We start from the raw sequence: 576716 nt of genomic DNA on the forward strand, positions 1-576716 counted from the left end.
AGACCCATTGCATTGCAAATGCTTGTTTTCCCTTGTTAAAATCTTTCTTAGCAAGAGTTTCACTTAATTAGTAACACTTTAACACTCGAATAAAGTAACAAACTACTGAAAAGTGACTAGTCAACTTTTGCAAAGGGCTTTCCACTGAACAGCAATACAGCACAGCCCTGTCAAGTTTCCGAGGTCCATGTGTAATGTGCTGCTTCGGTCCAGGGTTTTTCTTTGAATCCTGGAACTTGTCGTCTTGTTTATTACATTATAAAAGAAGACTACAAGTTCCAGAATTCAAAGGGAAAAAGCTGGCCAGAGAAGCACATCACGCATGAATCTGTGAAACTTGGCAGCTATGCGGACACGTTACAGTTTTCAGTAACTTTTGATCCGTTTGATCTAGAAACTATTTTTTGTGAAAAATCTGCAAATTATGCAGCAGATGACAGACAATTCGTTATTTTGCCAAAAGCGCAGCGAACACCGAATCGCATAATTCCAGCGGCCCTGCTGATGGCGCTGTTTAAGAATTTAAAATATAAATAGTGTCTCTCACGGGAAAACGGCAATCCACACAAATAAAATTCATTAAAGAAAACTCGACCACCGGTATTTGCGTTGTGAGGCAGTATGCCATTAAAACTTTGCCAGACCAAATCCCACACTGTCTCGTTGACTTTTTTCTTTCATCTCGCCTCTGGGTGAGCAAATCCTGGCTGATGCAGCTTTTTGAGGGGCGTTCCTGCTCCAGCACAGGTTTCCCCTGTGCTGCTGGGACTTGTGATCCTGGACAGGTTCCAGTTCACAGATGTGGCAGGTAGGTGGCGACTTCAACACATTTCGCGCATTTAATTTAAATCATTATTTGTGGTGTGCGCCCCCGCCCCCTCCCCTCCGGCGGGAGGGGAGAGCAGCCCCTGGAATCCGCAGGTGGTTGGGCCTACGGCATGTGTTTGTCTTTCTGTTCCCAAGTTTTCCCCAGTCTGGCTGTCAGCTCTCCCCCTCCCCCCTCAGAGGCAGTGTGAGTGGAGAGGCTTGCTGTTCTTTCGAGTTTTTTTTGACGAGAGGGCTGTCTGGGCTGTGCTCCTATGGCCAGGGGGTGGGGAGGAGAGAGGAGGCAGGCTTTCGCTTTCCTGTTTGAATTTGAACACACAAGGTAGCTGCAGACATCGGCACTGGGATTCTGTCAGCAACTTCCAACTTAACCCAGACAAAACTTCTGTGCGCAGTGCTCGGGAACTGTGGTCTTTCCTACGTGGGTTTGCCCACTGTGGCTTGTGAACACAGATTTATTAAACTAAAGCTCTTTTTTTTTTTTTTACAAAGATAAACTGTACTGCATACAAAGCATCGGTTTCCAGCCGCAGCACAAAACACATGCGAAGTGACAACAAACCCTGGGCTCCGCTTCCTGGATGTGAGGGAAACAAACCCGCAGGAAACCACCGGGCCTCAGAAGAGCTGCGGGACAGCACAAAGGACCCCTGGAAGTAGTGGGATTTTATTTCGGATTTTTCTGGTTTTCGCACATGGGGATGCGCTGTGGCCCCTGAAGGGTTCCTCGGGAGCCTGCCGCCCGGATGCCTTTCCACAAGCGGGCTGTGGGGCCCCGTGGCCCCAGCCCGGCGGTGCCCGGGGTGCCGGTGGGGTCGCTGCAGGAGGTGAGCGCCCGATCCCTGCTGCTGGTTCTGCGGCAGCTGTCCGAGCTCTCCCGCCAGGCTGGCAGCATCTTCGAGGAGCTAGAGGCGGAGGCGGGCGCGCTGTGCCTGCGGGGGGCCCGCCTGGAGCGCCGCCTCGGAGCCCTGCTGCACAGCACCCGCCGCCTGGACCACAGGAAGGTGCCTGTCCGTAAGTGATGCCTCTATCTGCATGTTTCCAAGTCTACACGTTGTCTTTGTGTGTGAAAACCTCCAAACGTAGAAACACGTGTTGAAACTCAGAAGAATTACTTGTAGTTTTATAGCTGTCAGACAGTGCTTCAAATGACACTTAATACATCTTTCAGGTTTTTCGCAGCGCCGACCACATCAGTGAGACGGCAGAGCTCTTTGTATGCATAAAGTTAAATATGTTGTAGCAGCTGTAGTGTAATAGGTACTTGAATGTACATCATACCCCTACGTGGAGCACGTTTTCGGGCTGGCAGTTTAAACTTGTATTTGTTTTGATGCTGTGTGCGTAATGTTTTGGGTTTGTGCGGGAGCGACCAGAAAGGTGAGCTTGTCTTGTGGTGCATCGCCTAGTAACAACAGTCATGGCCAGGGCCAATGGATTTACGCGAAACTGCTGGCGTTTTCCACATAATTAAATATTTACCACATAATCCACCACCTGCTGCATATTTTACAGATGTTAATAACAAATAGTTTAGTTGGAGGGGATCAAAAGTTATTAAAACCACACGTGTAGCCATGCAGAGGCAGGTCCTTTGCAAACGTTAACTGACCATCTTTCAATTGCTAAATGCTGTAGTTGGGTGTTAAACTTTTAATAATTAAGTTAACCGTAAGCCCCAATAGTGTTCAACAAATGACATAACGGTGAAGCAATATTGGCACAATTGTGCTAAATAACATCGCATAATATGGCTTTTCATGCTGTATAATTCATCCACACTGAAGGCGATGTATCACGGGGCTGTTCTTGGTCACAGAGGGCAATTTGCCCTTATGCATAAACACAATTCCCTCTAGATAGAGAATGGGTGAAGCTCTCTGATATATCAGGCCCTTAGATCCTTATTGTGGTCGCTGACCCAGAGAAGGCTTTATTGAGTTGTAATATTCTTTCTTTGACTGTGGGGGTACTTCTTAACAGGGCTGATGTATATTTGATGACACAGTGCTGGCAGTCCCTGCAGGACTGTCATGTTTTAACTAGACAGTAATGAAACTTCACCTCTGCACTTATATTGGACAGTACTGGCTTGTCTCAACAATGCTGCTGCACAGTTCATGGGCAATGCTGGGGCTTACCCGGTTGTCTGTTCTTCTAATTGACCTCTCTGGAAAAACCTGTATACGTTCAGAGGCCCGTGCTGACTTCTAGACTGTCAGGTATTGTGAAGAATTGTAGTAGGGCCGACAGATGGCCAACTGATGATGATCCCCCCCTGATTCTTCTTCCAGCTTGAGGTAGATCACTTTCTGAAATACCCATTGTTGTGACCTTTTACCATGTCAAGAGTCTTGAGTAGTTGTCTTACTCAGTGAGTGAGTCACCCACCACTTGTCCAGCTCACAATAGGATTCCCCAGAGTTCTTTCATGGCAGTTTCAGATAACTTTCTATGTATGCTATTTATAGTGTGTGGTAAGAGCCTGTTAAGTAGTGGGATCTCAGGGTTTTTGACAAGTTTGTCAGTTTTGGGCTGATATGCTAAAATCTTGCATTTTTATCTCAGAACAGAGTTCTCTGAGGTTAAAGATTGTTAATGTGCATTGTACCATCAAGGTTTACAAATAGGGGCTTACTTTTAAAGTTGAAGGCTAAACGTATGGAAGTGACCTAGAACAACCAACAAGGTCAGGCTGCCAAGGGAGGCTGCTAACACTGGGTGACTGACTGAGTGAGTGACCTGGTGAAGATTTCTAAATTCAGACATGGTCTCCAGAGCACTGGACGGATCAAGAAATATTAAATCTGAGGTCCTTGGGGCTAGACTGGTACACTGAGCTGGCCACACATCTAGACTGCTTGTGCTGAAAACCTGAGGTTTTCTCCACTTTGTCTCTGATTGAGAAGCATTAACTGCACCTATCTAAGTGCATTGGCTTTTGGTCTGTGTTACTTTTCACCGCCTAGAAGGCTTGTGACCTTTTCTTTTCCGGACTTGGCTACCTTAAACAAATCAGAAGCCCTTGTGAACGTTGTCGTTTTTTTTTTTTAACGAAGGCTGTTTTAAGATTGGTTGCTTCAAGAACCCAGGTTGCCCAGAACAAAAGTGACAGGGGAAGCTTTCTTAAGCCACAAGGATCTAGGATTAAAGCCTTGAATGTACACCAGGAGCCATATCTTTTAACCCCTCTGCATAACAGTCAAAGAGCAGTCCTCCTTCGTGGAACACTCACCTCAGTTTTTCCAGGTCACGGAGAAAAACCTGCTAAAGTTGTTTCAGCTGTTACTCTGACAGGGGAAACACATGCAGGTTGGATTCAGTTCAGTGTCTACAAAGTGATGCATTAATGGTCTCACCTAGTGAACAGTGTGTCCTCTGGTTCGCTGCAGGTGAAGTACTAAGTTTAAAGGTTTTATCTATGTCCAGTCCTGGGAGATCACCTATTGAGCAGGCTAGAGGCCACTTATCTACCTTCAACCTCAGTGATAGGTAAAGAATTAGGAGGCGATAAAAGGGCAGTTTTTATTTGCTCTGTGAATCCTTACATGAGAACCTTTTTGCACCAGGTTCAAACTCTTTTTCCTACCGTACCTGGAGTTCACCCACCTCGGGGACAAAAAATGCTGCCCTGACAGCTGCGAGGGTGTTGAAAGTGTAATTTTTGATGTTCCTGCCTGAGTCGCTTATTTATAGTTAGTTATTCTGTCTAATAATCGGAAGTGATTTAATGGATGTAGGTGCCCGGATTACCAAATTACCAAGCCAGCCACGCCTCTTCCGGCACTAGCCGCAAAGGGCTGTGCCAAACTGACATTCTTGACTCCTTGAAGTTAATGTTGGGTTCTGAGTTGCTGCAGTTGTTGACTTTATTTGTTAAACTGCTTTGGTTGGCAACTGAACGTTTTTGCAGAAGAGAACTGGGGAGGGCTTAGACAGGTACCGGGTGTCACTCTGACACTGAGTATTTGCTTGCCCTCCAAGTGGTGTTTGACAGAATGCACACGAGTTGGAATCCTTACACACTTTTTTGTTGAAAACAGAGAATTTGTTTGAGGAAAAATAAATAAAATATAAAGGCAGACAAAGATGCCAGCACATCCTGCCAGCCAGTTCCTGCCCACTTTTCTCATGTAAGCCTTAGAAAGTTTCCACCTTCCTTACTCATATCTTTAATAATGCTTTGTACCTGTCACAGGCCTGTTTGAATTAATTTGCTGACTACCCCTGTCATAGTTAAATTGAGAGGTTGTCCCAAAGAGTCATTCTGCTTTTTGGGAAAGAATACTTTTCCTACCCCCTTTGACCCTTCGCCCAACTTTTAATCTTGTACCATAACATTTGTTTTCAGCAGAAAAAGATAGAATGTTGCATTGTGTTTAATTTATTTCGAAACTGAATATCCTTAAAAACTGGATTTCCTTCTTAGGATAGATCTGGCTTGGATCTTCTAGAACTGGATTCTAATTTCTGCTTCCACACATGTCTAAAATATCTTGTCATATTTGGTGAATCGCTTCCTGTCCAAATTGGCTGCACCCCTTGTCCATCCTCATCACTCGCTGGTTTCTCTGGTTTAGTGTCGGCTGTGCCCTACAAACCGAATACTGAACTACCACTGCATCTCAGTTTACGTGCTTCTTCTGCAAAGGCTTCTCTTGAAAGGGCGTCCTTTCTCCCTGGAGTAATTGTTGTGTTATATAAAATGCCTAAAATAAAATCACATTTTCCCAATGATCTCTGTTTGGACTATTGGGACCATTTTCTGAATTATCATTTAAAATACATTTTTTTCCTGCTGCCCCCCTGGCATGTCAATCTTGTTTAGCCACTTTCAGGTCACCCACTATACTTCTGTGTCCCTACATCCTCTATACCATCCTCCTAAAATACCTTTGCTGAGCTTATCCCACATCCCCTTTGCCCTTCTAGGCTTTATGCTTTTCTTTGACATAAATAGGTTTCAACTTCTTTTGAAGACCCCACCACATGTACACTTTATTGCAGAAGGATCACAGTTGACAACCATATTACCCAGTGGCTATAGAAGCACGAAGTGCAGTAGGATGTGCCAACTTGATGACAGGATGAATGAGGGTTTTTTTGGTAACCACTAAGAAGCGAAGGACCATCAGGTGTTTATTTTGTGTTACATGAAGCATTTTTTGAATAGCACAACCTTTGCCAGTTCATTGGCCCCTTAGACCTTTCAGTTCTTGGGAGCAAAATGGTCCCTTTGAGGGTGAGTTTACCAGACAGAAGGATTTGCTGCTGAGGAGTAGACATTCAGCCTTCTGCTGACCAGAGAATGGGTGGACCCAGTGGGCTGTATGCTGAGAGTTGAGTTTGTCGTCGTGATTGGATGCAGAAAGGGCCTGCAGATGCATCAGACAAAAGTGGCAGAACTCTAACGCCACTGAGACAAATATTTTTTTTTTTCTCTTGGGTTACCCCTCTTTGGTTCTCTGTGGAGGGGTTAGTCTCCTATAGCTCTCCACCTTACTCATGTCTGTTGTGGCAGTGTTGTCTTGTGCTAGTGATGCTTCTTGTGCGGCTCCAAATGGCCTATTCCGCTGCATATCCAACACTTTGTAGTCTAGTGTTAGAGAATCACCTTTTTCAAATCTGGGGTGCATTAGACTTGTCTAGGTTCTAATGGACCTAGACGATAGAGATTTCTCGATTCCCTATAGTTGGTGCATGTCTGCCGTCTTTTCTTATCTTGTTTCTGTGGTTCTCGAGGATATTGTCCTTTTTAATCCTTGTGACTAATATTTCCTTGGCTAATGTCAATCAGTATGTGAACCTTGCTAGCCACCTCATTCCCCAGTGCCTCCAAAGTGTCCTCCCAGAGTCAGGGTCTGTGGGGTTTCCTTTCCACAAGTCTCAATATTCCCTGGGCCTTGAGACAGCCTTTTCTGGAGGCTATTGGTGTGCCCTGCACCCATGTTCGCTTGTTCTTTTTTCAAGCACTTTTCATCAGAGTCATTGTCTCTGGCCTTCGGCTTCTTCAAGTCTCTCAATTCTCTGAGAGACAGGACTGCCTGTGCTTGAAGCTCTCTGTCCCATTAAATGAACAGAAACGTTTGCTTTCATAAACATCTGGGCTCTAATATTTATTTTTTCATTTACTGTATTTGTAGAGTGCACTAATACCTTGTTGATGGGTGTCATGCCCCTAAAGAACAGGTACTGACGCTGAGCTACAGCGAAAGAGGAGAAAAAATACAGACCTAATGAATAGGAGAAGAAAGTTTTTTTAATTGATCCCTGAAGCTAACCAGACGGAAATTAGATCTTAGGCCAGGAGTAAGGGAGTTCTCAGTGTTGGCCATGAGTCCTGGAAGAGGTCTGTGATGATGTGGAACTGAATGTAATGATCTGGAGTGATTAAGCGAAACATACGGATCTGAGGCATACCGCAGAAAGAGCTTGCGTAAATAAAGCTGAGACAATGCATAGAGTGCTTTATGACAATGGCATAGAGGTTTGAATAGCCACATTCTACGAGTGGCTAGCCAATGAAGAAAGGCCATGTGAGATCTCTTGTTCAGCCTTTTTGAGAATGAGCTGTGCCGGATATGCTGGAGTCTGCATTTAAAGTAAGTAGGCAAGCGGAGTTAAAGAGAAATACGGTAGTCCAGCCTTGATAATGTCAACAACTGCACTACAACTTTCCCGTGGCTGGAGGGCAAGAGAAGAATACATTGCTTTATGGTGCTTAGCATGAAGAAACAAGTGAAGGAGAGCTTCTCACCTTTAGCTTTTGAGAGTCAAACAGGATACCTCATTTTGCCTCTGTGAGATCCGAAAAGCACTGCTGAGGATTGGCACCTGTCTGTTGAGTTCAGTGCAAGTTTGCAGTGAAAAGGCAAAGCAGGCCACCTGAGATGTTTGTTTTGTGTGCATCAGCTGGCATTAGGCATATGCATATCATTTGCCCGTTTTATTTAGTGCTTTCTTGTCTTAAGCCGATGCACGCTGTCAGCTCGCGCTTTGAAACAGGGATTTTTTTTCCTGAAATGTCTGTGTACGCTTGCCTCATAAGCCCAGACTTATAGCTGAGTCTCCAATTTCCACATTCCAGTGTATATTTCAAGTAAAGTCTTAAAGTGCCTCTGATGCTAGAAAACTACAGCTTTCGCTGTTGCTAGGTCTGTAGAGCTGATCACTCGGTGGTAAAGTTACTGTGAACATGTGCACGTTCTGGTGCAGCCGCTGCATGTGACTTTGCACAATGTTACATTTTACAAAATAGCTCCTTTGGCAGTGACCTTGAGCAGTGCCGCTACTCTGTAATTTGAGCGTGTCGCAGCAATGTATTATAGATCTTATTCACAAAGACTTACAAACATACTAAATATTGCTAAGAATACAGCACTTAGGTGGTTATTCCAACTTTGGAGGAGGTGGTAATCCGTCCCAAATGTGACGGATTTACCACCAGCCGTATTACGAGTTCCATAGGATATAATGGACTCGTAATACGGCTGGTGGTATATCCGTCACTTTACCGTCACTTTTGGGACGGATTACCACTTCCTCCAAAGTTGGAATAACCCCCTTAGTCTCGAGTACCACTGCAGGTGACATTTTCCACTTCCGGTATGCTGTCATTCATTTGGGGTATAAAACTAAGGGCCTTGAGAAAATCTCAATTAAAAACTTTCTTCGGCAAAGCCAGTAGGTCTCACCTTTGGGACTTATTGGCTTTGACCATGTCTTTTTAGCCATGCAGTACAGCATGTCTAGTAGGACTTGAGTGGGGGAGGAGTAACATTGAGGGCAGGGGAGGAAAACGTGAGCGAGAGACAACAACATGGAGCTGGGGTTGTGGGGAGAAGCACATCAGCAAGAGAGCAAAGGTTAAGAGAGAAGCACATAGTTGAAACAGCGGAACACGAGTACAGGTCGGGGAGAGAAGCACAGGAGGGAGTTAGCTGGAAAACACATGCTGTCTTGTGGAGTACTGAAGTGAAAAGAAAAAAGTTGTTTCCTAAAAGTGAGCAGTGGAAGAACATAAGTGAAGAGGATATGCTACAGGGGAGGGGCAGGCACAAGATGGAAAAGGTAAGCCATCGTGTAAGAAGCGAGCACATGAAGTGTCAATAATGCCAACCAATGGTTAATAACGGGCAGGCTTTAAGCCTACAATAGTTCTTCCCCTATCAGTTTAGAAAGCTATATAAACTATGATACTCTAATTTACACTCGGGTGACTGTGGCTAGGGCCAACAGTATGCAAAGTCCCCAGACTTGGTTTGACAATCACTAACAAAATTAATGTTGCTAAATTCATTGAAGGAGCCAAATCAGCTACAGTGGGCTGACATTCTATCGCCATAAAAGGGCTCTGAAAATGTCAATGATAGTAAGGTACAGGAAGCTTTCAGCCCAGAAGAGGCAAATACACAGTCATTAGCCTTGTTTGTGACTTTGACCATACATGCTTAGCTCGCTATAATGCCAGATTCTTTTTTTTTTTTCATTGCCATTAACGTCTTCCTTGCAATTACATTGTGGTGTCATAGGTATCTCAGAATCTTCCCGCAATCGATCGAACCAAAGGTAACTCAGTGACGATTGTAGCACTGTGGACTCCTCCTGTGTGCACCCATTTGCCATGGGGTCCCTAATTAAAGAGAATATACAGCACAGGAAAGGATCTGGGGTGGCATATATTTGAGGTACCTGATGATTCCTTAAGGGCTCAAACTAGTGGTTACAATTAAAAATATACATATCACATTGACTACCCATTTTCAATAAAAGTTGTGATAAAATGGAAATAAAGTGTGTGCCAAAATGAGTTTTAAATATTCTAAGTCCACACAATCTTTGAATTTGGTGGTTATTTGTATATGTTGAGTAGCCATTTTTTATCATGTCCTTTTGATTTTCGCTTTTTTTTTTATGCCCATTTGATTCCTTATGAGAAAATGTATTAGCCCAGGGTTGCCAGTATAGGTCCAGGAGCGCCAGTCTATTTCATATTTACAGAGTAATCATGGACTGTGTAAATTATTTGTGTATTGATTTATTGACTATACATTTTAGCCTTTGTTGATATCCTGAAATAAATTTTGACGAGCCCCCAACCCTCTTCGACCTACATTAGAAAGTCCTGCATTTATCTCTGAGGGGCATCTTTATGCATAACCCAGAACATTTAGGACGGATCTGGGTAGTGGAAACACTTCTTCCAGTTGGAAGGACACTTTAATCTTGTGATTAACTATGGCGAATACACAGTCTCACATTGTGCACCTGTGTATACCTATGCCTTCATTGGTTGACTTTTGCCAAATAACAGAAACATATATATATTTTTTAAACTGAAACAACTAATTTGGCTGAACTAGTTTCCGACCAATTTTAGACCTGGCCTTTGAGACAACTTAAGTTTTCCTTCCAGACTATTAAAATATGTACTTATAAAGTGTTTAAGTGACATAGAAATATTATAGCCGGGTGAAACTTGTGTTCTTTTTCTTAAGTGGTTATTTATTCATGTCTCCTACACACATGATAATAATCAAATGCACGCAACCGAAAATGCTGTTACTTAAAAATAAATTATTAACAAAATAACCACATCAGCGACTGCTGTTTAAATTTAAAAATGAAATGCAAGCATATGGCTGCCAGATTTGGATTGTGACATGTTTTCTCTCTGTTCCTTTTCGAGCTGCATGCTTGCATTGAAAAAATAATAACTATTATGTAAGCCAGCCAAGGACATGGCTATTGACTATGCCAGTGCTTCTTTTAACTTGTTGTGAAGTTGCACGTTTCTCCCATTTGTCGGCTCCAAGTGCTTCATCCGTCCGTTTGTCTACCGTATTTGACAAAAACCGAGTGCAGGGGTGTCTGTTCTTCTTACCGATGCTGTTAATTAAACTGTCAATTTGTTTTCTGAGCCTATGCCCGGCTTTAAAGGAGCCGCTATTTGAAAAGCACTGACCGAGTTGTCACTTCTTAAGTTGCCCCGGAAGCACTGAGGCTACTTCTGCAGTGAGGTGAAAGGGGCGGGATGTTCTGGGGTCCCCAGTGAAGAGCTCTGAACAAAGGGTGGCAGTTTGTTAAACAAACCTGACCTGTTGCCAACACCCGCTATTTCACGCCTTCTCATTGTAAAATGGCAGATTTACGGGGCACCGAATCGGCCACTCTTGCTTCTTCTTCTAGCCGCTATGTAGGGTGACCAGATTTTGTGGAGCAAAAACCGGGACCGGACAGACGTAAAAGAAGGACTAAAGACTTTACTCTCACTTTAAAATCTGGCCTGTCCCGTTTTTTTGCGTGACTTTGTGAATGTGTGCCTATACGTGTGTGTGTGTGTGTGTGTGTGTGTGTGTGTATATGTGTAAATATATACACACACACACACACACACACTTACAAGACTACATATAGGAATAACTATGGCTTGACCTCCCACCCTGCACCCACAACCCGCCCCCACCCATCGCTCTCTGCTCTCCAATTGTCTCTCTGCTAGGAACAGACAGGGGCCTGTGTTGCCTGACAGTAACAGATAAATTACTTTAATTATTTTATACTTTGTCGGCGTCTTTAACTTGTGCTTCCCTAGATGTTCTGACCTCTGTCCAAAAACCGGGACATTTATTTAATAATCTGACCTTTGTCCAAAAAACCGGGACATTTATTTAAGATAAAGAGAAGTGTCAGGACACCGGGAAAGTCCTCTAAAAGCTGGGACTGTCCGGGGAAATCCGGGACGTCTGGTCACCCTAAATTGTAGTACCACTGAGTCAGTGCAGAGCCTCTTTGACATAGTAGAGGCGTGCAGGAGGCTGCCCATTCGGTTTTATCTGCAAAACCAGACGTTCCATAGCCACATCTATGAAACGAGGGCGGGGACATCACGACACCAACTTTAAGTAGGCAGCACCATTTTAAAGGCACACACTGCTTCTGAGTCTCATTGATTAAGTTGGCAGGTGTTAGCCATAAGCGCCAAGAAACCTCTGGTGGACAAGCGCTTTATAAAACCCTGTAACCTAAATAGTCTCTCTTTACAAAGGCCTGTGGCAGGAACGTTCTGTGACTGTATTATATAGCTTTCGGCTGCTGTTGCTAAACTTCAAGTCACAGGGTCGCTTCGGTTTAGTTTGCAGGCCCTCGCGTAGGTGGTACACGGCTCTTTGCTTATGTTTTTGCGGGGATAATTTAGATTGGTTCCCGCTTTGGGGAAGGGTTGGCATCAAGCATTACCGTACGTTATCTCGTCATTACAGGGATCACAAGAAATGAGTGTAGGTACCACGCAGTTAGTGAGGTGGTTGTTGGTGTCCTGCCAACGCTTGCCGTTCTTTGTGCAGTTTTGCCTGTGCGAATGTCTTTGCTTTGCCAGCCAGGGCGGACAACCAAAACACAGGGAAACATTTTCTTGGGACCCACAGCATATGCAAATGTTAGATAAGCCTACATGCAAAACATTTTTCCTCTGCGTTTTAGTTTATTTTTAGGTGTTGTGGTAATGGCACAGTTTGTGTTTTCACTGGCAAGTGGCACAACACTTTTTTTTTCTTACGCTCTTTTTCTAACGTCTCTTGTTAATCTCTGTCCAGGAGCCTGGTCAACCCACCATTGTGGGTCACGCTGCACCATGTGGGATTTGGTTGTTGATGTTTTGAATGTATGACCATGAAGGGTATTCTTGATTTGGGCTTTCTAGACAGGTTCTCTTTTACAGGCCTGTCTTTCCTCCTGTTCTTGTGTGCTTGAGCTCAGGCTGGCTTTAAACAGAGAACCGCGGGGTGAAATTGAGCATATGATATGAGCAATCACAAAAAGTTGTAACTGCTAGAAAAAGGACAGTTTTACTCTGAATTCAGGTATAACACACGTTTCCTTAATTGTTTTAACTTTAGTGTTTGTTGCAAACAAGTTTTGATCTCACCGAGCAGCTTCATACTTCCTGGCTCTTTTTTTCCTCTTATACAAATTCATCACTATTTCTCCATCACAGTGCTGTTTGAAATTTGCTTAAATAGTCATATTTAATGTTGTTGGGTCAGTAGGGATGGTGAGTTGGGGATAAGCAACAACAAATCGAAGGTGTTTCTCACCTTTTGAGATATAGTGTGTTGTGTTCCGGGATCTGGCGGTGCTTTGTTCATTTATGTCTTTGAGCATCTCTTCCCTTCCCTGCTGCATTATTTATCTCTGTTAACCTGCTTTGGTGGGTAGTTTCTGGTCTTGCGGTTGACCTCACTTCTTGTGTCCATGAATGTAGATGACCCTCATATATCCAGCCCTTTGTAATCCCTTTGCCACTTTGACTGGGAAATTTTGCTGTGAAGTTTTCCCTTGACTCATCTGTCCTTCTATTCAAATGTATGTGGTCAAACACCAGTGTCCCCTTCAACCGCACTTGACCTATACTCCTATAGGTAGCTCCTGCATGTTTCCTTTAAGCCTATTGAGTGCACCAAGGTAGCCACTAGTTCTTAACTTTACTCAAAGTTCTCGGTGTTGGAATTCTTGGGCTTAGTCATGGAACTTGTGGTTGAAACTATCTGCTGTGTTGGCAGGGTGCCTATGGGCTCTTTCAAGAACGTCTTGTTTCTAGAACCGCCAACTCTGTTCACTGATGGGCTGTACTGCCGTGTTCATGAGATGTCGTACACTTCTTTTTGTGCCTGAGGTGGCGTTGGGAATGCCATAGGCGCCAAGAGATAAATTTACCTTTCCATTAATACTAAACATGTCATCTTAAGGTGGTGAAAAGTTTAAAATTCAATAATTTTTTTGCCTATTTTCTAAACCTGTGCTTGTATTGTATTTAATTTCTAAATATTCTATAGAGAAATATGGACATGTTTGGTATTGAGTGGACCTTTTTGACATTTCATTGTTTGTTCTCGACTTTTAACTTTTTCGTATTTTATCTTTAAGCATTGTTAATTCAAATTGTATTTCAAATGAGATGGAATAATGCAAACTGTGAGCCCCAATTTTATGCTTCTTTGGGTTTGCATTCCCGGGTTCATGCCTGTACGTAGCTTTCCCCAGGCCCAGAAGTTGATAGAACCAACTGGCTGTGTCGTAGGCGAGATTCCATGCATTCCTTAATAATCAGAATGCAGGGTACTAGGTCTGACACAGAAAACCGTTCCTTCAAAGCTTCCTGAACTCTACTGGGTAGTTTAAGGGAGGAGGCGAGAAGTTGCTGATGGGAAGTAGTAGGAAGGCTGAGGCTGGTACAGGTGATCTTTGCAGATTTCTTCCACCCTTGGAGTGTTAAGCGTGTATGGCAGAGTCAGAGGCCATGCATCTTGAGTAGGGGAATTCTGTTGCTGAGTACAAATGGTCTGTGCACTCCTCCAGTCTTGTCACAAGGCCTTCTCTGTCGATTGCAAGGCTCCTTCTCGGGCAGCAGCTTTGACTGAAAATATGTAGATTCCTCCCAGGCAGGACAGATGTGAGGAGCGGGGCTGGTCCTGTTGCTGTTCTTGCGTGCTTCCATTGTGTCACGAACATCTGAAAACCACATTTATGAAAATACTCACACACAATGCGGCGGCGGAGGGAGGTATTGGACTTTCAATCTGTGAGTTGTGTTGTAGACTTCGATCTGGGTGCAGCAGTGCTGTATACATTGTTAGTTCATTCGAAGCATGCAGAAACCCCCCAGATAAGGAGTCCAGGGAATGGGGCTCCTTTGGATAAGGGGGGCCTCTACAGGTCCCAAGACTTAGGAGGAACAGTCGGGTGAGAACTGCAGGGCTGGGCAGCTGCTGCAAACAGCTTTGGGATTCCATCCCTGCTCCTCGGATAAATTCTCAATCGCGGGGCACCTCCTTTTTTTAACCTAATCTGAGTTACCGTAGACAACTTCCGGTGCCCACTAAAGGCCAGGTAAAATGGGAATGGGAATGAGGGCTACAGCCGGCCCTCAGCAGTGACAAAACCAAACTGCACAGCCGGAGGAAATCACCATCGGAAGTCGTTTTTCCTCACCCTGGAAGCGCACATTTCTATTTTGAGCTCTGTCCTCCCCCGAGGAAGGAAGATGTTCAAGGGGGCCCGGGTCCTGCCACAATGTGCTCCAAATGTAACCGAGATTAGTTTATTTTTCAGACCTCCGCCCATACTGGAGTTTATTTGACATCCTGCCTTCGGGACACTCACGGCTTTTCAACTAGGTAGGCCTCAGCTGTTTCCCTACATTATAGGGTGGATTTTTCTGGGAATCTGTGGGCATACCCTGTATAAACGTGAGTTGTTGTTTGCCATCACAAATGCAAACCTGGCAGCGTTTCCATTGTTGGGCAGCGCCACACCGCTATTTCCCACGTCAGCGGCCTTTTGTGCCCGGGACAGCTGCTCATTACGGTTTTGTGAAAGCCCCTCTCTTTGTTTCCCTTACATTTTACTCAGCTGTTTTATAGGTCGCCGAGCAGCTGCTCCGGGCGTCTTGTACACCTTGTCAGTCCCTGCTAACCTGATGCAAAAAGTGCTTGTCGTGTCACGTGGCTGGGTGTGTCGGCGTTTGGTGTCTGTGTTTTTGCAAGCGTGGGGCGTCAGTTGCAGCTCCAGAATGCGTGACTGTATTTAAGACAGTGGATCCAGTTAGTTCAGGAAGTGCCTCGTGGGAGGTTTTTAGGCGCTTCCTAAAGGAGCGAATGGTCGACTGAGTTCTGAGATGTACCGGGAGGAAGGCCCAACATGAGGGAGCGACCCCTGAGCATGTTTGGTTAGAATTCAGGAGTTTTTGAGATCTTTCCTCGGAGCCCTCTTTGACCTTTTGAAGTGCTGAGGCAGAGTCTGCCCTTCATATGAAGCCAGTTTTAAATTTAGTTCTAGCTTGGACGGACGTCCAGTGTCTGTCTTTCAATACAGGAAAGATCTGGTACCATTTCTCAACAGCAGCCGAGTCCGCTGTGGGGTTGAGCAGAGCTAAGCGGCACAGGTGATGGTTTTGTGACACCTTTTAATATGGCACTTCCACCGTCCGGTCAAGAAATGACAAGGGCGTGTGCTGTAGTTCTTCGGTGGGTGGGGGCTGGTTAGTATTTGACAATTTTAAGCGAATGCAGTTAGCAGTTTTGGCTAAATTGCTGGAAAGTGGACCTAGAGAGTGCGTGCAGGATAGGGGCAAATTTAGTGATTTTACTGAGTAGGAAAGACAGGAGGAGAAACCTTCAGCCTTTAAGTTGTCAACGAATGGGAATGACATTGCTTTCAGGCCTGGTGCTAGCCAAGACCTTTTTGATTTTGCTAAAGTTGCTCACAGAGGCTTTCATCCAAGCTTCTACATCCATTGATGTGTTGTGTAATTCCCGTTTTAATTCTGTCCACAGCAGTTTACAGCATCGCTAACATCACTGTGTGTGACAGCAGTCTTCCATTTCACAAAAAACACACCCACTCACAAACAAGTTCCCATAAGTGCCAGAGACTGCTGTGTGTAATGTTTTTGTTTTTAGCCAATGTTTTTTTTTTTCTCCCAGAGTGAGGAGGGCCTGGCAGCTTCAACAACATTAACGCTTTGTGAAAGCCATGAGCAGACAAAAAAAGTATTGGCAAAGCCATAAGGATCACAGTCCATACCACAGCTATTGGCTTTGCCACTGCTTGTTTGTGTTTGGGATGATGAATAGGAACGGTTTCAATGTAATATCCCAAATGTGTTGTTAATCCATATTTGTAACTCAACAGAAACAAGAGAAGAGCATACTTTTATCAAGGATGCTTTTAAATGGAGTTGTGTTCAAATCCACATATTGATATATGGAAACACAAAACCTTCATGAAGAGAACTCGGAACCTCAGTTCGGTGTCCTCATTGGCGGCTCTCCTAACCAGCGTTATTGACAATTGTTATGTGTGGAAGATTGTGCATAGAGTGGTGTACACAGTTTCCATAGCCATTTAGTTCTACTTTCTATGAGTGTTTGATGCAGTTTTGTCCCAGTTGACTGCTCTTTGGTGGGAGCTGTGTTCCAGTCTTTTGTCAACCACAGTATTCAAATCCTTTGCCCTGGTTTCTGTTGTTTGTTTTGCTCTTCCGCATAACCCATGTGTTGTACTAACACCTTTGTTCATTTAACTAGCATGCTTGCACAAAGGTCCCACATTTGTGTATGTATTTTTCCAGATATCAAACTAGTTACAAAGATCTTCATTTCTCTGCTGTCCTTTGGGCAAAGTGCTTTGCGGGTTCAGGTACACTTATTCATACACACCTGGGTATAAATGGTAATGGATTAGAGAAACACCATGACACAAGGCCAATACCTGGAAAGAATGGGCACTGTTTTGATACAGCAGAATCTCACAGGAGCAGTATTTCGTTTTCAGAAGCTTTAAATCTGTTGCATAACTGTAGCACATTTACAGTGGAATCGGTTGGCAGGGTGACACTGGTGCATGCTGCCAGTTTTCCGCACTGACGCATAATGCAGCTTGACTGATGGAACTGATGAGAAATAATCTATAATATATGGGATAAAACAGATCCTGCTGTACATGGTAAGGATATTGCAAATCACCAAGGTCTTATGTAACCATATGGAGGAACAAGGCAGAAGGCCCAGTTCCTTTATAAGGTCATGTAATGCAGAGGTGACTTGCAATATCCTTATAATGTACGGCACTTGGTACTTTATACCTTCACAAAATCACCTTTCCCGAAAACCATTTGTCTTTGAAGTGGTGCTCTGTCACATGAAAAAGATAGTCTGTTGGTAAATAGGAACGAAAAATAGAGTCTCCGGTAAAAAATTAAATACACCGAAAAGCAGTTCGAATTTGGTTGCAAGAATATTAGAATCTATTTAATACAAGTCAGATGTACCCCAGAATGTAGAAACATGCAGAGATTCTGTCTTTCCAATAATTACCTAAAGTGGGGAAAAAAGAAGCATGTTGCCATAAATATATCCTTTCTGCTTATCACTGTTCTAGAAAAACATAGGAGAAAAAGGCAAAGGCAGATTTTGGACCTTATTACGAGTATGGCGGTCTGACCACCACATTACGACGGTGGGTGGCCCGGCAGGAAACCTCCGTTCCCGCTAGGAACATGGTTCCCAACAGGCTGACGGAGGTCTGACTCATGCTCAGCCATGGCGGTGCTGACCTCAGCACCGCCGTACTGAGTATGTGTCCCTCTTCACCAGCCTTTCCGTGGCGGTTCAACCTTTGCAGACAGTGCGCATTCCGAGGGTGCTGATGTGCTACAGTATTGGTCTCGGCTCCCAACACCGTAGCACTGTGAACACTGTAATACAATGTTCCTGCCGGTCAGCCAGGTGAGAGCATCGTAATACGGAAGAGGGGGTGAGGCAGCCGTGTTGACGGCCGGCTCATCTCCACGAGTTTGATGGTCGGCTCATCCGACCGCTAAGCTCGTAATGAGCCCCTTTGATTTTGTTTTACAAAGTGCTTTGTGTCTTGTTATTCCCTTCTGCTCCTGGCATTGTGATGTCAGAACCCAACTGCAAAAAGTTATTACAATTGAGTGGCTACATCATTTCTTTATTACAGGTGACTAGAGATGTCATAAGTTGACTGTAATAAGGAAATTATACATATGTGTTTATACAAGGATTACATATTCTCATGTATTATAAATACAATAAAGTGCCTTCCTCTAGAAAGTGGCAGTCACTACCAGCATCTTCCTTTCTGTGTAAGTGGAAGGCAGGAATCCACTGCAGTGTGGTGGTGTTGGCGTTGCAGGCATGTCTTGCCCTTCGCTGAGGCGGCCCACTGACAGTCTGATAGCACCCTCATGCTATTCTCTCTTCTCTTTTGTGGGCCAAGAACTCTTCATAATTCAGTATTAGTGAAATTTAGCATCTGCTCGCTGTGTTTGCGAAATTGTCAAAGGCTGTCCAGAAATAAAACGGCCACGGAATGTTATGCCAAATCAAAAGACTGTCTCAAAGGGTGAGCTAATCCATGGTTGTGCGTACCAGATGGTGGTCGAGTTCAGCCCTCTAAAAATTAGCACATTTTTGGCAATATTACTGTAAAAACATTAGTTTGATGTGGTCATAGAAACAATGCTCCCTCTCTCAGTGGCTGACATCTTTCCAAGAATACTCCTCTTTATTTTTTAATGTAACTTTTGTTTGCATTGTTTTTCATCCATGTTGGTTTGAGCTTTTCCTATTTATTTTTTTCCAAAATGTTTTTAGAAAAAAAATGTGAATGTGTTGTCTAACAAACATCCTTGTTATTTATTTAATTAGTGACCGCCAAAATATGTTGAACAGCTGTAATTGAGAAATATTTTGCAACATAAGGTTCAGTGCTTACAACAAGCCCACCCTTTGGCGGGCTTGAGCTTTAAATCCTGGACGCCATTTTGTTTTAGAAAAATTAATTCCCTCAATTGTTTACAATGTGCTTAAACATTTAATAAAACATATATTGAGTCTTGGCGATGTTTGTTTGGAAGGTCCGCTTCTTCAATAGCCTTTTGCTGTTATTTGCTCATTCTCTCTGGTTCGAGGGAGATTTTAATTAGTTATAGACGACCTGTCTGGTCTGGACTAAATTTGATGATATTGGATCTGCCCCATCCACATTTCTTCAGCTCTTGAGTTATGATGTATATTTTTTTGGGTGAGCTTTAATTGTTTTATTCTAAAAATAAATAAAATACATTTCTACCTCCGGCAGCACTTATAAGTATCGGTTTACACCTGTGCAACTTTTGGCTGAAAGTAGTTGCTATGGTTACTGTACTTGTTACACCCACCTTTGAAGTTACAACAGTCCTTACCCCCAGCTACCTTCCAATGGGGCATGTACGGAAAGGAGGTGCAAAAATACACGTGTTGCCCAGCCTGAGGTATTTTGCATCTCGTGCAGAACAGTCGGCCAGCACAACACCACCCGTGACCCCCACCCAACTTCAGCCTGTACTTGTTAGGCCCATCAGTTGTGGTAACTGTTGTAGACACATTCCTATGTCTATGTATCTCTACATCTGTGCCGATTTTGTGAAAAACCCGAACAGTGTGTTGACAATAACAGCACGCTGATATGGCTGGATAAAAAAGAAATATCCATCTGCCAAACAGAGCACGGTATTTACGACGTTCCCTACAGTGCAGGTGATTTCTCTATGACTTTCAGTGTTCAATGCAGGAGTCTGACTTCATGGAGGCTTTTAAAGTTGTATGTTCCTCAGTTACATCGGCAAGCTTGAAATGTAAGACATTATGCATGCTGTATTCTACTCCGGGAAGAATATGTAAATACAGAAAGTGATTCCCAGGGACTGCACGTTGCCCTGGGTGTGGGCTACTGTCTGCAGATATCCTTCACATGTTTGCTTGCTGCCCACATTTAGCATCGTTTTGGGGTGGCCTTGCAGATTATTAAATTGCGGTTTGCAGCTTGACGCTGGGGATGTCATGTTAGGCCTCAAGCAGGGGTTGACGGGGGCACCTGAGCCACCGTGTCACCGCGCGGCTACTTGTAGCCAGAGATTGGGCCTGGCCAGCGCCCCCTACGGTTCATGACTGGTTGGCGTTACTGGGCCGGGTAACGATAGAGACGGCCATCCCCCGGGTGAGGGGAAAACCAGTCATTAAACAGCTCTGGGCCCCGCTTTTTGCCTTTTTCCTCCTAGTGCACAAGCCATCCTTAGTTTAGACTAGGTCTTCCTACAACTCAGACAGGTATAAATATACATAGCTGCGAGGAACTATCAGCGTTTCATATCCTCCTCACTTCTCTTCTTCCAGCGCTCTCTTCCCGGCTTTTCTTTCTCTCTTTCTAAGTCTCCTTGCTGCTGCTGTGCATGCCATTTTATTCCGTGTTAAATCTGTAGCGGTTTGACTGCTTAAATTCTTTCCAAATAAAATGTATAAATAAATACAAGACTTTCAATGTTCAACACTTCCTAAATCACAGGACAACTTGAAGTGTCTTAAAGCATCTCGTGATCTGAAACGCTAACACTTGAGGTGCACGGTTTGCATCTCAGAATGGTGTCATAACAAGGAAGTGTTGGTTGGTACAACATTAGTAACAGATGCAGGGATCCTATCCCCTGGCCTGTCTCTCTTCTTCTACAGGAAAAAGCAAACCGATTGGTAGTTTGATGTAACAAACAGAATAATGTGCAGGCAACCCTTTATCACAGGACAAATGAAAATTTTAATAGATCTGTGAGATCACCAGGTTAGATTCTTCTGTGATGTCCCAGAGCTCTGAATGACTTTCAGTGCCCACAGTTGTATCTTGTTATGTATATGTTGCCTAGTGTGATATTGGGGCCAGATACCATGGCCTGCCCCCCTTGGAACAAGCACACTCCCCTTCTTTCTGCTCTCCAACCCCATGTGGAATTTCCATATCCCCGGGAACAACCTCCATCCACAATATCGCCTTCTCTCTGACTAGGAAATGAGTGCTCACAAATTCACTTTTTCTGCTTTTTAGGTTGTTAAATCCTTATCTCCGAGCGAGTGGCCTCCCTCTCCCAGGCACCCCTTACTCGTGTCTCTTCTATCTTTCTTCTACTTTCACTGTCTCCAGGTCTTTCTCTAGATCACTCTACTACATCTTCCCTTTCCTTCCGTGTCACCTCCATCGAGTCGACGGGCTGATAATCCTTCTCTCTTCTGCGGCTCTCTGAAGGCCTGGTCTGGGTGGCGACAGGCAGCAGAACACCTTGGAGTCTAGCCGTTTCCTCCTCCTTCCTGCATTTCTGCCTGCATTTTCACTACTCTCCTAGATTGGGGTTATTCGGCCAGGCAGTGACTTACTTCTCCTCTACAATCTACCACTCTTCTAGGGTGGGTTTTTGGCAGCCTTATGGGTGTAGCCATATCTGTCCTGAAGCAGGGAAATGTGTTCTTTTTACTGAAACCTCGTGGCCATATTGGGATGGTATTGAGGATGTAGTATGCTTTGCCCACAAGTCCTTCAGCTTGGCATGCCTGTGCCACATATACAGGAGTTTTATAAGTTGTGCCAGTTTGTCAATGCAAGGGCAATGTGCTAAACTCTGTCAAAATCTGCTTGTATGTGAGACCCACTGAGCTGTGCTCCTCTTGCCCGTTCCATTCCTAGTCATTATATATTGCTTTGATGCTGATGGTGGGGGCAGTTTTAGGGTTTTCTCACTTTATCCATTTTTAAGGAGGCCATTACAATTTAGTCCTGACCACAAGCCTCAAGTTGGACCAAAGTATTCAATGGTGGTCTTCAGGCATAAAACGCGCCCCAAGAAACGAGTCCACATGGAAGAAAGCAGCATTCCTATCATTTCTATTTATGGTTTATTGAGTTAAAAGGCTAGTATGACATCCCCTACTTTGCAGCAGGTAACTCTCATCATACCCTAATTACACCCACCCAGAAGAAGCGCCTCAAAGCATACAGGATTACTTCAAGTTTTCTTCGTTTTCAGAAGTCACATTACAGCCGGTATACCAGTACTCACGAGCACTGACCACATGGTAAATGGAAGATGCTGCAATTCTTACTCTGGGGCAGCTGAGTCCAATTAATTAACTACACGAAAAACTCAACAAAGCTCTTGCAGGAGAAATGAGTTGACCAAAGTTCCAAGCCTGTGAGGGAAGAGCAATGAACTTAGATCCAGAAGTATTTATTCCCAGAGTGAGGTCTTCATCTGTGAGTAATAAAGTTGTTCATAAGTGAATATTTCACCAGGAAGGAATAGACTTTTTGGAAATGGGCATCTAAGCTAGCCTGAAGGGCAATCAGCCTTTATGTAGTCCACGTGCCCGAGGAATTCAAGAATATGCTATTTATTTTTCCAAAATAATAAGTTGTAGTCTGGTATTGTGATCTGGAAGAACGATCAATGTAAGGCTGCCACTGCTTTAACATTCAAGTGGCATTCACGTCTGTTGGAGTGTTTCTCAACAAGGAGACCTTTTTCAGTACTTAGCTGGTACCAAACCTCCAAAATACTTACCCAGAAATATCCATCTAGAAAATTCCCTCATACCAAAATGCCCCCGGGCATGCCCTGAGAGAGTAGTAATGCATCAATCAGCATACTGTTTTGGGGCACACATGGTGATCTGCTTTAGCTAACGAAACAGGGGTTAGACCGTTTATGGGTTCATCCAACTACTCACATGCTCTAGTCTTGTTCCTTCCTGGAAAGTGCAGAGAAGCAGTATGTTTGCAGAGCACCTGCGATCTGTGCGATCCGAGCATAAGAAATGTATGCAGCTCTTCGTTATGCTTTATCAGAATTAAAGCCAACACGTAAAATCAGTTCACACTTATGACATCTTTTTCCCCTAAGATACTGGGTTTGGATTTCTCACTTAACACCTGCACAAATTGGTTCTGATTCCTTTATAAGCTGGAGGGGGGTTTGATGTGCGGAGGGTTGGGGTTGAGGAGGCAGGGATCCTTGTATCGCTTCTCTTCTTGAAATGTAATTCTAATAAAGAGAGTAGGTAATGATTTTGATCAATTAAGTGCCTTGAAACCATTAGAGGAACTTGGATTTCATTGCTGAGGTCATCCTGAAACATGTTCTCATTCCTTGCAAGAGCAGGTACGCAAAAACAAACAATTTTAACAAATTTCCATTAGCTACCCCAGTGGCTTGCATTTTTCTCGTATAGATTTATGTTTCAAATATACCTTCTTTGACTGGATGAAGCAAAGCCAATACACAAGGCCTGGTCAAAACAAGAAAGAAGCTGCTACAGCTGTGTTGGGTTCAGCCCCCGTTAATTTTTTTCCAGAGTTACCTGGTTAGCTCTTTTGTGTGTCCATAGATGTCCCTCCGTGGTTTGTTTCATGAAGTATAGAATAGATTTTCCTTTGTTTTACTTATATGGAAAGAAAGGCTGATGCATATTTTGATTGAAATGCCTTGTACTTTATCAAGGTTCCAGTTTCAGATCCTGTGGGTGTAAATGCTCGAAAGGAGTTCAGCCCTCAAGGTAGAACATGCCCACGTCGGCTTGTAGCATTCGAAGAAGAGATAAGAGATCAGCGAGGAGGTAGTATGCACATGATGTGGAAAGCTTATTTGGAAAACCGTTTAATATCAAAGAGTGTTGAAAGATCCTGGGCTCACTGTCTCTCAAAGAAGTGCACATCATCTCACAGCCATGGCCAGGAAAGGAGTAATATTTGGTGTAGATGTGTGTCCAGTCTGGGATTACCCCTCTATTAAGGTCTGTTGGTACAGTGATGTCACGGAGGGAAGCTTGTTGGTTGTTTCAGCATCTCTTCCCCTGCTAGAAGCATCCATGGGAGAAACAGCAGGTTTCCTGATAAGGCTGCCAAAGCTATACAGGCTGCTCTGATTCAGGTAGAATGCCCTTACAATGCAGTGGGGATGAAACTGATGCAGGCGACCAATTGAGTAAACCCATCAGGCACGGATCAGATAGCATTGATCAGAACAGGAACATTGTTGTGCTAATTTCCTGAAATCGAGAAAGAGATCATGGGCTTTGATAGGTTTGGACATGGAGAGATGACTTACTTGAAACACAAAATGTTGGCACCAGCACACAACTGACAGATTCTTACGGTCACCAAAAGACCATCTTTGCGCAGTGCCCTTTTGATATTGATAGATTTCTGAATTGTCAAACACAGCCTTGTCCATCAAGGTAAGGGCTGCTGACTTTATTCTAGCATAAACTGAGACCTCGTGTGGTTTCATATACTGACCTATTCACCCCCACGAATAATAGCAGTCAGGTAATGTATCACCTCACATATTTGTCTCTGTTTTTTTTACCCCTCCTCGGAATCCCTCTCGTTAAGAAAATATCTCCAATTTTGATCCATTGCTAGTTTGGTTTCGTTTTCAACAATGTTGTGTTTGTAGCCCCTTACATTAAGAACTCATTCTTATAGCGTTTTATCAATAGACTGAAAAGTCTATTTTCGGAAGCTGCAGAAAATAGAAAATGACTTCTGTAGCTGATTTAGTTCTGAAATGTCTAATAGACTTGTTGCAGGGACCACAAAGGTGCTGAAATGTGCCGGTGAAAGGCGTGAGCCGCGAGGGACTCCACACGCCTCTGAGACCATGTTGCAGTTGATTTATCTTCGCGTACTTTGCACGACCTGTCACTTAAAAAGAAGAAAACTCATCTGTGGCCAGAGCAAACACTGCTGCTGCCTCCTCAATTCTCAGAGGTGATTCACAATAGTCAGGGGTGTAATATGCTGGTGAAAAGTCCAGCAGCACCATCACTGCAACGAGCCTTCATCAAATATGTCCAAAGTAGTAGTTTTGGCATCGGAGAGCTGTTTCACTGCCCATGTTCATTCTGAAACTCATCATGCAATGTATAGTTGGCCCCAACACTAAAACTGTCTTAAAGGCAGTCGCGCATGACATGGGTGCACTGGCAACTACGCTTGCTGACATTTAAAAATTGGCCTTTCCTTTGTTAAATTTGCTGCTATGTTTTTGATGGCTTCCTAGTTGACTTTTCTCTTTTTCAGTATTATAACTTTTTGGTGAGGAAATTATTGACTTCACTTGCATGTAAAGCTTGCGTGTTATGATGACTTAAACTGTCTTCTCTTCAAATTATGTTTGTTTGTCATAGTCAACATTCCATGAATGCAATACAAAATATATTTTTTTAATCCCCACGTGAAGTATGTGTTACTTTTGTCAGCGTTCATCCAGCCACCTATCATTATTATTAACGTTGCAGTCGTTGGCTGTTCCCTTTTAGCATATTTCTGCCTGCTGGGACTCTTTCAGTTATGATTTCAGAGTAGTGACCCCCTGCTTTATCCCAACTTCAGCAGTCTGAGTGCCTTTTGTTCTTGCAGATTAAAGGTTTTTGGAATTCAAAGCATCTTAATGCTCACCGCATCCTACATACTTTTTTTTTTTTAGTAAAAGGTACAGATTGGTGTTTATTTTAGTACACTGCACTTTCTAATACATTTTTCTCCATTTGTACCTCCTTCAGTTGTACACTTGCTAATGAATAAATACTTTAGTTAGTAGTGTTAACTTAGTTCCCACCACTGTGTATTTCAGTTACAAGTCTAACCGTGTTAGGGTCGCTGTTGCTTAATTCCTATATTATTTCTGATGCATGAGTTCTGTCTTGTTTGCTATCACCAGATCTGAAGTCACCCCTTGCTTCTTTTATCTCTCCCTCTTTCTCGCCCCCCTCCCCACTTTCAAAATGGCATTCTTACCCCTCACATCATTCTGATGCCCTAAACCCCCTTATGGTTGGTTTTGCATTGAAAATGCATTGTCTGCTAGTTGGAGTTTTGTATCCGATTTCAATGATTTCAGGTTTGATGCTTTCCTGACCGGCACCCATGATAGTTCAACTGCCTACTGCAGAGTTGGCAACTTCCCTAGTTCTGCACCTGTGGCGCTAATGCATTTAATGGATTCCAGGACTTTCAGTCCTGAATTTATAATGGGGTGAAAAGGACTACAGGAACCAGAACGCAAACAAACTCCAGAGTGGATGAGCTACACAGACCTGAACCTAGAAAACTTGAGGGCTTTGAACCAGTTTCTGCTCCCTGTTGCTTCCCCACCCATATCATATATTGTGAGTCCAGGATGGAGATCAGGGTTGGGTACCTAGACAGACCTACTGCCATATCTGGTGGTGCTTCCTTGCAATGGTAGATAAACCTGTTCTTGTAAACCTCTGTCGTTTCTCCCCCTGCCACTTCTCCTCTGTGGTTCCTTCTGAGACTATTTATTTGAGATGACTCATGATATTCAGCTTTTTCTCACATTGTCATACATACTCTTTTAACACTTAATACTTTTACAGACTGTTCACGCCTCAGGAGTGCTCTGACTCTCAACAGTAGAGTGGTTGAAAGGCTGAGTCTGCCGCAGTTTGCAAATTTAGACACTCATGGTTGGATGATGTCTCCAGTAGAAAAAGACTGAAAGGGCAGGACACAAAGTGACCGTAGAACTTGAAAGGCCCATCTAGAGCAAGATGCTGTAATGAGTCTCAAACTCAAGCAGATTTTATCGATTAAATGGAATATTCTGGAACTCATTTAGTTGGGGATTGTTGGTGATGCAGGTTTGAGTAAGAGAACTGGATTATAAGGTTTTACCAGATAGCCCCCCTAAAAACACACAGTCTTCTGCCCTGCCAGGCAGAATGATAATCTGAAAGCACTTATTCTCAAATCATCTGTAACCTACTATTGTCCTATTGTCTTGGTATTATGGCCCAGCCATTACGTCATCAGGTCATTGTTTTTATGCCAGATAACCAGGAACCGCGATTGACCACCCACCTTGAGGCACTTTATGCCTCCTCTTACACGAACACCAACCTACACACAGCTCTTCTGCTCCTCTTCTAACATTGCCAAGTAGATTGGATTGTAATTGCTTTTATATCGCGCCTACTACACCAGAAGAGGCTTTGAAGCGCTTAATGTAACGCATATTTTCTTTGGATCATTAAAGCTTGAAAGCGGGAGTTTCTCGCAGGTATTTTGCCAGCGCATTGCTCGTGCCTTGATCCTGGGGTGAGACCCTGCAGCAAGCAGCAGGTTATGTGGCTGGGGGAGTCCTTTAGCGAGAGATGAAGGCTGTGTTTTTTTGTTTTCTTCAGTGACCTCACGACCGTTTGGCAGACGTTTGCCGCCGGTTGCTTGGGCCAGATGGGGTGTGTGCAGGGGGAAGCCCAGCAGGCTTTGCAGAAAAGGCCGTGGAATTTTCATCAAGCGCCACCATTTGTGTCTCCTCAGTCCAGTACAAAAGGTTCAAAGTGAAACTCCCCCCTTACTACCGCCCTTTAATTTCTCCCTGATCTGATGCAGGCAGGCCCTTGAGAGTTCAAAACCTGGGTGACAAATGAGTGCGGAGTTTCATGGAGAAGTTAGGGGAGGGCGGCGGGCCCCGAGGTAACAGATTGTTTTAGCAAATGGTGCCGCCCACCGGCCTTGTTCACGAATCTTTCTCATCTGGCAAGGGCAGCGAGCACTTGTTATCTTTTTATTTTGCATCTAATTTGTCTGTCTTTTCCTGGATCTTCTGTGGAAGTGGAGGGCTTGAGGCGTGCTATTGCCCTTTCTAGTAATCTCACCAACCTCAAAAAGGCAGCACCATTTTAATAAAACAAAACCATTCTATGCATAGTGCACAATAGTTTTTGGATTTTCTTTGGAAAAATAATTCTACCATATAATATTTTGACATTTTTCAGCGAGCTAAACATATTATGAGTGTTAGTCAACGAATCTGCGGATTTTAACACACTTCATGCAGGATATTAGTTCAGATTTTGAGAACTTCTCTGTGCTGCAGACACCTGCTCAGTCCTTAGAACTGTTCTAAAAAAAAATGTGAGCGTGGTTGCAGTCCGAAGATGCGACTGTGTAGCGGACTGTACAGACAGAAGTCTGCCTCTAGCCACTGAGCTGCTTAATATATATAGTGAAATTAATCACAGGAAAAAAAAAGTTTTTTTTTTTTTTTAACTGGGGTTCTAACCCAAATGTGTGACGTTGGCTGGGACAGTACACAACTTGGGCTCTCTTGAGATACTATACCTACTTTCAACAAGCAAAAAGTTCCATGATTTTTTTTTTTTAAACATATGGGGAGAAGTATTCTGAATATACCAATGTAAAAGATACAGACCAACGCAGTGAGTTGCTTAGCCAGCCCTCTTATGCGGTCTCTGCGTGTCAGCCCAAAACATAGGTTCACTTAAGCGTTCTGTCCTCTAGGGAGTTTCCCTATTAATGCCAGGGACCTCCGTGTAACAGTTGTTGGCATAATCCAGCCATGATCTGACCACTGTGCCAAACATGGTTTGGCAGAGTTCATTCCCTGGCACTAGGATTTTCATTTTGTCCAAATGAAAAAATATATATTTCTTCTTACTTAATCTACATGATGTTCCCTGAACAGAGGTTTGGCCAGGAAGCCCCAGTCTGCGTCAGTCACCGAGCCAACGTAGCTTCCTGGTTGAAAGAGCATGGGAGTTGTTGACCAACCAGTGAATAGAATATTGTTGTCAATTTGGCGCTGAGGGAGGGTGTCCTCTCTTTTGGGGCAGCATTTCTTTGCTGCTAACCCAGAAGAAAGCTGGAATATTGTGCCTTTGAGGTAAGCTAGTTGCTCCATTGTGAGGTACTTAAGCTAGAAAAATAAATTGTATCTGCCCACGTCACAGTTGTATCAGGACTGGTGTTTAGATAATTTGTCAGCACACACTTTGTTTTATTCAAAACTGTAAATATCTTGGTTTGGCCCACCCAGGCGTAGAGATGGGCGAGTCAACAAATTAACACAGAAAGCTGGGCCTAGGGGATGGTTTGAATGTAGGAGGCCATGCATGATCTATGAAAATGTTTGCCATTTAATTTGTACAACAATCATGTCAAATTTTATAAAGTCTCTTTTAAATTAAAAAAAAATGCATTTCTTTAACAAGCAGAAGCGTTTCATTCTAGTACATCCGATTATAACTCCTCTTTGAGGGGCATTAATTACATTGTGTTTTTTTTTTTTTTTTTTTTTTTTACATAAATGTGAAAACATTTGTGCTTCCTACCCTAACAACAATTCCATCAGGGGACTAAAACTCAAGTCAGTTTTCATGTGTACCCTATACGTGGCCTAAATTCTTACTGTACATGAAGCAAGTTTATAGTCTATTAAATGAAGCTCAAGAAGAGGGATATGCCTTGATTCACACTATTTTGTCAAGCAGAGAAGCCAACATGAATCCCAGGTTTTCTGGTTCCAAATTGTTCATTTTACCCACTAGATATGTATATATTTCTCTCTCCTGATTTAACCCAAAAGTTAATACTTTGTTTTAAATTCTTGGTGGATATTTAGAGCAAGCCACATGAAAGTCTAGCTGTTTTTTGGGCTTGAGGGTTCAAGAGAACCTTTATTTGAACTTCTGGCTGAGTCTTCAGTGTCTTTTTCACCTCATGTGAAAACAAACAGTCTTCTGACCCCTGGTCAGAAACCAAGAGTAGATGCTGAGAAATCTACTCCTGGCATCATCAGTAGAAAGTCGTGCACCCCTCAACCCAGACGTCATTGCTCCTGTAGAACACAAAAACCCACTTACTGTAACAATTGACAAAAGTATACATCATTCCCGCTATATCTGATGATGTACCCGAGTGTGCCACTAAATAGACTGCTTTATAAAGCACATCAGTGAGCTCAGCAACATCACTCATTTGGTCTATAGCAATTTACAGTAGGAAGTACAAGACTTTCAGCTTACAACACATCAGTTAAGAACTATGTAACTTTGGCTGTGCTTGCCAACATTGAATGAAATCTGGACAAGGAATTTAAAGCATAACCTTTTTGACATGGAGATCCATGGCTGTTTAAGGATTAATTTATTTGTCCCAGATCATGAACGTACAACCAATACGTTTTCATGTTTCTTTCATGTACTGTTTGGCCCTATTTTGGGGATTTTAAAATATTTTGGTTGGATGTTTGAACTGTAAGGAACTCATCCATGAACTGTCACTTGGTTCCTAAAACTATTGTAACAAAACCAGAGCTCTGGCTGAGGATTTTTGAACTTCTTTCCCAAATAGCAGACTTGTTCTTCATGATACCTCATTGAACTCTAGCTTAATTAGCTCCAGTGAACAGCTCTTAGCAAGTTCTCCTGCATGGAGAATCACATCTGCCATGCCCTTCTTGTTCTGAGGGTGCCGTCTCCTAATTTGTTCGGTTAATTGTTGTTTTTTTCTCTGGTTTCTCTTGAATCAGTATTTGGTTCTCATCTGGGTATTTTAATTGCACATTATTAACTGCTCCAAGTAGATCTAGTTCACAAATGTGTTTCTGGATTTGAGAAACTTTAACCTAGAGACGTATGGTCCAGAGCATGGTACCACATACTTGCTGGCTTGCACAGTGTCTTGCGGGTCAACTCTGCTGAGTCTGACATTTATCTAACAATATTTCGGATACTGGGCTTAGTGTTTTTAATTCCCCCCTTCTAAATATGGCTGACATATTTCAGCATCCATAGAGATGCCAACTAAAATGAGCACTGGCAAATCCAGTAGGTCTTGCCTATGCCAGATCAATTGGCGATGTCCGTGTTTTTTAAAACATGTACAGCAGCAAGAGCGTTATGATGCGTCCAGCATTTACGATGTCATAGCGCGGTTTTTGCTTACTTTAGGCCGTGTTGCACAGCAGCCAGTGTCGCTGTGCAACATCTTTAAAAATGGATGTGGCCTTACAACCAGAACTGACACCTGTGGAACTGGGGAACCAGGTTGGAGTCTCAATGTTGATTCACCATTGTGTGATTCTGGGCCGAAAAATCACAAATGAATGAAATGGTGCTCACTTAAAGCGCTCCAATAGATTTGGGTCGAGATTGTTTGAAAAAAAAAAAAAGCAATAAGAAGGAGGATGATGGGAACAGTCGGCAGGGTGAGTGAGTTAAAGAGAATGACCAGGGTGCCGTCAAGTAAATTTAAAAAAAAAATAGTAAGTCAAGGAGCCTGTGGCCAGTGGAAGGACACTGACCACAGGAAGCAGTACTTGGTCTATGCTCTACAGACAAAGGGACGAAGTCTGAAGCCCGTGGTGAAGAGGAGGCGCTGACGAATAGCAAGCAATAAAACAAGAGTGACACAGTAAGCCAACTAATCGTAAATAAAGGGCGGGCTTTTTTAACAAAAACTAAAAAAAGCATTAGCTTTTGCTGACGATGAATTCACGCTGTTGGCGTAATCTAAAAGCAGGAGTGCCTGAATTTCACCCTCCAGACATGGGCCACGTGGTAAATTTGGGGTCCAATTGCAGAAAGATGGCTCTTCAGTTAGTATAACAATTTAAACAGCCCATCGAATTATTGACGGGGCCTGTCATCGTTTGGATTTTTTTTGTTGAAATTAGGACTATCAAATTGAGTAATAATACCACCTGTGATTTTTCAGCTGTGAGAAGGCGCGAGAGCGTGGCCGCGAGCACTGTATGAAAAAAATATGTACAGTTATTGCATTTAAGATGAAGGGTGCTTTTGTTTGGGATTGGCGTGTGTTTTCAGAAGGGGCGTGAAGGATCCGGGTTGAAGGTGGGGCGCGTAGAATAGGGGGACGAGGGAGCTGACTGGAAATTCGAGCAGTGGCACACTTCACACCAGCATTGTCCCTTCCTTCAGATTTGTAGTTAGGAGGGGGACCCTTCTGTCCCACACACGCTCTGCAGATAAAGGGGGAGGGCATGAAGACAGACGCCATCTGCAAAATTTATTATGCCTTTTCTACCACACCGCCTTGCACATTGTCATTGGGTAATCCAAGCCTCGGCGCACTGAATGGCGGGGCGTGTGATGTGGTGTGCGCTTTCTTTCTGGTAATGATGTGTTTCATATAATCTGTCTCCACACACGGCCCTCCCCTGCTTCCTCTTTTTTGGCTGCAGATGGCCTAGGGCCTGTTCCATGTGCGCGGGAAGGTGCCGGAGGCCACCGGTGTGTCTGGCTGCATCTGGAAACTTCCTTATCAAGCGCCGCATCCTCATTTTTGCAGTTTGGTGTAGCTCGAACGGGCCCAGTGGCAGTGGAGCGCTTTACATTAACAGCTGATCACATTACTCGAAGTCATATTTTTTTTAGGGACAGTGAGATTAAGTGATTTGTCCAGAATCACAGGATGTCTAGCGACACTGGGACTCGAACCTGGTCCTCAAGTTGCAAAGTCGGTGTCTGGCAATAAAAAAAAACATCTTCTCCCCCTGTGAAGCTAGCCCATGGGGTTTAAGCTCTGTTGCACAGTTCTGCTTGCAGGTTCGATTCCCAGTAGTGCAGGCTTCTGGGGTGAATAGCATGTGTGGCATGGAGTTAGCTAAAAATTACACGCTAGTGCGATGCACCAATAATTATTTATTAGCAGCTTATGTAGTATGGACAAGACCAAGTGGGTGGCAAAGAGCTTTACGCAGGCACAGTTTGATGTCAACTGTACAAATGTAATACTGTAAAATATATGGAGTAGTAATATATTACAATTGCATTTGGTGACCTTTATAAGTAGAACGGTGAATAAGAAACATTGGGATAAAAGCTTTGTCACATATAGTATCTGTTCTGAAAATTACAGCAATATGCCATAACTGTTCACAGTTGGAAACTGTGTTGGAATAGCATGATTCTCAATTATTTTGAAAAGCTATTTAATTTATGATGTGTGCTGCCTAAATGGTAACAACAGTATTATATTATTTCTGGGGCCTAAATTGCTAGCTCAAAGTAAGCCCAAGGCAAAATGTCTGCCTAGGTCAAGCCTTCCAGACAGCATATCTGTCTGTTTACAAAATACCTATTATCTATAGTCAGCGCACAAGGTCTTGCAGTGGGCTTAAAGACCACTGTTTGCTTACCATTTCTGGGTATTTTTGTCACTCTCATTTGCTTGCTTCTTATTCAATGACTTGCCTTGTCCATCTCATCTCTCTCCCTTTCTTGGAGCATTCCTTCTTACTTCTGACCTTCCACACTGTTCACTTTTAGGGAGCCACTTATTTTTTTTTGCGTAAACAATCCACAAGAGCATGTGTTTTCCAGCTATCTCTCTTCTTCCTCTTCTTCTACTTCAGGTGTGCTGAGTGGGCCTCACTGTGACTCCTGTGCCTGCTGCCTGTGGATTGCCTGTTGGGGCTGCCTCCTCTTCTTGTGACTCTCCCAGCTGCTGAGGGTCACCCGGACTCCCCTCCTTGAATAACGTCCCCTGGACCTTGCTGGTCTTCTTCAGCCTTGCAAACCTTCTTTTCTGTCTCTTGCATTTTCCTACGCTTGTTGGTGGTTTTCCAGCACTACTAAGCAACTGCATCTCGACCGCAGATGTGGAACATCACTTGCATCACTTCTCTTCATCTCCTGTGCTGCACTGCTGACCACATTTGTCCACTGTCAACCTGGTCCTGCATCCACAGAAGGGTGGGTAGTGGCTCCTGCCACAACCGGACACTTCAGCACAAACTGGACTTGGTCCCCTTTTTGCGCAGCTCCTCTTCTGTCAGGATCTACCTTTGGGTTCTTACAGTCTTGATTGGGTCTTGCATAAACCTTTTCCAAAGTCCTCCCGTTAGTATGGGGGAAAACCAGATACTTACCTCTGCTCTCCTGGTCGCTGGGTGTCACTTTAGTACTCACCTTTTGGGGTTCCTAGTTCCTCCAGCTCCCTTCCACCAATTCCACTTCCTTGGGTGGGGGACTGCCTTTGATTTCCACTTTTTTAGTATATGGTTTGGCCCTCCCCTAGGGACCTCACTGTTTACCTATGCTTTCTATGCTCTTTACTGATTGCCAATGTGTATATAATAGTGAGTTTACTTACCTCCAGTTGAGGGATTGCCTATTCGGTATTCTAGTATTTGTGTTACTATAATAAAGTACCTTTATTTTTTTGTAACACTGTGTGTTTTTTTTCATGTGTCAGAGTGCTGTGTGACTATAGCTGTATTGCATAAGCTTTGCATGTCTCCTAGATAAGTCTTGGCTGTTCATCCACAGCTACCTTGAGAGTGCCCTGGCTTCCCAAACACTGCCTACACTTCAGTAATAAGGGATACATGGACCTAGTATAGGATGATAACATCATAATGCTCACCACACACCAGGCCAGCTTTCTACAGATTCCTCCCACCCATGCTGACCATGTTGCTCCACCCAGCTGCATCTCCAGAGCTGCTTGCCCGAATCTGCACACTCCATGCTGCTTCCCTACCCGATTTGTTTGGGAAAAAAACACTTTTGCCCTACATTTTTCTGCTTACAGATCGATCTGGGATTGGTAAATAAGAAAAGAAAAAGATACATACATTGAAATGGCCATGTAATGACACCCTTAAGTTTTTTTTTTTTTGTTTTGTTTTTTTTTCTCTTTAGCCATGCTGGAGGGCCTAAGGGATGCTGAACATCAGCACTAAATAATGGGCAAGGTCAAAAGGTTACTAGGGGAGATCTATTGGTTTTGCCAGTGGCAGCCCACCTTGGAACAGGACATGGGTTTCAGAAGGGACTGAAACTGTGTAACTTAGTGTGGTGAAACAGTAGTCTGAATGCATTCAGCATCCCAAAAAAAAGTACAACATGGGAAGAAATGTATGCTGAACAAAACAAAAAAGTTTAGTATGACTGCCTTGCCAGTGCAGCAACAAAAGTACCACAAACAAATAAAGAAAAACAAAATGCAATAGAAGAATACTAATAACACGCAACTGGGCCATTTCTTCCTTTAGGCTCTGAGTATAGAACAGTCTTCCTGCCTGCTCCAACGTTATCACTTGGGGAGACCTGAAACCCCACCTTTTAACAACTCTCTTGAACTGCTTATTATCTTACTCTTTGCCGTGGTTCTGCTAGTAGTTTTTTGCATTCTTTCCAGGACCATGGTTTCCGTTTGAAGAGGCTTTGATAAACTTTGGGAGGAGAATGTATGCATCTTGTTAGAAAAGGGGTTTCTGGTTGGCTAGGGTATGTACCAAAGCCAGGCAGAACCCACCACGCTAGTCAGGGCGCGGGAGTTACATACCCAAGATAACCCCTGCTCACACCCTTGGTAGCTTGAGACAAGCAGTCAGGCTTATACCAGAGGTCATGTGTAAAGTGTTTGCACAACACATGTGACAGAGTAAATACACCACAAAGGAATCACAACAAGTTATATAAAAACAAACTATATTGCTTAAACCATAAAATAGGTAGTGGTCAGGGATTCATATAGGTTACTGGTATTCTGCAACATAAGCAGTGCTCTGATCATCGGTATCACCAAAAACGCACGTCTTAAAAAACATGTTATCCTGAATGCCACAATGTTGTTCTGAAAGCACATAGAATGAAATATTCCCCAAATGGCAGGTCATTATTATCACCCAAAACAAATGCACGTGACCTGAAAACAGTTCCATAGGGCATATGTCATTATATACACTCCACTGCCCCCCTGCATAGAAAGTAGATCCTGACGACCTAGGCGTCACCCCAACATAGCAAGGACCAACTACAACAGGCGTCAGGTCACAGAAGTATGCATCCTTCAAGGGGGGGGCAGAAATACACTGGTGGAAGGTAGGTCCTGCGAGCATCACCAGCCCCACCTTCCACACAAAGATTACAGCGCCTCGGCACTTCTGATAGGAATTATACAGTAGATTAAAATCCTCAACATAAGATACAGAGACTCCTGCGTATCTATTGTTTCAGGGCAGTAACTAACACAGCCCACGGTCCACCCAGGAGCTCCAGTCCTCCTTCTAGATCAGGCACAGTAATCTCCACAAAAGGAAAAAAAATTATTACCTAAATCGCTTCGGGGACCTCAGTCAAGGGTCACCACCCCGTCCTACTTACTGTATCGTTGCTTGATGGGGGTGTCAACCCTCCGCCTCCTCGGGAGGCCTGCAGATGCCCTGCAAGAAGGTTCTCCCCTCTGTCTCCTTGCAGGAGGCCGCAGTTGGTCCCCGCATTTGAACAGGTGTTGTAGCTGTGGGGCGGGGTGGCTCCGGTTCCCCCCCCCCATACCCAAGAAAGAAAATAAATCACATGGCAGCCGCCCACGTGTGCATGGCGCCTCTCTGCCCCCAAGTGCTGCCTGCCTGGATCAGCACACCAAGAACCTTCCAGACCTTCCTGGGCTGTCACCGCTCTCTCCTCGAGGTGAAACGGCCCAGGACAGGCTCCAGTGTTGGCTGCTGCAAGCCGGCGGCTCTTTGTCTTCAGCCCGGGTCACGGCGGTGGATCCACACAAGGCAGTGCCTGCATGTACCCTGGGGGCCTCAGGGGAGTGGGGGATGAGGGGGGGAAGACGGGGGTAAGCCTTGTAAGACTCACAAGGCAGTTGTTGGCAGCTCTGCTCTACTCCCCCAGAATCAGAAGGAGAGGGGAGGTACAATTATGATGCCACGGGTGCTTCCCTGCTCCACCAGAACCCACAGCAGTTAGAGCTCTCCTCATGTTCTGTTGATCACAAGCGCAAGGTGCCTGGCCCTGCATTATGCTGAAGGAATGGAGTGCTCTCCGTGCTCCAGAGCGATTGAGCACAGTGCTCCCCTCGCCCCGGGAGAACAAATGATAATGCACCCTCCCTTCACCAGGTAACACTCAGTAAAGGGAAATGTAGCTCTCTCAGGTGCTAGACTTTTAGGGAGATCAGGAACCAGAACCGGTGCCCTCTGCGCTCCGAGCTTCATGGGAGGCCAGCACCCTAAAGGCAAGCAGGGGTGGTTCCTCCTGGCAGTCCAGCAGTGCCAGGGAAGTCTAGGTCAGGGAATACTGGCTGCAGGGCAACAAGCAGAAAAACAATCCTGACGAGTCCTTTGTTCCACCCAGCAGACAGCAGGGCAACAAATAGAAGAGCAGTCCAGGTGAGTCCTTTGCACCATCCAGTAGCTCTTCTGACAGAGGTTCTGTCCCATTTCCAAAGGTGTTACACAAATATGGGGGACAACCCCATGTACTTATATTTATTTTGCGGAGGGGGAGATGGGGTTCCAGCCAGCACTAACTGGTTCCAGTAATGTCCCCTCTCTCCTCCAGCTCTGGCTCCAGACATCATCAAGGGCCCTTTGTGTGAGGCCAGAGCACAGCCTTTAGAAATGCAGGTGTGCCCCGCCTCTACCTCTCCCAGCCCAAGAAGACCATTCAGTATGTAGATGCACTCTTGTGACATCTCCACCCTTCCTGTGTACAGGCTGCCTGAAAAGTATGCACAAAGTCCAGCTCTCTCACTCTGCCCCCAGAGGTGATTGGAGGCAAGCTTCAAAACACTAGAGTCATAAGCACAGAGAAATTCTCACTTTCTAAAAGTGGCATTTCTATAATGGTAATAAAAAGCCGCCTATACCAGTCAGCAGCATTTATCACTACCATTACAATCGTACCAAACATGTCTACGCCACCCCTCATAGATTGGACAATACCACTTAGACATATGTTGGGGCATTTCCAGTGCAGTCCTAGGAGAGAGGCAGCACTCACAGTAGTGAGAAACCAAATAGGCCATTTGTCACTACTGCTAGGACATGTAGTACACACACACATGTCCTACCTTTTACATACACAGCACCCTGCCCATAGAGCTAGCTAGGGCCTACCTTAGGGGTGACTTATATGTAGTAAAAGGGGAGTTCTAGGCCTGGCGAGTAAATTTAGATGCCAGGTCCCTGTGGCAGTAAACTGTGCATGCAGGCCCTGCGGTAGCAGGCCTGAGGCAGGTTTGATAGGCTACGTTTGTGGGTGGCGCAAGCTGCGCTGCAGGCCCACTGTAAAGAAATGGCTCCCTGTTGCAGTTACCCCCCACTTTTTGCCTGATACTGATGCTGACTTGACTGAGAAGAGTGCTGGGACCCTGCTAACCAGGCCCCAGCACCAGTGTTCCTTCACCTAAAATGTACCATTGTATCCACAATTGGCAGACCCTGGCATCCAGATAAGTCCCTTGTAACTGGTACTTCTAGTACCAAGGGCCCTGATGCCAAGGAAGGTCTCTAAGGGCTGCAGCATGTCTTATGCCACCCTGGAGACCTCTCACTCAGCACAGACACACTGCTTGCCAGCTTGTGTGTGCTAGTGAGAACAAAACGAGTAAGTCGACATGGCACTCCCCTCAGGGTGCCATGCCAGCCTCTCACTGCCTATGCAGTATAGGTAAGACACCCCTCTAGCAGGCCTTACAGCCCTAAGGCAGGGTGCACTATACCATAGGTGAGGGTACCAGTGCATGAGCATGGTACCCCTACAGTGTCTAAACAAAACCTTAGACATTGTAAGTGCAGGGTAGCCATAAGAGTATATGGTCTGGGAGTCTGTCAAACACGAACTCCACAGCACCATAATGGCTACACTGAAAACTGGGAAGTTTGGTATCAAACTTCTCAGCACAATAAATGCACACTGATGCCAGTGTACATTTTATTGTAAAATACACCACAGAGGGCACCTTAGAGGTGCCCCCTGAAACTTAACCGACTATCTGTGTAGGCTGACTAGTTTTAGCAGCCTGCCACAAACCGAGACATGTTGCTGGCCCCATGGGGAGAGTGCCTTTGTCACTCTGAGGCCAGTAACAAAGCCTGCACTGGGTGGAGATGCTAACACCTCTCCCAGGCAGGAATTGTCACACCTGGCGGTGAGCCTCAAAGGCTCACCTCCTTTGTGCCAACCCAGCAGGACACTCCAGCTAGTGGAGTTGCCCGCCCCCTCCGGCCAGGCCCCACTTTTGGCGGCAAGGCCGGAGAAAATAATGAGAAAACAAGGAGGAGTCACTGGCCAGTCAGGACAGCCCCTAAGGTGTCCTGAGCTGAGGTGACTCTAACTTTTAGAAATCCTCCATCTTGCAGATGGAGGATTCCCCCAATAGGGTTAGGATTGTGACCCCCTCCCCTTGGGAGGAGGCACAAAGAGGGTGTACCCACCCTCAGGGCTAGTAGCCATTGGCTACTAACCCCCCAGACCTAAACACGCCCTTAAATTTAGTATTTAAGGGCTACCCTGAACCCTAGAAAATTAGATTCCTGCAACTACAAGAAGAAGGACTGCCTAGCTGAAAAACCCCTGCAGAGGAAGACCAGAAGACGACAACTGCCTTGGCTCCAGAAACTCACCGGCCTGTCTCCTGCCTTCCAAAGATCCTGCTCCAGCGACGCCTTCCGAAGGGACCAGCGACCTCGACATCCTCTGAGGACTGCCCCTGCTTCGAAAAGACAAGAAACTCCCGAGGACAGCGGACCTGCTCCAAGAAAAGCTGCAACTTTGTTTCCAGCAGCTTTAAAGACCCCTGCAAGCTCCCCGCAAGAAGCGTGAGACTTGCAACACTGCACCCGGCGACCCCGACTCGGCTGGTGGCGATCCAACACCTCAAGAGGGACCCCAGGACTACTCTGATACTGTGAGTACCAAAACCTGTCCCCCCTGAGCCCCCACAGCGCCGCCTGCAGAGGGAATCCCGAGGCTTCCCCTGACCGCGACTCTTTGAACCTAAAGTCCCGACACCTGGGAGAGACCCTGCACCCGCAGCCCCCAGGACCTGAAGGACCGGACTTTCACTGGAGAAGTGACCCCCAGGAGTCCCTCTCCCCTGCCCAAGTGGAGGTTTCCCCGAGGAACCCCCCCCTTGCCTGCCTGCAGCGCTGAAGAGATCCCTAGATCTCCCATTGACTTCCATTACAAACCCGACGCTTGTTTCTACACTGCACCCGGCCGCCCCCGCGCCGCTGAGGGTGAAATTTCTGTGTGGACTTGTGTCCCCCCCGGTGCCCTACAAAACCCCCCTGGTCTGCCCTCCGAAGACGCGGGTACTTACCTGCAAGCAGACCGGAACCGGGGCACCCCCTTCTCTCCATTCTAGCCTATGTGTTTTGGGCACCACTTTGAACTCTGCACCTGACCGGCCCTGAGCTGCTGGTGTGGTGACTTTGGGGTTGCTCTGAACCCCCAACGGTGGGCTACCTTGGACCAAGAACTGAACCCTGTAAGTGCCTTACTTACCTGGTAAAACTAACAAAAACTTACCTCCCCCAGGAACTGCGAAAATTGCACTGTGTCCACTTTTAAAACAGCTATTTGTCAATAACTTGAAAAGTATACATGCAATTTTTATGATTTGAAGTTCCTAAAGTACTTACCTGCAATACCTTTCGAAAGAGATATTACATGTAGAATTTGAACCTGTGGTTCTTAAAATAAACTAAGAAAATATATTTTTCTATACAAAACCTATTGGCTGGACTTGTCTCTGAGTGTGTGTACCTCATTTATTGTCTATGTGTATGTACAACAAATGCTTAACACTACTCCTTGGATAAGCCTACTGCTCGACCACACTACCACAAAATAGAGCATTAGTATTATCTATTTTTACCACTATTTTACCTCTAAGGGGAACCCTTGGACTCTGTGCATGCTATTCCTTACTTTGAAATAGCACATACAGAGCCAACTTCCTACATTGGTGGATCAGCGGTGGGGTACAAGACTTTGCATTTGCTGGACTACTCAGCCAATACCTGATCACACGACAAATTCCAAAATTGTCATTAGAAATTGATTTTTGCAATTTGAAAGTTTTCTAAATTCTTAAAAGACCTGCTAGGGCCTTGTGTTAGATCCTGTTTAGCATTTCTTTTAGAGTTTAAAAGTTTGTAAAAGTTTGAATTAGATTCTAGAACCAGTTGTAGATTCTTAAAAAGTATTCCAACTTTTAGAAGCAAAATGTCTAGCACAGATGTGACTGTGGTGGAACTCGACACCACACCTTACCTCCATCTTAAGATGAGGGAGCTAAGGTCACTCTGTAAAATAAAGAAAATAACAATGGGCCCCAAACCTACCAAAATACAGCTCCAGGAGCTTTTGGCAGAGTTTGAAAAGGCCAACCCCTCTGAGGGTGGCAACTCAGAGGAAGAGGATAGTGACTTGGAGGAAAATTCCCCCCTACCAGTCCTATCTAGGGAGAAGAGGGTCTCTCAAACCCTGACTCCAAAAATAATAGTCAGAGATGCTGGTTCCCTCACAGGAGAGACCAACACCTCTGAAATCACTGAGGATAACTCCAGTGAAGAGGACATCCAGTTAGCCAGGATGGCCAAAAGATTGGCTTTGGAAAAGCATCTCCTAGCCATAGAAAGGGAAAGAAAAGAGATGGGCCTAGGTCCCATCGATGGTGGCAGCAACTTAAATAGGGTCAGAGATTCTCCTGACATCCTACAAATCCCCAAAGGGATTGTAACAAAATATGAAGATGGTGATGACATCACCAAATGGTTCACAGCTTTTGAGAGGGCTTGTGTAACCAGAAAAGTAAACAGATCTCACTGGGGTGCTCTCCTTTGGGAAATGTTCACTGGAAAGTGTAGGGATAGACTCCTCACACTCTCTGGAAAAGATGCAGAATCTTATGACCTCATGAAGGGTACCCTGATTGAGGGCTTTGGATTCTCCACTGAGGAGTATAGAATTAGATTCAGGGGGGCTCAAAAATCCTCGAGCCAGACCTGGGTTGATTTTGTAGACTACTCAGTAAAAACACTAGATGGTTGGTTAACTGGAAATGAAGTGTGTGACTATGTTGGGCTTTATAATTTGTTTATGAAAGAACACATTTTAAGTAACTGCTTCAATGAAAAGTTGCATCAGTATCTGGTAGACCTAGGTCCAATTTCTCCCCAAGAATTGGGAAAGAAGGCAGACCACTGGGTCAAGACTAGGGTAACCAAAACTTCCACTGGGGGTGACCAAAAGAAAGGGGTTACAAAAACTCCCCAGGAGAAAGTGGGTGACACTAGAAACAAAGAAAAAGAGTCCTCTGTAGGCCCCCAAAAACCAGAACAGGTGGGTGGGCCCCAAGACACAACCCAAAACAAAGGTGGGTACCAGGGTAAGAACTGGGATGCCACTAAGGCATGGTGCCACAACTGTAAACAGTCTGGGCACCACACCAAGGACACTTCTTGTCCCAAAAACAAACCCCAGAACAAAATTCCAGGGGTAACCAGTGTAGCCATGGGAGATGACTCCTCAGATGAGGAGGTCTTCATAGCCTTCAACTGGAAACTGGGCCCAACAGGTGAGTTGGAGATTCCAGAGGGAAGTAGACACTTCCACCACCTACTGGTGAATGGAATCCCAACCACTGCCCTGAGAGACACTTGTGCCAGTCACACTATTGTGCATGACAGGCTGGTGCTCTCAAACCAGTACATCCCAGGTGAGACTGCCAGGGTAAGAGTTAGCCTAGACAGGGTCACTAAGAGGCCTGTGGCTTTAGTGCCCATAGAAGTGGGTGGCACTCTTAACTGGAGAAGGGTAGTAGTCAGTACAGACCTCCCCCTTGATTGTCTCCTTGGAAATGACTACCCAGAGGTTAGTCAGAGCCCAAGAGAGGAACTGGTCCAGTGCCAGTCCTCTCCCAAGGATTCTGGAAGTCCTGCCTCTGCAGTAAATGCAAGCAGGCCCCAGAAGAAGAAGAAAAGAAAACAGAGTAGGAAGGGTGGACAACCTTTAGCCAAGGTTACAGCAAGCCAAGGAGATTCTGCTCCAGTAGGGGAGAACTCCAAAAATGGCCCTGATAAAGTCCAACCTGACCCACAAGAAGTCCTGGCTAGTCAGGCAACTGTTAAACCTGAGTGGGTGGCTCCTCAGCTAACAGAAGAAAGAGTGGAAGAAGGGTGTTTACTACAAGATGTGGTAACCCCCCACTCCAATACAGCAGACAGGCAACCTGAACCCAAAGAAGCCTGTAACTTAGCCCCTTCCCTTTTAGGTGAAGAGCTAAAGGTGTGGTTCTGGGCACTGACAGCTGTCAGTGGCCTCTGCTGGGTGTTAGCCTTTGTGGCTGCACTATCCTTGGCATGGTGGTCAGACCCCATGCCAAATAGCAAGTTAGGCCCCCTGACCCTGTTGGTCATGGTGGGGTTACTCCAGCTCTGGGTAACCTCTTTGGGTAAGCTAGGGATGACCCTGGCTAAGATAAGATTAGCAGAGGTGGATACCTCTAAACCCAAAATAAAAAGAATGGGTGGAGACATTGAAGAAGCAGACAAGAGGCAATTCAGACTAGGTCCTATCACTGTGGAAGTGGGTCAGTTCCCCAAAGGGAATGACCTGAACAGAAGGATGTAAGGCAGAGTAGGCCCTGCAACTAACCAGCCTATTTCTCCTACTCTTCCTCGCCTGACAGACTAGGAAGACTCTCCCAGCTTGGGCTGAGTCTCCTGGCCTGTGGGCTGGGGGGGGCTTGTGTAAAGAAATGGCTCCCTGTTGCAGTTACCCCCCACTTTTTGCCTGATACTGATGCTGACTTGACTGAGAAGAGTGCTGGGACCCTGCTAACCAGGCCCCAGCACCAGTGTTCCTTCACCTAAAATGTACCATTGTATCCACAATTGGCAGACCCTGGCATCCAGATAAGTCCCTTGTAACTGGTACTTCTAGTACCAAGGGCCCTGATGCCAAGGAAGGTCTCTAAGGGCTGCAGCATGTCTTATGCCACCCTGGAGACCTCTCACTCAGCACAGACACACTGCTTGCCAGCTTGTGTGTGCTAGTGAGAACAAAACGAGTAAGTCGACATGGCACTCCCCTCAGGGTGCCATGCCAGCCTCTCACTGCCTATGCAGTATAGGTAAGACACCCCTCTAGCAGGCCTTACAGCCCTAAGGCAGGGTGCACTATACCATAGGTGAGGGTACCAGTGCATGAGCATGGTACCCCTACAGTGTCTAAACAAAACCTTAGACATTGTAAGTGCAGGGTAGCCATAAGAGTATATGGTCTGGGAGTCTGTCAAACACGAACTCCACAGCACCATAATGGCTACACTGAAAACTGGGAAGTTTGGTATCAAACTTCTCAGCACAATAAATGCACACTGATACCAGTGTACATTTTATTGTAAAATACACCACAGAGGGCACCTTAGAGGTGCCCCCTGAAACTTAACCGACTATCTGTGTAGGCTGACTAGTTTTAGCAGCCTGCCACAAACCGAGACATGTTGCTGGCCCCATGGGGAGAGTGCCTTTGTCACTCTGAGGCCAGTAACAAAGCCTGCACTGGGTGGAGATGCTAACACCTCTCCCAGGCAGGAATTGTCACACCTGGCGGTGAGCCTCAAAGGCTCACCTCCTTTGTGCCAACCCAGCAGGACACTCCAGCTAGTGGAGTTGCCCGCCCCCTCCGGCCAGGCCCCACTTTTGGCGGCAAGGCCGGAGAAAATAATGAGAAAAACAAGGAGGAGTCACTGGCCAGTCAGGACAGCCCCTAAGGTGTCCTGAGCTGAGGTGACTCTAACTTTTAGAAATCCTCCATCTTGCAGATGGAGGATTCCCCCAATAGGGTTAGGATTGTGACCCCCTCCCCTTGGGAGGAGGCACAAAGAGGGTGTACCCACCCTCAGGGCTAGTAGCCATTGGCTACTAACCCCCCAGACCTAAACACGCCCTTAAATTTAGTATTTAAGGGCTACCCTGAACCCTAGAAAATTAGATTCCTGCAACTACAAGAAGAAGGACTGCCTAGCTGAAAAACCCCTGCAGAGGAAGACCAGAAGACGACAACTGCCTTGGCTCCAGAAACTCACCGGCCTGTCTCCTGCCTTCCAAAGATCCTGCTCCAGCGACGCCTTCCGAAGGGACCAGCGACCTCGACATCCTCTGAGGACTGCCCCTGCTTCGAAAAGACAAGAAACTCCCGAGGACAGCGGACCTGCTCCAAGAAAAGCTGCAACTTTGTTTCCAGCAGCTTTAAAGACCCCTGCAAGCTCCCCGCAAGAAGCGTGAGACTTGCAACACTGCACCCGGCGACCCCGACTCGGCTGGTGGCGATCCAACACCTCAAGAGGGACCCCAGGACTACTCTGATACTGTGAGTACCAAAACCTGTCCCCCCTGAGCCCCCACAGCGCCGCCTGCAGAGGGAATCCCGAGGCTTCCCCTGACCGCGACTCTTTGAACCTAAAGTCCCGACACCTGGGAGAGACCCTGCACCCGCAGCCCCCAGGACCTGAAGGACCGGACTTTCACTGGAGAAGTGACCCCCAGGAGTCCCTCTCCCCTGCCCAAGTGGAGGTTTCCCCGAGGAACCCCCCCCTTGCCTGCCTGCAGCGCTGAAGAGATCCCTAGATCTCCCATTGACTTCCATTACAAACCCGACGCTTGTTTCTACACTGACCCGGCCGCCCCCGCGCCGCTGAGGGTGAAATTTCTGTGTGGACTTGTGTCCCCCCCGGTGCCCTACAAAACCCCCCTGGTCTGCCCTCCGAAGACGCGGGTACTTACCTGCAAGCAGACCGGAACCGGGGCACCCCCTTCTCTCCATTCTAGCCTATGTGTTTTGGGCACCACTTTGAACTCTGCACCTGACCGGCCCTGAGCTGCTGGTGTGGTGACTTTGGGGTTGCTCTGAACCCCCAACGGTGGGCTACCTTGGACCAAGAACTGAACCCTGTAAGTGCCTTACTTACCTGGTAAAACTAACAAAAACTTACCTCCCCCAGGAACTGCGAAAATTGCACTAAGTGTCCACTTTTAAAACAGCTATTTGTCAATAACTTGAAAAGTATACATGCAATTTTTATGATTTGAAGTTCCTAAAGTACTTACCTGCAATACCTTTCGAAAGAGATATTACATGTAGAATTTGAACCTGTGGTTCTTAAAATAAACTAAGAAAAGATATTTTTCTATACAAAACCTATTGGCTGGACTTGTCTCTGAGTGTGTGTACCTCATTTATTGTCTATGTGTATGTACAACAAATGCTTAACACTACTCCTTGGATAAGCCTACTGCTCGACCACACTACCACAAAATAGAGCATTAGTATTATCTATTTTTACCACTATTTTACCTCTAAGGGGAACCCTTGGACTCTGTGCATGCTATTCCTTACTTTGAAATAGCACATACAGAGCCAACTTCCTACACCCACTAATAGTATTTCATTTACAGGCCCTGGGTATAGGGATACCACTGTACAAATGCCTTTATAGGTAAATTAAATGTGCCAATCAGGTGTAAGCCAGTCATACCAAGTTTAGAAGGGAGAGCACCTGCATTTTACCAGCAGTGGTAAAGTGCCCAGAGTCATAACGTCAACAAAAAAGGGTCAGAATTAAAATAGGAGGAGGAAGGCAAAACGTTTGGGGATGACCCTGTAAAAAGATCCAGGTCAAACATATGTTTTTTTCTGTAGCACAAACCTAGACAAAATGAAGCCAAGTTGCAGATGGTTAGTGCATTGTGATGTAGTGCTCTTTAAAGAGGTGAGTCTTCAACTCTTTCCTAAGTTGGAGCAATATATTGGGACAGTCTTGATGAATACAGAAATGTTATTCCAGATCCTGGGTACATAGATGTAAAAGGTCTGTTGTATTGTTTTTTCCACTTCTGAGACTGCAGTCTTGTGTCCTGGCTGTACGTGTGCCTAGAAACACCAGCGATAGTGAGCTTGTGTGCAGGAATAGTGGGAGTGCTGGTTGTGATGGCTTTGTAAATGATGCAGCTAGTTTTGAAGATGGTGCCGGCTGGCCCTGGATGAGATATGCTGCGGCTTGTAGGATGCCTAAGGGATGCCAGAGTGGAGCCTAGAAGGCCATAGAGTAGGGCATAATCACAATTCAGCTGCAAGAGTACAACAGCTTGAACAGCAGTTCTGAAGTTGCATTGTGGAAGTAAACAGGTTTGAGAGCTGGTTCCAAGTCATTTGTTTTTTTGGCAATATGTTCCTTGAAGGTGATGTTGGTGCCCAGGGTGAATCCAAGCGATTTGGCATTTGGTGAAAGTTGGTGTACAAAGCCACCACGATTCATGTAATTGAGGTATGTACTATATCTTGTTCTTTGTTCTAGGCAAATAATAGGAATTCTATCTTGATTGGGTTTAGCCTCAGGTAGGTGTGGAACATCTGGTGTAGATGATGTGCAAGCAGAGTCTGAGGCGTTGGATGCCTGAAGTAAAATTAACTTTTAAGTATCATGATGTGTATCCTCTGCATATTGGTGAATCTTAATGCTGTTATCTGTGAGTAGAGCACCATCAGGCTTCATGTAAAGATAGAAAATGACAGGAGATAAGATGTAACCTGGGTGACTCCACATGTGAAAGGGAACTTTTGTGGTCTGGAGTGACCATGTGAACAAACTGGTGTCGGTTGGAAAGTTAGAACTTTGAAAGTTGGAACTTACGTTCCTCCTCTCTTAGGTATGCACACATTTCTCGATCTAAGAGAGCCTGGGGCAACAATTCTTTTTCCAGTAAGGCCTCCCACCTTTGGAATACCCTTCCTTTGGAGCTCCGTAATTAATCCTCCGAGCACCTCTTTAGGAAAAAGCTCTAAACTTTTTTATTCTGTAATTAGCATTGATCCCCCCTCCTATTTGTGCGTTGCTGCTTTTAGCGCTGGGATGCCTTCGGGTCGCCATGCGCTTTACAAATCTTATAAACTAAACTAAACTAGTGGAGGCTGCATTCTTTCCCCTGTCTCACGTCTACCCTTCAGGCAGCTTTTGGCTATTCATTCTCAAAGCCCTTTTGTTGACATGCTAAAACCTTATAGTGGACTTTGAGTCCGCCATTGCTTATCATTGGTTGGCTTTGTTGTCAGTTTCATTAATCGGCTTCCTAATCAATGGCTTTCTTTCCTCGTTTTGTGTCTGTCAGTCCAGGAGCATAGATCTTTTTCCATCCTTTTGATTGGCTGACTTATATCCTTCAATTGCTTACAACTTGGGAAAATGTTTATTTTTCGTTCAGCACCTTATGTTTTCTTGCTCCTCCCTTGTTTGCTCTCTGTAGTGCTCTTCCACCACCTCATCCTCAGTTTGCCTGTTGTTGACTACAGGTGTCCCATAATTATTATATGTTTCACCCCCAAAACTGGTCAGATGTTGACTTTTGGCCTCTATTGGTCCTCTACTCATCCCGTCAAGATTTTTAAATATATATATTCACTGAAGAAAATCAAAGGTTACAAGGACCTTATAGTTAGGTTCTGAATTTACTCGTAAAAAACCATATAAATTCACCAGTTATAGTTAGTTACCTCAAGTAACTATAACTTGTGCCCTTGTCATGCACTGCTAATTTACCCCACATCTTTGTCAGGCACTCCTGACATCTTTGATAACCTCATTGATAATATCAATGTAATATTTGCTGCAAAATATTTGACAAAAAAAATGTGCGTGGCGAGGGCAAGAGTTACAGTTACCTTAGAGCATGAGTTATATAGTTACGGACACCCATCATTGTTTTATAAAAGCCCCAGGAGTGGTGGTCCCCAGAGCTGCTGGGAGGGCCAGGCGGCTCCCGTGTTTAATTTATTTGAAGCCGCTGGTTAGTGGCGGTCCCTGGGCGCTCATTTTATTCAATTTTACCCCTGGGGGCTAATTAAAAGAAAAGGGCAGGAAATTGCCCTTTTTCCCTTTTTTATTTTTTATTTTTTATTTAAATGTCAGAATCCGCGGATTTTCTGACGTTTACAAAAAATATATATATATATATATGCTTTCTAGCCAAGCTAAGGGGTCAGGGTGTCCCTACCCTGGCATCTTTTCTTTTCTTTTTTTTCTCATTTTTTTTCTGGGACTCTGCTGACCGTGTTTACAGCCAATCAGATATCTGCAGGGGACAGTCAGATCCCCAGAGAATTTGCGTCCCTGTATATTTTTTGAAACTCTAATTTCTCCAAAACTATGTAACTGTTTTACACCAAATGACAAAAAGTGTGCTTTTGGAATCAAGATCTAGCTTTCTGCCAAGTTTGGTATAATTCCGATCAGCGGTTTGGGCTGTAGTAGTGTTCACAATTTTGAAAAATCCCATTGACATGGAATGGGGAAAAAGTGTTTTAGCCCCCTCTGCCCACCTTTTTTTTTCTCGGCCCCTGCTTGAGGGATCACCCTGAAAATTTCAAGACCACAGCGGAACTGACTAAAGCATACGGTTTGAAAATTTTGTGAAGATTCGTCAAGTGATGCCAAAAGTTATTGGCAAAGCAAGAAATGCTCTGTCTTTGGTTAAAAAAAAAAAAAAAAGTCATTACTATAGCTAACTAGTGGCGACCACCACTAGGTGTTTTATGTTATGTTATGTTATGTTATAAAGGTTTATATAGCGCCTATCTGCCCAAAGGCCTCGTAGCGCTTATACTGCCATAACGGTGACATACTGTTTAAATTTATACGAGGGTTTTAAGTTTTAAATAGCCAAGTCTTCAGTTCCTTTCTGAACGACATCTCTTGAGGGTTTACTCTCATCTTGAGAGGGAGATTTATATTTGTATGGCATTGCAGCTGCAATCTGCTACTAAGTTGCTACTTTCTCTTTAATTGCGATTTTCATTTACCACTCCAAGGCTGGCTTCTGCCCCCTTGTAATGATGCAGTAAAAGAAAAAAAATGGCAGTGCTATGCATACGTATACTTTATCAATCTTATCATTCTGCAGCATATTTTTTTTTTTGCTGATATCGTTCCACATTGTCAAACAAGCACTTTTTGTTTTCTTTAGCCAATGCAAAAACAAAATTACAAAAATCTGCAAAAATCATTGGCAAAGCCAAAAAGGTGGGACAATGACATTCAAAGGGACACTTTTATTGGCTTTAACCGATGCTTGTTTCATGATTGATTCTTTATGATACTTTCATATGATTACGTGTTTTTTGTTACTTTTGTCTGTTTAGTTTTCCTTATTCCCTTTTATTAGAATGCTTTCTTTTTAGTAAACTTAATTTAATTGTTAAGGTTTCCATTGACCAACTTGGCCTAGGTTTGAACATCCATAGCTTTACAAATAAACCACAATTCGAAACATTTGTTCATCTTTGCACATTGTGAGTGTAGCTATAATGTACTTCGGGCTTATAACTACCACAGGATTTAGTTTATTCACAACAGATGGAAATGCCTGGTTACAGTTTGGGTCCATAGGAGAGGACATGTGGTCGCCTGACATTATGCTGTTGGCAGACCCCCTCGCTGATGGTCATTTATCGGGCCTTAAATTGCTCTGTTCTAGAATGCTTGTCTTCCTGCTTCATGAGCTGGGCATGTGCCACTATGATGCCCTTTTAGACCTGGGTTTCTTTAATGATGCAGGACATTTTTTACTGTCTTTAACAGGTTGAATAAAGCTGAATGGCAGTAAAACAGAGATTTGTGGCGCTTTGCGAGCCACCCTATTTTGAAATCTTCCATTTTGGCCTTCCTCACTACTTTACTTGAAATCTATTCAGGTTCCCTGTGTAAAGTGCAAAACTATGCAACTAGGATGGTGCTGACGCTAGACCATATAGCCAAAGATCAAATTCCACCTGCTATGGTCTCCACTGCCTATCTCTGACAGGGCGTATAGCTGTGCCACTTAGATTTGGGGAGGGGGGGCTTCAGAATTTCCAACAATCTAATGTTGAAATACATTATACCATAAGCAGGGCACAAAAGAGGGGCTTAAGGGGCGGAATGTGGATTGGTAGGGGTACTAATTGAGAAAAATCAAAATATTTTGTAAAATAACCAACGTTTTTGAAGAATTTCAAAACCGAGAGAGGGAGAGAGTGTGTATTTTTGTTTGTGTGTTTGTAAAAAGGTGTGGTGAATTCCGACATATTCCTCCTCATACCCAAATGAAAGCTCCAAACTTCCCCACCCCTGAAGCTACGCCCTGATCTCTGACAGAACGCATTATATATAAATTGTTATGGTTGGTTCACAAGGCACTTTAACCTGCAAGTGGTTCTATTCTGTTATTCTGTCACAACCCTTTAAGCCATAATACCCTCCTCGATCGCTGAGATCTAACGATCTAGTCTTAAGGGCTCCTCTGGTCTTTCAGTCATCTCTTGGCGGCCAAGCCTTTTCCATTGCTGCCGCTAGAAAATGGAATAATTTATTGGTATGTCTGTCAAAAGTTTCTGATCTCCTCTGGGTAAGAAAAGCCCTGAAAACCTGGTTATTTCTGCAAATAATGTTCTGAAGCCATGGTGCTGAGTATTGGGCCCCTTAGGATTTATGCAACTGTTTTTGCCTTTGCTGGTTAACAGCAGGATATCCAGATTAGGGGTGCCAGTGTGCTCTTTATGAATGCCACAAACATAGATGCATGTGCTAAGCAGTGCTTAATTTGAGCCGGTGGTTGCAGGTGGGTCCCACTAACACTCATATTTGGGTGCCAGGGCTTATTTTTCATCATCAGACTTTGACCCAGCGCAGGAGAGGGAAAGGCAGAAAAAGGAGAAATGAGAAGGGACAGAAAGACGGGGACCAAAGACAAATTGAGAAAGCAGGGATGAAAAAGTTCCTGCAAGACAAAGACAAGGGGCAGGGAGTGTCTGAAAGAAAGAGGGATGAGGTGGAGTAAAAAAAAAAAAAGTAACGCTTGGCCACGGCCAGCTTCCACATTCGGCTGTGCTGGTGGCGGCTTCTGAAAACAAACTGTGGGCCTGGTGCTTATGCTTTTAAAAATGAAGTGGAATGCGAGGTGGAAGTGTGTCCCAGAGCCGCTCGGTGGGACCAGTCTGACTTTTAATAATAAACATAGCAGCCTTCTTGGTGCAGGGCCTCCTGTCGGATACAGCGTTGAGGAAGTAGATCGGTTTGTAAAACTCGTTGTCAGATCGGTGCATTAAAGCATCCTTCATAACATAGCAGATGGTATAAACAAGGTCCATTACTAGATGATTGTTCTGTTGTACTTACTGTTATACCCAGTGATTCTTTAACTTTCCAGTGCTGTATGCCAAATTTTGGGTGGTGCACTCACTAAGTATCTGGGAGTTGCCGAGAGGTGAGTATTTCAATAGGGTAGGATAGGGGATATGTCTCGTCTAATTTGCAGATAGTTTTGCCCATAGATTTTTAGTACCCCTAGTTTTCACATTTTTGGGGGATTTGTCACTCCTATGTCTTTATTACTGTTATTGGTGAGTGTGTCAGTAGTTGTTGAATATCTGTAAAAGGTGGTATTTCATGGACTGACGAAGTAACACATAGAGTGCCCCTTTTTGTAGGTTATGACTTTATTCTGTGTTTTTTTTTCTCATGAGAAGGCTAAATTCTCTTGGAAGAGAGGGCCTTCTTCACTAGCATGAACGAGGATTGCAGACAGATACCCCTGGACCACTTAGGGTTGGAATTCAGTGTAGCGCAGGCGGAATGTTCCAGCCTGCCCAGTTGTAACAGCGGCATTATGGAAGGCTGATCTGAAGCTGATGTACATTAGACATGCTTGCGACAGCCTTCTTCTCTGGTGCATTAACAGAGCATGGCAGGGGGTGACCGGTATCTAGTAGCACACATCTGACTGAGAACATGTGGCAGGGATGAGGCAAGGAGTAGACGTGGCACGTGTGTGAGAAGTAGGAGATGGTTGATCCATGTGCTGTGACATCATTTGGTGATAAATTGACTGAATATTTCTGAGAAGCAAAGAGAGGCTGATTAGGTTACGCTGTGAGGATTACATGGGGCCCAGGAAATTATATGGCTTTTTAATAATACATTCAATACTGAGGTTTGCCTGCGTGCCAGGCTCGTCTATTTTTAGCTATGGCAGCTGTGACCAAGCCTACCCTTTACTTCTTTTAGTCCTTATGCATCTGGCACTCTTGGCTTTGGAGTTTAAGTGGACCTATATTCGAGTACCAGGCTCCTGTTGTCTGGCTCGTTCATCATGAGGAAGGTACTTTGATGTCTGCATGTGTCAGAATTCTGGGCCATCGGTACTAATGCAGTTAGTCATCCTTTTTCCTGTTTAAACAGCCGCGTCTAGCATTATGGAAAATAAGGGAAACTCTATAGACCTTGTGTCTTCTTTAAATGTTTCTGGCACAAGTGGGAGTTACCCACTGTGCCTGGTAACAGGCACCACTGGCTCAGAATGAGCTGCTCTGGTACAGAGGAACACCTCAGCTTCACTAGCGACCTGTTGCTGTCCACACAAGGCTTAAGTTTGTCACTATTCGCCTAAAAACCCACTAGAGGGCCGAACTATGCATCCGCCATCTTGAAAGTGGCTACAGAGGACAAGTGGACAGGGCAGACTTCCCCAAAGGAGGTAGAGATGCCCTTGCTAAGGGTGCTTCGCTCAGTGATGGAAGGGCACACCTTATTGATCTTGCTTCCCTGTCCACCTGAGGCATTCTGCTAATGTTTAGGGAAATATATATCCATTACTGTAACGATTATCGGGTAAATATTCACTGTTTTTCTTCCCTAATTGCAAGTCACAAATGATAACTAAAAAGAACTATGTATAAAAATGTCCGAATTTAAAAACTGCTGGGCCCAATTTTGCCGCTGAATTCTGTAAGCCTGCCATAGGTAGTTAAACATGTTTCCACGGTCCTTCTGTGAGTGAATCCATGTAATTGAGGGAAAGTAACACCAAGACGTGAGCCACAGTTCTAAAGCTGTTCGCAGGTGGCACAGGTTTAGATCTCGACACAACATCGTAAGGTACGAGACTTAACCATAGCATTTATGTGCACAGGTAAAAAAAACAAGTGAGATACTGGGTAATAACTCTATATCTTTACAGACACGGTTATTCCGAGCCAGCTCTTTCTCCCACAACGCTGCATCAGCTTGGGCTTTCAAGTAAGTTAGGGCCATATGTACGAACGCTTTTTCCCATAGACACAGAATGGGTAAAAACCTTTGCTACATCTGGCCCCTAGAAAAAAACAAGAAAAAAAACCCAGTTTAGGGCTTGAGATTTAAGACCTGCCTGGACAGTCAGCTTTGAAGCCACGCAGATATCTCTGTGGCTCTGGGGTGTTTCTGCTAAGGTGTTGTGGAATGCTGGTTGGACCTCCAGCTCCCACAAGGATTGGGCCTAGCCTAAACTGCATACAGGACAACTCCATTTCTCAGTGCTCTTCTGCCGCAAGGTCTGGACAGTGACCTGGCCGTGGATAGGTAGACAGACTGCCTTCAACTTTGTAACTTAGGACCTCATTACAAGTTAGGCGGAGGGGATTACTGTCACAAACGTGACTGATATCCTGCCTGCCATATTACAAGTTCCATTATATCTTATTAGATATAATGGAACTTGTAATACGGCGGGTGGGATAATTTAATTTTGAAATAGCACCTCTTGAATCATAAAAACATGTTTATCGCAGTGTTCGCTTTGTTTAGTGCTTCTGCACCTCCTCACTCAGTTTGGTTGTACACTATGTGGATGCCTCTGTGGTGTCAACAGTTAACGCCAAAAGCTTATCTTTTAATATAAGGGGCTTCAGAAAGAATTAACAGATTTCTATTTGCATTGCCCCTTTGGCTGGGGGTGGGGGGAGCATGCTTTAAAAATAGAGGATTCTTCTCCATGAAGGAAAAGTTTTGCTACATTGGAGGCTGGTCAGGCCTAGGAGTGTGTCCTTGTGCTGTTATTTTAGCGCACACCACTGTCCCATGCCCCAGCCACACATCTAGAAGCTCTTTCAGCACCGCATTGGGTGCCCTTGTGAAACTCTCCTCCACATAGGTCCTCTTTAGATTCGAAAAGCAAATATTTGAAAAGTCTCACATCCCTTCCTATCCCTTGTGTTGAGTCTTACCGATTGGCCAATCCTAGCGCATTTCAGAAATGCCAAAAGATTTATCTGTTCTGGTGGCAGCCGTTTTATTGGAAATGAAGATTTTGGTCCATGTTACATAAATTTCCCACTGATTCAAAACGCAGCATATAACATTTTGCAACCTGGGTATCTAGACTAGAGCAGTATGGCAGAACATATGAACACTAAATTTGTTCTTTTTGCTCTGCTAATATAATTGGGAAAACGGTACATACATTTTCTAGTAAGCTTCGTTTTTGTTTAAAAAAAAAATGTTATTTATTATGGATCTGACTTTTTTTTTATTGTTAAACCGCACCACACTTAAAATTGCTCCATTTGTTTTTTTGGAACATGGACTGGAGCAAACCGTTTACTACATTCCTGATTACATAAGCAGTAATCAAACACCCCAGACAGCATGCCACCAGTGTTCGCCGCAGCGCACGGTGTATGTAATCTGGCCCTGTGCTGGGAGTGATTTGCAAAGTAAACTCTCCGGCTGGCTCCCAGCTTGGACATGACTGCAAGGTCTGGCCTCTTGCAAAGTTGCGGGCACGTTTATTGGGCTGCAATCTGAAATAAAATAGGTTTCTGACTTTATTGAGCTTATAAACTGTTTTACAATGACGTTACGTGAATCAGTGTGCAATGTGCCATGTCTTGCCGGCCTGTCGTTCCCTGTCCCCGTGAGAGACAAGGGAAGTTAGCATGGCGTTTCACCCCGTTTAACAAACTCTTCTTGGTATATCCGACACACGTTGGCAGCAGAAACTGATAGCCGTGTACTTTGTCCCTTTCCTTGTCAGTTGCAACACCACACATACCTGTGCATTTGTTCTCGCGCTAGCAACTCTGGCCTTGTCCCTGGCACTTTAAAAAAAGAAAATCTATTTGAATACTACTTGGGACTTTACACCTACCCCATTTGATGTTACTTTCTGATCCGTTCAAGGCCTGTGTTTTATTTCATGACCCCTTATTCTACAGTCACTCCTAAGATGGACTACTCACTTCCTTCGTTGTATTTCACATATTCAGCTGCTATGGCCTTCTTTAAAACCACTGCCAGGCCTCACCCTTTCTTGTACAGATTTAAGTCCTCCCATCGGTCTTCACAAGGTTTCTGATGTAGACCATCATTGTACCCACGGATGGACTGTCTCATGGACACAGCACCTTTATCGGGTTTCACGCTTTTTCCATGCTATTGAATGTAAAAATTCAATCAGGGATTACTAATATAAAGAAATCATGAATATATAATTATTATGGTAATCATCCCTCTCATTTATTTATTTACAGTCCCCGGTTAATTATCCTAAAAATATATACGGAGTTTACCCATAGCCTGTCTGGTCAGACCACAAACAGATTGACGCATATGGTTCTAACCAGGAAAGATATTAGAGGTAGTTTTGCAGCACAAAGAGAAACACTAGACTGACCAAACCATGAAGTCCTGAGAAAGTTCCGATGCATTTGTCAAGGGCAAAAGACATACTGACTACATGTAGACTCCAACAATAATTTAGGACGATTAACTAAAGGATTGTGGAGAAATATAAGTTATAATTGCCATATAAACAAGGATTTATACTTTCTTTACAATATTATTTTTATAACCAAATGTTATTAGTTTTAACATTTAGCAGTAGCATCAACCAACAGTCAGAAAACATTGTCAAAGTTTTCTTTACAGTAATTACTGACTGTACTTAAGAATTCAATCAGAAAGGGAGTGCAATCTGGTTGAAAAAAATGGTGTCGAATCCCAGCTTCCCCACCTGACCTAGTTGTGTAATCTTGCACAAAATCACTTTAATTTACTGTACCTCTTTTTCAATGAACATTAAATCTGAGACCAACTGACAGGAATGAGGTAAAAACCTCCTTTATCTATGGTTTATAGAAAATATTGTTGTTCTACGTACAACAACAATATTGGTCACCGATACAGTGCACAAGCTGTTATGTTGGCACACCCCTGCGTGCCATGCCCCAACCACAGAGCTAGAGAAGCTCTTTCAGCGCAGCACTGGGTGAAACCCTGGCTTCAGTAACGACTGTCTCTTTAGGGCTTTCGGTGTGGGGCAAAGTTCAGGTTTAACAACTATTACTGTAAAAAGCTATCAATGCGGTTATATAATCTAATGTACTGAAGTGAAGCAGAGGAGTTTAAGAAATGAAACGTTTTCTGTAGCATCTCCAAGCCAAATCTTTTGATGTCTTTGCCTGTGGCTCTTGGAGCCACGCTAGACCCCTGCTCCTAATGAATTTCCTTGCTTGCCCACCTCTGCTTTCCGTGGGCAGCCTGTCATGTCAGTCTACTCCGGCAAAGGACTCAAGATCCAAACAGACTAGCCCCAGCATAATCGGCTCCGTGCCTGTGACCACTGTAACTAACAAAGCAGGGCAGGATATTGCTTTTTCTGCTGCTATTTAGGGTGAATCTGCGCATTTTCAGCATTTTCTCGCAGACTTCCGCTGTCTGCCAGGTGTCACTGCCTCGGTATGTCGCGAATGCCTGTCCTCTGAGCACCCCGAGCCCGTCGAACCTGTGGGGCTAGTTTGACCTGGAAGGGATAATCCGTTTTTCCAGCTTTCCCAGCTTTTCCCCTATTCAAACAGAACACCATCCCTTCCTCCCCGGGGTGGAAGGCAGTTCCCACACTCCAAGGACAGAAGGCCCTCTGTGCTGTAACCCAACAACACACTGGGGTAGCATAACTAGTTTTTATTTTTTATTTTTTTTATCTATAGTTTACAAAATGGGTAGCTTTATAAAGCTAGTCAGTCAACCAACTAAAACAGCAAGCAGTGACAAGGAGACTGCTTTTAGTCTTTATGGAAAGCAATTGACTGCTTTTCATTCTTTGTGAGAATGTGCATTTAGAAAGTTGGTGCCAGAAGAAGGTCAATTTAATGCAAACATTACACAGTGCATCTATCTCCAAGCCAGACCGAGCTTGGGGCACAAGTGAACATTTTGGCATTGAGGGCAAGGCACATGGGGGGCCAGGGCATAAATCAGCCAGGGCAGGGCGAGCATCAGCGAGGGCATGGATCTGCCAGGGCATGGATCTGCCAGGGCTGGATGCGCATCAGCGAGGGCAGGGGGACCAGGGTATGGATCAGCGAGGACAGGGCATGCATCAGTGAGGGAAGGGTGACCATGGCATGCATCAGTGAGGGCTGGGCATGCATCAGCGAGGGAAGGGTGACCATGGCATGCATCAGTGCGGGCTGGGCATGCATCAGCGAGGGCAGGGGGACCAGGGCATGGATCTGCCAGGGATGGATGCGCATCAGCGAGGGCAGGGGGACCCAGGCGTGGATCAGCGAGGACAGGGCATGCATCAGTGAGGGAAGGGTGCCCATGGCATGCATCAGTAAGTGCTGGGCATGCATCAGCGAGGGAAGGGTGACCATGGCATGCATCAGTGCGGGCTGGGCATGCATCAGCGAGGGCAGGGGGACCAGGGCATGGATCTGCCAGGGATGGATGCGCATCAGCGAGGGCAGGGGGACCCAGGCGTGGATCAGCGAGGACAGGGCATGCATCAGTGAGGGAAGGGTGACCATGGCATGCATCAGTGAGGGCTGGGCATGCATCAGCGAGGGAAGGGTGCCCATGGCATGCATCAGTAAGTGCTGGGCATGCATCAGCGAGGGAAGGGTGCCCATGGCATGCATCAGTGCGGGCTGGGCATGCATCAGCGAGGGCTGGCCGAGCATCAGCGAATGTGAGGGACATCTCAGCGTGGGCAGGGCGGCCAAGGTATGCATTGGAGAGGACAGGGCGTGTATCAGTGGTCGCGGTCTGGTGATATGAGTTTTTTTTTGTAATTTTTTTTTTATTTGTCTGTTCACCACTTGATGTAACAGGCAGTCAAGGAAAATCACAGCCTCCAACTCTTAATTGCAGCTCTCGTAGCCCTTAACAGGCGAGAAAGGCCGGCACTGGATAGCATATGCACAAGGGTTTTTCGGTCTGTCAAGTGGTAAAAGCGTAGCGCTACCTGTATTTTTTAATAGTTTACTTTTTATAATACTTTTGCCACAGTAGAATTTGTAGCACAGTACATGAAGACTGCTATAGAGCCGGATGTAGTGGTGGGACTCCTGCTTTTTGAAAATAGAGAAAGTAACACCAACTACTGAGTTACAGTTGAAAAACTGTTCGGAGGTAGCACACAGCTTTCATTCAGCTTTGATGCAATCCACCATCCCGGATCAAGGCAACTTCCTTCACTTGATTGGATCCCTCGTAACAGATCCCTTGGTCTCTCTCTCTCTCTCTCTCTCTCTCACTCCCTTCAGTTTGGACTCTTTCCCAGAGAACGCAGGTGGCCCTAAAGGATCCACCGCCCTGTCTCCACTTTAACATTAATTTCAGACCTCATCTGTTCCTTCAAAGTCAGCTGCCATAACTGATTGGCCAGTGGCCTAAAACAGATTTTGTCTTTGTGGATAACCACGACCATTATTCAGTCATAAAAAGCATCAGATGCTAGCCGTCATCAAGCAAAAGGAAGAGGTATCTGCTCACTGCTCTCTGTAGTGCTCTGTTACTAATAGTTACCATTAGTCAGCTTTAATTTGTATCAAATAACCAAATAAAGTGCAGGTGCTTGGAGTTTTTCTGAGGAGCTCGCAGCTGGCACTGTCTGGGTTGTCAAATACCAAGTCTGTTTAGTCTCGATTCTGGCACATGCTTCTGTCTTCCACACCACCACACTTCCTGCCTCTTTAGCTCAGCCTTGAAGGTTGCTTTTCCCGCTTTCTGCCTTTGCCACTGGCTTCCTATCTTTCTCTTCCTCCTTCTGCCCTTCCTCTTTTGTTCTGGGTCATATTCTAATGATGGAAATGTAAGTCTCAAATAAGCGCTGGAGCTCAGCACCCGCGCAAATTAACCACTTCTAGCGTTGTCCTTCGATAGAGAGACGTTGCACATCACTTCCTACAATGTGTCTTGTTTAACCGCGTTCACAGGTGCTTTATTGTTTAACAATTTCCATGTTCCATCAAGTAATATATATTGCTTCTCTTAAAGTACATACTTTCTCAAACTTCATTCACACTTTGTGAACGTAACTGTTTTCATCCTCTGTGTGGAAGCAACTCAGTTGATCTTTGCTCCATATAGAAGGTTGTGGGCAGACCAAATTCACTTCATTGAACGGAAGTGGTTGGTTGGGGAAGGTGGATCCTACTCCTAATTTGAAGAACTGGGAACACAGAGGCAAGGGTTCAAATCCCGGCCTTGGCCCTTGACCAAAAACACTCGCTTCTGGGCACATAATTTAATCTCTGTGCTTTAAATTGTAAATATGTGTAATTGTAATTCTGAAAAGCAATCTGGTACCTACTATCTCGTAGTTTCACAGCGGCATGTTCCTAGCTCCTTCCCTTATGCACCTTTGGCCCTGTGACCTTTGCCTGATTTACAGACGTCACTATTTTCTGAACATCATCTCGTGTTTGAGCTAATCCTGCGGCAACAAAAATGTTTTATTTAAAACGCAGTGCTTATTCTTAAAGTGAGGGCCTGGATTTGTCAAAGAAACTGAAGCAGTTTATCACAGAAGTTTTACAAAATAACAAGGTTTGGGAGAATCCATTATCTACCTTTGTGGGTTGAGGGGAATATGAGAGCATGAAGTGAAAAAAACAAAGATGCATTGTTGATTGAGGCACACTTGCAGGGTACGCATGCCAATATATGTATTTTATATAATGCATTCTCGGCTGCTGCCAGCCTGCTAGTTGTATGCACCTTCAGTATGCCTGTCTGATTGCTGGTTTCAGTTCTGCCAAAGTTCAAAGAGAAGGCCAGGCTCTAGTTTATAGTTTTTTGGCCATTTGGGCCAGGATGAGGTGTTGTCTCCTGTCCTGACCTTCAAACGTCAGTGCCTGCTTTTTGCTAACCTGTTCTTATGGTTCCAGTATGGACCCCTGAAATGTTCTGCATGTCACTCTGTCATGCAAATGGCACCGGAGACCCCTCTGTATGTCCACATTGTGCCCTCATAGTGTCCCAGCGAAGCTGTGGCAGGAATACGGAGCCACCATGACCTTCCCCTGGAGCTCTCAGCAACCAACTTGGTGGCCCAAGCGGCGACACCACTTTACCTCCAGAAGGCAAGGCTCAATCTGTGAATGCCCCAATGAAAAGATGGGACAATACCAACTTAAGATGATCAGATGCCTTCCGAGTTTCGCCTGAAGATAAGTTAGCTAGAAGATCTCACTCAACTAGACTCTTGTCTCCATCATTAAAGAGTGTGTGCCAAGGAGACACAAGCTTTGCAGACCAGCATCAAATGCCTTCACTATATTATGTTGCACAAAAGCTGGAAACACCCAATTTAAATAGATGTCTTATGGAAAGCCCTCCAGGTGCCAAAGATACTCACCCGTGCTTACACGTTTGGAGATCTTTGTCACAATTCTGTTGCAATCTTGTTTTGGGTTTGCATGTGATACAGGAGATCAGAAGATAGAAGTGTTGGTTTAATGCAAATGTAACAGTATTCAAGTGCAAAGTACAAATGAGGATGGCATGAAAGTGATGCGCCAACATGGGGTGTTACCAGAGTAAATCTTCTCATCTTGACTGAACATTGCATATCTGCTGGGGATACAGTTTGATGTGCGGAAAAAGTGAATGTGTGACCCTTAATGCTGACGAAAAAATGCTAAAATCTTTTTATGTGCTGGTACTTTGGAAGCTGTTTAATAGTGCAGTTAGTCCATTCCTTCTTTTTTTGCCAATTTTAAACTATCATGCTTGATTTTTCTGTCAACCAATTTTAATTGCAAGTTTTTAATAATATTTGATGCAGTATCTGAATGGAAATATTGTACAACATAGATGGTAAGGAGTAGGTGGCAAAGTTCATGACACTTAGATATTGGCAATGCCAATGAAGCTGGCAGTGGCAAACCTATGTAATAAACATTAAAATAGCAATAAAAAAGCGTTTAAAAAGGTAAACATTTCTAAATGTGTCATGTATATGTTGGCAAAATAAATAATGACTCGGCACAAAAATGACCCGTCGTGAAATGAATAAAAAGATGAAACGAAAGAAGAGATTTGTCTGCCAACCGTGGGACCGACATGGACTACTTTCTGAGGTGATGTTGACTTGTACAAGAGCTAAATGCCCTCACCCACATTGAAGAGAGCCAAAGGTTGAAGTGGGTTGACCCTTTCTCCATGCTGTAGGCTGTGCAAAATGTGAATGACACTTGAACAGACCAATGGATGAAGAAGGGTCACTGACAGCCACATCTGTATGTCAAGGGCTTAAAAAACACAGGCCTGGTCTTGAGAAGTATGAACAGGCAGAACACATACTATTAAAGCGTGTTGTTTAGGGATTATACAGAGGGGTGAAAGAGAGGTCACAGGTGTGGGACGACCGGTATCCATAAAAGATAGATGAATGGAAAGGAGTTGAAGCATTCTAAAGATACATTTAATCTCAAATATATATGTGTGTGTAAATGCATATACTTATACACACATAAATGTTTATCAGACGTACAGCGGGGCTGCATATGTGACCATGGAATGGCAGTTCTGCAGCATTTTTGCCCCTAGTTTTAGACACTTTTCTTTAAGTGTACCGCTCTTCAGCAGAAAGTCTCAGCAGGCATGCAGAGTAGGTATCTTGTCACTGGGGACAGAGGGGAGCCTAGAGAAATCTGCTTAAAAGCTGCACTGGTGAAGGCAAGGCCCTTCTGTAAATAAGCCTTTTTTCATGAGCTCTCAGCCCTCATCCCCAGGGTAGATGACGTGCACTAGAGACGTGGGGAGAACAGCTGTAAAGCCAGAAATTAGTAGAAACCTGATTGTGGACTGAACTGTGTGCACTGACTCCACGTTCTGTGCTCTTTTACGGTTTCTGTTTCTGCGCCACGTTTTCTCCTACAAACCTCTGGACCAGAAAGGGAAAAACTGAAATCGCCATAATTACATATTATACTATCACACATTATATTATTACATAGTATGTAAGCTTAAAGTTACCACCGAGGCTGTAACTTATCAACATGGGCGACATTTTAAGTCTAGTCTGGTAAAAATACATTTGGAAACTCAGCAAGAGCCAGTATGCTTAACCCTGTGAAAAATACATTTGAAAAAAGGATTAACACACTTCAAATTTACTTTGGAACGACCTAAAATGCTCCTAAGTTAATATTGAAGCGACCAGGTGCATAGTGGCAAGGCCAAAAACTAGTACAAAAGATTTTACACAAATTCTTATTTAAGTATCCGCTCCTGTCCCGTCCAAAATCAAGAAAAATGAGCAAAAGGTGGGTATTTTTTTCTGTGAAAAAGTGGCACCCCCAGCTACACTCTATGTATTTAATAACGCAGCAGAGCCTGCCTGTTGCAGCGTGCGTGTTGCGTGTACCTGCCAGTGCGGCGATGCTGGAACTTTTGCCTGGAGCGCCTTCCGTACTCCCATAGGTAAGACTTTATTTCGGAATGGTTTATTCATGCACTGCAGCTCTCAGCCTTTTGTGACTATAAATAAGCAAAACCCTCATTGTTTTTCGAGGCTGGGCGAGACAGGGAATGAAGTCTAATGGAAATGTCTGTTAGTGTAGCTGAATTGGTTACATAGTGTTGCACACGAAGCAGTCATATGTACAAAATACCAAAATCTATGTAATTGGGGGACTAGGACCCGCAAACAGTTGTAGCACTGTCCTGTACTCGGAGGTATTTTTAATTTAAGCCACCTTCACATCACAAGCTGTCTGGTTGCAAAATACCTGTTGTCTGCTTACCAAGAATTTACAGGGGCTTATAGCCGGACCATAGCATACTATTGGTGGCCTTGTCACTCTCATTTGCTTGGTTCGAAGACGTGCCTTGTCCATCTTGTATTTGTCCCTGCCCTAGAGCACAGATTTTCGACCTTCTCTCTGATTGGCCGGCTTCTGTTCTTCCATTACTCACATTAGGGGAACAGTTTTTTTAATTTTGCTTAAACACTCCATGAGAGTCCATGTGTTTTCCAGCTTTTTCCTCTCGTGTGCTTCTCCACCGATCCCGGTGCTCTGTGTTGCTTTCTCACTATCGTGCTTCTCCCCTGTCCCTGTGCTGCTCTCCCTCATGTATTTTCTCCTCGCCCACTCTCTGTTGCTTCCCCCCACCTGCTTTCTCCATTTCACTCCACAGTCTTTCATTTTATTTTTTAAATATTTGTTTTTTTTGTTTTGGGTTGTGGGGGGAGAGACCAGGCAGCAAATTACTGCATCCCCCTCTGTCTTTAAAAAATGCAAGCAGTGTTTCGTTTTCATTATTTTTATTTGCCTATCCATCTTAGATCAGTAAATAAAAAGAATGGCACCCTGCACTCATGCGTACAGATGTCATCATGCATTTGCACAACTTCAGTATGTCACAACCGCGTTGTCATGCCTTTTTTCTGCTTTTGTTTTCTTTTGACTGGTCCATACATGTTATTGATGCTGTACAGCATCACCAAAAGACATTTTCATAGCCGGTACACCCAAAAGGCATTCGACTTTGCCAATGCTTGTGGTACAGCACAAACCTACTTAGGCTCATCCTCTTGTCTTTAGGTAAAACCATTGCAGTTTCATCGTAAAAAAATCTTTTGGAGCCATTTTGACATTTCAGATTGGACCATAATCGATGGAGATTAAGTCCAGTTTCAGGTGTTTTCTCTGCGCTCATCTTTAGCGTCTTCTCTGAAATCGCCTTCTCTTGCATGGCCTGCATTCATTCTGTCTGGTGGGTGCTGAATATGACGTAATTTCGTCTAACCCCTTTTATCATTGGGAATTTGAGATGATAAAGTGTAGTCTGAGACCCACCGATATCTAGAAATCGCTGTAGTTGGTTCCTTTACAATCCTAGTGTATCGAATTAAAAATGTACCATCGTTCTATCAAGGTATAACATCTGGCAAAAATGATCATACGCATGCTTGGGACCTCCGGCATTGTGTGTGCCCTGTTCCAGAAGAATGAGTGACATTCATAATTACGCCGTAAACTGCTTTATTCCCACGTTTGGCGTGTAGCATCTAGGACAGTAGGTGTCTTAAGGTAGCTGTGTCACACTGGTCTGTGGTGTGCATTTATTTGCCTGGATTTACTTGTGTTTTCTTTTGAAGATGGTTCCTTTACAGCCAAAGCTTGCAATTACAGAATCTGACACTATGACCAGTTGAAAACTGCTGCTTCATGAAGCCAGTTTTCATTTGTTTTTGTTTTTGTTTTCTTTAGTCTAGGTAACCCCTTTAAGCCTATCACTTGCATTACTTGTCTTGTTAGCAGTATTATACGTGTTTGCTATGGCAGTAGGCATGTACCTTTTGTGCTGTAAACTGTGTGGTCAGTTGACAGAGAGCGGAGGTTGCCAATAGGAAGTGAACTGTTGCTGCTGGTTAGGTTGTAAAGGGTTTTAAAGATGGGAAATAACTAAAGCTAAAGGCAAGGTGAGACTCTCATGAAAGTAAATTTAGGGGTACATGGGTGAGTGTGTAGGATCACGCCCAATTAATGCAAGAAGCAGAGGACTGGGGACTATGTTGAGTGTGGCCCGAATGAAATGAGTATGATCACAATGTCCTGGGTGAATGGTTACACTTGTAGAGATCATCCCAGAACAGAGTGAGGGGGTCAGGCTATTAAAAAATCCCATGCAATAGACTTGTGATAGTAGCAGAGATTTTAGGTTTCCGAGGAAGTGGAGGAACATTGGAGAAATGATGGCGTTTGAGGGGTGAAATTGGGCAGCATTTAGAAAGCAAGTAGTTGACACCTGAGGGTTAGATAATCGGTAAGGCACACAATATTTTGGAAGATAGCTGGTGCTTGAAGTGGTGCCAGAGGACTGCAAGTTCAGGGAAAGAGGAAGAAGTGCAAATGCCCTTCAACCCATTGAGATGGTGCTGCTTGGCGACTTCGTGAGACCAAACCATGAGAAAAAGATCCCTCTCCGGTCTTGTTTCTTCTGCACTATTTCCTCACCCAGTTTTCACTGTGGTGCAGCCATTCACTTTGTTACAGTTGCTGATTGGGCAATAATTCAATAAGAAAGAGATAAAATAAATATTGCATGCTTTTGTACCAAGTGTATATGTGTTAACAATGTATTTTCATTTTAATGCCATCTGTTTAGGATAGCTCCGTTTCTGATCAGAAGTCTGGCTGTGCGAAGGAATGCAAAAACTGCCTAGAACAAGAGCACATAACCCAAGTCGGCTTAAGGGTCCTTTGATCAGAGCTGGCCAAACTAAGATGTCAAAATCAACAGTCACACAATGTCATAAGGAGGGTCTGTGCAATGGTGAAACCGCTGGTCTGTGTGACAGTGCTTCTGCTGGCCGGTATGCTGAATGCCCCTTGGAATTGCTGATCTGTATGCAAGATACTCCTGTTTATCGAGGTGCAGGATACAGCTGCTGGCCTCTGTTCAGGGTGCTACCACCGGTCTCTGTGCAGGATGCTACTGCTTGTCTGTTTGGGATGCAACCACGGGTTTCTGTGCAGGATGCTACAACCTATTGTCTATATTTGGGATGCAACTACTTGTCTATGTGCCGGATGCTACTGCTAAACTGTGTACAGGATTGAGAACATCCATGGTATGGATAGATCGATGACTGGTTCATGGCCACCATTGTTTTGCCTGGTTTGAAATATGGTAGTGTGCGAGTTACATTGATGAATGGGTATCGCTCAGTTATCCTGTCATGCGTCTAGCCATGGCTGATAAAATCACCATCTGGGTTAATCAAGGAGTTGTACACCCCATAGCATGCTGCCGATAAGACTCCTCAACAAATACACCGAGAGATCTGATCAGGTTCTATGCTGCTGAGTTTTGCATTATATATTTTTACACATTGCAGAAGAAATTGGATCGCCATTCCTGGGTCAGGCTGAGGGAAGTTCCAAACATTCTTTTCTCTTCTTTGGGCATTCTCCTAGCAATGCCGGTCTGTGATAGGTTGTCATGGGAAGGCTGATGCAAACTATGGACTCCTTACGGTGGATCTCTCACTCTGATGTGCAAGTTATTTAAAGTTCTCGCTTGCACCAATTGATCTCATAACTTGTTAGGCTTCACTGGGCAATTCAACAGGTTATTTATGCCAGCAGCAAGCGAGTGTGATGCTCAGCGGTCTGGCACAGAGGAAGAAGAAATGCCTAAAATATTGGGCGTATTTGCTCCCAGCTTGGGAATTGGAGCCAGAGAGGCATTTCCTGGCTGGCTTCAATATGCAAGCCTGGCGCCTCTTTCACTGTTTCAGCATTCAGTGATATTTTGGTTTACATGTTTGAGGCATGATTATTGGTCTGGCCCATCCATGAGTAGGAATGAAAATAAACATTTGATCACCTTAAAAGTGTTTTAATTGTTATATTTGTTGCCTTTTCCTATTGGAAGGCCAATACACTAATCCCACAGAGGGGTGCAATCCGGATGCTTTCAGTTAATCTGCACTCTGCAATTTGTGATCTATATTTATTACACATCATGATTCAAGCTGGGTGTAATTTAGTTACCTAGGTCTGCTGAAAAGTGCTAAAATTCTCACTGGTTCTCTCGATGGTCCTCTGACTCCACATCTGAGCCAACAGGTTTCTTCAGTCATGTGTTGATACCATACAGAGAGAGTCTGCGTGCCTCAGCTGGGCTAATGGGGTGGAATGTATGGCCTCATTCAGCATGATGGGCCTGGAACTGTTGGCTTGCACCAGAAAAAGGGACCTGTGTGCTCTGGAAATCTTTTGTACAAATTATTTTCATCTCATTAAAAGGTTTCACTGCTCACAACAACCCAGATGAAGACCAGACTGTCTCTTTTAAAAGAAGCACTTGTTGTTCCCCACATGGACGAAGCAGACAGGGATGGGGCCAGAGAAGCGGATGAGGCAAGTTGCCTTATCGCAGTCTGATTAATGCATCTGTGGCCCTCTTGGTGTACGATGGCCCTTGCAGGTGGGCTGCATTGACTAGGGCAGACTAGTGTGTATTTTGGTTTGTGTCTGCATATCACATTTGCAGGTGTTTGCTTACTTCATGGTGGCATGTTCCATACACGCCAGCTCATTATTCACACGCTCTGATGAGGATATGTCTCCGCCAGGGTGTTTTTTTGGTAACCTTTGATGGTGTGCCCTGAGTCCCGTGTTTCTCCTGAGGATAAATCTGACCTGATATTTGAGAGTTTAAAAAAGCTGCGAGGAGTGATAAAGTTTGAAGGCCTTGTGAACTACTGCTTTTCCCCTTTTTTTTTTTCTCCACATAACAATTTTTAACTTTTCTTTCAGCAACTGCCGCTCTTGTTGCTTCAGCTCCAATGAACGATGCGCTCTGAGTGTCCTGGTACAGTAGTCACAAGCCCTTGTAGAAACGTACATTACAGCTGAATTCGAAGCATCTGGGGGTTGTTATGAAACGGAGCCCTAATGGGAATCTTTAACAAGGGGCTGCTTGTCTTTGGCCTTTGGGGGGCATCCAAGAGTTGTCCCCCAGTCCACTCCAACCGCCCTCGATTGCCCTTGCAAGAAGGTGATATAATAAACACGACTACTGTAAAAGGAACAGAGTGTCCTATAACGAGTTTTCATTCTGCAGAAGAGGGGGGAACTATTGGAACAAAATAGTTACATGACTGTTACATTTGAGGCTGTTCTCCCCTCTATTGTCGCTCTCTTTTGGGTTGTCAGTGGCATGGCCTTGGCATTCCACCAGTGGCATTGCATAGTTAGGCGTGTAGTTGCTTGTATAAAATTTGTAAAGCGCATTCCACCATTGCTTGTCTCTAAAAAATAAGCGTATCAGCAACGCAATAAAGAAAATCAAGGCAATTTCAAAAACCGGTTTGCAGGCCAATCCCAAATGCTAAATTATTTTCAACACAGCATAGAGAAGGGCTGGTTGTTTATTCTGTAAGAAGGCTGTCGAACCTTGAGAACGCTCTATGGCCTTTTCCAGTTGCCAGAAAGTGAGCACCATGGAGCAGGCGTGGATGGGCAGATCACAGGGAGCAGGCGGGAATCCTCCCAGAAATGGCGGGCTGTGAGCATGAGGCGTGAGTGTGCACTGCGCACGAACAACCAATGTAATGATGTGATCGCCTGCTAAGTACTGTCATTAGTTATATCGAAACATTTTCATTCCGTTAGAGGAGACGAATTAGGTATATTTGCGCCTCTAAATGCAACAGTTAACATATTCCACACTAGATTAAATAATGGCTGCCATCACAAAATGGGTGTGGTTTCCGGAAGTGCATATGTAATGGTTTCATGTATTTGTTTGTTTTTGTTCAATTTATTGTTTTTCTTAATCTATCTCACACAGCTTCTCGATGGTTCTGGATCACTCACACACATGGCGGAGGGGTACAGCCTGATCTTTCGGTATACAACACGTGTGGCAAGATGCGTAGTTAAATTGTCCAATGTGAAAGTAGACGACATATTGTGTGATCGTAGGCAAACCTTGTTAGGCAACAGTTCCGTTATCTTCCAGAATTGGAGGGATGTGGGCCTATGAAAGACTTAAATGCCATTATTAATGTTTAAAAAAAATACATTCGCATTTACAGCAACAAACGGTGCTGTAGACGACGCTTTACTTTGACAAGCCGCTTTCCTCTGGTGTATTCCTCGGTGAGATGCGGCCGCATCGGCCGAGGCCTCGTGACTGATGCTGAAGGGGTGTCTCAGCCGAGGGGGGCGCCTGCTGAATAAAGCCTTGGGGGTGGGGGCACCGTTGTCAGGCGGCGGCATTGTGCTGAGCAGACAGAGGTCATGGAAGTTGTTGACCTTCAGCATGGAAGGTTTAGGAAGAAGGGTCTGGAAAGAGGGTTGGGCGCTGGTGGTGTTTGGAGGGGGAGGGGTGGGGCACGGTCCTGGAAGTGTGTGCTTTCAGAGCCAGGGACCGAAAGGATGGCACAAACCAGTGCTTAATTTGTAAATAAAAAGGTGCCGGTGCTCTAAGCCCTCCTTTTAAACTCGAGGCTGCTGCAATTAAATGTGCGAACACGGAATACTGAGAGCGTAATCCCGAAGCCATCTCGGGCCTCTTCAATTCATTTAAAACTCCTCCCTGCCCCTTCAGCCCACTCTTGCAGCTTTCTGCTTTTTCCCATTACAACGCTTTTTCGTGTTTCTCTTCCCCCTTCTTTCCCAAATGTGTCTTTAGTTCGCTGTAAGAGCTTGAGGCAGAACAATAAGCGCCGGCCCTCAAAAGTAAGTGCCGGTGCTTAGCACCGGTTACAACAAGCACAAATTAAGCACTGGCACAAACACATTTATGGACACACTACTGCTGATTTAAATCTGGAGCATTTTTGGGTAATTCTCCGTTTTCTTATGTTTTCAAAATGTGTGTGTTTTTTCCTCAGCACTGTCTCGCTTAGCGTTTTTTAAAATTATTTCTAACTTGTGCTGGTAAAACAACCGAGGGGTACTGAGTATTCATTTTGTTTATTTAGCTTTGCTGCTGTTCGTTTACAGCAAGCATTAGATTAAAAGTATAGTGTAATGTGCCACGCTGGGTTGAGCCGGTTCTCGTAAGGGTGAAACTGGGGAGATTGCCCAGTCCGGTCATCTAGAGGGTGAAAGCCTGTCTAAGTTCTACCCCCAGACGCTGGGGTGCTTAGCAGTGGCACCTCCCACCTGGTCTCCCACCCGGATCCCACAAACTCAGACCACACCAATTTTTGCTTTTGTGGAAGAATTGAGGCCGCAGTTTATTAGGCAATTTTCAACTTACAAGCGATCCTTCAACCACCATTTTCACTTCTTCAAAGAGCTATTGCCCTTCTTTTCATGGGCCTCCAAAGCACTGTGCCCTACATTCAGTGCCGGCCAGTCTGCCCCAGGTGCCTTATCACCATGGGGTGTGTAACCATTCGTTTGCATTCAGGGCAAGCGTCTGCTTCCAGCCCCAACCGGAAACCATTTGTTTGCATTCAGGGCAAGCGTATGCTTCCAGCCCCAACCGGAACGAGCCTGTGCCCTCCTTGTCACGGCCCCAAGCACTGTGCCCTACATTCAGCGCTGGCCAGTCTGACCCAGGTGCCCTATCACCGGGTGACCTTTCACTTCCGGTGCATCCACTCAGTTCCTTCCGGGTAAGCGTCTGCTTCCAACCCAGCCGGGTGACCTTTCACTTCAGGCACCACCACACCTTCCTTTCGGGCAAGCGTCTGCTTCCAGCCCACCGGGTGACCATTCACTTCCGGTATCACTATTCATTTCAATCAGGGCAAGCTTCAGCTTCCAGCCCAAGAATGAATTGGTATCCTGGGTGAACGTTTCCACCCTTCTTTGCCAGTTGACCTAGTCACCTCTACACCAACTTCTTCCTGGCCACAGGCTCTGCCCTTGATTGTTTCCTTCCGGTTTAACACATAAGGCCATTGTGGTAGCCTGTCAGTACCACCCTGGGTCCTGACTGTCACCTGTTTGTGGCCTGTTCCCCTCCAGCAACTTGCCATTATTCTTTAGGATCGCATTGTAAGTACCGCCATGCCTTGCTGGGAGCTTTCGCTGCCTGCAAGGCCCCCCCACTACGTAGGTGCGCCTCCATTCTTCCACTCTATGAATTGCCTCTTTCATTCAATGATGCCCATCTGATATGTGTACACCATGGGGACAATGCTAGTCTGGCTGCTGCAAATTAAGCTATGCTTAATCCTACCTCTGGCTACCCCCAACAGGAATTTGGTCATGAGGCCGTTTAGCCTTCATCTTGACAACTATATGCTATCTTGGGATTAATCCTACCTCTGGCTACCCCCAACAGGAATTTGGTCATGAGGCCGTTTAGCCTTCATCTTGACAACTATATGCTATCTTGGGATTGAGCCCCTATCTAGGACCTCCTGGGGATGGTCTCTGATGATATCACCTCTTTCACATCCATGGCCCTAGCCAACTCAGTGAGGGATTCCCTCAATCTGAAACAAGTTGCCCCTCGATAGCGGATGATCAAAATATCTGAGTATCTTGCAACCCAGGCTTTGCGAGCCCTTCGACCTTTGTGTGTCGAAGCAGGAAAATTGCATCCTCCCCCTGCTGCCGGCTCTTTATGCCCTTCCACACTCCTGACAGTGTGCTCTCACTGGCTCATCCCATTCCTCGAACAGGCATCAACTCCGAGAACTCATCCAATTCACAATTTTCAGGCATTAGTGGAACCTCCTTGTTGGCCGATCCCTTTCCTTCAATACTGCCACTGAGCCATTCACCTCCTGGATCACCCCTACCAGGACCTGCCACGTCCTCCGAGGCAAGACCTAAATCGCCGCTGTAGGGCACTCCCTCCTCAGGACTCGTATGATCCACATCCGTTTTGCAGCTGACCTAAAATGAAATAGGCGTTAGCATAATGAAAGGTGTCAGTGTTATTGGAGTGCAAGTGCGGGCACCTTTGTTATATTCTAACTAGTGAACCCTGAAAATCATTGGGGTAATGGAACGGACTTAAGGGTGTGTCCACCTGTAAATGCAGATGGACCTGACTCAATGGAGAGACATAAGATCTGTCCTACTTCTTTTCCCCTAATCAGACCCACTAGTCCAACGCTTTACTTAACCCCATCCACCTTACTATTGTGCATCCATTATGAGACTGGAACAAGGGGGTCTGTGGGGCTTTTATTTTATAGCAAAAAGGTGCCTTCTAAAATATAGTGAAGTGGGAGGGAGGGTTGGGGGGTATAAGTACTTGGAAATATACTTGGAAATACAGGTGGACTCCGTCCATCCATACTAGCACCATAGATAGTTTACGAGCCGAGAGAAAATAGCTCAGCCCCACTATCTTCATTTTACTGTGCCTCCCGTTCCTGCTTGCTCCACCCAGTTGCTTAAACTTATCTGGTGTTCTTGCCCCCGGCCCTTTACATTTTTCCTGTTTCCCTTTTCTTCATTAGTTACCCCCTTTGCCATTTCACTGCAGTCTCTCCTTCCTTGTTAACAATCTTGCTCAATTTCACCTGACTACATGCATTTGCTTCCCTGCTGTCCCTCCCTGTCGCACTGGACACGTGCATTGCAACACCTGATATGTCCAAGAGTTACCCCATGCTTTTTTTTTTTTTTTTTCCTTTTCATTAAAAGCCTGCTAGGCATCTCCTACTGTTCCTTGAAATTACGGTATTAAGCGGAGTTACCTTTGGCACGTTGTATGCCCTCAAGCCGCTTTGACTACCCACTCATCTTTCCTTCACATGTGTGCTCGTCATTGAGTAGTGCTTACTTGTGTCCAGGTTAACTTCCACTCATCTTTCCTTCACATGTGTGCTCGTCACTGAGTAGTGCTTACTTGTGTCCAGGTTAACTTTCCTCCGCCTGAGTACCTGCCAATGTTCCCCTTTATTTTGTGTGATAGTCTTTATTTTCCATCTGTGAAAATTCTTCTTCTAACATCTTTTGTTAAACGTTACTGTGCTCACCTACTTAGAACAATGATGACAACCTGAGGATGCCTGAGAGGCAACTCAATCCCTTCCCATTTCACCACAGACCTAAAAGCTTTTGAATCCCCCAATATAAAATTACTCCTTATAGCATTTGTTTTGCCGCACTTTGACTTATACCCATACTTGGAATTGAAAACCGTTTTACGTGCACCAACCTCCAACAATTTCTGCCTTTCACATTCCCCTGATCAGATGTGTGTGTTTTTTTTTTTTTTTTTTTTTTTATAAACCTACTACTCTTTCTGCCTTTCACCAGGCCTATATTATGCCATACCGCACTCCCCTTGACCCACCTTGCACCGATGTGGCGCACTGGGGAAGGGGGAAGAAGGAGCGGAGAGCGCTCAGTATCTCCCAACTCCCTCCACCCCAAACCCTCAGCAAGGTGCCTTGCACAGCCACCCAAGTCAGAAGAGGGCCCAGGTATACCTCCCACTACAGCCAGCCGGATGGGTTTTCTAATGCAAACTCCCCTGCCAACGAGGACTATGCACCTGCTGTAGAGATTGCCGTCCGTCCAGCAAAGTGAGAACCTAACAGTAAAAGACAATGCTGTTGTTGAGGCAAGTTTTTTTTTTTTTTGACTTATTGTAGTTTCACCCCCTTGGGTCACCCTAAAAGCCTAAAGGGTAAATAATGCTAAGGATAGGGGTCTCAACCGTAACGCACGTGCATCACCGCTTGTGTAACTGGTTGATGTGCTCCTCCATTTAAGGGGAGTACCTAAAAAGACCCACCAGAAACACTGCATTTGGTAATTGTTGTTGGGTGATTGTTTGCACATGTTCCCCTTTTGCATATCAGTCTTTTCAATCCCTCTTGGTTGTGCTTTTCCACATCTCCTTCATCCCTTTAAATACATTATGCACCCATTCCCCTGTAACCAGTGCATTTTCATATTGTTTTGTGTGAGCCTTATTCTTTATTTTGTTTTTTTGTATACCTCATTCCCATACCTCTGCTCAAAATTACCATTGCCAGCAGAATACATCACCACTGTACTCTATGCCACACTACTTCACCCCATAGTAAATTACCATTAGTGAGTACATACAAACCAGGAATTTAGGCAAACCCTGTAGGATGCAGCATCTGGCTTGCTGCCATTGTTAGTGGATCTGACTACTTGGGGGTAAAATACTGTTAACCATATCCTTGTGCCCCACCACTCCTCCTATTGTCCTTCTTGCCTTGTTGTCAAGTGACCCGGTATTGTGACGCGATCACCCTGGGCAAGGTTATCCGGAAATGCCACTGTTCTCTATAAAAGTTTCCAGACTTACCTTGCATACTTTGTCCCTGACCCTTAATTCCTTCTCCTGTACCCTTTATACGCCACTGCTGACCCGGGTTGCCCCACTACTGTCACTGCCTTTGCTCAGGTGAACATTGCCTTTTCCACCTCGTGGATGAACTCCTTCCTTCATTGTATCCTATAACGGAAAACACACATTAGCATTTGCATCGCCTAGCCTTCACCAATCTTTTCGCCCCTTCGTGTGTTTGACCTCCCCCCGGACCTGCGCAAATCTGTCACCAACTCAACGACTCTCACTCCGATCCTCCGTATTTTTCAGATAATTTGTATAGAATCCCCATGAGAAAGAGGGCCCGTGCCAGGCGCCCACAGTTAAATACCTTCCCAGCCACATTCCTTTTGTTAAATTTATGACCGGGCTGGACCCAGTGTCCCATTTCCTAACCAGTAACCTTCCTTGCCTGCCTTATCTCCCTCCCTTACGCCTGCCAAGTCCGGGTTCTGCTCCTTGGGGGATGGACTCCACTAAGGCCCATGGTCCAGCTATAACCCCCCCCCCCCAAAGGGGGGGGGGCTGTACCAAGGGGCATACAAGAAGGCCAGGCTAGTGTTGTTAACTTCTGTCATAAACGGGGCGCTTTCTTGCTTTCAACAAGCAAACATAGTCAATACCAGGCCTTTCTTCCCAAGTTCTCAGATGCGCCTGCTCTAGCATATGGAAAAGAAGGTGGCTGGGTCTGGCCATGCGCAGGCAGAATAGTGTTCACCATGCCCGTCTCTTCGTAGCCCTCCAGTACTTACTACACATCTCGCCATTTTTTGAGATGGGGAAATGGGGATTTGAATCTGATCTCCTTCCACAAGCACTGACCTTCCACCGACAGCAGTCCTCATCCTGGCCACCTTGGGTACACCTATGAAAAAATCCACCCTAGCCATTTTTACAGAGTTACTGGTAGGCACTAAAACTACTGTGCTATGAATTAGATGATGTGCTGTGGATGGTGATGAGGAAATAGACATACGAGTACATTCGGACTTGTCAGCAGGACTTGACACTGATGGTGAAGCATGCTTCTCTGATGGCCGTAGTCTGCCACTTGTATCTAGTACGTTTGTGTGCATACTCGATCAGTAGAATTGAATGAGTCCATTGGCCATCTGTTCTGCTGCGATGTCAACAGCAACCTATAAATTTGATAACCAAAGGTTTGGAAGCTTTATAACACTCACCAAGCAACTTCCTTGATGCAGACCTTCGCAGGTTGCTCTTATGTCACAGGGACCCGCCATTGTCCCGTTCTGGCCTTAAGTCCTCCTGGTTTTTGATGCCTTTTCCGCTCTTGCTGATGCTGCTTCAAGCTAGAACAGACAATACATTTGTCATTGGATGGAGTGACAGCCAACTGCCTTTTTATGCATAGATTGACAAACCGCTGCCTACTTACCTCTTGTAACCAATTCTTTAAGATATACATAATATGGGTTTTGGCTGCACCAGGAGGGGTATTTTTCCTTCATCTTTTGCTATTGGCGTTTTGATGTATCATCACCGACCTGCTGCTTGAGGAACTATTTTACAACCCCGACATGCACAAACTCCTAATACGTTGAATTATTTACCTCATAGGTGCCTTCTGCATAGAAGGCATGCATTTTTTTATTTTCTTTCAGTGCAGTAGGATTTTTTTTTTTGTGAAGACTCAAAATGCAGCCTAGACGTATTAGCTTTGCCAGTGCTGGTTAACTACGTAGTTCATCAATGGCAACTCATGTCACGATAAGAGAGAGTATAAAAGGTGAGCCCCTGTCTCTTCTAAGCAGCTGCTTGCAGCTGTTATTTGTGTATGCAGTTACTTGTAGGACATCCTTGGTGATGTCTGGCTGGGAAGCCCAGGTGTGTACAGCTGTCGTGGGATGCCCTCTGCCTGGTGCGCCTTTGACAGGTTGAGTGCTTCTTTTAGCACATGGTGCAGACCGCATACTAGTCTCTTGTTTGGGGTTTGGTTTCAAGAGCCTTCTCCTGGGAGCACTGAAATGACATGAGCCGGCCTGGTCTTGTCAACACTTGGCAGGCACAGCTCTGCCCTGAAGACTGCTGTCCACTTTTCATAGCTCTGCGGAGTCTAGGTGCACCCAGGAAATGCTCACAATGACTAACATTTTATTGGGGGAGCAGAAGAGGAGACTCTGTGTTAATAAAAGGTACCTATCCCTCTGCAATGCTCTGTATGTTAATTTCTGTTTGCATAACTGTGCAAAGGGTTGTTGATTAATAGTATTTACTGAAGTTTATTTTTTTATGATTTTACAAGGTGCCTTTCCTTCTAGTACCTTTGAAAGATTTTAAGAGATGGGTGGCAGACTGAAGGCATCAAAAGTGTAAATCTATAGCGTCTTCAGAATACCCACTGACAAAGTAAATTACATTCTGTAGTGCTGAACTGCATGAGGATCATCTTGTGAATATCATGTAGTGTCTTGAAGACCTAACTGGTGCACACTTTGGGGGTTGGGATAATGCATCCCTGACATAAAGTATTTGTTTCCCACCATTCATCTGTAAGTGCCCACATCCTGGTAACAGCTGTTGGGGTCTCATCTAACTAGACAGCATTGGTAATCGACTCGCAGTTAACGGTCTGTAGGAAATTTCCCTTGTTAGACACTTAACTGGCCAGTGTTGTATCACATGACAAGCCGGACCTGTACGTTAAATATTGCTATTGTGAAGTATATGAAATGGCCGAAAAAGGTTGGACAGGGTGACACTTTCTGCTAGCGCCACAAGTCTGCCTGCGCCCTCAGAGATGAGGGTGTTGATGTTTGCTTGTGTGCAGGATTACATTTCGTGCCCAAAAATCAGAATTCAGGAGTTTTTGGTTTAAGGACAGTGCCTGGCTACCTTGAAGCAACTTTCATTTGCACCGAGGAAGTGGTTCCTCAGACTATCAGTTGTTTATTTAATTAAGTTTGTATTTTGGTTTGACCAGTGCAATTTGGAATGTGTGTTCCCCGCAGACCACATACGTAGTTCAGTGTCCAAAGACCCCAAAAGTCTACAACTGGGTCTTTTGAACCCACTTGATATGAGCCGTGGACTGGTGTTTGTACCAAAGCAGCTTTGGTCTGCCTTTATGGTGCGGATAAGTTTGAATAGTTGGACGAGTTTTCTGCTCCATGCTTTCTGCAGCAGTCTCTGATGGATCACTGTAAAGTTATTTATTTCTGCTACTGAAATAATGGTTACATTTGGATCTGTTTGACCCTCGGCAGCTGCACCGTAGATGGTATCTGGGCAGGGAAGGACTCTATCACTGGGGGCTGGAGAAAGGTGAACCCCTCAGAAGGACTCCTTGCCAGTGTTCTGTTCAGTGTCTTTTTGCAGTCTGTTTGCTGACGCCGAGGCTGTTCATTGAAGGGGGAGTTTATTAAGATGCCAGCTAAATGTCAGGGACGTTGTGATAGACTGAGGTCCTGCGACAAAGGTCTGCGTCTGCAGGGCCGGTGTTTAGCATGGGCGGCTGCTCACACCTTCTTATTTGTGATTGCGGAGGTGGCAGAGAAGTTATCATGTTGGCACAAGGGTGCCAATATTCTGAGGGCGCATGGAGCTATGTGCGTTAAGGTTATGCTAAAAGCAGTGCCATGCCTATCTTGCTCTATCCTTGTCCCTGCCTGTTTCTGTCTGGTTTGATTTAAAGGAAGGAGCGCATGATGACAATGTGAGGGATGTAGGAAGAATAAAGGTAGGGGATTGGGTGACAGTAAAACCAGGAAGGAAGTCTAGTGAGTAGGTCGAAGTGAAGGCGGCCGTTGAGGTATGCTGGTCTAGTGTTGTTTAGTGCCTTGTATGCATGTCTGAGGAGGTTAAATTGGTAGAGTTTATGAATCAGTAAACAGTGGAGTTGTCCCAGGTGTGGTGTGATGGTGGAGGTCCAGGATGTGTCTAGCTGTGGCATTCTGGATGGTCTGAAGTCAGTGGAGGAGGTGGTTGGAGATTCCAGCAGAGAGTGTGTTGCTGTAGTCTAGTCGGCTATTAACTAAGGCTTGAATAACGGTTACACCTGTTAGTCTTGGGAATCCATTTGAATATTTTTCTGAGGATTTGTGGTATGTAGAAACAGGGGGAGCAGACTGTGTTCACCTGTGAAGCCATATTGAGTTTGTTGTGTAAGATGATTCCTTGGTTTCTTGCGTGGCCAGAGGATATAGCTGTTGGACCGAACTCTGACTACCACCAGGAGGAGTGCCAGGGGGAGTTTTTGTTCCTGAAGATCAACACTTCTGTCTTGTCCAAATTGAGTTTCGGGCAGTTGTTTTTTATCCATTACGCTACGCAGATCATTCATTTGTTGACGTTGGACCTTGTCATGGAGGACTTGTCGGACATTGAGAAGCCTAGCTGGGTGTCATCAGCGAGGGAAATTATGGAAAAGATGTGTGCTCTGATGACGTTGGCGAGTGGTGTCATGTAAATGTTGAACATCGTAGGACTTTCGAGATGATCCTTTAGGGAGTCTGCAGATCAACTCATTGGGTTCTGATGTGGAAGATGGGAGTCTGACTCTGTGTTCTCTCTGTGAGGAAGGAGCATATCCATTTGAGAGCTGAACTTGGATGCCTTAAGCATGTAGTCTTTTCATGACGCTGGAGAGTGACATGGTGTTGAATGCAACGGAAAGGTCTGGTAGTATGAGAGTAGTGGTTTCTCTTCGGTCCGGAAGAGTGCGGATCTTGCCTGTAGCAGAGATTAATACTGTCTCTGTGCTATAGTTGCTGCGAAAGCCAGATTGGGTGTAGTTGAGAGGACCATGAAGTTCTAGGTGGTTGCTAAGTTGACTTTTGATTGCCTTCTCTTTTACTTTTGCTGGGTCCATTAGAAAGGAGGTAGGGGTGCAAGTAGCTCAGCTCGGTGGGGCCTTCTGAGGGTTTCTTGACAAGAGACATGACTGCACCATGTTTCCAGTCTTTGGGGAAAGTTTCAGAAACAGTGGAGGAGATGATGAAATGCATGATAAATTTGCTGATCATAGGACCTCCTAAGATATAGATATGGTACGGGCATGGGTCAGTAGGGCTCCATCAACAACAATAGGCATTCTAGGTTATTGCTTTGTTGTTTGTCATCTAGGGTTTTGAGATGTATCGTGACATTCACTGGATAACTTGTCTAATCATTTGATCGTGCTCCAAATTGATCATTCTTCTACCTGCTGCTCCCTGTAGGATTAGCCGGGAGCCATGAATTTGGGAAAATTCAGGAAGAAGTTGCCATGGCCAGTGCATCATAATTTAGTTTAGAGTAACAACTGTGCACATCTAGTAATGAGTACAAAGTAAGCTCTTATAGTTTGACTAAGAAAAATGAGGTCCATGTATGGACCATTCTGCACCCCAGTGCGCCTCTGTCATATATCCATGCACTGTGGCTCTTCCAAAACGACTTATTGTTTACTACCATCCCAAATTAGCTCACAAATGTGTTCCACAATTTTCAAACTTGTTAATTGTTGTTTACCAGCTGTTTTAGTTCACATTTATTTCAAGAACATCACCTAATTTGGACTTGAAAGGGGATTGATAGCTGCTCACACCTTCTTATTTGTGATTGCTGAGGTGGCAGAGAAGTTGTCCGGTTAGCACAAGGGTGAAATTGACCATGTGCTGCTGCCACTGGGTGCACATGTGATTTAACAGTCTCAGCAATTGGTTCCAGATAAACCTCATCACCTCTCCGTGCACATTGACCACTGGACTGCATCATTTAGTTACTGATCGAGCATCCTGTTTGATGTTTGACACATCTCAGCCCCTAGAATGCGTTTCTGGTCTAGACTGCCTGTGAAAATGGGTTCTGCAGACTGAGGGTGGGCTCTGAGAGGGTGATTGACAGAATTAAACCTTTACATTTTCTGAAATCAGAAGATACAGTGTGTTTGGCTTCCTGTTTCGTGTCTCATCCTCAGGTTAAACATCCTCCCCATAGACTCATGAATTGAGATATTGTCCTGGGACATTTCGGCTGTGCAGATATCCTGGAAACTTCGCTGAAAGCCCAAACAGTAGACGGGAAGCATGCCTCATCTGTGAACCCTGAGTTCCCAGGGAGTGCTGTGATCCCTGAAAGTGGAAAGAGAAAAGGAGAGAAAGAGGAACAGGACTTGGTGGACAGGTTGCCTGACACTCAACTGAGACTTTCTTCCACACAAGTATTTTTATTGAACTTGACTCCCTTAGAAATTTAGAGTCATCTGTGCAACTATATGTTGATTACCATATTATAGTCCATGGACATGGTGTCTGCTCTTTTCCCATCCTATTGCAAGCTCCAACAGAGGACTGGTTTGTGGACATTGGATCCACCTGAGCCACACAGCTAATGTCTTCACGTGCGTCACTCACCTGATAAGTACTCAGCTGCACCTGTAGGCATGGAGTTTACTTGTTCTTATTCTCATACTGCTTTCTCACGTGAATTTGAGCAAATATTGACACAAGGCAGTGATTGTGTGCGAACAACACATTTCCAGACTGAATGCTGAGGCTACAGTATTGAGATGTGTTCGCCCACAAGCAGCTTTTGTTCTTTGTTTCCTTTATCTTTATGTTTGATGTGCAAAGTCGGTGCTCTCAGAAGTTTTGGCGAGTAGGGTGCCTGGCTGGTTTACTCAGAATAGTGGTTGTGGTTTTGTGAAAGCTCTGTGCGTCAAGACTGTTGAGGTTGACTGGAGTGAATGTGTACTATCAGTGTAATTGGAGCCTGTGTCAGCTTTCTCCCTCATTGCTTTCTTGGAAATTGTGGATGGTGGCATATCTCTTTGAACTCTGGTTAAAGATATGATGTTGGCTTATGGTGTGTTTGCCCTCCTGGGTGCAGGTTCCGTTTCTTAATCTTTGTGGTGGAACACCACAGCCAAATCGGAAGTCTCTTTTCTTTTGTTTAGGTGAATGATAAAATTGTGACCCGTGAATTGAAGTGTCCCCCCCTCTCTTTTACATGGGACCTTCTATCCCAGCACCCAACAGTAAAACAAGCATTTGCAATGCAACGGGTCTCGCGTTTGCTCGTGTTAGAGCTAATAGCTTTGTAAACTCCCAACCGGACTTTTCACTCGTAAAGAAACCTATCAGCAAAAGTGCAATTATGTACGTAACCGGAAAAAGTGCAATTAACTGTGTAACAGGGTCGATATTATGCAAAGCGCTCGACTTCTGCCAAGCGAGATTGTGCTGCAAAAATAGAGAAAAAGTAGTCCACGAACCGGTCAGAAAACCGCGAGCCTCTAATGTTTTCTGTACTTGGTCGATGCGCTCGAGGAGGGCTAACCACCGGAAAAGGCATGACGTATGCGTGCCTTCCACTAATGAAATCAAGCAGATTCTAACAGGCAGCCCCACGAACCAATGAAAGACACTGACATGACGTGGACGGGGCTCCAAGCCCTTTTTAATTCCTAAAGCGTCTCGCTAGCAAAACGCATGTGCAAGCGCATGTGACGCAGGCTCGACCCTAAAAAGGGATTTCTCAAAGGTGCAGTGTTCAATGTACGTTTTGTATTTATTTTGAAAGTTTTGCTTAGATCAAATTAGATATCTGTTATGGTGTCAGAATATTGTCTAACGTAAGTATTGTGTCCTAAATATTTTGTGCAAAAATATGGCCCCATGAGATGTACATTTTCTGTGATTAAATACAATGCGACTATATGTTTGTGAGCGATATTTACGTCAAAATACTTATGTTGAATGATATCTTGAACAACAGTATCACAACATAGAAGCGTCTGTCAGCAGGGCGGGGACTGATCCCAAAAGATCTCATTTAGTGTCCAAACAGGTCTACAATGTTTCTTGACATTGTTTCATGCACCAGCCTTGTCTGACACACATTAATAATCCCCATTGCCTGCTAATGACACATTACACCCAGTTCTCCTCAAAATGTCTATTTCGAAAGGAAAGACTCTACATCAATAAAGGCTCTTGCTGTCTCTGCTGTTCCAGCCATTCCAAGCACCTTTGCCACAGCCTCTACATTACTATCCCCTAAGGTGAGAGGGATTGGCTTAATTCGATTGTTAAAACCTTTGTGTGTATTTTTAGCTAATGAAATCGGTATTTTGTTCGGGATTTACGTGTTTTCAGAAGAAAAACACCCTTTCTTTTTTCTCCTAACTTGAGTTCAGATCTTATGGGTTTCATCATGCCAGTGCTATTTTATACCAACATTTCCAAATGATGTCCAATGTTTGCATTTTCCTGTTGTATTAAAAAACATAACAACGTGGTCTCTTTTGTTAGGGTGTATGGAGCTAAGATACCAGCAATGGCTCTTCACGCCCTTGAATGTCAAACGGGCAACATATTGGAGCTCCTTACTGAAGTGGAAGGTTGCTTATGGAAAGCGTACATATCCCTACTACAAGGTTCCTCAATTTAGGGCACGCTTGTTTTTGGGATTGATGGGTATAATTTTCAAATGTTATGCCTAGATTGTGCACAAGATGTTTGTATTGTATTTGGCCGATCTCCATATGCACAACTCTGGGTGCACAACTCTGGGTACACACACAGAGATCAAATGTCCTGTGTGCTGAATGCACCTCCCAACTGCAAGTCTATTAATGGGCAGTTAGCTTCTTTTGCTAATCTTTGTATGCGAGATAAGAAAATAATTCTGTGAATCAGGGCCCAAGGTCTGTCGCTAGCGTTTAGGATGTCCTGGTAGTCTTGCTGCAAAGTTGTGCAGAACTAATAGTCAACTTGTTTGGTGAAATGGAATAGGTAAAGCTGCTGTCATTCAGTCAAATAAAACCGCTGGCTCAAAATCTTTTGCCAACCCTTTATTTTTGTAACTTTTATGGAGGCATTTGTTTGGAGATGTCCTGTTTCCAGCACTTCATCTTCCAACATGTCCTGCAGATATGATCGAGACATTTCTCAAATGTAATATTCCCAGTCTGTGCCTAGTAGATCATCTTTAAAGAGCTGTATTTGCTGTTTACACACTTGCTAACCAGGATTGATGGCCAGCTACAACCCAGAGTGACCTTAGGCAGTTTACAGAATGGTTCCTACTAGCCCATTTATCTCTATGCTCACCGTGCTTTTTAGTTCCCTAGGGAAATACTTCTAATTTCTGTTCTGGCTCTAACCTGTGCAGAATGCAGCTGGCTTCTACGGTCAGTAGCCTTACTATGGAGCCCATGGCCCACAGTAGTTGAAGCATTAGGTTGTCGTCCAGAGATGTACATGTAGAGGTAAGCACCACCACCAAACAGCACTGACTGGATACACCAGTTTGCTTATCCTGACTCTGACTTAATTGTCTCTTTGCTGATAAATCTGAGGCCCCTTCCCTGGAGCGAGGTTTTTGTAATCGCTTCCAGCTCAGGTGGGGTCGCAGTTCCCAGCAGGCTTCACTGATGTGTTCCCAGCGTGACTCCACCAATCTCTTAAACATGAGTTTCCAGTCTCAAACAAGGAAGGTTGGTCCCAGCAGCTTGGGAATTCCCTTATTCCGTGCTACCCCCACCCCCCACAGTGTGGCTAATGAGGACCACCTGCTCCCACATTTCAGCTTCTCTTTATCTTCGAAGTATTCTTAGGTCCACTTACAGGCCATTGCTATTGGCTGCCTCTTGTGACGTGGGTGTAAAAGAGTCCTGTAGCACTCCACTATCTATTTACAGTTCGAGTCACCAGCACGTGAACAGATATTACCAATATTTTATTTTAAAAAAATCTTAAAGCGATGTAGCTATACCTATGAGGAAAATGGTTAATTAGCTAAGTGCTATAAAAATGAACTTTCGAAATTCAAAAGCAAACATACTTCCTACACGGTATTAGTTTTCTGCAGCGTAAACAGTGGGTTTGTCCGCACAACATTTTTTAAAAGATTGTAGATTTTGATACCCATGCTTGAGTAATGTTCATACATATAATTTAATATCGCTGCATGTTACCATTTGTTTATAGAATGACTAACTGTCCACATGACTTTTTGGGTGACTTGACACTTGATTCAAGGTTTTTTTTTCTAACCCACGCGAATTTATGCCCTCAAATTAGCAGTGATGACGAATTTGCTTAACTTGGTATTGACTCATTTTGTGTAATTTCCTTCCGTAGTTAATACTTTCTTTCCATCACAAAATAGATTCGTCCATCTTTCTGTCTAACAGAGGACCTCGGACCTTTGTCCATTAATATCTCCTCAAATAAAGGTGAATAGATTTCTTGAATTACCTATACGATTACAGAGGATTATGTAATTATAGGACATGTAATGTTCTGTTTTAACACATTGATGTAATGGCCGTGCTTAATTTGAGCCGGTGGTTTCCTGTGTTGGGTATGGCACATCATTTTGAGGGCTAGCACTGATTTTTTTTGCCTCATGCATTTACTGCGACCAAAAGACATATGGGAAAACGGAGAAAGAGAAAAACGAAAAAGCGTCACAAAGGGAGAAAGCAGATATCCGCAAGAGTGAGTTTAAGAGGGCAGGGACTGTCTGTAAATCGATTTAAGAGGCCCGAGATGGTTTCAGGATTACCCTAACCCCGTACTCGTACTTTTAATTGCAGCAGCTGCGTTTTACATGGGAGATCTTTGGGCACCGGCACGTTTTTATTTACAAATTAAGCGCTGGGTAACTGTTTTGACAATGGGCACTTCATCATCATATGCTCGTGTTGCCATTAAACTACATCTTGAGCCAGTTGTCCTGCCAAGCAAGAGACATGAAACTAACTCGTTAGAATTCTCATTTCGGGCCTACCTTGTTGTATATTTTCAGTAGAATGACTTTACGTGACGCAACGGAAGTTCAGCACCTAAGAGCTTTTACCTTCACAAACGAGCCAGTAAAGAGACTTCATTTAAGGGGTGTTTAGTCAAGCGTCCCTCGAAGCATCCCTGCGGGTCAACATTCCTATTCTCAACTGAGCAGATACCTAGCCCCAGCTTTGCACCTGCCGCCCAATGGGACACCTGCGCCCCAACATTCCGTGCCCAGGAGGAGCACAAGGACGCTGGGCGTCCATCTGAACGTGACACTCGTAGGTGAACACCTTCACTTTATTACTTCAGACACCCACGAATTAGTTCCTAAATCCGAGTCGACACCTAGCTTCTCTTCTCACAGCAAGGATGTCAGAGCAAGTTAAAACAGGTAACTTTTTAATAGGTGTTTCTTCATTTCTGTTCTGTTTCGTCCTAAGGTGGCGTCTGTACAACTAGATGTTTTTAAATCTAAAAATAACAGATTTGTAAATAAACGTGGCCGCGTGTTGCAGTAGCTTGTGCCTTCGGATGGGGAACAAGGATTTTTGGTGAATCGCCGAACCTACTTTCTGAATTGGTGGCTTAACAAGGGAGAAGGGCGAAAGATTATATCCATCAGGACCCCCTCGCCCCCCAACACCTTTACAGTTTACCTAAGAGTTGACGGTGCACTTACGTATTAAACGCATCATCACAGCGCAATAACCATCCGCACCCAGAGCTACCTCTTCTGTCACTGGTTGACCTTATGCTTGCCCTTGGCCCTGTTCTAAGCTCCACTGCCATTGGTGTGGGTTCGCGCTATAGAAATACCACATACATAGTCTGTTTCCATGTGGGAGGATACACTGTTCCCGGATCAGCCCTCATGGGCGTAGTGCTGTACAGTACAGGAGTCAGGTGAAGTCCACAGGTGTAAAATGTCAGTGGATTGGACTTCAGTGGAATCTGCGTGGCAGTGGGCTGCTAGGAATTTGTTGAATCTGTCTGCTGGTGAGATGCCAAAAGAGCAAAGGGAAACACCTGGCAAGCGAACAAATCACCCACGAATAAACCGCAGTGACTCAGAGGTACAACCATAACTTTAAAACAATACACAATAAACAACATAAATATAAGGCCTGGTTTCAGGGTCTGATGTGTCTGGAAGCTTGCCACAGTGTCATAGTGGTGAATCCATTGTGGCCCTTACACAAACATACTGCTGCTGCACACCATTTAGATTCACTGTGACAACCACACAAGGTGAAGCCATACATGTGCACCCCCCTGTGCTTCTACGAGACACTGGCCACATTATTGTACTTCAAAACCCTTATTTACACCATCCCCACTGCTGTGGTATTCTCACAGAATCCACTGTGGTCTCGCTAAACACCACATACAGCTGTCCTCACATAACCCATACTGGGTGACCCCCAACATGCAATACCTCTAACTGCACAGTTTATGCAGTAACCTTGTGTCGCTATTTCCAAACAGCGCATTCTCTTTTACTCACATACACTATACTGGAATCCCATTAACACAACACACACTTCTATCCTGACACATGTATACTGCTATCGCCATAATGGTACATTGCCACCCCAACACGTCATACCGGTATTCTCATACATCCCCCAAATTATCTCTTATTGCACATTCTGATCCCCAAGAACACAGCCTGCTATTGTCACAGCCACCCCCCACAGGTATACACATACTTTCCATACTGAAGTGCTCTAAAACCCATCATCTTGGTATTCGGCCACAGTCTGTACAAACAAAAGTCTGTACCTGTTTGTCCCAGCTGTATCATACTGAAGTTCTTCATTTTTTTTTAGCCAGCCGAATACCATCTGAAGTGCTCCTCGATGACTACCTTACACAGCCCCCCCCCAACTGGATTCCTTTACTGTTTTCTCTAGAGCGTGGTACTTGTTTTGACACCTTTACTTTTGGGTACTGGCCGCATTACTGCTGTTGGGGTGCTCTGGAGATGTACTTGAGGGGCAGAGCCTAAAGACTCCTACATGTAAAGTCCATTGAACTCTAGCATGCTTCCTGCATCACTGTCCTCCTAGCAACTTGGGTATTGTACAGCCTTTGGTGTGGTTTTAAAAGGTTGCCATCACCATCACCAGTCTGACTTGACTGGTCCCTGAGCAGGCCTGTCGGTCAAGTGAGCCTGCCAAGTTGTGTAGTGGTAAAGAATGCGGTTAGCCACAATACCTCCAGATCCTGCTCTCGTAGATAGGCTGCATTGTCCGTTTGTGAGCCATTTCTTCCCCTAACCACTGACCAGCTTTTTGACTTTGGGGTAGGAGCTGTTTCTTTCACCATCATTCATGAAAGTGCGCCCCAGATTCTATGATCTATTAACCTGAATCACCAATCTTCAGATGACCCAACTGGTGCAGACAGCCCATCCACATTACTTTCTAAACCTGCTGTACTGAATTTAGTGGCTAAGATTAGGACCTTCTATGGAGCATGCATGGCAAGGTGTGGCAGCAGAATCCTCAGACTGGAAATGATGAAATGCAGAATGGGGTTGTTGAGGTATTAGGTGTTCTTCTGCTATGTTTCCACCATCCTAGTCCGGATAGTCCGGATCTGCCAGACTCCATCATTTTTTTCACTATAAAACCCACCCCTTCAATCACTACTTGTCACAGGTAACTACAGATATACATATCTATGCCTCAGTAGTTCTGACTCCTATCTATTCACACTCTGCTGCTCCCATCTCTGCCCGACCCTCCTTTTCAGCTTCACCAGCACTCTATTTTTCCACTGTAAATGCTTGCCCTTGAGTTTGTACTGCACTAACCCCCCACCTGTCTCAGCGCTTATGCATCAACTGTGTAAAACCCCATTGTGTGCAGCAATCCATTGCTTTGTAGATAGGTTTTCCCTTTACACAAGCTTACGAGATCACTCAGTGTCAACAGAGACACAATTTTTCCACTTTGGGGATTTTCTTTTTACAATTTTAAGTGTTCTGAGAAGGATAGTCTTGGTTCGGTTTAACTGGAAGAATTAGGCCAGTGCACATAAAACATTTTGTAAGAGGAAAGTCCAAGATCGAAACCTGGCGTTACCATTTACAAGGAGTGATCTGGTAACCTTGCTTAAGCCACACATATGCATGTGTAGGCACTGAATGCAGATGGTTGTATATTTCTACATCCCCTGCACTCCAACGCCTGCAGAGTATCCCCACCACTACATAGTCTGACATTAGATCATCTCAAGGCAGATCCTGCTTTCCACCTCTCCTCTTTTTTTTTCTCCTTTTATCTCCTTCTGCAGCACACTAAAAATGTACAGTGGACTTGGAGCCTGCCTGTTGCTTACCATTCGCTGGCTTTGTCACTCTCATATGTTTGCTTGTCTGTTGTTTGTCCCTTGCCAGGAGCATAGCTTCTTTATCACCCCTTTTGATTGGCTGACTTAATTAGGGAGTTACTTTTTTCCTTTTAAGTACTCCATGAGAGTGCATGTGTGTTCTTTCTCTCTTGTGCTGCTCCCCTGTGTTACTTCCACTTCCCCACTTGTTCTTTCCCAAATGTGCTGCTTCTTGCAGCCCGTTAGATGCGCTGGGTGCTGCTCTCTCCTTCTTCCACCCTGTCCATTGTTTTTCCTGCCCCAACTTTTAATTATTTTATCTATTATTTCCCATCTCCGCTTCATCGTCGTCCATTGCTCCCTCTGCTCATTCGAGGTTGTTTCCCTGTCACCCACTCTCCCCACTCATTCCACTCTTGCTCCCACAATCCTTGCAGTCCTAGAATTTTTTTTTCCTGAAAGGACCAGCAGTTGCTATTTGGTGCTGGGTCACTCCACCTTCAGAAAAGCACTTTTATGCAAATACATTTTTTTATTTTTTTATTTTAACTTATCACCCTAAGTGGCATTCGCCATCTTGAAACGATTAAAGAAAAAATGAATAAAATTGGGTGTGTGCATGCGTGGTGGGTGATACATGAGCACTCATTGGTCACCAATGACGCGGCTGACAGTGGCGTCACAAGGCATACACGCTCATGCAAGAGTTTCTTCATCACATTTCTTTTCTCTTTTGGCCTCTATTGCACTGCATCAGCAAGAAGCATTGGCAAGGCCGGTAGGTCAAAAAAGCAAGACCTGTTGGCGTTGCCAATGGTTGTTTAATTTGTTATCCTTTATCTACTTTTAACTAAATAGCCCTTACTTGTCACCAATTTATCTTCACTCCACAGAACAGGCACAATCGAATACTGGCATTCCTAGACTCGCATGAAAGTGTTATCCCATTGCTAAAGTACTGTGGTGCATGGGTTTGTAAACAGGACCTAACCAATGTGATATTTTCACAGAATTAAAATTAACACCAGTCTAGTTGCTCTGGTCTTAGCTCTTGTACCTTAAAGAGCACTTCGGCTACAAAAGAGAAATACATGGGTTTGAAATGTATGGAGGTGAATTAAATTCCTTCCCTTTCGAGTGACCTTTGGGTGTGCAATGGTTCTTTGATGTCAGTCCTCGGGAGGCCGCATGCCTTATTGGTGTGAGCGTCCGGCCAGGCACGGTGAGCAGCGCAGTGTGTAAAGAGACACTGACTGGGCAGGTATGCGAGGTCAGGGGTCACTCCATGTCTCAGCAGGAAACAGACAAAGCGTGAACATTGGATAGCCGTAGAGTAATGAAGCATGAAGAGCTACCAATGTGCTCCAAAAGACAGACATTTTTCGACGTGTTAAATGCAGCTTGCACCAAACTGGATAATAATCGCCGTTTCGCTTCGAGGGGCATCTGTCGAGTGGCCATTATGTACACATTATTGAGTTATCCTGCCTTGCTTTTACATTTTACTGCGGTGCAGAGAATCCCGGCGCACTATTTTTAGACTCGAATGTTTGCTGTTTGATTACTCACCTGCCTCTCAGGCGTTTCCAATCCAATCAGCGCGCGCCACCGCAGCCCGGTGTCTCGAGAGCGCGCGGCCCTGCCCGCAGCAGCCTCTTCTATCACAGCCAATGATGTTTTCCTTCAGATCAGGAACCTTCTAGAAAGTGATTCCGGGGCAGTTAAAAAGGGCATACTCCACCGAGAAGTAACAGGCTGTGGTGGGCTCTGACAGCACTTGCATATGCTTTACTTGTGCAACAAGAAAAGTGTTCTGCTCTCGTGACCGAGTAAAACTGTCCTTGGTTGGCGTTTAATGTTTACAACTGTTTTTACACGCATTCTGGGCATTATACGCAGGGCCACTGGAATTGTTTGGAAGGGGAGGACCAACTTATGTGGCAGAGTAGACTAAATTAGGCAGCAAGAAGAGGCAAACGATGCGGCACATTGTGTGATTGTATTACTTCATTATTTTGTAATTTTACACTTCTTAATACTGTCAGGGCATTGGTTGCACCTCATTAGTTCCAGTTTAACACCCAAATATGGTAGTTAATAAGCAACAGAAAGGCGACCAGTCAGCCCTTTGCAAAGGGACTCCCACTGCGTGGCAACATGTGCTGTGGTGTTTTTAATAACTTTTGAACTGTTTAAGCTAGAATCAAAACTTTTTGGTTAAAATCTGCAGATTATGCAGCATATGATGGAATATGTGGCAAATGATGCAAATCTATAAATACGCGAAAAATATGCAGTCTCACAATCGCATAATTCAAGTGATCCTGATTCTATGTGGGCATCCTCATATGGTCTTCCTGTAATTACAAATGCGGTAGAAAACAATGTTTACTGTTTACATATGCCCTGGATGGCAGTGTGAACTCTTGGACGGTTGTGTAAGAAAGATACTTTGCCCTGTGTCCTACTAAATGCTTGTAAACCTGTACAACACTTACCTTAGGGTATTGGTACCTGTACTGTACAAAGATTTGTTCCAGCTCTCCAGTGCTAACTTAGCTTTCCCAAAATATTTCTCATTTTTAGGTCGACCGTGCAAGCGCTCGGACATGTTGTAATCTATTTATAAGCTTTTAACCACACCCATCACTATCACTCGTTTATGGGCTTGCTTTAAAAAAATCTTTTATCATTTGTAAATGCTTTACGTTTGTCCCTCCTTGGGGCAGTTTTGTTACCACCTTGGCCATCGACCCTGTTACATGGATAATTGCACGTTTGCCAGTATGTTTTAATGCGAGAGAACTTCTTTTTCCCTTTGTGTTTCTCCTGCACGCTCACCGCGGCCGTGGCACTTTGAATCGGCTCGCTTATGTCAACAGTTTTACTTTTTGTTTTCAATTTATGTGGCAAGAATAGTCCAGTTAGAAATTTACAACACTAATAGCTCTAACTCAAGCAAACGTGAGACCCATTGCATTGCAAATGCTTGTTAGGTCTTTCCTACCTGGCAGCTTTTAGCTACCAGTAGGCAAAATCCTCATAGTGATCATAACGAAAACACACACAGTGGACTTAGGACCCATACCATTGTATGGAATTATTGCCACTCTTATTTTGTTGCTTCTTATTCAATGGTTTGCCTTTATATCCTTGTGTTTGTCCTTCCACTGGAACATAGAAGTATCACCATCATTTTGATTGGCTGACTTATATCCTTGAACTGCTCACATTTAGGGAAATATTTTTTTTCCTTTTAGCACTGCATGGTTGCATCACTTTCAGAAATATGCTTTTGTGTGAGTGATTTAAAAAAAAAAAAGAAAATGATTATCGTCTCTTATCTTGGCATTTTTTAGGATGCCTTGGGCAGCAGTAGGGTTGTGACACATGTGCTTACATATGCATCAGGTCATCATAAATATTTATATATATATATATGTGTGTGTGAGTGTGTGTGTGTATATATATATATATATATATATATGTGTGTGTGTGTGTGTGTGTATATATATATATATATATATATATATATATATATATATATATATATATATATTGTTTTTTGTCTGGTGCTATACAACATCGGCAAAACGTATTGGCAAAGCCAGTAGCCACAAAGGTGAGACCTATTGGCTTTGCTACTACTTTTTTGCATTTAGGTAACCTGATGTTGAGAATCAGTATTTGGCTTGTACCACTGCTGTACGCTGGCGCCCAAAAGTTCTGTCCACTCTGCAAAACTATGTAAATAAATGTACAGCTATACCAAGTGAGACACGAGTAGCTTTCCCAGTTATGCTTCTCCCTTTGAGTTATGGGACTGGTAGTCCTGTATTTATACTAGAACAAATAAAACATAATGTGCCACAATTCAAAAATAACCGATGAGTTTTTGTTCTAAGTATTTCTCGTGGCCTTTATTGTTGTGTCAGAGCGTTTTTCATGTCCTGCCCGCTTGGAATGATGAGCCGCCCTCCTGTGGCCCTTCTTTTGCCATTTTATGCCATCAGAGGGCTTTCATAATTTCTGAGAGTCCGTGCAGCTTTCACTGAAAAAACTACCACAGAACGCGTCTTCCCTAAATCTAATTAAATTACCTTATGTTTTGTCTCCTGATTTTCCAAATTAGGGTCTTAGACAAATAATTTACTGTCTTTCTAGAGAACATAGCAATTAATGCATGTTTATAACAGACACAAGTCATTAATTAATGAAAAGCCAGAGTGAGCCACAGCCCTCACAGGAAACTAGGATGTGTAAAAAAAAGAACATATATTGCTCAAATTAATTATAACCTGTTTAGAAATGTACAATTTTCACAACTTGCACTAATAACGTATGATCAGTGCACGTGGGCAGAGGCGTAGCTTCCGGTGGTGCAACAGGTACAGTGGCCCACAGGGACCTGAGGGGACCAGTGAACCCGATTTCTGTATCTCACTGTTAAAACAACGGCCAAGGACCCCATTTCCTTCCTTGCACAAGGGCCCATGACACATCAATCAATACCTTGCACAAAAAACCCTGGAGGAGTTGTTTAGGGCAAGACATGGATGTATAGTGCAGTTGCTATTCTAACCTGAACGCTACTCTTCGACACTGAGTTAAGTTGTGCGGTGGAATAATACATTATTTTTGTATTGAAACATTGGAAAACCTCACACTTTCAAAAACACCAGACAATATTAGGCGGGCTGATCCCGTGGTCACTTGTTCTTCACAAAGATATTTAGTTCAGTTGGACTTTAACAATAGTATAATGAGTGTAAGTTGTGAAGTGTGTTTTTATATATTTTACATAATAAAAAAGGGAGCCACTCACCCTGTTTCCACATCTGTGGCAGGTGATCAGAGCCACTGACCCCATTTTTTTACCCTCATGGAGAGCTAGCCTGTAGGTGCATGGCGTCTGATTGATCTCAGGACCGTTCTTCATGCAAAGCATTGAGGAAAGTTTTCTGATAAAAGGCCCATTGCAACCCAAGTTTTTTTTTCTTACCCTGTCGACCCTCTCTCTCCCGCCCTGTAGGTAGGTAAATGTGTGAACGTCCAGTTTGTTACAAGCCTGAGCAAAGCCAATCGATCTCACCTTTGGGACCTGTTTGCTAATCCAGATCCTTTGGTGGTGCTGAAGAGCCTGGCCAAAAAATAAAAAGCCCATATACCATTTTTTTAAACTTGCCAATCCAGGATAGTCTGTAAACTTAAAAAAAAAAAAAAAAAAAAAAAAAAAAGGATGGGGACGGTCACAGTTTGCTCCCCAGTCCTCTAAAAGAATAAAACAGATGGTGGACTTGAGGTACAACAGCGGAACGGCTGGAGAATGCAACCTGGAGTGAGTGGGGTAGAAACAAGCAGCACATGGGCGAGAGCAAAACAGGAGCAGGAGGGAAAAGCACACAAGAGTGAAAGCGACAATCAGTGCATGGGAGGGAGGGAGGGAGTTTGGCGGGGGAAAGCACATTAGACAGACCGCAGCAAAGTCCTTAGGGCGCATATTTTTGCAGTGGGAAGAAGCGAAGTAGAACAAAAAAAAAAAATGCACTGTTATGGCATGCGTAAGCAAAAACAACAACAAAAAGTAGTTTCCTAACAGTGAGCAGCTGAAGGATAGTATCCAGCCATTCACAAAGATGGTAAAGAGGCTATTCTCCAGAGGAGGGACTATATAGATAATCTGGGGCAAGGAAAGCCATTGGATAATAAGCAGGCATACCCAACCAGTGGTAAGCAATGGGTTAACTTTTAGCCCCTGTAAGTTCTTGGTGAACCCACTATAGGACGTTTGCAACCAGATAGCTTGCACTGCCTGGTTGGCTTGACTGAAAATGCAGGCGAGGGTTGTAAAATCAAGATCTGCCTTTATTCCTTACCCACCACTTGTCAGCCTTTGGTTAGGCAGGAAACACACGAACAGTGCCAAGTACCTGCACTGCAAATATTGCCCCCTATCGGTTGGTAGTTGCCGTTCAATGCATACTCACTAGCATTCCCTCATTTTCAGTCAGATTGACCTCAGTGGCAGAAATGCATGCAGGTTAGTTTTAAACATATTTTTTGTCAGACTAAAGGTGTATTACAAAAAATGATCTTTGGCATTACAACTTCCATCTAAGTCACATTTTTTTAGCCATATCTGTTTTTCTTTAAACTGACCAGTAGTAGCTGCAAATATTACCTGTGTGAGGAATCGCAATCTTCCTTTGATGGCGGAGTTCGGTGTGGGAGTTACAGTCTGACACCAGTAAGACAGATGGAGTGGGCCAGACAGGGCACTGGTTGTGCATTAGCATGCTCCCATTTCTCCCAGTTTTTCTTGTTTAATACACCTCTGACAATATTTTGTGGAGTTGCCAGATTGGAAGTCAGTTCCATTGCAGGAAAATGTTCAGTTTAGTAGGAAACAGTCGGAGTATAATCGGCTCTTTCGACTGGAAGAAAAATCAACCGGTCCACCAAACTCTAAAAGCATTCCTGAATGGTGCATGTTTTCACTTTCACCTTTCTACCTCCCCGCCCCTCTGTTTCCGTTTGAAGTGAATTTGAGGATTTTCTGGCAGGCCTCAATGACCGCAGCTGCCTCCCCCTGCCGTCTGCTTGAGCCATTGTTCCACCGCCAGCAGGTGTAACTGGGTCCTGAAGGCTTTCTATAATATATATATATATATATATGTGTGTGTGTGTGTGTATATGTATGTATATGTGTATATGTGTGTATATATATATATATATATATATGTCAAATAGATTGAATCTTACGTAGGTGAGCTTTACAAAATCCGCTAGTTTTGGCTTTTCGTGTAGTGAAATCCGTGTTCTCAAGTTTGGTTAAAGAATGTAGTGCAGGTGCGGCAGACCGAGGCAGCGTGCCTCACACACACTAAACAGCAGGGCTGGGCTGCAAACCTTAAGTACCCCTGGCAAACCACCCCCTCAATGCAGGAAACTACCACGAGAGGGGAAGGGGGCCATAGCAGCCCCTCCAGCTTTCAGAGCAACACCCTGCCTTGCAGCCCACTGGCAAATGCCAGAGTGGTCACCCCGGGGGTGTATGTACCTCACACTGAATTACCCCTGGATGCACTTTTGAATGTGGAGATAGGATGTAACTTGCACAGTATCATGTCCTCCCAATGCAACATCAATGTACTGTCTTGTCTTTGCCACTAATGAAAACCTCAAAATAGGTACAGCCTCCCACTGCAACATGCAATTGAAATGAAACATTACAAGTGACGAGTTACACACCACAGACCACCAATAGGCATTATTTAAGGGTTCCCGCCTGAAATCTGTAACACACAGAAGGTTATTTCACTAACCTTCCAAAGTAATCTCAACATGTCATCTGTAATATAACAGAGCCATGTTATGTGTTTTTATGTACTGCTCGTACTCCATGTGTCTGTTTCTTGACAATAATAACAGCTGTTTAGTGATACACAAATAATTAGTAGGTATTTCATTGACCTTGGAAAGATGAAAGACAGAATAGTCTTGCTGAGATCCAAGTCTTCAATTGCAGGGTTCACCAACATCTTTGCAGCGGCTGCTTAAATTACTAAACTGTTTTACCTAATGACCATTTCAAATTGACTAGTCAGTGAAAGACAGACCTTTCTCAAACATGTTCCTTAGTCATTGACACATTTTGCCGCACCGTCTTGAAGTGTTTAGACTTCTTGATAGACTGTGGTTTCACTGAAAGATGACCTACATTCAGTTTAAACGGTTGTTGAAAGATTCCAGGAATTGATGTTGTCCGAGCCACTCAACTGGACTTGGGCTTTTGCTCATCTGAAGCAGACTAGTTTAGAGGAGTTTGCATCATATCTGTTGAGCCACATATGTAGATTTGTAATTATCCTCTCCAGTTTCTGCTTGAGCTGGTCTTTTTCGCTTTAGGGAGGATGTAAAGAGCTTTGTCATTCATCTGGGAAGTTTGAGTGTATGGATGGCCCCTCCCATGTTGCACCATCAGTACTCAGCAGAACACAACCCATTTTAAAGGGACCATTCCTTGTATACTACAAAAAGTCATTTTTTGTCCACTCCTTCATCTCTAACAATCACCAACAATAGGCATTCCAGAATGTATGTTTGTTTGATGACCTCTACTTGGGTGTTGAGAACTATTGTGAGTCCATTCATTGGATCTGTCCTCCTCCCCCGCCAACTTCTCCTTTTGTTATCTATGCTGAAGAGTCCACTGTTGAGGCACATTGCTTCTGTTAGGTGGGTGGTGCAATTCTTTGTGTTTTACTTTTTTTTAAAATTGCCAGTCATTATGTTTTTTGTAGTGTGATGGCGGTATCCTCCTCTTTTCTCGTCCTGATCGCCTATGCGGCATACCTCTGGCCAAGACTGCCTGTATCATTTGCACAATTAGCAAAATTTAGTGTGTACACTGGGAACTTGGCAATAGAATGATTTATTGGGGAGTAAACAAATATCCTTGTTCCTGAAGGCAATATGTTATGAGAGTATAAGTATATTTCTAAACCAGGGGTATTCTTTTTGTTGTAACCCATGAATTCTTTGTACTTGTTCAGCAACATTTCGAACAGTTTTTTGTGGCATGTAATTTCTGATAGCACTCTCATCTGGCGTATTTTTCTTAAGGGCAAGAGCAATGATGGGTTGTGGACTGTTTTTGATCACACTCTTTTCAAACTGCAAACTGCATCGCATTTATTCAGGGAGACACTCCGGCATCACGTGAGCCATGGTTATAGCAGGCACTCCCAGATCGATGTGTCTTGACCGGCACTCCTAAAACCATGGGGCTAGGCAGACGGGCACTCACAGATTTATGAGGCTAGCTGAACACTCCCAGATTGATGTGCCTGGTCAGCCATACCCAAGCCCATGGCCCTAGACGGGCACGCCAAAGCTTTAAGGCAGACACTCCTAAATATACAAGTTGACACAGAAGCCTGCAGATCTTCAGGTGGTCACTTCTCAATTTATTAGCCTTGTTAGGTGCTCTGATCACGAGTTGAATCTTTTCCAAGACCCAGCGGCCAATACTGATTCTCCCAAATCAATGCACCTTGACCGGCAGTCCTTAATAAATGAAGTAAGATTTGTTTTTTGTTTTTTTGGGGTGGTATAAGTGGCTTGATTGATCCAAATGGCAGCCAATCATGGTTCCTCGTTTTTGTCAACTAAAAGGACACTAATCAGACAATTTTCAGTAAGCATAGATTAAAATATATTTATTATTCACGTCTTTTCATCACAGTGTACCCTCCACTCCCATCTTTATAGCGATGTTTATTGTGCTTTTTAATGTGTGATTTTTAAGGCTGTTCACATCTTTGCCATTTTTGTATAATGTATGCAGTCTTATTTCTTTTGGAATGAGGGTATACATTAAGCTCACATTTCAAAGAAAAAATACTAATGGAGGTTTTGCAGTCCTTTGTCATGAGCACATCTCACTGTTTAACAGGACTTTCTTCTTCTCTCCCGCAGGGTAGGGGATGGGGCTTTGGCACTGAAAGTGGACTTTAATAATTCTGAAAGAGAGGTAAAACCCATGGGACAGACAGCAAAGCACTTGATGTAATGCTTTGTTCTACAGTCACAGATATACATTTCTACAGCTATAAATCTCAAGCAAACGCATTGTGTGTGTGTATGTATACACACACACACACACACACACAGGCACGTTTATACAGAACTACATTTTTACTAGCTGAGTAACCATTTACAATTATGTATTTTCATATAAATAATTCATATTGATACACGCACACTTTTGAAAAATGTTAATACAGATTTATGGAAATGGATAGCATGATTGTTGATATTAAAACATAAGCATGATTCCTCATCCTTAACATTAAGGCAGTGTCTGGGTTGTGGTAAACAATAGAGGGTCCTATAGGAAGCTGTTCTATATTTGTACCTCAGAAGGAGCAGACTCTTTGGGACAGAGTAAAGTTCGGTTGTTCTCCAAGTTCTTCAGTATAAAGGAGTGTCCATATTGAAAGATGCTTGAAGATTACCTATGGTCAGGTTCAGCTAGTACATCAAACCAGATTATGGGGCTTGTTTCCAGCGTAACTAGAGCATTACCATAGGTTGAACCTTTTACTAGCTAGTGTTTCTGTATCAGCAGCTTGGGACATTAGTCAGGGTAGGTGCCTTACATTTCTTTTAAATTTCGAGCTGAAGTCCTCAGCCCATGAAACAAATCTCCTATGTTAAAACATTCTATTCACACTGAGCAAAAAGTAATATACTCTCCAAAGTGATGCATTCATTTCTTCAAAATAAACTAGAAAGTGTGTTAGGTGGAGTTCTGGTCCAAAGAAGATACAAACATAACACAAGTTATATAAACTAAATCAAACTAGACAGCATTTCGAATACCGTTCAGATCAGCTCCGATATATATTACCTGTCTCATACCTGATAAACACCTCCATCTAACTCCTGGCCTATACAGAGGGCTTCAGGTGATACCACAGGAAGCACCTTTTCCCCAGATCCTCGGGCAAGTGGCCTAAGTAAAGGGCTTCCATACTTGGTCAGTGGAGAGAATGTGTAGAGAGTTGAGTTTAGTGTTTATTTTTGGGAATGCAGGTGTGTGACCTCCTAATATTAGGTTAAGGTGACACGTAATAGGGCAGTGACATCACTACCTTCAGAAGTTGACTCAAATCTTTTGACTCAGACAGAAGTAATGAGATCATCCAATTAAACAATGGGAACCAATAGCCACCAAACAATCAAAATGTGTAATGAGTAGACAATAATTTATATGCACCATGACCTATGTAGTCATGAATCACCACACCAATTTAGTAAAGTGTAAACTTTTATTGCCCTTAAATTGACAGTGCTAAGGTCACGTAAATGATGCACAAAACCAAACGATAGTAATATACAAACAACACAGACTGTCCAAAGTGTCTGAAGAATCTCAATTTTATTAGTACAGTCGCCATTAAGCACGCCAAAAGAATTATGCAGAATGGCAACAGAATTATTTGGAAAATAGCAACAGAATTCATTAGTTGTGCAGTTGAATCAGTCACAATCAATGAATAAACATTGAAATTAATTGTTGGGTCGGCCATCCTAACTACCAAATTCTAATTTGAAAAGTATGTGTGGGCTGGGCTTTGTCACATGCAAAAATTAAAAATATGACAAAAGTTAATTTGGAAAGCATTTAACTATGGCGCTAACAAAAATATGCATATGGATTTCTAAAGGGAAAAAATCTTACAAAGGAACAACAAATGCACATTGGTTATACCTCTCCTAAAAGAAACAGCAGCCAGCAGTATCTTCAAAGGTGGAGCACAGGTTCAGCAAGTGTTCAGTCAGCATCAGGAACATGAACAGGGCAACAGTTCAGTAATGTTGGGCCTAAGGTATCTGAACTGATTAGAATCATAGACAAGAGCTGAATAACAGAAGCGAAACACAATCTAAACTGACAACTGACTTTAACCTGACTTACATCACCTAGAACGTTGCTATATTAAAGTCCCAAAAGTTACGAGCTAGGCTTCTGTTGGACAAGACTATGAGGTGAGATAGTTGACAACCAATTAGACTTTGTCTGTGCTTTAGATGTATCTTTTCTTAGTTCCTTCTTCAGGCTAGGCCCATGTCCACACGGGTCTCCAGATGGCAATTTGTTAAAAATATAACCTTGTAAAAACAGCAGCAGAGAACATGACATTTAGCTAACCTTGCTTGCTACCAGAAACTAAAGCTCATTATTAAAACTTGCAATTTTTATCACAAGGACGTACGGTACAGGACAATAATTTTCCACTGTGAACATTTAACAGGATGTCTAATAATCCATGTTTGCAAAAGCGTTTCAGTAAAGTCAGCATAACATTTCAACACTTCCGGAAAAATACTAAAACTGAGGCTTTTTCACTAATGCTAATGTATGAAGATATAAAACATTTCTAATAATTTCAACACATTAGTTTTGTAGTACATTAATATTAATCTTTTGTTAGTACATTTAGTTATAATTCATCAAAATATATTTTCACAGTCATTTATTAGTTTTCACTGAACTCGAGGTGGCTGACACCATGTCAGCCACAATTTAAACGTACACGTTTTATTTTCTAACACCCGTTTCTCTATTTAGGCCTTTAAATACACGTTAATCATTTCATTTTGGTTACACATATTTTATTAATAATGTTTGCTTTCTACAAGAACCATGATTATACGCTATAAGTCAAGATACAAAAATACCCAATATTCATTCATCATTGTCAATTTAGATTCCTCTGCGTAGGAGCCTCCCTAATACCTCCTCCTCTGACAGCTCATTGCTTCTGTTTTTTTTCAAATGGATGATTATTGTGTATTTCAACAACATATCTAGCATACTATGTGAACCTACATGTGTATGGTCACAAATTATGAGAGCATCTGCGTTACAGATAGCAGAGACGCAGTTACAGCCTAAACTAGGAGATCTTAATGGCACTCTGGAAAATTCACCTTTCTAATCACTCAGTCCGCAGAATATAATGTGGGTACGCAAAAACACTGAACCCCCCAGTGAGGGCGGTTCTCCTCTATCTATTTGAATTGCTGCCATTATAGACAGATTTTCAGTGTAGTAAACTCCTTTTACGTGGTACCAAGAAATCAACAAAGGCACAATATACTTGAAACCAAGTCACTTCTAATCATTAATATGCTGGCCACTGCATTCTGCCATAAAGCCATTCTCTTTCCGAATCCTATTTCAGTTAAAGGGATACGTGCCTGATCTTTATCCATATCATATTTTGCTCAAAAGTAATCCTCTCAAAAATCTTGGCACGGGACGCATCATGGCGAAACACCAATAGTTTGATGGGTCTGTTCTGATAGTACTTAGTATTGCTCAAGTTCTCTGGAGGTTATCTATCTCAACAGCAACCTTAAGCACTGAAGACGCTGAGGTTTTTAGTGCATTATCCACCATCCACTGGGCCCTAACATGGATAAAGATTTGTAGAATTCAAAAGGAGCAACTAAGAAAAATAAAGACAATTAAGTCTGATAATATATTGAATACAGTTGTGGAGGTCATTGACTGGTCATGGCTATCAATAGCTCAGAATTCACATATTCTGCCCATATATCCCTTGTACAAACTAGCATCTTCTTCAGTGTGATTGTTATTTTCGTAATCTAGCCAAATACTGTAATTTTCTCTCTCCGTTCTTTAACAAGGCATCATTGTGATGTTTTCACTGCTGCATTGACTCGGCACATGTCAGACCCATTTCGTGATGTTGGAACTAGCTTCAGAATAATGCTTAGTGGTCTTTTGTCAAGTAACTACTAAAATAATTCTATTTCTAGTTTCCGAAGCAATCTGCTCCTCTTCTGTAAAATTAATTTTCTTAAATTTTACTAAGACCTTAGGCTCCACCATTCACTTCCACATATTCTTACCTACGAGGGTCAGTATGTAGTCCATGAGTCCCAGTAAATCTGAGCATGGGTGCCAAAGTCCACCTCATGGTCAGCCATATCTGCCTTGTGTTTTCTCTTACGGAAGGTCGTTCTCAAGTTATCGCTGTGACCAATAGTCACAAAAAAAAAGTCTAATCGTCTTTCTACTCTGTTCATAAAATGAATCTATATTAAACTGCTATGCAAGATTGTTTTTTTCATCCTGTAATGCAGTCACTTGTTTCTGAACTTTATTTGCTGCCCCACCCCTTTATCCGTATAATATTTCTGCTGAAGTTTCATGTTAAACTTCTTTTATGACAGTAGCTCATTCATCAATTGTTTGATTGTCCCTGTGTCTGCTAGGGACAGCAGGAGCACAATATATAATAACGACATTGAAATAACACGTCTAGCTCAACCTAAGTCTTTTTAAAAATCTCATTGGAGTCTTAGTGTTTTTAGGGCCATCTAAATTAGATGGCAAATCAGGTTATGATATGGGGGCATCTATCTTTCTGGTGATACCACGAGTTGGTACATTGCTGTGGCTCTGGATGGGGATAATTGATGTTTGAGATGTCGATTCTAACCCCTTGTCTCAGATTTCTATGAACCTAACAATTTTGACTCCCAGTTGGATACACGGCTCTCGTATTTATTTGTCACATACATTTCTGATTTTCGCCACAGGCCCATTGGAAGGCATAGGCTTCGATTAGAGTGCAAAGAGAAAGTGTGGAGCTTACGTCTGATAGATGCAACTGATTTCTGACTGCTGTGAACCTTATTGTCTTCGTTGCAATATTGATGTTAAATGGGTAGATTAATTCCTTTTCACAGCTTCAAAATATCCAATATAGTTAGTCATTTCCTCAATTGTTTCCAATATGTAGTGTAGCTCTTCTGGAAGGACACAGCAAGTGTGACTGAAGGGATGGAGTGCCTTGCTTTTCCATCACTTCCCCTCTATTTTACAAAAATAAGATGACCGGTCGATAAACAAGGTTGAGATGGTGTGGCAAGCATCTCCACGGTGGGAGTGCGTTAATGAGTTATGAGAAGAAAGCAACTCATTAATAATTAATGATTTTGATGAACCTGTTAATCCTGAGCTAGAGTTTAGAATCTTATTTATTTTTGACCGGCTGTTTCAAGATGCACTTGCACACATTGCGAAATGGAAGTGCGTGACTTCAGTAGTATGAGTTCTTATTGGGTGTAGAAATGCAATGAACTCTTTATTAGTGGCATTGACTGAGAGGATACCGAACAAAGTTAGCATAGAGGTAGAAGGCCCTGATACTTCAGATGAGCAGCTTGCAAAGTAACGTTTTTAAGGGTTTTCTAAACGAGGATGCTAGGTTTGGGTACTAACTTTGAAGAATGGAAATTATTCCAGGTGGCTGGTGATTTGATGACGGCCCCTTCCACCGTCCTCAAACCAGACTGAAAAAGGCAATACTGTAGGAAAATGTTGAATGTGGTTTGCGTCCACGCGCCATTGACTTGCTGCTTCGGTGAGGAAACTGCAATGGACCACAGGGGTCCTCAGGCTGTCAGCCTGAGAGGTGGCCATGGGGCAGGAAAGGACTACCTGTGGCATTGTACATGTATGGACTTTCTGTTCATGAGTGAGAAGGTGAACAACATGCAGCGGGGACCAGGTGCTGCATGTCCCTCTAAAAGACAGTAACATGTACATCAATGTTGTGTTTTGACGGGCCAGCAACTTCCTCTGAGTACTAACACCCCACTACACCAAAGTATAAACATGTGAATGTCTATCCAGCTTTTTATTGGTGAAGTTACATTACTGGGTGAAGGTTGCACTCCTGCCGAAGACACAGAGGGATTTTTTTTTTTTGGGGGGGGGGGGGGTCTGAGGTCCATTTAGATGGGCACATCTGGCCTAGTGTGTCATCAGAGACTAACCCTACCAGCTCCTACACATGTAAGCTATACAGTAGCAGGATGTTAGTTGACTTCCAGGGTTATTACTGATGCTGGGCAAACCAGCGAACCAGGTTGCCCTATCTTGATCAGTTTCGACACCCAGTGGCTGGAGCCTGATGAATTAATGTGACTATCCAAACATTGAATGGATAAGTATTAGATCCTCGTAGGGTAGTGGGGAGTATATTGGAATCATTGAAGGGTGTTAATACGTAAAGGTCATAATGTCATATTTATGTGCGTGTACTCTGTCGTTCGGACTCTGGAGAATGCATATGTTATTCCCGAGCAATGCCTACACACATCTTAGTGATTGTGAAAATGTAGTCTTTTGTTTATATCTGATCTTGTGATACATTGTGTGTGGTTCATATTGTTATCTACAAGCTTGGTATTTGTTGGTTAAGATTTGTCTATGGAATTTGTTTGAATGGTGCACGGATGCCATGTTCAGTCAGGAGTGTTCACGGACTTCACATTGAGAATTGTACGGATGTTTGTTTGGTCTCTGTGGAACTGTGGACTGTGTGTTGGATTGTGCGTGGTAGAGTCGATGTGTGTGTTGTCGTTTTTTGGATTTAGTTTAGAGTGCACTTGCATAGGTGCACCAGTGCTGCACGCATGTTCATTCAGTCTGTTTCATTGTCAAACACATCTTGTATACAGGGTTCAGGTGACATTCAGATATTCTGTTCGACTTTGTGCAACAATAGAGCGTGTATTGGGTTGGTTCCTCTGGATATGGTACAGATAAATGTTGTATTTGGAGATTGGATGTCGTAGGCATCTTAATTTGAACTGTGTGGACCTTGAGTTGGATTCTTTTTTATGTTTGGATATGGTAATGTATCTGGCTGCAGTCTCAATATGTTTAATTTGCACTTGATTTAGAAAGATAATCATAGGAAGTCTAGTTGTGCATTAAATTGTGCAATGTGTTTGGAAGATGGCCGATTGTGTATTCTTTCTTTAGTGACTTTTGCCCTTTGTCTCCATTAAATCTAGTATATGTACATTTTGTAAATTTGGACAATATTGCAAATGTCTCGATTATTCGTACTTTTTCCAAAAAAAGGCAGAATCATTTTCATATTCATTCAGAATCATTCACTTTTGAAGTGTACTTACAGTCTGACTGGGAACTGTGTGCATGTCAAATTTGTCAAAAATTATTTTAGACGTTTTCCATGTTTAATATTTTGTAGAGGAGTGCATGTTAGTGATTAATAATTCCAAATATATGAGCCGTTTATATTTTTTAGAAATATACATCCGAATGTCCAGAGTATATCGAGCTGTACAGGTGCTAATATATTTGCTAGAAACCGACAGTCTGTTCGCCTGAGAAGAATATCTACATTTCATCTTGCAGAGGGACCGGCCAAAAACACCATTCATGGTCCCACCAAATCAGCAGCCTAGGAGAAGCAGTTTGTGTGTTCCTTGGTGTAGCAATATTTTTAAATTTTTCCAAAGTAAGGGTCTGCTACTCGAGTCAGAAGCTACCTCTCATGGTCTGCACCAGACCCTTATGTCTAAGAATGGTCCTGCCCCTCAGGTGTCAATGTTCCACAGCAGGTCAGCCACAGGCATCCCAGACTGGGTGTCCAGATTTGCCTCTTTAGTGTCCTATTGTCTGTAGACTGCACCAGTTCTTTCTGCAGGTAGTTTTGTTCTCAACCTACCCGCACTGACCTTTTTCAGATGTTGGCCATTTCGAGATAGAAACGGCCATAGAAACAATTGTTGAGTAGTGCTGAGGACGTGACCTCCACGTCCTAATCAATAGAAGACTTCACGATCTTTAATCCTCAGCACTTTCCCTCTTTCTCTTCTGCAATGTGGCTACAAGCTTTGACGACTGATCTGTTTGGAGACTAAAGTCTTAGCAAGGGACATTCTTTTAAAACTCTTGGCTGTTGTGTGTATCCGATTTCTTTGATTTCAAAACATTGAAATGTAAACAGGAATTATCCGTTTTCAAAGACGCCCTCCTTTGAGTGTGTATAATTTGCAGGTACAGTAATTGTGCTGGGAGCCAGCCTGGCGTGGTTCAGATGTTTATGCTTGATGGAAATAGGGCAACAGAAAATACAAACGATTATTTGGGTGTAACAGCATGTGCACCACAATCACTCATAAAGTGAGTCAGCCCTGGTATGTGACTTAACATTGGCCTTTCTTGATAGAGCGGCCCGTGGGCCTCTCCAAACCCTGATTTTGTGCTTTTCATTTTAATGTTGACTTTCCGTGTGAATACAACGCCTTTCTTTAGAATACTGTGCTTTGAGGAGCAAAAGAGTGCCTGCGATCACAATTTCCAAATAACACAATATCATGTGCGATACATTTAGACATTCCTGGTTTTACAGCCATCAGCACTTTGCATACTAGGATTTATTAGTCCCTGCTAACAGACTTAAACACAAAACTACCAGCCCCAGAATGCCACATTCTGTTGGCTATAAATCCCAAACTGAGGGAAGTTATCAAATACGACATGGTACACCTTTTAGTAAATATCTATATGATGTAAAATAGGCAAGACCACTGTAATTAAATGATTTGCGGCCACATCATGTCATGCATAAATATGGTTTTAATGTACATGCACCATCTGCTGCCTAAATTGCAGATTTCATTAAAAAACAGTCTGCAGGTTAAACGGATCAAAAGTCACTAAAAATGCTAGCCCTTCATAGTGCCGCTCAGTGGCAGCCCCTTTGATAAGGTTAACCAGAACACCACCAATGATTCAGTACTATTACTTTCTTCACAGACTGTCTCAGGTTTAATAAACCACCTTTTCACAGACCATCCAATCATCTAAACGTATTCCTTTATTTACCATTAAGAAGGCTTGTACTTGACAAATTAGCTCTTTAGGGTACCCTCTGGAATGATGATCTTTTTTGTATTTGGTTTCCCTCTTCAATGGATTATTTAGGTTGTTTGCTTCCTTCACTATTAATCAACATTACCAATTTAAAATAAAAGTAGAGCTGTTTGGTCTAAATAGCAAGGTTCTCTTCTAAAGACGAGTGATGTAAAACTGGCTTATGGGTAAAACCGTAGAACGTTACTGATTTTTGCATACCAGGGCAGAATTTCAATTAAAGAGGTGAGACTTTTGCTCAGACAGTATCCGCGTTTGTTTAAAACCATAACATAATACTGCCACGAATGCACTTCATAATGGTGCATACTTTCATTTTTTGGACATATAATTTAGACATCCCTGCTGCATAACTTGGGTCTCCATTGCCCCATAATCCCAATGGCTCTGAACATAGGGCCAGATGTACCAACATTAGGAATACCGATTTCTTAATTGCAATTATCTCCTAATGGCAATTAGGAAATTATTACTCCTAATATATGAACCTTTTTGTTTCCAAATACCGATTCCAAGTATACCACAATCATTCTACCTCGTGAATATTAATGAGGTAGGTCGTAATTAGTGACCGATTAGTAATCGCAGCCATCAGAAGGATGGAATCCTGCTGGGTTCAACAGACCACCATATCTGTGTTTTATTTTAAATGCAGCATTTTTTTCATTTGAAATGCAGTCCGTCTTTTTAAAGAAATAAGGGATGTATTTACAAAAAGAAAATGAAACACTAAAGTTGCTCTTTTTCAAGAGCATGCAGTGGTACGTTGGATCACTGTCTGCTCTTAAAATAAATATCTTTTACATTTCCATAAGGGTAGGGGTCCCATGGCCACCCCTTCCCCTGGGAACACTTCCCATCTGCAAATGGGTTACCACTAATTTGGCAATTTGGAAATTATGGTAAAGGACCATATGTACAAAACCTTTTTTAAATGTGCAAAATACAAATTGTTATTCAGTTACATTCTTCCAAATCTCAATTTGTGTTCAGCGCTTCCGTTTTTAGAAGGGGCATGTTCAGGGCTTCATTTTTTACCAACTCTCCTAGGGGGTGGTAGCCATTTGCAAATGGGAAGGGAACCGTTCCCCTTTGTGAATGTTGATACGAATTTAAAAAAAAAAAAAAAAAAATGAAACTTACATGTTTTGTTTATTTTTTTAAACACATTCAGTTTTCCTTTAAGGGCTGCATTTAAAAAAAAGATGCTTTATTAAAAAGCAGTCACAGACATGGTTGTCTGGTGAGCCCAGCAGGCCACCATCTCTGTGATGACAACACAAACTAATGGGTCGCAAATTGGAACCTACCTGATCAATATTCATGAGGCAGGTAGATTATGACCCCATTAGGAATCGGAAAATGAATCTCAATGGAAACTAGGAAATAGCAATCGCTTAAATTTGAACATATGACCTACAGTTTTGCAACTGGAATTTGGTCGCAAAACAATAAAACATACCATTCCAGTTCAGAATTTGGAAGATACACCCTAAACATTGTTCATCCAAATGCCGAATCGGTGTGCATTCTCAATCCCAAAGAGCGATCCAGTAACATGTTACCGAATCGCAGTTTTCAATTAATACATACCAAAACAGCCCGTTCAGTGAAACAGACTGTTTGTGAATGCAAATAGGCTTGATACACCTGGCCCACAGTGCACTAAGATCGCCCTAAACACAAAGCGAATGGGTGATTCATTGCAGATTCTCATCAGAGGGTGGTGTTCTGTCACCAAGCCCTTGTCTTCAAAGCATCTCTCTGAGGGTTAGGAATGCAGGCTCTAAAGATGTCTCATCTTAAGCCTTCACATTGGCCAACACCCTTCACTTTTCCAAGAGCCCGAACAAGCCATTGTTCTGAGGCTTTTAAAGATGTCAGCAGCTTGTTGACTGCACCACCTGGCCATTTAACACGCTTCCGAGTGACGGGTAAATGACATCAATAATATAATTGAAAGCCAAAAAATATGGAAGAGATTATCGGACGAGGCGCTGACAAGATAGGTCAAATACAAGTGAGGTTTGCTTTTTATGTAACAGGAAGCTCGGGAACTTACTTAACTGGCCTCATTGTGTCTGTTGTGTAATGAGTAATTGCATGGTGTTGTTGGTCTCTTACCTTGGTCCCTCCCTTAGTCCTGTAAAGTGATTAAATTGTTTGGTATTAACTTTAAAAACCTATTTAATACACTGACGAAATAGGAACATTACCATTTGAGTCCTATAAGCGTTACCCTTTGCTATTTTCAGCTTTTGTGCAGACTTTTTCCATGACACACATTTTACATCATATAAATCAAAGATCCCAATTCAATGAATCTGCGCATTTTTTAAGGAAAATGTGCACCACAGTGTAACTTTTTAGGTTGAGCATAGCAGCGCGCAAGCGCTGCTTTTCCGATGTGTTGTTATGTATCTAGACTTTTAACCACACCCATCACTATCACTCGTTCATGGGCCTGCCCTTCAAAAATCCTTTATTTTCGTTGGTTTGCTTACCGTCTTGGACATCACCCCTGTTGCATGACTAATTGCACTTTTGCCGATACGTTTGATTGCAAGCGAACTTCTTTTTCCTTTAGTGTGCTGCTTCATGCTGATGCGCTCTGAATCTGCTTGCTTATGTGAAACTGTATTACTTTTCATTTCCAACTTATGTGGCATGAAAAGTCTGGTTAGGAGTTTGCAACGCTTAGAGCTGTAACTCGAGCAAATGCGAGACCCATTGCATTAGAAATGCTTGTTTTTGTATGAAATCACAGTATCTCTTGACTGCAGAATTCATAAGCCCAGAGGTATGACGCCATGCACGCACTTTTGTTTACAGCTGCACTACAGTAGAGGGAACAACTACAGCGCCTGTGGTATAAAGGAATTACACTCTAGCAATACAATGGCCAGCCTGGAAGAGGATCATGTGACTAACAATTGTTGCGGGTACTTTTGGGAAAGGTGAAAGTGAGAGGCAGACATGAAAAGGGGAATGGTACCAAACCTCAGCCTGCACTCATGATTAAGTTGAGCTTACAAGTGCTCGCTCTTTGGTTGTAGAAGGCGTATTGTCGGTTTACCCAGATCGTACAGTGGGCTTAAAGACCTCCAGTTGCTTTCCATTGGTTGGCTTTATTGTCACTTTATTTTGCACGCTTCTTATTCATTCACTTGCCTTATCCATCTTTTGTTTGTCCCTCTCCAGGAGCATTGTCTCTTTAGTTGGGCTCTTCCATTGCTCACTTTTAGTTAAGTACTTTTTTTCTTTTTGCTAGCACTTTACAAGAGTGCATGTGTTATAGAGCTGTCTCTCCTGTTTTGCATTTTAATATTCCTTGAAGTCAAGAAAACAAGAATACAATATTTCACTCCTTTTAATTGTAATTAAGGTAGTACACGTCTAGCTCCAGGAAGCCACGGAATGTTATATGGCCAACTTTTGATTGTAGCAGCAGCATCCTGAACATGATGTCAAATATTGTTTTGTCTGTGGGTTTTGGTTGACTCCATATTATTACTGAAACCAGGATATGATGGGAACGGATAGTGTCCGGTACAGAAAGATAAATCCATGTGTCCAGAATGACAAGTTTTTTTGGTGGAATGTCAAGGCTAAAATTAGAACCCATGTTGCAATGTCCGTGCCTTATTCGACCATCTTTAAGGTTTCCCGGTGGGCTCCCTTGCCACTGAGGACGCAGCGCTCCATTTCTGGGTGTTGTTTAACAATTAAATGTGTTCTGAGAGTTGCAGCCCTGGCTTAATTTAGTCAATTCATTAACCCTTTCGTTTCGGGGAAGAGGCCTTCTGAACATGTCCTGCCGGCTGGCTCTCAGGTTGAATTTTCACGGGGAAGGCGTCGTTCCAAAAGATTCCAAAGGCTCGCCTTAATTACTGGCTTGGAAAAAAGTGCCCCGCCTGCTTGTATTAAAGTAGAGGTTACAGAGTGAGTGTACAGCCTTATTAACAACCTCCCTCAAATCCCCAGGCACATAGATGTCAAACACGTGTTGCCCCCTCGACTCCCAATGCACAAGAGGTGTACTCTGGAGACGAAGAATGCCAGCGTGGGCTGGGCTGTGATTGTACAGCAGACCAAAAAACAATGGACCCCATATCTCTGCCCTTCTCTAGGTTTCTTCAGTTTTTTTTTTCCTTACCACATGTGGGCTAATGCCTGCAGACTGCAAGGTCTTTGTCCAGCTCTTATCTCCAGATCCCATGTATCCCACCTTAAAACCCCTCACAGACCCCCGCTACACGACCAACCCATCACTTTCCTGTCCGGGTAAAAGGCCAGGTAATAATTCAGTACCTCCAGTCTAACTGCTGCATGTGTCCCTCCCCACAGCCTTCTGATAACCCATGCTGCCTCTTTCTGGCTGCCCTTGTTTTTCACCATTCTGCATTCATGATACTGTTTGTAGTAAACAGTAGCATAAATAAGGAACGCTGAAGCCCAGTTCCCCACGGAAACTGTCACCATAGGCCAGCCACTTTTAGTTCTTCTTTTGAAATCTCCTTTGGCCTTACTTCTCTGTGGACTCAGTGCTTTAAATGGAAATATGGAAGTGCAGGTCCTCACTATTCAGAGTACATGTTTGCTTCTGAGAAGTGCTGGCACTCTCCCATTAAATGTATTGCAGCAGTGCTGAGAAGTGCAGGTACTCTCCTTGTCAAATTTAAGATTTGCAGGTACTCACTACTGGAGAGTACCTGCCCATTTAAAGCACTGTGTGTAATGTTTGACAACATCTATAAACTCCCCTTTCCATAGCTTCTCTTTCGTTGCCACCATCAGATGCTGCCCCAGTGGCTTATTAATGGCCCAGTACGGCAACTTTGTCATTTTCCTTAATCCCCTCCAAAGCCTTCTGTCCTTCTTCATCCTTGCAGCTCCTTTGTCCTATCATCCCTTTTCCTTCACTTTGTCCCCATCTATGCTTCATGCACTTCTTCCCTCCATCGTGGAATGCCCTTGTTCTTATGATCTTCCTTTGCAGTCTTCTCATCAGACCATCCCCCAGTATCTCTGAACATCTTGTTTTCAAGTCATGCACTTACTGCTGTCCTTTCTACCATCCCTGTTGCCAAGATTCCCACTCCATGCTTTGTCGGGATCACCTTTTACTCCGATCATTCCCACCATTGTCCTCCTTTTAATCTAGTCCCCTTTAAAACTTTCTCCTCCAACTTATGCCCCTTACATAGGCAAATGTTATCTCCACCCTCACTTGTCTCAGGTACCTTGCGCTCACCAACATCCCCGTTGGAGAGATCCAGTCTTCCTCTTCTTGTTGCTTCCATCAAACGGGCTTCATAGAACTAATCCATCACTTTGCTCCTGTGCCTATGAGTCACACGTAACTCTACCAGCTTCTGGAACCTCTTGCTGATCTCTGCCACTAGCACTGTACAACTTTTAACCGCCTGGCAACCAAAACCAGACAGGTCTGCACAGCTGACCTTCCCAGCGACCACCAGGCTCTCTTTCTTTCCACCACTCACACATGTCTGCCTAACATCCTGTCTTCTACTGCGGTCCCTGCTGAATCCTTCTCCAGAGCCATTTCACTATCCCCTCCTGCCTTCCTCTTAACTCCACCAGTCATTCGTGTAATTTCTGCCCCCCCTCCACAGAGAACCTTTTATCCACTTTCTTGCCTTTTCCTAATGCAATCCTCCCAAATAACCATTTTATTCTGCATTCATCACCAAAATAAATCTGTGGTATGTCCCTGTATCCTCCCACCTCTTGCTTTCGTCACCAACTGACCTGTCCCTACCCACAACCTCCTTTGTCGTGTTCAGGCTGCTCCGAGACAGCACCACCTGCTTTGCTATGCTCACCAAAACAATGCACCTACACACATGGTACACTCCTTCCAGTGCCCCCTGCTTTGCCAAGCAGTGATCCTTACACTGCATTTGCAGCCTGGTGTATCCTGCGTTTTGGATACCCCTTGTCTCGCCAACTTCCTTCCCACTGCATTTCTGTGTACTTTGAACCCCCAGTTCTCTACTGCCTCAGGGCCTGTAACCTGTTCCTCTTGGGCCCACCATCCCCACACCCCTCTTTTCCATCCTGCTAACCCGCCTGCAGCTCTAATGTTGCTGTCTTGTCCACTTACAAGCTATGAGGGTCCTCTGCACAATGAGGCAGCTCTGCCCTGGCTCTGTGCCCATAACCCCATGATCTGCCCTCCTCCAGCCATTACTTCGGGACTCTGTGCCCCTGTACCTCATTGCAGCTACCAGCCGCACTCTTTTTTTTCCTTCCTCCCTCCAACTGTGAATATGCCGTTGTTGCCGCTGCAACGCCAGCTGATCTCTGCACTGGCACAGTTACAATTGGTACTCAGTCCTCGTCTAACACTCAGGGCATGAGAACGTGCTTCTGTCCTGCATCCCGAATAACCCTGGGGGACTCGGTCCCCTCCAGCAACTTATTACCCTAAATCTGCTGACAATTAACTCCCAAACCATCACAATCCTATTGATTTTCCCTACTTTAGCTTGACTTCCTTACAGCAAATCATTATGGCCGCCCAGATGAAGAGGGAAAAAGGCAAAGAATAACCCTTCCCCTGTGAACTAACCTATAACTATAGAATCTCACTCATGCTGGTATACCTATTCAGTCCCAGGTTATGTCAGGCTGAACATCCACCCAGAAGGCTTGAGGCCTTGGCCGCCGTCTCTTTGCCATGCCTCCTCTTCTTTGCAGCCAGGGCAGCATTGACAGTGAGATGAAGGACCCCCACGGGGTTACAGTGTACATGGTTTAGGTGCAGCTTCTGACACGCTGGGTTTGGACTCATGATTCTGAAATCTGTTTCTGTGAGTTACTTTTGATTGCAGGCTACTTATTTTGCCTTTAAATAGGCTAAAGTCTGTTTGATATTTCTTCCCTACCGTAAACCCATGTTCCTCTGGAAAAAGCCTCTTACTCTGCCTCAGCCTCCCTCTCAAGAAAAGAAGCAAAAGAATTGTTCTGACCACCTGTGGCCATACAATCGCAGTGATACATCGAATTGGAGAGCTGTTGAAGTATCGGGAAGCTGGTGAGAGGTCAGTTTCTGCTTGTTCCTGCAAACTCTCTTCCACTAAATTCTGTTTTTTATCAGAGATGGATTTCCCTCTTTTTAGGTCTTGCCCAAGAAAGTAAATGGCACTGTCTGTTGTGAGACACATTAGCTTACAGTGAACATTGAGCACGCCCATTGATTCCTATTGGTTGGTTTCACTGCCACTCTTATCTGTTTGCTTCTTATTCGCCATCTTCTGTAGGCTTTCCTTCCTCTTCTTGTATTTGTCCCTCACCTAGAGCATGGATGGATTACTTGAGTCCTTTCACTGCTCATTTTTCATGAACTATTTTTTTCTTTACGTTTAAGAACTCTATGACAATGTGTATGTTTTTGAGGTCCCTCAGTTGCCATTCTTGCTTCCACTCTGCCCGCCTTCCCTTACCATTCTTGCATTCGTACCAACCCCATGTCCGTTTGCTCCTCCAGCCCTGCCCACCCATCCTCTGTTGTCTGCTTCCCCAGGCCCTATTGTGCACCCTTATCTGTGTGCTTCCTCTGTTCTGCCCATCCACCCATCATTGTCAGCTTGCTGCCACAGCAACCGTTGTCAGCTTCCCCAGCCCTGCCTAGGAACACTTGTTTGTCAGTTTCTCCATCTTCTCCGACCTACCCTCAATTGTCAACTTGCTGCACCATTGTCTCACGGCCACCCTTCATTGCCTGTGTTTCCCTGCCCCCCTTCTGCCCACCCTCTATTGTCCGCTTACCCCAGCACCTCCCACCATCCTCGGTTGTCTGTGCTTATCCCCTTACCTGCGAACATTTGTCCCGCCCTACCTACGTGTTACTTCATCCCCCAATCCACTCCCCATTTGTTTTTGTTTTTATTAATTTTGTAAAGCGAATTAGCACTGGCCACATCATAGAATTTTAAAATTATTTTTAGTCTTGCTCCACGGCATCCATGCTGCACAGCATGGCTAAAAATCATAGCCAAAACCAATAGCTTTCATATGCAAGACCTATTGGCTTTGTTTGTTCAGCCCCAGAATTCCCAGTAACTGGAAATAATTTACAATGGAGTATGACACTCACAGAATGTATGTCCAACGTTATCCATCACAAAGCAGTGCTTCAGCCTTGACACCTTTTATCCTGTATGACTCATCTCTAAGTAAACAGAAACTCGAGGTAATGTAATATCAACAGGCCTGTTTGACTCTGGTCATTGAGAATCCCAGAACATAAAAGACGTGGGTCCAGGCTCCGGCAGCGCAACGCGATGAGCCAAATGGTCAAACACTTCCTTACAACACGATTACAGATACATGAAGTCACTACGGAAACACTCTGTAATAAAAGGGCATGGTTGACAGAAAATGTCGCAAGGTTCCTCAGAGGCTTTTAATGTGCATCTGAACACTGAGGGGTCCCAGGGTCGGTGCAGTGTCTGTCTGTCTGTCCTATACATGCTTCCCCCATGCCAAGGAGGGCCATGGAGCTCCATGTCATCACAGACACTGATTCCAGCAAAGAGCTTTTATTCTACCTACAAATCATTGCTGTGAGAAACCGAGATTACAACACCACGATGCAATGGATTGCCAAGTATTGGGAATGAGGCGGCCACTTCACCGGTATCCCCTGGCTGTAGCAGCATGAGAAGATGGGCTCCTGCACGGTCTTCCTTGCAGGTGGCACCCTGGTGAAAGGCGCACACGGGCCAGGTCCAGCACTCCTCCCCTCCCTCATGGGCCTAACGAGCAAAGCTGAAATATATACCTCATCTAGCGCCCACTGCACGCCATCACCGCCGCTCCTGCTGTGCTCATTAAAACAGTGGTAGAGATTAACAAGTAGGCCTCCCCCGTAAGTTTATGTTTCATGTAACAACCCTTCCACCCACAACACCCCGGCTAATTCAGGAGCTGGTGCTGCGCAACAAAGCGGCTCTTTGTGCTGAGGGCATCGGGGACGGGCCCCGGAGGGCGCAGGCACAGAGCGCCCTTGTCTGCGTGCAACCGAAGCTCGGGCGATTGTGCTGTCTTTTGCCCCCTCCGTGACCGGGTCCTCGGCGGGACAAAGGCCCGGAATGTTGGCACCGGTGCCCTCCGCGGGCAGAGCCGGCGCTCCGAGGCCTCCAGGGCGCGCGCACTGCAAGCGCGCGGGAAAACCCTGCACGGGAGCCCGGGGTCGGGCGGCGGGCACGCAGTGACCTGGCTTTCTGGACTCCTTAGGGGGGATTTTCGCTTATAATGCAAAAATAACGCCCCCGCCGTCCTGGAAAAGAGAATTTTTTTTTAGAAAAATTATTAAATACGTACTTCAAAATTCTTGGGGATTGTTCATGCTCGACTCCAGCTGCACGTCTGCCCTTTCGGTGGTTTCGTGTTACATTTTTCTTCACATAGAACAAAAACATACACCTTTCCCGCAGGGGCGATGCCTTTTAGACCACACTTGCCTTTAATGAAAGTACCACAGTGAAAGAACAAAGCCCTCCAGTGTCCCCGTGCATGCATCAGTCGCTCACCCAGCCCAGGTTTTTGCTTTTCATTCTGGGACGTGTAAATCATTATATCGCCTTAAAAACGCAGAATTACATGCTGCATAGTAAAAAAAAAAGAAAAAAAAATCATTGGAGTGGATCAGCTCCTCACACATGGATTCGGAAACTTTAGAGCTTTACAATAAGCTTCTATTAATTACCCTTTCAAGATTACTAGTTTTGGCACTTGAAAATACTATGTTTTTTTAATTTACCCAAAAATCAAAATTGCATTTTTTTTTTTTTTTTTTTTTTTACTCCACATTTGTACAGTATTCATAGAAGGTTGTATTACCATTTCTGGATTACTTTGTATTTTTTGACGCTTTTCAGAAAGTACTTTAGTTAAGGTTCCGTTGTGTTTTATTGTATTATAAACGATATTGTAATAGAAACATATGGAAGGAATTGTTTTAAACAGAATGTTGTTTAATAGTCAAATAGCTACATTTGAACTAAAGAATTGTAGTACTCAATTCTGTTATTTTGAGGGCTACCCACGATGTGGTACGGACTGAGATTGCTTCTCTTTTTGAGGTATTACACCGCCCCTTTGAGGGGAAAACCCATGAAATCAGTCCTTCTGATTGTATCGTAGCGTATGTAGAGTGCTTCGTGCCTTCACAGGGCCCAAACGCTTTCTTGGTGGTGGAAGGGGGTGTCAAGAGCTACAGTGAGCAGGGAAGTAGTGTTGAGTCCTACATGGAGCTAGTGATTCTTGCAAGTAGCGTTTTACGACACTGTTTTGTTGCTGCCAAAAAATTGGATCCCTGCATCCCCATGACAGCCTCTTTCTGCCCAAGCTGAGTTTTTGTTTACCATGCTACTTATATTAGGCTATTGGGTCGACACAGGAATCATGAATTTGGACAGCTTTCATCTGGTTATGACTTAATTAGTTCCTATGGTGCAAAAGTGAATTCTCAGCTCAGGTAGTAATTTTTATTTATTGGAGTATTGATTTGTTGTTTTGGGGTCAAAATATAGTATATGATTTGCTAAATTGAAGCCATTAAAATGGTTTGAGGCCACCCTGTTGACTCACATTCTGGCTTAGTGGTGCTTTGGTGCCACTAGGGGAATGCTGTCGGGCCGGCAGTGCAAGAAATGGGCTGTGTGACCAGAAGTAGCTGTGTGCATCACGTATCCTTGCTTTTCCAGACTAGATATTTCTTTGCAGCACAGGGGCAGTGGCACATCCCTTTCTTCTAAGGGCCCTTTCCTTCTATTGAGCTCCTGTATGCCTAATTGCTTCTGTTTCTGTGACCGACAGCCGCTGCACCCCTAAGCACAAGGGTTCAAGCAGTAGTTTCTACAGCTGTCCTTTCATTTTCCTCACGAGGACCACCCATGCTATTTCCAGTGCCACCATTAACCCTGGACGCACAGCTAAGAGTGTGCTGTGCCCCTGGCAGCACTGCCTTTGGCGTGTTGAAACAAAAACATGCAGTGCAGCGTACATCCTGCGCCTTCTACAGAGATGGATGATGGGCAGGACCTCACTCTTGTGAGAGTGCGGGGGGTTTGAGGAAGAAGCATTATGTACCTTGAGAGATCAAGGGAGAAGCAGGCTTTGGATATGTGACGGGGGACCTTGGCGGCTGTTCTCCAGTGCCAAGGCATTTCCTGGCCCTGAAACATTGTGTGCCACAGAGTCATCACAGGTGGATGTACACCAATGGCCATGGCCAAGCAGAGAGATTTTTAGGTCTCACCTGCCAGACAGCACAAGCTGTCTGGTGGCAAAAGACCTATTTTGGGCTTTTAAGAATTTAGAGTGAGCTTACAGCTTGACCTTTTCTTACCATTGTTTTTTTTTTTTTTTAGTCATTCTCATTTGGTTGCTTCTTGTTGGTTGGCTTACTTTCCTCTTCTTGTGTTTGTCCCTCCCCTGGAGCATACGCTCTTTACCATCCTTTTGCCTGGCTGTCTTGTATTCTTCCATGGCTCACTTTTAGGGAACTACTTTTTTTAGTTAGGCTCTCCATGAGAGTGCACATATTTTCCAGTCCTCTTCCTTGTGTGTTTCTCCCCACTTTGTGTTGAATTCTCCTTTGTATGCTGCTCTTTCTTGTCCCACCAAGCTCTCCTGCAGTGCATGCAGATCTCCCTTGTGCCTCCCCCCTCACTCCCCTGTTGCTCTTCCCCTCATGTTCTGCTCTGTCTGCTCCTCCTGTGCTGCTCTTACCGTCCTTTTTCAGCTTTATTTCCCCTCCAACATGCTCCTCTGTTGTGCCATCGACCTCCGTGGTCCTTTCAGGTTTTTTTAATTTATATTTATTTTTGGGCGGGTCAGGCAGTAAACTGCTGCCGCCTCCCCTCGCCTAAAAAAAATACAAAACGCTTTCACCCTACTCCAGTTTGATTTTCTATATACCAATCCATCTTGAATTGTCTCGGATTGGTAAATAAAATGAATTCCTCGTCATATTGTAGGCACACACGCATACACCATCACGCATTCACACACATACAAAGTAATGACAAAGCTGCATCATTGCACCTTATTTTTTTTCTTCTTTTGACCGATGCTGCGCTGCACTGGCAAAGTCAATAGGTGCCAAAGGCGAGACCTATTCCCTTTGCCAATGCTTGTTTTTACTGTCCCTCAGTACTGGTTCCTGCTGCAGGCTTCTTCCTTTTTCTGCATTTTAGTGGGTTACAGGCTCCTGATTTGCAAGCCAACTTACAGCAGTCCAAACGTTTGTGCTTGGGAGGGATCAGGTGCTTATCAGAGGTGAGAATCACAATAACAGAGCTGGAGGACAGTGAAACCACCCTTCTGTATCCCAGTGTGGACACCAGTCTTGCCTGCAGGCTACAACGGAGGGGACGTACAGACCCCCTTACTAAGTGAGGACGCACACCCTCTCCTTAAGAGTGGACGCTTGAATGGCCCACCAAAGGGCTGTGCGTGTCCTGTTTGTGAGACTGTTGCTACTGTTCTAGGGTGACCAGACATTTACGGCCAAAAACTGGGGCATTTCACAAAAAATAGAGGAAGGACTACACGTTTACTTCAGCTGAGCGCACAGAATAGCAGCGCTCATCAGCATAGAATTACAGAAGAGGCAGTAAGAACATAAATAAACTGCGATTTTTGAAGCCAGAGTAATGTCTTTTAATTAAATTGCTTTCTGATATCACCTAACCAACCATCTCTGCTTTGGAAAACCAAAAAATCACCTCGCACCATTTTCAGTCGACCACCTCTAAAAACCGGGACATGAGTCAAATTTCCCGAAATTTGCCAGGACAGCTGGTGAAAAACCGGGACTGTGCCGGAAAATCCGGGAGGCCTGGTCACCCTATACTGTTTTGCTGTTCTGTGCCCGTTTTGTGTAAGGAAATGTTGCAAACTTGTAATGTGTTTCCGCTAAACACGCGGTACTATGAGAGGCTTGCAATGCTGCCTGTTGTGTATGGAAAGCATCCTTTCCCGCTACCTGCACAGTCCCTGCATGTAGGAAGCTTGTACTCTTGCTGACTGCCCTGAGCCTCCCCTCTGTGGCAGGGAAGCCAGCGCTACTGCGGACGCAGGTACTTGGTTGGTGAGAAAACCTGGCACTGCTGCTGCCCAGGAAGTACCTGTGTACGGCATGTGAATGAAGCCTGAACTGATGCTGCTGCCTGGAAGTACCTGTTTACGGCATGTGAATGAAGCCTGAACTGATGCTGCCGCCCAGGAAGTACCTGTTTACGGCATGTGAAAGAAGCTTGAACTGATGCTGCTGCCTGGAAGTACCTGTTTACGGCATGTGAAAGAAGCTTGAACTGATGCTGCCGCCAGGAAGTACCTGTTTACGGTATGTGAAAGAAGCTTGAACTGATGCTGCCGCCCAGGAAGTACCTGTTTACGGCATGTGAAAGAAGCTTGAACTGATGCTGCTGCCTGGAAGTACCTGTTTACGGCATGTGAAAGAAGCTTGAACTGATGCTGCTGCCTGGAAGTACCTGTTTACGGTATGTGAAAGAAGCTTGAACTATTGCTGCCGCCAGGAAGTACCTGTTTACGGTATGTGAAAGAAGCTTGAACTATTGCTGGCGCCAGAAAGTAGCTGTGTACGGCATGTGAAAGAAGCTTGAACTGATGCTGCCTGCTGTTTGTGTGTCTTTGAGAAGCTCTCGCTGCTATGTTAATAGAGCCGGGGAAAACTTTTTCACTGTGAAATATCTAAAATGCGAGGCTTTATATATCATTTTTGGAGAGGGAAATTGGTACGTTTTCATTGGAAAGGTATATTGTTGTCACTGCTTTACGGCAAAGCATGGATGGGAGTCTTCCAGGACAGCGATGGACCGGTGAGAAAGCAACAGTGCTCCACACCTCACGTGATGAGCAGGGAAGGGGTGAGAAGACCGGTCATTCCTACCCTTCATTGTTTGAATGATTTCACCAAAGCTGCAGTGGTGTGAGAGTAGCAGGTTTATGTGTTTAAAGTAACAGTCTGACACAACTATAATTAATTTTGAAAACTATGTGTTTTAAAACTACAAGTGAAGTTGTTGCCAGTCTTTCATAGCTGCGCAATCTAGCTGTGACCCCCAAGCTGTTAGATTTTTACGCATTGAAAAAAATTAAGGGGCTGGTCATTCCAGGGTCCCTAGAAATGGACAGTGAGTAGGCATGGCCAGTGACATGTTTTGGGATCTGTTTCATCAAAGAGTGTCTTTTCAGTTGTAACCACCCCAAAAACATCAATCTTATTTCGGGTGTTTAAGGTGTCTACGACTAGACCGAAGCATACAATAGTCTGTCATACTCCTACCACGATGCTCTGTGCCCTAGCTCGTAGATCGGCTAGGGCAACAGAGACTGGAATGTGATATGCTTTTTAAAGTTATTTAAAAATGCAAGTGATTCTCCCATAAAAGTGAAAAATGCATGTAGAACCCGCACGAGGACTGTAGAAGTTGCCCAAAGGCACTCTGCATCCTGTCTCCAGGTTAGGCAAGGAACATGACATCCTCTGAAAGCACATTCTCTGCATTGTGTTGTCCGTCTCGATGAACAGAGGCTGCAGAGTCTCTGTGATTGAACTGTGGTTTCCCGCCCCGCTCTAGGATACTCAGATACTCTGTTTATCTCACCTCGTAGAATGAAAGCTTCAGTGAGCCCTGCAGGACATCAAACTCGTGCCCTACCAACTAGCTGCAGATCTTAACAGTGGTTGTATATCCAAGTGATATATCATGTTGCCAGTGATGCCATCAATGATGTCATTTGTGGTATAACGTTTGAGGTATGGAGCAGTAGATCTTGGGGGGACTTATGCTTTACTCAGATAACCACAAATGACCAGTTTCAGTGGTTTTCAGAGTTTGTTTCATAACCGTAAGATCACTTTGTGTTTTTTTTTCCAGAGACAATTATTCAAATATGTTAATTCTTAATGAGCAACATATGTACTCCAGTTAAGAAGATTAGATTTAATTACTAATTTTGCAAAGAAGCATGACATACCTTCTCCTCTGTTAGGCCACTACTCTTAAGGTTCCTTAGACCGCACGCTTTGCTGTGTATGTCCTGCCACAGACAATCTTGTCCTAGGATGCTCTAGACCGCATGTCCCTTTTCATCCCAGGTAAACCACTGTAGGGTGAAGGCAACTATTTGGAATTCATCAGCTTACATTGGTTCTAGTCCGTATTTGTGAGGCAAGAGGGCATCTCTCATGGCCTACCTTGGTGCAGTAAGGTATCTGAAGAGCACGCCGAGCGGAAGAAGTGCAGTAAAAATGGTATTGCTGCCTCTTGGGTTCCCAAACCCCCATTATTCCAGGCTGATATTTACTATTCTAACACCAGTGGAATTTGGAATATCCTATTAATGGAGAGGAGGGATTGGGCGTATAGAAAATTTGACTTAATGTGTACGACTCGTCACTTTGAACCTACAGTTGTAATTATATAATTTGTGTTGCTCAACTGGGTTAAAATTGGACAAATTAGGTCACTGCATTTGCTGACCCGGATTGTGTTGTCCAACATCTAAAATGTTATTTTTTTTACTGCACTGCTTCTTTTTTCAGGCATGGAAATAACTTTCCTGTAAATGCATCCATAGTCTCTCAGACGCTCACCAGTGTCTAGATGAGGAATTTGTCTGTTATGCAAAACGTTTTAGTGTAGCATCATTTGTTTCTTCAGCCAAGATATGGTTGGGATCTGAGTGATATTTTATCACCTGGGTGTGAATTTTGCACCTAGAGGTCAGTAAACACATATAGAAAATCAACAAACTTTCGTACTTTTTGGATTGAAACAAAAATTAAAACCAGACATAAACGTATAAAATACTATGGAATAGTAAGGAGCTTGTTCAACACTACTTCCGAGCTTAACGCTAAAGCAAATAGACAATGTCTATGTCAAATATGACTTCACTAAAATTTGTACCAATTCTTATTCAAAGGTTAGCACATGGCCCTTCAGAATCTCAAAAAGCAATAAATGGCAGATATTTTGTTCTTAAATATGGACAGTCCTACATCTCGGCCTAGAAATAAGGATTCGTACCATTGAGCTACAGGGTACGAAGCCCACCCAGGTTTTCTGATTGTCCGACAAATATTCATCATTCATGGTGTGGGCACCATTGAAAAGCTGACTGCATTTTACTGGTCCCATAAAAACCAGGACAAAGAACTCGTTGGTAGCTTGAGGTACAACTATTAATAATAAGCACATCCAGATTGTTAAACTCCTAGTAGCATATTACTACTTTAGAGTGTGATCTGGGGATTGTGGCACCGAAATGCGCAGTAATGTCAGAGAATATAAAGCGCTGGCTTGTTCTTGACTTTGTTGTGACTTGCTGTCAGCGGTGGTCTTTACCCACACTGCTGAGCATAATGGGACTTTATAGGCCCACTCCTACAGCGGATAAGTGGTGATAGCTGAAGATACAGCAGTGGCTGACGGTCACCCTCATGGCATGGAACAAGTTGACAGCTCTGTGAATAGCATTAACTATGTTGATGATCTGGATACAGATACTGCTGAGTCCTAGCAGCTGCTAGGCTGTGGATGTGCAGCGGTGATGCCCGAGGGCTTACACCGCAGCTCTGTTGAATGATGTCTGTCAGGCAGCATTTCTCTCTGATCTCTATCCGCAGGCTGAATAAGCATTTAGTCAGCCCCCTTGACTGAGCACAGTGATGACAACACAAGGAGGAGAACCTTGTCTGCCCTGATTAAAGACCGCCTCGGAGGCGCTGAGGGGCAGTGAAGTGAAGACACCGTCTTATTGCTGGACTCACACAGGCGGTACCGGAAAAGAAGTCCGGTCTATGATGCTACACCGAGGAATCCAGGCGACCAAGGATTAGGGCTCGACAAATGAACATTTGCTTCTGCAGCGTACGCGCAATGCGCAGACTCCAATTTCAAACAAGCCAACATTTTTGTTAATAATTAAGTTACATTTAAAACACTGTTATCAAACCAGTAAGGACTGAGGAATATTTGGGGGTGGTACCTCCATGGTGAAATCTAGTGGTAGGAAAGACCTCACATTTACTAGTGCATAGTACACTTGCATCTTGGAACTAGTTATTGGGATCCGATGGTCTATATTGCTTTCAGTTAGTTTTTTTTAATTCAACCATACAATTTCTACCCCTCGTCTTTCTCTTCTTTATACTGGACCTTCGGCCATCATTAAATAAATAGTCCAGGTAACAAATAATGGTGATGGGGAGAGGGCATAGAGGGATCAAAGAAACCATCACCTCTCTGTCAGCATGTATGTGGAGGGGGTAAAATGTAACTTTTGGTCTGCGTTTCCTCCCTGTGGAGTGAGTCCTGCTGAAGCAGGCTTGCATTGATCAGTGGAATAGAGGTGTCATGGTTTCATGGGAGAGGACATCCGTTCACCTTTCCTACTGATGGCAGGGCTCCACAGTGCACCTCACACACAGGTGGATCTCATGATGACCAGCCCGGCGTCTCCCACCAATCATTCCCAGGATGAGAACAGCAGAAGATTGATCTTATCTTTGGCAGATTTGTCACAGATTTTGTTCCCCCGTAGGGTTACAGTGCTTGCAGACTAAGGGCCAGGGCAACCTCATCTGTACGAGCACATGTCCAGACAAATATCCATACAAACGAAGTCCACTGATAGGGCCAAGACATGGACATTGTGTTCCACCGGCTTTCTTAATACCTCTGGCAGACCACGCAATTCCATCCCTGTCCACCTACGGACAGTGAACAAAAGTTACTGCTAGCATAGACCTGCCCTTACCAATAGGTGGCACAGGGGCCTCCTTCCCCATGTCACCAGGGTTTCACGAAGTACACTGCTAGTTCCAGATGCTTGGACAGGCCAGCATCGGTGTCAGAGCGGGAAAGTGTGGAGTGTGCTGTCCGAGACTGCAGTATCTACATGTTTATGTAGGGTCACAATTGTGGCAGCCCAAGTATTGGACTCTTGTTTATGCAAAAGATGATTCTATGTGATGTTTTCATATGGAAACAACGCAAATAACCGCTTGTTTTGTAACTTGAGTCACAGATTCCAGGGTCCAAAAAACTGTATTTTTCTTGTGAATCAAGTGAAGACCATTTGTAACAGGTCAACTGAGACGGTGGTTCCACGGGGCCAGGAGAGGCAATACCAAATTACTGCTACACACCGAAAATGGTGTTTGATAAATGTCCTGGGAGCAGTTTAGCAGCCTATTTTCTCTTTTGCTAAAGTTCTGAAAATGTTCTCACCGTATGTGCTAGCAAAATGGAATTTACTCTAGTCATGGGAAAATATTTCGAGTTTTTGACACAATGCTGATATTGTTGCAACTATCTTTCCCCGGGCACACACAGTGAATGTAGCAATGTGGCATTTTAGAGGAACAGAAGGGAGAACAGCATAAAGACAATGCTTGTAAAATCTGAAGGTTTCCGCATTTGCAGCCAGCCCTGGTCTCATGAACTTTATTCTGGGAAGTCTGTGTGGGCGAAGCATTTGTGACCCCCGAATAGGTGCATTCAACCAATGATGCACTGAGGCTTTGTGCGAGCCCCACTCTTGATATGTCAGGGTTCCTGCTAAACGGCAAAAAAAAATATTTGTACATATACACTTTTCATACTTAGCAATTCAATCTAACATTTAAAATCTTTCTAAACGATTGGAATGTGGGTATAGTTGGACATCATATAGGGGCAGCCGTGGGGTCCAACCACACTCCGGGTCATACTGGGGCAAAAAAAATCGGCCCGGGCACCAAAATAAAAGTGGTCCATGTCAACGAACCAGATAGCTAAATAAAAATGTGGCCCTAATTTGCAAATCAGGCCAGTTTTGGACTTGTAAAAACAGCTGTATGGGAGACTGCATGCATTTGTGTTTGGTATTAAAACAACATCTGCAGCAGAGAAATTAACTTTAAAAACCGTCTCACTTGGCTATAGAACATCCCCACAAAAAAAAACTCCTGCACACTGACATTTCAGACCGGCCCATAGAGCATAGGGCCTGTAAGATCTGACTTGTTTGTCTGTGTCAATTGCACCCTGAAGATTAAAACGAAAATATATATACTATAATACTTATTTGATGCTGGGGGATTATTTGAGCTGGTGAATTTAACTATTCGTTGGACAGTATGTTGTTTTGCTGCTTTTATTTTATTTATATATTCTCTTTCCCTTCTCCTATTCTTCTCCCTCCGAATTCTCATTTGGTATTTTGAGGAGTGTCGTAGGATATATTTTTTTGGCTCCATCATCTAGCAGCCTGGCCCTTTCCTTGTCTCATCCAGGTCATTCTCACTGTGGCCCACCGTCGAGGCAATGAAGTCCGTGCCTGGTGAGAGTATATCAATAATTTGGAAGCGTGTTATATTGAGAGGGACATAACATGTTTTATGTTATTCTCATGTTTTAAATGCTGAGCATTAGCCGCCCTCTGTAAAGCCAGCATCAACTGTTTTGGGCACGCTTGCTTCTCTAATCCAAGCAAGTTTTATGTTGCCAATGAGTGTATGCTTTCATGAAATACTGCTCATTTTTTTTTTATATATTCTACATTCCTAAATGAATGATTGTGGTTTATTGTGTCATTCACGTTATCTTGTTCTAAATCGCTTGGCATAATCTAAACCTAAGCAAACCATTGTATCAAAATCTTTAATTTTTTCATGTCATGGTTTTGTGCCCAGAGCAACATGCGCAGGTCCAGCAGTCTCAATTTTCATTATACATGCCTGTTGGCGTTGGGTGGAGAAATCAAAAATTGTCCGCCACCGCCCTCTCCCATCATCCCCTCCTCCTTCCCACTCTCCATGGGGGCTCCCGCTGCTTTGTCCTGCTCCGCTGCCTATGAGGAGACACCATCTCCGCATCCTGAGTCGCCTTCCGTGGCTCAGTATCCCGATAGCTGTGTACCAGTCCACATCGCTGACGCCGAGTCTGAGGAGAATGCCTCTCCGGCTTCACTTCTGGAGTTCCCGGAGAAGGAAAGGCCCTTACTCAGGTACACAACACACCTGTGGTGGCAGGAGTTGCAGGTTGCCAAGTTTTATTTGACTTTGGAATATGTTGTGATGACATGAGCTCTTGGAGGATTTTAAGTGCCAATGGTACATCAATAGTTCTTATATATATATATATTGTATTCTAGAAACAGGAGGCATTGTTCATATGAGGACGGCATCACATACCAGCTTTGGTTAGCGTTGGAGTTTTTTTGAGAGGTGCTGCCAGTGATTTTTTTTGTTTTGTACTGTTTAAGCGCTAGCGTGCGGCTGCAATATTTTTGGATGACATTTGTCTTTATTTTTTCATCTATTTTGAAAAAGTGGTATGGAAAAGACCATGCTAATCAGGGACTCTTTGATTTCTGATATCCGCCTTCTTTCACTTCCAGGTTTTTTTCTCCAGTATTGCAGCAGCTGGCTCAGCAATGCCTTCTTGCTGTGATAATCCTGCAGAGGGGGTGGGGGGATTGAGATTGTACAATTGTGTGTGGGTTTCTTTTACCAACCTTGCACTTTGCTCTTTCAGTGGGATCAGACTTAGTTTGTGGGGGGGGGGCTCTTTGTGTTGGATCATTGCATCAACAAAGCAATTTAGTTTGTCCACTGTGCCACACTAACGTGGCCTCATATATCACTTGAGCTGGTAAAATCAAGACCCATAAATGGCAACTGGCACCCTACTCCATGTATAGTATTAAAACATTCATTGGTTTCAGGATTCGTAGTATATATTCTTAAAAGACTGGTTTGTAAAAGTAGAGCCTCCCGGACCACGTGGTCTATTTGTTTGCATTATTTCGTTTGTACATTGTAATCCTGGACAAAAATGGTGTTTGACGAACAGCCTGGTCTTATTATGACCCTAAAAAGTGTTCTTGAAGGTAGACCTGCACAGTCCCTTGCTAAGGGCAGCTTCAGGCCCACTTTATACCTCATTACAAACGCTTCAACCTCCTTTGTGTTGGGAATTATGATATTAAAAGAACTTCCCAAATCCACTTGTACACTTAAAATAAGAAGTATTATTACATTGTTAGCATCAAAATGTTGTTAAAATGCTGTGGCAAAAACACAGTGGGACAAATGCAGTCAGAGCTCGGTGCAGAGGTACACCAGGTAAAGGATCTTGTAACGTTCAATGACGCAGAAAAATGAGGCATATGTCTGCAACACAAGTCCGGATTTGTGCATTTCTTGCTACGTTATCCTCCACAGGTCTAAGTTGGTGGTTGATTTTTTTTTTTTTTTTTAGAGGTAAAGAGTTAACCCATGCCAAAGACCTACGTGAAACGGTGGATTGCATTTAAAGAATTAAAATACTGCACCGTTCCACAGCAGCCACTGCCCTGCTGGTCCCGCACTGACATCACTTACCTGTGGTGAGCTGGATCCTAGTTGGGGGCTGCCGGCACAGGCTTTGCCAAGGATAGCATCCTCATCCACGGGTCCCCTTTCAGCATGCATTGCCGGAGAAGCCCATGCCTTGCCAGCGTACATTCTCATGGCTGTTGTTGCCAAATCTCTGAAGTCTTCAGTATAAGTTTCCTTTCTTGGGATTTAATTTAATAAACAATGCATTCTGGGAATACTTGTCTCCGCTTGCTTCAATTGGACCAATGCATCTGGAAACACTGATTTTGTTTACAAAAAAAAAATGAAAAAAAAGTCCATGAGTGCAGAGATGATGCCTTCGGAAAACTGAGCGATTTGGCTACTCTAAATTTGATTTGGAGTGGAAAGCGGTAGGAGTAAATGTATAACTGGAGACATGGCCTACACTGGCATTGGTTGGCAGAATCTCAGTCTGGCAACATCGATGCCCTGAAAGAGCACTCGCCTCTGAACTCTTTGTAAGACGGCCCTTTTTTGGCCAATGCTTAGGTGCGGCCGAGAGGACACATTGGGGTTGGCAGCACAAGGGCTGCTTCGTTAGTATCATTGTAACCTCTCCAAACTTGAACCTGCTCAAGCTCATATAGACACACACTGCCTAGGACCCTAGGGACTGTTGTAAGCTTCTTTGAAAAGGCACATGTTTCCATTTTTAACGTACGAAGATTTTTTCAGCAAACTCGCCGAGAGGCAAATAGTGTCTCTAAGGTTTTGTTTCATTTGAAAATTACTTGACTTCGATTAGTTTGGTCTTCAATTTATATCAAATTATCATTTTAATTGGAAACGCTGCAGCTCAAAATGCATCACACCCAGAGGCAGCTTTCAAAGCACAGGACAGAGGGGAGGAGGGTTTCTGTGGCGTTCTGGGTTTATTGGTTTGTGTGACAGTGGTTTGTCTTTTTATTGTCATCCAGCCCGAAGTCCCAAAAATGTATTAATAAAATAAACATTTTTCCTCTTGGCAAAATATTTTAAAAGCAAATAAGTTGTCACCGACTCCTATCATTCTAATTATTAAACTGTATGAAAAAGGATGTCAATTTGAACAAAACATTTACAAATGTTTGAAACGGTTTTAATTTGAGTAAAAATGGCCTGCCACCCTCTGCTCATGCGTTAGCCTGTGAATTCTTCGTTCGAAATACTGAAGTAGTGTAATATTCAGAGTTAACAACAAACACTTTTTACTGTTGAAGGTTAGTACAATAATTATTTACGTTGTTGACCTGTTCAAAAAGGAAACGAGCATTGGCTAAGCCAATTGGTCTGTCATTGGCAGCCAGCGTTTTGCCTTTAACAGTGCTTGTTAATTTTTGGCATAACTTGTTAAAAATGTAATTGTAATGGAGGCTGCATAGCCATAGCAAATAAAAAAAATAGCTAAAAGCAAAAACATGCTTTTGGTCTCATAAAGCACACTTTTCATAGTAGTCGCTGACACTACTTTGTGTGTCAATGTGTTCTTCATGAACAAGCAGAATTTTGCCACTCAAGCCAACAGTTGAAGTAGGCTAACCACCTGTTCCATGCCGTGTTCTGTAATGGCAGAGGAAAAAATGTGAATGGTACTACAGAATAATGGATGAAGCGGGCTGGCCAAAAGTCCCTATTATTAAAAATAATCTAGATATCATTTTAGTAAATTCGAAAGGTCTTGACTAAGGCCAAACCTAAAAATGACTTGAAGTTCTTACCATGTAGTCCTAAATTCAATATCTCCCCTTCTATGTGGCCAGGTCGTGAAACCAAAAGATAATACATGTAAAGGTGGTACTGTGCATACCTGATGGTATTAGGGAGCAAGTAGGCCTCATCCCTGTTGCTTTATATTAATTGACAGCGAATGACTGCATGACATCACTAGCTCCTGGTTGAGGACATGGCGTGCTGGCTTCTGTAGGCAAGGGAGTTATTTTTTTGTTATCAAATTGGTGAGTGGATTTCTTCCAGTCTTTAGAAGTGGGGTTCGAGCTAAATTCTTGAATCTCATGGCCACAGGGCTTCAGAATGTGCAAAACGTCATGGTTTATCTTGGTCTCGCATTAAGCGTGCTCTTGGTCAGGGCAAACATTCTATTATTGCTAGGCCATTTACATTTGTTTTTTACTGGTGAGAAAAAGCAAGTTAGAACAGTAAGGTCACCTAGTCAAATTCTTACATTTCAAATACTTTACATGAACACAAAAAATGAGAAATCCGATTCTCAAAGGTATTTGGAAGCATAATGTACAGTCATGGGTATGTAATTGATGAGTCTAGGTACTGCCGATGTGTTCTTGCTTGTTTACCTTCCCAGTTTTGCTATAATAGTCTCAAGATTAGGACTATCTTGTCTCAAGATTAGGAAAATGGCGTGTTAAAAAGGTGTTATATTGTCAGTTAAAAGTTTGCATTTAAGTGAAAGAGCAATGATTTGATGTACCAGAGTTAATGTTCCTTTTTAGGGACGAACTGGGCGTGAGCCCGCCTGTTGCTTACCATTTGTTTGCTTGCATGGCACTCTTCTTTACAGCATCGTAATTGGTCACTGCAGGCCAGGCCTCATTTCCGTTCCTTTATGTGGAGAAGGGACCTAGCACTGATTGAATCAACTTAATCATGCTTGTCTGCTGCTCCCGACATTATTGAAATACTATTTGTTCTTTTTAACTTCTAGGGCCCGGCAAACTGAAGGCATGTGGCTTGCAAAAAGGTGCCCAGCAGGACAAATAAAACTGCAAAGTTTTATTTTCTGTAGTTAACATTTTTGACTTTGGCAAGACTTCTTTTCTTGCTTTGCACTGTTTTGTTTTGTTTTCCGTAAAAAGATAAAGATTAGCTTCTTATAAATATTGCAACGCAACACTGTGTCTTGCTTATATGTAGCATCCAAAATTATGCTTTAATAATTGGGCAGTACACCCCAAACCACCCCACTCCAATTCACCCCAATCCAGTCCACTCCAGTGCCCTCTGCCTCACCCCTCACCAATCCAACTCCCACCCAGTCCACCTCACTCCAATCCAGTCCACCCCACTCAATCCAATCCACCCCAAACCAATCCAATCCACACACTCCAATCTACCCCACAGCCGAACATACTCAACCTCACTCCAATCCAATCAAACCACTCTCCCTAATCCAAACCACCCCAGCCTAGAAACAGTGTGTACAGTTGTTGGTTTTACATTACTGAACTATGACGACTGAATTATTTGAATACAAAATATATCCACCCCACTACAATCCAATCCAATCCTCCCCACTGCACTCCTAACCAAACCACTCTACCCACATCAGTCAAATCCACCTTAATCCACCCCTTATTCCACCACAGCCTGGAAACAGCATTTATAGTTGTTGGTTTTACGTTATTAAACTATGACGACTGAATTAATTTGAATAAAAAATATATACATCCCACTCCAATTCACACCAATCTAACCCACCCCACTCCAACCCCCCTTAAACCAGACCAATCCAATCCACCCCACACCCATCCAAAATTTCCCCACTACAATCAAATCCACCCCACTCCAGTGCAATCCACTCCATTCCAATCCACAACAATCTACTCCATTCCAATCCAGCCCACCCAACCCACTCCAGTCTACCCCTATTCAATCCACCCCACTCCAATCTACCCACTCCAAAAATGCACTCCACCCCATCCAATCCACCCTTCTGCAATCCAGGCCAGTCCACCCACTCCAGTTCATCCTACCCCAATCCAATCCAGCTCACCCTACTCCAATCCACCTCACCCCAATCCATGCCACCCCACTCAATCCACTTCACTCCAGTTCATCCTACCCCAATCCAATCCAGCTCACCCCAATCCAGTCCACCTCACCCTATTCCATGCCACCCCACTCAATCCACTTCACTCCAAACCACCCCACCCCACTCCAATCCACTCCAAACCACCCCAATTCAGTCCACCCCCACTCAATCCACCCAATCCCAGTCCAATCATCCCACTCCAACCCAATCTAACGTACCCACTTCAATCCAACTCACACCAATCCACCTCACTCAACCCGGTCCACTACACTCCTGTCCACTCCAATCCACTCCATTCTAGTCCACCTCACTCCACCCACTGAGGCCACTCTGATCCACACCTCTCCAATCCATTCCACCCCACTCAGTCAAATCCACCCCACCACACCCCACTCTAGTCCAATCCACCTCACTCAAAGGTGATCCACCTTACTCCAGTTCACCCTAATCCACCCCACTCCAACACAATCCATCTAACTCCAATCCACCCCACCCCTCCAGTCCATCTCACTCAAATCCTATCCACCCCACTCCACTCAAATCCAATCCACCCCATTCAAATCCAATCCACCCCATCCCACCCCAGTTAAATCCACCCCACTCTAATTCAGTTCCCCCACACCACCCAATCCAATCCACCCCACTCCAATCCCCCACACTCCAAGCACAGCACCACTCTCTACTCAACCCCACTTCAGTCCAACCCACTCCAAACCACCTTACACCAATCCAGTCCACCGCACCCCAGTGCAATCCACTCCAATTCATTCTGGCCCACCCAACTATACTCCAATCCACCCCATTCTACGCCCATTCACCACACTTCGCTTAATCCACCCCGTCTACCCCACTCCAATCCATCCCACTCTACCCAGCCCAGTCCACACACTAGCTCAGTCCACTCCAACCAACTCCACCCTAGTCCACCACTCTTCTCTCCACGCAACTTCACTCTACGACACTGCACTATGCTACACTCTCTGCCACTGAACAAGTGAACTCTACTCACCTCTTCTCCACTCTACGACTCTCTAACCAAACAGCTCCTCTCTGACACTCCACTCCCTCTAACCTAAGACACTCAACGCCACTAACTTTTAGCCATGCCGAACAGCAGCCACACTGGTTTAAAACATGGCCAAAACACATTGCTAAAGCCAATAGCTCTTTCATTCACAAGTTGAGCATAAGGAAGTTGGTGTGTGGCAGATCGTATTTATTTTATGCAGAACTAAGTGTCTCTTCAAACTGTGATCACCAATTGCACACATGCCTTGTTCAACCCCTCAGTAGATACATGCTGAGCAGCAAAGTCACCAAGAGAGTTTTTTCCCCTCCGAGCGGAGTGTATTCAGAGATCCAGGATCCAGCAACCGCATACACATATTCCACCACAGCCTGGAAACAGCGTGTAGAGTTGTTGGTTTTACATTATTGAACTATGACGACTGGATTAATTTCAATAAAAAATATATTTCTAACTTGGAACCAATGGAAAATCAGATTAGTGAAAATAGATTTGCGAATTTTGAATTCCTAGCTGTCAAAGTTCCTTCTCCTAAGAGCAGCTTAATAAAAATATGTAAAAGTTGGGGAATGTGCTATCCACTTGCTGTGATGGTTTCTGATCTCTTGGCCAGGATCCATCCAGGATAACCTGGACTACTATATTTGTCACCCACTGGAAAATCATAGCTAGAATATAACACAAATTATTACTAAATAGTTCTAAAAAGATATATACATTTGAGGAGCTGAGAATCTTGAGAATGCTAGTCTGCCTAATCAGAGTTAATGGTAAATTTCCCAATTAGAAAAAAAATTGTGGGAGAAAGTACCCTAGTTCGTAAAGATGAAGCTATTGCGAGCCACATGAGAGTTTCTTTATAAGGTCATAGAACTCCGGGGTTGATTTGGCCACACAGTTACTCTGCCCATAAAATACTTAAATCCTTGGTGCCTTCTTCTTTGACGTGAAAGAGAGAGTAGATATGCGGGCATGAAAAAAATAAAAACAGAAACTGTAGTGCAGAATAAAACACACCAAAAATCATTTAGTAATGTGTTGCCAAAAAAAGTATTCGTTTGTCCAATGCAAGTCGGATTTAAGCAGTGCTGTAGCGAGGAAAGTGTAGAAACAGGCACTGAGATTCTATCTTTCCTGTAATTACCTAAAGCAAGCACAGAATAAACATGTTGCAACATGTCAGAAGAATAAAAATCCAGTTCTCATTAATTCTGCGTTTAGAGTAGATTCCCAGTTTCTGTGGGATGTAAAAAGAACTAATTTCTGAACTATTCAATGGTTGTAGATTCTCAGGACATCCCTAAATTACGAAATGTCACCTGATTAATTGTTGTGGAAAATTCACATAAACGAATCGTAGAATTGTGGATTTCCCCAGTAATCTTTTTTATTTTATAGAAAAAGAAAACTTAATGGAAAATATTTTTCCCTGTGGAGAAGCCCCTTTCCTCCCACCCTATCAAATAATAGGATTGATCCCTTCCACCTCTCTCTTTCGAAAGGCACATACACCTGCCCTTTACAGGAGTATATGTGTCTACTGAAAGAAGTTCCTGAAAGTTGAACGTTAATTCCTACAAGTTTATAAGCTTGTAAGTGTATGCCTATTTCTGAATGGGTGATTTCTCAGAAACACACTGTTCCACCTCTGATATTCAATGTGTTTGAGGGAAAGTCTGCCACTCTGTCAAATTTCCCTCCGTCGTAAGTGAACTTTGCAATCATAAAAATCTACAAATCTGAATTCTAGGATGGTTAATTTAAGGTCTCAAAATTTATTTTTGGGGCCCCAGCTGCCATTTAGATGTGTAAAAAAAAAAAAAAAATAGTGAATTGGCCCTAGATTGTGTAAATTGAGAGATGTGTTGTCAAAAACGTAGTATTGAAGTTTTTCAGTGAAGCATGTGTCCGAGTTGCCACTGTTAGTGGAGTGCTGCCTAGTCTGGAGCTCCTTTCAAAGCACGAGCTCACGGTCAATATCAACGAGGGGGACGCCTGTGAGCTTCAACCACTACTTGCATAGATATCCAGGCTCCGGCGCCCCGTTCTTGTATTCCTTATAAATTGTTGGACGCTAGTTGGCCACATCCTACACGGTGGGCTGGAAAGGAGTGGTGCCCTTGTCCAACAAAGCAGTGTCATAAGAGTACCTCTAGACTAAGAGCGTTCCAGTCTACGGGTGGTACAGGGAGGAGACCGAGTGGAGACTTTGAACATCATGTCTACCATCTCTTTAAATTACTGATAGATTTGAAGTGCTTCCTCATTGTACACAGTTCAGATATGGTTGTCAACAGCAGCCGGGCGTGATGGCCCCTGAGCTGAAGCATTAAAACCGGTAGTGCACTATGCACAGTCCCATTCACAAAAGACGGTGGGGCTGTTTGATCATGAATATGCTAATAGATTAGGACATTCCCTTTGATTCAGTAGCTTATTACGCATTGCCTTGTATACTCCCTGGGTGTGTCGTGACATTGCGGTTTGCAATGTGAGATTATTGTGTGCCTGATACTGACTGTATTGAAATAGAGTTTTTAATACTTGTCAGCAGTGGTGCTCCCTGCATGAGGTGCTCAGGGAGGGATTCTTATTTGGAAAGTGTTTGTTGGACTTTATTGCATCTCAGTCTCTGCATTGTGACCTGCTGGCGTCTGGTGTGTAAAATCAGAATGTTAAAGCAACCAGATCCACTCTGCCCCTAGATCAAAAGATTTATTTCTCCAAGTTGACGCTCAAGTTAATGAATGTTAACATATGCAATGAAAACTGACACCCATACAAGTTTGATCCACAGGGGAACCAAAAATATGAATGAAAAAGTTAGAAACAATTTGAAGGCTAGATTCCCCGTTGTGATTTTCCAACGTTTTGGCTCTTCGTGTGGCTCAGGTGCTTACACCCTGGGTCTCCTACTGCTTATCTGTATGTCAGGAAGCTTCCTGGTCCTCCTTCACTAAGATGGCGCATCTACCACAGTCCCGGTGTGATGTATCTTCTAGTTGAATTTATGTCCCAGTCCACCGCTTGTGTTTCCGTGTCGACATTGGCAGCTCTGGTTTGTTCCACTGGTGCACTTGTTCACAATTCAACACTAACCTGCCGATTTAAGAGCGCATGATGGTCTGTGTTCTTATGTTTACCTTGTAACCACTGTACCCTGGTTTCCTGTGCAGAACATTGGAGTCCCAACTCTTTGACAAAACATAAGACCTCCCCACCTCCTCAAAAACCAGATCCGTAAACATACTTAAAAGCCGAGAAGGTAGCCACAGCGGATTTCGTTTATTGCATGCTTCATACAAATGTAGTAAGCAAAATCTGTTAGGACAGGTAGTCAGATCTGTGCGAGAAAAGTGAGGTCATGGGGTCATTTGGACTTCTGTAAGGTTCAAAACGTCAAAATCCAATTGTTTGGGGAAAAACACCTTTTTGATCATAACTTACAGCATTTTTCCTAGAAGCAGTTGCCATCTTTGCTTGTCTACATGCACTTAATTCTGATTTGAGGGCTGCCTTTCACTTCATTGCTTGCTGATCCCATGTCTGTCTGATCCTCTCTGCTGAGTCACCCTCCGTGCATGCGGGCAGGTAGAGCATGCTAACAGCTTGCAAAGAGCCTCTTACCTGCCGGCTACAGTGTGGGTTTCAAGATGTTATGACAACCTACAAATTGTGAATCTGTTCCCAGGTAGAGCAAGTCAATATAGATTTTAATGTAAGGCTTGTAAAATATCCGCTTACTGCATTGTAGCTCTGCGGGGACGTGGAGGCCTGGTTGGAAAACGTGTGTAGTAAATAAAGAGGACATTGCCCTATGTCTTGGTTTGGAAGCAACAGTTCTTCAACCTCACGAAGTAACAAGTGCACTTTGTATTTAATGCATGTGGTTACTGTGAGTCTGATGGTTAAGTACATATAGAGTTTAGGCGAGTAGCATGATCGCTGGAGAGTTTGGTCTCCCACTCTGGCATCTCTCTCTCCTCCTGTGGCTCTCCAGCTTGGGCTGCACCATCTCGGGTACTTGGCCAAAGATTCTGGTACCTCGCCTCCCAAGAACCTGCGTCCACAGTAATCTTCTGCTGTGGTTAGTGGAGTGTTCAAGGGGATTGTTTGCTTGATCTATAGGTATGATGGCCTCCACTCATCTGGTTGGGAACACCACAAGGACCAGACTTAAGTTGTGCATTTTTGGGACATATTCGCAAGCATCATATTTCTTTTCACTTTGTGAATCACTGATAAATCCAGCATGCTCAGCCATGGATAGTGAAGAGCACAATAATCAATCTTTACCTGGGCAGCTCACTCATATTGCGGGTCCCATAGCCACAGACCTCTCTCAAGGCCTTTTGCCGAACCAGCAATGCCACTGTGCCTTAGAGCACCTCTCAACAGGAGGGGCTTCTGAGGATTCCTGTTCCCTGGATAATGGCAAAGATTCCCTTTTCTTCCACTGCCCATGTGGCCACGGTACTGTGCGCCTTAAAATGGCTTTTCTGCATGGTAGTTCTGGGGGGATGAAGAGGCCTGTTTGGAAAAAGTGTGTAGTGGATAAAGAGGATATTGCCCTATGTCTCGCTTTGGAAGCAACAGTTCTTCATGTGGCCACGGTACTGTGTGCCTTAAAATGGGGGCCTGGATAGGGGTGACTCCCCACACCACCCAGAGCAAGTGTTCAACTAACCATTAACATATTAATAAGAAATCTTTGGGACCCGGGCCGCCTGGTTTGTTCTCAAAACTGAGTGGTATGTGTTGCTTCTCTTCCATGCTGGCTTCAAATTTCTGAAAAATAAAAATACTTTTTGAAGCACTTTTCTTGGCAGAGCTTTGTAAAGGAATGTAGATTTCACATTTTTCCACTATGAAATAGCTCTTTTTAATAGACATACAGTATCTGTTATAAATGTTTTTTACACTTTATAAAGTTGCCGGTGTTTAAAAAACATTAGAGCGTTGCGAGAAATACCTTTGCAAATTTCGACCACATAAACCTGCAAATAAATATAACAAAATAAAGAGACCAGACAAAAAGGGGTGGCCATAATTAATGGTCTTCTCTGTTTATTCTCATGTGTTTTCTGATCAAGAGCAGTACAATTGGTTGACACAAACGATAGAGAAGTGAGCAAGGTCCAGAGAGACTGCTCGCAGCCAAATAACAAGGGTTTACATTTTTGAAATTATTGTGATCGCTTCTTGGCAAAACATGACTCGCCAAAGGTCAGAGGGTCGTCAGTGGGTGAGCCAGAGATAATGACCCCAGGCCCTGTTCTCTGACCTCTGCTCACACTTAAACAGGGAGATTTCTCTTTTTGTTGAAGATTAGTGCTGGGGCTTAACAGACCGGTGACTAAGTTGTGAATTGAGTTTGGGAATCGCAGACAAACAGAACATTTCTCATTTGTGAAAGAGTGACGTCGAAGTTGTGTTTTGCTTTGAAGTAGTGTAATCTGCTTGTGTTTTAGATGTAGTTATCTCTATTGTTATAGCTAAAGGGGGAACTGAATTTTTCTGATTAGTGTTAAAAAAAAAAAAATCCACCCTTTAGGGCCGAATTGGTAGCTCTGTCCCTGTGGTACAGCAAACCGGGTGTAAACCAGTAGCATAGCATTTTGCATTCTTTCTAAGAATTCACCTCCTTAACTCTGATGTGTCGAAAACCTTTAATTGAACAGATCTTTCTTCCAAGAAGGGCCTAGCAGTCATGCAGTACTGCCTGGCGAATGCTTCTGGAAAGATGAGCCCAGAAAGAGCCCTCAGCGAGGGAACCAGAGGCAGTGCTTTAAAGTGTAGTAGGGTTGATGTCCTAGTCCTCAGAGCAACCTAAAAAAAAAAGCACTCCAGTGGTTCTTCAGGGGTAGTAAGCGCTATATAAATGGATTTACAGGACAGAGGCAGCGGGGAGGCACTGCTCAATTGTACTTGTTTGTCCCACTATTAAAATATAGGATTTGATCAGAAACGTTTTTGATACATGCCCCTTAACAAGGCCTTCATTATCTCTAAAAAGAGAGTATTGTTCTGGCCTGTGGGCCCATTCACGACCCCCAAAACTCGTTTTTTTTTTCCAGCCGTTTAACTCCCTTTCATTTTCCACATTGAAGGTTGAACGTAGACAACTTCTTCTAAAAGAAGCTCAAAAATTTGCTTCAATAATATTAACTCTTCGCATTGTCACAATTGAATGTAGTGCTGCTTAAGAACAGACCTTTTAAATAAAACAAGACAACATCTCATGATTTACCACACACAAAGGTAGACATCAACACAAACCTATGACCCTGCGGCTGGAAGCACCATGAAGACCCGCTGTAGAGGGCTACTCTTCATTACTTCTACACAGGGCCACTCATCCCAGGCAAACCGGAGTAAAAGGGACCAGCTTCTTGGTATGTGGCGTGAGTTTGAAGGGGTCAGAGGGGCTGAAAATGATTAGTGTTGTCAGGGGCAGTGAGGTGGGCAGAAGGGGTGGGCGTCCAAAGGGCAGGAGAGGTGTGCTTTAGGCATTTAAAAAAGGACAGGTCTGGACAAAGGAGGGCCACGCTTTTCATCAATCACCTACCCATCCGTCATGTGATTGTGATGTTGTGTGAGTATAATCAGAGGGGGTGAACTTCTCCTGAGAAGCATCTCGCACGTCTACTGCAGTGTTATCAGGTGTTTTCCCACCAGTATGGACACACAGTCATTAAGTGTGAATGCCCTGCCATTGATGGATGCCCAACATACTTCAAGCACAGGCTCTGTGTGATGCTAACACAGCTGAGCTGAAGAATGACTTACATTCAAGACCTCCTCGTGTTGAATGCCACTGGTTGAGCCGTGTCTGTCCCAACCCTCAGTCAGACCTGCAGACTGATCTTTCCCTCGGGTGAAGATCATTCACAAAAGATCTCTCTTCTCACCACCCCTACTGCCATGAGGGACTGTGGACATCAACTGATTCTTCCAACCACCACATTTTTGGCGGCATTGAATGACATGCATTACAAATTCATTCTTTTTATTTTATCCAATGTAACTTTTCTTGCTTTTTTTCCAACTTTTACATTTGGTAGCTGTCAATTTTCTCCAGGTGTCCAGTGCTCTGACATCTTTCAGACAGATCAGAAGACCGAGTTACTTCGTTACTTTATGTGCAGCTCTCTTGGCATTTGCTTTCACATACAAAAACGCAAAGTACCCCTTGCCTCTCTTCCAGTGTCATTGGAATAGATAGTCACAACGCACTGTGCACGGTGAGTATTCATTTGTGTGGTTTGGAGCGAAAAATGAATACTTTGCCTAAAGCATCAACATTACAATGCACCTCCCTCATGGCCGAAAAGCTGGTTTCATAGTTTTTTCACTCAGTGAAACTTAATACTAGCAACTAAGGTTAAAAAATAGTTTTTGTAAGCGACCCTAACTTGGCAACACTTCAAGGCTTTACTGGTGCTAATTCGGTGCTAGCATTGCTCCTTCAAGATGCTCCCATAGGCCACTCCCAACATCTAACATTATACATTAGATACAATATTCAATGTGCATCCAACACAGCCCAGTTATGCGAAACATCTGGCTACCGTGTTGCTTATTAGCACTCCCTACTAAGGAATTAAGCACGCAAACAGAAAACTTTAGACCGTGCCCCTTTCCTATGCCCAACACAGCACATGCATACTTACCACCGGCTAGCTCGTGATTCACGATAGCACATGCCACTGTGGAATAAGAGACACAATTTTCCACCAGAATAAATTAGGTGGAGCTACTTGCATAGATCCAGTGGAGAACATGTTTGTTATGTAGCCGACAGACACATGGCACACAACAGCACTTCCCACCAAAATAAACCACACACTGAACATGCGTTGGTACACATAAAATCAGTAACACGCTATCAACAGCCCAGACGCACAGAATATTTGGCTGTCAAGCTACCTAGAAGCTCTTGCCACCATGAAGCACCATACACATTTTTATCTGCTTTGCAAAGGACTTGTATGTCTATTCACAGAAAAGATGCATAAGCAACTGAGAAAACCTTCTGCCCTAACCATAGAATACCTCACCCATAGCTCAAAGAGCAAGACAATACCTCTGAACTGAGAATAAACCATAACAAGTCATCAAAAGCTAAATCTAACTCCATGCTGTGATAGTGACATAGGAGCCATGTGGAAATCACTAGACTTAGACATATTACCAGGCCATACTGGTCGATGAACTTGCACAATGCAAATAACAATAACATAACACTATGTATGGTGCTGATTGATTATCGAAACATCTGAAACGCAACAAAAGACCACTTGATCAAAAAGCATAGTAACTTGTCTCCGTACGGCAGATGAGTGTGAATGCTGTGTCACTGGATCACTGAAGAGAGTCGGGAAACAGGTCGTAGAAAGCTCCAGAGGATAAATAAGTTATAGTGTGGCCCATATCCACCATACTTTCTGATCAAGACCACATTGATTCAAGGAGGCTTCACATTATTTTTCCCATCCATCTAATCAGGACATTGATTCTAAATGTGTTCCGAATCCCAGTAGGTCCCGAATCCCTCTCTGCTCTCGGCTTACTGATATCTGGTATCCACCACTATCTTATCAGAAAGCCAGCCACTTTCCACCTTATGGAGACCTGGCCAGCCATTTTGCACTTGGTATGCATCACCCTTTGCTTTTGAGCAGTTTAGTTTCCATGGGGCCTGTATTGCCACTGATCCGTTTCCCACCCTCCTTAGACAATAATCGATTGAGTATGGAGTGCCTCTGCTTGTCTCTCGGTATACCTTATGATAAATAAACATGGTAAGCCAAATACCCAAGTAGAGTGTTTATATTTCTGAAGGACTGTGATTTATCATTCTTTTTTTACTTACTTTGACACAATTTGATTGTTGCTATCTACACTTTATTTGCTCTTCTTGTGCTGTCATGAAATCACTTATGTTCTGCCGTTTGCTGTTAATGATTGCAGGTCTGCAGTGATTAATTATCCCCTGTGCCTGGCAGTGGTGTGTGCGGAATTGATCTTTGCATATGTAAGTCTCTTCTCTTGTTTACTAGGGGATTTGCCAAATTGTCTTCTCATGCTTAAGCATTAAAAGGGATAAGAGAGTGTGGTGTGACCCAACCCACAGGAGTTTAGGTTGTCTGAGGAGGGAGAAGACAAACTTCCCCCTCATTCATGACATATTCATATAACTGAGTGACCCTCAGTGATCCGGATTAGGACTAATGGACCTAATGAAAGCCTTTGGGAGTCACTCAGTCCTTACCATTGACTGGTAGGAATCCACGTTATTACTGGCGCAGAGATCCAGGTACTATGCTGACTTATGATTGAGTGAATAAGCTTTTAGTCCTAGTAATGACTGTCACTAGAGTTCAGCATTGCCTCTGTGAGCTCAAATTGCACACAGTTTTAGCTATATATAGGGAAATGTGGGACATTTCCTATATACTCGTCTCTGTATGTTAAAATTTGCTCTCCTTGAGAACAAACGTGATTTAAGAGTAGAAAGTGACATGTAGGGGCCGGTATGGAATGACTTCATTGGGAGGCCGTATTGAATCTGTCCATTTTCTTGTAGAATGGGGTCTAAGCCTCCAATACTGCTTTTGGGTTACTAAATTCTCTGTTGCTTATAGCAAATACCAAAATCTCCCATTACATTGAAAAGAAAATGGATGGGCAGAGTACTTACAAAACATAAGCTCTGTGCAAGGCAGAGCTCCGGAAGCTTGCCTTCAGCCGTGTTGCTAATATTCACAAGCTGTAAGGTAATACGCCCTTGGGATGCAATGATGGACTTCATAAAGAATCACCTCTTTTGGTGTAGGCAGTACCCTGGCTTGCTAAAATGGATCCTAACTGGCATAGTTGAGTTTGATGAGGTAACCTGTGAGGCACTTGTAAGTCCTTTACTGATCTCCAGCGAGAATTTCATCCTGACAGATAATTCCTATTGCGCCCACCTTAGACAGTGAAGACGAACCTGAGAAGTAGAGCCCACTCAAAGAATGCAGCTTACTATTGGAAGTTACATTTAAACCAATATCCCAACCACACAAATCCTTGCAGCCAGGTGGGACATCAAGAAGTGGTCGAAGATTTGAGAGAGTTGGAAGAGGTGCAGTGTAGAGAGGTCCTCATCAGCTCGACGGTAGTGGCTCTCAGTACAAGGTTACAGCTTTTTCAGTTCAGATATCTCCATCGCATACACACAGTACCTGCATTTGCTCTGCATTTGGACGGTTGCTGGAGTTAGTGTGGGAGAGGAGAGGCGTCAAACTGTCCACAAAGCTGAAGATGCATAAGGCAGTCGTACTGCCCACACTACTGAATGCCTGTGGACATGGACTATGTATGATCACCATGCTAAAAAGCTGAATTACTTCCACATGAACTGCTTAAGAAGGCTGCTGAAAATTACCTGGCAGGACAAAGATACAGACACAGATGTCCTCTCTCAAGCTTGTCTGCCAAGTATCTACACCCTGCTGAGGAGAGCCCAAGTCAGGTGGGCAGGCCACCTTGTACGTATGCCAGACATATGTCTCCCCAAGAGACTGTTTTATGGTGAACTAGTGGAAGGCAAATGCGCACTAGGTGGGCAGAAAAAGTGCTTCAAGGACACGTTGAAAGTCTCTCTGAAGAGCTTTGGCATTGACGCGGACTCGTGGGAAATCATAGCGCAAGACCGCCCTGCCTGCCGGTATCAACAAAGGGCGCTACCTCCCACGAGCAGAGTAGGATTGCAGAGGTGCAAATCTTTGCCAACCAACCCAGCAGACCACTTGTGCCCGACGTGCGGCAGAGCTTTCTGAGCCCACATCGGACTGATCAGCCACAGCAGGACACACTGTACCCAGTCAACCTCCTCAACGTGATGTCCTTGGTCATTCTCAACAACGATTCCAGGCCAATAGGTTTTTATATAGAAAAATATATTTTCTTAGTTTATTTTAAGAACCACAGGTTCAAGATTTACAATCAATACTTTAAATGAAAGGTACTTCACTCAGGTATCATAGGAACTTTGAATCAGCAAAATAGCATGTACAGTTTTGGCAAAAATGGCAATAAGCTATTTTAAAACTAGACAATGCAATTTTCAACAGTTCCTGGGGGAGGTAAGTATTTGTTAGTTTTGCAGGTAAGTAAACCACCTGCAGGGTTCAAAGTTGGGTCCAAGGTAGCCCACCGTTGGGGGTTCAGGGCAACCACAAAGTTACCACACCAGCAGCTCAGGTCCGGTCAGGTGCAGAGGTCAAAGTGGTGCCCAAAACGCATAGGCTTCAATAGAGAAGGGGTGCCCCGGTTCCAGTCTGCCAGCAGGTAAGTACCCGCGACTTCAGAGGGCAGACCAGGGGGGTTTTGTATGGCACTGGGGAGGGGGGGGGGGGACACAAGTCAGCACAAAAAGTACACCCTCAGCGGCACGGGGGCGGCCAGGTGCAGAGTGCCAACAGGCGTCGGGTTTGCAATAGGTTTCAACGGGAGACCCAGGGGTCTCTTCAGCGAAGCAGGCAGGCAAGGGGGGGGGTTCCTCGGGGTAGCCACCACCTGGGCAAGGGAGAGGACCACCTGGGGGTCGCTTCTGCACTGGAGGTCGGATCCTTCAGGTCCTGGGGGCTGCGGGTGCAGTGTCTTTACCAGGCGTCGGGTTCTTAGAAGCAGGCAGTCGCGGTCAGGGGGAGCCTCTGGATTCCCTCTGCAGGCGTCGCTGGGGGGGGGGGGGCAGGGGGGTCAACTCTGGCTACTCACAGGGTCGCAGTCGCCGGGGAGTCCTCCCTGTAGTGTTGGTTCTCTGCAGGTCGAGCCGGGGGCGTCGGGTGCAGAGTGGAAAGTCTCACGCTTCCGGCGGGAAACGTGTGGTCTTTAAAAATTGATTCTTTGTTGCAAAGTTGCAGTCTTTATGGAACAGGGCCGCTGTCCTCTGGAGTTTTTGGTCCTTTTAGATGCAGGGTAGTCCTCGGAGGCTTCAGAGGTCGCTGGACCCTGGGGGACGCGTCGCTGTTGCAGTTTTTCTTGAAGTGGGGAGACAGGCTGGTAGGGCTGGGGTCAAAGCAGTTGGTGTCTCCGTCTTCTCTGCAGGGCTTTCAGGTCAGCAGTCCTTCTTCGTCTTCAGGTTGCAGGAAATCTGTCTTCCTAGGTTCTGGGGGCCCCTAAATACTCAATTTAGGGGTGTGTTTAGGTCTGGGGGGGTTAGTTGCCAATGGCTACTAGCCCTGAGGCTGGCTACACCCTCTTTGTGCCTCCTCCCTGAGGGGAGGGGGGCACATCCCTAATCCTATTGGGGGAATCCTCCATCTGCAAGATGGAGGATTTATAAAAGTCAGAGTCACCTCAGCTCAGGGCACCGTAGGGGTTGTCCTGACTGGCCAGTGACTCCTTCTTGTTTTTCTCATTATCTCCTCCGGCCTTGCCGCCAAAGGTGGGGCCGTGGCCGGAGGGGGTGGGCATCTCCACTAGCTGGAATGCCCTGTGGCGCTGTAACAAAGGGGGTGAGCCTTTGAGGCTCACCGCCAGGTGTTACAGCTCCTGCAGGGGGAGGTGAGAAGCATCTCCACCCAGTACAGGCTTTGTTACTAGCCACAGAGTGACAAAGGCACTCTCCCCATGTGGCCAGCAACATGTCTGGTGTGTGGCAGGCTGGCAAAACTAGTCAGCCCACACTGGAAGTCGAGCATGTTTTCAGGTGGCATCTCTAAGATGCCCTCTGGGGTGTATTTTACAATAAAATGCACACTGGCATCAGTGTGCATTTATTGTGCTGAGAAGTTTGATACCAAACTTCCCAGTTTTCAGTGTAGCCATTATGGTGCTGTGGAGTTCGTGTATGACAGACTCCCAGACCACATACTCTTATGGCCACCCTGCACTTACAATGTCCAAGGTTTTGCTTAGACACTGTAGGGGCATGGTGCTCATGCACATATGCCCTCACCTATGGTATAGTGCACCCTGCCTTAGGGCTGTAAGGCCTGCTAGAGGGGTGACTTATCTATGTCATAGGCATTGTGAGGTTGGCATGGCACCCTGAGGGGTGTACCATGTCGACTTAGTCATTTTCTCCCCACCAGCACACACAAGCTGGCAAGCAGTGTGTCTGTGCTGAGTGAGGGGTCCCTAGGGTGGCATAAGACATGCTACAGCCCTTAGAGACCTTCCCTGGCATCAGGGCCCTTGGTACCAGGGGTACCAGTTACAAGGGACTTACCTGGATGCCAGGGTGTGCCAATTGTGGAGACATAGGTACAGGTTAGGGAAAGAACACTGGTGCTGGGGCCTGGTTAGCAGGCCTCAGCACACTTTCAAATCATAACTTGGCATCAGCAAAGGCAAAAAGTCAGGGGGTAACCATGCCAAGGAGGCATTTCCTTACACACAAAAACTATATATAGAAGTAGTCCTTTTGATCGCTAGGAGTGATTTAGGTGTAGAGTGGGACGAGACGGTGTCGCCTTGTCAGTTTGAATGAGAGACATGGATAAATGGGGATGTCTGAAAACAATCATATATGAACCAAAGACTGCACTTGGAAATATGAGAAATTCTGCACGGGTTGGATAGATTGTTTACTCATACACAAAGGATTATAAGCAGGAATTTCAGAATACCACATTGGACAAGGCCTGAGATCATACAAGCTGGGCCTAGGTGTGACAGATATTATGTCTACTACCCACATCTAATCAGAAGATCTAAGTAAACAATCCTTTTCCAATCGATTTCAGATATAGCTGTATTTTGGTTTGCTTTATTTTGTGTTTAAAGGATACTTTTATTGTGTAATGGGAAGATTGCAATAAAGCAAGTTTACACAAAAACGCATTTGGGCAAGGAAATAGCACACAACTTCAAGAACCCCTCTTAACTCCCCCTTCTCCCCCATTAGCACCTGAGTGTTCCTCTTGAAAATTAATACCTGTGCTGGAGCCCGCCCCTGCTTCTTAGCCATGGGGGTCCTTCTTTTTTATGTCTGGGTACTGTCAAAGCAGCTTTTTAACAGACATTTTGCTTTCAATGTGGAAAGAGTGGTCTTTGGTCCGTCCCCTCAAATAACTAACTGTTGTCCACCACCCTTTTTCAGCTATTGGTGTGAGACTTTGTCAATCTCATCGTAGCTCAGCCCAGCCTAGTATTCATCTCTCACCAAATGCTATTGGCTGTTTGGGTAAATCTTTCCCATCTGCTCTCAGGTGCTTGTATTGAGCTGCAGGAAGGACTACTTTAAATTTGTTAACACTCTGTCTGCCCCTCCCGGCTCCCTCCCACCTGTCTCGCCCTAATGTGCTAACCCTGCATATGCCTGCGCATTTAACTCAGACCTAGCGGCTTTGCCACTGTTTGTTAGACCTTCCTAAAGATTCTCTTAAGAGTTTGGTTCTCTAAGTTTTTCTCTGCGAACTCCAACTCTCACATCTTTGTGCACCTTCTATCCTTTTTCTGATTCTTTTTCAACGCTGCTGAGCCCTGGTCCTGCTTCCCCGCTTTCTCCATCCTCTACAGTCATGTCACAGTAGCCTAGACGATAGGGAGATGTTCTGAGTACAAATGTGTTTGTTTCACACGTAGGCAGGACATGGATGGCTTCTGACACTGACTTTTGGAAGGAATAGTTTCACTGACATTGGTAGTTCTCCTTGATGAGACCCATTTGCCAACATGTTGTAGTCTATAGCAGTGCTGCACACTTGGATCCAGTTTTTAGGTCTCGCCTAGACAGTGCATGCACCTTTTATTTTCTGTCAGAGGACCACTTACCATTAGTTGCCTTCATTGTTGCTTTCCTTTGCTGGCTTCTTGTTGGTCTGCTGGTGTAGCCTTCGTTCCTCTTCATGTGCTTGTCCCTTGGCTGGAGGGCAGATGCAGTCCTTCCACTGCTCATTTTTAGATGCAACTTTTTTTCCTTTGGTCTTCAGCACTCTACGAGGGTGTGTCTTTCTCAGCTATCTTCCTCCTGTGCTTCTTCCCTCTGTGATTCTCCACTGTCCGTCTGCCTTCACCTGCCCTCCCGCCTTCCGTTGTCCGTGTTAGCTTGCCCCCACCGGCCCTCCTTCCCTCTGTTGTCTGTGTTGGGTTGCCCCACCCTTTCTCCCTAACATTGACTTAAAGCAGGACAGCTGCTGTACAACATGCCTAAAGAAATGGACAAAGCCAACATCTTACGTCTGAGGGAACTTTTGGCTTGGCAATTTGTGCTTTTAAATAGTACTCTGATGTGTGAATTTGCTGCCCTGATTTCCAAATTTTCACAAGAAAGATAGACATACCAAAAACTGTTTGGTGTTTTTGGAAAGGCCACTCCCAAGTAGAAATGAGTGCCCCCTTGACATAGAGAAAGCATCTGTGTCTGCCCTGGCACATAGATCTATGGAGTGGGTAAAGACCATTCCAATAAGTAAAAGAACCTTCTTGGTCTGGACTAACAACCTTTGAGTTGGTTGAATTGCCTGGTGGTAATACTGTGTTTTGAGTTATGGAGCCATCCTTCAACAAAGCCAGAGTGATAACACCAGAAGCATTAGCCATCTAGATCAGTGTTAAATGTAGAAACCCTGCTATATATAAATTGCCTGACTGATATTGTATTCGTTAACCAAAATCAATTAAAATAAAATATTTACATATCAATTGAGAAACGATGTGACGCAACGTGTAGTGCATTGTGTGGTAATGGTAGATATTTTGTTGATGACAACGCGTTCGTTGTAAAGTGTACGCGTTATTGTGCTTGCGTTGTGTTGGTTTGCGTGAAGCGACCTATATTCGGAAATGTGTTCTGGGTGTGTTGATAATGGATACTGTTATTTCTAGTCTTGCTTTTCTTTGTAATACCGCGCTTAATTAATTTATTGTAACACAAGACGAAATTTTAAGAGATAAATTCGAACGGATGTTACTTCTCAGTAAAAATGTTGACACACCAAGTGGCCCTCGGTGCTGGCCGGTGTGTGTCCAGACTTCTGGAATGCGCTCCATCGTGTTTGTGATTTTATATCTGCTCGGCTGGTTGTGCAACGTGTGCTGGATTTATAATTGTGTTTTGGCAGTGAGCGTGCACTTAAACGTCTCCTTAATCTTTTTTTGAGAGGGCCGCGCCCTCCTCGTTGTGTGAACAAAGCGCCGCCCTCCACCTGAGCGGATGTTTCCTGTGCCAGTCAGTGTTTGCAAGGCATTGTCTGCTGTGTGCTTGCCTGGCACATGTTGGCACGTAGTAGTCCCTGATGCGAGGCCAGAGGTGCCCACCGTGACGTATGTAAATCAGGGCAGTGTGTCTCGGCAGCTGACTGTATCCTGTCGGGTGAAGATGTATGTGGTTCGAAAAACGTGATCCTCACAATTGTTTTTATTGACTGGGGATCATTTTTTTCATGCAGACACCTCACATCCCCTCCTACCCCCCCCCCCCCCCCCGTGCATTCCACCTTGGAAGCTTCGCTCCTCCTGCCCGCAGCGTGACACACTGCAGATTCGCGTGCAGAAGCCCTCATTAGTATTGGACTCTGGCATTACTTCTTAACCCCGTGACGTCTGTTTACGTCATGAAAAAGGGTGCCCAGCCATGTCATTTGCGCGAGGCAGAAATGTCAGCTCTTTGCTCACGTTCTCTGCAAACTTTAGGCAAGCATTAGCAAAGCCATTAGATCGGGCATTGATTGTCAGCTTTTTGAGTTTGTCAGTGCTTGTTTTGCTTTTTGCTGATCTGTATTGTTGGGCAAGCTTCCATGTCCCCATCAATCAATACAAAAACCATTATCTAAAAATATTTTTGGGGCTCAAAAAGTGCACATTGCCATAGCGGTCCCTCTCACTTAAGGGAACTACTTTGTGTGTAGTGGTACTCCTTGTGAAGGGCGGCGGGATGCTGATGATCATTGAGGTTAGCCAATGGCTGGACTGACTCACTGTAAGCATCTGTACCCAACTATATACTACAAAATACAATTATGAGGGGGGTGCAACACCCGCCCCCAGGACACGCCCCTACCTGCAGGTACAGCGCCACCTGCTGCTGTCTGCCCACTCATTCCAGAATCTCTGATTTCCTGACCCCCCCCACACACACACTCTTTCTCAACCCCCCCCCCATCTATATCCATATACACGTTCTTGAATTATTTGTATGGGAGCACCGCCCAGCCTGCACCACAGAAACTGCTTAGCAAACAATGCCCTCCTTATGGTAGGAACAAAACAAGAATGCTGTTGTTGAATAGTGAAGCCTGGTTATACCGTAATGTGACACACGAGCGGTGCGTCAGCAGGTGAGTGTTGAAAGGATCTCTTGACACGGATCTGTCCTGCACTCATCGCGGCCATTGTTCCCGCAGTACCTGGAAATGCCGGTCCGGGGTGGAATCGGATCACTTTCCCCCGATCTCTCGCTGTCTTCTTCCCTTTACTGGGATCGGGACAAACATACAGTGACACTCCTTTTTAGTGTAAAAGGTCATTTATTTAGGACAGGATTTAAACACAAACATCAATTAACATTTTAACTGCACATCAAACTTTTAACCAGACCTTAACTTGTACTCCTTTCCCTTCATTCTTTCCTCAAATAGTTCCCTTCAATTCTCCTACCGTATACGCTCCCTTATTCCTCCCAATCCTTCCTAGCTTGTAAACCTACCCCCCCCGTTCTGATCCTTCAACTCCTTGTTTTTCCCCCTGGAAGGGTGGACAAGCCCGCATCTGGCTCTCCACCCTCCCCCATCTCCTGCCACCACACAACCTACCTCACCTGCCCTAAATGACAACTAAAAACCCAAAACTACCCCCCTATTCTACCTTGAAGCTAATATATGCCATCCCAAAACCCCTTTTCTTCTCAGCTGGGTGGGTGGGTGGTCAAGAAACGCCTACGCCTAACTCCCACCGTTGGCGCGGACAGAGACCGACCCCACCCCTCCACCCCCCTTTTAAACCCTGTCCTAAGCCCTCCCCCACTTACCTGGCTACCAATAGGGCGCCTCCTGCGCCACTTCCTGCGTCCCGAACGGCCCGCGGAGAGACTAGACCGGGTCTCTCTCTCCGCGGGCCCCTCCATCGGGACAAACATACAGTGACACTCCTTTTTAGTGTAAAAGGTCATTTATTTAGGACAGGATTTAAACACAAACATCAATTAACATTTTAACTGCACATCAAACTTTTAACCAGACCTTAACTTGTACTCCTTTCCCTTCATTCTTTCCTCAAATAGTTCCCTTCAATTCTCCTACCGTATACGCTCCCTTATTCCTCCCAATCCTTCCTAGCTTGTAAACCTACCCCCCCCGTTCTGATCCTTCAACTCCTTGTTTTTCCCCCTGGAAGGGTGGACAAGCCCGCATCTGGCTCTCCACCCTCCCCCATCTCCTGCCACCCAGCAAAACCCATGAGGCGTTTTGCTGCCCCCACCCCCCCAAAGAAAAACTTATATCCCTACCCTATGCACTTCTACATCCCCCTTTAAACTCCTTCTTCCATCATTTCTTAATTTTGTTGTCTAATGCTCAAATTCACCCCCCACACACTTTCTAAGATCATCCTCAGCTCTGTTATGTAGAAAGCATTCCCTATCTGGGATAAATGAACCCCATCGTCACGAAACAAGGCCTTCTCTTGCTCTTTTATGTCCTCATGCCTTAAAACCTTTATCCCCTGTGCCCAACAGAAAACTCTCATGGCTCTATTTAACTTCTTCCGAGCCCGCTCAATGGCTCCGTGGTTAATAGCCCCTCTCCAAGCCCTTCTTGGCACAAATTCCGTCCATACCAAGCATGTTCCACATAGTTTCTGTTTCAAGAGTTCCAAATCTCTCTGCATCATCTGAATCAGAGTGAGCCCCGATAGCTTCACTAAGTCATTCTCGCCCAGATGGATCAACAAAAGGTCCGGGCATCCCCACTGCGGCAAGTTACCTGTGATAAATGGTAGCAGACTGCCCCATCTCATACCACTCTTGCCCCACCAAAGCACTTCATGCTGTCTGCTGGGCAGTCCCAATGATCTGCCGTAAACTTGCTTCTCCGCAAATTTTGCCGCCCAATGAATGAACGAATGGCCGACCAACCACGTCGTCATCTTGTCCGCTTGCGGCCCAGCCACACACCCTGCAAGGAAAAAACACTGTAAAAGCTGTATTGTTGCGCTAGCACACCCCTCCCACCCTCTGCCCTGTTATCTTCAGGGCCTGACATACCTCTCACAGCACCTAGATTTCCATCTCCCTATTGCCTTAATCTTGGCCCAATCCCAACCTAAATGAGCTGCCGCCGTCGCCGCGCCAATCCTAAATGAATGCGTACCATATTCCCCTGAACACCGCCCTATCCGTCCAAGTGCCGTTCTCATCACTTGCAGCAGCTGATAGCTGGTCATCTTCCGCCCTGATGCATGACTGAAAACCCCTGACTCACCTGCCCCGGGGCATCTTGACTTGAAACTGATCCATTCCACTACCGGGCATGCCACTTCCACGCCCCCTTTTTCCAGCCATACCCACTTGCCCTTGCCAAGCTGATCCGTTTTTGACCTTCTGAGCCATATCCCCAGCCTGTCCTTATGCAAGCACACCTCCTTCCTTCTCACTCCAATCTCTTTTCCCACCCCCAACAGTTCCGAAACTCGAAAAGCGCCGAAAAACATCCACACCATGCACAAACGAAACAAACCCCCTTCATACTCGTCCGTGCAACACACCGGTAGCACCTGTAGCAGTTCCAGCAATATTTCGAATGTGATGGGTGCTCTCGCTGGTCTATTCCCGCCGGACCTAAACCTGCCCCAACCTTTCAACATTTTCCCCAACAAATCATTCCTTGCAGGATCAAAACCAAAAAAACAGTTTCCCATAAAAAGAAACACCTGCTAGTTTTCCCCCTATAGTAGCCGGAGATAAACCCTCCTTGATCAAAAAAAGCACAAAACGTAACGCCCTTGCTTCTAAAACCTGCGAACCCTGCGCCCAGAAATTCACTCCACACGGCTCAAAAGATTGAAACTCCAACCATGCCAGCCTGTAACTTCTCCGTGTGGACACCGCTAATGACATCTCCACCAGCCCTGTGATCATCATGCCCCCCACTCCCAAATGTCTGCCGGGACCATGGTCTTGCTCCGTTCCGCTCCAGGTGCCAGTTCGCGAAAACGCTGCCACTGTGAACGAGATAGGGAGTCTGCAATCTCGTTGTGAACCCCAGGAATATGCACCGCTTTAAATATAACATTCAAGGATAAACATTTCAACATAAACTGGCGCAACAAGCGCAAAACTCTAAGATCCCTCGCTCTCTGTCTGTTGACTAGCTCCACCACAGCCATGTTGTCGATTTGAAATATCACCGTCCTGTTGACTAGTTCCTGTCCCCACACCGCCAGTGCCACTAGCAGAGGAAAGAATTCCAGAAATGCGATACTTCTCCCCTGTTGCAGCCAACTTACCGGCCATGTCTCCGCACACCACCTCCCATCCCAGTATAGCCCGAAACCTGTTGCTCCCGCTGCATCTGAAAAAATTTGCACCTGCCACACCGTGTCTTGCTCGCCGAAAGACATTGGCACCCCATTGAAATCCTTCAAAAATGTCTCCCAAATTCTGATGTCCTCCCGCAAGGCTAGCGATACCCGAATTCTATGGTGTGGAAGCACTGCACCAGACATGGCCAGCCCCAAACGCCTACAAAAAGTCCTACCTCCCCTCACTACTCTACACGCAAAATTGAGATATCCTAGGAGCCTTTGCGCCGTCCGTAAATCTATCTTACGTAGTGTCCGCACCTCAGCTAGGAAAGCCAATATTTCCTTCACCTTTGATACAGGTAATCTGGCCACCAACTCCCTTGTATCCAATTCTATGCCCAAAAATGTCAAGGTCTGCAGCGGACCTTCAGTCTTCTCTGGGGCCAAAGGTACTCCTGCCTGCTGGGTCAATTTCTGAAAACTGCCTAAAGCCTGCTCGCACTGCCCTGAGGAGGCTGTTCCCACAAATAGAAAATCGTCCAAATAGTGAGTCACCAAACGATGCCCACTTGATCGTACGAAAACCCATTGTAAAAACGTACTGAAAGTCTCAAAAAGCGCGCAGGATATCGCACAACCCATGGGTAAAACCCTATCCACATATATGGCACCATCGAGCTGCATGCCCAGCAGGTCGAAATCCGCTGGGTGGATAGGAAGCAGTCTGAAAGCTGATTGGATGTCGCATTTTCCCAATTCTGCATTTCGTCCGCACTTCAGTACTAACTTCACTGCATCGTCTACTGACGCATATTCTACCCGTGAATCCTCTTGTGCAATGAAATCGTTAACTGACGTGCCTTCGGGCCATGACAGGTGGTGAATCAGACGAAACTCTCCCTGCGCTTTCTTGGGCACCACTCCTAAAGGAGATATCATCAGCGAGTCGCTTGGCCATTCGAAAAATGGGCCGGCTATTCTACCCAGGCCTACCTCTTTCGCCAATTTGTCGCGCACTATCTGAGGCTGTTCTCTGGCAGACCGCAAGTTGTCTGCCCACCTTCTTTCTCTAGGACCCTGATAACCTACTCTAAAACCTTCCCTAAAACCCCACTCTAATATTCGCGCTTTGTCCGTGTCTGGATATATGCGCAACCAGGGCAGCAAGAAATCCAGTTTAACTGGTGTAGGACCCTTTTGGCGCAGGAGCGCCATGCAATCCCCTGCCTCTTGACGCTCTCCACTGTTCTGCGGGGCTAGAGAGGGTGAAGCATTGTATAACCGGGTGACGGCCCCCACACTTGGAGCAGTCATGCTTAAACCTACACTGCGCTCTGGAGCAAAAACCTTTGTTGAAATTCCAGCATGCCCCAGAAGTTGAACCTGTATGTTTTGTGTTTGCACCCGCCCCCCCCGGGACGGGGCGCGCCTGAAAGGGTTTATATAGAACTGGTAAACCGCTCGCCGTATGCGTGGAAGCCGCCGTCTGAGCCGATGCCATCCATTGCATCCACAGCTCTGAGTCTACATCCCCCCAGGGCTTTTCGGGATTTACACTCACCCGGGCTCTAAACTCCTCATCGTAACTGAGCCATGCAAAACCTCCAAAATGCATTTGAGCCTTTCTGATAATGTCCATGTACTTAAAAAGTGCGATTGCCCTATCCGGGTATTTTTCGCAGTAAATACTGGCGAATATCAAAAAGGCGGACGTCCAATTGTCCATCGTGATGGGGACCCTGGGCCTGCGCGCCAATTCCCATTCCTCCTCCTTGGAGCCCTCCTTGGCCTGTATATCCCTATGCAGCAGTTTGAAAACGTCTACGTATTCGTGTTTCCATATCTTAGTTTTTGTTTTTTCGGATATGTGTGACCCAAGTGGCATAGCTAACCCCATATATGGAAGGCGTTTCTTGAGCCCTCCCCCTTCCTTTTCTGCTGCTGCTTCCGCCCCCGCCGTCTTGCTGCTATCTGTTGTGTCAACTGGCGCAGCGCTTCCTTTTCCTGTGCTATCCCCCGTTCCTTGACCTGGTATAGGAGGTGGTGTGTCTAAAACTGAACCTTCCCCTACGCCAATAGATCTACTCGTACTTGTCTCCTTTGGCGTCCCCCCAGCCTCCCCCCATACTGACCACCATTTCTTACCTCCTGCATTCTCTCCAATGCTCCTCGGAACTCTCCTTGGGTTCCTACCCCGCGGTGCGGCTTGCCGACCTCCCGTAGGCCCATCAGTTATGATCGTCTCCTGTAAAGCATAAAACGAAGAAGAGGTTGCGCCGCCTCTGCGCCCTCGCCCTCCCCCTCTCGGGATGGCGCTCACCGTATCCCGAATCTCACCATCCTCCCATTCATCCCCTTCATCCTCGTAATCCAGTTCCAAGCAATCATCACCTCCCCAGTAGCCCGAATGTTGGGCGTAGCCTCTAGTTTTGGTCGGAGCCGTTTCTGACTCCTCCGTGCCCGCATGGCGCACACCAATTCCGCGTCTCCCGCGCTCCCCCGGGGTGGAAAAGGCCGCTGCTGACCCTTCCAGTGCTTCGTTCCAACGTGATTGGGCCGTGCTGCGCCCAGTTGGCGTGGCCCTTTTTCTGCCAACCTCCGTCGCTGGCATTGTGTTTCTGCTGTCCCCATGACCGTGTGCGTCACCAGGGTTCCCCGCGCCAACTATCCCCTCGGCCGCACCAGCCTCTTGTCTCTGATTCGTTTCTACCTGCGGAACCCAAACCCAGGTGCCCCCAGCTGCCCCTGGCGGTTGTGCCCGTTTTTCTTCCCTAAATGTATTGGCCCTTATGCCCGCTTCACTGCGCGCGCTCTCCTCTTCTCTTTCCCTGCACAGCTGTGCCCACCTGGCCTCTGTCTCCAAAACAGCCCTGCGCTGTTCTCGGATCCTGGCCTCCAGGTCCCAGGCCTCCGCCTGGTCCCATTGTCCTTGTGAGGGTGGGTCGGGGGCCCCTGTGGGCCCCGCCCCGTCTGTTACCGTGTTTTGTGCACTTCTGGCCTGACGGGTGGCTGTCTTGGCTCTGGCCACCCCCCCTTTTACCTTTCCCGCGTATTTACCTTTTTTCCTTGCTGGGGCCCCTGAGGCCCCCAAGCTGTGGCCCTCATCCTTGTGGAATGACAAATCTAATGGCGCGGCCTCTCCGCTAGGGCCGGGCCGGGGCTGCTCAGAATCTACTCCCCCGCGTCCCTGTTCCCCCTTGTCGGGGGTCAGCCCTGCCTCTCCCTGAAGTGCCGCCCCTAATGGTGCGCCGCCTGCTTCTGCGTCCCCTGGCCGTGGATCTTGTGTGCCTTGCGCCTCCCCACTAAACATCAATGGGCTATGCATGCTGCGGAGCTTTTGGTGGGTACCTACCACGTCGCCGGGGTCCGCTGGATCCCCGTCCGAGTCCTGCGACTCGCATGCCGCAATTGCCGCCGCAACCCGGCTGGACGCGGCCCTCGTCGGACGTGACATTCCCACCCATGCCTGATCTAAAACCCCTGGCCTAAGCAGGTCCGCCCGGCCAGCCTCCCCAAGAACGCGTAGCGCCGCCCTGACCGCCTCTGCATCATGACTGGTTGCCATGGCAGCCTTATCGCAAGAATTCTCCTGTTCTATATTTTATTCTTATTATTATTTTTTTTTTTTTTTTTTTTTAAAAGGCCCCTTGTCTCTGTTAAGTATAACAGCAAAAGGAAAAATTGTTTTTTTTTTTTTTTTTGAAGTGCCCTTTTCCTCAACCTGAGATTGGTGCTGTGTCCAGTAGTCAATGCCTCACGCTAGATCCCAACCTGAATTGTTCAGGTTACCCTATTATCAATATGTAATTTGTCCTTTATATATCTATATATATATATATTTTTTGTGCCTCCCTGGCCTGTTGCCGGCTGCACGTGTCCTGGGCCCCCCCGGCCCCTTCGCCGGCCTACCGAGCGGGAGCCCGGTCCCCTGCTGCCGTGAAAACCGCGCTTCCGCGGTTTGCGAGCGTGCCCCACGTGGCCGCTCGCAACTGTTGGCTTCCCGCTACCTGAGCTGCGTACAGCTCCCCGCGGGGGCTCAAACCGCCGGCGCCGCCTTCCGACAATGGCCGCGGGGTTGCTATTGCCCTGCCTGGCCTACCTTCCCTCCGAATTGCCTCGCGCACCTCCTGCCGTAACTGGACTCTCCAAGAAACGCCTACGCCTAACTCCCACCGTTGGCGCGGACAGAGACCGACCCCACCCCTCCACCCCCCTTTTAAACCCTGTCCTAAGCCCTCCCCCACTTACCTGGCTACCAATAGGGCGCCTCCTGCGCCACTTCCTGCGTCCCGAACGGCCCGCGGAGAGACTAGACCGGGTCTCTCTCTCCGCGGGCCCCTCCATTGGGCAGGTGGTGCCCGCCGCTTCCTTGAATGGCACAGCATGGGGTGCAAGAAGCCCTTTTTCGGCATCTTCTGTTGAAGCGAACCTTCACCTTTGCACCTCGTGCGCTTCACTTTTGCTTAATCGCCATTTTGAGTTAGTTGAAGTTAATTTGTTTGTTTTGGTCAATTTGTGTTTATAACAAGGTAGAGTTGTGTGAGTCTGCTCTGCGCACAGAGGCTTGCCCTTCCTTGATGGTCTGTGGTACCTGGGGCCAAAGACACAAAACCGCCGAGCCCAAGGTCCTCCTTGTGCCTAATGGTTTCTGATTCCATTGTTTTGGGATCTTGTACCGCCCGCAGCGTCAGTGTCCACGGCTCTTCCGGAATCCAACCACTTGAGATGACGGAAACAGGAAGCACAAAACCAGGGCACCCGTTCCTAATGCCACTGAAATATTGAGCGTCTATTGTTATTGTTTCGAAGCACTGCCGGTTGCGACCTATTAAGGAAATAAGGTGTTGCCCAATCATTGGATCACATCTCTTCCGTTGCTCAAAACGGCGCCCTGAACTCCGGACGGAACCTTTTCTATGGTCCGGAGAAAATGCACGGAAAAATTATCTTCAGCTAGCGAATCCCGACTTGCGGCCTACCTTCCTTTTTGAAATCACCCAGATAGGTTTCGTATTCTAGGTATCTAGCTTTGGGAGCAGAGAAATACGAATTGTAACTATAGGCCACGAATTTTTAAGAAACCACGACGCCGTGTGCACTCAGTGCCTCCGAGTCGAGAGTTTGGCCAATGAAACAGGCTACGAAGTAATTTTGGGGGAGGGAACGCAAAGGTGGGCTCGATTTAACATCGGAGCACACAGTGCTAAGCATTGCCGGCTGAAGTAAGTGTCAGCAATTTGTCTGTCGGGTCCAGCGCCACGCAGTGGTACTGTTTTCTGTCTTGAGTGTCAGCAGCCACTGCTGTTTGTAAAGCTGCGTTTACTGCTGGTGAACTGTAGAGGGCGCTGAGTAATCCGAGTTCAGAACATTAAAATGAGCCCTTCATCACCAAAGAGACTATGATGTAACTAGATGGTGAACATGTCCAGGCCAAGGTTAGGGGCAAGTGGCTTATCAGCATTGTTTGCAACACAGAGCATAAAAACGAGATGAGTGTCATACAGCACAGGATGGAGCCTGCAATGCATATCTAGCAAAACCACAACTAGTCTGTGAAGGTCCGAAAAAAGTATGAGATACACCTCAGTGATCAACATGCAAGATCTTAACAAACAAGGATACAGTTCCAGTCCTGATGAAGAGACTGGAGAGAGTCTTGTCCCCTGCTCTGTGTGCCCAGTTGCTAGTATCTGCTAATCTAACGTGTATGTAAAGGATTAGGTCAGTCTTCGACGTGAAACTTGTAATAGATGTACAGGCACACCAAGAGAGCTGTCTCGTGTTCATGGATGTACCAACATACAATGTTTTGCAGTTCTTCTTTGGTGATTAGGCTTTTTTTTTTTACCTAGTTCGCGATCGTGGAAGCTGACAGGCCCACTGAGATAAATTTCCACTGCTAACGATGAACCTGGAATCTTAGCCACAAGATCTCCACTGTATGTATGAGTGCTTGTGATGTGTGAGAAGCCAGTCGCACACTGCACGAGTGGCTGATTGAACCGTATTGACACAGGCTGGTGAGTTCCATTTTGGCGTGCACTTGGAGGTGAGGGTGCTTTCCCAGATAGTGGAAGTGTATTGCTGACATTCCTGAGACTGGAGAGAGGGAATCCTGTCACTGAAGTGGGGAAAGAGAGGACAGGCTCCCATAGAAATGAATTTATATTGTTTCTGATGCAGATGGTTGCCGATTAGTCTTCCTGTGACTGCATTTTGTGGATTGTAGGGGTGAAGGGTGGGAATACAGTTAGAGTGTGACGGGTCTTTTTAGAACAGTGGCAGCCTGGGAGACGATGTTTCTCATCCTGATCAATGTAAGGTGTGACTGTTGGTAGTCTGGTATAAGCTGCTCACACCTCTTTGTGCCTCTGTTGTGCATGTTCAGCCTGGAGACAACCCTGTTGTGCGGAGGATTAGTCAAGGCAAAGGCTGAGTCTAAAAGACAGCCTGATCAGGACACATGGAAAGAGAATCGACCCAAACCAGTCCTGAAAGGGAAGATAGAAACCACAGCCTCTGTCTGAAATCCTTGTATACGAATGGGGCCTTTTGATCCACTTGTTTTTCCAGCTCCAAGTTCTTTCTGATGAAGCAGTGGGTGCTCCACAATGTACCAAGAGGACTATTCTGCAACTAAAGATGGGGTCTTCCTGCTGGGCAGCCTCCCTCCCAAAGGTGAAGGGGAAACACAATCAAAGACATGCAATCCGTGTGACTGGTGTGATGTAACCTGAAAGCCAGTTGCAGAACTCTGGTGAAACTGCATCACTTTCAAAGTATACCTAGGTGGTTTCCACTGTTGTCGCTTTTGTTGCAACCATGGCCAATAGGTCGGTCTGACAGAATAAGGGATAGATGTTGCTCTGCAGCACCTGCTGTGTGCCTGTGATTGTGGCCAGCAAGAATGTGGCACTCACAGACCCATACCTGAGCTGTACCTGACACCGAAGAAGAATCCTGCTTGAGTGGCTAGCCCAGCACTAACCCTGAGTGTGCAAACAAACTATGCTGCTCCGATGAACAAAGCTCCTGCCTCCAGGCACTCTGTGCCAAATACCCAATTGACTGTTTTGGTATAGTGGTCTGTGTTTCTGAGCAGACGTGGCCACCCATGCTCCAAAGCTCCTCCAAGCTGGTACATCGCTGCCAGAGTCCCACACCTAGAAAGAGGACTGCAACACTGACACATCTCAAGGAGACCGGGCTGAACTACTATTGAGACTCACCAGAGCAAAGGAAGTGGGCCTGTTGTGACCTCAAGGCCCGTTTACTGCTGACACTGCCAGAGCCCAGGAGAGGGCCACAGTCCAAAGTCAGACGCCCATGCCGCTGTCTTCAAGATCCCACTGGGCGGCCCCTGCCTGTCTGACCTAAGCGACACTGTGGCGTGGCTCAACCATGGCCCAGCACATCCCGGTGAGTCAGACTGTGAGTGGAAGGCCCAGCTGGGCCAGTTGACACCTAGAAGTTTGGGTGAAAAACTATTTGGCTGTCGCAGCCATGTTAACAGTGGAGAAGCACTGCACCCGCACCAGCAACTACACCGCTAAACCTTAGACTAGAACAGGGGAAGGGTAGAGCGAGCAAGGGAGGCCAACTTCAAGACTTATTGGACTCATACTTGTACACTGGGTATCTTATAGATTCTTGTGATTTGTGTAGTGTTGTGCCTTATTGTAAAATAAGACACTTTTCGTTTCTAAAGAGAGGCTCTGGGCTGGACAACCACATCATTGTGCTGCTGAGTGCTTAGTTGAACTCCGAGCCTTCTGTACCCTGACACTAACCTCCCTGAGAAACCTATGACTGCTCACCATCGCTACCACTGAGAGTCAAGTGCTGAAAGGGTTTACGTGGCCCAGTTTGGCAGAGCTGTGGTAGAAGGGGTTTTGTGACAGTAGAAGCAGACAACCTCCGCTCTCCCAGCTGTGGCCCAGTAGCCTCTGCTTGCCCTGGCTCGGCCTGAGCAGGGTCCGACAAAGAACCATTAAAGTGACACATAGGGTCAAAACGTAGTCCTCACCAAAGAGAGACCCACAACTTGGAATCCAGTTATCCAACATTATCATGTGTGCAAGGAAATACTAAAGACAGTCCCCACTTTGGCTGTGACATAACATACAACAGAAGACTGTCATGATCTTGAAAAATAACCTCTGACCAGGTAACCAAATGTAACTATTCAAGTCTCAAGTTTGAGCATAGACTTGAAGCTGTTTTTAATGAAAAACACAACACTAATTTGTTCTGGTGCTGTCTTTTATTTTCTGTGTACACAATGGCAGGAGTGGTACACAGTGTTACTTGTTTCACCAATTGTAAATAAAGGATAATTAGGCGTCATTCTCTGTGGTGCGAATAAAACACCACATACATATAGATCGCAGTAAAATCTGAAAATGTTTTACAAAAAAACGAGCTGAATATTCCTCGTGTTATCTTCATTACAAGTATAAGACTGTGTAGAATAAATCTCATAGTAGGAAGGAAGGCCAAACATGTATCCTTTTCAATTATTAATATAAAATAATTTGAGAATCTGTAACTCGGTGAAGATTTTAACTCTTGATTCTCATAGTAGCAAAGCCCATCTTCTCTGCTCAATTCAGAGCTTTTGGGGTATATTCTCTCCTACCCCCGAACCCAGGATCACATCCTTATACTTTTCAAGGCTTTAAGTTTTGGACTCAAAATATGTATTTTCTGCCAGTGGATACCTAGGGAGTCTGCCCAGCTCTTCTGTGGGGATGGGAAAGAGTGGGATTAGAGCATCATAATAGTGAAGGGTCCTTTTAGGAGTGCACTCGACCCCATCACCAAGAGAGTCTGTGCCTAAGAGGTGTCTTGCTCTTCCTGTTTGATGGGAGCTCCTCTGGCTGTCAGACTGGTTTATGCAGGTATGTATGCTTTTATTGGTGCTATGGAAAATGATACCATTTTGAAGCCCAAAAGCACAAGTGGATTAAACATAGACACCTTTGTTGCATCGAGTTCATCTTGTCACCCGTTGTACGCTTTGGGTACACACTCAATAACATTGACTCCAATATTGTGTCAGTGTCACTGATATATGAACCCCGTTGAAAGATCCGTGTCGGATGGTTTTAATTTCCACACAGTGGAGGATTCCTTTTTTCTGTTTTATCTCCTATGAGGAATTTATGAAATGGGCCGTTTGCCAGTGTGCAGAACAGATGAGGCCACACTCAGCCTCAGAGGCCACCCAAATCTGATTGTTTTTAAAAGGAAACATCTGTGTTGGAAAATTCTTTTCACCTCCATGTGTGAAAGCTAAATGATATTCTGCAGCGGGATCACTTTCCATATAGGCCTCGGTTATTATACCCGAGTGTCTAGTTCAGTCTATGCAAGTATATATATGTGGAACCTGGGGTCCATATGTAAAAACCGGTCTCTATATGTAAAAACCGGTCTCTAATTTAGATTTTTTTACTGTAGTTGTAACATCACTGTGATAAGAAACGCCATCACCACTCTGAACAATGCTTTACATTTGTGTCATTATCCCTAATGTGGGACTCTTTTGAAATAGTGTGAAAAATTGGCTTTGGAAGTGACTCCCTTCAAAATGCCTAAAATCTGTACATTTCTTTGTTTAGTTTTACAATACAAATTAAGCTTTTATTCTGTTTACCTGCAAGCAAATGAACTTTTTCTAAGAAGAAGCAAAGACCCAATTTTTTTCAGGGAGTTGGGGAATATTGATGGTGCAACCATGTATTGTTAAAAAATAAAACGCCTGCCACCGTAGCTTGAAAAGGTGTTGCAAACTCTACTCCTTCTGCAATAGAAATGTTCTCACTAAAGCCGTCCATTGGTACAGGAGCTAGGCCTTTCCTACATTAAATAAACGAAAATTGTTTTTTTATAAGTTGTGCAAAGTGCTATGAATAGCCAACGAGTAACTTCGGAGCACTGGCACAAGTCGTAAGTTACACAGAAAAAGAGGAAGTAGTATAAGATGAAGTCTTATTGGATGAGTGGGAGGCAAATGCAGCATTCCTCCTTCGCGACCCCTGTGTCTTTGCATAATCCTGTAGAAGACAAGTCTAAATAGTTCAGTCTTCAAGATTTCATGAACCGCACATGATTAGATTCAGATCTGGGGTTGTGGTTTAGGGCACCCCACATTTTCTCCCCTTTTAATCAAGGCGATCACCTTCCTCATTTCATCATCTTGTAGGTTTGTCGATTGATTAAGTCAGCAGATGTAGAAGTGAGGTTTCTTCAAGGAGGTATAGTGGTGCGAAGTTTTGAAGGTCTCTCTGGTCTTTACCTCAGTAGCCATCGTAGATTGTGTAAAGGCTCTTGCGGTTCCTGGCTTCAGTTGGAAGCCACTGGAGGAATGTCATTGTGGGTCTGATGTAGTTGTGCTTATAGAGAGTAAAGCACAACCAAAGAGCCTAGTCCTGTAGCCCTTGAATCCTGGTGATGAGGGTATTCGGAGGACCAGTACAAAAGGTGTTACAGTGAATCGCACATGCTCTTGTATTCTCTGCCTAGTGGTCGGTTTTGAGGGGTGGTAGGATTTTGCTTAGTAGGAACAGCTGGAGATTTGTACCTTGAACTACTGCATTAACTCGAGGTGTGAAGGAAAGTTCTGTGTCAAAGACTATCTAGAGAATACATTACTTCAAGGATAAAGATAGAGGAGCTCTAAGGCCTGGGGACCAGTTGAAGGGCAAAGAATCGAACTCTGTTACTCCCATGATCAGGATCTCAGCTTTGGCTCCAGTCATGTGGAGGAAGCTTTCCTTCCTCCTGAAAAGAACATTTTTGATCATGTGGCCATGTTGAAAGCATTGTCAGACGTGTTGTCTACCTGGAAGTAAATTGTCTGCGAACATTTGGAAGTTCACATAATATTGTTTAGTGGTTTGTGCCAAGGGACATGCATTCATTTTGAGGCATAGACAGGCAAGGGATGATCCTTGGTGTATGCGACACGTTTAGAGTATAGATGATGATTAAACACAAAATTGCAGCTGTCGAGTAATAAATAGTTCTATGCAGGAGAGAACGAGTCCAGCAATGACTGCCCATGTTGCCACCCTTTGTGTTAGAATGGTGTGATTGATAATGACATAAACTGTGGATAAGTCAAGAACTGTACGGTCTGTTTGTTCTACCGTGGAGAGAAGGGCCTCCTGTCGTTCATTACAGTTTAGTCCAACCTTTTTGCAGGTCTGAATGCTGACCAGTTGTCACAGAGAAGAAGGCGGTTGAGTTCCAGAACAGTAGACCTGAAAGAGGTTTTAACCAGGTTTGATGTATCCCCTATGGTGAAGGGAAGAAATTGATTGAAGCATAAATCTGAGCAAAAGTCTGTAGTTGCATTGGACGCTTTTATTTTGAGGGGCAAGCTCAGCAGCAAATCAGTATAGCAGTGGACATGGGATCAGAGGCTAGGGAGAATGTTCCCATGAGTTTGAGGTGTCCTTTGAGATCTTGGTGATTCTTGTTTCATAGAAATCTAGGTCTCCTGTTTGTCTTCAAGTCACGCAGCTGGACAACTAGCCTCCTCCTGGTAAATGTAAAAGATTTTCTCAGATCCGCTATGGCAGCGGACCGTCGCCCTGCCCTACGAAAGCAAAAAAAAATAAAGGGATAGTAAAATTATTGGCGGAGGAGCGTCGCCCTGCCCTACGAAAGCAGAAAAATAAAGGGATAATAAATACTATTTTATTATCCCTTTATTTTTCTGCTTTCGCAGGACGGGACCAGCCTTCTCCACATCAACAAGTGGAGGAGGAGTGTTGGTGCGCTTCTAAGTGCGCATTAAGTTTGGCCAGCTGGCCGAGGCCTGCCAAACTGACACGTGCACTTAAAACTCTTCACCCGGCTGTGTTGCATTTCTGCCCGCACAGGCCAATCCTGGCACTTCTTTCATGTTATGTAACATCATGAGAGAAGCATCGGGATTGGATGTGAAGGGAAAAAGAAGACGTGAGGCTGCAGAAACGGCAGAACTAGGAGGCGACAGGTAAGTTTATTTATGTTTTTTATTGCCTCTTTGCGCACCTGCTCCACGCACTGCCTCCTGTTCCCCCTGCTCTGCAATCTACCCACCCCTCCCCATCCCTTCCTGCCACCAGCCGCTACTGTTGGGTACCTCAGTGGTGCGTTTAAAGCCTTGTTGATTCTGTTGATGGCTTTGTGGAAACCTTACCTGTGTGTCTTGTCTTGTAGTTCATCCTCTATTTTCGTTCTAGGTTTTGGTTAGCACGATTCAGCTCTGTTAAGTGTCTGCTGAACTACTCGATGGTTTTGATAGCTGTTTTGGGTTTCCTTGTGTTAACAGGAGTTAGATTGTCACGGGCAGATGATAAACGTTGCTATATGTTTGCCAGCATGATTTCAGGTTCTGTTGAGCAATTGAGTGATTTAAACCATGCAGTATGTAGGGTGACTCAAACTCCTCTTTGCGGAAGTTTCTGACGTTCTGGACAGAATTTGAGACGGAGTAGGGGTCGGGGGGGGGGGGGGGTGTTAATATTATTGTTAATAAGTTCAAAAGTGCTTTCACTGTACTCCATTTCATCCACTGCCCAGAAATGTGAGCAGTTGTGAGTCAGAAGACGGGCAGTTCATATGAAGAGATTGAAACCGAGCCAGCTTCTCTGTTATCCGACCTTTCACCATGGCGGAGGTGCTTCTCTGAAGACCTGCATCCATCTTGTGAAAATGTACTCCCTCCTGTCACCGCCCCTCCAAGAGATAAAAGTTAAGCAAAAGACCCCCACCCTACACCCAGTCGTGGAGCGCTTGGCAGCCTCGAGCCGCATGTCATCTGTTATTGCCTTTGTCAGGCAGTGCTTAGGAGATGCGTGTTTGCCGTGACCTGTGGTGATAACCCGGTAAGGCCCTCGGGCTCCTAATGTGGGCCTCTGACAGTGATGGGTCGTGGCCAGAGCAGCGCAGGCCTCGCGTGGCAGGTAGGCCTCAAGCTCGCGCTCCTCCCGGCCTACGAAGTCCGGCTCTCTGTCTCCAATTTAATATTTATACTTTAATGCAGTGGTTCCCCACCTTTTGTCTTCTGCGGACCCCCTCTTTATCATTAATGGAACCCGGGGACCCGCACTGAATCATTATTGGAATGCAGCCCCCCCACTGAGTCGTTACTTAAAGCTGGGGACCTAATCTGTTAATATTATTTAATTTTCTAAGCAGTTGAGGACCCGCCGAGGAGGCTTTGCGGACCCCCTGGTGTCCCCGGACAACAGGTTGGGAACCACTGCTTTAATGCTTATGGCATGAATTGGTACCCGCCCTTATAGCCAGGGCCGATGCAATTGTGCGTCTGTTGTGGGTTTGTTTTCCACAAAATAAGATTTGTCACATCATTCACCATCTGTGGCATAGTATGCAGATTTTAGCCAAAAAAAATGTTTCTAGCTCAGACAGACCAAAGGCTGCTAAAACAGTGGCAAGTGCTGCTATGCAGTGGAAGGCCCTTCACGAAGATTAACTAGTCAGCTCTTTAGTAGCTTATTGCTATATTTAAGTGGTAAAGTGGTACTAATAAGGTGAAACCTGTGCTAAGACAGTGTTAACATGGGTAAAAATGACACATTAATTAAGTAATACTGTCACAAAATGTGGCACAGTGAGGCGCATAATTTACCTTTTGTTGCTGTAAAATTTTGTCAACTCTGCCACATAATTTGGTCCTCTCTTGCCGCACACTTCCAGTGGCCCTGCTTATGGATGAACAACATAAAGGAGACAAATCTGAATGTTTTGTTAACTTTGTTTAGTGGGCTGTGGTTGCTTTGTTTAGTACATGCTTGTCAAAGAGCCCATCGATGAGAGATTTCTTTATAACTCTGATATTAAAATTTGGGTGAATAACTTTACACAGCTGTTCAATGAATGTATTTCTTTATGGCTAGTTGTAGAGCTCCAAACATGCTGCCACGAATACAACTCCTGGGAGCAGTGATGAAATTACAGGTTCATATTGAAAAATTGTTACAGTGCCCAGAGTTTGGGCTACTTGTCTTGTTCACATTGCTAAGGGTACGCGAAGGTTTCAGATACCATTTTGGTCACTACGACTTGCGTCCTGAACTAAGGCTTGCTTGTGGTGGGCTTGGTGGGCACAATCTTGTTTCCTTAACTTTTTGGTTTGGTTGGTAGAAACATATCACTGCTTAATGCTTTTTAAATTCTGTTTTATGGATATATCTGTAAAACATGGTTCTGTTACTTAGGTTGCTTATGGTTAAGGTTCTCACAGTTTTTTCTGAGTGGTCCTTTGTGAAAAGCTAAAATATTTTATTCAGGCTTGAGACCTAGAGCAGACTCTTTCTGTGAGCTCATCTGTTTGAGGTTGGAAGACTAACATTGAATTGAAATCACTTTAAGGTGGTGAGCTGAGGTTGCTTTGCACAGGTTTCTCACTTAGCATGGGACGGCACAGGATGGGTTTGGTTTTCGCCTTCTGAGCGAGTGTCACTGGGCTAAATTGTGGATTTTTGTGTGTATTAGCAGTTTGTCTGCAGGTGGCACCCATAAATCTTAAAGTATCCCTGAGGTTGCAGATTATTGAGGCGCTCTAGACAAGATGCTTTTCTTTCACACAGTGGAACGTAGTGATGGGGCCTACTTGAGTTCCATCAGATCCACATTGATGGTGATGCCTATTGAGGTGTTTAATCTTCAGATGAGGTCAGTTGGTTGACCATGTTGTAAGCAGGCGGTGTCTGAGGAGAGTGCCCCCGCTTTGCAGGTGTTCAAGAGAGCACCAGCGATGTCCAGAGGCATCAACGTCTGCTGTGCAGTCTGAATCGAAGTGTGCAATCAAAGAGCATCAAAGTTTCGCCTATTTTTTTGCAACTGGGTGTGTCCTCCCCTTTTTACCAGTCACTCACGCAGAACAAGTTGGACTTTGCATTGTACTTGCCCTTGGCTTGAAGTCTGCCTTCTGTTTTTTTCCAAGGGAAGGGGTGACTCACGGCTGCTGTTAAAAATATCAACACAAATTGTCTGGATGACACAGTTGTTTGCAGTGCCACAGGAGGGCTGCCTGTATTATAAAGGGAAAACAATTCGGTTTAGAACAATAACGTTCTTGCAGAATAGATCCTCGGGCCAGATCTTCACGCAGTGGTTGATGGCGAGGTTATGTCTGGCTTTTGTTATTTATTTATTTTCGTCGCGGGTTCACGCAGGGGTGACGTTCAGAGATTGGGAGTAAGGTTTTCTGCTTTGTGATTCACCTGCTGCGGGGAGGGCTGACTAAGGCGTCTAGTCTGTTGTGTTTCAAGTGGGCCGAGCTCCACTTTTTTTTTTAAGTGAAGGTCGGAAGTTAGCGCCGAGACAGCGTTATTGTACATTTTTGTATTTTTACGAATAGAAATATACAAGTACTTTTTTTCAGGAACCACTAGAGTCATGTCTTGTAGAGAAAAAGGTCCAGGCGTCAAACTTCAGGGAAACTTACATGAGGTAACTGGAAGTCTGCCTGTGTGCTGGATGCGTCGCGCTGCTTCATAAAAGGCCAGGGCTTGTCTAGAACCTGGATATATAAATGCCAAGAGCCTAAAATCAAGAGATTACAAACAAATGTAGAAATTATAACACATTTCATACATCGTTTTGAGGGGGGATATCTTTTGTCAAGAATGTACGCAATGGAACATTAAAAAAAAAAAAAAAAAAAAAAAGGCTTCATAACTGCGACTTGCTTGGTTGTGTACGGCGCTTCCTACTATGTGCTTTTGTTTCTACCTTTAAATTAAATGCTTGTGTGAAGCAGACAGAATCGTGGACGGTGAGTTGCCGCCACCTCGTGGTGACTTTGCTGTAGAGCATTTCATTCCCATGGATCACTTGACTAACACAAGACGAATCAAGTAAGTTTGTATTGTCTTTGTTTCGGGTGGAAAATTATGCGGGAAACTTAGTCTAGCCGAATTTGGCATATACTTTCTGCGGGTCTTTTGTTTCAATTGACCGCACATGTGTATTCGCTATAGTGCTTAATATGATGGATGTGTTTTTTTCTTTGAGGTTTCAAATTTTTCTAAAAAAGGACAGGATATAATGGGATCTGCTGAGCACCTGTATCACATCCGGTGGCGAGGAGAAACTTGTGTACCTAAAAACAAAATGTAGTTCCATTATTTTGTAGCATGGACAGATCGTAGGCCAAGTTGTCACTTTCTGCAACTCGTTGCTGGCTCCTGCACCTTGACAGAGACAGCCATTTACTGTTTTCAGCCCAGAATCTATTACCAATAAAAACACCCATAACAATATTATGGCTTGATGTTGAGAGTATACATGCTTAGCTTGGACATTAAATGCTCACGATGTGTCCTTCAGTTATCAATAGCAGGTTAATTTGCAGTAGTTTGCGGCTGAACCCACTAGAATTATGCACCATTGGAGGCCCAGAGAAACCAACGTGGTTGCCTAACTTCTGTCACTAAAAGGCAAATAACGCAGCATAATGTGCCACTTTCTGTGGCAGTATTTTTACGCTTTACAGTACTTTTAACAAACATTAATTTGGTCTCACTGGTCCCACCTTAACACCTGAATACAGCAATTAAAAGATGAGCAGGCTTTCATGTCGAATAATGGAAAAGGCCCACAGGATCAGTATTCGGCCGCTGCTCTGGCTGCCATCCGGGACTTGAATGGTGCTCCTGAATTCCAACCAGGTCAGCAGAATGTAGAAGACAGAACATTTTGATGGTGATCTGTATGGTATATTGTTAGGTAGAACAAACAGCCTATAATTTAACACCATGATAAAAGCCAACACAAGACATATCAGACTCACACTTTAATTTGGTTATTGCCTTAAATCATATACCACCGTTCCTCGCCGTAGGGAGTACAGTTGTTTGCCTTAGTGCTTGTGTCCTATATCGGCATTACTGAACGCAAGGCCCGATGTGTGTAGGAGCCACACGCAATCTTTTTTCGAGTTATGGGCAGTATGTAAAACAAAGGACAACATTGCGCTGCGCCGTACTGCGACACTGCACATCGCGTTGCACGATGAGGCATGTTTGCTACACTGGAGAGTCTAGGAGCCTAGCACAGACTGGTCAAAGTGAAGGACAGGTGTCAAGATTTTGATGGAAACGTGTCAGGCACTCACTCCACAGTGGGGAATTTAGTCAGGAGAGTTGAGAACAACTCCCCCCAACCTTGTTTTTAATGCTCAGAAATACAGTGGGCCTGCCAATGGGGAATGCACCCTTAACTTATTGCTCTTTCCTAAGTCGCAAGTCAATCCAGGCCCTGACTACTGAAGTTTATTTATGTGGGTCTTACTCACACACTGATGCAACGCTTGCAAGTGGCGCAGAATGCTGCGGTGGGTGGAACTGTAGTCTGCAGAGGCATGATCATGTCTGAGCTGCCCAGAGGGATCTTCCTTGGAATTGAAGGATGGAATGTGTTGTGAAGATGAATGTTCAGCTATGAATCCAGCCGTGCCAAACCTCATAATTTTTACAGTCCTGAAGATTTAAAATATAAAATTAAAAGATTAAAACGGTGACTAAACAATGTGTGCATGACTTACCCTCTAAATGGTACAAGTAAGTTTGTAAACTGATAAGTAGACCTTTGGAATTAAATATAATCTAAGTAAAACATGTAGATCGTTATTAGTCAAAAGTCCTACGTCTTATAGCAATTACCTCATTAAATCAAATATATCTATTGCTAAACCCAGGAATTTTACAAACTGACAATTTAGTGGAGTGTTTTCACTTTTTTAGGCACTGGATTAATGTTTGACTACATGTATGGGCCTTCAGAGCTGAAAAGAACAGCCATTGCATCAATTTTCGAATGCCCAGCAACTTCAGACAGGTGCACAGAATATGCAATAAAGATTCATTTTTTTACCCTCAGAGTGTGGATTTTAGTTGCCCCTGTCTGCCCACATCTTCGGATTAGTTCTTTATTCGGGGAAAAACACCCATTCTGTAGGACAGAAATTTCAATTTGATACATAAGGAAAAATAAGCACCCAAATATTCTTGCTGCTTGTTCTCATGGCATGTGTCACCATTCATGCATGCTGATTTTTGGCAAATTCCTCTTTACCTTGTAGATGTGAAATACGTTTCACTGACTTTTTCACTAGTTTGAATGCAGTGGTGTAGTTGTAGAAGCCCATAAATTATGTAACAGGAGACTCTCCAAAGTAAGACTTTCTAACATAAACACAGAGTAATACAAATGAGAGGCTAGCAGTGTAAAAGAGCTTTTACAGTAGCTAGTTTTTTTCATCTATGCTTTTGCAAAATGCCAACATAAGAAATTAATGTTAATTTTAAAGGAGGACTGTATGTAAAATTCTGAATTTCTTTAACCTTTTTAGGTCGAGCATAGCAGTGCGCAGACACTGCTTTTCCGACGTGTTGGTATGTATCTGGACTTTTAACCACGCCCATCACAATCACTCGGTCATGGGCTTGCCTTTTAAAAATCCTTTGTTTTCGTTGGTAAATGCTTTACGTGTGTCCCTCCTTAGGGCAGTTTTGTTACCGCCTTGCCCATCGACCCCGTTACATGGCTATGCACTTTTGCTAATAACTTAGACTGCAAACAAACTTCTTTTTTCCTTTTGGCTCTCTCTTTGCGCTGACTGCCGCGCTTTGAATCGACTCGCTTCTGTCAACTGTTTTACTTTTTATTTTCAGTTTGTGTGGCAAGAAAAATCCAGTTAGGAATTTACAATGCCAACAGCTCTACCTCAAGCAAACGCGAGACCCATTGCATTGCAAATGCTTGTTTTTGTTGAGGTCACACTTGATAAATGCAATGCAAGCAGACTGCTGTGTGAATATGGTTGTCAGATCGCTCCATGTACAGCTCATATCTTGTTTTTAGTCACTGGTTTTCGTGTAACACAAGAGTACATGATTGATAAGGTATTCTTTAGCATCAGTCAAACAAATTGGGTCTAAACATCGGACAACGATTTGCATAAGGAAGCCTAGGGCTGGCTAATTGGTGTTTGGCATACATGAAGTGATCACATAAAATATTATTAAAGTAGAGTTCTAGATTCTAAATTGCTGTGTTACATATTTATGATCGTAACAAAATGGCCAATGGTGGAATGGTCATCGTGTGTTCTCTGTATTATTTACCTGCAAGTAATTATTCCCAAAAGATGAAGATTGGATGATCTTAAAGTTTGAAGAATTCTTTCACCTGCAGAAGTGATTTCTGCAAGGAAAGGCCAAGGACACAGTGACCATTCACACATAACATCACTCCTGTCTCCACACTGAACCACCTCACTCCAGGTCATTGTGGACACTGTCTACAGTCCTGAACTTTCCATTACAAATCACTATCAGGCATGCAAGTACAATCAGTCTAATGGGGGCAAAACACACTACAACATTCAGACTGCTTTAGGCTCTTACACTAAAGTCCAAGGCTTGAAACAGCATTCATCCTTCCACAGGCATACACTTGCCCTTCCTTCAGTCCATATATGTATCTCCATGTTTGTAAGCCTCCCATGATCCCTGTGTCCCTATTGTGCTACCTGTGACTAGAAGCGTTTTGCATATGTGTGTGTCTGTGCACACACATACATCTCTGTACTTTGGTGGTTTTGTTGGTGGGGTCCTTGTGTACAGAAGTACACCTGTGTTGGTCTGTGTACATTTATACTGCCTTGACTACATGTGTCTCAGAACGTCCTGTATGCGGATGGATTTAGATGTGATGTTTGTGTAGAAATAACCATGTGTTGATGTGTGCTCTGGTAAAATGTGAATTAAAGTGTGTGTTGCTGCAGCTACATATATGAATACATGTGAATTCTCTGTATCCATGTGCATGCACTGAGCACAAGCCAACCTAGTTGTCTTAGTAAGTGCTCGTAGGTTGTTGTCGCTCATGCATTGAATCTCCTATTTCTGTCTTGCGGCAAGATGACTGACCGTATTTTAGGGATGCAGAGTTGGACTGAAACAGGACCCTGGACTAGACCGATGCCTCTTGGGTCATATAATGGAGACTGGAATGTAATATTGTGTGACAAGTATTTGTTGGTTGTCTAAATTGTCCATTTATCCGAAGAGGACAAATGGGTTTACAAGTTTCAATTTTTTCTTTTTTTTTAGCAAAATCCCTGCCTTCATATGTTTGTTCTGTGGTGTTTACTCAAGTACAAAGTGACATTTAAACTAAGTTTATAATTCATGACCCCAGTAGCTAAAGAAAGCAAGCCACAACTAGAAGAACTTCATCTGTGCACTTTCGGGAATTATGGTTATGCTCAGGGCTTCAAATGGGATGAAAAAACTAGGGGGGTCTCTTGGAGGGGGCGTGACCGTTTTAATTAAGGGCGTGGCTTTAAAACATGTAGGCTAAAAACCTGCGCTTAGCATAGTGTGCCGCCAAACTGGTATTTTTCTGTTTCTTTCTGAAGTTGCATCCAGATATTTATTACAAAAAGTAACATTACACCTACACCAAACTAGGACTATTGGCTTTGTCAATGGTTGTTAGTTGCAGAAGATAAAGAGGCAACAACAACGATTTCATTGTATAAAATATTGAAAATGCTTCAGTTCTCAAGTGATGAGACTGTGGAATAACTGGAATGAGTCTCTTTAAAGTTGCATCAAAGCCAGTGAAGGGTGGTACTGGTACCGAGTTAAGATTTTTTTTTTTAGTTCCTGAAAGAGGGCAAAAACGGAGAGCACAATAGAGACCTGTCTCACCACCTGCTTTAGAGAAATGCCGGTGTTCAGCGCCTTTTGAATATTCCTCAAGCGTCAGACTGGATCCAGAAGCTTTTGAAGCACTACCCCTGTGCTCTGGTAGGTGGCGTTGTACGGTTCTGCATTGACATCGTTTTGCTCCTGAAGTGATGAGCAAAACTGCATATAGGTGCTACTCCTGTGCACCAATGTCAGTTCTTTTTTTTCTGTGCCACCAGAAGCGGGTCTGAAGCTACAACTTGACTCTTCGCAAGACTTTTTAAATAAAAATTGGGTTTAAAAATCCAGTGTTTAACGTAAAATGTCACATTCCAAGACTACAGAGCTTAAACCTTCAAGCTAATGTCTGGCACACCCCTATCAGGTTTGCCTGTAGTGTCTGGGTCTGGGTCGAAGACTGCTCTTTTATGAATACCAAGGCTATCCAGGACAGTGATGCAAAGCTCTTCATCGCCAAGCACAAGAAGGCTTAGCTCTGTGCTTAGCGCTGTGACCAGTCAAAGGGAAGGTTCCGTTCCCATCCATGAAATTGTTTCCGTGGCCGATCATTGTCACAGTCAAAGAATTTGGGTAAGTTGAAGAAAAAGCATTAACAGTCCAAGCGGTACTTGCCCCTTTCAAGCCACTCTCAAACTCCAGAGACAGTGGGAGGACATCAGACGTATAAAAAAAAATCCAAACATATCTTAACCACTTGTTATCCAATTGAGAGGATGTGAAACATTTCACGCTGTTTTAGTATACATGTTTGTTTTTTAAATTCCTTGTTAGTCCACAGAAAAGAACACTTCCTCGCACCGGTGACTCAACATTTTGAATAGGTGCAGCACTGAGGTTAAAATCGCTCGGAGCCTGATGCGTGCAGATTGAAAACCAATTTGAAGAGTTTGGCAACTGTATGCCTCTCTAGAGCATAATTACTTGGGCTGGTGGTGAGGTGGCTCCAAATAACAGAGCCTTCAGTGACCGGTGAAATTACAAGTCAGTATCCTGAAAGTTCTGCTTCTAAGTGAGAATGGTGTTTGAACTAATTTCCACTAACTCATCCACCTATACATTCATCTCAGTGACGTAGGCACCCACTCTAAAGTCCACTCTGTAACTTACTTATGACTCATGTTTTTACTGTCTTGTTCTGTGAGCAATGATAGCTTGCACTAGTCTGCCCTGATCGATCCGTTCTGCAGGGAATTAAAGATTGCATGTATTGCCTTCAGTGAGTGAGGGAAGCTTGCTTGGCTACTGTTGTACTGACCCTGTTCTTTGACAGAGTAAATCTAGCACTGCAGCTGCCTGATTTAGAGGGGCGGCTCCTCCATAGGGGCGGAGGAGCGTCCATCCCCGCCAGCAGCAGCAGCTGCAAACCTCTTCCCCAAAAACGATAATAAACTTTGTTTATTATCGTTTTTGGGGAATGGGGCGAGGCCACAGGGGTGACGAGCAATGAGCTACCCCTCAGAGTGCATGTGTGTTTGGCCGGCCATCACAGTTGCTGGGCTGGAGAGAGTCTGCACAGGCTCCCAGTCTGCCTGGGGCACTCCCAGCCAATCCTGATGCTGCTCTGAGCAGGCTTGGGAGCATGTGCCTGCACAGGAGCGGATGGAGCAGCGTGCGGTGGAGGAGGTAAGTGTTATTTTTAATTATTTAGTTATTTTTAATTAAGTCCCCCTCTCCCCCCCGCCATGGTAATTCCCCCTCCCTCCGCACACCGTCCCTCTTGCATTGCGCGAGCTGCAACTGCTACTGTTGTGTGATCTTGCATCCTACCCGGACCTTATCCTTTGAAGGAGGAAACTGTTTCTTCCCAGTTTGTAACTAATCTATGAAAGGGCTGTTTCCACTGCTGTTGAACCAGCTTATAAAAAACAAAGGATATTTTGAATGCATTTGCATAATTTGAAGTGCCTGCCAGGGATGTGGAATTCCTATCGCCCGACGCCCGGGACATCTTGTTTGGGGTCATGGGCAACAAGTTTTTATGTTTACTTTTTCCTTGGGACAAGTAGGCCCAGCTCTCTGCAGCACAAACCCTTTGGCTGCCTGTTTACAGAGAGTAGAACTCTCTGCAGTTGAGGTCATGTGTTTCCGAAAGATAATGCTGTTCGAACTTGTATTTATGGTTCATTATTTGAAAGCCTTCATTATTAGGGTGAGTGCTGTAAATAAATGTTTTAAGGTCACACTTCACTACTGACGCTGATTCCAGTACAACAACAAAAAAAAACGTGTATACACATGTTTGAAAAGTTTAGGCTATGAGGCTAAGTATAATGCTCCCAGAATGCTCTCTGATTAGATGCAAATGAAGTGTCATTTAGTAATATGTGTTGATGCATGCTAGTATTTCCCAAAAATATTTCTAATGAAAAATCAGTGTAACAATTTTCAACACGAATATGGGAAGCATGAAAATAAACAAACACTGACAAAGCCAACTGGTCTGACATATTTTTGTAAGTCTTTTAGTTTCATCAATGCATGTCTTGTTTTGACATGGCTTTTGTAACACTTTATTGTTGTGGGAGCTACCAGGCCCTTAACATTGTAACAAACACTGGCAAAAAAACCCCCAAAAGTTTTTGAACTCTAAAAGCACACGTTGCCACCAGTGGCATAACAAAGGCCCCGCAGCTACCCTCCAGGGGTCCCCTTCAGCACAGCACCTGCCCTGAGTGAGTCTGGAGAGGGGGCTCCTCCATGTTCTTTGCAAAGGGGCACCCTCCAGTATCGTTACGTCACTGATTGCCACTGTAGTTCCTGACACTGAACAAAACTACTTTGTGTGCCAATATGCTCCTTGTGGAAGAGCAGAATGCGATCACTCACAGTAAAGCCAGCCGAAAGAGAGAGAAAGAGAAGTTTAATAAAAACAAAATGTCTTTGTTAACACCAGACCTTATTAGGGACCAAGACCCACATGTAGGTAGCTTTTTGCATGTCGCAAACAGCGACTTTCGCTGTTTGCGACATGCAAAAAGCACATTGCCATGCACAAACCCAGTTTTGCGATTCAGTAACCTGATTACCGAATCGCAAAACGGGTTTGCGACTCGCAATTAGGAAGTGTTCCCTTCCTAATTGCGACTCGCAGTGCAATGTAGGATTGTTTTGTGACCGCGAATGCCAATCGCAGCTTGCACCCATTTCAAATGGGTGCTAACACTTTCGCAAAAGGGAAGGGTCCCCCATGGGACCCCTTCCCCATTGTGAATGTCAATGTAAACATTTTTTCAGAGCAGGCAGTGGTCCTGCGGACCACTGCCTGCTCTGAAAAAATGAAACAAAAACATTTAATTTTTAGTTTTTGTAATGCATCTCGTTTTCCTTTAAGGAAGCAGTCATAGACATTGTGGTCTGCTGTCTCCAGCAGGCCACCATCCCTGTGAGGGCCGCTATTCGCAAGGGAGTTGCAAATTGCGACCCACCTCATGATTATTCACTAGATGGGCATTTGCAAAGCCCTTGTGAATCACAGATGGTGTCAGGGACACCGTCCTACATTCGGATTTGCGACTCGCAAATTGCGAGTCGCTCTGACTCGCAATTTGCGGGTCGCAAATCTGAACCTACCTACATGTGGCCCCAAATTCTTAAAGAAAGTCACAAAAGTGCACCCATGGTATATGTCATACCCCTATAAAATACTTGTGAACTGTATTTTAGCATGGGTAAATACGCATGTGTAGATTTGCTCATGTGAAAATCTATTGAGCATTTGCAAGTTCATTGTCCCTCCGGCCACTTTCTTCCCAACCCTGGAAGAAGTTCTAATTCTGCCATTGTCAGGAGTAAATGTCCAACCTTTCTTATTATGGGAAAATATTAGAGAGAAGCTGGTGAAAATCTTTAAAACATGCAGGTTAGTAGGTTTGCAGACTCAAAGGCATTCCAGCCCTGGAACTATTGCTTACTGCTTCCTCCAGCCCCAGTATGCAGATCTGCAGAAAGGTGGCAAAATAAGGAAATTGCTACAGTAGGGATTGAAACTGCAAGTATTCAAGCTCTACTATGGTAGTAGCCCTGGCATAATCAGAGAGGTTATTATCAGAGCTCTTACATAATGAGATTGCTGCCATAATTTTTCGCCACACTACATTGCACCAAAGGGACAAGTAGATCTTTTTACAGGACAAGTAGATTTGAGAAGCAACCTGTCCCCTGGACAAGTAGATATTTTAATAAATTCCACACCCCTGGCCTGCTTTAGCTCTGGTGGTGCTGTCTCTTTGTCGGTGCCCCCTGACTTCCTTCTCCAGAGATTCCCTCTATGCCACCCTCCAATGGTGCCCTTCATGTCTCCATAGCCTTTCTCTTACATGTATTTCATTCCTTTTCTAGTACTACTCAGCCCAGTGTAACGTGCCAGAGCTCTTTACATCACAACATAATATACAAACACAACGAGTCATATGTGTAGATCAGTGCATAGGAAATGTTACATAGGACAATGAGGACTACAAGGTGTAGGAGTCACATGTCATCCTTACTGCTAGGTATTATAGTTTAAGAATGTTTGGCCTGGAGAAGCACAAATTCAGGATTTAAATTGTAACGCAGTGGTTGGGGTTGGCTTTACAAATAGGAATGTATTCCTACCCAAACAAACCCTTCTTAGAAAATGTAGGATAATAAAAGATAGAGGAAAAACATTACGATCTAACCTATTTCGTGCAGTTTGCATTCAGTTCTTTGAAGCCAGTTCATACCTCACTGTCCAATATTAGCATTACATTTTGTAAACTGCAATTAACAAAATGGTCTCTGTGACAAAAGCGGTAACCCTAAGGTATTTACATAAAATACAATTGTGCGATCTGCATACTACACGTGCTTTGCAGCAGACACATAAATCATCTGTGCTACTTTTTAGTGAGTCAAAACTGAAACCAGACAAAACTCAGATCACTCTGAAACACTTACATTAATAACTAAAGTTGTTATTATTGCCTGACAGAACTACCTGCTGCAGAGCTCCTTGTGCGCACAGAAATTAAAACCATAGGACATTTGAAAATACAGAGCGCCTTCCACTGCAGTGGCACAGGTCGCACTGCCCTAAAGCCCACCCCAATAACATTTCTAGCACAGCCAGAAGCTTTTGATGGACATATGGCAAAAAATAGTTGTGGGGCCTTGGCCCTGATTTCAGTCACAGTTTCCCAGTTTGATCAAACTATGTGACCCTGAACAATTACTTTCCTTCCCTCTGTTTCCTTTTCTGTAATCATCACAGTTGAGCACACCTTGAAATAACTCAGATCAAGATGCACACTGTACAAAAACCTCTCTGTGTACGGTTTAATATACCATATTATTTGCCCACCTATAAAAAGTAAGACTTAGATAGGTGAAACATGGCAACTGGTAGCCTTTGGAGTCATTCATTAATTTGTCACAACAGAAAGGGTGTGGTTCACTAACCTACCAAAGGCCTCAGTGTAATGATATAACCTAAGATGCTAATGTGAAAAAACAAAATGTACGTTTTCATATAGAAGTGTGTGGCTCACTCACAAATAAAATGAGTGGCACTTCCAGCAGGGTAGATGACCCAGGGTGAGCTAAGGGCTGCTCTCCTCAGCCTCACGGTGCTGCTTTTCCAGACAGACAGCATCACAGACAGGGCAGTGGAAAATGAGGGGACCTGGCCTTCACCGAGTCACCACTGCAGCCATTTTTGCGCTGGTAGTGACACAGGAGATGCTTTGGTGTTGGGCACGTATTTCATGGTTTCAAGGCCTACGCACGCACACTGCCAGTCAGCTGCCACTGTGGCTTGGCAAAGTGGGCATGTGTTGTTTCATAGCGCAGGCTGGGATTACAGGACTCGCCATGTGAAACATGCCAGTGGCACATCGCAAGTCCTCTTCAAGGAGTGGGGCCAGAGTTAAATGTTCCCCATCGTCTAACCCCCCCTCCCACTGAGGCTGGTGAACATGCCCTATGAAGCAGGGAATGTTTCATACCCATGGTCCTGTGGCTGACCAGGGATTCCGCAGGCGCAGTAGTCGAGCACTCAGGACAACTTGTCTATAGAAAACAGAAGTAGGGTTCATTGCTCGTCCCTGCGGTTTGTAATCGTCTGGTAAGGAGAAAACAGTAAAAAAAATAAAAAACATTTTAGCTCACTCGCACACAGTTTTAATCTAGGTCTGATTTACACAATTATCAAAATAATTGGAGGCAATTTGCGGAGAGACTTAACGACATAGCTCGGCACATGGAAAAAAAATGACGGAAGGAAAGATCACGAAAAAAACAGGTTTATTTTTATTCGTTTGATTTCACCCTCCTGACTCATACCTGCCGTTCTGTTCTTCCATGGGTCCACTGAGAGGAGGTCTCCCGACACTTCCACGCGGGGATCTGGAAAAGCGAGAGAAACATCCGAGCACTGAGGCACAATAAGGACTCAGCAGGGAGGCCCGAGTGCGCACTTCAGGTGATTGTACGGACTGCCCTCCTAATATAGACAGACGTGAGAACGTTTGGAGAAAGCCATGAAATAAAACCTTTGAGGAATTTGCGGAGAGTGTCCTGCTTTTTCAATCCAGAGGGAAACCCCTGCCCACGCCCTCACCCCTGCTGAAACTTACCGTGTGATTTGTTTTTATACATTTATTGGAAGAGCATAAAAGCGCCTCCGTTTTTGGAAGGCAGAGCCTCTCCACCACAAGTATAGGGTGCAAGCCCTTGACTCCGCTCGCGCAGGCGCAGACGGATCACCCTGCTGCGCGAGACCGCTCCGCTGCCAGCACGGGCCTCGTGCCTGCTGGCAGGTGGCGAACATGTGTCTACAGCGCTGCAATTTTGTTCCACAAGAATAGAAATTATAGGGAGTTCAGGGTTTGGTTGTACACAGCCGCATCCCCGGGTCCGAGGCACACGTAGGAAGCTGCAGCGCTGGACAGAGATCTGTGCCCTTCGCGGGACCTGTTTTCCTTCATCCTCCTTGTGGGGGGTTTGGAAAAGTTAAATGATTCCAGACATGTGTTGTGTATTTATTCGGTAGCAACTGGAAGTTTGCCCCTATATTTATAGAGACTACAGTGTTATAAAAGCAGCCCAAGATAGCCTTTGAGGTCTAATTGCAACAGATTGCATAAAATGGCTCGTTCCCACCCTGCCTGCAACTGTGCTAATCCCAGAGACCTGAGCTGTGCCCTCTCTGTGAAAGTTCGAGGGCACAATGGGGCCACACCAGCGTCCATGAAATAACACTCACTTTGAAAACGTATGTGCCAAGCTTGTCCCCAGACCGTTGAAATGTCAGTGACCGCGTAGCAGTACCATGGGTGAGACTCCTCAATTCCCTGCAGACCCGGATGCTGGATACAGGGCATGTGATGGGAAGTTGTGGCTCCAACACCTGCTACTCTGCAGGATAGGTTTGCCAAGCAGTCAAGGCCTAGTTTACGGAAGGTGATGTGCAGGATGGGTTGGTGCAACACAAGCATTGTAGTCACAGAAAAGATGACCAGGAAGGGTCATCACATGGAAAGAAAGAACTTGTTAATAAACGTTAAAAAAAATTGAAGGGCATTAAAAACAGGGTGGTGGCTATCTGATGTTTGTAGACCTCACGTTCAAAGTTACAATCCATTTAAGCTTTTAGGTGGAGTCCTTCCTCTACAGAGCCATTCTGGCAATGTCCCCGTAAGGTGCGAGCGCACCTTTCCTTCCCCCACCGCGCAGGCCCCTTTGTCGAGCACACACGTTTTTGCATCGTCACGTCGCTGCCTGCATCATGCGGGGGAGAGAGTATGTCAGTGCTGCGTTTAAAAAATAGAAACAGCGCAAAAACATGGTCACTCGTCGCGGCTGAGCAGGACGAAAAACAACAGTGCAGCTACCAGAGAACAGATCACTACACAAAGGGAGCACCTGTTTAAAGCAGGTACATGTATTTAGAGGGCCTGGGGGTCACAGCAGGCATCTGCTCAATCTGTGACAGAAAAACGTGCTGACGCGAGGCACAGCAGCGTTTCATTTGCTTCACACAGTACGAATGGTTAATTGGGGGTTGAGGAGTGGCAGTGTTCATTGTATGTGAATCCAATTTTTTTTTACCTGGCATTTGGTGTTAGAAGATTTAAGTTTTCAATTTAGATTTGATAAGCATGCTGGTGGGGTATTTTTAGGGCTCTCCAGACTGGGGATCACTTACGGAAAAGTGTTGGCTAGCCCTTCTTTTGCATCTGACTTTCGGAATGGGCTAAAAGTCATCTCCACAGAAAAGAGTGGATGTGAGTGGTGGGAAGATTTAATTTTGTCTTTGCGGTATTTAGGAGCAGATCCCTTTAGGCATCTATTTGTATATTATTGTCTTGAAAGTGATTCTTCACAGGGAACCAGCGGAAGCTTTTCAGTTGGGTTTCATCTGGGTGTCCTTTTTGTTGTTTTCATATTAGATGTCCTGTGGCAAATTGTGGTTTCTGAAGATAGTTTGTGATTTGCATGCCCATGTTACTCCTTGCATCCTTGGCGTGGTCCCCTCTGTCTTTACTGCCTCTGCTTTCCCATATTTTGACTGTGTGCTGGACTCTGGTTTTGCTGTTTTTGGTACTCTGGACACATTACCACTGCTGCCAGTGCTAAAGTGCAAGTGTTCCCTGTGTAAATTGTATGTGTAATTGGCTTTTCCATGATTGGTGTATTTGATGTACTAGTAAGCAATGTTCTGTGAAAGCAATTTATAGCAGAAAAACTCTCCCAGACATCCTAACAAAAGACTAGCACATAGCGGGGGATTTCTAGATGAGAGATGGCTGTAGGACTTTGCACACTTTACCACTGGTAACCAGTGCTTAAACGTTTGTGCTCTCTCCTTAAAACATGGTGAATTGGCTTATACCCAACTGGCACACTTAATTTACTTACAAGTAAGGCTCCCAGTTATATAGTATTTATTTTTTTAACGTTTACATCTGTATTTATCCATATATGTTTTTGGCCATCTTATTGGTATTTATCCATATTTATTTTGTGTTGTGTGAATAAATTGAGTCATAAAATAGTATATTTCCAAATATATTTAAGTGATAAACATGCCCTCGTACTTTGACGCCTGTCACATTTTAGCAAACTAAGCTTTAAGATATAGCAAAAACTACACCCACAGGTCAAGGGCAAAATAAATACTCTGTAGAAATGTCTTTGTATCATCATGTCTCTCCACCCAGTAGCCACGCCCCCTTGCTCAATTTAATTAGTACCACCGCTTCATGTAATTGTGGAGGATGGACTGCAGAAATAGAGTAATATGAATTTAACCTTTTTTACACTGGTTTCATGAACAATTTGTTCAGAATGAAACCAGATTTATATTTTTAACCTTCTACTGCCCATGCACATTGAATCTGGAAGCAATGTATAGCGAAATAGCATTAACTACTACAGTGTTTTATATCACATTGTTGTGTGTCTCATCAATGCAAAAAATAGAAGGTGGTGTGTTATTGCGGGTATGTAACTGAAAGCAGTGTCACTCACGTCAGAGCTTTATCGATGTAGAAGAGGAACTGAGCACACATCCGTTGATGCAGAACTAACTCGGCATCAAATTGTTATTAGCATTTGCTGTACATAATTGGCAGAACCTAAATGGGTAAACATTGGAAAAAAAGCAAAAGGTCTTACCTATGAAATGTATTTGTAATTGTTTTTCAATCTAGGTGGATGTGCATGTGCTTACATGGCGCGGAGGCCTTCTTGTTAGAATTTTTCTTAAAATGAAACACAAACCATTCAAAGATGACCCACGCTCATGCATGACGGACAGTTTAGAATGTTTTTTCTATAACTTTAACACACTGCAAAGCCATAAGAGTGGTGAAGTTGACTACACAAGTGAATGCTCATGGTTCCACCAGATTCTTTTGCCTTAGTGATGAGAGCTCCCAGGGGGCTGGGTAGCTCTCCCCACTTTCAGCTGGGTGGGGAGACACATGTTATACCTGAGATCCTTAGGGTGGTCATCCCACAACTTTTTGCCTGCCTCCCTCCACTTTTTTGACACTGTTTTTGCTGATTTTAGGACTCTGCGCACAGTACCTCTGCTAACCAGTGCTAAAGTTCATATGCTCTCTCCCTTAATCATTGTATCTTTGGTTCATTCCCAATTGCCATATTTGATTTACCTGTAAGTCCCTATTTGAAGTGCACTACATGTGCCCAGGGCCTGTAAATTAAAAAAGTAAAAGGCAGGACTCTGTTTGCGCTGCATTAGCGTGATTCTTTTTACGCTAATTCATCGCAAACTTAACTCCACAGCACACTTTATTAAATCCTCTAACTTTGCAGTCAGAGCAGAAAACTAACCATTAATCTCCAGGAGAAAATAAGCAGCAAATTGTAAGAAGACATAAGCTGGCACTGGACTTTTGTCTTTGAACCCACAGCAAATGTGACAAGACAACAACAAGACTTAAAGGCACCTTCATTGCTCATTCACTGTCTGAATGAACAGAACACTTTTTTTTTTTTGTCAGCTTGCCAGAACGGGTCAGTAGGCCTAAAAATGGCTCACCCTTTCAAATCCTATTAGTCATAGAGAGTGGGCGAGCAGATAACTTGAGGCCTGTAAAGGCTGCATCATCGAAGGTCTAGCGCATTATGTAGGTTTCCAAACGGATGATATTATGGAACCAGAGTTCATCTAAACTGAAACCCCAGGTAACTACTCAATTGCTCTGGAACTGTCATGCATAATGTTTTTGTAACTCCTATAACATATGCTAAATATCTTCTTTCCAATTACAGCCGGTCAACATTTGACCGGCCAGGCGTAAGTACCAAGGAAAACCAGGTGATTCTGTAGACGTTCCAGTTGGGATTAAGGGTCTCTACATAAATCACGTTCATGATCCCCACCTTTGCTTCTATTACAGATTTATCGGACCGAGCAAGTTATATATTTGAATGGACCGACATGGGTAGAATCATAAGGACCAGGTAATTATTTAGAAGGTACCCCATCTGGTTCACCTGGCACATTATAATATGACATGCTGTAACCAACTGTTAAGCATCTTTTCTTTTGCTGCAGGCATCTCAGACAGTACTGGTCTTAGATGAGGTTGGGCAGACCCGAGTAGCAGCAGAAAGAGCAGGTTATTTGCTAGTTTTTCCTTATGGTGCAACTGAGACATTGAAACGTTCAGGTGCTTTAATAATTTTTTCCTCCTGTACAGGCATCTTAGACCCTGCTACTCAAATTTGAACAGGCACATGTGAGTAGAAGCAGAAAGACAAGGTAATAATGTAGCAGATTTTCATTGTGGTGCACCTAGTCCAGTGGAATATGACAACATACTTTAACCACCTTACCCATCTTTTCTTCTGTTACAGGCATCTCCGACAGCACTACTCATATATTACAAAAAGGTGCATTTGAGTAGAAGCGGAAAAACAAGGTAATTATTTGGTAGATTTCACTTGTGATGCACCTAGTACATCATAAAATGACAACATTCTTCAACTCTTTTTTTGTTCTTTTGCAGGCTTCTTGCACAGTGCTAACATTGGTTAGAAAAGGCAGATGTGAATACAAGCAGACAGACCAGGAAATTATTTAGTAGTTTTTCCTTGTAGTACATCTGAAACACTGGAACACAAGCATGTGCTGTAACCATTTTATTCTTCTATTGCAGATATCCTAGACAGTGTTACATCTACAAGTAGGTGTGAGATCAGAAAGAAAGGCACAGGTAATTACTTGCTACATCTTCCAAGAGATAGCTCAGACTTGTCTGGTAGATAACATTCAATAGCATAAAAAACAACTTTAAATAATGATCCTCACTTTAAATAATGTCCCTTTTTTTTTTTTGCAGGCTTTGCGGCACAGTCGGCTCAGACTGATTGCCACCAAAATGTTCATGCAGAAAGCTGTGAGTTCTGCAGAGAGCAGTGCTTCACCACAAAGGAAAAAATGCTGTTTGTGTTCAAAGAAGAATGGCTGAAAGAAATTGTGGAGACTGGTAAACAGAAGTCCCGGAGCAAGGTTTGCGTACAACTGGGAGAGCTATTTCCATACAATCCAGAAGTAGGCCTGATTTGCAAATTATGTGCAGAAGCAAAGATCGCAGGGGACTTTTCTACTAGGAAGAAATGGAGTGATGGCTGGAAGCTAGACTACTTGAAACGCCATCTATGTAGCAAAGTGAATCTGCTTTGGTGACACTGAGAAATAAAAGAGCAGCTGCCAGGCTGGGTTTTGGAGTGCGCACCATGCTAACGGAAACCGCAAGTGACAGAGCAAACAGACTAGGAGTGGTTAAACGGCAAAGGTCTCTGCCTGAGGAGATAAAGATTCTCATCAACAATGTGTTACTAGCAGTCAAAATTAACACGTCAGTGTTATCTGTTCAAGACATCCATGACCACGTTGCATTGCATGTGAAGATATCAGACAGCTGGAGGTGCAAGAACTATGCCTTGAGATTTTGGAGGCCATCAACAGCGTGCTACACTCTGACTATGGCAGAACTATGCAGGGCTCGGTATCACACATTGATAATTGATAAGAGCACAGATATTTCAGTTACAAAAATGCTCATCCTCTACTTCAAGGTCCGATCTGTAACATCAGCAGAGCACAAAACAGTGTTTGTGGGAATTGTAACTGAGTGCATGCAATGCGGAGGCTATCACTATAGCTGTAAAATAATTCTACACTGCCAATAAACTGGATCTTATGAAAATGGTCATGTTCACATCAGATGGTGCATCAGTGATGCTGGGAAAGAACAATAGTGTTGCTACCGACTTCAATCAATCTATTCCACATCTAGTTGAGCAGCACTGTTTTGCGCACAGAGAAGATTTGGGAGTTGATGATGCTTGGAAAAAAGTGCTGATGAACAGGGAAATGGAAACATTACTGAGGACTGTCTACACTGTGTTCTCTCGCTCACCTTTAAGGAAGTCCAAGATGGATGAAATTGCTTTGGTCACTGAATGTGAAGCGGTCTCCTTTCGGCCACTCAATGAGGTGCGGTGGCTTTCAAGGCATTTTGCTGTTACGTTATGTGTATTTATATAGCGCATGGCTACCCGGAGGCCTCCCAGTGCTCGGAGCTAGAATACTAGAGTCGAGAATGAAAGAGGAGGGAATTATGTTTTAAATAGCCAAGTCTTTAAGGCCTTGCGAAAGGTTAGTTCATGGCTGATCATTTGTAGGCTAAGAGGTAGAGAATTCTATAACTTTGCCCCTTGAAAAGCTAGAGTTCTTCTACCCCATCTGGCCTTCTTCACTTTAGGGGTCACTACTAGGAAGGCTGTGGGGGATCTAAGTGGCCTATTAGGTGAGTAGAAGGAAGCTAAGGTCCTCAACATTTCCAGACTTCTATGGTGCCATACTCTATGTATATGGCACAGTGTCTTATGCATGATGATGTTGTTCAGCAGTACAGGGATTATAAATATGTGGTGGCAGCGCATATAAAAAACAGATTGTTTAGGACCTTTCAAGACATGGTGAATTTTACTCTGCGGAATGCTGCACAGTATAGTGTTATATCTCAGCTTGTTGATGTCTGCACAACTCTCCAGGCTTCAGGTGCAGACTGCGAATGAGGATTCAGCCTCATTAACTCAATCAAGCCCAAATTAAGAAACAGACTAGAGGAGAGCCACCTAGATATGCTGATGAGGACAAAGGCTTACCTCTCAAATGGGAAAGTTGACTTAGACCGAGTTTATCAGCACTGGAAGAATGACGAGGACCGGCGAGAAAAATAAACATGTCACACATCTAATATTGGCACCTGACTTGTCTAAACTCTGATGCAGCTCCTCCTACAGTCCATGTGTGGGTGGGGTAGGAACATTTCTCAGCCTGTATCTTGGCAAGGGCATCATGGCATTTATCAGCAGTGTGTTAATCAAATTGTAAATGTTAACTAATTGTACAACTGGCTGTATTTGATGTGCAGGGCCCTCTGCAGCACTCTGAGAGAATTCATTAAAGTTTCATAATGGATCAACCTCCTGATTTCTGTTTTCTCTAACTGGGGTGTAGGTGGCACTTAACAGGTCATGTCCTTGGGGTGTGCAACCAGGTCACAAAACTGCCTTAATGCCCTATTGCATGGAGCAATGTTTATACAAATATCTGTTTTTTGCTTTAGTGGAATGTAGAGGCTAATGCCAAAGATCTTGCTAGTTATGCGCTGCGCTCGCGTGAATTGTTAATTTCTTGGCGTATGTATCCTTGGCCGCAGCGGACAGAGACCTCACACTGCCGCACACAATGAAAAAAAATTAGAGGGAACACTGCATTCTGGTATAGTTGTTCGGAAAGGTTTTACGGTACTCTAAAATACTGTGTCTCAGGTACAACTAAAGGTGCTGACTCTAGTCAGTGATTCATGGTCCTTGCGATACTTCTTTAATGGATGGAGGGGGGTTAGTTCTATTCCAAAATCAAGTTGCACATCAGTGCCCATAGGACCAAACGGCTCACAAGGAACATCCGTGCGCGTAGGATCCAGGGGATGCTGGACCACTGCACAGCCTAGCAGTCAATCTTGCACAAAACTGTGACCCTAGGGCCAGTCACCTGGCACCAAGTCCAAAGAATAATCAGGTGAGAGCTTGGTCTGCACAATAACAAAGAAACAAGCAATCTTGGTACAGGTCAGCATGTTTAACAGTAAGAAATACCGTTCATGGGGCAGCACATGTGCACTAGAAGACTGTCTTTGCTGTCCACCATCCCTGGTGAAGGGTGTGTAGAGCTTGTGAGGACACTCTGAGTCAGGTCTTCAGTCTTTCTACGCTTGGTTAAACAGACTCCACCATGCAGGTAATTTTTCTGCCAGCTGTTGGCTAGAACTGCAGGGCGTTGGGTATGTCTTTAGATATAGTGGTGGCCTACGTGGAACGGGCAGAGCTCAACTAGGATTTTAGCCTCCTTGTTCAGTTTCTAAACTGGTTCTCCCACCATGGTTGGACGCTTATGTCTAAGACTCTATGTAGCCTGCTGCCGCTAAAGCTACAAGCACCTTCTAGGCATAACTTGCAATATAGCGACATGGTGGAAATACAACCTAAGTTTTACGACTGCTGTACTGTTTACAGTAGTAATGGGCAGAACACAGCTCCAAAAGTCCAGGAAGGCGTTGGGCCGATCCAAGCATGTCTTGTCGTTTGAGGGTTTTTCTGTTTGCTGAATTTAACCAAGGGTTCTGTGCTCCTTCCAGTTGGGTTGCGGCTGACTTTCTTCTAGTCTTGGAACGCAGATGTGTGCTTCAGTCAGCGCTGGCCTTTGCTGTGCTAGTGCCCTGGGCAAAAAACACAATTTGGTTCCCCCTCCGAATGCACCCCCACACCCTTCTCTCGTCTAACTCCCTAGTGAGGGCCTCAGGCAGTCCGGGTGAGGGGAAAAGGGTCCCAAGTACTGAAGACCACATCACCTTAAAATGGCGCAGAAGTCCTCACCCCATACAATCCCATCAGACAGCTCCTATATTGAAAAGTTTCTGGGGCATATCCCTTGAGACCAAATGGTGGGGAAATCCTTTTGGATCACCCCTGCGCAGGAGACCTCGAGTGCCGCTTCAGAGCACAGGAGTTGGTATTTAGATGGCTCTTGAGGTGAGGGACCACTTATACCACCCAAAGATCTAAACTTTGGTTGACCGTTATCATCACAGGACAGAAACATAAAATTGTGGGTTTGTACAGTTGCAACAGAGTGCTATGGTCTTTCTGACTTTAAATATGATATCCAATAGTTCTCTGTGCCTTCAAGCATAGAGCATAATATTTGTTTCTTTGGCACTTAGAAGGTAACCTTTCTTGAGCTCATGAAAGACTGAGTCTGCCTTGCATGATTTCAGCTCCGGACCTCCAGACCAGCACATTTGGCAGGGGTGAATGTTCAGCTCACGGAGCCATCCCGTTAGTTAATGATAATTTCAGGTGTGGTTGTGATGTGCAAAGTAGCTCGAAAGTTGTCTTAAGGGAGTCACAGCATCCCTTTTACCATAACATTTATGCATCTGGGGGAGATGAGTGCTGACTGGCTACAGACCTGGGTGGCTACCCTTTCCATCTGACCTAAGCAAGCCCAGTGACCTTGTGCCCGACTCTGCCCATGTCGTCACCCCCTCCCAAGCACCATCAGTGGAACAGGAACAATTCTCAGGGAGGGGTGCTGAAATGATTTTAAGAAGCATGATGTAAACAAACAGTAACTGGCCTCTGATTATTGGTTTTCGGGGGGGCGGGGGGATGCAGTGAGGAAACTGAGGTGTACACGGAAGCACCATGCGTTAGGGGCCTACGGGGCATCCGTTTCTTGCCAATGCTGCGCATTCACCCAGGGACACACGTGCATCTCACACATATTACCTAAGTACATATATACACGCCTCCCATGGAACATACTCTTACAAGTGGATATATCAGACTAACAAGTCATGTCGCATTAACGCTGCACAGGCAAAACGACGCACATACACAACACGCGCAAAACAGAAACAAGCAATATATATAGGCGCACGAGTACACCCTAAACACGCTTCACACATGCACCATCTTGCTCAAGCCACAACTTAACGCGATCACTCTGCAGTCTGTGGCACCATGTGCTTGTTATGCAGGCCTATGTGAGCGCCCCCTAAGGGTGGAGACAAGCCGGAGGGTTCATTTGCAACAGCTTGAGCGGCTCAGATAACCTGATGGGGTTGTACTAAGCAGACAGACAGATCCATCATTCAATAACCAGCCAAATCCTCTTAATAGTCAACCCCTCCCCTTTCGTCCCCTCACACGGCTAGACCCTCAGCCTCCGCCCCGAGCAGCCTCTGTCCGCTAGGACTCTTGCACAGCGGGGTGCACACCACCTGCCACATGTACTGCGCACGGAATCATTTTAGTAATGGTAATTGTGACAAGCAACTTGCAAGCACGTGCCTTTCAGCTCATGCATTAACTCACTGAGACAGTTTTGAGGCAGACTGCATGCCACGGAATTGTAAAATGCACTTGCCAGTTGGGCACTGGGAGCAGTAAAATGCCCACATGGCAAAATACTCGATGTGCCCCAGACTGGAGGTGGCACAAATAACGGGTTGCTTTTAACACCTTCACTAAACAGCTGCCAGATGGCCAGGAGTGAGGCCTTTAACGGTCTGTTTACTACGTGCTTAGAAACTTGTGTTTCAGACATCACTGTATTTTTTTTTAACAAGTTTGGTCCGCTTGTGGAACCTGTGCTATCCGAAGGTGAGTGAGTACACACGCAGTTTCACAGAAGACTCGGGGACATAATGTCCTTGTCACGAGATGTCCATTTATACATAGATGTTTTGAAGTGGATTAGTCTAAATTATTCAATTGGAAGGGATCCGAAACTACAACTCCCAGAATGCATTATGTTGCTAAAGGTAACCTTAGCTCTCCCCTGATTGTCATTGCTGTTTGTGTTGTGCGTACACAGGAGTCCCTCGGTGCTGGCTGCCCTCGTGGCGCGGTTGTCAGGCCGCGCTCTGTTTACCTCTGCGGGCTCCAGCCCAAGGCCTCGGGTGGAGCACATTACCTCACTCACTGGGAGAGGGCCGTGTACTCCCGGCCTATTGCATTATTTACACGGGACGACAGTTGGTGCGCCCTTTGTGGCGCGCTCCAAGGGGTCCGGGGTCGCCTGGATGCTCCACAGGGTAATCTGACCACAGTCTGAGCTCACGGCTTCCAGGTCCGGCCTTTAAACCCCGTCGCCCTGGTTGGCTTCCGCCTGACAACCGCAGCTCGGCGGTAGAGACCTCACTTTTGCCCTCGCCGGGCGTGTCGGGGGAGGTTGTGTACTCCACAGACCTGCTGTGTGCACTCCACAGACCTGCTGTGTGCATGTACACAAAGACGCATAAACAGGCCTGTGTTTGTTTGGCGGTGTCAGTTTCAAAGTGTGTGCCTGTCTGTGGCTGGCTGGCAGCTTGGGTGGAGGAGGCGCTGCACGCCCAGCACCAGGCCTGGGGGGAGGCGCTGCTTTATTTCGCATGAATGTTACATGGCAGCTTCAGTCGTAACTTTAATGCTGGGGGGCTGTGGCTGGCCAAGGTCTGGTGCAGCCCACCCATAACAGACACGCTTCCTGTGGTTCCTGTTTTTTGCTTCTTCCCTGTTGGAAGTAGTCTAGCGGAGGTGAAGGGCGAGGGGGCGGAGTTCCTCGCTCACCTTATAGCGAATCCTATTTATAGCTCCTGTTTCCTCCTCGCTGATATAACTGAGCGGGTGAAAGGAGGAGCCGGTGCGGTTGCTGGCACCATCTCTTGGGACTCCTTTCTATAGTTTCGTGCGAATTCTTGTCTTAAGCAATTGTAACAGAGGTGAAGGGCTGAGCAGGTGGGGGTTCTTGGACACCTGTCGATTTCTGTTTAAAGTCCCTCTTCCTTTTTCCCCTCGTTAGCCTCGCCAGGGGTAGAAAGCGCTACATGAAAACAGCGTAGCGGTGCTGAAAGCGGCCAACAATGCAACAGGTGTAATGCGACCTAGCGCCCCGTGTCTTTTTTTTTTTTTCCTCTACCAATCCAGGGGATGGGGTTTGAAAGGCTTTGCTTGCATCAGGACCTATTGCACCGTCGATGCACCACTGATCCCGTCGCTCTTCGAAGCACTGCGGGTGAAGGGCAGAGAGGAGGGTAGCGAGTGGAGTCACTTGCACACCTGGGATCCCAGTGTGTAGTCGCGCCCCTGTTGAAAGCAGTGCCGTGGATGTGAAAGGGGGAGCAGTTGAATTCCATAACATAGCATTTCATTCCAGTCCTCAGCTCGTTATCTCGTTGGCCGCAGTGCTCACAGTTCCTTCTGCCCCTTGCCTGGGCAGGAAGCAGTTCGAGGAGCATGTGGTTGTTTTCTTTGGCTGCCCGATTCCTTCTGACAGGGATGCGTTTTGGCTTCCCAGGCGGTAGCCTCATTCCTCGATATTAATTTTGAATTTTTTTAAATCACTGTTTTGTTTACTTATTGATGTGTGACACTTTGTCACAGGTGAGTCACACGGCCCGCGCTGTGGGGAGCAGGTGGCGGGCAGGCACTCCCCGGTGCCCTCCTGCGGAGGCCACGCGTGCCTGTCGCCTGGCCCTGGGCCGGGATTGGCTGGAGGCGGCTGTGTACCTTGTGGTGAAGGAGGCTGGTGATGGACAGCTGGGAGTGCGCACAGTCCCCACATGGCAGGGGGAGGAACAGGAGGCATCTCTGGAGCACGGGAGACCGCTGGCAGCGCGGGAGCGGGTCAGGGGAGGCGGTGCACGTGTGTGGAGCATCCTTAGCGCCGCACTGGAGCATGTTTGGCGGTTTTGAATATTGTGTGCACGCGTTGGCACGGATTGCGCTGGGAGGCAGCCTGTCTGCGGTCGGTGGCTCCAGGGCTGCCCCAGGGCAGGGCTCGCTCCGCTCGGAGTGGCCCGGAGAGCATGAGACTCCTGCGCCGGGCACGGCCGGCTCCGGGATGGGCATGGTGCCGGTGCGCGCTGGTGCAAGGGCGCTCTGAGGCGGCGGTCGGGCGAAGATGAAGAAGGACAGCTCCTCGAGCTCCCTCCGGCACAAGGGCCCCTCGGGCTCCCTGTCGCGTGCCGTCAGCTGGCTGAACTTCTCGTCCCTCAGCAGGCAGACCAAGAGGCTGTTCCGCAGCGACGGGGAGCTCTCCGCCAAGTGTGGGCCGCAGGAGGAGGACGACGAGAGGTGGACCTACAAGGCTGAGAGCCACAGAGGTGACCCCTTTCATTTCTAGCGGGCAGGGTGGGCATTCCCAGGAACACACTTGTAGCTTCAACGCCGGCCCTTGTGTGAGAGTGGCACCGATGTCTGTGCCAAAGCCCACGGGCACTTCAGGCTCGGCTGTGCCATTTCTGTGGGCACGGGAGCGGAGTTTGACCAAGTTCATCCAGCATCGCTTCACTTCGAGATGATAAACTATTTATTAAAATAATTGAAGACAATGTTTCACGTTCGTGTGGCATCTCAGTGAGTTGAGCACTCGTTGCAGTTGTCTTTGCAAGTTGCAGTTGCAGGGTGTGTCGTCCCCTATCCCCCACCATTTAAAAGTTGATAAAAGGAATAGCTTTGGCATGTGTGGTGGTGTTTACAGCGGTGTGATGCCGCATACGTGTTTTGGCAATAACGTATTAACGTTTTTTGTTGCCCCACAGTTGATAACGATGGCTCTTGTGATGTGCATCTGAAGTGACGATGTTTCTAGTGCAGGGAATGACCTTAGACCTGCCCCCGTTTTTTGTAAAAGGAGCTCCAGTGTGGGAGGGGTGAGGGGCTTCCGCGAGCTGCTTGCACAAAAGGAGGTGCGGCCCCTTTGTGCAGCGCGCAGACCCCGCCGTGCAGTGAACGGGCGCTTGGAAGCTTGTATGTCCCGGCGCTGCTCGGTTAGCGGTCCTCGGGGGCTTGTCATGGGTGTGCTGTACTCTCTGAGATATCCGTACCTTAAAATAAATACCGCGCGTGCTGCCTCGCAGGCTCTGTGGTAAACAAAGTATTTTACTTGTGTCTAAGCAGCTGAAGGCGGGCCTAACGAATTCAAAGTGTTTGCCACGGAAACCGGCTGCAGGCGTTACACAGGTGCGCTGTGGCCCGGTCAGAGACACAGCAGGCTTGAGGGGGAGCTGGTCTTCAGGCCGAGGGGTGTGCGTGGTTTTGTTGCCACCTGTATGCACGTGCGATGTCGGCGTCATGGTGTAGGGGCGTGCAGCCATTTCCAGTGAGCGTTGTGGAATCTGATGTGGGGGTGTTAAGCGAACACACGTGTAGTGGTACAGAAGCAGTATAGGATGGGCGCTAGTGGGCATATTGAAGCTGTGGAATGCGCGCCTAGTATCTGGTCGGGGAGGCGCTATGTGTGGGAGTTGAAGCAAGTGCTCCCCTGGCTGGCATGGGTGAGTGGGAGTAATGAAGGCCAGCTGGACACAGGTGGGGAACTCAGGCCTGTGGGGGGTGGTCTGTGTGCAGGAGGGGGGCGGATGCTATTGAGAGGGCCCGAGAGCAATGATACCCCTTGATTGCTTATCACTATAGACATCATTACCAGTCCTGGGCCTTCATTCCACAGCCCAATTCATTCTGGGGGTTGTTGTCCTGGCTCGCCTCGATTTAGCTGTTTGGACTACATTTCCCCATTTTCGTTGTGGGTTTTACAACAAAAGATTCGATCGGATAACAGCGTTGCTGATAGGAAGCCATCCTGTAACCTTTGATTGTGCGCGCTGGTGGTGAGGGCCTGGTTGGCACTGCCAGGGCGGCTGTGCTGTCTGGAATGTTGATAGTTGTGGCTAAAAATATGGCAGGAAGTGAAATATACAGGAAAACAGGTATTTCGTTGTTTCTTAATGATGTTTTGTGAGGGGTCTTGAAGAGGGGAATCGTAGCTTTTGGTCTCTAGAAGTGTGGTTGTCCAAAGTCACTGGTAGCAAAGTCTGAGATCACCATGAAGGGCTACACGTTTGGCATACTTGGATTTCACGCTAACTTACTGATTATGTTGTGATACAGGCCAAATTGAAACCTGATGTGAAAGTTGGCCAAAAGACGATTTATCCAAGTTCCTGTTGCGATGCTCGTGCACAGTGTGTTTGGAATTGTGTGACATCTCTGTGCTCGAGCATCGCAAGGGTCTCTAAATTTCACACAATGGAGTTTGAGAGGTCTCTCTGGGCCACCATTACAGCTATCTCATGATCTGCTAGATTGTTGTGAGCTTGGGTAGTGGGCTAGCATTGTCTTCGGGAAAGATGACCCTAAAACTGAAAATAGTTATCTTTGGAACTCAAGATGATGGCTGAAAAATTCCATTGACTGAGGGAGTGGGCCCTTGCTTTCCTTCTTTCATTAACCTCCTGAACCTAAGAATTTCTAAATCATCAGTGGCATAACCTGTAATCACATGGGTCCAATACTCTCCTTTTAGGGAATCCTTTTTGAAAATGAAGGGGGTGAGGAAGTTGGCAGACCCCAAAACACTGAATTTTTTACTCCCTGCTGTGATGTGCCCTAAAGTCACACAAGTTCAGTCAACAAGTTCAACATCTGTTGTGAGCAGGGGGACAGAAAACAGATGGAGCTGGGAACAGCCTGGAAAGGAGACCCCAAGTATGGCTTGGGTGCATCGTGTGATGCTAGGGTCCAAGGGTGGTTAGTGACTGGTGCTCAGCGCCTTGTAGGCCAGAGGCTGAGGGAAAATGCTAGAGGGTACTGTGGGCCCAAGGGGGATAGGTCTCCTAAAGATATAGTAGTTTGTAAAGAGTGTGATTATGAGTGTGAGTAACTGCTCCCGGATCTGCTGTCCTCCACTTGTCTTTGCTAAACACCTCTCCTCCAAAAGTGGTGAGACTCGGCTGGGTCTCGCCAACATCCAAGTTATTAGAGATGCCAGCCATGATGCTTAACCACCCAGTTCAAAGCCTCACATAGGACTGTTCGCAAGCTCCGTTTCATGGGGCGCGCGCGCGCGCGCACACACACACACACACACACACACACACACACACACACACACACACACACACACTTTCTCTCACACACTCTCTTTCTCTTTCTCTCACACACTCTCTTTCTCTCACACACTCTCTTTCTCTCACACACTCTCTTTCTCTTTCTCTCACACACTCTCTTTCTCTTTCTCTCACACACTCTCTTTCTCTTTCTCTCACACACTCTCTTTCTCTTTCCCTCTCACACTCTCTTTCTCTTTCTCTCACACACTCTCTTTCTCTTTCTCTCACACACTCTCTTTCTCTTTCTCTCACACACTCTCTTTCTCTTTCTCTCACACACTCTCTTTCTCTTTCTCTTTCTCTCTCACACACTCTCTTTCTCTTTCTCTTTCTCTCTCACACACTCTCTTTCTCTTTCTCTTTCTCTCTCACACACTCTCTTTCTCTTTCTCTTTCTCTCTCACACACTCTCTTTCTCTCTCTCCTCACAGGAGGTTTGGGCCACCAATCTGACCATTCCTCGATTTGCTGAGCAGCTTCAGCAAGGCAGTTTCATTGACAGAGGGTAGGTAGCCCAGTGCACTAGCCTAGTTCTACAAAGTGGATTTTATTGAGGACACTGGAGATACCGTTTTCCAGGAGATGGGTTCAGACAAAGCACCCGCTAGCTGTTAAGAAGTACTCTCCCTCTCTTGAGGACAGTTCTTTCTAGAAGAGCCAATATAGTTTCCCCCTACACACTGCAGGCCGCCATAGGTGGCCCACTGTGAGGAAGATTTAAGGGCATTTGTAGGGGCCACTGGGCCCAGGTGCTGCTTCTTCCTTCCACGCGGCCAGGTGGCAGCAGCGCGTGACCTGCATGTGGCGGGTGCCAAGGGAACAGAGTATTCACTGTGCAGAGGGGGATAAAAAAACAACTCGCTATTTGCATGCATTTTGCATGCGTCCCACCTCCCTCAGTCTCTCCCCTCAGGGCTTCGTGGTGTCAAGATATAATTGCAGTAAAAAAAAAAACCTGACAAGTGGAACAATGGCTTGTGATTATTTTAACCAGCGATTTTCTTTGGTTAAAGAAAAGTCCATGGGCATTTGGGGAGAGGTCTGGCAGGGGGATTCATTCTCCTTCTGACACATCAGCTGTGCAAGAGGAAAGAGGGCAAGGGCTTAGTAGAGAAGCCCCACCCCTCCCCCTCAGTGGGGGTTGGAGGAGGGAATTTCATCATCTCCAGACGAATCTCTTAGCCCCTTCGCCACCTGAATTATCAGACTGTAATCCCAGATTTAGCCATAAGGATAACTGAGAGGGCTAATTCAAAAAGAAAGCTGGAGCATGCTGTGTAAACTTTAGGTCACTAGTTTGAACCCGCATAGCGGTAGCTCAGCATTTCATCCTTCCAGTGTCTGTGAAATAAGTACCAATGACTTGCTTAGTAGCCACTGTGATTTGGGCCCCTTTAAGGCTCGTATAAAACACTACTGAAAACATGCCTTCTTATTACTGTTTGTCTCCTGATAGTGCTTAATCTAGCCGTTCTCCCACTCTATTTTTTTCAACAATTTATTTGCCCTAGGTGCTGTCCCATATGATCCAGTTGCATTTCATTCAAGGCTTCTGTTTTTGCTGTAGCAGGGCTTGTGGCTTTGTAGGTTTGGTTTTATCATTATTCTGGATATCGCAGCACTTCAGCTTAACGGCCTCCAGGCGCCTGGTGGGGTTACATGGAATCAGGGCTGGACTGGAAACCAAATTCAGCCCTGGGGAAAAAATATTCAAACCAGCCCTAGACCGCAGGAGGCCACTCTTTGAAAGGGGCCACGGGTGCTCTCATGGTTGCACCATGGTAGCCCGTGCAGCGGTGAAAGCAGCTTAGCCTGCAGCCTACCAGCGAAATGCTGGAGCAGCAGAATGGCCAGTTAGGCCCTGCATGGAGTACAGGCGTGAAGGCTCTTTCTTTCTGGGCCCTTGTGACTGTGATTGCCCAATGGCCACCGTTGAACCCCAAGTGCTTCATCTCTGCAGGAAGCGGTGCTTTCACCAGCCCAATATCCTGGACTTGTGAGACAGCATATCCCGTGGGAGAGGAGGGTCAAGGGACATCTAAAAGCATGAACGCTCTCCAGAGTGGAAGCCGCCAGCCTGTGTCCCCAAACACTGCTTGAATGCACAAATGTAAACCATAATTGACAGTATTAGGAAGGAAATCCAATTCAAGGCCACACTGGGGATCGTTCAATCAAGGAGTTGTGTAGAAGCCTCTTTTCAGTGACACTGCTGCTTTCGTGGTAGAGCAGCCTCCTGGCCACTCTCTACTCCCATTAGTAGCTGTTTTTTCTAGAAATGTTATTTGCAATTTGAGGTTAAATGAAGACTACCCACAGCAATCCTCTTAATACATTATTCAAACTTAGTACCGTGTTCTTTCTGTTCGAGTTCTCAATTACCCAACCACAGAGCTTATAGCCCGGCAGTCGACGATGTCCCTGCAAACCCCCAAGCCCCACCCGCCCCATCTTGCCCTCGTCAATGACAAAAAGCCTAAGTCCAGTTCCTTGGGCTGGGGCCCCGGACGTATTTATTTACACATACATACAAAACACATTTTTAAAATCATTTTATGCACAATAACCCAGAATTTTACATCTTGTTTACGGAATAAATTGAGACCTAGCCTTAACTGAGAAGCTAGCACATGGGATTTAACTAACCATAACTAGGTTGTTCCTGTACATCCACCAAAAAACATAACTGTTCCAAGTGAGATGGTTGGTTTTGGGACCCTTCCTCTTAAAAACCCCTGGTCTATAAAAGGACATGGATGGATCCCTCCTTATGGGAGGACCCCACCAATCACCCTCCCGTACTGGGAGTTCCTGTACAGGTGCCCAGCTGCCCTTAGGCTTCCTACCTCAGGCATCCACATTCCTCATCCCCCAACAGCCTGCGCTATCTTGCGCCAACTGCCCGTGCGTGGTTGGTTGCCAAGTATGGACCACGTGTCAGCAAGCACCCCAACCCCTGCAACATTGCAACCTTCTTTCGACTTTGGGCCAGCACCTTTAGAAGGTCAAGTGACACCTCTGTTATTTTGGTATATAAGGATGCCATACATGGACCTGAAATATCCCTACGGATCATGAAATCACCCGCCACAGGCCAGCATAGTTCACCTACTATCTGACCCACCTCTCCCCCCACTTCCCCCCCACCCCCCAACCATCCTGTGGACGGTGAACTAACCTCACCAACAAGTTGTCAAGAAACATTTTTTTTTTTAACCTTTCCTAGACAAGTGGACTCCGTCCTGCAAGAAAAAACGTTAGCCCTTGATGCAGACCTGAGGTATAGATGACAACCAAGCCATCCTAAACAACTTACCTACCTTCCTGTTAATCACTTAACATAGTTGTTGATAGCTCTGATCGACTTACCACCTCTCCAATTTAACCTGGAAACAATGTTTGACCATACAATCATGGTCTCAGGAAACCTTTTTGCAAGCCAACCAATCTCGGAGATAACCAGCTCAAGTAAGTTCTTCCTTCCAAGCTCTGTCAAATCATTGTCTCCAAGATGCACAATTATAATCCCTGGGAGCGTACCCCCTGGTGCTCCCTTATCCCCCCCCACCTCCCCCCAGGAAAATATTCTGCCCAATGCAGTACTCAAATGGGCCAAGAGCAGCCCTCCGTGACCACTGAAAGTCGGTTAATATCCTATTTTCTTTGTCCCTGCTGCATAATCACCTGTGGAATTGAAAGCCTTTGCACATCTCACGTAAGAGTGGCCCCACACTTGCACCTCTGTAACACTCCTTTATTCCCGTATTGACAGGAGTTGAGGAAGTATCCAGCGGCCGCATCAACTCCTCACATCTTAGTGAACTTAGTGGCGTAACCCTACAACAGGTTCAATCTCATGTAGCTCTTGTAGCAGTCAGGTTTCCACCTGTCAATCTTTTGCACTGCCAGCCCCACCATTCACATCCCCGTAGCAGCAGTGACAGCCCCAATCCTAAGTGAATGTGAGCCGTATTCAGTAGAGTCCAACCCCGCTGCCACCAGGGTGTCGCTAAGCACTCTACAAAACTGAAACCTTATGAGTGGTGTCCGGTCCTGAATCAAAAGGGGGCCAACAGTCCCTTGCGGCTGGTGGTCCAAAAAGGCTTCCAAATTCCTTAGAAGACATCATTCATTCCCGGGGCCCTATGTAGCAGAATGTGGTTGCCCCTATCCAGTCTGGTTGGTCTGAGAGCAGATAATAGTGATCGCCAAGGAGCCTTTTAGCCACTGAGTATCACTGCAGGCCACCACTCCTGCTGCCTTTATTTTTGACTACCAGCTCCCTTACCTTCAATGCCCGTAAAATGCAAGGGGAAAGGCTGGCTTGAAAAATCGGACTTCGTCCTGTGATTTGCAAATACCCTCTAAGCTGGCCATGAGGTCTCTTTATTACTGTTGGGCTCTTTATTACTATTTGTCTCTGAAATGGCGCTTAATGGCGTAACTTTGTTACACTATTTTTTCAGTTATGTCCCATTAGTAGCAGCCCATATTATTCATATGCATTTTCATTCAAGCTTTCTTTTTTGCTGAAATAAGGCCTGTGGTTTTGTAGATGGGGTTTTATCTTGATTCTGGATAGTGCGGCACTTCAACAGAACGGTCCTCCGGTGGAGTTAAATGGAACCAGGGCTGAACAGGAAACCAAAATCCACCTTGGTAAAAATATTCAAACCAGCCCTACACTGCAGGAGGCCACTACTAGAAAAGGGCCACTGGTGCTCTCATGGTTGAACCATGGTAGCAAATTCAGTTTTGAAAGCAGCTTAGCCTGCAGCCTACCAGAGAAATGATGAAGCAGTAGAATGGCCAGTTTGGCCCTGCATGGAGTACAGGCTTGAAGGCTCTTTCTTCATGGGCCCTTGTTACTGTGATTGCCCAATGGCCACCGTTGAACCCCAAGTGCTTCATCTCTGCAGGAAGCAGTGCTTTCATCTGTACGATATCCCAGACTTGTGAGACAGCATATCCGCTGGGAGAGGAGGGTCAAGGGACATCTGAAAGCATCAAAGCTCTCTCCAGAGTGGAAGCTGCCAGCCATGTCCCCAAACACTGCTTGAGTGCACAAAATTAAACCATAATTGACAGTATTAGGAGGGAAATCCAATTCAAGCCCACACTAGGGATCGTTCAATCAAGGAGTAGGGTAAAAGCCTTTTGTCAGTGACACTGCTGCTTTCGAGGCTAGAGCTGCCTCCTGGCCTATCTCTGCTCCTGCAAGTAGCTGTTTTTTTCTAGACATTTTTACCCACAATTTGAGGTTAAATTAAGACTACCCACAGCAATCCTCTCAATACAAATTTAGCCCAGTGCTCTTTCTAGTGGAGTTCCTAATTACCCAACCACAGAGCTTTCCCACTCTCACCAGGTAACATCAACTTGTTGACTAAATAAAACTGTTAGAAAAAAATTCCACTAAGATCACCTTATTGTCCGCACTCCCCTTTTATAACCTATCCTCAAAACGCATCTTCAAGACCAGTAGTCTGAGGTTGGGGTCTGGAGTAATGAGAACATGCTTATTAATTAAATAAAAATGATGATCAACAGACAGCAGCCCAAGCTAATAGCCCCCAGTGATACATTTATCATCCTCCATATTGAATTTACATATGAAAAATGCTCACGTTTTTTCATGGTATCAGCCAGTTGAACCATTTGAACAGTCACATGGAATTTGACGTTTCTGATGAGCAACAATTTATGCCAAGTTTCCATTGCGCTCCTCATACTTCACTCCCAAAAGTTTTGCTGATGCTCATGACTTTTTCTGGTTTACTTTGATGTGTCTCTTTGGTGTTCTGCACATGCAGTTAACAATATTATGTGGAATCCTACTTGACCTTGAATATCCCCTACAATCCCGCTTATAGGATTTCAACCAATTCTGCCTCCTAAATAACCACCCCGGCTCCTTTCAAACGCTGTATAGTGTGGGATTACGGTCGCATTGGTTCTTACACACTCTGAAGATGTCAGGGCTACTGGTCCGATTCCTCTCCCTAGCGTCCTGAGTTCTCTTTCAAGGGCTATGTCTCCTGTTGGTGCTCTCAGTTTCCCACCTAGTCTCTTATTCTTTCACCAAATTACCCCTTCCTATTTTTAATGTAGGCTTGCTCCATTTGCCTAAGAATTTGCGCATCTTTTCCCAACATGCTTTTGAGGTCAGCAATATAAAGTCATCTGTCATTTGTATGATTCTAGCTTGACCAAAGCCCAGCTGCTTCTAGAAGGTTCTCAGCATCTCCTACCACATATCCACTCAGACTAGTCTTAAAGAATCTGTGTCAAATTTCAAAACTGTCAGTGCAACCCAAACTTTTACTGTGCCTACACCTTCCACTACGACTTAATTTTATTGAAAGACTTCTCCACCTCAAACAAAATAGAGCATATCTTAATGGCTTATTTCTAGTGATTCATGTCACACACATGAGCCCTCATGTTACCTGAGTGGCTTATGGGTGACGAAATCCACTTGATCTCTGTGAATTAAAGATTTAAATACAGGCTGTATTTTGTCTGCTGTAATCTTTGTTAGAATTTTTATGGTCTGCATTCACTAGTGGTAGTGGTCTTTGGCTAAGAAGTCCTGTGGTACCTTCGTTTGATTTTAGGGTCTCTTTCGTGGCCCATAAATAGAGAGCCAGCAAAACTTTGTTTTGTACTAGGTGTATTCCCCTTTTTAATTTCCAGTTGGTCTTTAAAATGCTAGGATCGGGAACCTTTTTGTCTTCTTGGCATAGTGGAGTCTTTAGCTCAACGGCAGCGACGATTAAACATATAAATGTGGGACGCAACAGCAGCTAAGGTCTACCAAGGGTTTTAAGCCTGCTCAATTTTGGGCAGTTTTTCATGCTGCAACCATGGAAAAAGTGTCAATTACATCATCAAACAGATGCATTAGGGGAAAAATGTTGTCCCAGAAGAATTACACATTTCAAATAATTTGCACAAAACAATGAAAGCAGGTGATTTCTCATGTCGGATTTGATTTTCGCAGGGATTATCTCTTGTCTCATTCTGTTTTCCACCTTCGCCTCTAAAGGGTAATTCTGCAGTGTATCCTAGTGGCCTTGGGACTTAATCTACAGCAGAAAGTTGAGCCTTCAAGGCCTCCTTGATGATGTGGGGTAGTGTGGCTAAGGTGTCAAAATATGGCGTAGCGGCCATGGTGGGAGGATGGAGCCTAGATACACTTTAACACAGTTATCACAATGAATATCCAAAGTCCAGCCAGGCTTATTACTTGGGTAAAAGAAAAACACTTTAATTAAACCTTCAAAATTAAAACACAGTTTTCACTCTGTAACTGGAGGAAAGAAAGTTCATAAATTAACAACTTTGAATAATCCCAACACAATATATTCTTTGTCGCAATACCCGGTCCTTCAGGGTGAAATTATGCCGTCAGTTAACATCATCCTTGTTACCCATCCATTACTCTTATACCTTAATGGAGTACACTCTCATCCCCTTTCCTGTTCACTCGCCCCAGCCAATTTAACCTGTCAATCACCCTCATTTGTCACAGAACAACACAGGAATGGTCTGAAGATCTAGCCTGTGACCCACTTAAGACTTTAATATCGTAATTGACATCCCATAAACCTCTTCGGTGCCCTCCAGAAGGTTAATTACTCATGCTTTTACTGCTTGAAATGTTTCTTATTAACTAAATGTGGTGTATTTCTAAAATGTCACCCTTTGTTTTTTTAGAAAACCCCATGCAGATATACATAATTTAAATATATAGATTTATGTTAGGCCAGAGAAAATAAATGTGGCGCGATAACGCATTATTTGGAATAAGTGTAGTAATAAACACAGACCCACACATATATTACAACAGCACAGAAGTGTTCTTTGCACAGAACTGACTTGAGAAGGTGGTGATTTAATGTCTCTCAGCTTCCATTATATAACAATGTTACTGAAAACAAACAACTGGGGGCCATGCTCCCAGGCCCAGTTATTGTGAGTTTATTTCACTGCACAGATTTAACGCTGGTGTTCTGGGTGATGGTTAAATACCTTTGTTTATAAGCACTGCACATGCAAAAAACATGATCTAAATCATACATGTAGGTTGGCTATGTCCTATATGGTATTTATCACTAGTGTTGAGGGGTGGGAGGGGTAGCATGGCCCAGTGGACGCTTCATGCCTCATGAATCATGGCTCCTCCCCACGGTGATATTAAATTGCATGTCACATTCATAGCTTGAAGCTTACAAAAAAGTGATGGGGGAAACCAGTCTTGGGTGTTTTTTGTTCAGGGAAGGCCAGGCCTGGTAGTTTGGGCTACACTGTTCCTGTTGGTAGGGTTAGTGCTCATGAAAAGTTTCTGGATGCAGTCTGACACCTGGGAAAAATTAAGAGGAAAGAAATCTGCTGCTAGTAAGTCTCTACCAGATAAGGCATTACCTTAAGGTAAGTAACTTGTTTGTCAAGACTAATTTGCATATGTCTGGATTCAAAAGGAGATGCCTTGATGGGCAAAAGAATAGTGGTTTGCAGTGCTGCCCCGACTAATTTCCAGGGGTTAGACGTTTGCAGGCATTCCTCCAATCACCTTTTGTGTGTTTGATGTAATACTCGTACCTTGTACATGTATAATAATTATATGCTACTCAACCAAGCATTTGGACTACTCAAAATACAGTAACCACAAACAGTACCAACACTGAACAGAAAGTAGCAACCTGGTTTATACCTTGATATAAATCCAGTAATTGCAATCATTGTGCTGCTGTGCTGTGTGTAATCAAGTGTTCACAATTACAAGGATCTCTATTCTCTGCCTAGGAAAGAGAGACTGTGTTTTTTTCTGGGGTGAGATCGATAACCAATCCTCCCGCAAAGTTTAAGGATGTCCCCTTTACATTTCGTATCACTAAATAGAATTATGACGGAAAACACACTCTATATCGGGTGGTATCCGAGACAGTTTGTGGGAAGACGGACGAGAATAACCCCACGAATGGAAACCACGGCAGAGTGAGTATGGGTCAGATGCCCTGCAGGTAATTAGGTGGTTTCCCTCACAACTTAAAGGAAGCGTTATTGCTTTTCACAGAGTGGCTGTTTTTAGGATTTGTGCTGGGGTTCTCTCTCTTTTTTTTTTAGACGATAAAGACGTGAAACATATTCGAGTGAAATGTATTCAAACAATATCTCGACCTGGAACCTTGCATGCAGACACCGCCTGGTGCTCGTGGCCTGGGGTCAGACGCCCCTCGGCGTGTGCTGGTGAGGCTGCGCCGTCCGCCCGGGGCAGTGAGGTGCGCCCTGGATGCCTTGGTCGCCTGGCACCCGAGGTCAGAGCGGGTGCGGATGGGTACACTGGAGCGAGTATCCCTGCCTGAATATAGCCGCGCCGGGAGCGCTTCCTTCCTCCGCGTGTTTACCTTTCCATTATTTAGCGTTTAATTGCCTGGCAGCGGACTGAACAAATATTGGCCTCTTTGAATAATACCAGGCTCTGGTTCCGGAGGACGCGAGGAGCCTGTCTCTCGCACACTCGGGCACGGTTGATCCTGGGCCCCGTTGCCGTTAATTGCTATTTTATGGGCAGTTAGTGGTGGTAGCGCGCAGCGCATGGTCTCCGTGACCCCCGCCGGGGCGACCTAGCGCCTCTCTTCACAGCACCGGCAGTGACGTAGGAAGGGTACCCCGGGCCCCAATGGAAGCAAGGAAACCGGACCCCGCAACCCAGTTCAGTAGTAAAAGGCCATCACAGTTGGGGTGCAGTGAGCCCCTGAACCCAGTTAACCCCTTCCACCCCTCCCAAAGTGCCACTGCACCTGGTGCACGTAGAGTTACGGCTCTTGGTTCTGGGCTGTCCAAGCCGGCCTTCAGCCTGGGTCGAAGGGTAGAGGGGTTTAGACATTGCAGTGGGCAGACACATGCCATTTCAGTTACTCCAAGTTGGTTTAGGGAATTGGCAGCATGGCTTATGTTTATTTTATTTTATTTTATTTCAATTCTGCTACACGGATGTTAGCGTCCTTGTCAGAGAAGTGAGAAAGGAGGGAACTCTTACAACTGTTACAGAATGATTATATATTGTCCCTTTCCAGGTATTCCTAGTTTTCAGCACCAGTTTCGCCTTCAGGACTGCAGACTCTGAGATTACAGGGAAACTTAAATAAAGTGGTAATATTTTTGGGCATAATACTTCGGTTACCCCCCCCCCCCCCCACCACCACCCCTCTAATTAGGAAACCAGGATGCAGTATGCAAGAGCCGCATTCGGGGCCAGAAAATCTTGCTATTTTTAGATATTGCCATTAAAATTCGAATCCTTTCAAGGAGACAGAGCATGGGCGTGGAAAAGGAAAGTTAGGCGAAAGAGCACAGATGATTGAAAAATAATGATATGTGCATGACGTCATTCAGAAACGTGTTTAGAATTTTCGAGAGTTGAAGAGTAGACTTTGGGTTCAGTTAAGTTCTACAAGTGACTCCAACTTCACAACCCTTCTTGACACCCTCTGTGGCACGCGGTGGAGTTAGCAGTGAAACAAATGTATGGCCCTCTGTCTCCATGGTAGGTTATTATGTATGTATCACTTTCCAGTTCCAAAAGGGCAAGGTTGGCTAGAGAGCTCATCGGAAGTCAAAGGTGCTAATGCCCCACCCTGGGTAGTACTGATTTGAAGCAGCTGCCTCAAGCCTTTGCGGCCTCTTGCACTCTCTGTTTGCGACCCATGGACACCCATGGAGCCTTTCATATGGACGACCACCACCACTCAGTCATTGGCTGTGGACCTGGCAGGAATACAGACAAACTCCATTGAACAAAGTAACAGCGCTAAAGGTACCAGTGAATTGTCACCGTGAATGCAGCCAATTTAGCCCAGCACAAGCAGTGACATTGGAAGTGTGACGTTGCCCCTAATGCAAGCAATTAAATTAATAAAGCATTGCTTTTGAGGTCAGCCTTGACATTTTTTTACATAGCATGTTGCAAAGTGATCCATGTGCATGACACAACGTTCCAGTAGTCTCGAAGAATAACTGTACTAAAATGTGTGCATATGTATCTAGCTCGCTGGCAAGCACTTTTGTTCCAGGGCACCTGTAAATGCTAGATTCCTGGGATCAGGCTGCCCTCCCACTATGTGCATGGTGAGGATCATTGAAAGAGTCAGGGGCATGAGCCCAGTATCCCCTGAAAAGACACTCCCCAACCCCAACAGAAATTTGGCAAAAGTTATTAATCCTCACTAACCTAAAATGGTAATGTTTACAACAAAAAAGGGTGAGCATAGTGCTACCCAGTTTATCAGATCTACCCCATTTAAAAAGGGTGAATTGTAAACAACAAAACACCCTGCTGATTTCTACTACATGTAGAACATACCCTTCACCACCACCCACCTATCTAAAAGGCTGGCTGGACGAGGAAAGAACTAAAGCGGTAAGCAGCGCTTACATACAGCGAGTCTCTGGGGACACGTGGAAGACCACAAGTGAAAATCAGTTCACGGCTTGTGGTTTTATACCCGATCCCTGCAGCCCCAGGGGAGGCACCACAGAGTCGCCTTCCTTTACAGACACCAGGATTCTGGCCCAGAAGCAGGCTGACTTGTTTATGGTGGCTGAAAGTGACCTCCCTCATTCTTGAGAAGATCCCTGATATTTTTGGGTACGGAAGGGTGGTCCAGACACCAGGCCTGGTCTAATTGTGCTCCTTCCTAACTCTAGCTTGCTTTCAATGTCTCAGTCTCTAATGACAGCCACAACTTCATGAATTGAATGGACACTTAGCCTTCAACTCCATTTTGGCTGCAATTATGTATTCAACTAGAACGAAACAAGAGGTCATAGTTTAGTTGTGAGACTGAGTAGCTCATTTGTGATGTTTGGTCCTGGGGATCCCCTTCCATTCAACACAGACTGATTTCCACCGCCATGTACCAGTAGACAGCAGAGCGAACCTGGGGCACTTTGAGGTCCAAGGCAAAAGATTGTCCCTGTCCTGTGAAGGAGCTTGTTCCAAGGCCACGGCCTACCCTTTGGGTGGTATTTTAGCATTTCCTGTTTCTCAGCATCTGCCGCCGCCTTTGCCAGCGGTTACAGAATTGCAGGCCTGGTAAAGAAAAAGAACAACATTCCAAAAATAGTTCTTGCATGTTTCACATTTTCTCTTGGTCTGGCAGCCGCTGTCACCTTCTTTTAATTTTTTTTTATTAAAGTCTCGCAGGCAGGGTAAATCTAAGCAAGAACGGCAAGTCCATCTCCTGGTTTTAGGTCTGCCTTGTCAGGGCAGTTGTCTGCTAGATCCGTTGTTGACAATTCTTTGACACATCCATAGAAAGGACATTGGCAACACCCAGAGAAGTTTCACTCTCTCACCCACGCTGTTGGCTTTTTGGTGTATTGTTCACCTCCTGGAATTCACTTCTTTATCACTTATAAGGGTTTTATGGAGAAAGCAATCGTTTTTTTATTACCTTTTATCCCCCAGCCTTGTCAAAGCCAACAGGGCTGACTTTAATGGAATGGACATCATTTGTGCACTTACATTAAAGCCAGGCCTGTTGGCTTTGCTGATGCCTGTTTCTGCTTGCTCTCTATTTTGCAGCTCTCTTAAAGCTCCTTGATTACAGTAGATATCATTAGCATTTACTAGTTGAAGATGTGACTCGTGAAAAGTCAAAAATGTCCACACTCAAAGTTGCTCTGATTGCAGGATGTATGCGCAGTATGCTCTCATTAAGCTTGCGTTTGGGATGCCGGCTGAGTTTGTAGAGGTTCTTGTCCAATGGGCGGTGGTTCAACCAAAGTAGAAGGATCTAGTGTGAGCTTCCTGATATCACAAAGTGTGTTCCTGGGCAGAAGGTGCTGTAACCTGTGAGCATGAAGCCCATCCTTCTTAGTGTATAGGCACCATGCCATGTAGCTGTTAATCAGAGTTGTGCACACAAGTTGTACCAGGCCACAATCTCGCAGGTCTGCAGTGGGCAAACCACACAGCAATACTTCGGATATCAGTAGAAACAACACGGGCAGGGCGGTGGCTGGTTACGCCTGTTATGAAAGCACAGGGAATAGTTATTGTTGGGGTTGTGTCTGATAATATTTTGTAAGGAATGTTTTTAGGTATAATATAAACAAAGCCCAGATGTAGTACAGTTCGTTTAGCCTCTTTCCTGTATCCCACACGGGGGACTTTAGATGCCCCTGGTCCCTTTACGGAGACCTCAGAGTGGGTCACAGCTAGGCTGTTCATGAATAATCTCAGGTTGTGTGAGTTTTCAGAGTCGAACACAGGCACCCTCTATCACTGAAAACAAAGGCGACACTTTCTGTCAGTGAAAAGCTTCTGTAAAATGTGTACATTCGGCTGGCCGTCAGCATGGATGGTAGTATTGTGTTGTAAAGATCGTGTAGTCACTGGGAAGACATACTTGGCTCCCAGAGAAATAATGCCAGAGAAAGAGCTCAGTTTGCAGACACCAGGCACGTACCAAGTGAAGATTGCAAGGATACTTAAATAACAGAATGAAGTTTGCAGTCCTAACACTGTCCTTTGCTGTGTAAAGTCTGTCTATGAAATGAATGTGCTTTCTGGTCCGTCTTCCCAGGACAATACCCAAGCGCAGCATGGCTATACTTTGTGTGTTAATTTATAATCGGCTGCTCCATTGGAATTATCTTTACCTCAAGTCTTCAAAAAGCAGAGCTTGTAACTGATGGAAGCAGTGAGAAGGAAGTGATGATCAATCATGGGCGAAAGAGCAGGAGCTACCATCAACCCCTCTCTAGCTGGCAGGATTAGCCTCACAATGAAACCACTGAATAGCCATGTCCAGTTAGATTTTCAGAAGGAAAAATCTGCACCCAGTCTGTAATCAAGTGTACAGAATGCACACCTTTTCCATTGTGAATGCCTCGTAAACCCAACTGCATTTTATTTTCTGTGGCTCAGCAGATCGAGCCACATGCCAGCCATAGAAATTGAGCAATTAGAAGTCTGAAGCTACAGTCTCAGATTTTCCAGTTCCCTCCCTATTTGTGTTCCACATTGTGAAAGTGCAACTCATGACAAAGTTCTGGCTGCGAGTCTGTCGTCCTTCTGACAAGATGGCCGCCGTTCCTGTTTTCCGGAGTGGAGGTTTTAGTTGTAGACTTCTAATCCCAAGTATCATGGAATGTCATGGCGCCGAATTCGACTATAGCCACCTATTGACAGAGAACACCCTAGCACATTAGAAATGCCGCATCAGCAGTTGACTTGGTTGGAGCATCTTAGGCTAAACGTAATAGTGGTGAGTGCATATTCGTCATAAAAACACAGCTTTTTTGCACAAAGAGTAGCATGTATGAGAATGTATCATAGTTCAGTTCTAATAATTAACAGGAATCCTGACAATCTTAATCACAAATCCTTCCAGCTCTGATCCGCTCTTATGTCCTTGTACATCTGTTCTAATTGGCCTTTAGACTACTCGCGTGGCCTGCCCAGAGGCAGAGTTGCTTTGAATAATAAGTGGTCCGAATGCCTAAATTATGCCTTAGCATCCGGACCTGTGCAGGGCACTCATAGTATTAAAGTGACCCATTTCTGCCTGAAAGAACTCAAATATTGAATTTCTTTCCAACGTGATCCTTTTGGCCTCCTTCCAGCATCCGGTGTCTCAGATTACAGGTTTTGCTTACAGGAAACGTGAGAAAAATGCTTACAAGTGAGGTGGCAATGAAGATAACTTCATGCCTAGAAGTACAGACGACTTCCTCGGAAAATGGCAGAAAAAAGTCACCATCATTACATGAAACCAGTTGACAGTTATGATAGTGTGAGGGTGTCGTCCAGACACATGCTACCCAACAATGAAATCTAGAGACTGTTCAGGGCGCTTCAAATGCACTTTACACTCACTGGTCCCCTACAGTCCCAAGAAATCCAAACACAGTTTATGTTGTAAAGAACTTAGTAGAGCACAGGGGACGTCTCCAGGCGCTGTAATTGACTTAGAGAAAAGGGGCAGTGTGACTTAATGCAGATGGATGTGAGAGAAGTCAAATCAAACATGCTTTCCTAAACTGAAGATGGTTATGGATGCGAAAAATGAAAGTTAAAAAGTATACATTTTCAATGCTCTTTAAGCACTTAGCTTTAAAATCAGGACAGCTCCCTCCACTTATTCCAAGGTTTTTGTGATTTGACATTTTGTTACTAAGCATTAATTTTTCTGAAGTTATTTTTTTAAAGTATGCATATAGTGTTTCTGTGATTTATGGGTAACCTGCTCAGCACAGATTCTAATCTCATTGAAAAAAACAATAAAAAAACAATAAGGGCATTAAATGCATCCTGTGATGATATGGACAGTGTTTCCCTCATAGAACCTAATATGTCGACCCAACAAGCTCTGCTTCCTCACAGTTTTAGTGTCTATCTACCTTGTCATGGTAAATAGGAGCAGACAGACTGGACCCGCTTCCCGTCCACTGCAGGTGGGTGAATCGAAGGAGATGAAGGCGATACTGCGGTGCAACAGGATTCTGTTCCTTGAGGTCAGGCTCAGATTGGCTCCGATAGCAGATGCGGTGGCGTTGTATGGTTGGGTAGGGAGCCTGACACGTTCTGGGACTTGATCTTCTCGACACATAGAGGGATGCCATTGCCACTGTGACAAAAGAAGAGGGGCAGACGGGCTATTAGGTAAGTGGAGTTGACAGTCTGCTGACTCCAGACTTCACAGATGACATTGTGAGGACGGAAGGCTTATGGGAACCCCCTTAACCAACTCCAAACGAAACCCAAGTTGAGAAAGGTGACCCCAGCAGTACAAGAAGTACTATTGGCTAGAGGGAAAAGACAGAGGAGAGCCGCTGGAATGAAACGACCTGTTCTGTAGACATCGCCTCTCCTCTGTCCCCCTGTAGGTGGGGACCCTGGGGAAGGCTGGGGAATGGTAAATGACGCTTACGTATAATAGAAAGGGAGGGCTGTATGTGTATGTTATTTCGATAGCATAACCTAGCTAAAAGTACTGTACATGGTCAAAGGGGAGGGCTGGGAGATTCCAGGAGTGAGCCAATGCTACCAGTTTGGGGAACGCTGCTGGATTGAAAGGCCTTTGTCCTGATTGAATCCCCATCTCCTCTGTCTGCAGGGTTGGACCAGTACCCAGTACCCCCACCACCCTTTCCCCAAGCGGATACAGGCAGTCTGGATTATCCTAATTTAGCAGCAGGTTAAGAAAGAAGGTGATGTGCCTAAAAAGACTCCACTGGAGAAATGTGATTATAATTCATCATCTCAGAATTGCAAGGCATGAAGGTGATATCTGACAAAGTATATCTCATTAACAAACAAGCTACATATCCCTTCCTGACCCTACGCCGCCGATCATGTCACGAGCTCCAGGATTACCTGCCGTCGAAACCGAAAGTGCTGACCCTGGTTTTTCTCTGTATTTGATGTGGCCAAGATGCGGACCGTTGAGCTGAGTAATGATAAGACTGGTTATTGAAACGGTCATGGTTCAAGGGAGTCCTGTGCTAAAAACGTGGCCGATTTTCTTGCCTGATTAAATATTGCAACTGAATTTCATCGCAGGCTCCATTAAGCTTGTGAAAGAGGCCACAGCTGACCTGCAACCTTAAAGATTCACCCTTGCCACCAGGATGCCTCAGTCCCATCTCAGTTAATGAACTGAGGTCCCCCGCCTTAATTCATCGCCCGTCCAGCTTCACGGGCCGCTGGAGGGGCCTTGGTGCTGAGCTCGGGATAAAAAGCCCGCGCACGTGGGAGGGAGGGGCTCCCAGGCTGGGACAGGGTCACTGCCCTCCTGATTGGCTCTGGTGTGGGGCGCAGCTCTCTCTGTTGTGATAGGTGGACACTGTGACTCCCAGGAGGCACCTCTCTGAGCAGCTATCTGACTGGCTTTAATGTTCAGAGTGCACCTGTGCTCTGGCCTGTCAAGGTCCGAGGTATCGAGTGGTGGAATATTCTAGAAGCTGCACAGGGCTCAAATAAAATCGTGAAACGAGTATTAACTGAAATACTTTATTTTGTTTACCCTAAACAATTTATGCTGTTTGCCGTAAAGAAAATATATATTTTTCTTTCAGCACATATATGGGCAGATTCCACTTACACATATAGGAACATTCATACTAGTTGGCCAACAGCTATAGACCTGCGGGTGAAGTCGTCTGAAAACCACATCCAAGCCCAGAAGAAATATGTTGTCTCACTGTCGACCCTAACTCTTTTATAGATTTGGAAATAAATCATTTTAATTCGAGTCCTGGAGTTTCACTGGAGGTCCGGGGTGTTGCTGTAGAGAGAAACCTTTTTTTTCGACTTTTACTTTACTTATTGCAATTTAGTCCATAGCCAAATACATTGAAAGAGGAGAGGAATACCCGGGACATCAGTGCACTGAAAACTGTTAATAAAATGGCATAGTTACACCTGTGCAGTTTGTAAAGATGTATATCTGGGAGTTTTCTTTGTAATGCTGGTCGGCTAAATATATGAACAATCTTCCTTTTGTTCCCTAGTGCCTGCTGTGTTTCCATAATTTATCCAATTAAACTTTCCTTGATGTAGTACACATCTGTCCCCCTTCCATCATGTTACTACAGATCATCACTTGTAACATTTACCAGCCAGTCGCTTCCAGTCCTCCCATTCGTCTGCTGTAGAACTTAAAAATGCTCCTAGTTGTTGTGGCTTCCAGAGTAAGTACATTGCTTCCATAGCTTGTACAGACTTCCTCAAGAAGCCCTTCTTGATATTTTCTTTTCAGGATTGTATCAGGAGCTGCATCTCGGGCAGACTGATGTGGTGCTCCCAGAGGAGAAATCCTGTTTTAAAGTCATCTCATGTGTGTCCCTCGGCCCCGTCTTGGATTTTTGTGGTTTTGTCACTCTTTCTTTAGTATGTTAATGTTCTTTGGTCGCGGTCACCTGCCCCTGTTCTTCATCATTGGTGCGCTGTAGGTTAACGTGCAAGTATTAAGGGAATTGTCATTAAAGGGACCAATCATGGATTTGGTTCACGATAGGTTTAAAAACCCAATCAGATATCATCGGGCGCATTAACACTCTGGAATCCGTATTGTTGACTGTTGTAGATGCAGGAGTGGGCGTAGCGAACTGGATGATTCTTTTCAGTTCACTTGGTCGCTGTTTAATAGTTCATCTCTTCATACGCCTCTTGGCTCTCAAAACTTTTGTTCCTTTCTGTCTCTCATGGCCTGGGGTGCCAGAGAAGCGGTGAAGCAGCTACCTACCTCTGCTAATGACGCACTCTGCTGGCTGATGCTGCTAAGTGCTTCAGTAGTGTTTACTCTTTGCACCGTACTTTTAGGAATATGACACCAGCAAAGGCATATTTAAACAAGTTACTTAACTAACAAGCCACGTATTGATTAATGTAGGTTGTGCTTTGCTCAGAACTCACCATGTCCTGTGGATTTGCCACCATTACAGGCAGGGTACCACCAGAACCAAGACGAAGTATGTTAAATTTAACAAAAAACGGACCTTCTCAATTTATGCACCCAAGAGCTGGAACAACATCTCCATCATATCCCTGCCAACCATCCTCCAACTTAGGGAAGAGCTGAAGGCGCACATCTATGACGCACTCAACGTCATGTCGTAACTAAAGTCATTTCCGCACGCAGAACAACAGTCAGTGACTGTCTTTCACTCGAGCGTGTACTGTGCTCAGCTGGCTAGGCTCGTGCATCCATACGCATTTATGCCATAAAGAAACATAATTGCGTTTAAATAGCCTGGCTCTGCCTGGCGAGTGCGCCATTGCACGTCAGACCCCATCGTTGCCCCTGCGCAGACTTCATTCTGCGAAGGAATTCCACTCGCTTATTACCAGTCCAGTACGCAGGTTCAGCTGTGTTCAGCATGTGTTTTTTCACAGAAGAAGCTGATTTTATTTAAAGCTGGTTTGCTTTGCTCGCTGTCTCTCACTCTCGCGTGGTGTTCTCCGAGGGGATGTGGTTGTGGTGGCCTATTTTTGTATGTGGTCTGTGGTGGCGCTGGTCGGGCGGGTCGATGCTGGGTGCCAGCTTAATGCAAACCAGATGGTTTGAAAATGGCCGAATACTTGATTTAAAGGCGGCACAGTGACACCTCTTCCGCAGCCTGGGGGCGTTGCAAATGTATACATCCCTTGACAAATGTACGGTACCTCCTCCTAACATAGCATAGGCGGGGAACGGACAGCTGCTGCCGCGAAGCATGGGCGATTGGAGGCACTGAAATCTTCTTCAAAAATGCAAAGGCCCAAAAATCAAATCGGAGGAGGCATTGCGGGCTGGCAGGACAGTCGCGCTTTTTGAGGGGGCAGTGTTTCGCATCAGGGATGCATTCTTGGTCTCACCTCGGCGTGCCTGGTGTGGTGTGACGCTAAATACACGTGTCTCATGTTCCCTCACATCATTGTAGCCATCTGACACCTAAGGCCTCAGTGCGTTTCTTCTCAGGGCTTGCGTCCTTTGCAGCTGTTGGCCCAGGGATGACCCCCGACCCCACTCCAAATATTATTTACAGTCTGTCAAGTGCTGGCCAGTGACCTCCTTCCCCAAACTGCTCATGAGATGCATCTGGAATCATTGTGCGTTTCTATTTGCCCATTCTATAATTCACAGTGTATATAAATGAATATACAGTACTTGTAAAACTCTAGGTCGTCTGGCACAGGCTCCGGTTGACAAGTTACCACTGATTTATGCTTGATCCATTTTCAGGGACGTCCGCTCTTGAACGTGTGATGAGCTTCTCTGGGCAAAATTCCAGTTGCTATTATTGATGAATAATGTCTGTGTCAGTTTTTTTATTTATTTTTTATTCAAACTTTCTTTATTGAGTTTTTAGGGCAAAACACCAGGTGGTGTTATCAATCCACATAGACGGACATCAGTATAAGCCGGGGTTCTGCAACGTCGGTCCTGGAGAGCCTGGTCCATGCCAGATTTTTAGCATATCCACATTTAGAAAAATATATATTTCTGAAACATCTTTTTTCTAAATGTGGATATGCAAAAAACCTGGCATGGTCCCGGCTCTCCAGGACCGACTTTGCAGAACCCTGCAAGCGAATAGTTAAACAAATACACTGTCATCACATAATGTAACTCTAACAGTAATTTTGTTGCTCAAACCCTTACTCCTGTTTCCCCCCCCCCACCCCCAAAAAAAACCCTTTTAACAAAATAGACAAAAACCATGAGTGAAAATTATAGAGCTATGTATCATGTGGAGTGTGAGCGTAACCTAGTCCAGGTGGCTCGTCCTCCCCAAACCTTGGCCATCACCGTTCCATCATCAATTCACATAGGGAGTTATCTCTGGAAGAGGTGGATTGCTTGGGTGTGAGTCTGAGGCCATTGTACAAAAAGAATACCAGAAGACCCCAAGTATATTCAAAGTTCTTAAGGTTATCCAGGAGTGTATCTGCTAATCTGTCCATTGCCAAGGCCTGTCATAGCCTGGAGTGCGCAATTGAGTGATCGAGGGAGGGTTAGGTTTTTTCCATGAGGCCGCTAGTGCCGTTTTAGCGGTCCCCACACATAAGCAAATGATTGAGCGATAGCATGAGGTTTGGCGTTTAAGAAACTTAACCTGCAATCTCAGAAGGGTAAACCCTGGTGTAAGAGGAATGGGGTACTTTAGAACCTCTTTAGTTTGCTCCAGATTCTCGGATCAGTAAGGGCGGATCATGGGGCAGTCCAACCAGATATGGCTGATGTCTCCAAGTAATCCAGAACCCTTCCAACACGTATCAGTCGTGTTGAGGAAGATTTGTTTAAGTTTGGTGGAATATAGGTACCAATCATATAATGCTTTGTAGTGGGTTTCCCTCATTCTCATAGAATAGTTGAACCTTGGTATATTGTGCCACAGTCATCGCCGTTGTTCATCAGAAATTACCTCCCCCAATAAAGTGGACCAAAAGTCTTTGTCTAGATTGACTACTAGGGGTAGTGTCCATTAAAAGCGCATATAGAAAAGAGATAGCCCCCTTTGCTGCCCTCGGGTGCCTAACATATTTCGATTAGGGAGAGATCACTTGTGTCTGCCTCTCTCAGATCTGGGTGGAGTACCCAATGTTTTAATTGTGTGTGGTGGTATCGCTCAGAATGTGGTAACCCAAAAGTTTGTTGGCAGTTTTCAAAAGTAAGGATTTTCCACCCATGCAATAAGTCTGAAATCATAAGACACCTTCCTTCCCTCCACTGATCAAAGGGTCCCTGTGAGAGTGATAGGGGGAGTGCTGGGTTGAAATGAATAAGTGTAAATGGTGAGGAAAATGTAACCCAGGCTGCGGAGTGATTTAAGTCATCCCATATTTTGAGAGTTGTTTTTATGGGTGTGCTTAAGTAGGCATTGATGGGTCGGTCTGCTTTGGGTTTCTATAATTAGTCCCAGATATATTGACATACCACAGTCTCTGAGGAGACTCACGCAGAGATCACTCTCAATTGGGCTGCTTTATAATAAGAGAGACCGTCCAGAAGAGCTTGGCCTTTGGCAGCTTTAGGCAAACTGAGTAATCTATAAAGGAGCTGGGTTCTGCCAAATAAATTTAGTCCGGATAATGTGAAGCTTTGAAAAAATAAATCTGCTCTGTTTCAGTAGGAAGTCCTTGGAATAAATATAAGAATTGTGGTAATAATGTCATCTTAATGGCGTAGATACCCCCAAGCCATGACAGATAGATAGGAGCTGATTGTTTAAGATCTACTGTAAGTTGTTGAAGTTGTGGGGGGTGGTGGTCCTTATACAAGCCCGAGAGTCTAGAGCTAATTTGATCCCCAAATAGGCAAGGTCTTTTTCAACCCCTGGACAAGGGTAGTGAGGGCCAATGCCTCCATCTCGGCTGGGTGTGGAAGAGCCAAATTTAGAAGGTATTATTTAGGGAGGTTAACGACCCAAAACTCCATTAAACCTAGTTAATTGTCGTTACAAGTGAGGCTGCTGAGGATTTCAAGGACAATAATACTTCATTTGCAAACAAAGACATTTTATGGGTAATGGACCCAAAGGCAATACCCTGAATACCCCCTCCTGCCTCATCTATGCCACCAGGGGCTCTATACTGAGAGGAGACAGGAATTGAGAAAGCAGGCACCCTGGTATGTGCCCCTCTCTAATTTGAAAGTATCTGAGCTTACCCCATTTACTAGTACTCACAAGAGGTGGTTTGTGTAATTAGCTTGGATCATGGCAATACATTTTTTGCATCTACCAAATCTTTTGAGAGTCTTGACGAGGAAAGCCCAGTGTACTTGGTCAAATGCCTTTTTGGCATTTGACTCCACCTAGACCGCTGGTATGTGTTATTTAGTAGGCTTTTCAACTAGATGGACTACTTGACGCAAGCTATCATGTGTTTGCTTCCCCTTAATGAACCCAGACTCGTCTGGATGTATCGGGTCAGGCAAAACTTCTTCCAATCTGTTCGCAAGAATCTTGGTGTACAGTTTGACTTCTAGTTTTCGAAGGGCAATGGGCATGTATGAAGTGCAGTAATGTGGGTCCTTCCCTGGCTTTGGGAGGATAGATATTAAGGCTTTGCTCATCAAATGGGTAACTCCTCATACTGTGGCTATGTGATTAAACAGTTCAGTCAGGTGTGGTACCATATCTGAGTTGAAGGCTTTATAGAATAGGGCTGTGGAGCCATCTGGCCCAGGTGATTTGTGTAGTTTAAAAGCAGCAATGACAGCCCGGACCTCATCTTCCTCAATTTGGCAGCTTAGAGCCTCATTTTGGTCATTGGAGACCTGTGGGAGGATACCTTCATAGAGGTATTGTAGTGGGTCAGTCACCTCCTATAATTCAGCTGTATATAGCTGTTTGTAGAAAACCCTGAAGGTGTTCGCCTTATCTACTTCTGTTGTTTGTACACCACTATCCTCTAGATTAATAAGACTCATGTATTCTTTTTCTTGTTTAACCGTCAGTTGGTACAAAAGACCTGTTCCTATCTTATTTCCCTGTTTGTATGCCCCATATTGCTTTTAGCTTCCTCCTGAGCGCCGTAACTTTATTTTGGGCCTGTAATGAAGAGGATCATATATGAGCCCATCTGGCTTACTGCAATTCTGCCTCTAATGCCTACCTATCTTGTTTTTTTTGCTTCTTAAGGGTGGACATAACTGAGATACATTTCCCTCTGATGACAGCCTTGTAGACATCCCAGTTGTTGGACGGAACAGTATCCTGGGGGTCGTTCACATCGAAGAAGTCTCTAATGGTTTTACGCAGGTCACCCCTAAGGAGGCGGTCTCTTACTAAGGGGCTAGAAAAGTACCATCTACGGTATTTAGGTGTTAGAATTGTCCACTCCAATGTAAGAGCCATAGGGGCATGGTCTGAAAGAACTATAGGGTGGAATTCTGAATTCAGGGTGGAGCGTGTGAGAGATTGGCTTGTAAGGGTATAATCGAGTCGAGAGTATGTGCGAGGGGAATGTGAAGAAAAAGTAGTAGTCATGGGTTTCTGGGTTGGTAGTTCTCCATGCAACTATATGTCTGGACTCTTTTATTGTTCTTTCCAGGGCTTTAGAGAATCTCCCGGTGATTGCTTGCGTTGGATGCTTGCTGTATAGTTGGGGGTTCCAGGTAAGATTGCGGTATCCCTCAGCGATTTCTCCAACTGTGTAAGACAGGATCGTATGAAGGCTTTTTGGGCTACATTGAGGGCATAAATAGTAGTAATTGTGCATGAACGGCCTGCTATACACCCTCTTAAACAGATATGTAGCTGGAGGACTGGAATTTAAAGGAGGAGTGAAAGAGGGTGGCTACCCCATTTTCTTGGTAGAGTCAGAAGATTTGTAAATTAGGGGGTAGGCTTTATGGCGTAATCTATGGCCTTTGTTTAAAATGTGTCTTTTGTAACGCCATTATATTGTGTCCTTTATCTAAAATGTATTTCCATAGTTTGACTCTTGGTGGGGGAATTTATGCCCCTTACATTCCATGATAAGTTAATACCAAAATAGTGTGTTACATATGGTCATTGCAATAAACCCCAATCCGGTCTCCCGTCCCTTCATTGGCCCGCCTGCCACCCACCACCCCCACTGTAATGAAAGAGAGCCCTGACATCGGCCCCCCAACACCGTTCGTTGAAAAATTATTGAAGTTTCACACTAAAACCAATATAAACAACAAACTTGAACTACTGGGAGTCTAGTTCCCTTACAGCGATATAACTTGAAATGGCATTGTGCATGTTCAGGTCTCTTCTCACTTAAGCATTTCCAGCTGAAGCATATGAATTTGAGGCATATTTCCAAAAGCATAACATCACCCTATGTAAATTCAATGCCCTGTCAAGGGAGGCAGTTCACACTCTGGATACATAATTTGGAAGCATTTGGGCATAGATGAACCCGGCGTATCAAGTCATGGTAAAAGAGGCCTAAGGGAAGCAGACAGATCAAAGTATACTACCAAATCAGTCAAGTGACAAATTTTAGTTGAAGTTCATGAGGAAGGGATGTAGACTACTCGGCTACATCGCTTCCCTTATCGTCTCAAGCGACTTTGAGAGAGCCAGGGACCTTTTTCAGTCCCATTGAGGAAATAGCAGTAGGGTTCTCTCGGAGTCCTTCTGCGGCTCTACATTCTGAAGTTGGTAGTCCCAGTAGAGTCGCTGCTTCTGTTACATCTGTGAAATGATTGGACTTATTTTGTAAGTCGAAGGCAAGGCCAAACCGGTAGGTCAACCTGTATCTGATGCTTTCCCGGTGCAGTTTATCTGTGACTGGTCTGAATTGGAGCCTTAGTGCCAGTGTGGCTGGTAGAATGTCCTGAAATATGGAGAAAGTCGTACCCTGGAAGGAGGCCGTTTCTACTTTCCTTGTCAGTTGTAAGATTACTTCTTTCTCCTAGAAGGAGTGTAATTTTCCCACGACGTCTTGGGGTCACTTACGCTCGTTCGCCATCAGTGGGCAGACTTGATGAACTCACTCTAGTTTAATTTTAACCTGTTTGTCTCCTAGAAGCTCAGCAAACAAACTAACTACAAATGCTTTGAGGTCTGGACCTTGCGCACATTCCCGAATATTGTCCCTTTAAGAGCGGTTTTTGAGGTCCTTGCATTTCAGAAGCGTAGTTTGCAGGTGGTCTTGCAGTTGTGTGTAAGAGCCTTCCAGTTTTTCCAGGCGTTATTCTAAAGATTGGCATTTGGTTTCTGAGTCTAATGTGCGCATCCTCACTCAGTCCACATCTTGCTGTAGGGTCGAGAGTCTGTTTGTGAGGTCTGAGCAGAGGGCGTTCAGGGAGTTGGACAAGTCATCTTTAGTTCCTCCTGCAGCTCCTTTTTGAAGTTTTTTGAAGTCCTGCAACAAGGCCAGGAGGTCTTCTTTCGTCAGCGCATGGCACTATCCCCTTAGAGTGAGAGTTTGTGAGTTTCTAGATTTTGCCGGTTGAAAGTAGCTGGACACACTTTTTTGTTCTGGTTTTTTTTCCGCAGCATGTAGGCGTAAACCAGAGTTCCTGGCAATCGAGTATAGGAATGTCGTAGCTCGAGGTGTGTTTTTTTAACCAATACAATTTCTAAAACCCTTTATGCTGAAATTGGGTGGTTACAGTTGTGCGACTGGAATCTCCACAGACTAACATATGTGATGGTTAAAAGTAAATAAAAAGTGATGGCATAAGGCTAAATCACAGCACTGCCTTAAGTCTGCCTTGTTAACTGTTGGGGCTTTTAGTATCTGAAAACCACTGGGACCTTCAGTATCTGGAAACCCTTCCACTGCCTGTGACTCAAGGCTCTGCAGCCATCTGACACCACTGGTGTCTGAAACCCTTCGGAACCTCTGGTATCTCAAATCCTTCGGGATACCTCTGGCATCTCAAACCCTTCGGAACCTCTGGTATCTCAAATCCTTCGGGATACCTCTGGTATCTCAAATCCTTCGGGATACCTCTGGTATCTAAAACCCTCTGGTATACCCCTGGTATCTGAAACCCTGTGGGATACCTCCGGTGTCTGAAGTCCTCCGGGATACCTCTGGTATCTGAAACCCTCCGGGGACACCTCCGATATCTGAAACCCTCAGGGATCCCTCAGGTATCTGAAACCCTCAGGGATCCCTTCGGTATCTGAAACCCTCCGGGATACCTTTGGTATCTGAAACGCTCCGGAACCTCACATGCCTCAGTCCCACCAAAATCTCAGCTGATTGAAGTCATTTGGAATTGATTGGTTATGAAATCCTCTGGAACTTCAGACAACAGAAGCAATGTGGGAGCTCAGCGATCTGAAACAACTAGATACCTCAAATTTCTGAAACCCTCTATGATCTCAGAGCTCTAAATCCATTAGGACCTGAGAGTTCTGATACAGCTTGAAACCCTCTGCTGCTTGAAAAGTCCTAATTATTTTGGTACCTCAAATGTCAGAAGCTCTGGGACCATGAAAACGTGAAATTTTCCAGGACTGCCGACATGGAAATCCTTCTTGGATATTGCTGTAGCCATTTTCCTAATGCAAATATATATTGTTTCCCCATTATCATAGTGTTTTCCACTCAAACATCTTTGAAAGTCGGAATTTATATTCATCGAATTTGGGATGCAACAGTGCTCTAGGACAGAATACCTGGTATAAAAACATCATATTCATTGGGTCGACTTGTCCACTGGCTGAAAGTACAATTGAGTACTATTCATTTCGAAAACAGTAAAATCTCCTCTCTAAAGCACGTTAAAGATGCAACATGGTGGCAGTGTGCTACATACAACAAAAGTATGGTTATTGAATATTAATGCAGTTTATTGGACATAGAATTATTCACATTTTTTGCGGTTGGTATTGTAATCTTTTGTGGATTTGTTGGCTCATGTTATTGCCTCAATCCAGTCTCTTTGCCTGCAGTATGGAAATTCCTCAAAATATCCACTCAAACCACAGAGCATGGCAGGCAACGGATATGCTAATCATATTCCTGTATTTTTGTTGTGAATCTGGTCTGCGTTGAATATGCTGTGCTTGGATCTCAAACATTCACTTTGCCGCTTGCTGCTTGCATTTGTACAGCAAAACTCACTTAGTGTCAGCTATAGTATTAAAACCGCAAGGCAGACAACTACGTTTTGGAAAATGTATCTATTCTGGATTTGCATGTTGTGCATTATTCTGCCATCTAGTGGTTGGGTCTGGAATTTTCCTCACCATTTTTTTTAATGTTTCTAGTAGCCTCTGATGTCTCAATTCGCATTGAAACGCATGAAGATTCTGTATCAAACATCGAAACAAACAAGTGACCAAAAATAATAGATGCACTGGGTCCAGAAAAATATCAATTATATAGCCTAAAAGTGCCTATGCTTGCAACACATTATGTTCTCTTAAAAACATCACCCTTAGCGCTCTAAGGCTTCCCAATTCCATGCATGAGTGGTTCAGCTAGCCAGTTTTTAGGTTGAGTGCGCAGGCTCTTTGACCTGTTGTAAGTATTGTGGGCTTTTAACCACGCACATCACTTTCATTTGTCCCTGGGCTTGCCTTTCAAAAATCATTTGATGTCATTGGTCAATGCTTTACGTTTGTCATGCCTTAAGGCTTTTTTTGCCACAGCTTGGAGACTGCCACTGTTACATGTATTATTGCACGATTGGCATTATACTTCAGCATGGGCAAACTCATTTTTTCTTTTGTCTCTCCCCTTCGTGCTGCATGGCAGCCATGGCGCTCGCAGCGTGAACAGGCACAACAGCGTGAACTCGATGAGCGGTATTTGATCTGTGGTATTGGAGCACTGGTCACATTGTTCACAGTTACTGAATCAGAATAATTTCTTGTGGCTCTCCCCTTAAAACACCTGAAATTGGTAAATGCCCTACATAAAACAGAAATCCTTAAAGCGAAAGCAGCTCTCCTGGCACAGCGGGAGAGCAGATACTATAATATTCACTACACTTGAGGAAACTCGCCCCATAATGCTTTGTAGGGCATTACTTTTACAAAACATGTTTGCTCATAAATCAGCCTTTGGTAGTCCTAGGGCAATGGGACCACCACCAAAACGTTCAGCACGATACACTATTTTTGTCTAGTTCATCTCTGGCTCCCCACACTATGTTAGTGGGGACCCCAAAATAATAACCCCTCCCACTGTTCAGTGTCTTTTTAAGCACTCTCGTTTTACACCTGGGAATAGCTTGTGTTTTAAAGGCCTTATTTGTAATGTCATTGCTATAGGCCTGCTACCTCTGAAGATGAGTAATGCCCTATAAAGGCTAAATATATTATACTGCATGATTTATTTCCATTTTCTTTTTGTGTGTTTTACCCTCTAGGGGCTAACTATATAGTTGCATGATCATGTTTCTTACAAATACTATTTTCATTGTGGTGTCCTCAAGGGATTGTTCTAAGCATTACAGTGGCAGAGAATCTTATGCTTTGCAGGGCATTACTATTACAAAACATCTTTGCTCATAACTCAGCCTATGGTGGTCCTAGGACAATTGCACCGCCCTCAAAACATTCACCATGACGTGTTCTTTCGGTCTGTATCTTCTCTGGGTCCCCACACTATGTTAGTGGGGGCTCCAAAATAAAAACCCCTACTACTATTCATTATTTTTTAAGCTTTTGCATGGCTGGAATTTTTATTTTACAGCTGAGAGAAGTTATGTTTTATGGGCCTTGTTTGTAAAATCATTGCAATGGCCTGATAGCCTTGAAAATGTGTAATGCACTATGCCCTCTAGTGGCTACATATGCAGTTACACTGTATTACTTTCTCCCATTTTTAGGGTCGAGCCTGCGTTGCATACGCTCGCGCATGCGTATCGCAGCGAGACGCTTTAGTATTTAGTAAAAGGGCTCGGAGCCCTGTCAACTTCACGTCAGTGTTTTTTATTGGTTTGTGGGCTTGCCTAATAAAATCTGCTTGCTTTCATTAGTCGAAGGCACGCATACGTCATGCCTTTTCCGGTGGCTAGCCCTCCTCGAGCGCAGAGACCAAGTACAGAAAACATGCGAGGCTCGCTGTTTTCCATCAGGCTTGTGGACTTCTTTTTCTCTAATTTACGAGTGCGATCTCGCTTGGCAGAAGTCGAGCACTTTACATAGTTGATTTCACTTTTTCGGGTTAAGTACATAAATGCACTTTTGCCCGATAGGTGAAAAGTCGTGTTAGGAGTTTACGCGATCAGCTCTAACATGAGCAAACGCGAGACCTGTTGCATTGTAAATGCTTGTTATTCATGTGGTTATGCTCTTGAAGAGCTGACTGTACGGTTTGCTATTTTTATTGTGGTGTCCTTTAGGGGCTGTTCTGAGCATTGCAGTCAACATACGATAATATTCGCTGCACGAAAACTCGCCACATAAGGCTTTGCAGGACATTACTTTTACAAAACATTTTTGCTCATAACTCAGCCTGTGGTGGTCTTAGGACAGTGGGACCACCTTCAAAATGCTATTTCTGTCTACATCACCTCTGGGTTAGTGGGGACCACAAAATAATAACCCCTCCCACCATTCAGTGTCTTTTAAGCTTTCTCATGGCTAGAACTTTTGTTTTACAGCTTGAAGACGTTTTGTTTTAAAGGCCTTGTTTGTAATATCATTGCAGTAGGCCGGCTAGCCCTAAAAACACCCTGTAGGGGATAAGTATGTGGTTACACTGCATTACTTTCTCCTGTTTTTTTCATGGGGTTATGCCCTCTAGGGGCTAACAATATGGTTACATGACCATGTTTCCTACAAACTTTATTTTTGCTATGGTGCCCTCTAGGGGCTGTTTTGAGCACCACAGTCTAATGCCAAAAGTTTATTTCTGATCAAGGTGTGTTTGATAATTGTATATGTTTTAATAATTTTTTTAATAATCTCTCCTTATTACAGTTATGACTATGATTCAGGCCATCTTAACATCCTTATTACGCAATGACTGTTAAAACACTCTTGATATGTCTGGGTGACCCTTCTAGTTTATTTCTTCTCTGTGGCTGTCTTGTCTCTTTTTGGGAAATGGTGCTAGCCAGCCAGCAACTCTGATGGTGGAATGGTGAAAGTGGTATTCTATTGGAGTTAGCATTGCAGATTTAAATTAGGATGCTAAATGGCAACATTTATATTTTTGCTTCAGATAGAAGAGGAAGGTAAATGGAAGTGCTTTAGGTATATGTAGGGCCCCTGGAATTATGTGGCAGGAAAAGACGAAATTATGAGGCTGGGTTGACTAATTTATGTGGCAAGAAAAGTCCAGTTATGAATTTACAATGCCAAAAGCTCTAACTGAAGCAAATGTGAGACCTATTGCATTGCAAATGCTTGTTTTTCTTTGGATTCTGATAGTTGTATAGCTTTTATGGAACAACAAAGTGACAGGGAGCACACTGGCAGCGAGTTTATGGTTTAGTCTTGGTGCTCTGTAACAATTCATGTGACCATCTGCTGATTTCTTGAAGGTTGTCTAAGGGCACATTCTATCAGAAAGCCTGAGAAAGTTTTGCAAAATGTAGGCAGCAAGAGGGTTAAACCACTGGACCAGAAAAAAACATTTAGCTTTCTGTTGCATTTTGCAGGGCTGCCAAATTTCCAGATAAACAACAAGAAATACAAAGGAAATACGATATCATGGGCTTTCATGCCAGCCTTCTCCATGAATTGCAATTCCACACTTAACAGGTTCTCAGGGTTCGACTTGACTCTCTCCCAACAGCTATCAAGAAAGGGCTGGGCATGGCTGAAGGCCACTCACACACTCTGTCCTTTACCAACTTGTATTGTGTTGGCTGTGCGTGCTTCCTGCCTCCATAAAAGGCTCTGATTACCTCTTCATAGACTAGCCTAGTTAGGTCTTGTCTGAGGCCGCACATGCACGTCACTTTTGAGTCTCTTGTAAATAAAAACTTTAAAAGAGCTTGGAGCCCGCCCATTACTTACTATTGGTTGGTTTTGGTATCACTCAGTTCCTTGCTTCTCATTTGTCAGCCCCTGTTTCCCATTCTCTTCCTTTCTAACTGGATTTATGGAGTATGAACCAAGCACAGCTTCTTGCCTATGGCTGGTGTTCTTCCACTGGTGTCCTGCTTGCAGCTGTACTTCTTTTAATTTATAGTGTAGTACTCCATAAGAAGGCATCTTTATGAAAGCCGTCTCTATCTGCCCCCCCCCCCCCCCACACCGCCTGCATTCTGTTGCTGCTTATTCCCATACCTCAGACCACATTTGTCCTGATGCTGCTTTCCCCATCATTGTTTGCATTTCCCCTACCCCGTTGCTTTATTTTAAAGCATAACACTTCATAAGAGTGCATCATTTTGCAGGCCGTCTCTACCTCTCCCTCCCACCATGCCCACATTCTGCTGTGGCTTGCCCCGTCCCATCAATCACCTCTCTCCCATCACTACCTACCCCCGTTCACGGACACCCCCTTCCTCTTCAAACCCTGTCTCTGCCAGATCATTGCTGGCCTCCCCTCCCAGCTGTAGCTTGAACAGTAGCCTCGTTTCCCCCTACCCTTTCTTGTCCGTTCCCCTGATTTTTGCCCCGTCCCCACTGCCGCCTGCCGTGAGATTAAAAAGTGCTATGGCCACTTCATAGTGCTTTTTTCCCCCTTTTCTATCAGCCATGTTGCACAGTGGCCGTGCTGCTGTGCAGTTTGGCTGAAAGTAATGAAAGTAAGCCATATGACTTGGTCAGTGCTGGCCACATCTTAGAGCTTTTTACTTTTACTTTCAGCCGTGTTGCACAGTGGCTGCACAGCTGTGCAGCGTAGCTAAAAAAAAAAAAAAAAATTGACTGGGCCAATAGATCTCATTTAAACGAGATTTATTGGCTTTGCCAATGCTTGTTGAAAGCTGCTTGCTTGATGCATTGTGAGTAGAACAACTTGGCAGCTCACTAGTGACATGCTTCAGGTCCTGAAGTTTACTTTTACAACTTGTTGCAGTCTAGTCGAGAGACTTGGAGGCCCCCAAGACTGTGCATGCAGAATGCATTCCATTGTTAAAATAATGATGGGGACAGGAGACACGGTGTCCTAACACGACAGGACCAGATTCTCCAAAGGGCCTTACCTACCTCGTCCTGTCCTCTTCGAAGAGTTCGCATACATCCACAAGTCTGAGGTCACAAATACCCTGTCTTCCTCCGGCAGGTCCATCTCTAAGGGATATGATAAACACTGAAGTTCTCAACCAGGCAGGGCCAGCCCTAAATCCGATTGACCACAACAGCACCCTGGGCGCAAAGAAAAATTGGTGTTTTTGTTGTGGGGCTGGGGAGTCATTGCGGTGTGAGGGCAGGAGATGTGAGAAAGATGGGAGGTGGACAGGGTGTTGATGGAGCACGAACAATTTTGCAGAGGTACATTAAGGGCTGATGACAAAATCTTTAATGGGCCCAATTAAGACCAAGTGACATTAAGCCAGGCAGCTCCCTGCTGTGCCCCTTGGAATATTGGTGGAAGTAAAATCGTAGTCCTCCTTCTTTTTTTAGTGAAATGGCCCGGTGTTTGGCTTTAATATTCTGGTCACCCTAGCCCCTTCCCACGGCCAGCCCTGCAACCAAGATACTGCCACCCTCCTCTTGTACCCCTGGTCACCTCACTCGTTAGTACCTCACAGCAGTAGAAATCGAACTGAACCATCACCTTGTTTTGCTAAAAGGAGGGGCTGACCCTCTCATATTTTATACCATACATGGTATGAGCATTTGTGTCGCGTATAAAGGGCTGTGTCCTTGGGTCCATGCTCCCTTCCCATATCTTTTTGGGGATTCTCATCAACTGGATTCGGGATTTCTGGTGTCGCTTGATTGGTGACGCCCAGAGTGTCGAGTGTATTGTTCGTATTGAGCAGAGGGGAGAAGGAGGGCTTCACACAATGCATGATGGTGCCCACGAACCCACTTTCAGGCCTTGTACACAAACTGGAGGAGGAGAGACCGCGCCACGAGCAGGTTCTTCTCTCCGGAATCCCCTGCTCCTTACATTCCCATTTGAAGACGCATCTTGATTCCCGCTCTGGCTTTCCTACCCCTCCGCCTCCTAGCAGCTCATCAGGAAGTACCACCTGACCAGGTGCGCCAGCTGCCCTGAAGCACAGACCCTTTTCACCTCTGTCCTAGTGCTTAGAAGCGACTGCAAAGCAGCGCGAGTGCTATGCAGAAATAAATAGGTAAGTAGTGCGGGGAGCCTGCGATTTGTCCCCGCGAGGCACCCGAGGCAGCTGAGCACAACTGATGCTAAAATGTTGCCTTTTAAAGAACCATCGTGTTTGTAACGCGATCGGCCTCAGTGTGAGGGAGCTAGCGCCGCGGAGGTGATTTAAATGTGCCGGCGTCAGAGAGCAGAATTTAATTATCACCCCGTGCTCCGCTCCTTTATGACATCTCACCTCCTCCTTGATTCTGGAGACCACCCTCCCCCCCGCTATCGTGCGGATTGTTAATCCTGTCCTTTATACTCCCTTTTGTCTGTAGGGAGGGGTGGGTAATACTTCACGCATTATTGCGCGGGATGAATTCGCGGTTGTGGAAGTAATGCCCAGCCCGGTCCCCTCATGCTTTGCATCCCCGCCCCGTGGGTTCCCTTGGAAGTGCCCTGCTCCTTTGATGCACTGTGCGCACCCCGGGTCCGGCCCTGCCCGCTGCCCTGTGTTGGGTGATGTCGCGCCACTGGCCTAGTGACTTGATCTCGGTCTCCTAGAGGGCGCTTGCCAACTGCTCCACTTGCAGTGGAAACATTTTGTCACGACTTGTCCAGCCACGATCATCATTTGCAGAAAAACAGGTGTTTTTGTTATCGTCTGTGCAGAAGGCTGATGTAGCTGTAGGCCGCGAGACTGCCTGAATAAATAAAATCTAGAACAAGCCACCTATGTTTTAAACGCATTACTTTATTCTCCTGCAGCATTACTTGACTCGGTTGCTTCAACGCTTGCATTATTCGTAGCATTTATAATGACTTAAAGGAAAACATTCTTAGGTTGCTTGTAACACCTGCGAAAACATCTAGAGCGACTGCAAAGCTAGCTCCTGCACTTGGGGCGATGATCAGTCCCAACAGGTTACCCTTCAGACTGCCACCCGTGTTGAACAATGTAAAGTGTGTGTGCGCGCCTCATAGTGGGCTGGGTGCGTAGAGGGATGAGAGCCTTGACTCCCTCCAGTATTGATTATAGGGATGAGAGCCTTGACTCCCTCCAGTATTGAGTATAGGGATGAGAGCCTTGACTCCCTCCAGTATTGAGTATAGGGATGGGAGCCTTGAGCTCCCTCCAGTATTGAGTATAGGGATGGGAGCCTTGACTCCCGCCAGTATTGAGTATAGGGATGGGAGCCTTGAGCTCCCGCCAGTATTGAGTATAGGGATGGGAGCCTTGACTCCCGCCAGTATTGAGTATAGGGATGGGAGCCTTGACTCCCGCCAGTATTGAGTATAGGGATGGGAGCCTTGAGCTCCCTCCAGTATTGAGTATAGGGATGGGAGCCTTGACTCCCTCAAGTATTGGTGTCTTCCCATCAAGCACCGGGCGCGGATACAAACCTGATGCGTACAGAGCCGCAGGATTCGTCTTGCGTCCCTGTCTGAGAAGACTTGGGGCCTGATTATAACTTTGGAGGAAGATGTTAATCCGTCCCAAAAGTGACGGATATACCACCAGCCATATTACGAGTCCATTATATCCTATGGAACTCGTAATACGACTGATGGTATATCCGTCACATTTGGGATGGATTAACACCTCCTCCAAAGTTGTAATCAGGCCCTTAGTGGCTATAGCAGGAGTGTGCGCACAATATAAAATATGATGTTCACTTGCAAAGGAAGAGGCAAATGCAGCATGTTATTAGGTCTGGTTTTGACAGTGCATTTGTCAAAGTGACCTACTGCTAACGAAAGTGGCCTGTGGACTCCCCCTTTTCATCCATTGACTTTCATCTCTCAGGCTCTTCCAGCCATTGTTGTAATTGTATTTATATAGCACTTACTACCCCTGACGAGGCATCAACGTGCTTTTTGGTGAGCAGCACATGTAGGAGTAGACTGGCAGCCGAGTTCTGGATGTGTTGTAGTTTTTTCATAGCAGAGATGATCCGTGGTAGAGACCATTGGCATAATCCAGTTTAGATAGTACAAGAACGATAGTAGCCTGCACATTGTGTAGAAATCCCCGGCGGGATAGATGTGTCATAGAGTTTTCATGGTGATGAAGCTTGATCTTCCTAATTTGTCCCTTTGTCCACCTGAGCATTCATTGTTCAGTTTGAGCCCATGGTAGTTCCAAGGTTTCTTACTTCTTTAGATATTTAGGGAGGTGGACCCAGATCGTCAGGCCAGGCGCAGAGTGGGTCACAATTTTTCCAATCGCCACGTGTGAGTGTTTCTGTTTTGAAAGCATTTGGTTTGAGATGGCTCGAAGTCATAAACTGATCAGTGGCTCTGAGACAATTGAAGATTTGTGTGTTTCCAGTGTCTTTGGGGTATTCCACTTTAAGGAGTATTGGTGTGTCATCTTCATAGTTGTAGCATGTGAGCGGAGATACATTGACCATTGCCAGTAATTAAATCATGTAGATGTTGAAATCCATGGGTGAGATGATTGAGCCTTGAGGGACCCCTGCTTTTGTGAAGTAGGGTTTGGACGCGAAAGGATGACTTTTGTTCTGTTTTGAAGGTAGGATGTGATCCAGTGGAGAGCAGTCCCCTCTATGCCTGCTTTGTAGAGTCTTTCTATTAGGGTGTCATAGTCAACTGTGTCAAAGGCAGCTGAGAGGTGCAGCAGAAGTAGTACAGCAACTCCATTGCATTCTGTTTGTTTTTAAGATGATCCCAGATGGCAATGAGGGCAGATTCAGTGCCACTTCCTGGGCAGAATCCAGTTTGGTAGTCTGAAAGTATGGCATTATCTTCAATGACTTGTGGCATCTGTGTGAATGCTGCTCTTTCTATCAGCTTGCCCAGGAAAGGTCCACTTGTCATTGGTCTGTAGTTATTGGGGCCATGCTGGTCCATGTTTGTTTTCTTAAATAATGGGTGTATTTATGCCTTTTTAAGGTCTTGAGGAAAGATTCTGGTAGTTAAAGAATCATTGATGATTCTTCTTACTGATGTGGCAGCAGAGGTAGATAAAACAATGTTCCTGGAGATGTGTGGTGGACAGGGGTCAGAAGGGCAGGTGGACAGCTTCTTTGACCTGATCCATCAATTCACTTAGTGATATTTGTTTGATGGAGTGCAGAGCTGGTTTGGCCCTACCCTCGGAGGGGATTCTGGAAACGGGTTGGTGCTGGTGGTTTTCCTTTATTTTAACTAGCAGTCCAATGTGTCTGCTTTAGTTGTGTAATGATTTGTCAGTATGTCTGTGAATTCTTGAGTAATTGGATGAGTTCCTTCAATGCATTTAGGTTTATGAAATTAGTTGAGAATTGTATACAAATCTTTATTTGCAGATATAACATTTTGAATTCTGTCTGAGTAATACCTTTTTTATCTTTTTTGATTGATTTGTACATTTTAAGTTTGCACAAGTGAAGTTTGTCTTGAATGTTGTTTGTGTTGTTTATTGCATCTTCTGATTTGTTGTTTTATCCTTTTTAGTTCTATGTTCTTGTTTCGTTTTGTCCTGTTTTGATTTTCTGAGTGGTATTAAGATAGTCAAAGCTTCCTGTAGCCACTTGTAAAGTTATTTTTTTAACAGAATTTATTGTGTCTAAATCTGTGTTGGCTGTTAGTTTTATTTCTAAGTATTCAAAACTGAGTTTATTCCATGGTCGATAGGTGGATGCATGTAAGGTGGTCTTGGGCGTTTTGATTTGTTGTATCTTATGTTGGAAAGTTACCAAATGGTGGTCTGACCATGTTACTGGTGTGATGCTTTAAACGATAACTAGTTCTCGGTTTGAAAAAATGGTGTCTAGGATGTGTCCAGCAATGTGTGTGGAATTGTGTACAATCTGATGTAGGTTCAATGTGACTAAGCCAGTTATGATAGATTTTGGATGGGCATATTGGGTTTGTCAAACCAAATGTTTAGGTCCCCAAGAATGCAAAGTTGGAGTACAGTTTTATAAGGTTTGAAACACTTCAAGAAATGTGGCTGGGAATGTTGAATTGCTAGGTGGTGGTCTGTAAAGGAGGAGGAAGTTACAGGAGAAAATTGGTGTAGAGTTGCATCTGTTCCGAGGGTCAACCCCATTACGGCAAGCACCGGCTGGAGGCGGGGCTGACACCTGGACCAGTTGACAGGCCCATCTCAAGAGTGCCATGGAAATTCCTCTTTGCCTTGGATGTTTCATGACTCAGCTAACTTGTTGGCCTGCGCTCCTCTCTTTGTGAGGGAGCAAGGGCAGTTTGCCTTGTAAGGACCATATTTTAGGGCTCAGTGACTTGCACTCAGGCTTCCATGTCAATCAGCCAGTGCTCTAGGTTCCAACGAGGTGGCTAAAGATAGCTCCAACAATATTGGTTAGGTGATTCCAGTGTATAGTAGTTCAACTCTTGTTCCATCTTAAATGTAAGTACAATCTGTTGTGGTAATCAAAATTATGTTTTTAACGCAAGTCTGTAGAAAATTCAGACTGAGTGTTTTTTTTGGGGATGTAAAATGTGGGTGTTGTTCTTTGTCTGTTGGGAGGGAAGGGATTGTAGCTCAGGCCTGGGGTTTCCTACAACTACAACAGGCATTGGTGCGGTCCCCTACCTGTGACTTGATACTTTGTCAATCACATCCTGGCTCAGCTAAGTGGATCATTCCTCTCTCATGTACTGCTTTCTGCCTCCATTCGAGTGACTGCATTGAACCACGTGCGGGAACAACTTCCCCCCCCATAGGCCTCTGCGGGATCTCTCTTGTGTATTTGAGTCTAATATAGTAAGTCCTCATGCATTAGGTCCAGACCTGTTGGCTTTTCCAATGCTTGTTTTTAGAATCCTATTGATACAGTAACCTACAATTAGTGGTATGCCAGTAATGCCCGTTAGTTCATTATATTTATGTTGGCTAATGAAGCTCCTTGTACTTAGGGTTTAAAAATGATGAAAATGTTTATTTTTACACGTCCGCTGATCACTTCAGTAGTTTTAAAACGATGTCCTGGAGGGCCTGAAATTGGACATATCATGTCTTCTTGATAGATCTAGTTGACTAGTCACATAGATAGAAATAATGTTACGTGTGTTACCTGCTGCAGGTCCCAGGCTCTGAACTCAGCATCGTTAGGTCGGCCTTTCATCCTTTGAAGGTCAATGAAATGCGTTCATGGCTGCTTTAAGTAATTATAAAAAAATATCCGTGTAAAGCGCTTAGAATAAAAGCACCGTATGATGAATACATTTATTATTAAAATGAGTTAGCAGTTTTCTCTACTATGAAGTGTGATGCTGTTCTTTCCTGCTTGTATTTTTTTCAGCCATTCGAAGCGCACATTCCTCAAACCGCTATGGAGATATTCGCATTTTTCAGCTGTACCGGTGGTGGGGCACAAGGTTTTGCAACTGATAACTTACCGTCTTTCCCTGCTAGAGGAGACGCACCCCACCACTTGCTAAAAAAAATAGTAGTGGGACACAACCTCCAGGAGCATAACTATCAAAAGTGCAGCAGGTGCAGTGGTCCCGGGACGATAAGTCTGGTGAGGGTAGGACACGGAATCTGTAGTGTACTGCGCAGCCAGTGGATGGTTCGAGGAGGCATTTTCTTTGCTTATGCCTGGCCCCGTGACACTGACGCTCTAATTTGCCCACATCCTCCACGTGCACCCTCAGGAAGCCCGAGTGGCGCGGTGCATGGATTAACTCCATGAGTAGAGGTTCTGCTTGCAGTGAACACCCTCAACCGCATTTTAACGCTTAACCGGGATTTCTCTTCGGTCAGGCCCGGGCGTGCGGTGAACACATCACAGTTGTGTGCCCCGGTGGTGCTGGTATTATTGGCGTTAGCTGTTCCTTTCAAGGACGCATTCTTGGAAATTCCCGAGCCCTTCTCGCGCCATTCCCATTATCTGTCTGGGCCCCACTGGGGGGGGGTCACTCCCCTGGTCTCGGACTGCCCCTCTTTTGATTAGCTGCACCTGCTGACCGTCCCCTGGGAGGATTAGGGGCCGGGCCCACATGGGGCTGTGCAGCGCTCCCGCTGCTCCGGCGCAGACAGCCATCTTGCCTTTCATTTCCACTGATGAAAGGACGAAAAGATGCCTGTTTTGAATCAAACCTCCGCACCGTGAGTGGGAAAGGAGACTATAAAAATATAGTTGTTTTTTTTAACCAAAATTTTCTGGATTACCTTTTGTTCTAGAAAAAGGGACTCCCGTTACACTCTGGAAGGACCCGAGGGGTGAAGGGGAGTGGAGTGCTATGGCTGCTGCATTCTAATAAAATGTAGGCCATGGCCGAATGACTGGAAGGAGCTCCCGGGGCTTGCTGGGAGCTCTCCACGTGCAACCCAGTAAATAAGCTCTTACCAAATGCAAATCCATAGACGCCAATGGCGCACATCGGTTTGTTTTAGTAATTGTGTGCCTTTAAGGGCCTTTCTGCAGAAGATGCACTTGAAGTTTTGTAACATGTTGGTGGAAAGCAGAATTAGCGGCGAGACCCCTCCCCCCCCCCCTCCCCCCCCCAAAAAAAAAATCTGCGCCCATATGACCGCCCGTCCCCCCAGCCTCATCTAAAACAATGTACGCCTTGCACTTACATCTAAATGGAACGTAGACTCTGCCGGCCATACCATTGCCCCTCCGGGTGGGCTGCTATTTCCCTTCATGTGGTTTTACAAACCCTTTTTACACAGAACTGGAACCGTTTTCAGAGCATGGCTGCTGAGATCTTGATTTTGACTGTATTTACTTAATTAGCTTTTTTTTTTAACCTGTTACCTTCCGGCTACTACGGTTTCTAAATGTAAATGTGGAATTTTCTTGGAAAATTCATTTGGCATGATTCACAAAACTGTAAAAGCAATTTATTTGGTGTTGGGGGAGGGGGCGTGAGGTACGTAGGGGGATGTTTGGGGTGGTAGTGGAGGACTTTTAAGAGTGGGTGTGGCATGGTCACTTGTCTCGAGGCTGAAGCATAAATTTGCTCAGCATCCTATGGTATTCAAAGCACTGGGTATTGGGGACACCACTACAGACAGCAGGGCTCGAAAAATCATATAAATGTTACTAGACCTGCAGGTCGAGTAACTTAAATAATCTACTCAACCTAAAAGTAATGTACTTGACCCGTAGTTTAGAGAGTCGCCTTTTTCTTAAGTCTCACATATGATTGCACCCTAGATTATGTGAGCTCAGCATTTCTGCAGAACAAAAAAACTATTTTGTTTAAGTAGACTAGAGTTTGCTGCATACATCACAAGAATCTAGCCCACATAACCTAGGACTTCTTTTAGTTTACTAACAATATTGCCATCAGGGCAGGAGTTTCTCAGTTTGTTTAAACACTCAATTTTAATAAATATATTACTAAACCATGATGTGGTAATATATTGTCACCTACACACAGTAACTTTCCAAGAAATGTCCAAAAACCTCTCCACTAACTTGCAGCTTTACTGATAAAACTATATAGTGTACTAAAAATCTGTGAAAATTGAGTTTCAGAATACATATCATTTGCACATCAATATGTAAAGTATTCTGATTTGTTTTCATTGTATTAAAATATTTTTTCATCACACAAATATAAAAAAGGGCTTTCACAACTACTGAAATATATTTTTAAATGTTTGCACAGTTGACTTAGTCATTTAAATGTTGTGTGTTAGGAGAAACCCGACACCCTATATCCATTTATTTTACATTCTAAGTAGAAGGTCACACTGTTCACCTTACAAAGTCCTGGAACTCTGCAGTCAGAAGGAAAATTAATTGTAAGAAAAACTGACTATTGACTTCTGTCTGAACACAGAGCAAATGTGACATAAGAACAAGATTTAAAGGCATCTTTTATTGCCCCTCCACTTTTCAACAGAACACCTGTTCAGTGTCAACTTGCCAGAAGGGAGGAGTAAGTATTAAAAATAGCTCGCCCTGATCAAATCAGACTCACTAATGCAGTGGTCGACTGGATTTTTTGAGCCCTGGACAGTGTTACTAACGGGAGTCCAGTGGTGGAAAAATCTGGGCCTTAACAAGAGCGAGATGATGAAGTGCAGAGGAGGGCAGTCTTCAGTATGTTAATATGGGGTTTTCATCACATATCTTGAGGGAGGAAGCCTGGGGTCAGAAAGCACACCCACGTTCCTTATTATTTGAGATATTATTGGGGGGTAGTTGGGCAACGGGTCCACGTAACGGGTGGTGGTGGAGTATAGTCCACAGATTGCTTCTGACCTGCTGTGGTCCTCGGACTTCCAGCGCCAAGGCAAACTCGAATATTTCCATGTTCTTGCTGCCCGTTCCTCAGCAGCAGTATTGTTTTACTCCACTTGTTGCATTCAGTCCACTTGGTTCCCTGAGCTTTATAAATTTGATCAAAAGAGTTCCCATACTCTATATTTAAAAAACAAAACAAAAAAAAATACCCTCCTGAACGGTTGAGTTGCCACAGATTGGATGGTCAGAAGAAGGGAATCCTTTCTGTGAACAGAAAGGCTGCTAAAGAAGAAACAAGCCTTCTCTCTAGGGTGCCTGCTACCTGAAAGAAAGGCAAATGTGTGCTATTGGCTAATTTGTAAATATGAAGACTGTTTGGGAGCCAGTATAGGCTTTAATTAATGGAATCAGGAATTTGTCTTTTTAAAGGAAACCTATAATAAGGCTTTGCACTAGGGACAATCGGCGCATCACTAAAAACATATCTTTTGAAAGCACTGTAAATATTTAAACACAATCTTATTGCAGTTTTGCGCCAGCCTGTACGCAACCGGTTTTAAACTAATCACTTACCGCCGACCAGGATTCAAATCAGTGTCCCCGGGTACTCCCAACGTTACCTGAAGTGACTGCATTAACCAACCAAACTGTCCTACCGTCAAAATCCATTTCCCATACATAAATTTAAGTTGCATTAATCTGTCATTTAAGGTGTAGGAGAAAGGATAACAAAATATTTGCAGACCACGTCTCTTATCCCGCCCCCACGCTTGCTGGTCCCGCCCTCATCCAACTCAGGATCACAGTTCCCATACCTTTTTTAATGCACTGTCGCCACTCTGTGCAACGTCCCTGAAGACTGCGTAATGTAGCTGCAGCCTTCCCTCCGATCAAGGTGACCTCTGCCTTTGAGCCTCCAGACATAAGGAACTTTAATTGAAACCTGTTAACTAGCGACCCCAGCTGTCAGAAGTGGGTAGTACACCACAGCTGGCTGAACACACATGCCCAGAAGTTCACATGGTTATTAAATCTGGCAGGATCTACTCGCCTTTATATTCTTCCAGTTCATACGGCTGAGATGAGTACTATTAAAACCATCAATTTATAGATCGAAGGAGCATCGCCAGAATTCGTTAGACCTGACAGGAGCTGAACATTTGGGCTAGAGGATAGCACTATAAGATTAAACACCCTTTTTTTTTTTTTGCACTTTTTCTGAGGCATGAACCCGACCCGAAGGGACTGTAGCCATTATGTCAGCACCAGTTACATCACACAAGGACACATTCATTTTTTTGTAGGTGGGGGAGATTTAGCGATTTGCCTGGAATCATAGGAGGTTTTGCCGATGCTGAGACTCGAACCTTGTTCCCCAGCTTCAAAGTAGGCAGCTCTCTCCCCTACCTCTTGTGTTACGGAAAATGAAAACACTCGTCAGAACCAGAAAATCTAGTTCCATTTCCCTAGTGACACTGTGCGACCTTAGCAATGCGAGATTCAGAAAGATAAAAGGAGAGAGGAGGCGTTGTTAGTGGTGGTGGTGGTAATAGTGTTAACGGTAGTCTATTGGTATGTACTGATTGCATGTCTAAAGAATTAAATGTGTAATGAGAGTGCATACGTTTTAGATGCAAAATAGTCCCGATTGTATTGCAGTGCAAGCATTTCAGGCGTAGGGGAATAATAGGACGTCCTGTGACAGAAAATCTCTCCTGGTGTATATTTATATTTTTGAAGAATCTGTAATAAAAGGTGTGTCATACCGTTAGAGCTGTGGGTAAGCACAACTAAAAAAGATACAGAGCAATTTAAGAAGCCCATGCAGCACATCAGTACGTAGATGCTGGACCAATCCACGCCTTCCCCATTTTAAGAATGCACCGGTTTGCTTGAAAGGTGTTCTCCGGGGGGTTTAATGAGGCTGTGTGTGTGTGTGTGTTTGAGAGGTATGGGGGGTGGGGGAGGGTAATCAGATTGAATAAACTCTGGTTTGGCAGAGTGGCATGTTCTGATTTCGTGTGTCCCTTGAAGTGGGTCCGTTTGTTATCCCTTCCGTGAGAGCAGCGAGGTACAAGAGGGCATCTTCTTTATCCCTGCCCCAGTCTGGGGTGGCATTGGCTGCATCTCCGAAGCAGACGTCGCTCCAGGCTGGTGCTTGCTGTGTGTGTCTGTGGCTCTGATTCAGCCGGTGTGAGCCAGCGGGCGGCCAGGGGTTAGTCACGTTCTGTGTGCGTTGTTCTGAGGCAGACGGAGGAAGCGGTCTGGACTGTGAGGAGCTCTGACGTAACGCGCGCGAATGAAGGCTACTTGTGAGTAAGCGTTGTGCAAGAGTGCCCCTTTTCGTTCACACAATAACCAGGTGGCGGTCCCAGCAGTGCCTGAAGTGGCCGGGTAGAGGGCAGGTCATCTCCCATTGTTTTTTTCTTAGAAAAACAAAATATATAATTTGCAGCTTAAACACAAACATAGATGTTGGCATTTTCCAAATCTCGTAGTCCCTTTTCACTTTTTTTGTGCGTGTGATTCTGACTAGTGACTCAATGTCTGGGTCAATGATAATATTTTACGGACACTAATGGTTCCCAGCCTTATTCTGTCCGGACAGTGTTTAAGAAAGCTGTGAAGAGCCGATTGTATAACACCGTTTTGTAGTGCATGCATGTATATATATTTTGGGGCGCATTCTACTTTACTTAGTTCATTATGGAATTCGTTTCATTGTGTCAGTTTGCTTATAGCCGCGGCAGAATCATAGAACCCCGATGCCTCCAGTAGGCTCCCGCCCCAACACCCGCCAAACGTAAACCGACAAAGTCTGATTGTTTTTGGCATTGGAATAATTGTATTTGTCCACCAGTCGCACCATCCACGCCGCATCCACGGAAAAGGACGAGGCCTGATCTGGGGGGCAGTTCAATACCTCCCAATGGATGCGGCGGTCGGAAGTGACGCATGTGGCCTCCCTCATAATTATTGCTCTCCCACCCTCTCGCCTTGTGAGAGGGCGGAAGTGCCAGGCCAGCAAATGTAGATGCAGCATACAGGGCTCGGGCCATTGCGGCCCCGGGTCCTAAATGCCGCAAACCCCTCCCCCCCCCCCCCCTCCCAATTGGGGAGGCGCTCTGTCATAAGGTTTGCTTTTCTCTGGATGCAGGCGTGTTATTTTAGGATTTCTTGCTTCCACGTACCTTAAAAATAGCTTTTCTGCAGATAGGCACATGGCAATCGTCAAATTAATAGAGAATCCTCACACTGCCAACGCACGTGTTGAAAATAAATGAAGAAGCAACCATGAGCAGGAAATTGCCCAATGCCCAAAGGAGCTGGAGACTTTGTTTTCAGATGATAAGGACTTTGTTGATGTACATGAACTCAGGAGCATTGACAGACTGGGATAACCTAAGCCCTGGGATTGGCCCAAGGTTTGATAGAAACTTCCTGTGACTATGCACACCTTGGCTTAAAGGGACTAACCGGTGACGGATGCCACAATAGGTCTCAACACCCAAGCGGAAGTCATCAAGCAAAGGAACATTCTGGAATGCTTATTGTTGGCTAGTAAAGAGAATTGTTTTTTCCCCCCTGTATACCAGATGGCACTTTTAAGTCAGTTTGCCATTGCTTATCAATACGTAATAATCGGCCTGCATTTTTTTTAAGTTTAGTAGCATAGAGAGTTTCTGTTGCTGAAAATGACATAGCCCCTGACACTATAAAATATTACTCTGCCTGCACACTGGGGCAAACAAGTGTCTGTGGCCTTTCACAAACTGTGTTGGTCAGCATTGTGCATAGACGCTAGAGCCCTACTTCTGGCCACCATGCTGAATCCTCCGGCTGAGCATCCTACTCACATGATCTCCTCTGCACAGCTGCTTCCAGGATGTCCTCTGATGTGTTTTCAGTGCAAAGGATTCCTGCTGGAGTGAGGGTGGAGTCAGCTTGTTGCAGGCTGAGTTTGCCTTCTCCATGGGTTCGAAGACATAGTAACGGATTGAAACAGATGTCAGGGAGAACGTGACGGAGTAAAATTAATTGTTAATCATTCTGTTAGGAACCCACCTGGGAGACTGGGTGTGGTAAAGGTTTTTTTTTGGTCTATGGCTTCCTGTCTAGGGGGACCCCCCCGAGGTAAACTAAAGATTCTTAAAAGTATCCCTGCCTCACCCTCAAGTAGTGTGAACTAAGCTTTAAGACTTACTTTGGGTGTGCACATGCCACAATAGTAAGAACAGTGAGTTAGTTAAAGCAGATAAGGTCCATAAAAGAAAACAAAAACATTAGCTATATGAAGAAGAGAAAATGCAGAAAATGGGTTGGACCATTTTCAGTGGATCTCAGTGGAACAATCATTATTAGAAGCTAATATTGAACTCCTAACATGGCACGGCTCGCTAACATCACCCGATCCGACAACCTGAACATCATCTCATACGCCCACGACACCCAGCTGATCCCCTCCCTCACCAAGGACTCCTCCAATACCTACCTTCATGAAGGTGTGAAGGCCATCGCCGAATGGATGAAGAGCAGCTGCCTCAAACTCAGTTCCAACAAGATGGAAGTCCTTATCTTTGGCTCCACCCCTCCGCATGGGATGACTCCTGGTGGCCTGCCACTATTGGAGCCGCTCCGACTCCCACCGACCACGCACCCAACTTAGGATTCATCTTGGACTCCTCATTATCCATGACCCAGCAAGTCAACGCCACCTCCTCCTCCTGCTTCAACACCCTCTACATACTCCGAAAGATCTACAAATGGATACCCACCGAAACCAGAAGAACAGTCACCCAAGCCCTCGTAAGTAGCATACTGGACTACGGCTGTGCCCTCTACGCAGAAACCACAACCAAACTCTAGAAGAGGCTGCAAGGCATTCAGAACGCCTCTGCACGCCTCATCCTGGACATCCCCCGTCAGTGCCACATCACAGACCATCTGAGAAGCCTGCACTGGCTCCCAGTCAACAAGAGAATCACCTTCAAACTCCTCACCCACGCTCACAAAGCGCTGCACAGCACCGTACCAGAACAGACGGCTCTCCTTCTATATCCCGACCTGGCATCTCTGCTCCGCCGACCTCGCATCCATCCCATGCGTCTGCAGAACTACACCGGCGGTAGATCATTCTTGCAGCTCGCCGCCAAAACGTGGAACACTCTTCCCACCCACCTGCGCCGGACCAATGACCTCCTTACCTTCAGGAAACTTCTCAAGACCTGGCTGCTCGAGCAGTAGCAGCGGCTGAATAGGATGTTTACAACCCTGGCAGGGATCTATGCCAGTGGTTCCCAACCTGTGCTCTGGGGACCCCTGGGGGTCCACTAAGTCTACTCAAGGGGTCCGCGACTGTTTAGAAAATTAAATAATATTAACTGATAAGGTCTCCAGCTTTCAGTGACTCGGTGGGGGGGCCAAGAGAAGGCACTGTGCTTTTTCTATATTCATGTCCGTATAGATGGGTAAAAGAGAGCTCTCCTTTTCTCCCTGGTCCGAGCATAGCGCTTCCTCTCAGCAGCCAAAGCAGCACTGGAAAATCACTGCATGCAAATGTTATGCACCAGAAAGAGTGAATAAATACCCTATGTGCTTGTCAATGATTTCCTTTAAAAAAAAAAAAAAAAAAAAAGGATGGACCTAGACAGGCCGCAAGCAGATTTTTGGTGGGATGCAAAAGTCTAAGCAATGAATAAAGATGCATTTAAGTTCTGTGTTTATCTTGTCACATTTGCTATGCTTCAAAGACAGAGGTCAAATGTCAGGCTATGTCCTCTAAGAACATTCCTGCTTATTTTTGTAGCCTTGTGAATGATGTTTACAAACTGCCCTCGCTTTGCAGTCAGAGAAAGAAAATTAAAGTGAATTATGTGACAAAATTGCTAGGGTACAGGGAGTGTGAAACGAAAGGGTGAATGATGTCATTTATGTAACTCCCAATAAAATGTAAATATCTGTAAATGAACTGTATGCAGTTAGCAGGTAAGAAATCAGAAAGGAAGCTCATTTTTTGTAAATCTAAAGTGTGATGGAAACAGAAATCTTAATAGGAGCAAACCAAATCAAGACACTTTACTTGGTGATGCATAAATGATAAATATTTACTGAAACCTGATTTCTACACATTATTATCTGTGAGTTATATATTTTAAATCAGTACAGCCGTATGTCTGTGCGAATTTAGTGCCCATTTAAATGGAACTTTGCTGTCTGTGAATGACAGTGATACCACACAGTGCGTTAACTAGGGCTGGTGCTAGGCATGGGTAATGTGGGCAGCTCCAGAGCCCCACACTCAACCCACCAACATGGGTCCCCACCCAAGTATGCCACCGCCAGGCCATGACATACTGGTCCAGTTGTGCCCCCTGCTCATATAATTGAGAGCAAGCATTCTCGTTGCAATTGTAACCATCGAATGGGGTGGCCTTCTACCCTGGGCCTGGCTGCTGTGGTTTAGGGAGGAGGGGATTTTCTTATGCCCCAGTTCCAAGGGGACACATTTTGCAGGTTTATCCTGCAACCAGGCCTCCTGTCCTGCTGCCCATTCAGAGGCACCATGGGACCCCTGTTGTCCCCCAGTTTAGTGTCAGGGCAGTTTTAAATCTTTCTGACAGGCAGCTCTCCCACCTTCACGAGCTGTAAATGAGTTGCTTGCAGGTGGGTGGGGGAGAGAGGAGCTGTGGCCCAGGAGATGTCTGCACAAAGCAGCTTCAGGAGCAGGCTCCTCTATAAAGATGCCAACAGCCCTGAATGTCACCTATTATCCACATTAGAGGGGCCTCGCGCTGTCTCTTTCTGCCCGGGGCCCCATAAATCCTAGAACCAGCCCTGGCTTTAGTTACATAAAACAAATCCTGCCTCATATCTAGTAAACCCAGGTGGGTCACGAAAGTTTGTTGTGATAACAATTGGGTCGTGGTTTTAAGACGTTTGGGTAGCACTGGCCAAGGCTGTATTTTGGCTCGAACTCCTTGGTTTCTAAACCTGCCCCACGATGCCAGCGCTCTCTTTACTCCCCCGCACTCCGCCCATCGCGCCTTCCCGCTGGTAAATTCTCGTGAACGGTGATGTGATGAAGAGCCGCGCAGAATCCCTTTTCTTTGCTTAATTATGAAGCAAGTGCTGTGGGCGCGTTGCAACCGCTTGTCCTTCAGCACCAACATCACAAACAGCACTTTAGCTGTCAGGGTGAGGCGTTGGTGTGCACCGCGGCCGCAGGCCAGAGGCAGTCCCGTTCAACCTTCACGGCCGCGCCACAATTCAAAGGAGCAGGTGCATTATGTATACATTTGCTATTATCTAGCGCCGACATGCCTTTTATTGTTAGTGCTGAGATGCGTTTCAGTCACGGCACATACATTGTACGCTACAGCCGGCACTTCTCAGAATCTGAAACAGAGTACCTGCACTTCTATTTTTCTATTTCAATCACTGATTTATAGAAAATTATGTTTTTCAGCCCACAAAACCTAAGCTTTTTCATCCACATTTTTAAATCCGTGAAATTCTCTGTTAGCAAAAGTTTGGACGAATGCAAGGAAGTAGCAGTGCGTGGCCATACCACTGTAGAGGCCTCGGACTCTACTTTGTAACTTGATGGCACCCCTTTGGTATGTTTTTGCTTCACTCCTGTTTGTTAGTAGTAAGTCACGGTTTTAGCATGGGCGTCGTTTACGGGTCGCCAGGGGTCTTGGCTGCGACCCCTGACTTGCCCTTTGCTGCCCCTGGCCCTGCCATTGCGACCCCTGCCTCAGAGGTGGCAGATTTAGTGACAGGAACACAGGACGTCCCTATCAGCGTCAGTTGGGGCTCCACTCCTTTTGTTTTCTGTCAATTTTAATAATGTAATATTATATTATTCACTATTAGTGTAATGAAAATGGAATATGCCCTTCAGTGGCAGCTGAGTGCGTTTGTATGAGAGATAATGTAATGTAAATATGTGTAAGTATGTGTGTGTGAGTGAAAGTAGAGGTCAAAGGGCGCGTGATATCAATTTCGCTGCCCCTGTATTTCGGTGTATTTATGTCCATGGGTTTTAGGTGCCTTGTCCCTACCGCAGAATGCGTTTTGCTACAAAAGGCTCATCTTTCCTGAGAGCCGGCGCGCCGTAAGTCTTGTCAGTTTATGGTTCACGTACACTGGGGAGGAGTGTGCCCCTGGGGTCTGTAAGCTCACCTTTTGTTGGTGGAGTGTCAGTGTTACGCATATTTCACCCAAGGCATCACACACATGGGCGCCCCTCGAATAGGAGGATGTTTCTTTGTTGCCTGGTTGTAGCCAAGTCAAGATGGCGGAGGTTTGTACAACTTGTCCAAAAACATCAGATTTGAGGTACAGCAGTCCTGCTCAGTTGTCAGGCTGTCATTGCATTCTGATTGTGTACCTAATGGTCTCACGCGACTGCAGTGCTGTGCTCCGTAGAAATATTGGAGTTACCCTTAACATGGGCAGCGGCCTTCCTTTGGGAGCCGAGTTTGTACTTCGTAAAGTCACTCACAGTCGCGTGGTTTACTTAGTCTGGGGCCTTTTGACCTCCTGCAGGAAGCCTGGACCTTCACGTTAATGGAGGATGTCTAGCGCAGGTGCCCTCCCTCCTTCTAGGCACCCCCCTCCAACAGCATTGATAAAAGTAACTTGTATGTAGTGCATTATACCGCAGTTTTTTCGCTTTGAAGCGCTGTTAATACCAGGCGTCACTGTTAACCCGTCAATAGTATTCGTGCTAACAATCTTGGAAGTTGATTAAATAAGATTTGTAAGTAAAGCGTCACCGGTTGGCTTCTAGGCGCTTTGTAGCTGAAGATGAGGTTAGAGGTGGTAGGTCGCCAGTTGAGGGCGCTGCTACATTTGGGGTGCCTGTACTGAACCAAACCCCACCCCTCTCCCCCAAACCTTTGGACTGGCAGCCAATTCCGTGGATGAAGAGAGGGGTTAGTGTTTCACAACAAACAGTTGAGTTGGATTAGGGGCGAGTTGTGTGTTTTCTCTGTGGCGGCGCTGGATGGGTTTGGGCCGCGTCCACAGCGGTGGAAAGCTGCTGACACATCAGGGGAGACAACGGGGCCGGCGTGCGCGGGGCTTTGTTTGGTGTGAGGGGCGGGGGGAGGGAGAGCCCTGGTGCCGGAGGGAAGCAGCGAGAAGGGAGGGCGAGCGGTGACAGCGCTGCTGGAGCGGGGGGCTAGCGGCTTCCTGCGGGCCCTGGCCCGGTGCCACCATCCCCCCCGCCGGGGAACAGCTGCGCCTAGCACGGGGCAGGGGCGGCCCCTCCACCGCTCTCCGACCCCTCCACCGCTCGCAGCTCCTCCACCGCTCTCCGCGCGGGATGTTCTGCCTGAGAGGTGAGTGCTTCCCAACACTTTCTGTGAGGTGCCCCCTCCTGCAGGGCGGGCAGTGCCAGGGGGCCGCGGTGTAAAGTTGGCGAGACTGCGCCTTCGGCTTTTGGGAGACTGCAGACCCGAGTGTATAGCGCCGTTCGCTGAACTGAATGGCCACAAGGCGCTTTAAGGAGGTATTGTATGGAGGATTCCTAAAAGGCGGTTTTGGATTGTTTTTTTCTGACTTAGTCACGGTTAGTCTGGGTTCCGTTGCCTTTATGTCGCCAGGGTTTTTGTGGTGTGTTTGCTTGCGTTTGTTTATCCTTTTGTGTTTGTTGTTAAGGTGCTGACTCGCCACCGTCCTCTGCTACCACGGCGCTGCCCCTGCACACGTGTTCCGAGGGCGAGGGCGAGGGACTTTAGGACTAGGTGGGCGAGCCAACACATGAACAAGGAGAACTGAGCCAAGGGTCTGTCTCGGATCCTAGAGTCCGTGCACGAGCCGAACCCTGATCATATTTGTTATGTAAATCATACAAAACAGGATATACATAGGATAAAGCCTCCTCAAAATTAAAAAAAAAAAAAAGTGAATTTCTTTAACATGTGTAAGATTTGACTTTAATAGGGTACGTTATAGCACTGCACTGAGAAGTACTTTTGTACAACCGGTATTCTGAGCTTACATATTTGAAATAACTTTTATGCCCGATATTTAAGAAAATATTCTTGGCGAAATAAAATATTAGCCTAAGATCACACGTTCTAATCAAAGAAATGCGCTTTATCCAGGTTTTCTGCTTTCACTTTGGACAAATCCGCCAGTTAAAGGATATCTACCTAACTTTCCATAAGGCTTTGTTTTTGTGTATTAGTGCTGTTTTCAAAATATACCACAAACTATAACCGGAGGTATCGGAGCACTTTCCACGAGCCCCAGTTACATCACACAAGGTCATATGTGTAGTTTTGTCAGCACAGGAGATACCGTGATTTGTCCAGAATCGCAGGATGTTGAGCTGTCGCTGGGACTTGAGACCGATTCCCCAGTTCCAGAGTCAGCACCTCCACAGTAATGCCCCATCCTGAGTAGAGGGAAGGAGGCAGGCAGAAGCCACATGCAAGCCCGGCCCGTTATGAGCACTTTAGGCTCAAGCTTTCTGTGACTCATCCATCAAAGTGTGGTGGGGATGGGGAGAAGTGAGAGAACCATTCTCCCCCCAGAAAGAGAACTGCTCACGGAGGCTGCCGCGGGTGCAGAGCACACCCTATTTGATTTTAGTCAATTCAGAAGCCACTGTAGCTGTTGGCAAAACACATCCAGGGCAGTGTTGGGGAAAACAGATGGCAGATTCCACCTTGTGACCTGCTAGAGTTTCAGGAGGGTAGGATATTATTTCTATTTTTCTGTTTAATTTCTAATTATAACAGGGCATAACAGTTGGCAATACCTTACTTAAAAAGGGGAACGTTCTCTGTTACAAACAAGTAGGCACCAACCAAATGGATGGTAAGCGCTATATACATTTAATACAATTGGAAAAGCCAACGGGTGTGGCTTGAGTGTGCTAAAGCATGTTAACATAGGGAATCGCAAAAGCAGTTCACATGTGTTGCATGCATGAATTTCGTTTACAGTTTTAAAGCTAGTCCCTTGGGCTCTCCAGGTGCTGGGAAGAAAGCTGGGAAACAAAAGAAAATATTTTCTGTATAGAATGTACATAGGGGATAAATAACTGAATGTAACAGTGTGATGATTCAGTGTACTTTTCAGATGTAAAACAGTCCCTCATGCACTCTAATGGAAGTACTTCCGGGAAGATGGAATGATATGCAAGCTAGTGATTAGCATGAGGTGAGAGATTGACACCATGGGTGAGCCAAACCCACTTTTGTGTTTATTTTAAATAATTGGCAACAATGGTTCTAGCAGATAGCTACACTGTCGAGCCAGGCCTAAAAAGGACGTGATTCTGCCAAAATACAACATGGCTCAGCTTCCAAAAACGATAGGCTGTTTAAAAAAAACAAAAAAAACACACACACTCTCTCTCTCTCTCTCTCTCTCTCTCTCTCTCTCTCTCTCTCTCTCTCAAAAAACAAAGGTTAAAGGGACATTATAGTTAGGTTATGAATTTACTCTTACAAAACCATAGAAATTCAGCAGATTTCTTTTAAGTATCCATAACTCGCGCCGTAAGGTAACTATAACTTGCGCCCTTGTCATGCACAGTTTTCTTATCAATAATTTTATTGCAAATGTTGCAGTGATAATATCAAAGATGCCGTACAAGATCTCATTAATGATATATGTGGAGTAATTAGCTGTGCAAAGGCGAATGCACAAGTTATAGTAACCTTAGGGCATGAGAGGGTAGAAGTTGAACTGGCCAGCGCAACAGCAGAATGGTGCCAAGGCCAGGGCCACAGAGACCCCGGATCCTAGATGCAGGACCACTTCGATGGGGGACCAGGCTGACATTTGGTAAGAAATTGGTAGCTGCTTTCCCTGACACTCTACCTTGGTTCATGAGGAAAGGCCTCCTTACTGGTCAGAGCAGCTGCATGTACCTGATGACCAGGCATTTCTGTCCTTGCCTCAGGATCCCAGTTAACTTGTGCTGAACAGTTTTGCCGGGTTTGGACAGGGGCTGATACCAGTGAAGCAGGGAACCCGGGGGTGGCCCTCGTTGGGTGCGCGTTTATCATATGAAATACCCGTCAGTCATATATATCAATCCAGGCTGTACAGTTGTTTTAAGCCGGTTCTAGGTAGCACACTGAGTCTGCCTTTTTTTTAAAATTATAATTCGTGTACTTGTAGTTCATAGTTTATAATCAGAAAAAGCAAAACTACAATGAACTAAACTACTGAAGTACAAACAGCAAAACTACTTGCCCCCACCAAGGCAAATTGAGACAGGTGATCAAATGGTGTTCCCCAAAGAGGAACAGTGTGTGTTACCCCATTAGACAACATGCGGCATATACTTTTTTTCATTAGATTCATTTTTCCTTCATTTGTTTGTTGGGCTATTTGAGTCCACTCCATTTCAGTATAGGCGGGCAGGATGTCCCATCTTTGGAAGGGCACAGGGTAGGAAAGAGTGTGGTTAGGCTGCTGCAGCCTCCCTGAGCCCAATCTTACTCAGACCAATCTCAAAAGGTTCTGCCCTCATCATAAACGAGGCAGGAAGCTGTATATGTTTGCTTAACGTTGAAGGTCCTAACCATCGCACACAAAGTGCTCCACAACATTGGACCCAACCTCATCAACCACAGACTCTTCTTCCACCAACCCGCAAGGAAGCTCTGATCAACATCTCTCGCCCAAGTCACAAGAATACGACGCACCGCAGCAGAAGATGCACCTTAACCCATTTCGCCGGCAAAGATATGGAACGATCCCCCCACCCCTCACTTGCAGACCACACACACCCTCATCGACTTCAGGAGAAAGCTCAAAACCTGGCTGTTTGAGGAATAGCTACCAACTGCAGCAACAGTTTCCTAGTGCCTGGATACTCCCTGGGGTGATAAGCCGTGCTTTATAAAACTAAAGATTGATTGATTGAAGTGGCCTCTTTCAGACTGTGCTTGCAGGCTATGCAGACAGGAAGTCCCTCCTTGAGAATTATTTCCGGAAGTGGCTAAGAGTACATACTGAGGTGATACTGTCCAACCTTTCCTGCTCAGGAGGTGTAGGTATGATGTCTTTCCCTGAGGTTTGTGGCAGCAAGTATCTAAGGAGGTGTGTGTGGTCTTTGTTTAGCCGATTTCAGACTGTTAAGGTGCAGAACGTGCAGACAGGCAGCCAAGGCCTACTAACAAAACCCTTTTAGGTATTGCCTACACATCGCATATCCTGAGCTGCATGATGTATTGTTTACAAGTAAGTGGACTAACATCCCACCCACAGCATACAATTAGTCTTATTGCTGTCACTCTTGTTTGCAGTCTTTCGATTGCTTAGCTACTGTAGACTTCCCACCATTCTTGTGTTAGCTCCTCCCTGGAGCACGGACCAAGTACTTGTGTTCTTTTTCATCTTTGTTCTTCCTCGTCTTTTTGCAACACGCTGTTTTTTTATTTATTTTGGAAGCATTTCAGTATTATTCCTGGACATGCAGTGCGCTTTCCTGCTTTTAACACCAGTATACTGCTTATTTATATTGCTTTCACCCTATCTGCTCTCGATATTGATGCTTTAATCACACACACAACTGTACTATTCTACGCAACTCAACTCTGCTACTCCACTGTATGCCACTCTACACAACACCACTCACTGTATGCCACCCCAGTCATCACTCTACGCCACTCAGTGTCACTCTATGCCATGCTCCTCCACTCTGCTCTGTCACTTGACTGTACACCACTCTACTCCACTGCACCCTACGCCACTCCACCCCAGGCCACTCTGCTGAATGCCACTCTAGTCCACTAAGTGCCACTCTACAGCACTCAATGCCAATCCACTCTGTAACTCTTCGCCACTCTAGGGTAATCTACTCTACACCACTCTGCTCCATGCTATGTCACTCTATGCCACTACACTGCTCTACTCTACTTTATTCCCCTATATTCAACGCCAATCTACACCACTCCACTCTGTGCCACACTACTCTATGCCACTCTCTTCCACACCACTCTGTGCCACTCTGTGGCACTCAACCACTCCGCTCTATGCCACTCCACTTTACTCTGCTCTACTCTAAGTCACTCCACACCACTCCTTTCCATGCTACTCCCCTCTACGCCATTCTACTCCATGCCATTCCACTCTATGCCTCTCCACTCTGTTGTACCCCACTCTATAGCAGTCTCTTCTACGCCACTCTACTCTACTCTGTGCCACTGTACGTCATTCTACTCTGCGTCACTGTATGTCATTTTACTCTGCGTTACTTTGTCATTTTACTCCACGTCACTGTACGCCATGCCACTCCACTCTATGCCCTTCCACACTACTCTACTCTGCCATTCAACCCCAACGCCTCTCCACACTGCACCACTCTGCTCTACACCATTTCACACTACAATACTCTACTCCACTCTCCTCTATGCCACCCTTCTGTCCACCATGCCACTAACTTCTAGCCATACAGAAAAGCAGCCACGCTGCTGTACAACATGGCTAAATGACACTGGCAAAGCCAATAGCTCTCACCTATTGCCTTTGCCAGTGCTTGTTTAGGGCTAGAGTTTCTCCCTAATATCTGGGTGCGATAGCTGCTTTCTGGCCTGCCAGCAGTTGGGCCGCATGTTCCTTTGCCTGTCTGAGGAACAGCTATTGGATCAAGAAATGTTTGAAGCCTAGCACCGGAGGAATTTTCTGGCCTCAGAGAGACATCTGTGGTATGTGCATGTTAGGAGGTGCTTTTTTTGTTTTTTGAATGAGAGCTTAGTTTTCTTAATTCCAGGCATGCACACCAGTTGTCTCACGTTTGCTGGTCAAGGAGCCCCATGCTTTGAATTCCTCCTTTGGCACAGGATCAGTGTGCAGAATTAAAAGCAGATTTTTATAAAATCAGTTTTTTTTAACTACTGCTTTCTCAGAGGCAAATCGGTCTAAACCCAGTGTTTGCCTGCCCCCTCGCCCGTAGAACAGTGAGCAGAGGACTAGTGTGGGGCATTGTGCTCACATCTCAGAGGGTCTGAGATTCCTCACATGTTCTACGCAGCAGGGCCTAGAGCCAGGAATAGACCGAGAAACGCAGCCTGTTGGGAGACACGTCAAACTGCATCTTAAAGTTAGAATTCATATGAGGATGAAATTACCTTCAGACGCACTGTGAAAAATATTGGACATCAAGACTACTGGGACCCTCAGATGATTCCTTTTAATTGAATCAGATGCTTGAAGAACTTGTTAGGTTGACAATATGAGTTTGTTTCATTGTTTGTGATTCTTAGTGAAATAACTAAGGGTCTGGTAGGAACTCTTTGTTCATGCTGTTTGGTTTGGAAAAAGTTAACTTGATAGACATATCACTAGGCCCGGTCCTGTACGAGTGCCCAAATCATATAACAGTACGACAATCCCCAGAGTGCTGCAGTAGCCCCCTTATGTCTGACTGTGCTCCAGGGCTGGCCCCCTCCACGAGAGCAGCGGAGAAACACCCCACTAAAAAATGCCCTCAGAACTGAAAAATAAAATGATAATAAAGTTTATTATCATTTTTATTTTTCATCGCCCCGTCCTGAACAGAGTGTCTGGACAGGGCAGGGCCACTGCTGCTGAGTGACAGCAGCAGGTAGCTGTGCACTTTAGTTTAAAGTGTGCATGTCCCTTTGGCCAGCCGTCTTGCGACGGCCAGCCTGACATGCGCACTTTAAACTTATATAACCCAGCTGTTTAAGACAGCTGGGTTAGAGAAAGCACAGGCCTCCAGTGCTCTTGTGAGTGCGGAGAGAGGCCACTCCCACCAACCCTGACGTTGATTTCATACAGGTTACCAAAATGATAGCAGCTTCAGGATTTGTTAGTGCTCTTTCCTGGTCCCCAAAGCCACGTTGGAGCCACAAGAGGAGGATGCCGTGAGAAGAGGAAGATGTGTTGCCGTCAGGTAAGTGCCTTCCCTTTTTTTTATTTTTTATTGTTATTACTGCCCCCCACCTCCACTGCTCCTCACCCCCTGCCATAATTGCAAGTTATCCGCCAGTGCTGTGCTCATCCACTCCCCCCCCCCCCCCCCCCCCCCCCCACCACCTCATGCTCATATATGTACTCAAGGGCACGGGTAAGACTGCTGATGCTTTCCATGTACAAACCAACACTGGGACCCACACATGGAAGCTCCGCTCAAACACTGTAACGCGGAATGAAGTTACTGTCCTAAAAGGAAAAGGTGGCCATAGATAATATCACTAACAATTTTATATTCGTTATAATATTTGTAAAATGAATATCAGGAAGACTAGGAAATAATCCTTAAAAAAACACGTAGATGGTCAACCTCCCAAGGGACAAAACGTGTGTCAGCAGTTTGGTGCACCAGCATCAAGCCTGGATTGCTATAAATCCGTCACACTGAATAGTGTAAAAAAAAAAAGCATGCTTGTCGATGTCACAAATCAGACAAGAATAGGTTTAGTTATATATACCTATGAGCTAGGTCAACAGAATGCGACACACAAGTATCAAGGTCCCTTCAGGCTTCATTAAATTGCAAAGAGAAGCTATCATATATTGGTGATAAAATGAATGCACCCAAGGTCGCCCATATGGTACGTTTTATGATACGAAAACTACAGCTGTAATTAAATTACATAAAAGGTAAACCTCATAGTATATGTATAACACAGGCAAGTGAAATTAGAATTTGTCATCACTCCGCATAATTCAAAAACGTACTGCAGCATGAAGCAACCTTGTGATAATGTGAAGTACTGTAATCTAAGACAGTGTTTAAACAAATGAGGATGACAAGAATTACCAAAAAAGGATAAAGAATGGAAAGATAAAAGAATTGGCAAACTAAAGTATTGACCCACCAGCCCTTGCACTGAAGTCCACTTCTTCTTAGGCAGATGTGTACTTGTGATCAGGCAGGTACCATCGCTCACAGTGCAACAGAGCCAGTCGCAGAAATGGTCTGATCCACTCATTGCTCCATATATTGTGGGCGGTGCAACAAATTGTGAAAGACAGTTGCCTAGACCAATAGGTGAAATGGCCTGACTGAAAGTCTATGTATGTACAGATTTTTTATTTCTGAATTTGTTTGCTTGATTACATAAGCACTGGGAGAAAGCTGCATGATGTTGAGAAATAAGTGGTTGCATGCACGTTGCATCCATGAGATAATGAACATGTTACGTGATGATTCCCGGTACTCCAAGGAAGGTAAAATAGTCCTGCATACACCGCAAAGCAAGCATTTCATAGAACGGAGTATTATGCACAAAACAGAGAGCTGCTTAGCGTGAGAAGGATTTACTTCTCTGGATAGAGGCAAAGCCCATTCTGTTTATTGTAATGAATTGATAACAGTAAGACTACTGAACAGCTGTGCTGTCAAGCCAGACCTAAAACTGAAATAAATACATACCCTACCCCAACTTATATACCAGAGAAAACACTCATTGCTTATGTAGTAAGACGAACCAGAGCAACTGCTGGAAGCTGTAAATACCACGAGGGTTTAACACCGAGTCCCCCTGTAGGATAATGTACACATATTTTATTTAAAGCTATAAATACCCCGATGAGGCAGGCAGTGTGGTTGCACCGCATTGTTTAAGGCTCGCATTACACCACCGCCCTTACAACCACATCCCAGGCGTTCATAAAACTCTGGTGTTGACAGGCAGTGATCACTAAACTGGAATTTTCGACCAACATTGACTAAAATAGTGATGGCAAAAACGTATAACCTACTCTGCCCATCCTGGCCGAGTAGCACAACAAAACTTTTTGAGCGTCTTTGTATCTAAAAATAACCTTCCTCTCCCTCCCTTTACCAAATCCACTCAATGTGCCACTTAAGTGGAGGGGCGGACGCCATCTTATCTAGAAGTGGTAAGGCGGGTCGCCTCATTTGGGAACATGAGTTCATACTTTCCACTCGGCAGTGAGATTGACCGGAGATGAGGCGCTCCTGTCCCAGAGACATGCAGGGTGGACTCAGCCTCTCATTATTCTGGTGCTGATAGCATCGATCATCGCCAGGGTGTGTATGTTTGTGCATTTACTGGCCAGTAAAATGACCTTCAAAGTCGCCTCCGTGCGTGCGCTATCTTGTTCTTTTCTGTCTCTCACCTCAGTGCAGAACCGACCAAACAAAAGTAGAATTCATAGCTTTTGCCAATGCTGTTTGGGAGGGGGTATTGCATGCATTTGCACCCAGACCCCTCCTTCAGTGCCCTTTAAAATCCCCCTTTCATCAATATTGTACACCATGTTTGATAGACTCAGTTTATAGACAGCATTACCAACCTCTTTTAGGGCCAACCGACATCCCACCTCCAGTTTTCATAAATAAAAAACTGAAGTTTGTGTTAAGTAAATACGGTAGGTATGAATGACTGAATTGCGCACCTGCTTGCCACTGTCGTAACAAAGCCCCCCTCCCCTTTAAGCACAGTATACTGTGGACGGGTGGCAGGCCCCTGGCTGAGTCTAGGAACCCCCTCAAAAGTGCTTTGCAGGGGGGGCTTCAAGATCCTTTACGCCACTGCTTCCCGCCAAACCGTGTACACACCCAAATTACCTTCATGACTGATATACTCTATGCATAGCATTTTCCATTTTGTAAGCCCCCCGAGGAGTGGCGCACCGTGCTCTGCCGTCCCCGAGGTTTCAGCTCTGAGTGAGGCCTAACGCACGTGGTGCCCAATGTAGTGTTGCTAACCGGTGACGTAACCGGTCAGCCGACACAAGTGTATGCACGGGGTTGCCTGAGTGTGGTTAACTCAGGCAATGCCCGGATGTTGGAGGGACCAATCTTGGCTTCCGTGTAAGCCAAAGAACGGTATATACTACACCTGTTCAGCAATTGCCACCGTTTGTCTGAGTCCCTGAAGCAGGAACGTGCATGGTCAGCTCATGTGAGCTAGAATCTGAGGGCCATCTACCCACAAGGTGTTTGCAGTGAATGTGAGTACTGTATGACTGGTCATACCTGCTCTTCAGTGAAATGTTCTCGAGTCCAGGCACAGTGTTGGTTTCAGGGGAGTAGGTGTTTTCTCGAACACCAGCAGATTTGCGTACAGGCAGTGGCAAAACCAATAGGCCTGGCCTTTGTAAGATGCAAAGGTTTTGCATTTATGGTTCTTTTGCACGCCTCTGCAGTATTGTCATTAAACATAAAAAAAGAGTGATCGAGCAGCACAAAGTACAAACTCTATGGCACTGAAGTGCACTATTTTTCAGACAACTGAGTACATATGAGCAGGTGACAAAACAAAATGCTGTCACAGTTCAAGAGAGCCAATGGCTGAGGTGGGTGTGCATAACATAATGTAACATTACATAACATAACATATATTTATAAAGTGCATATTCACCAAGAAGGGTATCTTGGTGCTGAATAACAGATGTTTATTGTTACCCAACTCAGTGGTACTCACTTTATCGACCTCAGAAGGACGAAAGGCTGAACAGACCCTCCAGGATTTGAACCAGCAACAACGAGGTCAAAACCAGACCCCTACAGTGGGCGCATTAGTCCACTAAGCCACCAAACCCACCCTACCTATTACCACCATCCTGCATCCTGTGGCAGGCTGAAGCTACATGTGAATGTCACTTGAACAGACCAGTGTATGAAGAGGGATTACCAAAAACCCCTCTGTATAAATATATGTTTATTATAAAAATATGAGGTTGACAAGACAGCTAAAGTGTTGTTGAGGCCAACCAGTTAAATCTGTCTCTGGGATAAACCTAAACACTAAACCATCTATCCCAAGTCAGTCATTTGTATGTTGGAACAGTGACCCCCCCCCACCCCCCAAATTCTCCTAAACACCTGTTTGCTGATGATATTTAAATCATCTTTTCTGGTGTGTCTTAAAATCCCTCCACCATCCCGCCATAAAGACTGCTGCATTCCCGCTGCTTGCCAGTAGGTGACTCTGCATCACTTTAAACTAAACTCGTTCTGCATTGAGACCATTTGCTTCCAGCCACGTACAACTCCCTCAGTCCTCACCTCATCCATCATATTCCCTTTCCAACCCTCACCCTTGCATCCAGCTGCGCTTGGGCAGAGTTGGTGTCCATCTGAGAGTGACATGTTCCTTAACTCACCACAACCCTCGTCTGCTCTATAAATATCCGCCCCATTTCTGCGGCTCAGCCAAGACAGACCTCAGTAGGTTATCTAATAATGAACAATCTTGTTTAGTGTAACGTGGTCCTCCTCAGGCTTCCACACTTCTCCTCGCCCCAGTTGAAGAAGCACTTACCTTTTCCACTTGCTTATTGCTCTGAAGTCCTCAGCCTTCCCCATCACATTCTACCAACACCTAGTTGTTGACAGTGCAGTCCCCAGCCCCGCATGTGTTCCTATACCTAATCTACAAGCCAGTCCATGACACTGCAGCCTTCTGTCGTGCCGGTTACATTTTGCAATAAACTTCCAGTGTCCCACTCCGGCCTCCGTTCCAACATTGTCACCAGTAGAACTTCTTGTGTCTCATAGGGATTCACGTCATCTGCCTTTCAGTTGGACCCTCTGCCAGGCAGCACCTCACACTGCAGCTGAGATTGTTGCACCAAGGGCCACTTTATCTATCAACCTGCAACCCCCAGTTATTTAGTGTGAACCTATTCTACATTAACATCCTGGGCATTATTCCTTCATCTAGCGGTTATGTCGGGAAGTGCAGCTATTAAACCAAAGTTGTATCAAACTGAGAATAAAGGGGGTGAGAGGTGAAGACACGGGAAAAAGGCATTTACTCCACGTGGATAGACACTATAAAAAGTGAACACAAAAAACAAAAGAGAGTGAGTGCTTAGGAGTGACTGTCTACCCTATGGCAATGTGAAAATACTGCATACACCTTTGGCTGGATAAGAAATATACACTCCAGTACCTATAAAACGTAACTGGCAGTAATAATTACATCCAAATAGACAATTGAATCCACACACAATGTCAAATTGTGATCGCTAATCTACAAAGTCCTGGCAATGGCTCTTTAGCCAAGAGTGCTTGAAACAAGATGAGCATCCCCCGATGGGTCCTTGTGGAAACTCTGCATTCGATTTCCTCAGTTCTTCTGTCAGTATTTATTTATAAAACGTGTACAGCACATGCCTACCCAGAAAGAGTTTCCCAGCACTAAGCTACAATAAAATACTATACACCTCTGAGCAAACCTTTTCAACAACAGAATTAAAAAAAAATGTTTTTAATTTCTTTTGGAAAACTGACAGTCATTTTGCAATAACAATGGGTTTTGCTCTTAACAAAATTAACCAACTACCCAAAAGTAGTTTGTTTTAAACGATTAACCTAGAGGAGCTCTGTTTTCTGTAGACTTTGAGGAGATGTGTTGTAGTTATGACCCCCACTTTATTTTGACTTGGCCATTCCCTGTGCTTGGGTAAGTTTTCCTTTCCGCAGGAGCAGACAGTGGTTTAGGAAGAACCTCTGTTATAGAAGCCTCCTTATCAGTAGGTGTGGTTCCCCATTCGTGAACATGTTCTCCAGGTGATCCCCTTACCACCAACTCAAATATACCTCAAGAGGAACACAGGGTCCATGCTTAAGGCGTAACCTACCACATGTGCTGAAAGCATCAAATGTAGGATGGAAAGTACTGGAGATGCCAAGAGCCAACCTGCAGCAGTGGTTGCCCTACAATTCAATGGCTCATATTTGTAGATAAGCCATACCAGGTTAGTAATTCTAAGTAGGCAGGAGATGCAAAGTGAACATTTACAGACAATACAGAACTGCGGCTGCGAATAATCTGCAGCAAGTATGGTGTCACAATCAAAGATTGATCCTCGGTAGGCAGGTAACGTAGGATTTATGGTGACGTTTATTTGAAGGATAAACTCTTAGTTACCGGTGTCTTATCAACACTATATCCGCTCCCCACCAGGTTCAGCATCCTGCTGCTCAGCCCACTGTCTCCAACTGATTTCTCCAGGCATACATAAACATTCTTTGATCTCACACACACCCTGGCTGAGCAGCAGGTATCAGGGAAACTATGGAGATAGAATGCTTTATACCTAAATCAGGATGTAACAGATGTCAATACTAGCATGTAAGAAAATATGTGACAAAGGTGGACTACAAGGAAACTGAGATCCTTATGCTAAATCAGTTTAGGCCCAGCTGGCCTTATGTGTGCTAAATCAAAACTGGGGAAAACAAATAAAAAATACAGGGCTAAGTATTCTTTCTAAACTAATGAACGGAATGATGACAGCTATGTAGGAGCCCTTAGCACAGGTCTGGCCGAGGCAGCAGTCATTCACAGTTGGTAAACACTAGAGCGCAAAATAGTTTCTGGGCCCAGTCCTGGGTTTGACAGAACTTCCCTACAGCACTGTGGTACTACGAGCCCAGCGTGTCCACATTTTTAAACTTGGACTATAAGACTGCAATGGGGAGGATGTGGTACAAGCCAAAGGCTTTGGAGCTAAGTGTACTTTGTGAATTGAACTCAGCAGTGACTCGTTTGTTCCTAATGATGGGCTTACCAGAAGCTCTGCCTGCCCTCGCTTCCAACCTCTATGAAACTTGTGCTCACGTTTCAGGGTTTACTTGCCAGACCTTATAGCCTACAGAATTCTATGGGGTGGCGAGTCTGTGGCTTGCTAGAGAAATCCGGAAAACGTTCAAAATACCATTTTAAGATACTTGCTGCCTGTAACGCAGCAACTCTGAGAGCAACTTGGGCAGAAGCTTTAAAAGTGCTGTGTTCACCTCCACCAGTTAGAAATGTGTGTTTGGTTTAGTTCTGTGCCAACAAACTACGTATTTTCTGTTAGAGCAGGCTTTGGTTGGCTTCACATGACATCATTGGATGCTTAGACTGGGCCAGTGCAAACTGATACTCCGGGGAAATTTTTATTATTTTATCTTCAGTTCTAAAACTTCGTTTTTCCCTTATGATAGTTGTATCATAATATTAGGGACCATTGAAGTGTGCTTGCTCCCAGCTAATCCCCTAGCCTTCCCTTAAGTATTCAGGCTCTGGTGTCGATTCTTCAACTTCTGGATCTGTTCGTGATCTGAAGTAGCATAGACTACGCAAACCTCTCCAGGGATGGGTAAGTGAATGTCCCCTTCGCCGTTTCCAGCCCCCGGAATCTCACTGTAGCATGTGTGCGGCTGGCACATCCCAGGGCTGTGGCGGGCACTTATCCCTTATTTGGCTTTGAGCATTGTGATTTTATGGTAATATACCGGTAACAACATGCACATTTTTCTCAGGTTTGAGTTAGAAGTTTCCATCTCTCCGGGGGCAACCAAGCCCATGCCCCTGGAATGTCTGACTGCAACCTTTTCTCAGCCCTCGACTTCGAGTGTGTCTCGATGAGTGAAAATCAGATTGACGGTTGTCTAAGACTCTCCTCCAACTTGGCATTTTAGGGCGGTCCTGCCATTTGAGCACAATTTTCAGATGCAGTCGTATTTCTCCGCACTTTTGTTTATGTGGATTGTTTTGCAACATTTGAGATGTCAACATTAATTCCATACCTACATTTTTTGGCGTTAGGTACATATTTTGAGAAAGCAGGGAAAGATCCATAATTGTTCGTATATGTTTCAGTAATTTATGCATATGTTGGATGTGTAATAAATGTGAGCCAAAAGACTTTCTCACAGAAATTCACACCCGGGCCATAGTCTATGTAGTCGAGAAAGGTGTCTTCAGATGAGCAATAATATTCCTTTGCAGGGCATCAAGAGGCTACTGTTTCACTTTGACTTTCACCTCACATTTCCCAGAAGCCTGGACTGCAAGGTAACTATGGGATGTACATTCAGGGTTCCTAAGCCTGCACATGGATATGGGCATTTTGACAAAATGTCATAAAAGCAGATGTTATTTTGTGAATATGTTTTTGTTACCATCTACAGGAAGTGACTCTTTCTTTGCAGTGGGAGAAATCCCCTGACAGATGATGTCATTTGATACTTCCCGGATGCTGCTGCCCCCTCAAAGTTCCATTTATGTGTGACCATCCCTTTAGCTGAAGTTAGTCAGAATCCTAATTGCACGTAGCGCGTAGGATTTTTTTCTGGTCTTGTCCCAGCCACTAAAAAGTCGAATTAGAGGCCTGTGCTTTAGGTGGTGTTAATGTTTAGACGCCTTCAGCTTACTCTGCTGAGAACAGTCTATCGTGAGGATTACAGTGCGTTCTTGGTGTTATGACAATGGTTTGAGCTGCAGAAGCTTTCAAGGTATTTGGGTGTGGACAGAGAGACGAATTATTTAAAATAAGTTTTGGCTACCAGCTGTTTCTCTTCATGTGTGTCTCTTAGACGTGGATAAGACTGGCTGTTTTCTTAGTGGCAGTTTCTCTAGGTGATAAGTCATTGACTGTCTGCTTTTCCGAGTACCTGTCTCTTTAATAGTATGCATGGTTGGCAGTCTCCACCTAGTTATCTGTGGGTGCTTCATATTGCGGTTATCCGCAGCAGTCTTTTTGACATGCTGTCTCAGTAGCCTTCTGTCTCTCATTGAAAAGGCCCTATCTGGTTGGGCGCCTAGCCCTCAGGTGGCTGTCTCTCTAGCCCTCAGGTGGCTGTCTCTCTAGCCCTCAGGTGGCGGTCTCTCTAGCTGCATATATGATCTGCTGTTTGTTCGTTTAGTCTAAAGGTGGCTGTCCGATTCTCTGCGTGGCTGTCGTTCTTGCAGTGTGCATCACTGGTTGTTCTCATGGCCGCAGTTTATCTAACAGTATCAGACAATGAAAGACGTGGCTGTGTATAGAAGGTGCGCACTTCCAAAGGCTTTTGATTAATGGAATATAAAGTTCATGACAGCAAAGTCTCTTCTTGGAGAAAGGGAGTGCTCAGGTGGTTAAACACCCAGCCACAGGGTGTATAAAGCTGTTGCCCAATAAGGGTCCCAGTCCATGTAGATGATGAGAAAACCACGGCACATCACAGGATCGTAGTATGAAACATTTGCTATTTAATAGTGTTTTAGGAAAAACAAATGTCCTAATTCAAAGAAATACATTCATAAGGTTGCTTGTAGATAGGTTCCAGAATGGTAAAAAAACAGCCGACACGTGTTTCGTCATTCCTGACTTTTTCAAGGCTCATTTAAATTTTGAAGGGTAGAATAACTGGTGGGAGTTCCTCTTCTAGGGAGCTGCTAGCCTCTCCACTTGTAATGCTGGAACAGCTAGAAAGATCAGTGTCACTAGTCGCAATATTTTTTGGGACACTATGGACTGCTGATGACATTCTGTTTGTGCTAATGTCAGAATTTGAAATGTCAAATTTGTGTGCAAAAGTAAAAATCCTGCCTGTATCGTAGTCATTAGCGTCGCGTCTAAGTTTGCGCGTTTTCTTTTCCTTATGAATGTATTTCTTTGAATTAGGACATTTGTTTTTCCTAAAACACTATTAAATAGCAAATGTTTCATACTACGATCCTGTGATGTGCTGTGGTTTATCTAACAGTACACAGCATTGCCAGTCTGTTCTCGTAATGGCTGTCTCTGACAGTGCACATCAGTGGCTGTCTGCTTCTCTGAAAACCACGAATTCTAGTTTTCTCCTGGAGTTTCAAACTCCATTTATCTTTAGCAGTCTTTCTGACAGACTGACTAAGCAGCTATTTTTTTCTGGCCTGTTGTGTCACTCGTTGACTGATAGCATCTCTGGGGAGGCGCCGATTTCTCAGTGGACTCTCCCTCTCGCTGTATGTATGATTGAATGTATGTTTCACTTCCTGCGTGCTCTCTGACTTTGTGTGTTTTTGGTTGTCTGGTTTTCCGGGTGCCAGTCTGTCTAGATTTTTTTATACCTCAGATCGGCTGTGTCTCCAGCCGCCTTTCCGACCAGTCTTTCTGTTTCTCTGAATTCTCCCTGGCTGTGTGGCAGTCTCTCGGGCGAGTGGTTCTTTTCTCTCAGTGACCGCCTGGCTGGATGTCCTGAGAACGGGTCAGCGATGCAGGCTGTCGGAAAGAGACAGCCCGCCCTCGTGCTTGCTTCCTTTGTGTAGTGTCCCTGGCTCCCCTCTCCCTCCCGCCTTTCCTCATGTGAATGTGATTATGTTTTGGCTCGGCAGCTCTGCCTTTGTGTTACCAGATGCGTGCTTTCCTCTCCTGCTTCGGGATCCTTTGTTGCACACCCTCGGACTTGGCAGCCGAGTTCCTCTCGGTTCCCGGCGGTGAACAGGCTTTGCTTCTCCTGCTTGGTTGCATGTTCCTCCTGCTGGCACTGCCCCCCACAGCCTGGCACGCCGCAGTCGGTCGAAGTGGAGAGCGCTGGCTGCACGACACCGTTTCCGCTGGTGACTGTATTTTTAAAGTGCGGGGCGGGCTTTTTGCGTGCAGTGCTAGGCCCAGAATGGTGACAGCCTTACAAGGATGTAGCTATCAAAAGTGCAGCAGGTGCAGCCACACTGGGGCCTCGGAGCCCTTTCCACTTAATTGTGTTTGTTTTATGAATTTATTTTTAACTACCAAATGAGGAGGTGGGGAGGGCCATTTTCAATGTTTGCAATGGGACTAATACTACATTTACAACTCCAGCCTTACCCTTTGGTCGCCATGTCATCAGGGCATTCTGGTCCCCGTATTAAGGTCTCTCTGCTCCGGATTGCTAAAGGGTGTAGAAAAAAAAAACCTCCACACCCCTGCCTGTCTCTGTAACATTAGTAACTACTGCACAGCACCTTATTTCACAGTTTTTTATTGTTTGAGTTATGTTAGTAGCAGGTGTACTGTTATCCATTTCACTGGCATTGAGTTTGTCAACCTCGGAAGGATGGATTACTGTGTTGGTCATACTGGAATTCGAACTGATGGTCTGCTGGTCCAACACAGAGGGCAGCAACGCGAGGTCCTAACCCAGAGCTATTTGCCTGAATTATTCTGGTATTTAATAAAAGTCTTCAGGGTGACACATTGCCAAAAAAGTATTATGTAGGAATAATAGTTCACCTTAGAGAAGATGGAAAATAAACTTGGTTAAAAGGGGAACTCATGAGTCGACGTGATGTGGCATTCATTACCACGCTGGGATCTGACCCCAATACACCAGGACATGTTACCCCTGGGCGGAGTCTGGTCTGGTCTTTAGTTTAATCTTCGGCCGCTGGAGCTTCCCACTCTGGTCCTCCCTCGTGCTCGAGGAGCAGAGAAGACCATCAGACCCACCCAGGAGTGGTGGTGATCCCAATCGGACCCCACTCTTAAAATTGTCTATGGTGCCCACCAAGAATCTGTGATGCTGCCACCGAAGGAAGTCCCACACACCACTCTTAAAGGATCCATGGTGTCCACCCATTTACGCTGACATTTGGGTGAATACATCCTCATATCGCCTTGTGCTCTGTCAGGAGGAAGTTGTACCTTAATCACCACGTCCGTTGAAGGGTTTCCTTGCAGTTGTGCAAGTTGTCCGGTAGATGGCAGCATTTTATAGACGTAGCGGTCTGGCGCATTCTGTTGCTTATACCTGAATACTTTTTAATCAAAGATTGACATGAAGTCGAAGGGTGAAGGGGATTGTTCCTCTCGGGGTGTGTCTAGCTGTCGCTCAGTTCCCCAACCTATTGTTGCAGGATTAGTCACCAAGGCAGAAAAGTTTGAAAGGGCATCTCTGCCCGTTGAAGTGCCAAACCCTGCGGAGCTCTCAACTGAATAATAACCGGATCAGGGCAAAAGTAAGAAAGAACTCATAATGCAAACTACGAAAATGAATAAATGGAAACTTATTATTTACAAAAATATCGCCAGCCATCTACACCCACCGGTCCAACCCACTCTGGCCTTCCCGTCAAGCACTTGTACCGAAGTATATGTCAGGGCTTCATTTAGAATAATAATGTAATCTGTTTTGCAATGGTGAGTGAAGAATTTGTCCGGATTTAGGAATTTTTAATAGAGGAATATTTTCCTGGGTTGGTATTCGTGATTGATACCTTATTTTTCCAACCAAAGTTTTTCAGTCTCGTTGTGTCTGTTTTTCTATATTTTTATAGTCTATATTTGCACCTGCTACAACAGCAGTAGATAAACACGGACGCATATGTATCCTACCCTGGAGTCCCCCTCTTAGCATCCTGGGGACACTAGATTAAAACGGAAATTCTCCTTCATGCCCAAGCCTTTCTGGATAACTTGGGGTCCGATTTACAAAGGTACTTATGTGTAGTAACGTTACAAGTGAGGCATCTCTGCACTTGTGGCAGAATATCTGCAGTCGGGGTAAAATCTCAGCACGGCGCACTCCCTGCAGTGCGGTGATTCCGCCCGAGTGCAGAGATTCTGCCCTCGTAACTCTACTACATGGAAGTACCTTTGTGAATCGGGCCCTCAGTGCTTTAAAGAAAGTGTCTGCCTGTACACCTCCAGCTAGTAGATCATGTGTACCACTAGCCTTGGCCCACGGCGTGGCCTGTACATTTTCTTAGTAAAGCCCAGGATCCGGTGTAATCACAGCTGTCTACCAACCGTAATTTAATAGCGCATACATAATAGCTGGACTGTTCCCATGGGGAACAGGGCTAAAACTAATTTGCATGTGGTTGGGTTCAAACTGGGCTGGCATGGTGAGCAAAAAAACAATGGATTAAACCAAGATCTTTATAACTAGGGGTGAATGTTTGCTTTGTTCAGCAGTCCGTCCATCATGTGTTCGTTTTGCTTTTGAAACTTGTTTCTAAGCACTGCAAATGTTCATACACAAACATAGTGAGATTAAGTGATACATCCAGATTACTAATTATGAGACAGGTGGGGGAGAAGAGATTAGAAGCCAAAATCTAGTAGGTACATAGTCAACAAAATGTTTTTTTTTTTTTTTTTTTAATCAGATGTTCTTTCATGTATAGCTGCATACACTCTAGAAGCTGTTTTTACATTTCATGTACAGCTACATACATACTAGAAGCGGTTTTGCATGTCCAAAGCCTGGAACATGTATGAGGTTACGTTTTGGTGTCAGACTTTGTGAAAAAGTAAAATAGCATTTCATATAACTAAGTCTCAGAGCCCAGTAATATAGCAGACAATGTGACGTGTGGGCCCCGCCCACACCCCTCTTGTATGTCCACAGTGCAGTATCGCGCGCAGAGATACCTGTGGGGCTGGAAAGGTCATTCTCAAGTAACCCCTGCTTATCAGGCTGCAGGCCCGATTGGCTGTCGAAACAATGGAAAGAATCTGCACTCGACTGCCCGTGCTATTCAACTAGGCCTCTTAAATTGAGGGCGGAGATTAGTAGCACAAACATTTCCTGGGTGGTGGGGGTTCTGAATACTGCCTGCAGCAGCCTCCTCTGAAGCCGGAGCCAATTACAGTGAACCCGCTGGAGCCCCCTAACCAAGTTCAGCCCGAGGGGCCTTGTATTCAAGTCCCGTTTTTCCTTGTGCAGAGGATTGTAAACTAGACCTTTAGCCCAGTGGTTCCAGCTGCGTGAACTCGGAGCACACCTTGCATGAGGTTGTTAAGAGAGTGGGACCTACAAACCCTGATAACATGTAGTCATCTGGTCACCTTAGTGTCCTTTTGCAGTGACAGTGATCATACAGTGGCTGCCAGAGCCTGAGACCGGCAAGGGGAACGAAGAGGAATATAGTCAGGGTAATGATCACAGACAAAATGGAGAGTGGTGCTACTTAAGGCCACATATACAGCCTGCGTCACCGGAGAGGCCGAGACTCTCTAAAGATCTACTGTCGGCTGCCTACAGAGCTGCGTCCACAAAGCATGCCAGAAGATGCGCAGGCGCTGGAATCTACGTATGTTGTTTGTGTGTGTACAGCACCAACCACTATTTCCATGGCCTCATAGTTAATTCTCCATCTGAGCTGCCTTTTGAGTGAATCTGAGAAAACCATCCATTGCACTGGAGAAACCAGCATTTCTTAGTGTCTGTTTAAATCTAATGTCAGCCAAGTCCTTCGAGTTTACCAAAATTATAGGTATAACATACTTAGGGTGGCCTTCAGCCACGCCTCTTCATCCATTGGTATTATTGCGTCATTCACGTTTTTCTTCTGCCCATACAGCATAAGGCATGGGTGCAGTGGGTCAGCCCACTTCAGCCAATTTGCTAATGCCATACTGCCCCTTCTTAAGCAACACGTTCACACACAAGGTAGTTTCCTTAAGTGCCAAGGACTGCTATTGCAGTGTAATTTTTAAGACCAAAAAACAGCTACATACATACTAGAAGCTGTTTTTGCATGTACAGCTACACGATTAGGGCTCAGCAGCTGCCCCAACAATAAAGCTTTGCAAAAACCATGATAAAACCAAAAGGCTGGGGGCCAACACCAGACCTGCTGACTTTGCCTGTGCTCGTTTTTTGTTGGTGTTCCTTTGTGTGTGGTTAGTGGGGCGTTTGTGAAGTGTTAACATCCGAAATGGTTTGTGTGAGTTAGTGTGAATGTAAAGTGAGTTCAATCTAGGTCGATTTGTGGTGGTTCATCTCATGGATATGCTGAAGGAGATTCCCTTTTTTTCTTGAGTGAAGAACATCAGTTGTCCCATTTTCGGCCAGAGTATAATGTTTTTCGTACAGGCATTGCAACCCTGTTCGGTGTCTTATGATGGAGTGTTGTGTGTGTGTCTGTTATGTTTATGATCATTTAATCTGCTTGTTTCTAGATTTTATATTGGTGTGCAGAGCGACAGTGCTGTTGATTTGGTAGGCAGTGGTATTCCAGCTACGTCCCCACATTCCAAGTTGAGGGAATTGCCTATTTGGCCTGTGGCAAACGTTAGCACCCAAATCAAGAATTCTCAGTAATGCGTTATTAAAACCTGTGGTATGTAATGTGTGCAGTAATATCTTGGGGCTTTCCAGAGATGTATTCAACAGGTAACATGTAGCTAAATGTGTTCATGGATAACGACCTGGTAAAGGAGGATTCCGTCCAGAAATCCTCCAGATTTACCCACGTTTGTTCCCATTTCATAGGAGACAACTTAAAATACTGCGGTAACTTTGCATCTTAAAATTACTGAAACACGCAGTATTTGCAGTTTCAGGTGCAAAATTACCACCTTGATATTTCCAATCAAAATGCAATGATGGCCCTCTATGGCCTTTTGCTGGGTTGTGAACATGGCAGGTCGGATCCCTTTATTGTGTTCTGTTTGAGTACTTCTATTTGAATGTGTGATTGGAACAATGGTGTGTGGTTTTATAGTTGGCTATAGAACGTCGTTGAATGATCAGTGAAAGCCCAAATAGGGTTTATTGGAGGTGTGTTGGTTGTCAGCATTAAGGTCTTTCCATATTGTATCAAATGTGGGTTTGTATTGATGTTTTGGGGTTTGGATGATATCAGTAGTTGGAGAGAAACAAAATAATCTACAAAACCATATTTGCTTTTATACAGTAGTCTGACGTTAAGTGGTGCTTTCAAAGGGTGGTTAGTCAACTTTGGTTGTCCTGAAGGAGAATAGTACAAGGACAAAAGCAAAAGGATGGGAAATGCGGTCTTTGTAGTCAAAGTTCTACAAATCCTTAAGCAGCCATATGGTTAGACTCAAGACATCAATAGATGCGAACGGAGTGCCTGTTAGGACATTGTGGCTCTACTGTTGATCATAGTGTGTTTGTGCTAAGAATGCCTGCCATCAGGGACCATCTTATAGATACATGCTATGCGCTTCATATGTGTATAGCAACTTCAACCTTTAGCATGTCCCTGAATTGCCGTCTTCAAAGGGGGAACCCTTTTCGTACAGTTGGCATGCTGGTGCCATTAAGAAAGAGGTTGTACTGGGATGTTTGGGTTGGTGGTGGGAGGAGGTGTGCGACTGAGAAAGTGCTATTTGCACACAAGGTTTTAAAGTGCACCAAGAATATGGATGTCCAATTTAGTTCCACAACAAGCTGATCCATTTTAGGTTTACTGGATGGCCACATAACATAAATGTGCATACAATTAATCTAACCGGAAACAACTTTCATGATCTGCGACTGCCTGCCAAACCTGGCACGGATCTGCTTTTATGGGGCTTTATTTGCTCTCATCTAGAAATGGAGGATGGTGGGTGAGACGGCATGAAGTTAAAATGCATGAGTAACATGGCCTGGGAATGTTTAGAATCAATCAATCAATCACATAATTTATAAAGCGTGCTACTCACCCGTCAGGGTCTCATGGCGCTGAGGGGGAGCTACTGGTCGAATAGCCATGTCTTGAGGTGTTTTCTGAAAGTCAGGAAGTCCTGGGTCTGACGTAGGTGGAGCGGTAGGGAGTTCCAGGTCTTGGCGGCGAGGTGAGAGAAGGATCTTCCTCCGGCGGTGGTACGGCGAATGCGGGGGATGGAGGAGAGGGCAAGGCTGGCGGAGCGGAGCTGGCGGACGGGAGTGTGGAAGGTGAGTCTGTCGTTGAGGTAGGCCGGACCTGTGTTGTGGAGGGCTTTGTGTGCGTGGGTGAGTAGTTTGAAGGTAATCCTCTTCGATACGGGTAGCCAGTGTAGGTCTCTGAGGTGGGCAGAGATGTGGTCGTGGCATGGGACGTCGAGGATGAGTCGGGCAGAGGCATTTTGGATACGTTGCATTTTTGTTTGTAGTTTGGCCGTGGTTCCTGCATAGAGTGCGTTGCCATAGTCCAGTCGGCTGCTGACCAGGGCAAGGGTGACTGTCTTTCTGGTTTCGACAGGAATCTGCTTGATAATCTTGCAGAGCATGCGAAGGGTGTTGTAGCAGGAAGAGGAGACTGCGTTGACCTGCTGAGTCCAAGATGATTCCCAGGTTTCATACTTGGGTGCAGCTCCTAGGGGGGTAGGTCACTAGGAATCGTTCCAAGCGGAGGGGTTGCTGCCGAAGATGAGGATCTCTGTTTTGTCTGTGTTTAACTTGAGGCGGATTGATTCCATCCAGTTGGCGATGGCGTGAAGTCCGTTGTGGAGGTTGTTTCTTGCGGTTGTAGGGTCTTTCGTGAAAGAGATGATCAACTGGGTGTCGTCTGCGTAGGATACTATGTTGATGTGGTGGGATCGTGCGATGTTGGCGAGAGGAGCCATGTAAATGTTGAAAAGTGTTCGGCTGATGGAGGATTCCTGGGGGACGCCACAGATAGTTTTGGAGGATTCGGACAGGTAAGGCGGAAGGCGGACTCTCTGGGTTCTGCCGGAGAGGAATGAAGAGATCCAGTCGAGGGCCTTGCTGTGGATCCTGGCGTTGTGGAGGTGTGTTCGAGGGGTGTGGTGACAAACGGTGTTGAAGGCTGCGGAGAGGTCCAGGAGGATGAGCACTGCGGTTTCACCTTTGTCGAGCATGGTCCTGATGTAATCTGTAGTAGCAATGAGTGCGGCCTCAGGGCTGTGGTTCTTGCAAAATCCGGATTGGGAGGTATTGAGCGCTTTGCTGTCTTCCAGGAAGCTGGATAGTTGGCTGTTCATGATTTTCTCAATGACCTTTGCTGGGAAGGGGAGGAGGGAGATGGGCCGGTAGTTTTTGGAGTCATCTGGGTCCGCCTTTCGTTTCTTCAACAGGGCGTTGACGTCGGCGTGTTTCCAGATCTCCGGGAAGGTGGCTGTCTCGAAGGAGCTGTTGATGATGGTGCGGAGTTGGGAGGGGGCGATGATGTCGCTGGCTTTGGTGAAGATCTGGTGTGGGCAGGGTTCCGAGGGGGAGCCGGAGTGGATGGAGGCCATGGTGTTGATGGTGTCTTCATTGTTGACGTGGGTCTAGGCGCATAGAGGGTTGATGTTGCTTGGTGCATTGGGTTCGTGGCTGTCTGTGGTTGGCTGGTGGGTCTGGGGTTTGAAGCTGTTGTGGATGCCTTCGATCTTTCGACGGAAGTAAGTGACGAGGGAGTTGCAGAGCTCCTGTGATGGCGGGGGTTCGTAGGAGCAGGGCCTGGGGTTGGAGAGTTCTTTGATGATGCCGAAGAGCTCTCTGTTGTTGTGAGCGTTGGTGTCTATGCAGCTTTTGTAGTAGGTTCTTTTGGTGGTGCGGATCAGCTGATGATGTTTGCGGATGGCAGTCTTGAGGGTGATGTGGTTGGATTCGGTAGGTACAAGGTGCCAGGTCTTCTCCATTCTTCGGCATTCCCGTTTGGAGGCCTGTAGGTCGGGGGTGAACCAGCTGGCTTTGGATCTGTGGTGGATGTCCGAGGGTTGTTTGAGTGGCGTGAGGCTGTTGGCGCAGTCGTCTATCCATTGATGCAGGTTGGTGGCGGCTGAGTTGGGGTCCCGGGTCCTGGGAGGAGGTGCCTGGGTGAGAGTGGAGATCAGCTGTTCTGTCGAGATTCTGTTCCAATAGCGTCGGGGGGAATGAGTGGTGAGGTGGTGAGTGACCGGCTTCTGGAAGGAGAAATGGATGCAGTGATGGTCGGTCCAGTGGAGTTCGGTGGTGTGGCTGAAGGAGACGTGGTTGCTGGCTGAGAAGATGGGGTCAAGTGTGTGTCCTGCGGTGTGAGTGTGCGACGTGACGAGCTGCTTGAGGTCGAGGTTGTCGAGTAGGTTGGTGGTGTTGATGTTGTTGTTTTCTAGGTGGAAGGTCAGGTCGCCGAGGAGGATGTAGTAAGTTGAGGCAAGGGCTTGGGCACTGATGATGTCGGCGATGTCGGCGCAGAAGTGAGGTCGGGGGTCTGTAGACCAGTGTTCCTCTGAGGGTGGTGTTGGCGTTGACGTGGATTTTGAAATGGAGGTGCTCGGCGGAGTTGATGGTGTCGTGGGAGCTGGTGGAGACTCTGATGGTGCTTTTGTGGACTATGACGATTCCTCCTAGAATTGCCATAGTCCACAATCAATAATCCTAACATCCTAGTACATGCGGTGAGGCTGAACATGGAAAATTAACTTCATTAGGCCTGTAGTAGAGGTGTGAACAATAGTACTCCTTGACTGCAGTAGTCCATGTACTTATTGCTATGATGTGTGACAATCCGATTGTTTCAGTAGAAGCAGCCCCATACTACAGTATCCAGAATGCACTAGGTTACCACTTGAGAGCCGGGACTACAGTGTGTTAGAGATGACATGGATTGATGAGACTGCTAAGCTTGTATTAAATGTTTCTAACGTCGGCATGGTGTTGTGTAATATCCGAAATTCACGTTACGCAAAATATGTGAACTTTACACTATTTTGCATATTTCTTTTAACTGAATTTTGTGAGTTTTATTTTTGCCTGCAGAAGACAGCCTCAAGGACAAGTCGCTACCTGAGAGACATGTTTCCTTTGAGCTAGACCTTTTCTCTTCCATTTGCTGTCCAGTCTCGTAATACGTGTGTATTTTTGTTTGACGAAAACACCCAGCGAAGAAAAGTTACTAGAATATATATATATATATATATATATATATATATATATATATTTTTTTTTTGCGTGATGCTTGTAATTCCACAACATTGGCAACCCTAAAGGTCTATCTGGCAGGTAGGTCAGTGCAGGCTTCACTGCTCCAGGTGTGAGATGTTGAAGACCGTGCAGGTTGATGGACGCCTCTCGTGTCGTCGGTATTTGTAGCAGTTACTGCTAGGGAGGTGCCACGCAGGCAAGGGCTGGCAGCTGAACAAAGAAGCGCAGATGGCATTGGTGAGTTGGCGCAGGGAGACTCGCCTCCACCACCAGAAATACTCCGGAATTAGCAGAGATTTGGCGCTTTGGGGCGTTAACAGTCGGCTGCTGCTGGCGAAGACGTCCATAGACAACCACAGCGTGTTTCACGAGCCCTATATACGAAACAGAGATAATATTGAAGGTGGGTAACACGTGCGAGGGCCTTGTCTCCCTGGTGCATGTGCCCCTGGCCTAGGTGGGAAGAGTGGGTGCCATCTTGGCACGCCAAATTGCCGCCTGTCCTTTATTTATTTTTAGAGAGAATAAATAGTAGTATAAAAATATAATTTATTTGTGGTCATTCAGTGTATTTAAGTAAGATTAGTGGTCTCAGGTTCAGCATGTGCACACTTGTTACGAAATGTGCTTCATCGTGGAGTTTAAAAGCAACGTGCCTGAGAGCAAATAATGAAATGGCGGAGATTAGAGGTAGGTGGGCGACGCTGACCTCAAACAGGCGGCCGCCTCGTGATATATGGTGACGGTCGGCAAGTCTGACGCCCTGTCCACCGACGCCCGGACTCAGCCCCTCTACTCTGTCAGGAGCGGCCTTCGTTGACAGTATCTGCACTTCTTAGCAGGGGCGCAGGATTTAATAGAATACGCGCACTTCTCGGCACCACACAGGTTTCCTTGATAGTGGCAGTACACTAATATTTCCAGTTCAATAACTGTGGTGCTGACGCAGATCGTCCTCTGTTGGTGTTTGGCGCCTTTCACATTAAGTTGCAGTTTGAAGGCTGCTTGCTGTCCTGTCCGACGCTACGGATTGTTTGTGTACTTTTCTTGTTTGCAGTTTCCGTGCGCCGCGCAGGACCTGCGCCCCTTCCCAGCTCATTGCGTCATTTTATCCCTCAAGCTTTTCTCACGCCGTCCTCCTCGCAAGAGTCCCTCATCTCACTTCAGGCCCCAAAAACACTCACGCCCTCCCGCTTCCCCACCTAAATCCATGCTCTACCTCACCCCAAAGCCACCACCTCTCCTCAACCTCACCACAGCCCTTTACACCCCTGATCCACTCCCAAACCCTCCCTATCCATTACCCTCCACCTCCCATCCAATGCCCTCCACCTCCCATCCAATGCCCTCCACCTCATACCCGTAACCAGGACTTCCCACGCCACGCCCTCTACCTCACTCTAGTCCTCCACTCACCGCCATCTTGTCCACCAAGCCACTTGCCTTCCCCTAACACTCCTAGCCGCCCCATCCCCCCCCCCCATCCTCCACCACATCACCCTCTTAATCCCCAGTTCTCCGCCTCACGTCAAGTCTCAGTCATTGAGAGTGTATACCGCATTTTAGCGCCTGGACGCCCTTTTTGGTGGTGTTGAGCTTTGAGATTCATCATGCGTTCACTCAGCGACTACGACCATGCTTTGGACTGCAGTGTCCCTTAACACGACACACACTATGAAGCGGCCGGATGTTGGGTGTGAGGGGCTGATATCTGCCCAGAGCCCTCACCCACTGCTGCCCAATACCTTGTACTGAGAGGTCTAAAGGCCCGTTGAGGCCCCAGGGCAGTGGGCGTCTGCGCATGTCTGTTGGGCTGGTATTCTCCCTGCCTGCGCAGGCCTCGCGTCGGTGGGGAAGGTGCGTAGGCCAGCGAGGCAGGATAATCCGGGATTGGCAGATTAAGAGACAGCCCTTCTTGAGTGGGATCACGGACAGAAATAAGGTTCCCAGACCTTGGAGAGACCGGGCCGCCCTGCACCGGAGCCGCACCTGGGCGGGGAGCGCGGGGAGCGCGGGGAGCGCGGGGTGGGCCTGGCTCCAGGGAGCCGCGCGGGCCGCAGCCTCTGTCCGGGAAACTGCTCCCTGCTGCTGTGGCCATGATGATTTATAGAGCACCCCCTACATGGACCTTGGTATGTTAGGTGCTCTTATTAACCAACACACGGCACTAGATATATGTATTTGATCTCTGGCGGATGAATGGATTGATGAGCCGAACCTCTTGAGAAAGGGACCGCAGATATACATGGATTGTGAAGATCTCTGCGGGAGCGGCATTGGCCAATTGCAACAGAATTTACACGACGCCTGTTAATGCTCTGAGACACGTTTTACGGATTGCAACCCATGACCTGCTATTTGCCAGTGGATCTAGGCTGCTGATACATTAACCACAAATCTGTCCAGTGTCTTGCAGCGCGCATACAGCTCTGTGCAGCAGGTGCATTGACGTCCTCGGCTATCTCACATGATGAACTGCGCAGTGCTTGAAAATCTCTGCAAGAGACGTATTAATGGCCTGATCGCTCTTTCACAGATGGGACTTGCAGTCTGCTCAGAGTTCTGCAGAAGGAGTAGTCACCGCAGAGCTATCTAGCCGGAATTGGGGCTTACTCCCTTTAGGCCTCAGGCATCTCTCCAGCAGGTGCATTACCACCCTGAGCGGTTCTACAGGGATTGAAGCGCTGTTACAGATGTATGCAGTCCTGCCGAAGGAGCAGTAAAAGCACATCTCTCTAACTGGGATTGGGGACTCGTGACCTACACTCCCTGCAGCAGCCACATTAACAGGCCGACATGTTCTGCTTGGATTAAAACTTGTGACTCCAGGCCACTTAGTGGTACTTTAGTGCGAGCAGTGTCTAACTGGGTTTGATACTTATGATCTGCCGTGGGCGCGGTGGGTGCACCCACATTCTACCCAGCAGACACATTTCCCGCCTGAGATGGATTGGAACCGATGATACGCGAGAATCTGCATTAGGACCGGTGACTATAGAGTTATTGGCCTGGGATCGGCACTTTGTGACATGCAGTTTACCCACGCACTCTTTCCCCAGTAGGCCATTAATGGTCTGAGCTGTCTTGTACGGGTTGGAACTGGCAACTTCCAGGCTACACACAGATAGTTAGTAGGATCATACTCTCCCCCCAGGACTGGTACTTGTGAGCTGTAGGTGATACTCGCACATACGTCGCAGCAGGCGCGTTGACAGCCTGAGCTACCCTGCATGGACGGGCAGCGGTGACTTCAGGCCTCTCGGCCTGCGCCTGTGCTCTTCCGCCCAGCCCTTGGAAGCTCCTGGTGCTGTGGGGGGATGGCTCGGCCACTCCCCCCTCTGCTCAGCAGCCCCTGGGGATAGTGAGGGGTCTCTCTCGCCCTCACAATGATCGCTTACGTGCACTGCCTGCGGGCCGAGCCGGTGGTGGGCTGCCTGCACGCCGCCCCTTGGCAGCCAGCCTACGGCGATGACGAAGAGGAGCTGCTCCCGCTGCAGCCCCCCAAGATGGGGAACACGCACCCCAGGAGCCGCGGGCACGGCGGCGCGAAGCGGACCTCTGCCGAGGAGCACACGCTGTGGGCAGGTGAGAGCGGCGCCGTGCGCCCTGGGAACCGGTGTGGACCACGGGCACTGGGAGGCCTGGACTAATTTATTAATGTGAAGAGTCCACACAGGCTCTTATTGCGCTGTTACCCCCTGTTGTGTTAATAAAAGGGTTCGAAGTACTAGTCTGTAAAATAAACTACTGCGAGAGCTAATCATACGAAGCAATGTACCTGAAAGGCATTCTGGTAGAGCTCTTGTTTGATTTTCTGCCATTTAGCAGCCACGTGCATTATGGGAGTGGTAGTCTTGGCTCAGTTCACGCGTTCTTAGGTAGAGGAAGCGCTGGTCTGGGTAAACACTCTCTGGCTCGGAGTCTGGTAACAACACACCGAGGAAGCCTCTTCTGACAGTGTTGTGCAGTCTCGGCCCGGCTGTGGCAGCAGGGTGTGCTTCAGCTGTGTGCATTAACCTTTGGCCTCTGTGACGGGTGCGGGGGTCTCAGCTGCTCTGTCCCGCTGTGTGGAGAGGCAGAGGGTAAGTAGCCCCCCGCGATGCTGCCACACAGCTTGGCCTGACAGAAGAATGCGTGGAGAGAGGCAGGGAGTATGGATTTTCTTCGCGCCCGCCTCGTGCGCATCGATCAGCTGTGGGGCTGGGGGCTGGGGGCAGGGGCGCGTAAGGGCGCTCTCAGAAATTAGAAGAACACAGCTAATCTGCAGATGCGCTGGGAGCTCTGTGCAAGCTGCCCTGGACAGCAGCGGGCCATGAGCGAAACATAACTGTAGGAAGCCGAGGAGTTGGAAGAAGTTGTATTATCCCGATTCCAGAAGGTGACACAACTGCCAGTTGCTGCAAAACCAGGCACATTAATACACAAAATAGTTATCCGTTATGAAATATTACTTGAACAGATGATTGGTCCTCTGCTTGCAGAGAGGGGTTTATCAGCATCACAGGGATGTGTTATAGAAAAAAACGAAGCATTGCCAGAAATATTGTGTGTAACACAACGCTGAAGTTATGAAATGGAAAGCGTGCCTGCATGCCTGTCCATAGGGATGGCACCTCGGTGCCTGCACACCTGCTCAGGTGGCATGTGTACACCTGTTGCAAGTACGGTTACTGCTGTCACCAGGGGTAGCGCTGCTGTCACATGTCTGTGCCCTGGGACAGAGGTAGTGTCTTGTATGTTTCAGCGCACCTGCACCAATAGCTAGTACTGGTACTGTGTCACTGAAACATCCTGTACAGCTGCTGTGGGTATCTCTGCTGACGTCACAGGCAGGCAGGCCTCGAGGAAGGACTGGTGTTGTCGCAGTGGGTCGCAGAATTGATAGAACAGTGATTCTGCACACCTTGTTCACGTAGTACTGTTGCTGTTGCACGGTTTCGCACCTGCTGCACTTAGTACCAGTACTGCTGCAGTGCACCTGGTGCAAGTACCAGTCCTCGCAACCTATTGTGTCGCGAGACACGGTGTAGAAGGCGCTACCACTGTTTCTGTGCACCTGTTAAAGGTAGACCTGCTACTGCCACACTGTCCCATCAGACCTGGTGTAATAATTGGTTTTGCTGCTGTCTGTCTCTCAGGGCACTTTGTGCAGCCAACGCTGACTTTGTTAAAAGTTTCTACTCCGAGGTCAGATGGTATGACGTTTGTCACAGTGACCCTAGGCTTTTACTCCTGGGCTCTCATCGGGTGCATCAGCCCAAGCGGACGGACTCAGAATGGGCACCTCATGCCCTGTCATCAAAGACACTATTTCCAGTCCCGGGATTTTCCCCTAGAAATCATTCCTATGAGGTGTATTTCTCTATTTAGTTTAAGGGAAGAAAACTGAGACTACAACACCCAGAATGCATTATTTATGTATCTACATAGTTTTGTAAAGCAAATTAGAGGGTTGTACAGTACAAGTGGAGGCAACAGGGAAAGAGGGGCAGAATGCCCCAAGCACCCTTCTTGCCATGGCCCATTCCCATTCTGCAAAATGTATTTATGTATTTGTAAATGCTGCCATCGTCTTTAATAATGAAGCAGCTTAAACAGCTCTACCATTAGATGGCACTAGAGGCCATGTTTTCTCTCTCCCTGGACTACCTTTATTAGAATACTTAAAACAGTCCTTACTGCACTTGGCAAAAAACGGAAGAATTGTCAAGGGGGGGAAGCAGGACCTCCGCATTGTTTGCTCGAAGCCACGCAAAACTGTTGACAAGTTTGAGTAGAGATTTTATTCATCAGGATGTCGATTTGCATTGTCCCACAATGGAGCAATATTGCAGTGCAAAATAAGGACAGTTTAGCAGCCATGCGGTGGAACAGCCCAGATACGTAATTTAGGAGTAGAGATAATTTACATAGTGGTTCGGTTTCACATAGCAAATTGTAATTTTCCCATTGATTGCACTGATGAGATCTGAAAAAACAATTTATGAAAATGTTTCAAGACATGGCATTTCCACAGATGGTGGTAGGTACGTGATAAAGATTTAGAGACAGAACCTTTAAGGAGACCAATGAAAACATAACATTCCGTTGTAAAACTTTGGAAAAAAAACCAAACACACAGGTCTTGCTTTGGAAGAAATTGTTTCCTTGTCACCTGCAGTTGATATCTGGATCCCGTATTCGCCGACAAAGAGCCTGTAGTCCAGAATGAAAAATAATGATATAGTAAGGCAATCCAGTTTATTTTCCTAGACCTTTCCTGTGACCTAGAAGGCAGTAAAACCCCAGTGTTTGCTGGTCTGAGACTAGGTTTATATTGCAGGCATCCAGGAATTAACCTAATCAAAACAGTTTGCGACGTAGAGCACGTTTTCCCGAGAGTTTATCGTTGGATAAAGCAACACAGCATCAGCTTACCGAAGGTAGTTAATGCCAGTGCCTTACAATAGCTCAGGACAGAATGGGGTTTTGGGACTGACCAGTGTACACATCCTCATTGACCGGAACAATGCAGGTAGTGGGAAGAGCACTTGACCGACCAGTAACCGTGGACACAGGTAAGGCTACCAGCTTACTCTATGTAATTAACGAGGCAATGTGCTAACCCAGCTGTTTCTTGTACATACCACTCTAATCTGCTTAGTTAAATCCAATTGGTTCCCTTGATGGAAATTCAGACTACGCATCCCAGAATGCATTTCTTTCTGTAATTCAAGCCCAGGACTCTGGAGCAGTGTCCTTGCGGACACAGTGTTCTCCGGGAGTCTTACAGGTCTGTGTTCTTAGAGTATTTACCAGAGATCCTTTATCTGGAAGGTTGCCCCTCATGTGGATGTGGCATGATGTGAGTCAGTCCTAGTTTTTTAGACAACAACACCGTGCTGCAGTTGTGGCTAAAGTTGTCTCATGTGACATTGGCCAGTCTGACAATTTATTTGGGCATTTCTGCCAGCCCTGTTAGCATGAGTTGATTCTCAAAACTGTGGATACGTTTTTTTACCTTTTTATTTTATAATCCAGATTAAGACATTTTCAAGGACTAGTCCCAAGGAACAGTAGGAAAAATGATCTTTTCTTGTACGTTTTTACTAAATACATTTTATCTTTTTTTAGTTGATTTATTTAGGGTTTTTATAAAGTGCTGCATGTCTTATTTCATTACTTCAGAGGCTATAAATTGTGTAGTTATGTCTGAAAACATACAAACAATAATAAAACCCAAGATTGCCCTATCACAATAACGTGTTTATACGTGGTGCTGCCTATCACACTTCTGTTCAAAAGTGCTGTAAATAAACCTGTCGGGACTCGATGTACTGACCTTTGAATGTCACCAGACTGACCTTGCCTTTCAGGGTTTCAAACCTGTGGCCAGTAAATCATCTTATGCAGCAATTGTATACACATTTATCACTTACAGATATCGTAAATCTCCATGCTCAGACCCTCTTGTGACCGCGTCGGACAAGCCTCGTATTCACATACCCGGAGCTCAAGGCAGATGCTTCTGACCCATGGCACCCAACTCAATAGCACGGTTTTATCCTCCTCAGAAGGATGAAAGGTTGTGTAAGACTTACAGTATTTGGAAACTATGTGTAGTGCTCAAGAATCCCTATGGCATGGTATACTTTCAGCTAGTCCTGACTTTTTAGTTTACAGCACACTGCATTATGGGACTTATAGTTTCGCTTTTGACAAAAAAACACAGCCTCAGAAATCCTGGCACGCAAAATGCTTTTGACTTTACAGCCTGAATGCGTCAGATGGGTCGTCTTGGCAGCCTGTTCTACGATTATACGCAGCTTACACACATCTATCCAGTGTGTCATGGGAAGGAAGGACTTGCCCCCGGCCGCTGTTTGGGCTGTGAAATGCAGCAAAATCAGGGTTCATTGGGCCCCTCAGGCCTCTCTGCGCCGGTGTTACTGCACCTACTGCACTAATGGATGCTCGGCCCCTGTATCCCATTCAGTTAACCTGCTGAGCCATTTCTTTCGATATTGCTATTTATGTTACCCGACTTTTTGTCCGTTGTGTGGGTTGTCTGGGTCAGGTGCAGTGATGTGCAGATTACAGACGGATCTCAGCAGCAGACACTCAGCAGACACCCGGCTACCTTCCAAGAAAAAGAAGAAAGACCCTCCAGAGTGATAAAAGCTTCACTCGTGCGGCAGTATTTCAGTTTAACCCCCGGTACCCGGCCGGCGCGCTGTGCCACTCCGAGGCGCTGTGTGTGACTCCCGCCATTCAGCGGGCGGTGACCCTGCGCCCCTGGCAGCGCGAGCGCACCCCTCCCCCGTGCCCACGCGGCCTTTCCCTCATTGTGGGGTTGGAAGAAGGGGGAGTTCGAGGCGCCCCTGTGGTGCTGGAACAATAACAGAAGGCTGAAAGGATGGCGCGGATTGCAGGGGCGGCCAAGGGAGGGCTGCAGTAGCCCCCTGGAAGAGAGGGGCGTGCTGAGAGCTGCCCGGCGAGAGTGGAAATGCGCTAGAAAGGGCTTTAAGTGGCATGAATATGGGAGGGGGTGGGGTGATGTCTCCGTATGTAATTAAGGGCGTAGTTGAAACACTTAAACTACATTCTTGTGATTCCCACAGTGTGCCATCCAACCCGTAGTTAGGCTCCTTTCTGAGCTTTGTTATTGCGCCCATATACATAATGCAACTAACATACACCTAAAACTAGTCCGAACTATTGGCTGTGCAATTAAGAGTTTGCTATTTTTTTTCCAAATGACATCTATATATTGTCTCTGTTCCTTGGCCAGTTTGCACCCTAAGCCTCTCGCCAGGGACACCTCGAGTAGAGACGTGAGACCCGACGTGAGATGAAGGATATTTTGAGGGCAGAAACATGTTGACCAATATTGAGAACATCATCAGAGTTAGATAAATTCCTCCTGCGTATTCCCTTATGCGTAGTTTGAATCCTGACCCGGACAGACAACAATAAAGTCTAACGTCTGTTTTGGAGTTACTTTTAACCACATTTTTTTTTAGTACTTTGTTACACCGTCGCACTTATTACACTTTGCATTACTCACCACACATCTTACTACATAGGGGCATAGTAAAATATACTAAAACATCCGAAGAGCTCCTCCCAGTCAGTGTGGGAGCAGTAGCCCCCACCGTGACTTGCTGCGGGGTGGCGAGCCCTATGATGAAGCATACCACCTTACGCGGGTGGGGGCTTTCATCCTATTAAGGGAATATTCCTTTCCATGTTAGGTTTCATTTAACTTCTTTCTTTGGACCTGGGCATGCATGTTGTTGTGTTCATCATATATTCCGAACACATTTTTGATCCATTGACAGTCACTGTGAGAAACTCGTGACCGTCTGCCTCCGAGCTAGGATCTCAATAGTGACTCCTTTGTAAACACTTGAAGGCGCCTCAGTTCAGTTATCCACTATACAGTTGTAATAGGCTACACAAAAAAACATGCGAGATTGCGCTGCGCAAAAAGAAAAAAAGTAGTCCACGAACCGGACGTAAATCAGAGAGCCTCGTATGTTTTTAGTACTTCGTCGCTGCGCTCGAGGAGGTCTAACCACCGGAAAAGGCATGACGTATGCGTGCCTTCCACTAATGAAAGCAAGCCGATTTTAAAAGGCAAGTGTATAAACCAATGAAAGGCTCCGAGCCCTTTTCTAACTATTAAAATGTCGCGTATGCGACGCAGGCTTGACCCTAAAAATACAGAAACATCCTGTAAATAAATAGCTAACACTCCTGGGAATGCAAGATTAAGTACAACGTAAAATATAAACAGGAAATGAGTCGCTGAAATGGATTATCTTAAATATTTTATAATTATTGTTCAGAAACTGTATTGGTGTTTTTGTCAGTGAACACAAGAACATAAAATATAGGGCCCAAAAGGAACGCTTTTCAGTGTCCGTTTCTGATTTTTACCATGTCTGATACCTGGTCCACTTAAAGCCATTGCATGACCCAACTGTGGTTCTAGCCAGAGTATATTATCACCTAGCACTTTGGTTCTCCTAGGTGAAGAAACTGGAAGTGTAAAGAAAATGGTGAAATAGAATTGCGAAGTCCTACTAAATATAGTTGGAATGTGCTCATTTGCTCTGTAGTTCCAGTCACTTCTAGGAAGTGTATGTTCCGGCCCTGTTGCCCCTGTAGCAGCTTATTACTATCAGAGGTCTCACGTTTACTTAGTCCATGCATGAGTAGCTCATCCACCCCAGCCTTTTCCTTTGTATTCTGGGATTTATAGTCCTGATTTTAAAATGATGGAAGCATGGATACAGGTCCTAGCATGCTTTTGAACTTGTTAATGCTGTGTCAACTGAACTACAAAGGAAACATCCCCAGCTCTACTGATGATGCCACCTCAGTAGGGATCATGGAAGGGATAGCTGGTTCTAAGCGTGTCTACAGGACAGAGTGTACCTAAAAGCGTTCTCCACCCGGGTATATCGCTGTCCCACTGACATAGATATGCACAATGGTAAGAGACAGGCAATTAGTAGTATGCAGTCCCTTCTAATATGTCCGGACATGTTGGTGATAACTTTGGTGGGACCCTGAGTGGCTGACAGTTGACGCACAGAGGAGTGGCTGATTATCTATAAAATTAAGGCTTGGGTAACCCTTCTTGGGTAGCTCCTGGATAACACAGAGGTGGTTTTAAATGGAGCTTGTCTCAGTCTGGCTGGAGTAGGCCAGCCCTCAAAACAATAGTGACCAGAATAAAGTTCTTTGTGGACCCTGGCTTCAGCAGAGGAGGTCTATCCTTGGTTGGTGCTTAGTAGCTGTGGTTGGCCACCGCAATAAATAGTGCAGTACTAGAGCCAACCAGTCTGAGTTGCATTGGGGAGGGAGTGAGAACCTGTGCTTGACGTCAGCCTCAAGAGCTGGACACTCTTTAATGCCTTCAGTCAGGTGTGTGCTGAATGCAGATTCACAGTTCCACTGTCTGCTCATCTGAATGGCCTCTTCAACAACTTAGCAGTCTAGAATTAGCGAGAACTCCTGTTAGGCATGTTTGTGACTCATTGAGATTGTCTCCTGGTGGACTAGAGCATTCTCATGGTAGGGCGCGGATGCCCATATTTAGTGCTTTCTGTCTAGCTGAGAATTACAATGGTAAATGACAGGGGGTGAGGTAAAGGGGGGTGTTAGGTAGAGGACCTTGGTACCATCTCGAGTTTAGGCCTGGGTAAAACTGTAATTATGCTGGCAAAATTCCTGAATTTTCATGTTGCGATCATTCATTTAAATTTTGCATTATGCGACTTTGCACAACTTTTTTTTTAATCTGATCATGTACCGTGCCTCCAAAATATTTTGCGTGATACCAGCGAGAGACTGGTTTACACATAAAATGTTAACTGAAGAGGCATTTTCTGCTCGAACGAGATTTCTGATGGTATCTTGTGAGATTTTTTTTTTTTATACATACAGTGGGCCGTCAGGTTAAAAAAAAAAAAAAAAGTGACACAAGATTCTGGAAAATAAAATGTCACCACAAACGTGAAATTTTGTGAAATGTTCATGGAATTTCACGGGAACTTTTTAGGCAATTTCACACAACCTATATAGTCACAAAAGCCTTTACACTGCATTTGTCTTCTCACCTGGACCTAGGGTGCAGTATTGAAAGGTTGAGGACCGGTCACGGTACGAGAAGCCCAATCCATTCATTGATCTTAAGAAGCTACTCACAGTATATTGTTTTTTCTAGAAGACTTCCTAGAAGCACATGTTTAGTTGTTTAGGAAGATTTATTACTGTGAATGTGATTTGCCATCTGAATGGCTGGGTTTAATCTCCTGGGCAGCTGTCTTGTTTCACTTTATTGCTGCTGTGCACAGTATTAATATGGAACAGTTTCCTTTCGACTGGCCTAATCTGCTGTGATGTAAAAGCACTTGTTCTGATCGGAAGAAATTAAATTATCGAAACCCCCCGGGAACCTGGTCCGTTCCCTGAAAGCAGTAATTTGTGTAGCAGACGCTATTACTGGTTTAGTTTAGTATTTATTGCACGTATTCCTTATGCTTGTTACTTATTTCTGTAGTCCGTTTTGGACGCTGTATCACTGGTGGGAAAAGTGGCTCACGTTAGGGCCCGGCAGGGCCGGGAGTGGAGCACTGCCTTCCAGGGGCCTTCTTACTCTGTGCCTCGGTCAGTGCTTAATTTGTAAATAAAAACGTGCCGGTGCTCAAAGTCCTCTTAAACTCGCGGCAGCGTAATCCTGAAGCCATCTCTGGCCTCCTCAATCCATTTAAAGCCACTCCCTGCCCCCCCACAGCTCACTCTTGCAGCTTTCAGTTTTCTCCTATTGTGACGCTTTTTCGTTTTTCTCTTACACCGTCTTTCCCTTATGTCTCTTTTGCTCGCAGCAAATGCTTGGCGCAGAAGAATGAGCGCCGGCCCTCAAAAATAAGTGCCGTTGCTCAGCACTGGAAACAACAAGCATAAATTAAGCACTGGCCTCGGTGCATTGGGCTTGACCCCAGTTAGTGACCGTGTGCCGGCTAACGAGGGTTGGTAGCATTGTGTGCTGTGCATGGCTGGTATTGCTGTCAGAGTCCATGTTTACAGATTGTAATTTACCACGCGAGGATAGTTCTCTATCAGACCTCTAGCTAGCTGCACCTTTGGTTTTTTTTCTGTGTGTTATCTATTAGTGACTTCGCAGTTCGAGTTGCTGAGTTTGGTTCTGTGATTTCAGGCGGTGATTATTTTGAAACACTGGCTCCTGGAAGCACAGCCTGGTAGCCCAGGACCCGTCTCTTTTTAATCTTTGTATCCGCCTCTTATGGGTGTTTTCTTGGCGCGTGGGATTGCTGTTTTTCCCTGTTGTAGATCGTAGTGGGTCGCACATTTGGATTTTACCTTGGAAGAGCGGCTGGGGGTCTTTACGTTCTTGCGATGTTCCTAGTTGGTTTGCGGACTGAGGTGGACCAGGGTTGTGCCCAGGGTCCTGTTCTACGTGCAGCCCAGTAAAGGTAACCATGGCCTTGGTGATCTGTAGACACCCACACCCGAAATAACAACCAAGCAACTTTCAGTGGAGAAGCAATTTGGATCACATTTACTAAGCATTAGAAGTTCATATTTACAGAATAGAAAACATGGCTTGAGGTTAGTATTGTGATAAGAAAAAAACATGGCAAGGAAAACTGAGAAAAACAGCACCGCATACTTAACCCCCAACAGCAACAGGAATTACTGGAAACCAGAAAATTATCATAAACAAATATCTGCCCCCTAACCCTTCAAATAAATGAGTGGCTCGGTGGGAGGGGAAAAGGATGAACAGTTTAAGTCCCAAAGCTTGTTCTCTCCAGGGGTCAGGACATGAGAAAGAGGCCTCACTGTCTCTTGTGCAAGGGGTTAACTCCTGGGCTTGTTCTGGCTCCCAGAAAGGAACATTCAAGAACTTTCAACTTCCTATCACCAAAAGGTGGGGATACACAAGTAATCTTAGCAGATTACGTTGACCACAAATGAGTCAATTAATATCAGATTATTGCTGTTCGTTCTGCTGGTGACCCAACCCTAATGAATGCTGTTCACATTTGTGGAGATCACTTGCACAGTCAATGCTCACAATTAGTGGAGGCTTCAAGAGGAGAGAGGTTAAGCAGCTAGGAGAGTAGGGTGGGCGCATTGATATTATGAAAAAAAAGGTTTTGAATGTGCTCAAGTGACAAAAACGGGACCAAACCATGAATAATAAAAAAAAAAAAAAAAAAAAAGACTTTTAAGCTACCCAGGATTGGCAGCCATCAAATGGGGGGAAAAAAAACAAAAAAGCCTTAGTTTACATAATTATCAAAAACCAGATTCTATCTCCTTTGCTGGATACCAGGAACAGTCCATGATTAGAAAATCATTGAATATCCAAGTTTCTTATACTCATTGTCAACATAACATCAATGACGATACACCACTATTCGTGTTTCAAGAAAAAAAATATCCTGTCTTCAAGGATGAAAACAGCATAATGGACTAAACGAAACAAAAAGTGCTGTTCGAAAATGGCATGGAAAAATAGATAAATCATACGAAAAAGATATCATAAGATAGAAGTAAGTACACCCTTATGAGTTACGTAACATAATATAAGCAAGAAATGTAGAGGTCAAAGATCCATGTGTTTGTGATCAGCTGTGGTTACAAAGCCACTTCCCATCCATTGAACTGGAAGCGATCTCACGAGTAGGCCTAAAATGATCAATTCTTCCATCACTGTGGTGCGTGTCCTGCCTCCCCTCCACTTGGCATTGCACCTGTATTACTCCTGTGCCTGGAGGTGCACTGATGTCGAGGACATCGGGATTTGTTGCTCCTGAATGCACTGGTCGTGAGGCACATTGCCACAGGCCGTCAGCCAAATTTCCGTTTCTGATTTGTAAATCCCACACAGTAATGTGGTGGCATTGGGCCAGCAAGTCTCCAGCAGACTTTTCGTTCTGAGTAGCTCATATAACTGTGATGTGTCTTGACTAAACATCTACTTGCTCATTGAAACGCAAATTGCCAAGGAGATCATGTTATAGTGGGCTTGACTAGGATTCTTCTGTGATTGTCTTTCAATCTGTCTCAAGTGTTACATTAGAACCAGGCACACCCCAAACTGCCACAGCCGGGAGTGTGTGGGAGAGAAGCTTGGACATGAGGCAGGAGCCCAGGGAAAGGGAGTGGTGCGTGGACATTAATGATGATTCATGGGGTTTACAAACTATATTGCATGGTGGAGCACACATACAGGAAAGGTGGCTTTACTGGTGCTTAGTAGGATGTGGGTTGGGACAGTAAAGACACATGGAATTGGCAGAAAAAGCGGAGACAGTCTTGGGAGGGAGAGGATGGTTGAGACATATTGGCTAGGAATATAGCAGGGTAGGAAATGTGGACATATATGAACTTAGCAAGAAAGGGTAGAAGGGAATATACCAACTTATTGTCATTGGGAAGATTCAGGGATTTGACAGGGGGTGGGTGAAGCGGAGTTAAGATAAAGTGAATAGGTGAAGCTGGAATGAGAGTAGGGGATTTGGTGAGGGTGAGGAAACAGAGCCTGGCCTTGTTCCGCAGTGCAGGCCGGAGAAGGGAGATGGACAGGTGTCTGTTCCAGAGAAGCAGAGAAAGATGAGCCCCTGTGGCATGAAATCGGGTACGGATAGGGACATTTTGAGAGGGAATACAGTGGAGAAAGTAGGGATAAGGAGATTGTGCCTAGTGTGGCAGTGAAAGGGGATTCTGTGAGTAGGACGGACACGTTGGAGTGGTGACGTTATTGTGGTGCGCTTCACCCTGAGTCAGTGTCAGATGTAAGTGCAAAGCAGCAAACTTCTGTAGAAGTGATTTCATAGCACACTTACTAAATCGGGTATTAGGAAGATGAAGGGGTTTAGGCATGCATCATAGAACTAGTTTGCGCTAAACTGTATGGGTTGGAGAGCTCTGATTGCAGCCTCCGGTAGTATGCACAATGTTTGACTTGGATATAGAATAACCATTGGCAAGGCTAATAGTTCTGGGTTTTATGTGCTAATGCATGCAGTGTTGGCATATTAGAGCGAGAGGGAGCTAAGCAGACAGAGTTTTATACTTGTAAAATAGTCTAAGGCAACTAATGCAGGTGGAAGGATAAACCCAAAGAGTCCGTGTCATTGGGTGAGGGATGTATTCTGCTTTAAGCTGAGTAAAGTTATGATTGACAAAATGGCTGAAGATGCTGGTCAAAGAAAGCCAATGTTTGAAAGAGGCGGACCCAAGCCCACTCAGTATGTTTTTAGCATTAGTTTGTTTTGCCAGCTGTGGTGTCAAACCCTAGACCAGAAAACGAGTTATCCATTAGGTAAGTTTTGACAAATTGAATCTTCTGACTCTGATAACCATTGTGTGTTTAGTAATCTTTTGTTATGTGACGTTGTTTTCTTTAAAGTTTGTTTGTTGTCGTAGCCTATGTTCTTTGTAAGATGGGATACAGTTCTTCTAAACTGCAGCTGCGACCTTTACACATGATTCTTGAAATTGTCACTTGTGGCCTCTCTGCCCTGCTCCTGGGGTTTCTAACAGTGACTGCATCTCCTTACCCCGAGGTTTTGCTCTCCATCTCGGACCGTGATGTCGCAGTGAGCTGGTAAATCACGGTTACGTTTCTAATAGTTCCCGGATATGCACCGGTAGAGAGGCGCGTGAAGGAAGACCACGCTGGTTCCAGCCCCCTTTCACTCCCGTGCGTATTGATGGATGCAGAGAGCCTGAACTGTGAAGTATCACACTCCCAATGGTGCAATCCAGTGTGCAGCAGCTATTGGCACAGCAGGCTGCCGAATCAGCGTTTCAAAAACATTAAACGAGCACTGGCAATACCAGTAGGTCTGGCTTATGACTGCATTGTCAAGCCAGATTTAAAAATCCATGTAGGTTAATGACTGCCCTCTTCCAATCTGTGGTGCTGCCAAAGAAAACACAATTTATCTGATTCTCTAAGGCACTTTAATAGCTTCACAAGGTCATGTGTGTGCCCATGAAAGTTCAACCTCGGGCAGCTGGAAAAATAGAGATCACAGCTATGTGGAGTGCAAGCACTTTTTCTGTGGAAGCATACAACTTCTGCCAAATCAAAACATGTACACCTGGGTTCTGACATGTGGGCGGAGCCAAAGCCCTTCTCTAGTGAAGCTCACATAACAATAAGTAGATGCCTTTAGAAGCTCAGAGGCAGGCCAGTGCTGTCTGGTGGTCAGGATTTCATGGAGTGGCGTCACTGGCTCCACATTCCCAAGAACAGGCGTAAGAAACCCCAGAATTGTGGAGGTCCTCTTTCTCAGCACGTTGGTTGTGTGTGGTTGGGGGAATGTGGCACTCCTGCTGTCTTTCATGTGCTCTCCTCGTCAAACCTTTGTAGTCTCCAGCTTCATTCTTGCTCACTTAGGGCCATATGTACGAACACATTTTCCCATAGACATAGAATGGGTAAAACCCTTTGCTACATCTGGCCCTTAGTACCTTGCTCGTGGGTTTGTCTGGGCTAGTTATGTAATCTTCCTGGAAGCCTCTGAGTGCAGGGCATGGCGAATAAAGGTTGTATATGAAAGATATTAGCTACAAAGGGTTGTATACGAAAGATCTTAGGACTGGGTGTGCTTCCCATGCCCTGCCTGCATGAAATTCACTCCTATAAAGATTTGGAGGAACGATTATAACGATTTGGCATGAGAGCGTAAACTTTGCTGCTACTCATTTTTAATTTGTGCATTTTTAATTTTTTAAGAAAATTGATCAATGTAAAATTGGTCTATTGTTTGTGGCGATAATTGATTTTGCAAAATGTGAAAGAAATGATTGGTGCATGGTTTACCATGCCATATGCCCCCTACCTCCAGGTAAAGCCCTACATCTGGAAATTAATCTCCGCGCCGCTGAAGTTTTACTTCCGGTTTTAGTGTCTAAGCCCCAGTATACGATCCTGCACTTCCCGGGGAGGGCCTCAAAGGGGGGATGACTTGGTTGGGGCTGGGTCTCGGCCTTATTTGCACCTTGGAAAGCTGATATTGCGCTGCCCCCGAGGGCCCGCAGATTGGTACATCAAAAGAGTGCTCCATCCCATGCCAACCAGGCGTCATCACCCCGAGGAAGGAACAGGCATGGCATCAGTGAGTCTCTGCTTCATAAATGCCATGTCATGCCTGCCCTGTCCCCAGTACCCGGGGTCCCACAGATCTGCATCACTTTAGAGGCGTTTCCAAGGAAACCAAAAGCTCTTCCCTCGTAAGCAGACATTAATGTGATCATACAGACATATATTTATGGCCGTTTAGCATCGCTTGTGTAACTAATTGGATTAGTGACATCTGAGTCTCGACTAGAGCCGTCAGTCTGTCAGCCAGCGAGCTGCTCGGTCTTCATTTGTCTGATACCCACTGGGCACACGGAGCAGCTGCCCGCAGCCATGAGAGGCTCGTGGCACCGGCTCATTAACTGTATATTAATTATTGCACTTACCCCGCCATATGCGCCATGTTCATTGCAGGCAATTTAATCTGAACAAAGGGGGATGGGCGCCTTGACGCGCATTATGGAACGTAAGACATTGATATGTTGGGGTGCAGGAGGCTGGGGTACTGAGAGCTGGGACAGGCTGCACTGTCCTCGCACCCCACCCACAATATTCAGATTGTCTTCAGTCCCGAGATGATTTTAATTAGGAGCCTGTAGTGCAGTGATTTTAGTGCAATCCAGCACTGACTTCCTACACTTCTTTAATTTGACAGGAGGCACTTCTCTGTAGGAGTGCAACACTTTTGATGGGAGTGTACCGGCACTTTTCATTACTCAAACAATACTCTGGCGTAGTGAGCATCAGTACTTCTGTATTTCCATTCCAAGTTCTACTGTAAGGGTTACCTTAGAGGTGTCCTTCCTTGTTGGGAGATGGAGAGAGCGAGGGGCACATGAAGGCTGCACAGAGGAAGGAATCCGGTGGCTCTCTGGAACTCACTTGTCGAGTTTTCCTATTCGATGCCGGAGTACTTCACGCAATAAACCCCAGTACCACAAACCTTTATTAGCACAAAAGGCCACTTTATGGAGACATCTTTGTAGGTTATCAGTTCATTCATGTTTACAAACTACATCATAAAACCAAACCTCGCTAATACATTAAAATTCCTGCATCTCCTCCCTTAATCTCCCGACTTGTAAACGCCCCAAAACAACTCCCATACCTATCAATTCTTTCTCTTCTCAATGATCTCATCGCAATATCTGTTCACTCAACCAACGTGAACATGCAGAACACCTGACATTTCCGAGACGGGGCTGCGCCTCAAGTTGACTTCCACCTCAATTAAAGACGACTATTTTTTTTTTTTTTTTTTTTAAAGGAGCAAACATAGCACATTGGCCACTTTGTCTGGTAATTAGACTTCGCCATTTTAGCGTTTTGTAGTTAATCTTGACCAGGCTTCTCCAACAAGTACCTTGCGAGCTACTGGTAGCTCTTCAGCTGTCTGTAAGTAGCTTTCCTGTGTGTAACCCAGTGAACAAAATCAGAAGGTTTTCTTGGTTGAATTAATATATGTATTCCAAAATAGAAAAGTATGTATTTTAAACCAACATATCTGTATTTTCAGAACTCATAAGCTTGGAGAAAAACAGTTGAATTTCCAAAATATATTGAAAGCGGACATTTGAGTAATGAAAATCAAATAGTGCTTGGGAGACTATTATTAACTTGGTTCTAGGTGCACTGCATTTGTGGCTGTTATTTATTACCCACGTAGAGTCACCCCACATTGACAAAGCCTTTTTAGAAAAAAATTATTTTAACATTACTTCTGACAACCGTGCCTCGTGCATGGAGGTGATCACTGCTAGTAATCTTACATATGGTGGCTACTGAAGTCATTTGTCTGATGTGGTTACTACTACATAGCTAATAATGTCAGTAGCTCTGGAGGATTTCCATCCAACACAAGTTGCTCTTATTACAGAAAAGGCTGGAGACCCCTGACCTAGATAGCGCAAGCACTTTGAAAATTACATAGGGCACAGTGGTTATTTGGCCAGGTCTACACCTTCTGTCACCTGCTATCGACATGAATACCCTGCAGGGGGCAGCATTGTGCCAGAGTTGTGTTTGTAGCTCACCCCGGGAGCAGATATCTACTGTTTAGGCGGCAGAAGGAGCAAAAGTGATGAGCAAAGCTGTGGCCACCAAATGTCAATCGCTTCAGCTCCTTCCTAATCTGTTGAGAACTGCTTTTGACGCTCCTGTAGATGTAGGACTTCCTTTGCAAATATCCTAAAACAGCAGGGAAGAGCTCAGCTTCAAGGCAGGATTGCAGCCCGGCGGGGAAGACATCTCCAACAAGAAATGTGACTTGTTTACTGGCGCTTCACTATCGAGGTGCTGCTTATTACTGGGTTCAGTGGTGCGCATTATGTGCTCGCCCTGAGAAGGATGACATGCCACGTTCACATCGCTGCAGAAAGTGTTCAAACCCTAGCGGCTTACAAAGATGTGCTGGAGACCTGCGGCATTCCTATAGAAAGCTAAACCCGAGCAGCTGGCGAGAGGCCCCCCTCCCCAAAAGAGAATAATGCCTCCGCCTGCGAGCCTCATTAGTATTCTGGTGCTGAACTGGGGGACTTGGCAACAGGGCTTATAAAGAGCACCCCAGAATGTATCCTTTTACCGGAGAAGTGCTTACGGGCGTCAGCCTGCTTCTTAATTGAACACAAAATCCTTTTTGACAAATTCGGAGGCCGCAGCTCTTCTGCACAAGAAAGCGGGACGGATTTGATCCCTTAAAACTGTCTTCTCAGATGTTCTAGTTCCAAAGTTCTTGATCCTGCTAGGAAATGAGCCGGCAGGTTGTTGGGGCAGAGTTAAGTCAGAGCAATACATAGGGATGTCCATAAATTATGCGTTTATTTTGTCACATTTGCCAGTGCTTCAGAGACAGAGGTCAAATGTCAGGCTATGTCTTCTGACAATTGCTGCTTATTCTTTTGACATGGGATTGGAGTTTATTTTTCTTTCTCTGACTGCAAAGTGAGAGCAGTTTTTTTAAAAAGTGAAATATCATTCGAGTGCTACATAGTTTTTCAGTAAAACTGTATGTCTGTATAAAGTGCCATTTTAATGGAACATGTGTTGTAAATGACAGTGAGCTAACACACAAGTCTTTAGTTACATTTAGAAATAGCCCCTTATGTTCATTAAAAGGTGGTGGGTCGTGAAAGTTTGTTGTTCTAAGAGTGAGTTGCAGTTTTAAAAACCTTGGAAACCACTTGTTTAGAGTGCTTGTTTCCAAGCAGGAAAATTCATGCCTGCATTACCTTCCCACCCCTCAATGGATTCCTTAGAATGGGTGCCTGTCATTGGATGTTTGCATACCCAGAGATCTCTGCCCGTGCATCGATTCAGGAGCGAACATATGCATTATGCTGCAGGAGCCTGAGTGAGTATGAGTAGATGATCTAAATTGATGTATCTTTTATACTACACATTACATTAGATGTTTTTCTTAGCATTTTTCCCTACCCTTAAGTTTGAGAGTGTTTCATATCATTTTCACTGTAAAATAAAATTGAAACAGTATTGTGCACGGTTATTACGTTCATAGTGCCAGTAAAAACCTTGAGCAAATTGTGTCGAGGCATAACACAAAAGTTACTTATTTCTATATTTATTGGCTTTTGAATATTGCTACCTACTAGTAGGCGGGCCTGTGCAGGAACAACAGTGTGGAGGTACATGCCTGTCTGCGGCCCAGTGCAGCGGTATGTTTTTAGTTAGAGCATCGGGTTTGATTAAAATAGGAAAACATTTTGGTTTTACATGTTGAGGGAGTGATTTATATTGTATGTTGCTACTAGGGGAATTCAGTGATGGTTTTCAAGCGGGGGTAGTTTTGTGTTTATGTACTTGAGTAAGTGCCAGTAGAATGGCAATAGGTCCTGCTCTACTGTTTGTCGATTAAACTGAGTAAAAAGCTTTCTGAAGGTGAGTAGTTTGGTGGTGACTGTGATATGGAGGTGAATACTGACTAGGCCCACTGGTGGCTCTACAGACTTTTGAGTATGTGTGTGCAGAATTATAATTTGTTTCGACTGCTAGAGAGAAATTCATCCCAAAACGATTTGGCTGCAGAATTGTCCTCCGAGAATGTTCTCCTGGTAAAAGTTGCATAGCAGTGAGGATTGTTTCCAGCAAAACCTCCTTTAGCAGGACTTTATATAAGCATTTTCCATTTTCTTTTAAACTTTGCAACTTTTGCTGTTCCTATCAATGCACATAAAGTTTTGAATAACCCTTCACGTACGTTTGTGCAGAAACGCCTCTTTGACTTTGTCCTCTTCTCACCATCAATGTTGCGTTTGTCTTGGAAGGGAAGTTATGATCAGCGTAATGTGGATGCAGTGTGGTCCCTCGCCTGAGACCAACTTTTAGAATAACTGCTGTGCTTTGGACATGCAGTCGGCGTTTCAGAGGACATGCACTAGGGAGTACATTAACCACAGTCAAAGCTTTACTTGCGTGGTTAAAATGTTTGATAGCACCAGGCTAGAGGACTTTTGTAAAAATACAATTTACAAATATAATAGTTTCTAAGCAATTCTAAAAATCTGTTTTCACCTGAACGACTTCTATGGACAAAACCTGATGTCTTCAAGCTTAACAACACTCTCTCGCCCTCTAGGATATGGTCTGTTTTGCCAGGACTGACTTTAGTATGGGAATGCAGACCTTGAAGCTACAAGTGTTTTGTTTTCTGGTTTGATGGTGTTGCTGCGTTTTTATTTAGCTATTTATATCTGTTGAAAAACAGAAAAATGGACACAAAAATGTTACGTGAGGAGATATATTTGATCATTTGTCAAATGTTGCTTTTTGTGCCATCAAAGAATAGGGTAAGCAAAGGAAACGGAAAATAGCAAAGTACAATGAATGGCAAAGCCATTGTTCCAATCCAAAAGCACCGACTGCCAGTATTGTATTATATTGTGTTATTAGTATTCGTACAGCTAATAGTTGTGAGCCGTTGGTACCCTTCATAGGGCTCTTAACAACACATAAAACAACTGAACACATGCAAACGGCCAATTGCGTCAGGTCTGCTTAGCAGGGAACCTGCCTTCACTGATGAAGGTGGTAGTATTTAAACTTTAAAGTTGGACCTTGTGGGCCAGTAAGACATCACACTTCACAATGCCTCATACATTATTAAACCAGAGCAGTTCCTAAAAACGCATATGGTCAATATATGTTCCTAGAATAAGAAAGAACATCAAAGAAGGACCAACAAACATACATGTAGTAGAAAGTTCATGATACAGCAGTAAGCATATTGGATCAATGCTCGGGATGTCCAGGTGTACAGAAAGACGCTGTTTACAGTCCATCTGAAGGCTTTTATTGAAGGCCGTGCCAAACCACTGCTGAAATCTCATGCTCTAAGTGTCCGATCCCGTCCGACAATGGCCACCTCGCTAGACAGTTACCAGGGGTACTCTTGGGAGGGCTGCACCCTAGGTGTGGGGAGACGTTTCCTTCCTATTCAATTATTTTAAGAGCAAAGCCTTGCGTCAGTAATGTTACGGAGCCTCCTTAGCTGCTATGGCTCCTTCCAGTAACTGGCTGTGCTTCAGCACTTGTGATCTTCCCACAAGGCCTGCACTTGGTACTTTGTACACAGAACTTCACCTTTTCTCTAGCCGGGCAATTTCCTCCTGCAGCGACTCTATTGGAATTTGAAAGTACTGAGTTGAAAGCATTTTAAACCAAACCCTGTACTTAGTTGTATGGTGGCACACAAGAACTTTAACCGAGGATACAGGGCTTATGGGAAGTGAGACAAAGAGTGATCTGTGGGATAAATTATCCCGTGTGCTACATTATAAGGATATTGCAAATCTTTGAGGGTTTGCATGACCATCTAGTGGGGCGAGGCCAAAGGCCAAGCCCCTTTATAAGTTCATGGAACTCCACATGATCCTGGTCGTTTTAGAAAAACAGATCATAGCAATGAAAAGTGTTATAACTGCAGCTATAATTTTGCGCTTTTATCTGCCTTTCACCAGGCTGCAGGATCTGGTAGCAGTCAAAAAGATTTTATGCAGATTTATAGAGTGCACTATCACTTGGGGGACGGGGGTATCCTGGCCCTGAGCAGGCGTGATTCCAGACTAACCTAGGGCTTAGTGGGACTACTTGTAAGACCAGGTCTTCAGTTGTTTGCAGAATTGAAGAAGTGAGGAGGAGCTTGTGTGGAAGCAGTTGGTTATGCTTTAGGAGTGTCGCAACTCAATTATAATAGGTTACCACAGTTGAGTAGCTCTATCATTGTCTTATTACAGGAGACTAGAGATAGCACAGTTAGACTGTTATTAGGAAAGTAGACATGATTTTATACAATGATTGCAGGCCTCCATGTTCTATAATACAATAAGGTGCACAGGCTGACTGGTTACATAAGGGTAGACTAGGCAGCAAGGGCGTGAGGTGGGGATTGACACCTGGTAATGTTTTGAAGCCTGAGCCAGTGTGCTTTCAGGCCATATTTGAACCCTGGAAAGGAAGGGAGACTTGACTGCTGGCACTTTATTGGTAGCGTTCCAGTGGAGGTGTTTATAGGAAGCCGGAATAATCTGACCCTGGGTAGGGCACCTTGAGGCTTGTGTATAAACAGAGGATGTGGCTCAGTGCTAGAAATGGAAAAATAGAAGTGCAGGTACTCTGTACTAGAGAACCTGCTTATTTCTGAGAAGTGCCGGCACTCTCCAATTAAAAGTATTACGTTTTTCTTGAGAAGTGCAGGAACTATCCCTCTAAAAATAAAAAAGTGTTGGTACTCCGTACTGGACAGTACCGGCCGGCCCATTTAAAGCACTGATGTGGCTGAATGCACATACCTCAGCCACCCTTCCACCTGTGGGCATCCCGCGGGCTCTGTTCTGAGAAATCGCCTCATCTCTCTCTAAACCACCCCCGCAGGCAAAATGTTTTTTTGGCACTTTTTGCTCTTTATTGGTGACCTTACCCACATTTGCTTTTCATTTCCCTCTCTCTTCAAATAGATCGTGCAGTGTGTGCCCCTGCTGTGCTTTGTGCTGGACTCTGCTGAAACATGAGCTCCATTTCCATTCATCTACAGGTTCTGATGACATGTATTTTATAATCCTGTCCCGTGACGGCATCCTTTCTGCTTGCTGGATCTGAAACCTGCAAGTCTGATCTGGCAGTCACATGCAGTTACCACAACCACCATCTTACCAGCCACTGTATTACAACTGCTTAACTTATGACATTTTATGTTTAGTTTCAGCACAAGGAACCACCAGTCACAGCCCGTGGCAGTGAAAGGCTGTGGCACAGCAAGCAATTTCTACTGATTTGTGAATACTTTACGTATTTCCCTGCACAGACTTTGCCCTAGTCAAGCAGACGCATTAGCATTAAGAGACTCTTTCAACTAAGTCCATTATATTGGGTCACCACTGTAATGGTAATGACCCGGAAGGATGCATTTAAATAACACAGGTGCTAGTCCTTTGCTTTGTTCAACAGAAGCAGCCTCAAGGGCGTGTGTAGCACATCCTAAGAGTGGTTCAGAGGTGATGGCCGTTGCAGCAAGGACCGTGCAGTAAGGAGGAGTGAAGTCTAGATGGGGCCAGAGCAAAGGGGTTGTCCGCATACAGATGCTCCTCAGTGATCAAAATATTCTTCCTCACAGGTCACTCAAGTTTCATCTCGGCTTGATAGAAAAACAAAGTCAATAGTGCTACAAACACTTTTTTCTGCTCTATGTACTATGGTCAGTACATCTGCAGCAGTGCCATTTGATCCATAGGAGCTTCTCGCTGGTTGAATATTGTTGCTGCCTAGGTCCTTGCAGGAAGCGCATGTGCTTATAACAGCATCTTGGAGTTTACCACTCAGCCCAGGATAGAACAGATGCTCTTCACAGAGCCGGATTAAGATATTAATAGTACCAGGGAGCGAGCTTGCTCTGTCTCCAAGCAGAAAAACCCAAGAATTTGCTGCAATTTAGATTTGGCCCATTACACCATCCTTAGCACATGACTTCAGCTCGTAGGTGCGTCGTGAAAGGCCAATGCACTGAACCAGTCTGTCTTTTCAGCAGAATGTTGGGAAACCCTCTCCATCGAGCAAAGCGTTGGATACCTTATTAGAACATTAACATTTTGGGAGCTCCATTGCATACAATGGATTGATCTGGCCCTTTACTGGCTGGTGAAAGCCCGAGCATCAACATTCCAATGTTCTTTTAATTCACAGCAATAGCTGTGAACAAAGGCCTTGCCCCAGGTGTCTTTGTTTTATTTACTAGAACATTCTGCCCTCTATTGGCAGAATGTTCTAATAGCCTTAGAGTCCGCTGTAGTGGGCTGTACAGGCAATTAGAGGCTTGGATCTCCACTGAAGACGGGGCCAATAATGTCTGGTAAGGGCCTGCTGCTTGAACATTCAAATCATTAGTGTTTGGAATGTTCTAATAGATATCTAGAGCAAAAAGAAAAGATGATGGACGGAATGCTGAACACTGTAAACATTGACCCCGAGTCACAGATCTGGGTTTAATCCATTGGTTTTTTTGCTCACCACGCCACCCTGGTTTTGACCTAGCCCTATGCAAATCAGTCTTTACCCTGGTCCCCATGGGAGGACTGAAAATAAGCATCCTAGGACCCGTTGTAGGGGTAACACCCCTCAACAGCCAAGCTAGCTTGAATCCAGTAATACAGTGAGCCGAAGACCCACGACTGGGCATACTCTTCTCACTTAGGGCGACAAAAGAAAAAAGAACAGATGATGGATGGAATGCTGAACAATGCAATCATTCACCCCCAGTCACAGATTTCGGTGTAATCCATTGTTTTTCTGCTCCCCACGGCACCAGAGTTTTGACACAGCCATATGCAAATCAGTCTTGACCCTTCTCTCCATGGGACCAGTCCAGCCCAAACTGCCAGAACAGGTCCTCCTTGGACCAGAAGTAAGCGGGGGTGTTGAGTGTTTTCATTGTTCGGCATTCCGTCCATCATATGTTCTTTTTGCTAACAGATTATCCTTCTTTAGCATGCAGCTCAGAATGTTGCATGTAGTGGAACTGCTAACAAAGGAGACTGCAGAACCGCTGATTGTGTTGGGTAGTGTGCAATAATACATTTCTAGCTGAATTTGGCTACGTTCTAAGACCTAAGTGCTGAAAGAAGTGCACTTGCAGAAGCTGAACTGACTGGAAACCACCTTCTTCGTCATGCAGATGACAGTCGGCTTGGTCTGAGTCTGAAATATATTCTCATGAAAGATTCCACAGTAATCTCTGCTTTTCCACTTTCTGTGCGGTAAATCTCGGTGCTTGATACACAATATCCAAGGAACGAAAGCCTGCAAGCAATAATTTCACTTTGTCTAGAAAAATATGGATAGAGAAGAGAAAGAACAGAAACGCAGCCTCAAATACCGGAAACCAAGTACTGGAACCGCAGTTTTAGAAACTAATCCTTCACCCCGAATTAAACAATGTACTGTACTCTGGAGTGGACTGAGAAAGGTACTGGAGTTCTTTGCTGCAATATCTTCATGAGCTGTTCCACCAGAATTTGAGCCTCAGCTCTTTACACTGGACTTGGAAACTGACTTGAAATTCACAAACATTTATGTCTGACCTTAGTAGTGGAAAATAATTACCAAAAGTCCTAGGTATTGAGAGTTAGCAAAAACAAAGGGATGACCATCACCCAGCTCCTGAGCATGAAGAGGACACCACCAACGTCTAGGTGCAGCAGTTGTGGACACAGAAGAGGATTAAGAGGTCTCTACTAATACAGAGAATGATGTACAGGAGGGAGAAACATCAAAAGACAAGACACATGTTCTGCCCAGCCATTCTGACATTATGGTGACAAAGCGAATACAGATGTGGTGTCCTTGGAGGATAAATACATGAATGCCAAGGTACAGGGGACAGAAGTGCTATCTCTGGAATGATGTTGTAAATGTGCGATATTTGTTTGATTCACCTGTAGCAATATGTGGCGGCCACCTTCAAGGAATGGTGACTGTGAAAAGAACACACCCCACCGGGTGCCAGTTCCCCACCTATTACCCTACAGATGTTGTGCAAGCTTATTTTACTTCTGGAAAATGACTTTCCACCAAGACATGTTCCTTCGAGCTAGTGGCATTACCTCAAGTGTCACCACCAACAGATGGGCTATAGGAATACAGCTCACAGGGAAGGATGCCAGACGTTTATGTAATTTCTCTTCTGTTATGTGAGTACCCACAAGGTGTTTAGACCCAAAGCCTTGCCTTTCCTCAGGAGCAACATTAACCTAATTTCCAGGACTACCTCGACGCTCCGTAGTATAGTAATGACTGCTGGATTGTTGGGTTGACGCTCATTCAGTCTAGCATGGTCCAGACATTGAGGGAGTGCTTTGTATAAATGTGACACCGTGGAATAGTAGCCCACAGAATGGAGCCTTTTCTTCACCCTCCTCCGGGAGGAAAAGTGTACTGACCGTAATGGGGATGAGTTCATTGGGGGGTAAGTTGGGCCGGGCGAAAGACGCCGCCTCGATGACCACCATTGCCCATTTACTCTCACTGTTAACATGTAGGTTATGTGAATACAATGCTTTTTGATATTTTTTCAACCAAAGAGGTGTTTGGGAAAGGAAACAACAGTAAAGCACCTACCAGACAACTTCCAGTGGCCAACTTTAAAATCATTTGAATGCCACTTACTAGTTACTACCAAACAAAATGCCCGGGTGGTGTCTGAGTAGCTCACTTCAAAATGGTAGCACAGTCACGTGACAAAGATTGCTCCTATTGCTTTTGCAGGACTGCTTGCACCTCATCGGGACTGGTGGTTGTCTGTCGCCTGCACAAGTCAGTAGCCCCTGGTATTTACTGTGTTCACTGTCGTATGCTGGCAGAGCTGATTTCTGTGGGCAGAGAAGGTGTTTTTTTTATCATTCTGGGAATAGGTATTATTTCCAGAAGACTAGTGTGTGCTTGTGGTTAACGTTGGCCTAGCAGCACTGAGGACTCTCCAGATCAGACACTGGTTGGTGGGCAGCATAACCTTTTGTAGCAACCCTTGGCTGCACGTGTGATGTGCTGCTCCGATACTTGAGGGGTTTGGTCCCTCTGTGTCCAGATAGGAGGGACTTCGGCCACTGAGCATTTTTATCAGGCCCAGAACCAGTGAGGCAGTACTGCTCCGAACAGGGACTAGTGCTTTAAAGCTTGGGCTACAGGCCACGCATGAAGTTTGATTAGAATGTTGCTCTTGGATTCAACTAGGGAGGGATCACCCAGCGAATGATGTGAGCTACTTGTATTTGGAGTGGGTCACCCGTTTGTTCAGTCTTCGCTCCCCCAAACATTCCTGTCACTCCAGTCAGACATTCCGCAGTAATACATGTACTCTATGGATCAAGGGTGTGCAGCTCAGTCCAGGGCGGTGGAATCCCGGCCAGAAATTCGTGATAATTTCGTTTTTACATGTAAATTCATTCAATGTAAAAGTATCATACAGTGACATTTTGAAGGTCTTGCGTGAATCTTACCCTCCTGGTAAGGTGGATATGCCTCCTAAGGACAAGTAATCAACAGGATAAGTTAAGATGGAGATGCGTCTCAGGAAGGATTTGCCCCAAAAGTGCCACCAGTTTGCGTGACGTGAAGTTTGTGTATTCAGGCGTGTGATTTTGTTCAGAAAGGTGCAGGCTAGTTGACTCGGTTGTGTGATTGGCACATTGTTTCCGTGACGTATACACCTGTTTGGGGCCCACGTTACAGCTGGATTCCCGAGTATCTTGGGTAGCCTCAGGCTGTGTACGTGAAAAGCCAGCAGTTCCACTAACAGAACTGTCTGTCGCTGATAACATTTCCCTCCTGTGATAACAGTTGCGTGGAATGCAAACTATTGGTGCTATTTGCTCCGACATTTCAACACACGTGTTTCTGTTTCCTGTAAACGTGTATTAAAAAATATTTTGCACTGCGGGAGGATAGGGATGCGCGAAATTTTAGGAATGTGCCGATGCATTTTAGGGTCGGGTCAAGGCCAGTGCACGCATTTTAGTATCTTCTTTAAAGGCTGGAGTTAGTGTTTCTAATTGTGAGAAATGGGTACGGTGACTTGCGACGAGAGGTCGGGGCTCGCGATTGAACCGGGTGGCTTCTGCCGCGGATGTCACTGGCATGCGACATCTTGGAAGGCTGTAGCGTCTAAATTGATTCTAGGGTTGAGAACTCAGACGCATTGATCACAAAATTGATTTTCGTTCTGTGATGTCTTGAAGGGGTCAGGCTCGGCCCTTGCTGAGAACTAGGATCCCTGATTTGCTCTGCATTAGGTACAGGGCACATTTGCCACACACCCACGGCTGGCGACATTACAGTAGAGAATGACCCAGTGGCAGGAGTAAACCCATATGTGTGAAAACTTACTCCCCAGCTGCAGATTCTCTGGCTGTGGGAACCTGTTTTCAATCATTTTTTCAGTCAAGGAATGTATAATTGCACTGGTTAAGAGTGAAGTTGCGATACACGCAAAATTAACAGTTTACGGCTTGGATGTCTACAGAGATTCCTTCTAGGAGACAGCCCTTTGCTCACGGAAATTTCAGGGCCATCCCCAATGGATGCTGGTGGTGTGAAGATGAATGTCCAGAGTTTATCCCTTTGCACTGATTTAACGATAAGATTTCCCTGGGTAAACCTGGCCAACCTGAAACTATGGTGTTTGTGAAGTGGTTTGCAGGACTAGCCCTTAGTTTTCTTTCTGCGTGACCCTCTCAGTATATTTTGAACCAATCAGAAATTCATTCTGTGTCTCTGACTGCTTCCACATGCTTCACATGCTCAGAAAAATCTTCAGTTGGCTCCCCATCATGCTCTGATCACCAGCCAGACAGACTACAGCAACGCACTCCATGCTGGCACCTCCACGGACTCATGCATAGGCTCCAAACAATACAGAACGCCGCAGCCGGACCGATACTCAACCTGCCCAAGAGAGCCCACATCTCCCAGCACCTGAAAGACCTCCAGTGGCTCCCAGTCCGGAAGTGATGCCACTGCAGGCTCCTCACCCACGCTTACAAAGCCCCCCATTACCAAGGACCCGCCTATCTTAACCAGCGCCTGCACTTCCACCACCCCAGCAGGAACCTATGCTCTGCACACCAGGCCCTCGAGCAGATCCCTCGCACCCATCACTGCTGCACCGTAGGACGCCCCTTCTCCTTCCTCGCTGCCAGGACCTAAAATGCCCTCCACCTACGCACCGCCCCTTCACTCAGTCGCTTAAGAAAGGACTAAAAACCTGGCTTTTTAAATAAGACTATCCCCAGTGCCTGGATACCTTGCTGGTGACAGGCTGTGCTTTACAAATACATGATTGATTGACTCTCTCTGTCCCACCCCATAACTCACACACATTTTTTTAATCAACTGGTCTTTTTGAGTCATTTACATTTTGCTTCCGTCCACCAAAGACACAGAATAGTAGGTCAGCCTGCTCTAGACATTGTTTCTCTTCGTTGTAAGTGATGCCATTTTACTGATGCACATTTGCATATCCGCCCAAAAAGTGGTCCACTTTTAGGCCAATCTCTGATTTTTTCGAATGTATTTATTTATTTATTTTTGTAGGGGTTAATTTTAACATTTATTTTGCAAACAAACACACAGGTTGCCTGCATTTTTACTTTTTATTACGTTTAAACTTAAATGTCTCTTGCCTGTTTGCAAAAAAAAATACAATTATGAGCTTGCAAGGCCAGAATTATTGTCTGTTTAACACATTCTTCCTTTTTCTCATTGTGCAAACTGGTTTATTCCTCCTGTGTGGGATGTGCCTGATAGTTCTGGTAATGTGGCACTTCTGCTTAAGTGATCAGCATGATGTTAATATTGGCACTGGAAAGGTTTTGTCAGTGTTGGATGACTTACAGGGAGCTCAGACCCAGGGTGGATCTTATGAAGTTTTGAAAAAGGTTAAATGCTTCCTTTGTGTGCTATTTCATCTTCATTCTTCTTTTCTTGTATTTACGAGATTCTTTAGGAGCCCAAACTTCCTGCACTCACTATTTGCTAGGTCTGTCATTAGCTAAGATCTTTTGATTTTTCAATACATTTTGTGTGTATATATATATATAATGTACTTTCTTAAAAGGGCTTTCAGCCAGCTCTCTTCAGCTGTTGGTCTGTAAGTGGATCATTCACATTTTTGTTTCCCTCATTGCATGGGGTAGAATGGGGCACAGGGTCAGCCCACATTAGCTATTGGTGTACCTTTGTGCGAGTGATGGCATTCTGTCTTTGCACAGTGTCCACTTACACACAAAAAGTAGTCAAACTGTACAATTTTCAGTCATTCAAAAATATTGGCTGAGCCAAGACTTGGCAACCGGTGCCAGACCAGTTGGTCTTGCCAAAACTTGTTTTTCATTTGTGGGGACTGGCAGTGTCATATGTACTTTATGTGTGTTTGCCTTCCAATGGGTCTGTACATCCAGCAAAACATAGGCAGTGGTTCATGTTCTGTGCCCTGTTGTAGACCCTTAAGTGGTGTTAGTCATATGGAGCCATGTTTTACACAGTGCTTGCTGGAGCTATATTTTCCATAGTCCTTGCTGTGGACTAAGGAGGGTCAGAATGGTGATGCAGGTATCTGAGGCCCTACAATCAAACGCCTCACATGGTCACTGGTTAAGTGTGGGTAGAACAACATGTTTGGCGTGCGGATCCAGCAAGCCTATGTGTGTAACTGCAGAGGTGTGCAAATTGTTTTTCCATGCTTATGTTAAGAAGTTGCAACAGATGCTTAAAACTGAGCGCATGGCATGTAGGGATCCTTTCCAAGCTAGAGAGCACAAAAGTGATGGCTGGGAATGTTTGAATTAATCTTGACCCCCGGTAATTACTCTGGGTGCTATTACAGACAGGGGCCAACCCTTTGTAAATTAGTCTTCTCTTTACGGCACACTAAAGCAGTCCACATAAAGGTTTTATGCCGCGTTCCTTCTGAATAGGTGTACAAAACCCAGACACTGCGTTTCAGTCTTATTTGGGCTTCATCAGGGAGCCGTAGATTGAATCCCTGCAGCACCGCTGTCTTGGGCGTGTACCTGCTTCTCCCACCTGTCCGGTACCATTGCACCTTCCCCGGGTGATAGTGCACTCCACAAACCTGTATAACATGACACTGCGATACGTTCTGAGTAGAAATGTTTAAAGTAATCAGGACTGCTGGTAATTAAGGTTCATTCCTTCCTCTTTTTATCCCTTCTATCCCATTTCCCACAGCGGCCAATCACACTCGTCTTGGCCCCCTCCCATATAGGGACAGACCAGCCTCAACTGCTAAATCCTACCCCAAACACATCCATGTCCTTTTTTCCAGCCAATCAGCGTCGCAGACATCTATTTTTCGCCTTGCTCTTCAAGACTTCCTTGTTCACGCATCTGCGCGAAGGCCCCCAGTAGGAACAGCACTTGGAAGTAATTTGTTTTCCCCAAAACAGACAGGTCAGGGCTTCGGAACTGCCTCTGTCACTGCCTCTGCTGTAGACTTTGAGCGGCCCGTCTCCTCTCCCGGTGCCCCATCATTTAAAATCCATAAATATATTTGCTGTGACATTTGAAAGGACACACAACCTTTAGGCGGCGGTTGTTAATTAAACCCTGCAGAGGCCCTGCTCCTGGCTTGCTCACATGCCACATCAATTGTGCGGCGACGTGGGAATTACAACCGCCAACAAGCTCCCTGCGCGGAGGACGGCCACCAGGACTCCTCGCCAAACAGTTAGTCTAACAAGATGGAGAAATCCATACCAGGCCTCGGCGCACTCATAACGGCGGAAGGAACACGTTTCTTTTGTTGTCCAATTGTCGCTTTGGTTGTGTGAAATCAGAGCCGCAGTCCTCTGTTGGACCCAGGAGACTCTAGTATGATAAAACTTTAGCCAACTTCTTAATAACATTGACAGGTTGTACAGCAAAACGTGAACTTCTGACTGGTAACTGCATATTGTGCGTTACTCTTAACATAGCTCAGTTGCATCCATTTTATAGGCCTTTGGAGGCTCTGTGGTTCTCTGCAAACAGGAAAGCTGTGACTGGCTCGGTGCAGAAAAGTTTCTGCTGCGGTTGCTCAACTACTCCATTGTCTCCACTCATCAGGCTGCTTGCTCTATACAACTGGTGCACACTTTTTCTGTATTTTTGTTTATTAAGCCGTGATACTGAAAAAGCACTGCATGTAAATTAGGCCCAAACAAAATTTACGTCGACAGAATCTTGTGTAATTTCTGTCAAAATGTCTGAGGTTCTGCCGCATTGCGTATTTGAGATGTGCGGGTAAAAATCCTGTCGCAGGGGTGTGGGAACAACACGATGGACAGAACGCAAGTGGCTATTGTTCGTATGATGCACAATTTTGTGCTTTTTTTTGTGCCCAAAATGCATCCACTTTTCCCACTGATTGCAAAGGTACATTTTGCCTTAAAATAATAGTACAAGGACAAATCTGAGCAAATAAGCTCCGCAAAATGCCTGCGGCATCCCATTTTAACTTTTTGTCATTTTCGGACATTTGTGTAACTTTCACAAACTGAGTGAGGGCATTCTGCCCTGTCACAAGAAGCACAGCCCTATATTATGTAGTTTTCTTCAGTGTCAATGACTACTGTTGCAATCTGTGCTTTTTAGACCTAAAAATATTTAGTCAGTGTCTTCTTTTTATATTGATGAGGGCCAAGCAGCCTTCCCAACAGAACCAAACAAGCATTGACAAACTCAGAAGTCTGGCAGCTGTCAGACTTTGCCAATGCTGTTTTTTTCTATTGGTAGGGTACTTTGTCTCAGTTTTCCTTTTAATTTTTCCTTTTTGTGACTCTTGGCTCCTGTTGGTCAAACTACTTCTGCATCTGGGTGATTGGATTTCAAATCCATGGCCTGGGTTGTCACAGTATCTGATAATGTTGGAGATATCCATGCATGTGTGACACCTGAGAATCTATTTGTTTTGTGCCTTTTGGATGGCTTGCATTGATTGGGTGGTATTATCTTCGAAATGTATGTTTTATTTAGTTCTAGAGACTTATTAGAATACATCTAATAGGTTATTTATGCTCATATTCTGATTACTCCTCACCTCTCATCAGCACCTAAACCTACACATCAAACAATGATTCCAAACGCACCCCCTGTCATGACACAATAACACATGTATCGACTGTCTCATTGAGCCAGGCATTGGGCCAGCACCCATTGTGCTCCTCCAAGGCCAACCACTTTGCTTGCAAAATGCACTTTTTTGAAAGTTTGAGCTTATACTTGTGGCCACCTCCCAATAGGAACTCGAGAGTAGGATTGAAATCCCAGTGGGGAATCATATTTTAATTCTTGGCTGCACTGCAGCTACAAGTCTATTGAAGAGAGGCTGCATGGAGTTAATAACCCAGGCTAGACGTTAGTGAAAGGCTGAAAAGTTACCCCTTTCCTTTCCTCATTCTGCCATCTCCTAACAAAAGCCTCAGCACTCCATACACTGTCAAAGGCGCCTTTCAGATCTGACCTCTGCAGTTTGTGAGTAGTGTGTAAAATAAGCCGTACTGCCTTCTGCACTTGTGTTCATCCTCCCAGACTTTGCTGGTGAGGGACACTTGGATCGAACTATCCCTGCTTGCAGAGCTATGAGGAGCAACACACTGTTGACAAGCGCCATGTCTGAAATCTAAAACATTACTCTGGAGATGAAAGAAGTACTTGCAGACTCTGGTTGCCCCGTCTGTCCGCTTGGATCGATCTAGGTACTGGCAACTAGAATACCATATTTACCCTCCCAACAGAGTCTATTTGTCCTCTTCGGGCCACCGTTAGTGCTTTGCTGACCAGCTACTGAATATTAATTTGCTGGTAACTTGCCACTCTCTTTATCACTTTATGCACCCTAATTCGGTTTTCTGACAGGACAAGAAGGAAGAGTGTTCTAATTATAGTTAGGGAACTTGAGTGGCACCGCAGACAAGCATTGTATTTTCAATAATCCACATCTCACATTGATGTCAAATGACACTGAGTGGACGGTGGGGTGGGGGGGGGGGGGTCCTCTGTCCTTCGGCTTCACTGCCTCCGTCTTTTGACTTTATAAAAGGAAAGCAGCTAAAGTGGAATTCGAAACGTCACAAAAAAGCCTACCAGGGTCACTAACCACCCACATGCTCGTTTACTTATTTTTCTATGAACCCACCCACAAGCCCACCCTTCCTGAGAGTGTTGGAGGGCTCATTGTCCTCTTCACTATGCACCATCTCCTCTGCATTGAGAAGTATGCCAGAGAGGCAGGGCCCATGGTCAGCAATAGACCAATGCTGTCCTTCACAGTATAAATATCTCGTCTTCAGCGACAAAGGAAATAAAGCATGACCCATGGAGGTCACGAGTGGGTGTTTTTGGAAAGGGGGGGTGTACTGCTGGAATTTTTTAGGAGAGTCTGTGGGACTTTTGCAGTGGTGCCTGGCTGGATGCCCTCACTTTCATCCCCATTCGCCTCTTCTGTTGCTCCAAGGCGATCAGGTGTATTCCTGATACATTAGTTTGGGAAATTAACTGTTAAATGAAACTCTCATAACATTCGGCAGCAAATACCGATTTGTCTGGGAACAAGTGTTAAGTGTTTTTTTTATAACATTCACCCAATCTCGGCAAGACTTACGCACTTGTATGGAATAATTTAAGATGGTGGTAGGCAGGCGAATATTTGGCATGAAGAGAACTGACAAGTTATTTGCTTGTAGCATTTTATTTCAGTGTGTTATAAATTAACACGCATTCATCAAATCTGCTTTTCTTACATGTTTCCAAATTATTGATTCTGTTATAAGGTGGTTGATTTAATTCAGGCGCTCTCGTTTTTTCCCCCTTTTTAGTCGTATGCAGGGCTGTCTCACCCTCACATTGATGCTCTTATCGTGGCTCTTGCTTGTTCATGGGTGCGGGACAATGAAGAGCAGCGGACATGGGGAGCCTGGGTGGAAGAAGCCATGGTGAGGCTTTGGTAAGAAGAAGCCCACTGAATGCTTGCCACTCCGGAGCCCCTGTGTGGACCACAGCTTGTGTTGCACATGTTGTGAGAGGGTCACCTCTGGTGGGTACAAGGGATTAATGGAAGGACTGCTTAGGCAAGCTCATGTCTGGTACGTCAACACGGGTATGAAAATGAAATGCCAGAATTTGGGCCGTGAGCTTGGTCATCCCATCACACGACTCTTACCACTATTCCCCCGTCAGTGGGATGGCATTGTGCTCACCAGCTTAACTCTCGTGCTCCATGGTGGGAAGAAGGAACATGCAAGCATGCTACAAAACATCCAGATAGTTAAATCTGCCTTTTCAAGCTCCACAAGGAAAAGGTGGACAAGCGACATGGTTCAGCAATTCTGGTCAAGTAGATCCATCTATATAAATAGCAGTCGGTGCGGCGTTTTTTCTGTACGCTGCAGTACACGCCTCCTGTGGAAGCCAAGAAAGTGCACGGAGTGAACCGGATCGCCTGTTAGTGATTTGGTGGTGGATCTGATGCAGCCACTCAGTGCAGTGCACTATTGTTGTCTAGTATCTTTCAGAAGATGTTGGTGTCTTTTAGAGGTGCCGCCCAGTGTGCTCTCTGGACAAGTACGTTGTGGTATTCGCATTGCATTTATTGTGAGAGGAGTCGATTACAGGTGTGGAGGGTGACTGATTTGGGTCCACTTTCATCTTTTTCTCCCAGATCGATTATTCGTGGACCTGGGCAGTATCACTACTCATCAGGGTCCTATGAACCTATTGGTTCTCTTCTGGGGAGGTGGGGAGGGGGGTGAATAAATAGATGAACTTATCAGGAGGGATGGGTTCCATCTCGGCGTTCACTAAAGTTGAGTCGAGAAGGCAAGTCTGAAAGGAGCTATGTGGTATGTCTGACAGGTTCTTTTGGGATGAGGAACCGGAGAGGGTCTCGCACAGTCAGAAAAACATGTGGAGACCTAGCATGCAAGCAGTAAACATGAAACGGACCCAAAGGTGACACTGCCAAATACTAAGTAACTTTGGAGCAAATCTCCCTCCTGTGGGAGTCCTGTCCTCTGACCAGCGCTGGATATTCCAGGCCCTGCCCAACTTTGAGAAACTAACAGGGACTGCTTAGTACATTTAAATGACTTTTTCTGGACTAGAGCTGAAATCCCTCTGTTTGGTGTACATATAGATTTACTAGCGCCCTTTCAGTTCTGCCCCCTCCTCGATCCCCCCAGCTGCAGTTTATCCAGCGGACTCTGGCTTGTGGTTACACACCTACTGAGCGTGCGCAGGGGGATAGAGAGTGAGCGCCCGCTGTGTCTCCTGCCACAACTCATATATTCTGTGTTCTTTGTGGAAACCCTCGGTAAACTTTCAGACATAACTCTTGGCCAGGCCTCAGCACCTCGGAAACGACCTTCCGCAATAAACTACAACTCTTTGTTTCCAAGAGCCGTAGCGCCTGCTCAGCACTTTCCAAAAGGAAACTATGCAGCATCATGTTGTTGGCCCTGCAGGAGCTGGAGGGCGTTATTATTGTCTACAGGGTGAACTGGGGCCAGCCAAGCTTTGACCTCGCCGACATCAGAAACCCTGGAATAATTCAGGCTGGCTTACTTATGGGGACCTGCACTGTTCAAAGCTTTACTTGACTACTAACTACCAGGTCCACAGACAAGTCCTCTCGGGCGCCCACCTGGAACATAAAGTAGCCATCTCAGGTGGCTCCCGCTGTCTCCAAATGTCAGAATTTCTCCTTCTGTAAACCCCTTCTTTCAAAAAGCAAGAAGTTTGAAGCCTTTTTTGGGGCACGCTTTTGCACTCTGGCTATTAGGATGAACCATTGTACAATAACTCTGAGTAAGATCCACCGACTTTTCCAGATAGGTCAGCAATTCTCCCTAATTGTGAAATGAGTGATCAGTGGCTTGGCTGTCCTCAGTCAGAGTTTACCAGAGAGAAGGGTGATTTCAGGACTGTCTTTATGAAACTGAGAGTAACTTCATCCTCATTGTACGCTGCATTATATATCCTATACTGTTGATGCCCTTCTTATAGAACCACAGGCATAAGTAAAGCACCGTATTGCCCTGGTGGGTCAGGTTTGCGCTATGGAAAACTGCAAATAAATAAATACTGTTAAATCGCCCCCCTCTGGCTCCCACATCCTGCCGAACCGTAAACACAGCCATGGCCTACTGTGTAATAAGGAGCTTTTGATGACATGGCCCAGATTTGAGGTGCAGATGCTTTGAGCGTTGCAGATATCAGGAACCTCTCTCTAGCTGGTGTTGAGGGATTTGTTTGTTTATTGACTAGCTGTGGTCATTGCTGGTGTCCTGAATTAGGAAGTGGACCCATGTTGCCTGTCCGTCTTGTGTACCTGTACTGATTGCACAAAGAGCCTGTTTTGAAATAGGGTAAGATGCATGAAATTGACTTTTTTTTTTTTTTGTAATACACTTTTTAACCATTGGATGGCTGGCCATTTATAATGGGGTTGGTTCCCTGGGTGATCCTACTTTTTTCATGGGGTGAATGTTTGTGTACTGCCCAGTCAGAGGCAACCCTTGAATCAGCAGGTACTAAGTCCTTCAGAGGAATGATGCACTTGTTGGCTCTTGTGATGGGAGAGGCTGCTTTACTTCATGGGGCTCCATTTTAAGGGGCAGAATGTCTCATAGTGAGAACTTGTGTAAAAACATGCAGAGTTCACCCATAGAGGGTCTCTCTGCACTTCTAGTAGTTTCTTCTAGTTTACCTGCGCTCTTTCTATAGCTGTCCCACTCATTCTTTCCTTCTTTCTTTACTTCGCAAGAGCTGCGGAGCCAGTTTAAGAGCATGTTGCCAAACATGACTTAAATAAATAAGAGCTCGTGAGCCTGCGCCCTCTGTGAAGTAGCCTGTGCCTTATATGCAACACGGAATGTGAATGCTCATGCAAACAGCGCAGCGCAGAGACGCAGATAGAGAGTACTTTAAGAGAGCATCAGTGTGAGTGCTGACAGAGCGCAGTACAATCGCCGAGTCTGTGGTTACCGGCGTGCTAGTGGTCGATACAACTCACCCTATGGGCCCCCAGGAGTCCAGCTGTCCCTGTTCAAGGCCCTTGAAGCCTGAGTGATGCTTCAGCCACTGTTTGTCCACCGCGTCAGGTGAAGATTTCTATTCGGTATATCCCTAAAAGATGGAGGACGTGCTTGAGGAAGAGCAGGATCCTGATGCAAATACCCTTCAAGTGAGGGAAAGGCAAGAACATGTTTTGAGCCAAGTACCTCTAAACTTTAGAGGCTGTGTTTAACATACTCTGTTTGGAAGAAATATTTGGCTCTCACAGGTCACCACCACACCACAACACTACAGTGTTGTTAGACGTGATGTGGGCACATCTCGATGGTTGGAAGCGTTCAATCTACAAGGTTTGCCTTGGTCTCCTGTGGTGGGAATAGTGAAAAAGAGTGGGTAAGCTAGAATGATGGGGTGAGTTTAGGGTATCACATCTGTGCAACACCTTTGATATGCACCACATGGTAGGACACGCTCTTTGGATGTGAGCGGTAATGTTGTTATGGGCATCAGTATATATATAAATGTCCCCTTTCCTGCATATTTACAGCCCACACGAAAAAAAATAACTCTTGTTGCTCTCACTTGCAGAGATCCTCCCGTAGCATAGGCGTGCCCTTTGAAAATATCAGTCCCACTTCTCGCCACTCCACCAGGCCCCTCCAATTCTACACTGATCCCCATCTCTCCTTCAGAGATCAAGTCACAGACCACCGTGGACCAGCTAAACCTGCTCTGCAATATCAACCCCCCTCCCCTCTACCCTTTAGGCCCCGTCTCACGTCAAGCAGCTGTCTATACTTCCAAGCCCCACCCTAAGTCTGTCAAAGGCTGCCTACGTGGTGCTGCAGGAGTTATCCCCTCCGCCCAAAATAATCAAACACATCTTCCCCTCAAGACAGACCTGCATTGGTTCACTGCTTCCATCTCTCATTCAGTTCAGAACATACTGCATTATCTCATCTCTCCTTGAAACCAGAAAATCCTGCTGATAACCTGCCCATCATGGATCGCCACGGGACCACTCTCAGCCACACCCTGGGAAGAGTGCAAATCTAGAAAGGAAAGGAACTTAGAAACAAACCTTCTTATACTACGCTCTGAGGAACAGACTGGCCACCTGTTGCAGCAACATCTACCTTAACTCACCCAAAACCTGTCATTGTCATTCCACGTCGTTGTGTGAGCATCCCGCCACCTTCTGCCTCCTCCTCCGATACATCATTACCTTGTCGTACACCAGCCTTCCGCATCACAAGACAAACGCTCTGCTGTGGTGTCCAAGCTAGCTTTCTTCCTCTGCTACGTACAGCGCTCTGTTGCCCCTTTGGCTTGGTTCGCGGTATAAAGGTACCTTAAATGTAAGTGATTGGCGGTGTTAATCCTTTAAAGCCTATGGTTTGCTAGTCAGTAGTTGGTGGGGGGGGAGGGGGACTTGCCACGGCATGACGGGTTAGGTTATAGTTGAATGTACATTATTAGAATGTGTTCGAATATGTTGGCATTTGCTTCACCGACCTCGGAAGGATGAAGGATGAGTTAGGATTCGAACTGTGACTGCAGCTTCCATCTCTGTGTCAGTGGCGACCTTGTAACGGGACGTTCGTGCATTTGGGGTAGTGCATTAATCGGACCTGTCTGTTCATCCAGGCTTTGCTCGGTATTTTACCTCATACGTGAGTGATAGCTCCCCGAGGCCCAGGTGGGGGCATGGTTATCTGTCCTTGTCAGGGTGGCCTCTCTCTAGTCGGAAGGAACCGGAAGGTGAAGCCACGGGAAAGTGGAGTTGAAATGGAGGAGGAGCACGCGCTCGGTTGTGATACGCAGGCAAACTCGCCTAATGACTTCCGTCATGTCTCCCACAAAGAACCTGCCCCTCGGATGGCGTTTAATGGCGTCCTGCAGGGGGGAAGCCATTGCAGTCTTTAACTAACAGTCGTAATGAGTGAGACAGACTTAGTCTGTCTGGGCCGTGGTATTTACTGCCTTCCAGCATCAGCTCTAAATGGGATGTTATGCGGTTTGTACCGTCGCCATCTTTGGGCCTCAGCTTTCACGCGAAGGCAATTTCCGGAAAATGACACCTTTGCCACTTGGAAGAGCTCAAGCAGACGAACTAAAAAAACCTTGAAGTTGTATAAGCCGTATCAGTGTAGTGGGATAGTGTAGGGAACTGGAAAATGTTATACGCTATGCCGACGTAGCTCCTAATTTGGGTGAAAACCTAGGTCTATGGAATGGTTGAGTTTTGGCATTTCAGTTAGGCACCACATTTAGATTTCAGTGTCATTTTAAGGACTTTGGGGCCGAGATCTAGATATAATTAATGTGCAGCTTCCCAGCACAGCTTTGCATTTTATTACCCATTTTCTGCTATTTCAATCCCCACATGCCAAACAATAAAGAATAAGTTAAATGTTGAGGTGGAGAAAAAGATGTGAGCTAGAGAGAAAGTACACTTTCCCAGTGGTCCCCGGGTTTAAAAAGTCTCTGCAAGGCGGTGCCTTTTCTTCGTCAGTTCTTGCTCTCAAAGTGAAGATATTGCAATGTATGTTTAAGTGGGACTGGTCTAAACTCTCAAATTAGAACTAAGATCCCTACCGCTCACCTCACCTGTGATTCTTTGGTCAGAGCTAGGGGATCCTGTAATCTTGCATGTCCCCAGCCGGATATTTCTTGTCTTCCACCCTCTTGCAAATATTTGTGGGTAGGCAGGAAGTAGATGAGATTTGCTTGTCACTATCCGGCAGTGAGGCGGCCATTTTGTCTGAGGCCATCTAGGGCTCAGCCTTTCTCTCCCTTGATCCCTGACCAGCTGGACAGAGCAGCTTGAAGTCTCGCCCACCCATTCCCTTAGCAAGAGAAAGGCCAGTACAGGTGTTTTTCTGAGGAGTTATTTCGGCAGGCTTGCATCCCACAGCAACAGGTAAATCAACGAGGTGTACGCTCCACGTTCACCTTTAAGGCAGCCCTGAGTTTGGCAGGCAGCCCTGAGTTTGGCAGACACCAATGTTCATTCCTTGAGGACGTTGACACTGAATTGGGGCTGGAGACTAATTCCATCTGTATAGAGTGTGGGCTGAGCTCCTAGTCTCACAGCAGTGGATAGACCTTCATGAGCCTGGTGGTTGGAGGTGTGGGTCTATTAGAGTTTGGCAGAGGTCAAGGACTACCTCTTGGGATGCAGGTGGTTTCGTTTGCATTGTTTTGCTGGATTGAAATGTGGACCTGCGTGCTTGCGAACAAGGATTGTAAATAGCATCAAGTGATTTGTGTGTAGGTTATGAATCTGAAGGATGAAACTATTTTGAAATTGCCACACATTTTGTATTTTCATGTTTTCTAAAATAGTTTTTTATGATGTAGGATGACGGATATTGTTTTGTGTCGTTTTGTTTTGTTAAGTGAATAAACATGACCTGTGGGTACCGAAAAAGCAAAGCAGTCCTCTCATGTGGGAGCCTCGGATTGAGTTGGAGGGGGTGGGACCAGGAGTTGGGGTTGCGTTGTGCAGTATGAGACAGCAGAGACCGGGTAGCGCGTGCTGAGATGCAGTGGTTGACACGGAGAGACACCTGCCAGCCCTGGCGTCCACACAGCCAGCGGACCCTCTGCCGGAGGCCCGGACCGTGGAGCTGTGAGATGCTGCGCGGGTGTCCTAGCTGAGCAGTCTGAGGGCGCTTGTCAACAACCTGTTGCAAATATAGCCCGCCTGGCACATGTTTGTTAAAATAGTTTTTCTACTTCCTTATGAAAAATCTTTACTCTCTAACCCTGCATCAAAGAAAGTTACATGAAACCTTTATTTATATTTACTTTGTATAAGAGCTGATCCGCTGATAACTTCTCTTTCATGTTCACTTCATTTTACGACCAAGTAATGTGTGCTTGGGTGGCTGCAGGCCCACTGTAAGTATACCTTTCCAAATAGCTAAACCCATCCTGTTCCCGCTGAAGTGCTCCCTTGAAGCTGCCTGCCATGGCTAGATCAGCTCCGACCTGGTCAGAAAAAGTATTTCTTCCTACCTTCACCAGTTCCTTGGCACTGGGCCAGGACCGCAGGCTGCGTTTTCTCAGGTTCGAGCCACTGCTTTATCAAGTGATCATTTTCTTCAAGTGTCACCAATGGCGCAAAATAAACTTAGAAGTGTTACGTTGTAGGTGTTTTACAAAGCGCTTATGTCACCCTACGGTCCATCAACACCCTTGCAGCTATTTCTATGGTGAGGCTAGTAAAGGACGCCGCAGCACATTGTCCTCAGCTGTGGGTGCTGGAGGAGAGGCTGGAGCCACCAGCTTCACTAATTCAAATTATTCAGATTCACTTTAATATTGAACTGTTACCAGTTACTGAAGTCACTTTTTATATGATGCCCTCCCTGACCTCAGCATTGAGGCACATTTTCATTACGAAGGTCCTGGCTAGGGCCTTCACCAAGCCCCATTTGTTCAGAATGACTGATACAGCATACAGGTGCTTCGGGTACAACTTTTTCTCAGGCACAGAGAACTGGCGTATCGGTCCCAGTGGGCTCCAGTGGAACATCTCGGATGGACACCTGTTCTGAAGAAGGCTACATGGGCTACATAATAAGGGCTGCTAGAATTATGCGGCTTTGCAGCTGTATATTTTAACAAAACATTTAGCTTAAATTGATCAAAAGTTACTAAAAAAAAAAAAACCTGCAACACATGTTGCTGAGCAGTAAAAGGAGCATGCAGAGGTTGGTTATCCGGCCATCTTTCTATTGCTTATTGCTATCTGTGGAGGTCAAACAGGCACTACTGAGGTAAACCCTTAGCCCAGATAGTGTTAACATGTGCAGAAATAACAAAGTAATGAGCTAATAGCTAAAACGTGCTGCATTATGCCATATAATTTGCAATTTTTTTGCTGTATAATTTTTTAAACCCTGCTTCTTGATTTGGTGCTTCACTGCTGCATAATTCCTGTGGCCCTTTCTATAAGGAATGCCGTGCCGGACCGCACGATAACTGTACAAACTAGCCCACATCAGACATCCTTGCCCTGCACCATTCCCTCGCTCCCTACACAACATGCTCTGCACAAAGCGGTCACTGCCTGTACGACCTCTCTCACCCTCGGTTTCCAGCCATGTACAGTGCCCCCGGTTCCTGTGCACCATACTCCCCATCTGGCAGTGCTGCACCGTACGATGCGCCTGTCAGGCCTACTGACACTATGCCCGATGCCTGCTGTCTGTACAGTCAGTGAGTGAGTGACTGTACAACATATCCTCTGTTAGGCTTTCAAGCTATGCATCACATACTCCACCCGCGGCCTTCCAGCTGAGTGCAGGGCTCTTGCTGCGCATGTAACCACTTCCATGGGACCCTCCGTTTCCATGCATAGGCATTGGTGCTCCTACAAGTCTCCTGTATCAGAATCGCCATTTACTGCCCTCGATGCCCGTGTGACTGGCCCTGTGTGAGAACCACTAGCTCCATGCATGTACTCGCTGCTCTCAGAGCAGCCCCAGGATTTAGACCAATGGCTCCGAGCGCTGTGCGATGGCTTGCAGGACAGTAATGTATGTGCGCTTGGTCCAGAGACGTGAAAGGGCCAGGTGGCCAATGAGAAATCAATACTGAACTTGAGTCTCACCTTGGGGATAGAGCAAGACGTGAATGCTGTTGGGGGACAGAGCCTTCTTTCAGTTCCACACTGATTGTCCGTCATTCTTCCCTGTGCGCAGGAAGAGAAACCTGGGAAATAATATTTAAAAAAGACCTGTTTTTCTTGGCGCGCACAAGATGGTTGAACTAAAGCATGTCCGATTATTTTGTCCCTTGCCTACTCTTGTAGCAAACATTTCTTGTCAATTAGTGGCCCTCGTTTAGAGATTAGCTCCAATGCAAACGAGCTTTGCCAAAGCCAGTACGTCTCACATTTGAGTAAAAAAAAAAAAATGCAATTGCATCATTCCACTGATGCTTGAATGCATTATAATGCATGCGTGTGCCAGCGGAAAGATTCAGGCGGCATTTGTTTTGCTAAAATAAAACAAAAGAAATGTGAGTGGAGGTAAGTAGCAGAGCTTCACATGGAGAGTGGCAGGGGAGATGCGACACACAGAGGATGGAGGTAGGGCAATAAGAGGGAGAGAGCAACACATAGTACTGGGATGGAGATAGGCAGGCATGGGAGGGAGAAGCACAAGGGTCAAAAAACAAACCTGAGTGAATGGAGGGAGAGAAGCACACAAAGGAGACAGTCGCAAAACACATTCACTCATATAGAGTGATTAAGCAAAAACAAAAGTAGTTCCTTAAAAATGAGCAATGGAAGGGCACAAGTAGCGAGGCTGTGCTTTCAGGCTGGGGTCAGACACAAGCTAGATAAGGCAGGCCGTATGATAAGAGGCAAACAAATCTGTGATAGTAAAGCCATACTATGGTAAGCAGTGGGTGGGTGTAAGCTCACTGTAGGTTCTTTGTACATTGACAATGTGTTTTGCAACCAGACCGCGTCGGCTGACTGTAAGGCTCGACCTAATAATGGGCACAAACCATTTTTCTGCATCTGTTGGCTATTAAGAGATCAGCACAAATAACGCTTGGTCATGCACATTTCAAACCTCTGTTGGGTGTGCTCCTTCTTACCCCAAGCTTGTTTGCTTGGGGTAAGAGGACCCACAAGCATTGGTAAAAGTATGAACTAAACAGGGATAGAGTTTCTGCAAAATATGTTTTTAGCTATTAAATCCTAAATTGGTCGGAAAACCGGACAAGGACTCGGTACAAAAAATGCTTGTGCAGGGAAGTTTTTTGTCTGACATAGCACTCAGCTTGTACAGCACTTTACTGAAAATTAAATGAACATCATACATTTAAAATATTTATGTAGAGAGATCGAGGAGTACCAGTAACAACAACATAACATCCATCCTCTCGTAAGTACACACATTCACGTTTTAAATGAAAAGAGCAAGTCTTACTTCTGGAGTCCCAAGCTGACCCCCTCCTTCCTCCCAACATCCAATCGATAATGCAGATAAAGAACTTCTAGTCTTCCTAGTTGCATCTTAGCCATGTGCTGCTAGATAAGATTGACAGAAAGTGGTAAAAAGTTTGTGGCGAGCTGATAAGTTGTTTGACAATTTTCCAGTAGTAAGAAGTCTCATGGGTTATGGGGCCATCTTTCAAGGGAATACCTGTTTCCAGACTACTTCTTTTTATTGTTTCGACGCCATAAGCATTTGCCCTCCCAGAACTCCATCAGACTCAGTCAGTAGCTTGTGGATGGCGAAAACCCAGTAATACCACCCTCGGCATTTTCCTTCATGGGCACCCAAGATTTGCCTAATTCTGCTTAAATTATATTTCCACAAGCCCCCTTGCCTCGGGCTCACCCAACATATGTGTAAGTTCGTGCCCATAGCGCCGACATGTATCAGAGGCACTGCCTGCATGGTCCTCCATTATTTTATAGCGCTAGTCTCTGTGTGGGTCCTCTCATAAGAATGCTGGGAATATGCATCCACAAATTCTCCCAGTCATCATTCCCATGTACCCTCCCCAAGGTGCAAAGTTATACCAGTTGGGAGGATCACTTGTGGACCTCAGCCCTCTCTTCGGATAGACAAAAGAGAGGACTCCTTTAGGAGAATTACATGTTATCAAGAATGAGTCCAGTTTAGTAAGGTCACTGGGAGCTGCTAACCTGTCCTCAGAGTGAATTGCAACGTGACACACATATATAAGGGAGCCTGTCTGCCTCAGTGAGAATGGAATTGACTTTACATTGGGCAAATGACTTTATATTTCCCCTAATAAAAATTAGCTTGTCACTCCCAGCTAGCTCCCTCCCTCATCTCTGAAATGCTGAGCTCTGTAATCCTCGGATAAACTGAGGGCACAATGGCTGTGTGTTCTACAATTGGAAGAAAGGATGAAGAATGACACTCGACACAAAGAGCCTTTCTTTAAACAAGAACCGTATCCAGTCTAATTCCTACTAGATTTACCAGGCACTTAAAAGTTAACACTGTACCTTGTAAGACGCTGGTTAATTGAACTTGCTTCATCCAAGACATTTTAAAATAGTTTTTCTTTCTTTTTCTGAACCAGTTGACAAGGAAGATGTTTTTCTCGCGAGCATCACAGCAGGGAGAGCAGTATATATTCATTGAGGCCATCAGCTGAGGGGCATTGTCTGGCTCTGCTCTCTTCTGTCATGTTTTATCCTTCAGTTTTTAGTTCTCTGATCTTTTCCCAGTCAGGTAGACACACCAACACTTAAAGAAATGTTCTCTACTGGAGAACATCATTCTTCATTCTGCTTTCTATTTTTAGAACAAGGTTTCTGATAAACTAGCTTTGCGTATTGTCAGCTTACAGTGGGCTTAGAGCACACTCATTGCTTACCATTTGTTGGCTTTATTGTCACTCAATTGTTTGCTTTTTATAAGTCAGTTTGTGCGGGCTTTACTTCTTCTTGTGTTTGACCCTCCCCTGGAGCATGGACACATTAATTGTGCCCTTCTACTGCTTACTTTTGAAGCATTACTTTTTTCTTTTTAGTTAATGCTCCATGAGTGTGCATGTGTTTTCCAGCTGCCTTGCTTGTATACCTCCCCCCCGCCATGCTCTGTGTTGCTTTCTCTTGCTTGTTTCTCCAAACCCACATCTGCATTGTGCTTACCCCGTCTGCTTCTTCCCCATGTGTTGCTTTCTCACTTGTGTGCTTTCTCGCTTGTGTTCTTCTTCCAGCTGATCACGTTCCTCTCTAACCTGTGTCGCTTCCCTACTCCGTATAGCTTCTGACACCCCTCCATGTTGCTTCTGTCACCTGTGTTGCTTCTCCCTGTGTTGCTTCCTGTTCCACCAGCACCCTGTGTTGCTGTCACCAACCTGTGCTTCATAAAACAGAAAAAAAACGTTTTAAATCTTTTTTTATTTACTTAATGATTTTTTCATTGCCTAAATTGGATATCTGAAGGTTGTCTTTGAGGTGATCATTAAGTCTAGCCTATAACATTCCTTGACTGTGTGGCCCCTTTTTAGGGCCAAGCCGGCGAGGGCAGCGCTAGCGCATGTGTCTCACTTCAAGACTATGTTGTGTACAGTAAAGGGCCTGGAGCCTACCTGTTGCTTACTGTTTGTTGGCTTGCGTGGCACTCTGCTTTACAGCCCTGTAATTCATCACTGCAGGCCTAGAATCATTCTGTTCCTCTGTGTGGAACAGGGACCAAGCACTGATTGAATCAACTCAATCAGTGTCCCTCTGCTGCTCCCGAGGTGATTGAGGTACTATTATGTACTTTTTAACTTCTAATGCCTTTCAAACAGAACGCTTGTGACTGGCAAAATCATGCCCAGAAGAACAAACAAAATTGCAAGGTTTAATTGTTTTTAGCTAACTGTCTTTTATTTTGCCAAGTCCTCTTTTCTCACTTATCACTCATGTTTTCTTTTGTTTTTGCTTGTGGGTGCTGTTCTCAAAAGATGATGTTTATCTTGTTCTAAATATTTCAAAGCAATATTTTCTTTATTATGTGTAATTTCTGAAATGGTGCTTTAACACATAATTGTGCAGTACACCCCAATCCAAACCACACACCCCAATCCAATCCAAACACTCCAATCCAGTCCAACCCACCACACTCCAATCCACCCCAATCTAATCTGCCCCACTCCAGTTCTCCTGCTCCACTCCAAAACAATCTGCCCCACTCCAATCTGCTCCACTCCATTCCAAAACAATCTGCTCCACTCCAATCCAAAACAATTGCCCACTCCAATCTGCCCCATTCCAAAACAACCTGCCTCACTGCAGTCTACTCCACTCCAATCCAAAACAATCTGCCCCTCCCCATTCTGCCCCACTCCAATCCAAAACAATACGCCCAGTCCAATTCACCTCACTCCAATCCAATCCACCCCACTCCAATCCAACCCACCCTCATACAATGTGTCCCAATCCAGAACAATCTGTCCCACTCTACTCTGTCCCATTCCAATCCAAAACAATATATCCCAATCCAGTCTGCCACACTCCAATCCAAAACAATCTACCCGACTCCAACCTGCCCTGCTCCACCCTGCCCCCACTACACTCACAAACAACCCACTCCAATCCAAAACAGTTTGCCCCACTCCAGTCCAATCCACTTCATCCCATCCAGTCCGCCTCACTCCATCCCAATTCACTGCACTCCAATCCACCCCATCTCAATCCAGTCCAATGCACACCAATTCAATGCAGCCGAGTCCAATCTACCCCCACTCTAAACCACTACAATCCAGTCGACCCCACACCAATACAATTCAGCCCAGTCCAATCTACCCCACTCCAATCCAATACACCTCATCCCAATCCAATCCACTCCAATGCAATCCATCCCACTCCAATTCACCCCACTTGAGTCCAATCCACCCCACCCCAGCCCAGCCCAATCCACCCCAATCAAGTCCACTGCTACCCAATCCACATTACTCCAATCCAGTCCACCCACACCACCCCAATCGATCCCACTCCAGTGCAATCCACTTTAATCCACCCAACTGCAGTCCAATCCACCACACTTCAAACCACCTTAATCTACCCCACTTCAATCCAGCCCACTCCTCTTCAATTAATCCATCCCACACTAATCCACCCCACCCTAACCCACCCCACTCAACGTAGTCCGCTCCACTAAGTCCAGTCCACCCCATTCCATCGAGTCCACCTCACTCCAGTCTGATCCAACCCATTCCACCCTATTCCACCCCACTCCACAACACTCTACCACTGAACTCTACTCCCCTCTACCCAATTGTATTCCAATAAATCCACTCTAGGACACTTTACCCCCTACCCCACCCTCAAAGCCACTAACTTTTAGCCAGACTGAACAACGACAACACTGGTGTAGAACATGGCAAAACACATTGCCAAAGCCAGTAGCTCTTGTATAGGCGAGCCCTATTGGTTTTTCCAATGCTTGTTTTAAATGTTCACTTCTTGATAGCTATTACTTTAGGGAGAAGAGTTTGTGATTTTCAGGATTGTTCTGTCTCACAGCTACACAGAGGCAAGATAGGCCTCCAGAATCTCACATTGTTGATTGCCAAAATCAGTTTCGTGGTCGTCTTTGTTTCGTGGGATCTGAAATGATGCCTTCTGAGACTCTTAACAGTCAAGATTTGAGGAGCTCAGAGTTTTACAAAGACATTGCAGTCGAAATTACCAATTTTTCTTTGTGTGGTTTGTCGCTCATGGAGGTCTTGCTCCAGTCAAACAAGAATTGATAGCTTTATTGCCCAGGGGAAGGCTTCTAGCTTCTCCTATTAACTACAGATTAAAGGATGCCCTTCCCAAGGAGGCTAAAACAATTTCCACAATAGATAAAAACAGTATCTTTGGCTTTCATTGGCATGTACCCATGAGAAGAATCTGCCAAACAGCCACAGGGGCCACTTTCCATGCCTCTTAATGCATCATCAGCGGATGTGATGGTTCTCTGGGTTAAAATGCTATTTAGATATCTCTGTGAGTTGAACACCTGCTGATGAGGCCTGTGAGCAACCTGTAGGATAAACCTTTGTACCCTACATGATCACATTGTTCTGAGGTTGATAAATTGGGTGTCACTGAGTTGCATAATAGATTCACCTTTTAGTCATTGTGTGGTTAAATGCAAAAACTGATATCAGAGGGTGCATAGAAAATAAATGACACATAGTCATATCAGTTTAGAAAGTTCCTCCACGGGCCCACCCGGTATCCTGAGATTGGGACATAGGTGTGCACATTAGTCATCCAGACCTCTGTGGTTCTTCGAATCACTGTCTGTCGGCGGAGCACTATCAGGCGGGTCTAGCCAGACCATTCTCATGACCCAGTAATCTGCAAGCAATACTTGTCTCCCGTTTTAGCCGTAATACGATGGAATGTCTTATGTCGATAGGGCAGAAACTGTTCATTTCCGCTGGGTGGATATCTGAACAATCTGTTCTCCACTTCTGTCAACCCCTAGAGTCTGACATTGGTGGCCTTGCCACCCTTCCACCAAAGGCTGCCACCTTGAAATGGCGCACTCAGGGGTGGAAGGCGTTAACCTTCAAGCCCAGCTACCAACATACCACTTCAAGCTGGCATTAGACCTGCTTTTAGCAGACGAAGGCCAGCTGTATTTCTCGATCACCATTTCTTTACAAGACCAAAGGAAAGGCGGGCACATGTCTGTCCACAATGGGGTTACCGCTTTAATGACCAAGTCTCTCTGATCCTCCTTTGCATAACACTTCTTGCCTCCCTCTGTTGGTTCTGCACTCCATTGCGCATGCCTAGTCTGCACGCGGCTGAAGTAAGCAACAGATTTTAGCATCTTAGTGCCCGTAGAAGGGGCTCTGAGGACTTTTTCAGTGGAAGGGTACTCTCACTTCGCATATTTTGGTTGAGGGTGCCTTCTCAGAAAGGCTGCTGGACTTTTAATATTCACTTCAGAATGGGGGCTTTGTGGGAGATGGGCTTGCCAAGTCTCCACCTGGGCTTGGGCGCGTGGTGCACTATGGCAGAGTAATGTGAGTGTTGGAGGAAAGGGTGGGTGGGGTATGGGCAGGGCTTCTGGAATTATGCGATTGTGCGACTGAGGCAATGTTCGCATAATTATAGATTTGCAACATAATCCATCATCTGCTGCATAATCTGCAAATTTTAACAAAAAAAATTCTAGCTCAAACTGTTCAAAAGTTACTAAAAAATGAAGCAACCTGTGTTTTACCGTGCAGTGGAAGGCCCTTTGCAAAGCTGGACTAGTCACCTTTCTGTTGCTTATTGCTCGATTTGGATGTTAAACTAATACCCATTGGGTGTAACCAATGTGGACTCATTTTTTAAAATACGAAAATAATGAAGTTATAATATTACAAAATGTGCTTCATTATGCCGCATAATTTGGATTTTCTTCAAGCATAATTTACTCAGCCCTGCCGCATAATTTGTCCCTGTCCTGTTGCATAATTCTAGTGGCTCTGGTTATAGGTGGAGTTTTTGGTTTATGAGGTGTTGAGGGCTGCCTGTTTGGTTATCGTCACACCAAGGGCAGAGTGTAGCAGGCATGGGTCATCCTGTTCTCCTGTCCCAATTGTATTAATTCTTGAGTGTCTTTAATTCATTTATGGGTTTATAGGGCTGGTCTATAAAGTTTATGTAGAGGGTTGCTGCTGGTAAACAGGTCTGGTACAGTTTTGGCGTGGCCAGAAGACATTTGTGGGATGGGAGTGGGTAAAGAAGGGGGTGTGAGCACAAAGCAGAGAGGCCTGGGATGTGGGCAAAGAGCAGAAGGGTGAAGCGAACAACAGTCACCACAGAAACATACGATCACATCAGAGGGACCAGGGCTTGTCACAATGTTGGGGTTGGAACGTTGTACACAAGGGGGTAGGAGGTTTTTTTGGGGGTGGGGGAGTTTAGGAATCACAATGCCTTAGGCCGATTAGTTTTGTAAAGCATTTTGCCTAGGTGGTTTAAGGGAACAGTTTTCCAGACCTAATCAGTTAAAGCAGCCTTTTGCCCCTTTATATATTTGTGAGTATTGTCTTTGCGTGCCGTCTCGCCTGAAGGGTATCAAACGTTGCCGTTTCTCTTCAGCAATCCCACATACCTTTAACGCAGTGGTTCCCAAACTTTTCCAAACCATGGCTCCCTTGACCTTTTGGCTGTTGGCCACGGCTCCCCATTATGTTACTTTTTTTTGGTGGGTGGGGAGATGAAAGCCCGGCCTCTGGAGTGCTTCCATTTTTCTCCCTGAAAATAATTGGGATGAAGCCGATGAAGGTGTTATAATCATGTGTGAAATCCTACCCTATCCACTGCGGAGCCCCATGCAGTGTCAATGACTGATTGGAGGGACACAGGGTTCCCAGAGAACTGAACATTTACTGCATTGTGATGTAGTGCTTTTTAAAGTGGTGTGTCTTTAGCTCATTCCTGAGCAGGGTTTGTGAGGCCCTGATAGATACAGGAATATTGTTTCAGATCCTTGGTCTGCGTCTGCCCTCTAGTTTTTTCTTTTTTTGCACATTATTGCCTCCAGTTCGATGGCACCAGGTAAACTCTTGTCTGGCTTCCTCCCTTTTAACTCTGTCCTCTTTATGAGCATGCTTTGTGCACTCTCCTGTCTGCTTCTTTCTAACACCAGACTGCGATCTCATGCATGCTGTCTGCCTTATGCCTCATGTGTGTACTTGCCTCCATTCTGTGTGTACTTGCCTCCTAACTGTGTTCCCATGCCTTCTGTCTGTGTTTTCCTGTTTCTGTCCGTGCCTTCATGCCTCCTGACTTGTGTCCTCATGCTTTCTGCCTGGGTGTTCTTGCCTATTGTTTGTGTGTCCCTTCCTATTGTTTGTGTGTTCCTTCCTCCTGTCTGTGTGTCCTTGCCTCCTTTCTGTGTGTTCACGCTTCCTGACTGTATCCCCTGCCTCCTGCCTGTGGTGTCCTTACCTCCTGTCTGTCTGTTCCTGCCTCTACTGGCTGTGTGTGTTTTTTGCCTCCTGTCTGTGTTACTTCCTACTGTCTGTGTTCCTGCCTACTGTCTGTGTTCCTGCCTACTTTCTGTGTCCTTGCCTCCTGACTGTGTCCTTGCCTCCTGACTGTGTCCTTGCCTCCTGACTGTGTCCTTGTGCGTTCCTGCCTGTGTGTTCCTGCGTGTGTTCCTTCCAACTGTCTGTATGTCCTTGTCTACTGTCTGTTCCTGCCTCCTGTCTGTGCCTTCATGCCTCCTATCTGTGTCCTGATGCCTCCTGCCTGTGTTCTTGCCTACTGTCTGTGTGTCTTTGCCTCCTGTCTATGTGATCCTGCCTCTACTGCCTGTGTGTCCTTGCCTCATGTCTGTGTGTTCCTGCCTACTGTCTGTGTGTTCCTGCCTACTGTCCGTGTGTCTTTGCCTCCTGTCTCTTTGTTCCTGCCCATTGTCTGTGTGTTCCTGCCTCCTTTCTGGGTGTTCCTGACTCCTGACTGTGTGGTCTTGCCTCCTGTCTGTCTTCTCATGCTTCCTGTCTGTGTTCATGTTTCCTGTCTTTGCCCTCATGCCTCCTGACTGTGCAATCTTGCCTCCTGTCTGTGTTCCATGCCCCCTGTCTGTGTCCTCAGGCCTCCTGTCGATGTCCTCAGGTCTCCTGTCTCTGCCCTCGGGTCTCCTGTCTTTGCCCTTAGGCTTCTGTCCCTGCCCTCTTGACTCATGTCTCTACACTCTTGACTCCTGTCGCAGTCTTCAAGCCTCGTGTGTGGACACTCACGCCTTATGTCACCTGCGGACACACCTTGTCTGTGCTATGAATCTCCTGTCTGCTCTCTTGCCCCTGGTCTTTGAGTCCTCGAGCTCCCTGACTGTTCCACCCCAATGACTTTGACACCCCTGTGTCCTGTCTTTTTGGTGCTTGCGCCTGCCTCTCTCAGCTCGGATGATAATCCGTGTTGTGCCAGCCCCTCTATAGGGTCCCAGACATGTCCCTCCCAGGTCCCACCACACACTCTGCCTTTAGCAATGTTTTTTCCAGTGACCTCAGTTTGGGCATATTTTTCCACATTTATGTGCATTTGTTCTGACCTTTGGCCAATTGTTTTTATTTTAGGTTCTGAACTTATATTTCTAACCAATGCCATTTGCTTTTGGTCTTCTGTTTCTGATCTGCTGAATTGATTATGAATATTTTCATTTGTTTTTAGTGAAATAAGCATCAACATATTGACTTATTTCTTCTTTTGCAAACTGAATGAACTCAAACATTAACCTGCACGGAATACTGCAAATGTCTTGCCTCCCTTTATGAATTTTGAACACTTCAGGCAGCCTTTGTATGTTTTTAAAACGTAGCATGGAACTGGTAATTGTGAATTCATTAATTTTCTTTGGTGATAACTGGAGACAAGTGCACCCGAGCATCATAAATAACTTGGCTTTGACACTTTAACTGCACATTACTGACTGAAATGTTTTCTTTCATCTGCCTCAGCTGCTTAGCTTATTATTCCCTTGTCAGAGACTGGCCTGGCCAGAGAGAGCTGAGGGAGTGAAACTGCAGTTCTGGGCTTCGAAAAGATCTAATTTACAGGCAAATTCATGTCACACAGTGGTTCCCAAACTATGTGCTTGGTGCGAGGCGCCCCTGTCTAGTTTTGACGGCGCACTGGGGTGCCGTGACGCACAGATTGGGAACCTCTGCTTTAACGGACTCACTGACACTTCTCAGCATTTTCTGCTTTTAGAAAGTGCAAGCCTTTATTAGCAGGTTTGCTTTGCTTTTCACCGAAACGTTGAGCTTTGTCTTACTATAGTTATGGTTTGTTATTTCAATGGTGGGGCTCAGCAATTCTCAGAAAGACAATTGCTCGCTACTGGCCAGCTCCTTTTTATAGTTGAGCACGCAAGTGCTCTGTCCTTGTTGTAATCTCTCTTTGGGTTTTTAACCACTCCAATGTCACGCCTGTCACTTTCCTTGGTTTGTGGGCTTGCCTTTTAAAATACGCTTGATTAAATTAATGAAAGGCATGCATACATCATGCCTTTTCCGGTGTTTAGCCCTCTTCAGGCGCACCGGCCAACTACTGAAAACATACGAGGCTCCATGTTTTTCAGCCTGATTTCTGCACTACTTGATCTCTTCATTTTCCACGCAGCGCGATCGTGCTGGGCTTTACATAGCATGATTGTGCTTTTTTTTCCTCAATTTATGTGGCAAAAAAAGTCCGGTTAGTTTACAACACTAATAGCTCTAACTCGAGTAAATGCGAGACCCGTTGCATTGCAAATGCTTGTTTTAATTAATAGGGTGATGGTACTGCTCTGCGGCACTGCTGTACATTTAATGAACAGTACCGGCATTTCGACGCCTCGTCAGGTGTAGTAAGCGCTATACGAATAAAAATAGTTCTCAGCTGCACGGCTTACATAATTGACAGTATTGGCATGTTTAGCGCACGTTTAATGGTATGTTCTGGCCCTTTTAAACAGCGCTGCTAAACACTTATTGGACAGTACTGGCACTTAGCAGTGCGCTGTACGTGTGAGGTGAAGTTACTATTGGGCTCTGTGTATTCACCTGTTGACACAGACGGGACATCCCTTACTAGCCGGGTCGATTCCCTGAAGTAAGGCACCTCGCACTTCCGGTAACACCAACCCCTCTTCCCTGAAAAGCAAACATACATTCTGTATTAAGTACTTGCTTATAAAAGGCACTGATAGTAACATCTCTTCTCCCGGCTCTTACATACTTGATGGTATGTCAGATGTGAAAGCGCCAGTGCCCGATGCAGGCACAGCCCTGTATGTTGCGTCAGCAGATGACTAGAAACTGTGCTGGTGCCCTGCTGCTCGTGCCCTCTCCCCTCCCCCTCGGCAGGAAGGATACAGTGAACGTGAATAGCTGAGCCGGGCCTCTCCACAGACCATCCTCCCCTTGTGCATTGACTGACATGAGCTCAGCCGGCACAAAGGTCAGGTGCCCCCTCCCCCATTTCTATCCATTAACAATGCACGGCTGTAAATGTGTAGGGGGTTGGGCCAACATCCCGCATCCCTATGCAAATACGTTAAATGGACCCCTGTGGTCGTGTCCACAAGCAGACCTGCTGTGCGGAGGTTTGCACCCTCTTCTGCAAGCTGTGAGGAGGCCGGCCCTCCGCGACTCCTGCGGGGGTTCATTGCGGGACTGACACCTGTCAGCCGAGGCTGGGAAAGGGGGTCTAGGGATAGCGCTTCATGACAGAACATGCACCCCCACATCTGTGTCCTGGAACCTGGGGATTGGAGACGAGACTTGGGCCCGCCACGCTCAAGGGAGCTGCTTCTCTGGTAAGCGGCCATTGATTGCATGGGGAGGCGAACGAGTTCACAACGTTTCTGCTTAAAAATATAGCACTCACCTTAAAAAAATAGCCCTATTATCTTGCAACTTCGGTTTGAACACGAATTACATTTTGTAAATAAAAACCATACTTCACATCAGCATAAAATGTGAATATGAGATATTTCCGGTTACTTATTTCGGTCAGTTTCTCCTCTTCAGAGTGCTAAGGGGTGGGGTGAAGGAAGGGGTTTGACGCGTGGAGTGATTGAAGATATTGACCTGTTGGTTTATGTATTTATTTGGTTACTTGGAAAGCGCCTATTCTTCCCTCCCTTATGAAGCTTTAAGGCGCCCAGAGACGCAGAAGAGGGAAGGGTGGTCTGTGGAAGGAGGGAGCATGTTATTTTGCCATGATTGTTTCTTTAATAGCGCTGATAGGGCCATGGTGCCCCTTCAAAGCATTGCCGTGACTCAAAACAGTGCACAAGAGCGAACCCGGTGGTAAGCAGCGTCAGTGGCTTGCTATACCCACATCATAAACTGAACTGTCTCTGGGCGCTGTCCCTTCCGGCTGAACTGTGTCCACTCTATAAAAGTCGGCTGAGCCTACGAGGCAGGTGTGTCTTATAATTTCCTTGTAGCTCCACTCAGCTGCATCCGCCCTGCAGGCCGCACGACCTTTGATCTCATCACAGCTGAGCTCTGCGATGTGGCCTTCCGTGGTAGCTGTGACGTTGAGGCTGAGAGTCTGCAATAAACTGATGTCATCCTTGTCATAAACAATAATAAAAACCGGGGAGCTTCAGTGCCCAGCCTGGTACAGGGCGGGGTCGCCACCCTCCTGCAAGCTTCCCTAGTGAGGCCCACATAGGTGCAGGGGCGTGCGAGATGTGGCTCTCGCTGCAGGGGATATTTGTTGTCAATCACGACATTGTTAGCACCTTACCTGGTGGAAATGGTGCGCAAATACGTGCATTGAATCTGTTCACGAGTGGCCTGTTTTTCTAACCGCGGGTGTTGGCAGTGGCTTTTGACGCACCATGGTGGTGTCCTCGGGAAACTTGTGGTGGGTGTTTTCATCACGACCCGAGACCCTATGACATAAATGTCCCCGGCACTCATCGGCTGCTTCCACAGTAGCGTAGCCCTTGTGTCACTGACCCTACTGCAAGGAAGGAAACGGCTCCTGTTTGAACTATAAAATACAGCAATAGTCAAGGTTCCGTGGGCCTCCCGTGCCACTTCACCTGCTGAACCAATCGAAGCCACCCCCCTGCCCTTCCACGTGGAGTCGGAAACTGTCCCCGCGGGTCTTGCCACGCGGGGCACCTGCTGGGCGGAGACCGGGGCCTGCAAGGAACCGGGCAGTTCTGTCGCTTCCAGCTGAGATGAGTTGCTGACCGTTGCATCTCAAAGAAGGGCGGCTTTGACTGAAGGCCGAGCCTGCCCGCACCTCCTGGGGTGAGCAGTGCATTCACACACCACTGGCAGCCTCTCCTGACCTGCAGGACCGGCCGCTCACTGCGAGGGGGCCTGCCGTGAAGCCGGCGTTTGCTTTTTCAAGGGTCCGCCCCTGAGCTGCCTCCCCAGGGGACTGTGGCCCTGGCGCGCGCGCCCTCGGACCGCAGCGGGGAGCGCGTGGTCTTTGGACCTGGAGTCCCCGGGGCTGAGGGCAAGCACACGCCCCTGCCCTCCTCCGCGCTGTGGGCGGGGCCTTCCGCTGGGGGCGGGGCCGCCCTCCGCACTGACTGTGGAGTGTCCCCGCCCTCTGCCGGCCCCGGGGAGGAGCTGCGGCGGGGCTGAGCCAGAGACCGGCAGCCCCCGGGTGTGTGCAGGTGTAACCAGGGCTGGCTGCTGCACCCTGCCCCCGCTGCCCCCAGTTGAGCCCCACCCGTCCCATGGGAGACCCCTCTGCGCAGAGATGGTGGTCTTCATCAACACCAAGCTGAAGGCCTTCATCAAGCTCTTCAAGAGGAAAGGTGAGTAGCCCTCGCCACCACTTGGGAGCTCCGGCAGCAGCTTCGGACTACAGCAAGTGCACTTAGTTTATCAGCAAGCAGGGCTCCTCGTTTTATCCTAGCACGCGTTTCTTATTTAAAAATCACCCTCTCGTAATGCTTCTTGTTCAGCTACTGAAGGGGTATCTGGGGTCAAAACTAAATGCAGCATTAACCACAGGCACTTTAAAGAGCCCGACGGTGAGAGTTTGACGTGCAAGAAACGTGTTCCTCTGTGTGTGTGTTTTTACAATGAATGGTTATTGTATTATGGAGTATTGGTTTTATTAATGTTGGGTCTGTACTATATTACGCTCGATCTGCTGAATTACACGCACATAATGCACGTAATATGTATTTATTTGTATGCACACAAAGCATTTGACATGTAATGCTCTGAAGACAGCATTGTGTGCACCGTTCTTCTCACGATGCCAGTAACGGGTGGGGGGCGGCCGCTCGCCTCCCTTGTTCCACAAGTGTCTGTCAAGGACTTTATCCTTTTGTACTCTAACTCAGACCTTTTATTCTCACACTGAGAGAGACCCTGGGGGAGGGAAGGGTCTGGAGCTCCTTCGGCATCCAAACTCCGGGGAGAGGGGGTGGGGCAGCAAAAAACAGTGCCAGGCAGTGGGGTGAATGGGGAGGTCCTCCTGGCTCCCTCCCGCACACATACAACCCGCATCTACTCCAAACGTGAAGAATGGAAATTGTTAATGCACTTATGCGCGTTTTTAATATTACAACAATCTAGCTTACAGATGTATTCACATAAACTTTAACGAAAATTCGGCAATGCTTGTAGCGGAGCTCGTCATTTTCCTGGATGTTACTGTCGCTGATTATGAGGAAAGAAACGCACCAGTGATTGCCACACAGTAGCCAGATCCGCAGTACTGTAACTGGTGGGCAGAGGGATGCGCGCGGATGGTGGTTAAATGCGCTGTGATGCCCCCACGGAAGCGGCCAGAGAGACAAGACGCCGCTTCAAAGCACCAACCCTCAGTCGACGCCCTGGAACATCCTGCCACCGCCACCTCTGCCTTTGAAGGCGGATTTCCTTTCCTTTGTTTCCTTGGCACCTGTCTGAGCTCCCGTAACTCTAGCAGCCAATGACCGCGCCGGATGCCGAGCGTGGAAGGTATCCGTTTCACAAAGAGCCTTGAAGCCCACCCGCGGGCGGCGGGGTAAGGTGGGGTCTCCGGTGCCCGCGCTGGTGGTCTGCGGTCCGCAGCGTGCTCATGGCTCCCGGATGTGGGTCATCCTTAGTGCATTGATGAGTAACAGGTTGATGGACGCGCGGAGTTTGATAAAAAAAAGAAGCCTTGGTGTATTTTCTTAGCACCTCCGCTGCTGGGTCTCCCACCCAAAAGCCAGAAGTCTGTCTCTCCACGAATGCAGCCACGCCCCCAGCACGTACACGTGGAGTAAGGTGTCACTTCATTGGTGTGACGCACTCCTGGCACGAAGACCACTTCTTGGAAGGGACCTCCGGTCGGAGCCAGGTCCTCACCCCACAGTGTCTTGGAAAGCCCCGCTTAGACAGTCCGAGTCGTTTCTTTTGTTCCGCCCCAAATTCCCTCATCCTTCTCTCTTCTTTCTTCAACCCCCACTCACCCACCTCCTGTCTTAGGTCTCTCCCGTCCCTTCACATCAAGCTCCTCTGATAGCATCCTTTATCTAACATTTCACGTTCACCTGCTTTTCCCTAGCTCGTTCTCGTGTCATTTGCTGTTTGCCCTCGCTTGCATTCTCTTTAGCCCGCTGTCTCGGCTCCTCATATCCAGGCATATTCTCTAGGCCTTCAGCCGGTCCTTTTCTGCTCACTTCAGCTTTCACTTTCAAACCTCCACCTGCTACTGGCCCAACTCCAGCATGTCTCGCGTAACTACCTCTGTGCCGCTCCGACAGGTCCACGCCCACGCCCTCCCCCTGCTGATGAGACGGACTCGTTGTGCCCTTTAAGCCCATCTTGCCTCGTGGTGCAGGGTGACGAGCTATGGGTAAACTGCCAGTCCATCTGTGGGCTCTGTTCGGGCCACCACGTTATTATGGTTTAAGGTCCTAATATTTCTGATGCAGATAATTCACAACTGTTAATTTACTTGCAGATACACAGCCCTTTTATGCATGTGGTTCAGATACAATGCTGACTTGGTGATTTTAAGGTGTCTCACAGAAATAGTCCCACTAATGACATGCGTTCAACTTGTCAGGTCTAACAGTGGTCCAACCTGTGGCACCAGCTCCTACCTACATCTGAAACAAAGTACCCCCCATGATCTGCGACCGTCCGCTCCATGGCGAACAGCTGCGCATCCCAGGAGTTTGCCACTATAAAGCTCTCCCAGAGGAAAAGTTTGCCTCTCCTACAAAGCGCTTACAACTTTCTCTCCCCTGTATTAGCCACCGTATGCATGGTGTACTCATCATTTTGGGGATTGTTGCCCCCATTAGATTATTCACTTTGCAGCCTGTGTGATAAAATTGCAAGCAATCCTTTCAGATACAGACCGGATGTCTTTGTAGCACAGATAAGATCCTCATTTCTGACTTCTCCTTCACAGTCCCAATGTTTTCTTCTTATGATGTGGGTATCTTTTTCTTAGTGACTGTAAATGCCAAATTATTGGTTCTAATTGCTAACCCCCGTTTGGAGATCTTATATGTTGGCATAAGTCAGAAGCCACCTTTTGACCTATCTTCATTGCCAACAGTGGTACCCCAATATTTTATACCCTGACTTTTCTCACATGGACTCAATGCAAATTCCATTGCCCCTTCTAGCGGAATGGAACGGAGAGGCTGGACGGGGCCGGGGAAGGGACAGGGACATCTATCCACAAGTTGTCACTGCTTTGCAAGCAAAACTGACTTGTGCGACTGTGTGACTAAGTAAAAACTGCTCTTTGTGTGGTTCCCTTCTTAGAGACCCAAATCTCCCTGTCACGTTTTTGAAATTTCTGACAAAAGTTCTTGACGGCCTCATTTTGTAGTTAAATTTTTGGCCATTATCGAACGCAGAAAAGAGTTTCCTTTTTAGTGGAAAACTTACCTTCTAGTAGAAGCGGTCCAAAGTATACACCAGCTTATTTCAGGTGTCTGCGAGTGCTCCAGATAAACATGCTGTATTCCAGATAAGAAATATTTACTCTTAGGTGAGCAGAATTTACCCGACTTGCGATAAGCGTGCATTTCCACATGTTATGACTTGCGTTTTACGTCTGTAATCTTGAGTTGTAGCAGTATACGCTTGGTCATCCTGGTGAGTGGGCTCAGTACCTTTCCTGTAAGTCACGAGTCTTCTTCCTTTTTATAAATCATATCCTGTATTTGCCCTGTGTGCTTTGCAGTGTTGTTTGTGTAGGAAGTAATTCCGTGTTTGCTCCTCCGTTATACAATTGGTAGGCTGTGTAATCAGAGTATGGATTCACAAGATCTCTTCCAAAGAGTACATGACTTGAAAAAACTGGTGCTGCCCTGGGGATCTAGTCTGTGGTGCCAAAGGTCTGTATTTGTGCTGTGAAAACGAGAACTAGTGGGATGCACACATTCATTGCAATTGGTTGTCTGATGCTTTACTCTGTGGCACATAAACTGGCAAGGGTAGCAATAGGTGTCAGCTAGCCTTTGGAGAGACAGTGGCTGCACTTGGTGTATTCATCTCCCCCTCTTTGCTGAACTAATAAAACTTTTTCACACAATTGTATTTTCAACAGGAACAACATAGGCCTTCATTTTGACCCCAGCGGCCTTTTGACTGCCAGGGTTAATGTGGCAGTATCACCGCCGACAGGCTGATGGTGTATATGTGACGGGTTGGCCGCAGCCAACCCGCCACGTCACTGTTCATACAGCCATGGCGGTACGAACCGCCGGGTCGGAGATGTGCATCTCTGACCTGGCTATCCACACATGACCGCCAGCGGTATTATGTGCCACCTACCGCCATGGTTTTTACGACCGTAGCACAGCCATGAAAACCATGGCGGTAGGGCTACCAGTGATGGGGTATACCTTTCCTGTCACTTGTAGAAGGCCCACCCCCTTCCTAGAATCACAGCGCCCCCACCCCCCCTAGAATCACAGCACCCCTCAAACCCCCCAGCAATCATGCACACACGCATACACCACCACTTCCATACACGCATTCACTCATGCATACACACTGACATGCTTACATGCATACACACTGACATACAGACACGCACTTACTGCAACATACATACTCATTCACTCACATGCATACAACCACACATACACCACAACACTCAGACGCATGCACACAGGCACACACACATTCATACACACAGGCAGACCTCACACCCCCTGCCCTAACCCACCCCCCTCCCCCCCCTGTCAAACGCCCAACTTACCTTGTCCAGTGAGTAGCTCGTCGGTCAGGGAACGGGAATGGGCACTGCTACTGCCAGCAGCGCCCCGCCAGGCCGTCTGTATGATCAAAATAGGGTGGGCGGTGCCCTACCCGCGGGGCAGTGCAGTTGGTAGCACCGCCCAGGTGCCTCGTCTGCCATCCTCACTACTGCTGGATTTCTGCCCTAAATGTGGAGGAAATCAGGCATTAACCATATAATGGCGGACGTAAACCGCCACCACTGCCGGTCTTCTGCCGCCCATGGATTTGGAGGGCTCGGTTTGAGACCACCAGAGTCATAATGAGGGCCATAGTCACCAAATAATTAATATACAAAGGAATTGGGTTTAGAATTGTGTGACACTTTAATGTTTATCAGTGCAGTATGTTGTGGAATTTGTGCAACGCAGTAAATGCTGCCTTTCATCAACTCAGGCTACTAATGGGAAGCAGCAAGGAGTGAACACAATTGTTGAAAAATGTAAACAATTAACACACCGCCAGCACAAGCCTGTACTTACAAAAGGCTTGAAATGAAAAGCCTACAGTTGCTTAAATCTGTGGCCAGAAAATGGTAACTGTGCACCTGGTAAGCTCAATCTCGGGCACAGGAAAGGCCTACATAGAGTTGGTGAGGCTCAGTTATGTGGCATGGCTGATGTTGCCACAGGGTCATAAGATCACCGTTGTCTCAAAGGCAGCACAGACTGAGTGATCCTTTACCCGAATACCAAATCTTGTTGTCGCGCCAAGTTTCCGGACTTTATTACAGAGTTCTAAAAGGTTGAGCCTCTGACATGCAATGATTTTTATCCAAAACACTTGTAGTTAGACTTTCAGCTGAAAAGGGTGATGAGGACTGCCAACACCAAGCTGGTGGCCAGTTTGCAGGATTGAAATATGTTAGGGAATTACCCTGGAGTGAGGCTGTATGGGGATTTGTGTTTTGAACAATAACTCTTCCAACATCCAGTGCAGGAACTTTAATCTGGGTGTGATACGGCTGTGACATCGGTTGAAAATTAGCCACTCGGCATGGTGATGCTTCTTTGGTGTTATAAAGTTGATTTTGTTCACTGGAAGCCCCTTATACCCAAGCTGATGTTGTAGTAGTAGTCCAGTTTTGACATGGCCGTTGCAAGGATAGGAGGATTTTCTGAGTTATTTGGAATAACAGAGCTCTTCTCTCCATCTCACCAGATGATGTTGAGACAAACCATTTTTCATGACCTGATTTTCTGGCTGCTGTAAGGAGATGTCCCTATTGAGCAATGGCTCCCCTCTGCTGGTGGTCCCATTGGGAACAACCAGTCTAAAGGGAGGGATACTGGGTGAACACTCTTGAGACAGGGCCAGTTTTATTGGTCCAATAGTGGACATGTTTTAGGCCGATCACTGCTGTGACCCTCTTGGAGGCCCCAGTCATGTGGGAGTGGTTGGTTACTTATTGAAGTGGATCAGTGATAGTGCACCTGTGTTTCTGATATTATTTGAGATAAGTAAGCCTTGTCTGCTTTGCTAAGGGCCTGCTTGCAAAGAGAAGCAGGAAATGGTTGTCCCCCCTAATCTTCATGATCTGTGCTAACTGATCACTCATCACAGTGATAATGTAGGCTACTTGCTGATTCTTGTGGTATTGGAACTGCTCATGTATGGCCACTATCTCTAGTGGTCAAAAGCTGTGTGTAGTAGAGTGAATTCTTTGCCACCGGGAGATATTGTTGACATGGTCATTGCTCTCTGGGGGTCGTCTGCAGTTTTTAATAGTTTACAAATTCAGCAAAGGCCTTGTATGGCTCTCTGGTAGATAATGATTTATCAATCTGCGTTTTTTCTTTCTAAGGATAGGCCGTTGACTGGTTGAGCGTCTGAGGCACCATCCGGATAGTTAGGTGTTCATGAACTTTGTGATGAGGAGCCAACGTCACTTGGCCTAGGCTTATGGCTCTTGAGTTGAAGTTGCCCATCTTGATGGCGGAGCTGATCGTCGCGACTTCCATATATGGTTGGCTTAGAAGGTAGGAGAGAGAGGTGTGTAACAGGCCAATGTTTGTGCAGGATGAACTGTGTTCGTCTAGAATTCTAGATTGTTTCTATTTCAATGTAGGTGAAAGAATATGGATAGTCACATAGCTGTTGAGAGGGATCTAGGGCGTTATGACCCTGTACTGTTTGTAAGGTACAGCAGTGCATGACAGCAAGTGACCCATGTTTTTCCTATTAACTTTAGGTGACTGCTGCAGTGGCATGGATCTGTGACTCTGTACTGCACTCATATTTGGCTGGATTTGCCCCGTCACAGAGTTACCAGTATCCCCTTGTATCAGTAACTCCAGAGTTAGAAAATGTAGGCCCTCATTACGAGTGACCATAGACTTCTAAATTTGGGTGAGGATCTCAAATGAGGGGGGTGGGTGATGTGTGTTCAGAGAGGTCCATGTAGGACTTTGGTGCTTGTACGAACTTCACCAGGTAAACGCTTTTGAGGTTTTTATAAGGTGGGACCACTACTGTCTGCTGCATGGTTCAGTTGGAACGGGTATTCTGAGACTCTAAGGTTTGGTATCATAGAGAAAAGGAAGTCAGACTCCCCATCTGATGGTTAATCACTTTCGAATTGGTGAAACCCAGTTTGTCAAGGTCTACTTTGATTCTTCTGGTGCATTACTTGCGTTCACCCCATTGATTTGTTCTTCAGGGTTGAATGCATCAGGGTGTGGCTCGCTACCACAGATCAGCCCCCGTGTATGCATGAGATTGTTGGTAGGAGGTCTCGTGCATAGTTGCTTCCCATGACAGTAGTTGGCGTGAGGTTTTTTGCTGTGCTGGAGGGGATTGTGTCAGGAACCAAGTGCAGGAGGGGTTGCTAGTGTGCCTTTGGTGTTAAATTGTTGTTAGACCTTTGAATAATAGCTATTTTGTGCAACACAAACTAAATTGCCTGTTGGCGATAGTAAGGGTTGTCGCCAAACCTCAAAATACTGATTTCACCAACTTCGGGAGGACTCTAAGTCGGTATTGTCCACATTTTAATATGTTATTTTGAGGTTGGCAACAGATCTTTGCATGGGTGCTTGAAGCTGCTAAACTGTATCTCCAGGTTTGTGTTGCGTAAAGCGTGGTGTTCAGAACAAATGGCTACATGTTATTTATTGGTGGTGTGCACAGGGTCAGTCTCCTGTCCGAATTAGTGGCTAAAACTACCACTTCATGGTCAGACAAGACAGTCTTTCACAAGACAACGGATATTGGGACACTGAGCGTTTGGGGATCTGTCAAGTGGCCCCAGTCTACTGTTCCCCAAGGGGGACTTGACACCACCCTTCCAAACTACATATCTGTGGTTCTTTGCTCCAAGTTTCGTCCACCTTGGTGGAGATCATCAGAGGCACGCCCCTCCCGCGGCCCCCTGCCTCAGCGATGCGCTTCTCTCCAGACTACTTACGTTTCTTTTTGCCAAATTTGATTTCTTTTTTTTGAATAAAGTAATTTAAATCCAAGCACAGAGATCGGTTTCGAATCAAATATATGTAAAACTAACGTAGGCCAAAATTCAGACGACCTCAAACTGCGTGGTCTCAAAAGGGCGGTCATTTTATCGCGTGGAAATTTGTGTGTGAAATTATCTTACATTGGCGCTTTTAGAGTAAACCTCCTCCTGGGATCTTTACCTTGCTAAATACCACAAGCTAAACATCATTTGACTGGGAAGATGCCATTTTTTTCTGGTTATACCTTACCCATTCACCACGGGCAGGGTGTTTTCCTTGTCTTTAGTGATTGGTTACCCTGGGCGTCGGAAGAGGGGAAAGGAGAGTGAAAAGAAAGAAAGGTTTGATCGGGTCCAGTGGCCCTCACTTTTGAGTTCGTGCATTGGGGATTACTCGGGCGAGGCTTGTCAAGAACGAGGACTCTGAAACCTCGCTGGCTTCACATGGCAGAGGAGAACCGTTGTCCATCCTCCCATGGCTCAAGAAACTGAAATCAGGCCCGTCTGTAAGGTGCCATAATTAGGCCTGGGCGAAATTTCCATTACGATGGTGCCATTTCTCGTAATTTCCAGCATTTTATGCTTTTTACGTAAATTGCCCGAGAGTGTGCCATTATGCCACATAACTGAGAATGTTTTTTGTTAAACATCCCTTTGCTGGAGCACCGGAACAACACAAACGAGCAGAATCTCCAGTGGCTGTTATTGGTATCACATGCGTTTTTGTGCCATTTTTAAAGAGCTAAATGAACTCTTTTTTCCTAAATGGGCGAGAAGGTGCATTTCGAGCTTTAAAAAAACATGTACAGCACAAAATGCCATAGAAGTATTGTGCATACGGACAATTCACCAACTAGTCATCGCCACATCTTGCATGAGCCAGAAGAAAACTTTTGCATTGTGCTTTATTTTCGAGCACGTGGTTTTGTCCTCAGAGGACATTGTGAAATGTTTAAGTTCCCTGGCAGCAACGATTTGAACTAATTTAAGCATTAAGAGAGGAGCGTGGAATACCTGTCCAGGTATCTGATGCATAAGAGCAGTCTGTCCAGTCCAGCAGGGGAGAGGCACCAGGACTGCTTTGAAGGCCTCTGGAAGCACAACTCTTCTCTCTGGGTGATAGAGCGATTGAAGTTAAAGTTCTTTCCCTTTGAAGTCCTTTTAACGCCTGTGTTTGCATAGTGCAGGGTGGTGGAAGTTTCCGTGAATGGAAAAAAAATTACTGAGCCGGAGACCAAGTCTTATGGTATGCTGCCCAGGATTTGAAGACCAGAGCTTTTTGTTTTTTTGACACACCACACAGTTTTTAACAATGTGTATTTTGAGGGGTAAAGGCAAATACAACATTCAGCTAGTCCCGTAGGTAAATAGCATTTACTTTTGTAAGCGTGGTCCTCCTAAGTTAGACATATCCCACAGCCGTCTTGGATGTAGTTCTTGAAGTATGAGCTTCGAGCACTGTCTCCCTTAAGTTTCTGATGTATTGTAGTTTATGCTTTCCATTGGCATGTATTGTGGTTAACAAACTAGCATAAATATACACTAAACAAAACGTACCTTGTATCCCAGACAAACATGGTCAGAGTAAGGAACAGGAGTTGATTGGGTGGTTACTTTTCCAAAGTTATTAACTATGATACATATGGATTGCACCTGTAATGAGCGATGAAACCATTTTTTATGTATTCTCTTTACACAAGGGCAGAGCGCTGTGTCTTGCATAAGAGATCAAGCAAATCCCTGGTCACATGAGTCGTGAAAACGCGCAGAAGAGATGGCTTATTGCTCTTTACCATGAGTAGCCATCTAGCATTTCCATGATTAAATATGCCATTTTCCACTTTTTCCACAATTTACCTTGCTGCAGTGAAATGACCATTTGTCAGTTTTGTGCTCCAGCACTGTTGCCGTGGACATCAAACATCAACGTATAAGGACACTCGGAAAATAATGCTTTCACAAATAAAATAAGGAAATGCACAACTTCAACGATGCACCTCTATATTCGCAATGTATTTTACCATAAAAATCAAGAAAACGTTAAGTGCAGTACATTATGCACAGTACATTATCAACAATACAGCTGATACAAAAGACCGTGCAAAGGTTACACGAGTTTCTGTTGCAGAAGGCCTAACCTGTTGTACATAGGAGAGCTGAGGATACTGGGGTGTAACTTAAGCGTATGTAGAGCATATCTTGTTTGTGCCAGTGTATTTATACAATAATGTCTGCGTTTGTGTACTGGTCTGAGTCCAATGTTTGCTCCATTTGCAACCGAATACTCAAATGTGCATACTGTGGTTGCCTATATGTTTGCAGAATTCTTGTAGCATGTGGCGGTTCAAGATTCTGGTTGCCTGCTTATGTTGCCTCCATGCTGCCATAATGTTTACATCTGTGTTTGAGCATTTTTTCTGAATGTAGAAAGTAATCCTTGCTGTCTTCTTTTTTTACAGCTGTTTCTAATCTAGATGAGGAAAGTAAATGGACGGTCCACTACACCGCGCCTTGGCACCACCAAGAGAATGTTTTTCTTCCATCCTCCAGGCCACCCTGCGTGGAGGAACTGCATCAACAGGCCAAAGTCAACCTCAAGTCGGTGCTACGGGGTAAGACGCTGCTTACTACTCAAAGGCAGGGATTGCCCCTGCGCCGTCGCAAATGAGCATTCTAGGAATCAGATGTATCAACTTGAATATCCATGCAATGATTTACTCCACTATAGTAAATGACCGTGAGGTCAGCTAAAATCCCAGCTAAGGTAGTTGGATGCGCTACTGGTAGAGTGTGGTTAAGTCGGCCATGTTTTGAGGTTTTGATGGTAGCTCAGAGTTCAGTAACAGCATGGTAGGCGTATGGCACCGTCTTCCAGCAGGAGGGGTGGGACACAAGAAATAGACACTTGGAGTGTGCATTGAGCATATAAAGAAGAGTGATCCTGGTGTAAGAACAAAGAGTGCTGCACACTGGAGGTCTGCAGGTTGGTGTCAGGCTGTGAAATGGACACGTTTGTTGCCGTAGCTGCTGCCTTTCACACTGAGCGGGCAGCAGCGAGGAAGAAGGCCAATGACGATGCGTGAAGCAAATAGAATCCCCAGTTACTCTTTTTAACAGGCAGTTGTGGGATCTGTGGTGCCCTTGAAAGCCTCTGAGGCCAACCTGTTGTACTGATCAAAATATAGCTCTTTTGTACACTTCTACTGTTCACCTGTAGTTGATTTCGTGCTGATTATGTAACTTGAGTGGATTTGAAAAGATAGATTTCCCAGTATCAGATTGTGACAGATGTAGCTGCTCCCGGTGACACTCGTCTTAACACTCACTGACCTTCACAGTGGATGAAAACCATATCTCCTTGACATCTGACCACAACTTTAAGGACATTACGGTTATCACCTGTTAGATGTAATTGAACTAACATTGAAATTACATATGAATCGAATGGAGCTGATGATCTGTAAAGTACATCAGCATTCTGCCACTGCTATGTACTGTTTTGTTTCTAGTGCAGAAGGATTGCTTATGGCACTGCTACAACGCAGATGAGCACCTCTGTGTTGGTGTCCTCTAACAACCTCTCATCTTGCTGTTCTCTTTCACTTTGAGTCATATCCACTTTAGTATTCACAGTTACTGTGTTCTCATTTGTTTTGGGCCGCGAGCAGAGAGCAGGAGGTGCTTTCTCCCTGTGTGCTGCTTCTTTCTTGTACCTAGTGATCAGAAGGCGTGGGAACCATTCTTCATCAGGTGATCACACCTGACTCTCCAGTACCAGCAGAAAGGCTGTTTTGCCACCATGATAGCCAAGACCTGCAGAAAGAGAACCACTATCCTAGTACTTTATTGCATGAACATAAAAGAAAAACTGCACTGAAAGAGTCTATATGCCCTGTCCAATAAAAGAAGATGCTTTTTGTCAGCCAGACCCCGCTCCATTCCCATGCTTACTCTAGGGCTGTTTGTTATAATTGCATTGTGAGGATAGACGTGAGGAAGTTTGCAAACAAAGTATCTGTTCATTGTCAATGAGGTGTTGTAGCCTAGCATGAAAATATCATTTTTAACCTTTATCACCCGAAGTTGAGTCTTGTGCACGTGTAAGTGTTACTGATTAAGTTGAAGGTATGCACGTTGATGAGCCTTGCATGTAACATGCAATTTTATTTTCTTCTCTTTCACCTCAAATTGAAACTCTTAAGGTCGCACTTCTGTGAAATACATTAAATCACACTCCGCATTTTCCTTACAAATGCTGATCAAATGTTATTTCAGTGTGCTCAGTTTGCACAAAACCAGGTTGCAGAACCATAGTCACAGATATGTAGTGCTTTGAAATCCTGTCGTCATTCACATTCATTATGAAACTGTCAAGCAGGGTGCTTAGCATTTTGGTAGGATAACGTCCAAATACTTGTCAACATCCTTTCTTTAAAAAAAAAAAAAAAACTGATGGTTGGCTCTCTCACAAGGGTGTCTTTTTAGTGCTCATGTGGACTGTTGAAAGCCCTTCTAGGGGTGCACGGTTTGCTATAGTGCTCTTTTGCACTGGTTTCGTCGCTGCGATGAACTGAGAAATTGGGGTCCGGTCCATGACCGATAATCCCCCCCAAGGAGCTTATGGAGCCTTTGCTGTAATCTTGGGTTACATTCAGAGAAAACTACTAGGAAGAACCACTTAGCGCACACAGGAGACAGCAGGTCTCCTACTGCTTCCCCCATTATGGAAGGATGTCATTTCTTATTAATAGGCCCATGACCTTCTAGACCCGAAGGTCACTAAGAAACTGGGAGGGTAGCCCAGAGACCAAAAAGTACATCTTTTTGTACAAAAAGTGCAGTTGATGATAGACTGGGCCTTACTTCCTTCATCCCAATGGGAAAATTAACATTGCCTTGCTTTTTCTGTAATATCTGTGTGAAATAAAGGGTTACATTAGGAAGGAACGCATCGGTTATTGGTACTAAGAGGTGACAAGGAAGCAACCAGATTTAATGTGGTACATGCCTTGTGCATTGTTTATTGTCGAGTTTCGAGCTTCTCTTTATTGCTGTTATGTACATAGGAAATGCACACACAAAACCGGAATCTAATATTGTATGCAATTCCTGACCCCTTACCCTCTAGCAACTGCATCCGTTACTTTTCCCCCAGATTGCCAGACCTCCCCACCCTCAATATGACCAGTAGGATTTGCTTCTGTTTATATTTATTGGATATTTTGGCCATCAGAGTGCATCGTTTGGTGTTGTCGAGCATTCTTTGTGTGTCAGGTTTGAAATTGATTTTAAAAATGTCTGAAGCTAATGCAAATTCTACCAGTAATGCATTTATGACAAGAAGCCCTTTTCGGCGGAATTCTGGAAAAGCATATTCCGATCTAGTGCTCATTATGAAACAAACCTTTTATAAAAATGTTTACTTTCCAATAGCATTTTCATTGATCTAAGAGTTTGGGGTCTTTATGCATTTGCAATTGTATTAAAATTATATCCCTGTGTAACCTGCTGGGTACACTTCTATCTTATTACCCCCCCCCATCCCCCAGTGGGTAGTCCATTCTTCCTTACAATACCTGTGACATGGATGTGGATTTTGTCTCTGGCTTCCTGTATCCATTTTCACCCCCTCAAATGGTTCTGTGATGACAGGAGCTTCATGCAAGCCAATGGCTGACGTCAAATATCTGTTTCACTGAAAAAATGTCTGTCTCTTCATGATGTTACAGTAGGTCAGAGTATTTTATTCTAGTGTCCCACGTGCATTTAAGTTCCTGTCATCTGACAGGGCAACACTGAAAATCTAGACATTCATTTTGGTGTTATTCTCACCCAAGGGACCACCGTCCCCTCCATAATGCACCCTTTCTGTCTCCAGCGCAGATAGCTCTCTCTGTTGCCAAGCTTATGAGGATAGATTAACAATCATCCCAGGAAGGCTCATCAGCACGGTTCTTGCCTGCTCCAACCCCCTGTGGTTAGAAAAAGTGCACTCTGGTATGAGGTATCAGTGCGTGACCGGGAGGGGCCTTGTGCTGGGAACTCACTGCTTGCTAAACCTGGTTATCTCAGATCTTAGTGTCCTGATAGGATTGCTGTAAAGGAACAAGCTTTGTTGCATTCTGCATGTCTCGGTCAGAATCATACATGTCACAAGACACGGCAGTAGTTCCTGTGTTTGAGAGCTAGGGTGTCATATGAGTGCACTACGTTTGGCTGCCACCCCGAAGCAGGGTGTGTGTTATTGATAACAAAAAAAAAAACTAAGTTTTTCTCACTTGCTATTTTTTGCTCCTTCCCATTTTCTAAGGTGTGCCGTTTAATGGCCGTTGGGCCAGTCATGGTGAACATGTTACATTCAGGGATGTGGAATTTCTGTAGCCCGAAGCCCAGGACACAATGTTTGGTGTCTGGGGCAACACGTTTTTATGTTTATTTTGCCCTTGGCACAAGTAGGCCGAACCCCTTGCAGCATAGGTCCTTTGTCTGCTATTTTACAATACCACATTATGGATCAGGGAAGGGTGTTGTCTACAGTAAAGGTAACATTTGTGTCCTAGTGCAGAACCTTTATTATTAGGGTGAGTGGACTAAGGAAATGCTGTAAGCTCTGACTGCACTACTGATAGTAGTTCCAGTATAAAGATTGGTACACACTTTTGCAAAGTTTAACAATATGAGGTTACGTCTTATGTCCCCAGAATGTTCTCTAATTAGATGCAGATATTTGCAGAAGCCTAAAAGCAATATTGGGGACTATTTGCTTTCAAAATGCAAGTAGGAAAAAACGTTTTGCTGAATCACTGTGAAAGTTTAGGTACCATTTCTTGTGTTGATGCATGCTAGTATTTCCCCAAAAATATATCCATAATGAAAAAAATCTTCGTAATTAGTTTTAACAGGACTTTGGGAAACATGAAAATAAACAAGCCCTGGCTGTAGAAAACAAATACTCTTTAAGTAACTTCCAGGTTCAATGTTTGAGAGCAAGTGGTACAACCTCTCTCATGTTCTCCTGTCTCCAACCCCCTACTTCCCGCAGCTCGCACTCCATCCCCAAATCTCACCACCTCGTTGCTATGTTGCAATGGAATACGTCGCCTACATAACCCAGATACCACACTGGCAAAGCCAGTAGGTTCGCCCTTCATCGCCAGTCTTTTGGTTTAGTTAATGCATGCCTTGTTTTGACATAGTTTTTGTAAAACTTTGTTTGGGACGCTGGGCTCTCACTATTGTAACAAACACTGGCAAGAATATTTTTGGTCTCAAAAAGCACACATTGCCTCAGTAGTTCCTGGCATTGAACAAAACTACTTTGTGTGCCAATATGCTCCTTGTGAAACAGCACAATGCTGTCACTCACAGTTAAGCCAGCCAATTGACCGGTAGTGAGAGACAGAATTTTAATAAAAATAAAATGTCTTGGTTAATGCCAGACATAACTAGGGGCCCAATTCTTGAAGGAAGTCACAAAAGTGCATCCACGGTGTATATTCTTACATTAGTGCAGATTTACGACTCATGAATTACCAAGAATTTACAGAAGTAGGCCAGGAAATGGTACTTCTAGAAAATATCTGTGAACTGTATTTTAGCTCAAGCAAATATATATATGTAGCTTTGCCCATGCGAAAATTTGTTGAGTATGTACAAGTTCACTTTCCCTCCAATTACTTTTTCCCTGACTGTTAGGAATACATTTCCAAGCTTTCTCAGCATGGGAAAATATTATGGCAAAAACCACTAAAACATGTAAGTTCGTAGGTTTGCATAGAGTCAAAAGGGAATTCCAACCCTGGAACTATTGCTTACTGCTACCTACAACCCCAGTATGTAAATCTGTGGAAAGGTGGCAATATAAGGGATTTGCTAGTATACAAACCATATTATAGTTTGAACCCTGGCATAATCAGAGGCTATTATCAGAGCCCTTGCATAATGAAATTGTTGCCATAATTTGTCGTTGCACTACATGGCACCAAAGGAGCAAGTGGGATTTTGTTACAGGACAAATAGATTTATGACGCTTTCCATGGACAAATAGGTATTTCATTAAATTCCACACCCCTGTACCTTCTAAACATACCTTACAGGGTTTGGTTCAGCCTCTTTCAGCCATTAGCTTCTTTGACTCCGGAACTATCTGCTTTTCTTGAGACATTGTCAGGCACTTCTTGGAGCAGCCCACAGGAGTATCTTGGTCCTACCTTTCAACTGTTTGGCAGTGTCCTTCCGCCTCTGTTGAAATGCATGAGGGACTAATTTGCATTGGAAGAGTGCAGTGTGTCATCACACAATTATTTTTATTTAATCCGAGAACTGTACTAACACACCAGTGAATCATTATCAGGTCCGGCATTAGCCAAGGTCTTTTGAGTTTAACCACATTGTATATTTAATATACGTATTAAGTTCCTTCATCCAGCTCTCTTCTTTAATTGGTCCATCAGTGTGTCATTCACATTTCTGTTTCGCCCACCTCAGCATACATTACGGGACAGAGAGGTTCAACCCACTTCAGCCATTGCATGTCTTCTGCCTGTATTGGCGTTCTGTTCTTGCACAATTTGTACTTGTTTCAAAAAAGTAGACCCGTGTACAGTTTTACATAAACCGTTCACGAGCATTGGCAAACTCAAAAGATTGCAGCCGCCATAGACCTATTTGCATTGCCGGTGGTTGTTTGCTTTTCATGGCCGCGACACTTTTTAATTCGTCGCTTCTGTCAGCGTTCACGTGCGAAGGTAAAATTTGTTGGCTTTGGCGGCGCACGTTCTTCTAACTTCCGGTGTGCAGTGATGGTTTTCGAGCCGGCTGTCCAGTCACAGCTCCTCAGTACAATAAGCTTCGCTGTGTGCGCTGCGTAAACATATGCACCCATCCGACAGTCAGGCCTTTGTTGCTAGAGTCTTGTCACTTCAGAAAAGGGGAGGGGGTGGTTTGACGAGGGGAGGTGCAATGCGCCGGAAAGAGCGTTTCATCCTTTCGTCCCACAGCCAGACACCCCTTTTATGTATGTAATACATTTGGTGGCAGTGAGGGAGAACGGGTTTCACTAATCTCGAGCATTCTGCATTCAGCTTTTTGTCCTTGTGCGTTTCTTGTCCACCCCGCTGTGCATGTTAAAAGATAGACTTCACGGAAGTGTAGTGTTGAGTCTCATAGGCTTCAGTGCTTGTTTCGCACAGTTCGTCAAGCATGGTGTCTTCTGGCCAGTCCTTAAGAAAATCAGTAATGACAGGTGCAGCCTCCCTATTCTGTTGCCAACCCCTGTCTGCTGTGGGGTAGCATTTTATTTTATTTCCGGAGTTTCTGCTGCTTCAGCTCTTGTGGGAAGTTTCATCCAAGAAATCTTTTACACCATTTTATCAGCCCTGACATGTATCACACCCTTGGTATCAGCATCACTGTCGCCTAGTGGAGTGGTACATCTCCTGAGTTTGCAAGGCTTGTGCTGGACCTGTGAGGGAACACTGAGCTGGCATCACATGTTTTTTTCTGTATCTACTAAGAAACAGCTTTTCATACGCTCTTGTGATGTACTGTTAACCAGGAGAATTAAGTTATAGTCGTGCCTACTGCAAATATGTGATTGCCACTCCACTATTTCCCAAAATAAACATGAATTTGCTGCAATTGCCACATGATCCATCATTTGCTCGTGCAGATTTTTATGACATTGTTTCTAGCTCAAAAGGATCAAAAGTTACTGAAAGAAACTCTGATGCACATGTTACTGTGCAGTAGAAGGCGCTTTCCGTAGGTTACCTGGTCACCTTTCAGTTGCTAATTGCTGTATTTAGGTGTTAAACTGATACTAAATTGATAAACCATTTGCCTAGGCACTCCTAAAGTGTAAAAATGACAAAATAATGAAGTAATGCTCCTACAGAAATTAGTCTGTATAATGTGCTGCAGAATTTAGTCATAATGTAGTTCTCCCCTGCGGTGTACTGCCAGAGATCCTGGTTATAGTCAATGCTTTCCCCCCCCCCTTAAGTGATCCTGGATAAATCAGTTCATATCTCTCCTCCCTCCTCCTTTCCTATTCTTTCACTTTAAACGTTTGAAAAACGTAAAAAAGAACTTGGCATATATTTTGTGTTTTAGCCCTCTTTATGTGGTTTGATTAATTTATCTTAATGCGTGAGACACCTTTCGGAGTGAGAGTGTTCCCTTGCTGCAGCCTTCATGAACAGTCTGGGACTTGGCATCATTTGACCGTGCTCCTGCTGTAAGGAAATGGTCTGATCTCGCACCCTGCGTACAGAGCTGCGTCCCCTTCACCCAGATGTAGTTTAACTCATTTTATGGCGTAGGTGGTATTAAAGCAAAAGACACTCACTTCACCTAAAGTACACAAACCTTCCTTCTGTTCAGTAGAGCAGTGGATCAGCAACCTGTGGTCCGGGGACCCCTGGAGGTCCACGAAGCCTTATCAGGGGTCCGCGATGGTTTAGAAAATGAAATAATATCATCAGATTAGGTCCCCAGCTTTCAGTAATAACTCACTGGGGGCTCTCCGGATTCCAATAAGGATTCAGTGGGGGTCCACGGGATCCAGTAATGATAAAGTGGGGGTCCACAGAAGTCAAAATGTTGGGGACCACTAGAGTAGAGTTTACAGGAGAAGAAAGGCGCAGAAAGAGTGCAAGAGAAGCCTGTGGTGAACTTTGTACTACAATTTTAAGTGTCCCTCAGTCATCCCATAAGAATCACTCTAGTATCACACACCTCGTGTACGTGTCCACACCGTGGATAATAAATGATGGACTGAGTGAGTACTTCAGCATGATTAACGCGTGCCCTGAAGCTCACTTGATAAAGTAGCTTGCTTGTCTTTTCACTGATAACATCTAATGTCTAAAATATCCAATTAGGTTTCAAGTTGAATAATTTCAATCCCCCTCCCCGTTTAAATTGTTGTTTCCCTCAGTCAACTTTTGTGTGCCTGTGCCATTAATTATATGCATTAATCAGACAAGATCATTAAAATGAGTAATTGGTGAACGTAGTAATTAGAATACAGATTAATCCGGCGTGTGCATTGACAGGAACATTCTCATCCAGGCATTTTGCTGGTTTCATAGGTCATTGGAGCGTTTGATGACATAGTTGCCAGTTTTTATCTCCGAGCGCCCAGCCCTCATGCCAGTTCTTATCGTTGTGTGCACAGTTTTCGCATCGGTTCCTGTGACTGTGCACACAGTGCTCACACCAGTTCTCTTCTATGTCCGCCCAGATTTCATTCCTTTTCTTATTGCTGTGCAACCAGACCTCACTCCATTTCTTATTCCTCACACCCAGCGCCCAGGCTATTCATTATTACTGCTCATCCACAGTTCTCATCCCTGCACACCCAGTTCCCAGGCCATTTCCTTCTACTGTGCACGCAGAATTCAGTTCGTTGCATATAGCTACGCCCTCAGAACATACTTCATTTCTTATCACTGTACACCTTGGCCTCACACCATTTCTTTGTTTCATTCATGTGGCAGTGCAGTTTATTCGGGATATTGTTTGAACCAGCTGCTGCTTTGGGTATTCACGAAGACATGGTGTTCACAGTGCCCCTGAAAGACCAGCTAGGAAAAGATGGCAACAGATGCATAGAAAAACTGTTTTTATGGCTGCTTAGTTTTTGGAAATGTTGACATTTTCTCATTCATTCTTTGCTTCAAAGAAGATGTATTTGGATAACGCTCATGGGAAATTGTTTCCAGTACAGCTCGATGGACAGGAATTTGATATCAGTATGTCAGTCTTCCTACTGGTTGGGTGGTGATCTAACCCTTCTCCTATTTCACTTAAGGCATTCCAATAATCCATCCTAAGGTCTTCGTTTCAGTCTGTAACTTTAATGGTTTTTGCTGTAGTCACTGGGGAACAGACTACGTTCTTCCTGTCAAATTTTAACTGTGCCTCGATCGGGCCATTCATCGGGGGTTAGTAAGTGTCAATGTGCCACACTTTACCCAAGTAATCCTAGATTCCAGCACCGTGGCTATGTGGGCTTACACACACTGAAGGAATAGTCAAGGACACGAAGGAACTCCCACATCGATTTGTTACTCTGGCAGACAGTCCTGCGCTCTCCATTTAGATTCTTGGTTGGTCCTTAACAATGGTGATGAACAGCTGGACAACCACACATGTCTCGGTCACCCTTGTTGCAAAATTCTGAACCACACTCCCATCTCTCCTGATGAGAGAAGGTGACTCCTGTGTGCCTTAGGAAGATTTACGCCATCTTAGGTAGAACACTCCTCACCAGTAGATTATTAAACATCAACACAGGTATTTATTTGTTCTCCACAAGCATGTTAGGTTAGTGTGAACTTTAATAAGTGTGTATGCACATGAGGCTTAGGGGTGCTACGGAGTGGGTGTGTGTGTGTGTCACCATGGCAGGTTTCAGAGGTAAGACTCTTGACCACGGCTTAGCATCTAGGGGGGTGTTTTAAGTTTCTGTAAAACCCAAGTTTTCAATTTATTCGCAAACACGTTCGTACAAACAGAAAAAAGACAAAAGTTCTACAGGGCTCAGGCTCGTTCAAAGAAAGGTCTACTCCGATGAATTAGTTTTGAGTAGGCCTATCTACAGTTTGATATTTGCAAGTATCTAAAAGAAGCCTATCACACTATTTTAATAATTTGTAACAGCAAGGCCCTAGTTTATTGAAGGCCTGGTGCAGGTTAGTGTCTGAATTGTATGTTCTGGGTGACAGGAAGCTCATGGACAAGTGAGTAGCTTCGTTTTTTTTTGGGGTGTTACACATATTTTACATCAGCGTTTAAGTAACTCTACTGCTCTCCCTTTCCACTATCCTTTAAGCACCCTCATACGCTGCTTCTCAGATAATGTATTTTTCCATGAAATGCCAAGGTGATTGTAGGGACATTTGAAACTCAACCCCATCCCCCGTCTTCCCCCACACTTTTTTTTTTTATTTTTTTTTTATTTTTTTTTTATTTTTACTGACCAGGCCATGCCCCTACCACTGGAGCGAACATACTGGTGTTGAGAGATGGTCCTGACATCTCAACCTGGGACAATAGTGTTTTTGCAGCCTTTGCAAGCACAGGGTTTTTATCACTCATTAAAATTGTTGGCCAAGCTCTGGCTGAGGGCCTGCCATCAACGCATTGATTTTGTATGATGGGACTTAAGTTGGTTCTCGCATGTCTAGTGATACATCTGTTGTATGCAGTTGCTCATACTACTTGAGACGTTGCCTGTTACTGGTATGTTTAGTAATAGCTGTTCATTGTCAAGCAATTTATATGTAGTGAATCCAAAAATGTAATTTTGGCAAAATGCGGACATGTGCATTACAGAACAACATCAAGGGACATGTGCATTACAGAACAACAGCAAGCGTGCTGAGGCTCGTGAAATTGACATTTCAGTGTTCAAAATGCATTCCTCAAGGACTCAAGAGTGACTGCAGATAACAAGTCAGACAGAAGGACTTAAACCAGTGGTGACAGTGCCTTGGCTTCCCATGTTTGTGCACTCAGTCAGATTAACATATTCCTGTGAATCAAATATACCGGACGAGTCAAGAAAGGTCACGGCATAGGTTTGGCCCTGCTCACTTATACAAGGTCACAGAGAACGCTAGCCACAATGGTGTTCATGACTAGCCTGTAACTGGTGTGATCAGGAGCATGCACAGATGACTTCTTTATTCAGAGCTGTAAATATTAGGATAGTTATCCAGTCTCATGCATGCTCACAAATTTTGAGCACGTTTAAAACATTTTAGTTTTTCACCTTTTTATACATTTTAACTTGAACAAGTCCCAAATGGATTCCAAGTCAAACCAAGCCCTCTTAGTTCTTTTTTGTGTGTACCTCAATACACCATGCAGAAGCGTAGAGTCCATGACTGTCAGGTTAGCAGGTGGTGCAGAACCTAGGTGTCCGTACTTGTCAGGTTAGCAGGTGATGCAGAAGCTGAGAGTCCACAGCTGTCAGGTTAGGAGATGATACAGAAGCTGGGAGTCCATGCTTGTTGGGTTAGCAGGTGATGCAGATGCTGGGAGTCCATGCTTGTCACGTTAGCAGTTGATGCAGAAGCTGGCGGTTTGTGTCAGTCAGGTTAGCAGGTGATGCAGAAGCTGCCGGTCCATGCAGGTCAGGTTAGCAAGTGATGTAGAATCCAGGAGTTCATGCTTGTCTTGTTAGAAGGTGATGCAGACGCTGGTGATTTGTGCCCTTCGGGTTAGCAGGTGATGCAGAAGCTGGCAGCCCGTGCTGGTCAAGTTAGCAGGTGATGTAGAAGCCGGAAGTCCATGCTTGTCAGGTTAGCTGGTGATGCAGAAGCTAGGAGACCATGCTTGTCAGGTTAGCTGGTGATGCAGAAGCTAGGAGACCATGCTTGTCAGGTTAGCTGGTGATGCAGAAGCTAGGAGACCATGCTTGTCAGGTTAGCTGGTGATGCAGAAGCTAGGAGACCATGCTTGTCAGGATCGCTGGTGATGCAGAAGCTGGCAGTCCATGCCTATTTGGTTAGGAGATGATAAATGTTTTCCTTTTCTTCTCTGACAAGATCTCTCCCATTCAAAGGTCATGTCACCGCATTAAGGCACCTCTAGCTGAGCAGAAGGTTGTTTCTCATGCGTCTCTTTGGAAAAGCAGTGGTGGAAACAAAACTCTTTCTCATTTTCCTTTGGAGCGCAGATGGTGATTGAGCAATGTGTAGTCATCTTAGAGTTGCTCTTTGCAGCCATCTTTACAATAACAGCTCTACTGAATGGCATGGTTAATGAGTTGTAAACAACAGGTTCATACTTCGTTCTGTGCTGAATTTATTATTTTTAAACCGTGAACGATTTTTAATTTAAGTTTTTACCTGCTCTCTGACAAATTCTTGTGAGTGAGACAATAGACTATGTTTAATCAAAAAGAGCACAGTGTTATAGCTAGATGCACTCTGCTATATTTATACAATAAAACCAAAGCAAACCGTTTTTAGCTTTACTGACTTGCCTTGCTACAGTGGAGAATTGTACCAGAGGATCACCTGCTAATGATAGCTACTCAGGCTATAGTTTCCAGTTCTACCTTTTTCCTAAGCAACTTCAAAGACAAAATCCAAGACCAACACCTCCTGCCCCCAGTGTTCATCCATGGCATTTGGACTCTTCTAAATGTATGTCACTTGCCTCTGCTTTTGGTATGAGTGCTGTAGGGCAGTGCATTCTTGCATGTACCTGGCCCTACTGTTGCAACCTTGATTTTTAGGTCTTGCTTGAGGCAGCGGATATGTTGTTGCTTGCAAGACGTTTTGTTTACTGTCAGCGGCTTAGGGCTTGCCCATTGCTTACTATTGCTGGCTTCATCTTCACTCTCATTTCCTTGCTTCTCTTTGGCTCCCTTGCTTCTCTTAAGTCAGCTTCAGTTCCTGTTTATACCTTCCCTCGCGCGTGGCCGAAGTACTACCCCCTTGCCCAGTATGCTTCCACTGCTCATGCTTTTGGAGCTACTTTTCGTTTTAGGTGCAACACTTCATAAGAGTGCATGTGTTTGCAGGCCTCTCCACCCACCTCCTCTCCCTCGGGTACTTCCCCAACACTATACGTGCTTTTTAGCTGCTTGTGAACGTTCCCTCCTGCCCTCTTCAGCTCGCCTTTGTGTACTTCACACTCCTTGCTTTCTAGCCCTGTGCTTCTCTCTCTGACCGCTCTATGTTGTGCTCGGTAGTCCGTTTGCTTCCTCTGCTTCTCATTGATCCCAGCAGCCCCTTCCATATTTAACATCTGCCCTTGACATCTACCCCCGGGCCTCAGTTCATTCCTCCAACCGCCGGTCACGTTCCGTCCAAGCCCAGCTTGTGCTTTACCTGGTTGTTGCATATGTGCCTTGTCTCCCCATCTCCTCCTGTGTTGTGTTGTTTGCCACGCCGCATCCCGTGTTGTTGCTTGGCCCACCCCTTCTGCTAGGAAAAAAAGCAGGACTCGTGCCGCGTCATAGCACTTTACTCCCTAACTTTCAGCCATGCTGCTGTGCAACATGGCTAAAAGACATTGACAAAGCCACCAGCTCTTGCATAGGCAATGCTTCTTTGCCAATGCTTGTTCTATCTATGAACAATGCTGGTGACCCCACCTTCAGGGTGTGGGACGTGATATTATTTCATGTTCATTGTTAATCTTACCAAATGACTCCTGCTGCTGGTACCTGTCTGCTATGTTTAGTGGTATTTTGTGTGTAACAGATTCAGCAGAAATCGCAATGTCATTTTAATCACCCCATTTAAGGGGTCTGTAACTTGGAAGAAAATTCTGCAATGTGGGAAAAGGTAGTAAAGCGTTTTCATCTGTGGGTTTAGTCCATGGAATTCAGAATCTGTAATGCAAAATGAAGAGAAGTGCTGTTTCTTTGAGCGCTGACACCGTCAAACAAAGGCACCTTGAAGTGCTGGCTAATTTATTTCAGGTGAATCGAGATGAAATGCTTCCCTCCCCCAGTCTTTTTTGAGATAATAGTTTGATTTTATTACTTAGCATTTCGATTAGGGGACATGTTTGTCAGGCTGATAGAACCTAAGCACTCCGGCAAGCGGTGTAGGGTTTGAGCCGATAAAAGCATTGCTTTGAACAAAATAATTCAGAAATGCCAATTTTTATTGATATGGAGAATGCTTGCCACTTCCCAGGGTGGTCTTTTTATGCCTCGTGACCAGTTAGTGGGAGAAAGAGGGACCTTCCTAGCTTCGGTGATGGTCCTTTAAAACATAGAATCTGAATTATGCATTTCTGATACCAACTGTAAATTTGAAATTCCAAAATGTCCGAGGTATTTACATATTACAGACTCCTCCATTATTCTCCTTGGAGAATATGGCTGCCTCATGGATGGTCCCAAGCATAGTGCGGATGCCCGCGTGTACAGCCCGCCCTGAGAGCTTTATCCTACTTGTTATTTTTGCACCTCCGCTCTCATTTCCCTTGCTGTGTCTCTCGAAAGAGAATTTCGACTTCTGCTGCTCACCCGCACCCAGACCGTTCAAGCATGTATCCCGGGTGAACTGAAGACCCGTTCACCTCCGGTGCCTTTGTGATGAGAGACCGTGATCTGTATGTTCAGGCCTTCATGCAGATCCTGAAATTCTGAACTTGGCTGCATTTTCTCTGCACATCTCTCAGACCTTTTCTGTCACCGGCAAGGCCACGCACTTTACAAAAGAGTGCTAGTAACATTTTTCTTTTGAGTAGAGTGTACTGGGAGGAGAAAGCTCTACATACCTCTTCTGGTAAGGCACCTGTTATTAATTCTCCTTATTTCATGACCGCCCCTCGATGTGACCCCATTTCTCGGGTCCAGTCGAGATACCTTTTTGCTGGTTGTAGGTCATTAAAGAACAGCATGAAATGCACAGAATCAATGGCGTGTGGGAGGAGCCCAGCGCACTTACGCTTATGTCATTGGCTTGAACATTGCTGTCGCTTTGGCACAGTTTTCTGTGCAGTTCATGAGCCGACTGAGACGTCATTCAAGGAGTCGGAGCACCGGGAGGAATACAAGACTCTGAAACAGGCAAGGAACACAGATGAAGTTTGTGAGGTTGTTTCAGGCTTTAATTGATGATCCGGCATCTTCTCCATTCTCAGTGGCTACTCAGTGGCACATTCAAACACCTCCTTTGCACTTTATCAGAAGGAAAGCCTGGTGGTTCTGGAAAACCGACGATTTTCATCTGTTGAAGAATGAAGAATTGTACATCTCCCGATGGTCGCGAAATATGCGCAGATGCAAATATGGGTACCATTACTCAGTTCTGTTGTTTCATTTAATCCATTCGTTGGAGTTGAGAAATATTAAACTATTCCAAAGTGAAGAAATCTAAGTGGGGGTTCTGTGAAGGTTTGTAACCCATGATCTGTTGATTTCAAGAGGCCTTCAAAAATTACCTTTTCTTATTCGTGAAAGCAATATGCATGACACTCACGTCAATCGTATACTCGTCTCTGCCTCTGCATTTCACCTTCCGAAGAGAAACTCGCCTGCTTCACTACTAATGTGTCTATAAAACTATTATCAGTCTCTGGTAAGAGTTTATTACCGTGGACGTTTTCCTATGCCCTTAAAAGGTCGCAGTTCTAGCAATGTTAGATTGGCATCTTTTGAGGTTTGCTGTCGGGGTCAATTCTAGAGTTTAACATTTTCATATCACATGCTGAACGTACGGGAGTCGTGTCCTTCTTCCTCTACCGCTCTTAAAAAAGTTGACCGTGGCCACCAAGACACCTAATTTTAAATTGATTTTACATGGGACTCGTGATAATGGCAAATCATCTTGAATCATCTTTTCATTAATTGCAGCGCTCGTGGTTGGGTCAGCACATTCAAGCCTATTGTGGCATTTCAGCTGACTTCTACAATTGGTTCCCTCAGCACTGATATAAAGGCCGGGCTCCGTGATGAGCGGTGTGACCAGAAGCCACCCTGAGTTCAGCTGAGCTGGTGAGAGCAGACAGGGCCTCATTTTTCATGCATGCAAACCTAGCTGCCAGGGTGTACTATCTCTTTTTTGTCACTAGATTTGAAGAAGGCGGTAAGCGCAAAAGTGCCTCTCTTTCCCGCCCTCCCTTTGTCTGATCTGTGGAGGTTCAGTTTCGGATGCCACAATGTAGGAGGACATCTGTTGGGCTCAGTATACAGTGCCCACGAAAATACCCCCTGGTACAGCGGCTGCCATATTCATTCTGAATGTTATCCTTTGTTACGGACTTCACTACGATTAATCATCCAGTGAACCGCGTTGAGCGCTCTCCTGAATTTCAGTTTAAAGGCATCCTAGCCCGGCGGACCGTGCGGACATTAGTTAACACCAACCACTCACTCCAAGCTGAATGTGCATGTGCCACTGTGATGAGGCTTGCAACGTATTTTTTGTATTTATTTTTTTGATTTTATTTTGTTGATTGCAATAACCAACACACTATACAATCAAAGGCAGCGATAGTACCATCACAAGCGTATCACAGTATTCAAGACATTGTCACCCAGCGAACCCTGCTCAGACGGAGCTGGAATAAGTTGTTACAAGACCCGCTTTGCAAAACCCCAGCTATGTTAGTGGGACGGTTCCATTGGGCACAGTGAGTAAATATGACAGTAGATGACCCCAAATATTCTGTGGCTGTGAGGATTGTGGAAGTTCTTGCGCATACAATTCTAGCTGCTCCTTACAGTTGGTCAAGTCTACCCATTGGCCAAAGGCAGGTGCTCGCTTCCCACCCCGATGGATGGCCACCCTCCTTTTTGCCAGTAATAGGGCAATTGCCGTAAGTCTGCAGTTATTATGCTGCAATGGCTTTACAGCCCCAGTAGACACATTTGGGGAGTGCAAGCCTCTTCTACCATCGCTGTCAAGGCCTGCGTCACCTACGTCCAGAACACTCAGTCACAAGTCCAGGCCAGATATAGGAAGCCGGCTTTAATTCCCCAACATTTGGCACATCTTGAGTCTGCCCATGGTTATATAACAGAAGTGGAATGTAGTATACCTGGCACAAAAACCTAGTGTATAATTCTTAAATTGCAACTGGGGTGAGTTGTTCAGTCTGTGCACAGCAATATTCCCACTCTTCCATTGTGAGTGTGCCTTCCAGTGCTATGTTCCACTTTTCCAGTGCCGTGTGAGAGATTTGTGGGTTTTCTACCTGTGAGGCACTTTATAATTTAGTGATGAGATTCCTGCACACGCTACCTGTTGAGCAATGTCTGTAGTGCCCCGAGAACAGGTGGTTCATCAGGGAACTGCGGATATAAGACGCTAATAGATTTCTTGGGCCCTCTTACACAGTGAAATAGAGACTCGCGTAGGGAGGCATGTAGGGTCTGGTTCTCATAAGCCTTGGTGCACTGTTGAAGGTTCATAAAACAGCAGACAGCTGTGAATCTTACCAACGGCTATCCCTTATCAATATGATAGCACGGCTGCAGTCCCTTCTTGATGTGCTGATTCTACCAGACCAAGCAGGTTTTATACCAGCCCGGTCCACAACTCACTATTTGCAGATGCTCTTTGCGGTCCTTTAACTCCTTGATGCAAGGGGCGGCAGTCCTACTTGATGCCGCAAAAGCATTCCATTTTCATACAATGGACATCTAAGTTCACAGTACTGCACCACATGGGCATACCACACACATTTTTGCACTGGATTTGACTTCTGGACATCAGCCCTGTAGCGCAGGTGCGCAATAATGGTGTTACTTTGGACCAACTTACAATACACTGGGGTCCCTTCAAGGATGCCCCCTATCGCCATTACTGTTTGCACTAGCACTGGAACCCTTGGCATGTTTAATAAGACAAACACACAATTGACTGGAGATTTCTAGCAATGTATATTGATCACTTGCCTTTGCTGGTCCAAGTTGAACAATCACTTGCAAATATTTGTCGGATGTATACAAAGTTTTTGCTAAAAATACATTAAAAAAAGACAAAAACACAAGGAGGCTGTGCTGCGCTTTTGTCAGCGACCCATGATCATATCTCTCTCTGCCGACGATATGGTGCTGTGTTTCTATGACTCAGTAGAGCAATTATCCCCCTTAATTAGGAAGTATGTTAAATTTGAGTGGTACTCTGGCCTCAGCAATAATTGGGCTAAATACACCATTATACCGCTCACAACCACCACAAGACAATGCATGTTGGAATACCCACTGGAGGGAAGAGCCTGTTAAGTCCTTTGGCATCTGGATACACCGAGATCCGGATGTAGATATCCGATAAAATTACAGTGTGGCCATCACTAAACTAGAAGCCCAGTCATATGCAATGAAATGGGTCTCGTAGTTGCTCGAATTAGAGCTATTGGCGTTGTAAATTCCTAACTCAACATTATTTTGCCACATAAATAAAAAATGAAAAGGAAAACAGTTGACATGAGCGAGCCGATTCAAAGCGCTGTGGCCGCCATGAGCACGAGCACAAAGGAGAGACACAAAAGGAAAAAGAAGTTCGCTCACAGTCAAAGATATTGGCAACCGTGCAATTATCCATGTAACGGGGTCAATCTGCAAGGCGGTAACAAGACCTTCCCAAGGCGAGACAAACATAAAGCATTTACCAATGATTACAAAGGATTTTTTTATGGCAAGCCCTTGAAGGAGTGAATTGATGGATGTGAGGTGGGTGTGGTTAAAAGCCTACAAAACTTACAACAGCTCTGAGCGCTTGTGCTGTACATACCATGCAGGGGTGGGGCCAATATATCTTAGTATTCTCAATAAAATTTGCTTGGGATGGCCATCTGTGGTTGTCGCCTTCCCACTAGGCAGTTTTTGTATTGTTTCCTTGATCTCCTTTATAGTGGTAGGTTGTATTTAGAATTCCCTCTGTCCTGGCGAAAGCCATGCTAGTGCTATATCCCCAAGGTGTGTTGCGATCTCAGCTTCAGTCGTGGACCCTTGGGCTTCATTACGACTTGTGTAAAAGTCCACAAAGCACCAAAGAATATATGGGGTATCATGGATTTTTCTCCCTTCTTGTGGTGTTATGCTCACTACATGGTGCTGTGCCCATGACCCCTTTATTTTTTGTCACCAGACTGCAGCCCAGACGGCCCCCCCTTCCCATACGTCCTAGCAACCCAACGTTGTGAAAGGTGTTGAGTCTCTTGTGTAGCTCTATCATTGTATTCAGTGATCTGTTGCCTAATGGCAGCAAGTGTGGCCGTGTTGTGCTGTGACTCATATTGTCGCTCCAGGTGTTGTAGTGTAACCTCTGTAGCACATACGCAGGATCAAATGGACTTTGAGATCCCCAGCTTGGAGACCAGCAGACGCACCATGTGTGGTCACCTCAAATGCTTCCCATAAGGTTCATGCTCCTTCTACAGATCCTGTGTTTTCTTCAAAGTATTGCGTTATCGCTTTGTGCAGCCCATCTCCAAACACAGGGTTCAGAAGCTATGTGGCTTGAAGTTGCCACTGAAACTGCTGCAGTGTCTGTGTGGGAGTCGCTAGTTCCAGCAGTACTGCGGAGGGTTCAGACAGGGTCCTTGGCAAGTGTTTTATATCAGTCACTCATGTGCATGTGTATTCTGTCCCATACTCAGGAGTAGAACTCGAGGTCATCTTTGTTGAGGCCATAGGTATTGACGATTGGGCTAGCTGTCCCAGCTAGCGTACCCTGGGCAAAGACATATCTGCCCTGATCGTCAATTTCAAAGTGCGTCAATGTGAAGGGAGCCCCTTTCTTGATCAGCAGAACCCCTCTAAAATAGAAGGAGTTGGAGGAGTCTATTCGGGTGCTAGCCCACTTCTCTACTATCATCAACTGTGCAGAGGGCGCCAGATGCGTCTCCTGCAGGAGCGAAACTTGGATGTGGTGCCCATCTAAATAACCGAAGACCTCCTGTAGCTGAGTTGGTGCCTCTCCATTCCCTCACTTCCCCCGGGCTGACAATTGATAATGCCGAGTTGATGAGCGACTAGACACTACATGAATCGGAGGGCCACTGGCGTGGTCCATCCTAGCGATAAGGACGCAGGGTGCTCTATGACGGAATAAATGACGCCTTTCCCAGGCCAACAACAGTCCCACAGGGGCTTCTTATTGTCAGCACGCTGCAGCATCGATGAAGTGTTTCAGCATCCCAGTTCGATAGGGTTTTCGTTCCCGCCTCCCAGCACGCCTGCTCTGCAATAATCTGATATATGTATTTTACAGGGGCTGGCCACCCACGATTCTCAGGCCGCTCCACGCAGAGGTAGTGGCGTGTTCGTGAAGTTTCAGATTAAGCCCTACCGCATGCTCAGTAGGCCCACCGTTGCATTGCAGCACCAGTCCTGCATCATTTTATTGTTAGCGCAGACCCTGTAGCAGAGACCGTGTCCAGGACGAGGACTACATCTCTTTCTGTGCACGCTGCTATTCACCACCAATGGTAGCAGGGTGCCTCCCCGGCTCCACTATCACTTTGCCACCCTCCAGGCTGGCCAAGGGATTGCGTATTTGGAAATGGCAGGCTGTCCGGGGGAAGTATCACTTCATGCCAGCTCCATGATAGGTCAGCCACCTCCGTAGGCCATTGCGCCCACAGCCACCCATGGCTGTCCTCCTCTATGCCTCTTATGTAGGCCGCCAGTCCATGAGTGCGCTCGCCGCACGGATGCTGTGGGAGAACACAGGCGGCCCGGTCCCCAGGTCTCAGGACCACATACCTCCGCTGTCTGTCTGTCTTCGTTGTCCGCCCAAGGGGGGTCTAAGAATCTCAGATGCTGGAGCAGCAGGCCGTACCAGACAAGCGCCGTGCCCCATGCAGCTCGATTCAGCACAAGCTATCCTTCTGACCTCTAAGCTCCGGCAGCCAGTCTCCAGCGCTGCAGGCCTCACCCGCGCTGCCTCCCCAGGTCTCCGACCCGCAGAGCTGTTCACAGCACCATTGCCCAGGTAGCACAGAGGCAGTCTGACCCCCGCCAGGTCACAGTACTCCAAGCCTTCGCCACTGAACTTTTAGGCCTGTCGCAGTTCGTCTCCACCATGTGCACCATAGTAGGCGGCACTGCTCCTCTGGGCCTCATCACCGGCTGTCAGTTAGGTGCAACGCTGTCTTGGCTCCGCTCCATAGTGCTCACTGCCACCAAGTAATCGTCTGCTGCACACCTGGAGGTCAGATGCGAGTCATTTCAGCCGATAAATGAAGAATTAATGCTCCCTGACAGCAGAACAGCACTAATGTGTGGCCATCTTGCCGCTGGCACTCTAACATCCAAACCGCCCCCTCCCCCTTCGAGGCTTCACAACTTACAGGTGTGTTGCTTTCTGACACTACTGTTGGGCTTTGTGTTAGCAGACTAGACACGCCAGTTTAGTTGTTACTGCCATAGATTGTCCCTTGAATTTTAGAATATGCAAGTTCAGAGTACGGTTTTGTCATTAAATGATTCCAAAGAAAAAACTTTTAAAGGAGCTGTGTAGCATGCAAAGTTTAAAGAATTTTTAAAACAATTATCTTGGACAACCTCCTCCATCAAACAATCGGCATGTTATTTCCCAAAAATGTGTCCCTCTTTATTTCCCAAAAATGTGTCTCTCTTTCTAATGATTAAGGATGAATGTAAATGCCAGTATTAAAATAAACATCCAAGGCAACCTGTAGAGTGCAGAAAAAAGAGAGACATCTGTGCTTCTTAAGACATGCCTGTATTAGTTCCCCCAAGTCACTGAATAGTGAGTATATGTGAGAGGCCATTCTGCTCTAGGCATCTTGCTAAGTGAGCCCACTAAAGGAATGTGTCCAATGGGGACCCGTTTCTGCCATCTGTAAAATTGCCCTCCCAGTCTATGCCTTGACCGAGTTCTTGGAGAAAGATTCAAGAAGACCTTATCTTTAGAGATCTTGAAGAAAATGTATTCCACCCTGGCTCCCACCGCCTTCACTTAAATTAAATAACTCTCTTGTAGAATGATTACAAGCTAACATTAATGGTATTCTCACCCCATGCGTTATTTTTTTATAAGAATCCGGCAGCATAAGGAACAAATACTAATTTTAGTCAAACCTGAATGATTTTGTTTGTCCACAGATAATAAGTCTTTTGTCTGAAGTCCCTCATAACAGTTTCCGACAGGATGTGCATGTGGCCTTATCTGGCGCTACATAATTCTGTTAGCAAGCTTGCACTCAAAAAGTATACGATGCAAGAATGACATTTGCAGCGTTTGGAAAAAAACTCTTGCACTTCTTTGCTTTTTTGATTTATGTAAGGTCGCTTGTGCCAGTCATGTTGTACATATTGTATTCTGTGTACACTTGAACAGCTGTGGTTCCACCTTCTTCAGTCAGTAGCTTATGTAGCTCAGAAACATTCAGTCATTGGCTTGAAACAATGTCAGTCACATCTTGGATCATCCAATAGAAGCATTTTAGTTTCACCTTCTCTCTGTTAGCTGTTTGGGTGTGTGCATCCACTTCCATTTACGATGGGCGATTTTAAATCTGAAAAGTACATTTCCTCACCACACTTTCAATACTTCCATGTATTTTACATACGAAACAAGTTTTGCACTGCAGCAGGCATCCTGTTATTGCTTTGTTAGCATTCAAGTGAGAATGTAAAACCCACTTACTTTGCTAATGCTTACTGACTTGCGCGGTCATATCCTCAGAAAATACTCAATAGGCTCTCAGTAAGCTGTACCCACCTTGCACCTTCTTATTATATTTGCTATATGTGCTCTTTTTATGTCGAAGCCTACCAGGCAGTGTAGCTGTGTGGTTTGCTAAAGACATTTTGGGGACGTTCAAAAAGCTTTTCTGGGAATACATTCCACCCATTGCTTACCATTGACTTTGTGGTTTATGGCTCACATTTTCTGACTTTATTTGTTTTAGGCTGTACGGAGTGAGTTTGTCCCTCCCAAGGAGCAAAGCCTTTTTACACTACCTCGCCTTCTATTCTTCCACAAGTGCTTCTTTCTTTAAACAGGCCTGTAAATCACATTTGCTGTGCATTCAAAGACAGATGTTGAATATCAGGCTCTCTCTTCCAGGGGAGCATAATGTTTACTTTTCTTTCTCTAACATCAAAGTGAGAGGATTTGTGTGACAATCTTGTTGGATACTGGGGGTAGGAAAGGGTTTTTTCCTAGCACACAACAACATTTAAATGAACTGTGCAAGTATTTGCAAACTGAAAAGTTTTCTTGGAAAAACTTTGTGCCTGTGCAAATGTAATGGTAATTTCAGTTGAAAATGTGTTACCTGTAGCGGTAGTGTGCTACCACACTAAGCAATACCCCACTCTATTCTATTTTGCACCACTCCATGGCACTGCACTCTACTCTGAACCACTTCACTGTACAGCTCTCTAATCTATTCTGCACCACTCAGCTCTATGCCACTAAACTCTATGCCACTCCACTCTACACCACTCTGTAACACTGCTCTACAACACTCCACTCAACTGTGCTCTATGCCAATGCACTCTACTTTGTACCACTCTACATCCCCTCACTCTATGCCAATCCACTGTATGTCACTCTAATCTATTGTGCACCAATGCACTCAACTCTGAAACAAGCTACTCTATGCCACGGCACTCTAAGCCACTGTACTCCACTGTGAGCCATTCCACTCTGTCACTGCGCTCTGCCATTCTATTCCAAAACACTACATGCTACATCACTCACTCTGCACCACTGCACTTTGCTCTGCTCCACTGTACACTGCGATACTGCTATCTATGCCACTCTCCTTTAGGCCACTGCACTCTTTGCCACTGAGCTCTGCATCACTCCACTCTGCGCCACTGCACTCTGCAGCATTCTGTGCCATTGTACTCTGTTACTACAGTCTGCGCCACTACACTCTAATATGCACCACTCTAATTTACGTCACTGCATTTTGATGCTGTATTGTACACTATTGAATTCTAAGCTGCTCAACTCTATGCCACTGCACTCTACGTCACTGTCCTCTCCAACACTCCATACGAATGTACTACACATCAGTCCCACTCTACTCTGTGCCATGCCACTCTACGCCACTGCGCTCTACTCTGCACTACTTCACTTTACGCCAATACACTTTGCCAATCTACACCACTGCACTCTACGCTACTGAACGTTACTTCACTCAGCACTACTGCATTTCATGCAAATGCACTCTGCAGCACTCCACTCTTTGTCACTGCACTCTATGCCACTATACTGTACTCTGCATCATTCTTTGCTACTCTGCAGCACTCTATGCCACTGCACTCTATGCCACTCTACTCTGCACCACTGTACTGTACACCACTGCACTCTACTATGCAACACTCTAATCTACCCCACTGTATTCTTCAATGCTGCATAGTATGTCATTGAATTCAATGCCACTGCACCCTATGCCACTGCACTCTACGCCTCTATATTCTGCAGCACTATATGCCAATGCACTCCACGCCATTCCACTCTGCTACACTGCAGTCTACACCACACCTCTTTGCGACGCTCCACACTTAGCAGCACTCCATGCCACTCTCCTCTACGCCACTAACTTTTAGCCATGTTGAACAGCAGCCACACTGGTGTGCAACATGGCTAGAACATATTGGTAAAGGCAATAACTTCTTAGGCAAGACCTGTTGGCTTTGCTAAAGCTTGTTTGTATGCAGTGACTTAATCTGCAGCCACTCTCTGACATTGTTGCCAGGGTTTCTTTTCAACTAATTTACTTATTCCAAATGTGCATTTTTTCCTGGCGAATTCTATTATTTTGTCTTATTCCTGTAAAACCACTTTTAGCAATATCCTGATGAGATAACACATGTATCGCTATTGGGGAGGGGGTCCAAAATAATATCTCAGTGCAACTTTATTTCGAGACTTATCATTAAAATTGTCATTTTCACTTATTGTCAGATCTTTAGAGTATACAAATAACCAAAATGACAGAATAAGAAAGTCAGAAATCCCTAGATGGGTAATACCTCATTACCACTCGGGTTTGCGTCACTGATGGCTCCCATAGTCTTCGTGGACTTGAGTTTTCTAGACGGTCATTTAATTCTTATGTATCTGCAGTGTTTTCCCCTCCCATCAAGTTTCATGTTTGCATTGTCTCCCTCTGGATTTCACTAGCTGCACTGCTGGAAATGATGGAGCCAGCATGGAAAGTATAGCTCCTTGTGAAGAACACACATAGATAGCTCGGCGAGGGGTTTGACCTTTCTACGATTAGTAAATATTGAGTTGTTTAGTTTAGGTGTTGCTACTATAAGTGCTTATTTTCAGCTGACACTTGGCAAAGAGCTATGGATGGCCTACTTGGGACTATGTATTGATTTATTCAAGTGCTGGCTGAGACCACTACTGCCTCTCCATCACCAGCATCTCACTGAACTTGTGCAGAGTTCCTCTTTAGCGTGGCCAAGCACAGGACCTCTTGTCTTCCATGTGCCTAGATTCCCCTGCTGAGGTCACCATCAGTGAATTAATGCCTCTCCTCAGAATGATTGGCTAGAAGCTTCATCCCTGGCTCGATGGGCTCCGCCTTCAGAGATAGTATGATACCAGAGGTTTTAGGCTTTCGTTAGACTGGCTCCATGTGACACCATTTCTGACTACGCCAACTCTACGCAAAATGCATCCCTTGGATGCCGGAAGCCTGTGTATGAGCATGCAGTGTTCATTAGGAAATCCAAACTTAAGTGTGACTGTCAGGTTGGTTCTGGAAGTATCTAGAACGCCATCCAACCTGCATCGAGTCGTCGGAGATCGGCAGTTTGAAACGGGTCACTAGAGAACCCTTGCTGAAGACGTTTAGGATTAGGAGTTGCTCTGAGAGGCGCATGTGCTGAGTCTGAGATGGCCAGAGGTTTTATTGACACCTAGAATGAGTCTAAATAGGAACCTTAGAAAGAGCCAAAACATTCCAGGACAGTCCTCCATTCCTATAAGTGGAGAGAGAAACATTTGATTTGAATGAACTGCTCTGAAGTTAGCTCAGCAAAACGATCTGTGCTGCCAGTCAGTTGTGTCATGCTCCACTGACTTCAGTCGAAATCCCCACACACAGGTTTGCTGCCGGCGGCGTCCCTGCTCCGCTGTCCAAAACATTCTGTGTCCGAGCCCAAGAACTAGCGTTTTGCTCCCAGAGGAGAAAACACCGCCGAGTGCCCGTGGAAGCATTTGCCACGTGGTGTGGGCTTTGCAGTCCTTTGTTTCTGTGCTGCAGCCAGGGACGCCTCCTAACATAAATACCTACACCTCTCGTCAGAAAGAATCTACCTCACTGAAGAGCATTTAGAGTTTATGAAATGTCGGCCTAACATTTCCAGTTTTTTTATCTCCTGTTTGCCACCCCAAAAACTTGTTAGGCCACAAATCATCTTACATCGCCTGCAGTCGTTAGTCCGGAGACTCCGTTGTACAATTTGTGGGCTTTGGTTTTCCACAGAAAAGGTTGAGGAATTCATTTCTACTTTTAGTGTATTTTGGGGCTTTGGAAATTGCCCTGTAGGTAGTTCTGGTTTCGTTTGGAGGTTGGCCTTTGAAGATTGCACTATGGGTAAAATGTTCTAATGCATATTCTGCAAGAACGGTAACTCGGACCAAGTTTATTACACACAGGCCAGTAGATGCATCATTTACCTTGGCCAGGAGGGTGGCCTGGGGCCTACCCCAGCCTCCTGCAGCATGTGTCAGATGTTTCCAAATGAATGTAAGGAGAGCCTTGCCCGGTCTATCCACGGTTGGGTCAGTACTTTCACCACTGTGCTGGAGTCTAATAATGCGACGCACCTACGTGTTTTTGAAGTAGGTTATGAAGCAAAACAGCCCAAATGTAGTGTTTAATGTTTGTCAGTACTGAGCGAACCACCCAAGGTGTATCAAAGTCCTTCACCTTATTGATGATGGTCAGTCAGGTTCCCTGGTTTAATAGTTTGTTTTGGGTGGATCATTTAGGCTGCGACACACCTCAGCCATTCACCACTTCCTCATTATGAACTGGGCTGGAATCCTCATATTTGGCTCAGCAAAAAAACACTTCACGCGTTCAACTGTGCCAACCTGGCAAAGGTTGTGCTCTCTATTATGATCAGAAGACCTCTGAAGTGCTCATTACAACTGTTCACTATGATGTATGCACCCTGAAGATCAGTGGCCATTTTCACTTTGCCAAACCTCATTTGTTATGGTCCGCACGGTGGTGCTGCATGTGGTGGTAAGGAGGTCGGCCGCAAAATGAGCATTGCTCATACGTCTGCATAATCTTTCATTTAGGGATCCATCTTCACTTTCTTTACCCTCTGCGTAGGGCAAGAATTGATGTTCTATTTTTCTTGGACCTGTTTAAAAGTAAAGTAATCAGGTTTTCCAGGGTTAATGTGGTAGGGAAGAAGTAGCTCCCTCGCCGTATCCTCTACAGTGCCTGCTGTCTGTTTCTCCCGAAGTCCAGGAGCAGGCCTCCTGCAGACTATCCACCTCAGATCTGAAACCGGTGGGCAAAACCAACCAAGCATGCAAGCGCGCCGCAGCTCCTTCCTGCTATGAGAGGGCTCGCGATGACTGACATCACTCTTCACTGAAGCAGCATGCATGCACTTGCCTGCCCTTACCTTTGCTGGAGTACAGAGAGGCTCATACTTTCTGTCCATTTGCCTTCTAGCGATTTATGGAGTGAAAAAGATGCCAATTACTTCTGTGGAGAGACATGCAAGAGTAAAGGTGGCTTTCAAAATGATTAGAGCACTCCCCAGAACTTTTTCTCTTCTTTACTTTGTGTGGGTATGAAAGAACAGCTGGCAGTTTGTTCTGTGCTTTGATCTTGAAGTCAAATACTCGATTAAGTAAAGCACAACAACATAGAAAGAGATGGCTGTTAACATAGGATTTTCTCCCGTTGTGTGCTTCGGGGAGGGACACTAGCTGAGCCTCTGTATGAAAACATTAGATGAAAGGTGGGCGAGCAGAAAGATGTTCAGTGAAAGCCGAGGGAACAGTAACAAGGCTGGAAGCATGAACATCAAAGCCTCCTAGGCAGAATTCGTTCGGTGTTTTGTCTTCCTGTTTTATAGCAGGTCTCTGTCTCCCTAATCCTTCCGTTGTTTGAAGATACGGGGTAAGGTTTTTTTCTCCTACTTGCCTGAAGTTATCTGGCACCCTGTCTCAGAATTCCTAGACACCAGCCCCATGCCCTTCCCATTGTGCCCTCTGGGTGTGCCCCGCGGCGATGCATGCTTCCCTGACGTAGATAAGATGTCGAACTCCGACAGCTTGTTGAGCTATTTGGTACAGGATCTTCTTGAGCCTGTCATGCCTGCTATACCAGACTGCTATGAAGAATGTGGCACTTCACAGTGAACCCCCCAATCTGGCATCTTATCTTAAAGTTCATAAGTAGATACCAACATGTCTTTCCATGTTTTTAGTTATGTTTTATGCTGTGCAGTGAACACACCAGGAGCTGAAATGTTAGGTCTAGCGCCTAGAGTTTGATCCTTCTATAAAAGGTTGAAGTTAGAAAAGAAAATGTAGCAGACAATGAGAAAAAACTGGGCATCACTTGAAACGGTAACCAGCAGGGCAGTGATACAGAATCTAGCCACTCGTCAGAGCGAGCTCAGGGAATAAGTTGCTCTGGTAACCCAGTTTCAGGCTTCTGTTGAAGAGGATGCCTAACAAGCTCTCTGCCCGAGGAGCTGCCCCGGTATGCTGAAGTGAGGCCTAATACTTGTCTGCCCATGACAAGTACTTTTTTAGGTATAACAGCAAAAACGCATGCTTTCACTACTATATATATATATATATATATATATATATATATATATATATATATATATATAAAATAATTATAATTAAGCCAGCCCCCTTCATCCATTGGTGTGTTCTCAGATTTTCCTTCCACTACAGGGCAGTTGATCTGCCAACTTAAGCCTTTGGCTCACTTCACTGTGACCGGCGGCTTTGTGCTCTTTCACAAGTAGCACATCTGCGTACAAAGTAGCTCCCTTGACTGCTGAGAAATACTATGGCGAGGTGCGCCTTTTTGAGACCAAATTATGTTTTTATATATTTTAGAGGGCCTACAAGCTCAAACATTTACAAAAAAACATGACTAAACATAAACATGCATTGACCAAGCTAAAAGGCTGGCAGGCAGTGCCAAACCTATTGGCTTTGCCAGTGTTTGTTTGATCATTCTGGTGGATGTGTGGCGTAGAACTCTGAAGCACCAGAAAACCACCAATCCCACGCTGTCATTGGGATGCTATGCAATTGCACTGTAGCAAGGGACTGGAGTTTGAGAACAAGGGCTTAGTGACTGGAGGTGTGGGGGGCTCAATCCTAGCCTTTAACAGATGTCACCAAAATCACAAGGGCTCAAAACGCATGCAAGCAGCCTGCTACTCTTCCTCGTGCCCAGTGCTTTGCCATGTTCGATTACCCCTAAATCTGCAGCCATCGTGGTGTCGCCCTGTATGTCTACAGATTTGTTTATAAACCTGAAAAACCATTTTACTGAAGCATCCGTTGTGTGTACTTCCGCTGCTCAGCCTGTGCATTGGCATGGATGTGCATAAGATGTATCTGTACATGCTGCTTCCTAGAGGACTTGCATGCTGCTCATTTAAACCTCTACCTGTCTTCCCACCCTTGCAGAGTGCGACAAGCTGCGGCGTGACGGCTATCGCAGCTCGCAGTACTACTCCCAGGGACCTACCTTCTCCAGCTCTGGGAGCCCAAGACGTATTGAAGATGAAGAAGAGGAGGAACGCAAGGTAAGAGATTGCCACTGTGTCTGATGGGAAATACAGGGCCTGCCGAAGAGCGCTCTTTCTCGTGCGCAGATGTAGGACCCCCTTCTCTGTACCCTTTGTAAGAGGGACAGCAACATGAGTATATAGATTCTGACTATATGGGATTTGTTTGCGTTTTCTGTTGCCAATGGTAATATTTCTTGTGCTGTGAAGGATTCGTTTTATCTAGGCAGTGCTGTACATTTGAACTCGGACCTTCTCAACACATTGCACAGAATCCAGGCCGTTTGAGGGTGTAAGGAACATACATGGGTTCACTGCAATTCTAGAAGATGCAGATAGGGGGAACCAAGCCCGACCAACCACCAGAAACAGCATAGGTAGCAATTACACAGCTTACCCTAGTTAGCGTCAAGATCCTGGTTCTTTTGACTTTTGCCTGCCTGCTTCTAGTAGGGTGGATGACTTGCCACTCTTGGTCAGGCACGCCAATTCTAATGTGGCTCTTTAAAAATATGGATGTCCAATCCAGGCATGTGTGGTTACAGGTTATAGCTCCAAGAAGCCAGAGGGAACTTCAGCCAGAAGTAGAAATGCTTCACCTATTCTTAGCTGCCTTGGAACTGATAATTGTACCAGTTTCTCTGATAACTTTCTGTATTTGGCTTGTGCTTGTTATGACTAGACATGCTTGATTTGGTTGTGAATAAAGAAAAGCAGATGTGATCTGGTTGCACATTTGCATGCATCTGCTATAGTTTTGGTCTTGGGGGTGTTTATGCCAATTTGCAGGATAACTATTGATTATGTCAGCATTTAGCATTTACAGCTACTCCATTTAATATGTGAATGTCCTAAAAATCTGTGAAATAATCTTTTACTGTTGGGCAGCAGTCTTTAAGATCACACACTCTTAAGCCTTGTGCATCTTTTACACAGCATCAACTTGCAAGGGCAAGCATCAAGTTCTGGAGACCGCAGTGAAAGCTAAGAGAACTTAGCTTTCATGGATGGAGGGAAAATACCCTCCATCATAACAACCCATCCCTTTGAGGCTCTCCTTCTTTCATGGGTTTGGCAAAGTAGCAAGGCGACTTTTGATGAGGCTTAGTGGTTGCTGGCGACACCTGTGGAAAACTGAATTTGTTGCAATGTAGCCAGATGGTTGAGTCCTGCTTGTGAGATTCTGGACTTGAGGGGGTTTGCTTTGTTAGAGGACAGGTAATATAAGGCTGCATACCACCAGTGACAGCCACTTTGTGTTGAAAATAGAGGGTATGTCCAAGTTTTGTAAAGACGGATGTGTTAGTTGGATCTGAAGAAATTATTTGGATTCGGTCACAGACAGATTTAGTTGTATGTTGGCATACCTGTTACTCAAAATGCGTATCATATACTTAGAGTGCACGTTGGTCAGCCCCTTGCTAAATGATTGGGTGGTTTTATTGTGTATCTGGTGTCTAGATTCAATGGCTTTCCTCCTGATTTCCCATGTGTTTGTCCCGCCCAGGAGCCTTTCGGTCTGTGTTGCGACTGGATTAGTTGTTTCATTTCACTGCTGGCTTGTGGGGACTCTTTTTTTTTTGTTTCTTCATATATCCGCACTCCATGGAAATGCACATGTTTCCTTGTCCCTCTCCTCCACTTAACTTATTCACTTTGTTAATGAGTTCCCAGCAGCTAAAAAGTACTACTGGGCTCTTTTGAGCTTCATTTTGCTCCCTGATTTCTTTCTATTTTTTTGAGAGCTCAGGAGCTTAGACAGGAGCGCTTTTTGTTTTCTTTTGCTTTACTTTTAATTTACTTCTATAAATTGGCTGTCAGCCATTTTAGAACGGTACATAAGAATGGGTGCACTTTGTTTTGACAGACGCAGTAGCTGGGTTAATAGAAAACCCATTGCAAGACCGTCATGTGTGCCTTTCTGTTCGAATGGCCAGAAGCATTGTCAGTTTTTAGCTCTGCCTTTTGGAACCAAGCCCTCTTTGCCAGTGCTTGTGTTTTACGTTAGGGCTCCGGTGTAATGACCAGAAGTGTTTTTGTGCGACCCCCCTTTCATAAGAATTTTGGGAGTGATTGTCATACAGTGCACGCTATTTAGGTCTTATGCAAGGCCTTATTTTTTTTTTAACCTAACACTGGGCTTAGATGCTGCCCATTAGATGCTGGCTTCATCGACACTCATCTGGTTTTATTTTTTATTCTTCTGCTTCTGTAGGCTTTCCTTCCTCTTCTTCCGTTTGTACCTCACCTGATGCTTGGATGCCTTACTTTGTCCTTCCAGTACTTTCTTTTTCAGGCACTATTTTCTTTCTTTAAATTTAAGCACACTATGAGAATACATGTGTTTTCTGGCTGTCTTCCTCATGTACCTCTCCTTCCTCCATTATATCCCATTACTGTCCCGCCCACCCTGCATCTTGTGTGCTTCTGCCAGCCCCTCACGGCCACCTTCTGTTGTCTTTGTGCTTCCCTCAGCCCCTCCTGCTCACCTTTCGTTGTCTTTGTGCTTCCTCTGCACCTCCTGACCACTCTCTGTTGTCTGTAATCTTGCCCCAGCCCCTCCCACCCTTTTTGTTCCTGTGCTCCCCATCCCCTCTTCCCTGTCCTCTCTCCAGCCCTGTGTCCGTTTCTCCTGCCTCCGTCTGTACATCGTTCCTCCACCTACTCCGCTCCAGCGGACAGGGAACGGATTGTGGGATGTGGCAATTTAGAGGGGGGAATAGCCTGAGAGGAGGAAACTGATTTTAAGCCCCACTGTTTAAATGCGTGGCTAAAAATCATTACCAAAGCGCTCATAGACGAGACCTATTGCCTTTACCAATCCTTGTTTAAATATGGTGCATGTAGAGGGCACTGGATTGTGAGGCTGGTGGCATCCTCCTTCTCACCCGACCCTGGTCATGCTGGGGTCTGTTGCGGAAGTTGGGGTTTAACTGGTAATCCGACAGATGGTGGGGGTGTTGAATGTGCTGTAATTACCTCAGGATTTACCAGGACAGCTTATACTCATCAGGATTTCTCCATTAGTGGAATTGCAGCCTGTCTCCTCCTCCATGGCGAGCCGTTGCCCTGACCTGCACTCGCGCGGCTCTCGGCAACCTAGCGAGCAGTGAGTGCACTGCACGAGGTGGCTGCTGCCCCCGCAACACTGACAGCACCGAAAATGTGTCTCAAGAACAACTGTCACAGGGAAGCACTTTTTTTAAAACATTTTTTTTTTTTGTTTTTTGTTTTGTTTGCAAGCTATTGAAGTTTACCTACCAATTTTGCAATATTTTACCCCCTGCATGATAGCACCCGAAAGTCTTCCAGCTCTTTGTATTGTTAATTTCGGAGGATAAAATATATGTTCATATATGTAGACCTGTTTAGTCAAAAGACTCCCTGAAGCAAACTCAAATTTCAGCACATTTGCCATTGGACATTGAGGTTCTGTTGCAGAGAGATACCCAAGTTATGGGGAGCAGCACACAAATGGGGAACCGTATTCCAAATGATGTCTGGAGGATTTGATGGTTCATCCATGATCCCTAGCACACCCCATGTTCCACTTGAAGCGCTTTGTTTATGGGTTATACCCCAGGATCCAGGTGCAAGCTGCAGTAGTCAGTCTCTGCCATTTCCAGAGGCTTCACCTTACCTCATGAAATTACTGTGGGTTTTATCTCGAATCTCTGAAGTATAAAAGTGGGTGTCCTACATTAGGAATATGCTTTTAATCAGTCACAGAAGCAGTGGTGGTCAGCCTATTAGCTCACTACCAAGCTGGACAGCTCCTTCACACAGCCCCATTTCTTATAGCACCCTTTTTTGGGAAAGAACTTCTAAGATCTCTGGGTTTGTTGCTCATATAAAGTGATAAGTGGAGCTCGGGCCCTGCGCAAGTGCAACCCTCGCTGCTTGCATGTGCTGTCTGACTTACCTCCTTAAAATAAAATAAATAAAAGCTCTCTGTCCCCCACCGGTGATGCCCGATTTCACTGCCTATACCTTGCTCTACTTGGATACTCCTCCCTTGACCCGTCACTCTCCACCACCAACTTGGACTGTAAGGCTTAACCTACAAATTTGTATTCACGTTTTTAATGAATAATATATATCCAAAACATGCTTTCATACATACCTACACTGCTGCTTGAGGATGGAGGCTCAGGTATTTGTAATCCAAAAATGGCTTTGTTTGTCTGCTCACACACTTAAAAAGTCCCCTGCTTTAGTGCAAGAGAGGGGGGGAAATTGAGTCCTCACAGTTTTTTTTGTTAATAATTCTCCTTCTGCTCTGCCCTGAGATACTGGCTTGCATTAATTTTTAGGTCGAGTATACCAGCGCGCAAGCGCTGATTTCCTGACGTGTTGGTATGTATATGAGCTTCTAACCACGCCCACCACAACGACCATCACTATCACTTGTTCATGGGCTTTCCTTTCAAAGATCCTTTGTTTTCATTGGTAACTGCTTTAATTTTGTCCCTCCTTAGGGCGGTTTTGTTACCACCTTAAACATCGACCCTGTTACATGGATAATGGCACATTTGCCTATAACTTTGGCTCCGAGCTAACTTCTTTTTCCTTTTGTCGCTATCCTTCGCGCTCACGGGAGGGCTTGGAATCGGCTCGCTTATGTCAACTGTTTTGCTTTTTATTTTCAGTTTGTGTGGCAAGAAAACTCCCGTAAGAAATGTACAACGTTAATATCTCTAACCCGAGCAAACGCGAGACCTGTTGCATTGCAAATGCTTGTTGCTTATCTGTTGTTCCTTTTAAAGTGTCCTATAACTCTTTGTTATTGCACTGGTACCTTTCTCTAAGCAGGTACTGAGTCAGCGTTGTCATCTTGGTTTGCTGATGTACTTAGCTGACTCACAGCATATAGTGGTACGAGTCACTGGTTCCAGGTTGTTAGTACATAAACTGTCCTGTATAGTTCATTCGAATATAGAGCTGCCCCTTAGCAGCACAGTGATTTGCAAGGAAGCATAGCAGTCTTCCTAAAGTTGAAATGTTGTCCAAACCTAGCAAATCCAAGTTGGAGCTCTGACCACAGTTGACACCTAGTTAATAGGACTATTCAATCAGCAAGTGCTCACTTAGGTCTCTTATACTAGGTTTATCTCTGGTTAGTGGAGGGGGATCGCTGTAAATTTGGCTAAATTGCTGACAACATTAAAAAAGAGGTGGTACAACGAAGAAACAGAAGGTGATGGGAGGATGCTTGTAATAAGTCTAACCACTGGCAATTGCTCGGAGTAGCATTCCAACCCACTGTTCCCTCTCTGAATCGGACACAAGCTAGTGTAGAGTGTAACTTTGTTCTAGTGGCACAGTGAGCAAAGGACCCACATCTGTGCATACCCATGGCTACTTTTAGGACTACCCAAGAGGACCTGGCTTGATAGTTTGGGATGAAATGTTATCATGAGGGGCAGGGTCAAGTCTAATTTGCATATAGCTGGGTCCAAACTGAGGTGCGTGGTGAGCAAAAGAACGATGGGTTGGGATGCTACCCTGAGAGATTGCCTGTGGTTAGACAAATTGCAAGCATTCCTCCCATACTTTTGTGTATTTGATTTGGAAAAGAGGGACAAAAACAACATGATACATGCATTACAGGCTGCAGGACGGAATTCACCCGGAAGAGATTCTGTAATATGTTCCAGCTGCCTCTTGAATAACGGTCTGCCTAGGAGTGGAGCTAGTTTTAACAGTGTGTAATGCTGAACCCTCTCTGTGGCTTCATATGTGTGGCTACATGTGCCTATGACCACAGTCGTGTGCTTGAAGGTCTACATTGTGTTTGCTTGTTCGTCCTCCTCTATCTCTTCCTGTCCTTCCTACAATGTACTCTTGATAGCTAAGAAAGCACGTAAACACCATTAATCCAGTTTTTATATATTTGGTATGCCTGTCCTATGCCTTGTAAACAGAACTCGCTTTCGGTGCTAATTACTGGATTATTTGCTTCATCAACAGTTTTTTGTACAAATGCTAGTTTATCTTTAATTAGGTGTGTTTTTGTGGTCACAACAGTTTAAAAATATACTAATTATTTTGGATACAACAGACAAGCTGACTAGCCCTTTTAACTGTAAAACACAAACAGGAAAATAAAATAAACCAATAAATAAAAAGAGAGTACTTTCATTTTCCTGATCCTTAACATAAACGTGTGCTCAAAGGAACATCTTCTCATAGTCTTGTTGTTTATAAATTTAGCGACTGGACAATAGTGGACGACATTTAAAAGTGATTCATTGTGCCTTGGCACATCATTCACACCTTGGCATTTACGCTATCTTTCAGAATTGTTATTTTCTCCCTGCGGGTTGAGGCTGCTGGCACCCTACATCTAGGCCTAGCCTGCACCACAAGGAGGTCATCCCGACAGCAAGGGGCATCTTCCTTGACGCATCACCATCCAGTTTACCCTTAACAGAAGTAAAAACCAGAAAGTTGATGGTCGCACAGTACTCATCAGTGGTAAAAAATATTTTGGAGGTGTGACGCCCCTACAGCCATGCTTTAGTCACCCTCTTTTCTTACAAGGCTACCATTCTATGTCACGTGAAAAACCAGGAGTGGAATTACAGTGTCAATGATGATATGGGATTAGGGTGCTACCCTAGCCTGGTCAGCTCTGAGAAAGCACAAATTACTTCACTTACCTCCTTGTGTAGAACATGTATTTTCACAGCTGGTACACTAAAACATTTTCACTTTTAAAAATGGTTTGACCGCTTAGAGCACAAAATAAAGTGTTTTTTTAAAAGACCTACTTTTTCCATCATTTGGTGATGAAGGCTTTAAATTTTGATTTTACTGAGTATTGCAAACACGCCAATAGCAGTCTGCAGAAAAGTGCACATAAAGTACAGAGCAAGAATTAAACATTGTTAACAGTACAGAGGCTAGGTCATAGTAGTGTTTCATTAATTTAATTTTTTTGCTTAAAATCACCTTTGTGAGCACAGCGGCAGACAGGAGCAGAACTGGCCCCTGCTGCCCCTCACGTCATGAGTGAAAGTGCCTAATGTTTAGCCTACTGCCCATTGTGCAGGCAACACTGGATACTGCATGCTCTTGTGACTCTGTGGTGTTTTCTGGTGTGCTTACTTTTTCTTCCTCACCCTCTTTTCTTGTCTCCTCCTGCAGCCTGCCTTCTTAGGCTGCCTTGCTCGGTCTTGCATTAGTGTCTGCTGTAACTTGGTTCCGTGGAGCCTCCAGGTACCCAGCCCACGAAGGGGCTCATCCAGCTGTCACGTATTCAGCTTGATGTCATGATAGCTCTAGAACCTCTGCAGTCCACTCCAGTCCCTGGACCCTTCCATCTATTGCGCTTGCTTTTCGGCTTGTTGATGAAGATTACCGTATGAGAGCTCTGTGTGGTGAACCGCGCCAGCCTGATGTGCTAGCATTCTGCCTCCTAACCCCAAATCTCCCTTAACTTAGTGCTAACAGTTTAGACTCACCATCTAAAGGCGAATCCTGCTTTCCTCACCCTGTAATGCAAGCTTTCTGTACTCAGTGCTATAGAGGTGGGTCTCCTTGCTCATGCGCAGCTGTGGGTCTGAGCCCCAAGATGCTTTGCAAAACATCAGAAAAACTTCACGGTAACCAAAATTCCTAAAAGAGCCAAGGAATCACTAAGGGAACTACTAACCACACTCCTACTCTTTCTACACCTCCTGATCAGACCCTGGACAAAGGCAACTCGCTTCCTCTGGCTTTGAGCCCTCAAGTGGGGACCTGCCCCAGGGGCGAAGGAATGCCCCTTGAACTGCCTTACGGACACAGTCTAGAACGATCATGCCAGCCAAACTGGGGAAGCTCCACCCACTCTTCCCGGCACACACTTTGATTGACCCCAGGCATCTCCTGCTTCTGAGGCAGGGAAAACTATCCACACTGCCCGACATTCACTTGCATAGAGATTGGGCATGCAGGGTTTTCTAGGCAGGTCATCCACTTGGCTGGAGGGTGGTCCTGGTGAATGCTCTTGTAGTGCTTTTAGAGAAGGGTCTGGCCCAGCTGGGAGTTGCTGCTGATTGCTTATGGCTTGGGCACTCGTCAGGGGAATATTCTGTCTAGTGTGTCAGTTGAAGTTGGAACTTACACTAGGTAATAAGGTCCGCCAGATAATGTACCGATGCAGAGATCTCCGGAGTAACGTTCAGAATGTGTAGATGGTGCCGCCCCAACCTCGCCCCCACCCATGGTAATTGACACATGCGTCGCCGATATTGATAATCCTGACAGGTATTTCCAGTGTTTAAGAGCTTGGTAGCCAGCATGAGAAGATATAGAAGAGATGTCCAATTTTAAAATAAATACCCTGTGGTTTGAATTGGATGCTATGAAACATAACAACCTTGAGACTTTTGGCCACTTGGTTCGCTCAGTGTATTATTCAGGAATATATTGAAAGCTAATGTCTTGTGGTAGGATATAGATGTGTATACTTAGTGAATAATGGCCTTCTCCCTGTGAATCCAAGTACACACCGAGTTTTCTAAAATGAAGACATGTTCTATATTTCTAAAAAGATCTATTTTTGTGGCTAACCCGGGCCTCTGTGATGGCTGCCACTGTTCAGAATGACCGCATAGTTCTCCATTTTGAGGATATTGGGGCGTCAAGCAGTTCAAAACTGGATTATTGGAAAGCAACATATTCAGGCCTTCTGCCATTTCAAGTGCTTCAGGCCATACAGAATGCAGGGGTTTAGCCTGAATTTCGGTCGCCAAGTACGATTCATAATTTTCGGTTGCTGACGACTCTGGGCCTAATTTAGATTTTGTAAATTTACAAACTGTTCTAACTTTACATGCTGGTATCATGCCTAGCTCAGTTTTTACAGAACTATTAAAACTTCTACACTTTCATATTTTTTGAAGGTTTAGGCATTCCTGTAGTTTAAGAATGAATTGAATTTAACCTGGCAGCATATACATTCAGGAGGTTTTTGACTTTTTTCTAATTCTTTTCGCATTTTGATTTCGGAAAAGTTTTTAGAACTGCTTTCATGGCAATTTTAAATATACTATTTGAGTTTGTTCGTGCAGCGCACAACCATAATGCAGCCTTCAAATAAACCTCAATATACACCACGAAAATGTTTAAATGGCAACTGATGCACACATACTTAATGTCATATTTATGTCTGCATTTATGTGGATTATACCTCCCTAACTTGATTCAGATGCTCAGTGCAGTTTATCAAGTGCTGTCAGGAGGCACAATACCGTGACTGGTTGTCCTCAACCCTTCAACCTATTTTACTCCAGTACTCCAAGTGCCACATTGTGATTATAACTCAAGATTGTGCTTTAAAGTTGAATTTCATAGAAAGTCCATATTTTAAATTTAAAAAAAAACTCGCTAAAAACTGCAACAAATGAGAAATGCAGAAAATGAGCTAATCCCCGTTTTTTATTGATACACAATGTCAGTATTGTGAATTCTAAACAGCGCAGTAAAATAATACCTTTAGTACATATGTGGAAACTCTAGTAATTTGTTAAGATTTAACTAAACTGCAGTTTGTTCAGATTCTACAAAACTCAGCTAAAGCTATTGGCCCGGGGTCTCTGTAAGTAGGCAGTCACTCCACTAGTGCCTGTCCAGAAGGCTGTGATTATTTAAGACCTGGGGCCTTACTTTTAAGAGAGTTTGTCTCTAGCGGTCAGTGTCTTTTCAGTCGGAGCCCAGTGGTAAGGTACAGGTATGATCCTGTTCCGATATAGCTGTTTAGCTATGAAAAATAGACACGCCCTGCTTCCTTCCAGATGTAAACATTGTAGCAGAATGATTAGCTCTTAAAGTGGCAACCTTCTGAAAGGTTCTTCAAGCGAAGTTTGCAGCCGCCAACTGTACTTGACTTTTGTGCCATTTCTTAAGTCTTTTTTTGCTTACTTTTTACAATTTTATCATTTTTCCAGTTCACGATGATACAGCTGTTACCGGTCATTGCGCCTTTATGCAATTTGATTTAAATTCTATGGTATAAAGACACTGTAGAAATACTATATAGGCCTGTGCTCCCCACTCATACTGATGGATAGCAGGTTCCAGCTTCCTCTGCGGATGAGGCTTTTAGTGGGCTGAGGTGTAGCATGACTGGTGTGTTTGCAGAACTTGTGGGGTTTACTTTTTTGTCACAGTGGCATGCAAAAAGCCTTTTCTGTGTGTTTTAATATCCACTGGGATTTCCACTTACTTTTAGCAGCTGGGCATTACCAATCTAGCGGTTAGGCCATGCGCTTTAGCGGGACAGACCAGGGTACGAAGGCAAAGATTTGTGCAACTAACTCGTAGGCTCATCCCGGATGCACACTATTTCTTCCAGACAGCCTGTTATGTGTGTGCTCTCCAAATTACCAGACCTCTCCACTCACCCCTTCTGGATAAAAAGGTATGCTAAGTCCAACAAGTGAGGCTTACAGTATCCTGTAGGGTGACTGTTGGTGAGTACAGGTGGGGCCCAAATGTAAAGTGTTATGTTGTAATCCGGCTCAGACACCGCTGAAGTGCTTAGCATAGCCTCCTCTGCGTGAAGATCTGTGCCGGGTTACAATACGCTGGGGCACAGCAGCTCTTTTCGTTATCCGCATAACTGTCCGTTGCCTGCTTGTCTGGGCAATTAATGTGAAAAAGAGGTGCACTTTTCTAATGGATTCTCTGCGACTGGTCACCCTGCACAAGTCCCTAAAGGCCCCTGGCCGACAGCTGCGACGCGGGCTACGGTACGGTTTCACAATGACACTTATTGATTCTGACAGCATTAGACCAGCCAAGGCTAAAGTAGGTTAGTGGGGCTTATTGTCACCAGCTTCCAGACACAAAGGCATCCAAGGACTTCCTTTTGAAGCTTCCCGAAGCCTGATAGACCCCATTTGTGGGAGGCTTTCAGCCTGTAGCTTTTCATTACATTGAAGCTGTTTGTACATTATTGTAGCATTGCAAGTGTGGTTTCCCAGCTTTTGCCTTTACACAGTTCTTGCCAGTGCTGCTATTGTTGATAGTAAACTCACTCCATGGATTTTCAGGAAGACCAGACTGGTTGAAAATTTGTAAGCACCATGGACTTGATTATTAGCGACATAATCAATGTGGCTACAGGTTTTTATGATGATTAGATCGCTGATTGGGGAAGTGTGTTCCTGGTCGATCGACACGGCAAGGCTTCCAAGATGTCTATTTTTATCAGAGATGTTAGTCTGGGAGCATTGCATAGAGCTGTTAAAACTAGAGGTGGCAAGATCCTTCCTGTGAGCCAGGCAACACGTGTGCTATTAACCTCTACCCTCCGCCGAGAGCCTTCTAAGTAGCTCCTGCAACAAAATCCTACTGGAGTCACGATAGCCTGCCACCGTCTCAGAGAGCACTTGCAGAGTAGACCGCTAATTCCATTTTCACTACAACTATTTTCTCCTCCAGCCACTTACAACAAAGTTTTGAACAGGAGTGTATTGTTCATTTCGATATCTTTCACCCACTCCACAGTATAGCCTCTTTGGAACTCTTTCCATGTGGCTTGACCATTGCCTTTCACAGAAGTGTGCAGGAACTCAGCGGGCTCTAAGCTCCAGTATATTTACGTGGCAAAGTAGCATCCGATAGGGAGGTGAGCTGCTTCTCTGGATCTGCCCCACACACCGAGTATTTGGAAAACTGCACCTTGTTTTACCTTGGACTCGTGTGACAAGTGGCATTTGAAGCAGGAAGCTACTCTTTCAATCTGTTGGCATTTCTATATATATTTGATATATATTTGTTGTTGATTTGTGTTTTTGTAAAGCTTACATCGTTACCTTTAATGCCAAAGTCTGATTATCAAGTATTTGAATAGCAGTTGAGCGATTATTTTTGCTTTCTGGTCCTCCTGAGACTAGAATGCTCTGTTGTGACTGCCTCACACATTATTCAGATCTGGGCTTACCAACGTATCCATGTGCATCTACACTGCTAGATTTGTTTTATAGCCGAAGAGAAGAGGGCCATGAATGGGACCCCGAAGCTATCTTTAGTCTTTGTATTGAGTGCATATCCGTATTGTTTGTGGGTGTATTGTTTGTGCGTAGGTATTGTGTGGGAGTCGCATGTGGTATCATGGATAGTGATTGCAATATCCCTGGGGCTGATGCAGCTTTGTTTCAATCAATGCAATCTCGTGTGTCAGGCAGCATGCTCTCTCGCTTTGGTCACAGTGCTCGGGGCTGGAATCTGTCACATCCCAGTGTATCCCTGACGTTGATCCGCGGTTTCCTAGCAAGAACATTTAAGGAGCAGTCATGCTTCCAGTCTACTTGATAGCCTTTTCCAGTAGTGTTGATCTAAGAAGTGCTGTTTCTTCCTCTTTTGAGGGTAGGCTGTGGCCCTTGAACAATTTCATCTAGCATTCCTACAAAGCAAGAGCCATTTCATGTTTGATCAAGTGCATTCCACTTTCATCTCAACATTGCTGCAGTTCTTCTTGATCTGATCTTAGGGCCACTTTGCTCTCATCTGTCTATTACATAGGGCATTGCCAGTCACCACTCCAAAATGTGCACCATTCTCCTGTCTCCTCACTCACTCCATTGACCTGGTTCTGATATCTGCGACATGCTTGGACATTCTTCTCTTACTGCTTTAAGCCCTAGACATTTGAGGAAACTGTACGTCAGGACCATGGTTTCCAACACACATTCCCTTGAGTTATGTTTTCAGCCACTGGTCCATGTTTCTATACCTGCTCCTGTACCTCAGATATGCTCAATTGTTAATATACTTAACGGAGACAGTGCTCAAGGAAGTGCACAGTCTGAGCTACTTTCGATTTGCAAAATTGGCAAGAAGGCAGCACTGGTCCTGCTGTCTTTCTCTGCTTCACTTGACTGGTCCTCCTGGGCTGTTAAGGCTTCTGTGGAAACAGTGTGGGGCAGTAGGGTGCAGTGTTATGCCTGAACCATGTGATCCTGCAAGGGCAGACTCAGTGTGTAGTTCTGGATCAAAATCACTTACCTGTGGCATGTTTTGAAGCCTGACAGTTCAGGTTCGACTGTTTTCATTGGAAGAGGACCAGGTGTGATCTGCATATGGTGGGTCCTTGTCTAGCGTTGAATGGGGCAAAATAACAATGGACTGGGATATGCCCCTAGTAATTACCAGTTGCTGGGATTAATGCAAGGATTTCATATATCACAGTTGTCTTTTTCAAAGTGAGGTACCCTAAATGCAATGGGTAGGTCCAGATGCGGGTTCAGTGCTCATCATGCCAAAGGAGTTCGGCTGCAATTCACAGATGAGACCCAACAAGGCTGAACTCGGGCTGTGGTTGCTCGTGTCCCCCTCTACAGGAGGCTGGTCCTGAAAGTCAGGTTGGACTGTTGCCGTTGAAGCGGGTCAAGTTAAATTTACATATGCAATGGATCTTGTTTGGCGTGCTATACCCAGGAGATTTATGAAGACCAGCTGACCTCCCCATTTTATAGCCTGTCAACTTTGTGCAGCAAATTCTCAGGATCGGGCCACTGATGACAGGCACTGGTTTTGAAATTCCATGCCCGCCATTCAGAGGGGAGTATCTGTTACATGCCTTTATATGAATGAATCTAGGAGCAAACCATAGCAAGTTAGAATATAATCAAAAGTGAGCTATGTGAAGATCTTACTGACACACCTAATGACTCCATAAGTCTTCTCCCAGCTTGGGGTGTACAGAATTTCAGTTATGCCCTGAAAGGTTTAAAAAGTTAACCAAACTTCACAAAGATTTAAAAGTTTGCTTTGGAGAACTTTGCCTACTAAGGACAATTTGTGTCAAAATGTTTACTGAAGAACTTTACTTTTTTGCAAAGTAATTCCTCCTGCTTATGGGTATAACTGCTCTGCAAAACCGAATTTTCTGTGATTTTTTTTTTTTATTCCTACAAGGATACATTTGTAAGCTCAGCAAAACTCCAGAAAAGTTTGAAAAAACCTTTGCGAAGGTTGCCAAAAAAATCGTTGCATGTTTGCACACCCCTACTCTTAAGGCAATTCTTCAACTGCACATTCATCCTACAGTCAAGAAAGTAAAAACACTGCTATCCTCCAAGCACTGGCAGATCGTCCTGTCTTGAATCGTACTACTCACTTTACGGGATCATCCGCAAAACCGACCTTCCAAGTCTGAAAGTTTGTAGAGATTTCAGAAGCAAGAAATCAGATCTTGTATCAAGCATTGGGATCCAATCTCCTTTTTTAATACAGTGTTTAATTTATATATCTAGATATCATCCACAAAAGCATTAAGCATGCAGAATAACTCTTCTCCGACAAACAAACTGATTCTGGTGGCCAAATATTAACTTGCATGGCTGCAGTTACGAACTGCACAGCCTGTGTTAGTTCTTGTCCCTGACTCCCACCACCCAATCCAGCTGCTTAAGAAGATGCTGGAAAATACAGAAGCGTTTAAGTTCCATATGTTCTAACTTTAAAACTTTAAGCTAAGAAAAGTCTGAGATTTACCTTATACCAGAACACCAAACCCTGACATTGTAGAGGCTCCTCTTTCATGTCACGACCATGCAGTGGCTATAATCATTCAGTTCCTGGAACCCACTGAAATAAACAGGAATATATGTGGAATATGACTTCACATCCTGGATTTTTGCATCCACCATTTTCACACTACCCTATATCTGTAGGTGAAAACTCCCTTAGTCAAACACTCGCAATCTCCCTACCTACCAAAGGTGAAAATTAAACATCTCCACTGAGGAAACTGGGTAACCTTAAATTGTTGAAATTTGTTTGATAGTTCTTATCCAGTGGGCAACATTTGTAAATGCCTTGGACATCATATGTAACAGTCTTTTTTTCCTCCCTACACAATGAGCCCTCTGAAACATGTAAGTGGGAGTATGAATAATAGATTGTCCACGTAAGACTGCCTCGTCTGACCTTCATCTTTTTTAAAAATTGGCATGTTACAAGAAAGCTGAAATCTAATTAGTTGCTGCAAAGGATTGTTTTAAAATCTTTCCTGAAGATTCCAAGTATTTTTATCCTTATTACGTAGGGGCAGTGAATTCCATATCAATGCACCAGCTACTAAGAATCTGTGGTCTCTTACTCACTGGTGTGGAGATCTTGGAATGTGGAGAATATCCCGGCTGCTTGATCTTAAATTGCAAGAAGGAACTGAGCTTGCCTTGAAACCATGATGTGCTGCCTAGAACCTGCCAACAGTGCTTCTGTAGTTAGTTATGTGGTAAAACTCACCAGTATGTTGCTGCTGTTCAGGTCTCCTAACATAGATTCTCCCCTTGGTAAACTGTCCTAGCAACCAGTTGTCTATGGTATGCAATTTATTATACACTTCTCACACCTGAAAGCATTGTAATCAGATTGAATATGCCTCTTAAATAGTACCAGATGGCAACTTTATTCCTGGCTTAGTGAATACAGTTCTGAGATTTGGGCTCAGCTATAGTTCTTTTAGGTCAGTCTGAGTGTAAAACACCTCTGATTTTATTTCATCGCTTCTGCCATTCTGCTGTAATGTTACATTGCAAAAGAATGCCTGGTACGGCACACTGTGTACTCTATAGTTCGTGTTCCAATATGTGGTAAAGTTGGGTCTTTCGGCCTCCTGTATATACATTTTTCTTTAAGTGTGGACACATTTGGGCCTTGACTCTTTGAAACAACATTGAGTGAGAGAATTTGCTCGGTATGGAGTGGATGGTGCAACTACACAACAAAGCCTTTACACTTTACTCACTAGTGTAACTCACACATGACCCTTGTCTGGTCGCAAATCAAAGCAAAAGACCCCCAGCATAAGTATTGCTTTTTCTATGGAATTTCCTAGTACAGGAGCTGCCTCTAAAGGCCACAACCCCAGACACAGAACTGCAGTATTGCATGAGGCACATAATTTGCCCTCATCACAACATACATTGCATAACAATTGGGCTTTGCCGAGTTAGCTTGTCTCCTTGCCCACCATTTATTTTTAATCTGCCTGCTTTTTTTTGCTAGATTCAAACCTTGTCACCAGCTCCCACGTGCCATCTGTCAGGATGTTGGAGTTATGTTTACTGACCTGCTTTCCTCGTGCTTTATTTCCCCCTTTTTAGAGCTCGGTTTCTTCTGCAGAAGAGGAAAACCTTCTTGGGATCAAGCGACCAAAAACTCCAGTGCCTGATGAACTTGCCGACATCCATACCCAGACCAACTGGACCAAGTCGCTACCCTTGCCGACACCAGAGGAGAAAATGCGCCAGCAGGCCCAGGCAGTCCTCACCGATGTGGTCCCTATCAATGTGACTGGTATGTGGCCGTGCGAGGCCAAAGTAACATAGAATTGAGGGGCTCAGGAATAGAGTCTGATCTAGGGGAACTGTGGTAGTACATGTGTAAGGGAGCATCCATATCCGTAATCAGTAGAAACATTACAAGAGAAGTCCCTTGTCTTTAATTATTTCTTATGGACCAATTTTGTGATGTTAGATCAGTTGTTAGAAATACCCTCAAGAAAAGATAATGCAATACGTTTCGAATGGCCACTTTTCATAAACGTGTTTTGTGATTCCATTATGACATCTCTAAATTCGATACCTGAATCTCTTTGGTAGTAATGCCTACCACATAGGGCATTATTGATGGCAGTGCCCCAAAATTAACTATACAGACTTACTGCCATGTAACATTTGACCAGAGTTATGTTCTTTACTAAGACTTTACTATGGGAAATGACCGAAAGACTATGAAATGATTAAAGGGCATCGGTGCCCCTAGCAGTGTTGCTTTCATCACCTGTCTGGATGCATGGGCGGCCCCTTGTGAGCTATTTATTGAGGCCGAGAGCAAAGCCAGTTCTTCTTTTGCATATTCCTCCATCTTGCCCCACATGGATATTGTCAACTCAAAATATGCAATGATTCAAGCATTCCGTAATTCGACTTTCATTTACCCCTTCAGTTAATTTCTGTTTTTTTTTTTATTCACTTTGTGCCTGTAATATCACACAAGGATGTGGAGGAACATAAACACATCAATTTACAAGCTACATTAGTACACACGTGGAGAAGATGAAAGCTTTCTGTAGTCCTTTTTTCTTGTTACTTTTTGGGAGGCATCCTGCAGTGGGGGAAGTGAACCATTTGAAGTAACGGGAGGCCTATAACAGATCTACCCTCAGAATTGAGTGAACCCCACCACTGGCTGGATGGTGCATGGCTCATCATGTGGTTTCATTTGTGACTAATCCAATGGCTGCCTCATTTTCATTTGTGGATACTAATAATGTTGTCATGTTCATTTTTTAACCATACTTTCAGTTGCCTGTGTTAATTTTATTACCTTCACTCGAGAATCCTGCAGAACTATATAGTTTCATGGGAAGACTGATGGGACTGCATATCGATAATGCAATGTACATACACATTAACATACTTGCGTGACCTAGGTTTGTGCTAATGCTTGCCAGTCCTTCTTGGTCCAGTGGTAAACAGATATGTTCAGTGTTTAATTCTGAAACCTCACAGATCAGCAGTGGCGAAGGTATTTGTAGGAATCCTGCTTCTTTATTGGTTCTTTGTGTGACACTGAACATTACTCTGTCTCTTAGCTCCAGGTCAGTTTCTGTGATCTGAGCCAGCCCACCACAGAGGCCCAGCAGTGAATTCCATCAAGGCCATTTTGCTCTGTACTGGATTTGCACATACACCCAGAGCCAATAATAGAGTGCAGGCAATTCTGTTTCAATTAGAGAGAATTAAACAGTACTACCCCAGTAAAAGCGGTAGTAGACACAAACTGAGAGTTCCGAAGTCAGGCTATAATGTAAACACAAAAGCAAAAGTTTTGCTTGCACATGCATTTCGCTAGCGAGACGCTTTAGGAATTAATAAGGGCTCAGAGCCCCGTCCACTTCACGTCAGTGTCTTTCATTGGTTCGTGGGCTTGCCTGTTAGAATCTGCTGGATTTCATTTGTGGAAGGCACGCATACGTCATGCGTTTTCCGGTGGTTAGCCCTCCTTGAGCGCATCAACCAAGTACAGAAAGCATACGAGGCTCTCTGTTTTCTGTCCGGTTCGTGGACTACTTTTTCTCTATTTTCGCAGGGCGATCTCGCTTGGCAGAAGTCGAGCGCTTTGCATAATATCGACCATTTTACACAGTTAATTGCATCTTTTCAGGTTACTTACATGGTTTATGTGGCATGAAAAGTCCGGTTAGGAGTTCACAACGCTGTTAGCTCTAACACGAGAAAACGTGAGACCCGTTGCATCGCAAATGCTTGTTTTATTTGGACATGTAAGCATGGATAAACATGTTGATATCTTGAAGATATCAAAAAAGCACCAGAGCACTTGCAGGCTATTATTTATATGCCCTTTTGAATATTAATACATCTATTGTGATTCTAGTTATCCTTCAGATATATTGTCTGTGGATTTGTGCTCTTATACTTAATGCCACTCAGTGTTAAATGCTTTGAACCACTTGAAACATGTGTAATAACTACAGAGTGGTAGTAGCATGACTTTGCTGTTTCCATCACAAGCTTTTGTGACTTTCCACAGAATAACACTACCACTCCACTGAAACTTCCCCACTAGATTTTTTGAGGGGGCAGGGGGATATATCAATGTAAATACGTCTGGGGTGCCCTCTACAGGATTTTCAAAGTTCACAGTACACTTCCTCCTGCTGTTCCATGATGCTGCTCCGTCAGAGATGCAAGTCAGGTGTGTGTCCAGTTACAGGCAAGGCACTCCTCGCGCCAGATGTCCATTCTGGCAGTCTCTTTTGAATACCAGGGCTGTCTAAAGTCGGAGCACAACAAACTCTATATCCTGTGTTCCTCATTAAATAGAATAGTAGCGAATGCTTAACAGTGTCCATGCTGACTTGGGATATAAAGCTGTGATCTGAAATAGGTAAAATGTTGGACAGTGCTTACAACATTCTCCATTCTCACCTGCATGCAGCTAGAGCCACTTCTGATCTCTCTCGCACAATTGTCGTTCACGATTCATTGGCTGACAGTGAATGTGGAACAGCTTGCTGATGCTGGGCAAGCACCGGCCTTAGCATGTAGAAAGCCCACGAATGAAGGATCTGCAAATTGTTCAGTGGCCAAAGGCCTGTGTTCAGTTTAGCTGTAATGATCTTTCAGACTTGCCGATTGCTTATTTTCATTTTATTTCTAGCACACTGTCTCCCCACGGCTCTTTCTGTCCCAGCCCTGTCCTTCACCACTAGAAACACCTGTAATGGCATCGGATTGACATGTATTTTGTCCTAGCACCATACTTTGGGTGGTCCTTGGTTTACAGCTCTTATTGCAGCAGCATACCTGATCGATAGAGTGCAGAGAACATCTCCCCAGTGCTTGATGTTTGTTATCGTTAGTGTCCAGGGCAGCAAGGTAGACATTACTGTTTACAGATGATGGTAAAGCTAAGAGATGATAGTCCATATGAAATGCCATACATTTGTAGTCGTAGAAGTGACAGCTAACCCCCCCAATAGCAGTGCCTCACAAGCAGGGTGTGGTACCAGCAGGAACTGTAAGATGGAGGAAAAGAGGGATCGAATGTCTTGAGCAGGACATCGGTGTCCGTATGGTCCTTGCTTATTGACCAGTGATTCCAAGCCTTGTGATAAGGCAACAAGAGGATTATCCACCAGAAAAAAAAAGGTTACTGTTGTATTAGTCAATAATGGGACCTCATCTGGTGTACTTAGTCTTCATCTGGTGGTCACGAGTGAAGGCTGGTTAAGCCCGGTGAGCTTATTGCGGCCGAATTGTGGCAGAAAAGGTTGTTGCAGGGTTTTCAGGGAAGGCCAAGGAGTACCTGAAGGAGAGCAGTGAAAGGACTGTAATGGCAGGCATCATGCGGACTGACAGACGTGCAAAAGATGTAGGTGAACAGAGGCGGATGGGGTAGAACTAGCAGACAAGATAACTAGAGTAGGTGGTGACTGTCCTCTGTCAGTGATGATATATTTTCCCCATGCAAGTTGAGGGAGTACTACCAGAGGGACAACACGAGCACATTGTGGTATGCCTGTGCCAAATTAGGGTGTGCTCCACGAGATGCTGTCTTCAAGTGTACAACCCATTACATATGGCATGCAGAAGTCTCAGAATAAAAAAATGCACGTTTATTGTATATTACCCAGCATACCCATGCCAGGTTATTTCTGGTCAGGATGAAAGAAATTCCTGTAAAGATATGTTCTTTGACAGAATGATTCTGCAGTTGGGACACGTAGCCTGTCCCAAGGTGAGGTTGACATTGAAAAAGCCATCTTTTGAGACATCCCCTGAGTTGGTCAGAAGCAGTGAGGACGAGCAAGCATGTGAAAGGCAGAATGTCCCAAAATACTTTGTTTTGTGAAAAGCTATTCATCAAATGTCTCCACAGCTGCATTCATTTGATTCTCTTGAGACCTTGCTCAGTGGGTTTTTACCTACTGTAGCTTGACTGTTTGGAGCTCTTCTAGTTTGTTATCTGGGTGCATAGCCTTTGGGATATTTAGATTGGACTACCACTTAATTTTTGACAGAGGAGTGTTCCCAGACTAAAGATATTGTGTAGGTTTTGCCAGTTATCAGGTTGCACAGGGAGTTACCCCTTACATGACAATTTAACTTGGTTGGGATGCTGCAAGTCTTAAGAAGCTATAAACCTGTGACAGCCTGTTCCACCATGTGTTGCTCTGGCTGCAGATCTAAAGCTGTCTGCTGACCATCAAAACGGTCATTTACTAAGCCTGGACTTTGGGGCGTTCTCCATTGCCAAAAACACATTTCTGTCCCTCTCACATCGCCATAGTGGTTTAATTTGATTGCCCGTCCCTTTTTTGGAGCAGAAGTAGCTCTGGGTTCAAAGTTATAAGGTGGGTTTTGGTAAGCTTGCCTTGCGCTTGCTTACCCACGCCAACCTAATTCTCAAGCTCGCATTATCAATTCCCCAAGGCCTTGTTGGGACAGTGTGTTGTATTAGTTTCTGCCACCCCACTGTTGGGCTAAACTAACATCATTCCTTAATGCCTGTTTGCTGTCTTGTTGTTGGTCCGGAGGTAGGTGGTGCATGATGTTAGTCTGCTGGGAAGTAACGTTGCTTTGCTTGTTCCACTACTCTACACTAGGGGAGAATTTCGACCGCCAAGCGAGCATTCGGCGGTCTCTTGTTTACACAGACACTGTGGTGAGACGGCCGAAGAAAGTCAAAAGGAGAAAGACCATTACTGGCGTCCCCGACAACATACAAAAGGAGCTAGGTACGGCTCAGCAGCACTGTACTTCACCACTAACTCTCTCCTGGTCACCACTACCAAACTAACACACTTACGCCCACTTGGGTTCATGAACTGTGCACCGCGTGATCCTTTAGGATTTCCAGACAACTGCTCAGCATTAATGGTGCTTCCTGTCCTTCCCGTTGATATTCCTCAGGAGATGGTGTTCAAAAAGGAAGTGAGCTGTAGCTTGACAACATTACATTACCTGTTCAAACAGAGGAAGCAAGGCTGAATTTAAAATTCCTTTTTTATATTAATATTTTCCTAGTAAAACCTTGATCATGCTGTATCTAGACCCACCAGAATAACAGAATTCAAGCTATGGTTATTCTTGCTAAAGGGTGTCTTTAATTTGGCCATGCTTTGGAAGTTTGTCCACACTTAAGGTTCCCAGTTCTTATCCAGGCAGAGCCTTTGGGTCTGTCCCCCTTGAGTTGAATAAGGTCCTGGGTGTCTGTCACCATTTTAGAGGGGCTTCTCATCCATGTTCCTGGGTCCCAGGGATGTAGTGCGAGGTGTTAGTGGCAGTCAGGAGTATGATGGGGGAGGTAGTCACCAGAGTGGAGGGTACTATAGCAGTCCTTGTGAGAGGGCACTGTATGAGATGAAGTGGCGGGGGGGCAGCATTGGTGAAATATTTATAATCGTCAGGAAATGTCGCTGTCCAGCTGCATTGGGATCCACGCTTTACTGTAGATGTGAAATAGGATCTTGGTACATAGTTCAGAGCCTCTGGATCCGTGGTCTCTGGCCCTCTGAAAATGATATTTTCAGTCGCTGTTATCTTATTTTAATGCAGTGGCGAACACATGGAGATTGTATATATTTTTTAAACGTTTTCAACTGTCAGGGCTAAATCAGAGGCCCTGACAGTGGACACTCAGGCTTGGCTTCCCAGGACAGCAGCTAGAGTTATTTGTGTTAACGTTTTAGCGCATTTGTAGTTTGATGGAGAGGGAAACGGTTTTGGAGCCACATAAATCATAATTATTCCCATTTTTGCAACTCCCACATCAAAGCATCAGTGAATACAGGGCGTCTGCTTTTATCAGCACAAATAGCAAAGGGCCATGATACAAAAGGTAATAGCAAGAACTTACTAAAACAAAAAACTGAGGATAAGGATGTCCATTTATGATATCTTCAAGTATTGCCTACATTTGGAACTAGATCCTGGGTGTCAAGCATTGGTTTCGATGGACGGGACCCAGCTATATTTTCAACATATCCAGAAGAGATACATTTACCTCCACTGAATATAAATGGAATCGATTTACAGTTTCACTAACCTGGAAATATGGTTTGGATCCATCCTTCATGTTCCACTGTTGGACACCCCTGATGTAGACTGTTTCTACTATTTATTTATTTTTGTTTCGTTGTCACCTTTTCCCATTGTCATTTCATTTCATTGGCTCTTAAAGTTGTGACTGGGATCCCACCTACTTTTGCCATTGCTTGCTATTTTTTTAATTTAGGCAGCTTTTTGTGCAATTTTAATCCATCAGGTATGCCCCCTTCGTTCTTGCAGACAATTATAACCTGCACACCAGCAGTTTTTCAACATCACACAAACTGGTGGAACCTTAAAGAAATTGATACACCAACATCCGACTCACTTCATGCCAATTTTGTGTAATGTTGAAGCATCAGCTTCCTATATTCGTCATAAAATAATAAAACAGAGCAAGTCCGTTTACACAGTGATAGAGGTTAGTTCATCTTTACGATTTGCAGTTTAGTAAGAAAGATAGCAAAGAGTTGCTGGGTGGGATGGAGGTTAAAATGGGCATGCATTTAGGGGTCTTAGGTCTGGGCGAGTGTGGAAGATCGGGGTGGAGGGCACTGAGGTCCGCGTGCGCGAGTCTAGTCCGCCTCTTGTGGTAGGATTGTTGGGGACTTATGAAATTCTCGCCAGGGACCTGGAGCTTGAAGCAGTGGGTTGTATGGCTTCAGTCTGGACTGGGGCACACTTGTTTCTGCTGTTGTACTATTTCAATAATTTATGTTTTATATTCACCCGCAGCAGCTGGCATCGGACAGAACAACTTCAGAGGACACTCGCTGTATATTCCGGATCACTATGCTACACTTGGGAAGCTAGAAACGTGCCGATCCTCTTCACAGCGACTGGGAACTCGGGACACCAGCTGCCAGACCGATGAAGTGAAGGTAGTACCGCCATCAGTGAGAAGAATCCGAGCACAGAAAGGGCAAGGCATCGCAGCTCAGATGTCCCACATGTCAAGTTCATCCGGGAACATGTCCACCGTGAGCGACTCCGCCGGTGTCCTGCTTGCTCCACGCTTCAATGGGGAGATGCACTTCCATAGCCTGCCCAGGCCAGGCGCACGGGTATCCCTTCAATCATTGGACCACAAGCCGAGTCCGCTGTACCTATCAGAAGGCTCGGCCCAAACCATGCCTTGCCAGATAAGCAAACTGCAGGTGGATGACAGCGTGGTCCATATGAGAAACAGCCCCCGGAACGGGACGCTTCCAAGGCCCAAGTCACAGGAGGTTAGAAGCGGAGACAAAGAACTGTCCAACCCAGCATGTGTGGTTTCACCCCATGCAGCCTATTCCATGAGCGTCATCCCAAATGCCACCTTATCCGCCACGTCTGAGGTGATTGTTCTTCACACCTCCATGAGCATGGGGCAGCTGGACAACAAGCTTACCTCGGCCTCCTCCTACACACGGACAGCACCTGGAAAGCATCCAGGTGCTGACACTATTAAGGGAGCAGAGGATCATCATTCTTCCAGCGGCAACTGGAGCGAGAGCAGCTCAAACCATCACTCCCAAGCCTCTGATACTGCTCCTTCCAATGTTTTTCTCAGGCCATCCCTAATTGGTTCTTCTGCGTCTCTCAGTGCTGCAGGGAGCGCCATCAATAGATCTCAAAGCATGACCTACAGCGGTAGAAACAATCTGAGTTTTCCGACTAACTCCCTTGACAGCGATGATCGGAGTGAATCAAGTTACTCAGAAGGCAGAGGGTTAAAAACCAGCATCAGCAGCACAGAGAACTGGGTGTATGAACCCCGGGTTAATGGTGGCTTTCCCTCACAGAAAATGTCCACAGGGACCCCCGGAAACTCTACGCCAGTGAGCAACATGAGTATCAGCAGCTACGAGGGGGCTTCGGTGAGAGCAGACTCCAGTTCCTTGTGTTCACTTGACCCTGATGGCTACTACACCACCATGCATGTTGACTCTGGCCTGAGGTCGCAGAAACAATGCAGAAGCAACAGTTTTGAGAACACACAGAATGGTCAAGGCAAGGTTTGCGATGTGAAAGGCAAGCAAAATAATGATGAGCAGTCGAGCTACAGTGACCGATCGCTCACGCGCAGCATTTCTTTGAAGAAGTCAAAGAAACCACCCCTTCCGCCTTCCAGAACAGACTCTCTCAGGAGAGCCCCAAAGAAGAAGACACAGTCCAACGGGCAGGTGCTGAACGAAACTCTAATTGCTACCTTACAACAGTCGCTGCAGTTGAACCTCAAGTACAAAAACAGCAGTTCTCCATCTCAGAGCCCATGCAGCGATTATGAAGACCCCTGGATAGTGCGTTCTCGAAGCCAGAGCACAGTCAGTGCGAGCAGCAGTGGGCTCTCGACCACGGCACCGAATATGTACTCCATCTGTCCCGTCACACCATCACAAAGTGAGTCGAGTAGCAGCAAGTCGGAGCATGCAGACCCTTGGGGTTATTATATCAACTATACTGGAAATCAGGAGGAGCAGACAATGACTCCTGCCTCATGCCCCATCAACTCTACTGTGTCACTTAACAACTGCAGAAGTGGCCAGTTCTCTTACGAGTCGGGGGTTTCTGTACCACAAGTGTCCAGGATGCCGGCCAACCCAAAGAATGCCTCACCAGAGAAGTCCCACAGAGTGACGTCACCCTCCAGTGGTTACTCCAGCCAGTCCAATACACCCACAGCCCTTACACCTGTGCCTCTATTTCTGAAAAACATGTCTCCAGGAAATGGGAAGGTCAAACTAAAGCCAAAAGTGCCTGAAAGAAAATCTTCCTTGGTTTCAACTGTTTCTATTTCTTCATCTTCTACCTCTCTTTCCTCAAATACATCCGACTCCCTCCAGCCTAATGGGAAGAGTGCCACTTGTGCCGTGAACACCACGTCTCCCCTGCCACATACCCCTGATCCCCCTCCTCCACCATCACCCCTCAAAGAGGTGCTGGATCTCGCCCATCCACCATCATCTCCCAGTTTTCCGCCTCCCCCACCAGAGACCATGGCCTATAATTCCGCACACGATGAACTGCATGGGTTTCTTCACACCCATGCAACAGGTTCTAATTCCTTGGCAGTCCCAAGCATGGGGCAGTCTACTCTGTCTCCGACCCCTGCATTTAAGCCTCCCATAGCACCACCCCTACACCCCAAACTCATTAAAGATGCCATGAAACAGCCAAATAATTTTAAACAATCTCTCAAGGAAATGTCCTCTGGAAGTTCACCAAAATGTGCAACAAAAAATCAGGATACTTCTCAGCCACCTGTGCCCCTGGTTACCACTCAGGCGTTGCAGAAAGTACAGTTGAGGTCAGTTAAGAAAAGTCCAGCCCCCGAGCTAGACCACTTGGAAGAACTGGCATCCGAGCCAGCAGGCCAGGAGAAGTTGACAGCTGCGTTAAAGTCCTCTTGGCAACCCTCTGCTTCCGAAGAGCACAAGGTCACAGTCGGTGATTCCGAGACTGAAAGTGCTGCTGTCATTCATTTACATCTTCCACGCCCCCATCCAGGTCAATATCACAAGGTCAGCGATCTTGAAAGTTCTACATGGGTAGATTTTCCAGAACAGCATGTTGCTGCTGCCTTTTCGGCAATGCATATATGTGAGTCTGATGAAAAGGAAAACCTAGCAGAACGTTCAGGCTCTTCAGAAAAGACTCCGAGCCCTGATCAATCACCCAGCAAGAAGCCGCCGCCTATCTCCAAGAAGCCCAAGCTGTTCCTCATCGTTCCTCCTCCGCAGCTAGATTTGGCAGCCAGCAAAGAAACAGAAGTCCATGAAAATGTGCGAAGCCTGCCCAGCGTGGATAAATCAGACTCCGTTAGTGCACATTGGGGGGTGGTGGAAGATGGGCTTACAGCTGATCACGGCTCCGATGAGACTGGCTCCAACGGTGTAATTCCCAATGCAGGAGCGGCTGATCCTACCTCCTGGGACATGGGGGATGCCAAGGTCTCGATGAGTCCTTCTGCTTCCCAACCAGAGCAGGACGCGCAAGGGCAAGACAAGGAGGAGGAGCTGACCTTATCGGATGATGGCAGTTCTTCAGATGGCATCGTCGACAGCAGCACCACTGCAGATGAACATCTACAGACAGAAGATGAGCACGGTAAATTTGCAATGCTTTCCTTGGCTCACAAAATATATTGAACGAAAGCAGGAATCCACTTGTGATTTCTGATGCATGTATCGTGTCGGCATGCACTTCACATACATGTTCTGTGTCGATGGCCCGTTTTACAAACGCGACACGTACATCTTGTCAGGTCAAGCATTACTAGACAGTGTTTGTGTTCCTTCTTGTATGCTAGCACACACGACAAAATGCTCAAACGTTTCATGCCTGCATCTTAAGCGGATGCCTTTTTTAAAAAAAATAAGACTTTGTTTTTACTAAACAACTGCAAACTCTAAAAACGAGGGATGGGTTTTATTGTAGTGTGTAAGACCCTCTTTAACTTTTGGTACCCATTGCCCACTTTGGTCTACTACAAAACTCTGGTTTCTGCTGCCCGCGTGTGACTTTGGTACAACAGAGTGAGAAGTAAGTTTGGGGATGGATGTTCACTCGCAGACTTCAGTAAGAACTGTTGTATTTTTTGTTTTTTTGTTTTTTGCCACGTGCAGCTGAGGTGTTTGAATCCGAGGACAAGACACCGACACTTTCATACAGCACTTTTCGCGAAGGGATGGATGATGCGATGACTCCCAGCAGACCCCGGACCACCGAGGACCTGTTTGCAGCTATCCACAGGTACCCCTGGGTTTTATTTCTTTTCTGCCTTATTTATCACGACGTTCTTAGTTTATATGGCTCTGGAAGATTTTTAGAAAAGGGGGTTCCTGCGTTTGAAGAACCAGCTTCACAAAATGTGACCGTTCTGCACTACGGTCTGGGAGAAATTAGCTTGCATGGTGTGTAAATGAGGTGAAGCAGAATAATGAATATCATGCTTCATGAAGTAGGTTGAATTTGTGAACTGTATATTAGGTCATAAAAATCCACTACATTTTGAAACACTTTTTAATTATCAGTGATACAAGTATTTGAGTTAGAGATAAGACTCAACTAAAGTTAAAAGGGGAAAGGGGGTTACGTTAAAGTTTAGGGTTTTGTTCAATGTTATTATTGTGATGTGGCTTTTGGTGAAGTATCTATGATTCTGATATTTGGTTCAGTTGTTACTTTATAATTGTCAGTGCGGTGTAAGATTTGTTTTTCGTTGTTATGGCTTCGCCATAGTAACTTCTAGATGGTTGGTGGTCTGTCCCCTCTTTTGGACAGTGGTGGGCGACACACAGTTTCGATGCTCGTTGGCACTCGGCCGTTTAAGTTTGTGTTCAGTGGCTCCTGCTACACCGATGGCAGAGGCGCATAAACCCACTAGCACAGCGTTTCCCAAACTGTGAGGTCAAGAGCTGATTTTTGGGGGGTCTAGCAAGACCGACCAATGAATAAAGATGCCTTTAAATTCTGTGTTTAACTTGCCACACTTGCAGGGAACTCAGACAATGTCAGGCTGTCTTCTGACAATTGTTGCTTTATTCATTTAAAATGAGAATTGGTGTTTACATTTCTTTCTCTGACTGCAAAGTGAGAGTTTTTAAAGTGATATGCGACAATGTAGGATGTTGTTTTCTGCAGTACACAACAGAATGGAAATACCTGTAAATGAACTTATGCAGTTAGGAAGCAAAAATGAGGCACTTTTTAGTAATTCTAAAGTGTGCTGGAAACATAGATTTAAACAGGATCAAAACAAAGCAAGACACTTACTTGCTGATGCACAAATAATAAATATTCACAGGAACCAGATTTGCACACATTATCATTTGTGTGCAATATAGTTTCATCAGTAAAATTACGTCAGTACAAATGTAGTGCCCACTTCAATTGAAGAAGTGTCTGCAAATGACAACGCGCAAGCACACGATCTTTTCGTTACGTTCAGAAATCGCCCCTCCTCTTGTCCATTGAAGGTAGGTAGGTGCCTCACAAAAGTTTGTTCTAAAAAGTGGGTCACAGTTGTGAAACGTTTGGGAACCACTGTACTAGTTGCTCAGTTTTAGGTAAGCGTTGTAGGGTAGAACATAAGCTTTCTGAAAATAATCATCATCATTGATTTATGCTCGGGTTTTGTGCGCTTTTTTAGTAAAATGGGAAGTTGAGAGCGATTAATAGTCATTTGCTACAAAAGGGTGTCCGGATGTGGCCGTGTCACCGGGACATCGATTTTCGAGTCCTGAGGTTCTCTCCAAATAATTCAGGTGCGTTTTTCAAATTAGTTAAGATGAAGAGCTGCTCTAAGACTACAACTCTGAGAGGATTGTGGTGTTGATTGGGACCCTATGACTAGGAAAATGGTCATCCGAAACGAGCTGGTAAATGGAAAGGGTCAACTAGTGAGGAAATGTAATATTTAAATTGTGTGCCGCTTGCGCCACCTTGTGGTTAAAAAAATGACTTGCGACAATTTGCTTACAGCAGTTAATGGTTCTTTAGTCCCTCGCCACTGAAATGTGTGCATTTTCTGTCCCCTTTATGTCAAGCAACCTGCTCTGTGCTAAATTAGTTGGATCCAAAAAACCCTTCAAGGTTTATACTGTAAGTTCATTTTTGGTTATTCAAAAGTCATTTATGTAGTGCACCGTCACAAGCCCAATAGTGTATCCTTCCACATCCATTATCCTCCCACTGTTAAGTTATTTTCATCACATCCCAGAGACGTAAAATGCATTCGTACGTATGCATCCCATCACACCAGTGGAGAGCTTGCAATGCTTAGTAGCAGGGCCCCGCTACTAGATGTTGCACTTTTATAGAGAGTCATATCTGTGCAACTAAATGCCAGTAAAACGTATTGGGAAAGCAAACGCCCTCTAGTATTTTACAATAATATTTACCAGTTAGGAACTCCAGAATCCAGGTGTTCTACTTCTAAACCAGACTGTTATACTCATGGTGTCAGGTCTGTTGAAGCTTGCAGTCTGCCGCACAGGCTCTGGTGGGGGGTGCGAGCACAAAGTACGCATGTGCACTTTCACGGCAATATTTGCATTCTCCCTGCTTAATTAATGAACGGGAAGACTCCCCATAACTGTCAGCACCAGGCATGAGTAAGAACAGTAAATTATTACTTGACTCACGAGGCAGGCATGTTTTGTCTTCTCTGTTCCTAGACGGATCGTGAAAGGCTCAATAGCCGCTGCATTCAGTTATGCATGCCTGTCGAGCCTCCCCCGGTAAGCCACAGGGTGGAAGGCCCGAAATATAGAGCAGAAACAGAAGGCTCAAAGCCCTTGACCACAAACGTATTCAAGGCGGGTTCGAACGACTAAACATTCGTCAGTGGTTGGACAGTCAGTGAGTGCAGTTGGTGATTTGGTTGTAGGTGAAGAAGTCCAGCCCCTTATGTCCCCCCGAGAGAAAGAGACCAACTTGCAGGATTCGGGGGTGGAGGGACTTGAGGGTAGGTAGGCCAGGGATCATTCATCTAAAATGCATTCCGCTCTAGCTTGACTCACCTGGTGACGAGGCTGAAAGTTTCCTCTATAAGCTGTTCATCAAAGCTCCTTGAAGGTGGTACCATACAGTCAGCGTGGTCATACTTCCTTCCTCACAGGGGCAAACACTTGTCAATTCTTCTTTTGGAAATCTATGTGCAGTGGGACTTTCTATAATATGTCCCCTTTTCCTTATTTTTTGTTTATTCTATTTTTCGTTGCTACTTTCAGATCTGGCAGTCTATACCATAACACCCTTGGTGCAAGCCATGCACTTTGTGGCCCAAGTAATTTACAACAACAGACCTGCACACTTTCTAGTTGCCCTGTTTGGAAGCAGCCCTCCACGTGTACTGCTGTCATGGCACTATCATAGGGCCTTGGCATCCGTGGAGTAACAGGCTACAGCACCTTCTTCCCGAGTTCTTTGTCCCCGAGACCAGTCTAGGTTTCTCACAAAGTCTTAGTGGGGGATCGTTTATTTAAAGAACGTAACCCAATTCATCATGGCTGCTTTATGATCTGCCTATTCTTGCTACGTGGCTCTATACTATTTACCTTAATCTGTAATAGCAGCTCATTGGCGTTCCGTTTCTGCTGTCCTTAGCCATTTGGTTCTGTATTCCAGTGCCTCCTTTTAAGTATAGATACAGAAAAGCTGTGGTCACTGGTTTGGCAAATTCACACATTCATAGCCCACTAAATAGCATATCTCGGTCAATGACTGGCTCACAAACAAATTAATATCCAGTTGCCCTTTACATGAGATTAAACAAAACACTATCTATAATACAGGAAAATAGTTTTATTTCTTTCAGAAGCAGGGTTTGCATGCATGCTTCACTCCAATCCTACCTTGTACACATCCTTTCAGCCACCTCCGTAAAGTGCTTGTGAGTGCATGCTGCGCCTCTTCCTTCCGCCTTGGTTACTGCTTGCAAGTTCACTACTGATCTTTCCAGTGCAGTTGTTGTTAGCCTAATTTTAAAGCCTCGATCAGCAACTTCAGTCCATCAGTTTCAAACTAGATGCCTATTCTGCCCGTCTTACCCAGCCCAGTGTTTATAATCAAGATGAGACTATAGCGTGAACGTGGTCAGTTCAATAGGTATCCACACAGAAGCTTCTCATGCCTTGATGCTGTGCTCATTCAGGTGGTTTTTACATATATTTCCAAGAGCATTCTGCTGTTACCCATGTTACTGCCTGGACAGACAGCGTGGCTTCTCCAGGGTACAGAGGGGCAGACAAAATTGTGAGGAAGAAAGAGCAGACACTGTTGTTAATAAGTTTGTTCTCCCATGCACGGTGATCAACGGAGAATGCTAGCATGCAGGTGTGTTCTTGTCAGTTCTGCGTGTTGTTGGCGGTAGGGAAAAACGTTCCGCCTTTGCCACCGCTGTCTCACCGGACAAGAAAGCTGCAGATAATGACATTATGAGCAAACCGCTTTAACAAAATGTGTCCCTCACATTAGATAAGCCAGTTCCAATGCCACCCTCCGAGGCTGCTACCTCCAAATATGGAAAAGTGAAACCTAGGTGTCAGCCCTCCTCCCAAAAAGCATATGTGGGGAGATTCACACATCCCAGCACCATATTGTTTTTGAAGTCTTCCTGCAACCATGTTGATGGGTTAGAAATGGGCATGGACCTGGAAGCCTTCATAAGGATTCCAGCGAGGTTCTACACCTCCTATCTGACCAGCCAGATATACGGGTTAATTGTGTGTCCATTCTGTGATGGCAGAGCTTTTTTGTTGACAAGATTTCTGTTTGTGATTAGTACCATGTAGCATCCAGCATAAGGTGCCTTCCCAATATAAATAGTAACGGTTTCTGTATTTAGTGGCTTCCCAGTGGTAAAAGGAGGAAATATCAAAAGTCACCCAAAGGGCTTTTTCATCTTAGGAGCAGCAGCCAACTTGAAGTAGATAGGGTGTTTTCCCCCTGAACAGGGGAAAAAAGACAAAAAGGTATTCCTTGCTGGTGGGGGGTGTAGATCTGGTGCAGGTCCTACTGGGAAGGGAATACATCAGCAGGACTCTTTGATCATGTCAGCTTTAGGCTAGGGATCAGTCCCATCTCCTCCCAATCATCACATACACTTTCCCATGATTTCTCTCAAGAGCTTAAAGCTCTTGGAATTAAGGCACCATCGGTCACAAGCCAGACAATAAAGGATCTGGGCTTTTAGTGCCACTTTGTTGTGGAAAAGAGGAGGGATTATTTTGGATCTGTAACTTTTCAAGCTGTTCACTAGGAATACTTAAAAACGTTGACTTTGCCCCAGAAATGATTAGCTTTTCCAACCAGATATAGCCAATTGGCCATTAAACTGAAAGATGCTCTCTTTCACTTCATCTGGTTTACTGCAAGTGAAGTCCATTATCAACGCAAACTCCTCCCATTTGGGCTCAGCTTTGTTCCTTGAATTTTCTTTATTGTACTGGTGGAAGAGCCAGTGTTCCCTTTGTATTCGGCCTTTCACATCTTATAGGATGTGTAATAGGACATTTTCTATCCCCCCCAACGGCACTTTAAGCATATATCGTGTTTCAGTAAATGTGCCACAGGATTCTCCCATCTCATTTCAGAAATTGACCGTCGATAGGACTCTGGTGGGAATATCAGTATGGAAGACATTCCTCGACCATCCAAAGTAACACCTTCCTTCATCTGATATCTTGTGCCATTGACAGGGCCCTGTGATTACAGAGTGGCATTGAATTGATGGCCTCTTGGTTACCAGTGATACCAAGTGCTCCCCTAATGATGTATGTTACTCAGCGATACCTGGTACAACAAGTGGACCCACCATCATTACAGACTGATTTATCAGATGTAGTAAAACTGTAGTTGCAGGGGTGGTTTTCTAGGGGAAATCTGAGCAAACGTGTTATCTTTCTGTTCCAAGCTTTCATGACCCATCACCGCCAGCCCTTTTAACTAAGGGTTTAACACCGTCATAGTGCACAACATGTAACATCAGGAGGTGTCGTTCTTATCCTTTAGTTGACAGCTTTTTTGTTTTGTCCTCAAAAGATGTTCGTGCATTTAGGATGGAGCTGGCATTGGTGTCCTCCCACTGACACGTTTCATTGGTTCTGAGATGTCACTTGTGTAACTCCGCTACCTTTCTTGAAGTATAATGCTCTAGGTGAGCTCTTGATAGAGCACATCATTTTGTTGAGGCATGCTCAAACCATGTTGTATATAAATGTGTCCTTAACCACTATATCTGCCCGAAGTGAACTACTAAGTGTTGGGAATGTTACCATTGGTTCAAAGGGAATACAACTTTTATCCTTAATCTTCATACCTCCACACCACCCAGGCACCTATGATTGCTACGTATTTTTGATTTGACATGAGCCAAGATCAAGGACTGGTAGCTTTGGATGCCATGAACATGTGGTGTTTAGAGATGGAGGAAATTGGGTGCCACTGGGCCATCCCATGCACCCAGTCTTAAAGATTTGCTTTTATGATAAAACATCATCTGCTGTTGAAAAATGCTAAGATCACCCCTGTGCTGAGAACTAACACCACATTAGTCTGAAGACGAGGGGACAGAAGAGCATGAGTCTGACTTCACGTTGAGTAGTACTGGAAAATACTCGAATGTCTGGCGAAATTGCTAATTCCAAGGGATAATTCCCAGTAGATTTCCACTAAATATAGTGTCTTATCCAGATATCTATGGATTCTCTCTTTCCACCCAACACATCTTCAGGCTTTAGGAGTGCAGGAGTCCCTGCAGGGAGTAGATTTGAATGCAGAGAGCCTACACCTGGAAGCAGAGGCAAACTTTACCGGTATGTGCAACAACATCCAATATACAAGAGGAAGGGTGCGAATTGAACAGTTGTAAAGCTTAAATGTTGAGCAGGTACATACCAGCACAGGTCAACATACAGGCCTTCTTACGTGTTATATTTGTGTGCCGAGCACCAATGTGTAATTTGTTTGTGTTAGGTGATAGTGTCACTTAGTTATTTGGAAAAAGAAAACCTTTGCCAGTCAGATTGTGTATACGCCAATGGAAATGGTGGCCTTTGCCTTTGTCATTTATAGTGTTAGCAAAGATAGAGGAGGTACCCAAGTCTCTACAGTTGCTTGATGCTGTATGTGTTGGTGCTATTTCTTTAGTTTTGTGTACAGATATGATAAGTGCTTTCTTGTAAAAATGTCAGCAAATGACGATCTGGGTCTGTCACGTGCTATGAATAAAGTAACAATGACAGGCAAACATAGCAGCCACTGTTGAAAGAGACCCTCTTACTATTGACTGGTTCCTCTTTCAGAGATCACTTCTTTATTAATTTTGTATTGATTAATTTTCTCTCAAATACTTCTCCATAAGAAGGAGGTACACATCAAGTGGACTGAAATTGCAGCACCATACTCGGTATTGCTTTTGGAAAATGATACTTTTTTGCTATGTTACAATAAAGCTCTCTTTAGCCAGTCCTAAAAATCGGTCAGTGTATTTTGCAAAAGTTTCTGATATGTTGCTCATGTATGAGGAGTCATAGTCACTCAGGAAGAATGTCTATCTGGCTTACTTGACTGTCCTACTTGTCTAGTATGCAGGCTGTTCCCATGCCATTATTAACAAAACTTACATTTTACATTTTCTTCCTGCTTAGATCCAAAAGGAAAGTTCTTGGGCGCAAAGATTCTGACGATGATCGCTCCAGAAACCATTCTCCATCTCCCCCGGTCACACCCACAGGTGCCGGTCCAAATATGACCTTCAAACAGATGGGATCCATCCAAAGAAGTCTCCGTAAGACCGCCACCAGCAGTGACAACTTCAAAGCTTTGCTGCTGAAAAAAGGGAGCAGGAATGAGTACAGTTCTCGCATGTCAGCAGCAGAGATGCTAAAAAACACTGACCCAAGATTTCAGCGCTCCCGTTCAGAGAGTTCGCCGGATCTTCCTGAAAGCCCAACATTTGGCTCCCCAAGCAAAAACAAGAGGGCTCAGGAGGAATGGGCTAAAAACGAGGGCCTAATGCCAAGGAGCATGTCCCTTTCCAGTACCCGGTACGGCCGGTCCCGAACACCGCCTCTGGCCGCCAGCAGCAAGTACAACATGCGCAGCAGAATTCAGAGCAGCCCTATGACTGTCATTTGTGAGGGCGATGGAGAGGCCGCTGATGCTGTGGATGGTGGATCCCTACGGACCCTGCAGAATAAGGAGGAGACGTTGCTTGGGGGGTTGTGCCGCACAGACATGGATAGCAATGACTCTTTTGATGCTGACGAGGCGCATGTTGGTACGCCAGTTAGCAGAGACCTAATGGCAGCAATGATGATGGGGGATACTTCAGAGACCTGTCCTAGCCAATCAGCAGAGGAAAGTTAAAAAGGGAACTGGTGTGTTTTGGTTTTGCCTTGAAGTGGCAAGTAGGAAGGAATATTCAGTCAATCCAGGAAAAACGTAAGGAACTCTCAGGTTGCACAGCCCATTGCTGTCGGCACTGCCATTGACTTTAGCTGTGCAAGTTGATCAGGAGGAATGCGTTTTCAGACCACTTCAGTAGTCCTAGGCAGGACCTGCTGTAAATGGGGTGACTGCCAAGAAATTCTTTCATAGCTTGCAGCAAGATTATCTCGCAGGTACTGCAATTACCACCTGGGTTTTTTCAGAGATTGCAGAGTGTAGTTAAAGTGGGAAATAAGTCGGAAAATGTGGCTGATTCTGCTGTGACACAGGATGGTAGAGCGTACTTCTCCAGGTACATGTACGAAGCTTGGAGCACTCCTCAAACACAGCCCAGGGTGAAAGGAATCCTAGATTGCTAGAATTAGCAGCAGTTGTGTATGTGCTAGACCTGCAAGCTTGCGCGTGCTGGGGAAAGGTGATGTTGCTTCGGCACATGTAATGCAACACACATGAACAGTGGCACACCTTTTGTGATGGTACTATTCTCAAGAAGCTCACTGGGTTTTAGAAGTCGGAGCTAGAATGGGGGCGGGGTAACCCTACAGCACTATTTGCAGCTGCTGGGCAGCATGACACAGTGACTCAGCTTATTTCTAAATCTGTCTCAGTCTTAAGGGCTTATGCTTCTCCAAATAAAATGGCTCACTGGATTTGAACCAGACATTCTGAAGGAATATTCAAATAATGCAAGTGAAATCTGTAAACAGAATGCAGTGGATACAAGAAAAAGGGAACGAGAGGAGCAATATGCTGCCAGAAGATCGGATTTATGTTTTCTAAAGTTTGTAAGAAACTTAAAAAAAATAATCTAAGATCTTGCACTACAGAGCATTTGGCAGAGTCTTTCACCTTTTAGGAGAACATTTAGCCAGAGGTTTGTTGATTCTGTTAAATAATGTAATATCAGCACTGCAATCCTTTGGTTACCAAAGATTCTTGTTTGGGTATTTCCTTTGAAATTGCTATTGGTATTTCTTTAAAAGGACTTAAAGTAACTAATACAGGAGGTTGCTTTGCTTTTGTATATTTTTTACTCTCTTTGGACACCAAATGTTTTAAGAAGTTTCACCTGTATGCAATTTACAGTTTATACATTTGATGAAATTTGTGTGTGGGGGAGACTTGCTTTGTTTTACAAAACCTTGTTTAATTGAACCGTTTGTACGTTTTGATACTGTTTTGTAAATAATGGAGCTTGCAAAAGTTCATTTTGACCTCCCCACTTTGGAATTTGATGAAAAAGGGATAGGCCATTTTAGGTTAATAACTTTTTAGATTATTTATTTTAGTATTTTAGTGACTTAAGCTTGTGACTCTCTTCCCGGTCCCCTCCATGATAGTACTGTATAATTTCAGGGGCCTTCACTTAACTCCTTGATGTCCGTAAGGGGTGTTTACAATATGCTGTGACTCAGTGCTCTAATTAAAGCAAGGCTACCATTGCCACCTGGTCATTTGTCTCTAAGGTCTGTTAAGCATCTTTGTATACTTTTAAATCCATACTCATTCACAGTAAGCAACGAGGAGGTCCAAGACACCAGGTTTCCTCCAGGTTAGTTTTCTTTTTCTTTGTGTTATATGTATGTGTGTGTGTGCGTGTGTGTATGTATGTATATGTATGTATATATCATAATAATGTTCAATGGCATGTGTAGCTGCAGATACACATGCTATGCATATCGATTCCGACATCTAGTGTTGGGCTCGGAGTGCTACAAGTTTTTTTTCTTCAAAGAAGTCTTTTAGAGTCACGGGATCGAGTGACTCCTCCTCTCGGTTCCATTGCGCATGGTCATCGACTCCATTGTTAGATTGTTTTCTTTCCGCCGTCGGGTTAGGACGTGTTTTCTCTCGCTCCGACATTTTAATTCGGAAAACTTTTAAAAAACTTTATTTTTGTTGGTATTGTATCGATCGTGTTATTCATCCACCATCGAAACAGCAGTACTGTCGGAAAAAAACTTTGTTCGCGCTTCAGGGCAAGTGCGACCAACTCAGGCCTATTCGGGCCGACCGCGTGGAGAGCCTCATGGATCGGACTCCATTCCGATTCTTCCCTCGGTGCCATGCTAAGTACCCATACACAGACCAACATCTGGTTTGCAACCTCTGCCTTTCTCCAGACCATCGGGGGGAAAACTGCGAGGCCTGTCGATCGTGCCGATCGAAAAAAAACTCTTGAAGACCGAAGAGCAAGAAGGCTAGAAATGGCGTCGAAGAGCGGAGAACATTTCGACGTTACAGAAGAGGAACAAATGCAAACCGCATTCCCTATCTGAGACAGAGTCGGAGCAGGAATCAGAGGAAGACAGACCCATTACAGCCGGCCAGCATGTGAGTACATCTGCCCCTGCACCCCAGCACAAGAAACAATGAAAAGCCTTGGGTACAACACTGCCGGAAGGCCATGGTTTGGCCCGTAAAAAGACTGGCGGTGACCGACCCTGGGGTTCGGCATTGAAAAAGGCCGTGCCTCCGACGACTTCAGAGTCGACAAAGACTGTTAAAAGATCAATTTCAGACTCCAGCACAAAACCACAATTATCTGAGTCGAAAATTTGAAAAACTTGTTTGGAGCCGAGATCTTCCTCATCATTTTCGATGCCGAAAAAACACCAAACTTCGGAACCGAAAAAGGCAGGTTATATAGAGAAACAAGAACTTTCCAAAAGACTGCGAGAGAGACATAAAACCTCTGAGGAAGAGACAGAAATTGAACCAATCCTTCAAATTATGGATGAGAGACAGTCTAGGATACACATCCATAAAGAAACAGGGAGAATCGTCACAGCACCTCCTTTAAAAACAAAGAGAAAGCTGACATTTCAGGAGGAATTGGACACTGCACAGCCCCCATCTAAAGTGGCAAAACAAAAAGAGAAGCCAGCACCTCCTCAGTCTTCTCCTCCTTATTCTCCGCACCTGCCTACCTCTCCTCACACAAGTCCTACACCAATGCATTGTCCAACGCATTCTTTTGACTCACAACAAGACACTGTTGATCCATGGGACCATTACGACCCTGATCCCATCCCAAGCAATGACCCAGACACCTACCCCTCTAAACCAGCTCCACCTGATACCACCAGATACTACAGTATTTAATCAGGTTATACAGGTTATAGCCAGGGCTGCAGCCTATCATGGGGTTACAGTGCACACAGAACCACTAGAGGAAGACTTTTTGTTTAATATATTATCCTCAACCCATTCTAGGTACCAATGCCTCTCATTGCTACCAGGCATGGTAAAGCACGCAGACCAAATTTTTAATGAGCCTGTGAAAGCAAGAATAATAACGCCTAGAATAGAGAAAAAGTATAAACCTGCACCTTCTAACCCTGATTATATCACCCATCGGGTGCCACCTGATTCAGTAGTGGTTAGTGCTGCAAGAAAAAGGGCAAATAGCCAGTCCTCAGGAGATGCACCCCCTCCCGAAAAGGAGAGCAGAAAATGTGATGCTGCAGGAAAGAGAGTTGCGCCCCAAGCAGCAAACCAATGGAGGAGAGCTAATTCCCAGGCACTACTAGCTTGTTACGATAGAGGCCGCTGGGATGAGATGCAGGATATCATACAGCATCTCCCAAAAGAGCACCAGAAGAGGGCACAAAAACTAGTAGAGGAAACACAAGCTATTTGTAGCAACTAAATAAGGTCTGCCCTTGATACAGCTGCAAGGAGTGTGAACACAGCAGTTATTATTCATAGACATGTATGGCTGCGCTCCTTTAGTTTTAAACCAGAAATACAACAGGCTATGTTAAACATGCCATTTGATAAGAAACATCTTTTTGGGCCAGAGGTAGACACAACAATAGAAAAACTATGAAAAGACTCTGACACAGCTAAGACAATGGGTGGACTCTATTCTACACCATATAGAGGGTCATTTCGTAAGCCTCAGTTTCGAGGAGGTTTCAGACCACAACCATCAGAGGCATCAACTTCCCAAGCAAAACCAACTTATCAAACCCAGTACCAGCGAGGTAGTTTTAGAGGCACATATAGAGGACAATACTCTAGAAATAGAGGTAAATTCCAAACCTCTAAACAGCCTGCAACACAATCAAAACAGTGACCTCCCTCACTCCCTTCCACTCCACAAATCACCTGTGGGGGAAGACTACAGCAGTTCCACACACATTGGCAAAATATCACCAGAGACAACTGGGTGTTATCAATTATCCACAAAGGCTATTGTCTAGAACTGATAAACATTCCTCCAAATATTCCACAAAGGTATCACAAGTTAACCCCAGAACATAAAGTTCTGTTACAACAAGAGGTTCAATCTCTACTACTCAAACAAGCAATAGAGTTAGTTCCACAGTCTCAATTAGGAACAGGAGTTTATTCACTATACTTTCTAATCCCAAAGAAAGATGGCACCCTCAGGCCAATATTAGACCTCAGGCCACTAAATTTGTACATCCTATCAGAACATTTTCACATGGTTACCCTGCAAGATGTTATCCCACTGCTACGAAAAACAAGACTTTATGACAGCCTTAGACCTCAAGGATGCATATTTCCACATACCCACCCATCCATCCAGCTCACAGAACATACCTCAGATTTGTGATACAAGGAAAACACTACCAATTCAAAGTGTTACCTTTTAGCATAACAACAGCTCCAAGGGTTTTTACAAAGTGCTTATCAGTAGTAGCAGCCTACCTAAGAAGACAACATTCATGTCTTTCCATATCTAGACGATTGGCTAATAAAATCAAGCAATCGTACACAATGCCAAAATCATACATGTTACATGATAGAAAAACCTAGGGTGTGCAGTTTCTATAAACTACCAAAAGTCACACCTTCAATCAGCACAAGTACAACCGTATTTAGGTGCTATCCTAAATACTCAACTAGCTCTAGCGTATCTAAATACACAAAGGATACAAGCTTTTCAAAATCGAATTCCACCTATACAACCAAATCAACAATACACTGTAAGATTTGTCATGAAAATCCTAGGAATGATGGCATCTTGCATTGCAATAGTTCCACACGCAAGATTAAACATGAGGCCCTTACAACAGTGCCTTGCACAACAATGGCCACAGGCACACGGTCAACTTCAAGATCTAGTGTTGATAGACCGCCAGACACATATGTCCCTTCAGTGTTGGAATCGCAGCAATTTATAATCAAAGGGCAGTTGTTTCAAGACCCTGTGACTCAAACCATAATTACAACAGATGCATCAATGATTGGTTGGGGAGCTCACCTAAACAATCACAATATTCAAGGGCAATGGGATGTCAAACCAAAGCAGCTACACATAAACCATTTAGAGTTATTAGCCGTGTTTCCTTCCCTCAAAGCCTTTCAATCTCTTCTCAGGTAGAAGAATGTTCTTATAAAGACAGACAGCATGACAACCATGTATTATCTTAACAAACAGGGAGGAACACATTCATCTCAACTGTCCCTTCTGGCCCAAAAAATTTAGAAATGGGCAATTCACAATTAAATTCATCTATTAGCACAGTACATTCCAGGTATAGACAATCAGTTGGCAGATGTCCTCAGCAGAAATCACCAACTTACACATGAATGAGAGATTCATCCTCAAGTACTTCAAAAGTACTTTCAAAAGTGGGGAACACCAAACATAGATCTGTTCACAACAAGCAAAAACACAAAATGCCAAAACTTCGCATCCAGACACCAACATCCCCTATCCAAAGGCAATGCTCTATGGATCAATTGGTCAGGGATATTTGCTTATGCTTCCCCCCCCTCCCACTCCTTCCATTTCTGGTAAACCAGTTGCGTCAAACTTCACTCAACATGATAATCATAGCACCAACATGGGAACGTCAGCCATGGTACACAACACTATTAGATCTGTCTGTAGTACCGCACTCCAAACTCCTGTGAAGACCAGATCTGTTAACACAAAACAAAGTTCAAATCAGACATCCAGACTCCAAAGCTCTCAATCTAGCAATTTGGCTCCTGAAGTCATAGATTTAGATATTTAAAACTCCCATCAGAATGTATGGAAGTTATTAACCCCTTCGCTGCCAGGCCTTTTCCCCCTCCTGTGCCGAGCCTTTTTTTTGGCTATTTGGGGCAGTTCGCGCTTAGGCCCTAATAACTTTTTGTTCACGTAAGCTACCCGCGCCAAATTTGCTTCCTTTTTTTCCAACATCCTAGGGATTCTAGAGGTACCCAGACTTTGTGGGTTCCCCAGAAGGAGGCCAAGTAATTAGCCAAAATACAGTGAAAATTTCATTTTTTCAAAAAAATGGGGAAAAGGGCTGTAGAATAAGGCTTGTGTTTTTTCCCCTGAAAATGGCATCAACAAAGGGTTTGCGGTGCTAAAATCACCAGCTTCCCAGCTTTCAGTAACAGGCAGACTTGAATCAGAAAACCCAATTTTTCAAAACAATTTTGGCATTTTACTGGGACATACCCCATTTTTATGTTTTTTTTGTGCTTTCAGCCTCCTTCCAGTCAGTGACAGAAATGGGCATGAAACCAATGCTGGATCCCAGAAACCGCAACATTTCTGACAAGTAGACAAAATTCGGAATTCAGCAAGGGGTAATTTGTGTAGATCCTACAAGGGTTTCCTACAGAAAATGACTGAAAAAAAGAAATACTGAAATTGAGGTGAAAAAATCTGCAATTTTTCTCTACGTTTTACTCTGTAACTTTTTCATCCAATGTCAGAGTTTTGAAAGCAATATACCGTTACGTCTGCTGGACTCGTCTGGTTGCAGTGATATATAGGGCTTGTAGGTTCATCAAGAACTCTAGGTACCCAGAGCCATTAAATGACCTGCACCCTGCAGTGGGTTTTCATTCTATACCGGGTATACAGCAATTAATTTGCTGAAATATAAAGAGTAAAAAATAGCTATCAAGAAAACCTTGGTATTTCCAAAATGGGCACAAAATAAGGTGTTGAGGAGCAGTGGTTATTTGCATATCTCTGAATTCCGGGGTGCCCATACTAGCATGTGAATTACAGGGCATTTCTCAAATAGACGTCTTTTTTACACACTCTCTTATATTTGGAAGGATAAAATGTAGAGAAAGACAAGGGGCAATATCACTTGTTTTGCTATTCTATGTTCCCCCAAGTCTCCCGATAAAAATGATACCTCACTTGTGTGGGTAGGCCTAGCGCCCGCGACATGAAATGGCCCAAGGTGGACACATCCCATTTCTTTTTTTTTTTTTTTTTTTTTTTTTTTTACAGAAAACAGAGGTGTTTTTTGCAAAGTGCCTACCTGTAGATTTCGGCCCCTAGCTCTGCCGGCACCTAGGGAAACCTACCAAACCTGTGCATTTTTGAAAACTAGAGACGTAGGGGAATCCAAGATGGGGTGACTTGTGGGGCTCTGACCAGGTTCTGTTACCCAGAATCCTTTGCAAACCTCAAAATTTGGCTAAAAAAAACACATTTTCCTCACATTTCGGTGACCGAAAGTTCTGGAATCTGAGAGGAGCCACAGATTTCCTTCCACCCAGCATTCCCCCAAGTCTCTCGATAAAAATGGTACCTCACTTGTGTGGGTGGGCCTAGCGCCTACGAAAGGAAATGGGCCAAAACACAACGTGGACACATCAATTTTTTTCACAGAAAACAGAGGTGTTTTTTGCAAAGTGCCTACCTGTGGATTTTCGCCTCTAGCTCAACTACGGCTTTTTTAGGAAATATACCAATGGCTGAAATATGTAAAGCAGCTACATGGTCAACACCTCATACATTTACTAAACACCACTGTGTGGATATATTATCACAACAACAAGCCACAGTAGGACACACTGTTCTGAGAACATTATTTCAAACAACTTCAACTCCTACAGGCTAGCCACCGCTATTTTGGGAGGACAAACTGCTTTGTAGTCTATGCATAGCATGTGTATATGCAGCTACACATGCTATCGAATGGAAAATGTCACTTACCCAGTGTACATCTGTTTGTGGCATGTTGTGCTGCAGATTCACATGCACCCTCCCTCCTCCCCGGAAGCCTGTAGTCGTTTAAGTTATCACATTTGTACATATGTATATACATTTACATTTGCATGGACATCTCTTTTCCACTTATATACTTTATCACTCCTTCCTTTATCCTCTGCGGGAAAACAATCTAACAATGGAGTCGATGACATGCGCAATGGAATCAAGAGGAGTCACTTGATCCCGTGACTCTAAAAGACTTCTTTGAAGAAAAACAACTTGTAACACTCCGAGCCCAACACTAGATGTCGGAATCGATATGCATAGCATGTGAACAGATGTACACTGGGTAAGTGACATTTTCCGTAACGAAGCTGTAGAGCACATGCTGTGCACACTACTGCCATATAGTATTGGGCTTGTAACATGAAGTTATTTTTCTTCAGATTAGTCTCAGTTTTTAGCTGACTCATTGTCCCTCCCCTAAAATCTATCATGCTCCAAGACACAGACTCAATATTTGATTGTTTTCCTGCCATGAGGCTCAGAACTGCTTCAAGTGCTTGATTGCAAATTTGGTGTAAGCACATACAGCCATTTTCGTAGTACCGCTGTTCAATTTTCCCTTGGAAAAATGAATGGGAAAAATTTGGGACCCCACTTTTTCTTGACACCCGCTTGACTGAGCACCCTGAAACTTTCCAGATAGGAGCTGAGGTGGATGAACTTTTTTTTTTTTGTTTGTTTTTTTATGTTTAACAAATATATGTCAAACACTGCTCAATTTATAAGCAAACCAAAAATCTATTTCTTATGGTAACTAGTTTCTAACTATAACTACAGAGTGGCAGCCACGGCCTAGACATATTATTGCTTGGCCACCACAAGAGAGACAAACAGTTCTGTAAAAATGTAGGCCCTTTCGGAAGAAATTAGAGCCAGGCCAGCTGCACAGTCTTGTGTTGCAGGGGCTCGGACCCGTGGTCCCCTGCCTTGCTTGGAGGGATGCACTGGTCAGCAGCAGTTAGAGGTTCATTGGACGACTGCCCTCTTTTGGGGATCAGGGTGACAGCTCGGCATATTTTGGCTCAGTTGGCCTCTAGAAAATTCTGGAAAGTGCTTCAGGTAGTGTCTTCTCTTCTTAAAAACCTCACACACCTGTCCTTAGAGGCACATTAGCCTTTTTATCCAAAGAAAGGAGGAGACTGCAATCATAACAGTCTTATAACAAACCCATCAAGGTGTCTTTTTAATTCCTGTTCCTTGAGATCACATTCTTTTTTTAGGTATGAAAGACTGCAGGGAATTCAGCAAACTGGGTCTCAATGCAGTCAGAGTTCCTTCATCGTTTCCATTGCAGCTCTTCTCCACTTTTTTTCCGTACCATACCCCTTCTGCTTCAGGCCTGTCATGCAGGTCCTCCTTCAGTCTGTTTCCCCAGATTCAGCTAATCTAATTTCTGTCACTAAGGAGTTTTTTATGCTTGGTTGGTTTTTCCTCCGTTCAAAATCGGTGGCACAACCCTGTTTGGCCTCCATCCTTCTCATGCCATTTCTCTTGAAGAAGCCTGTAACATTTTATTTTTCTTCAGAGAAGGATTTTCAGTTTTGAGCTTGCTTGTATCTTCCCTGTCCCTTCTCAGTTAGAGTGGAGCACAGGACTCCTGTTTACTTTCCACTGCTGCCTCTCCTGCCCAGAGTCCTGAACCAGATCAGGAACCGACTGGACCCAGCTCACCCTAGTGGTTCCAGGTTGAGTCATGATAATGTGGTACCCAGAACGTCTAAGAATGAGCATCTGTGATCCAGTCGGACTACTTCTTTGGGGGGAGCTCCTGCTGCAGCAGCAGGGCAGAGCCCTGCATCCAAACCTGCATAAACCACAGCTCCATGCATGGATTTTCATCAGTGTCAGTTGACTGCATTCAATCTTCCTCTCATAATTGTGTATGTCATCCTAACTGCCAGGCATCCCTCTACAAAGTCTTCCCACACCAGGCCCTGGGACAAGTTTGTGGCCTGGTGTGGGACCCTTAATTTGGACCCATTGCAAGCCAAACTCTTGTTTAATTTAGCTCTGGCCCAGCAAGGACTTGCAGTTTTCACCATTAAAGGTTATTTGTCAGCCTTTTTGACATTTTCCAGACCAGCCACCCTTGTCTAAATCTCTGGTTGTATTATGGTATATAAAAGGATTGACACGTGGCGATGTACAGCTCTCACCTACATGTCCTGCCTCTGAAGACTCTATTAAGCTTGGCGCGTTAACATCAGTTTGTCCCATCAGTGAGCTCCAAGCTTCCTGAGGGCTACCGCCTTACACCACCTTTTACCCAGATGAAGTGATGTTTGGGCCCGGGGTGACTTTTTTGTCAAAAGTCATGACTCCTTTTCATGTTGGACAATCTACTGCCCTCCCAGCATTCTTAGCACTGCCTTACCCATCAAAAGAGGAGGAGGTACTCCATCAGCTGGACCACAAGCGAGCTTTATTTGCACCAAATACGAATGGTTGGATGATCACCCTTTTGTGGGTTCTCTGGGGGCAAAGAAAGATGACGTAGTACAAAAAAAGGACTTTGTCACAGTGGATAATCCTCTGCATTAAGGTCTGCTACACACTGACCAAGGGGCAGCCTCCAGAAGGACTGGGGCTCATTCCAGCCGGGATGCTACCACTATCACAAGGAGTGTTTGTTCTTGATATCTGTCAGGCTGGACATTTGCACCAATTGACAGAGTGCTACTGCCTTGACAGCCTAGTCTGATGAGAAGGGCATTACACCTGTTCACCCACTACATGACTTGAGTATGAACCATTCCACTGACCAACCAACTTTCGTGACTCTGCATTGTATCTATTCTGAAGGGGAGGAATCTTGGGTTCGAAGTATTCATCAGAAGAACCATTTACTTACCTTTTGGCAACTCTCTTTTCTGGTGAACAAGCTATCTGACCTTTAGTTCTTCACTGTCCTCCCACCCTTTAGGTTTGTTGAACCATCACTTTTCCAGTCTACAATGGTCAAAATTTGGAGATCTGCACAATGATACATCTGAGTATTGTAGATTTCCGCATCCAAGTGCACAGAGTCAAGAAAGAAACTTACTTTTGTACACACAGGCGGTGCTTGCATAAAGTTCTATTTGTCACTTCCAGTGCAGAGCAGAGTCATTGTGGAGCCGCACAACACCACCTACCCTCATGCAGGAGTAATATAGTTTTCAATCTTCCGGATCCAGTGTGGCACTTGCGATATTCTAAAGGTTAGGATTCTGTGGTTAGAAATATATGCCAAAAGAGAGCTTTACTGAAAGGTAAGTAACTTTCAGAAACCAAAACCACTGTTTCTTACCTTTGCAGAGCGGCATCTTGGCAATCCTATCTAAAAGGCAAGCCTAGCAAGGCAAATTGTCAGATGTATTTAACTATGTTACACCAAAGCAAAAGTACGCAACATGATATTCCAGGAGCATGTTTCTCTCTCAAAAACTAAGTGCCTCAATTGCAATCATGGATAACATTCCACTTGCAAATATTTTTAAAGCTGCTATCTTAACTTGCATCCACACATTAACTAAACACTATTATGTGGACATTCACGCCCGACAAGCGGTCCTCGAGTCATTCTTCCACATGTCTTCCTCCTCTGATCACAAGCCATTTTACGGATCATGACACTGCTATTCAGTCTATGCTAGTAACCAACAGTTACACATGCTGCAGACTGAAAATATTACTTACCTGTAGCAATTTGCAACCTGTAGTGCTGTCACACTCAAGCTCCCTGGAAGTGAGGAAATGTTAATACATGTGAACATAGTGTTCTTTATGTGCATCGATTAGTCACCATCTGATCACAAGCCACCACTTTGGGGATCATGACACTGCTATTCATTGTGTGCACATCATGTAAACTACAGCTACACATGCTGCAGACAGAAAATGTTACTTACCTGCAGCAGTCAGTTTTTAGCCTGTAATGCTGTAGATTCACGTCACCTAACAACCTCCCTGGAAGTGAGCAAAAGTTAATACATGTGACCATGGTCTTCTTTATGTGTACCTATTACTCTCACGTTTAGCCCCAGTACACAAACATTATAATTCTTTACTTCAGGACACATATCCTTTGAGGGAAGCACAATCTAAGGTGTAGTCTGTGACCTTGTGCTTTATGGGTTTCAGGGGGCTAACAAAGTCCTCACAAAACCGAAATTCCTTCTTCACAGAAAACAACTTTTAATTCTCTGAGCTCAACCTTAAAAGGCAGGAGTGTGCACAGCAGGGGCATCTACAGCACTTATGCTGAACAACAGTTGTTACAGGTAAGTAAAGTATTCCCTTTTTTGGCATTTTTTTTTTTTTTTTTTTACATTGCAGCCTTTGAACACACAATTGTTAATCTCTCAGAAATTCATTACCACGAAACTTCAAAAAAGTAATTTATTGTTTCACTGAAACAGTAATACATGACAACTGTATGTGTCCCTAAAGCATTTCCCTTGCTCGTGCTGACTACCAAAACTGTAATAACCTTTATAGATAAGAACCAACAAGTCCAACTGTATTCTCGGCGATACCCAAAAAATATTTAGAGACTTTCACTGAAATAACAATTTAAGATTTTTAACGTTAAAAAGGATATGCACAGAACCACGCGGCATGGCTGTGTCATAACATACCCCATAAGATGCTGTTGAAGAGATTGCTGCCCAACAGCATAATGTTAGACTACATATTACCCATTTCTTTCTGTATAAACATATGTCAGTAGTACCGTGGAGGAAGCACTGAGTTTCTGAGCCACCCAGAATGTGATAGAGTAGCTAATGCATAACAAACCTTACAAATAAATTAAACATACCTCCACTTGACAAGAAAGGAACCAGTCCAGGACACAGTCTGTTAAGAGTGAACAAGGCTAACCTACTCCCCCAACACAGCAGGCTTTCTGATAACTACCTTACCACATCTGAATGACACCTACATCACTTTTTCTCATACCCCTAGCTCACTCTAGTCTTCTACCACTCACCACATTCCCTGTCCCTCTCTACCAACCAACTCAGCATCATCAGTCAACAGAATTGAACAATAATTTCCTACATTCTTCAGTGCATCATTCACTTAGACTTAACATCTGCCAGGCTTTTCTACTCCTCTCATACATTGCTGTTCTCCTACTCCACTCCTACCCATCACTGAAAACTGCATTGATGCCTTGAACATCATTCACTGCATATAGGTTGGAAAAATGAGAAAGACCAACATGCCTCATTCCTAATTTAACCGTTGCTTCAACCAGTATCCACACTTAATATTTATCCATACTCTTCATTTCTCTATCCCTCTATACTCTTTCTTTTCCACCTGTTACCAGCTGACGGAGAATTATTCTAGTACTTTCCCAGGGAAAACATGACAAGTTGTGTGTTTGGCCACACTACACCATCTCGTCAGCTCCAACTCCATTCCTCTTGTTGTGTCTCCCCTTGACAGTCATTTGTTTGGTGCCTTTAACCAATCTAATAGCACATTCAACAAATCTAGCGGACTGTGGATCATAGAAGGAAGTTCTTACTACTTACTTTCAATAAATTTTGCATCTCGTGTGAGGTTAATTAAAGCCTATTACCCTTGACCAAGTAATGAGAAACCCCACCTGTCACTAGTATTTACTTTAAAGAACATATTGTGGAGTCCTTCTTGAGGTCACACTCCTACTCAACTTCCAGGCATCCAGGGCCAACACTGACAATAACCACAGCAAACCACTTTTCATCTCTTTTAAATTCATATAACCAATGAAATCTGAACAAGTATCTATATCAGCACAACATTCCACTAGCCCAGGGACCTCACTGTTCATTTCATTTCTTCTCAGCCAGAGGCTAAACCACGCTCCCTTTGAGGTCCAGCGGACTCACCCACTTATATGGTGTGAAAACTGGCACACTTTTCTCTCCTGCATACCACATCCTCACCTAGAGGTAATTCCTCCTCTGTCTTACTGAGTACCTTCAAAGATGGTTGGCAATCTTCTTCTCTACTGTAACCTAGGTAAGTGATGCACCTCCTGCATCTCTAAATTATATTTCAATGTCCTCTTTAGTTATTTTTGTTTTACCACTTTCTTCAGCACCCCTCATGCTAGTGACTACATTCAAGGCATGACATTTCATGGATCTACTATATGCTGCACCACTCCTGCAACCTAAAGGGAAATCTAGCCAGTTTAGATGACCATATGGCAGACCCCAGGCTGTAACATTTTAAGATGCAATGTATTCTCTGTTCTCATGTAGAACTGCAGTCCCCAAAAGTAATTGCTAAAATATTCTATGCCACCCCACAACTCCCAATTTTCAATCAAGATCTCCCTTTCAAAAATGGATCCATTCTGTTCAGTGTCAAGTGACCTGGAAGGGAGTACTCCTGGGTTTCCCTGGGGGACTCCTGGTGAGGATGTTCCTGCCCAGTCTGAAAGGAAGGTTCTCCATCACATTTGCAACTTTGGAAGGTTTTTCATTGCCAAATTGAAGTGAATTTACTAGTCCACCATAAACTAGCTAAAGAATTGATAAGCAGGACACAGCATAGCTGGTGGATCTTTGCCCTCCATAAGCAGCAGACAAATGATAAGTCGGGAACACCAGACAGAGATGGGATCTCAATTCATGGCGTTATATGTGCCAAAGATCTTGAGATGCTGCTAAAAGATCTAGTAGGTATGAGTATTTGTATATATTTGGATTTTTATATTGTGTGTGCAATGCCTTACAGTGTCAGAGCACTTTACAGTTAACAACAAACACATATACTAAGTGAAAAAAGAGATTAAACAAACACAAAGAAGCTAAGGATAAAAAACGGAGGGCAGAGAGGCAATGATGATCTGTATCCTGAAGGGTTGCAAGTTGCAATAGTCCTGTAAACTGAGGATATGCATGTACCAGAGGATGCCAGCCATGGTCTAACAATGTCATGTAATATACAACTAAAAGAAGTCACTCAGAAAACAGGCTGGACTGTTGATCAGAACTATTTTAATGAAGAGAAAGTATTTGAGTTGTTTCTTGAAGGCTGGATGTGAAGATAAGGTCTAGGTATGAGGGAGAAGTGAGTTCTACATTTTTGGCACACGGCCTGCAGAGGATTGATTAAGAGTGCATGTTTTCTTGAAAGCAGGGACTTCAAAGAGAAGAGTTTGTACACTGAAGTAGATACGAGCTGCCACAAAGCTTCAGTTTTTTGGCCAAATAATGAGAAAGTTCTTTCTATATGATCTTGTGAGTGATGCAGGCAATTTTGTACCAGGATCTGCCTTTGATATGGAGCCAGCCTACAGTTCACAGAACAGTGGAAAGGTGGTCGAAGTGACCAGATCTTGTAGCCAGGCAAGCAACAGCATTCAGAGTTTTTTTAATTTATTTTTTATTTATGCAGTTATAAAGATAAACATACAACAAGAAGCCTGATGAACAGATTAGCAAAATTAATGCATACATAGTCCCATATAGTATACAAAAACCCAATGCTTATCTCAAACAACCAATCAGGATCACAGGGGGAGGTGGGGGGAGGGGGGGTTATCCCATCTCAATCAAGACTCGCCAGGGTACAGCATCAGCATTAGGAGAGTTAAGGCACAGGTAAGCACAAATCCAGGGACAAGCTCAAGAGGAGCTCACGTACTAGGGCTAAAGAACAGAATCACAACCAACAGAGAGAGAAGGAAAAAGGACGGGCAAAGGGGAGACACGGGAGCACAGTGCAATCATCCATTTACGTGTGTCAGCCAAGACACATGAGAGTAGCAACTGAAATCAGAACTGCCAAGCGCGTGGCCGAAGGTGATTCACAACTACAGCCTCACATAGAGGAATCCAAGAAGGAGCGCAGCGGAGCCCAGATATCTTGCGGCCGGGAACCCTCAGAGACCCACTCCCAGAAGATCATTAATTGCTCTTGACAAACTGAGGGATCACATAACCAGTCAGACCCACGAGGAGGCCTACTGCGCCCCAACTCATCGCAACCCTATGCTTAGCCAGCAGCAGAAGCAGGTCCACTAGTCTCCTATGAGCCGGCGGAACCTCATGGACCAATCTAAGAAGCGCCAGCTTAGGGGGAAAGGGCAGATCCAGGCCAGTCATCTCCTCAGTCACATACATTACCACCGACCAAAAGGTATGAACTTTCCCACAGTACCACGCGAGATGTAAAAAGTCAGCATCAGGGGCAGGACACCTTTCACAATACGCATCGGCCCGCAGACCCATAGCATACAAACCTCGAGGGGTGTAATATAAGTGGTGCAGAAATTTGAAATGAATAAGTCGCAGCCTGTAGTTAGGTGACATAACTCTCATATGCGCACAGCATTTCTTCCATTCGTCATCAGAAATGGCCTCACCAATATCAGCCTCCCATTTAGCCTTAGCTGACACTGCGATTCCGCTCTGCTGACCTTGTAAGCAGTTATATAACTTGGTAATGAGTTTGCACGGAGACCGCGCACAACATAGCAGCTCCAGTGCCTGACATACCAATGGAGTCGTAGGGAGGTCAGATAAGCGCGCACGGAGCATTGCGTAGACACGCAATACGTACTACCGATGCAACGCATTATCACGTCCATCCCCAAGCGCCACCCCTGAGGAGATCAACCGCCCCTCCACAAACCAGTCACCCAATTCAGTTAAACTCGAGTCACGGAGGAAATCACGCAGCCGCACGTTGCGAAAATTCCTCTCATCTGCGACAGCTAGCACCGACATCCAGGGAGCGAAGGGTTCTCGCGCGCCATCACATCGCAGTAGGGCAGTCCAAGCCCTAGCAGTACATGCCACTGTGTCCACACCATGCGACCTGGGCCGTAAGGGGTTCCCGAGAACCCGCGACAGGCCGTCCGGCCATACTGCATCGCTTTCAAGTGTGAGATGCGGTAAATAACTAACAGGACGCAGCCAATAATACGCAAAATGGGCCTGCACACAGTAATAATAGAGCTCCAAGCCAGGAGCAGCAGGACCGCCCAGCTCAAAGGGTAACGTCAACTTCTCCCAGGCAATTCTAGCTGTCCGCCTTCCCAAACCAACCGTATCAGAGCAGAACGAAGGCGCCGCAAAAAGCTCGCAGTAAGATTGAGAGGAAGATTCACAAACAGGTATAGGAATTTAGGTAGCACTACCATTTTAGCAATAGCAATACATCCTATAAGCGACCGGAGCAGCGGACGCCACGCCTCAAACCTATCTTCCAGCCACAGCCATAATTGGCCAACCATGGTGTCTCCACGTCACGATTCAGCCACACTCCTAAATAGCGTACTGGACCATCCGTCCACCCAATCGGATACCGGGAGGAAAATCTCACCGACCCTGCAGAAAGGGGCATCACTACTGACTTGGACCAATTAATCACAATGCCAGAGAAAGCACCGAATCGCACAATCTCGTCAAGCATAACATCAAGATTGTTGCGCGGCTCTCGAATATACAGCGCGATATCATCTGCATACATTGAGATCAATATGGGCCGCTGCCGGAACGACAGCCCTCTTTTTTTTTTTTTTTTTTTTTTTTTTTAAATATTTTTTTATTAACATTTTATCATTCAATAAACAGTATTATGTTTACAGCACCATCTTGTTTGCTTCGTGTTAGTGCATAACAGTGTTAATATCACTACTGTCTACATTGTTTGAATGTTCTACTTCATTAATTATTCGATAACCTTTATACTTTAAACATATGCAAGAATAGAACATCAGTGGCGCTTCTTCTCGTATGGGTTGCCCAATTGGCCTAGTGTAGCAGAGTCATGTTTTTCTAGCTATTATACAACACCTTTAACTCGTTTCAAACATTAATTAACTTAAACTTAAACACGATGGCAAAGTAGGGTGTGGAGGCTGCTAATGCAGGGGGATGCCATTTCTTGGCTTTTCCAGTATGTATGGTGTCATTACTCATAGATTTGTCTGGTTTCAGGTGGGTGGGGCGTCTACCGGGTCCAGCCTGTCTGTTAATCAATGTCATGGGCTCTGTCCCCTGTTGTCCGCCTTTTGTTTAATCTCGGCCTTATCGTGTCTTCCCTTATCATGTCCTAGAGGGCGAGGCAACATTTCCAACGACAGCCCTCTTATGTGATGATGCTGTCTCAGGCACGACGCAAGCGGCTCTATCGCAATTGCAAAAAGCAACGGAGATAAAGGGCACCCCTGGCGAGTCCCCCGAGCCACCCGAAAGGGGCCAGAGATGCTTCTGTTTAATCGCAATTTAGCGGTGGGTTCCGAATACAGCAAACGGATCAATTGCACAAAACGCACACTCAGACCCACTCTGGCAAGCAGTGCAAACATGTACTTCCATGCCAGCGAGCTGAAAGTTTTAGTGGCGGCCAGAAACACCGCAACTGCATCCTCCTCGGCTTCAATTGAGCCCGCAACCTCAAAGTACGTACATAAATTATGAGATGTAGACCGGCCCGGCACAAACCCAGACTGGTCCGGGAGCACCATCTTCGACAACAGTGGCTGCAGCCACTCCGCTATCATCTTGGCCAATATTTTATTATCTATGTTAATCATAGAGGGCGGGCGATACAAATCACAGCAATGTGGATCCTTACCAGGCTTGGGAATCGTGACGATCAGGGCCTCACGAAGGGAGGCTGGGAGAACTCCAGTCTCCAAAGCCTCCACATAAACCTCCAAAAGTTGAGGAGCAAGAATATCAGAGTATTCCTTATAAAACGCAGGAGTCAGTCCATCCAAACCGGGGGACTTATCTCCAAGCAAACTGCGGATCGGCGATTTAACCTCCTCAACTGGGAAGGGAACATCGAAATAAGAGCGATGGGCATCATCAAACCAGAGTAAGCTAATCTCAGAGAAGTAAACCTGTGCTGCCTTGTCATCCAGCTCGGAAGGCTCAGCATACAGATCCGCAAAAAAATTGGTAAAAACGTGCATGACTCCATCCTTCCCCCACCACGCGCTTACCCTCCGCACTGTCTATTTCAGTAATAAAATTACTGGCCCAAGGCTTGAGCAACATGTTCGCCAGCGTGCACCCAGCTCTCTCACCCTCCCCATAGCGCCTTTCCCTGGCAAACTTCCCCAAACAACAAATCTCCCGCAGGGAGGCCTCCTCGTACAGCTCTCAGTAGAGCCGCAAGCGTAGCGCCAGACCAGTCCGCCACCAGATGCCTCTCCAGATCCGCAATCTGCGCCTCTAAATCCGCCAACTCGTGTCGGAGCGTCCGTAATACACCATGTTGTTTCGAGAGGCATACTCCGCAAATGACCACCTTAAAAGCCTCCCATAATGTTCCTGCTGAACTCACGGACCCACTATTTTCAGCGAAATAATGAATGATGGCCTCACGGACCTCCTCACAAAACGCCCCATCCCGAAGCGCCCAGTGTGGCAGACCCCACATGTGCGCACGCCTGGGCCCACCAGGCACCGCCAGCACTAGCTTGACTGGCGAGTGGTCCGATAGCGTGTGCGCCAAATGTTCCACAGACCAACTATTGTGAGCGTAATTAACACAGGTACCCTCTCAGCCCCATGTTTCATCCTCCATAGATCCACCAAGGTGCCATCAGCCATCACAGATGACAGAGCCTTAGCAGCAGCAACGTGCTGCACCTTGGCAAGACTCTCACGATCCACTGCCGGATCCAAAGTCATGTTAAAATCCCCACCCCAGATCACAGCACCACTGCCCAGCGACTCGACCAAGCACAAGACTTCACGGAAAAATTCTGGGTCATCAGTGTTTGGGCCATAGACTAGACGAGTCTGCAAGGTCTATCTAGCTGCGTTCCACCCAACAAGACATATCTGCCATTAGGATCTACTATTACTTTCTGGGTGCGCCAAATGCAGCCCCTTACGCAGCAGAATCACCACTCCCCTTGCATAGCGTGAGAACACCGGATCGTGGAATTCTCCAATCCAGCCAGCTTTCAGCCGATACAGCGTAGCTGCCACTAAATGAAACTCCTTTAACATACATATATCAATTTCCTGGCGCTTAACATACGCTGACATAAGCCGCACCTTTCGCCCATCATTCAAGCCAGGCACGTTCCAGGTGAGACAACGAACCAATGTCACCTTCCCCAGCGCCATCGCATCATCCAAGCCAGGGCACCACACCGCCACGACATCCCGCCAAGCCCACCGCCCGCATTCACGCAGAGGAGGCGAAAGAAAGAGAACAGAAGAAGAAAAGACCAGAACATGAACAATCCCACCCCCCACCCACACAGACCCCCCAAACGGGTCAAAGCAGGGAACCCACCCCCCATGAACCACGATAACCCAACCTTTAACAAACAGCATAAGATTAGGACTCATCCAAGGGGCGAATGCCAAGCTGTCCATCCCACCACCCCAAACGGGACAGGGTGAGGGAGGGCGGAGGGCCTAGAATCAACAAGACATTAGAGCGGCCAGTAAAGCATATATCACAATAATGGTACACCCCAGCATCAATGTAGAGGCAACCCAAAACACCAGCACCCAAATCAGTTCAATCAGTGTCACTTAAAGCTGCCAGTTCAGCTCCAGGGGATCCCGGGTCGGCAGCGGCAGACTTCTTAGGTATCGCCCTGGCAAACCTAGCCGTCCGCTTCGGGTCTGTAAAGAAATGCAGCTTGCCCCCGTGCTGTACTCTCAGTTTCGCAGGATAAATAAGAAAGAATCTAGCATCCATCTGACTGAGCGTACATTTAACCGGCAGGAAGGCCGGCACACTGGGGGTGTAGTCCGGAAAAATGTTCAATTCAGAGTTGTTGTAGACCACCGGGCGTCGCTCCCTGGCCAACCGGAGGACAGTGTCTCTGTTGTGATAATTCAACAATCTGACAATTTTGGGGTGCGGCAGAGTACCAGGTGGGGGCCGAGGCTCCAGAGACCTATGAGCCCTCTACACCAACAGCATCCGGGATAGCTCACCAGGGAAGAGCTCAGAAAGCATGTGCTCCACAAAGTCCCCCATCCTACCCATGTCCGTGGACTCCGGGAGACCAACGATTCTAATGTTATTGCGGCGCGACCGGGCCTCCAAATCCTCATTTTTACTGCAGATGACCTCCAGCACCCGTTCCATGTGCAATAATTGCTCCCGTTCACCCTGCCGTTGATCCTCCAATTCCGAGGTACGCGTCTCCAACAGATCAAACCGGGAATCGTGATCATCCACCCTGGCCTTAATTCTATCTAGCTGCTCAGTCAGATGGTCAAACTTGGTGTCGATACATGGCCTTAACGGAGGTGTCCGAGGCCCCCTCCTCTACAGGCGCATCCCGCAGTTGAGAGGCAGAAATGGCACCCCTCTTCTTTCCACCATCAAAGGAGAGCTTCGCCTGCTTCTGCTCCACCTTGCCCATTATCCACAACTTCCAGGGCACAGCAAAAAGGAACTCCCACTGACAGATCAAAAAGACAACTGGCACCGAAATCCTCACAATGGAAGCAGCACCAATTGTCTAGGGGAGCTGCGAGGCACAGCCCCGCCAAAGCAAAAAAAAAATAGCACCCAGGCCCTTGCTGAAGTCACAGCGCCCGCTCCAGCCGGGCCGATCCAAGCCCCAGCCCGCAGGCAGCAGCCATTGATCACCCAAGCAACACCTTCGTCAGGGCACCCTCCGGGAGCAGCCCGGCACCCAACAGGCAGGGGGCCACCTCCGCCACGCTTCCACACAGCTGCGCCGTGCGGCCCACCGCGGAGCAACCAGCGAGCAAGAAAAGCCAGTGGCCGCAGCCGACCCCCTCTGCACCTGAGTGCCACAAATGGTCCCCCGGTCCAAACCAACTGGCGAAAGGACCCTTTAGCGGGTGCAGCCCAGAACATACCTCCACACCGCAACGATCACGTCAGGCCTGTAGCCAGAGAGGAAGACTCGCACCAGGAGCTCCTCACCTCCTCCTGTAGCCAGCCAACAGTCCTTCACAGCGTGCCCAGGCCAGAGCTATAGCCGGGAGTCCCAGCCCCAGCCAGAGCGCCCCCGTAAACGAGGGAACACTCCAAAAGGCCGGCCTGAGGCCTCCTTCCTCCGCCGGCCCGTCGGCGTTGCAAGGCAAATAGGTCCCCTGTCCCAAGGGGCAGAGAGGCCGCGATCCGACCGCCGAACAGGCCTCAAGGGGAAGAGCTCACCGCTCCCCCCCCTGTCGCCAGGTGCCCCAACACACAGTGCCGACGCACCCGCAGCACCCCACCGGGACAAGGAGGCAACCCAATGAAGCGCACTGCTAAGCGCCGCAGGCCACGCCCAAGCTGCCAGGCCCGCCTCCTGACGGGCGGTAAACCAGCAGCAAAACGGCACCCGCGCAGCCCGTCGCGGGAGCCACCAACGGCACACCAATCTCAGAGAGGCCTCCCGAGGAAAAATACGTTGGGATGGCCGCTCCAACAGGAGAAATATGCGGATTAGGCCCTAAGCCCAGCAGAGCCTCATGAGGTGACGGCCATCTTGCTTGCAGGCTTAGCCACACCCCCGCATTCAGAGAGGTTTTGATAGGCTTTTAGGAAAGCAGGGGAGAATGGCCTTCCTATAGTAAAGTGTAGACAGGACAATGGCTTGGATGCTTCTTTAACATATTTCTCAGAAATGAAGGGTTTGATCCCTCGAATGAGTTTAAGTTGTAGTGTTTGGCAGCAATATTGATGTGGTCAATGAAGTTCAGTCTGCTGTCCAGAGCGAAGGCAAGAGACTCGTAATTCTTGGCAATTGAGGGGGAGCAGTCAAGAAGATTAGTTGATCTTAGCCTCTCTTGAATAAGCAAACGAGACAGTGGTGAAAAAGAAGGAACTCTGTTTCATGTATATTAACCTTTAGATGGGGTTATAAGTTATTGTCAATAGTTTCGACCAAGCAAGATATGTCAGCACAGGAAAAACTTTTAAGTAAAGCTGGATGCCAATTGTGTATTACTGGTAGGATAAGCCAGAGTCCTTAAACATAGTGCCTAGCAGTCATGAAAATATCCCTGGTGTAAAGACAGGTTTATGAGGCTACCACAATGGGGTATGAAAGCATTACAGATCTCTTTTGCCAGGTATGCAGGAAGGTGCTCTAGGAAGTGTTTAGAAGGCTTCCGTTTGGAGATAATTTTATAGAGCTCAACCTGGAAGATGTCCCTCAAAGATTCGAAGCTTAAGTAGTTTTGATCTTGGTGTCAAACAAGTGAGCAAATTCTTCCATCTTTTTGTCAGGATAATGTATTACTAGACAGGCCCTGGGCTTAGTTGCTGCTTTAATAACTTTAAAAAGCCTTTTGAGTTTATTGCTCACATGATCAATCTGCGTTTAAATAGACTAGCTAGGTTCAACCAGATGCACAGTTATTGGTTCAAAATATGTCCTGTGATGGCTCGTTCCTTTTTGGACAACAAGCAATTGACATTTTTAAACTTTGCTTAGCATTGGGCCATTGTTACCAACAGTACAAACAAATCCAACACCCTAACCAGAAAAATATAGATGGCACACAGCGCGAGGTAGGTGTGTGCTCAGAAACTGTGAATTGCTATTTCCGCTTCCCTTTAATCCCTAACAACCACACCTCAGTAGGGGGAAAAAATTCAGTCTAAGAACTCACTTTTAACCATTTGGTCATGTATATTTTATGCTACGAATCATCTACCTTGTCCAACAACCTATTGGTATTATTTTGGGTTTAAAGCCTAGTAGTGGCGTCACCGGAAAAATAAAAATGTGTGGATAAAGTCTCATTTTGCTACTCTTGTTTTACAATATGCTGTCTAATGCTAAGAATATTTGTTCCTATTATTGTGATGCAAATATCTTGATACTTTTGTCCGACCTTTCTTAGGTGGTAGTGCAAGCTCGCTGTCATTCACTGTGTGCTTCTTCTCCCTCTGGCTGCTAACCTCTAGGCATGGGTCATCTTCACAGAATCCTCAATAAAGGGGCAGATCTTGTGATGTACCACCAGCTCGTGATTATGTATGTTGTGCTGTTGGCTTTATAGTCTGTATTTGTATCTAGGTCAATAGTGGAATTTTGATGCCCAAACTTATTGTAGAGTTGGCTGCTATGCCATCCTCTGAATAGGTGGTCCTCGTGTGTTCTCAGCAATCTTGAAGGAAAAAGAGATGTGTAGTGTTAATTTGGCCTACTGCCACCCTCTCTGCCCCACTGTCAGTCTCATCATCCATTTGTGAGGCACTGCCAGCACACAGCAGAGGAAGGGAACAGGGACATGCAGACTCTTCCTGCCCTCCCTGTAATTACATGCATATCCCAAAGTTGTAGCAAGAGCTGGAAAGAGAGGGACTTAGAGGATGCTCAGTTTTAAAATCCTTCATCATGTAGGTGCTCAGGATTATATTAGAATGAGCGCTTTAGAAGGCTATGCTCAGTATGTCGAGTACCCAGAGTGGGGGCACCAGCCTGACAAAATTCCGTTTTGGGGAATTGCCAATATGAGGATAACCCACCTTGATAAAAATCTGTTGATTGTGCGGAAAAGAATATACTGAAGCAAGCTTGGTAGATTGCAACTTATGTACATTATACCACCTAAAAATGTCATACATTTCCTAAAGTATTATGAGTTGGAAGAATAGTTTATTTAAAAAAGAGAGAAAATATAGGCTGATAGTCTTTTTACTGTGTCTACCTTGACACAGGAAAAAAGGGGCAGAAGAAGGGGAAGAAAGTAGCAGAAGACAGAAAACGAGAGGGAAAAGAAGACAAAGTAATTTCACAAAGACGGGTGGAGATGGGGGGGCAAAAACGTGGTCAGACAGGTGGGCATAAAGAAAAGTAGGGGTAGAGAAGGAGCAAGGGCACGGATGGTAAAAATAAAAACAAGAATAAAAGAAGTGGGAAGTTGGGAGGAAAAGAGTAATGGACAATGGGTAGGAGGGTGAAAGGGGTTCGGATATAACCCTGCTTGAAAGGACAGCGGGGAAGGATCTTAAGGTGGGAGAACAAGAAACCCTCAAGAACATGAGGGGTAAATTAAACTTTAGGAATTTCCAGCAAAAGGACATTCGCAATATTAGTTTTGTCAAACTGGTTAAGGTAACGGAAGGTGAACAATTGAAGACAACTGGTTTTTCGAAAACTGCTCTGAACCTTTTTTTCGCCAGGTCTTTTTCTAACAAATTCACATGCAACCACTTTCAAACAGATCACCAGAGGCTGGAGCACATGCTTGACTCCTGTAACCATGTCCTAAACCCAGAATTATGTGGCTTCCCTCCAGACTCCGTGCCATGCCTAACACTGTTTAATCTGTATTTATAACCCTTGGGTACAGAAGTCACTACAAACCAGAGTGTTGATGACACAAGGCTGTACCTAAAACATCATTCATCTAAGACATTCTCACTCTCATCGTGTCTCATGAAAGTCCAGCATTAGGTGTTTGACAAACTCCTCATGTTAAACCCCCAGATAATACTCATCGCATTCATACTTAAAAGGAAGTTTGATTCAGCACCTCTTGCTGAGCTTAAGTTTGATGTTTTTGTCTCTCCTTTTCTTGCTTTCATTGCGAAGTCATTGGGCTCCACTCTTGAAAGTCGCATTTACTCTCTCCACACCAAAACCTACTTGCTAACATTCATCTGTAGAGCTCAAAAACATCAAACACCCCCTAACTCCTAATCAACCAAAAATGGTAGCTACTTGTCTACCGCCTAGGCTGCCAGTGGGTCATTTGGTGAGAATTCCAGTTGTGAGATAGATTGAGAGTGCTAAGGGTACCCTGTTCAGTACCACAAAAGCCAAGAAATAATCTACCCGGAAGTCAGTACAGAACGACTGCTAGTTCCTGAAGAAGTGGTAGCCTTGCTAACAAAAAGAAGGGACCTTCCAGGAGGTAGCACTGCAGAAAACATAGCAAGATATCTGTTCTGGATACCTCCCAAAAAGGCCGAACACTGAAATGGAAAGTGAACTTTACACCTTTTAACCACCCTACAGAATGGCATTAGTAGGACCATGAAAGGAGACTTTCTCTCTAATTTCAAAATAAAGGATGCATACTTTCATATATCCTTATCCCTTTTCTTCAAAAGCACAACCAATACATGTGATCCTGGGTGGGTCAAAAGAATTTTACTTTCATGGTTCAACCCAAGGACATAAAACATGAGCTGGGTAGGTTGTTCACTAGTGTTTTTAATTAATTTCTGCTCCTCTCAGAAGAGAAGCATACGTGTGTATTCATACTTAGAAGATTGCCTCCTAAGAAGATGTCATAAATACAAAGGCTAACCAGAGCAGGCAGTGAGGGTATTGCATCAACTGTTTTGACAATCTTTAAAAAATCTAAACTTATGTCAGTTCAAGTAAAAACTGAGAGCCACCTCAAAACCATTGTCGTTTCAGGCATAGGAGACTAACTGCAGTAGTGTGATTATAGCTGGAAGGCGGAATGTGAATGGTGGTTAAATGGCAGGAAGGGGAAGGCATGTCTGTGTGTGTCTTATAGTATTTGGTCAAGGAATGTTTCCATTTGCCACAGCGGTGATAGTCTGTGTGGGGAGTAGTGTCTTCATGACTCATATTGACAATTCTTCCTTAACAAATAATTATATGTTGCCTGTGTGGGTGATGCCTCTCTTTAAAGCTCCACTGATGGGGAACAGTTATAACAGGAACAGGTTACACATTATCTTCACTAGTCCAAGTTAAATTGATTCTAGGCGTTGTAGGCGTTTGGGCACAGGGTTTGTTCTGTGATTGCTGCACTTTGGAGAACCTGTCAGAAACACTGGCAGTGAGCCGTTTCTGAACTTTCTGCCATTTTGCACCTGAAGGACTGTGTTTTGGCACTGCTCCCTTGTTGTTAGGTGTGTACCATCTCTTGTGATGGTTTGGAGCCATATTGACAGTGCTTATGTCGTCGGATGTCATGCTACAGTGTGTACTGTCACCCATTTTGTTTGTGCTCAATAGCTTTCCACAGTCAGCAGACTATTGCAGCAGTGTTGTTGATTCTCTTCCTACAGTACCACGATTTTAATCCACATCAGAAATGTAAAGTAATGGTTGAACATTCTTTTGCTTTGTCAAGCCCATAACCAGCACTTATGTAAACATCAAAGGTAGCTTTGCATAATACTAAGAAACCTACCTTTGCTGTGTGACTGTGAATACTTCACAGAAGCTACTGATAAAATAACAGTAATTACTTCGTTTGTTTTAATGTATTAATATAAGACCGAACCACGGTGACTACTTCCCTTATTTTAGTTCTTTATTTAGTATTCCTCTGCCTGTCGAGTATAGCTCAACAACTTCTATTCTTAGAAGCTATTAGTGACTCTCCTTTTAAAGAAATCTACACTGTCACCACTTTGCAGTATGAAAAGTTTTATTAACAAAAATAAGTAGTCTTGTGAATCACAGTCAGTCCTCAAGGGGGTCCCCGGCACCTCTTGAGCAAACAGCTAAATCATACTAGTACAGAATACAAATGTATAGGTTTTCTTACACAGGGCTCCAAATGGAGATTATCTTACAAAATCCCAAAAAAGAGGAATTGAGGCTCACAAACTAATATCTTGGGTAGAACAGAGTCAACCTTCAAACTGATATAAAAATTTAAGCTTTCTAGGTGAGCAAGCTATTATGCATTTCTTGTCTACCGTGGCAGGCATAGATGAAACAACTTGTTTGTATTGGTTTGGCATTTAGCCTGAAAATGATTAGCACTATTATAGTGATGCTAAAGCAATATTTTTTATTTCCACTCTGCCACGGATTGGGGAACATGGTACATTGTGTTTGTATATGTGTAAGTACGTACGAAGGAATAACGTTCAGCTCATGGGAAATTATTTTAGTTTAAAACACTGTCGGTTTTGGGTTAAAGTTTACAAACCTACAGCCACTGGAGGCTTAAGGAGAAGCCGACAAATATTTATGTATGCCACAGAGCAAAAGGAGCAGAGTTGTGGGAAAAAAATTGAACAGTTTTGTAGAGGAACAAGTTCTACTCTACGACACAAAATTAAGGAGCAATAGATTAAGATTATGTCGTAGCCCTAAACGCGCCAGCAATGCATTTTCAAATTAGGAACAGGTATTAAACTAATAGTAAGGAAGTACAGGAGTGATTATGGGTTAGTTCATTGCTTTCTTTCAATGCTGCAATCAACATTGTTAAACAAATTGAGCATTTCGTCCAAGAAATAGAAGGGAGTGCTAATTCAGAAGTAAATACAATGAAAAGGATATGTGAAGTGAAAAGATCAATGAAAGATGTTGAGTTTAGGGGTACAGAAAAGAGAATAAGTACATACATATACTACCAATATGGTAACAGTCGTTAGTAATTCCAAAGAATGTCCGTCTTTAGAAAGAACGTGTAGCAAATGTAATTAAAATAAACATTTATGGTTCTAGGAAGGTTAAGATGGTGTAAGAGGAGGTAGAAGATAATGTAGATTGTCGTAGTAATTTATGAAGGAAAGTCTTAATTTGATTAAATACATGGAGGCGAGTATTATGCTTTCTTTTCTTGTTTATTTTCAATAGCAGCTGTAGGCTGACCCTAGAAGCTCCCCCTGTGCCCTGCCTGCATCACCTAAGTGACCCCCGGGTCCTTCCATTGCTTTCAATAGCAAACCCAACGCCTACTTTGCCTACTGCACCCGGCCACCCCTGTGCTTCTGAGGGTGTTTTTTGTGTGCTCCCAGTGCTCCCAGTGCTCTACAAAACCCCCTTGGTCTGCTCCCCGAGGATGCAGGTACTTACCTGTAAGCAGGCTAGGACCGGAGCAACCCTGTTCTTCATAGGCGCCTAGGTGTTTTGGGCCCTCCTTTGACCTCTGCACCTGACTGGCCCTGTGTTGCTGGTGCAGTGGCTTTGAGGTTGCCTTGAACCCCCAACGGTGGGCTGCCTATGCCCAGGAGACTGACTGTGTAAGTGCTTTACTTACCTGAAAAACGTAACCAAACTTACCTTTCCCAGGAACTGTTGATTTTTGCTGTGTCCTCTTTTAAAATAGCCTATTGCCATTTTAACCTAAACTGTGCGTACTACTCTGTGTGGAGTACCTTGTATTTTATGTACTTACCTCAAATCTTGAATCTTGTGGTTCTAAAATAAATTAAGAAAATATATTTTTCTATATAGAAACTATTGGCCTGGAGTTAAGTCTTTGATTGTGATGAATAATGATGAAAACTTCGGGATGGCGCTTCCAATCGCTTGAGTCCCGAAAATGACGAGAATGCCAATCTGCTACCGAATTGAGATTGCCCGGCAAGTACTCTGAATGGACTGAAATTCTGTTTTGAAGACAAAAATCCGAAAACCCTTTTGCTAATTCCGCTAAAGGTTTGGATTTTGTGCCTCCCAGATGGTTGATGTAACGGACCGCTGAAATGTTGTCCATTCTGAGCATAACCGAACAACAAACTGTCTCTTGCTAGGCTTTTGATTGCAAAGGAGCTGACAAGCATCTCTAAACAATTGATGTGCAACTTTGACTCCTCTAGAGACAATGTGCCGCCAGTCGAGATTGGACCACACCGGGCCCCCCCAACCCAACAGACTTGTTGGTCTATTCTAGTACAAGACCTGGGGCTGATGCAAAGATAGTCCTGCCGTTCCAGGCATCTAAATGGTCTATCCACCACTGCAATTCTGTTAGACACTATTGCCTTAGATCAAGAATCTCTGAGTAAGCAAGACCTTTTTGGAGATGGCCTGAATTGATGAAGACATAAGGCCTACTATCCTTACTAGGGATCTGACGGAAAGAAGAGAACTGCGTAAAGTTTGATGGGTTTTATTTTCACTGAAGGAAGGAGAAGCGTGGTTGAAACAGAATCCACAAGGAAACCTAAGAACTCTATTCTTTGAACAGGAACTAGAGAAGATTTTTCGTAGTTGATAATGAAGCGGAGATCTGTGAAAAGAGTGCAAGCTAGTTGGACGTGAGAAAGAAGAGACGTACGACTTTGATTCATGATAAAGATATCGTCCAAGTAAATGATCAGTCTGACTCCCCGAGCTCTGATAAAAGCTAATGAGTTTTGTGAAACACCATGGAGCGGAAGAAACGCCAAAAGGTAGGGAAGAAAACTGATATGTCTCGTTGAGCCATTGGAATTGTAAAAACGTCCTTGAATACGGATGCATGAGGACACTGAGATATGCATCCTGAAGATCTAACCGAACCATCCAGTCGCCCTGAAGTAAAGAATCCCTGAGATGTAGTATGGTTTCCATTTTGAAGTGACGGTAGACAAAATGGTTCAACTGTTTTAAATGGATAACAGGACGCATTTTTCAGTTTGTCTTTTGGAGTAAAAAGACCGAGCTGATGAAGCCTGAAGGGTCTAGAGGGCAAGGGACAATTGCTTGCTTTTGAGGAAGAGATTGAATTTCCAAGGAAATTAAAGTTTGTCATTTCCAAAGAAAACTGGGGAGGATGAGGAAAGATTGATTGAAAAGGCTCTGAGTAGAGCTCGATAGTGTATCCCTGAACGGTGTTTAAAACCCATGGATCTGCTGTTAATGACTGCCATTTAGGAAGGAACAGTAAAAGGCGACCTCCTACAACAGGAAGGCCAGAAGGTTGACTTACCGGGTTGGGAAGAGAACCTGGAACCTCTGTTGCCTTTGTTTCTGAAACAAAGGTTTCTCTGCGGGTAAAATTGAGGTCTGTACTCCTGGTAAGAGTTTTTATAGGCGCCACAGGAACCTTGGTTGTTATAAGTACGGCCGGCAAAGCAGTTCCTCTCTCTGCAGGCCCTGGCGAAAACCCGACTGGAGAACATCATCTTAAGCGATTGTTGCGCCTTGTCTAGTGATGCAAACGTAGCTACATATTTGCTAAGTTCTTTTATAAAAGAGTCGCCAAAAAGAGGAGCTTCCGCTTTGATCCCTGGATCTGAAACTGACAGACTCACTAGTTTAGGATCAAGCTTGAGCAGGAGTCCCTTCCGGTGCTCCTGAATAATTGCAGAGTTAGCGTTACCTAGTAAACATACAGCTCGCTGTACCCATAAAGACTAGTCAGCAGGGTCAACTACGGCGTTTTCCAAACAAGCTGTTTCTGCCATGTCAAAAATGTAGGTCAAAGGCCCCACAATATCCAGCAGTTTGTCTTGGCATGTGGACCAGGCCTTATCCACTCCTTTGCGAGGGTCCTTGCCAAACTTTGTGAACAAAAAGTTATAAGGAAAGTGTCAATAGTGGGAGTTGCCGATATTGTCGAATGTAGGGATGGACAAGGACATTCTGACTTTAATTTCGCTCTGACTTGCTTGTCTAGATGAGTGTGTAGGCTGGAAGTTACATATTCAGCAACATGGTCCACGGGAAACCATTCAATGGAATGTGGATGCTGAATATCATTTGGGTCGAATATAGGTACCCCTTCCGCATCCATGACTTTGCATGGTTTGGATAGCTCTTAAGCCACTAATTTGGCTTTCTTGGGGGGAGGAGGAGTAGGGGAGCAAGAATCTCCATTATTATTGTCAAAATTATCCTAATCCGGGTCATGATCACACAATTCATCATCAGTGTCAAGAATTTTTGAAATAATAGGAGATCAAATATGTTTAGATTTGGGGACACATTTTTTAGATGATTTACTTAAGGTCATCCCCTCCTTTAAGGGAGGCCTTGGAGGAACCACGTCCTCTGTCCTGTGTGCGGAACCCTCACCAATCATTAGCGTTGCTTTTGAATTTTTTGATGAAAAAGGACGCTTTCTGCTATCCCAAGCAGACCGGTCCAAAATCGTCTTGGAAACCAACTGGACAACAGAGCTTTCTAGATTTTTGGACAGTTTTTCGAATGATGCAGATACTGCTTGCTCTACTGACAACTGAATACAATCATTTAAATTGTCCTTAATAGCTTCCTTCTCCTCATTCATGGCATGGGAAATAGGAGAGCTGTCCATTTTTATGAGGAAGAATACAAATTGTGAGCTTGAGAAATACTGGTGAGGAAGGAGTTAACCTCCTCACTGTTGCCGGAGAAAGCTCTGCCTTTGGGTGGACAAAAGGGGAGTGGTCAGAGGAACAAAGGGGGTGATTATGACCTTGGCGGACGGCGGAGGCCGTCCGCCAAGGTACCGCCGCCAAATGACCGCACCGCGGTCAAAAGACCGCGGCGGCCATTCAGACATTTCCTCTGGGCCGGCGGGCGCTCTCCAAAAGAGCGCCCGCCGGCCCAGAGGAAATGCCCCTGCAACGAGGACGCCGGCTCAGAATTGAGCCGGCGTAGTTGCAGGGGTGCGACGGGTGCAGTTTGCACCCGTAGCAGGGGCCCCGCGGCACCCCCTACCGCCATCCTGTTCCTGGCGGGAGACCCGCCAGGAACAGGATGGCGGTAGGGGGTATCAGAATCCCCATGGCGGCAGAGCACGCTCCGCCGCCATGGAGTATTCCCCCGAGCAGCGGGAAGTCAGCGGGAGACCGCCGACTTTCCGCTTCTGACCGCGGCTGAACCGCCGCGGTCAGAATGCTCGTGGGAGCACCGCCAGCCTGTTGGCGGTGCTCCCGTGGTCGGTGGCAGGGTCAGAATGACCCCCAAAGTGTTGTGGATGAAGGAAATCCATGTCAGAAGGTCTGACGAGTGACTGCGGAAGAAATGGAGCATGCAGAAGGTTTAGAGAGCGATAGATTTGCTGTTTTCACCTCGACCGTCGTCTAAAATGGTGACCGTGCATTGAGGGGAGAAACAGAAGATTCTAGATGGTAAGAGCACGCGATGTGGAGCGCATAGAGCGTGATGCTACAAGCCGTCTGAATAAGAAACAACCGCACGATAAGCATACGCGCATGTAACAATGAAACTTCAATGAAGAATTGCCACAAGAAAACATTACATTTGCAAGAGCATAAAATATAAAATACTTATCTTGACTGCGAGCAGCAAGAAAAGAGGGCTGTTCTCAGTCAAGATAAGTATTGTGGGGGCAGCTCGTTAGTGATTGGTGCATTATGGTGAACTACATGTTATTTCCCATTGGCTACTATCGTTTTGCCTGCTGAGATTTGTAGTTTTTGTCTTGACTGCAGCTGCTATTGAAAATAAACAAGAAAAGAAAGCATAATAGGAGCCTCCGGTCTTGTCATAAAATTCCCAGCATTTGAATCCCAATGTGGAGCTTTGTGTAGGTAGTGAGAGCAACATGAAGGGTTTTCCCACTTACAATGGGCATTACATGGAGCTTGGTAATGGTGGAATTTTTCACATGTGATAATAGGGCAGAGTCAGGTTAACAGGTTTCATTACGGAAGAGAATTGCATGCCATAGAGGTACGGCAAGGAGTTTACACTGGTCACAAGATTAACTTTCTGTGGTATTTCTAGGCTGAAATTTACTTTGGGGGAGACATATCAGAGGGGAGGCTGATGTTGCCAATAAGAGAGATTTAATTCTAATGTGGCCTCATCAGAAGAGATGGAAATTGAGTTAAACTCCAGAGCTGGTGCCCCAGTTTATGTGGCAAGAGAGGAGATGGAAGTGCTTGGTTAGAGATACAATACTGTTATCAACTCTGTGAAGAAAGCTAAGGTAGAAGTTAATTATTCAGAGGGGCATGGTCAGAATTTCGGAAGAATGTTCTAAGAAGTAGTCAGTGAAAGTGTACATACATTTTAGGGGTTCAAACATGTATAGTTCTAAAGGAAAATGCAATACCTGTTGGTCATCATTTGAGGAATGACCCTCTTACAGAGTAATGTTAAAGTAGGTGTTAAACCACTACCAAACCTACATGAGATGGTTTCAGTGGTCGTTCGAGCAATTGTTTTTCAACAGTTGACTTAGCAAATGTTTATCATCGGGTAGTTCTAGATGAGGAATCTAAATATCTTGCAGCTTTTATTCCTCCTGAAACAATATTCCAGTATCGTTGGATGCCATGTGAATTGACAAACTCAGCTTTTGTTTTTCAGTGTTTAATGACAGAAGTCATTGAAGGAGTTTCAAGGCCCATGGCTTTCCAGGATGACATCCTTCAATATGGGAAAGATCAAGAGGAATATGGCTGCAAATCTTAAGTGTTGGAATATATGTTCTAGAAAGGTTTGGCTTTAAAAATGAGCAAGTGTAAGATCAATCATGAAGCAGTAGAGTATCTAGGACAGTGAATTTGTATTCTCTGAAATTCATTGTCTGGAGGGTGGCGATCCAGACACTTAAAATGGGAGGATGGAGACAGTGCTATCTTTAGATTTCTTTTTTTTTTTTGACAAAGCCTTTGATAATAAGGGGCTGCTGATTAGTCCTTCCTGACCACTGCCATTTGGTGGACTGAAGAAGTGAAGGGTGTGTCTGCAGTCTCTGTCGTTTAAGGTCAGAAAGTTTCTGGTTCAGGCTTGTCCCTTTGTCTTTTTGCAATTACTGCTCCAGCGAAGCTAAAGACAGCCAGGTGCAGAAACCCCACACTTCATTGTGTCCATGTTGTGGCTGTTCCAGTTTGGAGACAGACTATTGCTACCTGGTTTGAGCATCACTTTAAGAAAAGGCTGTGTGTCGAGAGCAGCCTGAGAAGGACACTTGAAGGAGAACCACCTCTATCTGCTTCTCAAATTTGAGACAGTGGATCCACATCCTCACCTAGAAAGTATATATAAAGTGGGGCCCAAATCACACCATATTGTTTCAGTCCCATGTTCTTCATGAGCAAGAACTATAGTGTTGTGCAGAGTACTTAAAAGACTCCTGTGTGGTCAGAGTTGATGTTTGCCATACAGTCCCTTTCCCTGGGGTAAGGCGAAATCACCGGAAATGTACACTTTCTTCTGGAATAGCTGAGGGTCTGCCTAGTGCATAGAAGCCTGCCTGCTTGCAGAGATGGGAAAGAGCTTGCCTGTCCTTGCAGGAGACACTGTCCAGGAGTGAGAATTCCAGTATGTTTGTTGTTGGAGGAGCACGTGCAGAATGCAGATGGTTGGAGAATGAAGCCAGGAATGACCTGTGCTAAAGAGGGTCTAGTGCAGATCACAGCAACTCAATTGAGGTTACAACTGCCGTGAAGGTTACAGTGGCCCGATCAGTACTACAGCTGGTGCAGCAATCACCTTGACACCATTGGGGCTACAACTGCCATGGGGTTCACTTTGGCCCAGTTGGGTTGGCAACATCATATGTCCACTCATCCACATGAGGGGACACAACTTTTTGAGACATCAGATCCACATCAGTGGCCACGTAGAGGGTAGAGGACAGGCGTGGGCTGCGTCCACCCTCTTCTGTGACTTACTGTCGACTGTACCCTAGTACTGTGGGCCTCTGCTTGTGGTGAAGTCAAACTACAGAGTTCGTGACAGCTGAGCACAAGGGATAAGAACTTGAGCAAATGAATGAATTGACTAGACATTTGACTTGTGACACTGTTCCGCTTTGCTTCAGACTGAGAGGGAATGAAGCTAAAGAATGTGAAGAATACAGCACTTTTAGTCTGAGTAATGAATTTATTAAGGCACTTTGCAGGTTTCAAATACAGATATACGAAAAGAATAACGTGAGCATTTAATTTGAATGCAGCAACACACATGCAGCTACTAACATAATCACAACCAATTGGATAATAATCAAAGAAAATGCAGTACTTCATCAATGAATATATATGCAATAACTATGTATATTTATGCATATATTTATGCATGCACACAGTAAAGCTAGATATCAAGAATTAAAAATGCATCACCCTGGGAATTGAATCCAACATATCCTTGTCTAGCTGTAGAACCCCTGACAGCTGAGACAGGAGAAACCATCCCAACAGGATTATTCTGAGCAATGCGTCCACTCTAAGAAATGAGTTCCTTCTACCTCAGAGCCAAACTTATGAGGAAGGTTCTAGAAACCCCCAATCCCGTTGAGTAAGTTGTGAAATTCAAGCGCTGGTCGTACTGGGGGTTAAAGAAAAATGTGGAGAGAGCGATTGGAAATTGACTTTCTGCAAATAAGACAGAAAGTGGAAGTGTAAAAAGGAAAACTAAATATTTTGATCATAAGATTAGGAAATGTTAAAGAATGAGCATCAGAGGGGCAGTTGGTTCGCGTTAAATGGAGTCTGATTACGGGAAAGCAACCGCTTGCTGGTCAGATGCTGTGAGAATGACTTAAGTGCTTGGAAATGCTGTCAGAGTTGAAGGAGGGAAGGTGTGAAATCTTAGCAGGAATTCTGTTTTCAGAGATGTTGAAGATAATAGGGGGAATCGTAGGCCTGTTGAGATTCAGTGTCCTGTGTTTAGGAATATCTTCGAGTCTATTGTAGAGACTAGGAAGTGGATGTATTCCCATTGAGGTTGGAGTTCAGACTCCGTGCGGATACTGATAGTGTATGTCTCAAGGAAGGAAGGAAGGAACGAAATTTGTAACTAATCACTTCTCCACTTAGGTGGAGCAAACGTGAGCATCATATTTTCCCTAATTGTGTGGTTATGTTTTAAGATAGTGCTTTTTCTTTCTTTCGGTATGTCATGTTACCCTCTTGGGTATTTTGTTTGTTCACGAAGGGAGAAGGTGTGTGTTAAAATGACTCGAGCAGGAAGGAGGAACACGAGTGGCGGATTACGGGGAATGCATTTAAGTGGAAAAGTATGTGATCAAGGACTGTTGGTGCTTGAGATGGTGGCGGCAGATGATGCAGAGAGGTGGAGTGACTTATCTTCATGATGTTGCATGTTATCTGGATTGGTGATTACCTGTTAAACCTCACAATAACCTCCTTCCAGAACAACATTCCCCTGTACTAGATGTTATAGCACCATGCATTTGTCTGTTTGCCATGGCCAGGATCTAGTGGTTGTATCACATGTAGTAGTCATTTCCCTAAAATGATGGAGTGGAGAATCACTCACAGATGAAGCCAGTTACACCTCCCTGGGCGGTTGTTGGGTGCACATGCTAGGCCTGAGGGCGCGATTTGAGTGCAACAGAAACAGATTCCATTAAATGTACAATGTCTGACAAAGATGGGCTTGGCGCCGAGGCATTTCAGACACTCTTACAGGACAAGGTATTGCAGATCAGAGCTACCAATACAACTTTAAAGCATAATGTGAAACAGGCAGCCCTTTCACCATATCTATTGCTGGAGGCAACATAGGTCTGGCACTTACCAGTCTAGGGAGAGGTCTCTCTGACAGCACAGCATGTCTCATGTGCACCGAACGATAAGCGGGCACTTCCAATCATTAATTGGTAGATACACACAAGGATGGAATTAAATCAGTACCACGATATTACATTTTCTGCAGGAGTGGCATACAAGTCTGTGCAACTACAAAAAAGCGACAAAACTGTTATAAGAAGGGCCTCCAGGGAATGCCATATGGATAAACTGGTACAAGACACTTCCACACATAATGTTCTGCTTATTATTCTCATACAAGTCGTTCAGAAAATACATTAGTGAAAGATTACAAATATTCTGATTGCATTTATATGGCTACAGCAGACATGGTGCTCACATACAGCAGAGACGTGCATTGCATCCCAAAATAAGTTGCAATTACTTGTCGAACTAAGATTAACAGTTGTCTATCTTAGGAAAATAAAAGACATGCATTGGCAAAGCCAAGCAAACTAAGTTTATTGTGTTGATGCAGGAAGTCTAAGCACATTAAAGCCAGCAAGAGCAGACAGAGAGGGCTGTAGTTAGGAAATATCCCTTTGTGAGTTTGAATGCAAGTACTCAAGTGGAACCTCAAGCATGCATCCAGAGGGCTAATAGCATTAAGTGAGAAATGAATACTTCAGTGGGCTGAGTGAAAGAGCAGTTGACAAATTCTCCAGCCAATGGTTGAATGAGGCTGGTCGAAGAAAGCCAATAATGGGACAGACCCAAAGACCATTCAGTGTATGTTGTAAGCAAGACGTCTGTTTGATACCTGTGCTGTCAAAACCCAGATATGACCAGAGAGGAATGACCGTTTACATGTTCAATGCATCCAGGCATGCTACAAGAACGTAAGTGCAAATGAGTCAGGGTGAGCGTGAGTGTATGTATTGTGATGTCATGAGGGTTAGGGTCATGTGACATGAGTTCCTGTGACATCATTAAGGTGAAAGGGTGTATGATGTCACTTCCGTTACCCCTGGCATTTTGGTGAATTGACGCCCGTGCCTTAGGACAGTGGTCTTCAAACTTTTTTATGTTGTGCCCCACATCCCCATTTAAACAATTGCAGTTAAGTTCCATTACTGTTTTAAAAATGCAATCAAAAACATGATGCCAAACATACTATTCTATTCAGGCACGCCTTACTAACATGTGAAAGTATCCACAGTGTGATTATTGGAAATAGGAGTGAAGCTTTTGAAGAGTATTTGGAATCCCTTTCCTTTTGACACATACTCCCAGCTAGAATTTAAATGACAAAACATGTTAGTGGTGGTCCATTACAAAGCGGTTTACTGCTGCTATTTTTTTCTGCTTAAAACAAGGCCCAATTATTAGCATAATACTTATTTTGGTCAGAGCCAGCTGCTTCCCCCCTGGGATCACTTGAGCCCCCATAGGGGGGCCCGTCCCCCAGTTTAAAGAACCCTGCTCTAGGGAATTATTGATGGCAGCGCTACTGAAGGCAAATACCCTGGAAATGTTCTGTGCTGCTTTGTTTGAGCACTACCACAGCATGGATGTATATATTGATTCAGGTTGCAAAATAAACCCATTATTTCCCCATAAGACTAACTTCACTGGTGACCCTCCTACCTTCCCAAGGGATGAAGTTTCACAGATTTTCTCCTGCACATTAAAGAATAAACAAGGTTGTAAAAACATGGTTTAAACATCTCCTTGATATATGGGGCACTCATAGGATTGCCATTGAGCGGTAGCGGACTGGGTGAGGTCTCCCCCTGGAATTATTAGGGGACTGGAGCAGTACCTGACTGCTCTGCCTATTTTTGGGCTACATTTGGGCTTTTGTCTGTGCTCCGGTTATTTAACCGGCCTTTTATGTTTCAAGTCACCATTTTGTCATAGGCAACACAGTGGCTGACTAGCTGTAGGAGCAGAGAATAAATTAAATTCCAGTCAGGGATATATTTAGTCTAGCAGAGGGAAGGGTTAATATTTGTTTAGGAAGCAATAATTATTCAAAGTGTAGTCCGCGTACCTGAGAATGTTGGATGATCTGGTGCTGCAGGCCTTGTTGCTGCAAGAGGTGGGCAGATTGGATCTGCTCACACCGGCCTCGCAGTCTCCAACGCAACGGTTGAGGAGTCCTGCAGCGGGTGTGGAAGCAGCGGTGTTAGCGTACTCGCTGCCATGGGATTCAGAGGGCTCATCAGAGGAGGTGAATTCGAGGGACTGCTTGCGTACTCATCGAGCATCCCTCGTTGAGAGGAGCGGAGAGCCCGGCCTGCATCTGTGAGCCGCATGTCAGCGAGCGGCACGATGCAGGCCGAAAGTGAATATTTTGAGTGCGTTGCCCTTGTGAGAAGTGGAAAAAATATATTTGGGGTGTGAAAATAGGGGAAAGAAAGGCACTCAAGGACTAAGTCAGGTATAGTGTGTGAAAACGGTGCACTCACAGGGGAACACCCAGACCCCTAACCAGTTTACTAAGTAAACAACAAAGAATACGAAGCATGTGTGAGGCACTCGTTCAAAAGTAACTAAACTAATTAAGTAATATGTACGAAAAGTATCTGCCATAAACATTACATCCCATAAGTAACGTTGCTGAAAGTCCATAAAAAAAAAAAAAAAACTTGTACAGCTCCTGAGGTATGATCCAGTCCTTGTGATTTATTCATAAATGCTCCGTGTTCCAAAGAGTGATGAAACTTCCTCAGGAGGATGCATCGAAATCAGGTAATGGAATAAACAAGTTCTTTGGTACACCGTTGATACAGTTCATGAACAAACAGCCAGCACGTGTTTCGTCTCAGGGGAATTACCCCAAACGGCTTCTTCGGGGCTGAAAATTCGTCAAAACAGAACAACATAATAAGATTCGATGCATGTCAAAGCCCATTCCACCATGAGTGAAGAGCCAAAAAGGGAAAAAGGCCGCAAGTGAGATAAAGACCTGGACGCCAAAATGTGGAAAACACCCAACAAAGAATTGAAAATTCAAAAAACTACCCATCGATTGAAGTAATCACAACCAATGATAACCAATAACGTCCCAATAGAAATACCCCGTGAATCGATTAGCCAAGAATTTGATTAAAAAAATCTCCGTGTCCAACAAATTTAAGTTAGCAAGTACCTAACAAGTTATCAAGTGATGATCCTCAAGTCCGGTTAAAGAGTAACTTTATATATATCGCTCCAACTGCACTCTACGTACCGGTAATATCAAAATTCAGAGTGACTGGCAAGCTAAGAACACAAATAACATGCTCACTAACATCGGTAAGCCACCCAAAAAGGACTCAATTCAGAAAAAATTTCAATAGTAAATCACTACATACAATGCAATCACAAACTTACCTGCCCATGGCATGTCCTGTACGTTAAAAGATATCGAGTCTCCGCTACACTGCGAGTACACTGCCATAAAGCTGAGATGGAAGTGCTCTAAATGAGCTCATAAACATAAATAGCGGACTAGGATGAATAAGAAGAAAAAAGAAACAACGGACTAGTGACCCGTAGTCTCTTCCGAACCATAATAGTGCGTCTCTTAAAACGTTTCAGAGACTTATTGGTATATTAATTATATTATCGGTGGTTGAGCGAAAAACTAAATATTACCCCTACAACGCTAAGGAGAGAGTGCCAGCGTCTAAAGTATTTATCTGCAAAAACGGAGGCAGTGAAAAGCAGAGAAATCTGAGAGCGGGAGGGAGTGAGCAAGTTTTTGGTGCAAGGTTACCTAATTTCAAGTGCAAAATGAGCGAAGCGGAGGATGATGATGATTTAAGTGTGGCCCTTTTTTGTCAGTCAGAAGTTTGTGGGGCACAGGAAGAAGAGTTTGATTAGTCTGGGGTACATGGAGAGCTTCGGGATGGAGAGCAGCAGTGGTTTAACTTGGGGTGGAAAGGTACCAGGTAGTTGGACCATTGATCTTACTAAGGATATGGTTGGGGCTGTTGTAGGAGTGGAGGAATTTGGAGCTCATAGTTTGAAGGTAGGGAAGGGCCTGGCATCAGCGCTAGTGGCGGCCCTCTTGGACTGGAGTGACGATGAGGTTGAGAAAGATGCATGGCACTGTAGGCCCCCACGAACGTTTATTCAAGACAGAGCGGTTTAGGGCTCGGGTCCAGGGTGGTCTGTGAGAAGGCAGTGAAGGCAAGAGTTGGGGGTATGGGGAAGTCAGGAGTGGATTTTTGAGTGGGGTGAGAAAAGCTGGAAAGAGGAGGTGACTGATTTAGACAAAGACAGACTAGAGGTTTTTGAGAAGGTTAAGTCCAGTACACCGGCCCCTTTTCTTTACCCTTTTCACAGAAAGTGATGACCAGTACAACATGGGGCTTGGGGAAGCTTAGGGCGGCTCAGGACCCTCGAGGAGAAGAGAAGGCTGAGCCCCGAGCAGTCAGCCGAACCAACGAGGGATCGGAGAGGGCAGCAGTATTCCAATGCGGTGACGTTGGAAGGGTGCAGTGGGATGGGAGGTTTGGTGCAACTGCTAGCATCTCAAGGCATCAGCAGACCACAGGTATGGTGGCAAGGTGGGAGAGTGGATCCATTGACGCCCACGGCAGCTACCCATCATACAGAGCCAGTACCTTACAGCTGCTTAGAGGAGCAATCAGGGCAGTCTGGTATAGCTTCTCAGGAGTTGAGTGGACACACAGTGCTTGATTACTAAAAGGAGAGCTTGGAGATAGGAGAGGTGCAGGAGGAGTATGGGTCTTAAAAGGGAGAAGTGGAATGGAGGCAAAACGAGAAAAGGCTTTGGCAAAAAGGGGAGAGGGTGGTAGGAGAACAGTTGATACTGCTTCTCATGTCTTACAGGGCTCAAGTTCTAGGGGACAGAGTGGCTTGTGAAGTGAGGCAAGAAGGGGTGAGCTAGCACGGTGGAAGTGTCCCGAGCGGCCACTGACCTTGGCTCCAGGTAAGAGGGCTCAGAAGCTCAACGCAATTATGTCCGTGGCAGTGGAGGCCAATGAAAGAGGTGGCAATGAGGGACACCTGTGGAAAAAGGGGTATACATGACCGATATGGCTGTGAGCACAGATGTGGTTATGGGGTCAGAGGTAGACTGAGGTACTAAGAGAAGCATGAAGGGACAAGCGGTAGATGGAGAAGCAGCAACTGGTGGGGGAGTAGAGGGAGAGCAGGTCGTTGTAGACAAGATGGAGAATAAGAAGGAGGAATTGGAGAGCAAGGAGGTTAAAGTTAAGAAACTCCCACATATAGCCTTTGGGTGCCCACCTAGTGCTTGCCACAAAGGAGAAGATATGGAAAGGGGAGTATTTGGAAATGTTCAAACTCCTCCATAGAGAAGTACGAGCAAAGAAGCATTGAAGGAAGAAAAAACTAAATTGGCTAAATGCCTTAAGGTCCCTGTAACAATTGAGAATTGGAATGCAGCCTTTTTTGATATTTGCTAGAGTGTACTGTGAAAAGTATCCATACTGTTCAGTAGCTCTTCTTAAATACATGGACGTGAATAGGAATGCGCAGTTGAATTATAGAGGTTATGCATGAATGCAATATTACAAGGCATTTCAGGCCTGCATGGCGATAGACCTGGAAGTACAATGGAGAGAGGCTGATGAGGATCTTTGGCAGCATACCATGGGTCCGGCCAAATTTGGGAATACTGTATTTACGGCTAGTGGTCTTCCTATATCTTATCGTCCCTTTTGGGAATGTCCCACTCAGGGCAGGGTGGAATCTACAAGAGGACAATCCAGTGAATTTAGCAGTGGACAAGTAGGGGCGTGCTGGGACTTCAATAAATGGTTATGTACAAGAGTATTGACGTTTCAGGCACGGATGCTCCAAGTGTGCAGGAAGGAATGCTTAGGTCAACTGCTGGGGGGGGAGGGTGCAAGCATTTGGGTAATCAGGAGGACAGTTGCAATCATCACACGGTGGTGGGGGGTCATAATAGTGCCATATGAACACAGGAAGAGGGGCGCATGGCTCTCGGGGTGAGAGCTCCTACTCCAGTTAACCTGGAAAAACTGGACTTCTGGTTACAGCAATATGACAGACATGGTGATTGTAAGTTATTAAGGGAAGGTTTCATATGGGGTTTCAGACTGGGTTATACAGGTCATAGGAGGCGTAGGTGGGCAGAGAATCTGAAATCAGTGACATCGCACAAACAGGTAGTGCGGGAGAAGTTACAGAAAGAGATTTTGGAAGGTCGCATGGCAGGCCCTTTTCTTGACTGGCTGATGCAGAACCTCATGAATTCTCCTGTTGGAGTTGTCCCAGAAAAAAAGAGGTAGGACATTTTTGGTTGACTCAACATTTGTCATGGCCGGAGTGGAGCTTCAGTAAATGACTTCATTCCTGAAGAACAAGTATCTGTGTCATATGCCTCAGTGGATGTGGCATTTTAGTAAGTGGAACAGGTCGGACAGGGGGCCTTGGTGGCTAAGAGCAACATCAAGTCAGCCTTTCGGCTGTTGCCACTACACCCTGACGACTGACCTTTTGGGGATCCAGTTTGAAGGGTGTTGTTACGTTGATAAAGCACTGCCGATGGGTTGTTCCATATCATGCACGCTTTTTTAATGCTTCAGCACATTTGTACAATGGGTTTTCCTGAAGAGCACAGGGCATACAGAAATAACGCACTACCTAATGACGACTTCTTAACAGGGAAACCAGAGTTAAATCAATGCATGGAAATGTTGTAGGCTTTTCAGGAGGTTATGAGCGAATTGGGGGTGCCGTTGGCACCGGAGAAGACATTAGGACCTGTCACATCATTGTCTTTTCTGGGCATTCAGCTAGATTCAACAAGCATGGAGGCATGTCCTCCATTGGACAAGAAGATTGCAAGGGCTCAATTGTTACATCACATGCTGAATAAAGAAAAAATGACAGCTAGAGCGATACAGGTGCTGTTGGGCCACTTGAATTTTGCGTGTAAAGTAGTCAGAGCTGGAAGGAGTTTTTGTAAGTGTTTGGGGTTGTCCTTGGCGGGTAACCGTTTGCTTCATCACCATGTCCCTTGTCGGTAGGGGTGAAAGAAGACCTAAGGATGTGACGTACGTTTTTTGAGGATTTCAATGGAGTTCCATTGAGGCGATGACAAGATGTGGAATGGGATGCCCAGATCTTCTCAGGTGCAGCAGGTGGCATCAGGTTTGGAGTTTATTGGCAGGATAAGTGGTGCGCAGAGGAGTGGCCTCAGGAGTGGAAGCATGGAGGCAGAAGTATTGCCTTTTTGGAATTGTTTCCTCTGTTGATATCGGTGACCTTATGGGGAAGAGAGCTGGCTCGCAAAAAAGTTTTTTTCAGGGTTAACAATATGGCAGTATTACACGTTGTCAACCGTCAATCTGCAAGGGATGTTCAGGTGTCAAAGTTGCTGTGTGCTTTTGTGCTGCTTTGTTTAAGGTATGATGTTGCATTTAGAGCAAGGCATGTGTGGACAATGACATTGCGGATGCTTTGTCTCGTTCATAGTGGGAGAGGTTCCTTGGATTGGTCATGGATGAGGAAATTAGGAAAGTGCAGATGTCTCCGGAGTTATGGTCTTTGGGAGACAGAGAATGATTTAGTTGGTTCTGAATTCTCTAGCGCTATTCACGCAACAAGCTTACTTGCAGGCTTGGAGAGAGTTTGAGCAGAGCGGGGCCTTTAGGCGAAGGGAACAGTGGGAGAGAGTTGAGGATGTAGTTCAGTTTATTCTAAGGCTCATTCAGAGAGGGCAATCCAGGGTCACTATTTCGGGCAAGCTGGTCGGGATTGCGTTTATGGGCAAGTTATTGTGGAGTTACGCTTCTTCGGTGGGAGAACTTGGTAAAAGAATGTTAGAAGGTTGGGCTAGAGAGGTAGGGTCAAAAGGGACTGCCAGGAGACCGAGGAGGTTCACAGTGCTGGTGGCTTTGGTACCCAAGCTACCAGATATTTGTTTGGACGGGGGCAAGGTGCTGCTCTTTAGTACACTCGTGGTGTGGATGTTTTTCAGGGCCTTCAGAGTGTCTGAGTTATTAGGTGGTAGGAAACGATCAGGGATTCTTTGGACGGACATCCATTGTGAGGGGGAATACTGTATGGATTTGGATTAGTAAGTCAAAAATGGACCAAAGAGGCCTGAGTGAGTATGGTACAGATGAATTCTTACTGAGATAGGCGCATATGCCCGGTAGTATGGGGCCGTGCACTACAAACAGGAGGGGGACCTCCTACTGAGCTAGTTTTTCTACATAAGGATAATCGGTCTGTGATAGCATTTCAGTTATTGTCAGTGCTAAGAAAAGAGGCTCTATCTTTGGGCTTTCCTCCTTCAGAATTTGGTACTCATTCCTTTAGAATAGGCATAGCAACTGAGGCAGGCAGGAGAGGTTGGGATAGGGAGCAGATTATGAAGTTGGGGAGGAGGGGCTCTGATGCTTTTAAGAGGTATGTGTGCATTGATCAAGGAAAATGTTGATGGCTTGTGTTTGTTCTTTTTCAGGTTCAGTAGCTGGTCCAGCGAGCGAAGTTTTGGCGATTTGGCTGGTGAGACATTCCTTTCTAAAATGGGCCTGTCTTCAGGTTCATCGGGACAGTCCTGAAGTGAATCTGGGGTTTAACCCAGCAGCATTCATTTTACAGTGGCACGGAAAAGGGGGGATTAAGTGGCCGGAATTGCTGCCATATTTGAATAGGTTGGCTGTGCGATGACAGTGTCCGGATGTTTTGCTAATTCACCTTAGCGAGAATGGTTTAGCTGAAGCAAAAGGGTTGCAGGTTTTAAAATGCATGGAGAGAGATTGAAAGGATATTCAGAAGCAATGGGCTGGTTGCCATGTAGTATGGATGGCGTTTGTTCCGCGGATGATGTGGAGGGGTGCAAGGCAGCCGGGAGCTATTGAACGGGCCAGGAAGAACAAAGGAGATGAGGAATTTTTGTAGATTATGGAGAATTACATATTTGGAACACTCTGATCTGAAGTCGAAAGATATTGTTTTCTTTAGAGGGGATGGTGTTAATTTGTCTTTCATGGGCACAGACCTTTATTGGTTGCATATCAAGAATGTTTTGCAGGACCTCTCTAGGCTGAGTTAAATAGGGATGTCTGGAGGGTATGAGGGGCAGAAATAGCCCATTACAGGACTTTTTCTGGGTGGTGGAGGCAGGGCCAGTTGCCACAGTTTGCACAGTTTTAGGCTTGAAAGCAGCAGCCCAGGTGGGAAAGGAGAGGGGAGACTTGAGCCACAATGTTAAAATGTTCGGCAGGAAGTTAGAGATGTTATAGTTGCAGTGTAATAGCCATCTTGAAAGGAGTTTTAATATAGCAATTGCAACAATAAAAGCAAGAGGATAGGATTTCAATAGTGTTTGTGGGGAGGGTAGAGTTGGGGTGAAGGGGGTGGTGTAGTTGATGCGCATGTTTAATGAGGCAGTTAGTTTTGTAAGGCAAAGGCCAGGTTGTAATGTTAAGGGCACCTGTCTACAATAAAACGTCCTTTTCCACACTATTTGGTGTCAGTCTTGGTTATGCCCCCATTTTCCTCAATGAGGTTTTGGGGGGTAGCCGACCAGGGGAGGTCTCTCCCTGGAATTATTGGTGTAATGGAGTAATCCATGACTGCTCTGGCTATTTTTGGGCTGTATTTGAGCTTTGTTCTTGCTTTGGTTATTAAACTGGCCATTTTTTGTTTTAAGTCACCTTTTGTCATAGGTGACCCAGTGGCCGGCTGGCAGAAGAAGAAGAGAATAAATTCCCTCCCATCCACCCTTTAGTTTGGCCTCCGTGGGGGTGGGGGGGTGGGTGGAGTAGGGAGAGGGGATTTTGTCATTAAGGCTGGAATTTGTTAAGGCAAGGAGCTCTTGAGGACAGGTGCTCTGGGTTAAAGCTTGTATGTTTGCTTTGGTGTCCCTTGGAGGCAGGTGTTATAGCGGGGACAGGGCCAGTTGGCACAGTTTGTACGGTTTTAGGCTTGAAAGTGGCAGCCCAGGTATGAAAGGAGAGGGGAGACTGGACTTTGCATGGTCAAGCCACAATGTTAAAACGTTAAGCAGGAGGTTAGAGTGGTTATAGTTGCAGAGTAATAGCATCATGAAAGGAGTTTTAAAATAGCAATTGCAACAATAAAAGCAAGAGGACAGGATTGTAAGTGTTTGTGGGGAGGGTAGAGTAGGGGTGGGATGGTGGCGTAGTTGAAGCGCATGTATAGCGAGGTGGTTAGTTTCGTAAGCAGAGGCCAGGTTGTAATGTTAAGGGCACCCGTCTTCAATAAAGCAGCCATTATCCACACAATTCGGTGTCAGTCTTGGTTATGCCCCCATTTTCCCCAATTAACACTTTTGTACCGGTTTGACTGAATCTTTTTATGCAGGCACAGGTTAAAAAAATAAGAAAATACGTCAAATATGTAGTTCTCTCTTTGATATACAAACTTAAAGCAACAAATATAAGATGAAACCAAGTACACAAAATATTCAGGCTGTCTGGCCCACTCCTAAATATTTTTTAACCAAATAGACTAATAATTGCTGTATTAAAAAAGAAAATATAGCATTTTACAGAAGTGGTTATTCTGTACCAGCGTCTGCCCATTCCAGTGCTCCAAATTACGCACGAATGGCCAGTGCTGTGCTCTGACAAAGGTGGCAACCCTGGGCACTATGAACACCACAGATTTCTGACATTGTCGACGGGCGCATTAGTTAAATAAAATGTATTTCTGGAATGAACCACTAGATGGCAGAAGTATGCAAAGCATGATAACCTACACAGCCCTTAAGGTGCATAAACGTTTGTTACAAATAAGCATTTGGTTTCCTCTACCCACCGATTTAAACATGGTTCCATAAATGACTGGGGCCACAGAAGACAGATCTGCCACAGAAGCTAGTAACACATGCCAGGAACGCTGAGGCTATGGCTGTTTTAAGTAACTGCTGTTCTGCTGAGGCGAGTTCCGGGTTAGGCAGAGCATTGGCACCTGAATGTTAAATCTTTTTTATTGAAGCCATATATTCACCCGGTGAAGGCCATTCCTATCTGCTGTGGCTGAATGTATCAAGAGTATTGCGCCGTTAGGGACACAAAGAGACAAAGAGTATTGCAAAAGAGCACAAGGGCGCTGATGAGAGGTGCATAAAAGTCACAGCGACTTTGTGCTCCGGACACAAATGTGGGCAAGGAGAGATGTGAGCAGGGAAGACCAAAACTTGGCCTATTGTAGTTAGCTTTCTCTTGCACAATGACTTGGGGGCACACATTAATGTGCTGCACAAACTCTTGCCACCCAGTGGCTGAATCTCACGTCATTCCTGTTTTTCTTTGAAAACAAAATATGGCTCCGGTGGAAATCGAACAGTGTCTGTAATGAGACTCAACTATCCATTTCCCCACCCGTTTTTTCGCTCAGTGCAAACAACAAAAAAGAAAACGAGGTCAGCAGATGTTTATATTTTTATCATATTTGATCAGGATACGTCGTGTGAGAATGTGTACTAATTTTGCAAATTACAAGGTTTCAAATATTTAGGTTTTTCCAGAACATGAATAAACACTTTAAAGAGTTTTGTACTTTTACCAAAGGTACCTGTGGTAAATGAGGTTTGTAATTGCTGCCTATCAAGGTATCGTGAAAAAGAAAAAGTGTAACCTTAGCACTAAATTAGATGCCAAAACAGTGTCAAGAACTGAACCGTACACCTGTGTATCAAACGTGATAGGTCCATAAAAGACACCACTCACAATGTATTAGTAGTGATACAGACTAAGTAAAGCCAGTAATAGGTCATATTCAATGTAAGACCCATATGAATTAATGTCAGTGGGCAGCATGACTAATATATATTTTTTAATCTTTGTTTTTACTTCTCCCTGTGACATATCACTACATTTTCTTTTTGGGGGATACACAAGGCTTTTCTGACATCCATTAAAGTGACGTCATCAGGAGCAAGGTAAGGATGTGGTACCACTTCTTGCTATTTAGAATCTAAGGCCATATGACTCCACTTTCAGTGATGTCATCGGGGACAGAAGATTTGTCGTGCCACTTCTGCTACCCCTGGTATTTCTATTCATTGATATCCCTGCACCCATTTGGTTGGGCATGTTCACTTAGAAACCATACACCTGGGATCCTAAGAAAAGACTGGAAGACCGAGCGCATGGCTCTGCCTGAAGATGGCGCATTGCACGTGTGCCTGAGACCCACACCAGATTTGCCCTATTGTAGAGAGAGAGAAGGTGAAGGGGGAGCATCGGGGCACCCTTGGCCATGGTACAGTGGCCCTGCCAAGATGAGTAGCTGGATAATGTAGTGTGTAGTATTGTGTTTTAAAGTTCTTATTTTTTTAACAGGCAAGCACTGGAATGGACAGTCCGTTATTGCATGGTTGGGTGTGTGCTGAACTTGTATCCCCCACACTAACCTCCTTAGAATCCTGAGAGTGCTTGCCACTGTTGCCACCGAGAGTAGAGTACCAAAGATGGACGATTGAGACCTGAAAGGCGCTGCTTGCTCCGTGAACGTCCAACCAGGTCTAATAAGCCCTTCTTAAAACTCCTGACAAGTCCACTTAAAATGAAATACATGCAGGACCTCTTAGATAGAGGCATGGTGTTGCCAGTTAATTTACTCCACATCCCACCAGCAGTAAAAAATAAAATAAAAAAAAAGGATGAGAAGCTCTTATGATCGCTCAGTAATATCAACCAACCAGTTGAGTGCCTCACAAAGCTTTACGAAGCTCACCATGAAGGGTCATGTACCCAATGCTTAATTTGTGCCAGTGTTTGCTGGTGCAGATTGGAACGTAGCCACATTTATGGCAGCTGCTAAGAAACTGCAATTCCAGGTAATAGAGAAATCCATATCTGTGCAGACGTACGTTTTTACTGAAGTACACAGAGAGTGATGAATGGAATGCTTGAATTAGTCTAATTCACTGGTAATTACTCTTAACCACATCCTAGTCCATCATTATGTTGCACACCATGTCACCTCATTTGGACCCAGCCACAGGCAAATCAATCTTTATCCTTCTCCAATGGAAACAGTCCAGCCCGAAATGCCAGACCAGGTCCTCCTTGAATTGGAACACAAGCAACCCAAGATTGGTTTCGCCCTAGCTGGGGCTCTTCAGTGGAGGTTAGCTTTGTTCTGGTGGCACAAAGAGCATGGCACCCAAGTCTAAATTTAATGTACTTACCTTTACCCTAAGTTTCTGTAACCTTCCCCCTTACCTTAGTTAACCCTTGCCTTGTTCCCAGTGTAGTGTTCCACAATTTAGGGGATCTGATATAGTGATCTACTTTACTGTGGTTCCAATGTTGTGGGGTGCACCATCTGCAACTTGTGTGGTGCCCCATATGAAATAAATATGGGCCTTACCTCTTATGTTTTTGAATAAATATGTATCTGTCATCACTATCTGCCCTGTATGTGATGATGACATGAATTCTTCAACCTCCTCTGTCTGATTCACAGTAGATGTAATGCAGTTTCAGTTGAAGGTTTTTACCTTTTGGAAGTCAGTGCTAAGGGTGTTTATGAAATGTCTGTATGTGGTTGAAGTGCAATGGAAGACTGAAGGAATAAAGGTATATCACTATCTAATCCCAATGCATTTTGCCCCAGCCTTCCCTGTCACAAGGATTCAGGACTTTATTTGGAAAGATTGAATTCATCTGACCTTTCCGACCAGGGTAGCAGGACATGGAATATGTCGGCAGCCATGGCTCAAGCCTCAGACCAGAACCTGAATATCCAGGAAAAACATCAACTTCTCCTTAGATGAGAAGGACTTGTTTGACACCAATAAGGATGAAGTCCTCTCACAGTAGAAACAAACAGCTTCTCCAGCTGGAAGGCCTTTTGATTCAGACACCATGTGGAGCCTCCTTTTCCATGAATAGCAGACAAAGGGAAGATATTTCAGTGTAAAAAACATGCAAGATTGTTTTACCCTTAGCCAAGGCCAAGAAATACAGTGAACCAGATTCTCTCCTTGGCACCATCTTAGCTACCCAGTCCATACCAATGGGGGATAAGAGTGCATCTCTGTCCTTCGACTCAGAAAACCACAGATGGTCCTTTAAACGGTAAAGAATACCTTTGCTGTACATCTGTCCCACCCACAGCCATTCAGGACATCTTTGCTTCAGTCAGCATCCCTAGCGCTGTAGGAGCTAAGCAGGTGCCTCCTGTGAGCGGTGAGCAAGTCCGCCTGACTCCTAAAAATGGGACTTGGGTACTACTCCTATTACTTCCCTGTAAGGAAAAAGGAGGACGTTTAACCCCATCTTAGCCCTTTACCTTCTTAATAATTTCCCTCCTGCAGAGGTTCAAAATGTTGACTTCGATAAGGTATCATTGGCACCTGTCCAGTGCTCCATTGGATGTGCTCAGCAGACCCTCAGGACACCTAGTTTCACATACCTGCCCTGCAAGAACACAGGAAGTACTTGCACTGCAAGGAACTATGAGGAAAACGTTTTAAGAGGCTACAACATATCCTCCCTCCAGTTATCCATATATATATATATATATATATATATTTATATATATATATATATATATACAAATATTGGAACATTTAATGCTTAAGGCTAGATGTGGTGGGCTATATGTGTCCTTAAGTGCAAACCTTAGTGTTATAGACTAACCGTCCTAGGAAATAGAAAAAGATAACAATACAGCAATCACTACCTACTACAAAGCAATGATATATAGATTCTCAAAAACTGTAGTAATGCCAGACTCCAGGGAGATAGCCGAAATTTGTCAACATATGCACAAATCTGGAGTGCTGGCGGTAGCCACTGGGTAGTTATAGTTACTGTTAGAACGACGTTCCCATAAGAAAAGCATTTATTGGTTTCCTCATAACTTTGGTACAGTTTAATAAATCTTCATAAAACTTTCTAATTAAAATCTCATCTACCTCAACACATTCACGGAGACCTCTGGGGAATCTGTCAAGCAGGGGCCAAGAAAAAGGGTGGTCCAAAACAGTTTTCCCGTTAATTTTTCAGTAGGAAAATTGAGCAGTGATACCATAAAAACTGCTGAACAGAATTACACCAAATTTGGCAGAAAGCTAGACCTTCATGCAAATTTGGTATTTGGTGAAAATCTGTTCAGTAGTTTTTGAGATATTAAGGCACAACAACTTTGTATATGTTATGCAGCGGAGGATCTTTGGGACTGACAGATCCCAAGAATTGATATGATTAACTATCACCACATCAATAACAATGTAGTGGCCGCCATCTTAGGACTCGGGATTCAGTCCAGAGTCCTAGAAATACTAGAAAAAAACATTAAAAAAGCTATAAGGGGCAGGGTAGGGATACCCTCTCCCCCTAAGCTCGAGGTGGAAGGTCCCAGAATGACCTCCTGGGGCCCAAAATGTTTTTATGTTTTTAAATTTTGCCACAAACTTTGCAGTGGATCCCCAAATCCACTGTACATTTTTTTTTTAAAGCACAAGCTTATAAAAAAAACAGGGTAGGCCAGGTGCATATGTATATTTTGGGGAGGGGGTGCATGGACCCTCTCATCAAGCCTCTAAAGTCCACAGGGTCCCGCTCCCATGGGACAGATTAAAAATTAAAGTGGAGGGTGGTGCCTGTCCTCTCTCCCTGAGCCTCATGAGGCCCCACAGACCCCACTCTCTAAGGCTGCTATTTTAATGAGGGAGGTGCATGCCCCACAAGAGCCTTGAAAGCCCCCTGGCCCAGGTCCTTTGTCGTGCACGCCTGGGACACAGTTACACCACCCGCAGGAATGTGGGCAGTGAAAAAAACTGCATATTCCCACACAAAATGCTCCTGCCGGGGACAGCACACTTTTTTCCCCCTACCCATGCTCTTCCAGGCAGAAAAAAGAAATTTCTCCTGCCAGGGAGGAGAAGAGAGAACAAGTTGCCCCCACTGGGTGGGAGCAAAGCTGGCTCCTTCTTCATCCAGGATGTGTGCATGTGGGGGGCACAAGGGTCCTGGGGCTTCCTCGTGGTCCCCAATGTTCTGTATTGTGGGTGCCCCGGGTGGATATCAGGTTACCCACCTAAGGCTCCCCTAAAAAAAAGAATACGGGCCTGTTAAGGCTGTGGAAGGTAGCTGAGCACCCATCTCCACTTAGGCATTGCCAAAACCAATAGGTCTTGCCTATGCAAGAGCTATTGGCTTTGGCAATGGTTGTACACAAGTGTGCCTGCTATTCAACATGGCTAAATGTTAGTGGAGTGGGTGGGGCAAATTGTGTTAGAGTGGAGTGGTGGCAGAGTTGGGTATGGAATAGAATGGAGTGGAGCCGAGTGGTGCAGATTGGAATTGAGTGGGTTAGATTGGAGGGGGGTAGATTGGCATGATAGATTAGAGTGGGGTTGATTGTATTGGGGTAGAGTGGGTAGATTGGATTGAGGTAGATTGGAGTGGATTGTGTTAGACTGGTGCAGAGTAGATTGGGGAAGAATGGGATAGATTGGTGTGGGTTAGAGTGGAGTGGGGTAGATTGGGGTGTAGTGGGGTATGAATGGAGCGAGGTAGATTGGAACGGAGTGGGGTAGATTAGAGTGGCGTAATTTGGGGTAGACTGGAGTGGGGGAGATGTGTATAGATTGCAGTGGGGTAGATTGGGTGGGAAATGGTAGAGTGGGTTGGGTCGTGCGGTAGTTTGGGGTAGAGCAAGGTAGATTGGAGTGGTGTAGATTGAAGTAAGGTTGATTGTGGTAGAGTGGGTTAGATTTGGGTGGCGTGGGGTAGAGTTGAGTGGGGTAAGAGGAGATTGGATGGAGTGGGGTACATTAGGGTGGGGTACATTGAGGTGGAGTGGAGGAAAGTTGGAATTGGAGTGGGGGTGTATTGGGCTAGAGTGAAATGACGGTTGGAGTAGGGTAGACTGGGGTAGATTGGAGTGGAATGGGGTAGACTGGAGTGGGATTGATGAGTAGAGTAGATTGGACTAAAGGGGAAGTGTGGTAGATTGGGGTAGAGTGAGTGGAATGTGGTAGACTGGAAGAAAGCAGGATAAATTGGGTGGACTGGAGTGGGGTAGATTGGAGTTGAGTGTGGTAGAAAGGAGTGTGGTAGATCTGACTGGGGTAGATTGGGATAGAGTAGATTTGGGTGGAGTGCAGTAGGATAGATTGGAATGAAGAGTGGAGTGGGGTAGATTGGAATTGAGTAGTTTAGAGTGGAGTAGGATAGATGGTAGTGGAGAATGGAGTGGGGAAAACTTGGGTAGATTAGAGGGGACTGGCACAGATTGGAGTGGAGTGGGGTAGATTAGAGTTGTCGGCTAGAGTGGAGTTGTGTGGGGTTCAGTGGAGAGATGTTGGGTAGATATGAGGGGAGTGCAGAAGACTGGGATAGAGCGGAGTGGGGTAGATTACAGTTGAGGGGGTGTGGTTGATTGGGTTAGAATGAGTGGAATGGGGTAGAGCGAAGTGGATTCGGTAGACTAGGATAGATTGGAGTTGAGTGGGGCAGATTGGAGTGGAGTGGCGTAGTTTGGAGTGTGGTAGTTTGGAGTGGAGTGGTGTAGATTGGAGTGGAGAGGGACTGATTGGGATAGAGTGGAGGGGATAGATTGGAGTAGAGATGAGTGTGATAGATTGGGGTGGGGTGAAATATATTGGAGTGGGGTAGACTGGAAGTGAGTGGAGTTGGGTAAAGCAGATTGGAGTGGGCTAGACTGGAGCGGAGTTGAGTAGATTGGAGTGGAGTATATTATGGTAGTTTGAAGTTGTGTAGCATGGGGTAGACTGGAGTGGGGTAGACTGAAGTGGGTTAGATTGTAGTGGGGTAGGTTGGAGTGGAGGGAGTTACATTGGATTTGAGTGGGGTGGATTGGGGTTGAGTGGGTAGATTGGAATGAGGTGGATTGGAGTGGAGTATATTGTGGTAGGTTGGAGCAGTGTAGTTTATGGTAGAGTGTAGTGGGGTAGATAGAAGAGGGATAGATTCGAGTGGAGTGGAGTGGGGTTGATTAGAGTGGAGTGAGGTAGATTTTATTGAAGTGGGTTAGATTGGGATAGATTGGAGTCAAGTGAGTAGATTGGAGTGGAGTAGATTTGAGTTGGTTGCAGTAGAGTGGGGTAGATTGTAGTTGACTGGAGTGGAGTGGGGTAGATTGGGTTAGATATGAGTTGTGTAGATTGGAGTGGGGTAGAAAGGAGTAGACAGTGGGGTAGATTGGAGTGGGGTAGACTGGGTGGATTGGAATGGGGTAAATCAGCGTGGAGTGGACTAGAGTGGAATGGAGTATATTGGGATAGACTGTAGCCAACTGGAATGGGGTAGATTGGGATGGAGTGAAGTGGATTGGAGTAGGGTAGGTAGTGTGGAGTGGGAGGGCACAGACTGGAGTGGTGTGAAATTAAGTGGTGGAGTGTGTATGGGGTGGTAGCACACTGCCATTACAGACAGAACATTTTCAATTGAAATGGCCATTACCTTTGCACAGACACACAATTTTACTGGCACAAACAATGCGTGGCAATGTAATCACCTAGTGTATTAATGTGTGTTGATCGTATTCGGTATTTGTTTCCACCACACTTCAGAATTACAAAAGAAAGTGCTTCATTTGTATTTCCTAATTCTAATATTCTCTGAAATATCAGCACAGTTCATTTTTGTTGTGTGCTAGAAAAAAAAAACACTTGCATCCCCTTCCCCCGATCAGTTTCCTGGGCTGGTGATGCCGCCCTATATTCTAGTGTCTTTTGTTCTTGCAAGGACACTTACACATTTTCAGAGGCCCTGTTTGATTTTTTTATTTTTTTATTGTTTTCCGATACCAGTGTACGTGCTGCCCTGAACTCTCTGCTCAAGTGCTTTAGCTCGACAATAATGTCCCCTGATTTGGGGTGTTAAAAATGTCTACAGGGCAGGTGGGAAATCACAGCAAGGGTGAAAACTGCTGTCTCAACTCCCCCATTCAAAGGTAAACAGTGGGGTTCTCAGCACTACTCCCACTACAATAAAAAGGCATAACAGGATTCCACTCAAGGGTGATTAAAAAGCATAGAAGGTGCTAGGACAGAAGCATTCTGCTTGGGAAAGGATTTTGCTGCATGAAATGGAAACAGACGTTATTAGTAGTTTAATTTTCTCAGTGCTTAGAGGTCCTGCATAATGTGCAGCCAGAGCCAGCTTTAGCACGGGTGGCACCCTGTGTGACAGGCTTTTTTTGGTGCCCTCCACCCCATTATCACCTCCTTAGATTCACTCACTACCAACCGGCCAATGCGCCCCTCATCTCGCCATAGTCCCCTTTCACTTACATTCATTTGTTTCAAAGTGCTTGTAAAGGCTGGCTTTCCTAATCCACTCAGCTATCCACGTAAAATATAGTTCTGTTCTGTGCAGCAGGCATATTAACCCTCTGTGCTACTTTATGGTGAGACAAAGCAGCCGCTAGACAAAACTCCCATCTCTCTCCCTGGCAGGAACATTAATCACAAGAGGTATCTTGACATTTTAATTGTTTCCTGAAGGCTGGACGCACAAGTAACTTTTCAGCAAGTGCCTTTAAATCGCACGTTTTGTAAGTCATTGCTAAACACAGCACCCCCCTGAGGTCAGCGCCCCCCCCCCCATCCAGGTCAGCACCCGGTGTGGGCGCACTACCCTAAAGCCGGCCCTGTGTGCAGCACTATTAAAAAATATTGTAAACAAAAGAAATGTTGTGCTTTGACAGCTCTGAAAAATATCCTATCAATTCAGTTTAATTCACATGGTACATAACTGTATATAGGTGCTATTTTTTTGCCAGCTGCAGACATCTATCTGTGTTACCTACAGCAATTCAGAATTGTAGCATGTGTATCTCATCCAATTTATCAGTCTCCGAGGGATGAGACTATATAGCTGGTAAATTTTAAAAAGGCAAAGGGCCTATTAATGAAAATTAATGTAAAAAATATGGGCACAGATTTCTGCCTCTGACTGAACCTATTTTATGTTTAATCACTGTTCACCAACGTCCCCATTATTAAGATTGGAGAGCTGCACCAGGAGTAGGTTTGCAGGCGGGAAGGTCAGGTGATTTTTCCTGCTGCTCCTAATCCCACTGTGCAGGGTTCTACATGGCAGAGAAGGCCTCACAGTGTGAATAGAGCCCACTGCGCAAATAGAGATTTTTATTTTGTTGCCTGCATGGGGAAATAACCTTCATCTACACCCCACCAATTTGGTGATGATCTGTACCTTCTTCCCAACCTAGAAGAGAAGCTACTCGGATGGAGAGGAGTTTGGGAATGCCCAAAAATGAACATTCTCCACTCTTTTAAAACTATGCCTGTCAGGAATGCTTTTGTGAATTTCAGGCAGGCATAAAAATGTAAGTGTGGTCATAAATGTATGTTTAAGATCAAATTCACCTTTTTGAATATGCTCATAAGGTTTCAGTGAAAGGTTCAAAGGAACTATAAATCACAAAACCAAACACACATATATATATATGTTCGATGGCATGTGTAGCTGCAGATACACATGCTATGCATAGCTCTTCCGACATGTAGTGTTGGGCTCGGAGTGTTACAAGTTGTTTTTCTTCAAAGAAGTCTTTTCGAAATCACGGGATCGAGTGACTCCTCCTCTCGGTTTCAGTGCGTTTGTTTTGCCAATAACTTTGGCAGTGTTTGACAAATCTTTGCGAAATTTTCAAAACTAATACGACTGTTGGTTCCACTGATGTCTCGAAAGTTTCAGGGTGCTGCGTCAAGTAGGGGCTGAGAAAAAAGGGAAGGTCCCAAAATGTGTTTTCCATATTCATTTTCCCATAGGTTCTTTAGACATGTCTACAGCACAAAGTGCTAAACTGAATTACATCAGATTTGTCAGGAAACTGGATCCTGGTGCGCAATTGGGCATTTTGTGATTTGGTGTGTATCTGAGATATTAACATCCCTTTAACCTTTGTTTTTTTCAGTGAAAAAAATAATAATATATATATATACACACACACACACTCATGCATACATATACACACATACATACCAAACAAACTCTCCTTAGGGTGTGTTTATTAAAAAAATAAAAAATAAAAAGCAGTATGAAATATCTTAGCTCTTCCTGAATAGTGTATAAGCATGTCACGTGTTGTGAAGTGCTGGTGGTGAGTCAAAATTAGATAATGGTTTTGTGTAGCAGTATTGTGTGTGTTATTAAATATCACTTTAGCTGATGTTTTTCGGTACCCGCGCACTATATTTTGTGTTGCTTTCCATATCGATCATGGCCTTGACATATCTTGAAAACTTTGTATTACCGCTCTAATACACCTCGGAGTCTGGGTCACCCACTGCTCTCGCCTGCAGGGGGATCACTGTGCCCTCATAAACGTGCACGCAGCGTGCAGCCAATCCGTATTCCGCTAAACGCGCCGCCCACACAGCAGTGTGAGTTCTATCTATAATTCGGGCCCTGGTCCGTTCCCTTCTACAGGCTTAGTTGCCTTCTTTAAATGAGCATTTGTGTGGATAAAGTTTGGATGTACATTTCTTTCTGTGAAGCCACATTCACATGTCTGAATGTGCGTTCTTTAGTGCAATTGTCACGGACCTATTGAAAACCAAAATCAGCTCTGGGAAAAATGTTCAAGGCAACCCCACCCTGCAGGAGGCTGCAACTACCATTAGGCTATTAGTGAGTCATGGCAGACTACTGCACTCTGAAAATAGTCTTGTATCCTGCAGCCTGCTGGGAAAAAGCCAGATTTTCAGACAAGCCAGTATTGCTCTGGAAATTGTACATTGTTAGGCTCAAGATATTTTACATAGTGTGCAAACACACATTGGTTAGAAGAAATCCACATTAGTTGTTCAGAATGAACTTTCATTAAATATATAGTTCATTAAACCAAGTTAATATGTTACAGATACTTGGGCATGCAGCACCCTTTGGGTTGTAGAGCTTCGGTACAGAATGCAGAGTTAAGGACAGGGTTATGGGTTCAGGCCTCCTGTTACAGTGTGCAGAAAGCATGGTGTTGGCAGAGGGCACAGGGGTGAGTACGTGGTTATAAACACGGTTGAAAGTTACTGAAACAAGGCTTAGGGTTATAGAAACAGAGCTCTGGCTTCAGGGCATGTGATTGGTGTTACAGGCCTTATAATGCACATCTAAGGCTACACTGTCATGAACACAAGGGTAAGGGTGCTGGGCTAAGAATACAGAATTATGGATACAGGGCTAAAGGCTGAATTGTGTTGTGGTACGTGTGTAGCCCTTCGTACCCCTGTAGGGGGCGCCAATACACCATGAGGGGTATGTGGTTCTCAGTGTTGTATTGTAATCCTGTGCTTGAGTGTTGTGCCTGAGGCACCCGAGGGGTGCTCTAGCCTTGGGGAGAACAGCTTAGTGGGACGAGAGAGGTGTGGGAGGTAGCTGTGAAAATCATTTTTATAGTTAGGAATAAAACATATAGGCAGCTTTTCACCACCACACTAGCCATGGGGGTGGCCGGGTATTGTGTGTATGTATACCGAACAAGGGGTAATGAGAACCGACTCGGTAACCCAGCACCTAGGGGTGGGAAGGGAAGGGAATGGGGAAAGGGTTAGGACGAAGGGGAGAGGGTAGAAGAGGTTGGGAAAAGGGAATAGAGAGAAAGGGACGGGAGTCTCATGGCAGGAAGGGAGAGAAGAGACAAAGGGAAAGAACTAAGGGAAGGAAGAGGGCAGGATAGGTAGAGAAGGAGAGGCGACTGGAAGAGGTAGGAAGGGAAATTAAGTGATGAAGAGGGCAGGACAATTAATGAAGTAAGGGGGGGCGAGGAGTGATGGGGAAGTGGAAGGATAGAAAAGCTAGTGTATGAAGGGAAGGGGGGACAGAAGGTGAGATGATAGAAGGGGTATGGAAGAAAGGAATGGAGGAAAAGAGAAGGGGAGAGAAGAGAGATAGGGAAGAGAGGAAAATAGGGGAAAGAGAACGGAATGGAAGGGAACAGGAATGGAAGGAAAGGGAAGGCAGAGAAGGAAGGGGATGGGAGAGGAATGATGGGGAGTAAAAGGGGAATGGTATGAAACGGAGGAAGGAAATGGAAGGTGAGGAGGAGAACGGAGGGGAGAAGAGGACGGAGGAGGCACAAAGAATGGCAGTGAAGCAGTGCTTGAAATGGAAAAATAGAAGTGCAGGTACTCTGTGCCAGACTACCTGCTTGTTTCTGAGAAGTGCAGGTACTCTCTCTCTCTCAAAAAAGAAAAAAGTGCCAGTACTCAGTACCGGACAGTTCTGGCCCATTTAAAGCACTGGAGTGAAGTGAATGCAAGGGGAGAAGAGGAGAAAAAAGGAAGGGTAGTGCAGGAGAAAAGAGAAGAGAAATAACAGGAGTGAAAAGAGAATAAAAATAAGTAAGGCAAGTGAAGGGAACAGGAGGGGACAAGAGGAGGACTATGTAAGGGGACCAAAGGAAAGGGAAGAGGAGAAATAACTAAGGGAATGGAAGGGGGAAACAAAGGAGAAATACGTAAGGGGAGTGAAGGGAAGAGAATGGGAACATAGAAGAGAAATAGGTAAGGGAAGCAAAAGGGACGGAACGGGTGAAAAGAGAGGAGAAATAAGTAAGAGGAGTAAAGGGGATAGAAGAGGAATAAGAGAGAAGAAATAAGTTAGGGGAGTGAAGGGGAGAAGAGAGGAGAAGTAACAAGGGGAGAGAAGGGAACGGAAGGGGAAAAGATAGGAGAAATACGTAAGGGGAGCAAAGGTTAAAGAAGGGGGAAAGAGGACAAATAACTAAGGGGAGAAAAGGGATTGGAAGGGGAAAAAATAGAAAAACGAAAGGGGAGCAAAGGGAACAGAAGAGGAAAGAGGAGCAATAAGTTAGGGGAGTGAAGGGAATGGAAGAAAGGAAAGGGAAGTGAGAGATGAGAAATAAGGGAGAGGAGAGAGAAATAAAGAAGAGCAGGACAACTAATAAGAGAAAATAGGAAAGGAGAAGAGAAAGTAGAGGAGAAATGGGAGGAGAGGAGAAATAGAGGAGACGCAAAGTAGGAAAGGAGAGGAGATATCAGGAGAACAGGGGATGAGATGAGATGAGAGATAGGGAAGGCATAGGAGGGGAGGAGATGAGAGGAGATGGGGAAGGGGAGTGGGGTGGGTATATAGGGAAGGGAAGCAGTTATACAGCGAAGGGGAGAGGAAGCAAAGGAAAGAGTAGAAAAGGGAGAGATAGGGAAGTGAAAGGAAAGAAAAGAGGAAGGGGAGAGAGGGAAGGAAAGAATAGGAGAGGGGGAGATATGAAAGGGAAGAGGATAAGATGCAATGGGTAACCGTAGAGGAGATAGTGTAAGAGAGGAGAGGTGCCAAGGAGAGAGATGGGAAAGGAAAGAGGTAAGGAACAGGTAAAAGGAAGTAAGGGTAGCAGAAAAAACAGGATAGGGAGGGGAGGGGAGGAGATGGGAGTCCACAGAGAGAGTGCTTCTGGAAAGGAAGCAAATGGAAGCGAAAGGAAATGAAGGGGAGGGGAGAGGAGAGGAGCTAGAGAATCAGGCCTCGAAAAATCTACTCGCTGAGTGAACCTAAGCTGGAAAGAACAGGTGTTCTGTTCATTCAGAACATGAATGAGCAATAAAGACGCCTTTAAATCTTGTTTTCATTTTGACACACTTGCAGTCTGTTCAAGGGCAGGGGTTGAATGCCAGTTTGTCTTTTTACTAATTGTTTCTTATCCTGGAAAAAGGTGTTTACTTTTCTCTTAGTACAATTGGAGCTTTTTGACAACTGAGACGTTTGACAATGATTGTGAAACAAAAGGCTGTAAGATATCAGTTTTTTTTCTAACACAACATTTAAACAGCTTGTAAATGAATAGTACAAGTATTTCAAGTTATATCCGGAATTACAAAATAACTTTTTTTGTTACTAAGAAGTGTGATGCAAACAAAGACTTAAAGAGGAGCAAAACGAATCGGAACACTTTACTTTGTGATGTGAAAATGACATACTTGTAGAAACTCGATTTCCAAACATCGTACACTATATAGTTTTATCAGTAAAACCACCTCAGTGGGAAATGTTGTGGCCATTTCAATGGACAATCTGCTGATTGCAAATAAGTGTGGCGCCACTTCATGGTTCAGGTATGTATTTATTAAAAGTGATAGATTCTAAACATGATTTGAGAAACATTCCTGCCCCGCCCTAATGACAGTGCAGTTAATGAACTAAGAGGCAAGTCAGTGTTCATGTGTAGCCTACTTATGGCTGGATTTATATTATATATGGAGCAAATGTTTAGTCTGTTAAATCCAACAAAAGTGTTTTTGTACAGCAGACATGCTGAACTTGCATATTTGAAGGTGCTTTCATATGTGATGATGAAGAAAATGGCAGCTCAGTGAATTCAAATATTTGCCCAGGATCACATAATTTGAAACCAGTTTATGGGTCAAGAGCATTATAATTACGTCAATTAGATTATTTAAGTCACTAAACCTGCAGGTCTAGTAACATTTGTATGATTTTTCGAGGCTTGAAAAGCAAAGCGAAAGGAGAGGAAATGAAGGTGAGTGGAGGAGAGGTAAGATAGGGAAGAAGAGGGAACGGAGAGGGAAGGGGAGAGAGAGGAGAGGAGGGAGAGGTATTGGAAACTAGAGGGAGAGAGGTGAAGGGAAAGGGAGGAAACAGGGGAAGGAGAGGAATATGAGTGTGGGGAGGGAAGTGAGACAAGGGGGAGTCAAGGGAGATGAGGGGAAGGGGATGGCGATGAGAAGAAAGATGGAAGGGGCTCATGAAGGGAAAGAGCACTAGGGAAGGGAGAGGGGAAGGAAAGGGCAAAAGAAAGAGGGTGGAAGGGAAGGGGGAGATGAAGGAGGCAACAGAAAGGGGAAAGAAGGGAGAGGTGAAGGGGATGGAAGGAAGATGAGGGAAAGCAGAGGGAAGGGAGATCGGAAAGGGGAGAGGAGGAGAAAGAAGGAAGGGAGATGGGAATGAAAAGGAAGAGAAGAGGAAGGAGAGGGAAGAAAGATAAGGAAAGGGGAGGGAAAGGAGAGAATGGGAAGGACTGAAGAGGAGTGAGAGAAGGGAAAGGAAGAGAAGAAGGGAAGGGGAAGAGAGATGGGAGGGAAGGAAAGGGAGATGAGAGGAAGATGAGCAGAAGGTATGAAGGGGGACAAGAGGAAGGGGATCGAAGGGGAGAAACGGGAGATGAGGGGAAGGGGAGGGAGGGAAGCGAATGAGAAGGGCAAGGAGGGAAGGGAAGGAAGATGAGAGGGGTAGGGAAGGGAGACGAGGAAGGAGAGGGAAGAGAGACGAAGGGAAATGCGGAGAGGGGAAAAGTGAGACAAGGAAGATAAGGGGAGGGAAGGAGGACAAGGGGAAAAGGAGGAATTGGGGGTGAAGGTAAGGGGAGAAAAACGAGAAGAGGGGAAAGGGAGGGAAATGAGATGAGGGGAAAGGGAGGGGAATGAGACGAGGGGAAAGGAAGAGAAAAAAGGTGAAAGGATGGGGAAGGGCAGGAAGGAGGGGAGACGAGGGGCCGGGAAGGGAAAGTGGATAGGAAGAAAATGAATGGGGAAGGGAACTTGGAAGGGAAGTGAGACAAGGGGAAGTGGATGGAAGGGAAAGAGGAAGAAAGGGAATAGGAGGGGAGAGGAGGATCTACAGGAATAAGAAGGAAGGGAGAGGGGAAGGAGGATGGAAGGGAAAGGGGAAGAGAAAGGAGAGAAGAATGGAGAAAAGGGGAAGGGAGATAAGGGGACGAGGAGGGAGGGAGGGTGAAAAGAAGGGGGAGATGAGATGAGGGGAAGGATAGGAAGTAGAGAGGACAGAAGGAAAGCAGAAGAGAGAGAGAGGAGGGGAATGGACAAGGGAAAGGGGAAGGAAAGGAGAGAGGAAGGAAAGCAAGGGGTGGGAATGGAGAGAAGACGAGAAGGGAAGGAAGAGAGGAGGGGAAGGATGAGGATGGGATGAGAGAGGGGAAGGGGGAAGATGGAGGGGAGGGGGTAGAGGGGAGGAAGACAAGGGGAGAGAAGGGGAAAGCGATCACTGAAGGGCAGGGAGGGGAAACAAGTGGAAGGGAAAGGAAAGAGAGAAGAGGGAAAGGGAGAGAAGAAGGAGAGGAGACTGGGAACGAAAGGAAAGGAGCTGAGAGGGGGGGAAGGGAGAGGAAACAGACGGAGTGGAGATGAGATGAGGGGAGGTGATGGGGAGGGAGGAAAGCAAAAAGTGAAGGGTAGGGAAGAGAGTTGAGGGTGGGGGAGGGAAAGTAGAGAAGGATAGACAAGGGGAATGGGATGGAGGGGAGATGAGAAGGGGAGGAAAGGGAGACGAAGCGAAGTGAAAGAAGACGAGGGGAAGGGAGAGAAGGGAAGTAAGGGGAAAGAAAGGGAGCTGAGGAGGGAAGGGAGGGGAAAGAAAATGAAGGGGAGGTCGGTAGAAGGGAAGGGAAAATGAGATTGGAAGATGAGGGAAGGAAAGGGGAAGGGAGAGCGGGAGGTGGGAGAAGAGGGGAAAGGAGGGATGGGAGATGAGGGGAAGGGGAGAGAAAGGAGACAAAGGGAAGAGGAGGGGAAACAAGGGAGACAAGGGGAAGGTAGATGAGAAGGGAGACGAGGAGAGAAAGGAGACAAGGAGAAGGGAGGGAAGGGGCACTAGGAGAGAAGGAAGCCGAGGAAGGGAAGGGGAGAGAATGGAGACAAGGGGAGGGAAGGGAGATGGAAAGAGAGGGAAGTGGAGGGAGATGGGGGAGGGTGGCTAGATGAGGGGATGGAAGGAAGAGGTGAAGGGAGAAGGGGAGCTGAGGGGAAGGGAGAGGGAACGGAAAGAAAGGGAGGTGAGGGCACAGCTAGGCGATGAGGGGGAGGGGAGAGAAGGGAGAGAAGGGAGAGGCGGAGAAGGAGAGAGAAGGGAGATTAATAAAATGGATGAGAAGGAAAACGAGGGGAAGGGGAGGGAAGGAAGACAAGGGGAAGAGGAGGGAAGGGAGAAGGGGAGGGAGGAGAAGAGGAGAGAAGGCAGATGAAGGGAAGGGAGACGAAGAGGGGAGAAGGGAGACAAAGGGAAGGAAGGGCATGAGGGGAACTGGAGGGAAGGGAGAGAAGAGGAAAAAGGAAGCAAAAGGGAGAGGGGAAGCGGGAAGCAGGAGAGCAGAAAGGGAAGGCAAGGTAGAAAAGGGGAAGAGAGGGGGACGGGAAAGAGGGGAGATGGTGTAATGCTATTTGTATTTAACCACCAGCGCCATCTTGACCACTGACTCCATTTTGTGCTTAGCTCAGCTTCACACACCGTCACATTGGTGGTGCAGATATTTTTCCGCCCAGTTTGTGCAACGTGTTGTTGCTCTTTCTCACTGAAGGATGGGTACATAACATGGGGAAGTGAAGAGCACGGATGATAAGATGTATCAGGCTGAGAATGTTTATGGTAAGGCAGGGAACAGCTCAGTCTTGGAAAAGGATGATAAGATGTACCAGGCTGAGAATATTTATGGTAAGGCAGGGAACAGCTCGGTCTTGGAAAAACACAGTGAGATTTGGCCAGTCTCTAGCGTTTTCTTTTCAACACTGACCTGGTACGGCCAGTGTTTGAACAACACCTTACCAGATGGGAGGGGGAGTTTTTAGAATTCGCCTCTCCAGTTTGTTTAAAGTATATAAGGTAGTGGGAGCTTGACGGCTGGTAGACGGAGCTCATCGGAGGAGGGACGCCTTGCTCAAAACCTAATCCCATTGCGGGTAGTTCTCTCTTTCCAGTCGTCCGGATTCCACGGCCTGATGCTGGCAAACAAAGGGATGATGTTGATGTCAAGCACCATGATGGTGCATTTTTTATTCTTATTTTTAGCTTTGCATTGTGCATGCATAAGTACATAATCTATAAATATATATTATAATCATTGTTGAATTATGTGATCAGTATTATTTCACTGCTGTGATCATTTTCAGAGTTGTATGTGTTTCTGCATCTGAAATAAAAGCTCATGTTATTTTTGTCAGTGCATGATACTTAAGAAGCGTCTTAATAAATTAATTACTCAGACTAAGAGTGCTATATTCTTGGCATTACTTTTATTTCGTCTCCGCTCAGTCTGCACTAGAGCAGAACAGATGGGGAGGGATGGGAGATGAAGGGAGCGGGGAAGGGGAGAGAAGGGAGATAAGGGGGAGGGAAGGTGAGAGGAAGAGGGAGAAGAGGAGGGAAATGGGAGGGCAGGGAGAGGAAGTGGAGAAACTAGAACATAAAGAAACCAGAGAGGTGAGAGGAAAAGGAGAGGAAGGAGAGGTAAAGGACAAGGGAAGGGGGAATAGAGGGGAAGGGAAAGAAGGTAGAGAAGAGATGCAGAGAAGGGAGAGGGGAAGGGAGGGGTGACTAGCGGAAGGGGAGGGAGGGAAGAGAAGGGAAGGGAAAAGGAGAAAAAGAGGGCATGGGAAAGAGGGTAAGAGAAGGGAGAGAGGAACAAGAAAGAAGAGAGGAAGGAATGGGAGACAAGGGGAAGGGAGACAAGGGGAGATGAGGATAAGGGGACGAGGAGGAGAAAAGGGAGGAGTGAAGGGGAGGGAAAGGAGATGAGAGGAAGGGGAAGGAATGGAAAAAGAAGGAAGAGGGGAAGGGGAGAGGGAAAGGAATGGAGATGAAGGGGAGGAAAGGAAGAGGGGAAGTGGAGGGATATTGGGGATGGGGAGCGTAGCAGGATGAGGGGAAGAGGAGAGGACATAAGAAAGAGGTGAAGGGAGACAGGGAGATGAGGGGAAGGGGAGCAAAGGGAGATAAAGGGAACAGGACAAAAGGGAGGTGAGGGCAACAAAGGGGAGGGAAGGGAGCAGAACGGGACAAGAGAGGGGAAAGGGAGGTGAGGGCAAGGGGTGGGAGGACAATGAGGAGAAGGGAATGGACACAAGTGGTGGGAGGGCAGAGACAGAACGGGAGAGAAGGGAGGCGAGTGGCATAGAACAGAAGGGAGATGAGGGAAAGAAGAGGGAAGGGGCAGGGGAAGAGGAGGGAAGGCTGATGAAAGGGAAGAGGAGGGAAGGGGGACTTGGGGAATGTGGATGAAAGGAGGAGAAGAGGAGAAAGGAAGTGAAAGGGAGAGGGGAAGGGGGAAGCAGGGAGGAGGAAGAGGACAGGTAGACATGGGGAAAGAGGGGACATGGAGAGGAATGGGAAAAAGAAGGAAGGGAGAAGAGAGAAAGGGGACGAAGTGGTGAGAGGAAGGTGAAGGAATAAGGGAAAAATGAGGGAAGCGCAGGGAAGGGAAGTGGAAGAGCAGGATCATAAGGGGAGGGGAGAGGGAAAAGGACAGGAAGAGGACAAGGGAGAGAAAGGAGAAGGGGTGAGAGTAGAGAAGCAGGGAGAGAGAAGGTGAAGGAAGAGAGAGAAAGAGGAGGGAGAAGGAAAGGGAATGGGTGACTAGCAGAAGAGGAGGGAGGGGAGAGAAGAGGGGAAAGGGAGACGAGAGGAGGGCAGGGCAAAGTGGGTAAGTGAAGGGAGACGAGGGGAAGGGATGGGGGATGTAAAGGGGAAGATATGTGGGGGAAGGAAGAAAAGAGAGGTGAAGGGGAGGAAAGGGAGAGGGGAATAGGAGAAAAGGGCATGGATGGGGGACGGGAGGGACAGGGGAAGAGAAAGTTGAGGGAAGGGATAGAGAAAGGGGGAGAAAATAGAAGGGGTGGAAAAGAAGATGAGTAAGGAAAGGGAGATGAGGGGAAAGGAAGGCGGTAGAGAGAAGGGGAGACAAGGAGAAAGGGAGATGAAGGGAAAAAGAGGGGAAGGAAGGAAGGGAGATGAGTGGGAGGGAAAAGAGATGAGGGAACAGGGAGAACAGGGATGGGAGAGAGGAATGGGAGTGAAGGGAGAGGGAAGGTGGAGGGAAGGGGAAAAGAAGGTAGAGGGAGATGGGAAAGGGAGAGGGGAGAAAAGAACATAAGGGGAGGAGAGAGAGGAAGGGAAAGAAAAGGGAGTGACATCTGAGATGAAGGGATCGATGAGAAGAAGGTAAGGGAAGTGGGAAGAAAGACGGGAGATCAGAAGGGGAAAGAGGGAAGAGAGGAAGGGAAGAGGGGAAGTAGCAAATGAAGGGAAGGGAGAAAAGGAGGGGAGGGAAGGGTGTGGGGAAGAGAAGAAGGGGAAGGAGACTACAGAAGGGAGACAAGGTGAAGGGGAAGGAAGGGTAGGGAAGCTAGGTGAAGGGCAGAAAGGGAGAGTAGAGAGGAAGGGGAAGAGAGGGGAAGGAAAGGGACAGGAGGGGAACAAGAGAGAAAGTAGAAAGAGGAGAAGGAAAATAGAAAAGGGGGAAGAGAGGGAAGTGGAAAGGAGCAGGGGATGGGAAGGGAGACTAGGAGGAGGGGATGGGAAAGGGAAAAGAGGGGCAGAAGGAAGATGTGGGGCTACGTAAGGAAGTGAGATGATTTGAGGAACAGGAGAGTGGAAGGAAAGTAGAGGGGAAGGGGAGCATAGGGAGGTGAGGGGAGAGGTGAAGGGGAGAGGGGGGAGATGAGATATAGAATATGAAGGGAAGAGGAGAGAATGGAGTAAAAGGGAGGGGGAAGGGGAGAGAAGGGAGACTAGGTGAAGGGTGAGGGGAGACAAGGGGGAGAGAAGGAAAGGGAGATGAGGGGAAATGGGGAAGGGAGAGAGTAAGGGGAAGGAAGGGGGACAAGGGGGAAGGGAAGATAGACAAGAGAAATGGGAGGGAAGGGAAGGAAGACCAGAGGAATGGGAGGGAAGGGAGACAAGTAGGAGGGAAGGAAGAGGGGAAGTGAAGTCAGAGGGGAAGGGGACAGAAGGGAAATCAGGAGAAGGGGAGAGAAGAGGGGGAGGTAAAGGAGGCAAGGGGTAGGAAGGACGACAAGGGGAAGAAGGAAGGGCAACAAGAGGAGGATAGGGAGAAGGGGAGAGAAGGAAGGTGGAAGGAAGATGGAAGGGAAAGAAAGGGGTAGAGAGATGAGGGGAAGGGATTGGGAGAGAGGAAGGGAAGGGGAAAAAGGAAAGGGACAAGGGAAGCAGGAGAGAAAGGTGAGGGGAAGGAGGAGGGAAAGGAGAGTATAGGGAACAGGAGAGACAATGTGATGGTGAAGGAAGGGGAAAAAGGAAGGAAGAGAGGGGTAGGGTAGGGTAGGTGAGGGAGGGAAATAGGAAAGGGAAAGGAAGTAGATGAGAGGTGGAGGGAGACTAGGGGAAGGGGAGAGAGGAGAGAGGTGATGGGAAGGAAAACAAGGGGAGAGAAAAGAGGGTAAGGGGAGGGAAGGGAAACTAAGGAAAGGAAGACGAGGGGGAGGGAAGGAAAGGGAGAGGTGAAGGGGAGGGAAGATGAGAGGAAGGCAATGGAGGAGGAGAGGGAAAGGTGAGACATGGGAGATAAGGGGAGGGAGGGGATAAGAAGAAATGGGGAAGGGAAGAGAGACAAGGGAATGGGAGAGTAGAGAGATGAGGGGGGAGGTGAAGGGAGAGAGAATGGGGAGAGAAGGGAGAGAGGAAGGGGAAGAAGGGGAGGGAAGGGAACAGATGGGGAGAGGAGGGAAGAGAAGGGGGAGGAAGGGGAGAAAATGGAGGAGGGAGTGAGCAGAAAGAGAGGAAAAGAGGAGAGAAGGGGGAGGAGAACAGAAAAGGAGGGGAGGTGGGATGGGACAGAGGAATGGAAAGGACTGGAGAGATAAGCGTATGGTGAGGGGAAGGAAGGCAGGAAAGGGTGAGAAGAGCAAAAGGGAAAGGAGAAACGAAGGAAACGGAAAGAAGACAAAGGGATTGAAGGGGTGTGGAAAGAAGAGGGGAAGGGTGAGACAGGAGGGGAAGCGGTAGGGGGAATGGAAGTAGGGAAGGGGAGGGAAGCGGTAATAAAGAATGAAGGAGAGGAAAGACAGGGAAGTAAGAAGAGAAGGGGAAAGGAATGGAAAGGAAATGACAAGCGGAGTGAAGAAAGAAGAAAGAGGGGATGAGAAGAAAGGAGAGCATAGAAGAAAAGAATGGAGGGAATGGAAGGGAGAAAATGGTAGAGGAGAGACAGAAATAAGAGAAGGGAATGGAAAAGGGATTGGAAGGGGAGCAGATAGAAGAGCTAGATAAGGTAGGGAAAAGATGGAGCAAAGGGAGCAGCAAGACGGAAGGGGAAGAAAAGAAAAACGTTTTTAAAAAAGAAAAAAGAAAAAGATAAAATAAAAATGAAAAGTAAAAGAAAAGAAGATTAGGAAAGGAAGGGAAAGGAAAATGAAGGTAAAGGTGGTTCTCAATGGATTGGAAGAGAGAGGAGACAGAAAGGTAATGGGCAGCTAAGTTGATGGGAGCAGATGGAAGGTGAGGGGAGGGAAGGAAAGAAAATGGAAAGAAAAGAAATGGAATTAAACTGAAGGGAAGGGAGCTGGAATTTCAAGTCAGTTTCAAGTTTGTTTTCAGTTTGATTTCAAGTTCAGTTTTTAGTTCGCTTTTCGTTCGGTTCATTTACTCACCTTCTTCCCTTAGACCTATCCGTAAGGCCTTGTTTTGTAGTGTCTGCAGAGGCTTCCAAAACTCTGGCTTGCAACCACTCCACACTGGTGAAGCATATGTCATTGTAGGTCGCATACATATATGTTTATTGCGTGCACTTTGCTCTGCATAGACATTGATTATGTTCTCAGAAGCGGGTACAATGCAGCCAGTTTGGTTGCTGCTTTTTGGCATGTCTTTTCAATGTGGTTTCTCCAGCTGAGTTTGGAGTCAAGTGTCCCTCCTAGGTATGAGCTGCTGCTTTCCCGCTTTAACTTCTCTCCATTGAGGTGGATCTGTGGATGCTTTTTGATCTGGTTTCTGGTGAACCATGTTGCTATGGTTTTGTTCGTGTTGAGGTTTATCCGCCAGTCGTTGTACCATCCAGAGATTTTGCTGAGTAAAGCTTCAAGGTTCTTTGCCACTTCCTCGCAGCTGCCTGGTTACCAGCCTTTTGTACCAAGGGCGCGTCACAATTTAGACTTTTCAACGTGCCATCATACATCAGCCCTTTATAGGTGATGCCATGTGTTTCAGTTTAAAAAGGGGGGTGGGCACAGTGCTGCGTTAGTCCAATTTCTTGAGAAAATCCAACTATTTTGGTGTCAAAAAATGATTGTGGAATGAACCTGAAAGAAGACTCTTTTCTACCCGACATTATTGTTCCCCAACAGTAGTCTCTCCATTTCTCTCTGCTCTGGCAGAGGCCTCCCCTCTGCAGGTACCCTGGACCCCATGATCACATTGGAGGGCTGGTAACGTCATAAGTGTTCCGATCTATGGTGCTGCTGGGAAGGCGCAGACCTTTCATATCAATTTAAAATATAGTTTTTTCCTCAGACATTGTTTAAAATAAGTGATATTGTCATATTTCATCTTTTCTCAGTCTTCCTTTAAAAAAAAAATATTTTCATCCTATGATTCTGTTTATTTCATAGCATTTGGTATAACATATGTCATTTGTAGTACCACTTAAAAATGTGTTATTTATTCATCTGCAGGACCGAACCCGTGACCTACATGGTACACATTTCAGCATCGGGCTCTTAGCTCAGTAAATCACGTTAAAACATCAGAGCCAGTTACCACCGCAGAGCATGTTTACCATTTCCTGCTCGGACGCTTTGGTGACGGGGGAGGGTGGGAAGGTAAGGAATAATATTTTGGGTGGTATGAAGAGGCGGTGCTCTCTTTTTTAGATGTACAGAAAGAGATCAGCTCATCATGTATGCTTTGATATGATCTGGAGTGCAGAAATCATTCCATTAAACATATTACACAGAACGTGAAAGTCTTTTATGTGCTGCCAATCTGCACATTAGACGCTAAAAGTGGGTAGGTCTTCTTTGGAATTCATTATACAAATTAGGGGCCTATTTATGAGAGGTTTGGATCATCCTTGCACTCGTGGCTTTGAATGGCTTAAAAAATCTAGAGTAATGCAGCACAAATCACAGAGTTGCATTACTCTGCACAAGGGAGGCATTCCATGGGCGGTGCATGGGTGTTCCCATGCAACTCCCATGGATTTTGATACCTTCTCGGATTTACCAAACCTGGTAAACCTGGGAATTCACCAAAAAGATACGCCTCACCAGGAGAGGCGTAACGAGAATTATCTTTCTTTCTCCTTGTGACTTCCTCTTTCTATGTGTGCTGCATTTTGCAGCACACAGAGATAGAGGATTATACCTCTAAGTATTGTTTTTGTGCAGGAAGGTTACCCTTCCTGCACAAAACAATCCTGCATGCAATGCAGGCACCATTGTGCAAGGGTGCATGCGTTGGCTCTAAGTAGTCCATTGTGCATCAGTGCAGGGGGAAAGGACAGAAATGGGTCATATGCCTTAAATACAGCGTATTCCTGCCCTTTACCAAAGATGCAGTGCAATGCAGCAAGGTGACTTTCTGTGCTGCACTGTGCCACTTTGCCATAAATATGGCCCTCAGTTTTTATAAGGGCTGAAAGAAGAAACAATACAAAGACATCCACATGGAGACAAAATCAGGTATGTCACTCCTAGAGGCTAAACATACCAGCACTTCAAGCAGAGGAGGAAGTCATCAGCGCCACTCCTTCCAGCTTCTACTGTACGTTCAAGTGGCAGGAATTTGTTGGGCTGGGTGTTATATATCCTGTTTCCAAACACTTCCAATCTGAGCCGCTATGAAACGATTAGGCCTGGACACCACAAAGTGGTCAGGAGAAGTTGGGATTTTAAACCGCAAGTTATTGCTCAGCAGTGAATAAAGTAACCCACCATACCACCTCACCCCACCACCCCACCCCCAAGCCCAGAGGACAAACTAGAAGAGGCTGACCCCAAAGGGCCAGCACTGCAGCAGGAAACTAGGGAGCAGGGGACTGCCCTTGGCATTGTGGTGAAGAGACCTGGCCCTGATTTGAAGTGAAAAGCAGCCGGCATGCTCAGTTGTTTTTTTTACCTTCACCCAGTGGCTAAGGGGCAGAGGACAGCCCCTAATGTTGGCGACGCAACTCTGCCCTCATTGGAAGAAAGACTAGTGGCCTCACCTTGACCTCAACCGCTGCCAAAGTCAGAGGGTCGAGGCGGAAACCGGGGTATCGCACTCCTGCTCATGCTGCCACTCAGCGCAAGCCTGTCTCAGGGAGGTCGGGTAGCAATCCCCCCCCCCCCACTAGTCCTATTACAAGTTGTTCCTCTTAAGGGGGAAGCCAGCAATCTTTACACATGGCAAATAACATATGGGATCCTCGGCCACACCCAAGCAATGCTGTGCATTGTGGCTCAAAGAGGACGCACTCACAATGATTGACTAGCTGGTACATGGTTTGCCTGTCAGGGAGAATTTGACCTTTTTCATCTCTGCAAGGTGAGGGGGCGCAGGATAAGGGCCCAGAGGGTCTGTGTGGACAGTTTTTAAGATCTCTTGGAAACTTTAGACATATGAACACTGCTATTATAATACAACGGGCTAGGAGTGGGCGAAGAATTTTGCTCTGCCGGCAGAGTTTGCGGAGTTTTCTCCACTCCACGTTCCGCCCTCTGTGCGGAGTTCCAAGAATCTCCACAAAGTGGCGCAGAGCGGAGTTTTTTCTCTTGCATGGCTCACCAATGTTAAGTGGGCAAGCGCGAGCAAGAGAAATCACCAAGTTGGCAAACGTGAGCAAGATTTCAGAATATGGGCGATCGCGGCAGGTCACTATCGCTCGCGTTGAGAAAGCTGCTGCTCGCATTGAGGAAGCTGCCGCTCGAGCAGAAAATCTACTCGAGCAGCAGAAAGAAGTTAGCATACTCAGACGCTTCACTTAATGCCATTTGCACTGATTTTAAAGTGCAGGAGAAACCCCTGGTGCTGAAAATCAGCGCGGTTTACCTGCACACCACCGCTCACAGAACTCCACGTAGCACAGCGTTGTTTTTTCAGCACTTCATGGAGTTCCACGTAGCAGAACTCCACAAACTCCACCCAGGCCTAATAAAAACCACATAACTCGCGTCTCCCACAGTAAGTCGTGACATGGAGTAGCAAGGAAAAAATGAGCAACCAGACGAGATGGAAGAAATATTCCGCAGGTTGCGGATGGCAGTGGAGAAGCATGGCAAGGACAAGGATTGTTTGCGCCGCAAGCTGGGTGAGGATTCACAGGGTGATCCTGACAAACTACAAGACGGCATGCCTTCAGATACCTTTGGGGACGCAGACTGGACCCCCATTGACCCAGAGGCGTGGTCCAGGCCAAAGAAACACTAAAGGAGGGAGAATAAGGCACCCAAAAAAGGAGCCAGCAAAATGGGGGTGGTGTGGGCTGACCTGCTGCCTGTAGCCATCCCAGCGACAGAGGATCACACAGGCGATGCCAGCCGGAAGACGACAGATGGTGAGCATATCAGTGAAATTGTTAAGGAATATTTGAAATCGTTTGCACTCGCTATTGTTTATTAACAAGAGCTCAGCACAGGGAAAGGGGCTCAAGGTAGGGGGCACCCAAATATGCAGTCCACCACCAGGGGGGAGGTGGAGAGCCACATACAGGGCAGTTCATCATCAATGACCACGACCAGGGCTGGCATGGGGCTGTACCACACAAACCACAAGAAGCCCAGGAGCTGCAGGGCAGGCATGAGAGGCATACACAAGGGCTTCATTAGGGCAACCATTAATAATAACTAAGGCAACAGGGTCAGCAAACCTCATCCCCATGGCAGTCATAGAGAGAATTTGGAGAAGGAAGTTTATCAACATTTTTACATTGTTAGAAATACAAATAGAGGGTTTGGACCTGACACTATGCAATTAAAAAAGAGGAGGAAAAGCGAGAAAGGAAGAGTCGGAAAAGAGAGACAAGCATCATAGTGGAAAAGTGTTCCCTCACTGCGCCACAGACTTATGGGTGTATGAATCAAAAATAAATGAGTCTCACAGGCAATTGCCAGGTGATGCATGGTTGGAGTATGCCAAAGGGTTCAGGCTTAAGATGCAAGCGCACCCCCAGATGGAATGGAACGAGGAAGTCTTTTTGGGGTACATACACAAAACGATGATAGCCAAGGAGGTCAAGGCATGGGCGGCAAAGGGAGAGCAGCCCTTTCGTTCCTCCTAAGTCAAGAGCAAGCACGACAGGCATAGGCAAACACAAAGGCATAAACCGTTTCAGGGCTGGAGACAACCCAGTGACAGGGGCCTGCCAGCAATTTTCTGGAAATACGACTCAGACGACTGCTCCTGGGAAACGTGCAAATTCTGTCATGCCTACTCAGCCTGTGGGGAAGATCGCCCAGCATCAGGATGTAGATGCAACAAGCACAGAGAGAAAAGAAAAAGAAGCGCTAAGAGAGGAAGGAGCCTGGGGGGGGGGGATGAACCTCAGGGGATGGAAACACTTTCACCTTGCTAGGTCTCCTATAAACACACATGTTCTGAGGAGGCTGGCCAATGTTTACACCAACAAAGAGGACACTACATTATGAGTGGAAGGTTTTGAAGAAGGTTTTACAATCCCGGGCATAGAGTCCATTACGGGGGTGGTGGAAAGAACCTGACATCCGCCCTGGAGCACCCAGAGGTGGTCCAAGCAAAAATCGAAAAGGAGAAATATTTGGGCTGCATAGAAGGCCCCCTGTGCTCCGCTTTCCCAAAGTCCTGATAATTTCCCCTTGAGGGGTAGTACCCAAAGAGGAAGCAGGCCAGTTTAGGGTCAACCGCCACCTTTCCTTCCCAGGAGGAACATCAGTCAATGATGGTATCGTCCCCGAAACATGCTTAGTGCGCTACCCTACGGTTGAAGATGCCATAGACATGGTTAAGGCAGCAAGTAAGGGGTCCCTCAGGGTGAAGGCTGACATTGAGCCTGCTTTCAAGCTCCTCCCCGTGCAGCCTGATAGTTTCCACTTGCTGGATTTCCAACACAACTGCAAGATCTCTGTTGACAAAGCAATGACAAGTGGGTTGTTCTATATCTTGTGCCTATTTGAGTGTTTCAACACATTCCTGGAATGGCCCCTGCACCAGCAGTACCCTAAAGGAGGCAAGCTCCACTGCCTTGACGATTTCCTGCTCATGGGAAGGGCAGGAACGAGGGAGTGCAGGGACACGTTAAGGGATTTCCAAGAGCTAGCTGGGGATCCTCCTGGTGGCGGACAAGACAGTGGGTCCTACTACAAAGTTGATGTTCCTTGGTATTGAGCTGGACTTGGTAGCTGGTACATCCAGACTGCCGGAGGCAAAAGTCCTAGAGGTAAGGGAGGAAAGAAAAGGCTACCCTGAGGGAGCTGCAGAGGCTCATAGAAAAACTCAACTTCGCAGATGGGGTCATTCAAGCAGGGTGAGTGTTTGCTAGACGCTTAACCAGAACGACTGCAGGTCCGCGGGAAAAACACCACCACGCTCGGCTGGGAGCAGGCGTAAAAAGGGACCTGGCCATGTGGGATTCCTTCTTGGCCCATTTTAATGGACTCCTTATATGGAGAGAGGGATGAGTGACAGCAAAGCAGGTGGCCCTTTTCACTGATGCAGCTGGCAGTCATGGCTTCGGGGCAATGCTTGGTAACGAGTGGTGTGCAGGACAGTGGCCCTTGAGATGGCACGAATTGAGCATCACATAGAACATACATTTCCTCGAGCTCTTCCCCATGGTGGTCGCCTTGACAGTTTCGAGTAGCAGGTTGAAGGACAAGAAAATTACTGTGGTCTGACAACAAATGGGTGGTACAGCCAATAAATAATGGATCAGCCAGCTGTTCAGACATACTGAGTAGACTTTCCAGCAGAAGTCTACTGCTTCACACTACAACAAGACAGCCATGAAAGGGTGGAAGGGTTTGGAAGGGAAGAAACAGAACACTAGACAGCCTATTAATTTTGACAAAGTGACCAAGATAGTAGATGACCTCTGGAGTTTGGCTAATAACGCTTTTCAGTTTTCCCTATTTAGATCGGCTTTCACATTGGCTTTCTTCAGGACATTCAAGGTAAGCTAGCTGGTGTCCCCGGCCAGAAGGAATACGAATGCCTCATGTCTGCCAATGAAAGATGTCAGATCAGGTGGTAAGAGCATGAATCTGCTGCTAAGGAGTTTCAAAACAGATCAGACAGGAAAAGGGAAGCAGCAGTGCATGGAGAGCCTCAGGTATTGTCGGTCTTCTGCCTCAACAACTACTTGGCAGTGCACCCCATGGGCCCAGCCCCACTCTTTATGCTCAATAACGTTGATTTGCTGAGCAGGTTTCAGTTCACAGCAATCATATGCAAGGCATAGGGCCCGGTGGGCCTCCCCCACTCCACATTTGGGTCCCACTCATTCAGGATAGAGGCAGCCACAACAGCAGCACAGCATGGGTTGCCCAAGGCCAAAATAAAGGAGGTGGGCAGATGGCGCTCAATTTATGTGAGGTCTCATCTACTGTAATTTACCACAGGCACAATAAGGAGGATTGCTGACGGTTTGCATGTTATTTTAACAGGGTTCCGGCCAAGGACAGTCTGGGTTGTCAGCCATTCCTTTATTTGCAGGATGCAGTCATGGTGGACCTGGGGCGGCTACAGACAGCCCTGAGGGCTGACAGCCACAAACATCAGATGGTGGGGTATAGGGAATGAGATAGCCAAATGTCAGCAACACTGGACAAGATAAGGGCATCCACTTCTCAGCACCAGACATTTCAATCATACACTTGGGGCGCAATGATCTTGCACAGTTGGAGAGGAAAGACCTCCTACATGACATACGGCTGTGGCTGACCCAGGTGGCAAGAGCATTTTGTAGTACTACCTTAATCTAGTCCGAGATCATCCCCAGGATCATATGGCACGGTGTGTAATGGACCAGTCGACAATTGCAGGCGGAAGTTGAATATAGTGGTGGCCAAATATTGCAAAGCAAATGGTCTGGAAAGCATCAGGTACAGTTTAATACAACCACGACACCCAAAATTGTACGCCCCGGATGGGGTACAGCTGTCAAAAGAAGGGATGGATGTATTTTGGGAAAATCTGTGGGCAGCCATGGAAATGAGCTGCTTATAAAAAGAAAAAGGGGGGAGCCGCCTGGAGCTGTAAGTTTCTCAGGACACGTGATGGAAAAGAGGGGAACATCTGGTTGGTTAAGGAGGCTTACCGGCAAGGCAATGTGCCAAAAAGAAGGCCACTCAACTGGGGATGCCTTACGGCAGGGTAGCTGGTCCGACAGGGGGAGTAAGCGGAGCACGGCACCCTCAGCCCAGACCCGCCCGAAGGGATGGCCAGGCACAAAACACACACAGACAAGGTAGCAAGCTAATTCTAAACACCATAAGGAAGCTACCCCCTTTCAGAATTGCTGACACCCAAACAGCAGCATGTATGATTGCACGAGCAATAGACAGGCGTAATGAAAGGACATACAACAATAATTTATGTCCTGTCTGACATGTATGTTTATGACCAGTCAATCACGGATGATTTTATGGTCGTGTCACAATAATTAATGATGTCACAGTGATTTATGACAGTATTGTTTTGCTTTATGACCCGTCATGATGATTTATGAACCAGTATTTTGAATTGCGATTGTGCATTCAAGAAGAAATTGCGTCATGTTTTTTCACAAGATAACATGTCTCATGTGATTCATTTCTATGATCTGAGTTTAAGCAATGTAAGAGCTACACAAGGTCTGGAGTGGACCACCCCCAATGTGGGGATTATACCAGAGGCCGCCCCCAAAGTGGGCCTTTAGGGGCCAGCACCTTAACATCCACCGGGGACCTGCAAAGACTGATTTAACTGGTTTCTGGGCCACCCGCCTGGCCTCAAAAGAGGTCCACCCCCCACACCCATCAACAGGAACACAAAGCACGCCAAGGTTGGCACAAAATGGAGGGCCACTGGGGGCCAGGTGTCTTTTGAACCCCTCAATGGGGCAGGCAGGTATGCAACCTGCAGGGGTTAGTTGGGGGGCTTATAAGGCCACACGTGCTGCCTCCCCCTTTTTCAGGATCATACACTCAGAAGCAGGGGCAATGGAGTGGTCAACAAGACCCACCCACCCACACCCTAAGAACAGCACCTGTCACAATGCCGAGCGGAAAAGGAGGGGGCCATCTGGTTGGTGAAGGAGGCTTACAAGCAAGGTGGTGTGCAAAAACAAGGCCACTCACCTGGGGATGCCTTACGGCAGGGTGAGCTGGTCCAATGGGGGGGAATAAGCAGAGCACGGCACTCGCAGCCCAGACCCACAGGACGGATGGCTGGGTACAAAACACACAGACAAGGTAGCGAGCTAAGCCTGAACATCAGAGAGAAGCTACCCCCGCTCACAAATGGAAACAAACCGACAAGGAATTGCTGACCCCCAAACAGGGACATGTCTGATTGCACGAGCAACAGGCAGGCATAATAAAAGGACATGTGACAACAATGATTTATGACCTGTCTTACATCTATGCTTATGACCAGTCAATCACAGATGATTTATGGTCCTGTCACAATGATTAATGATGTTTCAGTGACTTGTGACAGTATTGTTTTGATTTATGACCTGTCATGATGACTTATGAACCAGTATTTTGAATTGCGATCGTGCATGCAAGAATAAATTGTTGTCACTTAGTGTCTCATTATCCTAATGAGGTTATTGGATTCGGGTGGCAGAATCACCTGAATTGTGGGGAACTGAGTTGAATCCCAAACCATGTGACAACTGTCAGCCCTATCCAGGTTTCCGGCTAACTATCAGCGTCTCACCTCTGCCCAAGAGCAGAGATGATTGTGGCAACCAGGCGCATGACAGAAATGATTCCTCAGGGAAGCCGTGGTCAACCAGATCTCATCCTTTTCACTCAGTTACATTAGTCTCACATATGCAAAGACAAACGGGGGCAGAGAACGGTTCAATAAGTTTTATTGAAATAACTGCATCTTAGATAAAATGACATGAATTGCAATAACTAGGATGATAAAACACGCTAGAGGCAGAATGGTGACAAGACAAGTAAAACATAGAAAAAGTCCCACCATACTGTCACTAGGAGTAATGTATGTGCTTCCTACCTAAGCTATGTTAGAGCACAGGGTGAAAAGCCCTAATCTGCCTTTCAGGTTTACCCCCTGGGAAGACCTCATCCCCCATACCTGAGCAAGGAAGCCTGTTGTCCAGGACAACACCATCCCCATGTAGGTCAGGGATCCGGTAGTCTAAGCAAGCAGCTGTTACGAAGACAATCAGCATGCGGTGTGGTTATCTGGCTGGAATCTCTCTCTAAAGTGTATGGGGCAGAAAAGTGTTTTTATAATAAAACAGGTGATGTTCTGAGAAAGTGTCCCTAGGTAAGGATGTGTATGTTTCTGTGAATGCTGGAGACACAGTGTATCACTTTGCCAGCAACTCTATCTGGCTGCAACCTTGAGGAAAGCACAAAGTGAAAATAATGTCTTGCTAGAAACACAATGCTTTCCTAGGCGAAAGAACAACTAAATGAAGAAAACAAAACAGCACTGCAAATGTGGCCTGTGCTAAAATAATAAAATGAAGGCTGAATAAAGTGTAATTGGGCTAACATGTACAAACCTTAGGCCTAGTTGCTAAAATAACGTGTATAAAAACATGGCTATAATAGCTATACAACATTGTGGCCATGTTTTTCCACAAGATAACATGTCTCAAGTGATTAATTTCTATCATTTGAGTTTAAGCAATGTAAGAGCTATACAAGGTGTGGAGTGGACCAAGTGTGGGGGCTGTAAGGAAATGCCTCCTTGGCATGGTTACCAGCTGACTTTTTGCCTTTGCTGATGCCAAGTTATGATTGAAAGTGTGCTGGGACCCTGCTAACCAGGCCCCAGCACCAGTGTTCTTTCCCTAAACTGTACCTTTGCTTCCACAATTGGCACAGCCCTGGCACTCAGATAAGTCCCTTGTAACTGGTACCCCTGGTAACAAGGGCCCTGATGCCAGGGAGGGAAGGTCTCTAAGGACTGCAGCATGTCTTATGCCACCCTGGGGACCCCTCACTCAGCATATGCACACTGCCTCACAGCTTGTGTGTGCTGGTGGGGAGAAAATGACTAAGTCTACATGGCACTCCCCTCAGAGTGCCATGCCATCCTCACACTGCCTGTGGCACGGGTAAGTCACCCCTCTCGCAGGCCTTACAGCCCTAAGGCAGGGGGCACTATACCACAGGTGAGGGCATATGTGCATGAGCACTATGCCCCTACAGTTTCTAAGCAAAACCTTAGACATTGTAAGTGCAGGGTAGCCATAAGAGTATACGGTCTGGGAGTTTGTCAAACACGAACTCCACAGTTCCATAATGGCTACACTGAAATCTGGGAAGTTTGGTATCAAACTTCTCAGCACAATAAATGCACACTGATGCCAGTGTGGAATTTATTGTGACATGCACCCAGAGGGCATCTCTGAATACCAATCCGACTTCTAGTGTGGGCAGGCCAGTTTCTACTGGGTGGGGGTGCTTCTCACCTCCCCCTGCAGGAACTGTAACCCCCTGGTGGTGAGCCTCAAAGGCTCACCCCCTTTGTTACAGCGCCACAGCTAGTGGAGATGCCCGCCCCTCCGGCCACTGCCCCCACTTTTGGCAACAAGGCTGGAGGAAATAATTAGGAAAACAAGGAGGAGGCACCCACCAGTCAGGACAGCCCCTAAGGTGCCCTGAGCTGAGGTGACCCCTGCCTTTAGAAATCTTCCAACTTAGTTTTGGAGGATTCCCCCAATAGGATTAGGGATGTGCTCCCCTCCCCACAGGGAGGAGGCACAAAGAGGGTGTAGCCACCCTCCAGGACAGTAGCCATTGGCTACTGCCCTCCCAGACCTAAACCCACCCCTACATTTTGTATTTAGGGGCACCCCAGAACCCAGGAAATCAGATTCCTGCAACCTGAAACAAGAAGAAGGACTGCTGACCTACAAGCCTGCAGAGATGACGGAAGACGACAACTGCTTTGGCCCCAGCCCTACCGGCCTGTCTCCTGACTCGAAAACCTGCAACCAGCGACGCATCCAACAGGGACCAGTGACCTCTGAAGCCTCAGAGGACTGCCCTGAATCCCAGGACCAATAAACTCCTGTGAGCAGCAGCTCTGCTCATCAACCAGCAACAAACTTGCAACTTGTCTACAACTTCAAAGACCTCCCTCTTCCCGCCGGAAGCGTGAGACTTCACACTCTGCACCCGACGCCCCCGGCTGGAGATCCAGAGAACCAACACCACAGGGAGGACTCCCTGACGACTGCGACCCCGTGAGTAGCCCGAGACAACCCTTCTGGGCCCCCACAGCGACACCTGCAGAGAGAATCCAGAGGCGCCCCTGACCGCGACTGCCTGTAACAAGGGACCTGATGCCTGGACCAAGCACTGCACCCGCAGCCCCCAGGAACAGAAGGAACCGAACTTCAGTGCAGGACCGACCCCCAGATGACCCTCTGCCTAGCCGAGGTGGTGGCTGGCCCGAGAAGCCCCCCTGTGCCCTGCCTGCACCGCTAGAGTGACCCCGGGTCCCTCAAATGAAACCAATATAAAACCTGCTTTGCACACTGCACCCGGCCGCCACTGTGCCGCTGAGGGTGTGTTTTGTGTGTCTACTTGTGTCCCCTTCCCCCCCCAGTGCTCTACAAAACCCCCCTGGTCTGCCCTCGAGGACGCAGGAACTTACCTGATAGCAGACTGGATCCGGAGCACCCCTGTTCTCAATAGGCGCCTATGTGTTTTGGGCACCTCTTTGACCTCTGCACCTGACCGGCCCTGAACTGCTGGTGTGGTAACTTTGGGGTTGCCCTGAACCCCCAATGGTGGGCTGCCTATGCCCGGGAACTGAGACTTGTAAGTGTCTTACTTACCTCACAATCTAACCAATACTTACCTTCCCCAGGAACTGTTGATTTTTGCACTGTCTACTTTTAAAATAGCTTATTGCCATTTTAACAAAAACTGTATATGTTATTGCTCTAATTCAAAGTTCTAACTTACCTGTGTGGAGTACCTTGCATTTTATGTATTTACTTGAAATCTTGAACTTGTGGTTCTAAAAATAAATGAAGAAATATATTTTTCTATATAAAAACTATTGGCCTTGAGTTAAGTCTTTGAGTATGTGTTCCTCATTTATTGCCTGTGTGTGTACAACAAATGCTTAACATTACCCTCTGAAAAGCCTACTGCTCGACCACACTACCACAAAATAGAGCATTAGAATTATCTAATTTTGCCACTATCTTGCCTCTAAGGGGAACCCTTGGACTCTGTGCACACTATCTTTTACTTTGAGATAGTATATACAGAGCCAACTTCCTACAGGGGTGAACACTTGGGACCCCTCCACTGAGCTTGTTACCTGGTGTTCCCCCATGGGTGACTCAAAATTTCAGGTTCAGGTTCTTACCTGTATTTCTGTGTTTCAGGGGACCGTTTAGTACATGTATAAGTTTTCAACACAATTTGGGGCGGGAAGGGGTCCTCATTTTGGTGAGAGACTGCACCCAATCACTTTATGCAATTCGACCATTTCTTATTAAAGTATAGGGTCAGGACTCACTTGACCAAAAACTGGGCAATTCTCACAACACGTAATATCATTGAGCTTCAAATTGGTATTCAGTACAATGAACAACTACGTAATGTGAAAGACCACACTTGGTATATAAATTATTTTTGTTGTTGTCCACCCCTTCAAATGTGTACCCTTTCTTGCTCATTATGCATGTGGGGGCACTCTAGCATCAGAGTTATTGTTGTTAGGATATTCAAGCAGAAATGTGAAAGGCTTAGGAAAATAAAACAAGTGTCCAGTTTTGTATTTTAAAATGTTTATATGATGCAACACTATCCCTTAGTGTTGGAGCACTTCTGATGAAAGTTTAGCTTAAGGAAAAATACACATAATTAAAACATTAATGAATATAAATAGTACGGAATTTCCAAACCATGGAATGGACCATTTTGGATTTGGAGCTGGAGCGAATAGCGGCCCCTGGACCCCTTCCTCCCCCAGATGTCAATTTGGATGAGGTTGTTTGAAGGGGCTAAACATAGCTTGTCCATCTCCTCTAAAAGTGTTGAGGTTGGATTTGTCTTTTCCACCTCAGGATATTGTAGGGAATTGAACCACAGGAGGGCAAAGTCCTTGGTTGGGCTCGGCCTCGGATCTCTCCCCCGTCCCTCACAGTGAGAGCCTGGCACGCAAGGGAGGCAGTGGATCCTAGCTGTCAAGAACAGTGGTGCCAGGCATTGCCCGTCTCCTACAGTTTACCTGCACACATTCAGGCATTGGTACAAATCACCTCACAAAACTTAATGTAAACATTTTTCTCATGTTTTGCTACATGTCTTCACCTTTCAAATGCTGCTTTGAACTTTCTTTAAATCTGTAGGGAAGCAAGAGCAAGCTATGCTGTTGCACCTCGTTGCAAACATGCAGACCAATAAAAGGCTTCAAACCTGGGGTTGTTGGTGAAGGAAGTGGGGCACTAACAACAGGGGCAGTTGTATGAGGGTGAAAGGGGCGGTGCCCTGCCACTCAGAGGAGGGGAGGAAGAGGAGAAGAACGGAATACACGAGCAGCAGCTCAGTAAAAAGGACTGAGAGGTGTGTGATTTTTCTTATGCAGGGCATGTAACTGTGATTGGGCCGAGCGAGGTCTTCACTCGTCACTGAGGCACAAGTGAGAGTGCTTGCGTAATGATAGGGGTGTGTCCCAGTGATAGTAGTATGATCTGCCCTGGGCGATGTGCTTGTAGCCCTGGGTGGGGCATAGGTTTCAGTTTTGGGGGCAGGTTATTTAAGCAGAGTGAATGTGTTAGTGAGTGGTGCAGGCTGGAAAACCCATGGGCTCCACCCTTCTTTTCTTTCTGCTTACTGTTGGTTAGGGTTCATGAGGAGACCCTCCCTAGCCTTCCCGACATCCAATCAGCACTGAGAACAATCTTTCCAGAAGAGCAAATCAGCAGTATCCCTGCTCACGGGAGTGCGTCACACATGCAGTACACTTGGAGAGTCCCTCCCTCGTGCTGAGAGCTTCCGTCCTAGAGACCTGTGACATGCAACAATACATTGCTGGCAGACATATCAACAAACAGAGCCTAAGTGTCACTTTCCCTCCCATGGTCTACGACCCTAAGGTACCCCCAGTGCTTAATTTGTAAATAAAAAGGTGCCGATGCTCAAAGCCTTCCTCTTAAACACGCTGCTGCTGCAATTAAATGTGCGAACAGGGAGTACTGAGGCAGCGTAATCCTGAAGTCATCTCGAGCCTCTTCAATCCATTTAAAACCCCTCCCTGTCCCTTCAGCTCACCCTTGCAGCTTTCTGCTTTCTCCCATTGTCAAGCTTTTTCGTGTTTCTCTTCGTCCTTCTTTCCCAAATGTGTCTTTAGCTCGCAGCAAATGCTTGAGACAGAAGACTAAGCGCCGGCCCTCAAAAATAAGTGCTGGTGCTTAGCACCGGTTACAACAAGCACAAATTAAGCACTGGGTACCTCCTAGATTGCACTAATGCATCGATTGCTTTTTCAGATTTCGTTAGAAGCTCTGTAGCAACGAGGTATTCAAACACTTGAAATCAAAGACTGGGCTGGGAGCTGGTAACCCGTATGGTTAGGAAGTTTCCCAGTTTCCAGCTTAAATTTTATTTCTTTACAATTCTATTTAGTATTCACAATCTCTTGCATTCGTTTGTGCTACCTGAGATAAACCCTAGTACTGCGTCCCCACAACAGGTCTCGATTTCCATGCTCTAAACAGGACGTCTTTTGGCCTTTATTGTTAACATAAGTATGTGGCCTGGCATCTCAGTTTTTTAACACCACACTGCTGTTGGAAAACTGGTGCTGCTCACAGTCCCAGCCTGCACTTGCTGCATATGGCACTCTACGGAGTGTTTTCAGCCAGAAAACAAGGCACTCAGGGGTAGTACGGCGTTCTCAGCACTGCATCCGCCAGACATAGTGCCGATATTGGCAGCCCTCCCCTCAGCAAACACTGAGACAGTGACTACTTAGCCAGCAAGGGATGAAGTACCTCAGACAACTCAATGTTTGGTGGGAAAACAGATTGCTGCAGGTTTATTTCAGAATTGAAATATGCCAATGTGCAGGGTTAATTTACGGGCGATCCAAGGGCAGGCAGCGATGAGTAACCTAAGCTACCCACTGCCTGATTAAAAAACAGCACCATGGGCCAACCAATGCGGTGCTACAAATTCCTTGATGGGGAGTTTTCTCCCTTAAACACTGTGGACCACCAGTCCAGGATTAGAACTCACGCCTTTTGAGGGCAGAGCGTCACTAAGGCAAGCACCCGGTTGCTCAGGTTTGCAACCACCCGAGGGTCTAACGGGGTGCAGTTGCTTGCATCCCAGTATCCTGCCGTAAAGACTCCCGGGGTTTGGCATGGAGCACCCCTGCTGTGCTTCTTGAGCTAGTACCCTTATGTAACCCGCCTGCAACACAAAAACAATTAAAATGTTCAACAGACACTTCTGTACATTATGGGACTGCTCTCAATAAAGAGAGCCTTTGAGAAATTTTAATGATTAAGAGAAATGCATGCAACCTAGTTCTTTTATTGGGAAAAGGAAATCATGATTTCCAGGTGTGGCTTAGAGATAAAAAAATGTAATTGCTTTATTTTACGGATGTACAGAAAACAGAACATAATTATCAAACATAACTAATTGCACTTGTGCAAAATCGATGAAGATAATTATGCCCTACCACTGTCTAAATTCACCAGTCACCACTGACTAACAATAAGGCACCAGAGTGCATGCAGATTATACTGCTTTTGCATTGGAAAGTCTGAGTCAATCAATTCTCTGCCTTTCAGTTTAAGTAGCCATTTGTGCAAGGGCCTACATACACTGTCTCCTGTAGCAGAACAAGTTTAGCGTTGTTCTCTTTTAAGTGACCTTCTTAGATAACCCCCAGATGCAGCCTTTGTGTAAACTGATGCTTCTCACAGCAGAGAGGACAGAGGCTGGCTGCAAGCAGGTGCACCCACAACTTGAGCACAATGAGGTGTGAAATATCTGCACAGCTTCCTTCCTGATCCGCTAATTAGGGCCATACAAAAGAGCAGGCCTGGCCAAAAAACTTCCTCACCTTGAACAACAGAAACTACGTTCCCACCCTCACCCCTACCATCCACCAAATGGCTGAGCTTAGGAAGAATTAATCTTCAGCCCTTGAAAAACAAGTTTATAAAATTTCTAAAGGTAGTACTGTCTCCACCCCCTCACTTAAGTGTCTTGATCGCCATTTTCCACCTACGAAATGAAGGCGACACATTTCCATAGTCTGGAGAGGTTATCCTCTTCACCATCTTGTGCTATGCCAAACCATGGGCATCAAATGGACCCACTTTGCTTTTAACACAATTTTACAAACTTCAATATTTTAAGAAGACATTTCCTCCAGCACTGACAGTATCTTCTTTCATTGTTTACATTGGTTACGCCTATATTCACCTACCTTGCTGTCTTTGCAAAATTAGTGCTTCCTTGACTGCAGAGATCTTTTGATATTTCCCAATATATATGCATCCCGCCATTGAAACTTCCAACCCCTAAGCTGATCAGCTGTCCTTGTAGAAGCTGTTTCTATAGTGCTGCATCCTTAGATTGCATGCCATCTCAGAAAGTCTTCTTTATACCCCTAAAACCCTACATGAACAACTGACCTGATTTCTGATTGTCACCTCTCTTTTTTCGCTCCCCAATGAGTCTCTGCCTTCTCATCTCTACACACCTTTTCCCTCTGAACAGTTTCCTCCTTCATATATGTATTTGCCTTAATCTCTGTTATTGCCTTTCTGCAAATTGTCCATATCTTGTTTCAAAGATGACAATAACCTAATTTTTAAGTAATACCCCTGCATGCCCTCTACCTCATTCATTAATCCAACCAGCCATCTGTATGAACCCACATACCCACTACTAATGATCACACATAAAACCTATTAATTTAATCTACCACAAAGAAATGTAAGTGAACACATAAAACTGTTTTCAGAAGAGCACAAGATTAATCCAAATAACCAACCTTAGTTTCCCGGAGCAGCATGTGGCCCAGCATAAAGCATTTCAGTGCCTTGTCAGGGGTAGTATTCACTATATAAATACATTTACAATAGCATTGTCACAACTGCTTGCACAGAGCCAGGTGTGCAACAACAGTTGGTCTAGGAGGTCTTTAGCTCATCTGTCAGTTGCGGTGGGCTGGGCTCGCAGGACTGGGGCTGCAGGCCTAGAGGCCTACCTCATCCAAAGTATTCCTTTATCTTCAAGACACCACTGGTCCCACAGATGGCACACCTGGCTCAAACAGCCAAAAATACCGCCCAACGGTTATGTTTTACTGATTTGCAGCTCTGGCCCCTTGTAGATCTTAAGCTTGTGCTGCATCTGAGCACTTGAGGATTTGAAAATTGGCATCCAAAGATTGCTCCCTCTCCCCAGTGCAGACCACAGATCCATGCTACACATCTCACAGCCTCAGATTAATATCAAGCATTGGCAAAGCCAATAGGTCTCCCCTACACAAGAGCTATTGGATTTGCCAATATGATTTAGTCATGTTGTATACCAGATTATCTGCTGTACAGCATGCTTAAAAGTTAGTGGGATAAAAGAGAGTGGTGTGGAGAGGAGTGTTGTATAATGGAGTAGAGTTGAGTGTTATGGAGTGGTGTAGAGTAGAGTTGAGTGGCATGAAATAGAGTGTAATTGAGTGGCGTAGAGCGTCATGGAGGGAGTAGTGTGTTGTAGAGTGGGAGGGCATAGAGTGGAGTAGAATTTGGCATAGAGTGGCATAGAGTGTTGTGAAGTGGTGTAGAGCAAAGTGGAGTGGCCTAGTGGGTGTTGCATAGAGTGGAAAAGAGTTCAGTAGATTGTCCTAGAGTGAATTGGCATAGAGTGGAGTAGTGTAGGAGAGTGGAGCTGAGTGGCATAGAGTGGACTAGTGGAGTAGTGTGTTATAGAATAGAGTGGAATGGGGAGGTATGGGAGGAGTTGAGTAGAGCATTGTAGAGTTGAGTAGTGTTGTAGTGTAGCATAGAGTGGAGTGGAGTGTCATAGAGTGAAGTGGAGTAGAGTTTAATAGAGCATAGCATCATAGACTGTAGTATTGTAGAGTGCAGTGTTGTTAAGTGGACCGTTGTGGAGTGAAGAGGTCAAGAGGACAGTAACCTAAAGTACACTGATGCAGAGTAGATTGGCATGGAGTGCAGTCGCATAGAGTTAATTGGTTTTGAGTAAAGTGGTGTAGAGTGCCGTGGCATAGAGAAGAGTGCAGTGGCATACAGTAGATTGTTTCAGAGTAGAGTGAAGTGGTGCAGTGTAGAGTTCAGAGGTGTAGAGAAGTAGGGTGGATTGCAGTGGCATAGAGTGCAGTAGCATACACTAGATTGTTTCAGAGTACAGTGAAGTGGTGTAGAGTGAAGTGGTGCAGGTTAGAGTTCAGAGGTCTAGAGAAGAGGGGGTAGAGTGCAGTGGCATAAAGTCAAGTGGTATAGAGCGCAGTGGTGTAGAGTGCATTGTTGCAGAATAGATTAAAGTGGTGTGGAGTGATGCTTAGTGTCATGAAATAGAGTGCATTGGCATAGAGTGCAGTAGAGTGGCGGAGAGTGCATTGATTTTGAGTAAACTGGTGTACAATGCATTGGCGTAGAGTGCAGTGACAGATTAGAGTGGCCTAAAGAGCAGTGGAGTAGAGTAGTGCAGAATAGAGAGCAGTGGCGTAGAGTGCTGTGTTGTAGAGTAGATTGTTTCACAGCAGAGTGAAGTGGCATAGAGTGGAGTTGTGCAGGTTAGAGTGCAGAGGTGTAGAGTAGAGTGGCATAGAGTAAAGTGTTGTAGAGTGCAGTACTGCAGAATAGATTAGACTGGCCAGGAGTGATGCAGAGTGTAGTGGCATAGAGTGCATTGGTGTAGAGTGGCATAGAGTTGAGTGGCGCAAAGTAGAGTACAGTAGCATAGAGTGCAATGACACAGAGTAGGGGTGTACAGAGTGATGAAAAGAGTAGTGATATAGAGTGTAATGGTGCAGAGTAGATTAGAGTGCTGTGATGTAGAGTGCAGTCTTGCAGAGTAGAGTGCAATGGTGCAGAGTGCAATGGCACAGAGTAGATTGGCTCAGAGTAGAGTGGTGCACAGTAGAGTGGCACACAGTAGAATAGTGGCATAGTGTGCAATGGCACAGAATGTTGCGCAGTAGTGTATAGTGGCATACAGTGCAGTGGTGCAGAGTAGTTGCTGTATAGTACAGTGAGTACAGTGGCACAGAGTGCATAAGTTTGAGAAAAGTGGTGTTGGGTGCATTGGCATAGAGTGGAGTAGTTTAGAGTGGATTGGAGTGGCGTAGAGCCCAGTGGCTTAGAATATAGTTGTGCAGCGTAAAGTGGCACAGCATAGAGTGCAGTGACCCAAAGTGGCTTAGAGTGCAGTGGCATAGAATATTTCAGAGTAGAGTGATGTAGCATACAGTGGAGCTGTGTGGGGTAAGGTTCAGTGGCATAGAGTAGAGTGATGCAGAGTAGAGTGGCATAGAGTGCTGTGGCGCAGATTGGAGTGGAGTGCAGTGAAGTAGAGTGGCATATAGTACAATGGCGTAGAGCTAATTGTTTCAGAATAGAGTGAAGTGGCGTAGAAAGGAGTAGTGCAGGGTGGAGTGGAGTGGTGCAGTGTAGAGTGCAGGGGCATAGACCAGTGGCCTAGAGTGCATTGGTGTAAAGTACAGTGTTGCAGAGTAGTGTGGCACAAAGTGGAGTGGTGCAGAGTAGTGTGGAGTGGCCTAAACTGGAGTGGTTTAGAGGGCAGTGGTGAAGACTGCAGTGGTCAAGGGTGCACTGGTGTGTAGTAGAGTGGGATAGAGTGCACTGGCCTAGAGTAGAGTGGTGCAAAATAGAGGGGCATGGTGTAGAGTGAAGTAGCATAGAGGTCAGAATGCAGTGGTGCACAGTAGATTAGAGTGGCATACAGTGCATTGGTGTAGAATGCAGTAGAGTGGTGTAGAGTGGTGCGGCATAGCGTGCAGTGGTGCACAGTAGAGAGGTGTAGAGTTCAGTGGCAGAGAGTACAGCACTGCCGAGTAGTGTTGTAGAGTGAAGTGGTCTAGAGTAAAGGGGCATAGAGTGCAGTGGCATAGAGTGGTGCAGAGGAAATTGACATAGAATGCAATGGTGTAGAGGAGAGTGGCATAGAGTGCAGTGGCTGTAGCGTAGAGTATAGTGGTGTGCAGTGAATTGGTGCAGAGTAGATTAGCGTTGAGTGCAGTGGTGTAGAGTGCAGCAGCATAGCATAGAGTGGCATAGGGTAGATTGCAGCTGCGTAGAGTGGAATGGCGCAGGGTGGAATAAAATGGCATAGAATGCAGTAGTACAGGGTGCCATGGCATACAGAGCAATGGTGTAGATTGCAGTGGTGCAGAGCAGATTAGCGTGGCTTAGAGTGGACTGGGGTAGAGTGCAGTGGTACAGAGTGAAGCAATGCAGAGTAGAGTGGCATATAGTGTAGCAGTGTACAGTGCATTGGCATAGAGTGCAGTAGAGTGGCATAGAGTATGGTGATGCATAGCAAAATGCAGTGGCATAGAGTTCAGTGGCGAAGAGTGCAGTGTTGCAAAGTGGAGTGGTGCAGAGTAGACTGGAGTGGTGCAGATAAAGTGTAGTGGCATAGAGTGTAATGGTGTACAGTGCATTGGCGTATAGTGACTTGGAGAAGAGTGGTGCAGAGAACAATGTGGTGGCATAGAGTGCAGTGATGTAGAGTGGATTAGAGTGTAGTAGCATGGAATGTAGAGGCAGAGTGCATTGGCACACATTAGAGTGGTGCAGTGGCATAGAGTGTAGTGGTGCAGAGTAGAGAGGCATAGAGTGCAGTAGCATAGAGTGGTGCAGACCAGAGTAGCATAGAGAGCACTAGCGTAGAGTACAGTGGTGCAGAGTAGAACAGAGTAGCATAGAGTGCAGTAATGTAGAGTACAATGTCATATATTGCAGTAGTGTAGAGTGTTGGGGAGTAGAGTATAGTGGCATAGAGTTCAGTGTGCAGAGTAGAGTGCAGTGATGCAGCATGGAGTGGAGTGGTGTAGTGTGGACTGAAGCAGAGGAGCCTGCAGTGGTGTGGAGTGGTGAAGAGTACAGGGGAGTGGGGTAAAGTGAAGTATGCATGGTGTAATAGTGTACTGCAATTACAGACTACACATCTTTGCTTGAAATTACAATTATATTTGCACAAACATACATACAGATTTACTGATAAAACTATACAGCAAACAAACAATGGTGTGTGACTATGTCATCACCTAGTGTATTGATTTGTTTTGATCATATTAAAATATGTTTCCACCACACTATAAAATTATCAGAAAATGTGCTTCATTTGTGCTTTTCTAATTCTGATATATTCTGAAATATTTGCACAGTTCATTTACAAACATTTGCATGTTGTTGTGTGTTGGAAAAAAATAAAATTGTACAGCCTTCTTCAGTGACACATCCCTAGTAGTGGGCATGATCGACACATAAATCATCTCACTTTTAAGTCAGAGAAAGAAAAGTAAACACCAAGCTCCTTTGAAGACTGAGTCTGACATTTGACCTCTGTCTTCGAATGCACAGCAAATATGACAAGATGAGAACAAGATTTAAAGGCCTGTTTACAGAAATCCAGTACTGATGGAAGGATATATTAAATAAGCTTTGAGCAATGGGAGGGACAAACTCAAGCTGAACAGCCTAAAACAAATAGAGCCAGCAAACAAATGTGAGTTGCAAACCACAAAACCAATTGTAAGCAATGGATGGAATGTATTACCAGAGAAGCTTTCCAAATGTCCCCAAGATGTCATTTAGGCTTCGACCTAAAAAAAAATACGACCCCGGGGAATGGGGTCCCCAGGGTCTGTAATGGCTCAGTGAGAGGGGGGTGGGGGGATGGGGTGATGGGGTGATCACACGCGTTGGGTTGGCTGCCTGCGAGGGGTTGGACTCAGGTCTTGACCGCAGGCCATGCCCTGTGTGGGGTTATATTACTTTTCGTTAAAAAACCTAGAATGTACTGAAAAAACAAAGGTTAAAGTAATATTATAGTTAGGTATAGTAATAATATCTTACTTTGCATTAAAAAATCTTGGAAATTCACTAAAAAAACAAAGATTAAAGGGATGTTATAGTTAAGTGAAAATGTCAGATAAAACACACTGTTTAAAAAGAACAAAACCAGTGAAATTCACTAGTTATAAGTATCTTAAGTAACTGTAACTTGAACCCTAAAGTAAATATAACTCACACCCCCACCATGTACTGCTAATTACCTCCCATATTACATCACTCTTGACATGTTGTATTACATAATTGATAACATGACTGTAACATCTGAAATAACATTGATCACAAGACTGTGCATGGCAAGGGCGTTAGTATATACACACATCACTCACCCGATTTAGCATTTATCTGTTGATCCCCTGTGCCTGCTGAAAACCAAGTGCCTTATATTGAATTTTACTAGTGTAATGGGAGAGCTGGAGAGTCACTTAATGTCCCACTTTATAGTTGAGGGACAGTCTGACTTGGAATGTTAATCATGCCCTAATCTGGAAACAATTAGTGAATATTGTTTTAATCATAACAGTTTTAGAGAGACCTAGGCCTAGCTTTTCAGCCAGTTTGATTAACCGGGAAAAGAGCCGCGGACGAGATCACCTTGTCCTGCTATGGGCCCCCGGGGGGAGCGCTAGCGCTCCCCCCGATGGCCAGGCACACCCCTCCCCTGGGCAGGGATGGAAGGGGAATCGCTTCCCCTTCCACCCCCGCCCCCCGTAACCCCACTGTGGTGTCTGATGACGTCAGCGCACTTTTGCGCGCTGACCTCATCAGAGGCCTTCCCTCTGGTGCTGGAAGCTCAGCTTCCAGCGCCCGATCGGAGGAGAAATGCAAAGCAAAGCAAACCCCCTAGACACCATTTTTTTTTTTTTTTTTTTATATGTGGGGAGCGACCCTTAGGCAAGGGTCGCTCCCCTGGGGACAAAATTAATTCTAGGCCGTTTCTGCCCACCTTGGGGGCAGAGCTGCCTATTTTTATTAGGCCGATCTACCTCCAAGGGGGGCAGAATCCACTAGGCCCAGGGATTTTTTATTTGCGCCAATTTCACGCAAGGGGGCCGACCGACCCCTTAGGCAAGGGTCGCTCCCCTTGGGGGGCAAATTTATTTTAGGTCATTTCTTCTCCCCTTGGGGGCAGATCAGCCTATTTCTATTAGGCCGATCTGCCCCTGGGGGACAGAAACCACTTAGGCACCAGGGATTGGTGTGTGTGTTTTCTTTGGGGGGGGGCAGCCCCTTGGGCAAGGGTCGCTCCCCATGGGGGCACGTTACTGTTGGCCATATATACCCCCTTGGGGGCAGATCGGCTTATTTTTGTAAGGCCCATCTGCCCCCGGGGGGGCAGAAAGCCCACCAGAGACCAGGGAAGATTTTTTTTCAAAATGAGAGGGTGGGGGTATGGCCAATACCCCCACCGCAAATAAATGGGGCCAAAGTTGTTCTGCCTACCAGTGGGCAGATGGGGCAATTACCCCTGATCCACATCCCGGGGGGCAGGAAGTCTACTAAATGCCAGGGAATTAAAAAAAAAAAATTGTGGGGTGGTGGCTACCAACCAGTATGGGCATGGTTATGCCCCCACCCCAACTGAAGGGGGTAACAGTCTTTCAGCTCTCCATCGGGGCACATTACTGTTGGCCATATCTACCCCCTTGGGGGCAGATCGGCTTATTTTTGGAAGGCCCATCTGCCCCAAAGGGGGGCAGAAAGCCCACTAGAGACCAGGGAAGATTTTTTTCAAAATAAGAGGGTGGGGGAATGGCCAGCAAGTCTACTTAATGCCAGGGAATTTAAAATAAAAATAAAAAGTGGGGTGGTGGCTACCAACCAGTATGGGCATGGTTATGCCCCCACCCCAACTGAAGGGGGTAACAGTCTTTCAGCTCTCCCCGCACACGAAAATATCTTATCCCACGGCAAGCAAGTGGACATTTTATTATTTGGGGTTTTGGTTTTACATTTGGGCCATGAGAGCTTGGCTAACTCTCAAAATCGTCCCACTTAGAATGGTGAGGGCTGCACTTTTTGGACTTTGGGACGCTGCCATGTAGAACAATCCACAAGACCTAGACACATCTGAAAACTAAACATCTGGATGAGTCCAGGGTGGTGTGCTTCACTTGCACCCCACACCATTTTCTTACCCACAATGTCCTCAAAACCTCCAACTTTGCTGGAAATCACACATTTTCCCCACATTTTTGTAATGGAACCTACCGGAATCTGCAGGAATCCACAAAATTCCTACCACCCAGCATTGTCTCATCTATACTGATAGACATTCTGCCCCACTTGTCAGTCTAAAAATGTTTTTTTCCAAACTGCCCTTTTGGACCCGCTTTGGTTCCCCCTCAATTTTGACATGTTTTTGGCTCTTCCCTGTCACAGGCACTTGGCCCACCTACACAAGTGAGGTATCATTTTTACCAGGAGACTGAGGGGAACGTTGGGTGGTAGGAAATTTGTCCCGGTGCAGTGATCCTACACAGAAATGTTGGAAAAATGAGATTTTTTTTAGCTAAATTTGAGTTTTGCTGAGGATTCTGGGTAAGAAAACACTGGGGTATCCACGCAAGTCACACCTCCCTGGACTCCCTCTGGTGTCTAGTTTGCAGAACTGTCTGGGTTTGGTAGGTTTCCCTATATGGCTGCTGAGTCCAGGACCAAAAACGCAGGTGCCCCCGCAAAAACAGGTATTTTTGTATTTTATATTTTTGATGTGTCCAGATAGTGTTTTGGGGCATTTCCTTTTGCGGGCACTGGGCCTACCCACACAAGTGAGGTACCATTCTTATCGGAAGACTTGAGGGAACACTGGGTGGAAGGAAATTTGTGGCTCCTCTCAGATTCCAGAACTCTCTGTCACCGAAATGTGAGGAAAAAGTGTTTTTAGCCAAATTTTGAGGTTTGCAAAGGATTCTGGGTAACAGAACCTGGTGCGAGCCCCATAGGTCACCCCGTCTTGGATTCCCCTAGGTCTCTAGCTTTAAAAAATGCACAGGTTTGGTAGGTTTCCCTATGTGCCGGCTGAGCTAGAAGCCAAAATCCACAGGTAGGCACTTTGCAAAAAAACACCTGTGTTTTCTGTAGAAAAATGTGATGTGTCCACGTTGTTTTTTGGAGCATTTCCTATTGCGGGCACTAGGCCTACCCACACAAGTGAGGTACCATTTTTATCTGGAGATTTGGGGGAACATAGAATAGCAAAACAAGTGTTATTGCCCCTTGTCTTTCTCTACATGTTTTCCTTCCAAATATAAGACAGTGTGAAAAAAAGACATCTACTTGAGAAATGCTCTGTAATTCACATGCTAGTATGGGCACCCCAGAATTCAGAGATGTGCAAATAACCACTGCTCCTCAACACCTTATCTTGTGCCCATTTTGGAAATACAAAGGTTTTCTTGATACCTATTTTTGACTCTCTATATTTCAGCAAATTAATTGCTGTATACCGGGTATAGAATGAAAACCCACTGAAAGGTGCAGCTCATTTATTGGCTCTGGGTACCTAGGGTTCTTGATGAACCTACAAGCTCTATATATCCCCGCAACCAGAAGAGTCCAGCGGACGTAACAGTATATTGCTTTCAAAAATCTAACATTGCAGGAAAAAGTTACAGAGTAAAAAGTAGAGAAAAATTGCTGTTTTTTTCACCTCAATTTCAATATTTCTTTATTTCAGTTGTTATTTTCTGCAGGAAACCCTTGTAGGATCTACACAAAGTACCCATTGCTGAATTTAGAATTTTGTCTACTTTACAGAAATGTTTAGGTTTCTGGGATCCAGCATTGGTTTCACACCCATTTCTGTCACTGACTGGAAGGAGGCTGAAAGCACATAAAATCGTAAAAATGTGGTATGTCCCAGTAAAATGCCAAAATTGTGTTGAAATATTGGGTTTTCTGATTCAAGTCTGCCTGTTCCTGAAAGCTGGGAAGCTGGTGATTTTAGCACCACAAACTCTTTGTTGATGCCATTTTCAGGGAAAAAAACACAAGCCTTCTTCTGCAGCCCTTTTTTCCCATTTTTTTAAAAAAACGAAATTTTCACTGTATTTTGCCTAATTTCTTGGTCACCTTCAGGGGAACCCACAAAGTCTGGGTACCTCTAGAATCCCTAGGATGTTGGGAAAAAAAAACGCAAATTTGGCGTGGGTAGCTTATGTGGACAAAAAGTTATGAGGGCCTAAGCGAGAACTATTCCAAATAGGCAAAAAAAAGGACTGGCACAGGAGGGGGAAAAGGCCTGGCAGCGAAGGGGTTAATGTATTGTATTTCCACATAATAGAGCTTTAAAATATATTTACGTATTTTAATAGGCTCATTATTTATGTGTGTACCCATTTTAGTGATATCTTTGCTAGGTAAGTGGTTTATTGCAAAGCTGCTTCAACAATGTCAGAAAATGATGTTCAATTGATGTCCGTCCTGTGATGTCACTTCCTTTGGAATCACATCTTAGAGAAGCCTTGAATGTTCCATTTCTACACTCTATGCAATACCCAGCGAAACTACACATAGAGCTAGAAGTCAAAAACTCCACACTACACCACTCCACTCTATGCTCTTTACTCTGCATCACTCTATGCCATCACTGCACTCTTCACCACTCCACTTTGCAACCCTGCACTCTGCCACGCCTCTCTATGCCATAGTAGCGTAGTGCACCCTGTACCACATCCACTCTACACCACTCTAATCTACTCTGCACCACTGCACTCTATGCCACTGCACTCTACCCTACACCACTCCACTCTACAGTGCACCATTCTGCTCTATGCCACTTCACTCTACTTTGAAACTATCTATTCTGTGCCACTCCACTCTACACCGCTGCAATCTGTGCTACGCCACTGTACTCTACTCGATATCACTCTACTCCACTGCACTCTGTCAATCTACTATGCACTACTACACTCTACACCGCTATACTCTGCAACACGGTATGCCACTGCACTCTACACCATTGAACTTTACATCACTGCATTCTCCACCATTCTGTTCTACTCTGTACCACTGTACTCTATGCCACTCTACTCTGCACACTCTACTTCACAGCACTCTATGCCAGAGCACTCTACTATACACCATTGGATTCTACGACTGTCTACTCTGCATCACTGCGCACTCTACCACTGAAATCTATGCCACTCCATTCTATGCCACTGTAGTCTGCTCTGCATCACTCTACGCCACTCTATGCCAATGCACTCTATGCCATTACCCGCTACACCAGCCCACTCTGCATCACTCCACGCCACCGCACTCTACCCTGCTCCACTCTATGCCAGGGCACTATACGCCAATCAACTCTAAGCCACTCTAGTCTACTCTGCACTACTGCACTCTGACGCTGCACTCTACAGCACTCTACTCCATGCCACTGTATTCCACTCTGCACTGTTCTACTCTACGCCACTCTGCACCCCTGCACTCTACACCACTTTACTCAAAACAATATATACTCTACACCACTGCAGGTCACTATACTCTGCTCTGCAATAGTCTAATCTATGCCATTGCACTGTATGTCACTTTACTCAGCACCATTCTACTCTATGCGACTGCACTATAAACCAGTGTACTCTGCCACTCTACTCTACACCACTGCACTCTACAACAGTCTACTTTACAACACTGCACTCTGCCACTGAACTCTTCACCGCTCTACTCTTCCCCACTGCACTCGATACCACTGCACTCTATGCTGCTGTCCCACTCTACTCTTTTCCAGTCTACTCCACTGTACTCTATGCCACTCTAATCTGCTTTGCACCTCTGCAGTCTGCACCACTGTACTCTACGCCACTCCACTCTACACCTATGTTCTCTAGTCTGTGACAATGCACTCTACTTTACAATGCACAACTGCACTCTTTGCCACTGCGCTCTACACTACTCCAGTCTAGGCCACTCCACTCTACATAAGTGCACTCTCTGCCACTACTCTGTCACAGTAACTATTCTACACCACTCTACCCTGCACCACTGCATTCTATGCCACTTCAGTCTACTCTGAAACAAGCTACTCTAGGCTACTGCACTCTGTGCCTCTGTACTCAATGCTGTGTCATTCAACACCACTCTGTTTTGCACCACTCTACGCCACTTCGATGCCACTCTACTCTAAACCACTGCATTTCACCCAATGCACTAAACCACTTTACTCAAAAACAGTGTACTCTATGCCACTGCTCTCTACGCCCTCTACTCTGTACTATTGTACTCTACACCGCTATACTCTATTCTGCAACTCTACTCTGTGCCACTGCACGCTACACCACTCTACACCTTTGTGCCTCAATGCCACTCTATTCTACTCTGCACCACTGTACTCTATGCCACTGCTCTCTACAGCGCTCTACTCTGCAACACTCTAGTCTACACCACTGCAGCCTACAGCATTGCATTCAATGCCAATGTACTCTAGGCCACTGCACTCTAAGACACTATTCTGCAGGACTGCACTCTCTGCCAGTGTACTCAATGCCAATGCACTCTACTCTACCCATCTCTATTCCAATGCACTCTAGGACTCTCTGATCTACTCTGCACCCCGGTTGTCACAACCCCCCCAGCTTTAGCAGCTACAGTGGGGGTGGAGTTCTTGATGGGCCTCTTCTGTCCACAACTTGAGAGACAAAGGCTCATACATAAAATGAAAGGGTGAGTGGGTAAATGAAAGGATGATTAGGTGTGTGAATAAAGGGGTGAATGGATGGCTGAGTGAAAGGGTAGATGGATAGATCAAGGAAGGATGAGTGAGGGTGGATGAAAGTATGTATGGATACGTGAAAGAATGGATGGATGAAGGAGGGACGGTGGATGAAAGGATGAATGGATGAGTGAGTGGAAGGGCGAATGGATGAGTGAGCGAAAGGATGGATGAGTGGGTTGAGTGAAAGGGTGGATGGACCAGGAGTGAAAGGGTGGATAGATGGATGAGCAAAAGGATGGACTAGTGAAAGGATAGATGCTGGGCCATCGTGAACACCCAACTATAGCAACTACAGCAGGGGAGGAGTTATTGATGGGTCTTTTCTTAATGCAATTTGGCAGACAAAGGTGAGTGAGTGAATGAAAGCATGCATGGATGGATAGATGTGCGAATGAAAGGGTCAATGGAGGGGTGAGTAAAAGGATGGATGGGTAGATGAATGGATAAATGAGTGAAAGGATGGATGTAAGGATGGATGAATGAAAGTGAGGGTAGATGGACGATGAAAGGGTGGATGGTTGAGTGTACGAATGAATGGATGAGTTATTGGGAGGGCGAATGGTTGGAAGGTGGATTGACAGATGAGTGAAATGGTGGATGGATGGATGGATGATGAGCGAGTGCATGGATGAGTGAAAAGATGGGTGGCTGAGTAAAAGGATAGATGGATGATTGAAAGGGAGGATGACGGATGAATAGAGTGAAAGGATGGAAGTGTGGATGGATGATGGAGTTAAAGATGGATGGTTGAACAAAGGGGTGAACGGATGAGTGAAAGAATGGATGTATGGGAGAAAGGATGATGAGTGAAAGAACGGATGGATAAGTGAAAGTAAGAGTGAGTGGATGTATGGATGAAAAGGTGGTTGGATGTGTGAAAAAGAATGGATGAGTGAAAGGAAGGGTGAATGGATGGATGAGTGGAAGGAAGGGTGAATGGGTGGATGGATTAGTGAGTGAAAAGATATATGTATGAGTGAAAGTGTAAATGGATAGATGAGTGGATCTGTGGGTGGAAGGGTGGATAGAGGAGTGAAAGATGGGATGGCTGAGTGAAAGGGTGGATGAATGGCTAAGTGAAATGGAGGATGAATGGATGGAATGAAAGGGTGGAAAGATGGATGGAGTGAAAACAAGGATGGATGACTGGACGGATGAGTGAAAGGGTGGATGGGGAGATGGATGAGAGAAAGGCTGGATGGGTGGACAGATAGATAAATGGGTGAATGGATAGGTTTGATGGATAGGTTTGTATATGGACGATCAGACAGAATGGTGAAAGAGTGAATGATGGATGAAAGAATAAATGGATGACAGAATGTCAAGGTGAAATGGTGAATATCGGTAGGTGGATGGAAGTAGGAATGGATAGATGTTTGTATTCAAGAGACCTCTTCTGAGGAGGGGTTGTGATGACTTGCTCCGTTTGCTTGGTGCCTTAAATCTTTGGTTCGAAGTGGGGTGGGGGGAGGTTTAATTTTCTGGCTACTACCTTGTCTGCACCCCAGCACTCCACACCACGGCATTCTGTGCCAGTTTACTCTACGCCACCCTACTCTACACTCTTTCCTGCGCCACTCCACTTTATACTTCCCCACTTGACTCTTTCTGAAACAATCTACTCTACACCACTGCACTCTACGCCATTGCACTCTACGCCACTGCAATCTATGATGCTCCACTGCACTCTACGCCACTCTATTCTTCGTCATTGCACTCTACGCCAATGCACTCTACACCTCTTTACTCAAAACCAATGCACTCTAAGCCACTGCACTCTATGCCAATCTACTATGCACTACTGCACTTTACGCCACTTCGCTCTAGGCCATTCTACAACACTCCACTCTGACACTCTATGCTCCTCCACTCTGCAACACTCTACTCCACTCTGTCACTTCTCTCTGCAACGCTCTACGCAATCCCTGTGCACCACTCCATTCCATTTTACTCCACTCCACGCCACTCCAGTCTGACACTCTAAGCCACTCCACCGTATGACACTCTACTCCAATGTACACCACTCAACTCTACGATACTCTACTCCACTCTACGCCCTTCCACTGTGACACTTTACTCTCTCCACAGCATTCTATGCCACTTAATTTTACACCACTCCATGGCACTCCACACTACTCAACTCTACCCCACTCTACGAATCTGTGCCACTCCATAACACCCCACTCTACTCCATGAGACTCTACTTTACGACATGTCACACCACACCACTCTAAGTTATGCCACTAGCTATAAAAAATGCTGAGCAGCTGCCAAGCTGATGTACAACATGGCTAAAACGTATTGGCAAAGCCAATAGATCTTGCACAGGTGAGACCTATTGGCTTTGCCAATGCGTGTTTTAAAAAGTGATCAAGATATGATTCTGTTATATTTATATGCTGTTGTTCACTTATGAGAAGAAAAAGAGGCAAAGGTTACTCCCGTCCAAATTGGAGAACCTCTTGTAGGCTCTATTTGTGAACTTTACAGTTATTAATGTTGCAATCGTTGTGTAGGGGAACTGGCGATTATTAGCAGTTGCTATCCCCTTGCTAAGGCAGCCTATGATATTTTCGATCTTTTCAATACAAGCCCCACCCCCTTGCTGAATTTCTCCCTATCCGTCTACTGCTTCCACAGTTATATTTGAGTCACTCAAGGAAAAGTGTCACAGTTCCCTTTAGGCCTTTTCCTTGCAGTGCACCTTAATCTCTTTGTACAGTGTAGCTCCACCCACTTTGCCTGATGTGGGCAGGGCAGCTCCTGGTTGTCTGCGATCCTGCACAGCGCACTAAGAGCAATTGCAGTGGCTCCGACTCTACCCAGCCAATACTGTTGAAGCTTCGTGCCTCAGGTCAAGGTGCATAATCCAGCGAAGAAGGTGGGGCGATCCGTGTCCAGAAAAGATGAAGGCTGTGCTGTGCCAGTGTGTTGTCCATATCCAGGTGGATTCTCAGTGGTGGTTCTCTTTTGGGCCGAAACACAGTCCTCATATCAACCCAAACAAGATGGAGTCCATTCCATGGGCATCAGTGCTCCAGGGGTGGTCTGGAGAAAAACGCTAATCCCAGCAAATGGTCTTGCAGTAACTTCCACTGTTAAGGTGCTTTGTTTTGGTTGAGGTGACCACCAACATGTGGTCTTGATTCTTTAGGTGCACTTGAAGTCAAGGGATGTCTTCATCTTGGCATCTCACGGGAGCTAGAAGGGGTCAAGGACTTTCCACACAAACTGGCAGTGCAGATCCCTAGCTGGGGTGCAGAGGGTTGTGTTCCCCTCTTCCTGCATACACTCATTGGACCAGGGAGCATATCCCTTATGTTCAGACATCTCCAACTCTCCTCTCTTCAGCAGTTAGTCAGCTCCTTCCCTCAAGGCTGTTCACTCCTCTGGGGAGGGTTGCAGAGTGTCCAGGATCCTATTTCAAACCTGGAGTTGGCAGTCAGCTACCCTAGTCCTTGCACACACACAAGAGTTTCTTGGCGTTCGCTGATGTGCGGCCACAGTATTCTGGTAGAGAAATGTTGGCAACCTCGCTGGTAGTTTCTGCCCCATCTAAGGTGGTTGACACATGTTGTCTCAGCTTTGGGACTACTTTTGAGGAGTTATTTCCTTCTGCTTATTCTTCACAAACTGCTACAGCCACAGACATTGTCTTCTGCTGTTAGCAGAAAGATGGAGTGGAGCTGGAAGTCTTTTGTCTTGGAAAACCAAACACTGGTACACAGGATGGAGAAGGAACCCCCCCCTGTTAACCTGTTATAGCTAAAGTCTAGCTATAAAGCTATAATAAAGAACATAGGTGAACCACGCCGACCCTTGCATGGGGAAAATATTAATTAGATCAAGGAGTTAAAGGTCCTTTGGACAGGAAACATGATGGGAGAGGAACTCATTGAAAGGCCACAAAAACACTGACCACAAGTACGAGTGGGTCATGCAGGGTCACAATAACAGGAAGGATCTCAATGTGGAAGTTCTGGCAGCCTGACAGAGAAAGACGTGCATCAGGGCAAGGAAAATCATACCTCATATCCAGGAATAAACAAATGCTAAGGTTGTGGCCTATTGAGAAATTGATAGCAAGATATCAATTTTCATTGTTGAATCCGGCCATCCGAATTCCAGGCTTGTTGTCTGAATTAGTCAGCTCCTTTGGACTTCCAGCAAGCTTTACAATGACCAAAAGGTCCTCGATCAGCCAAATAAAATAACCATAATGTCTCACAACTTAATTAGTTCTACCTTTTGTCAAATATTGGTCATGGACTAGGTATGAGAAGCTGCACTGTTGAAAACTCACCTGTCAGCTTGCGGTTAGGGTATGGGCCACCCAACAAGGAAATGTACACAGTGCTTGCTTTTGATTGACCACAAGATACAGAAAGGTGAAAAGGTTCTAGCCTCAAGTGCTCTAAAATGAATGAGTTAAGTAAAATATGTGAGATTATACACACTAGAACAAGAGGTTGCAAGAGCAATTACTGCAGGAGAGGTTTTATCTTTTCCTTAATACTTGCAACAAACAACATGCAATTTCAAAGCACATTGTACACAACATTGAATTACGTTTAGCCTGTGATATTGCGTGTTAATCACTTCCCAACTCAATGGGAATCATTTGATTAACCTCATAAGAATAAACGTTTGTTTTTCCAGCAAGGACTCAAACTCACTCTTTGCTGTATGCACCTGGATGTTTGTAGAAGGTACAAATGTTTTTCCAGCGAGGATTCAAACTCACTCTTTGCTGTATGCACCTGGATGTTTGCAGAAGGTACAAATGTTTTTCCAGCAAGAATTCAAACTCACTCTTTGCTGTATGCACCTGGATGTTTGAAGAAGGTACAAAACCCACTGAACTACTAACCAGAAAGGAATTTGTGAGCAGTAAGTTACACAAGGATTCCTACAAGTACCCTTTATGATTTCCATTTAGGATATTAACATACAGTGCAGACACATTCATTCTCTAAAATGCATTAAGATTATTCAGACCTGTGAGCATAGGATAACATTCTGTGCTAAGTGCATTAAACACCTCGGCTACAGTGCCTTTGTTGTACTCTGAAGCTATTAGGAACTCGTGGAAGGCTGAAGATCGTGTTAAATCTGTCGACAATAGTTTTAAATGTAATCATATTTTGTTATGATTTGTTAATATCACATCATAAACGTGGTACTGCTACTTGAGTCCAGGGGAAATCAATGCCAGTTGGCACGAGCAAAAAGCGAGAGCTAATGTAGCAAAAAAAAATAGAAAATGCAGGAAATGCTATTTTTTGCATGTTGCTACCCATGTAGTTCTGAAGATGTGATAATATTGTATGCAATGTAACTGCTACAGTTGTTATCTAATTTACTTGAAATGGTCCAGCGACCCCTAACCGTGGCCCAGATTTACTAGATTCTCGTGCAGCACAGCAGCCAAAAAATCTGCACTGCATGAGAAGGAAAGCGCCATATTTACAGTATTATGGCTCTCTCCTCCACTCTCCCGAGCGCCGACGCTGATTTTCACTGCTGAGCACCACGCACATACCTTAACGCCAGTGTTAGTGTGTGTGCGTGAATCTAGCATAGAACTTGTACTGTAAGTATATCCTTCTAGTACAAAATACCAGGCGTAGACACACTTTAAAACATTTCCTACGTGTATGTGAGTTGCACTGTGCAGCAAGCATGCAATGTTGGAAAAGGAAGGGGACATGAAAACATTTCTCCTTTCAACGCCTGCTTTTAAATGGCGTTAATTTGTGGCACTAAACCCTGCCTACTAATGTTAGTAGATAGGGTTTAGCATAAAAAAAGCAGAGGTGGTTGCATGGGAACGCCCATGTAATACCCATGTAACTCCCCCTTGACACTAAGCAATACAAAGCACAAAGCGGTGCTTTACGCTGCTTTGCGTTCATTTTAGGGTACTTTCCAGCGCAAAACAGGTTTTGCAAGGGAAAGTAACTGGGTAAAAGAAAGATTTTACGTCATACCTCGAGAATCTGAAAGTTGCTGAATACACAACTCACTCTGCAGCAGACGTGTTAACCCACTAAGCCATTTTATAGCAGACGTACTGGACTGCAAACATACCTGATAAGGTAGATCGGTCGTCAATGTTCTTAGTATGGTGACTGGTAACCTGAGGGCAACCTCAAGCACGCAAGTTTGAATTTTGTTACATCAGCTCAAACACTCATTCTTCTAAGGTGAAGAAAAAAAACAGAAATAAACCCCACACTAAGCTCGAATCAGGCACAACCCCGTGTACTCTTTACGTTTTCCGCAAATTTCCCATCTTGAGGGTTTTTTCCCCGACGAAATTTTCGCCAGGTAAAACTGGTTAGGCAGCCTGTTCCCTTGTGGGGTCCAAAGAGTGGGAAACTAACTGCCACACCACAACTGAAAACCCGTTGATGACACTCCCATAACTCAGGTAGACAGTGCAATACCAGGCCTTGGCACACTGGACCGCAGGGAGAACAACTCCCAACCTGCAAACAAAAGTCTGCGCAGCGAGATCTTCAGTGTCAAAGGTCAATTGTGTTGCCGAGCAACCTGTGCCTCTGTTGACGTAGCAACACCTCTGTGATTGGTCCCCGCTGGCCTGAAGGGGTCATACGGTAGAACAAAGGGCGGCAATGGAACCAAACATGGCTAAAGAAGGAGAAAAAGTAGAAAGTGCAAATAAAAGAGGCGTGAGGCAAATGGAATGAGAGTGCAAAAAGCAGTGAGAGAAGAATGCAAAGAAGTAAAGTAAGACTGAAGAGAGAAGAACGGAAGAATCAGAATAATTCCACGGAACCATCCTTAAAAGTGCCTGGATCACACGTTTCGCTCATTCACATAGTACGATACGGCTCAAAGTGGGGAGTATTTTATTTTTGTGGGTACTCCCTTACACCGTATGGCCCCTTTGTGGTGTCTTTTTTCAGTGCATTTCTTGATTGCAAATTATAAACAGCTTTTTGGCGTTGTGATTCCACGCTATTTCTTTATGCTTGAAGTGGTGCAATACTGAGTTTGGTTTTTGATTGCAGCACGTTTCAGGCATGCTTCTCATGCATTATTTGTCTTTGGCACCATGCAAAGGTGTTTAACTCAACTCGGTGCTTGGGTTTGCACATCAATGTGGGTGACTGTGCGTGTATTTAGAGGTTCACCTAAAGGCACTATAATTAACGGCAGCTTTGAGTCGTGTACTCTCCCTCTAAGTCCTTTCACTGCAGGAAGCTATTACCCACCCTTGAAAACACACAACGTGGTGGTTAGACTGATAGGTAACCAAAAAAACACAAAACTTTGAGCATCTGCAATGAGTATCCAAGGCCTGGATGCATACAGATCATTGCACCATTCACCGTAAATATCCAAGCACGGTTGTACTGTATACAGTCACTTTCCATCATACTTAAAAATTAAAGTCAGTCACCAACGCCCAGACCAGCGGTGGCTCCTTCTCTGTGGCGGAGGAGCGTCGCTCCCCACATGCGCATTAAGCTGTCTCCAACCCGAGCTGCGTTGCCGGGTTAGAGACAGCAGGCACAGGTCTGTCTGGGAGCGCAAAGCCAGGGCACTCAGCCCAATCCCGACACTGCTCTCATGCTGCGGGCAACAAGAGAGCAGCGTTAGGATTGGCCGCAGGGCAGTCTGAGGGCCTTTGCCTGCAGTGGAGAGGAGCAGAAGAGCGTTGATGCTGCTGGGGGAAGGTAAGTTATTTTTATGTTTTTTTTTTGTTTCCTCCGTTTGTTGTGTTTTGTTGTTCGTGTCGTCCACCTTCCCCCACCATGCCACTCTGCCCTGACACCAGCCATTACTGAACCAGACACATGCCTACAATATTCATAAGCTGGTATGGACTCCTGAGTTTAAGCCAAGGGTGATCGTACTCCCTCAGTAGCTATCCCGACCCTTTGGAACACAGTCCACTTTAAGGGCCGTATTTATACTCCGTTTGCGCCGAATTTGCGTCGTTTTTTTCGACGCAAATTCGACGCTAAACTAACGCCAACTAACGCCATATTTATACTATGGCGTTAGAGGCGAATAGCGCCAAAGTTCACGGAATGTGCGTCATTTTTTAGCGTGAACCCCTTCCTTGCGTTAATGATATGCAAGGGAGGCGTTCCCGTCTAAAAAATGACTCCCAGGCCTTTACGTGGTATTTATACTCCCGGGCAAAAGAGACGCCCGGGAGTGGGCGTGGCTAAAAACGGCGCATTTGCGCCGCTTTTTAACGCCTGGGTCAGGCATGGCGTTAAGGGACAAGTGGGCTCAAAATGAGCCCAGAGTGCCCTCCCCTGCCCCCAGGGACCCCCCCTGCCACCCTTGGCCACCCCAGGAGGACACCCAAGGCTGGAGGGACCCACCCCAGGGACATTCAGGTAAGTATTTATTTTTTTTTTTTTAATAATTTTTTGTGGCATAGGGGGGCCTGATTTGTGCCCCCCTACATGCCACTATGCCCAATGACCATGCCCAGGGGACAGAAGTCCCCTGGGCATGGCCATTGGGCAAGGGGGCATGACTCCTATCTTTACAATGATAGGAGTCATGTTGATGGGGGATGGGCGTCGAAAATAAATGGCGCAAGTCGGGTTACGACGATTTTTTCGACGTAACCTGACTTGCCCCATTTTAAGACGCCCATGCGCCATTTTCCCCCTACGCCGGCGCTGCCTGGTGTACGTGGTTTTTCTCGCGCACACCAGGCAGCGCCGGTCTGCTTGCGCCGGCTAACGCCATTCAATAAATACGGCGCCCGCATGGCGCTTCAGAATGGCGTTAGACGGCGCAAAACTTTTTGACGCTAAACTGCGTTAGCGCAGTTTAGCGTCAAAAAGTATAAATATGGGCCTAAGTCTCTCCTCATGTCTTACATTTCCAAAGGATGTTAAAAGCCTAGTTGATCTAATGCAGTGAGACTCATCCTCACCTCACGTTGTCAGTGCAACCTGATGACACCTGTAATGTAATATGATCGAGCTGAGAAGCACCTACATGTGATTACCTTAGCAGTGTGTGTGTGTTATACAAACCCACTCAATAAATTAATGATGATGCAGAGAGGAAACAAAACTGTTTACGACTGCATCCGGTGTTCCAAGCTGCTCGCCTGAGGCTGTAGCACAACTCATCAGTAAGGGAATCTATGGAAATCCCAATGCTATTACATGTAAATCTAGCTGCAGGGGAATCAATGGCGAACTTTCAGATTGAACGCCATTCACGGGAATTGGATCTTTAACCTGAAATTTACTTCGTCCCCCAAGAGTAAACGGGCATTATCTTGTGCCTTTTTTTTTTTACTGCAACAACTAGACGCGGTCCTCAAAATTGTACAAGAGGAACTTGGTAAAAATGACCCACATTTTCAGCAGTTAATTGTGTCAGTGAAGGAATATAGGTTTGAAGATAGGTTCAGAGGTTATTTTTACAAGAAAATTATTGAGATATGATGATCCTGCAGGATGTTTAGGAAAAAGTATGTTGGCTAGCCATGTGCAGATCTGAAGCCAACACGTGTTTCGTAACTTTTGAACTTATAATGCCACTTCATCCGGACTATTGCATTTTTTTGTACATACTAGAATGAGGGAAGAAATAATTAACAAAGAATAGACACGTGGAATGTAGTGTATTTAACCCACCAAAATAAGGGTCTGAGTGATATGCTCAGATTCATGTGGTGAGTTACCTGACTTCTGTAGGAAGTGTAGGCCAGAAGTTATAAGAGAGAATGCTCACAAAGAATGAGTCTCTGGTTTGTTAACAACGTTCTAAATCGCTCACAGCTGGTAGGACATGGCCAGCAAATAAAGAGGTATTGATAAGTTGTCAGAAGGCTGGGACTAGAACGAGAGCTAAGACACTGTCAGCCTGCTGATGCAAATATAAAATGAAATGGTTCATGAAACTGAGGTGCCACCATGGTACACAATGGCAGAAAATGGGCAACTGGATGGGCACTCTGAGCTATGACACGGATGTTGTTTTTATGACTAAACAATACATACCTGAAAAGCTGAGACTCGGTCACCCCCACAGAGCTAGCCAATGATCATTCTGTACAGCTTGGTGCAAACAGTAACCCAATATATGTTCTGGGATCTGAACTATTTAAAGGATAAGGAAAAATTCCTTTTAGGGTCAGTCGTCCAGCTGTGAGATGGTGGATTTGTCAGATTCACACAACAGCATTACTTGCCAATGGCAATCTGTACACATCCCTTTATAGTACTCACCTACAGATACCTGCAGCTCTTTGCCACAGGTACTTGTTACCAATACACTACTACATATGTAGAACAGAGGTACAGTATAGAGCGAGTGGGCTTTGGTCTGCCCCGTTCTGCCATTAACCGTTGGCATTTTTATGGCGCTGCAATTGGTTCAGCAGGCTGTTCTAAAAGCCACAGAATTTCTTGGAAGGTTACATGTTTTGCCAGGGTCTTTAAGTAGTCTCCTGTGTTAACCTATTCCTTCTGACCCATGTGCTATCTCTGTGCTTTATCACCAGGATGTGGCTGCCATCCGCAGGTGCTTGTGCATTTGGCTTTGCTAATGCTTGTTGAATTACATCACAAGCATCAACAAAGAGTTGTCTGGCCACCTACACTGGGGAAAAGATATATAAATCAGAGATTGCTGATAAGTGTGCTTGCCCATGCTTTCCAGCCATCTTAGAATCAATCCAAGATGGACACTGAGAGGTGGCCATCTTGTAATGGATTTCCATAAGCTTCATGAAAAACCATTACAAGATGGCCACCAGTTATGGCAAAAAATAAAAAGCCATTGGCAAGCAAATAGCTCAGCGCCTTGTATCAAAGCCAATACCTCTTTGATTTGCCAATGCTTGTTGTATATTGTTTCTACAGTGTATATTCATAATTGCATTATTATCAATTAACCTCTAGAAATCCATGAGTACATACAGATAAAGACAGAGTTTCCTGATGCAGGTGTATGTGGATGTAAAGGAAAATAAAGTGTGAGGAAATCTCACCACCACAGACATCAGTAGAGTGTTGTAGAACTATATGTAGTTAAACAGCAGTACAGACCCCAGCTGCAAGCACACAAAGCAGGTGAGAGTTCACCAGAAAGCACAACACAAACACAGCAGGTTTCAGTTAAATGAGAAAACATGTTTAACAAGCCTTGAAAAGTTTATGATCACAGCACACCAGTACGTCAATAGAGACGTGGGGGAAAATATTGGTCAAAGGTAATTTTAGTCAAGAGTATACATAAACATGTATACACTCGGGGAAGGAAGGTCAATGTTTTATCAAAGCTCTATTAGGGTTACAATAAGTGGTCCTAGAGAAGCACTCACAAGTTTAAGGATGCAGATGAAATGGTGTTTATGTGAAAGTATATGTGAGATGTTATTGGTTTTTGAGATAATATGTATGAAGTCAGCTTTTTTGTGACTATATAAAGGGCTGCTTGCAAGCAGTCATTTGAGATCAGCTTTTCACCTCTACTGAGATGTTTGGTCTCCTGGCGGCTGTGATTAAACCTACTTTTGCCTTGCCAGAGAAGTCTTGTCTCTTTTTATTCCAGTCTTCCCCAGCATGGAAAAACAGTCTCAGTATTGTGTCTCCAAGTATCTGTGTGCTGTCCTCATAATGGGCACGCTGCATTTTGAAATCACCGGTGTTGTATCATCTATGATGTATTTGTTTTTATAGCATGGAATGAGTACTAAAGAGCAGTGCTTCCCTTTACAAAGAACATTTTTACTGAAGCAGGAGCATCTCAAGCATGAGTTGCTGTAAATAGGACTGTATTGTGTCCCTGGAACGGTGGGACTGGATCACAGAAAGAGGATGTGATGGGAAGAGGAGGCAGGGACTTGAAACTGGGACAGTTCTAGACAGCAGACTCCTCAGTTTCTTCATATCCACATTACAGTTGGCATTTGAAAAGAGTGCTAAAGTGAGGATTAGAATTGAGATTTCAAGTCCATTAGCGCTATTTGTCACTGACTGAAAAAGGCACAAATTGCTGCTGCAGACTTATGCTTATGTATTGTGGACATTCAGAACTTTTTTCTATTTTCAAAAGATCCAGGAGGAAGCCAGTGAAACTAACAATTTTCATAGATTTTCACACCAATCTAATTTTGCCAACGCTACTCCTCCAAGGGGGTCTCATCTAGGGATTGTTAGGGAATACATGCTTTTACGCATTTGGTCTGATACTGTTCTTGACATGTAAATATGTTTCCCATGAATGAAATCCATTCCACTATGACTTATTCAACAAGCATCGACAACGCCAATAAGTCTTGCCTTTGGGGCCTGTTGGCTTTGCTAATGATTTTAGCCATGACTGTCCAGCGTGGCTAAATAATGTAAAAATAAAAAAAACTTTTGATGGAATGAAGCATGGGGTCATCCTGTGGGGGGAGGCAAAAGACAGCAATGTGGAGCTGTCAGGGAGAAAGCACATGGTGGACAAGACAAAACAAAAGAGTTGGGTAGAATCAAATGGTCAAGAGACAAGAACACACACAATACGGGGGCAGAGAAGCACATAAGGAAGACAGCATGAAACACATGCACTCTCACAGACTGGTTAAACAAACCGAAAAAGGTATTGCCTGAAAAAGCAAAAAATCAAAAAAGCAAGCAGTGGAAGAACATAGTAATGCATCCATGCTACAGGAGCGGGACAAACTCAAAAAGAGGAGGGGAAGTCAACACAGCTAATGAATAAGAAACAAGCAAATGAGAGGACAACAAATCGAACCAAAGGGAAGCAGTGGGTGCACTCTAAGCCCACTGTAGGATAACAATATGTCTTGCAACTGACAGTGCATGAGCTGTCTAAGGCAAGACCTAAATATAGTGGTTTGAGGGCATTTCCCCCACACGTGTATCATTTATTTAGATGTACACATATAATTATAGGAAGTGTGGCAGTGTCATTGCAAAGGGTTGTACCCACAAAGGTACAAGTGTGTGGGTTTTCACTACATTAGCACTGCCCACTCCTACGGCATCCCAAAGGCAAAAAAACAAACACAGATCACAATTACGTCTGCAGGTAAATCCAAACATCTTAAGGATTTTCAGAAGTCGCATATTCACATGTCCATAGAAATAAAACCAGAATGTTATTTTGTGAACCAGGTTCTGGGCCATTTGAGGAAAAAGTTTGCTTTCTGCACTGATAAAAATGCTGTCAGTTTTCTATATTTTATAAGTTATCTGTGCATGTATAAGTAATGATCATCTTATCTCTAATTCATCTCATACCAGGCTTCTTCATCTCAAGAGTAATATAATCGTTGTCTAGAATATTTGTAGAATCCCTATATGATAAGACTGTTACCTGGCATCAATAATGGAGTTGTTAGCCCAAAGACATTACTTATTTGACAGACTTATTTTGCTATTTGTGACACAATCATATCTATGTAGACACATGTTGAAAATAATCAGTGATACCTGCAACCCTGCTTGACTCCTCTGTTATAAATTCTTAAGTAGTTAATTTAAGGATACAGACATACGTTAAGAGCAGCTGTGACGTAATAACTGGCTGTTTGAATTAGTTTCTTTTAACAACCATGGCTGCCATATGTTTGGCCAGAGAGGCGAGACCTTACTAATGTAAGTCAAAAGACATCATCTATCTACAGCATCTTCCAATGTAGCTCCTAGAAGTCCAGGGTTAAAACAAGTGTATGTGATATGCATAGATATGTGTGGTTCCCTTGTGAGGGAGAATGTGCTAACCTCGCATTGTTCAAAACAGTACTTTTTTATTATTATATCACAGGCCTGTTTCAGTTACATTGCATCTCTATGGAGTTCGGGTCCAGCAGGTTTTGAAGGGGTTCAGGTTTCTGCCGTGTTTAGAGCATGACAATTTGGCTGATACAAAACTTACTCCACAGTTACAAATGTATCTATGGGAAATAGTAAGAGAAAGGGAGACTTTCGAGAGAAGCAAATGGGAGCTATTTATCTCTTTGTTAATTATTTTGTGCGCAAAAGTTGGCTAAAGTGTGCTTTGCGCTACTTTGCACCAAACGGCATCCCATGGGTGGGACATAGGTGTTCTCATGCTATTATCCACGGCTTTTGACACCAAGCTCTTTCTACTAACATTTCTATAGATAGGGCTTCGCTACAAAGATGCATCTTTGAGGCAGGCACGAAGTAGGAGAAAACCTTTTTTTTTCTCCAAACATTCCCAACTTTGCTTGTGTGCAGCTCTGCATAGCAAACAAGAAGGAAACGTTTTGTCGGAGTATAACATTTTGTAATGGTAGGCTACCATTCAGTACAAAATCTGTGTTAGGCATCGCACCCCCATACATCTTTCCAAAGGTGTTTGTGAAGCACAAGGCAGCCTAATTATATGCCAGTGATTGAGAATTCAGGGCCATATATTTGTAACTACGAGGCTGTCCTGCTCTCTCCCAATAGAGAAACTAATAATACTACATTTGTTCCACAGTGAGCTGGTTCTGCCTAGAGTGAACTGTGATGCTGATAAGTCAGCTGAACTAGTATAGAGGGGAGCCCATGAAATGGAAGAGACTGGTGCCCAGTTACCGACCTGTCAGCAGCCTACTGATTGGTGAAAGAGGATGTGCGGGCTGAGGCCTGATGGGAAGGTGAGACCTCTCTAGTAAGGCCAGAGAGAATGATCTGGGCATTTCCCTTAATCATGCTGCAAGTTCGAGCACAGCCCCCTCCTAGGGGGACAGACACACTGTCATTCCTTCTGCTCTGATTGGACTAAAGGAACTCAGAATTTGACCCCCTGTGCTACCAATTGCCCCAAAGGTTCAGCATCACCTCAGAATACTTTGAGGATGTTTTTGAAAAAGCGCTTTCAGGACAACAGACACATTTGTTAGCTGAGTGACTAGTTGTGTACTTTTAATCCAAAAGGCAATTTCCGTTGCTCCATTTGTACTTGTTGCCCCTCCAGCAGATTTCTGTTTGTCAATCAAATGTACTTTTAAGTTAATATGTTCCACTTTACCCCGACTACCTCGATTTTTCTGGACCTACCACTCCCATCGAGGAAGTATTGCATTTTAGGTTAACAGTGCATTTTCCCCTAGCCTATTCAACACCAAAGCAAGGTCAGGCACGGCATAAAGAGACACTATCACAACTGAACAAACCTTTGCTTGCAGGATCAACTTAGGTGGATCCACAGAATCTGTGGGGCCTCACGTTTCACGTCTGCCGCCTCTAGGAGGTATGGGAGGAGATAGCCGCATCAAAGCCTGATTCAGGTGTCCACCGCTGGTACAAAAATGTTTACACCAAGTGAAGGTCTTCCTTGCCTAAGAACATTTCCTTGGACATTGAACCCACCTCCAGGCTTTGTCTATTTAAATACAACTGTGGAACAATGGTATTCGGCAACTCTAATGAGATGTCATCATCTGGTGAGTCCTTCATTTTCTAACACAGCCACTGCTTAATTGATCCCCAGAGACACAACACCTGTATGGTTAGATGTGGACTGATGCTACTGGAAGTAACAGATCATCCCCAATCACAGTCCAACCTCAGAGTAAATAGGATTCCTTTTATAGGAGAAGGGTGAGAGTGGCTGCCAGCTAAGATCTAGGTAGCGTACTCAACCTTCTAATCCTGGACCAGGCAAACAGCAGTGGTAGCCTGCAAGACCGGAAATAACCTCAAGACCCAGAGCTGGTCAATTGTTCTAATTTCATTTATTTCAGTTCAATATATTTCATGTTTCTATACCCCCTTACGAAATAGGCACATCATGGAATGTAAAAGTCAGACTTGAGAGTAATCAGAATTGCAAGCTTCGTCCTTGAGTGTACCGGACTGATATGGTGGCAAGGCAGGCGCTGGCCACAGTGCTCGTTCATTCACTCACGCATTCACCAGTATCAGCACATGGGTATTCAAGAAATTAGATGGCTAACTCGTTTAAAAACATGGTTATACAAGCTTTCAGCCTTTATTTTGCTGTCACTCCTGGAGATTCCAGTAAACCAAAAACATCAATAAAACTTTTGAGGTAATTGTGGAACCTGAACGGGCAATAAAGCTTATCTGGATAAATGAAGTAGTTATTTTCTAGTCAGTGCTGTCAAGGCTGATTTCCATTGATTGCATCAATTGACCTTTCATGACAATGGTACCAATGTGCTGTGAAAACAGATACCATACTACCTTTAACAAACACCTACTTGCTTCACAACAGAGATTCTCCATCGCTTGGCTTCTAGACATGAGATCTAAGTGAGTACTCGTCACCTCCTCCTCGCGGTTGCAATGTGCAATTGATTCTTACTGGATACCGTGGAGAAACATGTAGTCCTACCGTGTGGATGTGAGAGTGTTAGCTGACAAGCTCACTACATTACCTAATTAATTTTGATCAGCCAAACCTCATTGCATCTATTAAACATTTTAAATGGACTGTCATAGCCTGCAGTGTAGTAGACACGCTCATCAAAAACACTCCCATCCCGTTTCAAACTTGCTCCCAACTCCAAAAGTTGCTCTTGGTTCTTTGCTGCGTTTGTAAATCCTCCAAAGCTCCTGCAGAAAACAAAAGTAAGAACACATTTTTAACATCTGCAGGATGGTCCCATCACTTAACGAACACGACAAGTTAGTCTTGCTTTCAATGCCACACACTGGATGAGAGCCCTGTTAGCTCCCTGTATCTCCTATATAAGCTCTCTCTTGCTTCCTTCTCCTGGGATCAACGGGGTGGATTTATTAAAATGTTGCGGAACCCAGCAACCAAAGCTGCTGTGCTGCATAGTGCAAGAGGGAAAACATAGTACAGAGCCATTTCTACAAACGTATAGCACTCCTTCTCCCTTCCCTACCACTGGAGCACAAACATCTGGCTAGCACTGTGCATGCACCTTTGCCCCATAGTGCAAGTGTCTGTGTGTGATGTCTAGCATAGGTTTTTTACTGGAAAGGTTCCCTACCAGTGCACTACTAAGTGAATACAAACGTTAAAACTTTCCCACATTGTACATGTGCTGCAGAGTGTGTCACACATGCAATATGGTAAAAGTTTGGTGAAACAATGATTGCTTCAACTTAACACCTGCCTTGAGGAAGTGTTATTTGGCAATAAGCCCTGCCCTATCTGCAATTGTTAGTAGATAGTCTGTTGCGTCAAAAAACATGAGTGGTAGTGTGGGAATGGCCATGTACCACCCATGGCATCCTCCCTCGACATAAAGCAACACAATGAGCTGTTTGTGTTACTTTAAGGCTACTTTCTAGTGCAAATACAGTTCTGCCCTGGAAAGTAAATATTGCATCAATATTTTGCACCACCTTTACTCACTTTTTTTGCAGTGGTGCAGAGTGTTGATAAACCTACCCCATCATTTGTAGTATCCTACATCAGTGGTCTACTGGTGTGCATGAATGACTATTGAGTTCTGAGCCATTGTACATGTTAGAAATAGGGTCTTTGGCTGGCAGTCAGATTACCCCCTGTCCAAGCAAGAACCCACAGTTCGGGGTAAGGGAGAATCCCCCTCAGTTAACCTCTGCTCACCCACTTGGTAGCTTGGCACAAGCAGGTAGACTTAACATCAGAAGCAATGTCTCAAGTATTTGTACCACCACACACAGTAACCCAGTGAACCCACTACCAAATGACAACACAGGTTTAGAAAAATAGATAATCTTTATCTAAACAAAAAAGGACCAAAACGACAAAAATCCAACATACACAAGTCAAGTTATGAATTTGAAAAAGAATAAGAGTCTTAGGGCCAGATGTATAAAAGGGCTTTACCCATTCTGTGTCTATGGGAAAATGTGTTCATACATATGACCCTTAATCCTTTAGAAAACAGTGAGAACGCAGTTATCGTACAAAAGTACCTGGGTAGCGTCAAAATAAAACCGCACGGGCGAGTGTGCGTCAAAAAAGGTCAGCGATGTGTCGATTTCTCACTCACAAGCGAGACCGTGCGTTGTTCCTCCTCCAGTCAGGTTGGCATGCGCTGTTTCTTCTCTCCCACAAGACAGCGATGCTCGATCCGGACTGGCACCTCGGGTCCGGCAGGTTTTGTGTTGATTTTTTGAGCCTAGCGATTTGCGTTGAAATCCGGTCACGAGGTGTCCAGAAACCACACTGCATTGGGGCTTGCATTGTTAACAGCAACCGCTGCAGGTGTTGCTCGTCGTTTCTCCAGCCGCGTTGCATCGATTTTACAGCCACGATGCAGGTGGAGATGTTAGCCGCAAGGCCGGCGGCGCGTCGTTTTTCAGCCGCGAGGCGGGCGGTGCATCAAAAGTTTCCCCGCATGGTGGTCTTTGTGTGGATTTAAGTCCTTTTCCACCAGCTGCACCTTTCAAGGACCCAGAGACAGGTTAGGGCACCACTTGGCAGGCAGGACTTTCAGTAGAAAGCCCAAGTGCTGACAAGGAGAAGTCTTTGATGTCACTGAGACTTCAACAACAGGAGGCAATCTCAGTTCAATCTCTTGGAGGTTCTTCACCAGTGGGAAATCACACAAAAGTCAGGCTTTGTCCTTTCTCAGGCAGAAGCAGCTACTGCAGGCCAACCCAGCAAAGCACAGTCACAGGCAAAGGGGCAGTACTCCCCCTCCAGCTTCTCCAGCTTTTCTCCTTAGCAGAGGTTCCTCTTGGTTCCAGGAGTAATCTGATTTTCAGGGGTTTGGGGTCCTCTTCTTATACCCCTTTCTGCCTTTGAAGTAGGCCTACTTCAAAGAGAAGTCTCTGTTGTTTTCAAGATCCTGCCGTGCCCAGGCCAGGCCCCAGACACACATCAGGGGGTTGGAGACTGCATTGTGGGAGGGCAGGCACAGCCCTTTCAGATGTAAGTGACACCACCCCTCCCCTCAGCCAAGATGACCCATCAGGATATGCAGGCTACACCTCGACTCCCTTTGTGTCACTGTCTAGAGAAGAGGTGCAAACAGCCCAACTGTCAAACTTACCCAGACAGGGAATCCACAAACAAGCAGAGTCACAGCATGGTTTAAGCAAGAAAATGCATACTTTCTACAAGTGGCATTTTCAAACACACAATCTAAAAACCAACTTCACTAAAAGATGTATTTTTAAATTGTGAGTTCAGAGACCCTCAAACTCCACATGTCTATCTGCTCCCAAAGCGAATCTGCGCTTTAATAATATTTAAAGGCAGCCCCCATAACCAGTGAGAGAGATAGGCCTTGCAACAGTGAAAAACGAATTTGGCAGTCTTTCATTGTCTGTCAGGACATGTAAAACACATAAGTACATGTCCCACCTTTAACATACACTGCACCCTGCCCATGGGGCTACCTAGGGCATACCTTAGGGGAGCCTTACAAGTTTAAAAAGGGAAGGTTTAGGCCTGGCAAGTGGGTATACTTGCCAAGTCGAATTGGCAGTTTAAAACTGCATTCACAGACACTGCAGTGGCAGGTCTGAGCCATGTTTACAGGGCTACTATGGTGGGTGGGTGGCACAACCAGTGCTGCAGGCCTACTAGTAACATTTGATTTACAGGCCCTGGGCACCTCTAGTGCACTTTACTAGGGACTTATTAGTAAATCAAATATGGCAATCATGGATAAGACAATGTACACCTACAATTTATACAGGGAACACTTACACTTTAGCACTGGTCAGCAGTGGTAAAGTGTCCAGAGCAAACAAAACAGCAAAAACAGAGTCCAGCACACAGAAACAACCAGGGAAGAAGAGGCAAAAAGTTTGGGGAGACCATGCCAATGATGCCAAGTCTAACAGTACATAAATGTCAGGGAGGCAATAAAAGTTGTTCTTGTGTTGGAGTACTGGTGCAAATTATATCATTATGATAACCTTGACAGAAGAGGAACTGTCTAAATGAAAAAAAATAATCTGATGATTAATTCAATTGCTTGAACTCCTGTTCTAATGTTTAATTATTTTAATGAGTTTCACATGAATGTGTGCTGTTTTCAGATATTAACCCAGATTCACGTGGACATTTGGGTCGCTCTTCTATCTAACTGAATTGCTTTTTCAATAAAGCATTTTTTTTTTAATGCAGCCCGTTTTCCTTAAAGGAAAATGGGATTCATTTAAAAAATAAAAATGAAAAGTTTTCTTTTCATTTTTTCAGAGTAGGCAGTGGTTCCTGGGACCACTGCCTGCTCTGAAAAAAATGATTTTTGCTACCATTCACAAAGGACCCCTTGCCGACTACAAATGGGTTGACACCAATTCGAAATTGGTGCTAACTACGATTGTTTTGCGACTGCATTCACAGTCACAAAATAATCATACTTGGACCTGCGAGTTGCAATTAGGAAGGGACGCCCTTGGAACGCGCCTTCCTAATTGCGAGTTGCAGTCCCTATTTTGCGAGTCTGTAACATGACACGACTTGCAAAACAGGGATGGTACATTGTACAAGGCCATCTTGCATTGTCAAACTGTGAAATTCTCCTTTTGTGACCGCAAAATTGCTTGGTACCTTGGGCCCTAGAAGAGTAGGAGTGAGTCGGTAGATGTTTCCCAAGGAACTGAGCCCGACCATTAATTCAACTAAGCTTTAAAATGGAGTATCTCTGCACAGAGCTAGTCACACATGACCAAGGTTTCAGTGTATTATTAATAAGGCCCTCCAATTGGTCAACACCCACAATAGCACTACCGGAAATGAATAAGGCCATCACTAACCAAGCCATACACAACAGATGAGATAGATAAGAAGGGACTTTAAGGAAGGAAAACGTATAATGTTACATGGATTACCTCCAGACCAGCTCTGAGCACCCAGCAGGAAATTCATTGGAGGTTTCAGTAGGAGAGCAGATACATGATTGACTACCAAACGTGGGTTGAAAACGGGAAACACCTGGCAAAGTCCTACTTTTATCCGTTGTAAAATTTCAAGATAATGATGTGCACAGGGATAGACACCTCAGCTATTTTGTGTCCAGTATATTGTAAAACAATGAGTGCTAATGTTAATGTAAACATTTTCAATCCTGTGCATAAAGACTGAACCCACAGCTGTGATGTTTTTCTGGGGTTATTACTGCAGAAAGGTAGCAAAAGACTTCCCTCGACATGTGTATTAGCATAGCGCTCCCTTTTCAACTGTGTGAGCTTGCTGCAGAGCTTGTGATGTGATGTTCATTGGTTATGGAGTATGACAGCATAGTGGGCACACAACTTCCACTAAGGATTATATAAACCTGTGTTTGTTAAAATTATCTTCCAGTCTTAAGTTCGAGACAACAAAGGTCAGGGCCAGAGGTAGCAATTTTCTACCTTTCTAGATAATAGTGTTTTTTCAAAAGATTTTAGTTTTAGGTGCTACCTTGTAAGCTGGGTTAAAGAGATCTCTCATTACCTGGGTTGATTACCACAATTCTAGTGGATTTCTTTTTATAAAGGTTTAGGTAGAAGCTTGCGGCTCCTGCCATGGATGGTCCTATCTTGGGCAGTACCTGCTTTGCAGGTTCTCCTTGTGAATGCGCTAATGCAACCATTTCTCTGGTGTCACAGTACAACATGGATGCATTTAATAAATACAGGGTGTGATCCAGGACTAAATTAAAAACTTTGCCAAAAAGATGGAACATGATGAAAAGAATGACAAGCCCTGCAGGATGTTTCAGGTAGATGTGCAATTTGCTCCTGAGAAAGTCCTATCAAACTCTACTTTGGTTCAAAAAGATGTTCGTGCTCACTTAATTTGTTAATTATTCTCTAAAAATGAATTGCCTGTTGGTTAGCTGGTAAGGGAAGTTTGAAAAGATGGATTAACAGGGGGTAGAGTGGATCAAGATCAAAGGCTCAACATAGCTGAATAAGTGGTGGAACTGCTAGATAGTAGCTCAAGGTTTCCAGCGTTTACTGACAAATATATTGTTGAAACCTCTACACTTTCTTCCTTCACCACCATAGTTCTCAAAAATGAAGTCTACACCTGGTGGGCTGAACCCTTATACGTCTATTGCTTTATCATTACCCTATTTTCACTCTAACACTTTTATCTAATTGTTTCTTCATGTGGTATCATATATCCTTTGTCCTTCATTCTCCATATATCAAGGTTTACTTATCTTCTGTCCTTTCCAAAACCTTGCCTCTTCCTTCAAACCTTTTCTGTTTCACTCTTGTCTTTTCAACGCTACCCTCTCTTTCTATCAATGATTTCACTACGGGCCCCTTTTTTTTCTAGATCGTCTCATCCTTTAAAATGTGTTCAAAACCTTTTATCTTTTTCTTCACCGTCAAAGTTTGCCACGTCCTTCAATAATTACTACACCTTATTACAAGTCAAACACTCTTTAACACCATATACATTTTTTAATTCTCTCTCATCCCACTCAGCATTTGTCCAACCTTCCTCACCAACACATATGACGTTGTCCCTTATAGGCAGCATTCTGCTTCTTCTCCCTCTCTGTGCCTAATGTTTGTTTCAACATTGCGTTCTCTCTCGAAACAACATCCCCATGTCCATCAGGCCCAACCCAACCCTGCTCCAGTTCAGGAACGAGTTGAAGATGCACCTCTTTAAAGAACACAAACCAGCTACCTCTCAAATCACTTAATGATTTTATATCCTTGCCTTCGACCCTGTCCAGCTATAGAGCATTTGGCTAAATTTACGCTATACAAACACCATACATCATAAATCCACACAGCCCAACAAGCATGTATCAAAAGAGCCTGAATTTTTAATCGTACCTTACACATACTGTAATTGATGATCGGTTTTCAATGAAAACATTTGATTCTGTTGGCTTCGGTGGATCATTCTGAAATTCAGGGGGGATGTAGAAAGAAACAGTGATGCTAGACTCGCAGCTTGGGCCAGCCCCGGGATTTACAAAGCAGGAGACTGGAGCCGTCATCTCTATCTTCGCCTCTGCAGGAAAGATTGTACATACACAAAGATCATTAAATTAGATATTTAAAAAAATATCTTGATCAGACCTTTTCATGGTGGAAACCATAAGCATGCTTTGAATCAGAGAAGTCATAACTATGTACATATAGTTATGACATACATATCAACATAAATATGTATATATGTGTGAAGTTTTTTTTTCAATAAAAAAATGTTATTGGTTTTGATGACAGTTAAGCAAAATACAACGAACACAACTCATGACCCCGCACCCACTCCATCTTCTCAACCATACCCCCAGCAGCCAATCTCAGTAGCAAGTGACAGTTTGAGATACAGTTATATACGTGGAGGATAATCCATAATAATCCCACCATTGGCCCCAAAGTTTGTAAAATGTCCGAGGGCAACCCCTGGCAGTATAGATTGGCTCCTCCTGTTTGGCACACCAGTCCATACCAGCTCGCCATAGTTTCAGACTGGGTGCTTTTAGCTGGTTCCAGGAGCATGCAATGTCACGTTCAGCCACCAAGGCTGACCCCCACCAACATCCTCTCTCCCCATGGCCCTCCGAATTCCTCCATTAGTCCCAAGAAGGCCAACTTTGGAGTCAGTTCAACCGGTTTATTGAGGATCACAGAGAGGGTGTCACCTATACAGGTCCCATACTGAATGATTACGAGGCACTGCTAGACCATGTGGAAGATGTCTGTCGCACGATGTTGGTAGCAAGCACATCTGGGGTCAGAGACAATACCTGCGTAGCCGAGCTGCAGGGGTGTCATGTATGTAGTGTGTAGAAAATAAATTTGGATTGATCTAAGCTTTGTGGAGATCGCTAGTTTCCTAGGAGCCATGCAGGTTTCCCACCACTCAAACTCCTCCAATTCGCCTACCCACATCTCCCACATTTGCTTAAGCAAGACTAATGTCTCTGGTCATTACAAATAAGGGTACAACAGATCTGGGAGGTACCAACCTGACTCAGTCCCCTGACAACAGTCTTGCCACCAAGGGGCAGAATTTCGGGAGCTTCTGCACCACAGCGGTATACTGACCTAGGGTGTGACGTAGCTGAAGATTTCTATGGAACTGGGTGCAGGATAAGGTAAACTGGGTTTGGAGCTCAGCGAATGAGTGCATAGCAGAACCACGCCAAACATCCCCTAACAAAGTGATCCCGATTTAGTTCCAGAGTCAGAAGACTTCCAAGGGCGCCACCTGTTCCATCCAACAACTTTGCCAAAGGGGGGGTTGCTGGGTCAGGCACCTGTCCTAGCTGGTGAACCGGGCTGCTGCTCTCCATATCCGAAAGATCACTCTGGTGACTTCCAGTAGGGTACGCAGGAGTGGTCAGCCACATAAGTAATGCATCACCCTGTCTAGGTTAAGGCCAGATAGTTCAAGTTGGTACACTGGGTCATTCCACCCACCCTCCCGCCTGCCCGTCAATCCTTTATGACCACAAGTCGAGAGGCCCAGTAATAGAGGCGGATATGTGTGACACTCCGAGTCTTCCTTCATATACTGAGTGGCTACATTTACTATGAGCGATGCCATGGTGCGGCAACCCCTCCACATGAATACGCAGCGACGCCACTTTGTTGAACCATGTATTTGGAATTTGGAGCGGGACGTTCTGTAAGATATACAAGAAGCTGAGGAGAACCATCATCTTGATCAACGCTACTCTCCCCCGAACATTTAGAGGAAGGTGTTGCTACGCATCTGGCTCTTCCTGGTCCCATTCAAGAAGGAATGAGACTGAAGGTGCATGTGAGGTCTGGTAGGATGGAAATGTGGACTCCCAAGTACCTGAAACTGAGACAACGCACCAAGATATTGGCTTGCCAATCCAACAACGTGTGGTCCCCCTACAGCGGAATGCAAGTGATTTCCCCCTATTTATGCAAAGGCCCACGGCATCTTCAAAAAGACAAAGGCGCTAGATGGCCTGAGCTCATAGGGTCAGCACTGACTCCAAGTAGCTTCAATCCACTGTGTCAAAAGCTTTTCGAAGCAAGAGAGCTGCCAACTCCGTGAGCTCTCAAATATAGGTTAGAGCCACTTGTACCCTTTGAATGCAGTGACAGGTGCTCCGGTGGGCATAAAGCTGCATTGATCGGGGGAGCAGTAAACCAACTGGAGTCTTGTAGCCAGAATCTTGGCATATATTTTAATGTCCACGTTGATCCGCAAGATGGGCCAGTCGGTTGCGCAGGTTGTCGCTGACTTGATCTAATTTAGGGATATATAAAGTTGGTGGATTGTTGACATGAATACCAGAACCCCACCATACACCATAGTAATCTGAGATATCATAATAAAATGTATATTAAAGAGGGCAGTGTAGAAGGTGTAATTTATCTGCACAAACCTGCCCATCTGGGATTGGTAACAATATGCTAAACAAATGTGGAGCAGAGCTTACAGTGGTTGTATTGAGAGATGAAGCGATGTGCGTACGACTGTCCAAGCACTGTTTATTTAGATAGTGTGTTGAAGAACCCATATGCACAGGCAGCCCAACAGAAAACACTAGACAACTGTCACCATCAGTATATGGGGAGCACCGTGCCTCAAGATACTAATGTAATGTTATGCCTAAAGAGTACTAGGAACACAGTAATCTCTCAGCTAGATGGAGGTACCACACTTACTCTTCTCATTGTTGCCTTGAATGTATCCGAAGAGCCTCATGAACCCAGTGGAGATGGCGGGATCCAATTCAGTTGTACTCAGAGTTGTGCTCACCCACTTGGCAGGCTCATATTGGCGGATTTCATAATCTGTAGCCTTAAAAGGTGCATACAGGAACACGTGTTAACATTAGAGTTAATATTTTCAAATAGAACCCTTGTGGTGTTTTTAATAAGGGAGTGTACCTGTTACTCAAAATCTTATCTTTAGCACCTTCCAGTTGTACTGTTTCCAATGATAATAAACAACTTTCACATTTCAAGACATAATTTGTGAGCATGTGGAAATTACCCATATAGATTAATAATCTATGTACTCTTTGCTGAATTATCCTGAGACCTAAACTACTCAAGGAAGGGCACCCATAGTGGGAGATAAACTTGTTTAGCAATCACCGTTAAGTGGCATAGCCTAAGTCAACATTCGGACAAGGTCACTTAAAAGACAGGGTGAGTGGAGTACTAGAATACATTTTCAGATGCTTAGAAACAGGCAATTGACGTCCTATTGCTGAAGAAACCCTCTGTAGACCCTTCAGTGCTTGCCAACTACAGAATGATGTCCCTGCTACCATTCTGGGCCAAGGTCTTAAGAAAATCATCAACAAACGCCTTACCGAATACCTCAATGACCACCAACTCTTCAGCACCAGTATGTCTGGTTTCAGACCCAGCCACGGCAAGGGAACTGCCCTTATCAACACCATGGATGACATCTGCATGACTCTGGACAAAGAAAACAGTGGCCTTCATCCTCCTGGACCTCTTCACAGAGTTTGACATGATCTTTCACCCTAGTCTCATCTACCACACCACACTAGAATCAAAGAACATCCACTCCAATGGACCTGCTGAAATTGCGATCTTCGGGAAGAGCACATTACTGTGGGACTCCACCCGGTGACCATGAGAGCTAGGACCAACACCCACGACCCACCACTCACACTAAGAACCTTGGGATCGTTATCAAACTCGACATGACCGCTCAAGTCAACGCTGTCACCGCCTCATGCCCTAAAGATGCTGAAGAAAATTTTCAAATGGCTCCCAATCAGCACCTAGAAAACCATCACACATGCCCTTGTCACAAGCAAGCTGGCCTACGGTAACGCCCTCTATGACAGGATCAACAAAAAACTGAGCAGAAGATTGCAGACCATTCAGAACTCAGCAGCCAAAATCACTCTCAACTTCCCGCCCTTGAAGGAGCTCCACTGGCTCCCCATACACAAATGAGCACAATTCAGGCTCCTCACCCACACCTTCAAGTCACAACATGACACTGGTCCAGCATACGTCTACAATTGCATCTGCTTTCACAAACTTTCCACACACCTCAGCTTGTCTGGACTCCTATTTGCACACATCCTAAGCATACGGAAAACCTGATCCAGCAAGCGAGCCTTCTCCTACATCACTTCTAAAGTTTAGAATGACCTTCCGCTACACATAAGACCCTCTTCACTTCATGAATTCCGCAAGGAGCTGAAGACCTCACTTTTCGAGTAGTCCCAATAGGCCATAGACTTGGCCAGACTCACACCTGCTCAGCACCAGGATACTCTCCCGAGTGATAGTGTGCTTTACAAATCTTTATAACATAACATAACATAGCAACATGGAAAAGATAAATGAGAACTAGCAGTACATTAAATTGTACTTTCTTACACACAGACATACATCTTATTCTTGAGATGATGGAATGAGATTATCAATGACATTATCAAGCATATCAAGTTTTGGGAGATGGTAGCACTGTAAAACACAGGAAGACGATTCCTTAAGAAAGAATCTTAACAGAAACCAAGTCAGCAAGACTCAACATCTTGAAATTTACACCACTGCTCATTATGTCCAAAGTACAGCTTAACACAATGGTAAATCATACGTTTTGTGATAAATATTGGCAGGTTTACCCTGCAAATATTTAACTGGGGAGAAATATGTACGTTATTCCCTAAAAACTCAAAAGTGGGTGGTATTTTTGCACCTGATAAATTCCAAACAAGCAGTCAGATTTTATCAGGTGCAATAAATATTATACCAATTACCGGGCCACTCATGAGGAGGACCTAAAAGTGGCAAGGATGAGTAGTCCGGGACTTACTCAGAGAGGTGGTGTGGGGTTAGAGATCCTGCACTCAACAATCACCGCTAGATAAATAATAAATTACTGTCTATCCAGTACTTTGTCACAGAGAACAGAAAGTACTTTAACCGTATCATACACAATAAAGAAAAAGGATCACTGTACACTATTTAGAAGAGGGTGGTTAATTGGGCACAGTTGTGAGCAATTCCCTCATTATGTTATGGGATACCCTGGTGCAGAAAATTGGCCTTTGGCCTTGTGCAGGGAAGCGTGGTGCCCAAAAATGGATACTGCCTTGTGTTTTGGTTATTCTCAGTCAAATCCTAATCTCTCAGTTAGCCTCCCTTCGAGTACACTTTCTCTCTCCCCTCAGGGAACAAAGTCAGTGCCTTTCTTAGTCATGATGGTGAAATCTGTGAAATTTCTTCACAGGCACTGCCTGTACACGCCACGGGCAGCGGTGGCAGTCCTGCTCCTATGGTGTGCACTTGTCGCAGTCCATCAAGCGAGTATGCTTCAATAGGGTACTCTGCCCAATTGGCAGACTTTGCGCTGGCCATAACAAAAGGTAGGTCACAGCAGTCCTTGCTCAAGTCTGAAGGATGTGCACAGATGGCAGCAGAGATCGCAGTCGGGGATCTTCCCGCTTGGGCCTTATTCAGACCCAATCGCAAACTCCCTTCTCAAACCAGCAGGTGCCTACTCCAGGATGCAGCAGTGCCACTCCTACAGAGGATGGATTTATTTCAGCATTCAGAGATTCTAGAAAGTCCATTGCATCGATGGCTGCTATACCGTTAATAGGACAGTAGGGATTCTCCAACAGAGTACTGCCAATATTCCAAATGGGGCACATTTCAGCAAGGCTAATATTCTTGTAATGGATAACAATGGTGCCCTCGATAGAGCTGTTCTATTTTAATTGACTCTGCTGGCAAACCGAGTGAGTCTACTTTACAGTTAGTGGATCAGTATTCATTGGATGGGTGTCTGATGTTAATGGGACAGTAGCAACACTTTTTGGTAGGATGTTTTACCTTTGATCACACAGTATTAACTGAATAAGTGCTGATTTGGGTGTGGATGTCAGCTACAAACATGGTGTTCCCGAAACATAGAAAATCTTTTTTCCACAGCTAATATTTTTCAGTTAACTAGTTTGTTGGAGTCCTGGCATTACCAATTGATGAGTGGTAAGTCAGCTCTGCCACAAAACAGCTTTCTTGCCCTTTGCCAAGGTTCTTGCATTTGCTCACCCTCGAGCGTCATTTCTTACTAAAAATGAAAGTATAAGTGTTTGGGAGGAAGGGCAAAGAGTATTTCAGGTCATTTATAGAGAGACCTGCAAGAACCATCAGTATCAAAAATACAAACTTGGAACTGAATGGCTAGAACTCGCCTAAGTGAAGATTGTCCTCCTTTTGGAGCATTCAAGAAAATGAGATGGGCTTGAGGCCTGAAAACCTGCTCATGACGACATCGGTGATTGCTCTTCCGGTTGTAATCATACTCATTTGGCGTTAAGATACAGCAATAGTCTGTATCCCACAACTGAAAAATAAAGTGCAGCTTTCTGCTCATGTCATCATCTGGATTAATAGGTGCATTTTCAGAGCAAACACACACAGCGCTACGCTGGCCTTTTTTGGGCTTGGCGTTTACTTTCTTGGTGAACCGGATAGGAGAAATCCAAACACTCTACTAGGAAATCACACACACCCCCAACAGTGAATATGTAGACACAATATCCCACGCACATCCAACACAGTATCTGTTAATGGCATATCATGTTCCTCTCAACAGAGACATCCTTACAGCCAGCGACACTAGAAATAGACTACCTCTAACTGCGGCACAAAGGGAATGCTTCCTCCTGAAAAACAGCTGAACATAGCAACCTCACCTACCAAAGATGGACCAGAACTCAATATCCAGAACATATTACCAACACAATATCACAGGATGAATCAGACTCCGGTTTGCAATGGAAACCTCGCATTGGTCACACTAATGGCAGATGTGCACTATACAAATTCCCAGAGCATGAGACAATACTTCATGGGGGTTGCTGTGAAACAGTTATTGAATTTTATGAGAACTGTGAATTCCTATGTACCATATTAACTATGATTTAGTGCACGCTTGTAAAAGCGCTATTTTAGGAACCTACAAAATGAATATAACAAAAAAAAAATCCAATTGCAATCACTGATGCTTCCAGTGAAATGCTTCTCTCTTGTACGCATCACTTAACAAAATGACATGTATAATTGAGTATATTGAATAATTTGTTTAATTTTAGATTCTTTTTGACCAAGAATATGGAATTTACGGATTTTTTTTCACCAAAGTGGAACCTTGAAAATATTTTGCATGTTATTCACCAAAATATTCCCTGAACAATAACATCATAAAGTGAATAAAAATATAGCATACCTCACTAGGCACTGGGGACCATTTGGGCGTCTGTAGATCAGTTGAGAACAGAGCTTGTTTCACGGTTTTCAGCATCCTGGCAAAGGTTCTGTTCAGGTATTCAATGAAAGTCAAATTTAGGAAGGATTTCTGTACACAGTGTTCAAATAACGTTCAACCATGTTCCAACAGTTGTCTGAGACCTTTATTGAACCCTATCTCAGCCATACGTTGAGCTTTATTTAGTGTTCGAACTTAATGACAACAGATCTAAATCAGTAGCCGAATGGAAAAGTTTTGACAGTCTTTAGACAGGAGAGAAAAAGAATGAGAAGACGAACAGCAAATATGTCAGCCTAACCAAGGCTCTAGTTCGTTTTTTTTATTTAACATAGCATGTTACTCATACCCATCTATGTACGCAAACACACTGAAATTTGTGAAACATACGAACCCGAGAGGAGTTGTGGGTGTCGTGGTGCCGTGATGAGCTGAGTATGTCGGAGCCGGCGGCGCGCACCCTGGGTTCTTCTTCTGCTCGCTCCTGCTTGTGTAACTAGAGGTTTCATAACACATATTTTGCCGAGTTCTTCTACCAATCATCTGCTGCCTTCAACTGGTTGTTCGATGCTTTCATAAGTTCCACGAAGGATTGCCTTGGGCTAGACAAAGAGTCGGCTCCATGGCAACCAAGGATGCTGCGAATCGCTGCAGGTCTCAGGTAACTCGAGCTGGAAAGAGCTCAGGTGGGTGTACACACACCGGAGGGGAAAGGCGCTTTTGGTTTGTGAAGCATGTGCATTCTTTTTCTGCTTGGTCAGCAACCATGTTGGCCGGAGAGCACTGGACGTAAACACACGACGCCGAATACTGTTTAGAAATTCGCACATATACAGTGACGCCAACGTCGTAGGTGAATCACAAGGAAAAGGAATGGCACTCCTGGCGAAGTTGTCTCGGAATCTTTAAATTACAGACTGGCTCTACGCAGCTCCCGCTGCCCATTCCTTCCCTACGTCATCCCAAGCGTCACCTTACGCTATGGAAATATAAGCTTCGTGAAAACAATAAAAAAAAACTCCTTATATAATTATTGATAGCTGCAAGCGTAATTCATTGTTCCGTATAAGAACCGACTCAAAATAGTGCTGGTGGAAACTGAAATTAAATAGCACTGTTTTACATGAAAGGATTTACGTTCTTAAATGAAAACGGTGAGTTTAATTACAATAGAGTGTGTGTTTTCATTTCAAAGGTCGTATGGTGTTTCCTCTAAGAGGCAGTTTTTAGTTACCCACTTCCAAGATGGCCGTTCTGTTAGTGTGGAGTGAGGTCGGGCGCTCAGTCACGCTCCTTAAATTGGAAAGGTTAGAACAGGAAATCATGCAATGACGTCTCGAAAAGTGTTTGGAGGTGGAGGGGTCGGTGCACTCAAGTGGGCACAGATTGTACTGGTGGGGAGGTGGAGGGGTCGGTGCACGCAAGTGGGCACAGATAGTACTAGTAGGGTCGCCTGCGGGGACAAGTGTAGTGGTCTTCCTAGAGTTTCAACCACGCGTTCTCCTCTTCTTACTACTCTCTTGTGTTGTCATTCATCCCGTTTCTCCTCATATCGCTGTGAAACAATCGAATTACATATCTCACACACTTAATCTCGTTCCTCCTTGGCACCCTAACTTCACTTTCTCCTGCACGGGCTCCTCCTTAAATCTTTACTTCACCACCCCAACAAACCGCACCACTCGAATGTAAGTACTGCATTTTCTTGACCTTTCAGCCTGTTATTATTTTGACAGCTGCGTACCTCCTTCACACGCTTTATCCTAGGATCACAGTTAAGTTGTTACACGTCGCTGATGGTATGCGCGCTTTGCAGAGATGCCAATGATTGGCAGACCATGTATGTTGAATCCCTTTACACCCACTAAAGGAAAAGTCGCACAAGAATTCACTTACCCACTTTTTAGGTGTAGCAAAAAAGGTACTTATTTAAGACAGGTTTGTAGTAATAACTCATTAATACCACATATTATAAAGTACCCCAGCTTCACTAATACATCAAATTTCTATCCCATCTCCCTCACCCTTAAATTCCGCAATTTGATCAACATTGCCTCACGAAAAACCATGGTTTCAACGTTTTCCTTTCTTCCTTCATTCGCCGCAATTTCCTTGCAATCCCCAATCAAGCATCCACAAAAAAACAAGTCTGTTGTGGTTCAAAGCCCCATCTTTACTCTTTCCCTCCCCTGTGTTCCGTCCCCCTCCCTACTCCTCACAGGATGGATATAATTACTCCAGGCTCTCCACCCCCCCCCCCCCCCCCAAAATAGCGCCTAGAAACATATCTCCAATCTGCGTTACCGTGGCATCTCTTTTTTGCGAACATCCTCCTTGCTCTATACTTATGTTCTTTGTGGTCCAAAAAATATTTTACACTTTTGTAAACATGTTGTGGGTGTTGGGTGGGTCACTGAGAACTCTAATACTTTTGGCACTGTCTCTTCGAGTGCCTTCACGCCTAAACACCTGACCTATATAACCTTCTCTTATACCTGTCCCCTTCCTACTACCGACCTATCCTGTCTGCTTGGCCTGTTCTAATGTGCAAAATCACCCAGGAGGAAACTGGCTAAGCCCTTGCTCCCCCAGGGCCCCTACAGTGATAAATTTGCACTGCCATCAGCCTGAACTCTAACATCTTCCCCAGCCCTGGAGCATGCAAATAAATTACAACACACACAAGAGCTGCCCTGGAGCATTGAAACAGATTGTGCCACACACAGGAGCTGCGATTGAGCATGTCTTTATTCTCCAGCATCCATGCACACACTGCTTATTACATCATAATTCCCAAAACCACACCCGCTGCATATCACGTAGTTCCTGTTCAGAGTCCACCCAGAACTATAATGGTCCTCGTGCGTAGCATCAATATGCTACATCTTCCTCTGTGTTAAATAAAAGGTGGCCGCCATAGTTTAAAATTACCTCTCCTCAGTCTGTGAGGAGCCCGCACTTGTCTGCTGGCTTGGGTGATCTGAAGTGGTTGACCCGTATCAAGCAACGGTGGCACAGGCTCAGCTGCTGGCCTCACAGGTATGGTTGCCTCCACTGTAGTTGCAGGAGTTGGTGAGTGTTGAGAGAGGTGTTTAAAGTGTGATGTGTCACGAGTGATGGGTTTCCCTGGACGATGTGCTGTCACCTTGTGTCCCTTGCGTGCCGTCACCAGTAACTGGTCAGTGGCAAAAGGGTTGTCCATCTTTTGTTGCTGTCTCTGCTTTACCAGTACCCAGTCTCCTTTGTCAAAGACTTTACAAGATGTGTCTTTGCTGATCAGCATACACCTTCATAATGCTCTTATGAGTAGTGTCAGTGTTCACTGATCAATCTGATGTCCCTTGAGGTAGTTTTTGTTCTGATGGCTCTCCCGAACAATAAAGTAGCTGGGCTCGTACCTGTTGTAGAGTAACACGTTGATCAATAGGCCCGAAGGGCCTGGCACATAGCTTGGCTCAAATCGATTCCTTCCATGAACCCTAGTTGAATTACTCTCTTGAGGGTGCCCATAAACCTTTCGACTACACCATTGGCTTGGGGCCACAGGGGTGTACTCTTTTGGTGTCTGATGTTGAATCGTACAAGAAACTCTTCAAAGATGTTACCAAGGTTTTCTATGACTTTATCATGAGTTGTTGAGGACAGTGTTTCCACAAAAGGAAAACTGAAATATTAATCTATGACTACCATGAGATGCTGTATATCTCCTAAGGGTTTAAAGAAGTCAACTGGGATTGTCTCCCAGGTATAGGCAGGAAGGTTAGATATAGTCACTGGGTGCTCCTTGGCTCCTTGGGGGCAAAGACTGTGACCGTTGTCTCCATGATTGTGTCGCAATGAGCTCTTTGATAATAGTCATGTCTTGGTCTGTGTTGGTGGCAGCAATGATTCGGTCCACAGACAGAGCCATTGGTGTGCTGGAGCTCACAATAAAATTTAGATATTCTTCAGTCGCCCTGGATGTCGATATAGGACAGTGTAGCGGTGCTCATGAAAAGTAATCTGCTGGTTTCTGATCCTTCCACGGTTTGTGTACAATCTCATAGTCGTACTCTTGCAGTCTTAACCCCCACCTTTCGATGAGAGGCGACATCTTAGCTTTCGGGTTTCTAAAAATAGTGAGCAACGCTTGGTGGTCCGTAATGACAGTAAATCGCTTCCCATAGAGGAATACATTAAAATGTTCGTAGGCCCACACCACAACACCCTCCTTCTCCGGCTGACAGGAGGCACATTTTGTTTCAGACAATCTTTGACTGGCATAGGCCACAATGTGTTTCTGAGCATTCAGATGGCTATTGTGTTGAGCAAGGTTTGTCCCCAGCCCCAATGGGCTCGCATCTACTGTGACCACTGGTGTCATATGCACAATATCATAGGAAAACACAATACACAGATATACTAAAAATAAAGGTACTTTATTTTTATGACACTATGCCAAAAGTATCTCAGTGAGTACCCTCAGTATGAGGATGCCAAATATACACAAGATATATGTACACAATACCAAAATTATGCAGTAATAGCAAAAGGAAGTAATGCAAGCAGTGTAAAGTTACAATAGATTACAATAGGAGCACATAGGTATAGGGGCAACACAAACCATATACTCCAAAAGTGGAATACGAACCACGAATGGACCCCAAACCTATGTGAGCTTGTAGAGGGTCGCTGGACTGTAAGAAAACAGTGAGGGTTAGAAAAATAGCCCACCCCAAGACCCTGTAAGGTAGGTGTAAAGTAAACCTACAACCCCCAGAGAGCACAGAAGTTGTGATAGGGGGATTCTGCAAGGAAAACCAACACCAGCAATGCAACAACAGTGGATTTCTGGACCTGAGTACCAAGTCCACGAGTCGCGACAGTGTCGAGAGTGGGCAGGAGCCCAGGAAATGCCAGCTGAGGGTGCAAGGAAGCTGCCACCAGATGGAAGAAGCTTGGTGTTTTGCAAGAACGAAGAGGACTAGGAACTTCCCCTTTGGAGGATGGATGTCCCACGTCGTGAAGAAGCTTGCAGAGGTGTTCCCACGCAGAAAGACCGCATACAAGCCTTGCTAGCTGCAAGGGTCTCGGTTAGGGTTTTTGGATGCTGCTGTGGCCCAGGAGGGACCAGGATGTCGGTACTTGGTGAGGAGACAGAGGCGGCGCCCAGTAAGTCAGGGAGCCCCCGCAGAAGTACCGGATCAGGCACTTAGAAGAAGAGTGAACCGGAGTCCACCCGAAGTCACAAAAGGGAGTCCCACGACACCGGAGGACAACTCAGAAGGTTGTGCACTGCAGGTTAGAGTGTCGGGGACCCAGGCTTGGCTGTGCACAAAGGAAATCCTGGAAGAGTGCACAGGAGCCGGAGCAGCTGCAAATCACGCGTTACCCAGCAATGCAGTCTAGCGTGGGGAGGCAAGGACTTACCTCCACCAAACTTGGACTGAAGAGTCACTGGACTGTGGGAGTCACTTGGACAGAATTGCTGAGTTACAGGGACCACGCTCGTCGTGCTGAGAGGGGACCCAGAGGACCGGTGATGCAGTCTTTTGTTGCCTGCGGTTGCAGGGGGAAGATTCCGTTGACCCACAGGAGATTTCTTCAGAGCTCCTGGTGCAGAAAGGAGGCAGGCTACCCCCAGAGCATGCACCACCTGGAAACAGTCGAGAAAGCCGGCAGGATGAAGCGATACAAGGTTGCTAGTAGTCGTCTTGCTACTTTGTTGCGGTTTTGCAGGCGTCCTGAGCAGTCAGCAGTCGATCCTTTGGCAGAAGGTGAAGAGGGAGATGCAGAGGAACTCTGGTGAGCTCTTGCATTCATTATCTGAAGAATTCCCCAAAGCAGAGACCCTAAATAGCCAGAAAAGGAGGTTTGGCTACCTAGGAAGGAGGATAGGCTAGTAAGAAAGGTAAGAGCCTATCAGAAGGAGTCTCTGACGTCACCTGCTGGCACTGGCCACTCAGAGCAGTCCAGTGTGCCAGCAACACCTCTGTTTCCAGGATGGCAGAGGTCTGGGGCACACTGGAGGAGCTCTGGGCACCTCCCCTGGGAGGTGCAGGTCAGGGGAGTGGTCACTTCCCCTTCCTTTGTCCAGTTTCGCACCAGAGCAGGGCTGGGGGATCCCTAAACCGGTGTAGACTGGCTTATGCAGAGATGGGCAGCATCTGTGCCCATCAAAGCATTTCCAGAGGCTGGGGGAGGCTACTCCTCCCCAGCCATCACACCTATTTCCAAAGGGAGAGGGTGTCACACCCTCTCTCAGAGGAAATCCTTTGTTCGGCCTTCCTGGGCCAGGGCTGCCTGGACCCCAGGAGGGCAGAAACCTGTCTGAGGGGTTGGCAGCAGCAGCAGCTGCAGTGGAGACCCCGGAAAGGCAGCTTGGCAGTACCCGGGTTCTGTGCTAGAGACCCGGGGATCATGGAATTGTCTCCCCAATGCCAGAATGGCATTGGGGTGACAATTCCATGATCTTAGACATGCTACATGGCCATGTTCGGAGTTACCATTGTGACGCTATACATAGGTAGTGACCTATGTATAGTGCACGCGTGTAATGGTGTCCCCGCACTCACAAAGTCCGGGGAATTTGCCCTGAACAATGTGGGGGCACCTTGGCTAGTGCCAGGGTGCCCACACACTAAGTAACTTTGCACCCAACCTTCACCAGGTGAAGGTTAGACATATAGGTGACTTATAAGTTACTTAAGTGCAGTGGTAAATGGCTGTGAAATAACGTGGACGTTATTTCACTCAGGCTGCACTGGCAAGCCTGTGTAAGAATTGTCAGATCTCCCTATAGGTGGCAAAAGAAATGCTGCAGCCCATAGGGATCTCCTGGAACCCCAATACCCTGGGTACCTCAGTACCATATACTAGGGAATTATAAGGGTGTTCCAGTATGCCAATGTGAATTGGTGAAATTGGTCACTAGCCTGTTAGTGACAATTCGGAAAGCAGAGAGAGCATAACCACTGAGGTTCTGGTTAGCAGAGCCTCAGTGAGACAGTTAGTCATCACACAGGGAACACATACAGGGCACATACTTCTGAGCACTGGGGCCCTGACACATAGACTAAAACAACATATATACAGTGAAATATGGGGGTAATATGCCAGGCAAGATGGTACTTTCCTACAGCATGCAAATAGATTACGCCACACACAGGAGCTGCGGTTAGCATGTCTTTATTCTCCTGCATCCATTCGCACACTGCACATTACGTCATACTTCCCAGAACCACACCCTGACACCTCCCCCACATATCATGTAGTTTCTGTTCACAGCCCTTCCAGAACCACAAGGTTCCTAGTGCATAGTATGCTACAAACTCCACAACTCTTAATCATGGCCCATTATAAATTACCGCCAACAACCTGAAACCACAAGGATACATAGTGACAACTTTTTTCACAGTACGCATTATACACGTAATATATTGAATGAACAAAACGACAGAAACACTTACTGTAAATAACAAATACTCTAGGGAATGCAAGAGAAAGCAAAACATAAAATTGAATAGGAACAGGATATCTGTTCCCACGCTGAGAGTACAGAGTCTGTTGTTTTTTTTAGTTTTTTTTTTTTATAGATGAGGTTGATGTCTGGTGGTGGAGCATATGAGGGGCCAGGACAGTCTCCCCCCCACCCCAATGGCGCCACTGAAGGCACGATTATGGGTGTGACCATTGACTGCCAAATTGGAACATTGCTTGGGCATCTTCACAATTATGTTTTCGAAAAGGCATTTTCTGAGATGCCAGTTGAAAGTATTATGATGGGTACATGTTTTCTCCTTTTCGTCCATCTCCTTTGGCTTTACTGTCCTAAAAACTGAAGTGTACTATTCTCTACCAGGAAAGGGGATAGGCAGATAAATTCCAAAACCTGTTTTATGCCCTTTCAACTCACTTCTGTGACTGGATTCTCCGCTTTTTGTCACCACAAAAGGCAGTGACGTTGTTTACCGGGAAATAATTGCTAAACCATCTAAATGGAAAGTTAATATAATAAAGAAAATAGCACATCCTGCCTAGGAATTACCCTCAATACTAAACTCAGCTGGAGAAACCACATGGTGAAAACATATTGGAAAGTATCTGTAGACATCTCAACTCACCCTCAATTTCCCTATACCATCTTTATTTACTGGAGTTCACATGAACATTTGCAAAATGTACTTCTACATGCAAAATGTAAATGGCAGCTCATAAGATGCATAGTGTTGATGTTCAGAAAATAAGCAGCCTCAGCGGAAGGCAGCCAGATATCTTTTACCTGGCTTTTGATGCTTGCAGGAGTGACAATAATCTGCCACACAAACAGATGTCTGTCAACCCTTTGGCTCTAGAATGAGGGGAAGGCCAGATATTTAGAAAAGGGAACGTATTAAAGTGATTGAAACACAACACATTTTTGGATGGTAATGTACATTTACAAAGATGGTAGCATCATGTAAGTCTGGGGCGGCATTTGCTTTTTACGGCTGTAAATAGTCATTATCAAGCTCATCAATAGTTCTGGCGAAAAGCCAGAGCTGGCTGCGCATCACTTGAAGTGTGAGTTCACCAACTCTTGCTCTGTTGAGACATTGCTGGATTTGTCCCAAAGATAAATCGCCAGAAGGAACCAAACCCAGTTTCCCTACTGTCCAGTCTTCTTGTAGCTGCTGCTGAGGCCATGTTAATGCACAATGGGGAATGCCAGTGGATCTGTGGATCCGGATGGACTGTTAAAGGCAAGCAGGAGGGAGAAGACACCATTGTCAGCTGAGAGACACTGCCTGCGCAAGTGAAAGATGTTTGCGAACAGGCTATAGGATGAGTAGAAATGTTAATATTTAGTAACAGACAGGAGGGGCATGTAGGAAAAATCAGGGAAATATTATGCCCCCAGTATACTGCAATGGTGGAAGTTTTTAATGGAATAAAGGTAACTTGTTTAATTTTGGCTCACAGAAATGGGACTTTCCTCCCTAAATATGTAGTCTTGGCATAAGTTGAGAGTTTGAAGAATCTGGTGAGAGGGTGCAACATTCACACCTTTTTGGATACATTTTCATTTTAGTCTTAATTTTATTTAAAATACAGACACAGATACCATGCTCCCTAATCATTTAGTGTTCAAGGAGAGGCCCCTCTTACAAGCGTTTTGCGGCAGGTGGATGTTTTAGGGCAGATGCTATTTGTGTAGACACTCAAAAAATCTCCCAAGTGAGAACAATCTTTTGAATTGTCCTTCTTTCATTATCTGTATTGAATTGGGACAATATCTCTTCTCTTGCCCTACACTATGTGGATCTCGTTTACTTTCTGCTCAGATTATCATTTGTTAAAAATGAGATGTTTGAGCGTTGGCTTCTCCAACTGAAGGTCTTTTCTACGTCTATGACTTCATATTTGGCCTCTAGGCACACAACAGAAACCAATTGCTGATGATGAATCACTCCACGATCCTTATTGGAAATCCTTCTTAAATGACATGAATGAGTATTTACCACTAGAAGTTGCTTATCACTGGCTGACTTAGAAACAAGACGAAATAAGGAAAAGCCTGGAGACTATATGGAGCTGGTTCAAGTGAATAACAAAGTCTTAAGCTGCTTGTAAAATGCCAGAATATTGAAAAGTGGTCAAGTGAATGACGGAAGAGTGTTGCATAGCCAAGCCCTAGTGCCTAAATGAGTAAAGGTTCTACAACCTGTGGGAGTGGAGCGCACCAGATTCTAAGCACATCAAGGTTAGCCACCAAAGGCTGGACCTAGGAAGCCTATATCCCATCTTATTAAAAAAAAAAACGAAGCATACGCTGGGGTTCTTAAAACTTTATCTAGACAGAAAGACAATGCAGATTTCTGACATGAGAAATTTGTTCTTTCTTAGCAAGTTCAAGATTAATATGTGCAGCTGAATTCCGAATTATAAGCATTTTGACACGGGCTACGCCTAGGAGCTCCAAAATATTTGGGTTTGCCACAGGAAGATGTGGAAGAGATGGCTTCCTTGATGACTGTTTTCAGGTATGCAGCATTATTATGGATATAAGAAATCGTTTCCCAAGTCTGCAGGAAAGCACTGCAAACAGCTGGAACTCAGTATTTGAAGGGGCCACATCCACTCTGAAGGAAGTCTATTGGTGCTGCTGACAGATTATCAATGCTTATTGTTACTCTAATCACAGGTAATAGTTTTATCAACCTCAGAAGGATGAATGGGGGAGTGGATTCAAACATCTCAACATTGTAGTTCAAGAAAGATCTCTTGAGTGGATACATTAGTCCTTTGAGCCACCAGCTCAAGCTAGGGCTTAATCGAACATGAAGAGGAATGAGTAAGGTGCAGACACACAGTTAGAAGTCCAGCTGTCAACACAGTCTCCAGCAATTAAGATCTCTGTTATCCTAAAATTTAGTGTGAGGGCGTTCTAATGAATTAACCTGGCACTGGGATTGACTGGCACAGCAAATAGGCCTGGGCAGTTAAATAAAAGTGCCCCCTAGCGTTATTGAATCAGCTAGAAAAGTGCCCAACTCTGAAATTAGGGCAGTTTTTAACTTGTAAAGATACGATCCTTAGGTGTTTTGCAAGGTATGAGAGGTTGCAACTATTTGTGCTTGCTGCAGGCAATGTTTGCGATAGTATCAGGAAAATCAACTGAAAAAAGGTGGCTCACCAGACCATAAAACAGGTCCACAAAAGGCCCGCCCACTGACCTGTCAGACCAGCCTGCCTGGTCTTACCAGATTGCCCTACAAGTCAGTTCGTTCTGGCGTGCAGACATTCTTTCAAACAACTAAGCATGATCTGAATGTCGCTATCAAAGCAGGCGGTCAACTGAATGTCATCCACGTAAGTAAAAAAAAATTAAGACAAATGCATCAGTTCTTCCAGAGGTGTCACTTAAATGTAACAAGCATTGGCAATGCTAGTAAGTCTGGCTTTAAGGGCATGTTGTAAGGTAATATAAGCATTACAAGTAGATAGCATGGGAATGGATTTGTGTGTGGAAGCAAAAACTGCAGAATAATATTGGTGTAGGTTAAAAGGTCAGGTAACATTTGCACTGTTGAGCCAGACCAAAAGATGAGCCCTGGGCTTCTCCTCTGGTAAGTGCTTTGTATGTTGATGAAACAAAAAGGGTGTTGACAACTCAGTACCTATCGGCTTGGCCAATATTATTTTAGCCATGTTGTACTGCAGTGCAGCTGCTGTGCAGCATGGCTGAAAGTAAAGGAAACAAGCATTTGCAATGGAATCAGTCTCGCATTTGCTCCAGTTAGAGCAATTGGCGTTGTAAATTCCTAACTGGACTTTCCTTGCCACATAAATTGAAAAATAAAAAGTAAAACATTAGTTGACAAAAGCGAGCCGATTCAAAGCGCCATGGCCGCCAGGGGCATGAGTGCGAAGAAGAGACACAAAAGGAAAAAGAAGTTAGCTTCCAGTCAAACATATCGGCAACCGTGCAGTCATCCATTTAAGAGGGTCAGTCTGCAAGGCGGTAACAAAACCTCCTGAAGGAGGGACAAACATAAAGGATTTACTAATTGTAACAAAGGATTTTTGAAAGGCAAGCCCATAAAACAGTGAAAGTGATGGCCATGCGATGGGAGTGATTAAAAGCCCACAATACTAACAACAGGTCAAAGCGCTTGCGCGCTCGATCTAAAAAGCGCTATGGCATGGTCAACGCTGGCTGTGTCATGTTGCATTTTATCCGTTAGTTTGAGCTGTGCTACACAGCAACGCACTGCTGTACAATATGCCTTTGCCAGTGCTTGTATTGGGCAAATATTTTAACGTAGAATTGCCTGTTTATTCACGGCTTTTCTGCAGCAAGGACCACCAGCTCCCCATCTCCCTTAATGCAGTGAGAATGACTGGATTGCGCCGCAGGCCTAAAATATTGTGAAGTATAGTCCATGTTTGCCTACAATAACAAGCTTGACAATTCCTGTTTACGAGCACCCTCGTGAATCGGCAAGCAGCATTGTTATTACTTCTGTCATGACAAACATGTTAGTACAAAGACTGAAAGATGGCCAGTTAGTCGTTAAAAAAATATGATTCAATTCTGAAATGCAAAGATAATTGTAACTTAAATAATCAATGGTATATTCCACTCTCCCTTTCGCCCCTTACCCCTTCTTTCCCTATTTCTCTTTGTATGTTTATGCCAGTTATACAATTGGAAAGTTGGCGTGAAGTTGAATTAGAATGTTAGTTGTGAGGTGTGAGGAGATAGGCAGTTGATGATCAAATAGCAGAGAAGGAGGCACCATATCTTTAATAAACCTGATGTAGCCCTTACCTATGTTCGCTTACATTTCTTCAAAGTGGCGACAATGACGGGATGATGTGCAGGGTACAGTTGCTTCCTCTACCCCTAATAGGATGCTGTCTGCCTGACATCCTTCTGCATATCTGCTGTACATCTACCATCGGCCTTCGTGTTAACCATCCACCTCCGTTGTTGGAACCCAGCAAGTAGACATGCCAAGAGTGGCAGTCTGCTGTACTGTTCGTTTTGTTGAGGCTGATTAGAAGGAACAAATGTTCTTTTGAGCTGTCACCCTGCCGTCTGAAATAGTGGGGTCATAATCTACCCACAATCACTTTTTCCAGAGGCAGTATCTGGTGGTGGTTTGAGAGGATTTCTGTCTCCTCTGAGGAGCTTTGGGCACTGGGAGTTCTGGTGGCCCCATGCAAATGAATGAATCACTTTGCTTCTGCGCTGTATTACAAACGTGGGCACAGACAGGCAAACAGGCTCTTAAGAGGTGCACTGAAAATGTGCCACAAAAAGGTCAAACAACATATTTTATAGCATAACATAGGGATACAAGGTAGGATATTTTTGGATGATTTACTAGAGGCTGGGGAAGCTAAAGGTTGTGAAGGTGGAGGTAGTGATGCCCATTTGAATGTTTACCAAGTTACACTGAAAGAATTGGAGGAACCATTTTGTGTACAAGATTAATATTGTTCTTGAGAGACCTAAGTTATTCTCTAGGTCATAGAATACAAACGAAAACATTGTGACTTATTTTGCTGTTTTGAGAGGCTTAGCCGATCTGTGTGCCAGTTAGGGCCATTAACAGAATCTCTTCTTAGAAATAAACTGATTAGATGTACAAATGATACCAAAACACAACAGAAGTTATTAGCAGAAAATCCTTATTTAACAGAGGCCATAAGAAGGACATTGAGCACACTGCTGCATGCATAAAGGAGATTAATGAGTCCCATGAGTTGCACAAGACCACTGCTGATTTAAATAAAATCACTGATCTAGAAGATAATGTTTACAAATTAACTGACACTCAAGTACCTAAGCAGAAGTTTAAGATGGAGTGTGAAAAACTAATTGTGATAGGTGTGGAAAGAGTAAAGATTTGGCCAACAACCTAAAGTACCCAGCAGGTGGAGTAACATGCAGGAAGTGCAACAGGAAGAGCCATTTCGCTAAAGTTTGTAGAGATGTAGAGAACAAAAACATACATATTATCCAAACAGAGATAATTGAAATATAGAAAATTGTTTTCCATGTTGTAAGAGTAGGCAATGTAAAGAATCCTACATGTAAAACTGATGTAGACAGTGTAACATTTGAACTATTTTCTAATGTATGTTCACTGTACACCTTGATTGATGATCAGTTAAGAACAAATTTGAGGGAAAGTTACATTTTGGAACCAACAGATATAAAACCAATGGGGTATAGCAAGGATCATATACTCTTGATTGGTATGCTAAAAAAGAATATCACCGTAAAAGACCGAACAACTCCAGATAAAGTTTATGTACGAAAAAAAGGTTCAAACCTAAAAGGGTGCAAAAATCAAAAAGACTTAAGAATTACATTAGATCCACATAATGAGGATTCCGATTTGCTTCTGAGTAGACATGTTACTGCAGTTGAAGTGTGTAAGAAGTTTCTTACAGAGTTTCTAGAATTATTTGGGGGGGGGGGAGTTAGTACTGTTAACAAAATTCATACATAAATGTAAATTAAAATAACATGCTGTCCCAGTGGTACATAAGGCATAACCTATGCATTACTTATGAGAGAACCCCTTATAAAGTTACTTAATAAACTAGAATCGCAAGAGGTCTTAGAGAAAATATAGTGTTCAGAATATTTGGCACCCACTGTGATTGCCACTAAGGATGGAGGCAACAGCTGTGTGTAGACCTCAGGGACCCTAATTCTAAAATATGGCTTGATAGATACTCCTTGCCCAAAATAAGTGAAATGTTAAGCCTCATTCATAATACCAGCATTTTTCCATTTTTCGATCTTTCATCCCTTTACTACCAGGTAACCCTCCACCCTAATTCTAAATCACTCATTTCATTCATTACACCCTTTGAAGTGTACAGATTCCACCAGATTCCATTTGATTGGCATATGCTGCGTCTGTTTTCCAATTAGTCATGCAACACATATTACAAGAGATACAAAATGTCCTATGTTTTCAGGACAATATCTTAATATAGGACATATCAGAGGCAGAACATAATAGCACTCTAAGGAAGGTTCTGAACAGTCTCAGAAAAACTGAGTTCACCATAAAAATTTAAAAGGGTAAAATAGATGGCAGAAGTGTTGAATACCTAGGACATATCATACCCAGTGAAGAAGTTAAACAAAGTACAACTTAGGGGACTCTGTCAAACTGACTCCACCACCTCCAAAGAAGCGCATAAATCATTCCTGGGTTTTGGTCGAGAATATGGCAAAATATTTTAAGAATTTTGCTCACCAGGTACATCTGTTAAGGTCCCTCTTTAAGAAGGGGGTATCATTTGAGTGGGACAAAAAGTGTCACAAAAGTTTCTATGTAATCAAAGAAGCCATTATAAATGCTCCTCTGAGAGAAAATGTTGATGTTAAATTTAAGACTACTTATGCCAGTAATAAGGTACTGGGAGCTGCAGATGGTAAAGAAAGAATTGTAGCTTTTGCTTAAAGGACACTCAAGGATGTAGACTGCAACTACTCACTGTTGAAAAAATACATTAGTGTGTTATTGGCCAATCAACCATTTTAAACTCTACATCTGGGGTATATCTTTCACTTTGAGGACAGAACACAAACTGTTAGTGTCACCATTCATTGTGAAGGGCACTGAAAGGACTACACCATGCATTTCTAAATTGATTCTAGGACTGCATGTTTCAACTTCAGAGATGAGCAGGTCCCTGAAATAAACAATCGTGCAACAGATTGTTTATCTGGCATGCCTGTGATAGAAAATATAGAGGGAACTATCTTACCTGAAGAAGCTGTTATAACTATCAGCATAGAGAGCAACAAAACTCTCAATATAGTCAAGCACAAGATTCTGAATAGGATGCCTAGGAATTGCAAGGAATAACCTGAAAAACTCCAACCTTTTTGGAATGTTAGAAACAAGTTGTCTATAAATGGTACCCTGGTGTTGACATCAAATAAGATTCTACCGTCTGTTGATATACACACATATATTGTAGACCTGGCTCAAGAGGGACATTTGGGAAGAAGCATGACCAAGAGTAACATCAAAACAGAGTACTGGTTCCCTAGTTTGGACTCCATTGAGAGTAAGATTAAAGATTGTTAGGCTTGTAGTGCGAGTAAGAAATTCAAATCAATCCCCAAGCTCCCCTTTCCCCATTGGGGTTTCCCTCTAAACCCTGGTACAAGCTGGGCTCAGACATATTAGGTCCCATTATTCTACCTAGTGTTCATAACCAATATATTCTTACAATGGTGGACTACCACCCACATTGACTTATCACTACATCAGTTAGCAATATTATCATGCTTACCCTTTTGGAATTCCTATTAGATGTCTTTTCCAGAGAAGGTATTCTTAGCACTGTAGTTACAGAAAGTGGGGTAGAGTTTGTCTCAGATGAAATGAAACAGTTCTTAAATGATTTGTCTACATGTCATGTCAAAACTCTTCTTCCTCAAAAGGCCTTATTGAAAGGGTCAATAGGATGTAAAAGGCGCATACTATGGGTAATCGTATAGACAAGTCTAGACATATGTTATGCTATTACTTGTGTTTAACCTTTTACCTTGCTCAAGTGTAGGAAGCCAGGCTCCTAACTAACTTAACACTGGCTCAATGGGGCAAGCCCTCATGGGTCAATAGAGACCAATTTATGGACATATTGAAATTACATCAAGACAAATACTGTACGTGGCATGAAGCCAAATAGGGAACTGTGCATTGTAAATGGCAAGTTGGTCACCGGGTAGTTGTCAACAAACCTGCAGCTTCACACAACTAGTTAAAGTCATATCTGAACCACTGAGGATCACAATGGTTGAACACAACATAGTAATCTTGGGAGATTGAGATACACAGAGCATGAATAAGTTAGCCACAAGGTCTGAACCTTGTATTTCGAAGGAAAGTAATCATTCACATTTCAGCAATAGTTCTGTTGACTCAATAGATGACAATAGAACAAGAGTACGATACCCTCCTGCATGGCAATCAGATTTTGAGATGAATTCTTGATATTTTTAAGATTTGTAGTGTCACCTGCAAGGATGTTTGACCTTCATGTGAATTGTTTTCTCAAGTTATTATTTTGTTGCATTAGTAGATGTGTTGTAACTTAAATAACCAATGGAATATTCCACTTTCATTTTCTTCCCCTCCTTTCCCTATTTCACTTGGTAGGTTCTGAGCCAGTTATGCAAGCAGAATGCTGGGGTGAAGCAGAGTTGAAATGTTGGTGGTGAGGAGTGGGGAGACGTGAAGTTCATGACTGAAAAGCAGAGCAGGAGGCACCTTATCTTCAACCCACCTGATTTACCATATACCTGAGTCCACCTGTTTGACTCCAATATTCTTTCAAGGACGTTCCACTGATTCAGTGCACACTTTCCTTTATTACAAGGGACCAGCTTTAACTTTTGCTGTAGGAAAAACTATTTAACAAGGGTTTTTTTGGTGGGACAATTTCTAGATCTGCATTTTATGGGTAAATACCTCGAAGAACTAGCCATTCAGTGCGTTGTTTCGACATAAAGTTCACAGCTGATGAGTGAGACTTGTGTGTACTCCAGCAGTGAGGAGCATCTGAGATTCCCTACAAGCAGTGGTCTCCAAGCTTTTTAATGCCGCGCCCCCCCAGTTGAAAAATAAAAATCATTGGGGCCCCCCTCAGAATTTTTCACTATTGTTTTTATAAAGATGGCAATGTTTAAATATGTCTAGACCTATTTAAACATTGCAGTTAAGTACTGTTACCTTTATGAAAAATGCACTTACATGCTTCTGCCTAAAACAAAGGCATGTTATCTATATCATGCTTCTTTTGGCCAGTGTCTGGCGCCCCCCCCCCCCCCCCCCTGGGATCACTTGAGGCCCCCCTAGGGGGGCCCGCCCCCCAGTTTGAAGACCTCTGCCTACAAGTGCTAGTACTGGTCACTAGTCAGCATCCTCTGCCTCGTCAGCCTTGAGCTTTTGGACTTCAGAATACATGCAAATCTCTGCAGTAGTCTTCCAGCCCACTGAGCTATGTACTGAAGATCAGAACGTATGACTCAGAAGCAGCACGAAGAACCCTACAGCATACACTCACCTCTGAGCAACCTTACTGTACTCTCAACTTGCCATTTGCAACTTACCTCCAAATCTCTGTAACAAGCATCCATCCACTAAACAGTGCTCCTTTCAATTAAATCTGATATGCTGGTTAGACATAGATTTATGCATTTGACACCAAGCCAACGTGCTACTTTCCTGTGGATTTAAACCTTCAATTTACAGGTAGCACTCATCTCTGCAACAAGCAATGAGGGCTCTAGAGACAGCTAGGCAGCATAACAGAGTATGCACTTTTTAGGTTGAGCATATCAGTGCCCAAGTGCTGCTTTTATGTATCTGGCCGTTTAACCATCCGCATGCCCATCACTATCACTCGTTCATGGGCTTGCCTTTCAAAAATCCTTTGTTTTCGTTAGTGAATGCTTTACCTTTGTCCTTCCTTGGGACGCCTTGGCCATCAATCCTGTTACATGGATAATTGCACTTTCGGCAATACCTTTGACAGCGAGTGAACCTCTTTTTCCTTTTGTGTCTCTCCGTCGCCATCATGCTCATGGCGGCGGTGGCGCTTTGAATCGGCTCGCTTATGTCAACTGTTTCACTTTTTATTTTCAGTTTGTGTGACAAGAAAAGTCCAGTTAGGAATTTACAATGCCTAATAGCTCTAACTCGAGCAAATGTGAGACCCACTGCATTGCAAATGCTTGTTTTAAAGTATTACTTCGCCCCTCATCTGTCTCCAGATCTGAACGTTACACACAGCTCCCTGCAGAAGGAGATAAGAGTTTGTTACCTCCCCAGTTAGCAGGTCTACAACTCCAGCCTAGCCCGTAGGGTGCAGGAGCAGTGGAGGCAGACATAGGGACTGGCACTGAAACGTGCTAACTCCTTGCACAGAGGGAGGCAAGGATGGGGCAAAGACCACAGGGCTGGGGGCATCAGGGCGAATCAGACACCTCTTGGCCAGCTGCATAGGTACACAATGCAGACATGTGCCCGAAGCCCAGTTTCTTTGGTCGTAAATGCAATCACCATTTTAAACAAGAAACATATCTGGAGGGACAGTGGCAACAACAAGCAACAATATTGGAAGAAGGAGCGATGGGGCAACAAGCACTGGGGCAGGAGGGACGAGGCAACAAGTATTTCGGTGGGAGGGGCGGGGTGAAATAACTGGCCAACAAGCAACCGAGAATGAGGGACAGGGCAATGGTAAGTGTGCGGAAAGGTGTGGGTGGGACAGATGGGGCAACAAGCAACATGTGGGAGGGGCAGGGTAACAAGCTGCAGGGTGGGTGGGAAGGCAGAAACAAACAACGGAGCGGAAGAGAGGGCAGGAAAAACTTGCTTCAATCTGAGCTTGAGCAGCTGAAGAACACTAATAAAGACGATAATCAGTACTTGGCCCATGATCCATCACATAGAAGAGAAAATGAACGACATGTGCTGACCAATGAGAAGCAAGGAAATAAGTGATGATGAAACAGCAGTGTATCAAATAGCCTCCCATGAACAAATCGTATATAACCTACAAGATAGAGCAGATGTCTTTCTTCAAACCTTGACCCCTTTCCTTCATGGCAATGTGCGTTAACCGCAATCACCCCTTCCCTCACGCGCCCTCTTATCCACTTGTTTGCCCCCCTCTCCGCACCTTAAACCATTTTGCTAAGGTCAGATATATACGCAAAGCTGCACTTGTGTATCTTTCCTTGCCCCTCCCACCTTTCGTTCCCCCTCCCCACCTAACTCACATGTACCCCCATCCCGTATTTCCTGCACCTATTCCTTCCTTCTCTCACCTTCTTCCCCCGGTCGCCCTTTACCCTTCTTCTTCACCTTCCCCCCCACCACGATACTGGACGCAAGCACCATGACATTGATCATGTCCTACCCCTCTCCTCAGCATCTCTACTGCCCCACCTCTATTTCTCCCCTCTCGCCCCAAGGCAACCATCTACCTGCAACGAGCTGTTAAACTAGGGTTGTTCTTGAAAGATTCGTCCTTAAAATCCGGCCTTTAGCCTTAACCCTCCCTAATGTATGGACCTAAGTGTTACAATGGCGAATGAAACTCTAGACTTGCATCCATCTATAATTCCGGTCTCTGATGCTGTGCCAAATTTATCTGTAATTGTCCTTTGATGTTTTCTTCATGGGTTTTTCCCCCTTCTTCTTTATTGTGATGCATTAGTTAACCAATAAAGAATTGCAGAACAAAAAAAAAAGGGATGATGACGCCAACCAGTGGTAAGTAGTGGGCGAGATCTAAGTCCTTTTTAGGTTCTTTTAAGTAAGAAAAGATCTCACGAATGGAATTATTCCTTTTTAGGTCTTGCCTGAGACTGTGCATGCACAGTCTCAGGCAAGACCTAAAAAGGAATGATTCATAAATTTGCCAAGCCTGACCAATGCAAACTTCCTGGCCTCAGAGATTCACACAGTTGATTAGTAAGGTGTGGTACACCTTATCAAAGGTGGTAGAGAAGTTGAGAATAAATATTGGTGTTCTGCCTTCTTCATAAGCACCATCAAGATATCATCAAGAGGATTGCGGATATGTTACTGCGAGTCATACACCAAAGTACTCCTGGTGTGGGTGTTTGTCCCAAGGTGATTTCACCTTTTTATGCCCCTTCCCTCTTTCCCGAATACCTTTATCCCATATTTTTTTATTTTGCTGCTTTTCTGTGTTGTTGTGGAAGAGTGCAGGTGGCATGTTTTTTGTGGAGGGCCATGGAAGCCAAACACCATATTCTGGACACAGTCCGCCTGAAAATAAAGATATGAAATACCATTCACCGCTCTTCTACAGTAAGAAATGAAGACTGGTTCAACGACAAAAAAACTGGCCGGACAACTGCTTTAACTTGAGTCAAATCTGTGGTTTGTGTTCTGTTAATTACAGCTTGGAACAAGATAATCCTTCCCTCATCAAAAGGAAGACCACATTGTTTACGAGAAACATATGACATGCGGTCTGCGGCGGTTAGCACTGCCAGTTTTATCCTGGCACCACCTTTCTTATTTCACGGTTTGCTTTGCAGACTAATAGCCTCTGTTCTCTAGAGTTTCAAGATGGTCGCAGCTCCCTGCGCACAGGTGCTTAATTATTTAGCAGCGTTCCTGAGGGAAGGTCAGTGGCTGACAGGAGCCGGCAGAGGAGGGGGACGGGCGGGGTGGTGAAACCCACCCCGGAGAAGTAGAGCGGAGCTGCTGCTGCTGAGCTGCACTTTGTTGTCATGAGATCCTAGGAACGCGGGCCCCCCTTTGTCTGAGAGGAATGGATCGCTGTTCGTCAGGAGTGCCTGGGGTATCCCTTTCCTTCTGCTAACTCATCTGACGCGCCTCGCCGTGCTGTGCATTGGCAGATACGGTGAAGGAGTCACAGACACGCTTTGTGATTGGTAAAAGGTCGCTTTATTGTCGAGACAAAACAGTGCTAACTTTTGTCCTCCAAACTTGAGTCCTGCTTGCCCCACCTACTTTTCGCGACCACTGTTCCATGAAATAGGCCCACACAAGAGTCAAGAGCACCATAGCGCGTTTTCATTTTTTATGTGGCGGTGATGGGGTTCAACGAGGCGTGCGGCCATACTTATCAGCACGAGTGTACTGATGCATAGCTTACTCGTTAGCATCTTACTCGCCTTATGCAAGCTAGGCTTTTCATTCATATTAGGTGTCTGTACTTTTGCATTTACTAGCACACAGGTGTATGTCAAAGCATGCATATTAATACATGTGCACAGCTGCCAAGTTTTCAGCGTGCTTATGTGTGACATTTCTATGAACTTAGGAGTGCCATTCTACAGCCAAATATGGGACACTTTGAGTTACACGTATCTTTTACTGGCTGTAATACAATTAATGACTTGCACAGTCTAAGTGCTTTTGCAGTTGCAGGGTGGGATCTAGCAGTACAAGCAGGCAAGTTATTATTCTCCTCAACGCCTACCAGTGTTCTTTTCTATTTCTCGCTGGTTACACATAGAAAGACATCTGCATTTACCTATTCACTTTCATAATGCAAAATAGTGCATTCTCACCCATATATTGAACTTGCATCGTTCGTTTAAAGTGTGTGTTATTTGATTGCTGATTTAAAGGGAAAGACCAGCTAAATACAGGCTGAATTATTTTGTCGTTGTTATCCATTTTCTTTGCCTCACCATGCTCTAACACTGCCTCATGCACTGAGTTTAGTGCTCTGCTGCTGAACTTATCTGTGCCACTCGGATGTGGCTGCACGGGCGGCTAACACTCAGCCAGCAGAGAACTTCTTGGATTCGGACCGTGCGCGGGGGATGGGGGGTTCAGGGTGGAGGGCGGCACTGAATTCAGACTGAATGCTGCCATTGAAAACCTCAGTACCCTGAGTGCAGCATGCGCCACTGACAGGCCCTGGTGGAATCATGGTCACACTAACATCAGCAGTGCTTGGAGGGGAACTTTGTGGCACCCGAGGGCAGGCTAAGTTTGCAACGAACCTGACTGCAGAGATCCCGCACTCGAGACTGGAGACATGTCGGAGAGCAGATGAGGCCTACTTGTTGACTCTTAAGGTAATAGAATTTGGCGGGCCTGACGGTATGTCCAAAGACGTGGAGGGACAGGCTGGAGTACAGAAGAGAAACCACTTTAGTGAAGCATAAACCATGTAGACAATGTCTGGCAGCACTTGAAGAAAGCATCCTGCCTCCCCTCCCCCAGCTGCCTACTAGCATAAGTACCTGCCTCAGTGCCACACAGAGCACGCGGGTTGTAGGCACCATTACGACGGGTGGGCCTAGCTTGAAAATAAACTCCCTGTCTCAGCTAATCATTAGACGTTGCGTGCCAGATAACAAGACACTAGCCACACGGTGAAGCAGTTTAACACACAGTTACTAGCCCAGAAAAGTTCACCCCTCCCGGGAGTCAGTGATGAGCTGATAATAATTGCGCCTGGACAAGGGGAGCGCAGCGGTGAGACTGGTTTATAGGAATGGAGCGCTACTTATAATGTCGGTCCCAGGAGCTATAAAAAAGCTTGACTAAAGCATTATAGTGTGGTGATGTGGCCGCCAGCATTACAGTGTGTTAGTCTAACCCCTGATGCGTGATACTTAGCAGGTCTGAATGGGTCTGCCTTCTTTTGGAATGAATTTCTGTTAGCAACATTTTCTGAATATCACTGCTCTCTGTTGAATGTCGGTCGAATCCTCAAATTGATACAAAACATCAATCCGACATCCACTGAACTCAGCCCGCACGCACCCCTGTCATCCCTGTCTGTGGATTTACCCTGGCAAGAAAAATTACTTAGTCCAAATAGATTTTGGAACATAAATGGAAGCAATGAGAAATTAAGATTTGTACTATGACAAGATGGCAATGGGTGTAGTAAAATTAACGTGATCTAAGTGGCGTTGGTCATAATTTTGAGGCCTTTTTTGTCAAAAATGCTTCCATGTAATATTAAAGTTCGTCTTACAGAGTCCTATCTGGGCTTGCCACATCACTCCAGGTCACCATAAATCTACGTTGTTAGAAATGGGGTTTCTGGTTGGCAGTCAGTTTGCACTCTGTCCAAGCAGGCACCTTCAATCTAGTCAGGGCAAAGGAGAGACACACCTGGTTTACCCCTGCTCACCCCTTTGGCAGCTTGGCACAAGCAGTAAGGCTTAACCCAGAAGCAATGTGTAAAATATTTGTACCAACACACACACAGTAATACAGTGGAAACAATACAAAGTGGATAAACACAGGTTAGAAAAATAGCCAGTATTTATCTAAATCAACCAAGACCAAAACGACAAAAATCCAACATTCACAAGAAAGTTATGAATTTTCAAAGATTAAACTTCAATATAGTGCTTAGAAACACAAATGCCTCAATTTGGTGTTATCATGCCATCGTGACGGAGTCATTTCCAACAATCCGATGCCAATGGCGCAGGTCACTGAGTCGCACGGACCCCCAGGTACAGTCCCATTGTGAAAATGAGGAAACACGCCGGAACACGGAGTCTGTATTCAAGGTGTCGCTGGATCCAGTGTGATGTCAGTTCTGGTGCTACAGAGTGAAGGAGCGGAGGCGGCAGTATGAGGCATTGGGTCCTTGCTGTGGAGGTGAGGCAGCAGCGGTGCGAAGAGTTGGATCTGCACACTTTCCGAGATGCCGATATCCGGCGTTAATGGCGTGGTGCAACAAAGTCGGGTGTCACGGACGTCGGTGACACAGCACTTCGGGACTCACAGAGTCATGGACTTCAGCGAGGCTGGGGCGGCGTCGGCAAGGACCACGGCTTCAGTTGCAAGCTGCGTAATGGGATCCGGCAGCGGCATCAGTTTGGGTGTTGTCTGAAGTCAGTGCACTTGGTTCTCTTTGGTCCTTCATCAGCTTCTCCTGTCAAGGGCCCAGGGTTGGATTAGGCACCATTTGGCAGGGTACGAGTCTCAGCAGAGAGTCCAGGTGCTGGTAGAGGAAGTCTTTGATGGCCCTGAGAATTCAGAACAGGGAGCAAGCTCAGTCCAAGCCCTTGGAGAAACTTCGCAAGCAGGATACACAGCAAAGTCCAGTCTATGTTCTCTCAAAGGCAGAAGCAGCAACTGCAGGCCAACCCAGCAAAGCACACACAGCAAAGGGGCAGTACTACACCTCCAGCTCTTCAGCTCTTCTCCTTGGCAGAGGTTCCTTTTGGTTCCAGAAGAATTCTAAAAGTCTGGGGTTTGGGGTCAACTACTTATACCCCTGTCTCCCTTTGAAGTTGGCAAACTTCAAAGGAAAGGCTCTGTTGTTGACAAGATCCTGCCTTGCCCAGGCCTGGCTTCAGATTCACACCAGCGGTTTGGAGACTGCATTGTGTGAGGACAGGCACAGCCCTTTCAGGTGTAAGTGACCACTCCTTCCTCCACTCTAGCCCAGATGCCCCATCAGGATTTGCCGGCTAGACCCCAGCTCCCTTTGTGTCACTGTCTAGCGGCGATTCACAAACAGCCCAACTGTCAGTCTGACCCAGGCAGGGAAATCTCAAGCAGACAGAGTCACAGAATAGTCTAAGCAAGAAAATGCCCACTTTCTAAAAGTGGCATTTTCAAACTGACAATTTGAAAACCAACTTTACCAAAATATGTAAAAGTTCAGAGACCCCAAACTCCAAATCTCTATCTGCTCCCAAAGATAAACTGCACGTAAAAGTTATTTAAAGGCAGCCCCCATGTTGACCTATGAGAGAGATAGGCCTTGCAACAGTGAAAACCAAATTTGGCAGTATTTCACTTTAAGGCATGTAAAAACACATCAGTTCATGTCCTACCTTTAACATACACTGCAGCCAGTCCATGGGGCTACCTAGGGCCTACCTTAGGGGTGCCTTACATGTATAAAAAGGGAAGGTTTGGGTCTGGAAAGTAGGTACACTTGCCAGGTCGACTGCATACACAGACACTGCAGTGTCAGGTCTGAGCCTGTGTACAGGGCTACTGATGTGGGTGGCACAATCAGTGCTGCAGGCCCACTTTTACCATTTTGTTTACATGCCCCTGGGCACCTCTAGTGCACTTTACTAGGGACTTACTAGTAAATCAAATATACCAATCATGGAGAAGGCAATTACACATACAACTTACAAAGGGAGCACTTGCACTTTAGCACTGGTCAGCAGTGGTAAAGTGCCCAGGGTACCAAAACCAGCAAAAACAAAGTCCAGCACACAGTCAAAACATGAGAAGCAGAGGCAAAAGAAGACAGAGGAGGCCACACCAAGGATGCCAGGTCTAACACACATCTACGGTCTTGAACTTGCATTTGCATACATGTCAATCCTCCTGATTCAGACGGGAGACTACCGATTCCAAAGCTAGTCTCCCGATTCCGGCATGCAAAAACCTGATTCCTCTACAGGCTTCAGGCAACAGGGACTGGTCTTAGGTGACTCAGAGTATTGCATTGCCAGTAACCTGCTCCTGCAGGCCAGTGCCTAACATGTTTGTCAAGCTCTCTCTGCATGTGTACTGTCAGTGTTTTCTCCGTGCTTCTGACAGGTAAGGAAAAAAGAGTATATTTGCATTTCTGATATCCGATCCTACAGCAGCACGCTTGCAAGTCCCATACATGTCAATAAATCTGACTCATGCCTTAATAGAAGCCAGTCAGAGAAATGCATTCTGATTATTTTTCTTACATCTCCCAATTTCCTCTTCTAAAATGTTGGCATGTATGTATTTGACGACCCCAAACTTTAGTTTGACCACCCAGTGTGTTCTGGGAGATGTAGTTTTGATGGAATCAATTAAACTAACCCACCTGATAATAATGACTTGCAACAGAGAAGCCCAGGCTCTCTCATGGTGGCGTTAAGCTACATGGCAAGCCACTCTGTGAAAGATTTCTCAAATAAGTTCTACTTGAGCTATGGTATTCTGAACAAAGAAGGGTTCTACTGTGCAGAGAGATACAACTCATACGTACATAGACCTCAAATCTAGCATGACCCTTATAAACTATGTCCCAGAATATCCTAACAACACAAGATTTCTATTTACTTGTTGACATTGTTTGGTGCAAAGAGGTGGACGGAAGATATCTTAGAAAATATGGAAGCCTTGGGCCTCAAACAACTAAAGAAATGCCATAGTCGTACAGCATAATACACTAGACTGAGGTCCTCATTACAACCCTGGCGGTCAGTGCAGAAGTGGTGGTAATACCGCAAACAGGCCGGCTGTAAAAAAAAAATGAAAGTACAAGCAAGGTGGTGACCCCCATGCTAAACTGCCACTTCTCCACTCCGACCGCCAGGGTGGTAACAACCGCTGGGCTGGAGACTTCGGTCTCCAGCCCGGCGGCCGTCACTAGACCGCCGGCGGTATCACGACCCCGCATACTGCCATGGATTTTGTGGGGTTCTGTACCGCCACGAAATGCATGGCGGTAGGCACTATCAGTGCCAGGGAATTCGTTCCCTGGCACTGATAGGGCCCCCCCCCCAGAATCCTCTTCCCAAACCTACAACCCCCCTACCACCCCCCAAAGGTAGTAGGACCCCCCTCCCCACCCCCCAAAAACATTGACACACACCTCCCACACGCACACTCACACAACTACTACACATACACGCACACATGCACACAGACATAAACGCACACATTTCCCATACACACAACACACTCCCGCATGCATACACACACATACACCCCATCTACACACACCCATGCACACCCCCATGCACGCACACAACACACAACACCCCCCCACCCCCTCCCCTAACGAACGATCACCTTACCTGGTCCAGTGATCCTCTGTGGGGAACGGGATCCATGGGAGCTGCTCCGCTGCCATCTCCCCGTCACCAGAACACCGCCACACCGAATCCTGGGACGTGATTCAGTGGGCGGTGTTCTGATGAGGTGGCGGGGGAGGTGGAGCAGCCTCCACTTCACCTCCGACCACCAGTATGGCTGCTGGCGGCTCTCCGTCCGAAAAAGGGCGGAGGGCTGCCAGCAGTCTTGATACGCTGTGCGGAAAACCGCCTGCACTGGCGGTCTTCAGCACGGTGGTACCTCAGCGATCTTTGGAAAAGACCGCCAAGGTCCAAATGAAGGCCTGAGTCTTCACCCAAAAAGTAATCAATCTTGCAAGTATCAGCTATTATGGTAGGACCATTCTGTGCTCGAATTTACTCTGGGACCTCAGAGTAAACTCAAACAACCTGTGTTGCCAGAGCCAACAATGGAAACGTATTTGATTTACAAAATGTAAGAACACAGGCAAATCTGACTTACAGAGCACACACACTTCCTGACACTAAAGCCAAACAACTGTGAAGAGCCAAAGGATTGCATTGATGCTATCTATTGTAATATATTCAAGACCGGTTGCAGAGATGCTCCCTTTAAAAGGACACCAAATTAAACACTTTATCCAAACTTGCAATAAGTGGTACAAAGGGAAATTCTCCAACCACAAAAGGATGGGATAAAACCTTAAATGCCAACTGCAGTGACAGAATAATATATAGGCAAAAATGTCAACATCTTCCACATGCTGTCAAATTCAGAAAGCAAGAAAAACGCTCCAGGTGAAATTGCATAAAACATTAAGGACCTATTAATGTATCTTAAATAAAAAATAATGACAGTACAAGAAACCCCAGCAAATACTCAAGCATGCTTCCCTGCACTCCCATTTCTGCCATTCCCCCATGTCACCACACAGTCTTTAGTCATTTGCCTCAGACATCACATAAATCAAACAACACATCCCCACACAGTGAAAGAGCTCCTGAACACCTAAAGTGGGCATTCATTACAATGCTTCTAACAAAAGCAACTACAGACACAAATGTCTTAGTCAATGAAAAAGCAATCTTTAAATGCTTTTCTACAGAAAGGAAATTTCAAGACAAATCCAAGAGTACATACAATCAGTTTCACAGGCAAGTGAAAACAGGATTCAGGTTTAAAAGAGGAATGGTTGCCACAGCAGCAAATTTCAGAGACAACCACTTACAGTTTGAATACACAGGCAAACGTCATTCTGGAGTTGGGCAAAGGAAGGGATCTTCAGAGTTCACCACCACTCGTCTAATATCCCGATAATTACCAGTAATCTTTGTTACTGTTAGTCCTACTCGTCCTCATCACAATCATTACAAAATGAGTTAGTTCCACCTCCCAGGCACAAAAAACAGGTGAATTCTATGTAAGCCCTACCCACCCTCCGGGGGCGAGGGGGAGGGTAGGCGGGAACTGTAATGACTGTGACTAGGACCAGTAGGACTAAGAGTAATAAAGGTTACTGGTAAGTAATCAGGATATTACCTGTACATCCCTCGTCCTCCTCCCAGGCATTACAAATTGAGGTATACCAAATCATATGCCTTTAAAACAGAAGAAATAAAACTTGTTAACACTAGCATGCACACCTAATGTTTAGTGCATACCAACATGAGAAAAAAGTAGATGAACATTTGCCTAAAATAGATATCAAAACACTAATACCAAAATATACATCATAGTCAACCACATTATTCAGTCTACAATGCCTAACAAAGGTAGAGTCCGAAGACCAAGTGGCCCTACAAATCTTCTGAATAGAAGATACCATGGAAATCCACTCAGGAAGTCGACAAGCTTCTTGTAGATCTGCGCTGCCTCGAGCCACCCTCAGAGGATCCGTGACTAGCTTCTAAGATAGTAGCTTTCAACCATCTACTCAAAGTCATCTTGGTCGCTGTTTTGTCATCTTCCTGCTTGACCAAAAGTTACAAAATGATAGTGTGACTTTGTGAAAGGCTGTGACCTGTTAAGATAAGTGAAAATATCCCTTTTAACATCCAGTAAATGAAGAGAAACTTCCACCTGAGAGGAAGGAAAAGGAAAAAAGGAAGGAAGGATCACCTCCTGTGACTTGTGGAAAGAGGAATTAACCTTAGGTAAAAAAAAATTGGGTCAGGTCTCAAAATCACCCCATCATCAACAAACCAAAGGAAGGGCGGTCGACAGAGCAAAGCTGTAAGCTCACCAGCCCTACAAGCAGAGGTGATTACAACCAAGAAAACTACCTTAAATGGAAAAAAAACTTCTATTCTACTTCTTATAAGGGCTCAAAAGGAGGAGCTTGAAGTGATCTGAAAGCTGTAGGGAGATCCCAAGAAGGAAAGGAAGGCTTAGCCACAGGCCTTGAGATTGTGAAACTCCCGAAGAGCCTATTGATTTAGGAATCAGTGTCTCTTCAGGGTATAGAAAATTCTTGAAAGTCTTAAAGGGAGAACCACTGCGATTTAAATGTAGAAAGAGATATATTAAGCTGAAACCCTTCCCCCAGGAACTGTAACGCCATGGAAAAAGGATAGGAGGGTGCTGCCAGATCATGCACAGAACACCATTTGTCAAAAGTGACCTGATGCCTGGAGTAGGCCTTCAGGGTAGAAGGTCTCTGGATTTTTGGAACACCTGGTCTAATTGAGGAGGAAGCCCCTTCCTCAATAAGGTCAACTTTTCAACTTCCAGGCAGACAGAGCTAGATTTAGAGGAGGAGGAAAAATTTACTTGATGAGAGAAGGAACTGGAAGAAGAATCCCAGGAGGAGTGATTGCCAGTCTGGTCAGGGTTGGCAACCACAATTGACATAGTTAATAGGGCACAATTAGGATTACATCTGCTTTCTCTGGCTGGATCTTTGACAGTGTCCTCTTGACCAGGGGAAAAGGAGGAATGGCATTAAGAAGTTGGTTGGGCCAACTTATCAGCAGAGCATCTGTTCCCCAGGCTCCCTTCTCCTTGAACCCAGAATAGAAGCTTAGGCCTACTGCATTGTCCGTTGATGCAAAGAGGTCCAGGGCAGGGGTGCGGAACCTTTTGCAAAGTTGACTGAAGACTTTCCATGATAGGGGCATGTTCATCGAGGAGGGAAAAGTTCTGCTGAGGCTGTCTGCCTGAACATTGTCCTTCCCCTTGCTGTGCTTTCTGACATACTCAATAAGTTAGTCTCTGCCCAAAGACCAATTGCAGTGGCAGTCAGATTCAAGCACCTTGATCTGCCGCTTCCCTGATGATTGATAGAAGCAACATATACCATGTTGTACGTCTTTACAAGAACGTCCTTCTGCAAGATCAAATCCTTGAACCTTAGAAGAGCTCTGTGGATTGCAGTGAGCTCCCAGTTGGATGACCTCCTCTGCTCCAAGAGACCATTTCTGCTGGCACGATCAAGTTAGGAATGTGGCTCCTGAAACAATTGTTCTGGCACCTCTCGTGAGTACTACAGGCTGCTGTGAATGCACGTGCATTCCTTTTGAGAGATTGTTCACATTCATTCACTACACCAAGTCCTGCTTCACCTGACTGGATAAGGGGACAAGATGCTCCAAGGGGTGAATTAGTGGAAACAAATATCTGTGCAGATGCCACAGGTGAAGGTGCAGATGAAGATGTGCTCAAGGAACCTTGAAGACAGAGGCTGCCATGTGCCCCTGAACCTCCAGACACAACCTGGCTGGGACCTCCAAGCTGAAGAGAAGGCAGGATATCAGGCTGTGAAGGTGTAAGATCCTCTCCCCCAAAAGGAAGATGTTTCCCACCTCTGTGTTGAAGATGACCTCTATGAATTTGATCTCCCTTAATGGTGTCAGTTAACACTTTGAAATGTTGACCAGCAGTCATAATCTGCTCTTTACTGCCATAGCGATCTCCCGAAACTTGAATATCGCCAGGATAGAAGGAGCTAGAAACAACCAGTTGTCGAAGTATGTGAGGGCTGGGATTCCCATCTGATGTAGGTGTGCAGCTACTGAAGCCATCATCTTTGTAAACACTCAGGGGGCTGATTTGATCCTGGACGGAAGGACCATGAACTGTCAGGCCGGTCTGCGAACCTCAAAAATTCCCAAACCTTTTCTGCTACTGGAACATGAAGATAGGCATCATGAGGTTGAACATCATCATTTAACTTCCTAATGGAGGTAGAGGAGTGATTCTTTGCAGGGTCTCCATCTTGAATTTGATGTCTGGGATAAACCTTTAGGTCTATCACTAGACAGTAGGCTCCAGGTGCCCTCTGAACCAGCAATACAACTAAGTCGCCAGGCCTCTCTTCCCCTTGGGACTGGATAAATGACCTTTTTCTTCAGAAGAGTTGCAATCCCCTCCATCAAAGCCTGTCTCCTGAAAGGATCTCTGGGCATTGGAGTTTTAATAGTGCCAGAAGGAGCTGGGGAAAACTGAAACTCGATCTGATAACCAGATCTGACAATATGAAGAACTAATCTGTCTGTTATCTTCCTTCATTTGGAAAAACTAAATTCCTATCCGACCTCCAACCGAAGATGGTGGGGTGAGCTCAGCATAGCCAGGAATCCTGTGGTTTTGCCATTGATTTTTGTTTCTGCTTCCAAAAGAATCAAAATGATGATGAAGATTTCCCCCGAGGGCTAGAAAAATCAAATTGCTGATGGCAAGATAGTTGCCTGAATGATTTTCATTAGGAGGATCCGCGGGGCTCAGGAGGCTCCTTCTTGAATGATGAAGAGTGCTTCCCTTCTTTAACAAGATGATGGAGCTTCTCTTCCAACTCTCTGACAAATAGCCTGGAGCCTTCAGACAACATGTGTTGCACCTGGCCCTTTTTTCAGGGTCATCCCCAATCTTTTTGCCTCCTTCCTCCTGATTTTTCTGACCCATTTTTGTTGGCTTTAGAACTCTGGGCACTTTACCACTGCTAAACAGTGCTAAAGTGCATATGCTTTTGGTGTAAATTGTACTATTGATTGGATTATCCATGATTGGCTTATGTGACGTACTGGTAAGTCCCTAGTAAAGTGCACTAGAAGTGCCCAGGGCCTGTGAATCAAATGCTACTATTGGGCCTGCAGCACTGATTGTGCACATAAGTAGCCCTATAAACGTGGCCAGGACCTGCTAACGCAGTGTCTGTGCAGTTTTAAACTGCCAATTCGACCTGGCAAGTGTACCCACTTGCCAGGCCCAAACCTTCCCCTTTGGTACATGTAAGGCACCCCTAAGGTAGGTCCTAGGTAACTCCATGGGCAGGGTGCAGAGTATTTAAAAGGTAGGACTTGTACTGGTGTGTTTACATGTCCTAACAGTGAAATACTGCCAAATTTGGGTTTCACTGTTGCAAGGCCTATCTCCCTCATAGGTTAACATGGGGGCTGCCTTTAAATAACTTTAAATTGCACATTCCCTTTGAGGGCAGATAGAAATATGTAGTTTAGGGTCTCTGAACTCACAATTTAAAAATACATATTTTAGTGAAGTGAGTTTGAAAATGCAACTTTTAAAAAGTATGCATTTTCTTGCTTAAACTATTCTGTGTCTCTGCCTGTTTGTGGATTCCCCGTCTGGGTCAGTTTGACAGTTGGGCTGTTCACACCTCTCCTCTAGACAGTGACTCAAAGGGAGCTTGGGTGTAGCCTGCATATCTTGATCTGAGCTAGAGTGGAGGGAGGAGTGGTTGCTTGCACCTGAAAGGACTGTGCCTGCCCTCACACAATGCAGTCTCCAACCCCCTGGTGTGTGTTTGGGGCCTGGCCTGGACAAGGAAGGATCTTGCAAACACTTCAGACTTTGTTTTGAAGTTTGCCAACTTCAAAGGCAGGACAGGGTATAAGAAGAAGACCCCAAACCCCAGTCCTTTAGGACATTTCTGGAACAAGAGGAACCTCTGCCCCGGACAAGAGCTGAAGTGCTGGAGGAGGAGTACTGTCCCTTTGCTGTGCTTTGCTGGACTGGCCTGCAGTTGCAGCTTCTGCCTGAAAATAGTGCAAAGGGTGAACTTTGCTGTGTATCCTGCTTGCAAAAGTTCTCCAAGGGCTTGGAGTAGACCTTGCCTCCTGTTGGAAGTCTCAGGGACATCAAAGACTTCAGTTTCCTCGACCTGCAGCACTGGGAACTGTGTGTTTTGTGCTGTTCAAGGGGAGAAACCACTGCAATGCTGCCAACGATGCCACTGGCCTGCACCATGACCTGCTGACGCCACAGGGAGCCGCATTGCCCTGCTTTGCACCGCGACCCGGGTCTCACCGACGCCATCATTGGACGACTTCACTGAGCCGCTGCTCGCACCGCAACCTGTGGGCCCCGCACTCCAGCATCGTCAGCTCACACCACAGCCTGGGCATCCCCGACGATGAAGCTCCTGCTGACACCGGCGCCACTGCCTGCACTGTGGCCTGTGGACACCGCTCATGAGGTACACAAAGCATCGTCCCATTCTGCACCGCAGTCCTGGTCCACCGACGCCAGCACCATCATCTCCACTGTCGTCACCAGGCATCCTGCCTGTACCGCGGCCTGTGTACACTGCTCGTGAGGGTCACAAAGCACCGTCCCGTCCCGCACTGCTGGCTTGGGCCTACCGACGACAGTGCTTCAGCAATGACGACGACGCTGCCTGCACCGTGACCTGGTGGCACCGCACGTCGCACCCCCCGCTTCACACCGCAGCCATGGTCTCACCAACGCCACTGGAAGCGGTCACCCGAGCCGCTGCCTGCACCGTGACCTGTGAGCACCACATGTCGCATCATCCCACTTCGCACCGCAGCCCCGACGCCATCCACAACAGTGCTCTTGACTTCATCAGCCTGTTGTTTGATCTGCAAGGCATGTGACTTCAAGGGCCTGATGACTCCTACACCAACTCTGGAACCGACACCGCAACGCCGCTCCCCAGAGCTCACCATGAGGATCACGACACCCTGCAAATCCAAAGGTACTGTATGTGGGTCTTCCAGACACCGTAGCTGGCATGCGATGCCAGGGCTGGCCTGAACTGTTGGTTTTGTTGATCATGACGCCAGGATAACCCCAGGGGGAGCTATCAACTTCAAGGAACTGTATTTTTGAGAAAATCTTGCAGAATTCATATATCTATAACTGTACAGTGGATTTTTATCATATTTGGTCTTGTTTTATATAGATAAATATTGGCTATTTTTCTAAAACTGGTGTAGTGTCCTTTTGTAGTGTTTTCATTTATTACTCTGTGTTATGTGCAAATGCTTGACACATTGCTTCTGAGAGAAGCCTGAATTTTTGTGCCAAGCTACCAAGGGAGTGAGCAGGGTACCTCCCTTATCCTGACTAGAGTGAGGGTCCCTACTTGGACAGGATTCAAACCGATTGCCAACTAGAGACCCCATTTCTAACAACATCTTTAACTCAGTAGACCTTTGGACAGCATTTATATTCCAATCTTTCAAATATAAGTTCTGTCTTGCTGCTATTGAAGCTCCACTGGCTAGAGCAGGAGCTCTTACTACGTCAAATGAGATGTCAGATTAAAATTCAATTCGTCATTCCACAGATTCCAGAAGCTGGAAGCGGTCAGATCCATCTTGAATAGCTTGAAAAAGAGACTTAAAGTCTGAAATTAATGTTTGTGCTACATATGCATCATAAATCCCTGCTTCTAGGACAATATCTGAACTAGTGAAGACTTTCTTCAGAAATGAATCCACCTTCTTATCAGCCGAGTCCTTTAGGAAGTTCTGGTCTGCCCTGGAGATGCTACTCACCAGACTGGCAGCCAATGAATCCACATGCACATTATCTGGGAGAATGTTCTCCATATCTAAAAGGGTATACTGCTTAGTTTTAAATCTATGGAAAGAGATCCTCTCAGGATCCTCCCACTCATTTTTTATCACCTCTAAAACATGCTGGTGTATAGGTAGACCAGACAACAGCGGTCTCGGGAATTGGCATAATAATGAATTCTGCGATGAGGAGGGTCTCTCTGCTGGAGCAAAACCTATGTTTTCTGAGACAGGAGACCACACATCCTGCAGCATGTCCTTCGAAACATATTTGCGTTTTTGATCCACAGGCAGGAAGCGATTTTCACTGTCAGAAGAGACATCTGAAGCAGCCAGCAAATAGCCTGCCAAATTAGATTTGTAAGTCTACTTTTTAGAAGAATCCTGGAAAGCCAGCAGCATCTCCAAAACAAGTTTCGGTTTGATTCCAATACAGTAGGACACTTGGTTTGACTCCAGTACGGGCAGGAACTCTGCATTTTTAATAGCGGTCTTGTATTCTAATCACTGCATAGACAGAGGTTTTGACAGAAGTTGGAAGTAATCTTAAAGATCCATGAGAAGGGTGAGAAGACTTTTGGGAGGTTGTTTGATGTCTCCTTTAAATTTGCTGTCCTGATGATGACCTGTTCTAATTAACTAGAAAATTGGGGTTGAAACTTCGATGAGAAATCGTGAATGTGGACTGTTTTTTAAAATATGTGACTGTGGGTTGTGATAATCGAGGAGCGAGTATCTCTGTAAACATCATACTATTCCTTATAGTCGCATGTATATATGAATGTATATAGCACCAGTGCACCTTTTATTCACTTTGTCACTTTGCATTGCACTGTCACCTTATAGGAGCACCTGTTTGCATTATTTAAATTGATCTATTGAAAGTATAATAAATTTCATTGAATGTACAAGTAACCCTTTTGTGAATGAAGGGTTCTTAAAAAAAAAAAACTATTGCTGCAAGAGTAAAGGGCTATACTTTCCCCTTGGGGACCACTTGTGTTTTGAATATATTGTATACCAAGGTCCGTGGGTCATGGGTTACCCCCTTTTCTAAAGATCTTTTTGGAAGTATGCTTGGCCTTCCTGCAGCAAACTTTAATAGAAACCACCAGAAAATAGATATGCCAACAGTGCTTTCACATAGCAGAACAACACAATGCTATCATGGAGGATAGTCCCTTAAATACTGCCTGGTAGGCATACTTCCTGGAAAGGAGCTGAAAATGAAAGCTTGCATATGCGTATAGCCAAATGCTTTCCTGTGAATGTACGAGATAGAAACACTGACATCCGACTTCGGCGCGCTCGAGTGCCACATGAAGAAATGCAGGAATCTGTCCAGTACGCTCGGTGCCCAAAAACCGTGGAGAGGAACAGTAAATCAAGATTAATGCTGCCACCCAGCACGGCAAGTCCTGCAATAAGAATCTGACCACAGACTTAATCCCTTGTTGCAGGGAAGCAGTGCTTAACTTGTAAATAAAAATATGCCAGTGCCCAAACCCTCCTTTTAAACATGTGGCAGCTGCAATTAAATGTGCGAACACAGAATACTGTGGCAGCGTAATCCTGAAGCCATCTCGGGCCTCTTTAATCAATTTACAGCCACTCCCTACCCCTTCAGCTCACTCTTGCAGCTTTCTGCTTTCTCCTATTGTGACGCATTTCCGTTTTTCTCTTTCTCTGTCTTTCCCATATGTGTCTTAGCTCGCTTGAGGCAGGAAAATAAGTGCCGGCCATCAAAAATAAGTGCCAGTGCTCCGCACCAGAAACAACAAGCACAAATAAAGCACTGCAGGGAAAGAAGATTTCACGAGCTCTGCAAGACAGCCATCCTCCTCCTTCATTACCTCTGCTCCCTGCATCCAGTCTCAGAGACAGAAAAAAACAAACAGGAGTATTCTGGGTAAGCTTCCTTTATATATCATCCTGGAGGGTGGGTAGGGCTTACATAGAATTTTGCTGCATTTTTTCTGTTTGGGAGGAGAACCACTTCATTTTGTAATGACTGGGACGAGGACAAGGGACGTAGAGGTAATGACAGTTCAGAGTTACGTACCTGCATGCAAACAGCACAGCAGATATTGTCATTATGACATCGCTATGGATGATGATATTTATAGGGTTCTGCAAGGCAATCATGTAAGCAAAATATTTCTTGTAAAAAGAAAACTAAAAGTAAGCGCCGCTAATAAGACTTTGCAAGTTCAGTGGTTTCTTTTTGTATCACTCTAAGATAGAAAAGAACACTTAGCTTTGTGATTCTTCTACTGCTAGGAGATTGGATGGTCACATTGAATCTTACAGATACTTTCTTGTCAGACAGGAAATTACTGTTTTTTAAGAAGCTAGACACCCTCATGCATATTACACTTCAATGTCCTGTGTTTTACCTTTTGAAATTAAATACGGAGACGAAATTTGAAACAGTCGGTTGGTAATACCTGTGGACAGTGTGGGTTTTGGGGCAAATACATTAAAATGGATCCTCCTATTATACTTGGAGCCATCGGCCAGGATTCTCTCTGGACAGTTTATCTCAGATAGTCTGGACATACGGAGAGGAACTAGACAGGGTTGCCCTTTGTCCCCTCTTCTGTTTGCACTGGCTATAGAACCGTTGGCGGAGTACCTGCGAACTCTGCTGCAGGGCTGGGGGATGCGGGTGGGGGAAATTGATCATATTGTGTCCTCATACGCCAACAATGCTCTAGTGTACTTATTGAACCCCACACGCACGGTGCCGCTTTTCATGGATGCCCTGCACCCATTTGAGAAGCTGTTAGGCCTTTGAATGAATGTAGCTAATTCTCTGGTCGTCCTTAGTGTGGGGTGGGTTGGAGACCTTAGGGACCCCCTTCCAGACCCAGGCTTGCGGTGGGAGATGGAAAGCTTCCACTACTTGAGTATCCAAGTGACTCATAAGATCGAGAATCAGTATAGGTAAAATATGGGACGAGTTCTGACGGGCCTTGAGGGCTTGGTGAGGTTTGTGAACAAATTACTGCTATCAGTGGTCGGCAGAGTGGAGGTTGTCAAAATGGTGTTCCTGCCCTGCAGCCTGTATGTACTTCAGAACACGCAGTGCCCTATAGCCTGCTCGATGTTTAAAAAGTTGGATAGCCTGTTGGTTGCCCTAGTCCGGGCCTGTAAGCGCAGCCGTGTAGCACTCCGGGTTCTTAAACTGGACATGGAGGCAGGAGGGCTGGGACTGCCAGACGTGGAATTATTTTATATGGTGTCACAATTGTAGCATGCTGCACAATGGTGCACCAAGGGCTCTATTGTGGAGAAAAGGTTGTTGGCCGGTATTGTGGGTGCAGATAAGCTTCCTGTCTGTTTTATGAACCCACTGTCCACACATAGTGTGGCAGACCGCGCACACATGGGTGTAAGCGATCCGTTGCGTACTGTGCCGACCACTGTACTTTAAGCGACTACTGCTGTGGTGGTTAAAACCTTTTTTGCAGGTTAAAAAAGTCATGTCCATGACAGCATGGATCGAAGGCAGTTGTGAAACCCAAGTGGTTCTGTATCCGGGGGAGAAGTGTATCACATTTGAAGAGGCACAGAAGGCATTTGAAGTGGGTCCTGGTCGATATTACAGTTTGCCAGGCTTACTAAAACCACCAGTGACATCTGGACGGGCTCCCCACTCACCCCAATGCCTCGCTCACAC

At 45.2% G+C, this 576716-nt stretch overlaps 2 protein-coding genes and 1 long non-coding RNA gene across 13 annotated transcripts; 2 read left to right on the forward strand and 1 right to left on the reverse strand.

The window, feature by feature from the left end:
* The first annotated feature begins 743 nt into the window (after positions 1-743).
* On the forward strand, positions 744-410106 carry NHSL1 (NHS like 1). 10 transcript variants are annotated; one of them, XM_069234321.1, is made up of 9 exons: positions 744-808; positions 1318-1839; positions 343372-343524; positions 373036-373154; positions 389243-389435; positions 394273-394404; positions 396452-399805; positions 400324-400450; positions 407851-410106. In XM_069234321.1, the coding sequence occupies exons 2-9, from the start codon at positions 1572-1574 to the stop codon at positions 408569-408571; spliced, it is 5067 nt and encodes a 1688-aa protein (XP_069090422.1). In that variant the 5' UTR covers positions 744-808; positions 1318-1571; the 3' UTR covers positions 408572-410106. The 10 variants fall into 10 exon arrangements, with proteins under 10 accessions (XP_069090422.1, XP_069090423.1, XP_069090421.1 ...); XM_069234322.1 differs by lacking the exon at positions 744-808 and having other exon boundaries at positions 893-1839; positions 396455-399805; XM_069234320.1 differs by lacking the exon at positions 744-808 and having other exon boundaries at positions 894-1839.
* LOC138295793 (uncharacterized) lies at positions 185564-188486 on the forward strand. Of its 2 annotated transcripts, XR_011203686.1 has the most exons (5): positions 185564-185626; positions 185708-185769; positions 185865-185929; positions 186017-186223; positions 186350-188486. It is a non-coding gene; the product is annotated as an uncharacterized lncRNA (long non-coding RNA). The 2 variants fall into 2 exon arrangements; XR_011203685.1 differs by having other exon boundaries at positions 185865-186223.
* Positions 410107-524268: 114162 nt separating the features above from the next.
* HEBP2 (heme binding protein 2) lies at positions 524269-539428 on the reverse strand. Its single transcript, XM_069234331.1, has 5 exons — positions 538847-539428; positions 538414-538501; positions 533847-533982; positions 531024-531204; positions 524269-524879 (listed from the first exon to the last, which is right to left on the reverse strand). Exons 1-5 carry the CDS (start codon positions 538993-538995, stop codon positions 524702-524704), a joined length of 732 nt encoding a protein of 243 aa, XP_069090432.1. The 5' UTR covers positions 538996-539428; the 3' UTR covers positions 524269-524701.
* Between the last annotated feature and the right edge of the window lie 37288 nt (positions 539429-576716).

This window comes from Pleurodeles waltl, chromosome 5 (genome assembly GCF_031143425.1).
Source record: "Pleurodeles waltl isolate 20211129_DDA chromosome 5, aPleWal1.hap1.20221129, whole genome shotgun sequence".
NCBI classification, from domain to species: Eukaryota; Metazoa; Chordata; class Amphibia; order Caudata; family Salamandridae; genus Pleurodeles; species Pleurodeles waltl.

What these genes read in the sequence shown, in the direction of transcription:
- NHSL1 (XM_069234321.1), top strand. Translation starts at nt 1,572, where the DNA reads ATGCCTTTCCACAAGCGGGCTGTGGGGCCCCGTGGCCCCAGCCCGGCG. An exon ending in CCACAGGAAGGTGCCTGTCC is followed by an intron (nt 1,840 to 343,371) that starts GTAAGTGATGCC and finishes CTTTTTTTACAG; the next exon opens with CTGTTTCTAATCTAGATGAG. An exon ending in ACAGACAGAAGATGAGCACG is followed by an intron (nt 399,806 to 400,323) that starts GTAAATTTGCAA and finishes TGCCACGTGCAG; the next exon opens with CTGAGGTGTTTGAATCCGAG.
- HEBP2 (XM_069234331.1), bottom strand. Translation starts at nt 538,995, where the DNA reads ATGATTGGTAGAAGAACTCGGCAAAATATGTGTTATGAAACCTCTAGT. An exon ending in TCAAGGCAACAATGAGAAGA is followed by an intron (nt 531,205 to 533,846) that starts GTAAGTGTGGTA and finishes TCTTTCCTGCAG; the next exon opens with AGGCGAAGATAGAGATGACG. An exon ending in TCAATTACAGTATGTGTAAG is followed by an intron (nt 524,880 to 531,023) that starts GTACGATTAAAA and finishes TGTTTTCTGCAG; the next exon opens with GAGCTTTGGAGGATTTACAA.